The sequence below is a fragment of the Dysidea avara genome, chromosome 5 (genome assembly GCF_963678975.1).
Source record: "Dysidea avara chromosome 5, odDysAvar1.4, whole genome shotgun sequence".
Lineage (NCBI taxonomy): Eukaryota > Metazoa > Porifera > Demospongiae > Dictyoceratida > Dysideidae > Dysidea > Dysidea avara.
The window spans coordinates 17,265,996-17,812,917 of NC_089276.1; the positions used below are offsets into that span (position 1 = coordinate 17,265,996).

Sequence of the window (546,922 nt, forward strand, 5' to 3'; positions counted from 1 at the left end):
CAGAAGGGGCAACTGTTACCCCCTCTAATAGATAATGTATGGGAAAACTGCAAACTTTAAAATGTCATATCTCATGACTTATGTGATATGCTATCCTTGTATAAAGTGGAGACATTACTTTTGACATTCACACTTATGAAATAATGTAAAATTAAGGTTACTAGAGGCAACAGTTTAGAATAGCGTATTATGAAAAGCCCTAGTGTATGTTGAAACTATATGACAAGAAAGTTTGCTCGTGCTATATGAAAGTACTCAGCCGCACGCCTTGTACTTATTTTTCATATAGTACTCGCATGCAGCTATGCTTTAACATAATACATACAATACTAACCTGTTGAGTCAATGATCACTCCAGTAGCAATTTATGGATGACCTAACTTAACCACCACATCATCACGTGATACTGATACTATTGATAAACTGATGTTGAACATCTCAGTTCCTTCAACTAGTTTATCACAAGTTACTGATACATTGACCATTTCTGGATTTTCTCCAGAAGGAAACATGACCATAATTTGAGTGGAGTTAAAGTCAATACCAGATCCTAAACAACAAATTCACCATTAATGCTAAATCGTGTACAGTAAATAGTGAAGCTTAATTATACAGTACTACTGTATAGTAGGGGTCAACCACTATAAATTAACACCCTCAATTAAAGGTTATCACAGATTTTAAACATTGAAAAATGCTTTCACAAAAGAAGAGTCTTAATGTTGTTACAAATATGACCAGATCTGTGAAAACATGACATTATCTCCTTTTTTTTTGAGTTCCTGTTTATTCAATATTTATAATCTACTAATAGCCAAGTGTACCCACTGGCAATTAAAGTTTCAGCTTCATATGCCAATAACTTTGGGAGTTACAGCCCTACAAAATAGCAACAACAGAAAAATAGATTTGTACAGCAAGTATCATACAGTACAATAGTACTGTATATTATGGACATCGAAAGTGTGGGGGCAATCTGTGATCAAGACACACGGTAGTGTGTCGTGCAGCGGTGCGCCACACCCGTGAGTATATTGACAGGAAGAACGAAAACGTCATTTGCACACCTTTGTATCTCAGTGATCACTTATCCGATTGGAACCACATTTACTACACAGTTGCCCGCCAGCCAGGAGAGTCTACATTCCAAATTTGAAGGAAATCGCTCCAGCCATTTCCGAGATACGAGCTGCCAAAGTTTCGTTTTTTTTCTTCGTTTTTTTCTCTTCTTCTTCGTCTTTTCGCACACTTGAAAAAATTGCTATAACAAGCAAACGCGTACTCCGATCGCCATGAAATTTGGCACACCGAATGGGAGTCCAACGGCGCATCCTAGCATCAAATTTGATATAATTCCGATGAATTGTGCAGGAGTTATGACCGATTATTCGCGTAAAACAAGAGCGATTTGTTGTCACGCTTACAGGGTAAACCGCTTCATGGAATGAGTTGAAAATTGCTATGTAGATGGAGTAACCATCGTAGGAGTGCCTTTTGGTGGTTTGAAAGGAATCGAGATAAAAACCATGGAGATATGACACAAAATCCAACCTGTGTCACAATTACGCGATCGATTTTTATTAATAAAAAAAGTATTAGTTTTCACGCCTACTAGGCAAACCGCTTAGAGCAATGAGCTGAAAATCGGTGTATAGCTGGAATAATCTTCATAGAAAGTCCTTGCAGTAGTACAGAAGAATCGGATTACAAACCACTGAGTTATGATTCTAAAGCCAACTCCGTGTAGCAAATGCAAGATCTAGATACTCTAATAGAACAGTCACCCTAACAGAGCATTAGGCTAATTTATTTACTCCATTATAGAATTTTATTACATCACAAGTTATTCTGTAGGGAGTTCAGCTGCAAACAGTTAATCTTATAGACAGTTCAGCAAGAAGCAAGTCACCATGTGGAGAGTTAAGCAAATATATCACTATAGAGATTCAGAACATTACAAGTCACACTGAAGAAAGTTCAGCTATAAACAAGTCATGCACCCTGTAGAGAATTCAGCTACAATTAAGTCACTCTCTAGAGAATTTAGCTACACAGAATTCAGCTACACACAAGTCACCGTGGAGAGAGTTCAACTACAAACAAATTACCCTTTAGAGAGATCAGCTACAAACAAAACACTTTGCAGAGTGTTCAGCTACAACAAATCAACCTTTAGAGCGATCAGCAATGAACAAATCAACACAATTCTACCTGTAGAGAGATAAGCTAGAAACAAATCACCCTGTAGAGAGTTCAGCTACAAAAAATCACCCTGTAGAGACATCAGCTAGAAACTAGACACAATGTAAGGAGTTCAGCTACAAGCAATCACCCTGTAGAGAGTTCAGCTAAAACAAATCAACCTGCAGAGAGATCAGCTACAAACAAATCACCTTATAGACAGTTCAGCTACAAACAAATTACCCTGTAGAGAGATCGGCTACAAACAAATCAACCTGCATAGAGATCAGCTACACACAAATCAACTTGTAGAGAGATCAGCTATAAACAAATCACCCTGTAGAGAGATCAGCTAGAAACTACACACAATGTAAGGAGTTCAGCTACAAATAAATCACCCTGTAGAGAGTTCGGCTACAAATAAATCAACCTGCAGAGAGATCAGCTACAAACAAATCACCTTATAGACAGTTCAGCTACAAACAAATTACCTTGTAGAGAGATCGGCTACAAACAAATCAACCTGCATAGAGATCAGCTACACACAAATCAACTTGTAGAGAGATCAGCTATAAACAAATCACCCTGTAGAGAGATCAGCTAGAAACTACACACAATGTAAGGAGTTCAGCTACAAATAAATCACCCTGTAGAGAGTTCGGCTACAAATAAATCAACCTGCAGAGAGATCAGCTACAAACAAATCACCTTATAGACAGTTCAGCTACAAACAAATTACCTTGTAGAGAGATCGGCTACAAACAAATCAACCTGCATAGAGATCAGCTACACACAAATCAACTTGTAGAGAGATCAGCTATAAACAAATCACCCTGTAGAGAGATCAGCTAGAAACTACACACAATGTAAGGAGTTCAGCTACAAATAAATCACCCTGTAGAGAGTTCGGCTACAAATAAATCAACCTGCAGAGAGATCAGCTACAAACAAATCACCTTATAGACAGTTCAGCTACAAACAAATTACCTTGTAGAGAGATCGGCTACAAACAAATCAACCTGCAGAGAGATCAGCTACACACAATTCAACTTGTAGAGAGATCAGCTACAAACAAATAACCCTGTAGAGAGATCAGCTACAAACTAGACACAATGTAAGGAGTTCAGCTACAAGCAAATAACTCTGTAAAGAGTTCAGCTACAAACAAACCAACCTGTAGAGCGATCAGCTAGAAACAAATCACCCTGAAGAGAGGTCAGCTACAAAAAATCACCCTGTAGAGATATCAGCTAGAAACAAATCACCCTGAAGAGAGGTCAGTTACAAAAAATCACCTTGTAGAGAGATCAACTACAAACAAAACACTTTGCAGAGAGTTCAGCTACAAACAAATCAACCTGTAGAGAGATCATCTAGAAACAAATCAACCTGCAGAGAGATCAGCTACAAACAAATCAGCTTGTAGAGAGATCAGTTACACACAAATCAACCTGTAGAGAGATAAGCTAGAAATAAATCACCCTGTAGAGAGTTCAGCTACAAGCAAAACACCCTGTAGAGAGTTCAGCAACAAAGAAACCACCATGTAGAGAGTTCAGCTAAAACAAATCAATCTGCAGAGAGATCAGCTACAAACAAATCACCTTATAGATAGTTCAGCTACAAACAAATTACCTTGTAGAGAGATCGGCTACAAACAAATCACCCTGCAGAGAGATCAGCTACACACAAATCAACTTGTATAGAGATCAGCTACAAACAAATCACCTTGCAGAGAGATCAGCTACAAACTAGACACAATGTAAGGAGTTCAGCTACAAGCAAATTACCCTGTAGATAGTTCATCCATAAACAAATCAACTTGTAGAGCAATCAGCTAGAAACAAATCACCCTGAAGAGAGGTCAGCTACACAAAATCACCCTGTAGAGAGATCAGCTAGAAACAAATCACCCTGAAGAGAGGTCAGCTACAAACAAAACACTTTGCAGAGAGTTCAACTACAAACAAATCAACTTTTAGAGCGATCAGCAACAAACAAATCAACTTGTAGAGAGATCAACTAGAAACAAATCAACCTGCAGCGAGATCAGCTACAAACAAATCAGCTTGTAGAGAGATCAGTCACACACAAATCAACATGTAGAGAGATAAGCTAGAAATAAATCACCCTGTAGAGAGTTCAGCTACAAGCAAAACACCCTGTAGAGAGTTCAGCAACAAAGAAACCACCATGTAGAGAGTTCAGCTGCAAACAAATCACCTTATAGAGAGTTCAGCTACAAACAAATTACCCTGTAGAGAGATCGGCTACAAACAAATCAACCTGTAGAGAGATCAGCTAGAAACTAAACACAATGTAAGGAGTTCAGCTACAAGTAAATCACCCTGTAGAGAGTTCAGCTAAAACAAATCAACCTGCAGAGAGATCAGCTACAAACAAATCACCTTATAGACAGTTCAGCTACAAACAAATTACCTTGTAGAGAGATCGGCTACAAATTAATCAACCTGCAGAGAGATCAGCTACACTCAAATAAACTTGTAGAGAGATCAGCTACAAACAAATCACCATGTAGAGAGATCAGTTAGAAACTAGACACAATGTAAGAAGTTCAGCTACAAGCAAATCACCCTTTAGTGAGTTCAGCTACAAACAAATCAACCTGCAGTGAGATCACCTACAAAAAAGCACCTTGTACAGAGTTCAGCTACAAACAAATTACCCTGTAGATAGATCGGCTACAAACAAATCAACCTGTAGAAAGATCAGCTACACACAAATCAACTTGTAGAGAGATCAGCTACAAACAAATCACCCTGTAGAGAGATCAGCTAGAAACTAGACACAATGTAAGGAGTTCAGCTACAAGTAAATCACCCTGTAGAGAGCTAAAACAAATCAACCTGCAGAGAGATCAGCTACAAATAAATCACCTTATAGACAGTTCAGCTACAAAAAAAATTACCTTGTAGAGAGATCAGCTACAAATTAACCAACCTGCAGAGAGATCAGCTACAAACTTGTAGAGAGATCAGCTACAACAAATCACCCTGTAGAGAGATCAGCTAGAAACTAGACACAATGCAAGGAGTTCAGTTACAAGCAAATCACCCTTTAGTAAGTTCAACTACAAACAAATCAACCTGCAGTGAGATCACCCACAAAATGCACTTGTACAGAGTTCAGTTACAAACAAATTACCTTGTAGAGAGATCAGGTAGAAGAATTCACCTCGTAGAGAGTTCAGCAACAAAGAAAACACCATGTAGAGAGTTCAGCTGCAAACAAATCACCCAGTAGAAAGATCAGCTAGAAGAAGTTACCTTGTAGAGAGTTCAGTTACAAAGAAACCATCATATAGAGAGTTCAGCTACAAAGAAATTACCCCGTAGAGAGTTCAGTTAGAAGAAGTCACCTTGTAAAGAGTTCAGCTACAAAGAAACCATCATGTACAGAGTTCAGCTACAAAGAAACCACCATGTAGAGTGCTTAGCTGCAAAAATTCACCTGTAGAGAGTTCAGCTAGAAACAAATCACCCTGTAGAGAGATCAGCTAGAAGAGGTCAGTTCAGCTACAAAGAAACCACCACATAAAGAGTTCAGCTACAAATAAATCCCCCTGTAGAGGGATCAGCTAGAAGACGTCACCTTGTAGAGAGTTCAACTACAAAGAAACCATCATGCAGAGAGTTCAGTTACAAACAAGTCACCCTGTAGAGAGATCAGCTAGAAGAAGTTACCTTGTAGATAGTTCAGCTACAAACAATTCACCCTGTAGAAAGATCAGCTAGAAGAAGTCACCTTGTAGAGTGTTCAGTTACAAAGAAACCATCATGTAGAGAGTTCAGCTGCAAACAAGTCACTCTGTAGAGAGTTCAGCCTCAAATAAACCACCTTGTAGAGAATTCAACTACAACAAATCACCCTGTAGAGAAGAAGTTACCTTGTAGAGAGTTCAGCTACAAAGAAACCATCATGTAGGGAGTTCAGCTACAAAGAAACCACCATGTAGAGAGGTTAGCTGCAAACAATTCACCTGTAGAGAGTTCAACTAGAAACAAATCACCCCGTAGAGAGATCAGCTGGACGAAGCCACCTTGTAGAGAATTCAGCTACAAAGAAACCATCATGTAGAGAGTTCAGCTGCAAACAAATCACCCTGTAGAGAGTTCAGCTACAAAAAATCACCCTGTAGAGAGTTCAGCTAGACGAAGTCACCTTATAGAGAGTTCAGCTACAAAGAAACCACTATGTAGAGAGTTTAGCAACAAACAAATCACCTGTAGAGAGTTCAGCTAGAAACAAATCACCTGTAGAGAGACCAGCTAGAAGAGGTCACCTTGTAGAGAGTTCAGCTACAAAGAAACCATCCTGTATATAGTTCAGCTACATTTCAAGTCACCCAGTAGAGAGATCAGCTGCAAAAAAATATCCTGTGGGGAATAATGGGCATGTAATAAATATGTATATAATTTGTATAATTACTAATAAAATCAAAAATTATTGAAGTATTAAAATTCTTTTTTAAGTTCTTTTCTTCTTCCTTTGGTAAAGAAAAAAACACATGGGTTAAAAAAGCCCCAAAGCCATAGGCCGGCTTTGCAGTATACAAATACAAAAAGAAGTGATATCTAATCAAAAACAGCCAAGCTGTAAAAAAAGGTGCGGTCCCCAAAAAGGCCATGGCGAAAAAAGATGCGAAATCCAAGGTGGCGGCCAAGAAATGGCTGTGATGGTAGGTTAATGGTTACATTTTAATAACGACAATTCAGGTGAATTTTGTGCCGCTTGGTCTTGGCACCAAATTCACCTGAATTTTTGTTATTAAAATTTAACCATTAACCTACCATCACAGCCATTTCTTGGCCACCACCTTGGATTTCACATCTTTTTTCACCATGGCCTTTTTTGGGGCCGCACCTTTTTTTACAGCTTGGTTGTTTTTGATTAGATATAATATAACCCAAAAACCTGCCACAATTTTTCCTAACAACGACATAACAGTATTGGTTGGGTAAAACCAAGCCTAAAAGTGTCTTCAGATCGACCCAAAACATTTGTATCAAGTTGCTACAGAATTTTTAAAAAAATTATTCAACAGAATTTTCTACTGCCTGCCTGCCTGACGCCTTCAGTCAAGCGTAGCGGGAAAGTGGCTACAGCTACAGCCCTAATTTTTTTGCAGAAATGTTTCTAGTTCACTTAAGAAAAAACCTTTGGTATATTGATAAGCATACAATGCTTGCACTTTTGTCTTAGCTTTTATCCTTGTTTATCATGGCCATCAGTCAAGGTTCTACCGCTGAGTGTTAATAGATTACAGTACGGCTTCCATACCAGTGTATGTTGCATCAAACTATTCGAATACACGTGGTCGCTGGTTGCACCAAAAACACACGCGTACGTGACTCACTGTTGATATTGATCAGAGAGAGCAATTTAACAGAGCAGGGATTCCATCTGATGAAGCAAGAATTTTGGGATGCCTTGCATCTTAGATACGGCTGGAAGCTCCTGAACATACCCAGTCACTGTGTTTGTGGGGTCCCATTTTCTGCGGATCATGCTATGATTTGCAGACATGGAAGCCTCACATTTGTTCGCCACAATGCTTTGCGAAACATCACTGCAGAGTGGCTTTCCAAGACATGTCATGATGTGGCCCTTGAGCCACCTTTACAGCCACTTACTGGGGAGATCATTGCACCTAAGACTGCCAACCGTCAGGATGAGGCTAGGGCAGACATACATGCTAAGGGATTCTGGGGGCAGCGGCAAAGTGCCTTTTTTGACGTAAGGGTGTTTCATCCTAATGCACCGAGCTACTGCAACACCAGTGTCCCCTCTTTGTATCGACGTCACGAGGCACAGAAGAAACGTGAGTATGGTGACCGTGTCAGAGAGGTTGAGCAGGTCTCCTTCACTCCCCTTGTGTTTGCAACCAATGGAGGTATGGGAAGGGAGGCAATAGTTTTCTACCGTCGTTTGGCTGACCATCTATCTCGCCGCGGCTCTACTAGTTACAGTCAGACTCTGGCTTTTATCCGATGCACATTGTCTTTTTCTCTACTTCGGTCAGCTACAATGTGCATACGTGGAAAGTAGGTCCATCTCGCATCGCTCCTCTGATGCCTCTCCTGAGATGGACCGCATTGATGAGCACAGGGACTTTTAAACTTTTAGTAATCTGGTTCTTTTTATTCAGTTGTCCAGCACGTGCTTTCTTTGTGCTGGGGGTGGTAGGCAAGGGCAGTCCATCCAGCCCGGGGAAAAAAATAAAAAAAATAAAAAATCAGAGAGAGCAACTCAAGGCGAACCATATAGTAATGTGTAAGTCAATAAATATAGTTTATTTAGTAACAATGTTAAACTGAGTCGGGTCATCCAGGTCCTGCTTTACAGATTATTCGGGTCTGACCCCACGTGCTAAATTAAATGTGGACATGTTACTACACGTCATAGCGTAGCTCTGCTTCTTTTGTGAGCCACGCCCACTTACGTAAATTACAGTCAGTAGAAATATGGTAGCCACGTTCATTCATCAGTGTTTAGGTATGCACGAATCCACGCCCACTTACGTAAATTACTGTCTGTAGACATATGGTAGCCACACCCATTCATCAGTCCATAGGTATGCACGAATCTACGTCCATTATTGTCTGCAGGCTTATGTAGAGCCATGCCCACTGATCAATTGTTATTGTATGAGTCATAATCTAGTATAACAGTGCTGTGAGTAAGGCCCCTATTTGGTGATTATTAGTTTCTCATCCACCGCCCGCATCTTTCTTAAGCTACCGCATGGTAAGCCATTATTTACTCTGCGCATGCTCAGAACACGTGATACCAAACTGTTATAATTTTTGTTGATGAACGCTACAATGCGCTATATATCACCAGGAGAACTGTTGTTTTCCTTAGCAAATTGCTGCAGTGCCAGTTGCAATCGTGCTCTATCTTTAGGCCTATCCATGTCCTCACAGGAGTTTGTATGTTCTCTTCGATACTGGCTTGGTGTCCCTCTCTTTTCTGCCACTTCTCCAGTTCGCTGCCCATGTGGTAGTGTTGTTGATCAATTTGGTGATCATCTGCTTGGCTGTGGACATGGACCCATGCGTATACGTAGGCACGATGCTTTATGTGATGTGATATATCATGCTTTACTTCAGGACAACACTGGTTGCCGTAAAGAGCAACGGTGTGCTGGTTCCCGATTGGATCGCCCGGGTGATGTTTTTCACCCTGACTTTGTGCATGGGAAGCCTGCGTACTTCGATGTTACTGTACGTTGTCCATTACAAGAATCTCTGTTGGGTCGGTCTGCAGTTTCAGCAGGTGTGGCTGCTGCTAAGCGAGAAGAATATAAGGATGCTCACCATGATGAGCTTGTACAGGCTGCTGGAGGTGTTTTTGTCCCCCTGGTGGTTGAGTCCTTGGGTTTGTGGTCTGCTGCTAGTCGTCCTGTCTTGCAGGATATTGCTTTGAGGACAACCACCAGAAGTGGCATTTCTCGTGGCCTAGCATACCGCCATCTGCTAGAGCAACTCTCTGTTTGTCTGTGGCGCCACAATTCCCGGACATTTTTACATCTATTTAGCCTGTTGCCTGGCAGTCCTTTGTGGGAGTTGAACTCTGTTTCATGCTCCCACCCCCTGCAGTTTGGCCAGTAGACTGCAGGGCTTTCTTGTTAAGGCCCCTGTCCGGGGGTTTTGCTGTGTGTATGCTGGCGGTCCATGCGGTGTTTTTGTAGGCCTGTGTAGGCTCTGTAGGTTTAGCTGTTTTTTCTTTTTTCTGCTTTTTGTCATTTATAAATTAAATTAGGTTTAACTTCTAGCTAGAGATCGGGGAGGATGGGAGTGCCATTCGGGCCGGAATAAAATTTAAAAAAAAAATAAATAAATAAATTTTAAAAAATTTAAAAAAAATTAAACTTCATCAAAGCAGGCTTTCAGTTGACTGTCGAAAAACAGTTGGCGATCACGAAAAGTAGAATCAGCTGGTGAAGGAAATGTTTGTAGTAAGAAAAAAAAGACAATTTGGACAAGGTCTGTACATCAGTGTGTTAATGTTCTATACCATATGCGTATTTTGTACCATACGCGTATGGTACATACCATATGCGTATACGCGTACGGTACAACCATACGCGTATGGTACGGAAAATCGTACCATCTGAGTATAGCTAACCTGGTATGCGTATAATATCAAGCAGAAGGTTTTTGCACTGCCGTACCTATTGACTACGCCTGATGGCACTCTGCTTTCATTTCTGTTCGGGGAAGAGGGAGGGGGGAGGAGCTAGTCTTTCTGTTCAGTGAAGATCGAGATACTTTAATAGAGCAATCATATATTTTATTATTACTATATAATTGCAAGACCTCGCACAGCGAGTATAAATGCAATATACAAATCAGATATATAGCTACAGCTAACTAATTACAATTTTACAGTTCATTTATAAGGTTGGTGATAGATGAAGCTTCAAAAGTCTCTGGTTGCAAGTTGTTCCATATAGCAGTGGAAGGAAAAAAGCTGAATTTATATGTGTCAATTCTAGTGAATGGCAGGGTAAGTTGATCTGATTATAGCTATTCTATTCTCTAGAGCTAAGATCAATTTAGCTTTACTGCGATTAAGATATAATTTACTTTACTGCATGATGCAAACCTATTTAAAATAAAGCATTCCTTAAAATAAAAGAATAATATGATATCTCGCATGACTATATATAAGTGATGAAACTGACATCTTGATTTAGGACAATATATGATAAAAACAATCATGAATTCATCACACTGTTGGCAGATCCAGTCTTGAATTGTGTTAAGTCCTGCTGATCTGGTAGGATCTGATGAAATTCTACATTGTCAAAACTAATAAAGGTCAATCATCTGGGTTGGAAGCTTTACGAAAAACATGATAACACCTAGCTGCATACAGTATAAGTCTGAAAAGTATAAATCAAAGGAAGGGGATTAAATATAATATGTCTTGATTTATACGTAGTCATTGGTGTATATCTAGCTATAACAATGTATCTCGTTGTCTGTTTAACATTTCATTTCATCAAAGCATCTGACAGTTCCACAAAATACGTGCAATAGAGCCATCACCCATATAATTATGATGGTTTATGTATAAGCACCTGTGGATTATTTTCTTGAGGTCTTCTGACTTTTGTACATATTGATTTATTGCCTCGTCCCGCTGTCTACTGCCTTATTTGTCATGGATTTCCATCTTGCATTTTTATAATAAATGACTTCATTTATCCACAGTGTAATTGATTTGAAAGTACACAAGCTGGTATACTGTATACGTTCTTTAGAATAGTTGAGTTAAAATGACCAGATTTGTGAAAAGGTACTTTTCCACACATTTTACATACCAGCAAACAAAATGGTGTAACACTTGATTCCTTACACTGATAAACTTGCTCTTAGTATCAAAATGCAGATAGATACTAGTAGCTACTGTACACTCATGGATAATTGCATGCAGGCAATTATAAGGTATATGTTCTAAAACTTACGAAACCCCAAATTTCAAAATATGCATGGGTCAAATTTTGTCTGTGAAAAAGGTACCTTTTTGCAAATCCGGTCACAAATTATCTAGTTGTTGCATAGCAACTGCACACACTGACAACGTATGGTAAATTTAAATTTTTGTTTTAATTTTTGATTTGTTAGTACACTAGCTTCCACTTAAAAATGGATATTTATGCCTGGTGGCACTAAAGGTGTGTCACAGTTGAGCAGACAATTTTAATCAGATGAGCTCGAGAAGTACAATGTATAATGATTGCTCAAACAGAGGAAGACCTGGAGAATGCTGATACAATAACATTGAGGGAGGTAGCAAAGAGATATAACTGTAGAGAAAGTAATGTTTTTAGTTTGCAAATCTGCATGGCTGTAGCTTATAGCAATATTAGACATGCTATACTATAAGACTGATGTGCATAGTAATTAATTGTGCAATAAATTTTTTTAAACTGTAGTTCTGTTCGCTGAATCTTTGCTATTGAATGAGGCATGTGCATTGCCTGCTGAGATGAAGTAGGAAAACATAACATGGCAGAGATTTTATGGTGAGTTTATGAGTTCTAATGTATAGTTCAGTAATGAATGTATATTAAGTAGCATTGTTTTATTATTGTTAAGTGCGTTGTATAGCTACTCGCTACTTACTGTCATGCTTGTGGATGGGAAGACAATGTGTTTAGCTACTCTTATCTGAATGTATACTCTTTAAAGTTAACAACATCCACATTAATTTGTGCTGTAGGTCCAGTGTGATGAATATACTATTTACAGTATGTATAAACAAGAAAAGTAAGTAAACAAGAAATTGGATCCTCAAAAGAAGAAGAGTGTACATATAGTATATAAAAATGCAAATACAGTGAGGAGCCATGTTGCACAACTGATGACACTTACGAAGTTCATTTTTCCAGTTATTAGCTTTGCACAAGCAGTATAATTCAGTTAGAACTTACTAGCTACCTACCATGCATGTTGTAATTGCTCTCCTTGCTTATTTACCCAATTCTGTTGTAAATTGTCAGTTATCCACACTTATAATTGAGTATATTATATAAGACCATCTGCATGCTTCTGATAGCTAATGTATAAAGTAGTATACATGCACAGTACCATTTATGTAAAGTTCTGCAGACAGAGTGAGATCATGTACATAAGATTTAGGTACATTAGTATAGGACTATAGTGGGTATTGCATGGGCATGGCTATTTAAGCTAGGATAAAATGCATGTGTGTGCTGATGAATAAATTTATAGTTACAGCTCAGTAGTAAGCAGATTATTGTGTTGTGTTCTAAGTTTGCTCAGCTAGAAATACTTGTAAAGACAGCCCATTGTAGCTAGGTGATGGCAAGGCTAGAAGATACTGAGAAAAGGCATAATACGCATATGGTACGTACCATACGCGTATGTCTATACCGTACGCGTATGGTACGGAAAATCGTACCGTACGCGTTACCATACGCGTATATACGCGTACGGTACAAAATACGCATATGGTATAGAACATTAATATTATAAAATAATGGTATAATGGTAATACCCTCCCGCCCGCATCATAATAATTAGAAAGGCTGGATGAGAAACTAATAATCACCGAATAGTGGCCTAACTCAGCAGATATTTAGTGGTCATACGCTTGCAAACAAACTTCACAAACAAGTATAAGAAAAAACTTGGAGTTTTAACTTAGATTAGGGACAGTGTATAATGCTGCAATATAAAGTACTGAAACAAGCTGGATCAGAGTAGTGCATAATCTCCAAATACTGTAAAACAATAAGAAGTGACTAGAATATCACTACTGTGCTAAACTCAATGCACAGTAGGGATATTCACTTCTTATTGTTTTACAGTATTTGGACATTACGTACTACTCAGATCCAGCTTGTTTCAGTACTTTTTATTGCAGCTTTATACACTGTACCTAATTTAAAACTCCAAGTTTTTTCTTATACTTGTAGGGAAAATAAATTACAGGCGCTTACGAAAACGGTTGTAACTTACCAATGGATTGAGGTATGGAGCTAACGTTTTCATCATTATGTTTGCCATGAGCAGGGGAATCAATTACTGGGTAAGTTTTCCTTTACTCACCCTTCTTCACTGCATATAAAGGTGAAATTTGTGAAGAAAAATTGATCGCATACAATCGCTTTGACATGACGTAAACAAGCATAGGGTCCGCAATCCGAAAAATCAACTTTCACAAATCAACCCCCCTACCATTGTGGGATGTTCATTGTAGTATCCCATTGCTAGATCCACCATGAAACCGGAGGCACGATTGTTGTCTTCACAGATATATCGATTTTAGTATTTCGTGAGATACAAAAATTATTATTTTTAATTTCGTGCTCTACACAAAGAACAGGATAGAACTTGCTGCTTAGCTAGGTATTATCTAGAGTTAATGTAGTTAAAAAGTACGCACAGTAATAAGCAAATGATTCACTGGGTTACCGGCACAGGGTTGCTTTCTCTTAAAAGCAGAAAACAAAACACGAATTTTCAAATTCAAACTGCCCTACCAGCCAAGATAAGAAAAGCCAACTCTTCCTCATAGTGATGTGATAAGGTTGGATGCATAGTCTGTCTATGCTGTTAGTCTGGAAAGGATCTGAGACTTCTCACCATCTGGGTGAAGAACGTCAAAATTTTCGTGCGTCATTTCAAGGGATTCTCTCAATGGTACCAAAGTGCTTTCCAGTACTTCTGATGCCACACTGGTCACTTAATTTTGTTCAGAATGATGATAAAAGATGGTTCAAAACTTTTGGTAGTAGTAGTAGTTGGTATTTCTATGATTTCATATGATGTGGTATACCAGCAGCTGGTGGGGACTATTCTACGGAACGGAACGGAACGGAATGATGGACTAAACTACGGAACGGAACGCTTTCTCAAATTGAAGCTTGCAACTTACCATTACTGAAACTGCCCTTACGAGTTATCAGTGGCACCTCCAGTGGGTGATTAAACATAAGATAAAAAGAATTAAAGGATCGATTGTGGGTTCTTGTTGGTTGTCATTAGTAACGAAGTATTAATTGTGGGATGAGCTGTATCAGTGATGTTCATCCTTGGTTCATCTACGGATATACCAAGAAGGGCACTTTATGTCAGCTGGTTTGCTCATTTTGGCTTTAGAAAACAGTCTGGGCCAGCTTTTCAAGTCATATGTCAGTGTACAAATAAAGCAAGCAGGAAGACACCGGTAACAGGAAAGAGCCAGCTGAATTAAAACTTGAAGAATTTTGTGCAGTGTGAGAGGAGCAAATATTTTGGCAAAGGGGCTATATTCTGCAAACATCATTGAATTGTATGCATGGAGTTATTAACAGCCGGTGCAGTGGACTAATGCTGTATTCAATAGTGAACTGATTTTTTTCTGTTGCACAAATTCAAGGATGTGTCTGACTGCTAACCTTGAATCAAGCCAAATGCCAAAACTCCAAGATCAACCAAATCTCAATTATAAGCCTAGCTATGCATGTGAAACCATGCCCATAGCCACCAGGCAAATGTGATTTGGACCAAGATGTGTGTGTAATTTCAATGTATCTAGTCAGACCGGAAATGGAACACTCACATTAATTACATACCACCTAAGAATCCTAGGATTTCTTAAGTGTAACATTTCACATGCTTCACTTCAAACAAAACAGGTTAAATTTGTTCATCTATTTTCAAGGGATTCCCAGTCCAGCTGCATGGTCCATGAAATTACAGTGGGATCTTACAGTGTGGGCTGCTCTGTGTTAGATCTACTCTAGAGTTGAAATTTCAAGGTAGACTGCCAATGTACCGACACTGTTGTAGTATATTTAAGTGGAGGACAAATGAATACAGTAATGCTAGATTATTTAAGTATACAAATTTTTCATAATGAAATTGATATCCCATTTTGATTTGTACCTCCACTTTGCAACATATTCAAGAACAAGAAGTTACCACCCTTATAATCTCCAACCGCTGTCATTAAATAACCAAGATCTCACCAGTCCTTGTTTTTTCCATCTACAATTTTGCTTTGGAACAATAAATTTAAAGGCTCTAATTCATATTTAGTATTTAAATCTGTAATTCACCTTGCGGTTTTACTAATTTTATTCTTCATTTCCTTTGAAGTTGTACAGTATAGGTAAACAAAGATAAATTTTCTCTCCCATCTTATTCTAGGACTGAGAAAAATTTAATTATTTGTTTACAGGCTCAAAATTGAGAAAATATAAAGCAAGTGAATTAATATTATACAGTCAGTTTGCTTTTGGATATTTAATGTCTCCAACTGTAACAAAAATTCAATGAATCCATGCATGCATCTCATCGCTGGTTGTCTGAACATTCTGCAAGTGATACCTCACTCAATCAACCATATATTCTGTTTATTAGACTGAATAAAGTCATGATCACCTAGACTTTTCCTGTCACCAGTAACTTTCTACTTAATTTCTCTGTGGATATTATGCTCTGAAACTGAAGAAATTGAGTGGTCTTCTAAACTATTTATCTTGTCAAGATCACCAGAAGCAACTGACATCCAATCAGCTACTGTATTGTAGTAACAAAACTTGCCTTGGTCATGCAATAAATGAATTGAAGAGACCTGCTTGATATATCAGGTAGTAGAACAATGCACTGCATGAAACAGCTATTAATATTTTATTATTATCCTATTCCATTTCCTGGAAGTTCCACTGATGAATGCAACTTCAGCAATGATAGCGGCTAGACAATGTTTATTATTAGTAACTGTAACATACACAATGTAGCATACATACTTTAACTTATTGATTGTAACGTGTTCTGTGATTTACATCCTAGGCAAACCAGCTGTGCTGCCTGCCTAGTAATTAATAATAATAATAATAAAAAAAAAAAAAAAAACAAGCTGTAAGTTTTGATTCAGAAAGCATTCCATTCTGTAAAATAGACCCCATCCTGGATTCAACTCACTACTCAGGCTAAGATAACTGACATTATGTAGTCCACTATTCTGTTAATGAATCATTGATGTTCACACAATATAGCCTCCTTGAGGTATCTGAATGTTTGCTTTTCACACACTGCACAAATTCCTTTAGATTCTGTTTAGCCTGACAGAGTTGATTCAGCTTGTCACCATACTTGTTTCCTTTGTAGTGTAGCTACATACTATGCCTATTAGAAAAGCTGAGCCCCAGATTGTACATTCTAAAGTCAAAGTAAGCAAAAACAACTCCATATTAGCAAAAAAAGTCATGCATTAAGTTCCCTACTTGATACATCCGAAGATAAACAGCAAGAACCCACAATCGATCCTTAAGTTCGTTTTATCTTTCTTGGGGTACGTTTGTTTACCAGCTGGAAGTGCCACCGATAACTTGTACAGCAATGGTAAGCTGCAAGCTTCAATTTGAGAAAGCATTCCATTCCGTTCCGTTCCGTTCCGTTCCGTTCCGTAGAATAGACCCCACCCACCAGGAGCTCCATCCAGCTCGAATCAAAAATGAAAGATTTTGTGCATTTTCCGGTTTGTTTTGGGATGTTTTGAAGCATAATGGTGATGTAGGGTGATCTAGTGAAGATTCAAAGCTGCTGTGGAGCGTGAGAGGTGAAGTCAAATTTGGACGATTTTGCTGCCTCCCTTGATGCATAGCTTAGAGCGAGGAGTGGAAGCTGTGGATGAAACAATGATTGACAACCGCTCATATCAAAACATATGTATGGGATTTGTCAAATCAAGCATTTTCAGGTGGTCAACATTAAAAGTTTTCAAACACTGGGTTAAAACCTTTAAAATTTAAGAATTATACATTAAATAAATCTAATATCTGTTTAATATCCTTTTTGAAACCTCAACTTGGTAAAACAGGCTGATCATAAAATCTCATCATTCCTTGTCATTTGTTGTCCAATACAAAATACATGTATTTTACACTACACGCAAAAACATTAATTTACAACCTTTAACTCACACAATTTCTACAGCACACCATACAATAAAAGAAAGCCCTTGAATTTCTCTATCCAATTCCGACCGTACAAATGGGAAAATGTCGCCATAGCGACAGTTATTTACTGCTGATGATGACATAATACGCGCTCCATACATTAACCTATTGGAAAATTTAATTATCCCGCCAGGAAAATCCCAATTTACAAGTTGTTATCCTCAACCAAATTCGCTAAATTTGGTATCATTCTACGCAGCGAAGGATGCTTAATAAGACTCCGACCGTACAAATTGTTAAACAGGTTAGTTTATAGAAATATGTTTAAAAACACGTGTTTTTACGGCATTCTGAACACGTAAATTTCGCGGTACAAGGCTCCTTTCTAGCTTCCCCTTCGTTACTACACAAAGAATTTATACATGAATCGAATCGCCTTTCATCAAGGAATCTGATAAACCAAACTTCGTGTCTGTCAACCAAAGTACGCGGAAGTTATGGCGCCTTGTTTAGAGGACGGTGTTATTTTATATCAAACGGGCGTAACCCATTCGGAAATCCGGAATATCTTACACAAGTTTTGATATGTATTGCCAAACGTTCAGGGACATCTTTTGCCATAGTTTTAGTCTATAATTGATGATTGTTGTGGCTGCAGAAGCGCTGGAAATGGCTAGAAAGCGCGACACAATTCTTTGATGTTGCAGAAAATTTTGACGCTCGTCACCCAGATGGTGAGAAGTCTCAGATCTTTTCCAAACTAACAGCATAGACAGACTATGCACCCAACCGTATCGAAACACTATGAGGAATAGTTGGCTTCTCTTGCCCTGGGTGGTAGGGCAGTTTGAATTCGAAACTTTGTATTTCTTTGGCTGTTTTTTCAAAGAAAGCAACCCTGTGCCGGCACCCAGCAAATCATTTACTTATTTCTGTGCGTGCTTTTCAACTACAACAACTCTGGATACAATTTGGCTAAGTAGCAAGTTTCATCCGGTCCTTTGTGTGGAGCACGAAATTTTAAAAATAAATCTTGCATCTTGTGAGATACTGAAAATGATATTTCTGTGAAGACAACAATCGTGCCTCCGGTTTCATGGTGGATCAAGCAATGGGATACTACAATGAACATCCCACAATGGTAGGGGGATTGATTTGTAGAAGTTGATTTTTCGGATTGCGGACCCTAACAAGCACTAATAACTTACATATCATTGGGTCTACTGCAACGAAACAAAGATTTTCCAACTCCTCTTGAGCAGGCGAATAAGATGATAGGGTAAACCACCAATGTCCAACCACCATCGGTTCGGACGTGATTTTTCTTTAAACCTGCATAAACTCTTGCATGCAAAATTTCAGACCTGCAGCTTTCTTCGTCTGGCTGCAGGAGCTGCAAAATGACCTGTCCAAATGTTCTCAATTCTCGGACAAAAATATCTATTATCGGTCGAGTGGCACTGCTCTTAATGCTTGAAGCTGATCACGTCTTTCTGTGCTTGATATGAAAGAGTAACTCTTATACTCTGTCACGGAAAAATCGGTCCGGGTAAAATTGGTCCGGCCGGACCAGTTTTGGAAGCTATAAGTGGTCAGGCCGGACCAAATTTAGTCTACCAAAATTGGTCCGGCTGGACCGATTTTGGTATCCAAAATTAGTCCGGCCTGACCAATTCTGGTCCGGCCACGGGCTTGCTCAGTATATATAGGTGAGACTATACGCGCAATCGCGGACCGGCTTACATCATAGACCTGGCCGCTTAGTGCGCGTGCCAGAGACGGCGGAGAAGGATAACTTGCAATGGTGTAGCTACCATGTAGGCAGGTGAGGCAAGTGCCTCACCAAAATTTTGGTAGTTGCATGACTGAGAAACAGCTCATTGAACACTTATATTAGCAATTAAATAATAGTATTGAAGCATTAGCATTTAACTTGTGATTTATAATTCAACTTACCTCCTGTATGATTAGTAAGAGTCTATTCTAAAAGGGCTTCTGAGGATTAGAACAGAAATGGTCAAGTTAGATTGAGATCGACATACTCTAATAGAGCAGTCACCCTAATAAAGCAGTCACCCTTATAGAGTAGTTATACCCTATTAGAGCAGTCCCCCTAATAGTCATCCTATCCAGGGCGGTCGACGGGGGGGTGGGGAGGGGGGAACTGGGGCAAAATGCCCTGGGTCCCAGGCTCCAGGGGACCCCACTGTTCTACCATAGAAAGATCGAAATACTCTAATAGAACAGTCAGGCAAATTTTCAGTTGTAGTATAATTACTCTAGCAAGCTGTTAAAATTGTCTCAGATTCAATTTCAGAGATGTATTTTTCAAAAAAATTCTCAGTAGGGAATAGAGTAACCACCAGTCCAATAAAATTATCAACAAAATGCTACTGAAAAATGCTACTGAAAACACTCTCAAATTCAATTTCAGAGGGTCTAATTTTCAAAACTCTCCTGTGGGAGCATGCCCCCAGACCCCTCTACATTAAAATTGGTATACTTCGCATGCAAAGCACACTAAGGTGTAATTACTGGTATAATAGGGCCCCATATTCTTTTTTTTGGCCCTGGCCTCTTGAATTCTTTCAGCAGCCCTGATCCTATCACAACAGTTGTAGCTTTGCTACACTGCTGAAATCACCCTCCATGTAGTCTAACTTCAGATGACCTAACTTATGTCCACAGATCAGAGCCCCCTAGCTATTCTATAATAATATACATGTTAAAGTGTGTGGAGTGTACTCTAGTGCATGCATCATTTTAAGGCTACCATAAAGCAATGCCAAGTCTGCCTCAAATTTCTGGCTATGCCCTTTACTTGATGATGTTAATGTTTCAGATCACATGATTATTAAGCTTCAGATCCATGATCATTAAGCTGTTTATGGAGCCTGCTAGCTAGCTACATATTCAGCCATGGATTATAGTTACATCGCACACTAGTTTTTCACTCACCATTGTAGCTATATAGCTATGCATACCAATTTTTAAAGTTGTGCCACATGCATAGCTATGTTGCTATTGTTTAGATGTTTTACTATTACAAACTATATAGTTCTGTATGCATGTTCTTGCATAATTGTGACTTGAGCTATCACTTCAGCGGTGTTTTTTGGGGGAGGGGTGCATGCATGCATGGATTACTTTTATACCATCAATAGCATGTGTAAAATCAATGAACAGTTTGACTGTGATAAAGTTTTAAGATCATATGCAGCAGACAATAATAATAGTACAGCTGTAACCCTCAGGTACACAAAACAAACCACGTCTTACACATCTATAAAATGACTAGTTTTATTTATGCTAGAGAAGCATTCTAAGCAATGGAATGCTTTGCTCTTAATATCATCTAGTTTAACACCAGCACACTTTGTGTGGCTCCAGGATTTGCATTTATCACATTTTACCTGTGGTGGATAGCTATATATAACATAGAGTGTGCATGGCCAAAGAACTCACTCACCCAATCATTATAATCTGGATGGCTTACACTGGTATCACCTGCTCCACACATCATACATCTTTCACGCATATCTGCTACAGAATGGAATTATAGTATACAAACTATATAGATGCATGTAGTTGTATTTACTTGAATATGACAGCAAAGTGATTCCAATATTCTCACGGGCTTTGTCAACATTTAAACATCTTAAGGTTACGGGATACTGTAAACCCCACATGTACACTATTGATCATTTTTCATGATTAGGGGTTTGATTTTTCTTAATGCATTGTTATCAAATATTTATGCATTCTTAACTTCTCATAAATCGACATGGAATTCAAATGTTGTTATGGAAACATGAGTTGTCCCCATGCCAAACAGTGAAAACTGTGAACCAAAAATCAGACCAATGAAGAACCATGAGAACTTACTAACAATTCTAAGGTTTGAAGAACATCACTTGTGAGGGACTGACAAGAGGATTTGTGAATAATGTGTATAGTTGCTGAAATATGACTACAATATGGCCTAAAGCAAGACACTGTGGTCACAAAATTAATTTTTAAATTGATATCACAAGCACTAGAAACATTATTTCTAACAAATGGCTCCATCAGGACCTAGACAAGAAGCCAGACTAGTAGTCTGTTTATACAAAATGTTAACAACTAGTTTGACAGTCCTGATTTTTGGTTCAGGAAAATATCGCCATTAGTCAGCAAAACTACGCATGCGCTTACAGGTGCGCCAGTTGCTAAGTGTGTTGTATCTATGTTATCTTGTACTGTTACGTGTGTTTTCTTGTACCTTGTAACTGTCCAGTCAGCACACTATTATTCTCCCAACAATTTAAGCCTGTTACCAGCTGATACAAAACACAACAACACCAAGCCCGCCTTAATTACGTAATAAAATTTTTTGTTTGACAGTCGCTCACTATCCCGTAACCTTAACTGCGTTTTATTGATTTTCCCTGAATTTAGCTGTTCAGCCATCTAAACATGTACAGTACAAGGCGGAAATGACACTAGCTTTAATGTATACCTTTAAGCAGTAAACTCCGCAGCTACAACCATCATATTGAACACGTTTTTCCAATCTAAATTTCTCTATGTTGATCTTATCTGTCCCCAAGAAGTTGTTTCTTGTCTTGAAATATTTCCTATGTATAGTATAAAAAACTGTCGTTCATTATAATGGAAAACTAACTTCAATGCACCAAAAGTCCCACGAGCAGAATGGCTTGATCTAGATGGGTTCAGATGGTAAAAGATTTTTGCTTCCAGATCTATTGCCTACATGATTTATGACAAATGCACATATGTATATAGCTGCATGCACTACAAATTATGAACTTACAACGAATATCCAATGATTGGTGCCTTGGTTGTAGGTTGTACAAACCTGCAAGCATCTTCTTTGTAGTTAATACCTCCTACATGTGACATAATGTATATAGTTGTAGTGGACTTTTGTATGAGTTACAATATACCTTTGACAATAAATGTGAAGAAATGTTGACAGCAGCACGGTTAATTATAGCTGTCAATGAAAATGTTCCAATGATATAACAATTCCCGTGTATGTTTACTATCAGTCGAAGGTATCCATTGACAATCTTTTAGTTGGACATGTCAAATAATCAACATGACTCTATATTATACCTAACCTCATCATTGATATAAGTTCTAGGCTTCAATGTATGGAAACTTCCATGGTGTATGGTAAAACTACCAATTCTTGCCTTCACTACATGACATGACTGCCCTTTTAAAATGCTTTCCAATTGTTTCTGTTATTAAAGCAAGCACATACAACAATATGCAATATATACAAGAGCATTATAATAAACTTGTATGCATATACATAAGCTAGAAACTACGTATTAGACATGAAATTTAATGTTAAAGTATACATAACTTTTTAGTTGTTGTTGGAAATGTAACACCAATAGATACCTTAGAACTAGTTGAGATAGCTGTAGTGGTAGACTTGTCTGGGACTGCTGTAGTTGTAGGCATAGCTGTAGAGGTAGAGTTCACTGGGATGGTCGTAGTTTTAGCTATACTGGTGGTAGAATTTACTGGGATGGTAGTAGTGGTAGAATTGATCAGGATACCAGTAGTGACATGGCCATAAGCATCACACTGTAATTTTTATGGTTACAATAGCAATAATGTGAATGATCATAATTATGAATACCTTTGATTTCTCTTGCACATCCATTTCAACATTATCTGTCTAAATAACGAAAATAAAATTGGTTGAGTGAAGTTGAATTCTAGAGCATGTATACTGTGTGCATATTAGCTACTATACATAAAGTTGGCAATGGTTATGAAGGGGTAGACTGGCTTGTATAACAATTACGCATACCTTGAGAAGTTTACGTTTTCTCTTCCTAGGATTTTGTTGCCTTGCCACATTGTCATCATCTGAAAATTGAAGTTTTCTTTTACATTTACTGATGCCTGTTGGTAAATCCAATATTAATGCAACATGTTCCTTTCCTAGGTAAGGTGATACTTAATGCATGCATCATAATACCACACATTTACCTTGCGATGCTTCACAGCTAACACTTTTGTCGAAAGCAGGAATTTTGGATATGGGCTTACTACATGATGTACAAACAATGGGGGTATAAACATATTCTCAATATTCCATTATCTCAGCATACATACATACATATGCCAGTTCAATCACAAAAGTATTCAGACAAGATGAATTGAAGCTTACACTTGAAGAATATTAAAATTTACAGGAACTTTTCAGGAGCTGTTCAGGAAAGTCTATATAGGAAATTCTGCGCTGTACTGAAACTTTCTTGTTCAGGAAATTTTAAAATTCTTTGAGTGTTATATTCACAAAATTATACAGAACTTCAGTCAAGTACTCTAATCATATTATACTAAAAAGTACAGCTGGCATCAAAATAGAGCAGTTATAATTAGTTGTACATGCTCCAATATTTAAGGGCTGAATAATTGAAGTCCTACTATGTATACCCCCAGATTAAGTTATCACTACATAATTATATATATGCACACTGCAAAATCGTGTACCTTTAGAACACACCGCTGGAAATTGTACAATAGGTGATAGGAGCTTTCTATCTTTAAAGAACACTGGGAGAAATCCACCTGGTTTAATAGGTGAGCTAGCATCTGCTGGTTCATTGTAATTTCTGCCCACTTCATACAAAGAGTGATCCAGTGAGAGCCCATGTTGGTCAATAAATCCAATATTTCCTTGAGATATAGTATTGTGAATGATAGAATACGAGCCATCATGATTTCCTCGAGCTCCTTGCATTAAACTTCTAGAGCAGATAGAATTGTCCTTTCTCCCCACTTCATAGAAAGAGCGATCTAGGGAGAGGCTGTGTTGGTCAATAAATCCAATATTTCCTTGAGATATAGTATTGTGAATGATAGAATACGAGCCATCATGGTTTCCTCGAGCTCCTTGCACTGACTTTCCAGAGCAGACAGAATTACTGTTTACAGATTGATTGTCAGATTGAGATTGGTTACTGTCACGATTCTTTAAAGAGCTGTCACTGTCTTGTTCGGAATCCGGTCCCTATATACATACATGCACATTAAACAAAAAGTATGCACAACCCTATATTATAGCAACTTACATAATGTATAGGAGATAAGTACTGCTTAAGGTGGGCACCGTTTATCCTAGTGATCTCATATGAACTATCTGCTGCCTTCAAAGAGTACAGTCCTCGACCCAAGCATTTGGTAATGGTGTAGGGACCTCTCCACTTGTAATCTAACTTTCCTCCCTTCCTTTTCTTTCGATTAAAATCTTTTACCAACATGTTAGCTCCAACTGAGTAACAACCTATGCAAACAAGTGAAGCAAAATGGATCATCTAGAATGCAACAATTGTAGCCCACCTGGTTTAAAATGTCTTTTATCATATTGCAATTTCTGCTTCAGCTGTGCTTTTGCTATGTTATCCTTAGCTGCTTCAAGCACCATTTCATGCACTTCTCTTGCTTCATCGAAAGGGTAATCTCCAGCTTTATTGTAGTCATCTAAAAGTACTTCTGTATCCTTCTTTTCTACATCAATATCAATTGGAAGCAACGGCTTCCTTCCAAACATCAACTCGAATGGTGTATAATTAGTTGAGTCATGCCGTGCAGTATTGTATGCGAAAACGCATGTGTCAAGGTACGCTTCCCAGGAATTTTTTTTTCCTCTACTAACTTTACAAGCATGCTTTGCAGAGTTTGATTAAATCTTTCATCCAGACCATTTGCCTATTATTATATAGACAAATAAACATAGCTAACTACATGAATGGAGTTACCTGTGGATGATAAGCTGTCGTTAAAAGGTGTTTAATGTTCAACTTCCTCATCAGATCAGAATTTAATTTGTTATTAAATTCTGACCCTAGATCACTTGTTACAAGCTTGGGAATACCCATTCTCATACATGTATAAAACCAGACAAAATAATACATGCAAACTGTACATAAAACAAATACATATTGAGCATATTACCTATTATATTGCACGTATGTATACCTTAAACAAGCAGCTGCAAACTTCAACAGCACTTTTATTAGGTGTTGCAAATGCTTCAACCCACTTTGTACAATAGTCACTGGTAGTCAAGATATATCTATTTCCTATAAAATAATGTGCCATGTAACTACACAGCTATTATAAATAAGCAGCCGGCTGTACCTGCAGGGGATTTATAAGCAATAGGTCCTATAAAGTCAATTCCTATATGGTGCCATGGTGACTTCACTGGTACTGGATACATCTTTGGAGATACAATATCTAGCTTCCTGTTCATTCTTTGGCAAACATCACATCGTTTCACCTATAATAATACAAGTTTGACTGGCTTTGTAAGATACTGAAGACTGATTCCATGATTTCTAGATATACAAGTTCAAGATATAGCTAGCTATCTGCATACATATACACTGCATGTAGTCCACTATACATACACTTTTACTGTATCATGTGCATAATAGAGATTGCCTATATATGTTTAAAATCCTGATAGAATACACAGCTTAACAGCTACAACCTTATAATAATCAACCATAATGCAACCACTAAAGAAGCTTTATAAGTAAATTTGGAATGAGTTGTTGTATATTATCATCATTAAGCACATCATATGGCACAAATGCTATGTGTGAGATATTTCAAGTAGGTACTATAGGCTTTGAATGGATAATTATAGTTATTGTGAAGCGGTTTAACATGCTAATTTGTTAGACTCTTGTTTCAGCAATCAAAATATTGTACCCTATAGTATTAGAAGTAGCTAAATGGGTACTCACCACCTCTTCTATATCCTTTGTCATGCCATACCACGTGAACCTTTCTGTTACCCTTGACATAGTTTTCTTATAGCCCAAATGGCCAGATGTAACATCACTGTGACAAGCTTTGATGATTCTTTGCTGCTCTTCTGTATTTCTAATGTACCTCACTTGAACATCACTCTATATAGTATACATAAACATGTGAAAAAATAGTATAGCTGTTTCATTAATAAATTCACTGTATAGCTATATACTGCACATGCATGCACAATAGCTATTATGATCTATAATATCTCGCTACACTGTGAGCTAACTGTTTAATTACAGGAGCGGATCCAGAAGGGGGGCTATGGGGGCTGAAGCCCTCCTTCACTTTTAAATTGTACTTGATCAGGACCACAATGAATTTTTTTGTCTTAGCATAATAGTGTCACTAATAATAAAAATACACCTTAGAACTATCTTTCCAAGGCATTATCATCGGATTTGTGTTAAATATTATGCAACAAGGGCCTGAATCAGCCATTGGCAGTGCACAAGATTGAGATACTCTAATAGAGCAGTCACATAACTACTCTAATAGAACATGCATTCAGCAGAAACATAAAAGTTGGTTCTGTTATGGAATTTATTCAAATCTATAAGATGTACCTACACATAATGAAGTGCATTGGTCTATTTCAAAAGCCTTCAATAACTAGTATAGTATAATTGCCGTATAAATAGAAATATACCTTAAGTGGACACATGTACCACAGAAAATGCTCTCAGATTCTATCTCAAATCTCAAAATTTTCCAGTAGGGCTGGGCATGCTACAAGACCTTTCTGATAGTCTGTGCTATAGCTAATGATTATAAAATCTTTTAAATTACAAATACCTATAATCGGCTATAATAATACAACCCCTACCTTTGAAGTACCAGACAAGTCTATTTCAGTTCTACAAAGCTATAGGGCAGATAAAGGGAAAAAATATTGCCCTGCATATATAGGATGGAAGATTTATGCACCCTCTTACATTGTCTAAAATTTATGATATATAAGTAAGCATTATATGCTGAAATCAGTGTTACCAAATTGCAGTGTTTTGGCATGTATTTTTCAAAATTTTCCTGTGGGAGGCATGCCTCCAGATGATGCACCCTCTTACAATATCCAAATTTTAACAAAAGGTATAGGATATAATGATATAATTAAAAGGACACTGAAATAGTTACAAACATGCATGCAGAAAGGATTTTATGCAATGTTACCAAATTGCAGTATTATGGCATCTATTTTTCAAATTTTCCTGGGGGGGGGGGGGGGGGGCATGTCCCCAGCTCCAGCATGCGAGTGTCATCAGACAAATACTTCAAGTTAGCTCCCCTCCTTTATAAATCCTATAGGTCCGCCTCTGAATTAACTAACCGTTCCTTTCCTTTTCTTATTTAAGTACATCTCTCCATCAATGATAGTAAACTTTGAGGCTTTCTTCCTGATGATTCTTTTACAGTTCTCAGAAGTTCCGTCCGCATAACATTTCTCTGTGACGTAGAGGTAAACTTTATCCAAGAGCTCTTCTTCGCCAGTATCCGCCATTATGTCATCACCTTAGAGCCAGCTCGCGAGATAGAATATTAGCTACACAGTAAAAATAAACTAGTGAACGTCACTACTAAATGTAGTGAACGTCACTACTAATGTCTGCCACAATGCTCACTATTTTTGTGTAGTGACGTTCACTACTAATTTTGTAGTGAATGTCACTACATTGACAACCAAGTAGTGACGTTCACTGCAAAAAGTAGTGACGTTCACTACAAAAAGTAGTGAACGTCACTACTAAAAGTAGTGAGTATTGTGGCAGAGCAATTCACTACTAAATTTTTACAGTGTAGCTATATAGAGTCCGCTCTCTTCGCTGAGTATACGTTGCAGCTAAAAGGAAATGCCGGCCACTTCGCTAGAATTTCGCTGAACACGTGTGCACATACTGCACCATAGTGCACTTTTTTTATCTCGAGAAATAGCTAACTATCATTCCTCAAAAGGCATCAAAGTGAGCATCAAAGCAAGCATCAAAGCTATGGACATCGAGTCAAGTGTGTGCCGACTGTTATAGCTACATTTGGCCAGCGAATTTGCATTTAACCCAGCCCGGACCAGTTTTGGTCAGGGCGGACCAATTTTGGATGCCAAAACTGGTCCGGACGGACCAAATTACGTCAACCAAAATTGGTCCGGCCGGACCGATTTTTTCCCCGGACCGATTTTGGCGTTACAACTCTCCAAATATATGCAGATATTTGGCTTACTCCTTATTGACTGTGAATTACAAAGTTCCAAAGTCACCTCTGTTGTACAATCTTAAATTCTGCCACATGTGAAACTTGTGCAAATCAAATAGTCACCTATATCGAATCCAAAGCTATTTTTTATGAACATTGAGAGCATCAGTTACCCTTCAATAGTAAATAGATACATGCACCTTAATTTTTGCCCAAATATATAGGCTTCTCTGACAATAGCAGCCTAGCTACTGCACCCAGCATACATACACACAATTCAAATCCATTTAAATGGGGTTTTGACTATCCCCTGTCTTAAAAATGTCAAAAGTTTCTCTGCAAAATGTCCAGGACATTAGCCAGATCGAAATACTCTAATAGGGCAGTCAATTACCCTAATATAATGGTCAGCCAATGTATTATCACATGTAATCAGTATTTAAGCATTGTGATCAACTAAATTCACATATTACCAGTCTTATTGAAGTGAATATACCTGAGAATGGCCCTTAGATTTCTAACTGTTCCAATTGTATAATACGTGACTGTTCTATTAGAGTGTTTCGATCTGGCTAATGTCCTGGACATTTTGGAGAGAAACTTTAGATATTTTTAAGATAGGGGATAGTCAAAACCCCATTTAAGTGGATTTGAATTGTGTGTATGTGTGCTGGGTGCAGTAGCTAGGCTGCTATTGTCAGAGAATCCTAAATGCAATGTAGCTATTTGGGTAAAAATCAAGGTTCGGTAATCGTGCATGTACAGTATATATTTACTATTGAAGGGTAACCGATGCTCTCAGTGTTCATAAAAAATAGCTTTGGATTCGATATAGGTGACTATTTGATTTGCACGAGCTTCACATGCAACCGAATTTAAGATTGCACGACAGAGGTGACTTTGGAACTTTGTAATTCACAGCCAATAAGGAGTAAGCCAAATATCTGCATAAATTTGGAAAGTATAAGAGTTGCTCTTTCATATCAAGCACAAAAAGACTTGATCGGCTTCAAGCATTACAAGCAGTGCCACTTGACCGATAATACATATTTTTGTCTGAGAATTGAGAACATTCGGACAGGTCACTTTTGGAGCTCCTGCAGCCAGACGAAGAAAGCTGCAGGTCTGAAATTTTGCATACAAGAGTTTATGGCCTAGACCTCTCCAAAAGCATAGCAAGAGCAAAAGTTTTCTTTGCAGGTTTAAAGAAAAATTGCGTCTGAACCGATGGTGGTCAAACATTGGTGGCTTACTCTATCCAGGTTTTTATTGTTAGTCCCTTCCTTCACTAAGTAAGAGGGGTTAAAAAATTTACAGAATTTTTTCAATAATAAGCAAGTATTTCACCCAATGTATTCAATGCTTTATACTGTTAATTTAGGCTTGTGCGATTATGTCCCTTTATACAGATCCGGTCACAAATAGGAATATACTCACAAAAGCACCAATATTATGTATTTTACAACATGATTTTTGCTGTTCTACCTGCCTGCTGACTTGCCTCACCACAGTCAAAGAGCTAGTAACTAAATCATGCATTGTATACCCTTAACAATCCAAGTTGGGAATATGTCGTTTGGGGTTCTAACAAATGTCCATTCTTTGCGGTTTTCCTTATCTCTTATTTACAATTCTTTTCATCACCACCTCTTCTTCATGTGAGGAACCATACTGAGGCATGAACTCTTACTTTCCTTGTAGATGCATAATACAGACAGTACAAAGAATTATTTGACTATATTTTCATTAAAGGTAGTGGTAGCTGAACATATTCTATATCACTACAAAAGTTTAACATTGTTATCGTGTCCCTAAACAACTTTTCAACTTTACCTGAGACCAGGCTACTATGAACAACTAGATTGAATACCCTATTAAAGCAGCCACCCTAATACAGCAGTCATGGAAGTGATCAAGGTAAAAGTTAAATACTTTTGTGTGCTTTGAGACTGACAATGCTTTAGCTTGACTAGAGAACTTTCTCAGTGGATTAAATGGTAAAGTTGTATTGAACAACACTCATTAAGGATTGAATACTTTGTTACAATACTTCAACGATATTCCTAACTGATACTGATTGGCTAAATCAAGTTACACGGTACATAACCTACAAGGATAATGCTTTTAAGCTGAACAACAGATAAATTAATACTTCCAAGCTGGGAACATACAACAAGTTAAAACTGTTGCTAAAAGACTAATGAGAGTTTGATGGTGAAGTTCATGCAATACAATAAGCAACAAATAAGAAACACAACATTCAGTAAACTTAGCACTCTATTAATGCTTTTAATGGATTTAATAATTTAACGGGAGACTAGAAAAACTGTTTTTCAGTAGTGTCCTACAAATAGCATATTAAGAAACATACAAAGCTATTACATAACGCACTAAGTACCTGTTGCTGATCTTGGTGAAAACTCTGATACTGCTACTTCAATCTCAATCAAGATATTTTTTATTTCATAATATGATAAAGCAATCTTAGTTGTAACAAAATGAGATGCTTCTAAGTTAGTAAAGTTGTTACTAGTAAAATTAACCAACAGACCTGTGGCAATAACAAAATTGACTAAAATAATGTTCTAAGTTAACCAATATTGTGACCTGTTGTATCAATAATTTGGCCAATAGCTGTGGTAATGTGTCCTGGTTCAACATCACTTGGAGATGAAGGAATAATAGTAAAGTTTAGGTCAAATGTTTCTAATCCTTCTCCAATGTTGTCTTTGATTACTGGTACATCAATTCTAGTACTAGTAGTTTCAGCAATGAAGGTGGCAGTGATAGGAGAAGAAGTGTAGTCCACTCCATTACCTGATCAGACAACACTAACTAACTAGTCAGTATAGGACACACATCTCTTACCCTCAGCAGATAATGGTGACTGGTCAGATGGTATCACATTTACACTTATGTCACTAACAGATGTTCCTCCTTTCAGCAATAACATTACAGGAATCAAACCAAAAGAGTCATCAGTTGGTTCAGAGCCATTGAAATTTTGTTGAGCAAACTCAATTGTTAATTCTACAAAATTAGAAACATCACACATATAGTTTGCTACCTGTTACTTACTTTCATTATCTATAATTGTTAAAAGAAATGTAGCATTGGAGACTGTGAGAGTAAAACTTTCATCACCCTCCAATATACTATAGTCATTTATTGGAATATCAAATGGAACACTGATCTGTCCAGCAGTGAACGTGACAGTATATGGTCCAGAATCATAATCAACACCTCCTCCTGTAATATTATTACTACTATTAACATTTTGTGATGATGTTACTCCACTTACTAGTGGAAGTATTTGGAGGGTAGGGAGTATCAGTAATTTGTACAGTAATATTAGTTGATGATGGTTTACTGAGAACTAGTACAGGTTGTGCTGGTCCATCACCTTCATCAACACTGTATGTTGACCGACTGAAGCTCAAATTGATAACTACAAAATTATAAGTGCAGAACAGTTCCATGTATTTGGTAGACAGCAAAATGTGTGGAAAATGTCAAGTCATTGATATATGCATAGCATAATTTATAGATTGGTGTTTATTTAAGTGGTGTGGTCTGGATGTGATTAATTGAGAACAACAACTAATTTAATCCTGATTTGTACACTTTGTTCAATATAACCTTCAACACAGACAACCAATTATGCTATAGTTAGGGACCCGCCGATTATGCTCATTATTTTACCTATTATGCTATGCTGCACTGCTCAAAATTTTGCCTATTATGCTTAAATTAATGCTCAATATTTACCTATTATGCTCAAATTATGCTCAATATTTATATCTCAGTTCCCATGTTTTTCTAGTACTTTATGGGAAACAGTAAGTTGCTGAAGCACAGCTCTAAATCCTTGCTTGTCAAATTGCATGTCACAGAGGAGATCAATATACTCTAATAGAACAGTCAGTTGTCTGATTATTCTCTGACTGTTCTATTAGAGTATATCGATCTTTTTCTGTGATATGTATTTTGATAAGCAAGAATTTATGGTAGTGCACAAGTGTTGTGCCTATTATGCTAGCATTATGCTCAATGCTTTCAGGCACCTATTATGCTCATTATTATGCCAGCATAATCGGCGGGTCCCTAGCTATAGTCATATCTGCAAGTGGAAAATAAAAAAATTTCTATTATTAAATTAATATAAACGTGAACTAGGAATCCAAGCAATAAAAGTAGCGATGAATGATGGTATTACAGCATAGCTCTGTGAGAAAATTCCTACAATGGCATGTTGTAACAATGATTTTGTTCAATACCAAACAAAGTAAGGATTTTCCCATCAAGCTATGCTTTTTTCACTACTTTTTATCACTTGAATCCCTATTTCATTTAAAAATTAAATTACTAGTTTATTTGATTTGTTGTTATAGCATACAGCTATACACATGTGACTGTTCTATTAGGGTGTCTGATGCATTAGAATGTATCGAGACAGCCTTTCACCTACCCAAGGGGCATGTCATTATTCCATTATGTACATTGTGCTAGCATTATAAATACAGCTTGACTATTAGTAAGAGGTATAGTCATTATGATCGTGTAAATAGATTGATAAGGTGAATGGTCCCACATTCAATTGTTATTAATCTGCTAATGGGGGTAGTCTCGATCCAATTGTGCAGTTACAGGTATCTACACAGTTACAGGTATCTACTGTGCATGAGCACTGTAAATAAGTTTGTGACACCTAATATGCTGCTCAAGGAAAGTAATGATATGGAATATTAATGCCTTGATATAATTTCCATGTATGAAGAAGACGATGACTAGCCTGATTGAAGATAAAAAGAAAGGCATAGCACAGAGGGCATACACTCGTTGGAACCCCAAAAGGCACATTCTACTGGTGAGTTTGTTATTGTGGTGCAAAATGATGGCCATGTGCTGCTTTGTTTGGCCTCCAGCCTTGTGACTGTGGGCAAACAGGCAGGCAGGGCGGGCAGGCAGGCACGGCAGGCAGGCAGGCAGGCACGGCAGGCAGGCAGGCAGGCAGGCAGGCACGGCAGGCACGGCAGGCAGGCAGGCACGGCAGGGCAGGCAGGCAGGGCAGGCAGGGCAGGCAGGCAGGGCAGGTAGGGCTGGCTGGGCTGAGCTGGCTGGCTGGCAGGCAGGAGGATGTGTCTAGGATTACTTTTAAAGGCAGGAATTTTGGAAGCTTGTGGGGTTACCTCTACTTACTTATCAATTCCATGTATTTCATAATTTTATTATTTTGTAATTTATTAATCACCACCTTCCATTGTGAAGGTAGCGTAACTCAAACGAACCACAAACACTCAAAACTACTTAATTGATTATTGTTTATCAATGGTGTTTCTTTAGGAAAATTCTCTTGACAAAAAGCCTTGCTTTTGTTCTTCATTTTCTTGTCACACACCTCCTTCAACTTGTAAGGGAAATGCAATTTCTGGTAGCCTACAAGGCTGGCACTGTTGTTGTTTGGTCACTACAACTACTGGGAAGGCTGGTCACACCATATTCAGAAACCAGGTTCACCCATACTTTGAACAGACATGAAGTATATGCCTCAGAGTAAACTTTCCCTGCCTATACATAAGTGTAATAAAACACTCACACTAGCTGCTTTTAGCATAAACCTTCTTTGCTGCAAGTGCAGATTTGGTCAGATGAAATACCGTACACATACACACCCATTTTTGGAATCAGAAACCATGTGTATGACCAGATGTAGCCCAGGCAAGTTTCCAATCAGGTTTCATTACGAATGTAGCCCGGGAAGCTCTTTTGATATGAAGTGTCAAAGTGGTAATTACATTTATCTCTTATTCTATTTCAAAGCTAACACTACTATGTCCATTCAGCATACTTCTAACACAATGTAGTGTTTGTCCAATGCAGTGTTTATGGCTATATTTATACAGAGAATAATGGGTCCACTATGTGAATTTGAATTTTATGTTAGCTCCTTCTTTGAACATAAACTACATAGTATCAAATTCAAATATTATAATTACTAATGATCTAGTTCAATGGCTAGGCACAGTACTACCTTTTGTACCAACAGAGCAGTACTTGTTTGCTCCATAGATTGTTAACACAGCAATTAATTCTAAATAAAAAAGTACCTTCATCATCCAGTATAGTCACTGTAGTAACATTTGGAACACCACGATAAACATTATTGGGCAGTGAGGAAGAGGTAACAGCAAGGTTAAATGTTTCTCAGCTTTCCACTATATCATCATCAATTATTGGAACATCAAATGAAACACTGGTTGTGCCAGCAATAAACGTGACATTGTATGGTCCAGAATCATAATCATCACCTCCTGTAATATTCTCACTGTTAACATGTTGTCAAAGTTGATGTTGGTCTACTTACCAGTTGCTGTAATGTCATTACTTCTAACTTGTACAGTAATATCAGTTGATGATGGGTTCCTGAGAACTAGCGCAAGTTGTACTGAACCATTTTTCTCAACAATGGAATATGTTGATCATTGAAAGCTTACATTGATAGCTACAGTGTAAAATCACAAAGTAATAGAGGCTGTTGAAATGGGGGAGCCATGGCTTCCCAATTTTCATTGACCGATGCTTGTCAAAAGATCGAGGTACTCTAAAGGGGCAATCTACCACTATAATAGAGCAGTCACATTACTGTCTTAAAAACTACAAGTAGTTACTTGATTGATCCATATCAACATAGTAAAAGTTGTCTAAAATGCTATCTCAGAACTTCTAAAATCTAAAAAAAAAAACAAGTTGATGTTGTGCTACTTCTAAAAATCAGGCGCCATGCAGCTAGCTAACTCATCTGGAATTAACCAACTATCTGTATTACTATTTTATTATTCTAACCAATATAGGTTTTGGTTGTGCAATAACTCATAATTAATTTATTGTAATTGTCAAATTTGGCAATTCATGAAATTTTCATAATTCTTTAATTAAGTTGCTAAGGACTGCTAAGGAAGTGCTTGTTAAACAAAGCGCTTTTAACAGCATTTTATGCACAGAAGTATTTTCTAATCTGTTTTATAGTTTGACTATCGTGTGTATTCCACAAATTCTCTCAACAAAGCCTCAAAACTGCTCTTCATTTTTGTTCGCATATATAGGGATATTCCCCCTATCTAACTTGAAGGTATAGGCTATTCCTGGTAGTCTACAAGGCTTGCAGAGTTGTTTTTCAGTTGTCAAACACCTGTAAACCCTGAAAAGAAGGTAATTCACAAAGTTTAAAATGAGTCGCCACCAGTATCTGTAATTCTGACCACCAAAAAAACCGCCTCAGAGCAAAGTTTACCTGTGTGAAAGTTTAATACAGACTTCGTTTTGCTTTTACTTCTTACGTAAAAGCTGTTTTACCAATTTTAAGGACTTTGCTCGTGTGAGTGTGTACGGACAAACATGGGTAGATAGGTAGATACACACACACACACACACACACACACAGACACAGACACAGACACACACAGACACACAGACACACACAGACACAGACACACTTTTATGAAAAAAATTTCAGTAAACCAGGTGCATGCCCACAGCCAGCCTTCGGCTGACTGTGGGGCTGACTGTGGGCACATTCCTGGTTTAAAAATCATATTAGTCAATAGTCACCCAGGCCAGTATAACAATCAAACTCAACCATGAAACCTTCATGGACAAAGTGACTCTGCACTCTTTGACCACCCATAAGTAAAAAAAAAAATTAAAAAATTTGTATACTGTAGCAGCTGAAGAGGTGATAAAAATTTACAAAGCTGGAAAAAGATGCTGTAATGTATTACTAAATTCCTATGGTAAAAAATCAAATAACATACAGTGCAGAAAAATTTACAGTGTGTTCCTATCACAAAGCCAACTTAGTACCTGGCCCATTATCAAAAGTATCAGCTGTTAAAAAACTGGATCCATTAGTTTACAATGGCAACAATTATTATACTCAGTTATATGAGCCTATTCATATATGCACAAGTACACAAAAACAATTTGGAATTATCAACTATAGTAGGGTTGACCATAGCACGTTGATAAAAACCACCATGTAGAGAGTTCGGCTGCAAACAAATCACCCTGTAAAAAATTCAGCTACAAACTAATCACCCTGTAGAAAGATCAGCTGGAAGAAGTCACCTTGTAGAGAGTTGAGCTACAAAGAAACCATTCTGTAAAGAGCTCAGCTGCAAAAAATCACCTATACAGAATTCAGCTACAAACATATCACCCTGTAGAGAGATCAGCTAGAAGAAATTACCTTGTAGATAGTTCAGCTACAAACAATTCACCCTGTACAGAGCTCAGTTAGAAGAAGTTTCCTTGTAGAGAGTTCAGCTACAAGCAAATCACTCTGTAGAAAGATCAGCTAGAAGAAGTCACCTTGTAGAGAGTTCAGCTACAAAGAAACCACCATGTAGAGAGTTCAGCTGCAAACAAATCACCTTGTAGAAAATTCAGCCACAAAAAAATTGCCCTGTAGAAAGATCAGTTAGAAGAAGTTACTTTGTAGAGAGTTCAGCTACAAAGAAACCATTATGTAAAGAGCTCAGCTGCAAACAAATCACCTGTACAGAATTCAGCTACAAACACATCACCCTGTAGAGAGATCAGCTAGAAGAAGTTCATTCAGCTACAAACAATTCACCCTGTAGAGAGAGCAGTTAGAAGTCACCTTGTAGAGTGTTCAGTTACAAAGAAACCACCATGGAGAGTTCTGTAATAAATATATGTATTATATTATAATTTGTACATTTACTGATAAAATCAGAAATATTTAAAGTATTTAAAATCTGCTTCATCTTTTCTTCTTCCTGAGGTAAAGAAAAAAACATAGGTTAAATATGGCCAGCTTTGGGGTATACAAATACAAAAAGAAGTGAAATCTAAACCAAAACAGCCAAACTGTAGAAAAAGAGTGTGGCCCTCAAAAAGGCTATGGTGAAAAAAGATGTGAAATCCAAAGTGGCGGCCAAGAAATGGCTGTGATGGTAGGTTAATGGTAAAAATTGTAATAACGACAATTCAGGTGAATTTGTGCCAAGACCAAGCGGCACCAAATTCATCTGAATTGTCGTTATTAAAATTTTTACCATTAACCTACCATCACAGCCATTTCTTGGCTGCCACCTTGGATTTCACATCTTTTTTCACCATAGCCTTTTTGAGGGCCGCACTTTTTTACAGCTTGGCTGTTTTGGATTAGATACGTAGTATATACTGTACCTGCAACCCTTGGGTCAAAAAATCCCTTGCAGCCATGGCAAAATTATTACATACACATAATAATTTAATCGCATGTTTCATAAATTTTATCTGCTAGTGGAAGAGATAACACTGGATCTGGGATTTCACAACAGGGTACTAAAAGAGATAGTTGCAGACCTCCAGCACTTGTACTGTAAAGCCTTAATAAAAATTAATAGTGCTGAAGGTCTGTGGGATTCCTAGTCCTACACTAGTTTAAAGTTGTTACAGAAGAAAGTATGTTTGAAAAAAGGTGGAGAAAGGAGAAAAAATCCATGACTGGACCTAGGCAGCTTTTATACACTGAAGCAGTATAATGTGCATATATTTTTTTCTGTAGAAAGTATATGCATTTTATCCAATGCATTTCAATGCTTTCTTTTTATAGCTATTAAAGCAAAATATGCCAAAATGATAGATTTGTCCTTGGGCAATCACAAAACCTTTTGTCTAAAGAATATCTTTCCAAGCATGCCAATACTAGGGGATCTTGGGGCATGTTCCCACAGGAAATTTGAATGCTTTGAAATTGAAAGTATTTCAGTGGTAAATGTGTGCTTGAATAGGATACTCCTGTAATTTAATGGCAATGTTCTGAAAGGCTCATGCATTTGATTTATATTCTGTTATTGGAGACAGATTGAATAAATTGCATACAATAATAGTAGCAGAACCAACTTATATATTTTTGCTGTTTGTTCTATTAGAGCAGTTAGTGACTGCTCTATTAGAGTACTTTGATCTAATACACTTCCAATACTGATTCATGTATATAGTATTCCATTTTTGCATAATCTTTAGCACAAATCATACTAAGCCAAAGCAAAATAAATTGGCTACGACTTATTAATTGTACAGTATTATCAAGTCTACCAGTTGGGCACTGGAGATTTTGTACAAGAGGGAGAGCCTAGCCTGTATGAGGCATACCAGTAAAAATTGTTGAGTTTAGTATCCTATATATAGTGAAGCAGGACAAGTCACAAATGCTGAAATAAAAGCCAATCCCAGCGTGACTTCAATTTGCAGGCCACCCGGATACTCACCAAGCGCCACACTCAGTGCTCAAACCAGAGAGGCCACCAAAGTAGCTAGGGAATTGTTAAACAATTGTTATCAAGGTACAATACAGTGTAGTTACTGTACATTGGCAGAAAAAAGTGAAGATGCACTGCCCCAGCCCTCCACTCTTCAAAAAGTAATGGGAAGGGGGGCAGTTGCCTCCTATTTCTTTGCCCCTGAAGCCTGCAACAAATGGCTACAATGATAATAATGTCATATATAGTTTTAGTAAATGATATGCCTTTGCATGGTCGTTAATAAAATAAAAGCTACATGATACATGTGTAAATTCTAAGGGATCTAGGGGTAGATTGTAACCATTAAGCTTTCATGACATCTCAAAGCTCTGATCACCTAAAGTACATGTAATCAGATGATTAGTAAGCCTACTGTGAATGTAATATGAAAATAATGAAATGTAATGTGAATAAAATAGTGTTTTTGGATTTCATTATTATAGTATAAGTGCATAGACGGTTTTTGCACACTAGTAATAACAGTTTATCCCTTCATATGATCAAATTATTGAAACTGCTTTAAAGAATTTCCCAAAAATTTCATCTGCTATGCTCTTCAGTATTCCCATCAGTATTTACATATATAATTATGTATTTTCAGTGAATTAAGTTCCATAATTCACCTATCAATATGCCATGCATTTTGTTGTGGTGTAGCAATTTAACCTAATATATTATGCATGCTAGTATATTTGACGCAGGTCTATTCAGAAGTTTGTAGAACCTTTTAACAGTAGATCTAGAACTAAAACTCCTTAATTACAGATAGATATAAGCTGGAAATTTCATCAAGATATATAGAAACTAAATGAAATGGACAATACCCTGGAAATACAGCTGGATATTCTATTCCTTCTAATTGTAAACATGATAGTTGTGATGTATTTATGTAGATACGATGTTGTTGGTTCAAATTAACATTACACTTTTTCTCTACCTTCCTGTGCCTTTTTATTTGTGACCAGATTTTACAAAACCAATCCGAATTGTACAGCAAACTATCATCACTAGTGGTTAGTGGTCTGAGTGGTGCAGTAAGTTTGAATGGTGATTACTGGCCTTGGTAACCTGGCTTGACAAGAATCAGTAGTGCATTGGTGGAACATGTCCTGTGTTGATTCTGCTGCGTATCAACTACTATTGTCCATTATGGCCCTTAAAGTCTTGTCTGGACTTCAATCGTAGTCTTATTGCCTACACTCCTACCCCTTTTGAGCACTTGTACAACTAAATCTCTTGTCCAACTAATCAGATTTTCTATCATAGTTTGCAGAAAACTGTACAAGCAGTTACACATGCTGGGAATGCTCTGAAAGATAATAAATTGATTCATATGAATACTGATATACAAATTAAGCATGTACGCAACCTACTTGCATCACATTTAAGATAGTGGTCAATTTGGTAGCATAAATCACAAAAATTCTGTTGTTAAATAAGAGCTTGAACAAGTAATTACTGCTAATGAGTATTGCTTTAGACACTATAATTTGTCAGCCAACACAATTAACTATCAAATAATTTAAAAGTAATGAAGGCTATAGAGCTGGACTTATGGTATTAGCTTATATGTGACTGAATTTGACAAAACAAGGCTTCGACGCACAAAGCTTTGTTAGGAGATATGGCGATTTTAAAGAATCATTGTGTAATAACTTCCCAGTGCCTACAGCTGTGCAAACAAACTTTGCACCAATTGTTCATCTGTTCACTAGCTATCACTGAGTGAGTGTATACATTTCTGATACCCAAAATTTGCCCTGTTTTGAGCAGCTTTTTTCGAGCGGGTAATAATATCACAGGTGGTAGTAATAGGGTGGTAGTAATAGGGTGGTAGTAATAGGGTGGTAGTAATAGGGTGGGAGTGGACGGTGGTCTTAATATACGGGTATAAAATGAAGTAAGAAGACGATTGGAATTCAGAGGCCAAGTTTGGGCTCTCCATGGCCCTCCATGCCCCTCAAATTACTCCAAATTGACTGAGAACACTATTGGCGACCTCTCTGTGAAGTCCCAGCTCACTACACACCATTATCACAAAGCCATGGCCATTTAATGGTGCCAATCTCACAGTCGTGGCTTTGACAGGGTCGGAAGAAAGCTGCTACAGAAACCAGACTTGTCAGTGCTGAAGGAAGTACAGTGTGAAATATGATAGTGTATTAGACCAGCAATCCATTTCTGGTAAAATCGTAAGTTTGATTTTGTGTGTGTGGAAGCCTTGTTATGTGAAATCCGGTCACATATTTATTATAAAGTGTAGCTACTGTATGTATGTACATACTTTACTAAGCATCCTTCCTACTGTACTACTTGAAAAAATTGTACATTGCTTATGATTTTTAGGCAGAAATTTTATCACATATTATTACACAAGCAAAGCAACTGGTGCTAGTGTGTACTCATTTTAGTCTATACATGTACATGAAATTTATTGCTCAATAATTACAATATTCCACCAGGAACCTGAAAGAAGGTTACTTGTGTCGCAAGAAGATTGTGTAGCAGGAAGTCAGAAACTTAATGCCAAAACTTTTTTCAATGCAGCAAGTGACTTGATTTACAGAAAAAATATTATGAGCCTGTAAATAACCATACTGTAGCATCCAGTGCTTATAAGTGCCGTAAGGCATCTTCAGTACTTTTAAGCTCCTGGTAGCATGTAGCTGTAGAATCTCTGATCTATGTTCAAATACATAATGGAATACTTGACAAACTTTTGACAAAAAATCTAATCTATTTGAAAACTAATGTAAAGTGCATATATCCAAACAATCTAAAATATGCAGTGCATTAATCAATGTCATAAACCTAGCCTATACTAGACACTCAGAAAGCTAAAAAGTTCTAACTATATAACTAGCAACTACAATTGTCTTATTTTGCGCAGTTTACAAATGTTGTGAGCCAAACTAACACACTTTCACACACTTTGGTGGAGGCAGGTTCCATTGACCATCTGTACATATTAAAATACGTGACCCTTTAATATCATAACAAGTATCACAGTAAAACACAGCATTTTTTCTCTCATTAAAAAAGAATAGTGATCCATTTTCTGGAGGTGCTATGGATGGACATGGTGGAGGTGGTGCTAAATATTAAAAATAATGAACACAAAACTGAGAATAGTGCTAATAAACAAATGTTTCTTACATTGGACAATGACAGTTATATTAGCTTTAACTGTGCGGATCTCACCACCAGCCTTGTTTCTTGAGACACAAGTGTACACTGTAGTGTGTGGAGAAACGGTTGGGACATAATATATTTTATCAGATAGATCACCAATAGGACTGGAACCCTTGTACCACTGCACTGTAGGAATGGGTAATCCTTTAGCGCTGCATAACAACAGTAAAAAACCCCCAACATCAGTTATATAAGGTGGTGGCGGATCAATGGAAATAATCGGTGCATCTAATAAGAAACAAAACAATCAACAGTTACACTATATGATCAACATTGAGCTCACATTCAATAGTTAGGTTAGTCTTAGCCTCAGTGTAGCAATCATTATCATTGAAGGCATGACATGTGTATTCTCCACTATCAGTGTGGTTAACTCTATCGAACAATAACACTGATAGTACCTGACCAGTAACAGGATCAGTTGTGTTGTAAACTATAATACGCATGTTATCTGCTTGAAGTTTTACACCTTCAGAATTGTACCAATCTATACTCAATGGATTGATGGCATCAACATCATTGGTTGCATTACATATCAAATTAACTTTATTGCCTTCAAATGTAATTGTATTATTGATGATGAAGTTGATGACTGGTGGACCTATAATTATAATATTAGAGAAGCAATAGTTTTTACTTAGAAAAGGCAACAACAACTTACCATATACAGTGAATGCTGCACTATTGGAGACTACTCTACCATCATGATTTTGAGCAATACAACGATAGTCACCTTCATCTTCTTCTGTAATCCCACTAACTATCAGTGTAGGTGAAGTGATATTCACAGCTCTGTGGGAAGGTGTTCTCCAGCTATTACTAGATGACTGGTACTTCTCCCATTTATACTGAATATGGCCAATACCAGTGGCAAAACATTTCAACTCACATGATTTGCTGTTTATTTTGCATATATTAAATAATGGCTGCTCGATTATAACTGGAAGAGCTAAAAACAAGATAAACTGTGATTATCATATTTATGATCTTCTGAGACATACTAAGACAGCATCTACATCTGTACAGTGTACATAATTATAATAATCATATTTCTTTATTTATCTCTAATCAACTAGGCACCGGCCTATTATGCCCAAAATTTTACCTATTACGCTTTTGAGCATTGCTCAAAAATTAAGCCTATTATGCTCAAAATTATGCTTTCATAATCAAGATTATGCTTTAGAACTGACTGCTTTATTAGAGTATATCAGCCTTTCCTGACTGCTCTATTAGAGTAAGTGACTGCTCTATTAGAGTATCTCGATCTTATTTCTGCAAAGTGTGATTAACCAACAAAGAAACGGTTTAATAAGTTATATTACGTGTTTTTAAATATCAAATGCACTAATAATACTATTGGCAGTGAATATTTGCTTTCTTTCAGGTGCGCGTATTGCACATTTAATTAATTTTTCAAACATCGTCCCTACTATGCTGGCATTATGCTTCATGCTTTTGGTCACCTATTATGCTTTAAATTATGCCGGCATAATCGGCCGGTGCCTATAATCAACTAACAAAAAAAAAATTTGAATTGCTTGTGTAAATGCATACACCAGCACATTTTCAACTTCCTCTACATAATTATGTGACCTGCTACATAAGCACTTAATTATGTGAATTACACAAATTTACCTACTTTGGTATAGCAGACATGGCCAAAACACACTCTGTGTGTAGTATTTCTACCGAGAACACAGTTGCAACAGTATAACTATGAATGACTACATTATTAGACTCTCATAAGTTGTGAACTCATTGATGTTTTATGCAATCGTGTTATACTTTAGAAGTGGTAAAGGTAAGAACACATACTGTACATCCTAGGAAATAATTATGTGACCAGATTAGCAAAAAGGTGCCTTTGTTCACACACGCAAATTTTTGAACTTTGAAGCTTCATAACTATTATTGCATATAATTGCCTGAAATATTCCATGAGTACAGTTAAAGTAGCTGGATGTAGTATGAAACTAAGAGGAAGTTAATTAGTATAAGAAGTCAAGTGTTACAATATCAAGACACAAGGTAGTGTGTCGTGCGGCCCAAGTAGCCGGCGCGCCACACCGTGAGTATATTTACAGGAAGAAAGTAAACGCGATTTTCACACCCTTGTAGCTCCGTGATTCCTTATCCTATTAAAACCAAAGTTGCTACAGAAATGTCGGCGAGGTAGGGGAGTCCACATACCAAATTTGAAGAAAATCGCTCCAGCCATTTCCGAGATACGAGCGGCCAAAGTTTGGGTTTTTTTTCTTCGTTTTTTTCTTCTTCTAGTTCTACTTCTTCTTCTTTTCGCACACTTTGCAAAATCCGCAATAAAACACGAATGCGTACTTGGATCGGGCTGAAATTTGGCACACTTAAAGGGCTCATTAAGGCGAATCTCAGTACCAAGTTTGGTAGGAATCCGATGAACATTCACCGAGTTATGACCGATTATCTGCGTAAAATAAAGTCGAAGGTCTGTCACGCCCACAGGGTAAACCGCTTGAAGGTATGAGCTGAAAATTGCTATGTAGATGGAGTAACTATCGTAGGAGTGCCTTTTTGTGGTTTGAAAGGAATCCAGTTAAAGGCCATCGAGATATGACACAAAACCCAACCTATGTCACAATTACGCGATCGACTTTTATGAATAAAAAAACTATTAGTTTTCACGCCTACCAGCCAAACCGCTTAGAACAGTGAGCTGAAAATCGGTGTGTAGCTGGAATAATTATCATAGAAAGTCCTTGCAGTAGTACAGAAGAATCGGATTACAAACCACTGAGTTATGATTCCAAAGCCAACTACGTGTAGCATATGCGAGATCGAGATACTCTAATAGAACAGTCACCCTAATAAAGCATTCAGCTACGTTTATAACTTACTCCATTATAGAATTTCTTTGGCATTGCAAGTTATTCTGTAGGGAGTTCAGCTACAAACAGTTAATCTTATAGACAATTCAGCTACAAGCAAGTCATCCTGTAGAGAGTTTAGCTACAAATATGTTGCTGTAGAGATTCAGAACATTATAAGTCACACTGAAGAGAATTGAACTATAAACAAGTCACCTTGTAGAGAGTTCAGCTACAACAAGTCACTCTGTAGAGAATTCAGCTACAAACAAGTCACTGCGTAAAGGGTTCAGCTACAAAAAAAGCTACCTAGTAGAGAGTTCATCTAGATCAGCTACAAACAAGTTACTTTATGCAATGTTCAGCTACAAGTAAGTCACTCTGTAGAGAGTTCAGCTACAAACAAGTCATTCTGTAGTACAAACAAGTCACCGTGGAGAGAGAGTTCAGCAACCAATCAAAAAACCACCATGTAAAAGAGTTCAGCTATACAAACAAGATATAACTCTATAGAGAGATCAGGTAGAAACTTAACAGATCACACTGTAGAGAGTTCAGCTAGAAACAAGTCATCCAGACTGAGTAGAGAGATCAACTAGAAAACATCACCTTGTAGAGAGTTCAAATCACCCTACAGATAGTTCAGCTACAAACAAATGACCCTATAGAGAGATCAGCTAGAAGAAGTCACCTTGTAAAGAGTTTAGCTACAAAGAAACTACCATGTAGAGAATTCAGCTATGAACAGATCATCCTGTCGAGAGTTCAGCTAGAAACAAGTCATCCTGTAGAGAGATCAGCTAGAAGAAGTTACCTTGTAAAGAGTTCAGCTACAAAGAAACAACCATGTAGAAAGTTAAACTGCAAACAAATCAAACTGTACAGAGTTCAGCTATAAATAAATCACCCTGTAGAGAGATCAGCTAGAAACAAGTCACCCTGTAGAGAAATCAACTAGAAGAAGTTACCTTGTAGAGAGTTCAGCTGCAAACAAACCATCATGTAGAGACTTCAGCTGTAAACAAATCACCCTGTAGAGAGTTCAGCTACGAAAGGATCACCCTGTAGAGAGTTCGGCTAGAAACAAGTCATCCTGTAGAGAGATCAGCTAGAAGAAGCTACCTTGTAGAGAGTTCAGCTACAAAGAAACCACCATGTAGAGAGTTCAGCTGCAAACAAATCGAATTGTAGAGAGTTTAGCTACCAACAAATCACCATGTAGAGAGTTCAGCTAGAAACAAGTTATCCTGTAAAGAGATAAGCTAGAAGAGGTTACCTTGTAGAGTGTTCAGTTATGAACAAACCATCATGTAGAAAGTTCAGCTGCAAACAAATCACCCTGCAGAGAGTTCAGCTACGAGAAGATCACCCTATAGAGAGTTCAGCTAGAAGAAGTCACCTTGTAGAGAATTCAGCTGCAAAGAAACCACCATGTAGATAGTTCAGCTGTAAACAAATCATCCTGTAGAGAGTTCAGCTACGAACAGATCACCCGGTAGAGTTCAGCTAGAAACAAGTCACCCTGCAGAGAGATCAGCTAGAAACAAGTCATCCTGTAGAGAGACCAGCTAGAACAAGTCACTTTGTATGTAGAAAGTTCAGCTACAAAAAAAATCACCCTGTAGAGAGGTCAGCTACAAACAAATCTCCCTGTATAGAGATCAGCTAGAAGAAGTTACCTTGTAGAGAGTTCAGCTACAAAGAAACCATCATGTAGAGAGTTCAGCTGCAAACAAATCACCTGTAGAGAGTTCAGCTACAAACAAATCACCCTCTAGAAAGATCAGCTAAAAGAAGTCACCCTGTAGAGAGTTCAGTTACAAAGAAACCACCATGTAGAGAGTTCAGCTACAAACTAGTGACCTTGTAGAGACATCAGTTACCTTGTAGAGAGTTCAGCTACAAAGAAACCATCATGTAGAGAGTTCAGCTGCAAACAAATCACCTGTAGAGAGTTCAGCTACAAACAAATCTCCCTGTAGAAAGGTCAGCTAGAAGAAGTCACCTTGTAGAGAGTTCAGCTACAAAGAACCATCATGTAGAGAGTTCAGCTGCAAACAAATCACCTGTATAGAGTTCAGCTACAAACAAATCTCCCTGTAGAGAGATCAGCTAGAAGAAGTTACCTTGTGGAGAGTTCAGCTACAAAGAAACCATCACGTAGAGAGTTAAGGTGCAAACAAATCACCTGTAGAGAGTTCAGCTACAAACAAATCTTCCTGTAGAAAGGTCAGCTAGAAGAAGTCACCTTGTAGAGAGTTCAGCTACAAAGAACCATCATGTAGAGAGTTCAGCTGCAAACAAATCACCTGTATAGAGTTCATCTACAAACAAATCTCCCTGTAGAGAGATCAGCTAGAAGAAGTTACCTTGTGGAGAGTTCAGCTACAAAGAAACCATCATGTAGAGAGTTAAGGTGCAAACAAATCACCTGTAGAGAGTTCAGCTACAAACAAATCTCCCTGTAGAAAGGTCAGCTAGAAGAAGTCATCTTGTAGAGAGTTCAGCTACAAAGAACCATCATGTAGAGAGTTCAGCTGCAAACAAATCACCTGTATAGAGTTCAGCTACAAACAAATCTCCCCGTAGAGAGATCAGCTAGAAGAAGTTTCCTTGTAGAGAGTTCAGCTACAAACAAATCACCCTGTAGAAAGATCAGCTAGAAGAAGTTACCTTGTGGAGAGTTCAGCTACAAAGAAACCATCATGTAGAGAGTTCAGCTGCAAACAAATCAACTGTAGAGAGTTCAGCTACAAACAAATCTCTCTGTAGAGAGATCAGCCAGAAGAAGTTACCTTGTAGAGAGTTCAGCTACAAAGAAACCATCATGTAAAGAGTTCAGCTACAAACAAATCTCCCTGTAGAGAGATCAGCTAGAAGAAATTACCTTGTAGAGAGTTCAGTTACAAAGAAACCACCATGTAGAGAGTTCAGCTGCAAAGAAATCACCCTGTAGAAAATTCCGCCACAAACAAATTGCCCTGTAGAAAGATCAGTTAGAAGAAGTTACCTTGTAGAGAGTTCAGCTACAAAGAAACCATTCTGTAAAGAGCTCAGCTGCAATCAAATCACCTGCACAGAATTCAGCTACAAACAAACCACCCTGTAGAGAGATCAGCTAGAAGAAGTTACTTGTATATTGTTCAGCTACAAACAATTCACCCTATAGAGAGAGCAGCAAGAAGAAGTCACTTTGTAGAGTGTTCAGTTACAAAGAAACCACCATGGAGAGTTCTGTAATAAATATATGTATTATATATATAATTTGTACATTTACCGATAAAATCAGAAATATTTAAAGTACATCTGCTTCATCTTTTCTTCTTCCTGTGGAAAAGAAAAAACGACAGGTTAAAAAAGTCCCAAAGCCGGCCTATGGCCGGATAGGCCGGCTTTGGGGTATACAAATACAAAAAGAAGTGAAATCTAATCCAAAACAGCCAGCTGTAAAAAAGTGTGCGGCCCTCAAAAAGGCTATGGTGAAAAAAGATGTGAAATCCAAGGTGGCGGCCAAGAAATGGCTGTGATGGTAGGTTAATGGTAAAAATTGTAATAAATTGCAATTTAGATGAATTTTTTGCCAAGACCAAGCGGCACAAAAATTCACCTGAATTGTTGTTATTAAAATTTTTACCATTAACCTACCATCACAGCCATTTCTTGGCCGCCACCTTGGATTTCACATCTTTATTCACCATAGCCTTTTTGAGGGCCGCACACTTTTTTTACAGCTGGCTGTTTTGGATTAGATTTTGTTTGCTGGTATGTAAAATGGAAAAGGTACCCTTTGCAAATTCAGTCGCATATCTATTCAACCATCCCCTATATGACATCCCGTATTATTTACATGTATTGTATGTATAGGTCAAGATAAACATTGCAGTAGTGTGTTAGATTATAAGAAAACCATTGCATCCATGATAAACGTAGCTATCTGGTTTGTAAGGCCATTGGAAGCCCCACCCACTTTTAAATATACCACCAAAACCATGACTTTTTGAGTAAGTATTATGAGCCCTGTCTTATTACGTACTGGTACTGTATATGAATTCAAATTGTTGTATAGTTTGTAATTACCTACATAGACAATGCGGTTAATACATGGACTCTGTAGCTAGGTACACACTTGGCTATTATGTTATCTTCAGGTTTCAAAGTTTGTGTTCAAACACAATATTATGTATTCAAGCTCATCCTCGTACATAGCAGACTTGCACATTGACAAAAAAATGTTTTTCATAAAGAGACCTGCATATCTCACCAATCAAGGCCACTCTAGAACAACAGAGAGAGTCAGGGAGGCCATGTATGTGGGTGGCCACTGTAAGCAGTTCCTGAACCACCAATAGGGGCTGGATATGGACAAAAGCTGACCTGTATGAACCATAGTCTGCACATTTACTGGTCATCCTGCCATATAACAGGATGACAAACCTCTGAATAATGAGTGTAACATGTTCCAGTGGTTCACTTGATGTATGATGCAATATTAACAGTGCAGTTGTGAGCTCTGGCAGTGCATTTTCAGGTATTCCATGCTTTTTTCCAACAAAGCTGGAAACATCACAGCCTGAATTTTAATATGTATAGCTGGGCAATGGATGATGTTACAGTGTTTGTGTCTTCACATTAGTCTTTAAGATTGGGCCTTCAATTATCATGTATACTAAGGCTAGCAAAGGCCCTAGTCAGGATTCATAGCAGGACCCTTTTCTGTTTGGTGTACAGTGTATGTTTCTGAAACACATTTTGCATGGGAAGCATGCAAAAGCTAGTGAGTGTGGGGACATGTTCTGTAGCAAAAGTTTTACATTTGACTGGTTAAATACTTTAATATGGTGATATTTCAGCAATTTTTGTTTAATTAAATAGTGTTAAGAATAACTGACTATTAAATCTAAATATTTGATTGTTCTATTATAGTACTTCGTGTAATGTACTAGTAAATTTTAACAGAGGGCAGTTTGTCCGAGGTCACTAAATCCCCTCTAAATATTGGCCTGTATAGCAGTAAGGGTTAAGAAGATAAACCCCTGAAAAAAGTTTACCTTTCTCAAGCATTTGACCAGTTTTGTACAATCTTTAAGTGCTCTTTCAAGGTTAATGGTATTATTGTCACTATCCAACTCAGGCTTTGGCATCAGCCTTCACCAGTGCTGATATTTTCCTAAGATATCTCTCCTTTCTTCTGAGCTCTTACATCAATAAACAGATCTGAAGACACTATACAGGTAGCTACTGTGGCAGTGAATTACATTATAAAGGTCCAAAATATTAATAATTTTTACTTACTGTTTCCTTTCATACAATATTATGTTCGCTAGATATATTTGTTTTGCATCAAATGTAGCTAGTTACCAGCCAAAACAATGACCATGCACATGTATCAAAAATTTATCATAACTGGCAGTGTGCGAAATAGCATCCAGACACCAGATAATTTCTGATCAATTACACCAGGTGTCAGGCCATAATTGAATTTGTCCAGAAATAATGTCCTTTCAAAGTTTATAGTGTTAGTATTAGGCTAGGAGGGAGGCCAGACATGATTGTATTGAAATGTAACTAAATTATTTCTTTTGGTTTGTTGTGACCACAAAGGCATGCCAAAGTTACTCTGAGGTTAACAGTGTACTATGTTGTGCCGGCCTACTTGTATCAGTCACCTGCACTGCAGTGGTAAAATGTATTTATAACCTAATTGCCAGTAGTACTTTTACTTGTGGTATTCATGATCACCTGTACAACCAGTACATAGAATGAATGAGGCATCAGTACATCTATTCATATTAGGGATAGAGCCACTATAAAATTATATTCTAAGCCATGACAGCAAAAGCATGCAAAGTTTGACCATAATATTATTCCAAGGCAAGTATAGAAGGCATTGACTGAAGTCCTTATGACTCCTTTCCTACAAATACCCATTTGACTCTATAGAAGCCCTTCCAGTGGCTACCCTTAAATACCTTTAAGATGCTGTACTATCAGTATCAGTGAGTGTTTGATAAGTAATCAGTTCTACAGTACATTGGTGGCCCCAATGTTTGAAACAAACATCTAAGTGGTAGAAACACAGGAAAAGAGAAACCATAAAAGTTAAAATGTCAGGTCAAATTGATTGATGTCCACTCAAGTTTCACAATATCCTGACAGTTTGACAGGACACGTCTGAAAAGTTATGTTGCACACTAAACTGGCCATATATTTTGGAAAGTTAAATTGTTTTGGGAGTTACATGCAGTTGATTGTCAGAAATAATCTGTTTCCCCTTCTGTAAGCCTTAGTAAGCATGATACTTGAAGGTCCCAATCTTAAACACCCATGTTAAGACACAAACCCTGAAGCATTATCCATTGCCTGGCTGTTCAAATTCAGATTGTGGCACTGATTCCGGATTTTTTGGGTATGGTCAGTACGGAATACCTGAAATGCAATGCCAGAGCTCACAACTACTATTGTATCATACACCAAATGATCCAATGGAACATGGTACACACATTCTTCAGAGGTTTTTCATCCTGCTGTATGACAGGACTAGCAAATGCAGAGACATGGACAAAGCCTGCATTATGACGAAAAATTTTCACAAAGGGAGCTGCAGATCTCACCAACCAAGGCTGCTTTAGAACAACAGAGAGAACTACTTATCAGGGAGGCCATGTATGGGGGGGTCACTGTCAGAGGGACTTTTGTATGGCAGTGAAACAGGTGTGGTATTAGACTATTAATATGTAAACTACAGAATCTATAGTAATTGTAAACTGTAGATTTCATGTATGAAACAAGGTTCATCATATTGTTGTATTGCTTTTTCATTGTTTTAGTGGTTAGTGATATATCTAAAAATGAGTGAGGCTTCCAATGGTCTTATTAACCAGATAACTATGTTTATCACTACATGTATAGCTATACATATACATGCAATGGTTTTCTTATAGTCTAATGCATTACTGCGAAGTTTACCTTGACCATATGTACAGATACTTCTACATAATACAGGATGTTATATAGGAGATAGCAATTATAGTTGAATAGACATTCCCTAGTATGTAAAGTATGTTTTCCTACCCTTAAATGAATTCAAGTACAGTATATGAGAGCACCTATACATGATTGCATAAAACATCAAATGAGTTCACAACTGATGAGAGTCTAATAATGTAGTTGTTCATACTAAGTTATACTAGAAAAAATGTTCTCGGTAGAAATGCTACACGCAGGGTACATTCTGGCCATATTACTATACCAAAATAGGTAAATTAGTGTAATTCTATATCACATGTTAGAGAATTCATGTTCAGTTTGTCACTTTCTTTGTTTATTGTGCAGTTAAACATTAGTATTTTGTTAGTGTGGTTGAGTGGGCGGAACCTATCAAAGGAGGCATGGTCTGCATAGGCCCAATATCCAGATTTATTTGTGAGGTGATCCTCTACCTCTGTGCCAAATTTGGTGCTTTCATCACTAAAACGCACAATTTTATAGCTAATTCACTTCACTAAAATGCATAATTGTGTTGGGTTTTCACAAATCTGGTCACATATTTTGATAGTGATTTTTGCAAGTGTGGCAACTTTATAATTGATAATTAATTAACTTTGAGGGTACATATATAGGGAAAGCATAATGCAAATACTGGTGGTGTAGAACATTTTCACCATAATACTGGAGCTACATATGTATGCTTGAATAACACGGTACACCAGCTTTCTTGACTACATAACCCATGACCGCTAAATTGATTTGTCAGCTCAGTACAAAATTAGAATAAATTTAGTTATTAAATAATACAAGCTACAAATTGATATGTCTGAGCATACTATAATAGAAATAAGGCCAGGCAAAGTAGATTCATCGTTTCTTGTCAACCATTGTCTTAATTTGATGTTGATGAGTGGTCCTTATTTATTATTCACTCTTGAAGACAATACTCTAAATCAAAATAATAGCACTTACTATGAACAAGAAGTGATCAATTACAGCATTACTGAGTTTTTAAAGTAGTATGGGTGGAACAGTTGAAAAGAAACAAGGAATAAAGTTTGACCACAAGGCCAAATAAATATAAATACAGGAATTTTTCATGAGATAAATTCAGAATGAGATGTCAAAACAGTTGCTGACTCCTTATAGTTGTCAAATGTATCATAGAGGAAAGTGACCACAATATACCTGCACCAGAGGCTCACTTGAGATCAGCAGTGAGATCAAAATGTTTTTAATTGAGCAAGTGCACCATCACCACCCCCTCTCTCTCTCAAAAAAAAAGATAATAGATCGAGATACTCTAATAGAGTAGTCAGTGAAATATTCTAATAGAGCAGTCACCTCCATGCAACATTAATTTTTTTTGATTACTGTTATATTAAGTACAGATGCTGAATATGAAAACTTGTAAATGCAGCACCATCCTGTTTATCCTAGGATTATGTTTGCAAATGAAATACACATTGTCCTTTGTATGCTATTCTGTAGGTGTATAACTGAACTATCATGACTGTCACTGATCCCTATTCAACTCTTGATTACTGCATTCATAAAACTTCAAAAACACAATATATTCTACTACCCCTTCCCTTGCGATAACCCTTGGATCCATCCCTGAACAGTAAAACAACTGTCATGTACAACATTTTAATAGAATAGTCACACGTGCATAAATTATAAATGATCTTGTATATACACTTACATTTAACAGTCAAGATGGTTTTATCTTCAGTATAGCAATCATTATCATTGAAGGCATGACATGTGTATTCTCCACCATCAGTGTGGTTAACTGGATCAAACAATAACACAGACTGTACCTGACCAGTAACTGGATCAGTTGTACTAAGTGCTAGAATGTGTTCATCATTTGACTCAACTTTTTCTCCTTCAGAATTATACCAGGCAATGGTTAGAGGATTAACAGCATCTTCATCATTAGTAGCATTACACATCAAAGTTGTTTTGTTCCCTTCAAATACAACTGAATCATCAGTAATGTGTACAATAGTTGGTGGGCCTGTACAGACATGTACACAAAAAATAATGAATTTTCAACTAGAGTAGGGACCATAGCACATCAATAAAGAGCACTGAAACAAGCTGGAGTAGTCTATGATATTAAATCACAGTAAAGTGTTATATCCCTACTGTGCATTTCCATTATGGTATCTTGAGCACAGTAGGGATACACCACTTCTTATTGTTTTACTGTGATTTAATATCGTGCACTGCTCCAGCTTGTTTCAGTACTTTTATGGATGTGCTATGGTCCCTACTCTAATTGAAATTCCGAATTTTGTGTACTTGGTTGTTAACTTTTTGTAAAATAGAATTATTATGACTGGTTGACCCACGCATACTGTATCAAAAGAAAGACATGGCGCTGCACCAGCAATCAATTATTGTCTGAAAAGTGAAGCATCCATTATGCTTCGTTGTCAGATATGTTCAACCTGTTTCACTTTATTATGAATCAAGAACTGTTTGAAAAGCACCTCTGCAATCAAAGTAGCCACAATCAAAAATACGGAGTATTTCTGTTATGTAGGAAAGCCATCACATGCTACCACCGAATCGATACTTTTTGCTGTCAGCAAAGATGAATGGGACACAAGAAGGACACTGGTAATTCCATAAAGAATGCATTGTATGCACTGCGGTATGCAAAAAGGCACTATCGAGTTACGCTTGTATGAAGGCATCAGTCAGTTATCAGTAGAAAATTCTGTAAAATAATTTTTTTTAAAATTCCGTAATTATGTAACTTTTGCAAGTGTTTCAGGTTGATCTGAAGACTTCTTTGGGTTTAGTTTTACCTAACCAATACTGCTTCATTGTCGTCACAGAAAAGTGAGGCTGGTTGCTGGGTGATGTTTTTCATGGGCCACTCCCACACCTTTATGGTCCCTACAATAGTACTGTATGACATACTTACAATTGAGAAAACACTTTTGGAAATTACTGAATGCTAACCATAAATGAAACACTAACTTTACTTTAAGTCATTACAGGGTATAGATTCAGTACCTTATAGTTCTGTATAATAATTTTTAATTTTGATATTTCAAGAGATGTAGTGTCAGAAGCCAATACACCTAGCAACCACATTTATCACATTGAGCAATATAAAAGTTTCACCTTGACCAAACAATAAAATTGCAATTAAAACTCTGGCACATGCAGTACTGGTATTATTACCATTAACCTTTCTTGTATACATATAACAATTAAATCCAATTACAATTCTACTATATTGCATAGCATGTTTGCATTCACTTAATTTGTTGTTATCTCTTGGTACAACTACCCAAACCTTAAGGAGTGCTTTGAAGAGAACTGAAAACTGTTATCAAAACAGTGCTTTGATACAGGTGAAAACAAGTGAGTTATGAGGCTTTAATACATTTAGGATCAGGTACACAAGCATTTAATTTTCACAACAAAAAACATGCTTTTTACAGTAAGCCAATGTTAACACTGATCAAAATGCATGGCCAAAGCACCACAAGAAAGCAGCACATGAAAATAATAATGCAGAACCAGATCAATAGTCAAGGGGAATTTTGTATGAAAGCTAACTGTTAAAATTGAAAACTGGCCTTGACCACAGTTGCAGATCATAGTAAAGTGCCTAGAGTGACATCTAACCTTGTGACAGCATGAACAAGTTGAATTTTTACTGCATGGGCGAGTTAGGCTATGAGTCACAATTGGGTAGCTACTTGGTATGTCAAAACTTCAAGAACAGTTAGTTGGGTATGGCTAACTCCTTTACAAATGTCTTTCCATTCTTCGTCCTCAAGAAAATCCTTCTTTACGTACGTCAGTGCAGACAGACCAGGCTAGTTCAGTGTCTGAGATTATGCATCCGTCTTTTAAAACAACGAGAGTGAACAAATGTTCATAACTTCAATATGACTGTATTTGGTGGAGCCCAGGTGAATGTAAACTGACTATAGCTTGAGTTGATTACTGTTGTAACTCTGTAAAAAATGGCTAATGTGTATTACTCTCTGCATTTAAACATTTGTAATACTGTACCTACATGTATAATCTGTATTCTAATCCATGTCAATGCCATAGAGCTGTAAAATAAAGGTGTAACTTACAAGGATTAAAAATGCCGCAAAATCAATGGTTGCAGTGTAGTTAAGAAACACGGTAACTCCAATGATTAACTTTTAATTCATTTGTTGTGTGTTTTTTTAATTCTGTGAATGCTATCCCACTAGGGACCTGTGAGAAGGCTTAAAGCCTGTCGGAATACAGGGAATACTAAAACATGAAGAATGTGGGGAAAATACCCGACCTTGATTCTAGCAACATGCATGCAGTATAGGGATTAATCATACATAATGAGTCATATGGTAGTATACTGTAGAGTAACATACGAAGTGATCAAGTGTCAACCAGCACTTATAACATTTACTGCATGTGTTTTAAAAGTCAACCACTTCATAACAGAAAAAAATTTGACAGTTTAGCATGGCAGTGATGGAACATGATGTTGAAATTAACATTACAGTAGGCGGAAAACCTGGCCTGTAATGCTTTGCACTACTAGGCAAAGTCCACGTTTCATTATACCTCTGAAGCAAGATTAGTCACACTGGTAATCCATCCAAGTATTGTGCAATCGTTTTACACTACCCCACATATTGCTTTATATCTCCTACATGAATTAAGCAATAATGATGAGATTTTCAGGACTAGTTCTCCACCGTTCAGTGACCAATTGAGAACATTTTGTGTGATCATAGAATGATTCACTTAGGATTGTGATAGATTTAAATGTAAAAAATATTATCAATAATTTTTACCCAACGTATGGTAGATTTATTGGCAATTTTTGGTGTTTCGTTGGATAGCCACAGTATTCAACAACAAGCAGACAAAATTGAAGCAGAGAAGGATATTCTATAATGATTTTATGACCAGAATAAGATTATTCATTGGTGCATGAAAAAGGAATATTAATGGATTTATTTATTGTCATCTTGTTTAAACAAGATCCTTACTGTGTATAGAAATATCTATTTCTAGCTTTTGCTAAGAAGTTACTGAACTGATAAAAGTGGATGGTTTAGACAAAATACTTTATATCCAGCTAAAAAAATTCAATTAGATGCAAAAATGAATGGGAAAATAGCTAGATGCCAAAAGACTAAGGGGTAATCTACAAAACTGTGCTACTGTGTGTTGCTGCATAGACCATCGATAATTCATTGTGCAATAAGGGCAGTATGAACATGTTGTCTTCTTTGGCCACTAGGAACAAGATAATGTTATGTAGCTATAAGATTGACAGGCTGAAGTAGGAATTCGATTTTTCCTTACATTTGTAATGATATGCATCATCATTAACATTGACCAGAATTAACATCATAACATCAAGGGTACATCAAGACACACGGTAGTGTGTCGTGCGGCCCAAGAAGCCGGCGCGTAACACCCGTGAGTATATTGACAGGAAGAAAGAAAACGTAATTTTCGCACCGCCGTAGCTCTGTGCTTCCTGGATGAAACAAGACGATTTTTGCTGTGGACATGCCCTCCAACTGCAGCACTCCACTTTCCGAATTTGAGTGAAATCGCTTCGCGCGTTCCCGAGATATGCGACTTCAAAATTGGCTCAGTTTCTTCGTTTTTTTTCCTTCTTATTTTTCTTTTTCTTGTCGCACACTTACAAAAACTGCTATAAAATGCGAACGCCACATCCGATTGCCTTGAAATTTGGCACACTGAAGGGGGATATAAAGGCGCATCTCGGTACCAACTTTGGCTGGAATACGATAAACAGGCAAAGAGTTATGAGCGATTATTCACGAAAAATAACAACAATATGTTGTCACGCCTACTATTATTATTATTATTGTTAATTAGCAAAGCCCACAGGGGGCAACACGCTAATGAGCATTACAAGCACACATTATATTATATTACTTACAGTGTTCTTAAATGTTTCAAGATCTATTTTGTCGATGTTAGGAATTTGAAGGGAGTTCCATTGTTGAATAATTGTTCGAGGGAGGAAGGAGTATTTGTACACATCAACTCTTGTTTGCAATTGAGTTAGCTTGAGAGGATGTTGAGCACGGGTGGAGGACACTGGAGTTGGTGACGGTAAGCAATGATCAGGTATTGCTAGTAAGTTCCTGACAATCTTGAATAGGAAGGTGAGTCTAGCAATTGTTCTTCTGTTTTGAAGTGTAGGCCATTCAAGACTGGTTGACATGTCTGTGATGCTATCATGGTTTTGGTTAGATCTGTGCCAGGGTTTGTTCAAAACGAAACGAGCAGCGCGGTGTTGAATCATTTCTAGTTTACTAATACTAGTGTGATGATAGGGGTCCCAGATGGTTGAGCAGTATTCTAATGATGCTTACAGGGTAAACCGCGTATGGGAAGAAGCTGAAAATCGGTGGGTGAACAGGTTAACTATTGAACCTCAAACCTTTTGTGGTTTGAAATAAATCGAGCTAAAAAACAGGAAGATACAACGAAAAAACCAACAGTGTGTAACAATTATGCAATCGAGATTAGCTAATAAAAAACGACTGCTTGCCACGCCTACCAGATAAACCGCTTGGGGTAATACTTTGAAAATCGTCGTACAGATGGAGTAATCATCTTAGAAAGGCTCATCAATGGTGTAGAAGAATCAGACTTAAAGCCACGGAGTTATAACACGAAATCCAACTTGGTGCAGCAAGTGCGAGATCGAGATACTCTAATAGAGCAGTCACCCTGAAGAGAATTCAACTGTACACAGGGGCGGATCTAGGATTTATAAAAGGGGGGGGGGGCTAACTCAAGGTACTAATCTCTTGGGTAGAGGTGTGCGAAGTACACTTCCCAGCATGCAAAGCATGCTGGAACTAGGGGGTCTGGGGGCATGCTCCCCCAGAAAATTTTTGAAAAATAGATACTAAAATACTGCAATTTGGACACATTTCCACATAAAATTCATAATATTTTCTGCCTGTAGATATTTTATATACTGCCTTTAGATTATAGGTATGGCTCTCTAAAGCATTTTGCTAATGGAAAAGTTTGGGTAGGTACAGACAGCCAAGTACATGATGCACCCCTCTCACAATTGCACAACACTGAATAGGTGCATGTTAGAATAATAATGTTGAAAGTGGAAAATTTTGAAATTTGAACAATACAAGATTGAATCTGAGAGCATTTTCAATGGAAATTGTGTACCTGAATTAAGTATTGTCATACATATTAACTACACAAGTAGATGAATGAAGCCCTTTAAACAGACCAATGCACTTCATTGTATGTATAGGTGTAGGCAGATTTGGCATAACAGAACCAACTACATGTTTCCAGTGAATGTTCTATTAGAGTAGTTAGCTGACTGCTATATTAGAGTATCTCGATCTTGTACACCTCCAATGCTGATCCGGGTCCTTGTTGCATAAACTTTAGCATAAATCCACTGATAATACCTTGGAAAGATGTTTATAAGGTGGTTTTATGAGTATTTGTAATATTAGTGATCATATAATTATGCCAAGACAAAATTTCATTATAATACTCAGTATATTGATCAAGTAAAGCCTAAATATGAAGGGGGGGCTTCAGCCCCCAAAGCTCCCCCCCTGGATCTGCCCCTGGTACATAAACGTTTATTGTGAACAATTGGACTGTTAATGTGGTAACGTGTTGATATTTAAAACAAACTTATTGATCAAACAAAAGTGGGGACTTATTGATATTACCCATGATATTCATGTATGTAACACTTTCACACCTCAGATCAAAGGAGCCACCCGGGCTACATTTCGTTTGTAGCCCAGCTAGCCGGGCTATATACGAAATGTAAACAAGCTAGAATCAATCCAGAGAACTGCTGCTAGATTTTGCTTTAATGACTTTTCAAGATATTCAAGTGTTACTAACATGTTGTCTTCTCTTAATCTACCATTGTTACAGGCAAGAAGAACCCAAGCTAAATTAAGTACTTTTTACAAAATAATTAACGGATATTTGATTGTGCCTACAAATGATCTTACCCCTAAGGCCAATGAAACTTGATTACCAGTTTCTCGCTCAGATTTTTGAAAATTTGATGCGGGCGGGCGGTTATTATTCATTATTCATTATTTTCCAAAAGGCACAACACACATCCCAAACATGAAGATTTCTGCCAAAAAAAAGTGAGTCTACCTTTATTACTCCTGCATTAAATAGCTAAAATACATTACTAATCCATATAACAAGTGATTTTTCCATTAGAGTATAGCTCATTGCTCCATTAGAGTAAAAGTGACTGCTCTATTAGAGTATTTCAATCTGAAATACCAATAATGAAATTCCATGCGGATGTATCAAAAGCATGCGGGCGATGACGCGAAACTGCTAATCAAATTTCATTGGCCTAAACTTTCAAGTTTAAGGAGTGGCTACTATCACCAACCAATGACTCTAATTGATGCATACAAATTTTCCTTTTTCCCATCAACCATCAAATTATGGAACCAACTCCCTGCTGATGTAATTAATTCCTCTACCCCTAATGAGTTTTGTAATAACTTAAGTAACTTTTATGATCACACCTGTGCGTTATAATCTTTTGATTGCTGTACAGTAATAAATATAATATAATATAATAATGTAGATCGGGCTACAACCTGGCAGTGATTACATAGACGTTGATGCTGAAATCGATTGTGGGGATCGATTAATACTCGCATGATTAGAATGCACGACTTGGGTTTCGCTATGAAAAGCAATCAAACGGAAAGCGTTTTGTAATCCTCGCCATCCTACAAGTTGAAAAACGTTGGGCTAAGGTGAAAACTAGTGCTATAGCTTATTCATTCGATCGTTTCCGCACGTTTTTGAATACGGACACGCCCCCATCACGAAGCGACCACTCTGCACTGAGTAACCACTCTACCAGCAAGCTTACCTGTCTAGGCCTTTAGTGAACTGCGTAGTTTTCCCATAAACGAGTCAATAGCACTGATTAAAACATTAAACTCGCATAACTTGGAGTGTGGTGCACAAGTGATCTCAAGCCATCTCTACACTGCCAAAAAGCTGCAGTCAAGGCTACACAGGTTCTTGGGCTTATTAGGCGATCTTTTAGAATTGACTCTACTGATATGTTTATATTTCTGTATAAGATGTATGTTCGACCGCATTTGGAATATTGTGTGCAATCTTGGAGTCCGTACTTGGCCAGAGACATCGACACCCTTGAAAAGGTTCAGAGACGTGCAACTAAACACCTTCGCGGATTAGCCCACTTGATGTATGAAAGCCGTCTTGAAATTCTGGATCTCTATTCGCTGTATTGCAGACGTCAAAGGGGTGATATGATTGAAACATATAAGATACTTAAACGACATTATGACTTGGACCCATCTACATTTTTTACTTTAAATACTGCTACCACCAGGGGCCATTCTCTTAAGCTTTTTAAAGAAAGATCAAGATTACTTGTTAGGCAGAACTTTTTTACAAATAGAATAGTCAATCTATGGAACTCCTTACCTGACTTTATCATTTCAGCACCAACAGTTGCAACCTTCAAGCTGCGCTTGGATAATTTTTGGAAGCAATCTAGATATGGGCACCTTCAAAGGCCTGCGGCCTAGCCTGGCAAGTTAGCTTGCCTTGGCATCTACAAGCCCATTAAATAATAAAAAATAAAATAACGGAAATTCTTTGTGATATCTCTAGGATATGTCCGTTTATTATAACCGAACCTAACCAGAACGTACTAGGTGCTGATCCATAATCGAAAATTTTAGGTGTGCATATATAATACATCCAGTGGTTGCATTCGTATTGACTTGGGTGGTTGATCGCCCTGCATGGGCTATCAGCTTAGCAAGTGTTACATAATTATTAGCTGTAACACGAGCATTCGGGCTTTGCCTGATATGTATGCCCTCATGGCCATGTTACAACTATTACTTGTATTACATATAGTGTTCAACGGTTAGTCTATGGATGGTGTACACATGTTTGGTACTTGGTAATTTATGATATTTGGAAAACTATTAAGAAGGTAAGAAAAATTGGATAGCTCAAACTTATTGCCTCATAAATCATGGTGAATATCATAGGTTCACATGTAGGGGTGGATCCAGGGTTTGGAAAGGGGGGTGCACCAGAGTTAGTCAGGTGGCTTAGTGGAATTATTGTTACAGGGTGGATAAAAGCACCAATTTTTTTGTACAGCTAGTTTATGAAGTACTTATTAACATTAGCCTAGGAGCCCACTGCAATTCTTTTGTTTACTCCGAGAATAACAAGATGGCCGCCATTATTAGCCAGAAAAACGTTTTTTTCACTGTTGGAGTTTGAAAAAAACAAATATACTAAATTATTGACATTAGAATACTATAATAGATGTAACAATAGGTTACTAAGATACATACATAACTGTCACAATGGTACAAAATAACAAAAATAAATGTTAGCATGTAGTTTGTTCATTTTCGCTTCTGTGTTTGTTGCATTTACAATTACAAAGTGGTGAGCAGACTAGATTAGCTTTTGCACATTTGCATGCTGTGCATTCTCCTTTGCAAAAACATTTAATGAGCTCACTGCATGCTTTAGATACCTCTGGAATAGTAAGCCAAACTGGCACCCAAGACTGTGACAGCAGATCCTTTGACCACCCAAAATCTTCTGGAGATGGAGTCATCTGCTACACTTGAGTGCTGGTAGTCCATATTCCAGCTTGGTAAACTGCTCGTTTAACATGTTGATGAAGTGCATCTTGCGTTGGTGGTATCATGTCCATTTTTCTGTTCTTATGACAAAATAGTTCTTCTCTTGCGTCATTAACAGACATTAGGTGGCAGGTTTTACTATATAGAACAACTATTAGCCTCTCAATTCTCTGGAAATGCTCTGAGTCAGAATCTAAATGCTCAAACGGGTGGGTAGCCAGAAACTCAAATCTCTCAGTGACTTCTTCATATGCCTGCCAAGCTTGCCATGCTGATTTCTTGCCTTTGCCTCTGAATACAGATGTAGTGTCGCAGCCAGTTATAGCATGAAATATTGGTAGTGCTCGTGCTCTTTCCTCACCAAGGTAAGTACAGATGGCATTAATACTATATAATCTGAAATTCTTGCCTGCACCAAAGGTAACCCAGATATCAGCAAGAGGATTAGTTGCTGCCAGTTTGAAGAATACACCAGCAAGAATGACAATAACATCAGTGTCCACGGTACGTACTGCAATTGTCTTATGTCCCTGCTCCAATGCATGTGATATGTGCACAACAACTCTGGTGTCTGCTTCCTCATGGTTGCAGTCTGGCATCACAGAGTTGGTTTGGCCCACAGATACTACAGATTCATCAGATGTCACATACACAACCTTGTTGGGTGGAAAAGTGGACTTAGCAACTTTAGATGTGAGGAAGGAGAACAGTTCCTTTTTGTTCCTTGGGTCACGTAGGAAATCTGCCCAATTGCCAGGTAGTTTAGTTTGACCAGATACCTTTCTTCGAACACCCTTGCCTCTCTTTTCCCTTGTAGACTCCTTTAAACTGCTTGGAAGGTATGTGTCCCACACAAGGTCTATTCTCATGGAATTTTGTAACTGTTTAGTCAAGTAAGGGATAAAAACCTGATCTGCATACTCTTCAAAGTTACACACTAAATTGATGGGAAGAAAGTGCACAATAACTGCACCATCTAGCACTGTGCATTCATATGTTTGAGGGGGATCAGATAGCCCTGACTGTCCAATGCAATTCAGCAAATCTGACTTAGAGTTTGATAAATGCAGTTTTCCCAAATCTTAGAGAGCAGGGGGAAAGGACTGAATCTCGTGGGCAAAGAACTCCTTTAAGTCTCCATCACGGCTTTGCATGGAGATGTACAACTGGCCAAACAGTGCTACATTATTCTGAAGCATTTTAAACTTCTTTCCATGCTTAGAAATAGCTTTTGGCAGAGGTCTTTTGAAAAGTGCAAATGAGTTTTTCTTGATTGGCTGATGTATAGACACAGAGCGACCTTCAATAACTTTTTTTACAAAGTCATGATGCTGTGTGGTACCAGTATCTTCTAAGGCATGTAGGGCAGCTGTGACTGAATCATCTACACAGTTACGGTTATCAAGTGTTACTTGCTCTGGAAAATCATCTAGGAAAGGATTTCCCATTTTGATGAATGTATTAAAGAGGCTATTAACCTGCTTTTGAAAGGTTTTCTGAGCTGAGAGACCCTGCTCATGGTTTTGGAAATTCCTTGAGTGTTCTGGGTCAGCACCATACATGTACTGTTCTTCAAATTGTTTCTGCAACCTTGCCAACTCTGGTCCTGACAACATCCATCGTCTAAATGCAGCAGCATTTCCTGTGAATCCAATACAACCGCCAGAGCCTTTTATGTAGGCATTTTCTTGCTCATGTGCTTGGTCAACTGGAATTGCTGAAAATCTGTTGTTGGTCTTTGATAGAACCCAATGGCACTGCTTTTCAAACTCATCTTTGATAGGACTTGGAAAACACTTCATGTCTCTAATGTGGACAGGCAACCATCTTGCATAATTTACATGATCCAGTGCAGAGAAAAGAGGTGTCAGGTTCTCCAAGACTTCCACATACAAAGCAAAGTTCTTCTCTCTATGAGCCCGGACAAAGATCAAAATAAGAGTTTCATACCTCAAGATAAAGTCCCAGTACATAAACGTAGGACTTCTCTTCTGCATGTCATCTTTCCAAGCTGCTTCAGATTGATTGCTTCCTGATTGCAAAAAGGCCAACTTTTGAAGTTTCCGGAGGATTAAGAGAGTTACTTGGTGGGCATGCCTGGTCCGCGCAAGATGAGAAACCTTCAAAAAGGAGTCAGTTGTACCAGATGAAGCAACCTCTGATTCAGTTAATGCTGAAGTCCAGCCAGAACCTTCCAAGACATCTCCCAGTGTACTCCAGAGGGCCATCTCTATGTGCAAGCCACCAAGCATAACAACATGCATTGACTCACCATGAGTATCTGGCTACTTCCATTGTACAAGCTTTGCCAGGGCAAATAGTGGCTGATCAAAGGTAGTGACTGGAATTTGTCCAGGGTTTAGGTACTCAATTACCTTTCTTTGTACATTCATGCCATGCTTTACCATTGCAGGGGTAGCAGCCTTTTCATAGAAAAGTGGCAGTAGCATACACACAGCTGGAGGATCTTCTATGGGAGGTTGCTGTGAAGCATGATATGCAGCCCACACCAAACAATCTTCACTGGTAAGTTCTTCCTTCTCAACAAGGGTCAGTGCATTCTCACTCCAGCATTTCTCCATGGATTGTGCCTCACACAGGTAGGTTTGAAGTGGTTCTGTATTACTGTTCAGATGCATTGGTACATCAATAGCACTTGCCGTCAGAGCTACAGCTGGGACCATGGCATAATTATCAGGTAGGAAGTGCTGCTTGGGTCCAGAAGGTGGTATTGTTACAGGAGGTCTGCTTTCACCAGGGTTCGCCTTAGTTGGAAATTGGAAAAGAGTGATTCCAGCCATTGACAGCAGTGGTTGAGCTAGGGTTGTGGTCTATATTATCCTGTGCACAAACAGTAAATAAACCTTTCCGAAGACCAGTAGGAGCTACAACACCATCTTTTTCAAATTGTTCACAGACAGAGGTGGCAATCCATTCTTCAAGTTCCATAACTCTGTCATATGAAATGCTGATTCCCATCTGATATAATTGATCAATAAGTTTCTTACTTCTGGTCATTTGATGAATATTCAAGCCAATATATACTGGGATAGGTGGCTCTCGCTGCAGAGTATGCCTTGTTTTCACATCATTTATAGAGGGTGATTTCCTTTTTACATTGTACAGTAGAACTTGGGCAGCAGTAAGACAAGCTTGTGTTTCATGTCTGTCCTGATCTTTCAAGTTGGCACCATTTAATATTAGTGAAACAAGTGATTTAAGGTTGGAGGGCAAAGAATCTTCTTGACAATTAGGCAGAAATGCACCAGTGAAGCTAACACAATGGTGGTTAAAAATGTCATTCCGGACTATCACTGCTGCTTTAGCAAGTATCGCAGCATCTTCTGAGAAGTCTCGTTTCTTAAGGGCTTCCTTTAACATATTTTTCATCCCTTCCTTGAAAACAATAATGGTGTTTTTGCCATCATGCTGCTCTTGTGCTTCTGGAAATTGCTGCAACAAAGTATCTTTCAGTCTGGTTTTGTTGACCAGTTTGTTAATACCTAGATCTTCAAGACGATTCACATAGAGGAAGTGTATTTCAGAAAGCTTGAATATGAGAGTTCCAGAATCTACAGCTTTTTCAATGTAGTTCGTTAGTTCTACAAATGTTCTTGACTCATTCAATTTTTCATCTATGTTTTGATGTTGCTGGCTTAACTTTCTGGTATGGCTTCTGAAACAATTTCTTAAATTAACCAAGCATTTCAAGTGATACTTAGTTTCTTTTGCAATTAGGTCTCCTCCATCAATTCGAGAAAGAAGGATAGTATCCTGTAGCTCAGTAATCATGGTTCGTATATTTGTGTCTGCATCAAATGATAGAACCTGATGAAGATCGTCTTCCTCATTTCCTTTCTGACAAAACAAGCAAACATTCATATCAATTGCCTGTCTTTTATTAGTTCTTCTTTCATACTCATGGTCATCCATGCAAGATTTTCTTTTCATTGCCTTTTAAAGCTTAGAATTGTTGTACTTCAAATGGCAACTTTTATGCGAAGATGCACTGTGTGATAAAAAAATTAGCAGAACTTTCATTTTCAAAATAGATATTCGTTGGAAGTGCGCCAATGGCCTGAAACTGCTCTACATTAATCAGAAAGGATCTGTAGGCTTCTGATTTATCTTCACTTGTTCCTGGATCCTGCAATGGGCATTTCAAAGGCTCAACATTTTCCTGTTGGCAAATAATACACTTTTTCCAATCTAGCTCCATATTGTTTGGAAATATTGTCATCTACCAAGCAATGCATACTGTACTTATTCTAATAAAAGTAAGACATTAGGAACTCACCAGAAGAATATTTGACACAACAGATTATAAAGAAATCTGACACTCTTTAAACAATTACAACTCCCCAAAAGACATGGCTCAATTTTCCTTTTAATAACACTTTGGGAAAGCAATACAGAGATTAACACCACCTTTTAATTGTTTTTCTATTTTAATAAACATCATGTTTTGTTGTCTGAAGCCATTCAAAACATATGTTCTGGAGAAGAAACATGTTTTTACTCTTGTATATTTAATTTACAGCTGATGGAATACATATCATACAATAGTAGTATAAATTGCTAATTTATAAAAATTCAAATAGGAAAATCAGGTGAATATTAATGATTTGGTGAGGGCTCCTAGGCTAAAACCCATTAGTATGGTTTACAGAAGCTCTAAAAAAATTTGGTGCTTTTATCCGCTCTGTAACAATAATGCATTTTAGTGCTGCTAAGCCACTTGACTAAGTAGTAAGTACAGTATATGGAGCAGGGGGTTTGGGAGGCTGTGCCTCCCCCCCCCCCCCCCCCCCCCCCAGAAGAAGCTATACCTATTTATACATTTCAGACTGAAAATTTTGATGTAGAGTGGTTTATGCACAAAATATCTAAATCATACTGCTTTCTAAGTGGACTACATTGAATAAGACTTGTTTTTAAGTGATAGCTCATGAATACAATGTTAAAGAATGGCATACACAAGACTATGTGTATTTTATTTAAGGAATTTAACAGGCTAAGTGTCCCCATGCTATTATAATGCTGCAGATGTTAGTTTTCATATTCGGCAACTATACAGAATTCTTAACAGTATTATGTGTGATGACTGTTCTATTAGAGTATTTGACTGACTGCTCTATTAGAGTATCTCGATCTTGTATAAGTTTTTATTCCTTTTTTTCCCTTGGGGGGTGTGGGGTGAACGTTCCCCTTTTGCCCCCCATTGGATCCGCCACTGATATACTGTAACAACGCTACAGAAATCTTACTCACCATACACAGTAATATTAACATTATCAGATACTACACTACCATCATCATTGGTAACAATACAACGATAAGTGCCTTCATCTTCTTCTGTGATTACACTAAATATCAGTTTAGATGATGTGACACTCACAACTCTACTAGAAGGTCTTATCCAACTGTTACTGAATGATTGGTGCTTTTCCCATAGATAAGAAATGGGACCCATTCCTGTAGCAACAACCTCAAATACCATTAAATTTCTGTCATTGTTCTTAAATACATCAGATTGTGGTTGTACAGTGATGCTTGGAGTGGCTGCAATGCACACATATAAACTATTAGATACAACAGCATTATAACTTACTGTCTACTTCTAGCTTAGCACATTCTGTGGTTTTTCCACACTCATTAGATGCTACACAACAATACAGACCTTCATCTGCTGTCTGAATCTTAGACATTCTAAACTGATACATGGTAGTGGTACAACTAGTATCCATAGGGAATACTATGCCATCTTGAAATGATACTGATGTATTTAATGGCAGAGTGTTGTTATTTTTAGTCCACTTGTACTCTAATCCACCAAAACTCCAAGCTAAACAAGAAAATGTCACCATGTTTCCAGGTCGCACTATAACAGGTTGTGGTGGTTGGATTATTTCTGGACAAGGAACTAAATCACATAAAGTAACATCAGTGACCATGATAATAGTTTACAACTATACCTGTTACATCACAGTATGCAAATGTGGAATTCACTTTCCCCACATCATTTTCTATAACGCAGTAGTAGTTACCCTTGTAATAACCAATACTTTTATCAATTGTTAGGATACTAGTAACTTCATTCTTTGATATTTTAGTGATATTTACTGTGGCAGTTACTGGTAATTTAGACATCAATTTCTTCCATGTAATTGTAACTTTCCCATAGCTCCTTCCAGTACATTGAAATGTAGCAGTATCATATACATGTACTGTAGTAGGTTTTGGTTGGGTTATCATCACTGTTAGTGAAACTGTATAAAGAGAAAGTAAAATGTGCACATGTGACCAACTTGTTGTTTTGAGTGTTTTACAGTGCATATAATTATTAAAGTACACACCTTTAATAGTTACTGGTTGATATTCAGAAGCTATTTTTCCAGTAGAATTACTCACTACACATCGATACTCTCCAGAATCTTCTGGTTTCAAGTTAATAATAGTGAGTGTTGATGAGTGTACACCTTGTGCTCTAGAAGGAAGGTTTTCATTTCTTTTCTCCCACACATAGTTGAGGTCTTGCTGATCTGGTATACACCTCATTGACATGGTAAAGTTGTTTACTGTAAGACTGATCATTTGACTGGGTAATACTTGTGCCATTGGTTTGGCTGGAGTGCCTAGAAAACAACAGAAGTAAAAAGCTTATTCATCTTTTGTACCATTCTGTACCTCCAAGCTTTGTTACAATGCATAAGTGTTGAGTGCACACAATAAATATGATACAAATTTGGAGGGAGAAAAATTTGGCAAACCGACTTCAATTTGTGAAACTTTCTTGTCTAATATTTTACTAAAGGGAGAATGCAGTATGACACAAGAATTCACCAAAATATTATCTGCCAAATTCTATCTAGTGTCAAACAAAATTTTCTCCCACCAAAATGTTGTATTGTATGGTATTGTACAATTGGATACAATGTGAAGTGTACAAAACGTTTGTATTTTGAGTTTCTGAACATGCTACCCTCAAATCAAATTGAGATTTTGTGCAGCACATTAAAGAACAGGTAAAGACTGTATAATCACATAATACTGAAATAGTAAGTTAGTAACCATTCATGTTGATATAACACAACTAAACACTCTCTAAAATCATTAAACATTTCCATATGTGCAATGCAAATGATGCATACTACATATTACCAAACGTACATGATGGTACAATGGTTAAGAAATTACATGTGCTAGTAGTAATGATGTATATTTGGGGTATGCATGAAATTAAGCACACAATAAATGGTTAACTAAGTAATCTGAATATATATGCAGTACATACTTGCATAAGAAAGTTTTGCCACACTTGACCAAGCTCCCAAGCTGTTAGCCCTCACCACACAATAATAACTACCAACATCATCATTAGTCACATTGGGAATAACAAGAGTACTAGTAGTGACTTCTGGTAAGTACACTTCACTGGTCCTAGACTTGTCAGGTAGTAAACCAGGTGTTCTGTACCAAGTGATGTTCGGGTAACCATATCCACTGGCAGAACATGTGAACACACCGCTGAATGGAGCAGCAGCACTCATATCAGTAGGATGAGCAGTAATTAGAAGAGAAACAACTACAATAGTAAGTATAATTAGTCTGATCTCAAACAAATACATGTATTAAGTAAAAAGGATAATATGCATACTAATATTAGGATTTTGTGCATCATACAGTATGATAGTACTGTATAGTAGGGACCACAAAGGTGTCTATGTGGCCAATGAAAAACTTCACCCAAAAACTAGCCTCACTTTTTCCAGACGACGATGAAACAGTATTGGTTAGGTAAAAAACAAGCCTTCAGATAAACCCGAAATTCTTTCAACAAGTTGCTATGAAAATTATTAAATATAATTTTCTAGTGACTGGCTGACTGACTGAGTAACTGACTGACTGACTGACTGATGCCTTCAGACAAGCATAACTTGATAACAGCTAAGGTTACAGGCTTGAATTTTTCACTGTTCGACATCACTTCAGCCTGAGAGGTGCTTTTTGGCATACCGCAGTATGTACAATACATTTTTCATGACTTACCAGTGTCCTTCTTTGTGTTCAACACTACCACCTAACAACACAGGGGTGTAGCTATCCTTCAGGGTTTCCCAGGCACTAGGTATAGCAGTCCCCATGCAAGCTACTTATTAAAAATGCGAGCCTATCCCTGTGGACTCTTTATTACACATTTGCTTTTGAAAAATTGTTTAAAAGTGTGTACGTGTACCTAGCTTACTACCACACTGCTGTTTATGCAGCTAAGTTAGTAATATTACTGCATGAATATTATAGAAGCAACTGACTTAATGTCTGATAGGTGCTCCAGCCCAGCGGCGGAGGAAGTAGTTGATATGAGGGGGGGCTGGGCTGACCCAGACTTATTTCTATAGTTTGGTAAGGTGAGACCAAAAAAAAAAAAAAAAAGGTCACAACCAACTGACAAGAGCTTTCCACCTCACCAGCTACCATTTCTAGCTGATAAACTACATAAAAATCCTTTCATAGCTCGCTACACACTGACTACTTTATTAGAGTGACTGCTCTATTAGAGTATCTCGATCTTTATCACGGTTTTCAGCCCCACTCCAAGAAAGATAATTTCGGTGTGATATCATTCTGAGGGGGGTCCCCCTCAGCAGACCGAGGGGGGGCTTTAACCCCCTAGCCCCCCCCTCCTTCCCTTTCCGCCGCCTATGCTCCAGCCCCAGTAACGACTTCTTTTTCACTTTTCCGTATTTGTATACAGCTTTTCTTTAGGCGTACTTCATATATCCAAGTACTTTATATATCCAACACTAATATTTTAGTCGAGATTTTAGTCTTGCTTCTGGAATCCTTGATGATGACATGACTGCATTGCAGTAGCTCTTCCCACCATGACCTGGAAGACAACGGTAGCCATGACTGTTGTCAGTTTATCATCCGTCTACCATTACATCCAGTACTGTTTCAACTAAGAAAGTTCATCAAAATTGTGTGTGCTTAATCTGCAACCACTCAGATTTCAAAATGTGATCACATGATGCTATGCATTATATAGAACTTTACTTAATTGATGAAGGGATCTTCAGAATAGGTGATCTCTTTTGATAGCAGCTGCTCAAAGTGTCACAGATGTGCAAAAAAGAGCAAGTATGTATTGTTCATTTCAGTAGATCCGTGCCAGGGTGGGTGCCGCAGTTTATTATGCTTGCAGCCTGGGCATCGGCAGTGATTACCCAGGCCTGTTCCCGGGTAGGCCTGGGTGTAGCTACACCCCTGTAACAACATCAAGTCATACCAGTAACTGCCAGTTTTGCTAATAACCCTCTCACTGCCACATGGCAGTTTGATATATAAACGTCAATGGCATCACATTCTAAGTGCTCTGTAACTTCAGTTGAACTCCTGCACATATCCAGTAGCAGCCATGCCCTTAAGTGAAGGGGAACAGGGATAACCGGTCTCTCATGCACTATTGCACAGTTAGCATATCAAAAAGGCTAATGGAAATTGTAACATTTGGAAAGTTTTACAAAGCACTAAATTTTAACCTTAATTCTTATGATATATGTATTAAATAAAACAGCCTAAATACTACTTCATGTCCTTTTTATAGCTTTAGCTTGGTCTCAGTGATCAGTTTAAAATTTTTTGAACTGCCATTGTTTCTTGCCTAATAGAAAATACATGTATTTGCACTATATACAAATAAGGCAAAAGTGCTCTCATTAGAATCCATAATTTGTCTGACAAACCGTACATAAAAACAAGGCCCATGAATTTCTCTATACAATGGCATTTGAATTTCTGTTGCAACACTTTCATAGTGGCAGTTGTTAACAGTTGACTCCACCACAATGTATGCTCCATACAATTTTCTATAGGAGAAATTCGTTACCTCAGTACGCAAACCTCTAAAGTGCAGTGGGTTGCCGTTACTCAAATTCGCTAAACTTTGTTTCATTTGATGAGTTGAATCATACAGATTAAGAATCCACCCAAATGAATGGTTTAATACATCACAAAACATATAAAAAACAAGGATTTTTCACAGTACCTTGATGCATAAATTCTCCGTACAAGGCTCTCTCCTCTCTTGCCCATTGGTTGCTATACAAAATCTTGCACATCACTTGATATGCAATTTATCAATGATTCTGATAAATGCAACCACATCTCCGTAAACTGGAGTATGCGGAAGTTATGATGCGCTGTTTGAAAAACGGTGTTATTTTCTGTAATTTTACTTCGTAAAAATTAAATGTAAGGTAGGTGGGGGTAACTTCATGAATACTTTGCTTTCGTTTATAACTTTCGATCTACTGAATCGATTTTAACCAAAGTTTGTTATGTTTAGCACGTACATATGTACTCTCAGCATACCAACTTACAAGAGATTTGAGCTTATTGCTGAAGAGATATAGCACTAAACATCTGGTGGTGTAAAAAAAACTCGTTTGGGGTAACTTCGTGAATTTACGTATTCTCGTGTTTCTTCCTATAGAGTCCACGATTGTTGTTAGAAAGAAGTTGCACCTGTCAATGTGAACTGCCTTTTAAGTGTAACCTTATTAATTAAAGAGGTGCCTTTTCAAAAGTCCAAAATGCATAACTTTTGTATAAACACAACTGCAGGGCTCTTGGCCATGCATTGTTGTAGACTATGAACTAAATATAGTTCATTTTGTGTATGTATGTTATTATTATGCAATTACAATTTTAGAATTATGCTGCAAATAATTTTTTACCTCGGCTCGTCCACCAAGGGCCCTGCACTTGGGAAGATGTTGTGGTTTATGTTTCACCAGCTCTGGCCACCTCCGCAAGAATCTTTCCCACCAATTCCGGCCTGGTATGGAGTTTGCAAAAGGATTCAGTCTCTTGATGTTATTCAAGTAGTCTTGAACTATGATACCAACTGTATCTACATTCAGAGGAAACCCAAACTGTTGTAAGACCTGGCAGCTACGATAAATTTCCCTCTCTTCATCCATGGTCATAACAGTTGGGGGGCCACCATAGCGCTTCTTACTTTTATCCTTTAGTTGAATTTCCATAGTCATCGACGACATTTTTGGGACCCTTGGTGCTAGGTGTACAGTTCCAGAAATTTCAGACAGCCAAGATAATGAAGGTGGATTCACAAATCTCTTGTTCCAATTACACTCTGTCTACTGCACCATGCTGTTTGCTTTCATCATTCATTTGCTTCTTTGTTCTTCTCAAAGGATAATTAGTAGTTGTGGTGCTTATTAGACCTTATGCATTATTGGGGTGTGCAAAAATTATTTTCCATATACGCTTAGGATCTATCCGCAATACCAATTATTAGAAAGTGGCGACGGAGTAGCACGGGTGTTTCAGCTGTCTCACGTTCTTGACAAATTAGGTGAGAAAGTGACTTACTAACAAGACAGGAGGTCTGTACAACGTTTATTTATTATACAGTACTGGGTATGTTATTGCGTTCAGTTGGGAGTGTATTTTTTAGCCATGAGGCTGTACCTGAAAGCTCAACTTAGCGGTGGCCTTATTATACTACTGAACAAACTTGAAACACTATCCCATTTTTAATTTATTTATCCTTAAAGACTTGAGTGCTCTGGTACTGGCTGATAATCAATGATGGTACAAAGTAAGTTAAGTAACTTGCCCAAAACCACCATTTGCGATGTGCTATAGGATTATTACTGTACATAACTGTTTCACAGAACTCCTACCTTATTACTGAGTTGCTTTCTCATCTTAGTTAGTAAGAAATGTGAAATAGTTGAAACACCCATGCCACTTCATCACCATTTCATAGTTTTAGCATTAATTTTAATATTTCGGATAGATCCTGAGCGTATATGGAAAACTAATTTTCGCACACCACAACGCATAAGGTCTATGGTTACAGAACACACCACTATCCAAACACATGATTGTACATGTGCGTAAAAAGAGGGTGAATGGGTGTAGTAGCCAAGTTGTCTCTAGCATTTATTAATGCTGGGTAGTCGGTATATAGTCTTACCAGTTTAGTTTTTGTGAGGTAGCTAGCAAATAATGCCTTTGAGGGGCAGATCCACCTCTGGATCCAGACTTCTAAAAATGAAGGTTTCACTCTTAATGCTGGATTCTTCAGCAATGTTTTACTGTTTAATCATCAACATTTAGCACATTAGAAATTCAGCTGAAGTTTTTAACAGTTGCTGTAATAGCTATAAAAGACAAAATGATAATTATTTTAGAGGCACTTATTGTGCAGGAAGGTAATAAATAGCTGCTTCAAGTGATATTTATACCATGGGCAATTCTAAGGAATGGGGGGCATGGCCCCCTGCTGAAAATTAACATTTTAAAAATCTTGGGGAACAGTTGCAGTACAGATTAGCATCATTATTTTTAGCATTTTCATGTTTTTAGCATAAATTGTTAACCACATTTAGGCAAAACGATCCAAATCGCACATTAGAAGTTTCGAGTTAAACGGTTTTAAAGAATTCAAGCCAGCATAACTCTCCAAGGATAGCAAGCATACATATGAAATTTACACTAAAGATGCATCAATCTGTTACCTTTCAGACCACTTCCAGTACTTGTAGCTGCTCGTAGAGTTTCCCGATAGAAAATCTGAGCAGTTGGATGAGCGATGTAGTATCGCAAGTGCTCACAAAGGGATGGAGGGTGGGGGTTGTGGGGTGGGAAAGGGTTAGACCTCAAAATAGAGGCAGACCATGATTGGAGTCAAGAGATGAGATTTCAGGGCTGTGCTCGCTCCTTAGTGGCTGATATGTAGCAAAATCCACAGAAAAATGTCTGGCCAACATTATCAAGCTATCCACCAGTAAACCACTGATTCTTGCCAAGCCAGGTCCTGCACAAGGCCTAAAACCACCATTCGGGCTCTACACACCACTCAGAAAAGACGTTTGTTGAAACAAGCCTCGAGTAGTTTGAGTGGTACTGAGTGTCAAAACTACTAGTACGATAGTGTAGCTATCCACTGGTGGTTTTAGTTTGATTTTGCCTGATGTGTGATTTGGATCGGCTTTGTAAAATATGCTCACAATTTTAGGCTGTTATGAAGCCATCAAAGTGCAAAAATCCTGTAGCTTCTGGGGGTTGCACCACCCCAGACCCTTCAAAATTCTACTTTATAATATACAGCCATACATGCTGTTCCCTACTTGGCCCTCTGTAGGTCAGGTCTAGAATGCACCACTGATTTATACTATGTGGAAAACAAAAAGTATAATATAGCTAGCTACCTGTAGCTACACATAAAAGTAAACAAACTAGCTTTTAAAAACTTTAAAAAGTGAAAGGAAGTAGGGACTGATGTACTAATTATAAAATGCTACAAAAAGTAAGGAAACAAGCTCAAAAATGATACAGCTGAAATAGGAAATGATCCATGCAATAAAAACTAAGGAAACTGACCACTTGCTAAAATGAGACACACTTTAATGCCTACTTTTGGCTAGCATCTTGAAATGAGACCATCAAATTAGCCAAAGTAGGGATTAAAGTGTGTCTCATTTTAGCAAGTAGTCATCTAATCTTGTTCCCTTACTTTTTATTGCATGGATTGTTTCTCATTTCAGTTGTATCATTTTTTAGCTTGATTCCTTACTTTTTGTAGCACGTATAATTATTATATCAATACCTACTTCCTTTTATATTTAAAATTTTTTAAATAGCTAGTATAGGTTGGAGTGGTGCATTGCTACTTTTTATGCATTGAAACAGTGACCTCATGTCTGTATGCACATGCGCACTTGCTCAAATGCTGGAAAACCGGACTTAGTAACCATCGCTTCAACTGTAAATAGGTTAGCGATGTTTATTGCATTATTATAACAGTCCTAGGCTGTAAATCTTACAACTGGAATCACCAGAGTATTGGCAGTAGTTGATCTAGGATTTTAAAAGGGGGTTTCTGAAAGTTGATATAACTGAAAAATAAAGCATCTGAGGGCATTTCTCCAGAAAATTTTGAGATTCTAGAAGCTTTGAGATTAAATTTTAGGCTACTTTTAGTTAACACAAATACAATAAATCCAATACTTTAAACAGTAAATACTATAGCTAACTATGGGCATTGTGATTTAGGTGTAGCTATGATTGCTCTATTAGAATAGTTATGTGACTGCTCTATTAGAGTATCTTGATAATTTTGGGGGATAAAAACAAACTGTCGCTGAGGGTTTGATAGCTATAAATGGTGTTAATTAAGTGCATTTGCATGTATGTTACTGAAATAAAGTGATATATAGTTGTTTGCTATGACAAATTGTCAATACAAACAATCATGAAGCTAGTTATAGACTGCCACTGAACTAAACTTTAATGGGGGTTTCTGTTGTAACCACATAAACCCATCTAGATCCACCACTGATTGGTGTTTATATTAGTCACTTCACTAAGAAATAATCCAATTGTCCATTTATAACAGACATTATAACCAGTATCAAAACATGTGAATGTGGTAATTTGCTTTGTGATTATGGTAGTACTGGACACTTTACTGTATATCACTAAAATAATTGTAAGGCACAACGTTTCCTTACCTCTTACACTAATTGCAGCGTAGTTAGAGTAATTTGTTCCATAATTATTAGTAGCCACACATCGGTAGTTACCAGCATCTTCTGGTTGTAGGTTAATGATAGTGAGAGTATTAGTGTTCACTCCAATGGCACCAGATGGAATACTACCACTCTGTCTTTCCCAATTATATGATGTTGCTCCATCTGCCTCACACGTTAGTGACAAGTTGTGGTTGTTAGTGGACAACCTGATTACATGACTTGATGGATGAGTAGTAATAATTGGTATGTAGCAAGCATGCCCTTAAAAACAAATATTTAAACAGTTCTACTATGGCACAAAAACGAGAATGCAAACAAACCTTTTAATACTCCAGGATGACCATAACTCTGTTTTAAAACAAACCCATACACTATTGTTGTCATCAGAGCTGATGTATTAGTATGGATGATTTCAACCACATCCTCTGATATAGTCACTATTGTAGCATACGCTTCAATGACATTGTTAACTTTAATTGGTATCCATTCCTGTGTGTCTAGTGACTTGTTTACTCCTCCTGATATCAAGTAGATCATGTTAGGTTGATAATACTGTTCCACCACTATGATGTTAACAAAGTGTTTGTAATTTGAGTCATCTGAATTATGAATTGTAGAGAAAATAAACTTATTTAAGTAGTGAATGGTAGCAGGTACAAGTGTCATCATCGGATCACCCTTGCTATCCTCTTGTCGTCCATGGCTAAACTGAAAAACTAATACTTCTTTGTTTGACTGAATTGCACAATACTCTTGAGACTTCAATAAAATGTTAACAAATTCCCCTTCATTGATAGTATAAGATCTCCTTGAATCATCACTACAGAAAATATCAGCAATAGTGGAGTTATATGCTGCCAGTACTTTCATAGTATATGACCTTCTGGTGGCTAATGGTGCAGTATAATATACTCTACCCCATAATGTGGTAGGTGGTACTTGCTCTATTAGGTAATCACAATGTGCAACATTCCATGGTACATTGCCACATTCATGACCACTAAACACAGATACTGGTTTGTTAGTAACAATTTTGGTTCCAGTCAAGTCCTCCAATGATCTAACATACACTGTTTGTAACCTGTTTATCACAAATGAATATTGTCTACCACTAGTGAGAATAGTATCAGTATCATCAACTTTAATGGTGACTGGTTGTGGGACTGTCAACTTCATCATTGTGTTGTTCTCTGTACCAACTATCAGTATTGAACTATAGTAATGGATATTATGTACTGTAGTCCTAGGTGCTGACATGCCATAATACACATATTCTTTAATACATAAATGTGAAATGGATAAAGCAAAATAGGTGTCACTACTAGCTTTTTCCACATTTTGACCAATCACTGCCACTCTATCACTACTGGTCTTAAGGTAAATCCCCTTATCCTGATCATCATGTGATAACACTACTACACTACCAGGAAGATCCACAATGTCCTCATTGTTAGCAGTGACAGTTCCATTGTAATAATATCGTATTCCTGGAATCTCAATGGAATAGGACACTGGTTGTGATTCAGTGGTCATTATTATAATGGATGGGTTTCCAGTACCACCAACATTTTTATAAAAACTCAAATAAAACTCTTCCCCTGCATAAAATACATATATAAGCACACAATTTATATTGAGAGGAGTTATGTGTGTTGTGCAGTAATAATAGCCAGATATGCATGTAGCTAGGACTCTGCTGCAAACTTTTAGATACTTTTACATTGTACCATAGTTTTTGAAATTACACCGGTGGAAAATTAAGAAAATTTCTAAGGGGTTTCAGGTATAAAACAGGGGTATACTTCTAGGATTTGCAGTTCCAGCATGCAAAGCATGCTCTAACTAAGAGGTTTCCCCCACAAGAAATTTTGAAAATTCACCCTTCTGAGATTGAACAATTTTGATTGAATAGACATTCTGAATCACTGTGATGGTAGCTATAATCATTATAGTTATACCATCGGCATGAGTGCTTTGCCTGATATATGCACATAATCATGAGGGCCACAGGGCCGAGTGCGAGTGTGTATATATCAGGCAAAGTACAAGTGCCAGTGGTATAACTAATATGTGACCGGGTTTATGAAAAGGGGTCTTCCACACACATTCAATTTATCAACTTTGATGACTCATAACTTCTGATTGGAAAAGGCTATTGAACTGAAATTTAGTCACAAGTGAGCATCAACATAGCGTAGTGGATGGAAACAGTTTCAGGTTAATGTGTTTCTTGAATACTGAGTTACGGACTTCTGAGTTCATAGAATTGAATGTGTGTGGAAGACCCCTTTTTGCAAATCCGGTCACATATGTTCCACGTGGGTTAATCACCTACACGTTTGGGAAACTGCTGGCATGCTTTACGAGTGTATTTATATTGTAATATGTAAATTTTGATAGTGGGCACTGGAAATAACATAAGAATAATGACAAGGCATTGCTGTGCTAAGAGTTCAAATGTACGCGTAACAACATGACCTTATGAAAAGTTCAATTGTGGGTTTTTACAGTAAGCAAGGAGACACAAGACATCGAAATGCCACTTTATAGTGATGGTTTAACATTGTTATACTGACAGGTATTCACTATAATTATGAGTAATGTTATGGTCATGAATAAAATTACAGTCACGTATGAGTATGACTCCACCATCAATGGCTCAATTTATTTAGCACAAAATATGTAACATTGAGACACAGGACATCAAAATGCGACTTGGTAATGATCGTTTAACACTGTTATAAGTGCTTCCAGGTAATAATCATGAAAAAAGTATATCCATGAAGTTGTATCCTGGGAAAATGGTTGCACTTCTAAAAGAGCAAGCCACCTTTATCAAAGCAAGCATGGCCTTGATGTGGATGAGGTAGTGGTACCGCCCTCTATTTTATACAAGCTCAGACCAAAATTGATTGTGGGAATAAATCAATGCTCACGTGATGATTACCTCAAATTGAAGTGCTGTCACAAGAAGCACTCAAATAAAGGCATTTTAGTATCCTTGCCATTCTACAAGTTGGGAAATAGAGGTGTACCGATAATCGGATCGGTTAAAATATTGGCCACCGATATGGTAATTTTTACCAGTATTGGTATCGGTACAGAACAGCAGGAGGACCTACAGTATATCACTACCGATATTTATACAGCAGCAATAGTTTGTACATAAATGGATTATGCATTGGTTTTCTACATTATCCGTGCGGCTCTTTAGTGCCAGTGGCTTATTGTTCACTCTGCAACAAACACTATGCTATGAGAAGCCAATAAATACATGTGATTGTGGTGTTTGTTGCTGGAAAGCTTATTAAAGTCTTTACAAATGAAGCAGTTATAGAGTAACTTTGAAAAGAAGAATCACAGGATAACCAAGGAAATTTGCTGTACCAGCTTTCTCACAAGCCATCACAATGCGGAGTAATGCAGAAATATTCATTTACGGCTTCATTGGAGTATGCATAAAAATGTTTATGGGTGCTTAATTGTCTGATATTTTACAATAGAAACCTGACTTGTATACCACCACAGGAAGAGTATAGCAATGAATACATGCACATGTCATTGTAGAGTAGGTAAATGTACACTTTTATTTGCTTAAAACTATAATGCAAATAGCAGATCAACTATCAGCTTCTTTTGGTGGCATCAATACCTGGTATCGGTACATGCCAAAAAAAACCATATCTGATTCAGTACAACTCTATTGGGAAATGTTACTTAAAGGTGAGAACTGGTATTACAGTGCATTCACAAGTGTTTCGGCACATTTTTGAATGTGGACACACTCACATCAGGGGTGTAGCCAGGATTTTTTGAAGGGGGGTTCCAGCACCAGCATTGAGTTACTAGAAGCAGGGGTGTGGGGGCGCAGCCCCCAGCCGCTGAGAGACTTTTAAATAATAGTTAGACGTCAAGAACCAGGGTTCTACGGGATTTAGAAAACTCGAAGGCCCTGGGCTGTAGCGCCTGAGCGCAGCGAGGGCGCTACTAAGGGCCTGAGGGTTTTCTAAATCCCGTAGAACCCAGTGGTTCTTGACGTCTAACTTATTTAGACTACAACTCGTTATTGTACCTTGAGTTGACAGCTGCTTGTAAATAGGAAATGTATGGCTAATTACTAGAAACAAGCCCTCTACACCTCCCGACATGGCGGGACCTCAGCGTGGCTGTTGCTACCCGTTTAAACGCCCATGCGTTGCCAATGTTACAGGCGCGTGCTATGTATCGAAGTACTGGACTCAGCGAGTGGACTACAACTCATTGTTGCTGTTGTTGTGCCTCGACAGCTGCTTGTAAGCAAGTAATGTAGTGTTGATTACTACAAACAAGCCCATTACACCTCCCTCTAATTCAGTACGGCTGTTACTAGCCATTTAAATGCCCATGCGTTGCCAATGTTACAGGCGCGTAATTATCGTGTTTCGTATCGCCTCAGAGCGTGGTCTCTATTGGACATGACCGTGGCTCTACGAGATTTAGAGACCACGTTTTCAGCCAATCAAATTTCAGTATCAAACTTGTTGTAGTCTAATATTTTAATAAATCAAAACTCAGCAAATTGCTATATTTTATGCAAAAAGTACATTAATTATGATGCATTAAGTGCCCCTGGGATGAAGGTAGTACTAGATAAAGTCACCTATAGTGGAAACAGACAGCATAACATATAGAGACACATATAGTAATCTGTAAGTGATGGTTATATCTCACTGTGGTATAGAAGCCATGAATCCACTGATACAAATGACAATCAAAACAATATAACAGCTATACAAATATGCATAGCATGAATTCATTTTGCATAACACAAGTGATAAATTACTGGAGCTCTGTATCTTTAAACACTGCACACCAAAGCTATAGCAGTATAAGGTCATGCTAAGTTTTGCATTTAATGTTGGAATGTCTGAATATTATGGACATGGGTATTTACATGCATGTTCTATTAGAGTATACCTGACTGCTCTATTAGAGTATATCGATCTTTTTAACAAGTTTTGAAGAGGGCTCATGTTACCTCTGTAAATCCTTCCCTGAGAGATGAATGTAAGTTTTATCAATTGTTGTGCTGTGCCATTACACTATATTGCTGACTCATTTTGTCCTGCCACACTAAATGGTGTGTTAGGATCCTGCTTGCAGAAGTCTAAATTTTACAGGGGGGGTTCCTGAACCCCCCGGAACCCCCCCTCCCTACGCCCCTGCACATTATGGATGAAACAAGTTAACTACTCTATAACAAAGCTTACCGCTTTGGGTCTTTTATTATACATCGTGAATAGTGTTTAAACAACGCAAAAGCATTAAAACACTTGTAAGTTTCCCAAAATTTTCCCTACTCGACTTTCTATGATATACATAGGACTCATCCATTTATTATAACAATTGTAGTAGCTACACCATTAATTGCTGCCTAGCCATAATCGAATCTATCAGGTATGCATATAAAATGAATCCAGTGGTTACATTCATATTGGCATCAAGGCTATCAGCCTAAAATGGAAGTGTTTAATATTAGCTGTAACATGGGCACTCGTGATTTTCCTATATGTACAGGCATCGAAACAGTAAAATCTGATGTTCAGACATATGACTGGACAGACCTATAAGTGATCAGCACTTTATAATATTGTCCAGATACATTTTTTACTGCATAATAGTGCATTATTGTGTGTGGCTTATTTATATGCAGTACATTGCAAATTTGATTACACTGCATTACTGTAAAATATTTTCTATTTAGGTATGTACTGTATGATGACAATAATCCACTGACCAAAGACTGCTACAACTCAATTAGTAGTGAAATCAATTAATATTGACCATAATATTCTGTAAAAGTTTGTTGTTTCACGACATACTACATGTATGCAAGAAGGATTCATAAACGTACAGATAAATGTGACTGGGCCTGCGAACATAGGGCATGTGGGCACATGATTTTTGCCTACTTTTTCAAACGTTCATCACTCATAACTTTTTGTACCATTATGTTATGGTAATGCAATTTTGAGCATCTAGTAAGAATTTAATTGGCTCTATGATGCAAGTAACAAAATACAAATATTTTGTTCCAGCGCTGAGATATGACCTGTAGAGTGACGCAGTGTGGTTTGTGCCCACATGCCCTGTTATCGCAGGCCCGGTCACAAATACTTAATACACTTGTTACTACTATGTGTTGCAACTGTTGTTATGCATCTATATCGTCAGTCACAGTGGTATCCCAGCCATCTAAGTTCAGAATCTCGTCATCTTCATCACTCTCCATCTATGCATTCCAATCATCCAAAGCCAATACTTTAGTGCTCAAGTACTCCTCATCATCATTGTAAGTTGATCAGTACTGTTGACCCGTTTGACCCACTGACCTGAATAGTAATCTGGATGGGACCCGGATCTGACCCTGTTTAATTAAAACAGAGGCACGCCCCAAGAGCTAGATTAAAAGTCCACAAGTTCCACTATTCAGCCCTACATTTTTTAACACTATAAAAAAATTGTCTGCAAGAAGTGAGTTACTACGTATTATCAAGTGGGTGTGGCTCCACGTACATAATTATTATCAAGTGGGGGTGGCTTCATGTAAGTTTAAATGTAGCTACAGAATTTCCAGAAGTTAGTTACCTACATGCATGTATGCCCACAGAGCACAGCTGGTACAATTCTGACAAGTGGGCGTGGCTCTACATACCCCATACAGACAGTAAAGTATATTCAATGGAAATATTCCAAAAATTTGGGTTTCACTCTTAATGCTCGATTCTTCAGCGATGTTTTACTGTTTAATCATCAACATTTAGCACATTAGAAATTCAGCTGAAGTTTTTAACAGTTGCTGTAATAGCTATAAAAGACAAAATGATAATTATTTTAGAGGCACTTATTGTGCAGGAAGGTAATAAATAGCTGCTTCAAGTGCTATTTATACCATGGGCAATTCTAAGGAATGGGGGGCATGGCCCCCCTGCTGAAAATTAACATTTTAAAAATCTTGGGGAAATGTTGCAGTACAGATTAGCATCGTTATTTTTAGCATTTTCATGTTTTTAGCATAAATTGTGACCACATTTTGGTAAAACGATCCAAATCGCACATTAGAAGTTTCAAGTTAAACGGTTTTAAAGAATTCAAGCCAGCATAACTCTCCAAGGATAGCAAGCATACATATGAAATTTACACTAAAGATGCATCAATCTGTTACCTTTCAGACCACTTCCAGTACTTGTAGCTGCTCGTAGAGTTTCCCGATAGAAAATCTGAGCAGTTGGATGAGCGATGTAGTATCACGAGTGCTCACAAAGGGATGGAGGGTGGGGGTTGTGGGGTGGGCAAGGGTTAGACCTCAAAATGGAGGCAGACCATGATTGGAGTCCAGAGACGAGATTTCAGGGCTGTGCTGGCTCCTTAGTGGCTGATATGTAGCAAAATCCACAGAAAAACGTCTGGCCAACATTATCAAGCTATCCACCAGTAAACCACTGATTCTTGCCAAGCCAGGTCCTGCACAAGGCCTAAAACCACCATTCGGGCTCTACACACCACTCAGAAAAGACGTTTGTTGAAACAAGCTTCGAGTAGTTTGAGTGGTACTGAGTGTCAAAACTACTAGTACGATAGTGTAGCTATCCACTGGTGGTTATAGTTTGATTTTGTCTGATGTGCGATTTGGATCGGTTTTGTAAAATATGGTCACAATTTTAGGCTGTTGTGAAGCCATCAAAGTGCAAAAATCCTGTAGCTTTTGGGGGTTGCACCCCCCCAGACCCCCCACCCCCCAAAATTCTACTTTATAATATACAGCCATACATGCTGTTCCCTACTTGGCCCCCTGTAGGTCAGGTCTAGAATGCACCATTGATTTATACTATGTGGAAAACAAAAAGTATAATATAGCTAGCTACATGTAGCTACACATAAAAGTAAACAAACTAGCTTTTAAAAAACTTTAAAAAGTGAAAGGAAGTAGGGATTGATGTACTAATTATAAAATGCTACAAAAAGTAAGGAAACAAGCTCAAAAATGATACAGCTGAACTAGGAAATGATCCATGCAATAAAAACTAAGGAAACTGACCACTTGCTAAAATGAGACACACTTTAATGCCTACTTTTGGCTAGCATCTTGAAATGAGACCATCAAATTAGCCAAAGTAGGGATTAAAGTGTGTCTCATTTTAGCAAGTAGTCATCTAATCTTGTTCCCTTACTTTTTATTGCATGGATTGTTTCTCATTTCAGTTGTATCATTTTTTAGCTTGATTCCTTACTTTTTGTAGCATGTATAATTATTATATCAATACCTACTTCCTTTTATATTTAAAAATTTTTAAATAGCTAGTATAGGTTGGAGTGGTGCATTGCTACTTTTTATGCATTGAAACAGTGACCTCATGTCTGTATGCACATGCGCACTTGCTCAAATGCTGGAAAACCAGACTTAGTAACCATCGCTTCAACTGTAAACAGGTTGGCGATGTTTATTGTATTATTATAACAGTCCTAGCCTGTAAATCTTACAACTGGAATCACCAGAGTATTGGCATTAGATGATCTAGGATTTTAAAAGGGGGTTTCTGAAAGTTGATATAACTGAAAAATAAAGCATCTGAGGGCATTTCTCCAGAAAATTTTGAGGTTCTAGAAGCTTTGAGATTAAATTTTAGGCTACTTTTAGTTAACACAATTACAATAAATCCAATACTTTAAACAGTAAATACTATAGCTAACTATGAGCATTGTGATTTAGATGTAGCTATGATTGCTCTATTAGATTAGTTATGTGACTGCTCTATTAGAGTATCTTGATAATTTTGGGGGATGAAAAACAAATTGTTGCTGAGGGTTTAATAGCTATAAATGGTGTTAATTAAGTGCATTTGTATGTATGTTACTGAAATAAAGTGATATATAGTTGTTTGCTATGACAAATTGTCAATACAAACAATCATGAAGCTAGTTATAGACTGCCACTGAACTAAACTTAAATGGGGGTTTCTGTTGTAACCACATAAACCCATCTAGATCCACCACTGATTGGTGTTTATACTAGTCACTTCACTAGGAAATAATCCAATTGTCCACTTATAACAGACATTATAACCAGTATCAAAACATGTGAATGTGGTAATTTGCTTTGTGATTATGGTAGTACTGGACACTTTACTGTATATCACTAAAATAATTGTAAGGCACAAAGTTTCCTTACCTCTTACACTAAATGCAGCGTAATTAGAGTAATTTGTTCCACAATCATTAGTGGCCACACATCGGTAGTTACCAGCATCTTCTGGTTGTAGGTTAATGATAGTGAGAGTATTAGTGTTCACTCCAATGGCACCAGATGGAATACTACCACTCTGTCTTTCCCAATTATATGATGTTGCTCCATCTGCCTCACAAGTTAGTGACAGGTTGTGCTTGTTAGCTGATAACCTGATTACATGACTTGATGGATGAGTAGTAATAGTGGGAAAGGTGCAACTACAACCTTAATGAATATGTGGTATAATTATTATGGCTATTGCAAAACTAACCTGCTTGGTAAGCTAGTCCTCCAGGATTACCATACCCTTCACTCTTAGTAAACCCATACACTATTGTTGTCATCAGAGCTGATGTATTAGTATGAACGATTTCAACCACACCCTCTGATATAGACACTTTTGTAGCATATGCTTCAATGACATTGTTAACTTTAATCGGTACCCATTCCTGTGTGTCTAGTAACTTTTTCACTCCTCCTGATATCAAGTGGATCATGTCAGGTTGATAATACTGTGCCAGTACTATAATGTTAACATAGTGTCTGTAACTTGATGACTTATGGTTACGTAAGGTAGTGAAGATGACATTATTAGTGTAATGATTTGTGGCTGGAATAACTGTCATCATTGGATCACCAGTACCACCATCAGACTGGTCGAGAGCAAACTGTGCAACAAATGTTTTTTTATTTGATTGAATTACACAATATTCTTGAAGTGATAATGACCTATTAACAAACTCCCCTTCATTGATAGCATAAGATCTCCTTGAATTATTACAGTAAATATCAACATTAGTGGAGTCATATGCTGCCAGTACTTTAATAGTATATGACCTTCTGGTGGCTAATGGTACAGTATAATATACTCTACCCCATAATGTGGTGGGTGGAACTTGTTCTATGTGATGTTCAAAGTCAACACCCATTTGATGACCACTAAACACAGACACTGGCTTGTTAGTAACAATTTTAGTACCAGTCAAGTCCTCCAATGATCTAACATACACTGTTTGTAACCTGTTGATCACAAATGAATATTGTCTATCACTAATGAGATTAGTATAAGTATCATCAACTTTAATGGTGACTGGTTGTGTGACTGTCAACTTCATCATTGTGTTGTTCTCTGTACCAACTATTAGTACTGAACTGTAATAGCGGTTTTCATATCCCATAGCTACAGTCATCCCATAATACATATACTCAGGAGCACACAGTATTGCATTAAACAGAGCAAGAAAGGTATCAACACTGGTAGATGTAGATACCACACTTTGACCAATTACAGTCACTCGCTCACTACTGGCTTTAAGGTAAATTCCTTTATTCTGATCATTATGTGATAACACTTCTACACTACTAGGAAGATTCACAATGTCCTCATTGCTAGCAGTGATAGTTCCACTGTGATAATATCCTATTCCTGGAATCTCAATGGAATAGGACACTGGTTGTGATTCAGTGGTCATTATTATAATGGATGGCCTGCCACCATTAAAGTTCTTGAAAAAACCCAAATAATAGTTGCTTCCTACATACAAAATGCAACATAACTACATGTAGTATTTATCTGTACAGTATATATGACCATCCCCAAAAACACCTTCGCTGTAAAAAAAGGCGCGTCCAAGAAACTACAAGTATCTGTAATCCATGCAGTGTAATTAACAGCTCAGTTGTAGGGAAGGACTTCATGAAAGTAAAAATAACTGGTAATTTAAAGAGCTGATATCTGGAGCGGCCAAGAATCAATCTTAATCCAACTACTTATACTACAATTTTTTAATCCATGCAAGAACATCTTACATTGGCTGTAAAAAAAGTCCACCCATGAAAGTAACTGGCAATTGAAATAGCTGATATCTGAAGAGGCCAAGAATGAATGCTGATATACAACTAATTGGAATTAACAAAAAGTTTAACATTGAACCTTTATCTTTCAGCTGTGTTCTACATTCACTCTTGCTGCATCATAAACTGATTTCTTTTAAGTCTAATTGGCTGGTAATTTGGCCGCCTTTTTTAATATTCAGTGTATAGAGCAAAAAAGGGCGGCCAAATTACCAGCCAATTAGACTTAAAAGAAATCAATTTATGATGCAGCAAGAGTGAATGTAGAACACAGTTGAAAGATAAAGGTTCAATGTTAAACTTTTTGTTAATTCCAATTGGTTGTATATCAGCATTCACTCTTGGCCTCTTCAGATATCAGCTATTTCAATCGCCAGTTACTTTCATGGGTGGACTTTTTTTTACAGCCAATGCAAGGTGTTCTTGCTTGGATTAAAAATTTGTAGTATAAGTAGTTGGATTAAGATTGATTCTTGGCCTCTCCAGATATCAGCTCTTTAAGTTACCAGTTATTTTTACTTTCATGAAGTCTTTCCCTACAACTGAGCTGTTAATTACATTGCATGGATTACAGATACTTGTAGTTTCTTGGACGCGCCTTTTTGTACAGCGAAGGTGTTTTTGGGGGTGGATATCACTCATTTTGTTATAGTGATAGTCTCACTGGGGGAACAACAAAATTGTTTAAATGGTAACATTAAGATGACTGATATTTGGAAATTGGCAATAATATTATTATGTTGGAGAGTCAAACATGTGCACCTGTCACCTTGTTTGACAAAGGCATGCACATTACAGACTGTTCACACTGCATGTAAATTTGGAAGTATGAATTTACAGTGTAGAATAGACAGACTGTTTTATAGATCTATGTTTACTATGGCATTAATTTACTATTTACAATATCTCATATCTGTGGTAAATGCTTTAGATTATGCTCATAATTAGCAAGTGCCTAATTATAAATCACAATTACTACACAACTGGCTATTGACTGTTCTATTAGAGTATATTTATCTTTTTTTATAATATTATTTAAAAAATATATCAGTGGTAAATACTTCGGGTATCTTATGCCTAAACTTAAACGTTAACTGGGTGCCTAATAAATTACTACACAGCTATAACTATGTATAATTTTGACTGAATTCATAATACAGACAATTTATTGCACAAGCACTGATGGATGGTAATACGATGCAATATTTACCAGCAGCTATAGCGATCTTACTTAGTTCACTGCAGCTATATACACGTAAGTCTCAGATTACATTTCAAGTGTTTGTGTGTGTTGTGGAACTGTAGGGAAACACTATGCATTTCCTCATCTCAATAACTGCATCATCACCATATTTAGATCAACTATTATAACTGGATTGACAAGGTATACAGATTTTCTAGTCAAATAGAATCAATAAAGAGGGATCAGTAAAGAGGATGAAGGGAAACCAACAAGATATCAGATAATTGAACAATAATTATAGGAGGAACAGTCAAAATATACTTAAATAAAATATCCTAATTAATATTCAAAACTCTGCTGATACAATAACCATGAACTCTGCTCTGGAAATTATCTTATAATTGTGTTGAACATTATATAATTTGATTCTTAGTGTGGAGCTAGAACCTTACATTTTCCAGGCCTTATAGTGCATGGAATAGTAATTTATACCGGCAGATGAAAGAATACTATGTATACACAACCGAAATTCTAAATACATAATAGTCATTATTATCAAGAGTCCATGCAAGTATATAACAAGAGTTCATTTTAATATGGGACACTAACCATCTTTTGGACAATGTATATATAGGGTATCAGAGCTGGTACAGTAGATACAACCAGTGCATTGAGATCCGAGCCTTTTTGACTGGAATTAAACAAACTTTCAAACTTGATGAAGCGAATTTGGCCACTGAAGGACTAAAAGTTTAAGTACTATACTTAGCTAAAATTTTCTGAGAGAGTATATATATGCCCCAGAGAGGCCCAGACTATATAGACCAGTTGACTTAGCCCTAGCTACCACTTTCACCTTACTCTGGTGTCCCTGACGTATCAGCAACATAATAGAGTAGCTATAGATTAAGCCAGTTAATGCCATAGGCATAGCGGCCGGCATGCATTTGCCCTATCATCACGTGTTCTATGCGATCATGTGACCATCATCATCACACAAAAAAATTAGCAGCACAAAAACAATCCTATAGCTAGGCTATAGTACACACATACCGCATTGCTGAGCCATGACTAAGGACAAGTACCACACAAGACTGGCAATTATCATGTGATCTATTTAGGGGAAGTCCCTTGGAGTGTATAGTTATAAAAACCGAAATCGAAACGAAACGAAATCAGCCTACAGTCTAGTGGAGGACAATCACTATATTATACACAGTTACACTATAATATATGCAGTTCTGACTCCTGAATGGCCTATAACTTGTCGTAATTCATCCCAGCACGTTTCTTTTCAATTTTTGAACACTATCTTGCCTGCCTTCCAGGGCCCCCGCCTCCCACCCTTCTGAAGCTCGCCTGATACAGACAACCTCGGTTTAAAAACTATCTAAAATGGCAGGAAACTTAGCTGTTGACTACTTCTTCAGTGGATGATCAGGAAGGTAAGAAATGGTTGTGAAACGTGTGAAAATTTGGTATGGGTAGTTACCACTATTGGCCAGCTACAACACACTGAATATTTAAAACCGGCATTTCTCAATACTTTTAAATAGGCGATAAGACCGGTTTTCCCAGAGACAGTCACAAATAAAGTAGCGCTATTAGTTTGGTGATGATGTAAGCGGATCTGGTTGAATGAATGTTGTGACGTAAACAGCGCACTTATGTAACACATAAAACGTCATCTAACAAACATTCCAGAGCTCAAACTTTTTGTACGGAGATTCACCAGACCCTCTTTTTAGGGTCGGGCGCCATGAGACTAGATAGGAGCAGGCGTTTAATATCTCTAATCGATAAGCGCCATGCAGAGAAACCTTCCACCTGGAGTCTTGCTTGATGCATAAACAGGTAGACTAAGTGCGTGTATATATTATAGTGTAACTGTGCATAATATAGTGATTGTCCTCCACTAGACTGCAGGCTGATTTCGTTTCGTTTTGTTTCCCGTTTCGGTTCCAGTTTTTATAACTATCCCCTTGGAATGTCCCTGTAACACCCAAGCAGACACACGTGATATGTGGTTTCTAAACTAATGTTGTTTAAAATGGCAGTCCAAGAAGGAGCATGAGAGAGAAGTAACGAGGCTGAGTAATCTACATTAAGTCTTATTGTAACTGGATTTCATTTCATGGTGAGGTGTACTTTAATGCAGAGGCTGTACACCATTGCTGAAGTATGAAAGAATAAGAGTCTGGAGTGGAGGTTAACGAAACTGATTAGATCGAAGATTAGATAAACATCGAGACACACTGATTAACCGAATTTATGCTATTTTAGAGACCCACCAGGCGAAAACTAGTAGCTCCACTAACTCGTATTATCTCATGGCGAGATTGTTGACAAGATGTATGGATCAATTGCCAAAAAACCGTGGTTATCTTATCATTTGCCACTTACTTCATCATCGAAAGTCTTGGAACTTTGGCTGCAGGTGAAAGTTAGTAAGCAAATCTGTGTCAGATATTGATGTCTGTATGAAAAAGTATACCTATTCACATGTTCTGGTCTAAATTACTGAATTATGTGCAGTGAAACATATGAAGAAGTTTGCTACATGGCACAGACATTATTTTGCTTAGTCACGGAACACTGTAATTTTCACAAACTAAGCTGCGGAACTAATTCATAGTGCTTTTGTTTCATTGTAACACTAATGTAGTGAAGGTTAATAATGACTATCAAGACATCGAGATAGATCAGAGCGTTCCTTTCCAAATATCCAGCATTCATTTCCCCATAGAAAAAGTAAGTGATTTTCAACCTTAAAATGATGAGCTTAGATTTCCTTCTACTATAGCTCATCTTAATCGCTATTCACTGCTATTTCCAAATCTGGTTCGGAATCTGAAGTATCTATCATGTGTCGTGAGTTATTACACCTTTCATTGCATGACCCCAAAACACTCAATATAAAATGTATGGGGAAATTTGTTACACCTGGTCAGTTTAGGCCAGTTTGACAAGCCAAAATTTCAGTGAATTGGACTTCTTTTGGCATCATTGTACTCGCAGAGAGTTGCTCTACACTTAGCAAATTCGGAAAGTTTCTAAACAGACTCAAGGTAGGCGGTACACGATAATTATTATTTAAGTTTTAATGATTTTTCAATTGAAATGTGTTATTGGACATACTGTTCCAGCTGGCATTTTTGCTATCAACAAAGTATAGCAAATGTCCGCAAACTTCGTGATATGCCTGTCTATTCAGGTCTCTTTGTAACAATGTCAACTAAATGAATAAAATCCCCAAATGTTTATTTTGTGTAAAATGTGACAAATTTTAGTGTATTGCATTTAATGCTCACCTATCTGTTTTTACAGGCAATCTAGTCAATAGTGAGATTCACCCACTAACAGTGGATGTGGTTGTGATACTTAACTCTGGACCAGGTAGGACCCTTATTAGTATTGTGAATTTCATATCAGTTTACATACAGAGCCCGAGGAATTATATTGGATGTTCTTTTTGTAGTGCTCAATATTGTGACGTCAAAAGGTGTCATGAATTTCTACATAATTGTATTATCTTACATGATGGTAACAAACTAATACCCAGGTCAATTTACGTGTTATGTGTATAGTATTAATGTTTTCCTAGAACCCAGATTTTTTGGTGTATTGTACGTATTAATGACACTGTCGGTTTTGCAGGCCATCTGGTCATAGTAGTTCATGTACTAGCAGTTGGATGTAGTCATGGTAAGTCACATTTGACCAGGAAAAAATTCTTGCTTGTTGTTTTATAGGACTGGTCTCTTGTGTTGTCAGATTACCAAGCAAGTTGTGGTGACCACAAATCCAGCCCTAATGATAATTGGCCAGTTGTCTGATTAGCAGCTTTGACTTAAGGTATATGTACACGAGCTCACAGCAATTGCTTTATAAGTTGTACTTTTATGCACTAGTGTAACTTAATGTTACTTAAGATCAGGTATTCAGGATTGCAATTGTACCAAATCCCACTTTTAAGCTAAGTGAATACCTGATAATATTGTTTAAATGGGTTGAACAATATTATCAGGTATTCACTTAGCTTAAAAGTGGGATTTGGTGCAATTGCAATCCTGAATTTCCTGTTGTATAGCTACAAAATATATTTACCATGTTGTACATTCTGTTTGGTGGCCACTTGTTGTTTGACAGGTCTCCTCGTGTTCATGTTTACATACTTAGGCACCAAAACACATTAATTTATGTTACCTCTGGTACACCAGATTCACTTATAGCCTTGAATATAATTTTTTTAAATGTTTAATTCAGTGCCTGCTTGTTCTTTTACAGGGCTCACTTAATCTTGTGTCATCATGCAGACATCCAAGAAATAATTAAACTGATGTTTATTAAATTTTTGTTATGTGTTGTAATAGCATTGTTATATGTTTACTCTACCACAAGAAATTTTCATGAATTTTGCAGCCATCTTATACACAATTAGAATTGCCTCATTTGTTTTGTTTGTAGCTAGCTGTCACGGCAGTTCACACTTCCACAAAGCACCATCAGTTTAAGGTGGAGCTTGGTTGTGGCTTTCATTATATATGTAATGTAGGGAAACAAAGTTTGTATGGAATGTGGTTCATGGTTTGTGACTGTGTACATGAGTTTTGGTCACTCCACACAACTTGCAAATTATTTAAATATTTCTTGTATCATAAGTGGTGCATGGCACTAAATGGAGTATTGACTAACAATTTATACACCTTCCCTAGTGTCTGTACGTTGTTCACACTTTCACACCTTGTCTATAAGACCTCTGCTGATTATAAACGCTCGCATGGGTGTGGAACTAAATGGATTCTGCTTAAAATGCCTTTCCTAAGGAACTTACGGATCTGCACGCTTTCACAACTTGTTTGTCAGACATTAGGGCTTGTGTCCACATTGTGTCTTTAAAAGTTATTGTAGGGATTAGAAATTTGAATAGAGAAAATACGCGTAGGGCCAACCAGAATTAGATAATGCCAGGCCTAGATGGCTGGTACAAAAATGAGTAAGATGACAGGTATAACGTGACGGTACGTGTAACACAAAGTGGAGAAATAAAGTGAATTATGTCTAAATACGGCTATATTTTTTATTTTAGCAAAGTCGCAAGAAAACGACGACGAATAAAGATTTTTTTTATTACGCAATGCAATACAAACCCATTGAGAGATGTTGCATAATCCAGGGCTAATATTGTGAAACCGACCCTACACGTAAATAATTCACAGTAGTGGCCGCGTCTTTTAATTGGGCGTGCGCTTCGTAGTTTCTTGGCCGCGCGCCTCACTACCGTGAGCCTTGATAACATACTTATAGTATTACCCATTAGCTGCTGCCACATTAAACTCACATATAGCTGATCATTGACTACTACAAAAATTGCAATAACCCTTTCATTCAATATTTCATCTATATAATACACTGGTTACAATGGATAACCAATTGGTCAACTATAACAGGTTACATAATAGTAGATAATTACTTCATAATTATGGTGTTTGAAGCTTACAATAAAAAATTATAATTTATTTGCCCAATAATCAAATTTAGCTACGTATATACTGTAAATGAAGGTTAATATAATTAACCAGAGTTAATGGAGGAAGGTCATGGATAATATATGGTGTGCTTATATTAGAGTATTCAGCACATCTGCTCGACAATCTTACCTTCTCACCAACAAGCGTGTGTTCAGTTGTAGAGCTCCTAGAATCCTGGTACTGCATTTGTTTTCACCATGACAGAGGAAGGAAACATCAAGGTCGGCTTCACTCCGGCTCAACAGGAATGGATCCGGCATCTTGTCGAGAGCTAATGGGATACAAATGCTCAGGATATGTCGCATCAGCTGAACCTCCTCTATAACTACCATATCCTCGCCGCCTCAAACCTCAATAGCTGGTAACCTGGGTAAGTCCCTGTTTGCGTGTTGACATATGAATTCCTTCCGGTGGCTTGCCGCAAATACCCAGCGTTATGTTTTTTACATGTGGTCAGGTGCCTGGTGTCTATGTGATAAATGTGGTATCAGTTAAGGGTGGCTTTCTGGTAAATGACAGATGTTAACATCATACATAACCTGAAGTGTGGATAACATGTGTTTGTAGTAACTATTATTATACACAGGGATGTTCATTACCACTCTGGCAGGCTTGTTGTTTGTTTCACCTACAGGCTTAATGAACCTTTGCAATTTTCTTAAAATTACTGAGTATCAATATTCACACGCCATTAAATGTTCTGTATGTCGGCACTGGTCGATTATGCTGGCATAATTTAAAGTATAATAGGTGACCAAAAGCATCAAGCATAATGCCAGCTAATAGGGGCAATATTTGAAAATATCATTAAAATTTACAATACGTGCGCCTGAAAGAAAGCAAATATTTATTCACTGCCAATAGTATTATTAGTGAATTTCATGTTTAAAAACACGTAATATAACTTATTAAACCGTTTCTTTGCTGGGTATTCACAATTTGCAGAAATAAGACCGAAATACTCTAATAGAACAGTCACTTACTCTAATACAGCAGTCACAAAAGGTTGATATACTCTAATAAAACAGTCAGTTCTAGAGCATAATCTTGATTTTGAAAGCATAATTTTGAGTATAATAGGCTTAATTTTTGAGCAATGCTCAAAAGCATAATAGGTAAAATTTTGTGCATAATAGGCCAGATCCTATCTGTATGTTTCTCCTCAAATGCATCCCTGAATGTCATACTTGTTCTTGCATATCCTGTAGACTGGGGAGTTTACCATCTGTTGACACAGACAATACCTACTTTTCACATGACGACACCATTGACAACTTACCTCAGTGTGTCAGACAGTCACCCCAGGAGTTCATTATCAGTGATCCTACCTACAGGCTCTTCCCATGAATCTCAATACCCACAAGACATCCCACCACAGAAATTTTTGAACCTTGAATACATGGAAATTGCAGAGCTAGTACTGGGAGCTGGATGAATCTGAGTCACATTGCTATGGAAACCAGCCCAGCAAATTATCAAGGAGAGGTCTTATTACAGATATATTGGTTTGGATAGATGGTTATTCTTCACTGGTATCAGTACTCTGCTCCGTGTACCCACACAAGTTCCACCATTTCATGGCATATCAATGTATCATTATTGCGCCCACCATAGATTTGTGGGTGACAGCTGGGTGATTTATATGCCAGTTATCATCGTTCAGCTGCTTACAGGAAGTCTTGGATTGGGGCATTAAAGATCAGGATCTTTACAGTGAAACCTTTACAGGATGGGCTAAAGCTATTGCCTGTTGCAGCTGCTGTTTAAGTGAACTACACAGGACTGCTGAATGCCCACATGCTCCACAGATTCCCGTAGACGTTCCTTTCTTCCAGTCATGCTGTACAGAATTATTCATCTGAATCTGGAAATAAATTTTGCTTTCTTTTCAATCATCGGGAAGGAGATAATTGCACCTTTGTTCCCTGCAAATATGGTTATTTCTACAGGGAATGCAAGAGCAAGCACCCAGTTTCTAGATGCCCAAGAACTAAAAGACTTCACCCATTGAATAACAGGACAGACCAACACCATCAAAGGCCAAGGAGGAAGTACTATTGACCTATCTTGTTACTGGACATGTTATCAGACTGTAGAACTGTTACCTAATTGTTCTTTGTAATAACACTTATTTTGCTCAATGATGAATCGGTACATGGTCAATAACGTGTCTGTGTGAGCATTTTAGGGAATTTTAAGATAGCTAATACTCGAGTACCAATTAATGCTAGGCAGCATTGGGACAGTTACGTTTTACAAGTAACTAGTTACATATTACTTGCAGCAGAACTATTTCATTACAGTTACATATTACCCAAAAAATAAAGAAACTACAATATTATTACATAATATTATATTACTTTGTGTCCACAGCCTTAAGCTGTCAAATGTGAAACTACCACCCTATCACGTGATATGATTGCATTGTTGGGCAATGTGCAAATCTTGGCTATAAGTAAGAAGCTGGTGAATAAGCTTCATTCAGTAGGCTTCATTACTTCATTGTGGCTAGGCATTACTCAGTGGATTACTGAAGAGATTAGTAACTTTGTTACTTGTTGTAATAATATTATTACATAATATTAGACTCGTTATTAATAGTAACTGTATTACTTAGATTACGCTTTACATTTGTAAGTAAAGTAACTTGTGTTATATTACCTGTTTTTATAGCGTATTTTGTTATATTACTTAGTTACCACAGAAGTAATAATTATTATGTAACACGTTACATAAGTAATGTGTTACCCCCAACACTGATACTAGGTTAGTATTAGTAAACCTATGTATCATTATTATTATTATTTTTTTTTTTGGCAAGGAGGCTAAAGTAGCCTCTACACCAAATCATGATAGAAAAACATTAGTTCAATGCATATCCAGCTTTGACTTGAAGTCGTTCGATGAGCATGCCTCAATAATATGCTGTGGTAAACTGTTCCAAGAATTCACTACACGATGGGAAAAAAAGTTACTTCGTAGCAAACGAGAAGAATGGTACTTGTAAATTTTTAAATGATGTCCTCTGGTAATTCCTGGTGCATGACTGTGTGAAAAATCATGTACATTGATATCCACTAAATTATTAAATATCTGATATAGAAGTATCATGTCACCATAATTAAGTGAAAGCAACCTTAATTCTGTGAGTCTTGTGCCATAGTCACTATCATGCAAATTGTTTATCAATTTTGTTGCTCTTCACTGAATTGTTTCAACTTTCTTTTGGTCTAATAGGTAGTGGGGTCCCCATATTACATTACCATACTCTAGTATAGGACATACCATAGATCTGTAAAGACAAACCAACATGTCAGAGTCTAAATAAGAAAAACTTCTTTTGATCAACCCAAGTATGTGATTTGCTTTGTTGGCTACAAGTGAAGTGTGCTCATGAAACTTAAGATCTTGATCAACCCGAGGTCCCTGACAGATTGTGCTGGTTGGATGGCAGTGCCGCAAAGGAAATAGGTGTAGTTTTCTTTAGTGCCAAGATGTAAGATATTACACTTGCTAACATTGAATTTTAGTTTCCACTTAATTGCATTCAGAGAGGCAATTCAAATCTGATTGGAGCTGATATAATCTTCGTGTGACTTAATGCATCTAAAGATCTTGATGTCATCAGCAAACAGAAGAATTGGACCATTAACAATATCAGGTATGTCATTCACATATATGTTGAAAAGTAAGGGCCCCAAAACAGACCCTTGGGGCACATTGCTAAGTACATCAGCCCAGGTGGAACAGTGACCATTTAAGACAACTCTCTGTTTCCTTCCAGTAAGAAAACCTTCAATCCAATAGAGTAACTTTCCCTGAATACCATATCCATACAATTTGCTCAGCAAGTACTTGTGTGGAACTGAATCGAAAGCTTTTGGAAATCCAAGTATGTAACATCCACAGGGAATTTTTCATTCAAACATTGTATCCAATAATTCATTGCACATAGTAGTTGGCTGGTGCAAAACCTTCTGGCAGTAAAACCATGTGATTTGGTGAAAATAAGTTGTTATTACTCATATAAGCAGAAATTTAGTAAATGATGTTCACCCTAAAGATATACTTGTGGACATTTAATCCCTAATTCATTAGTGGGTATACAGGGGCGGATCTAGGATTTCAGAAAGGGGGTGCTAACATAATGGTTGGTTGGCTAAGAGAAGTAACAACTGGTTAATACAACTAGCTATAGTGTGTGAAGCACACTCAGCATGCAGAGCATGCTCTATCTAAAGGGTCTGGGGGCATGCCCCCACAGAAAAAATTTGCAAATTTAGCCTATTCAGTATTAAAATTTGGCTGTACTTTTGACTGAATTTTGTTTAAGTGATTCACAATGCTTTTACAAAAAACAATGCTTGTAAAGCATTGTGAGTCGCCTAAGTATAATAATGATAAAATGCCACTATTATTCCAGAACAGTTGTAATACTAGCTGTCATGTAAGGGAACAGCCAGTAACTAAAAATATCAAGACACACGATAGTGTGTCGTGCGGCCCAAGAAGCCGGCGCGCCACACCGTGAGTATATTAACAGGAAGAAAGAAAACGCAATTTTCACACCTATGTAGCTCTGTGATCCCTTATCCGATTGGAACCAAATTTGCTGGAGACGTGCCGCCCAGCTAGGGTAGTCTACATACCAAATTTGAAGAAAATCGCTCCAGCCATTTCCGAGATACGAGCGAACAAAATTTCGTTTTAATTTCTTCGTTTTTTTCTTCTTCTTCTTCTTCTTCTTCTTCTTCTTCATCTTCTTCATTTCGCACACTTCGCAAAATTCGCCATAAAACACGAATGCGTGCTCGGATTTGGCTGAAATTTGGCACACTTAAAGGGCTCATTAAGGCGGATCTCCGTACCAACTTTGGTAGGAATCCGATGAACAGTCACGGAGTTATGACCGATTATTTGCGTAAAATAAGGTCGAAGGTCTGTCACGCCTACAGGGTAAACGCCTTGGAGGAATCAGTTGAAAATTGATATGTAGATGGAGCAACCATCGTAGGAGTGCCTTTTTGTGGTTTGAAAGGAATCGGGATAAAGACCATGGAGATATGACACGAAACCCAACCTGTGTCAAAATTACGCGATCGATTTTTATGAATAAAAAAACTATTAGTTTTCGTATCTACCAGGCAAACCGCTTAGAGCAACGAGCTGAAAATCAGTATGTAGCTGGAATAATCATCATAGAAGGTCCTTGCAGTAGTACAGAAGAATCGGATTACAAATCACTGAGTTATGATTCGAAAGGCAACTAGGTGCAGCAAATGCGAGATCGAGATACTCTAATAGAACAGTCACCCTAATAAAGCATTCAGCTGCATTTATAATTTACTCAGTTATATTACATTGTAAGTTATTCTGTGGGGAATTCAGCTACAAACAAGTCACCCTGTAGTCAGATCAGCTAGAAGAAGGTACCTAATAGAGAGTTCAGCTACAAATAAACCATCATGTAGAGAGTTCAGCTCAAATAAATCACCCTGTAGAGAATTCAGCTACAAACAAATTGCCCTGTAGAGAGATCAGCTAGAAGAAGTTACCTTGTAGAGAGTTCAGTTACAAAGAAACAATCATGCAAAGAGTTTAGCTACAAACAAATCACCCAGTAAAAAGTTCCGCTATGAACAGATCACACTGTAGAGAGTTCAGTTAGAAACAAGTCATCCTGTAGAGAGATCAGCTAGAAGAAGTTACCTTGTAGAGAGTTCAGCTACAAACAAATCACCCTGTAGAGAGTTCAGCTACAAACAAGTCACCCTGTAGAGAGATCAGCTAGAAGAAGTTACCTTGTAGAGAGTTCAGCTACAAACAAATTACCCTGTAGAAAGTTCAGTTACAAACAAGTCACCCTGTAGAGAGATCAGCTAGAAACAAGTCATCCTGTAGAGAGTTCAGCTAGAAGAAGTTACGTTGTACAGAGTTCAGCTACAAAGAAACTACCATGTAGAGAGTTCAGCTGCAAATAAATCGCCCTGTAGAGAGTTCAGCTACAAACAAATCACCCTGTAGAAAGATCCGCTAGAAGAAGTTACCTTGTAGAGACTTCAGCTACAAACAAATCACCCTGTAGAAAGGTCAGCTAGAAGAAGTTACCTTGTAGAGAGTTCAGCTACAAACAAATCACCCTGTAGAGAGTTCAGCTAGAAACAAGTCACCCTGTAGAGAGATCAGCTAGAAACAAGCCACCCGTAGAGAGTTCAGCTAGAAGAAGTTGCATTGTAGAGAGTTCAGCTACAAAGAAGCTACCTTGTAGAGAGTTCAGCTGCAAACAAATCGCCCTGTAGAGAATTCAGCTACAAACAAATCACCCTGTAGAAAGGTCAGCTAGAAGAAGTTACCTTGTAGAGAGTTCAGCTACAAACAAATCACCCTGTAGAGAGTTCAGCTTCAAACAAGTCACCATGTAGAGAGTTCAGCTAGAAGAAGTTACATTGTAGAGAGTTCAGCTACAAAGAAGCTACCTTGTAGAGAGTTCAGCTGCAAATAAATCGCCCTGTAGAGAGTTCAGCTACAAACAAATCACCCTGTAGAAAGATCCGCTAGAAGAAGTTACCTTGTAGAGAGTTCAGCTACAAACAAATCACCCTGTAGAGAGTTCAGCTTCAAACAAGTCACCATGTAGAGAGTTCAGCTAGAAGAAGTTACATTGTAGAGAGTTCAGCTACAAAGAAGCTACCTTGTAGAGAGTTCAGCTGCAAATAAATCGCCCTGTAGAGAGTTCAGCTACAGACAAATCACCCTGTAGAAAGATCCGCTAGAAGAAGTTACATTGTAGAGAGTTCAGCTACAAACAAATCACCCTGTAGAGAGTTCAGCTTCAAACAAGTCACCATGTAGAGAGTTCAGCTAGAAGAAGTTACATTGTAGAGAGTTCAGCTACAAAGAAGCTACCTTGTAGAGAGTTCAGCTGCAAATAAATCGCCCTGTAGAGAGTTCAGCTACAAACAAATCACCCTGTAGAAAGATCCGCTAGAAGAAGTTACCTTGTAGAGAGTTCAGCTACAAACAAATCACCCTGTAGAAAGGTCAGCTAGAAGAAGTTACCTTGTAGTGAGTTCAGCTACAAACAAATCACCCTGTAGAGAGTTCAGCTAGAAACAAGTCACCCTGTAGAGAGATCAGCTAGAAACAAGCCACCCATAGAGAGTTCAGCTAGAAGAAGTTACCTTGTAGAGAGTTCAGCTACAAACAAGTCACCATGTAGAGAGTTCAGCTAGAAGAAGTTACCTTGTAGAGAGTTCAGCTACAAACAAATCACCCTGTAGAGAGTTCAGCTACAAACAAGTCACCCTGCAGAGAGATCAGCTAGAAACAAGTCATCCTGTAGAGAGTTCAGCTAGAAGAAGTTACCTTGTAGAGAGTTCAGCTACAAACAAATCACCCTGTAGACAGTTCAGCTACAAACAAGTCACCCTGTAGAGAGATCAGCTAGAAACAAGTCATCCTGTAGAGAGTTCAGCTAGAAGAAGTTACATTGTAGAGAGTTCAGCTACAAAGAAACTACCATGTAGAGAATTCAGCTACAGAAGAAGTTACCTTGTAGAGGGTTCAGCTACAAACAAATCACCTTGTAGAGAGTTCAGATAGAAACAAGTCACCCTGTAGAGAGTTCAGCTAGAAACAAGCCACCCGTAGAGAGTTCAGCTAGAAGAAGTTACATTGTAGAGAGTTCAGCTACAAAGAAGCTACCTTGTAGAGAGTTCAGCTGCAAACAAATCGCCCTGTAGAGAATTCAGCTACAAACAAATCACCCTGTAGAAAGATCAGCTAGAAGAAGTTACCTTGTAGAGAGTTCAGCTACAAACAAATCACCCTGTAGAGAGTTCAGCTTCAAACAAGTCACCATGTAGAGAGTTCAGCTAGAAGAAGTTACATTGTAGAGAGTTCAGCTACAAAGAAACTACCATGTAAAGAGTTCAGCTGCAAACAAATCGCCCTGTAGAGAATTCAGCTACAAACAAATCACCCTGTAAAAAGATCAGCTAGAAGAAGTTACCTTGTAGAGAGTTCAGCTACAAACAAATCACCTTGCAGAGAGTTCAGCTAGAAACAAGTCACCCTGTAGAGAGATCAACTAGAAACAAGCCACCCGTAGATAGTTCAGCTAGAATAAGTTACACTGTAGAGAGTTCAGCTACAAAGAAACTACCATGTAGAGAGTTCAGCTGCAAACAAATTGCCCTGTAGAGAATTCAGCTACAAACAAATCACCCTGTAAAAAGATCAGCTAGAAGAAGTTACCTTGTAGAGAGTTCAGCTTCAAACAAATCACCTTGTAGAGAGTTCAGCTAGAAACAAGTCACCCTGTAGAGAGATCAACTAGAAACAAGCCACCCGTAGATAGTTCAGCTAGAATAAGTTACACTGTAGAGAGTTCGGCTACAAAGAAACTACCATGTAGAGAGTTCAGCTGCAAACAAATTGCCCTGTAGAGAATTCAGCTACAAACAAATCACCCTGTAGAAAGATCAGCTAGAAGAAGTTACCTTGTAGAGAGTTCAGCTACAAACAAATCACCCTGTAGAGAGTTCAGCTAGAAACAAGTCACCCTGTAGAGAGATCAGCTAGAAACAAGCCACCCATAGAGAGTTCAGCTAGAAGAAGTTACATTGTAGAGAGTTCAGCTACAAACAAGTCACCATGTAGAGAGTTCAGCTAGAAGAAGTTACCTTGTAGAGAGTTCAGCTACAAACAAATCACCCTGTAGAGAGTTCAGCTACAAACAAGTCACCCTGCAGAGAGATCAGCTAGAAACAAGTCATCCTGTAGAGAGTTCAGCTAGAAGAAGTTACCTTGTAGAGAGTTCAGCTACAAACAAATCACCCTGTAGACAGTTCAGCTACAAACAAGTCACCCTGTAGAGAGATCAGCTAGAAACAAGTCATCCTGTAGAGAGTTCAGCTAGAAGAAGTTACATTGTAGAGAGTTCAGCTACAAAGAAACTACCATGTAGAGAATTCAGCTACAGAAGAAGTTACCTTGTAGAGGGTTCAGCTACAAACAAATCACCTTGTAGAGAGTTCAGATAGAAACAAGTCACCCTGTAGAGAGTTCAGCTAGAAACAAGCCACCCGTAGAGAGTTCAGCTAGAAGAAGTTACATTGTAGAGAGTTCAGCTACAAAGAAGCTACCTTGTAGAGAATTCAGCTACAAACAAATCACCCTGTAAAAAGATCAGCTAGAAGAAGTTACCTTGTAGAGAGTTCAGCTACAAACAAATCACCTTGTAGAGAGTTCAGCTAGAAACAAGTCACCCTGTAGAGAGATCAACTAGAAACAAGCCACCCGTAGATAGTTCAGCTAGAATAAGTTACACTGTAGAGAGTTCGGCTACAAAGAAACTACCATGTAGAGAGTTCAGCTGCAAACAAATTGCCCTGTAGAGAATTCAGCTACAAACAAATCACCCTGTAGAAAGATCAGCTAGAAGAAGTTACCTTGTAGAGAGTTCAGCTACAAACAAATCACCCTGTAGAGAGTTCAGCTACAAACAAGTCACCCTGTAGAGAGATCAGCTAGAAACAAGTCATCCTTTAGAGAGTTCAGCTAGAAGAAGTTACATTGTAGAGAGTTCAGCTACAAAGAAACTACCATGTAGAGAGTTTAGCTGCAAACAAATCGTCCTGTAGAGAATTCAGCTACAAACAAATCACCCTGTAGAAAGATTAGCTAGAAGAAGTTACCTTGTAGAGAGTTCAGCTACAAACAAATCACCTTGTAGAGAGTTCAGCTACAAACAAGTCACCCTGTAGAGAGATTAGCTAGAAACAAGCCACCCGTAGAGAGTTTAGCTAGAAGAAGTTACATTGTAGAGAGTTCAGCAGTTTAGCTGCAAACAAATCACCCTGTAGAGAATTCAGCTACAAACAAATCACCCTGTAGAAAGATCAGCCAGAAGAAGTTACCTTGTAGAGAGTTCAGCTACAAACAAGTCACCCTGTAGAGAGATCAGCTAGAAACAAGCCACCCGTAGAGAGTTTAGCTAGAAGAAGTTACATTGTAGAGAGTTCAGCAGTTTAGCTGCAAACAAATCGCCCTGTAGAGAATTCAGCTACAAACAAATCACCCTGTAGAAAGATCAGCTAGAAGAAGTTACCTTGTAGAGAGTTCAGCTACAAACAAATCACCCTGTAGAGAGTTCAGCTACAAACAAGTTATCTGGTAGAGGGATCAGCTAGAAGGATCACCTTGCAGAGAGTTCAGCTACAAACAAGTTATCTGGTAGAGGGATCAGCTAGAAGGATCACCTTGCAGAGAGGTCAGCTACAAAGAAATCACCCTGCTTCATCTTTTCTTCTTCCTGTAGTAAAGAAAAAAATGACAGGTTAAAAAGCCCTAAAGCCGGCCATAGGTCGGCTTTGGGGTATACAAATGCAAAAAGAAGTGAAATCTAATCCAAAACAGCCAAGCTGTAAAAAAAGAGTGCGGCCCTGAGAAAGGCTATGGTGAAAAAAGATGTGAAATCCAAGGTGGCGGCCAAGAAATGGCTGTGATGGTAGGTTAATGGTAAAAATTTTAATAACAGCAATTCAGTGAATTTGGTGCCGCTTGGTCTTGGCACAAAATTCACTTGAATTGTCGTTATTAAAATTTTTACCATTAACCTACCATCACAGCCATTTCTTGGCCGCCACCTTGGATTTCACATCTTTTTTCACCATAGCCTTTCTCAGGGCCGCACTCTTTTTTTACAGCTTGGCTGTTTTGGATTAGATATTCTTTACATAAAGAACAGGAAGGAGAAGGATGGAGCTATACATGATCATTACTTGCCATTAATTTTGCATTTGAAATACTTTAACTTAGCGGTACATTGAATTAATTTTAGTAATTAAGCTAGAGTTTGGTTCTTTGTTAATTGATTACATCAATTCACAAATTAATAAATTTATATGGTAAATTCATCAAAATACAAGATTGCTAAATTTAGTGTATTGCTTGGCTTAAGGTATAGCTAGTGTGCTTTACAGTCCCATGGCTCAAACTATAACGCCCAAACAGTAACAATGAAGAGAGGGCTTGAGAGGGCAAGTATACGCTCACCATGCTGTGTGTAGAGTACGCATACGTAGAATTTTCCAGCTTGGGGTGATGCTTCCTCTGGAAATTTTTGGAATATAGCTATTGCAAGATTGAATCTGGAAGCTATTTTTTAACCAAACACTCTGTTGTACTGGAACTAAGATTGTGGGGGTACAAGATGGATAGATGAGTTCAGTTGCAAGCAATTATAGAAAAACAGAACTACACCTTTAAATGCTATTGGATTATAAGGCAATACATAATAGTGGATTGTCAAAGACATACAGAGTATTGGATCTTAAGGTCACTGTAGAGATTTAAAATGCGCACAAAAAACAACTTCAAATTTGTAGTATATATAGCCACAGACTGATTTCAATCTGACTTTTTCAACTAGCTATATGGCTCCATCATATCTGCAGTGCAGTAGCAGTGTCAGCAGTAATAACAAATATACAGTAGCACTCTTAATGTATTATGCATCATCACTCTTAATCCGTTAAGGACTGCTGCTGTAATATTATGTCCAAATAATCTTACGTGAAATAGGCTTGAGCCAATTATGCTTTGAAAATAGCCTATTGTGCTTTTGAGCAGTACTCAAAAATCCAACCCATCATCCTCAAAATTATGCTCTTAAAATCAAGATTATGCTCTAGAGTTAGCTGTTTTATTAGAGCATATCAAAATTTCTTGACTGCTGTATTACAGTGAGTGACTGCTCTATTAGAGTTTCTCGATCTTGTTTCCATGAAGTGTGAATAATCAGCCAAGAAATAATAAAAGTATTAACATTATACATTTTCTTTATATGAAATGCAGTATTAAGATGTACTGTGTTCATATTTTTGGTGTACACATTGTGCATTTTAATTCATTTATTTTAATAATCATCCTATTATGCTGGCTTAATGCTTTTGCTAGCCTATTATACTCAAAATTATGCCGGCATAATTGGTACAAGCCTAACGTGAAAGCCCAGTGCCGTAATATTACGTCCAAGTTTATAGGATGTAAACAAAAAGTTGTAACTCAACAGTAATTAAAGCTATAAGCTTAAAATAAAAGCCATTATATTTACCATTAATATGTGATTCTTTTGATATACAAGACCAATATATTACGTGGAACTACGCTAGAAAGAACTAGCCTCCTAGTTATAAGTATATCATATTTACACAATGGTTAGGCTTGCGCCTATTATGTCAGCATAATCTTGAGAATAATAGGTCACCAATTTCATGAGAATAATTTCGAATAATAGGATGGTTACAGGCATAAATTTAGAATAATCGGACGACCGTGGGAATAATCATTGGAATTAGGGTGTGTGTCTCTTCTTGATTACCTAGAAGAAAGAGTTAAGCTACTACAAATGATATAAAGCTGATAGGAGTGCTGGCTGAAAGGACCTGAAAAGCCTCTAAAAGATAGATATACTCTAATAGAACGCTCAAATACTCTAATAGAGTAGTCAGATCGTTTCATGTTAATAATCTGCAGCCAGCATCGGGGATTTAACTGCATGATTATCTGCAATTCTGAAACTTGTACATCTTATATCGATTTAAGTCTGAGCATTATTATCTACTTAACTTAGTAGCTATACAGTAGTTACAGCATATTATTATAATACACTAATAATTAAATACACTTGAATTATTACTGTAAGTCTGCTGTAACTATTATGGATAGAAAAATGATGTGTAAGATGGAATGCTTCATATATGGCTATTAATAATTTGTACAAAACTACTTATAGCAGCATCTTGAAAACTAAGCGACTAGCCACATATATATCCTGAATGAGAATAATTATGGAATAATAGGCTGGATACAAGAATAGCAAAATGAATAATAGGAAATTTTTTTGGGAAATTCTGGAAAGAATAGTAGGTAAAATTTTGAGCATAATAGGCTCAGGCCTAACAACGGTAAAACTAATCTTGTACAAATCCGTCCCTTGTTGCTTGTTTTGAACTGAAATAAATTCATGGTACTCTTCATTTAGAGATACATCTAATGATATACAAGATCACATAATGTCATTCTTTAAAAGGAGTAAATCGATGGCTTATAACAGATCACATTGCGAAGAAGACAGATCGTCACCGATGTTAACAAATTGCTTTGTTGGTTAAAAGTTTTACACACCGATATTTCTACTTATTATTGATAGGCGAATATGTACTACAGTTTGTATAAGCCTTCACAACTTCCTGGAGTTTTGATGATGCTACAAACTTGCTAAGTAATAGAGTGCACAAATTTCATAAAACTCACAGGTTTTCAGGGTAGGCACTGTGTAAATTACTGTGGTCCTTAATGTATTATGCAGAGTTATTCACAGGCCATTTACTGATGTGTGTGTGGTCGTATGGTTGGCTGCCAAGGGTATTAGTAAACTGGATAGTGTACATGGTGGTTGCTGCACTTCAGTCATTTGTGGGCTGCTGCACAGGCATAGTATTTGCGGCTGTAGCAACTGCTTGTCACATTGTAGTAGTTGCTGCACCTCAGTTGCTTTCAAAAACACAGCATGCTCATAGGATGCTGCATACCAGTAATTGGGGCTATGTGTACTCGGTTCTGCCTGTGGTTGACTGCAGGCTTACCATACACCCACAGTTTACTGCAGCGTAAATTGGTGTAGTTGTTTGCGGGTTTGTGGTGTACGTATCTCTAGTTGCCTCTCCTAAACATCACTGATTTGGCCATTTATGATAGTTTTGCTCATGAAGTTTATGCTGTGTTCCAGTTGTGCAGCATGCGTAATTATGCACATAGGTTGCTGCTTGCCTGTGACTACCTCTTGGATCCACTTCAAATTCTTCACTGATATCTGCATGGATAATAAATTTTGCTATGTTTGCAAACTTGGTGCTCGTCTTGCATTTCAGGATGTATTAGTTCTGCACTTATACTTGTGCACTAGCTTTAGAATACCTGTGTATTGGTAGCTACTGCTTTCTGCATGGTTGCTGTGTGCCTGGCATACTGGGTGTGCTACATACGTATTAAGGCATGATAAGTGTTGCTTGCATCCTCCTTTGCATGTTTGTTGGTGATTGCATGTGTACTGGTATTTGGCTACACTAATAAGCTTTGCACATGTGTTACAGATGTGATGCATCTGTCTTCATGCATATGGGTTGTTCTTTGCCTTATTGACTGTGCTTCGGTGCATGTTAGTTGCAGCATGTGGGGCATCCTGGGATCTGTGGCTGTCTTTTCAGGCTTGCTGCATATGTGTCTCCAGGTTCTGGTTGAGATTACTGTCTTTGTTGTTACTTGTAATGCATCCTTATTTTCACAGGGTTATTTGCTACTGTGTCCCTGTGTGCATTTGTGTTGTTGGTAGTTAAGTGGCTGTGGCCCAGTACCTAATTATTGTGGGCTTACTGCATGGCCACTCATATTGGCTCCGGTTGAAGGTTCATTTGGGCTTTTTCCAGTGTCTGCATGAGTAGAGATTTTTGCTGTAATTACAGTCTGAATAGTACATTAGCTGCTGCATGTAGGTAGGCGATGCCTACATGCAGCTGTCTCCACGCTGTGGTCAGGCACGTTTGCACACTCCTTAATGCCTATGCCTATTTCAGCATGTGAAGTGGCATCTCACTATATTGAACACATGTTCTGTATTCCAGATGCAAAATTTGTAGCACATGTACTACCATGAAGGTTTACTTAGTTGCATGCTCAATTATGCTTGTATGGCTATTTACATGTTCGCTACCTGCTACTATAACTCCACCCCATGAACTTTTAGTGTATTGCATGCATGCATGCATTTGAATGTGTCATTTGTGGCTCATGTGCATCGGTGTTATGTATATTTATCCTGATATTGCAGGTGTTAAATCTATTAGTATAGTCAGTAGATCATCAAAACTATTTATTCTGATGGAGTAATGCAAGCTCAGGAAACTGGGGAAATTTGGAGGAATTTGGGCAACTTAGATGCTATATGTGCGCTTGTAAAGCTTCATCAAATTATACAAAAATTAACTTGTTTGACATTGCAGCTTTTAATGGCTATACGTGTCGTGTTTGGTTTGCTATTGATCAAGTGCTGCGGTTTGATGTGACTTAGCAGTTTGCTATCATCTGTTGTTTTGGAAGACTATACATACTAAGCTGTAAATGTAATGTTTACCAACCCTCTTTGTGGAAGAGACTATCACCAATCCTATAACTCCATTATTCATCCAAACTCGTTATCTTTATCCTATATGATATATCTATAATGTGTAACCTCTGTCATGTATCTAATATCATTGTGTCATTGTTACTTGATTAATTGTTGTGTATTGTTACGTACATTTACTGGCTTTAATTAAAAATTAATGTTATGTGCTTAGCTTTAGGGCAAAGTAGGCAATAGAGCTAGGTGCAGTGGAAGGGTGGTGTGTATAGCTAGGGAAATATACTAGTGCGTATGTATATACAGAATGGAGTCCTGAATGGGTGGCGGCATCGCCATTGCCCCCCTGAAGTGTGCCATGGCACCCAGTATCCAAGCAATGATGTAACTGTCTTGGTAGTTTGCTACTATATCGGAAATTAGCTTCTCAGTTTTGCATGAACCAGTGTCTTAAGATTTAAAAATTCATAGCAACTTTAAAGTGCTTGCACTTTTAGACTTGGTCATACACAACCAATTCTGCCAAGGTGCCATGAAGGTATTATGAGGCTGGTTTCTGGTCAATATTTTTTCGTGGGAAGGTACAAATACTATACCATGTATGACAATTAGATATCAAGACACACGATAGTGTGTCATGCGGCCCAAGAAGCCGGCGCGCCACACCGTGGGTATCAAGACAAACGGTAGTGTGTCGTGCGGCCCAAGAAGCCGGCGCGCCACACCGTGAGTATATTGACAGGAAGAACGAAAACGTCATTTTCACACCTTTGTATCTCGGTGATCACTTATCTGATTGGAACCAAATTTGCTACACAGTTGCCCGCCAGCCAAGGGAGTCTACATTCCAAATTAGAAGGAAATCGCTCCAGCCATTTCCGAGATACGAGCTGCCAAAGTTTCGTTTTTTTCTTCGTTTTTTTTTTTTTCTTCTTCTTCTTCGTCTTTTCGCACACTTGCAAAAAATGCTATAACAGGTAAACGCGTACTCCGATCGCCTTGCAATTTGGCACACAGAAAGGGAGTCCAAAGGCGAATCCTAGCATCAAATTTGGTACAAATCCGATGAATGGTTCAGGAGTTATGACCGATTATTCGCGTAAAACAAGATCGATTTGTTGTCACGCCTACAGAGTAAACCGCTTCATGGAATGAGTTGAAAATTGCTATGTAGATGGAGTAACCATCGTAGGAGTGTCTTTTGGTGGTTTGAAAGGAATCGAGATAAAGACCACGGAGATATGACACAAAACCCAACCTGTGTCACAATTACGCGATCGATTTTTATGAATAAAAAAGTATTAGTTTTCACGCCTACTAGGCAAACCGCTTAGAGCAATGAGCTGAAAATCGGTGTATAGCTGGAATAATCTTCATAGAAAGTCCTTGCAGTAGTACAGAAGAATCGGATTACAAACCACTGAGTTATGATTCGAAAGCCAACTCCGTGTAGCAAATGCGAGATCGAGATACTCTAATAGAACAGTCACCCTAATAGAGCATTCGGCTAATTTATTTACTCCATTATAGAATTTTATTACATCACAAGTTATTCTGTAGGGAGTTCAGCTGCAAACAGTTAATCTTATAGACAGTTCAGCAAGAAGACAGTCACCATGTGGAGAGTTAAGCAAATACACCACTATAGAGATTCAGAACATTACAAGTCACACTGTAGAAAGTTCAGCTATAAACAAGTCATGCACTGTGTAGAGAATTCAGCTACAATTAAGTCACTCTCTAGAGAATTCAGTTACACAGAATTCAGCTACACACAAGTCACTGTGGAGAGAGTTCAGCTACAAACAAATTACCCTTTAGAGTGATCAGCTACAAACAAAACAATTTGCAGGGTGTTCAACTGCAACAAATCAATTACCTTTAGAGCGATCAGCAATGAACAAATCAACACAAATCTACCTGTAGAGAGATCAGCTAGAAACAAATCACCCTGAAGAGAGTTCAGCTACAAAAAATCACCCTGTAGAGACATCAGCTAGAAACTAGACACAATGTAAGGAGTTCAGCTACAAGCAATCACCCTGTAGAGAGTTCATCTACAAACAAATCAACCTGTAGAGCAATCAGCTAGAAACAAATCGCCCTGAAGAGAGGTCAGCTACAAAAAATCACCCTGTAGAGAGATCAGCTAGAAACAAATCACCCTGAAGAGAGGTCAGCTACAAAAAAATCACCCTGTAGAGAGATCAGCTACAAACAAATTGCCCTGTAGAGAGATCGGCTACAAACAAATCAACCTGCAGAGAGATCAGCTACACACAAATCAACTTGTAGAGAGTTCAGCTACAAACAAATTACCCTGTAGAGAGATCGGCTACAAACAAATCAGCCTGTAGAGAGTTCAGCTAAAACAAATCAACCTGCAGAGAGATCAACTACAAACAAATCACCTTATAGAGAGTTCAGCTACAAACAAATTACCCTATAGAGAGATCGGCTACAAACAAATCAACCTGCAGAGAGATCAGCTACACACAAATCAACTTGTAGAGAGATCAGTTACAAACAAATCACCCTGTAGAGAGATCAGCTAGAAACTACACACAATGTAAGGAGTTCAGCTACACATAAATCACCTTATAGAGAGTTCAGCTACAAACAAATCACTCTGTAGAGAGATCAGCTAAAAACTGGACACAATGTAAGGAGTTCAGCTACAAGCAAATCACCCTTTAGTGAGTTCAGCTACAAACAAATCAACCTGCAGCGAGATCAGCTACAAATAAATCACTTTATAGACAGTTCAGCTACAAACAAATTACCTTGTAGAGAGATCGGCTGCAAATTAATCAACCTGCAGAGAGATCAGCTACACACAAATCAACTTGTAGAGAGATCAGCTACAAACAAATCACCCTGTAGAGAGATCAGCTAGAAACTAGATACAATGCAAGGAGTTCAGCTACAAGCAAAATCACCCTTTAGTGAGTTCAGCTACAAACAAATCAACCTGCAGTGAGATCACCCACAAAAACGCACTTGTACAGAGTTCAGTTACAAACAAATCACCCTGTAGAGAGATCAGGTAGAAGAATTCACCTTGTAGAGAGTTCATTTACAAAGAAACCATCATATAGAGAGTTCAGCTACAAAGAAATTACCCCGTAGAGAGTTCAGCTAGAAGAAGTCACCTTGTAAAGAGTTTAGCTACAAAGAAACCATCATGTACAGAGTTCAGCTACAAAGAAACCACCTGTACACAATTCAACTACAAAAAAATCACCCTGTATAGAGATCAGCTAGAAGAAGTTACCTTGTAGATAGTTCAGCTACAACAATTCACCCTGTAGAAAGATTAGCTAGAAGAAGTCACCTTGTAGAGTGTTCAGTTACAAAGAAACCATCATGTAGAGAGTTCAGCTGCAAACAAATCACTCTGTAGAGAGTTCAGCTACAAAGAAACCGCCATGTAGAGAGTTCAGCCTCATACCAACCACCTTGTAGAGAATTCAACTACAACAAATCACCCTGTAGAGAAGAAGTTACCTTGTAGAGAGTTCAGCTACAAAGAAACCACCATGTAGAGAGTTTAGCTGCAAACAATTCACCTGTAGAGAGTTCAGCTAGAAACAAATCACCCCGTAGAGAGATCAACTGGACGAAGTCACCTTGTAGAGAGTTCAGCTACAAAGAAACCATCATGTAGAGAGTTCAGCTGCAAACAAATCACCCTGCAGAGAGTTCAGCTACAAAAAATCACCCTGTAGAGAGTTCAGCTAGACGAAGTCACCTTATAGAGAGTTCAGCTACAAAGAAACCATCATGTAGAGAGTTCGGCTATAAAGACACCACCATGTAGAGAGTTTAGCTGCAAACAAATCACTTGTTACAGAGAGTTCAGCTACAAAGAAACCATCCTGTATATAGTTAAGCTACATTTCAAGTCACCCAGTAGAGAGATCAGCTGCAAAAAAATCCTGTGGGGAATAATGAGCATGTAATAAATATATGTATATAATTTGTATAATTACTAATAAAATCAAAAATAATTGAAGTACTAAAATTCTTCTTTAAGTTCTTTTCTTCTTCCTGTGGTAAAGAAAAAAACACATGGGTTAAAAAAGCCCCAAAGCCAGCCATAGGCCGACTTTGCAGTATACAAATACAAAAAGAAGTGATATCTAATCAAAAACAGCCAAGCTGTAAAAAAAGGTGCGGCCCCCATAAAGGCCATGATGAAAAAAGATGTGAAATCCAAGGTGGCGGCCAAGAAATGGCTGTGATGGTAGGTTAATGGTTACATTTTAATAACGGCAATTCAGGTGAATTTTGTGCCGCTTGGTCTTGGCACCAAATTCACCTGAATTGTTGTTATTAAAATGTAAACATTAACCTACCATCACAGCCATTTCTTGGCCGCCACCTTGGATTTCACATCTTTTTTCACCATGGCCTTTATGGGGGCCGCACCTTTTTTTACAGCTTGGTTGTTTTTGATTAGATATCAACAGGAAGAAAGAAAACGTCATTTTCACACTTTTGTATCTTGGTGATCCCTGATCCGATTGAAACCAAATTTACTACAGAGTTTCCCGCTAGCTAGGGGAGTCTACATTCCAAATTGGAAGGAAATCGCTCCAGCCATTTCCGAGATACGAGCTTCCAAAGTTTTGATTTTTCTTCGTCTTTTTGCACACTTGTAAAAATTGTTATAAAACGCAAAATTGCTAATAAAACGCCTTGAAATTTGGCACACAACAAGGAAGTCCAAAGACGAATCCTAGTATCAAATATGGTGCAACTCCGATGAATGGTTCAGGATTTATGACCGATTATTCGCGTTAAACAAGATTGATTTGTTGTCACGTCTACAGGGTAAACCGCTTCATGGAATGAATTGAAAATTGCTATGTAGATGGAGTAACCATCGTAGGAGTGCCTTTTAGTGGGTTGAAAGGAATCCAGATAATGACCATGGAGATATGACACAAAATCCAACCTGTGTTACAATTACGTGATCGAATGTTTATGAATAAAAAGTATTAGTTTTTACACCTACTACACAAACCACTCAGAGCAATGAGCTGAAAATCGGTGTATAGCTGGAATACTCTTCATAGAAAGTCCTTGCAGTAGTACAGAAGAATCAGATTACAAACCACTGAGTTATGATTCGAAATCCAACTCCGTGTAACAAATGCGAGATCAAGATACTCTAATAGAACAGTCACCCTAATAGATCATTCAGCTAATTTATTTACTCCATTATAGAATTCTATTACATTGCAAGTTATTCTGTAGGGAGTTCAGCTGCAAACAGTTAATCTTGTAGACAGTTCAGCAAGAAGCAAGTCACCCTATAGAGAGTTCAGCTACAAATATATCGCTGTAGTGATTCACAAGAATCAGAACATTACAAGTCACACTGAAGAGAGTTCAGCTATAAACAAGTCATGCACCCTGTAGAGAGTTCGGCTACACTCTCTAGAGAATTCAGCTACAAACAAATCACTGTGGAGAGAGTTCAGCTACAAAGAAACTACCCTGTAGAGAGTTCACCTGTACAAACAAGTTACCCTATAGAGATCAGCTGCAAACAAGTAACCCTGTAGAGATTTCAGCTACAGACAAGTCACTTTATAGTTTATACAATGTTCAGCTACAAGTAAGTCACTCTGTAGAAAATTTTGCTACAAACAAGTCACCCTGTAAAAGAGTTCAGCTATACAAACAAGTTGCTCTGTAGAGAGATCAGCTGGAAACAAGAGATAGTTCAGTTAGAAGTAACCACCCTGTAGAGATCTCAGCTGCAAAGAAACCCTGTAGAGCGATCAACTACAAACAAATCACCCTGCAGAACATTCACTTATAACAAATCACCCTGTTGAAAGTTCAGGTACAAACAAATCACTCTATATAGAGTTCAGCTACAAAAAATATCGCTCTGTAGAGAGTTCAACTACAAAGAAACCATCCTGTAGAGAGTTCAACTACAAACAAGTTACCCTATGGTGAGATCAGTTTGAAACAAGAGATTTGATCAGCTACAAACAAATCATGCTGTAGAGAGTTCAGCTATACAAGATCAGCTAGAAGAAGTCACCGTCTAGAGAGATCAGCTAGAAGCAAGTCACCTTGTAGAGAGTTCAGCTACAAAGAAACCATCCTGTAGAGAGTTCAGCTACAAACAAATCCCCTGCATAGAGTTCAGCTGCAAATAAATTACCCTGTAGAGAGTTCAGCTACAAACAAATCACCCTGTAGAGAGATCAGCTAGAGGAAGTCATCTCGTAGAGAGATCAGCTAGAAACAAGTCACCTTGTAGAGAGTTCAGTGACAAAGAAACCATCCTGTAGAGAGATCAGCTAGAAACAAATCACCCTGTAGAGAGATCAGCTAGAAACAAGTCACCTTGTAGAGAGTTCAGTGATAAAGAAACCATCCTGTAGAGAGATCAGCTAGAAACAAATCTCCCTGTACAGAGTTCAGCTACAAACAAATCACCCTGTAGAGAGATCAGCTACAAACAAATCACCTAGTGAGTTCAGCTACAAATAAATTACCCTGTAGAGAGATCAGCTACAAACACCTTGTACAGACTTCAGCTACAAACAAATCAACCAGTAGAGATTTCAGTTACAAACAAATCACCCACTGTAGAGAGATCAGCTACAACCAAATCACTCTGTAGAGAGATCAGCAACAAACAAATCACTGTGTAGAGAGTTCAGCTACAAAAAATCACCCTGTGGAGAGATCAGCTAGAAACACATCACCCTGTAGAGAGTTCAGCTACAAACAAATCACCTTGCAGAGATTTACGCTAAAAAAATTACCATGCAGAGAAATCAGCTACAAACAAATCACTTTGTAGAGAGTTCACTTACAAACAAATTTACTCATAGAGATATCAGTTAAAAATAAATCACCCCTTGTAGAGAGATCAGATCACCCTGTAGAGAGTTCAGCTACAAACAAATCATCCTGTAGAAAGTTCAGGTATAATAAATCACCCTGTAGATAGTTTTGATACAAACAAATCACCCTGTAGAGACTTCAGCAAGATAAAAGTCACTCTGCAGAGAGATCAGGTCACCCTATAGTCAAGAGGTCAGCTAGAAGAAGTCACCTTGTAGAGAGTTCAGCAACAAAGAACCCACTCTGTAGAGAGTTCAGCTAGAAACAAGTTACCCTATAGAGAGATCACCTAGAAACAAGTCCTCCTGTAGAGAATTCAGCTACAAACAAATCACCCTGTAGATATTTCAGCTACAAACAGATCATCCTGTAGATAGTTCAGCTTTAGATACAAGTCACCCTGTAGTAGGAAAAGTCACCTTGTAGAAAGATCAGCTAGAAACAAGTCACCTTGTAGAGACCAGCTACAAAGAAACCATCCTGTAGAGAGTTCAGCTACGAACAAATCACCCTGTAGAGAGTTCAGCTATACAAGTCACCCTGTAGAGAGATCAGCTAGAAGAAGTCACCGTCTAGAGAGATCAGCTAAAAGCAAGTCACTTTGTAGAGAGTTCAGCTACTGTACAAAGAAACCATCCTGTAGAGACTTCAACTACAAACAAATCACCCTGCATAGAATTCAGCTGCAAATAGCTACAAACAAATCACCCTGTAGAGTGTTCAGCTAGATAAAAGTCGCCCTACAGAGAGATCAGGTCACCCTATAGAGAGATCAGCTAGAAGAAGTCAGAGTTCAGCTACAAAGAATCCACTCTGTAGAGAGTTCAGCTAGAAACAAGTTACCTTATAGAGAGATCAGCTAGAAACAAGTCACCTTGTAGAGAGTTCAGTGACAAAGAAACCATCCTCTAGATAGTTTAGCTACAAACAATCACCCTGCACAGAGTTCAACTGCAAATAAATCACCCTGTAGAGAGTTCAGCTACAAACAAATCAACCTGTAGAGTATTCAGTTAGATAAAAGTCACCCTACAGAGAGATCAGGTCACCCTATAGAGAGATCAGCTAGAAGAAGTCACCTTGTAGAGAGTTCAGCTATATACAAAGAACCCACTCTGTAGAGCGTTCAGCTAGAAACAAGTTACCCTATAGAGAGGTCAGCTAGAAACAAATCACCCTGTAGAGAGTTCAGCTGCAAACAAATCACCCTGTAGAGAGTTCAGCTACAAACAAAGCAACCTGTAGAGAGTTCAGCTACATTTCATGATAAGTCCCTTAGTAGAGAGATCAGCTGTGAACAACTTGTCAAGTTATCCAATAGGGAATATTAGACATGTAATAAATATATGTATATAATTTGTATAATTACTGATAAAACCAAAAACAGTTGAAGTATTAAAAATCCAATGGCAGATACAGGATGGGACATTTGGCACCTCCCCTCACCTTGTGGTGGAGCCAGCCACACTTCTGATTAAAATAGCTAGCTACTAAACTTTATGTCAGTCCAAGATCAGTTAAAACTCATGAAAATATGTACATTTTAATAGCATTTATTACAAATCCACTTGAAACCAAAGCAAACCAAAGCCAGAATAGCTCTGAAATTGTCACCCAGCACCTTCATGCATACTAAGCACCACTAAAAATAATGATCGTGTTGCTGTTGTTTAAGACATTCAGAGCCTTTAAACAGCTTTTAAGACTTCACAACCACCTGAAAAGATCAAAATGGCAAAATCAGCAGTAAGACACTACTAAGAGGTAATTCTTTGCTGCTTCAAAAATGCAGCAACTAACAAGAGAATCTGGCTCTCCCCAACCATCTACAACTGAGCCTGTTTGTGCCCCTCCCCTTGCCAACTCCTGGATCCGCCCCTGAAATCTGCTTTGTCTTTTTATTCTTCCTGTGGTATAGAAAAAGGATAGGTTAAAGCAGAAAAATGACTTCTTTTTGTATTTGTATACCCCAAAGCTGGCCTATGGCTGGCTTTGGGGTATACATATACAAAAAGAAGTGATATCTAATCAAAAACAGCCAAGCTGTAAAAAAAAGTGTGACCCCTAAAAAGGCCATGGTGAAAAAGGATGTGAAATCCAAGGTGGTGGCCAAGAAATGGCTGTGATGGTAGGTTAATGTTAAAAATTTTAATAACGACAATTCAGGTGAATTTGGTGCCAAAACACAAATTCACATGAATTGTCGCACCTTTTTTACAACTTGGCTGTTTTTGATTAGATATAAATATATGCTAACATTGGTACCTATCCAACTTGCAGGATTATCTCCATATTAATGATCTTAAACCAAAGGGAACCAAGTACTAAATATCAACACCATTAATTATTTTGTGTAATATGGCATGCATGGTGATGTTATTTTCAAAGAACATGAGGCTGTCCTATGCCATCCTGCAAGCATTCTAAAATGATGCAAGAATGCAGGTAACTTTACTACAGCAGAGTTGCATGTGACTATGATGACAATTGTAGTATCGTGCATATAAACACATAGATGCAAACTTTGCATATATATATTTCACAATTTCTGTAGTGTTTGGATTGATTGCAGAAATGCTTCTTGTTCTGTTCTGTGTTTGTAACACTATACAATGAGTGGGAAAATGAACCACAATCCTTTCCAATCATTGATAGTTGGGGCATGCGTACAGTCACTCAATTAATTTTTATAATGTGTCTGGCCAGTGCCATTCTTTCCTTTGATGCGGTATGCATTGGTTCACCAGTTGTAATAAATCTATATTACAAAAAAGTAAACAAACAAGTGTAAGGAAAATTAGAAATGTTAAAATAAAAAGCAATAAAACAAGTGAGGTCATTTACACTTGCAGCTATACTAGTGGACATTTAATACTTACTTCAGTATATAACTGAAGTAGGAATTAAATGCGCACTAGTACAGTTTATACAGTACAGTTTACTAGTACACTAGTACAGTTTGCCTACAGTGTACTAGTACTAGTACTAGTAGTGTACTAGTACATTAGAATAGTTGGGTTTTTTTTGAACTAGTACACTGACTTGTTTCATTTCGATGATCCCAATTCAAATGTGAAAATTCTACACATATTGCAATGGGTACAATACATACGTATTCTAAAATCCATAAAATTAAGAACCTTCAGTGAAGACACATACTAACAACAAAGTTTGGATATCATCTTATCCACCTATTCACCACTCAAATCTAACTTCACACACATGTAATGTAACAACACATAGTAGCAAACATGACACATGTGCGCTTTTAAAATCCATGCGTGTGAGTAAAAATACATGCAGCTGCTAGGCTGCAACCCATGTGTACACGTCTGTGTGTGTGTGTAAGATAGCAACCCGCATGTAGCTACATGCACGTAGGCTGGCACAGCAGTGATGGATTGTCCAATGACCAATTTATAAGTGTGGTTAGTTAAACCATTTCTTACATTAGGCCAAGCAAAGTTAATTGTAAGTTTCTGGTCAGATCAATTCCCCAAAATTGACCAGGTGACCAGGCTTCTTTTTTTTGCAACTTTATACTATATTTGACATAGCAGTACATAGAATTATAGAGAAAACAAAGTTAATGTATAAAGCCTTATAAGAAAGAAAAGCGTGCTTACAAGACAAAAAAAACTTAAACAGCTATAAACAACATAAATTATTGTATGGTGATGGTGTAATTCATTCAGCAAAAAATGACCAGGAAGGGAACCCGAAACATATAATTAACTTTTCATGGCCTTAGCTATGCATGTTTTTATACTGTAGGGTAATCTACTGGTACAATCATCTCACTGGAGCTGTGGAAGTAATAATCCGGATTTTGCAAAATACAATCATCTCTGGACTTTAACTGTAGCTACAATTATATCATTTCACACTAGAACATGTTGCACTCAAGTGCTATGCAATCTTCATCATTGCTAAAAGTATTGTCAGCAAGTGGTCAGCATGGTTGTCACGTAATATGCTAATTTTAATTACTCTAACATTTTTACAAACACTGCTGTACATAGACTCTATTCAGTTTGCACTTGGATATCCTAATACTGGTATATACTCCTTAAGGTGAGTTGGCAGTCATCACAGGAACTGAGAAACTCTGAGGTGTCCTCATTTTCAAGTGTCCTGATTAACAGGTTCCACTGTACAGCTGTAACACTGAAAAGCGGTTCCATTAATCCTCGTAACTTAGCCTCAGCAATCTGAACACTTAGTAATGGTCCCAAAGTATGTTTTAGCATGTGAAAATAAGAACACCTTAATAATCAGGACACTTTGGTTGGTCACGAGGTGTCCTTAACAGACAGGTTTCACTGTATTCTGTATTGTAATGGCTGTACATGTGCCACAGCATATGTGAATTACTATATGAGCAACGGCTGTTACCTGTGGTACAACAATATCCATGCTAGCATTTATGTGTAATTTAACAATACAGCTACAAGCTACTTATGAGCCATGGCTTGTGTTCTCCTGCTACATGTGTACTATACCTACTGTAAGTTGCTCAGAGTCATGTTTGTAAAGTAAACTATACAGACTGCACACATCATGTGTGTGGTGGTGCTGCCATGTGGCAGTGTTGCCTTCACGTGTACAGTCGTGTGTACACAAAACCAAACTGCATGTATGAGTTGTGTTCACGCGTGTGGAGGCACACGCAACACATGCACACTGTGAAGTTAGATTTGAGTGGTACTGTAGTTTAACTATCATTGTTTTATGGTAGTACACTAAAGGAAACATTGAAGTGTTTGTTTACATTATGTCGGGAAGACTGATCTTTCTTCACTGGTTCAACTTTATTTGTGGCAAAGACAGGGGATACAGAGAAACATTTATTAAGCAATGGATTCGTATGTTTATTGTAAATACAATGGTACAAGTTTCAACTTTGTATGTCACTGCAGTTGCAATTAGGTTTATTGATGTGCCTGTAATTTATATCTAATCCAAAACAGCCAAGCTGTAAAAAAAGGTGCGGCCCCCAAAAAAGCTTTGGTGGAAAAGATGTGAAATCAAAGGTGGTAGCCAAGAAATGACTGTGATGGTAGGTTAATGGTAAAAATTTTAATAACGACAATTCAGGTGAATTTGTGCCAAGACCAAGCGGCACCAAGTTCACCTGAATTGTCGTTATTAAAATTTTTACCATTAACCTACAATCACAGCCATTTCTTGGCTGCCACCTTGGATTTCACATCTTTTTTTACCATAGCTTTTTTGGGGGCTGCACTCTTTTTTTACAGCTTGGCTATTTTGGATTAGATATCACTTATTTTTGTATTTGTACACATAGGCTGGCTTTGGGGCTCTTTTAACCTATCTTTTTTATTTACCACAGAAAGAAGAAAAAGATTTAATCATAATCATAACCAACAATTAAAGCAGATTTTTAATACTTTAACTCATTTTGATTTTATCAGTAATATTATACAAATTACATATATTTATTACATGCAAATTATTTCCTACAAATTTCTCTGCTGGGTGACTTGAAATGTAGCTGAACTCTCTACAGGGTGGTTTCTTTGTAGCTGAACTCTCTACAAGGTAATTTCTTCTAGCTGATCTCTCTACACGGTAACTTGTTTTTAGCTGATCTCTCTATGGGTGAATTGTTTCTAGCTGAATTCTCTGGGATGATCTGTTCGTAGTTGTACTCTCTACAGGGTGATTTGTTTGTAGCTGAAATCTCTACAGGTTTGCAGCTCAACTCTCTACAGGGTGATTTCTTTGTAGCTAAACTCTCTAAAGGTAACTTCTTCTAGCTGATGTCTCTACAGGGTGACTTGTTTCTAGCTGAACTATCTGCAGGGTGACATGTTTGTAGCTGAACTCTCTACAAAGTGATCCTTCTAGCTGATCTCTCTACAGGATGACTTGTTCTAACTGAACTCTCTGCAGGGTGATATGTGTAGCTGAACTCTCTACAGGGTGATTTATTTGCAGCTGAACTCTCTACATGGTGATTTCTTTGTACGTGAACTCTCTACAAGGTGACTTCTTCTAGCTTATCTCTCTACAGGGTGATGTATTTGTAGCTGAACTATCTACAGGATGGTTTGTTTGTAGCTGAACTCTCTACAAGGTGATCCTTCTAGCTGATCTTCCTACAGGATGACTTATTTCTTGCTGAACTCTCTACAGGGTGATCTGTTCATAGCTGAACTCTCTACAGGGTGATATGTTTGCAGCTGAACTCTCTACATGATAGTTTCTTTGTATCAGAACTCTCTACAAGGTGACTTCTTCTAGCTGATCTGATCTCTCTAAAGGGTGATATTTGTCTGTAGCTGAACTCTCTACAGGATGACATTTTCTAGCTGAACTCTCTTCAGGGTGATCTGTTTGTAGCTGAACTCTCTGCAGCATGATATGTTTGCAGCTGAACTCTCTACATGGTAGTTTCTTTGTAGCTGAACTCTCTACAAGGTGACTTCTTTTAGCTGATCACTCTTACTCTACAGGGTGATTAGTTTGTAACTGAACTGTCTACAGGGTGATCTGTTCGTAGCTGAACTCTCTACAGGGTGATTTGTTTGCAGCTGAACTCTCTACATGACGGTTTCTTTGTAGCTGAACTCTCCACAAGGTAATTTCTTCTAGCTGATCTCTCTACAGCAGGGGCGGATCCAGGAGCTGGCAAGGGGAGGGGCACATACAGGCTAAGTTGTAGGTGAATGGAGAGAGCCAGATTCTGTAGTTCAGTGCTGCATTTTTGAAGCAGCAAATAATCACCTCTTAGTAGTGTCTCACTGTTGATTTGTCATTTTAGCCTTTTCAGATGGTTGTAAAGTCTTTATAGCTGTTTAAAAGATTCAGAATGTCTTAAACAACAGCAAAATGATAATTATTTTTAGAGGAATTTAGTACGCACGAATGTGCTGGGTGCCAATTTCACAGCTAGTTTGACTTTGGTTTGCTTTGGTTTCAGGTGAATTTGTAATAATTGCTAGTAAAATGTGCATATTTTCGTGAGTGTTTTATAAACTGACCTTGGTCTAACTTAAAGTTTAGTAGCTAGCTATTTTAATCTCCTCCACAAGGTGAGGGGGGGAATTTGCCCCAAATACCCCATCCTGGATCTGCCATTGTACAGGGTGACTTGTTTCTAGCTGATCTCTCTACAGGGTGATTTGTTTGTAGCTGAACTCTCCACAGGGTGATTTGCCTGCAGTTGAACTCTCTTCGTGGTGATTTCTTTGTAGTTAAACTCTCTACTAGGTGACTTCTTCTAGCTGATTTCTCTACAGGGTGGTTTGTTTGTAGCTGAACTCCTCACAGGGTGATCTGTTCATAGCTGAACTCTCTACAGGGTGATTTTTTGCAGCTGAACTCTCTACATGTTGGTTTCTTTGTAGCTGAACTCTCTACAAGGTGACTTCTTCTAGCTGATCTCTCTACAGGGTGACTTGTTTCTACGTAGGTGAACTCTCTACAGGGTGACTTACCTGTAGCTGAATTGTCTATCAGATTAACTGTTTGTAGCTGAATTCTCTACAGGTTTATTTGTTTCAGCTGCTCTCTCTACATGATGGTTTTTTTTGTAGCTGACCTCTCTACAAGGTGACTTCTTCTAGTTGATTTCTCTACAGGGTGACTTGTTTGTAGCTGAACTCTCTCTACACGATGGTTTCTTTATAGCTGAACTCTCTACAAGGTGACTTCTTCTAGCTGATCTCTCTACAGAGTGAGTTGTTAGTAGCTGAACTCTCTACATGGTTTCTTTGTAACTGAACTCTCTACAAGGTGACTTCTTCTAGCTGATCTCTCTACAGGGTGATTTTTTTTTTGTAGCTGAACTCTCTACAAGGTGACTTCTTCTAGCTAATCTCTCTACAGGGTGATTTGTTTGTAGCTGAACTATCTGCAGGGTGATTTGTTTGTACCTGAACTCTCTACAAGGTACTGATCTCTCTGCTGGATGGCTTGTTTCTAGCTGATCTCTCTACAAGGTGACTTGTTTCTAGCCAAACTCTCTATAGTGTGATCTGTTAAGTTTGTAGCTGGGCTCTCTCTTGTTTCTAGCTGACCTCTCTATAGAGATAATTTTAACTTTTATTTGTATAGTTGAACTCTTTACAGGGTGGTTTATTGATTGGATGCTGAACTCTCTACATAGTGACTTGTTTATGCTACAGAGTGACTTGTTTGTAGCTGAACTCTCTACAGAGTGACTTACTTGTAGCTGAACATTGTATAAAGTAACTGGTTTGTAGCTGATATCTATAGAGTAGCTAACTTATATAGATGAGCTCTCTACTGGGTAGTTCTTTGTAGCTGAACTCTCTACACGGTGACTTGTTTGTAGCTGAATTCTCTACAGAGTGATTTGTTGTAGCTGAACTCTCTATACGTGTTTATAGCTGAATTCTCTACATGTGTTTATAGCTGAACTCTCTTCAGTGTGACTTGTAATATTCTGAATCTCTACAGCGATATATTTGTAGCTGTACTCTCTGCAGGGTGACTTGCTTTTAGCTGAATTGTCAATAAGATTAAATGGTTGTAGCTGAACTCCCTACAGAATAACTTGCAATGTAATAGAATTCTATAATGGAGTACGTTATAAACGTAGCTGAATGCTCTATTTGGGTAACTGTTGTATTAGAGTATCTCGATCTTGCATTTGCTACACATAGTTGGCTTTCGAATCATAAATCAGTGGTTTGTAATCCAATTCTTCTGTACTACTGCAAGGACTTTCTATGATGATTATTCCTGCTACACACCAATTTTCAGCTCATTGCTCTAAGTAGTTTGCCTGGTAGACATGAAAACTAATAGTTTTTTTATTCATAAAAGTTGATTGCGTAATTCTGACACAGGTAGGGTTTTGTGTCATATTTCGATGGCCTTTATTTCAGTTCCTTTCAAACCACATAAAGGCACTCCTACGTTAGCTACTCCATCTACATAGCAATTTTTAGCTCATTCCTTCAAGAGGTTTACCTTGACAGACCTTTGACCTTATTTTACGCGCCTAATCAGTCATAACTCCGTGAATGTTCATCGGATTCCTACCAAACTTGGTACTAAGATCTGCTGTAATGAGCTCTTTAAGTGTGTCAATTTCAGCCCGATTGGAGCACGCATTCGTGTTTTATGGTGGATTTTGCACAGTGTGCAAAAAGAGGAAGTAGAAGACAAACATAAGAAAAAAAAAACGAAACTTTGGACGTTTCTATCTCAGAAATATCTTGGGCGATTTTCTTCAAATTTGGTATGTAGACTTCTCTACCTGGCCGGCACTTCTGTAGCAAATTTGGTTCCAATCGTATAAAGGATCACAGAGTTACATAGGTGTGAAAATCGTGTTTTCTTTTCTTCCTGTTAATATGCTCACAGTGTGGTGCACCAGCTTTTTGGGCTGCATGATACAATACCGTGTGTCTTGAGTTCCTAAGAGTTACTGTACAAAATGATCATTCTGTTGTCACTAGTTTGTAGTACTGTAACTCTAAAAGTTCTCAGCATATCAAGCAAAAGAACATTCAAGATTTTAAAATAAAGAATTTAAAAATGTATAATCATGTCAGGGTTATTTCAGATCAGGTCACATATACCACAGTTTACCATTATAATTATTATTTCAGTTAAACCACAGCAAAGTGGTACTTTGATCTTCACCACAGGTATGAATATGGTACACACACACACACGCACACACACACACACACACACACACACACACACACACACACACACACACACACACACACACAAACACACACACACACATACACAAACACACAAACACACACAACACACATACACACACACATACCAGACCAAAGTGTAAGACTAATATTAGCACCAAACATTGAGTCATTTCTAACTCCACAATAGTAGGTTCCATGATATGAATCATTGAATATAGGAATAATCAAAGTTGTATTTATGACATAGGGTAAATCTTCTGTCTCTGTATAATTAAAAGGAACTTCTTTCTCATCTGGAGAATACCATCTGATTTGTTGATAGTCAATATTAAAACATTTACAATTAATCATCACATTTGATGTGCCATTGTTTATTCCACCATCAGTAGAAAGAAAGGAAGGGTTCAGTGGAATAATAATGCAGTTTGGAGTTGTGGCATCCTCCCCTGTGTACAAATCAAAATACAAACAAGTAACAAATTTAACTGAACAGATATGTAGCTACCATACCAAGGACAGAAGTTTATATTTTGTTCATTTTATAATATACTTTTCTTCTACAATTGACTAAGTCTCTGTAATTGTTTGATTGTAACATAAGATTGTAGATAACCTTACCCTTCTCCATCTTCAAATTAAACAAGTGCTTCATACAAGATCAAGTTACCATGGACCACGGTAGTGGTTCATAATAGAGATCACCTATGTTTTTTTGTCAAAATCTTAATAGAACACACACCGAAACACCACCTTAGAAAGCTCCCCCAACCACAAAAGAAGCCTTATAAGTTATTTAGATGAAGTATAGGTCTACTGGATAATATGAAGTCAAAAGGAACCGATAAAAGTATTCTTTTGAATACCGTATTTGCTTGACTAAATGCCGCGGTATTTATCAAGACACACGGTAGTGTGTCGTGCGGCCCAAGAAGCCGGCGCGCCACACCGTGAGTATATTGACAGGAAGAACGAAAACGTCATTTTCACACCTTTGTATCTCGGTGATCACTTATCTGATTGGAACCAAATTTGCTACACAGTTGCCCGCCAGCCAAGGGAGTCTACATTCCAAATTTGAAGGAAATCGCTCCAGCCATTTCCGAGATACGAGCTGCCAAAGTTTCGTTTTTTTTTCTTCGTTTTTTTTTTCTTCTTCTTCGTCTTTTCGCACACTTGCAAAAATTGCTGTAACTCGCAAACGCGTACTCCGATCGCCTTGAAATTTGGCACACAGAAAGGGAGTCCAAAGGCGAATTCTAGCATCAACTTTAGTACAAATCCGATGAATGGTTCAGGAGTTATGACCGATTATTCGCGTAAAACAAGATCGATTTGTTGTCACGCCTACAGGGTAAACCGCTTCATGGAATGAGTTGAAAATTGCTATGTAGATGGAGTAACCATCGTAGGAGTGCCTTTTGGTGGTTTGAAAGGAATCGAGATAAAGACCATGGAGATATGACACAAAACCCAACCTGTGTCACAATTACGCGATCGATTTTTTATAAATATAAAAGTATTAGTTTTCACGCCTACTAGGCAAACCGCTTAGAGCAATGAGCTGAAAATCGGTGTATAGCTGGAATAATCTTCATTGAAAGTCCTTGCAGTAGTACAGAAGAATCGGATTACAAACCACTGAGTTATGATTCGAAAGCCAACTCCGTGTAGCAAATGCGAGATCGAGATACTCTAATAGAACAGTCACCCTAATAGAGCATTCGGCTAATTTATTTATTCCATTATAGAATTTTATTACATCACAAGTTATTCTGTAGGGAGTTCAGCTGCAAACAGTTAATCTTATAGACAGTTCAGCAAGAAGACAGTCACCATGTGGAGAGTTAAGCAAATATATCACTATAGAGATTCAGAACATTACAAGTCACACTGTAGAAAGTTCAGCTATAAACAAGTCATGCACTGTGTAGAGAATTCAGCTACAATTAAGTCACTCTCTAGAGAATTCAGTTACACATAATTCAGCTACACACAAGTCACTGTGGAGAGAGTACAGCTACAAACAAATTACCCTTTAGAGTGATCAGCTACAAACAAAAAACACTTTGCAGGGTGTTCAGCTGCAACAAATCAACCTTTAGAGCGATCAGCAATGAACAAATCAACACAAATCTACCTGTAGAGAGATAAGCTAGAAACAAATCACCCTGTAGAGAGTTCAGCTACAAAAAATCACCCTGTAGAGACATCAGCTAGAAACTAGACACAATGTAAGGAGTTCAGCTACAAGCAATCACCCTGTAGAGAGTTCAGCTAAAACAAATCAACCTGCAGAGAGATCAGCTACAGACAAATCACCTTATAGAGAGTTTAGCTACAAACAGATTACATGTAGAGAGATCGGCTACAAACAAATCAACATGCAGAGAGATCAGCTACACACAAATCAACTTGTAGAGAGATCAGCTAAAACAAATCAACCTGCAGAGAGATCAGCTACAAACAAATCACCTTATAGATAGTTCAGCTACAAACAAATTACCTTGTAGAGAGATCGGCTGCAAACAAATCAACCTGCAGAGTGATCAGCTACACACAATTCAACTTGTAGAGAGATCAGCTACAAACAAATCACCCTGTACAGAGATCAGCTAGAAACTACACACAATTTAAGGAGTTCAGCTACAAGCAAATCACCCTGTAGAGAGTTCAGCTACAAACAAACCAACCTGTAGAGCGATCAGCTAGAAACAAATTACCCTGAAGAGAGGTCAGCTACAAAAAATCACCCTGTAGAGATATCAGCTAGAAACAAATCACCCTGAAGAGAGGTCAGCTACAAAAAATCACCTTGTAGAGAAATCAACTACAAACAAAACACTTTGCAGAGAGTTCAGCTACAAACAAATCAACCTTTAGAGCGATCAGCAACAAACAAATCAACCTGTAGAGAGATAAGCTAGAAACAAATCACTCTGTAGAGAGTTCAGCTAAAACAAATCCATCTGCAGAGAGATCAGCTATGTACAAATCACCCTGTAGAGAGATCAGCTAGAAACTACACACAATTTAAGGAGTTCAGCTACAAGCAAATCACCCTGTAGAGAGATCAGCTAGAAACTACACACAATTTAAGGAGTTCAGCTACAAGCAAATCACCCTGTAGAGAGTTCAGCTACAAACAAACAAACCTGTAGAGCGATCAGCTAGAAACAAATTACCCTGAAGAGAGGTCAGCTACAAAAAATCACCCTGCAGAGATATCAGCTAGAAACAAATCACCCTGAAGAGAGGTCAGCTACAAAAAATCACCTTGTAGAGAAATCAACTACAAACAAAACACTTTGCAGAGAGTTCAGCTACAAACTAGACACAAAGTATGGAGTTCAGCTACAAGCAAATTACCCTGCAGAGATTTCATCTACAAACAAATCAACCTGTAGAGCAATCAGCTAGAAACAAATCACCCTGAAGAGAGGTCAGCTACAAAAAATTACCCTGTAGAGAGATCAGCTAGAAACAAATCACCCTGAAGAGAGGTCAGCTACAAAAAAATCACCCTGTAGAGAGATCGGCTACAAACAAATCAACCTGCAGAGAGATCAGCTACACACAAATCAACTTGTAGAGAGTTCAGCTACAAACAAATTACCCTGTAGAGTGATCGGCTACAAACAAATCAGCCTGTAGAGAGTTCAGCTAAAACAAATCAACCTGCAGAGAGATCAACTACAAACAAATCACCTTATAGAGAGTTCAGCTACAAACAAATTACCCTATAGAGAGATCGGCTACAAACAAATCAACCTGCAGAGAGATCAGCTACACACAAATCAACTTGTAGAGAGATCAGCTACAAACAAATCACCCTGTAGAGGGATCAGCTAGAAACTACACACAATGTAAGGAGTTCAGCTACAAATAAATCACCCTGTAGAGAGTTCAGCTAAAACAAATCAACCTGCAGAGAGATCAGCTACAAACAAATCACCTTTTAGACAGTTCAGCTACAAACAAATTACCTTGTAGAGAGATTGGCTACAAACAAATCAACCTGCAGAGAGATCAGCTACACACTTGTAGAGAGATCAGCTACAAACAAATCACCCTGTAGAGAGATCAGCTAGAAACTAGACACAATGTAAGGAGTTCAGCTACAAGCAAATCACCCTGTAGAGAGTTCAGCTACAAACAAACCAACCTGTAGAGCGATCAGCTAGAAACAAATCACCCTGAAGAGAGGTCAGCTACAAACAATCACCTTGTAGAGAGATCAACTACAAACAAATCAACCTTTAGAGCGATCAGAAACAAACAAATCAACCTGTAGAGAGATCATCTAGAAACAAATCAACCTGCAGAGTTATCAGCTACAAACAAATCAGCTTGTAGAGAGATCAGTTACACACAAATCAACCTGTACAGAGATAAGCTAAAAACAAATCAGAGTTCAGCTAAAACAAATCAATCTGCAGAGAGATTAGCTACATACAAATCATCTTATAGATAGTTCAGCTACAAACAAATTACCTTGTAGAGAGATCGGCTACAAACAAATCACCCTGCAGAGAGATCAGCTACACACAAATCAACTTGTATAGAGATCAGCTACAAACAAATCACCCTGTAGAGAGATCAGCTAGAAACTACACACAATGTAAGGAGTTCAGCTACAAACAAATCACCCTGTAGAGAGATCAGCTACAAACTAGACACAAAGTAAGGAGTTCAGCTACAAGCAAGTTACCCTGTAGAGAGTTCATCTACAAGCAAATCAACCTACAGAGCAATCAGCTAGAAACAAATCACCCTGAAGAGAGGTCAGCTACAAAAAATCACCCTGTAGAGAGATCAGCTAGAAACAAATCACACTGAAGAGAGGTCAGCTACAAAAAAATCACTCTGTAGAGAGATCAGCTAGAAACAAATCACCCTGAAGAGAGGTCAGCTACAAACAAAACACTTTGCAGAGAATTCAACTACAAACAAATCAGCTTGTAGAGAGATCAGTTACACACAAATCAACCTGTCGAGAGATAAGCTAGAAACAAATCACCCTGTAGAGAGTTCAGCTACAAGCAAAACACCCTGTAGAGAGTTCAGCAACAAAGAAACCACCATGTAGAGAGTTCAATTGCAAACAAATCACCTTATAGAGAGTTCAGCTACAAACAAAATCACCCTGTAGAGAGATCAGCTAGAAACTAGACACAATGTAAGGAGTTCAGCTACAAGCAAAACACCCTTTAGTGAGTTCAGCTACAAACAAATCAACCTGCAGTGAGATCACCTACAAAAAGCACCTTGTACAGAGTTCAGCTACAAACAAATTACCCTGTAGAGAGATCGGCTACAAACAAATCAACCTGTAGAAAGATCAGCTACACACAAATCAACTTGTAGAGAGATCAGCTACAAACAAATCACCCTGTAGAGAGATCAGCTAGAAACTAGACACAATGTAAGGAGTTCAGCTACAAGTAAATCACCCTGTAGAGAGTTCAGCTAAAACAAATCAACCTGCAGAGAGATCAGCTACAAATAAATCACTTTATAGATAGTTCAGCTACAAACAAATTACCTTGTAGAGAGATCGGCTGCAAATTAATCAACCTGCAAAGAGATCAGCTACACACAAATCAACTTGTAGAGAGATCAGCTACAAACAAATCACCCTGTAGAGAGATCAGCTAGAAATTAGATACAATGCAAGGAGTTCAGCTACAAGCAAAATCACCCTTTAGTGAGTTCAGCTACAAACAAATCAACCTGCAGTGAGATCACCCACAAAAACGCACTTGTACAGAGTTCAGTTACAAACAAATTACCCTGTAGAGAGATCAGGTAGAAGAATTCACCTTGTAGAGAGTTCAGCAACTAGGGACCCGCCGATTATGCTCATAATTTTACCTATTATGCTATGCTGCACTGCTCAAAAATTTACCTATTATGCTTAAATTTATGCTCAATACTTACCCATTATGCTCAAATTATGCCCAATTATTTATGCCTCAGTTCTCATGCTCTGCTAATAATTTCCAATCTATGGATAAATAATAAGTGGCTGAAGCACAAACTTACTTGTCAAAATGCATATCACAGAAAAGATAGATATACTCTAATAGAACAGTCAGCTATGTGATTGTTCTATTAGAGTTACTGACTGTTCTATTAGTGTATATCGATCTTTCTGTGATAGCTATTTTGATAAGCAAGAATTCATACTATTACACAAATATTCTACCTATTATGCTAGCATTATGCTCAATGCTTTCAGACACATATTATGCTCATAATTATGCCAGCATAATTGACGGGTCCCTATCAGCAACAAAGAAACCACCATGTAGAGAGTTCAGCTGCAAACAAATCACCCAGTAGAAAGATCAGCTAGAAGAAGTTACCTTGTAGAGAGATTAGTTACAAAGAAACCATCATATAGAGAGTTCAGCTACAAAAAAATTACCCCGTAGAGAGTTCAGCTAGAAGAAGTCGCCTTGTAAAGAGTTCAGCTACAAAGAAACCATCATGTACAGAGTTCAGCTACAAAGAAACCACCTGTACACAATTCAACTACAAACAAATCACCCTGTATAGAGATCAGCTAGAAGAAGTTACCTTGTAGATAGTTCAGCTACAACAATTCACCCTGTAGAGAGAGCATCTAGAAGAAGTCACCTTGTAGAGTGTTCAGTTACAAAGAAATTATCATGTAGAGAGTTCAGCTGCAAACAAATCACTCTGTAGAGAATTCAGCTACAATGAAACCGCCATGTAGAGAGTTCAGCCTCATACAAACCACCTTGTAGAGAATTCAACTACAACAAATCACCCTGTAGAGAAGAAGTTACCTTGTAGAGAGTTCAGCTACAAAGAAACCATCATGTAGGAAGTTCAGCTACAAAGAAACCACCATGTAGAGAGTTTAGCTGCAAACAAATCACCTGTAGAGAGTTCAGCTAGAAACAAATCACCCTGTAGAGAGATCAGCTGGACAAAGTCACCTTGTAGAGAGTTCAGCTACAAAGAAACCATCATGTAGACAGTTCAGCTGCAAACAAATCACCCTGCAGAGAGTTCAGCTACAAAAAAATCACCCTGTAGAGAGTTCAGCTAGACGAAGTCACCTTATAGAGAGTTCAGCTACAAAGAAACCATCATGTACAGAGTTCGGCTACAAAGACACCACCATGTAGAGAGTTTAGCTGCAAACAAATCACCTGTAGAGAGTTCAGCTAGAAACAAAATACCCTGTAGAGAGACCAGCTAGAAGAGGTTACCTTGTAGAGAGTTCAGCTACAAAGAAACCATCCTGTATATAGTTCAGCTACATTTCAAGTCACCCAGTAGAGAGATCAGCTACAAAAAAAATATCCTGTGGGGAATAATGGGCATGTAATAAATATATGTATATAATTTGTATAATTACTAATAAAATCAAAAATAATTGAAGTACAAAATTCTTCTTTAAGTTCTTTTCTTCTTCCTGTAGTAACGAAAAAAACACATGGGTTAAAAAGCCCCAAAGCCAGCCATAGGCCGGCTTTGCAGTATACAAATACAAAAAGAAGTGATATCTAATCAAAAACAGCCAAGCTGTAAAAAAAGGTGCGGCCCCCAAAAGGCCATGGTGAAAAAAGATGTGAAATCCAAGGTGGCGGCCAAGAAATGGCTGTGATGGTAGGTTAATGGTTACATTTTAATAACAACAATTCAGGTGAATTTGGTGCCAAGACCAAGCGGCACAAAATTCACCTGAATTGTCGTTATTAAAATGTAACCATTAACCTACCATCACAGCCATTTCTTGGCCGCCACCTTGGATTTCACATCTTTTTTCACCATAGCCTTTTTGGGGGCCGCACCTTTTTTTACAGCTTGGCTGTTTTTGATTAGATTATCTTAGTTCCAACAATCAATGACGTGACTATTCAAACTTGACCACCACTCGATACATGTGAACAATGGTTCAGTCATTATTTTCACAATTGATTGTGGGACCACTCAAGTGTGGCAACTATTAAAGGTGCGGCATTTAATCAAGCAAATATGGTAACTGTAATATGCCATTTTGTTCATTATTTTCGTAATGCCCTAACAGAATGCACATTTTTCGAGCACTTCTACCACATATGGGATGTTCTAGAACAATCTAGATTTTCCATTGGTAGATCTATTAAAGTATGTATCATGTATACATTTAAACTTGAATATTCATTATAAGGAAACTAAGGGAGCTGAACAGCTGACAATATCAGTTCATTGGATGAGGGTTTAAGAGTCAGGTATGAAGGTCACTGGTTAGAGTTTTGTACACTTTTAAAAATGTTTTTCTTTCACTCATTGGTGACTGTTCTATTACAGTACTTTGACCACAGCAATTTTACATAATGCTGATTTTCTATTTGTAACTCTGTAGCTCTCACTGCAATTTCTTTTAAATCACAAAAGGTTTGAAGTATGTATGGTGGTTAACTTATACACACAGCAATTTTCAAGCTATTCCCTGAAGGTGTAAAAAAATATTAATGTTTAATTATAATTAATTAAACGAAAAAATTTCCATAACTCCATGAATATTTAGCAAATTCAGACCTCACTTTTGGTGTGTCAATCCACTTCAATGGGTCCTTATGTATGCCAAATTTCACAGCAATAGAGTTGTGCATTTGTGTTTTAGCTATACTGATTTTTGTAAGGTACGTGAAAAAAAGAAAATACTGCTGCTATTGTTCTGGCAGTCATGTCAAACAACAAAAAGGTACTGAAACAAACAAAAAAGAAACTGCATAAGTCTCTCAAATTGAACCCAAGACTCTATGGTGTAAGTTCAGAATGGTAACCACTATGCTTTGCCACTGCCAGCTGTCCACATAGTTTCTATCTTATAAATATGAGGCAAGAAGTAAGCTACATAGTAGAAGCTATAGAACCTACAGGGTAAAGAAGAAACTAACTTAACAATTGTGAGGTTCGTCTGTTAAGCACAATATTATATCTCTCACTGTTTGCATGAAGGGAAGTTTCAGGAGGCAAGCTAGGGTTGGCGAACTCCAAACCATATAGCTTTCCTCAAACTCACTCTGAAACTTTCCTTCATACAACTATAGTTGGTATGCGTACGGTATACAACTATGGTCGGTACGCGTTCTGATTTATGAAGCTAGCAAATCATTGCTAAGTAACATAATAGTAAGACACCAATCAGTACTAAAAAGTATAGCTACAAAAATCCTTCAGTACTTACAAAACCACAAGCCTCAAGCCTTACTTTTAAAACAGGAATCTAATATCAAGACACATGGTAGTGTGTCGTGCAGCCCAAGAAGCTGGCACGTAACACCCGTGAGTATATTGACAGGAAGAAAGAAAATGCAATTTTCGAACCTCCGTAGCTCTGTGCTTCCTTGATGAAACAAGACGATTTTTGCTGTGTACATACCCTCCAATTGCAGCACTCCACATTCCAAATTTGAGCGAAATCGCGCCACGCGTTCCTGAGATATGCAACTTCAATAATTGGCTCAGTTTCTTCGGGTTTTTGTTCTTCTTATTTTCTTTTTCTTGTCGCACACTTACAAAAACTGCTATAAAACTCGAACGCCACATCCGATTGCCTTGAAATTTGGCACACAGAAGGGGGATATAAAGGCCAGTGTTGGGCAAGTTACTTGTAAAAGTAACTAGTTACATATTACATATTACTTGCAACTGAACTATTTAGTTACAGTTACATATTACTCATAAAATAAAGTAACTGTAATAATATTACATATTATATTACGTTGTATCCACAGCCTTAAGCTGTCACATTTGAAACTACCACTTTATCACGTGACATGATTGCGTTGTTGGGCAATGTGCAAATCTTGGTTATAAGTAAGAAGCTGGTGAATAAGCTTCATTAAGTAGGCTTCGTTACTTCGTTGTGGCTAGGCATTACTCAGAGGATAACTAACGAGATTAGTAACTTCGTTACTTGTAGCAATAACATTACGTAATATTAGACTCGTTACAGTAACTATATTACTTAGGTAACGCGTTACATATGTAAGTAAAGTAGCTTGAGTTATATTACCTGTTTTTATAGTGTATTTCGTTATTTATGATTATGATTACTGAAAACACAGTTACAAACTGATATGTTCAGGTAAGGAAAAAACATTACAAATCACATAGATAAGAGTTAGTTATAATTTATCTAAAAATACTTGTAGAGATTGGGATTTTATTGTGTCAGTTGGTAAATTGTTCCAATCGCGGATAGATTTGGGGTAATAGCTGAATTTATAATGATCTGTTCTAGCAAACGGAATCTCAAAATGGAAGGGGTGGTGGTGGCGGGTGGGATATGTGGTGTTAGTGAAATAATTTGGGACTGTTAAGACTGATGAGGAGTAAACAATGTTGTAGAATACTTTTAATCTAGTCACATATCGTCGTGTTGAAGTGATGGCCATTGTAGATCTGCTAACATAGATGTAACACTACTGTTATATCGGTAGTCTGACTTGACCCAACGAGCAGCACGTCGTTGTACCATTTCTATACTTTGTATCTCCTTCTGCAAGTAGGGGTCCCATACTGCCGATTCATACTCCAACAGTGGTCTCACTATACTGGTGTAGGCTAAACATTTAGTTTCTGCAGAACATCTATAAAGGTTACGTTTAACAAAGTTTAGCATCCTTGTTGCTTTAGAGATAACTTGATTGATATGAGGTGTAAATGACATTTTTGAGTCTAAGAGAATTCCTAAATAAGGGTGTTGGGTAACTCGCTGCAAAAAGTAATTTCTGATAGTATAGTTGAAAGTAGAGGAGGATGTTAGTCTACTACAGGTAAGTACCACACACTTGGAAGTGTTTAATTCCATTAACCAAGTTTCAGTCCACTTTAATATAATGTTGAGGTCATGTTGTAATAATAATTGATCTTGCTGACTATTGATAGTTCGATATAATATGCAATCATCTGCAAAAAGTTATATTACTTAGTTACCACAAAAGTAATAATAATACGTAACGCGTTACTTATGTAACGCGTTACTCCCAACACTGATAAAGGCACATCTCGGTACCAACTTTGGCTGGAATACGATAAACAGGCAAAGAGTTATGAGCAATTATTCACGAAAAATAACACCAATATGTTGTCACGCCTACAGGGTAAACTGCGTATGGGAAGAAGCTGAAAATCGGTGGGTGAATAGGTGAACTATTGAACCTCAAACCTTTTGTAGTTTGATAGAAATCGAGGTAAAAAACAGGAAGATACAACGAAAAAACCAACAGTGTGTAACAATTATGCAATCGAGATTAGCTAATAAAAAAAAAAGACTGCTTGCCACGCCTACCAGATAAACCGCTTGGGGTAAAGCTTTGAAAATCGTTGTACAGATGGAGTAATCATCTTAGAAAGGCTCATCAATGGTGTAGAAGAATCAGACTTAAAGCCACGGAGTTATACATTATTTAACGCGCGCCATGATTGGAGCTTCACTATTCTCTTGTTGATTTACCCTTTCCGCTTCATTCTCTATTACCGTTTTTGTGATACCCGTGGAAAGTATCACTCCAGGCAAGTGACAACTCAAGTGTTAGCTACAGCAGTGTCTGTGTTTCTACACTTTCGCAGCGGTCTGGTGTGCACTACAAAGAATAATGCCTAAAACTAGGCGCAAGAAGAAGCAGCCTAACCCCTATGACGCCAGTGAAGCCTCTGTCAAGCAGCTAACTGTTACAAGGGCAGACGATGATGCGGAGGATAATTGTACTTGCTCACAATGCAGTAAGTCTGTTGAACAATTGTTGGAATGTGAGTGTTGTGAGCAGTGGTATTGCTGTGCATGCCAAAACGTTTGCTGTTTTACATGAATTTAAATCACTGCACTGGTTTTGTGCAAAATGTGAGCCCACAATTTTGCGGCGTCCTAAGGATGCCACATTCCCGCAAGTGAACCCACAAGGCCAACAATGTGAGATAGAGTCCGGTCTGAAAGCCTTGGAGTCTCAATTAACCAGTTTGACAAACAGTTTAAGTAAGATAACGAAATCCTGTAGTGTTGTTGACTCTCCACAGGCCATCAATGTTACTAGTAATGTCAGGGCAGTTCCAGATGTGTTGGCTCTCAGGGCAGTTGACGAATACAGGCAACACGAGCAACGCAAGCTTATTCTCATCTTTCATAAAGTCCCAGAATCCACTCACTCTGAAGCGTCCACAAGAAGAGAAGATGATCTCAAATTTATCTACACTCTCGCCAAAGAATTAGGAATTGAGCACCTGGAAGTAGTCAATGCCATCCATCTGGGTCGTCCAGTCGAGTCAAGATCACGCCTACTTAAGGTAGAGGTGTGCAACTCTCAGGTTAAGAGACAACTACTTTCTAAAGCCAAAAACCTTCGCCAATGCAAAAGTGATCAACTACGTACGGTTTTCATCACCCCTGATCTTTCTCCTCAAGAAAGACAACAACAGAAGAATATAAGAGCTGAACTACATATTCGCAGAGATGCTGGTGAGCGGAACATAGTGATACGTAAAGGTCAAATAGTATCAGTCCGAGCTCAAGATATAGATACTACTCACTCATCTCTTGGCACTTCTTCTGTTGCTAGCTCAGCTGCTTCTGTGTCAAATGACCAGTCTGGGTAGCACCCTCAGAGGTGCTACTCCCTTGTTGCCTGTAAATCAAATTAGCAAGCATTTGAAATTAACTGCTTGTTTGTGGAACTCACATAGTATTGTTAACAAACTGAGAAATTTTCAACCTTTTATATATACGCAAGACTTTAGTCTTATTGTAATATCTGAAACTTGGCTTCATGATTACATTTACAACAAAGAGATTCTCTCCACTGGCTATACCATATACAGGAAAGACCGTTGTTCCAAAGGTGGGGGTGTCATGCTAGCAGTGAAATCTACCTTTAAAACCACTGAACTTGCTTCTCCAGACAATCTAGAAATAGTAACAATTTCAGTTCACTCCCATCATAACTTAATTATCTGTGCTGTCTATTTGCCACCCAATTATAAAACTGATCATGTTCAAGACCTTTACTCCTATATCACAACACTAAGTTGCTCAGGAGATGTCATTTTACTTGGTGATTTTAATGCTTCAGATATAGACTGGCAAACTTTTGCCTCTACTGCTGACAGTTCTGACCGCCTCTGTGATCTTATAATTGATCACAACTTGTTCCAGCATGTTACTGTGCCCACACATATTCATGGAAATATTTTGGATTTAGTAATCACCAGTGATACTGACTTGATCAATGACTTAGTCGTTCATCCTCTCACTGATTTTCCACTACAATCTGACCATTTTATAATAACATTTTCTATTTGTGCTTCTGTTCACCATCATAACTCTAGAAATGGAAAGCAACTTACATACAACTTGAATAAAACAGACTGGTTGGGCCTAAATCAATTTATTGCATTCAATAATGCTGATGCAATTTTCTATTCTGATAACATTGAGATTACTTGGGCAAGGTTGAAGGACCTATTACATGAATCTATGGACAAGTACATCCCAAAGAAACAACAACATCCGCCCAATAGGCCCCAGTGGTTTACTTCGGAAATACAACACTGTCTGAACAAATTACACACAATACGTAAAAAGGTTAAACGTAACCCAACAGAACACAATAAATCTACTCTGAAATCAGCTGAGGAAAACCTACAACAGCTCATAACATCTTCAAGGCAAGCCTATGAATCCTCTCTAGTGGAACAATATTCCTCATCAAACTCCAACAGAATTTATAAAGTTATCTCAAGCCTTAAAAACAATCGGTCTATTCCAGCAGCCATGTCGCTTGACTCTGATTCTTGTGATGATGATCTTGGTATAGCCAATGGTTTTAATAAATACTTCCACTCAGTTTTTACCAAAAGTTTTATGGACCAACCACAGACTGCAGACAACCCTTCTGACATACCTGCTATGTCCTCAATTGATATCCAACCTGAGGAAGTTTTTGAATGTCTGTCTTCCTTGGATGCTAGTAAAGCAGCTGGGATTGATGCCATGAGCCCTGAGGTACTGAAACAGTGTGCTGATCCAATTACTCCTATTGTCCATCATTTAATTAACTTGTCCATCACTTCATGCTCTCTTCCTAGTGAGTGGCAGACTCATCTTATAGTTCCCATACACAAGTCAGGTCCGAAGACAGACATCAAAAATTATCGTCCAATTTCACTGCTTTGTATTCTTTCAAAAATTTGGAAAGATTAGTGTACAACAAGATAGTTGACAAAGTAATCAAGATTGTTTCACCATTACAATTTGGTTTTGTTAGAGGCAGGTCATCATTACAACAACTACTCCTCTTTATCAACTCTGTAATTGAAGCCCATGAATTATCCACTCCCATTGATGTAATATATCTTGATATAAGAAAAGTATTCGACTCTGTTCCCCACAATGACTTATTGACCAGGTTACGGTCCCTGGGAATTCGTGGTGACCTGTGGAATTGGTTTCAGGCTTATCTTCTCAACAGACAGCAACGAGTACGTATTAACAATTCTATTTCAGAGGTGCTACTTGTGTTATCAGGAGTACCACAAGGCAGCATCCTTGGTCCTCTTTTGTTCATTCTTTACATAAATGATTTTCCTTCGCTATTAAAAGAATTACTGCCCTTTTTATTTGCTGACGACACCAAGTGTATACATACAGCTAAGACTGTTGAAGACTTCAACATTATACAAGAGGACCTTAACATAGCCAGCAACTGGTCCGTGTTGCATAATTTATCATTTAATTGCTCCAAATGTGCTGTTTTACACTTTTGGTGCAACAATAATAGTACAGCTCAGTACTTCCTCAACAATAACAATATTGAATCGACAGAACTGATTAAAGACCTTGGGATCATGATATCTACTGACCTCTCCTGGTCTTCTCATTGTAATATGGTTGTGTCCAGAGCCTACAAACAGCTAGGCTTAATCCGTCGTAGTTTTACAACCAACTGTTAGGCTTGAGCCTATTATGCTCAAAATTTTACCTATTATTCTTTCCAGAATTTCCCAAAAAATTTCCCTATTATTCTTTTTGTTATTCTTGTATCCAGCCTATTATTCCATAATTATTCTCATTCAGTATATACTTGTGGCTAGTCACTTAGTTTTCAAGATGCTGCTATAAGTAGTTTTGTCCGAATTATTAATAGCCATATATGAAACATTCCACCTTAAACATCATTTTTCTATACATAAAAGTTACAGCAGACTTAGAATAGCTATCTACAGTAATAATTCAAGTGTATTTAATTATTAGTGTATTATAATAATATGCTGTAACTACTTTATAGCTACTAAGTTAGGTAGATAATAATGCTCAAAGACTTGAAGAAGATACACTGGTATAAGATGTACAAGTTTCAGAATTGCAGATAATCATGCAGTTAAATCCCTGATGCTGGCTGCAGATTATTAACATAAAACGACCTGACTGCTCTATTAGAGAATTTGAGCATTCTATTAGAGTATATCGATCTTTAGAGGCTTTCCAGCTCCTTTCAACCAACACTCCTGTCAGCCTTTTATCATTTGTAGTAGCTTAACTCTTTCTTCTAGGTAATAAAGAAGAGACACGCCCCCTAATTCCACCAATTATTCCCGTGGTCGTCCGATTATTCTAAAATTATGCCTGTAACCATCCTATTATTCCGGAATTATTCTCACGAAATTGGTGACCTATTATTCTCAAGATTATGCCGGCATAATAGGCGCAGGCCTACCAACTGTACCTTGACAAAGAAACAATTATACATCTCCTTGGTGCGTTTTCAACTTATGTACTGCTCCCAAATCTGGCGACCCAATCTTGTTCAAGATATCAAGCTTTTGGAAAGGGTTCAGCGGAGAGCCACAAAGTACATTCTTATTGATTATACTTCATCCTATAAAACTAGACTATTAAAGTTGTCGATGCTTCCCCTCATGTTTACTTACGAACTAAATGACTTGTTATTTTTATTAAATCCATCAAGAACCCATCTTTACACTTTGACATCTCCAAGTGGGTCCATTTTAACAGCAACAGTTCTACAAGATCATCAACCCATTCCAAGCTAGTTCATAATTATACGAAATATAGCACCTCCCGCCATTTTTATTTTAACCATTTACCACGTTTATGGAATGTACTGCCACCTTTAAATCTAGATCTATCTATAGCAACACTAAAGAGACAGTTAAACAACATCTTCTGGGCCATGTTCACTTCAAACTTTGATGACAATAATTACTGTACTTATCATGTTGTATGTCCTTGTCATAGGTGTAGTTCCACCCCAATTACCCTTTTGTTAATTAATTAGTTTACTTGTAATTTTTAGTTGCTCCCTTGTAATCTTAACTTATAATTGGGTGCTGATAGCTCTTATCAGCACACCAGCTGCTGTATTTTATAGTCTAGTTTAGTTTTATACCAACCCCCCAGTTTGTATCCATGTCTTTCAGCAGCAAAATCACAATAATAATCACAATAATAATAATAATAACACGAAATCCAACTTGGTGCAGCAAGTGCGAGATCGAGATACTCTAATAGAGCAGTCATCCTAATAGAGCAGTCACCCTGAAGAAAATTCAAGAGATCAGCTAGAAACAAGAAACTGGAATAGAGATCAGCTACACACAAGTCACCCTGTAGAGAGATAAGCTAGAAGAAGTTACCTTGTAGGGAGTTCATGCAACTATGGAAAGAGATAGTTCAGCTAGAAGAAATCACCTTGTAGAGTTCAGCTACAAATAAACCACCATGTAGAGAGTTCAGCTACAAACAAATCGCCCTGTGGAGAGATCAATAGAAGAAGTTACCTTGCAGAAAGTTCAGCTACAAAGAAACCATCATGTAGAGAGTTCAGCTACAAACAAATCTCCCTGTAGAGAGATCAGCTAGAAGAAGTTACCTTGTAGAGAGTTCGGTTACAAAGAAACCACCATGTAGTGAGCTCAGCTACAAACTAGTGACCTTGTAGAGACATCAGCTAGAAGAAGTTACCTTGTAGAGAGTTCAGCTACAAAGAAACCATTCTTTAAAGAGTTCACATACAACCAAGTACATACACCAATGTGACAACTCCCTGTTAAGTGCATACACCAATGCAACAATCCCCTGGTGAGGTTATGCACACGACTAGGTGGTGCATGAAAGCACAACTGAAATTATGATCCAAAATCTACTTAATATGTCACAATAGTGATAGATACAACACAATAGTGGCATCGTAATTAAAGGCCACCAGTAGCTAAGTGCCGGTACATCATTGGTGTGGCAGTGGCACAGTGATGTGTACACAGTATAACAAAACATACAGGAGAGAACTATACATTATTGCAGTATTGTATGCAGTAATACATCAGTGGCAACATTACTGAAGATGAAAATTATTTAGCTATGCAGCCAATATACAGCACAGTATCAACCTCAACTAGGGGTCACCAGTAGCTGAATATGGTTCATCAGTAGCTGAAAATGGTTCATCAGTGGTGTGGCAATGGCACAGTGATGGATACGCACTATATGCATACACAACTTGCAGGACATACACAATACTGTAGTAGTTAAGAGTATGCAAGCCAGGTGAACCAAGAGAGCCAAGCCAGCCAGAGTCTAGTAAGCCAGGTAAAGGCAAAATATACAAGAAAACATTAAAATACATATGTACCACACTCTTTACAATACAAAACAATACAAACAGGCATACCGTTCCTTGTCTTGTGCAGCTGGCATGGCGAAATCTGCCTTAATTACCTGCTTAATCTTCTTTATGTGAATGGATCCACTAGCAGCTGGTATGGCAACTTGAGGCTACTGTGCCAGCTGGCAACACTTTCAAAACAAATTATCAGTAGTTCTTCGTCTAGACCACTGCACCTGGTCAATTAATTAGCATCATGTGCTAGAGTTTTGATTGGCGTTAAATAGAATCATCATACGTTTCTATCACCTCCATGAGAACACCCACCCATTATACGATTGTCTCTTCATTCAACATGGATTCTATTCCTGGTGAGTGCAAAGCCTTAGGCCTTGTAGTTTTCTCAAACATTATTTAGTTATTTTATTTATTTATTTCATTATTTATGATGTAATCTTGACCGCATTTCTTATTACTCTTAGTACCTGATTGTGTAATTATTATTATCAATTGCCAAACAGGAAGGCATACACAATAGGCATACACAATAGGCAAAACCTTTACAAGGTGTCAGCCTACTAGGAGAAACATACAGTTTCTACAGAACAAAGACAAATAATACAGAACAAATTGCAAAACAACAAAAAAACATGATAGCTACACAACAAATCACAAAACACAACAAAAAAACATGATACACATATCAATTTACACATAAGTAATTATACAGTTGATGTCGGAAAGACTTTTGTAACATGTGATTTTAACTGCTGTCAGTTGTTCATACTCAAAATCGCATCTTTCACACATGGCTAGTGGTAAAATCCTTATGCATTCAGGGGCGGATCCAGGAGCTGGCAAGGGGAGGGGCACAGACAGGCTAAGTTGTAAATGGTTGGGGAGAGCCAGATTCTCTATTTCAGTGCTGCATTTTTGAAGCAGCAAATAATCACCTCTTAGTAGATAGTGTCTCAATGTTGATTTTTGCCATTTTGGCCTTTTCAGATGCTTGTGAAGTCTTAAGAGCTGTTTAAAAGGGCCTAAATGTCTTTAAAACAGCAACATGATAATTATTTTAAGAGGTGCTTAGTACACATGAAGGTGCTGTGTGACAATTCCACAGCTAGTTTGACCTTTGGCTTCAGGTGAATTTGTAATAAATGCTAGTAAAATGTACATATTTTCATGACTTTCTTGGTCTGACAAAGTTTAGTAGCTATTTTAATCAGAAGTATGGTTGGCTCCTCATCAAGGTGAGGGGGAAGGCATTTGTCCCAAATGCCCCATCCTGGATCTGCAATTGGTATTGAACAAGGATTTTACCACATAGCTACACTTTTTATCACTTAGATCTTTTGAATTAATAAGTTAGTAGATCACTCTGTATGAATTTCTAACCTTGAAAATTCTGAATACTGAATCCTCCAGAGTGACCATAAGCTTCTCTGTATCCAAATCCATACACTACAGCTGACATCAATGCATTGGCTGTTGTGTGTATAATTGTTACTGGACCATTTGATACAGATAGTTGTGTATAATATGCCTCAGTGACCTGGTTGAATGTTATTGTGTTCCAAGATTGTGACTGTAATGACCTCTTCACTCCTCCTCTTATCCAATACATCATACTAGGCTGATAATACTCCTTCAATACTATAATGTTGATATAGTCACTGTAACCTGATGATATTGTGGATAGGTTGATTTCATTACTGTAATGATCTGTAGCTGGCACAAGCATCATCATTGGATCACCAGTTCTACCATCATAACCATAACCAGGACTATACTGAGCTACTAAGATTTCTTTGTTAGAGTGGATTGCACAATAGTATTGATGAGTTACTGTAAAACTATTCCCTGCATTAATATTATAGGAATTCCTCACATTGTTACAGTCCATAAAGACTTCAGTTGAGTTATATGCTGCTAACACTCTGATGATGTAAACACTTCTACCTTGCAGTGGTGCAATGTAATATGTTTTACCCCAGTATGTGGTAGGTGGAATCTGTTCTATTAAGTGATCACAATAGCTAGAACTCAATGATAGTACATATCCACACTCATGACCACTAAACACAGACACTGGCTTGTCTGTCATAATTCTGGTCCCAGTCAAGTCACTTGATGATCCAATATACACTGTTTGTAACCTGTTGACTATGAAGGAGTATTGACTACCACTGGTCAGGGAACTAACAGTATCATTAATCTTGACATTAACAGATTGTGTTACTGTTAAATTCATCATTGTGTTGTTCTCTGTACCAACAATCAGTACTACATTATCATAATATGATACACCAGAGGATACTGAAATTCCATAATAAATGTAATGAGTGCAACAAACTTTTATTGTGGGTAAAGCAAGGAATGTATCACTACTGTAGGATACATCATTTTGACCAATCACAACTACATTAGTACTGTTGGTCTTAAGGTAAATCCCCTTATTTTGATCATTGTATGAACCAGTTATGAGACTTGAAGAAAGACTTACAATTGTTGACCCTGTACCTGCAATAGTTCCAGTGTTATAATATCCTACTCTAGGAGCTTCAATGGCATATGACAATTCTGGTGCTCCGATATTAGTTAAATAGAGAGATATTGAACCACCATTGTTATTCTGAAAAAATCCTATGTAGTAATTATTGCCTGTAAGAAATTAATACAAAACATACAAAGCAGCAATATTAGAAAGTGTCATAAGTTGTAGTTGTAACACACCCATGAGGTTTGTATCTGATTTGTAAACATGGCCACATGTTCTAACTGATTTGTGGTATCTGGCATGCACAGATCAAAGGCGCTCATTTGCAACACAAAAGGAACAATAAGGTAAAGCTAATATTGGCTACCGCTGAGCTCGGTATACAAGAAACGATTTACTCACTAATTACTGCCTTGATGGTTAGTTGATTCATTGTTAGCTAGTAAATTCATTGATAGTGTGTTTCCCATGTGTGAGCACTTCCCATGTGTGAGCGTGAAGTGTGGGGAAAATAGAATTCGAGGAAAACGGAAACAGGATGGGAATGGAAAGCAGAAACGGGAACTACCTACAGAAAATGCCTGATAAAGGTCACCATGTAATATATACAGGTTGTATAGGCTGGATTTTACAGCACAATCTTTCTTTGCAGCATTGTTTGTATCCTTCTGCTAAAATGATCAAAACACTCTAATAGAGCAGTCACCTGCATTAAGATACTCTAATAGAGCAGTTAAGAATGTTTTAACAGCTATCCCACCAGGGACATGCAATGATGACCTGTGAATTGATGGGCTATAGCTGTCATAAATTAAGTATATAGACTAGCTAAGTCATCAATATTGAAAGTTAGCTACTCCTTTGAAACCATAAACATTTACAAATATTCAACTATTATATTTATAAAACATTCTAGTTAACTGATATGCCTAAATACAGGCTTTGAAAACTACACTTATACCACTTCCAGATAAGAAATCATATGATGGGAATATGCATGCAGCACTGGTGTGCTTGTCAAGTTGACAAGAGAGAAGTCGTCATGACTGGTCGACTGGTCATATTGTCCTTAGTCTAGCTCTCCACATTGGAGCCATGCACCCACAAATACTGCAGCTACCATCACAGCAAAACTCATGTATGGATACTAAATAATACTGACTGATACTAACTCCATATTTTATTCAGTATTGCTCCGTCTTGGGACCATCTTGGGACCATTATTCAAATTCTGTCAAAACCTGCACACTAATAGTCTACTACTATGTATAGCAATATAGTTTTGCCTCTGGCTAAGTTTTACTTGAAAAAAATTGTTCCAAGGCAGAGTGATACTGAGTAAAATTCAATAAAGACAGAGTTAGTATCAGTCAGTATTTTTTAGTATCCATACATGAGTTTTACTGTGCATGTAGCTACATACCCTTTTTATTCCTGAGGTTGCAGGTACAACTTCCCGCATCTAAATGCAGGCACTGTCAGTTCATTAGAATCCTTTGTAATTCTATTCATGTTATAATGGTTAAATGTTATGCATGGCTTCAAGGGAGTAGTTAACTTTTAATGTTGATAACTTATATAGTATCTATGACAACTTTAGTCCATCAATTGCCAGGCTTTAATTTAATGCAGGTCCCTAGCTGCACAGTGGAATAGTTAGTGAAACATTCTTGACTGCTCTTACAGAGTATTTTACTGCAGGTGAATGCTCTATTAGAGGGTTTCGATCGTTTTAGCAAAAGGATCCAAGCAATGCTGCAAAGAAACATTGTGCTGTAAAATATAATGTATAATATCCAACATGTATAATGCATGACGACCTTTATCATATTTTTTTTCCGTGGGTCGTTCCCATTACTGCTTTCCATTCCCATCCCATTCCCATTTTCCTCAAATTATACTTAGCCCAAAGTGTGTATTGATGCCAATCACTCCAGCCATTGTATTGCTTCATGTCATTTAGACGGGTGTAGCTGAAGTGTCTGATATTCACTGTTCAGTGGTGCAGCGCTATGTTAGATTAATTTATTGGCGAATGAGCAAGTGATATGCAGATAGCTACGGACTCAGCCCAATGGTTGTACTGCTTCACATTCATTCAGATGAGTGTAGTGTTGTGTGTTGATTTGTTCCAGAGCAATCCATCTCCTTGATGGATGTATTAGCTAAATTCATTGCTTTTTATTGTGCCTTCCTGTGTTGGTCTAGTGTTTTGTTTTGTTTGATGTCTTTGAACTAATTAGTGGCCAGACTGTGTGGCCAAAAGGAGGTACTTAGCCATGTTACAATTATTTGTAATCTGGTTTATAACTGATTTATAACACTGGCAGCAGCCTTTGATCTGCACACACACCATACCACAAACTATATTAATACAGTATATTAGCAATAAATTAAGCTGGTATCTAATTTGTAATTACAACACCCTAGGGCAGTGTGTTTACAAAATCAGAATACAAACCGAATGTAAATAATTATTGTATTGTGATAATGGGTATGCATGGATCAAAGACTCCCATTTGGAACATGAAAGAAGCTACCATGCAAAAACATATTTGCTGTAAAAAAGGGTGCATTCAAGAAACCACAATTAACTGTAATAACTGCAACTACTGTAATAGATCTGATACCTGGTGCATCCAAGAAAGAATCTAAGTATAATTAACAAAGATTGTTAAGAGTGGTAAATTTTGGATGGACTGGTGCTCTGCATTCAGTCTTGCTACGTACTTTAATAACTTCAACTCTACTTGACAAGTCAATTGGCTACCTTTTAAATCATAGTATAGTAGGGACCAAAAAGGTGTAGGCATGGCCCATGAAAAAGATCACCTAAAAACAAGCTTCACTTTTCCCTGATGACAATGAAGCAGTATTGGTTAGGTAAAACTAAACAAAAACAAGCCTTCTGATTGACCTGAAATGATTTCAACAAGTTACTATGAAATTATTATTTTTAAATTTACTAAAAGGAATTGTCTAGTAACTGACTGACTGACTGACTGACTGACTGACTGACTGACTGACTGACTGACTGACTGACTGACTGACTGACTGACTGACTGATGGCTTTAGACAGACAAGTGTACCCGATAACGGCTAAGGCTACAGGCTTGGTTTTTTCACTGTTTGACATCACTTCAGTTGGACACATGCCTTTTAGCATACCACAGTATGTACAATGCATTCTTCATCGAAATACCAGGGTCCTCCTTTGTGCCTTATTCATCTTAGCTGACAGTGGAAGGTATTGATTTGGCAGTGGCACATGATGGCTTCCCTGTGTAATGGAAATCTTCGGTAATTTTCATAGTGGCTACTTTGATTGCAGAGGTGCTTTTAGAACAGTTCTAGATTCGTAATGCTGACAACAAAGCGTAATAGATACTTCACCTTTCAAACAATAATTGATAGCTGGGGCACGCTATTTGACCAACCAAGTGAGCATCCAGTCCTTGGATCATAGTTACTTGATAGTCAGCATAGTCAGCATAATCAGCTACAGAACTTGAATTTAATGATGCATTCCAAGCAATAACCTGGCAGTGGAACACTATATTCATACAGGGAATGCTAATCCCATATATCGACCTCCTTATTGTGTACCTCATGCTTATCATAATGCAGTGAAATCTGAGCTAGACCAAATGCTGGAGAGTGCAATACTAGAACTAGAGGTGGGCGATAGCAAAATTTTCACAAGACGATTGATAGTAATGAACATATTATGATAACAATATGTATCATGATAGTATCTAAATGACAGATCAGTAGTTAGCTGCTTGTACAATTAAGAATTTTGTGAACAAACATGCTAATTTATACATTTTTTACACCTATACATTGCTCCTATCTTGTGCAAAGGCAAGAATATGGTTCATGAATAGAACTACTTAGTAGTCATTAGAAGTGTTACATCCATCACGATAGTGTAGAGGCTAATTATCACAATACGATTTGAAAGTTAATATCATGATACTCGATATTTTTTTACTATTGCCCAGCTTTAAATAGAACAGTGTGGACTAACAACATTTAAACAGTGTGTCCAGAGTTGATACTTACCCTATGCCTTGCATTGGTGACTTGCTGGATCGTTTGGGGAAGACAAAGTAACAATGGACCTGATGTAAGGTTATTGGCAAGTCCTAGTGGCTGAGAAAGATCATGACAAGACAGCTTTCAACTCACCATTTAATTTTTTTCAATTCAAAGTAATGCCATTTGGCCTCCAGGAAGCCCCAGCAATCTTTCAAAGGATGATTGACTGTTTACTACATGGAATTCACTCATTTTGGCAGCTTAATTATTTAGTGCTATTCAGTGAAACATGGGAAGAGCATCTTAAACATCTATGCTCTATTTTGTCACATTTGAGAGAGTCAGGTTTGACAGCCAAGCCAAGCAAGTGTCAGTATGCTATGCAGCATTGTGTGTACCTTGGCCATGTTGTAGAAGGTGGGATTGTAAAACCAGAAGGAGACAAATTGAAAGCAGTAAAACAGTTACCAGTGCCCTTGAGCAAGACACAAGTGAGAGCCTTTCTTGGAATTACTTGATACTACTATAAATTTCTGCCAAATTATGTTTCTGTGGCAACCCTATTGACTGACTTGACAAAAAAGAGTGCACCGAATAGAGTAGTCCAGACTAAACAGTGTCAGCAAAAATGGCAGAAACTGAAAGATTTAATAGTTTCAGCCCCTGTTTTGAAGAGCCCAAATTTTTCCCAGCCATTTATCTTTCAGGCAGGTGCTTCAGATAGAGGAGTGGAAGCAGTACTAAGTCAAAAGGATCACTTGGGAGAAGAACACCCTATTACTTACCATATGTAGAAAGAAGCTATTACCTAGAGAGGTGCATTATTCCACTGTTGAGAAGAAATGTTTAGCAACCAGATTTGCCACAGACTTTCTCGAGAGTGTACTTTTTATCGTCAATTCATTATGGGTCATTCCATGTCAGATCACCTAGGAATTGTAGGGTCACCTCTCAGATTTTGACAAACCTTGGTGTGTTTGTAGTACCTGTGGTGCTCATTACCCATATCAACTTTTAGCTTCATACAACACAGTTTCTAGATTTATTACCACAAATATTTTGAATATTTCATGAAAAAATGTTCCGTCTTGTGTTACAAAATCAACTGTAGCTTGCTACTGTGTTAATATTGTAAACTAAAAATTTCAGCAATTAAACACTGTTAATTGATCTTTCAAGTAATCCATAAACTATGGGATATCAGTTTTAATTAAGGTTCAACAAGGCTCCATTAAAACTTTAAATCTAAATATTTCAAAAAGTGCTGCTTTACATTCTTTAAATTTTTTAGTAAATAATAATTGGGTTATGGTCTATTGTTGGTAAAATTTTTGTGGTGGGGCTACAATGGGTTCAAGAGATATCATGAACCACGATAGTGGGTTCATAATAGGGATTGCCCATGTTTTTTGCAAAAATTCTAATAGAACGCACACCTAAAAACCACCTTGAAAAGCATTCTTAAACTCAAAACAACGCTCTGGTGGTTCTTTACAATGAGTATAGGTCCACTAGTAAGTATCAAGTGAAAAGGAAACAGTATGTGTATTTCAGACAAAACTGAAATATGCCCGTTTGTTCATATTATTAAGATGAATAAAAAATTGGAAAATTTAAAATAGGAATAGGGATCGCTGAAAAAAGCCACAAAACAAGAAGGGATCGCTGGGGTGGTAATGTAAACCACAAATCCCTATTTTGACTCTGTCATCATAAATCTTTATTTACGTGCTCTGTCATTTTGAGGTGAGTCAAAATAGGGATTTGTGGTTTGCATTACCACCCCAGCGATCCCTATTCCTATTTTAAAATTTCCAATTTTTTATTCATCTAGTTTGTGTACATTTTATTAATTCAGTGATGAATTATGAAGAAGACTGTTGTGAATTGTGTAATTTTGCATTCTGCATAGTAACACTGTCAACATTTCAGTATGCACATGAAACTGATCAAATTGCAATGTGCATACAGACTGAGAGTCTCCCAATATGAGCTACAATATAATGTACATTACTGGTGCCTTTAATAGCTGTCAAATTCAGTGCAAGGATTGTTGTTATACACTTGACTGCATTATACATCAGGGTGAAGTCCCTTCAGACTGGAAGAGGGCATGTGTAACACCAGTATACAAGAAAGGCCCACGTACTAATCCATCGAACTATGGACCTATATCACACTGGTATTTGCTGCAAGTTGTTGGAACATATCATCTCCTCAGCAATATCTTCTCACTCTATTGACTACAATATCATGTGTACATATTAACATGGATTTCTTTGATTAATAATGAAAACTGTGGTGAATACTGTAATTTTGCAATCTGCATAGTAATGCTGTCAATGTTTCAGTACAAACATGAAACTGATCAAATTGCAATGTGCATACTAGTGTTGTTCCAGTTCTCAGTACTGGAACTAAAATAATTCCAGTTTCTGCCCTTTTTATTCCAGTTCCAGTTCTAGAGAACTGGAACTGGAACAATAATTTTGCTTTTCTTAAGACTGGAACTGGAACTAGAACTATAATTTTACTTTCTTCAAGACTGGAACTATAACTAGAACTATAAAGAAATTTTATCAAGTATTGGAACTAATACTGGAAACTGGAATTGGTCATAACCATACAGCTTTTGCCAATGAGATTTTATGTTCTTATAAGACCAGAATTTATCTGCAGACAAAAGCACTTAATGTAGTATATAACTTCATAAAAGATGTATGTATTACAACCATGTATACATCAATATGCTAAAAACTGCTTGAAACAACTGATTAGCTATAATATTAGAACAGAATGCAAAATGCTGGCTCAGTCACATGTTATGTCTGGTTCAGTGTTTGATAATTACATGTAGCTACAAGTCTTTCAGTACCACCCTATAGAGTGCTAGGGTTATAGTTGTTAGTGTAATAATGCTGATAACTACTATACAGTATTGGCTACATACTAAACAGTATTAGCTACATATATGAAACAAGTAAACCTGTAGCATATTAGCTTATATAACTTAATAGTGAGTCTCCATATTTCATTATGGGCTTTTGGTAATACTTAAGTTAAAATAAGTGTTGTTCTAGAATATCAAGTAAATGTCATGGCTCCTGAACTGGAACTAGAACTGTAATTCTAAAAATTATGGTTCCAGAACTGGAACTAGAACCGTAATTCTAAAGATTATGGTTCCAGAACTGGCACTAGAACTGTAATTCTAAAGGTTATGGTTCCAGACCTAGAACTGTAATTTTAAAGATTATGGTTCCAAAACTGGAACTAGAACTGTAATAACTAGCTGATACTGGAACAACACTAGTGCATACAGACTGAGAGTCTCCCAATATGAGCTACAATTTACATTACTGGTGCCTTTAATTGCTGTCAAATTCAGTGCAAGGATTGTTGTTATACACTTGACTGCATTATTAGAGTATTTACATGACTGCTCTATTAGAGTATTTAATCTGGATAACCCGCCCACAAACAATAATCACTGTAGGGAAGCAAGGCGGAGTGTTTTCACGTTACTCAGTAGATGGGAGACGGAGGAGCCGACAGACTACACAACACGTGTGACAATCTTAATTCTCACGTGACCCAAGTGCCCCAAACCCACAATACAACATAATACAACTACAAGAACGAAAATACGCCTAAACCTATTACAATAAAAGAACTAGCTAACATAAGAGTTCAGTCTGTGAGTTAATTATCGGCATCCTCCGGGGCCACGGATAGTAGATCTGTCCATCCCTTGATACGGTTACGAGCCCTAATAGCAGCATTCCTTGTAAAACGATTACCAACAGTATTGCTAGTGGTAACAGATCCATCTAGGGCATTATTAGAGGGTTGAGCATTGGCCTCACTTCCAGTAGTGGCATTTGCCTGACTCATAGCATTCACTTCAAGTGGAAACAGTTTCGCCACTGGCCTGTTGGTTCTTCCTGTAGTTGTTCTGATTTTGGCAGCTCTTATACCTCCATCAAGTCCCTCAATTAATTCTTCTATTACAGCTAGTTGCCAACGGGATCTTGGTACGTCATCATGCACGAGCACAATATCGCCAACCTTGATTGTTAGTTTGCAGGGATCTGTACCTCTGTGAGTGTCTCTGAGTGAGGTTAGGTACTCTCTCTTCCACCGTTGTTGGAAATGTTGTAGGATCTGCACTTGTCTCTTGGCTTTCTCCTGGAGTATAGAACTTGTCAAGAAGGTAGGATCATTGATTTCACCATCTTCAACAATTGCATGCGGTAGTGACACAATACGTCGCCCGTACAATAAATGAGATGGTGTAAGGGGGTCAGGGTCATTGACATCTGCAGACAAGTAAGTTAAAGGGCGGTCATTTAAGACTGCTTCAATTTCAACAGCTAATGTCTGAAGAGCTTCAAATGAAATGAACGACCTTCCAAGCACCTTCTTCATTACATTCTTAGTCATACCGATGAGGCGCTCCCGGAAGCCACCGTACCAAGGGGCTCTTTTCGGTATAAACTTCCACTGTACTCCACTGACACTCAGAGATTCCTCTAGCTGGTTTGAGGTAAAGAGCTGTTCCAGTTCCTTGGCAGCAGACACGTACGTTGATGCATTGTCTGATAGTAAGAGTTGTGGCAATGACTTCCGTGCTACAAATCTACGGAAGGCTTGTAGGAATGTGTCCACACTGAGGTCTTTTACTACCTCCAGATGAACTGCTCTAGACAACCCACATGTAAACAAACATATGTAGGCTTTAATCTCGGTACCATGTTCTCTTACATAGAGGGCACCAGTGAAATCCACTCCAGTTACTTCGAATGGTTTTCCATCTTTGGTTCTAGCATGAGGAAGTGGTGGTGATTCAGGGATGGGATAGGGCTTGCCAATGGTCTTGCGACATGGTACACACTTGTGTAATAATCCTCTGACTAGTTGTCGGGCTGAGGGGATCCAGTATCGCTGTCTCAAGGCGGTTACTGTACTGTTAACACCTGCATGCAACTGCTGAATATGAACAGAGAATACTATCAACTTGGTCAAGTGGTGCTTCCTGGGTAACAGGAAGGGGAATTTTGTGTCTTCCTCTACTGGAGCATTGTGGATCCTTCCTCCGCAGCGTATGTAGCCTAAAGTGTCCAAAAATAAACGCAATTGTCTTACAAGAGGTAATCGTTTCTTCTTAGTTTGAGATTGAAGACTGTGTATTTCCTTAGAAAATGATGTTTGTTGACAACTGTGAATCCACAAGGAAAGGGATCTGTTGATCTCATTTGTAGATAATGGTCCTGTCTTTCTGGAAGTGCCTTGTTTGGTGTTGTGTATAAAACGAAGTACATAGCCTGATACACGTAGAAGTCGGTGTAGTGTGCTGTAGTTCGATATCTGAATGATATTGTGAATGCCTTGTGTCGCCATGGTGAGTGGGTTATCTTCAAAGGGATCTTCTACAGTACCTTCTTCCACTTGTAAATGTAGTATCTCACTGTGGTTCCATACAGGTTGTTGCGTCTTATTGGTAAGCCACTGTGGACCATGTTGCCATAACTGTGACGAGGCAAGTTGGCCGGTTGTTAGGCCTCTGGTCAATAGATCTGCTGGATTGTGATCAGTGGGGCAGTAACACCAAGGTATGTCAGGAAATGTGTCATTAAGCTCTTGCACTCTATTGGATATGAACTGCTTGAGGCGTTTTGAGCTGTGCAACCAATGAAGGACAATCTGACTGTCGCTCCACAGTGTAACTGAGGTAGTCTGTAGTGATGTGTACTGAAGAGTTGAAACAATGAAATGAGCAAGTGGAGAGGCAATGACAGCACCCATGAGTTCTAGTCTGGGGAGTGTGTGACCCTTGAGTGGCACGACACGCGATCTTGCAAGAACAAAGCTGGTTTTATTTCCAGTTCTAAGGAAGGCTACGGCTCCGTATGCTTTCATGCTAGCATCAGAAAATACGTGTAGCTCTGCTGGTTCATTACTAGTCTGGATGAAATAGCACCTTTGGACAGTCAAGTTGGAGGTTTCTTGTAGATCTGTAGCTATCTGAATCCAGGTCTTCTGATGGTTCTGGTGTATAGGTTCATCCCAGTCCACACCAGATTGCCACAGTTCTTGTATGAGGATTCTAGCTCGAATGGTAATTGGTGATAAGTACCCGAGTGGATCGTAGATCTTTGATGCCATTTGTAAGACAATTCTCTTGGTTACTGAGTGCTCTTCTGTTGAAATTAAGAACTGTTTTGGTGGAAAGGTAATAGTGTCAGTAGGTGTGGACCAAAGTAAACCCAGTAGGCTCACAGCTGGATCCTTGTCAGCCGTGCCTTCTGATTGAGCCAAAGACTGTAGTTGATGACTGTTGGATGCCCAAGAACGTAGATTGAACTTTGCTTGGTTCATTATTGCTCTGGCTTCCTTGTAGTAATGAATAACTTGTTCTTCAGTATCACACCCTGAGATGATGTTATCCACGTAAAGGTTTCTCTTCATATCATGTGCTATTGGTGTATTAAAGGTGTTGAGATGACATTGCAATGTAGCATTTAGCATGAAAGGTGAGCTGGTGGAGCCAAACAAGACAGTTTTGAATCGATAAGTTACAAGCTTACTGTCTGGATCGGATGGTATAGATAGCCACAAAAAACGTGTACAGTCTCGGTCCCCCTCATCAAGTCGAACATGTAAGAAGGCTTTTTCTAGGTCAGTAGAGATTGCAAATCTGTATCAGCGAAAGCGCAGGAGAATGCCACATAAGTCAGCTAGAAAGGAAGGCCCCGTCATCAGACAATCGTTCAAACTGGGATGCGTTGGTTGGCGACAGCTACAGTTGTAGACAATCCTAACTGGTGTTGTTGACGAAGCCTTCTTTACCGGGTGGTGTGGTATATAGTGCACATTGTTTGTGGCTGCAGTGTCTGGTTCTGCTACTCGCTCAATGAAGCCTTTCTGTTCTTGGTCTGAGATGATCTTTCCGTAATGGTGTAACAGTTCTGGGTTCTGACCAAGTCTATGCGCTAATGAACGTGTGATGCTCTTACAAATCATGTAATTAGTTGGAAGGGGTGGGTGCTCTTGTTTCCATGGAAACTTAACACAGTAGGCACCATCACTTTCACGTCTAATGCAAGATTGTTGATATTGATTGAGAAATTCTGTGTCTGCTCCTTGCTGCTGAGTAGCATCAGTTGACTCAATACTCCAAATTTCTGAGCATGTGCTGCCTTCTACTGGTTGTAATCCAACATGGAATACGTTAGTCTGAACATGTGAGGCAATGGACATTGTGAGTGGTCCAGATAGGAGATAGCCGAGTTTGGATTGCATTGCCGTAGGTCCATCACCACGGACTATGTGATCACCTACAAACTGCCAATAATAGTCAGCCCCAATTAACAGCGTGATGTCAAAGGTATTGTTCCTTGTAACTGGGTTAGCCAATCTGAGCCCTTGTAAGTGTTTCATGTGCATCAGGTGGTGGTGGTAGGTATTGTGTAAGGGAGCTGCAATTACTGGCACCACCAACACTGACATAGGTACCTGTTCATTGGTCAGTGTTATAACATTGATTGTCGCGATGCCCAGTTGCGAAGTGGAGGATAGCTCAGCTCCAAAGGCCGATATATTGACATGTTCAGTGTCATGAGGTGAGATTTTTAGAGCTTTCGCTAACTTCTTAGTCATAAATGATCGTTGAGCCCCTTCATCAAAGAGGATATTGGCTTCAGCATGTATTCCACCAACATTAACTTGGGCGACTGCTGTTTTTAACAAACAAAGGGAAGTAGTGGTTGGCATGGCTACTGATTTAGGTGGAACAATAGCTGCAGTGACTGTTGTTGGATTTGTTACCGTTGATTCTGGGGTATCAATAATTGTATTCTGGGTTGTGACAGTCTGAGCTGTAACTGGTGGTATAGGGGCTGTCTCAGGTTGTTTAGTACCGAATTCAGCTCCGCAGAGGCTGGTGTGATGCTTCTGACGGCAAGCCTTACAACGCAATTTGGAGGGGCATTGTGATACCCTATGGTGGCCCAAACAATTAAAACAATGTTTCCCCTTCTTCACCATATCTAGTTGCTTCTGTGGATCCTTTACAGTCTCACAACGTGCAGAAAAGTGAGGCCCCTTACAAAACACACATGTACTTTTATTCATACCCTGAGCTTGGGGTGATAAGTTACGTCCACCAGCACCAGTGTGTAAGGTAGTAGTCATGGATGGTTGAGATCCAAACCCCTTTGGAGATGACCAAGTACATTCCAACACCGATATCTCTTTGAGGATAGCTTCCTTGACCTCTGACAATGTCCACTCCTTGTTGCCATGCTCACGAGCGAGATTTCTACGTATATCAATGGGTAGCTTTCCAAGCATGACAGGGACAAGCATTGTGCTGAATGTATCCTCACTCTTTCCTAGTGCTGCCAATCCTCTTATGTGAGATTCGATGGTATCATAATACAACTGCAGACTTGACAGGGTGTTAGTAGGGGTGCTGATCTCCCATCGGGCTTGTAAGTGTGCCTCTATGATCTTGTGTGACTGACCATACCTAGTGGTTAACAGTTCAATTGCATGGTCGTAGTTGTCCTCTGTTAATGGCAGGCCAGCAATGGCTCTGGCTGCATCCCCTTGCAGTTGAGCTCTTAGGTAATTAAATTTCTGTACCTTGCTAAGGGTAGGGCAGTTGTGTACAGCTGAGTCAAATGAATCACGGAATGGCTGCCACTTTAGGGGGTCTCCTGAAAAAACTGGTAACGTCAGTTTTGGAAGCCGACTTACAGGCTCTCTTGCTGCAGGTGTCACTGGTGAGAGTGTGGGAACAAATGCTGGAGCTGTAGCACTAAGGGAGTGGGATGCCTCTATAGTTGTATGCCTCGGTTCTATACGACATTTGATCACAGTTACATATTCATGGATAGTGTCTTGGATTTCTTCAGCTTCTAAAATTTCTGCTTCTAGATCAGCTGGTGATTGTATTGCTTCCAGCACTTGTGCATTGAGCTGCTTTAAAACACCACTCTTTTGTGTTAACTGTTCCATTATGCTGGTCAACTTGGCAACTTGAGAGTCTGCTAGATCACCTTCTGTCACTAAAATTTCCTCGGCTTTCTTAATAGTTCGTGTCACATGGGAGCGGTACGCAGCACGTGAGCCCTTCACACGTTGAATCTCTTCCATCTCCCGTCACAGTTGTCTCGAACTTCTACGATAAAATACGCAAACAAGTGTTTACTGGGGTGAAACGCTTGTCTTCTTGGGTACCGTTAAAGGGGGGGTTGCCATGGTACCACGACGTTTTCACAACGGGTTAAGAATTTTGGGTCGCTTCACAAGCGAATCCTGGTCACAGCACCATGTAGGGAAGCAAGGCAGAGCGTTTTCACGTTACTTGGTAGATGGGAGACGGAGGAGCCGACAGACTACACAACACGTGTAACAATCTTAATTCTCACGTGACCCAAGTTCCCCAAACCCACAATACAACATAATACAACTACAAGAACGAAAATACGCCTAAACCTATTACAATCAAAGAACTAGCTAACATAAGAGTTCAGTCTGTGAGTTAATTATCGACAATCACGGAGCGAAAAAACCACCTTGCAACAAAGTAATCAGCCCAGATTAAGCTTCCTGGCCTATACTGAGTTTAATAAAAACAGATTCTATTAGCCACAAGTAGCACACACCAAAAAACTTAACTCTGAGCGCGATCTTGCTTGGCTTTCGCGAACGTAATGGAGTTTTGGCAAGAAGAAACAACCCGGTTTGGGCTGTTTCCATCCAAAAACAAAATCAAAAATAGGTCATGGACACGCACAATGATCCATTCAGCAAGCCTTGCTACTTTTTATCCCAGGATTCTCCTTGTAAACTTCGCTATGCCTGTGAAAGAATCAAGACACACGGTAGTGTGTCGTGCGGCCCAAGAAGCCGACACGCAACACCTGTGAGTATATTGACAGGAAGGAAGAAAGCACAATTTTCACACCTCCGTAGCTCTGTGCTGCCTTGACAAAACAGGACAATTTTTGCTGTGTACACTCCCTCCAACTTCAGTACTCCACATTCCAAATTTGAGCGAAATCACTTCACGCGTTCCCAAGATATGCGACTTCAAAAATTGGCTTAGTTTCTTCGTTTTTTTTTTTCTTCTTATTTTTCTTCCTCTTGTTGCACACTTACAAAAACTGCTATAAAACGCGAACGCCATATTCGATTGCCTTGAAATTTGGCACAAAGAAGGGGGCTATAAAGGCCAGTGTTGGGCAAGTTACTTTGTAAAAGTAACTAGTTACATATTACATATTACTTGCAACTGAACTATTTAGTTACAGTTACATATTACCCATAAAATAAAGTAACTGTAATAATATTACATATTATATTACTCTGTGTCCACAGCCTTAAGCTGTCACGTGTGAAACTACCACTTTATCACGTGACATGATTGCGTTGTTGGACAATGTGCAAATCTTGGTTATAAGTAAGAAGCTGGTGAATAAGCTTCATTCATTAGGCTTCGTTACTTCATTGTGGCTAAGCGTTACTCAGAGGATAACTAACGAGATTAGTAACTTCGTTACTTGTAGTAATAATAGTACGTAATATTAGACTCGTTACAGTAACTATATTACTTAGGTAACGCGTTACATTCGTAAGAAAGTAACTTGAGTTATATTACCCGTTTTTATAGTGTATTTCGTTATATTACTTAGATACCACAAAAATTAATATTATTACGTAACGCGTTACTTATGTAACGCGTTACTCCCAACACTGATAAAGGCGCATCTCGGTACCAACGTTGGCTGGAATACGATAAACAGGCAAATAGTTATGAGCGATTATTCACGAAAAATAACACCAATATGTTGTCACGCCTACAGGGTAAACCGCGTATGGGAAGAAGCTGAAAATCGGTGGGTGAATAGGTTAACTATTGAATCTCAAACCTTTTGTGGTTTGAAAGCAATCGAGCTAAAAACCAGGAAGATACAATGAAAAAACCAACATTGTGTAACAATTACGCAATTGAGATTAGCTAATAAAAAAACGAGTGCTTGCCACGCCTACCAGATAAACCACTTGGGGTAATGCTTTGAAAATCGGTGTACAGATGGAGTAATCATCTTAGAAAGGCTCATCAATGGTGTAGAAGAATCAGACTTAAAGCCACGGAGTTATTACACGAAATTCAACTTGGTGCAGCAAGTGCAAGATCGATATACTCTAATAGAGCAGTCATCCTAATAGAGCAGTCACCCTGAAGAGAATTCAAGAGATCAGCTAGTAACAAGTAACCTGTATAGAGATCAGCTACAAACAAGTCACCCTGTAGAGAGATCAGCTACAAACAATTCACCCTGTAGAGAGATCAGCTAGAAGAAGTTACCTTGTAGGGAGTTCAGCTACAAAGAAACCATCATGTAGGTACAAACAAATCGCCCTATAGAGAGATCAATAGAAGAAGTTACCTTGCAGAGAGTTCAGCTACAAAGAAACCATCATGTAGAGAGTTCAGCTGCAAACAAATCACCTGTAGAGAGTTCAGCTACAAACAAATCTCTCTGTAGGAAATTCATCCACAAATAAATTGCCCTGTAGAAAGGTCAGTTAGAAGAAGTTACCTTGTAGAGAGTTCAGCTACAAAGAAACCACCATGTAGAGAGTTCAGCTGCAAAGAAATCACCCTGTAGGAAATTCATCCACAAACAAATTGCCCTGTAGAAAGGTCAGTTAGAAGAAGTTACCCTGTAGAGAGTTCAGCTACAAAGAAACCATCATGTAGAGAGTTCAGCTACAAACAAATCTCCCTGTGGAGAGATCAGCTAGAAGAAGTTTCCTTGTAGAGAGTCCAGCTACAAAGAAACAACCATGAAGAGAGTTCAGCTAGAAGAAGTTTCCTTGTAGAGAGTTCAGCTTCAAACAAATCACCCTGTAGAGAGATCAGCTAGAAGATAGTCACCTTGTAGAGAGTTCAGTTACAAAGAAACCACCATGTAGAGAGCTCAGCTACAAACTAGTGACCTTGTAGAGACATCAGCTAGAAGAAGTTACCTTGTACAGAGTTCAGCTACAAATTAACCATTCTGTAAAGAGCTCAGCTGCAAACAAATCACCTGTGCAGAATTCAGCTACAAACAAATCACCCTGTAGAAAGATCAGCTAGAAGAAGTTATCTTGTAGAGAGTTTAGTTACAAAGAAACCACCATGTTGAAAATTCAGCTACAAACTAGTGACCCTGTAAAGACATCAGCTAGAAGAAGTTACCTTGTAGAGACTTCAGCTACAAAGAAACCATTCTGTAAAGAGCTCAGCTGCAAACAAATCACGTATACAGAATTCAGCTACAAACAAATCACCCTGTAGAGAGATCAGCTAGAAGAAGTTATCTTGTAGATAGTTCAACTAAAAACAAATCACTCTGTAGAGAGATCAGCTAGAATAAGTTACCTTGTAGAGAGTTCAGCTACAAAGAAACCATCATTTAGAGAGTTCAGCTTCAAACAAATCACCTGTAGAGAGTTAAGCTACAAACAAATCTCCCTGTAGAGAGATCAGCTAGCAGAAGTCACTTTGTAGAAAGTTCAGTTACAAAGAAACCACCATTTAGAGAGTTCAGCTACAAACTAATGACCTTGTAGAGACATCAGCTAGAAAAGTTACCTTGTAGAGAGTTCAGCTACAAAGAAACCATTCTGTAAAGAGCTCAGCTGCAAACAAATCACATGTACAGAATTCAGCTACAAACTAATCACCCTGTAGAGAGATCAGCTAGAAGAAGTTACCTTGTAGATCGTTCAGCTACAAACAATTCACCCTGTAGAGAGAGCATCTAGAAGAAGTCACCTTGTAGAGTGTTCAGTTACAAAGAAACTACCATGGAGATTTCTGTAATCGATATAATTATGTATTATATATATATAATTTGTACATTTACTGATAAAATATTTAAAGTACATCTACTTCATCTTTTCTTCTTTCTGTGGTAAAGAGAAAAAGATAGGTTAAAAAAGTCCCGAAGCCAGCCTATGGCCGGCTTTGTGGTATACAAAAACAAAAAGAAATGAAATCTAATCCAAAACAGCCAAGCTGTAAAAAAAGTGTGCGGCCCTCAAAAAGGCTATGGTGAAAAAAGATGTGAAATCCAAGGTGGCGGCCAAGAAATGGCTGTGATGGTAGGTTAATGGTAAAAATTTTAATAATGACAATTCAGGTGAATTTTGTGCCAAGACCAAGCGGCACAAAAATTCACCTGAATTGTCGTTATTAAAATTTTTACCATTAACCTACCATCACAGCCATTTCTGAACTCTCTACAGGGTGATCTGCTTGTATGTAGATGAACTCTTTACAGGGTTCTCTCTACAGGGTGACTTGACTCTAGCTGAACTCTCTGCAGGGTTATCTGTTTGTAGTTGAATTCTCTACAGGGTGATTTGTTTGCAGCTGATGAACTCTCTTCAAGGTAACTTCTTGTAGCTGATATGTCTACAGGGTGACTTGTTTCTGGCTGGTCTCTCTACAGGGCGATTTGTTTGTAGCTGAATTCTCTACAAGGTGATGCGTTTGCAGCTGAACTCTCTACATGGTGGTTGCTTTGTAGCTGAACTCTCTAAAAAGTGACTTCTTCTAGCTGAACTCTCTACAGGGTGATCTTTTCATAGCTGAACTCTCTACAGGATGATTTGTTTGCAGCTGAACTCTCTACATGATGATTTCTTTGTAGCTGAACTCTCTACAGGGTGATTTGTTTGTAGCTGAAATCCCTACAAGGTAACTTCTTCTAGCTGATCTTTCTACAGGGCGATTTGTTTGTAGCTGAGTTCTCTACAGGGTGTTTGTTTGCAGCTGAATTCTCTACATGGTGGTTTCTTTATAGCTGAACTCTCTACAAGGTGACTTCTTCTAGCTGATCTCTCTACAGGGTGATTTGTTTGTAGTTGAACTCTCTACAGGTGATTTGTTTGTAGCTGAACTCTCTACAAGGTGATACTTCTAGGTGATCTCTCTACAGGATGACTTGTTTCTAACTGAACTCTCAACAGGGTGATCTGTTCATAGCTGAACTTTCTACTGGGTGATTTGTTTGCAGCTGAACTCTCTACATGGTGGTTTCTTTGTAGCTGAACTCTCTAAAAGGTAATTTCTTCTAGCTGAACTCTCTACAGGGTGACTTGTTTCTAGCTGATCTCTCTGCAGGGTGATCTGTTCATAGCTGAACTTTCTACAGGGTGATTTGTTTGCAGCTGAACTCTCTACATGGTAGTTTCTTTGTAGCTGAATTCTCTATAATGTGACTTCTTCTAGCTGAACTCTCTACAAGGTGACTTGTTTTCTAGCTGTTCTCTCTACAATGTGACTTGTTTCTAGCTGAACTCTCTACTGGTGATTTGTTTGTAGCTGAACTCTTTACATGATGGTTTTGTTGTAGCTAAACTCTCTACAAGGTAACTTCTTCTAGCTGATCTTTTTACAGGGCATATTTGTTTGTAGCTGAGTTCTCTACAGGGTGATTTGTTTGCAGCTGAACTCTCTACATGGGAGTTTCATTGTAACTGAACTCTCTACAATGTGACTTCTTCTAGCTGAACTCTCTACAGGGTGACTTGTAAATAGCTGATCTCTCTACAGGGTGACTTGTTTCTAGCTGAACTCTCTACATGGTGGTTTCTTTGTAGCTGAACTCTCTACAAGGTAACTTCTTCTAGCGGATCTTTTTACAGGGAATATTTGTTTGTAGCTGAGTTCTCTACAGGGTGATTTGTTTGCAGCTGAACTCTCTACATGGGAGTTTCATTGTAACTGAACTCTCTACAATGTGACTTCTTCTAGCTGAACTCTCTACAGGGTGACTTGTAAATAGCTGATCTCTCTACAGGGTGACTTGTTTCTAGCTGAACTCTCTACATGGTGGTTTCTTTGTAGCTGAACTCTCTACAAGGTAACTTCTTCTAGCTGATCTTTTTACAGGGCATATTTGTTTGTAGCTTACTTCTCTACAGGGTGATTTGTTTGCAGCTGAACTCTCTACATGGGAGTTTCATTGTAACTGAACTCTCTACAATGTGACTTCTTCTAGCTGAACTCTCTACAGGGTGACTTGTTTCTAGCTGAACTCTCTACAGGTGATTTGTTTGCAGCTGAACTCTCTACATGGTGGTTTCTTTGTAGCTGAACTCTCTACAAGGTAACTTCTTCTAGCTGATCTTTCTACAGGGTGATTTGTTTGTAGCTGAATTCTCTACAGGGTGATTTATTTGCAGCTGAACTCTCTACAAGGTGACTTTTTCTAGCTGAACTCTCTACAGAGTGATTGATTTTTTTGCAGCTGAACTCTGTACATTGTGGTTTCTTTGTAACTGAACTCTCTACAGTGTGATTTGTTTGTAGCTGAACTCTCTACAGGGTGATCTGTTTGTAGCTGAACTCCCTACAAGGTAACTTCTTCTAGCTGATCTTTCTACAGGGCGATTTGTTTGTAGCTGAGTTCTCTACAGGGTGATTTGTTTGCAGCTGAACTCTCTCTTTTTGAGGGCCGCACACTTTTTTTACAGCTTGGCTGTTTTGGATTAGATATTAATATTATGAATAATTATACAACCAAGTAAAAAAAAAAAAAAAAAAAAAAAGTACTTCCGGACAGCCGCTAATTCCGGAAACTTAGATCGTTCTCAACAATGGTAGAATCCCTGGGCCTATAATTTGGTATGCCAATGCACTGTCCTATGGCCTATCTACAAACCAAAATTGAAGCGAATGCGTTATTCGAACTTGAAGTTTGACACGTATTTGTAGCACAATCACGGGTAGGTTTGTTCAAAAACTTTGAAAATGTTTATCTAACCAGACAGCCCAGGCTCATATTTTCGATTTTCAAAGATTTATATCAAGATCATACCCTCGGCTAATTGCATACTAAAAAATTGTACTGCAGATGCATCATGAGATAGGCTTTATAATGATTCCTAGAGTTTGTCTTAATTCATTGTGAGTGCAGTGTTAGAGCGATTTTACTAAAGAGTGTCCAGAATTACCCTCATTTACCTTACTAAGAATAATACAAAATGCGGTTAAAATTACGTCATTAATAACGAATGAATAAATACATAAATAAATAAATAATGTTTGAGAAAACTACGAGGCCTAGAGACATGAACTAAGTGGGGATAGATTTGCCTGTGAATGAAGGCACAACCTTATAATAAGTACGCCTGTTCGTGCTGATGACTTTACCGTACGTGTAATTCTATATAACGCCTGGCACCACACCCTTGTTTAATTACAGATTGCTCGAAGGAGAAGATTAGTAAACGTCCGCGGAAAGGCCAAACGCCACTTTACTGGTAAACAACAACATTACAGGTATGTTTAAATGTTTGTAGCTAACTGTACATGTGTATTTTGTGTGCAGGATATGCGCTCCAAGCGTCATGCAGTGAACCACTAGCTGATGACCAGTTGGGATACCAGCTGATGTGCTCATAAACAACCAGCTGGAACAACAAGGTAATGAGTAATGTGATACTTGTACCGGTGGTAGTTGTATTATACATCTTCATCCTTCATCTGGCTTGCTAGCGGCTGGAATTATTTTCCACTGGACTTATCTACTACTCTACTGTGAGTCTGTATAATAGCTAAACAAGAAGCCGATGTAGTGCTACATATACAACAATGTGTAACTATCTCCTGTATGTTATGCATAGCTGTATGTATAATATTATAGACTGTGATCACTGTGCCAATGCCACACCGCTGATATACTAGCACATCACCTGTGGCCTCTAGTTACAACAGAGTCTGTTGTATATTGGCTTGATTGAGATCAATTGTTAATTGTGCCTTCACCATGTCCCTTGTTTTGCATGCATAGCCTCACTTCACTGCTGCGTCATCTTGAGAGACACGTCACACCTACAATATATAGCTACTTTCAATATAGCTTGGTTTTTGTGTAGGTTGTGTTTTAGTATTGTGGTTTTCTGATGCCAGTTAAACTCCCTTGCCTGTGTACGTATGCCACATGTATCATTTCCACCAGTACACGTACACTGCTCTGAGTGCTGCCTATGGCACTGTTTATACTTGCCCAATGGGTAGGTTGCAATGGTGGTGTATGTACTTGGTTGTATGTGACGCGGTCCTAGTAAGAATAAGAATAAGAATAATAATAATAATATGAGCAAACTGGTAAATTTCAGTGTTGTCTGAAATACACATACTGTTTCCTTTTCACTTGATACTTACTAGTGGACCTATACTCATTGCAAAGAACCACCAGAGGGTTGTTTTGAGTTGAAGTGTGCTTTTCAAGGTGGTTTTTAGGTGTGCGTTCTATTAGAATTTTGCAAAAAACATGGGCGATCCCTATTATGAACCCACTATCGTGGTTCATGACTATTATTCATAATATTATTATTATTATTATTCTTTCACAGGCATAGCGAAGTTAACAAGGAGAATCCTGGGATAAAAAGTAGCAAGGCTTGCTGAATGGATCATTGCGTGTGTCCATGATCTATTTTTGATTTTGTTTTCAGATTGAAACAGCCTAAACCGGGCCATTTCTTCTTGCCAAAATGCCATCACGCTCGAGAAGCCATACAAGACACACTTAAAGTTTGGTTTTATGGTGTGCGCTGCTTGTGGCCAAGAGAATCTGTTTTTATTAAAAACTCAGTATAGGCCAGGAAGCTTAATCTGGGCTGATGACTTTGTTACAAGGTGGTTTTTTCACTCCGTGATTATTGTACGTGGGCGGGTTATCCAGATTAAATACTCTAATAGAGCAGTCACGTAAATACTCTAATAATGCAGTCAAGTGTGTAACACAATCCTTGCACTGAATTTGACAGCTATTAAATGCACCAGTAATGTAAATTGTAGCTCATATTGGTCAGTCTGTATGCACATTGCGATTTGATCAGTTTCAAGTTTGTACTGAAACGTTGATGGCATTACTATCTAATCCAAAACAGCCAAGCTGTAAAAAAAGAGTGCGGCCCTGAGAAAGGCTATGGTGAAAAAAGATGTGAAATCCAAGGTGGCGGCCAAGAAATGGCTGTGATGGTAGGTTAATGGTAAAAATTTTAACAACGACAATTCAAGTGAATTTTGTGCCAAGACCAAGCGGCACCAAATTCACTGAATTGTTGTTATTAAAATTTTTACCATTAACCTACCATCACAGCCATTTCTTGGCCGCCACCTTGGATTTCACATCTTTTTTCACCATAGCCTTTCTCAGGGCCGCACTCTTTTTTTACAGCTTGGCTGTTTTGGATTAGATTTCACTTCTTTTTGTATTTGTATACCCCAAAGCCGGCCTATGGCCGGCTTTAGGGCTTTTTAACCTGTCATTTTTTTCTTTACTACAGGAAGAAGAAAAGATGAAGCAGGGTGATTTCTTTGTAGCTGACCTCTCTGCAAGGTGATCCTTCTAGCTGATCCCTCTACTGGATGACTTGTTTGTAGCTGAACTCTCTCCAGGGTGATTTGTTTGTAGCTGAACTCTCTACAAGGTAACTTCTTCTAGCTGATCTTTCTACAGGGTGATTTGTTTGTAGCTGAATTCTCTACAGGGCGATTTGTTTGCAGCTAAACTGCTGAACTCTCTACAATGTAACTTCTTCTAGCTAAACTCTCTACGGGTGGCTTGTTTCTAGCTGATCTCTCTACAGGGTGACTTGTTTGTAGCTTAACTCTCTACAAGGTGATTTATTTGTAGCTGAACTCTCTACAAGGTAACTTCTTCTAGCTGATCTTTCTACAGGATGACTTGTTTCTAGCTGATCTCTCTACAAAGTGACTTGTTTGTAGCTGAACTCTCTATATGGTAGTTTCTTTGTAGCTGAACTCTCTACAATGTAACTTCTTCTAGCTGAACTCTCTACAGGATGACTTGTTTCTAGCTGATCTCTCTACAAAGTGACTTGTTTGTAGCTGAACTCTCTCCAGGGTGATTTGTTTGTAACTGAACTCTCTACAAGGTAACTTCTTCTAGCTGATCTTTCTACAGGGTGATTTGTTTGTAGCTGAACTCTCTCCAGGGTGATTTGTTTGTAGCTGAACTCTCTACAAGGTAACTTCTTCTAGCTGATCTTTCTACAGGGTGATTTGTTTGTAGCTGAATTCTCTACAGGGCAATTTGTTTGCAGCTGAACTCTCTACATGGTAGTTTCTTTGTAGCCGAACTCTCTACAGTGTAACTTATTCTAGCTGAACTCTCTACGGGTGGCTGGTTTCTAGTTGATCTCTCTACAGGGTGACTTGTTTCTAGCTGAACTCTCTACAGGGTGATTTGTTTGTAGCTGAACTCTCTACAAGGTAACTTCTTCTAGCTGATCTTTTTACAGGGTAATTTGTTTGTAGCTGAATTCTCTACAAGGCGATTTGTTTGCAGCTGAACTCTCTACATGGTAGTTTCTTTGTAGCTGAACTCTCTACAATGTAACTTCTTCTAGCTGAACTCTCTACATGGTGACTTGTTTGTAGCTGAACTCTCTACAGGGTGATTTGTTTGTAGCTGAACTCTCTACAAGGTAACTTCTTCTAGCTGACCTTTCTACAGGGTGATTTGTTTGTAGCTGAATTCTCTATAGGGCGATTTGTTTGCAGCTGAACTCTCTACGTGGTAGCTTCTTTGTAGCTGAACTCTCTACAATGTAACTTCTTCTAGCTGAACTCTCTACGGGTGGCTTGTTTCTAGCTGATCTCTCTACAGGGTGACTTGTTTCTAGCTGAACTCTCTGCAGGGTGATTTGTTTGTAGCTGAACTCTCTACAAGGTAACTTCTTCTAGCTGATCTTTTTACAGGGTAATTTGTTTGTAGCTGAATTCTCTACAAGGCGATTTGTTTGCAGCTGAACTCTCTACATGGTAGTTTCTTTGTAGCTGAACTCTCTACAATGTAACTTCTTCTAGCTGAACTCTCTACATGGTGACTTGTTTGTAGCTGAACTCTCTACAGGGTGATTTGTTTGTAGCTGAACTCTCTACAAGGTAACTTCTTCTAGCTGACCTTTCTACAGGGTGATTTGTTTGTAGCTGAATTCTCTATAGGGCGATTTGTTTGCAGCTGAACTCTCTACGTGGTAGCTTCTTTGTAGCTGAACTCTCTACAATGTAACTTCTTCTAGCTGAACTCTCTACGGGTGGCTTGTTTCTAGCTGATCTCTCTACAGGGTGACTTGTTTCTAGCTGAACTCTCTACAGGGTGATTTGTTTGTAGCTGAACTCTCTACAAGGTAACTTCTTCTAGCTGACCTTTCTACAGGGTGATTTGTTTGTAGCTGAATTCTCTACATGGTAGTTTCTTTGTAGCTGAACTCTCTACAATGTAACTTCTTCTAGCTGAACTCTCTACATGGTGATTTGTTTGTAGCTGAATTCTCTACATGGTAGTTTCTTTGTAGCTGAACTCTCTACAATGTAACTTCTTCTAGCTGAACTCTCTACAGGATGACTTGTTTCTAGCTGATCTCTCTACAGGGTGACTTGTTTGTAGCTGAACTCTCTACAGGGTGATTTTTTTGTAGCTGAACTCTCTACAAGGTAACTTCTTCTAGCTGACCTTTCTACAGGGTAATTTGTTTGTAGCTGAATTCTCTACAGGGTGATGTGTTTACAGCTGAACTCTCTATATGGTAGTTTCTTTGTAGCTGAACTCTCTACAGGGTGATTTGTTTGTAGCTGAACTCTCTACAAGGTAACTTCTTCTAGCTGATCTTTTTACAGGGTAATTTATTTGTAGCTGAATTCTCTACAGGGCGATTTGTTTGCAGCTGAACTCTCTACATGGTAGTTTCTTTGTAGCTGAACTCTCTACAATGTAACTTCTTCTAGCTGAACTCTCTACATGGTGATTTGTTTGTAGCTGAACTCTCTACAAGGTAATATCTTCTAGCTGATCTACTTTTCTACAGGGTGATTTGTTTGTAGCTGAATTCTCTACAGGGCGATTTGTTTGCAGCTGAACTCTCTATATGGTAGTTTCTTTGTAGCTGAACTCTCTACAGGGTGATTTGTTTGTAGCTGAACTCTCTACAAGGTAACTTCTTCTAGCTGATCTTTCTACAGGGTGATTTGTTTGTAGCTGAATTCTCTACAGGGCGATTTATTTTCAGCTGAACTCTCTACATGGTAGTTTCTTTGTAGCTGAACTCTGTGCAACGTAACTTCTTCTAGCTGAACTCTCTACAGGATGACTTGTTTCTAGCTGATCTCTCTACAGGGTGACTTGTTTGTAGCTGAATTCTCTACAGGGCGATTTGTTTGCAGCTGAACTCTCTACATGGTAGTTTCTTTGTAGCTGAATTCTCTACAATGTAACTTCTTCTAGCTGAACTCTCTACAGGATGACTTGTTTCTAGCTTATCTCTCTACAGGGTGACTTGTTTGTAGCTGAACTCTCTACAGGGTGATTTGTTTGTAGCTGAACTCTCTACAAGGTAACTTCTTCTAGCTGATCTTTCTACAGGGTGATTTGTTTGTAGCTGAATTCTTTACAGGGCGATTTGCTTGCAGCTGAACTCTCTACAAGGTAGTTTCTTTGTAGCTGAACTCTCTATAATGTAACTTCTTCTAGCTGAACTCTCTACAGGATGACTTGTTTCTAGCTGATCTCTCTACAGGGTGATTTGTTTGTAGCTGAACTCTCTACAAGGTAACTTCTTCTAGCTGATCTTTCTACAGGGTGATTTGTTTGTAGCTGAATTCTCTACAGGCGATTTGTTTGCAGCTGAACTCTCTACATGGTAGTTTCTTTGTAGCCGAACTCTCTACAGTGTAACTTATTCTAGCTGAACTCTCTACGGGTGGCTTGTTTCTAGCTGAACTCTCTACAGGGTGATTTGTTTGTAGCTGAACTCTCTACAAGGTAACTTCTTCTAGCTGATCTTTTTACAGGGTAATTTGTTTGTAGCTGAATTCTCTACAGGGCGATTTGTTTGCAGCTGAACTCTCTACATGGTAGTTTCTTTGTAGCTGAACTCTCTACAATGTAACTTCTTCTAGCTGAACTCTCTACATGGTGATTTGTTTGTAGCTGAACTCTCTACAAGGTAACTTCTTCTAGCTGATCTACTTTTCTACAGGGTGATTTGTTTGTAGCTGAATTCTCTACAGGGCGATTTGTTTGCAGCTGAACTCTCTATATGGTAGTTTCTTTGTAGCTGAACTCTCTACAGGGTGATTTGTTTGTAGCTGAACTCTCTACAAGGTAACTTCTTCTAGCTGATCTTTCTACAGGGTGATTTGTTTGTAGCTGAATTCTCTACAGGGCGATTTATTTGCAGCTGAACTCTCTACATGGTAGTTTCTTTGTAGCTGAACTCTGTACAACGTAACTTCTTCTAGCTGAACTCTCTACAGGATGACTTGTTTGTAGCTGAACTTTCTACAGGGTGATTTGTTTGTAGCTGAACTCTCTACAAGGTAACTTCTTCTAGCTGATCTTTCTACAGGGTGATTTGTTTGTAGTTGAATTCTCTACAGGTGATTTGTTTGCAGCTGAACTCTTTTACATGGTGGTTTCTTTGTAGCTGAACTCTCTACAAAGTGACTTCTTCTAGCTGATCTATCTACAGGATGACTTGTTTCTAACTGAACTCTCTACAGTGTGATCTGTTAATAGCGGAACTTTCTACTGGGTGATTTGTTTGCAGCTAAACTCTTTGCATGATTGTTTCTTTGTAACTGAACTCTCTACAAGGTGATTTCTTCTAGCTGATCTCTCTACAGGATGACTTGTTTCTAACTGAACTCTCTACAGTGTGATCTGTTCATAGCGGAACTTTTTACTGGGTGATTTGTTTGTAGCTAAACTCTTTGCATGATTGTTTCTTTGTAACTGAACTCTCTACAAGGTGATTTCTTCTACTGATCTCTCTACAGGATGACTTGTTTCTAACTGAACTCTCTACAGTGTGATCTGTTCATAGCGGAACTTTTTACTGGGTGATTTGTTTGTAGCTAAACTCTTTGCATGATTGTTTCTTTGTAACTGAACTCTCTACAAGGTAACTTCTTCTAGCTGATCTCTCTACAGGGCAATTTGTTTGTAGCTGAATTCTCTACAGGGTGATTTATTTGAGCTGAACTCTCTACATTATGGCTTATTTGTAGCTGAACTCTCTATTAGGTACCTTCTTCTAGCTGATCTGACTACAGGGTGACTTGTTTGTAGCTGAATTCCCTACAGAATAATTTACAATGTAATATAACTGAGTAAATTATAAATGCAGCTGAATGCTTTATTAGGGTGACTGTTCTATTAGAGTATCTCGATCTCGCATTTGCTGCACCTAGTTGACTTTCGAATCATAACTCAGTGATTTGTAATCTGATTCTTCTGTACTACTGCAAGGACTTTCTATGATGATTATTCCAGCTACATACTGATTTTCAGCTCGTTGCTCTAAGCGGTTTGCCTGGTAGACACGAAAACTAATAGTTTTCTTATTCATAAAAATCGACCGCGTAATTTTGACACAGGTTGGGTTTCGTGTCATATCTCCGTGGTCTTTATCCCGATTCGTTTCAAACCACAAAAAGGCACTCCTACGATGGTTGCTCCATCTACATATCGATTTTCAACTGATTCCTTCAAGGCGTTTACCCTGTAGGCGTGACAGACCTTCGACCTTGTTTTACGCAAATAATCGGTCATAACTCCGTGAATGTTCATCGGATTCCTACCAAAGTTAGTACGGAGATCCGCCTTAATGAGCCCTTTAAGTGTGCCAAATTTCAGCCAAATCCGAGCACGCATTCGTGTTTTATGGCGAATTTTGCGAAGTGTGCGAAATGAAGAAGATGAAGAAGAAGAAGAAGAAGAAGAAGAAGAAGAAAAAAACGAAGAAATTAAAACGAAATTTTGTTCGCTCGTATCTCGGAAATGGCTGGAGCGATTTTCTTCAAATTTGGTATGTAGTCTACCCTAACTGGGCGGCACGTCTCCAGCAAATTTGGTTCCAATCGGATAAGGGATCACAGAGCTACATAGGTGTGAAAATTGCGTTTTCTTTCTTCCTGTTAATATACTCACGGTGTGGCGCGCCGGCTTCTTGGGCCGCACGACACACTATCGTGTGTCTTGATACACATAGGGGTGAAAGGATCTATGCTATACGGAATGCAAAATTACACTATTCACCACAGTTTTCATTATCAATCAAAGAAATCCTAGTTAATTTGTGCACATGATATTGTAGTCATTAGAGTGAGAAGATATTGCTGAGGAGATGATGTGTTCCAACAGCTTGCAGCAAATACTAGTCAATGATATAGGTCTATAGTTTGATGGATTAGTACACGGGCCTTTCTTGTATACTGGTGTTCCATATGCCCTCTTTCAGTCTGAAAGGAGTTCACCCTGATGTATATTGCAGTCAAGTGTATAACAACAATCCTTGCACTGAATTTGACAGCTATTAAAGGCACCAGTAATGTAGATTGTAGCTCATATTAGGAGACTCTCAGTCTATATGCATATTGCAATTTGATCAGTTTCATGTGTGTACTGAAATGTTGACGGCGTTACTATGCAGAATGCAAAATTACACTGCTAACAACAGTCTTCTTCATAATCCATTACTGAATTAATAAAAAGTATACAAACTAGATGTTTAAAAATTTGTAAATTTTAAAATAGGAATAGGGATCGCTGAAAAAAGCCACAAAAAAAGAAGGGATCGCTGGAGTGGTAATGTAAACCACAAATCCCTATTTTGACTCTCTGTCGGTGGTAATGTAAACCACAAATCACTATTTTGACTCGTTTCAAAATGACAGAGCATGTAAGCAAAGGTTTATGACAGAGTCAAAATAGGGATTTGTGGTTTACATTACCACCCCAGCGATCCCTTCTTGTTTTGTGGCTTTTTTTAGCAATTCCCATTTCTATTTTAAAATTTCCAAATTTTATATAATTAAATATGTTGTGGTGTGTAGTGGAATTTTGTAGTCTATTATTGCTATATGAGAGTATACACCTCTAATAACCACTCTTGATAAGGCTATGCCAACTTTGTCTTACACAACGAAGGTGTCCAAGTACAGTGCAACCTGTATCAGTGACCACCTGTATTGAAAGACCACCTTTGTTCCGCAATCTATTTAGTTGTATAGTTTTCAAATACAGCCAGCTTATATAGCTTGCAAAGGCAGTACAATGACCAGCTAATGACACCACGTCAGTTGCTCGATTGAGCATGTAGCAACATACCTGCTGCTTACTTTGGGTATTGTAACAACGAAGATTATTTAAGAAGGGAACAGGATGTTGCTTTCAGCTCTCATGTACAATCCCTGGTACGAGAAAACTGCACTCTTTTGTGCCAAGAAAACCTCAACCTTATCACTATCACAGATGCAGACCAATCAATCTCCAAGATCAAACATCGTGTGGTTACCAACATAGTGGAATGGCTCCAGTGCTGCAGTACGTACGTAGCAATAGTGTCTTACAAGCAGCCAGACGGAGTTTTTCTGATCTCTTGGGCTACCAAAACCTTATCATACAGGCTTCTCAAGACTATGAGGGTGACTTCTGGCTGGCTATGATCGCTGCTTAGGCAACAAGTAGCAGCATTCCCTTCTACAAATTGGGCCAGGACAGCTTCTTCCTTGTGGAACCAATTTTTCTCCGGCCGAGCTCATACCATCTGCCGCAGTCATTGCTTTAGTCATGGTCATCCATCTTCAGCCTGCTCACTGTTGCATAATACGAATCAACACTCTAACCAAGGACAATTTTCATCTCGTCAATCAGCTTTCCCTTCTAGACAATCGGCTTTTCAGCAAAGGTCATCATCTGGTCAACTGTACAATCATCCTGTATGTTTTAGCTATAACCAGTCTCCAGATCCAGGCTGTCAGTTCCCTAACTGCCATTATGGCTATATTTGCTACTGGTGTCGTTTCAATCCTTCAATTACCATTAAATGCCACAAGGCTTTCTATTGCCCTAACCAGTCTCAACAAGGGATAAGGCCTCTGTTTCCTAGCTCTAATCAACACACTTACTCTAGCCAGTATGGTTCTCACTGTTGATCCTTGTGGTTACACTTGCTGTCTTTATTGACCTCTGACTATTGTTACATGCATATATAAAATTATTATAGTGAGTACTTGAGTTGTCATTGTTTGTTTATCAGTTGCATTTGTACACATGTACATGTGCCACTGGTTTAGGGGTAGCTGTGTATTTCCCGTAGTGATTACTTGTTATTGTTTGTCGATTGCATTTATACAATTTATATGTATCAATGGTTTGTGGGTAGCTGTGCACACCACCCCCCACCCAGTTCTATATACGTAGATTCCTATAATTGTTATTGCATAGTGGTGTACCTTCCTTATAGTTCATTATCTAGCTGCATGAACTACCTACGTAATGATTCGCCTCCTATTGTTTGTTTAGTTGTGGATCATCTACTACCGATGCAGGAGAAAAGGCCTATTGCCATCCACTCAGTTCCTTCCTACCTTGACTGGCTCCAGAATTGGAACAAACACATGGAAGAAGCAACTACCACAGTCCTAGTCCCTCTCTAAGCCTGTCAGATTCATACACCTCTTGTTGTCTGCAACTGGTCTAGAGCTTTACAGTCCTACCCATTACAACCGCTATCAGAGTTTTTCCTCTCTGGTATCTCGTATGGCTTTCGTATTGGCTTCAATAAGCCTCCTTCTTCTCTGAAAAGTGCTCGTAAGAAACTTAAAGGGGCTCTTCTTCACCTATCAGTGGTAGATGAATATCTCCAGGGAGAGGTTGACACTAACAGAGTCGCAGGTCCCTTTACTACAAGTTACAAACAGCTGAGAGGTATACTTTAATTGTGGTACATGACAGGCCTAAAGTTGCTAAGTGAGTTACAAACAATAGGAGGGTAGATTCAGTCATGGGGAGGGGGTGTTAATGAATGCCGCTACAGAATGTCAGGTAACATTGTTGGCCACAGGAGTAGGTAGCATGGGTGGCTGGGGAAATACCATGGTGATAGTATCTGTGAACCATCTTCTGAAGGAGTGGAAGGTCCATTCTGGCTTCCGTGGAGACACGATGTACTGGAGTGGAGACACGATGTACTGGAGTGGAGGTGGTAATGGGGTCGGAAGGCTATTTGCCTGTGGTTGAGAAAATAAAAACTGTGTTAAATTATTCCTGGATAACATGTCTGCTGGAATATTAACTACACCAGGAATATGTTGTGACACAATACTGATGTCAAAAGTGGCTGCAAAAAGCCATAAAGACCTAAGGAGATGCATAACTGTTTTGTCCCTAGAGTACCCCTTTGCAACAACAATAACCACACTGATATTATCACAGAGAAATAGAACTGTTTTATGAGCAAAGCATGGGCCCCACACTGCACAACTAATAACAATTGGTACTAGTTCTTTAGCCATGATTCTGATGGGATGCCATTCTAATGGCCATTACCATTGAAACCAGCATCTTTCCCACTGGGCACCACAACCCCAGGAACCAGATGCATCGGTGAAAACATGAAAGTTAACATGATTAGTATGATCAGGTTTGCGCAAGATGCACAGCCCATTCCAATTAACAATAAATGTATGCCACTAATAAAGATCTGAGCGAAAATACTGTGTTAGCCTTGTAAAATATTTCAGTTTCTTTAGTTTAGCAGCTGACTGGTACATCCATGCTACAAATGTTCTACCACTCCTCACAACTTTGGTGGCATGTTGCAATAGACCTACCAGAGATAAGATTTCTTGTTTGGTAGCTGATTCTTTCTGTAACCAGGATGCCAACTCTGTACGAATACATTGGAGTTTGTCATTAGGAAGGCGGATCTCCATGCGATTGGTATCTAGGAGAATGCCTAGAAAGGTCAGCTGTGTGGAGGGGCCCTTGGCTTTCTCTACTGCTAGTGGCACACCAAGGTCTGCACATGCTTGTGTAAAGATGTGCAAGTTACGTTGACAGGTGGGTGAACTGGTAGGACCAATTAAGAGGAAGTCATCTGAATAATGCATTACAAACGTTACCCCACGCTGTTGTGAGATCTACAAAGCAGGTCGGCTAAGATGTTGAAAAGTTTGGAGCAGATCTAAGTCCAAAGGGGAGACAAGTGTCAACATAAATAGACTGCTTCCATTTCATTGCAAGGAGATGGCAATCAGCAGGGTGGATAGGGAGTAGACGAAAGGCATGCTTGATATCTACTTTGGCAAGAAGAGTGTTTGGGCCAGTGTCAATGATTTGATTAATAGTGTCATTAATTGTGACATACTTCAAGCTGCATAAGGAAAGAGAGATGCCATCATTGACACTGTGTGAAGCAGGGTAGGACAGATCAAAAATCAATTGCCATTTGTCTGGTTGGTTGTGCTTGGGGGATAACTCCAAAGCGGCTGATCTGGAGGCTATGAGTATAGATTGCATACTGCAGCGAGACATCATTCGTTTTATTATCAACAATTTACACCATGTCTCCAGCAGGTTCTTAAAGGGATTCAAAAGACACAGGCTACTTTTAAGTCACCACGCATCAGGTTGCCAATAACATTGAACATCTTGTCCGACATGCTCACTGTCTTGCAACGTCAGCCTACATCTCATAATAACCTCATAATCTGGGCAGCATCCTGCTTAGCTTTCTTTGGGTTTTTGCACAGTAGTGAGCTAACTGTCCCATCTCAGGATACTTATGATCCTTCCATCCACCTTTCAGTGAATGATGTTGCGGTAGATAGCAGGTCATCACCAACCATGATCCAAGTAACTATTAAGCAGAGTAAGACTGATCCTTTCTGTCAGGGAGTTAAGAAAGACTGATGCTTCCGTTTGTCCAGTTACCACTCTTCTGCCTTACATGTCATTGCGAGGCAACACTCCTGGACCTTTGTTTATTCTTAAAGATGGACAATATTTAACCCGATCACTTTTTGGAAATTTCCTGGACAATTTATTACATGTGCTTCACCTGAAAAAGGAACACTTTAACATTCATAGTTTTCAAATTGGTGCAGCATCCTCCGCAAGAGCCGCTAATATCCCTGATCACCAGATTCAAATGCTTGGCAGGTGGAGGAGTGATGCTTACAAATTATACATTAGGATCCCTCCAACAGATCTTGCTCATTTGTCAAAAGTGTTAGCAGCTGGCTCTCAGTGACATTTATTTGCCAAATTAAATTTTATAATTTGTATAATGATTTATTAGGCATGTGTGTTTCAATACTATATGCTATATACTTTGGGATCTGCTTGTACATTGTATACTCTCATAACTATTACTTGTCAATCAACAATTAGCTAATAAGTACTCACCCGATAAGTTAATCCTATAGGAGAATTTTGTTGTATTTTGAGAATTTTGAGATATTATTTCTCTTCATTCCTTGGGTGGAAAGATTCTACAAACCTTCCTTTGGCCTCTTTATCACCCAAGTCAAGAATAGAACTTGTAGAGAGGTTCTTGTGTGCATATACCAGTGGACTAAAAGATTTGTAGGGTAATCTATGGTGGCAGGACTCCATGCACCTACCAAACTCCACTACAATCAGTGGATTGAGTGGCCACAGCCTTGTCTGAATTGGAAGTTTGAGTGGCCAAGCATCAGCGTTGAAGTATGATAGGAGTTTGTCAACAAGAAGGTGAGCTAATAACATTAAACAGAGTTTAAAGAATTTAAACAAGATTAATGTTATAGCAATACGTCACGTACTGCACATTACAATGCCCTGGTGATCACACTCACATTTCAGTTTAGGGGAAGGTAGTAGTTGTTTTCTGCTGTTCTCTCCCCACCCAGCCCTCTGTCCCTGATGATTAAGGGCTTATTCTCACTGTTAGCTGTATCAATGATTATATAATACTACAGTGAACTAACTGTATTATATGTGTTCAGCACTATGCATACAAGCTACCCCATTATACATGCATGTGTTGACTTTTTCCTTTCAGTAGGTTCATATTTCTCCTGGTGCATCTGTTGACCTCTACTCTGATGATCACCCAATGTATTGGATGGCTAGTTCCTTGTGTATTATTGCTTTATCTGCTTCACATATATGTGACTGGATTTGCGAAAAGGGGTCTTCCACACATACAATTCTCTGAACTTGGGTGACTATAACTTAGTGTTTAGTTAACATATAAACCTGAAATTTTCTTCATCCATTACACTATGTCCGTGCTCACTTCCGATCAAATTTCAAGTCAATATCTTTTTCGAATCTTAAGTTATTAATAGTCAAAGTTGATAAATTGGATGTGTGTGGAAGACCCCTTTTCGCAAATCCGGTCACATATACTGTTGATTCCCAATAGGTTATACACTGGCAAATTGTACAAGAAATTGTTGATGTCATCATCAGGATAGATAGTTGCCATAAGCAACAGTGTGTATATGTACCAGCAATGGTTATAATACCTGCAAGTGTTATTGTGTACCAGCAGGTGTTATTGGGTTAGCAAAACCTGCTCTGCCAGTTGGAGGTATTATCATGCCTGCAAGTACTATGGGTGTAAGAGTCACCTGTATCAGCAAGAGTTTTTTTTGCCAATTGTTGTTCCAGCAAGAGTTGGTGAAGAGTCTTGTGTGCCAGCAAGAGTTTTTGTGCCAATTTTTGTTCCAGCAAGAGTTGGTGAAGAGTCCTGTGTGCCAGCAAGAGTTGTTGTGCCAGTTTTTGTTCTTTCAGCAAGAGTTGGTGTGTCAAAATGAATTCTCCATTCCTATAGCATGGAATGTGATAGCATAGAGTCCTACTTAGGTGTCCACCATTCCTAGTAAAACTTCTATTTTTTGGCCTCTTTATCACCCAAGTCAAGAATAGATGTAGAGAGGTTCTTGTGTGCATGTACCAGTGGACTAAAAGATTTGTAGGGTAATCTATGGTGGCGGGACTCCATGCGTTTGCTTTATAGCAGAGTGAGTTACTGTATACACTGTAGTTTACTACATTCACGGTGAAAATTTCAAGCTCATTGTGATTGGCCTTCACAAGCTAAACTAGATTAAAATGTTTAAAATTGAATATCTCACAATCTATTCATGTTTGTAATTGATGGTTTCCCAAATTAGGTCACATTTAATTATAAAGATTCAAAAGAGCAAAATTATGTTGCAAATCAGGTCACATATAGCAGACTGTTTGCCATGATATAATAATTTATCAGTTGTATACCACAGCAAAGTGGCACTATGATTGTTGCATAGAGAGTGAGTGTGGTACACACACGTACACACACACACACACACACACACACACACACACACACACACACACACACACACACACACACACAAACACACACACATACCAGTCCAGAGTGTAAGAGTAACATTAGTAGCAAACTTTGAGTCATTTCCAACTCCACAATAGTATGTTCCTTGATATGAGTCATTGAATGTGGGAATAATCAAAGTTCCATTTATGACATAGGGTAAATCTTCTGTCTCTGTATAATTAAAAGGAACTTCTTCCTCATCTGGAGAATACCACCTGATCTGTTGATAGTCAATATTAAAACATTTGCAGTTGATCATCACATTTAATGTGCCATTGTTTATGCCACCATCAGCAGTAAGAAAGGAAGGGTTCAGTGGAACAATAATACACTTTGCAGCTGTGACATGTACAAAACAAAAGGTAAAAAAGTAAAAAAAATAATTCATCTTTATAACACATAGGGGTGTATTATAATAACTGCATACATGGCTACTATACTAAGCTGGGTAGGATAGAAGCATGTATTTATGTATTTCAATATTTCATAATATACTCTTCTGCTACAATTACATAGCAACGTCTCTGCACTTATTTGATTGCAACAGAAGATTTCAGATTATCCATCTTCAAACAAGTGTTTCGCACAAATCAAAATACTCTAATATGTGATAATGCAATAGTGGCATGATTCATTGACCCCAATCATGAGACTTATGTGTGAAATAATAAACAATTAGCAACTTAGGTCAGGTCATAATTAGACTATAAAAACAACAGGAATTGTATTATATCGTGAGTCTCTGAAGTTCAGTCATTGAAAGTTAGTCAATGAAAGTTGTTGTCACTATAATTATGTTTCCTGCCAAGAGGGTTATGTTTGCTGAGTAGAATTGCTATGTGGGTTGATTGGAGTGGTACAGAGGAGGTCCAACCGAGATAGAGTAGCAGCCAACTGCAAGAATATCAGACTGTACGTACCTTTAGTTTGTAGAGACTAAACAGCAAGCTAGAAGCAATTGTGAAGTTTAACAGAAGTATAGTTGATATGCACATGTGTTGCTGAACCACAGTTGAGCTTGGAGGTCAAAGCTACTTAAAGGGGAGGAGTGATGTAATGAAGTGGTGGACTGGATAGTGTGTATATGTACACATGTATGTAGTTTGAGGAAAGACGTGCTAATAAGAATCCGAGAAGAACCTCACGGATCAGTCCTTGTCTCATAATGGGGACACTCCAGCCCTTTACAAATAGAACAGTACTTACATTCAACACAGAATCTTCCAAATGTATCCTAACTAACTACAAAAGTTCCTAGGGAGCTAAGTGTACCCATGGCATGGTGCTGCAAATGTAAGTTTTTATACAGAGCAAAGGTTGTTTATTCACATATACAGTACAGCTCACAGGTAACGTCGCAAGTATACACACGTGAGTAATGTTCGTGTCTTCTCAGGGATCATTTTTTTTGCAATGTACTGTACAAGACCAGTGGAACATTGCTTGGATATGCACTAGCCATGCAAGAAATTTGCCACACATGAGAACACTTGCCACTAAGTTTAGTAGCTTCATACAACACTTAAAACACATAAACATTTGTGACCGGTCCCATATGTTCATGCAAGCCTAGCTAGCTAATATTACAGTAGAATGCAATAAACGCATACTGGGCCCGCAGAATGCAATAGGTGGAATATTTACGAAATTGAAAAAAATTTCGCTAATTCTAAAGCACTTGTTTCACAATGAAGGAAAGTGATAACACCAAAATCCTTGGTAGCATTGTGATATGTCATGCTGCAGGTGGTCCGCTGCTGCAAGTGGTCTGGCCGGACTAATTACCGTATCTCAAGTAGTCCAGCCAGACCATGTAAAGTTGCTGCAGATGGTCCGCCCTGCTGCAACTGGTCCCCCAATGAAATCAACGTCTTGATCAAAATGCTCAGCCCTCCACAAAGTCTAAGCGAAACTGATGACACTGTGACTTGTTGAATACAGTAGAATGACTGCATACAAAGAACCACGTGCGTTTCTTTTACAAAGAAAATTCTGGGGGTATGACACTTCTGCAAATTACATACCCCCTTCAGCTACCAAATCACAAATCAACAAATCTTGAGAGCGATTTTGCCCATGTAAATAATTAATACTGCTTGAAAACTAGTCTCGAAAGCAGATTTCTAAACAATACAAGCTCACAGTGATACAGTACTATTTCTTAATCTTGAACCAGTGTCCTTCATAACCCAGTAATAACCTCACAAATTATATTACTGCAATCACATGTGACGTTTCAAATCAAGTTTCAAATCACAAATCCAATTTCAAATCACAAATAAGGTTTCACAAAATGATTTCAAATCACGTACAGATTGCGAAGGTGTCACACCCCTCAGAAAATCCTAGCCTGCAAAATGTGCTTGAGCTTGTTGTCATGGAATGCATGCATACAAGTTCTCATACTCATCAACTAGGGCTGGTCCGGCATTGGTTGGACCACTTTTCAGCTAATTGAATTTGTAAAAAGATTGAGATACTCAAATAGAGCAGTCATCATAATATACTCTAATACAACGGTCATTGCAGTACTCTAATAGAGCATTCGGTATTGAATATTGCCATTGCTGTATTTAGTCTAAGCCATTACATCTATGTCAATTGTTTCAAATCACTCAAAGTTCCAGTAAGTCATTTGCATGGCACTGCATCAGTGGCAGATCTAGAAGAAATTTTCAGAGGGGGTTTCAAGTTCAGAAAGTTTTCAATAACTGTAATCCCAGCTGGGGTGAATATTAACTTGATAGCTCAGTGGCCTATAGCTATATACAGATCTATGGCTAGCAGAATCAGTAAAATTATTCCCAACATTGTTTCACAGTTGAATCTTACCAATCCAGGCCTTCGCAGAAAGTTTTGAAGTAAAACAGCACTTGTACTCATTAAAAAAATTATTATTTTGAGGCGCTTAACACGCTTAGATGCCATTTTCAGTGATTTTAAAGGCAAAAGTATGAAGTTTGGCCAGTAGAAAATATCCTAATTTAGACTCTATTTAGGCTGTTTTGGGTGGGTAATAAATCCTACCTTGTTTTCTAATATACTCCACACCTTCAGGCACAATATAATATATGCTCAAAATCTAGGTTTATCCAATCTCTATGCATTGTTCACATGTAGTGATTCAATGAGCACTATTATTTTGTTATGTGAGGACACATAGTTGCCATGGCGCTAGAATTATCGCAACAAAACCAACCGCTTTTACCGAGCCTACAGCAGAAACAGCCGTGGGTGAGGTATGTAATCTGAATGTAATGTGAAATAGAGTCTAAAGCAGTTACACGGGCACAATGTGAGTCTATGAAATTTATAAACCCTCAGGCCCTTAGTAGCGCCCTCGCTTCACTCGTGTGCTACATACAGCCTGGGCCTTCAGGTTTATAAATTTCATAGACTCCACATTGTGCCCGTATAACTATTATAACACACTAAGTATAACTCTTGGTGATTTTATCACCCACACAAATCGTAAATAAATTTGGGGCGCATGCACTATTTTCAGATGGGTTTCAGCTGAAACCATTGCAACCCCCTGTATCCACCACTGTGCATTGGGATAATTGATCATGCATATCATGCATGCATTAGAAATTACAATCCCAATGGCTTCTGTATCTCAAAGAACTATGCTTTCAGAAAGTAAGATTAGATATGAAATTGAATTACTTGGTACTGCAGTACAAAATTACCAGGATATATCCTTGATGCTAACAAAAGGAGAAAGAGATTTGCAAGTAAAATAGCTTCCAGGTTCCATTTCAGAGCATCTATTTTCAAAAATTCAAGACCCCCCATAGCTTGGCATGGCAATGTGTGTGCTTAGCACATGCAGTTGAGTATCACATGAAAGCAGATAATCTAAAAATCACATCAGATCAATAAAAAGCAGTGTGCATGACTATCACATCCATTGCAGTCCATAGATGGCCAGACCACTCAAAATCTCTGGGCTCCAGCCCTGTCATCAACTGTATGTGGAGGATTCTTAATAGCATTAGACTACATGTCACTGAGACATCTCACAGTAGATTTACTACCCAGGCATATAATGCTCTGAATGGTAGCCGTATCAGTATACTGCCTAGCAGTGACACTTTGTATATCTCATACTATATCATGGTATTTATGTTACAATGCATCTAATCAAGTCACCTTGTCATTCGTCTAAATACAATCCCTGAAAGTGTCATTTTGTGTACAGAGCAATCTGCAACCAGCTCAATAAGGTTGGCCGTAAAGTGACCAGAGTAATGTTTCTTATATATTGTTACCATTAATATTGTTCACCATTGTTAACTGTATTTATGCACCTTTACTTCTTTGTGACTTTTTCTCTTCATATTTGCTGATGGGCACTGTGCAGTTTTGTTGACTGGTCTATGCATAATGTAGTACATAGTGTTTCTTGTATGCACATGTTGTAATGTGTCCTAGACATATTGTCCCCTATAAACACTCAGTGCCACTGGGTTGTAAGTGGGAGATTTGGGTCCTGGCCAAGTGGATCTCATCCACTCACAGAATGTACAGGATCAGATCAAGTGTAAAAATAAATTATAGTCAATATAGTGGAACCTGTCTGTTGCCACCTTTGCTCAATAAGTAGGTAGGTGGCAGTGTATAAATTCTCAATAAAAGAATTTGGATTGGCCTTTCTAGAGAGGTTGTCTTTCTATACTGGTGGCCATTAAGACAGGTTTCACTGCAACAAGGTTGGTTGTACTGATGGAGCATATATATTAGAGATGCAACAATATGCTGCTCTTTGTGTTGTTTGATATATTGCTGTATCATGATGCAATGGAGATTATGTATCGATGTAATTAAATACTATACTCCTAGTACATACTTTTGTGAACCACACGCAGTTATCAAGAATGTGCATTAACTGTCTAGACATACTGGAGCCACACCCACTCATCTGGATTCTGCAAATGGAGCCACACCAACTCATTGTCAGTATAGACTTACTCCCAGTTACTTATCTGTGTTTGGAGAAGTACCATGAATATACCATCATAGGAGACCTGCTACCATGGTAGAATCTGCTGGGCCAAACTGGAGAAGCAGAGACATTGTTTACATGTAATAGTTGTAACATGGGCATGAGGGCTTTGCCTGATATGTATGCCCGACTGCCTGAGGGCTGCAGGCCCGAGGGCAGAGGTTAACAAAACGCTTTCTGTCTTTCTAGGTTAACAAAACGCTTTCTGTTTGCATGGTTTTCGTGGCCAAATCCAACTTCTGCATAATAATCACGTGACTATTAATCCATTCCCACAATCGATTTCGGCATCTACGTCTATATAATCACGGCCCAGTTGTAGCCCGGCTACATTTCGTATGTAACCCTGCTAGCTGGGCTACATACGAAATGTAGCCCGGGTGGTTCCTTTGATCTGAGGTGTGAAAGTGTTACATAGCACAGTTGTACAATTCTTACACTATTATTGTGTATCTTAAAACTGTTGGGTATTCATGTGTCCTACTTATGTATGTTGTAACTGCACGTGCATACGTACATGCTTGTACCGATATCATTTGTATGTGGATGCCTTTACAGACTATAAAATGATCATCATTGTGACAATTCTAAATAGTTGGTGTACAATGGCATAGATTTTGCACACGTCGTTTATGGCTACATACACTGACTACTACATATTCACAGCCCACTTCAGTAATCAGTGACCGCAGTTGTAATCTGTGTCATTCTTTAAATTCTTTAAGCCATGCCCTTAGAGACCAAATGGATTAAGTGGAAGCAACTAAATTAAAATTGTTAAAAGATATATTGTCCTACATGCCAAGCGAATATTACAGAAAACAACAATAAGGCTTTTGTATTTGGTTTCTGGGTCGACTGAAACTTCATTAAGACTATAGGGTAATGATGTATAGCTGATGTGAATCTTGAGGTGATTGAGAGAACATTGAAGCAATGGCAGGGAAATCAATGTTTGGAATGTAAAAAGGAACCACAAGGCATGCACCTAGTTGCATCTAACCACGTGCGATTAAATAAAAAGTGAAACCTCCTCTTTGATGTCGGCAGAAACAGCCGACATTGATTTGCTTCAGTGTTTGTGTGGTAGTTACTAGTGACACGATGAGTTTAAGTCTAAAGTTTCAGAGGGATAGTATTAATGACCAGTGAGTTCAGACAGGCCAAATTTGTACAACATTTGTTCCTGTAAAATCCTCACGTGTAGTGATTGCATCATTGATTGTCTGCGGCGCACATGTCTGCTTTACTGGCCGCACGATTCACTACTGTGATTCTTGAAGATTATAGATAGCAATTTATAGCGAAACAGTATCTGTTAGAGATTGAAATCAGTAGAAATCATCAGACATTTTAGTGTCTTTAGTGGTGCTACGCCCATCTTCTCGTGATTACTGAATTATCCAGGAAGGAGACAAAACTTCATCGAAATTTTTTTTAGCAACTCTGATGAATAATTGAATTAGCTGCTTGTTATTAGAGACTTGTTCACCATTTAGGCTAGAATTTTGTGGCATGTTTTACACCATATACGGTAAGCATAACCACATAAGTGTGGTAGATCACTTGTAATAGTTGTATCATGGGCTAGCTTGGGTGTACATTTCAGGCAAATCATGAGGGTGTGCGATACAACTGATAAGTTGCAGGCTAAGAGCCTGCGGGAAATTAATCACCTAAACCAATACAAGACCGAGCACTGATTTTATTCTATTGATCAACTTATGAAATTTGAGTATGGCACAGCAGCAACTAACATTGTGACTTCGTTTGTTAAAATGAACAGGCAAGTCTTAAGGGTATCACGGAAAAAGTTCAATGAAGTGACTTTTAAAGTATTTTAAAGCTGTTGCATTGTTTTACAGAATGTTTACAACATTTACTAAACATCTATAGGGGTAAGCTTCACTGTAGAGGGTTTATCTCATGTTACTCGAAAAGTGGGTATGGTCAATATTCAAAAATGTGGTGAACCGCTTGTGAATGTGTTATAGTACTAGTTTGCACCTTGAACCAACATTTTTCAACTCATAGTATGGCAAGGGTTACAAATCACTTTTGTCTGAGTGCTGTAGGATGCAAAATTGGACACATGATTTTCATCACATGACCAATAATAAATTCCCACAATCAACTTCGGTTTGAGTTTTATTAAAGAAATTAGTGGTACTGCTCCCACATCAAGGCCATGGTACATTAGCCAGCCATGGTTTAACTTAAATGTACCATGGCCAGCCAGGGTTTATAAGATAGTACTTTGGAATTTGCCTTTGAAGTTAAGTGGCTTCATGGTACATGTAATAGTTGTAACATGGGCATGAGGTGCGCCTGAGGGCAGAGGGCATACATATCAGGCAAAGTCCGAATGCCCCGTGTTGCAGCTAATATGTAACACTTATCAGGCTGATAACTTGTGCAGTGTAATCAATCACTCAAGCCAATACAAGTGTAGCCACTGGACATTTCATATATGCACTAGTAGACAAAAAATTTGAATTTAAAAAAGGGAAGTAGGGATCTACGCCTCAAAAAGCACTGAAACAAGGGTAGTCTAGCTAAAATAGTGTAGCTAAAATGATAACATCAATCCATGATCAACTAATAAGACAGATGATCCCTACTGTGGTGAAGGCGCATATCATGTTGAAACTTTGCTAGGTATTTATACATTCACCACAGTAGGGATCATCTGTCTTATTAGTTGATCATGGATTGATGTTATCATTTTAGCTACACTATTTTAGCTAGACTACCCTTGTTTCAGTGCTTTTTGAGGCGTAGATCCCTACTTCCCTTTTTCTAAATTCAAATTTTTTGTCTACTAGTGTGTTAACTTTTTTAGCTCAGCTATTATAGGTGACTAGCTATGCCTACCTATAAGTGTATGTGTATCCCTGCATCTCTCAAATTAACTTGATGATTCATATTGTTATAATTTTTCTGTTTAGAGTAAGATGATATTAGCTGTGCTACTGGATAAGCCTTGATGGATCAGAAGACTGACGAGTCGCAATTAGTTAACTGAACACTTTAGTGTTGCATTATGCATTGAACTTGTGTACCATTAAATATATACCGACTACCATGAATGCATGGCAGAAATTTATACTCAATCCCCATCTATGCCTAACCTGGGGTAGGTGGGGTGTGACTTTGACAGGTGCATAATCATCAAGTGGCAACTTGACAGATAATTATACTTAAAAAAACACACTTATGTAGTTGCAGTGATGCTTAATCGAGCAACCGCATGGAATGAGCACCAACTATTCAATCCAGGGTATGGGTATTGTAACTATTTAATGCTTAGTTCTGGTGTTAAACTCAAAAAGAAAGTTCATTCAGCTTAGGAGTGGCAACTGCAACTTCAAATGCTGGTAATTCACTGAACACTCAAACAAATATTGCCAATCAGTATTGAATATTTGGACGAACAAAATGATTCCTTAGGGTCGAGTATGAGCTCTCAGTACAGTAGTCCACGTAGTATAAGAGATAACCCTGCTTCGCGGACGCTGTTTCACTGTCAACTTGCAAATATACTTGAAAGCTCGATGAACAAAGAAACTCCTTCACTGAACATTCAAACAAATATTGCCAATCAGTATTGAATATTTGGACGAACAAAATGATTCCTTAGGGTCGAGTACAAGCTCTCAGTACAGTAGTCCACGTAGAGTATAAGAGATATCCCTGCTTCGCGGACGCTGTTTCAATGTCAACTTCCAAATATACTTGAAAGCTCGATGAACAAAGAAACTCCTTCACTGAACACTCAAACAAATATTGCCAATCAGTATTGAATATTTGGACAAACAAAATGATTCCTTAGGGTCAAGTACAAGCTCTCAGTACAGTAGTCCACGTAGAGTATAAGAGATATCCCTGCTTCGCGGACGCTGTTTCACTGTCAACTTCCAAATATACTTGAAAGCTCGATGAACAAAGAAACTCCTTCACTGAACACTCAAACAAATATTGCCAATCAGTATTGAATATTTGGACAAACAAAATGATTCCTTAGGGTCGAGTACAAGCTCTCAGTACAGTAGTCCACGTAGAGTATAAGAGATATCCCTGCTTCGCGGACGCTGTTTCACTGTCAACTTCCAAATATACTTGAACGTTCGATGAACAAAGAAACTCCTTTTCCCGGAGTACTACCAGTCTGTATAAAGACTCAAATTATTCGCTGTTTCAGCAGCTTTCAAATATATTACGTTCACGTGAGAAAACATTTGGTTTCAGTACTTCCCGTTTTTTCTTGTAAAATTATTTCTGGTTACGTCAATTATCACCAATTACACAAGAAGACGGAAAGGCCAGTACTTGATGAAAGATAAAGGGAAAGAGCATAGCGCAGTCGCTGTATACCAACCAAATGGCCAAAACGCACATGCCACCAGTGAGTTTATTGTTGTGACGTAAAATGAAACTGGCAGAACACTTCGTTTGGCCTGTAGCCTTGCGAATGTGATCAGGCAGGCAGGCAGGCTGGCAGGCAGACGAAAATTTATGTTTTAGCAATTTTTTAGAAATAGATTTTCAGCACTTTTCTGGTCATTTTCTGATATATAACGCTAGAAATAAAGTTAGAAACGTGAAGACTCTTTAGTTAAAAGTTTATTTGCTGCGTGAGATGTTTCTAGGATGATTTTTGAGCGATAGAAATTTGAGGCGCGCGCCAAATCCACCCCGATCCCTACTTAAACAGTACTATCGTACTGTTTGATACTTAAAATTTTCGATTGTGGGTAAGCAAATAGTACACTTTGGTTACGTTTTGCTATGATGAATGGACATATCCTAGAGATACCATGGAGAATTTCAGTTACACGAGTTTAATGTTTAAATCAGTGCTATTGAATGGTTTAAGGACAAAGTATGGAGTTCACAAAAGAACTAGATAGGTAAGCTTGCTTGTAGATAGGGTCCGCAAACTGAAAAATCAACTATTACAAATCGATCCCCCTACCATTGTGAGATGTTCATTGTAGTATACCATTGCTAGATCCACCATGAAACCGGAAGCAAGATTACTGTCTTCACAGAAATACTGAATCTTATATTTCATGAGATGTAAAATTTATTATTAAAATTTTGTACTCTGCACAACTGACCAGATGAAACTTGCTACTTAGCCAGATCTTATCTAGGGTTGTTGTAGTTAAAAACTACACACAGCAATAAGCAAATAATTTGTTTGATTCCCAGCACAGGGCTGCTTTCTTTCAAAAATCACAAAACAAAGCACAGATTCAAGCTGCCCTACCAGCCAAGACAAGTAAAGCCAACTATTCTTCACAGTATTCTGATAAGGCTGGGTGCATAGCCTATCTATGTTGTTAGTCTGGAAAGGATCTGAGACTTCTCCCCATCTGGCTGACGAGCATCAAAATTTTCATGCTTCATTTCACAGGATTCTCTCAATGCCCTTCCAGTACTTCTTATGCTGCACTAATCACCTAATTTTGTTTAGAATGATGATAAAAGATGAAGCAAAATGTTTGGCAGTAGTAGCAGTTATTGTTTCTGTGATTTCAAATGATGCAGTATTCCAACAGCTTGCTAGGAGCCCCACCTAGCTCAATTCGAAAATGAAAGATTTTGTGATTTCTTCAGTATATTTTGCAACATGATAGTGCTGTAAGGTGATCTAGTAAAGATTTGAAACCACTGTGGAGTATGAGAGGTGAAGTCAGTTTTGGACAATTTAGCTGCCTCCAGTGGTCCTCCGAACAATATGTGGAGGGAATTGATGAAATAATAATTGACAACTATTGGGTATTTTTTGGGGGATAAAACTACATAACTTCCTACTTATGTCTTTCTTCGCATCCATGACCTATTTCATTGATAACATCCATTCTCAAGTAAATTTGCTTCTTGTAGGTTTACTTTGCCATTGATCTTCTGATTTAGTTTGTGTAACGGTAATTAATGTGTTAATATAAGTGACTGGGCCTGCAAAAACAGGGCATGTGGGCACATGATTTTTGCCTACCTTTTCAAACTTCCTTTACTCATAACATTTAATACCGATATTCTATGGCATTGAACTTTTTAGTCCGTAGTAAGCATTTAATTGCCTTTATGATGCAAATTACAGAATGCAAATATTCTGTTGCAATACTGAGATATGACCTGTAGTGTGATGGGGTGTAGTTTGTGCCAACGTGCCCTATTTTTGCAGGCCATATATTAATAAAGTATCCAATCTATTCATGTTAACACATTCATTTGGAAACTCTATATCATTACCTATATTTAACCACAGTATATTAAGTTCATACCAGCACAACAATGTTGTTGTGTACCATGACTTACTGTGATCACATAGCTGCAAAAGTGTGAATACATATCAAGACACACAGTAGTGTGTCGTGAAGCCCAAGAAGCCGGCGCCACACTGAGAGCTTATTAACAGGAAGAAAGAAAACACACTTTTCACACCTTTGTAGTTCCGTAATTCCTTATCCGATTGAAACCAAATTTGCTACAGACTTTCCGGCTAGGTAGAGGAGTCTACATTCCAAATTTTAAGAAAATCGCTACAGCCATTTCCAAGATACGAGTGGCCAAAGTTTGGGGGTTTTTCTTCATTTTTTTTTCTTCTACTTCTTTTCGCACACTTTGCAAAATTTTCCATAAAACATGAATGCATACTCCAATCGGGCTGAAATTTGGCACACTTCAAGGGCTCATTATCGCGGATCTCAGTAACAGGTTGAGTAAGAATCCAATGCACATTCACGGAGTTATGACCGATTATTTGTGTAAAATAAGGTCGAAGGTCTGTCATGCCCACAGGGTAAACCCTTTGAAGGAATGAACTGAAAATTGCTATTTAGATGGAGTAATTATCGTAGGAGTGCCTTTTAGTGGTTTGAAAAGAATCCAGATAAAGGCCATCGAGATATGACACAAAACCCCACCTGTGTCACAATTACGTGATCGATTTTTATGAGTAAAAACTATTTGGAGCAATGAGCTGAAAATCGGTGTGTAGCTGGAATACTTATCATAGATAGGGTTTCCAATGTAAAAATTCGACTTCTTCAAAATAATTTGCTAACTGCTGCTACATGTTGGACTAACTCTCACTTGAAGACAGCTGTAGTGGCAATAAAGTCCATGGGGGTAGAAATCGATCAAAATATCTGCAAAATCTGACATTACTAGCTGTAACTCTCAGAAGCCTTGATCCTTTATTGCAACTTAACCATACTTCGTATGTGACTTCTTTGTCAATGGATGATTACTACTGTGGCATGAGGAAGTTTTGGCTATCAATCATTTGGTGTCTGTAGACAAAGCCCCATTTTTGGTGCCCAAAATCGTGCTCAAATGATGCAGTGACAGGAAACCTACTTCACCAATCAAACTACCAATGCCTTTAGGTGAAGGTTTACTCGCATAGGAAGGTTGAGCTCCAGTATTGTGATAAAGGATCAAGGCTTCTGAGAGTTACAGCTCATAATGGCATATTTTTCCGATATTTCGATTGATTTCTATCCCAAGAAGGTAATGGAATTTATTGCCACTGCAGCTGAATTCAAGTGAGAGTTAGTCCAACATGTAACACCAGTTAGCAAACTATTTTGAAGAAGGCGAATTTTTACATTGGAAACCCTATCATAGAAAGTCCTTGCAGTAGTACAGAAGAATCAGATTACAAACCACCGAGTTATGATTCGAAAGCCAACTACATGTAGCAAATGCGAGATCGAGATACTCTAATGGAACAGTCACCCTAATAGAGCATTCAGTTATGTTTTTAACTTACACCATTTTAGAATTATATACACTGCAAATTACTCTGTAGGGAGTTCAGCTATAAACAGTTAATCTTGTAGACAATTCAGCTACAAGCAAGTCACCCTGTAGAGAGTTCAGCTACAAATATATCACTGTAGAGATTCGGAACATTACAAGTCACACTGAAGAGAGTTCAGCTATAAACAAGTCACTCTGTAGAGAATTCAGCTACAACAAGTCACTCTGAAGAGATTTCAGCTATAAACAAGTCACACTGTAGAGGGTTCAGCTACAAGTAAGTCATTCTGTAGAGAGTTCAGCTACAAACAAGTCACTCTGTAGTACAAACAAGTCACCATGAAGAGAGTTCAGCAACCAATCAAAAAACCACCCTTTAAAGGGCTCAGCTATACAAACAAGTTATAACTCCATATAGAGAGATGCAGCTAAAAACAAGAGAGAGATCAGCTACAAACTTAACAGATCACACTATAGAGAGATCAGCTAGAAACAAATCATCTTGTAGATAGTTCAGCTGCAAACATATCACCCTGTAGAGAGTTCAATTACAAACAGATAACCATATATAGACAGTTCAGCTAGAAACAAGTCAGCCTGTAGAGAGATCAGCAAGAAACAAGTCATCCAGAGATCAGCTAGAAACAAGTCACACTGTAGAGAGATCAGCTAGAAGAACTTACCTTTTAGAGACTTCAGCTACAAAGAAACCATCATGTAGAGAGTTCAGTTGCAAACAAATCACCCTGTAGAAAGTTCAGCTACAGACAGATTACCCTGTAGAGAGTTCAGCTAGAAACAAGTCATCCTGTAGAGAGATCAAGTAGAAGGATCAGGTAGAAGGATCACCTTGTAGAGAGTTCAGCTACAAACAAATCACCCTGCAGAGAGTTTAGCCACAAACAAGTCACCCTGTAGAGAGACCAGCTAGTAGAAGTTACCTTGTAGAGAGTTCAGTTAAAAACAAATCATCCTGTAGAGAGATCAGCTAGAAACAAGTCAACCTGTAGAGAGATCAACTAGAAGAAGTAACCTTGTAGAGAGTTCAGCTACAAAGAAACCACCATGTAGAGAGTTCAGCTGCAAACAAATCACCCTGTAGATAGTTCGGCCAGAGTTCAGCTATAAGTCACCTAGTAGAGAGTTCGGCTACAAGGAAACCACCATGTAGAGAGTTCAGCTGCAAACAAATTACCCTGAAAAGAGTTCAGCTACAAACAATGAGAGTTTCAGCTACAGTTCAGTTATGTAAGAATTCACCTTATTAACTACAGTATGTGATAATCATTTAGTGTTAAATATACAAACATTTAATCTGACAAAAGCTATACACAGTTAATTCCTTTGTTCCATAATTCTTGCAATAAAGAAAAAAAAGTTAAAAGGAAGCACCAAAGCCAGTTTATGGCTGGCTTTGTGGTTTGCAAATCAAAAAGAAGTGATATCTAATCCAAAACAGCCAAGCTGTAAAAAAACAGTGCGGTCCCCAAAAAGGCCAGGGTGAAAAAAGATGTGAAATCCAAGGTGGCGGCCAAGAAATGGCTGTGATGGTAGGTTAATGGCAAAAGGTTTAATTACGACAATTCAGGTGAATTTGGTGCCAAATCCTAGTGGAGGAGGCAACGCCAATTCACCTGAATTGCCGTAATTAAAAACTTTTGCCATTAACCTACCATCACAGCCATTTCTTGGACGCCACCTTGTATTTCACATCTTTTTTCACCCTAGCCTTTTTTGGGGGCTGCACTCTTTTTTTTACAGCTTGGCTGTTTTGGTTTAGATATAATAAATCAGAAGCAATACTATTGTTGACCACAGCATGCTATACATTGCCTATAGTTGCATGTTTTAAAGCTGTATAGTACAAACTACATCAACAGTAAGGAAACAATACACTGATGTTTGCTAACTCTGATAATGTTAGCTGACTACTTAACAGCTACCGTATATGATGACTAACATCATCAACACCTCTTATTATTGTATGTTAGCTATCTATAAATGTATTTATAAAAAGTAACCAAACTAAGGTAAAAATAATTTTAAAAATTAAAACATGGGAATAGAGATCGCTGAAAAAAGTATAGAAACAAGAATCAAACAAGCCAGCACATTAAACACACAGAAATCTCTATTTGGACTCAAATAAAACAGAAGCATTCTCAGTACTTATCTGCCCCTAATTTATGGAGAAATTATTGTTTTTTCATTAGTTTCTACCATATCCATTGAGTCCAAATATATATCTCTGTATGCTTAACATGTTGGCTTGTTTGCCTCTTGTTTCTTTACTTTTTTCAGTGATCTCTATTCCCACATTTCAATTTTAAAAGATTGCTCTGCATGAATTTCTAACCTTGAAAATTCTGAATACTGAATCCTCCAGGGTGACCATAAGCTTCTCTGGATGCAAATCCATACACTACAGCTGACATCAATGCATTGGTTGTTGTGTGTATAATTGTTACTGGACCATTTGATACAGATAGTTGTGTATAATATGCCTCAGTGACCTGGTTGAATGTCATTGTGCTCCAAGACTGTGACTGTAATGACCTCTTCACTCCTCCTGTTATCCAATACATCACACCAGGCTGATAATACTCCTTCAATACTATAATGTTGATATAGTCATTGTAACCTGATGATATTGTGGATAGGTTGATTTCATTACTGTAATGATCTGTAGCTGGCACAAGCATCATCATTGGATCACCAGTTCTGTAATCATAACGATAACCAGGACTGTACTGAGCTACTAAGATTTCCTTGTTAGAGTGGATTACACAATAGTATCGATTAGTTACTGTAAAACTATTCCCTGCATTAATAGTATAGGAATTGTTTACATCGTTACAGTCCATAAATACTTCAGTTGAGTTATATGCTGCTAACACTCTGATGGTGTAAGCACTTCTACCTTGCAGTGGTGCAATGTAATATGTTTTACCCCAGTATGTGGTAGGTGGAATCTGTTCTATTAGGTGATCACAATAGCTAGAACTCAATGATAGTACATATCCACACTCATGACCACTAAACACGGACACTGGCTTGTCTGTGATAATTCTGGTCCCAGTCAAGTCACTTGATGATCCAATATACACTGTTTGTAACCTGTTGACTATGAAGGAGTATTGACTACCACTGGTCAGGGAGCTAACAGTATCATTAATCTTGACATTAACAGATTGTGTTACTGTTAAATTCATCATTGTGCTGTTCTCTGTACCAACAATCAGTACTACATTATCATAATATGATACACCAGAGGATACTGAAATTCCATAATAAATGTAATGAGTGCAACAAACTTTTATTGTGGGTAAAGCAAGGAATGTATCACTACTCCGATATACATCATTTTGACCAATCACAACTACATTAGTACTGTTGGTCTTAAGGTAAATCCCCTTATTTTGATCATTGTATGAACCAGTTATGAGACTTGAAAAAAGACTTACAATTGTTGACCCTGTACCTGAAATAGTTCCAGTGTTATAATATCCTAATCCAGGAGCTTCAATGGCATATGACAAATCTAATGATCCAGTATTGGTTAAATAGAGAGATATTGAACCACCATTGGCATTCTGAAAAAATCCAATATAGTAATTGTTGCCTGTAAGAAATTAATATAAAGCATACAATATGTCATAAACAATAATACCACTTGTATCTAATTTGTAAATACAACTCCTGAGGGCAGTATGTTTACAAATCAGAATGCATACTAAATGAAAATATTAATGAGCATGCATTGGTCAAAGACTCCCATTTGGAACATGAAAGAAGCTACTGTGCAAAAACATCTTTGCTGAAAAAAGGGTGCATCAAGAAATTACAATTAACTGTAATAACTGCAACTTCCTTAAAAGATCTGTGGCCAAGAAAGAATGTAAATACTATTAAATATAATGAACAAAGATTGAGAAAAGTGGAGAATTTTTCATCGACTGGTGTTCTGAATTCAGTCTTGCTGCGTTCTTGATAACTTTAACTATATTTGACACCTCAATCGGCTACCTTTTTAAATCATAAAGGTGTAGAGAAAAAAGGTGGCCAAATGACTTGTCAATTAAGCAAGGCTGAATGCAAACATCAGTCAGTGCAACATTCTCCACTCTTCACAATCTATGTTACATAATTATGCTTAGTAGCATATACTTCTTGGCTACACTAAATATCAGATCTTTAAAGTTGCAGGCTTTTTTACAACAAAGGTGTTTTTGCACAGATTTGTCTAATGGTAAGGGACACAACAAAATAAAGTAATAATGTTGTGCACAGTTTTAGTGTGCCTGCGCCATTATAGTTAATATAGGACTAGGAAAACCAAGCAATAAATCCATATATATGCATAGGTGTAGTAATAGGCTACTCTCTCTACTTTTATGTTAGAGTTTGCTTAGCCCCTCCACTTAATACTCCAATAGAGCAGTCACAAATGCCACCATGTACTCAAATATATGCTTAGGTGCATTTTTAAATATTCAGTCAAAATTGCCTTGTATCCCTAAAATATTGTTGCTATGCCCTTGCATACATGCCTGATGAAGTATAACTGTTATTCAAATACAGCAATTATCATCATGATGTTCTCTTCTAGGGTATCACTGGATATTGAGTGACAATATTCATTGATAGTAAGAATAAAATTGGACTATCAGGAACACTTCTTCTGGTTTTGAAATGGCTCAATAGATACTAGCAAAATTTGTTAGTTAGGGTCCGCAATGAAAAAATCGATAATCACGAAATTATTCCCCTACTATTTTAATCTGTAGGGAATATCAAAGTATTTTTCTACGTACCAATAAAACTTATTTATCTTTCTCCATACGACGGGAATCTCAATTGTTTTGTGCTGGAAATCATGAAAAATTGCGTGCTCTCCGGATGAAGAATGGGTTCTTTCCCATACTTGGCATATATAGTCCAGGTCTATACCTGATTCTAACCCACAGCAAAAATAAATCAGTTTGCTACTGTGGATTTCGTACGGAGCTACTCTTTGCCGAAAATCGGGCGAAAATCACATATTTTTGAATTCAGAGCAACCCAGCAATCAACAAAAGGAAAGCCCACAAACCTTCACTATACAGCAATATAGCTTGGTCATCACTTCATGCACAGTGCAAGTTTCATATGGATCTGAACTTTCCTTCCATCAAACTAAGCGGCATGAAATGTCTTCCTAGTGCATCTGACATTAAAATGGGAGGTATGGCTGCAATAACTCCAAGTTTTAGTTTCTCCAGCAAGTTATTTAAGCTTCAATATTATGTTGTGACCACCTAATGGTATTAGTTTCCAACCAGAAATGGATCACGTGATTATGGATTGATTTTTCATTTGCATTATAGCTATACATGGTTAGCTATGTAGTGGTATAATCCAGGTAAATTTCACTAGTATTTTTATCAACATTTGACTGAGACACCACTGGTGAAGCATAGAGTTAGGAATAGTAAAACTCGGGTCCTACCAACAATGGCAGGGTTCTTTGTATGTAAGATCAAGATACTCTAATAGAGCAGTCATGTAAACAGTCTCCAGTCTCTCTACTATATTCTGTTCTCTTTAGTAAGGGAACCCATAAACAGGAAGAATTAGATATCAGGGTAAAGTGTAATTGAAAAGAAACCTCAGCAGTATCAGATTACTGGTTGGTGGCACACCATAAATGAATCTACATCATGAGTGCATGGGTATACACAGAGGCAATACTTATAAACAACATTAGGTAATAAGAATAATTATGCTGCTAGAGTTTCAATTCACTACAATAATGATTCTATATAGCTGCAGGGGCATTTCAAAACGAAATATTAGTATGAATTGGCCACCTTGCACTACTAAATGGCACAACACACACTTTTGATCAATTATAGTTATACCTTCATACTAAACTGTAACGGTAAGTTTTGTACATGTAATGATTTGTATAGGTCCTTGTGGTATGCTGCTAAGCAAAAATTCATCACACAAACGGGCTGTCAAATTTTAATGGTAGAAATATCTGCAAAATTGTAATTTTCCTGTTCCTTAATTGTACTACCTGCATGGTGGAGGCTCTGCACAGTAATAAATACAATGCAATACAATATATAATTATAATTTTAATGGTACAAATGCATAACTATATAATTATATTTTAATTAATTTTGCAAGCTTTTAAATTTCTGTTTTGCTTGTAGGGTGCATGTGCATGCAATTTTATGTTGAACTATATATATATATATATATGTATTTGGTAATATATTGCATGTGTGAGATGTAGACATTTACTATAGATATCCTTTTTATTATGAGTATTATGAGTCATGAGTTTAAGGACTTGTGATACTCGGTATAACATGCAGTTTCAATGGCCTATGTCTTCCCACTATTACCTTAAATGTGAATTAAAATTTGATTTCTAAAGTACATGTAAATGACTTATAACCTCACATAAATTCAAGAATGGCTATACACATGCATAGACAGCTCTACAAAGTTCATGTTATACATATATTATAGAGCACTCAGTACATTGTGGCTGTTGGTATAACAGTTATCCAACAGGACTTTGGTGCAGTTTCTCACGATAAAGCCAGAGAGCACAGAGTAACTACCTGCAACCTGCTGTAAAAAATAAGATTGAGGACATACCTCCCTGTACTTTTAAGAAGAAATTAAGTACAAACTAGCTAAACTTACATACCACTGATATAAATAATTTTTGTTGGATCTAAAAATATATAGTATGAAATACTCCGGCTTTGTCAGCTGTCTGCTTCAAATCCGTTAAATACCACGACTGTTTATAAGACTGTTCTATTAGAGTATCTCGATCTTACATGCAAACAACCCTGCCATTTTGGTAGGACCCAAGTTTTACTGTGCCTAACTCTAGAAGCTTCGTCAGTGGTGTCCCAGTCAAATGTTGATAAAAAAATACTAGTGAAATTTGCCTGGATTATACCACTACATAACTAACTATGTATAGCTATAATGCACTCGAAAATCAATCCATAATCACGTGATCAATTTCTGTTTGGAAACTAATACCATTAGGTGGTCACAACATAATATTGAAGCCTAAATAACTTGCTGGGAAAACTAAAACTTGGAGTTATTGCAGCGACGCCTCCCATTTTAGTGTCAGACGCGCTAGGAAGAAATTTCATGCCGCTTAGATTGATGGAAGGAAAGCTCAGATCTATATGAAACTTGCACTGTGCACGAAGTGATAACCAAACTATATTGCTGTATAGTGAAGGTTTGTGGGCATTCCTTTTGTTGATTGCTGGGTTGCACCGAATCCAAATATACGTGATTTTCAGCAGATTTTTGGCAAAGAGTAGCTCTGTACCAAATCCACAGTGGCAAATCGATATATTTCTGCTGTGGGTTATAATCAGGTATAGATCTGGACTATATATGCCAAGTATGGGAAAGAACCCATGCTTCATCCGGAGAGCACGCAATTTTTCATGATTTCCAGTGCAAAACAATCACGATTCCTGTTGTATGGAGAAAGATAAATAAGGTTTATTGGTACGTAGAAAAATACTTTGATATTCCCTACAGGTTAAAATAGTAGGGGAGTAATTTTGTGATTATCGATTTTTTTTCATTGCGGACCCTATGTTAGTTACAACCGTTGTAACAAATTTAGTGTCATTCCCATTATTTCTCATAAGCAGGATATCCCATAGAGGGTTCTTTCAGAGAAAAGTGGACTTTTCTGTCTATAGTGTGGCATAGGTGTCCAAAATAAACTTTTGAAATGTAGCACTGTAGTGGCTAAACTATCATACTTGCACTGTGGCAGTATAATCCAATATGCAATTTTACACATTGTGGCAATGCCACACGTTTTGCTAAGCACGTCTAATGTTATTTGTGCAACCACTCTATTGTGCCCTAATAAATTGTGGACCATTTCAATAGACAGTGGTTCATCTGAATCTCTGGATATGAGACTGCTGGAATAATGGAGAGTTCATTACAGGGAAGGTTGTGAATTCATTAATGCATTCCACATAATGTACTAAAATGTTATGATGTAGCGTAATTGACCAATTACTGAACATTGAAATCAACATGATGAATTCGGAAACTTACAATTATTCCACATATTATTCATAAGGTGTTTATTTGGAAAACTCTGATGATGGCGTAGCTTATTCTAAATGAACTTTTCATCCTTTAGAGTTCATGTGTGGACATTAAAGCAGTGTTGACACTTATGACCAAAAAGAGAAACATTATTGGAATATCTGTCACAGAGCTACGTACTTTGTCTGACAAATTGGCCAGTTGTTCATCATTTTCCCAAGTGAAAGTGTCTCTATGATACTGTACAGAAGGATGTGTTTTGAACAAGGATGATACGACAGTGTCATTGCTAGTAATGTGCTGATTTTTTTACTGCATGTGTGTGAGACTAAATTACGCTTACTTTTCATGTTATGAACATTATCTGCATACCACAATTTACCAATTATCAAACATGGTACCTATTGTCGAATGCCCATTAATTGTTGTCGATCAATAATATTGCCTGCTCTGAATGGTAATATTACTACTGTGGTATTCTCAGTACAATCTGTGTTTTTATTATTTTATCAATGTATTAACAGGAAAAAACAAAACACTCTTTTCACACATACATACGGTATGCATAAAAAAAATACTATAGCATAACATAGTTGTAAACTTAGTTGTAGTTCAACCGTAGTAGCAGTAAAATGTACCCATCCAAAACAGCTTATAGCTGTAAAAGTGTGCGTCCAAGTAAAGCAGAGTTAACTGCGACAAAAAGTAATGATATCACAATGCAGCCATGTGCGAGGTGTGCAAGTTGCAAAATTAATATGTGACCGGATCTTGGAAAACCTACCTTTTGGGCACAAGCTAACTTTTTGGGAAAACTCAAATGAAAATTTCAACAATAATTTTTAAATTAATTTTTTTGCACATTTGGATAAAGCAACTATTAAACCTTCTTGCTGTGAAGTTTCACACCCATAGCTTCTTTTTCCTAGGAGATATGGATGATTATATCAGACCATGTAGTAATTTCACATGCGTGGGACAACAAGTAACTTACAAATTGGGTGATTTGTTCAGGTGCTGGAATGGCTAAAACTTAGTCTTAGACAATAATACAAGGCATTTAATTGCAGATAAGTACCAAGAATACTTCATTAAACTATCAGAAATGTCTTTTAAAGTATTTTAGATGGTAAAAATGGAATTATAAGTAAACAAAGTGATTTGTCACCATTTGTCACCCTTAATCACCCACAGAACTCAATACATTACCATAAAAGTTAGTTTGTAATGTACAGGACAGAAAATCAGCCATATCTCAGAAATGCTTAAAGATATTACGCTGAAATTTTAACACAAGATAGATGTGTACCCAGTATCTCATTTAAGCTATAAAACAGAAAATTGACCAATGTGCCAAAAAGGTAGGTTTTCCAAGATCAGGTCACATATTAGCTAATCAGATAATACAATATTATTGTTAAGGTGTTAATGAGAATTATGTGATGCTGCTAGTTTTTAAGTGTATAAGCATCTTCTTAAATGCCACACAAATTTGATTCTCAATAAAGCAATGCATATACAGTACAGCTCACAGGTAACGTCGAGAGTATACACATGCGAGTAATGCTCGTTTCTTCTCGCAGAATCATTCTTTTGCAATGTACTGTACGATACCTGTGGAACATCGCCTGAATATGCACTATCCGTGCGAGAAACTCGCCACACATGAGAACACTCACCACTGAGTTTAGCAACTTCATACAGCACTTAAATCACGTGAACATTTGTGACCGGTCCCATATGTGTGTGCAAGCCTAGCTAGCTAATTTTACAGTAGAATGCAATGAACGTACGCTGGGCCCGCAGAATGCAATGGGTGGAATATCAAATTAAAAAATTCCATAAATTCTAAAGTGTTTGTTTCTCAATGAAGGAAAGTGATAACACCAAAAACTTTGGCAGCATCGTGATCCCAAAAGCAAGAGGAATTCCAAAATCTTTGTTTCGTGTCAGTACTCCCAAGGAGACGGAAGATATCAGCATTATTCTACCTTGCATTGGACGAGTGGTTCACTATCGCTTTTTCTTATGCTCGTTCGCCTTCGCCGGTACCCCTGGTCATAGGAAAGGCCTGGAAGACAAAACTTACCCGGCAATGGATTTGCTTGTTCATGGAGAATTTGATGGTGCAAGTTGCATCTTGGTAGAGGACTGCATCCGTATGTTATGATCATTTTATTAAGCGCTTGTAGTTTATTGTCACAGTACAAATCGATTTTTTGCTGTTGCCACTTTGTAGCGCTGTAACTTAGAAATTTCTTGGCTTCTAGAGTTGAAACTTCGGTTGACCATTCCTTTGGCTATCTAGATAAAGAATATATGAATTTGAAAAATGCACTTACTGGGGTTTTGTGGCATTACTTGGCGACCAATCCATCTAGGTCTACGGTAGCTACTGCTAGCTACAGTACTGACTGCACGTAGTCCGTGACAGTTCAAGTCAGTAGCTAAGTGACCACGTATTTGGTAGCTACAACACAGGAATTACAATAGGAGACCTCACAGCTGGCGGAACTGAGCCAGGGCCGCCTCCCAACACCATAAGCGAGACCTGTAGTATCTCGTCTTGCGTGACGCTCTCGAATAAAGTTTGCTATCATGAAGCATTACTGTAGCCTTGCTACATCCACGCGGGTCACTCGAGTGCACCTCACACGTGTCGTGCGTGTACATGCGACGTTACCCGTGAGCTGTACTGTAGATTGTCTGATAGCAATGAATAGTTTGAGTTTGGCCACCTTTCCTTTGTTCATAACACTGCCTTATACAGGAAAAGCGGCCAAACTCAAACTATTTATTGCTATCAGTGAATCTACATACATTGCTTTATTAAGCATCAAATTTGTGTGGCATTTATGAAGATGCTTATACACTTAATAACTAGCAGCATCACATAGTTCTCATTAACACTGTAACAATAATATTGCATTATCTGATTAGCTAATATTAATTTTACAACTTGCATTACTTTTTGTCGCAGTTAACTCTGCTTTACTTGGACGCGCACTTTTTTTAGAGCTATAAGCTGTTTTGGATGGGATTTCAATACCTTTTGTCAGAACAACGAAGTACATATTGAATGACTATACCAGCAACTATAAATCTCGATTACTTGAGCTCAAAATATTACCTTTATTGTATGTTTTGGACATATGTGACATAATGTTTTCATCAAAAGCCTTAAAGCCCTACAAATGCATTTAATATCACTTAAATTCACTTCACAATTAGCTTCTAGCTATATATAAATTACAACATGTAAGAAATACCTGTTTCCAGCAGCAACGTCTATTTCAGCAGACTCCCTCATGTATGGAATGTTTTACCAATAATAAATTAAGATCTTAGCCTACCTACTATCAAGTACAAACTTACAAACTTTCTATGGAATCATTTTGAACAGAATTTTGATCCTGACAATGCATGCACTTTTTCTTTTGCCTCTCCCTGTTGTAAATGTAGTAAGTCCCCCAAACCTCCCAACTTTGATCACCTGCAACCCTTGCTATAAATGAGTTTATATAATATAAGTAACTATAACTAATCTTAATAACTACTTACTCCTGGCCACTGGCACTGGATTCCAGTGGACCTTCAACATACTAGATTTTAAGGACTACTAATGTTTATACTGAACATATCTTCTTGTACGTATGCTGTAAAGCAAATAATGCATAAATAAATAAGCATACACTGTTGAATACAGTAGGTGGGTTCAGTGGTGTAGCTACCATTGAGGCAACCGAGGAAGCTACCTCGGTAAAAATGTTCAACAACAGGCTGAGCAGGCCTGAGTTTTGGCACTTCGGATTTTCTACTCAGACGTTACTAGACAGCAGTACTGTACCCCAGTAGTTGAAAAGTGGTCCAGCACCATGAAAGGCATCATGTCACCGTAGGCTCCAGCCCTGCTTAGTACTACAGCCATAGATTCTATTTTGTGTGGCTTGAATTTGTAAAAGATCGAGATACTCTAATAGAGCAGTCATCATATTATAGCAGTCATCATAATATACTCTAATAGAGCATTCAATACAGATTATAGCCACTGTTCTCATTACACTGCTTGATCATTTCTATTTATGTAAATTGTCTTTATATTACTTTTCAAAAGTTCCAATGAGTTAACTGCATGGCATTACATTGAGCTAATTGATCGTGCATATCATGAATTAGCAGTTACGATCAAAAAGAATAGCCTGCTCCACATGCCTTTTCCAAAATTTTCCTTGAGGGAGCATTCTCCCAGACTTCCTAGCTTGACATGCTTAGCACATGCAGTTGAGCACCACATGAAAGAGATGATTATCTCAGACTTACACATCACATCAGATCAATAAAAAGTAGTGTGCATGAATATAACAGTTCATGGATGCAGTTCATGGATGGCCTGACCGCTCAAAATATCTCCAGAGTAAGTTGTGTTGCATGCAATTAAACTATATAGTCTAATAATTGAAGCATGGTATACTGTAGCATTAACTATGCTGGAGCATTACTTATGACATGTAGAAAAATGCCCAGAGTTTTCTGAAACGATTCAGTTCCTTCATCCAACTTGCAAATGCTGTACCACCCATGCTTAAAAGTATTTGTGAATCAGATGAGTCAGAAATAGACCCTCTCAATTTGGTCAATGTATAAACTTTGCCTCAGTAAAAATTTTTTCCTGGCTACGCCACTGGGTGGGTTTCCATGATTTTGAAAGAAACCCCAGATTACAGTGACAGAATATTAAACTGTAATTTTAGTGGCATACAACTGCAGTCAACTAACACCCATTTTAACTAGTAAACCTTTAGTAACACTTTAACTTTCATCTTGTACTGCATTAAAACGATAAGATACTCTAATAGAGCAGTCACAAAACAGCTCTAGCACAGCAATCACAAAACAGCTTTAACATAGCAATCAAAGTTACTGCATAGTTACAACTTCTACCTAGCATTGCATTGTGTAGTTTAAATTGCTAGCTATTTACAGACTTTACCATATAAAAATACAGCACTTGTAGAAACGTAACTATTCTATCCTGTGCCCAAAACAGCCCAGCTGTAAAAAAAAAGGCGAGGCCAAGAATGCACAGGTACATGTTCATGGAGTAACCAAAAGACATGATATCAAAATCTGGCCAAGAAAGCATTTACAGTATAGGCACTTTTGTGCATTCATTTTCTATATGCTTCACATTATCACATCCAGCTAGCTGTGCATGTGTACTTGCAATATAAACAATACTACTGAGATGATAAAAGATATTACACTGCATTGTTACCAAAATTATTTTAACTAAAAATTTACAATTGGTTTCTACTTGGCCATCTTTTTGCACTGTATATTAAAATAAAAAGATGGCCAAGTAGAAACCAATTGTAAATTTTTAGGTAAACTAATTTTGGTAACAATGCAGTGTAATATCTTTTATCATCTCAGTAGTATTGTTTATATTGCAAGTACACATGCACAGCTAGCTGGATGTGATAATGTGAAGCATATAGAAAATGAGTACACAAAAGTGCCTATACTGTAAATGCTTTCTTGGCCAGATTTTGATATCATGTCTTTTGGTTACTCCATGAACATGTACCTGTGCATTTTTGGCCTCGCCTTTTTTTTACAGCTGGGCTGTTTTTGGCACAGGATATCACTACTTTTTGTTGCCTAGAGAACATACAGCTAGGTATTATACAGTGGAACCTGTCTATAATGGTCACCTTGGGACCAGATGTATCTGGCCTTTATATACAGGTGGCTGTTATAGAGAAAACCTGCATAAGGTGGTTTGCAGCATTTTAGTGGCTATGACCATTATAAATGAGTAATTATTATTAAGAGGCTCGCGCCAACCACAATAGAGTATAATTTTATACAAAAAAGGGCAAGGTGAGCTTGTTATGAATGTTGGTTATAGCTATTGAATATGCCTAAGTAATGAAGCCTGATAGTTTGTATAGCATTCATTGAAAGGCAGGAAGTGTGATAATTGCGCATTAATTGAAACGGTGCCGTGATGTCAGACTATTAGCTTAACAAGCCACGATAAAAGGAAACGACCGCTATACGAAGGATGAAGTTATGTATAGAGTGATTCATAGGCGAATTCTTGGTTGGCCGTTATACGCGTTAGACAGGTGACCGCTTAACGCAGACCACAATAGCTACATACATTTGTATGGGAAAATATTTGGGACCTCGTGACCATGGCCGTTATGCAGAGGTGACCGCTTAATCCAGGTGACTGCAACACAGGTTCCACTGTATTACAAATCCAGAAGTGTGAAGGTCACACTGTTGGTATGACTCCTGCTGTCGCTTAGTACTATAGGAGACACTGCATGCATGCATGCATAATAACAGCTTCAGCAACAGATTAGCTAGCTAATTTAGTAGCAAAAGCTTCCAAGTTCAGTGTTTAGAAGCACTACTAAAAGTGACTTGCTCAGAGAAAATTCATTCAAACTGAAAATAATGTTCAAATTCCCACAAGGACTCACGTGATATCTCGCGTGATGTTTCACGTAAAATAAGAACTAGCAAAGTCGAGGCTACAGTCTTAACTGTTCTTGCTGAAGCATTGGGGTTGGTGATATAACTAGTGTAGCCGAAATCTGTGCGTGACAAGTGGAGCCGAATCAGCTGTGAATTGTTACTGAATGTATGCCTCGGAATGGACATGAAACCTGACGGCACTGAATGCATCACACTATTCTCCCAGCAAATTTCCGGGTAAGTTTATGTATAGTTAAGTCATTGTAAACGGCTATATAACTACCGTCGTATTTTTAGACAGGAATCTCCCATGCCATAGTAGCTTCCTGGGATTATATACTATGCTTATGCATTTAGGCCAGAGCAAGCGGGTGTCACTCAGGCTCTTGCTGTAGGTCGATCTGCGACCGCGGTCAAACTCTAAGTCAACGGTCTAGGCCACAAAATAGCTCTTACAGTGGGTCAAGGGTCAAGACGATACGGAAGATTTGAAACCCACAATTGAAAACTATACGTAGCTACTATCAAATTTACGGAATTATACATAACTCACAAGAAGTAAGGATCTCCAAGAAGATGTTTTAAAGCTCCAACAGGCATTTCGCCATTATTATAATGATTTTTCTCTCCCAGCTGCTGGTAGCACACACTAAGAAAGTATCATACTAGGTTACAAGCGCAGGTGCGTATAGGAAAATAGAGAAATAAGTGGAGGTCAAAAGTTTAACAAGAAACGCTCAAGTCACGATGATAAATGCTGCAAGTCAAAGGTCAAGGTGAAAATTGGTCAAGACTTTGACCGCGGTCGCAGATCTACCTACAGTGTGAGCCGATGTGACACCCCCTTGCCAGACTCTCGTAGCTGGCTTGTTCTAGCTGCATGGGTCAGACCGCGAACAAGTTGAGCTGAACCCTGAGAAAACAGCTAAAAATGAAAGAGGATATTTTCTCAACATTTCAACCAACCAAGATAGTTGGTGATGACAACAAAGATGTCAAGAGCAAACAAGCGCTTCCACCAACAGTTCAGGAAAGGTTAATAGGCTATATGCTTTTATGGCTTCCTATAATGTATGGTGAAAAATTTGGCTATAAATAATGTGTCAGGCATTTGAATGATTAGCGGGTAAGTCAATACTACAAATGAGTTAATATTTTTGAGGACTCAGCTCAATGCATACATACAGTAGGCCGTAATTACTATGCATCGATTGATTAATGTGATAATAATATAAGCAGATCTGAGACAACCATGGACCCTACTATATAGTAACTGGGCAGATATATAGAGTTATGTATACTCTGATGTAATTGTTTAGTGTTGTAGTTTGCCAATGGTCAAAGCTAAATTAACCATTTTAGACAGCTTTTTGTGATGTTGAAGGTGTCAGGCAAACTCCAGTTAGGGGCAGGCAATAAAAGATTATTTTTTAAAGCAGGAGAGGAATATGGTTAGGCCCTCAAGGTACAGGCTTAATCTACTTACCCCAGTAGATGCACCATATTATATATAATGCACATATCAATGTATTGCCCTACTAACCCCCCCCCCTCCCCCTTGGGCATATATAGGGCTATAGTGGGCACAACCGAATGTTAAATGCCCCATGGTAGGACAAACAAATCCCCACCATTGGCTCCAGTTGCAATGTGGGGGATTTGACATAGCGTAGAAAAAATACTTGGGTGTTTAATGAATGATTGTCAAATGCCCCATAGTGAAGCAGCAGTTTCATGTCAATTTGCCTTGTAAAGCCCCACTTACAGGCATTACATCTAAGGGGGGAACACATTGGTAGGCGCATAATGAGTTTACATGTTAAAATTTAGTCTGTCTTGCTTTTTTCATGCTTATAGCAGCTAATGTGCTTATTCTCAAACAATCAGGACTGGAAATACTACAAGTTGTTTTCTACTTTTATCTATCAACTATCCAATCATTGCTAGTTTAATTAAAATTTCCTTTGCTGTTGTGTAACTTATGCTATAGCCATTAGTCCCTCCTAGTTTATATGTCTCCTAGCAACAAAAATTGTTATGTCAACAATGTAGGTGAGAACCACAAAACAAGTCAAGTAATATATTCCAAAATTGGTCATCAACTGCTGCAGTATGCTGAATACATTTTGGGAATGGCTATGTGGGATGCTCACTTTCACAATAATCATAATAGTGGAATTAAGTGTTTGTTGACATGTTAGTCTGACTATATGATTACATGGTTTTAGTTGCTGTGCCTTACCACACTGTATCCCTTTCTGTATATGTAGGGTGGATACTGATGTTGTGACTGTTGGCGGGTGAGTTTATGGTCAATGGACAAATCACAAAAATGGTGAAGAAAAATTAATATGTGGTAGCTACCAAGACCCCACTACTACATTATGAACTCTTGGTGGTACTTCATAGCCAAACGCTAGTATATCTGGCTTCTTGTGCTATTGTAGTCATTTTTTTAATTTTATGGGATCATCATAATGTAAATGTTTACTATTACAGTATATTTATGCCATCATTAAAGAGTTTCGGTCTATAATTGTGGGTTACTGAAAGGTGATGAGCTGATGCTGGCTTTTTAAGTGAACACTGAAGTTTCACAGGCACTGAAGGGCTGTGGCGGGATTAAAGACATGCACGGGTAATGTAGCAGTAAGTTACTTCAGTTATATCACTACAGCGAGTATGAAACAGCTGGCATAGCTATGTACGACCCTGCATGGGCCGGAGTCACGCTATAACGAGTCAGTGGAGGCCGGCATACTGTGGCGAGTTTAAAACAAATCAGTGACTGGACTCACAATTAAACCAAGAGTTGACAGCACAATGAAATCAGCCAGCTCGCTATGGCTAACCACTTTCACACTGTTTGGGTCTGGGAATTGAGGCGGGCGCCTCACATCTCGACTTCATGGCGGCAAGTTTGAATCTTCAAAGAGCACAAAAGCGATCTCATAAACCAACGAACAACTCTTAGCGAAATTAAACGTACAGATACATTGTGTAAAAAGCCCCTGGTAGCCGCAGCCTTTTTATAATACGACTTCATGGTTGAAAGAAAATCGCTCCAATGGGATGCGATGACGAAGAAAATAAAAAAAAGAACGATGCACATTTGAATAAATAATTTAATTAATGCATTGTAAATGGGTGGGCGATGAAACAAACTACTCCAACAATTCGTCTGACTTTTCGTGTAGTAGTTACTCATTATACAAAGGTTACATGCCCTTGGTTTCGAGGCGGAATCTTTTGAGTAAGGCTGAGATTTCGCCATGCAGATTTTAAAGGTTGCATAATCGATCCCTCATGTAAATGACTCACAGTAGTGGTCGCGTGTTTATTATTTTGTGGGCGCGCACTTTGTGCTTCTTTGCCTCGCGACTCACTACCGTGAGTCTTGATTAGAGTGATTGACTGCTTTATTAGAATATCTCGATCTACTTCAAGCATTGACTAATTCAAGCGAAGAAGCCATGCCCCTGCCCATATCAGTACAAATGAAATGAGAATAGTAGAGAAATTGCGAGTATGTCCAGAAACACTTGAGGGGCGTATTGTAAATAAACGCCTTTAAAATTTATATTACTAATAAATAAGTGCACCAGAATAGATTGTGATGAGGGCTGTGATCTTTGCAAGACTCTTAAAGTTGTTGTCTCATTGCCCGAAGGTTGTCTTTTTGTGTTGAAGAGATTTAGTGCCACTGAGACACAATTGGTGAGTTAATTTAACTATACATGTATTTGTGTTGTAAAACTTAATAATTGTAAAAGGCGTTTAGCACATACCATGATAACATGTATTTGTACAGTAGAGTCTCTATCACGATTATTAGACATTGGACCAGGGTGTAAAGTTTACTGCTCTATTTGGAGGTTGTAAGTTTGTAGCGTATGTACGTATATCTCAGTATCTTAATAAATAATCCTTCATGATCACTAATAGAATAGTGAAAACTGGTCATTATTGTAGGGACAAAATTTACTGACCTAGCTTATTAAGGAGGTGGCTACATTTTGCAGCCTTGAGCAATTGGTAAGAAGAGGATTTAGTGTGTGACAGCATGTGAGACAGTGAGTGCTGGCAGCAAGGGGGCAGCCAATCTGTTAGAGCGCCAAAGGCACTGCTCCAGATGTAGGCTATAGGATCACAGCCCAAAGTATAAAAATGTTCACCTTTGGTCTTATGAAGTGATGAAGTCATTATCCATAGCATATATTTTTCAGAATATCTGTTTCAGTTCTACTATATAGTAACCAAGCATAAGACAATCATAACACAGCATTCCAGTGGTTTAGTGGTGACCTCAACACTGCCTGAGTAAACTGTGGTGAGATTTCAGACTACCAGAAGCCCTGGAATGCCTTCAACACATGAAATACCAAATATCTAAGGCCTGGCTTTAATCCACAGTGGACCTGCCTTGGTGGCCACTTGTACAGAAGGCTGCCTCTCTAAGAAGGCCAACTTATAAATTCTCCTGTGAGACATTTATATGGTTACATCAGTGCCTTGCTAAAGCTTATTATAAGCCAAGAAAATTTGGTCCAAAAGTAACCATCTTACTGCACCTACTTATCTGATTTACTCCGGTACGTTACTGCTCAAGCGCAATGTCACACTTGCTTGCACATGGATTTTTTTGCTTGAGATTTTAAAAATCACTAATTAAGGGGCATGACAACTGTTTTGTTTGCAATTCTCGTGAGGGAATCAGCTGCCACACAGTCTTGCAAGCAAAACAGTTGCCACGCATCAATTTTTAAAATCTTAAGCAAAATTGTGCATGCGAGTGAGTGCGACATTGCGCTTCGGCAGTGCCGTATATATGGTAGCCATATCAGATACTGCCTAGCAGTGATGCATCATGAATATTTAAGTCACAGTGCATTACTTTATCATTCATATAAATACAATCCATGAATGTCTCATTTTGTGTACAGAGCAATCTGCCACAAGGTTGGCCGTAAAGTGACCTGAGTAAGGTTTCAGTGTATATTGTTAACCATTAGTTCACCATTGTTAACTGTACGTACTTATATATGCATTCTTACCTTTCATAACTTTTCTTCTTCAGGTTTACTGATGGGCACTATGAAGTATTGTTGACTGGTCAGTGCATAATGTGGTGATTTGAAATGCTAAAATGGTACATAGCTTTTCTTGTATGCACATGTTGTAATGTGTCCACATGTCATAAAGATAAATATAATTGTATTCTCTATAAATACTCAGTTCCATTGTGCCACTGGGTCGTAAGTGGGTTGAGTATGGATCATCCAGGACATTTGGGTCACATTATGTTCTGGCAAAGTGGACCTCATCCATTGACAGAATATACAGGATTAGATCATGTGAATAAATTACAGTGGAACTTGTTAATTGCCACCTTCGCTCAATAAGCAGGTATAAATTCTCAATTTGGAATTGGCTTTTTGAGAGAGGTTGTCTTTCTATACTGGTGGCCATGAAGACAGGTGGTACTGACGGAGTGTACATACTAGAGATGCAACAATATCCTCCACTTAGTGTCGTTTGATAGTGATGCAATGGAGACTATGTATTGTTACATTTAAGTACTATACTATTATACTGCAACTCTAGTACATATTTAAAACAGGAATGTTTGTTAACTGTTTAGACATACTGGAGCCACACCCACTCATCTAGATTTTACAAATGGAGTCATACCAAGTTGTTGTCATTGCACTTACTCCCATTGTGTTTGGATAAATATGCATACCATCATGTGAGACTTGCTACAATGGCGGGCCACTGGAGAAGAGTTTCATTACAGTTATATCACAGTCATTATTGTACAATTCTTACATTACTATTGTGAAAACTGTTTTGGTATTCATGTGTCCACTATATGTTTTGTAATTACATGTGTACCTATATAATTTTGTGTGGGGGTGCTATTAAAATGCATGGTGACAATTCTAAATTATTGGTGGTTTTGCACAATTCCTTTTAGGCTAGCTACATATGCTAATTACTCACAGCTTGTGTCAACAACTGGCAACCACAGTTGTGCTCTGTGTCATTCTTTAAGCCGCACCCTTAGAGAGCAAATTACATGGGGGCGACTAATTTCAAATCAAATGATGGCATGCAGCACACTTCTTTATGGCTACATGCACTGATTAATTACACACACCCCAGTTCATCAATAACTAGTGATCGCAGTTGTGCTCTGCGTCATTCTTTAATTTCTGAGTTAAATTCTTACAGAGAGCAAATTATGTGGGGGTGACTAAATACTATCCATTCTCGAAAACATATATGTTTCAATCTCAATGAAACTTTTAGAAAAGTTTAAAGACACATTGCCCTACATGCCAAGCGAGTATTGCAGAAAACAACAATATGGATTTTGTATTTGGCCTCTAGGTCGACTGAGGACGACTGATACTTTGTTTGGTGCTGAAATTAAGACTGTAGGGTAATGATGTATGGTGAAATCGATGATGTGAATCTTGAGGCGACTGAGAGAGTACTGAAGCGATAGCAGGGTAATCAATGTTCGGAATGCACAAAGGAATGCAAGGCATACACCTGCGGTTGTGTCTAACCACATGCAAATAAAAATAAAATAAAACAAAGGAAATTTCCCCTTTGATGTCGGCAATCTCAATCTTGAAACAGTCGACATGGATTTTCTCCACTGCTTGTGTGGTAGTTACTAGTGACACAATGAGTTCAACTCTAGAGTTTCAGAGGGATAGTGTAAGTGATGGGTGAGCTACAGGAAGGCCGAATTTGACGTTCGTTCCTGTAAAATCCTCATGTGTAGTGATCGTGTCATTTATTGTCTGCAGCGCACATTTCTGCTTTACTGGCCGCACAACTCACTACAGTGAATCTTGATCATAGTACAACATTGTACTGTAATAATTAGTACAAGTAGTACAACTGAAACTATGATCGCGCTACGCCAGTTTTGATGGGTAGTAAGCAACTAGCTGATTGTTAATGTTCATTGTATGTTGCTAGCTAGCTATGTAGTTATTCTATTTTTGCTACACATTCAAGGTGTCCCTACACAGGTGTTTGGCGATCTTCACATGGATCAGAAACTATCAGATGCTCTTGTAAGAGCTACTAGCCACACTTTTAGAGTATGTATAAACCAATGTGTGTGTGTTATGTGTTTGTTCAAATAGCTACACAGGTGTTTTCGAGCTGAAATCCCCTTGGAAATCCCTGATGTGCACCTCGTCCTTGAGTAACCACTATTTTTGTTGACAACATACGTTTTATACACTTTTGTTAGTGTCTACCTATCTTTATAACTGAATAATTTGTTTTAGTTAGCTAGCTGCATATGTACATAAGTAGTATAATTATACACACTTACTTGGTGAGGCTCAGCACCAAGCTCAGCACACATGCAGTTTGTTGTAAAATACACAAAGGCCTAATCAGTATTGGGCCATATAAACACTACCATTAATTCTAGGACACTGAAGCAGTTTTCTACTCAGTTTACAGCCAAATAAGTTATTGCTGTTTTTGCAATATAGAGGGTATACACTTATTTTTTAAATGGGTACTCGGAAAAATTAGGTTTAAGACATGCACGGTGCTGACAAGGCAGGGCACATAGTGAGGTCCAATCACTGAAGTTTACTGGATCACAGTGGAGTGTGGAGCCTCGTGATCGAGGTAAACCACTAGAAGGCCTTGCCATTATATACATCATCGTACAGTCCACAGTTCAGTCCGACTGAGACTTCATCATCATACAGTATATAGTCCACACTGAATGCATGGCTAAACTGTAGCTACATATTTCGTATGAGCATAAATTGCTATAAATTGCAGTACGTGCAATTATTGCACTATACATGCAATTAGCTGACAAGTATGCAACCAGTCATGGGGAATTCTCAGGGTAGGTCCCAGTATTGGTACAAGCAAAGTAAACAGTAATGGGGACAGCTTGTACCCAACACAACACAGTGATGTCGCCAGGAAACTATCATATGGGTATGCTATGGCTGTTGTATAAATTGAGTCAAACGCTTTTGTAATAACAATTTCATGATCCTGGTTTACAGTGCAAGATTGTGAAAAAATAGACATTTATAGTTAATGTCCCCAGTGCTGCAATTCACTTTCAACACACTTTTGTAGAGGATAGTTAATGCCCCCAATGCCTTCACTGACCAATCTGAAACACATAAGGTAGCAATACTGTATTAATTAACCCTTTATTACCGAATGGCTAATATATTGCCAAAAATGTGTGTTACAAGTGCCCTTTATAAATGTACCCATAACTCCTTTGTCCTAGGGGTTATAAAGCTGAAACTACCACCAAATTGTTGAGTAGGCCTGGGTGTTTCTAATAAAGTTTAACGTGAAGCGATAAGAACAAGTATGGAGAACTATCAGCACTTATAAACACACAAAAACGTATTAAAAACAATTGTACCTGTAAAATTCAATAACTTTTGCCCTGAGCATCATGGTGTGTTCTACTAAGAATTAAACTGTTCCTCACGTGATAAGGATTCTAAAAATATACAGTATGATGTAACCGGGGGTTATAACAAGATGGCGGCACCCATCTTTCGCTGCTATGGTGAAAACATAACAACACTCCTTTCTTCACTTCAAAGCGTGTGAGTTACATGTTTTCTTGTAAGGTTTTTAGATGTTTGGGTAGAATAGATAGAGGGTTTTCATATCATGAACCACGATAGTGGTTCATAATAGGGATCGGGGCAAACATTTTCAAAACTCTCTAATAGAACGCATGCCAAAAGCAGCCTTCTGGGCTTTGGATGTGTTTCAAAAACCTTCTAAACCTTCCTCTGGTGTTGTAAAGGCTGATCTGGAAGTATAAAACACAAGGGAAGTGGTTTTTGGTGTTTTTAAAATTTTTCAAAATCGTCCCAAACCTCCACCTTCTTCTTATTTCGTGCATCTACAGCCCACAGGAAGTAGATATGAGCACTAAAAATGTATGGCATATTTTAAAATGATTCTTACCCAGGTCTGTGCGGTATTAAAATCTTTGCTTTCAAAAGCGATTGCGAGATATAGAGCTAGAGTCATGGCTGAGATGCCATTCACTCGCGAAGCCATCAAAGCAAAAGTACAGCAGTTAAAAATGGCATTTGAAGCAACACACGGGACTAAAACTCATCAAGATGTATTAAACTAAACACTAAACATAATTGCTACTCACTGAAATTTGTTTCTGAACATTTTAGAGTTCTTCAACTCACGTCAGTGAAGGAGGTGTGGCCCATAGCCCATCACTGAAACTGCATTCCGGGAACTTTTCTAAGGGCTGCTACAGCCATTTATCAGTCAAGAATCGATGTAATAAGCCTCATAAGCTATCAGAAATAGCATAACCCTTCGAATCAAAAAGGGTGTGTGTCCCCTTTGTACATGATCAAAAATTAAGGCCAGCTCCGAAGCTTTGGGGGAAAGAATTTTCAAAAGAAAACAGTATCGCCTTCCAGTATATGTATCAGGCCTTATAAGTTATCGGAAATTTAATTCAGAAGGTTGCTATTGATGTTCATTGTGGCAATGCTGCTTCTGTAAGGCAACAATTCCATCATCACAGGATTGGGCAAGAGTTTTCCTCTCTACCTACTGTTTGAGCATGAAGACCTTTTCTTTTATTATATTCATCTTTCATATTAAACAAAAAAAATTTCCATCATAGAAAAAAACAGAATTAAAAGAGGGCGTGTCTCCTTCGTATATGATCGAAAGATTGAGAGCAGTTGCCTTAAGGATCTGCACGAGAGAAGACTAAATATAATAGCTACAGATAGCTACTTTTTACAGATTGGTAGGGTTTTCCAGTTATATAATTTTAATGCCTTTATTGCTGTGGATCAAAACATTTAACATGTTGGGTGAATACAGCCTGTGCATGCATGATCATGCCTTTTCAGAGTCTATAGCTATTCCATAAGACTCAGATCATGAGTACACACTCTACCTGTAGCTAGTAGACAGATGCTTGAGCATCATGAAGCGAGTCTTCATATACAATATTACTGCAGTACTATATATTACTTCAGTACTATATTACTACATGCAGTGCACACCAGCCATAAAATTGTGTTGTCCATGTGCATGGACATGAAAAAATTTCAGAAACTGGGGGCAAAAAATTGTAAATTTAAACAAGTAGAATAGGGATCGAAGTTGTGATTCTGAAAAAACCGCATAAACAAGAAGTAATAGGGATGGTGATTCACAATACTGCTTAATACATCAATACAAGCCAAGCAGCTTGATTTGTGTACATTGAATTTAAGATTCTTATTTTGGCTTTTTATTTGAACAGTCGAAATAGGAATCTTAAATTCAATGTACACAAATCAAGCTGCTTGGCTTGTATTGATGTATTAAGCAGAATTGTGAATCACCATCCCTATTACTTCTTGTTCATGCAGTTTTTTTCAGAATCACAACTTCGATCCCTATTCTACTTGTTTAAATTTACAATTTTTTGCCCCCCTAGTGGTATATAGCTTTCCTTGTTAATTTATGGGTGGGATCCTCACGTATTGTGCAAAGATCACACAAGCCATAAAATTTCATTTTCTGAGGTTTTTCTGCGGTTTTATGAAATAACTCAGGTAACAAAGGGTTAAAACACCGAACACTAACTGTCAACACAGCAGAGCTAGGTGTCCTGAACTAAATCTGTTTGGAGTTGCCTCAACTGATATACAGTCCTAACGCCGTGACGCTTGTCTATACTGCCACCAGCTAAACATGTATAGTTGCCTGCAGACAGTTAACTTCTCAGTCTTTCTACAGAATGGAGAAGGACATAAAATGTTATAATTATACTACACTATAAATTAGAATAGCTATAGAGACAGAGTATACACATCATAATACTTTCGTAGTTAGGTGTAGAACTAAGATGTAGTACGAAGTGTGTTATTGCGCAGTATGGCTACTCCCATACTGTGTAGTAATATTGTAAAAATTTCGTACTATGACTGTAGTACAGCTATGACTACATTAACTTTATTTTGACACGTACCATAGCTCCAGGCTTCCATCTTGAATTAGAATGATTTGTGTACTGCAAGCGCTCTTCACCTTCAGCACCCAAGAATGCCTAATGCAATCGTGAAACATGAACCCTCAAAATTCCATCATTTTTTCTTTGTTTAGGGTACTCGGGGGGGCTTTGATTATTCTTTTCACACACTTTACAAAAACCATTATAAAATGCAAATACATAGCTTGATTTTCTTGAGCATTGGTGAACTTAAAGAATGTATTGCGGCAAAATCACACCATATACCCGGAAATTTTTGCGGTATGTATATTTCATGGCTAAGTACCTTCTGTGGATTTTTGCATATTTAATTTCATAGATGCCAATGATTTTTGCATTTTTAATTTCATGTAATAAATCATCGATCACCCAAGGTTTTTGTGTGTTTTGTGTGCAACTCAAGGTGCGACCATATTGGTATGAAGGATATCAGTTTCTACTTCAAGCGTAATGCTGACAGCTAAAATGCATCATTACCAAGCAGTATATCGCTGGCGACAATCGACGCTGTGAACCGAGAAATGGCGGCGATTCCTGCGGGGAAGGATGAAGGCAGCAAACCACGAGGTGAATATATCATAGTTTCTGACAAGGAGAGAGCTATTATTGGGGAACATGCTGCTAAACATGGAATTGCAGCAGCTATTTGCTTTTTCAAGAATGACAAACACTTTTTAACGTTGAAGGAGCCTACTGTGTGTGGACGGAAGAATTTGCATCTTCAAGAACTTTACATCCAGAGTCAAGACAGAAAACATGGTGCACCAGTTCAAATTGAAGAGCTGCCATTGAAGCATCAAAGAAGGCCTCTTCTCCTAGGAGACAAATGGGAAGATGAGTTTAAATCATTTGTGAAAGTTCAACGTGACAAAGGCACTGTAGTCAATACAGAGACTGTAATGGCTACAGCCAGGGGTGTTGTTGTTAGTCATGATGCCAATCTTCTTGCTGAAAATAGTGGCCACATAGATATTTCTAAAAGTTTGGCAACATGCTTTTTGGAAAGGTTGAACATGGTTAAGAGAAAGGGAACAACAGCAGTCAAAATACTTCCAACAAATTTTGAGGTCAAAAAACATTTTTTTCAGATATTTGTTCCATGTTTGTTATGGAGGACATTCCAGAAGACCTCGTCATTAATTGGGACCAGACTGGCCTAAAGTATGTGCTGAAATTGCTGGTCTGGATGACAAGCGCGCCAAATCACCATGTTGCTGACATGTACATTGAGTGGTAAAGTAATTACTTCTTACTCAGGTCATCTATGCTGGTAAAACTCCAGTTTACCTTAACAAAGTTTATTATCCTAAAGATTGGTATTTGACCTACACTGAAAACCATTGGTCTAATGAACAGACTATGATGGGGTATTTACACAACATTTTGATACCATACGTGAATGCAAAATGGGTAGAATTGAAGCTTAGTCAGACACATTCATGTCTTGTATTGTTTGATGCATTCAAAGGCCAGACTACACCAAGCTTTTTGAAAGTTTTGGAGGAAAAAAACATTCTTGTTGTGGAAATTCCTCCCAATTGTACAGATCGACTGCAGCCGCTTGACCTAGCTGTCAATAAGCCACTAAAAGATCAGATGAAAAGGCATTTTCATCTGTGGTATTCACAGGAAGTGGAGAAGAGGGTTAAAAATGCTAAAACAAATGATGACAAGGTGATCGATTTGAGACTCAGCCAAATGAAACCTCTTGGATTTAAATGGCTGAAGGAGGCTTGTGCTTATGTGGAATAGAACAATTTCATAAAGAATGGCTTTCTTGAAGCTGGAATTACTGAAGCTTTGTCTTTGTGCATACCTCCAGAATAAACATTACAGTGGACTCTTGTAATTATTGTATTTGATTGACAGTGTAAATGATTAATCATTGTGAATATTGACTATTAAAATGATGTGAGACATTAATTGTAATTATGCATAATGTACACAATTCATAAATTTACAGGGCAGTTGGGAATAATTCAAGTTTCATTTCAGATAAACAGTGGAGGAGATGTTACGCATTGCTGATTCTATGTAGGTCATATTTACTGGGTCTTTACCATAAGCCAAAGTATTGGCATTGGCAATTGCAAATGATCCACATTCTCTTCCTCCCCGCTGTTTGTGAACATTCTTTTGAATAGTGATATTGCTGGCCAAGCATCGAAATTGCTTTCTAACAAAATAAACAGCTTTATCATTCCATCTAGTATAGATACATGAGCACTTTCTTTCCTGAAGCTCCTATGGTTGTAGCACAAACCCAGTGGTCTCCTTCAATATGAAAAACCTGTAAAGCATTTTCAGTCAATTCTTTGTGTGGTTTGTCTTGCAATAAGGTTAGTCATAGTCCATTAATTTTAGGAAACATCACTTTCAGTATTCTCTGGGCTGCATTTAATATGCTTATCAGTGAGCTTTTTACCATGGGCCAGTAATTGTTTATCAATAGTAGTCAAGGTAATATCTTTAATCTTAACCCATGTGACATTGCTCTCCGGTGTTTCTGAAGGAAATTCATGGTTTACTGGCTCAGTTTTCACCACTGTAAGTACACTAGGATGTAGAAGTAGTATCAGTAATTGTAGTCTGGGTTGATGAAGTATGTTTGTCTAACCGTGAAAACCGTGAAAATTATGTACCGCGAAATTTTCTGGATATACGGTACCAAGTTTAGTACAAATCTGCTCAACAGTCATAGAGTTATGGACAATTCTTTGCATTAAAAGGGCCGACCGGTTGTCATGCCTACAGGGTAAACTGTTTATGGGAATAACTTAAAGATTGGTATTCGTATAGGTTAACCATCATACCTTTTGTGGGTTATAAAAGAAATTACATTGACAGCTACAGAGTTACAAGGCAAAAACCAAACAGCTGTATATCGTAGGGTTGAAATACTCTAATATAACAGTCACTGCAGGTAAAAAGGTGCATGAAACATGTAAAAAAACACTTTCCAGCATTCAAATCAGGGACTCCATACTGAACACCCAAATCCTATCTACTGAGCTGCTACTATCATGGCTGTTTACCCACTTAATTTCTCCTTCATACATTAAAATTCTAGCTAGATCTAGCTACTCAACAAATTTACCATATGTGCATTCTATTGGACTTCCTCAAAAAAAATGTGTACTCTATCAAGACACACAGTAGTGTATCAAGCAGCCCAAGAAGCCACATCATGAGTATATTGACAGGGTGAAAGAAAACTCAATATTTATGCATTCACAGTTCCATGCTGCCTTTATAAAACAACATGTTTTCTGCTGTGGAAACGCCCTCCACCATCAGTAGTCCACATACCAAATTTCAGCATAATTGCTTCAAGTATTCCCGAGGTATGAAACATCAAAAGTTGGCTAAGTTTCTTCATTTTTTCTTCTTAACGTTATTTTCCTTCTACTTTTAGCACACTCATAAAATGTAAATGCAACTAGTATATTAAAAGTTACAAATTTAAAAATGAAGTAGGAATCCAAGCGATAAAAAGTTGTGAAACAAGAGATGAACAGTGGTAGCTATTACAGTATAGCTCAGTGGGAAATCCCTACTTTAGCATGGTATGACAATTATTTTGTGTTCAGTGTCAGAGTAGGGATTTCCCACTGAGCTATACTGTAATAGCTACCAATGTTCATCTCTTGTTTCACTACTTTTTATTACTTGGATTCTTACTTCATTTTTAAATTTGTAATTTTTAACATACTAGTTTTTTTAAGTTTTTTTGATAAAGCGTACAGCTAGCTATAAACATGTGACTGTTTTATTAGGGTGACTGCTGTATTAGAATATCTCGAGTCAGCCTGCGAAGCTGTGTGCTTGCCCCAAAAGGGGTGTGGTTATTGTGGTTTCAAACGCTTCACAGTATTAGACTAGAGTATCTTGAATCAGCCTACCAACATGAAGGTGTGTGGTCACAAATACAGCTAGCGTAAAAGAGGTGTGGTCATCGTGGTCTCGATCGATAGATTGATAATACGTAGAATAAAGAATGGGCATGATGTTGTGACCTATCCTCCACGATACCTCCATACAGTAGCGTAGTCTAAGCACCTTAAATAATTTTGTGGCGTCTTTTATGCCTGATTATATATGCTGCTTAAAGAAAGTGTTGATATGGAAAATTAATGCCTTGATATGGTTTCGTTAAATGAAGAAGACAAGTAGCCTGATTGAAGATAAAAGAAAAGACAAGGCGCACAGGGCGTACACTTGTCAGAACCCCAAAAGGCACATCCCACCTGTGAGTTTGTTGTTGTGGTGTAAAATGGTGACTGTGCGCTGCTTCGTTTGGGCTCTAGGCTTGCGACTGTGGTCAGGAAGTTTGCAACTGTGGTCAGGAAGTTTGCAACTGTGGTCAGGTAGTGAGTGAAGCAATGAGACTAAAATTGGAGTTTTGGATGATTTTTTTTAAAATTTATATCCGGCCACCTGTAAGCGTTTTGTTGTTTTTAGCATTACATTTGATGCTAAATGGATTAATATTATTCCGTAAAGGTGATTTTCGTTGCATAAGAAGTTTCTAAGCTGGTTTTTAAAAGGTGATATTTTTGGTGGCGCATGTCATTTCGGGGGGATTCCTACTTAAACAGTACTACTGTACTGTTTGATATCCGATTGCCTTGAAATTTGGAACACATATAAAGGAGTATCTTGGTACCAAATTCGGCTGGAATATGATTTGCAATCAAGGAGTTATTAGTGATTATTTACAAAAATTAACACCAATTGATATGTTGTCAAGCCTACAGTGTAAACTGTTTATGGAGAAGCTGAAATTTGGTATGTTGATAGGTTATCTACTGAATCTCAAACCTTTTGTGGTTTGAAAGAAATTGAGATAAAAACTATGAAGATACAGCAAAAAAAACCAACACCGTGTAACATTTACACAATCAAGATTTGAAAAAATGATTACTTGCCACACCTATCAGATAAATCGCTATGGAAATGATTTGTAAATCAGAGTATAGTAATCATCTTAGAAAGCCATAGAAGAAGCAGATTTTATAGCCACAGAGTTATAACATGAAATCCAATTACATGCAGAAAGTGCAATGTTTATTTACTCTAATAGAGCAGTCACTCTAATAGGGCAGTCAGCTAAGAAGTAAATTACTCTATTAAAGCATTCAACTATGTCTTGTAGACAATTAAACACTGTTATAAGCCACCCCGTAGGAGTTCAGCTACAATCCAGCCACAATGTAGAGAGTTTGGTTACATTAGAAGCATAAAGCTCAGCCACAACAAATCATCCGGTAGAGAGTTCAGTTACATTAGAAGTCTACCTGTAGAGAGCTCAGCTACAACAATTTATCCTCAGCTAGAAACAAGTCACCCTGTGGAGAGATCTGCTAGAAACAAATCACAGTTAACACTTGCTTCAGAACATGATAAAACTTTTCTTCTGCATAGCTATACAAAGCTACGTGACAAAGATAACCCTAAGAATATCAGAAACGTTTATGTGACACCTGACCCAACTCCTGGAGAACAGCAAAAGAGTAAAGCCCTGAGAGTCCAATTGGCTGAAATGAATAATGATGAAAAGAATTACTGGATAAAAAATGACAAGATTTGTGCAGAGAGTGAACTAAATGTCACTCTCTGTACACACATGTTAGGTAACAGTTGTCAGGACTCTGATATAAAGTGTATGTTAACTAGCACAAGAAGTAGTATAAACAAGTTTGTGGAACTACCCTGTAGAGAGATCAGCTAAAAACACGTCACCCTGTAGAGAGTTCAACTACATTTTAAGTTATAATGCAGAAAGTTCAGCTAGAAACAAATGCTACAGGGTGACTTGTTTCTAGCTGAACTTTCTACAGGGTGACTTAAAACGTAGTTGAACTCTCTACAGGGTGACTTGTTTCTTGTTGATCTCTCTACAGGGTGACTTGTTTATAGCTGATCTCTCTACAGGGTGACTTGTTTCCAGCTGAACTCTCTACAGGGTGACTTGTTTATAGCTGATCTCTCTACAGAGTAATTTTGTCTGTAGCTGAACTTTCCACAGAGTGACTTATTTCTAGCTGAACTCTCTACAAAATGTAGTTTATAGGGTGACTTGCTTCTAACTGATCCCTCTACATGGTAATTTGTCTGTAGCTGAACTTTCTACAGGATGACTTATTTCTAGCTGAACTCTCTATAAAATATAGTTGAACTCTTTATAAGGCGACTTACTTCTAGCTGATCTCTCTACAGGGAAAGAAACAAGTCACCCTATAACAAAGTACACTATGTAGAGAGTTCAGCTAGAAATAAGTCTCCCTGTGGAGAGTTCAGCTACCGACAAATCACTCTGTAGAGAAATCAGCTAGAAACAAGTCACCCTGTAGAGAGATCAGCTAGAAAAAAGATTCCCTGTAGAGAACAAGTCACCCTGTAGAAAGATCAGCTAGAAACAATCCAGGCTATAGCGAGTTCAACCACATTTAGTAGAGAGTTCAGCTTACCCTGTGGAGAGTTCAGCTTACCCTGTGGAGAGTTCAGCTACAGACAGATCACACTGTAGAAAGTGCAGCTAGAAAGTTCAGCAAGAAACAAGTCACCCTGTTGGGAGATCAGCTAGAAACAAGCTAGGCTATAGCGAGTTCAACTACACTTTGTAGACTTCAGCTAGACATAAGTCACCCTGTGGAGAGTTCAACTACAGACAAATCACCCTGTAGAGAGATCAGCTGGAAATAAGTCACCCTGTAGAGAGATCAGCTAGAAACAAGTCACCCTGTAGACAGTTCAACTACATTTCAAGTCACCCTGTAGAATGTTCAGCTAGAAACAAGTCACCCTGTAGAGAGATAAACTAGAAACAAGTTGGGCTATAGAGAGTTCAACTACATTTTGTAGAGAGTTCAGCTAGAAATAAGTCACCATGCAGAGAGTTCAGCTACAGACTGTAGAGAGATCAGCTAGAAACAAGTCACCCTGTAGAGAGATCAGTTAGAAACAAGTCACCCTATAGAGAAATCAGCTAATAACAAATCACCGTGTAGAGAGATCAACTGTATTTCAAGTCATCCTGTAGAGAGATCAACTGCATTTCAAGTCACCCTGCAGAGAGTTCAGTTAGAAAAAATTCACCCTGTAGAGATTTCAGCTAGAAAAAAATCACCTGTGGAGAGATCAGTTAGAAACAAGCCACCCTGTAGAGAGATCAGCTAGAAGAGATCAAGTCACCTGTAGAGAATTCAACTATATTTCAAATCACCCTTTGTAGAGCTATAAACAAGTCACTTTGTAGAGAGTTGGTGGTGCTGCCAGGTGCTGCCTTCACATGTGTAGTTGTGCGTATAGATATGTGCTGCCGGTTGCTGCCTTCATGTGTGTGGTGGTGCTGCCTTTATGTATAATACAGTTGTATGTTACAGAGACCAAACCACATGTATATGTTTAGTTCATGCGTTGGTAGTAAACACAACATGCATGTACTGTAAAGTTATATTTGAGTGGTATTGTAGTTGCACTCATGTTCAAGTTTATACATTTAGGCAGTTTCCCCCATCAGATATTTCAGTTACATCAGGTACATAAGATTCACCTAGCCTAGGATATGCGTATGTGACCGGATCTGTGAAAACCTGACATAATGGTGCAAGCCTAAATTTTCAGTATAAGCCATTGATTGCAATGGGTAAAATATTTGCATAATTTAAAAAATCGTAAAATTTTTAAATGCTTTGTTCTTTGTAAAGAATAGGTCCAATGATAAAAACCTGGATATCTATTTGCCTACTCAAGAGAAATTCGAAATCTTAGTTTTGTTGCAGTAGACTAAAGGATACGTCTGTAATGGGTGCTTGTTTACATCATGTCCAAGCGATCAATCTTTCTTCACTGATGTCATCTCTGTATGTAGTGAAGAAAGGTGACAGAAGGAAATTTTTATCCGGTAATGGACTCCCCTATTCCAATGGTGTAAGTTGCAACTCTGTACTGCAATGTGTTTGTAAGTTACAGCCGTTTTTGTAAGTGCATGTAATTTATTTTCCCAATACTTACTGTGCAAATCGATCTTTCTGTTATTGCTACTTTGTAGGACTGTAACTCCAAACGTTGCTGGCACACAAGGCTAAAACTTGGCTAGAGCATACACTTGGCTAAGTAGATTATAAATATTCAATTTGAAAGATTCACCATTATTTTGGGTTTTTGCAGATCCCGTTACATATTTGTGTACATTCTCTTTAGTTTCTTATCTTGTATACAAACAACTTTCTGTGAAGTTGGATCAACAAGAATTACCGGGTGTTCTCATGTATTGTCAGAAGTTATTGTTGTGTTGTTATTGGGGTCTAACAACTTAACTTTGGACCAGCATAGTTGATGTAAAACCACTCATAAAGGCGGTTTCAGAAATTTTGATGAGAAATTTCAAAGTTTTTGTTGTATGCACATGGGGTATGTTTCCCCAAGAAAGTTTTGAAAATTATGGATTCTGAGATTGAATCTAGTAACAATTTTCACCACTTTCACCTATTTCAGTCTGTTACACAGCATTACAAATGAAGAACAGTACGTACAAGAAGTGGCTCTGCAATCAATCCATTTGCTACGGAAAATACAGGCAAGATACCAACACAGTTACAGGGAAGCCGCATCACACTATTGCGAATTGACAACCTTACATTGTCAGTGAAAAGAACTGGAACACAAAGGAGGACAAAGGCTACTGCAGTTGGCAAAAAGGAACATCTTGGGATGAAGCGATGTCAAATAGCGAAGGAATCAAGACCATAGCTACATCCATTGTTGAGTTATGCTTGGCTGAAAGAATAAGTTAGTTAGTCAGAATAAAATTCTGAAAATTTTTAAAATTCCATAAAAACTTTTTAGAAGGGTTTGGGGTTGATCTGAAGACACCTTTTGGGCTTGGCTGTACCTAACCAATACTGCCAAATTGTCATGAAAGGAAATCGAGGCTGGTTTTAGGGCGATGCTTTTGGCTGGAAAAGCCCAGTTTTGCACGATCCCTAATATACAGTACTACTGTACTACATGATGTCAGGAATAATTATATCAACAGATATAGGCTGTTTGTATTTGTCTAAACAGGCCAAAGTGTAAGGAATGGAGCAATGTGGCCATTCTGGGGGTCTGGGGGCATGCCCCTATGAGGTGTAAATAGTCTGAGATATGATTTTAGACTATTTTTACTGTGTTGGTACATAATGTAAATAACTACTTTCAGTTTTAAGAAATACAAAATGTGAGAGTGGTTGATTGCTCTATTAGACTATTTCAATCTGAACCTTTGCAAATCAATGCAAAATATATCATAATACTGCATAGCAGGGACCACAAAGGGGTAGGCATGGTCCATGAAAAATATCACCCAAAAACCAGTCTCACTTTTCCCTAACAACGATGAAGCAGTATTGGTTAGATAAAACCAAGCCCAAATAAGCCTTCAGATTGAGAGTCTCAAGATGTTAGTGTGGTCTCATATATTCCGGATATCCAAGGCAAGCTACTGTAACAGCAGATGTCAAAACTAGTGGAACAGAACCTGACAAAGGCTCAGACAGACCAGAAAAACTGGTGTGACAAACATGCTAGACAGAGAGAATTTAAACAGGGAGATCAAGCACTAGTGCCACTCCCAACATCCACTCTAGCAAGTTAATTACTGGTACAATGGCAAGGTACTTATGAAGTGATGAAGCATGTTGGAGAAGTAGATTATTTGATCAATATGTACAACAGAAGGAGAAAGAGGCGAGTTTTTCATGTGAACATGCTTAAACTATTTCACTGTTCTACAGAGACCATTGAAATTGGTTTGTGGACCGAGGACCAACCAGGGGAATCAGACAGTGACATGCTGAAGAGGCTGTGCCAGCACTAATCAACCAACCAAGTGGGCAGCCAGTCCTTGGACCACAGTTACTTGACAGTCAGTGTAATCAGCTACAGAACTTGACTTTAATGATGTGCTTTAAGCAAAACCTGGCAGAACAACCCTAGTGGAACACTACATTCATACAGGTAATGCTAATCCCATATTGTGTACCTAGTTTGTGGTAGATCAATGTAAGGGACACATAATCGTAATGCTGATGTTCTATCAATAGTAGCAGCAAACTAGCTGGAGAAGGAGGGAGGAGTGTGAGAGATTGAACTGTTCAATTTTTATTGTAATTTTTGTATTGGTAACTTTTGCAATTGCGTAATTGTAGAGTAAACAGATTTTGAATGCGTTGTTTATTGTGTACATGTATTGCTAATGTTTTGGCTTTTGTGTACTGCTAGTTTAGGAATTATTGTTTACAATTTTGCATGCAAGCCTTGTAATATAAGATAGGATTTTATGCATAGTTTTGTACAGTGCTCCCTTGATTATCTGACTCCCTTGATTATCTGACTCCCTTGGAACCAAGACATGTTCAGATAATCAAGAAGTTCGAATAATTAAAGCCCATCCATTTATATACAGAGCCCTGTTCAAATACTCTAAGACAACATCTTAGACAAAATACTCTAATAGAGTAGTTATCTCTACTGTTCGGACAACCAAGTGTTCGGATAATCAATGTTCGGTAATACAAAGAAGCACAGTATCTAACAATGCTTTACAATCATTGAATCATTTAGTCTTGTTAGTCATAGCTCCATGAAGTTGTTGGAAACTTTGTAGTCCAGTGTGGCAAAGCTAGTTACTTTGACACATGCAGTCAACTTGTTACCAAGATTTCTGCTTTTCAAATTGACCATACAATTAAAAGCGTTATTTTCTTGCAGTATAAGTCCAGTACAATTCAGATATGGGCTAGCTATTGGGGGAGGTATCTTTCGTAGAGATGTTTTGGAACAAAAACATTTTTACTGACTTACTGCACAGGTTGTATGCAAAGGGACCACACTTTTTGTAAAGGAGATCACTAATCACAAAGCTGGTACACATGCACGCATGTACTATTTTGCATGTTCACACACATACATTGTACACGGGCACGAAACACACACAATATACAGTACAGTCCATTTATAACTTCACATGCGTGACATTTTTGTGTGGCACCATGCATTGTTCTACGTGTGTAAAGCAAATTCCACATATGGCTGAAGCTGAACATACGCATGGTACAAAAAAACTATGCATGGGTGTACAAAAAGCCACACTTCAGAGAATGCTAAGGCCACATGTGGACTATTACTCTACACACGTGTCTGTGAGTAATTGTTAAACATCTATGCTAGCTACTTACAGTATACACGTATAGTTAAGACATGCATAAGTAGACCTATGACTTAAGATTGTCCTCTTTTGTGTCCCATTTCTTTCTTCATTATACCATATAAGTGTTGATTAATAGCCCACAAAAATTGTCAATAATTTCCATAGTCAGTGGATTAAATGCAGAGACACTTTTCATACTGGACCTTAACTGTAACACTGTGTAATGGGTGGAACATATCCAGAGCAGATTATAACGGATGGCCATCGGACATTTACCAACCATTTTACTCAAGGGCCACTTGTTTATCAGCAAGGCTGGTCAAGAATGGCAAACCATTTTTGTTATTATTACAAACACATGTTAATTTGTGACAGCGATATTCAGATGAAGGACAAGGTTAAAAAAGGGGGAAAAGAGCTGTACAATGAGTTATTTCGTTGCACACTCGTGACTCTTTTGGGGTCAGTTTGCATGTGATTCAATGACATTAAGGTGGAATACATTACATGCAAGCGACCACATATAATGGAAGATAGATGGAAGCCAATGGAAAGGGAGTATCGTGTTTCAGTGCTAAGAAGGCAAAATGACAGGTGTTCATTACTACATTAAAAAAATGGCAAGTAGAATTCAGCCCCAAGTTTCATATTTCAGATGTTTTTTGAAGATAGATGAAGTAAGGATAGGATGAAGAAAAAGTTTGATATAAGTTACAAGATAACTAAGGAGAACATTGCATTCTGCAAGTACCCAGCAAATTTTGAATCAGAACAACACCACTTGGAAAACTAAAGATTCAGCACACATATATTGCTGAAACGTAGGCACTTGCTTGAGACCTGCCAATGCTGAACTTCCATATTTTCCTTATGGATTGATCAACTGATGAAGGAAGCATTGAGAATGAAATTGTGGTGCTTATGTACTGGAAGAAAGATGACACAAATCAATTAGTAGGGTAAAAAAATGCCAATTCCATGATCACTCTCTCTGGCTAACATGTTTTGATGGTGGAATTGAGTTCTAGAGACCTTTTCTAAAATATTTAGCCCCCAGGTCCCACCTAAAAATGCTGGAATTTTTGCCAGGGGTTAGAATTTAAAATGGCCACCAACAAAACAACCTTTGACTTATGATAGCTTAAACTCTTAAACTTTTCTAAGCAAGTCAACATTTTGGTGTTATGATGTCATTAAAACTCTGAAATTAGAGGCCATCCAACAGTATTATTAATTAGACACAGCAATTATTACAACATCTCATTTATTTAGAATCAGAACACTCTGTTTCACAAAAGCCTAAGTCAGACGAATTTTTCACTTCTCACATCACTCTCTTCATTCTCTTCATAGATGTGCCTTTTCGCCAACATCATTCTCACTTCTCACATCATTCCATCATTCTCTTCACATTTGTCTTCCTCATCTCTTCCTTGTGCCCCAAGGGCTGGTGTTGGTAAATGTGTTGAAAGAGCGGGAAGAGTATGTTGAAGAGTATGTTGAACAGGATAGCAGTGACCATTCACCAGCTTCCAATTGGTGAAGGGTGATGCTTCAATGATGGGTGGAGCACTAGGCATGCTAAGTAGTTTGTGCAAAGTAAGTACTGGCACAAACAATCTGCACTTGAAGGAAGACAAATGAATGACTTTTTCGTTGCCTTCCACTTATCAGCTTATAGAGGTACTTTTGTTATCCCCATAAATCACATTTCGTGTTAACTTGAAGAGCTTATCTATGATACCCTCCTCAAAGTCAAGACTGTCTCCATACTTTGAAAGTAGCTTTTGTGCAACAACAATCTTTGCTACTTTGTCATAGCAAGAGTTCATAATTTGTATGGGGGTATCAGAAATACTGTGCCGTATTATGAACTCTTGATTTGGAGATTGTTCGTTACCGTTCTGAACCACCAGCTGAATTGGATTTTAAAAATGCAAGCACCTTACTAAATTGGTGGAAGCAAAATTGCTTCAGATCAAGACACACGGTAGTGTGTCGTGCGGCGAAGAAGCCAGCACTGACAGGCGCAGTTTTAGGGGGGTTTCTGGGGTTTCCGGAAACCATTCAGAATTTTTATGATTATTGTAATTAAAGCACACCACGCGAGATTTGATTTTACTCCATGTGCCACGTGGCAGAACTGATGGAAGAAGATGAGAAGCAGTTTGGCGAATACAGAAGCTCAAAAAGCCTGACTGAGGATAGGTAAGTGATCTGTGTATATTACTTGTCTAGGAGAGCTAGACAGTAGCTCATAGGCGGCGGAAAGGGGGGAGGGGCTAGGGGGCTGAACACCCCCTCGGTCTGTTGAGGGGGTCACGCCGAAATTATCCTTCTTGGAGTGGGGCTGAAAACCTTTGTAAAGATCGAGATACTCTAATAGAGCAGTCACTCTATAAAGTAGTCACAGTATTAGAGCAGTGTTTAGTGAGCCATGTAAGGATTTTTATATAATTTATCAGCTATAAATGTGTAGCTGGTGAGGTGGGCAGCTATTGTCAGCTGGCTGTGACCTTTTTTTTTTCATTTATCTGCTCCCGGTCAGCCCCCCCTCATATCAACTACTTCCTCTGCCACTGCAGTAGCTATCCTTTGCATGGATATCCATGCGTGAGTCCCTATGCCTAGTGAAATAGCAATTACAATTATACAATGTGGCTTTGTGAAAGAATGTTTTTTTAATAGCAAGGCTAGTCCTAGTGACTTCATTAAATATAGCTAGATGCTCATTATAAAGAATTGTGAGTTATCAAATGCTTGTAGCTAATTGGAGTAGTGTGTTCAAATGCTCAACCTCAGCGTTAGCAAGTACCAACTACATAGTCGTGCTTAGTATTGCAAACAACCAAGAATGAGGTGTTTACATTATTACGCTATAGGATATAGTGCTAGCAGTTAATCTTGTGCATGTCTGTAGGTTCTGATGTTTGTGAGGGCAGTCAGGAGAATATGAAAAAGAGATTGTTTGTGTGATCATAGACTCAGATGACAGTTCTGATGAAGACATAATTGAAGTATCTAATGAAGCGACAATTGAAGACATGGGTGCAAACAAGGACTGCATTAATTCTTAAGATTGTTCAAGTACTATTCTACTGCACCACCTTATAAACCCTACTAGACCAAATGATTTTAGTTCATATGTTGGTAAAAGGTTAAGTGGTCACAAGCGGCTGAATGCAATTACCAATCATTTTAAGCCAACTAAAGGTACTTGCTTTCCATCACACACAAATATGGGAAAAAGCAATCCTTTGTTTATGCTTGGCTTCATTGGCTTAGCACTGATGAACATCCATCGCCAAAATAGACATTGACATTGACAAAGTGATAACTATCTTTGCTACAAAACATTCCGGGTGCATGAAAATGGAGAAGATTAATAATTTTTACTTTTATATTGTTGTGTAGCTACGGTACTTTACTACCTCTGTTGTACATGTATCTCTTATAAGAAAATAAGTTATTTTATTCAGATTGAATAGAATTTTTTACACTTTGTGAGCATAGTGAGATGCCTGAAAATGCATTCAGATTCAATCTCAACTATCATAATTTTTAAAAATTTCCTGGGGGGCATGCCCCCAGACCCCCCTAGAGGGCTCATGCTTCGCATTTCGCTGAGTGCACTTTGCGGTGACTCCAGTGTGCCACCCTTAAATCACCTGATTTTCAGTGTGCAAATCATACACTATGGTCCATAATTTTTTTTGGAAACCACTCAGCAAAATCTCTAGAATCGCCCCTGCCAGCACACAACACCCATGAGTATATTGACAGGAAGAAAATGCAATTTTCGCACCTCCGTAGCTCTGTGCTGCCTTTACAAAACAAGACAATTTTTGCTGTGGACACGCCTGCCAACTTCAGTACTCCACATTCCAAATTTGAACGAGATCGCTTCAAACATTTCCGAGATATTCGATTTCAAACATTGGCTTAGTTTCTACATTTTTTTTCCTCTTTTTGCATACTTACAAAAACTGCCATAAAATGCAAACGCCATATCTGGTTGCCTTGAGATTTGGCATACAGAAGGGGAGTATAAATGCACATCTTGGTACCAACGTTGGTTGAAATACAACAATCAGGGAAGGAGTAATTATCGACTATTCACGAAAAATAACACCAATATGTTGTCACGCCTACAGGGTAAACCGCTTGTGGGAAGTAGCTAAAAATCGGTGGGTTAATAGGTTAACTATTGAACCTCAAACCTCTTGTGGTTTGAAAGAAATCGAGCTAAAAATCACGAAGATACAATTAAAAAACCAACAGTGTGTTACAATTATGCAATCGAGATTAGCTAATAAGAAAACGACCACTTGCCACGCCTACCAGATAAACAGCTTGGAATAATGCTTTGAAAATCGCTGTACAGATGGAGTAAGCATCTTAGAAAGGCTCTTCAATGGTGTAGAAGAATCATACTTAAAGTAGGCATTCCAGTATCCGAGATTTTTTTATAAAAAAATTCTCCGTATATTCCCCAATAGAACCCTGGCACAAAATAACAACTCGTATTTAACTTGGGATTGCTCCGTCGTCCAAGCTCCAATGAGGATGAAAATCACTGTGGGGTTTGTCCACACGTTGATCAACATGAAAATCTTAGTTTTATCGTGCGCGTTACATATAAGTAAGTTTTGTGTTGTTTTGCAATCTTTTCAAGCCTTATAATGTATGTAGAATACTTTAAAACTTAAAAAAACGTACTGTCGGGTGGAAGGTAGTAACTGGTGCTTACTTTAAAGTGCGTAGTTACTTCGCTCGGGTTAGCGATTTTCAGCTCCAGAGCAATCTTTTGATGGCTGTGTCATCAGCTCAAAAGTATAAACCACTTCAAAGTCGGCATAACAATACCATAATTGAAACCACAACTATTGTTGCATCATTGCGGCACCTCCACTTTAGTTGTTTACCTTTATAAATTGTTAACTTGATGTTTCAGTTTACTTACTTGACATAGCCTCTTGCCTATAGGCATGCATACACCATTGTATTGAGAAGTGTGCAATAGGTGAAACATATTTGCTCACCACAAAGTATACAAAGATAGCTGAGATCTGATAAGTTCTGAAGTTACTCTCATTACATGTACAAACTTGCAGATAGAAGCAGTTGCAGTTTCAAGATAGTCCAGATTGCTAGATGGCTTCCTGATTCAATTGTGCCATTTTCCCCTTTAAAATGTATGGGGAGCCCCGGAGAAAAAAATGTACCTTTTTTCAGTTTTTAAGCACTGTGCATGCCAAAGTAGCTAATTCCAACCCAACAAACTATATATTTCTGAGATCGGCAATCAATACTCTATCTATTGAGCATATAAAAAGCCCATTTTTCCAAAATTTAAAAATCGGGCTGGAATGCCTACTTAAAGCCACAGAGTTATAACACGATTGGTGTAGCAAGTGCGAGATCGAGATACTCTAATAGAGCAGTCATCCTAATAAAGCAGTCACCCTGAAGAGAGATCAGCTAGAAACAAGTAACCCGTGTAGAAATCAGTTACAAACAAATCACCCTGTAGACAGATCAGCTAGAAACAAGTCACCCTGTAGAGACATCAGCTAAATACAATTTACCTTACAGAGATCAGCTTCACCCAGTATATGTGCTGGAAACAAATCACCGTGTAGAGAGATCAGTTAGGAACAAGTCATCCAGTAGAGTGTTCAGCTAGAAACAAGTTACCCTGTAGAGAGATCAGCTACAAACAAATCACCCTGTAGAAAGATCAGCTGGAAACAAGTCACCCTGTAGAGATATCAGCTAGAAACAAGTTACCCTATAGAGAATCAGCTACAAACAAATCACCCAGTAGAAATATGTGCTGGAAACAAATGAGAGATCAGTTAGGAACAAGTCATCCAGTAGATAGTTCAGCTAGAAACAAGTTACGCTGTAGAGAGATCAGCTACAAACAAATCACCCTGTAGAAAGATCAGCTGGAAACAAGTCACCCTGTAGAGATATCAGCTAGAAACAAGTTACCCTATAGAGAATCAGCTGCAAACAAATCACGCTGTAGAAATATGTGCTAAAAACATATCACCATGTAGAGAGATCAGTTAGGAACAAGTCATCCAGTAGATAGTTCAGCTAGAAACAAGTTACCCTGTAGAGAGATCAGCTATAAACAAATCACCCTGTAGAAAGATCAGCTGGAAACAAGTTACCCTATAGAGAATCAGATACAAACAAATCACCTTGTAGAAATATGTGCTGGAAACAAATCACCATGTAGAGAGTGCAGCTAGAAACAAGTCACCCTGAAAAGAGTTCAGCTACAAACAACGAGAGTTTCAGCTACAGTTCAGTTATGTAAGAAGTCACCTTATTAACTACAGTATGTAATAACCACTCAGTGTTAAATATACAAATATTTAATCAGACAAAAAGCTATACACACAATTACTTCTTTGTTCCACAATTCCTGCAGTAAAGAAAAAAAATAAGTTAAAAGGAAGCACCAAAGCCAGTTTATGGCCAGCTCTGTGGCTTGTAAATACAAAAAAGAAGTGATATCTAAACCAAAACAGCCAAGCTATAAAAAAAGAGTGCAGCCCCCAAAAAGGCCAGGGTAAAAAAAGATGTGAAATCCAAGGTGGCGGTCAAGATAGGCCTGAGCCTATTATGCTTTAGAAATTGCCTATTATGCTTTTGAACATTGCTCCAAAATCCTATTATGCTCCAATTTTGCCCAGTTGTGTCCCATTATGCTCCAATTATGCTCATATAAAATTGCATCTTGACTGCTCTATTAGAGTATCTAATGCATCTGTGAGGGTTCTATTAGGGTATTTCAACATGCGGTGACTGTTCTATTAGAGTATATCAATTTTAAACTAATCTTCTCTTCACAATGTAGCTGTAAATGTGATTTTTATCCTGTTTGCACACTGTCCCATTCTGCATCATGCAAAGTAAGCAGAGTTTCAGCTTCTATGATAACTAATACACAAAAGTTCTGCCTATTATGCTGGCATTATGCTCAATGCTTTTAGCTACCTATTATGCCCCAAATTATGCTGGCTGTTTTGGTTTACATACTCCTATTTGGCACAACTGGTATGCAAGTATTTGTTGGTGCCAGCGACATCTGTGCCATCAGAAAGGGAATTCAGCCGTGCTGGTCATATTGTAAATGAACAACGAGCTTGTCTTCTTCCTCAAAATGTTAACATGTTGGTGTTCTTGGTAGAAAACCTGTAATTCAACAAGTATGTTAATGTAATATTTTTTGTAGGGATGTTATATTATCACTGTAAACCATTTGCTTACTAACTGTACACTTTTAAAATGATATTAGCACTGTAACTGGACTTTATAGCATGTGTCACTGGTGAAAATTGTCTTTGGTAAAATCGTGACACTACAGTAATTATGATATAAAAGTTACTATTCTATCATGATAATGATAGTTGTACTATCGCTCAGCTCTACTCTTGCTCATCATCTTTGGTTGAGATTTCCGTATAGGGGTCATTCACACAGATAATACAATGGGCATTATTATGGTGAGCAAAAATGATAAATGTCACCTTGTGGACATAGTAAGGAATGCCATCTTGCATTTGCAGATCTTCAGGTGATGGAGTGGGCATTCTCCAGATCATGGCCATGTCTATGAGAGTGGTATATGGTTCTTGTAGAGTTATTGGCTGAAGGGAGAGTTTTTGAATGAGTTTGCTCTTCTAAAAGTGCCATTAGACTTAAATAAGGCTAGACACTCGTCAATAACATAGGAACTCTCTGGAGATTCACAAGTTGACTGACCTCCACCAAATCAATGACTGTCCTAAGAGCATTCTGTTCCATCTCAGAAGTTCTCACTTTGAGATCCTCTCTAGGTTTCTCATTGCATGGCTCAATGGCAAATATCAAGCATTTGCTCAAAGGGACAAGTTCATGTTTCTACTGAAAACTTGATTTTGTAAAAAAAATTGTTAACTTCAGCATAAGCTGAGTTGAAATCAGCAATGAGTTTATCAGAGGCAGGTATGGCAGACTGTGAGGTGCAAAGGGCAGATAAGAATAGATTAAAAGGAAAAGAGTCAAACTCAGACTAGCAAGTAATGAGATCTTGGACACACTGTTCATCTTCTTGCATCCATCTTGAACTACATTCTGCATGCTTCAACTTGAATTCCTTCAATTTGCCAAGGCATTGTGAGCAGCTCTAATCCAGGCTACTTGTTTCACATTTCTGTAGTGTACCAAGAGCTACTTTTCATTTCTGAGTATAGAGAGCCAGCAAGACTTTATTTTGCTGCCCTAGTTCATTGTGCACTAAATCCACATGTCCCAACCATGTGCCTTTCCAGATGCATCATATGGTTGGAAGAGTTGCATTGTGGGTTTGCAGTTGGACACATGTTTCTAATTGGACAACACACAACTGTTTAGCAGTATATTTACATTTACCAAGATGATGAAATTTAATGATGTAATTCAAGGCAAAAGATTTATGGTGATGTCTAATTACGTAGAACCTTACTTTACTTTTGCACTATTAGATGGTACCCATTTTGAATTTTAAGGTAGTAATGACATCATAGCACCAAAATGATACAGAATCAGAAACCTGATGGTTGACTTGCTCATGTCCTTGTTTAACATTTCAGCTGTCATAAGTTATTTTGCTAGTGGCATTTTAAATCTAATCCAAAACAGCCAAGCTGTAAAAAAAGGAGTGCGGCCTTCAAAAAGGCTATGGTGAAAAAAGATGTGAAATCCAAGGTAGTGGCCAAGAAATGGCTGTAATGGTAGGTTAATGGTAAAACTTTTAATAACGACAATTCAGGTGAATTTGGTGCCGCTTGGTCTTGGCACAAAATTTACCTGAATTGTCGTTATTAAAATTTTTACCATTAACCTACCATCACAGCCATTTCTTGGCCACCACCTTGGATTTCACATCTTTTTTCACCATAGCCTTTTTGAGGGCTGTACTCCTTTTTTACAGTTTGGCTGTTTTGGATTAGATTTCATTCTTTTTTGTTTGTATTTACATACCCCAAAGCCAGCCTGTGGCCGGCTTTGGGGATTTTTAACATATCTTTTTTCTTTACCACAGGAAGAAGAAAAAGATGAAGCAGATTTTATAAATATTTCAATTCTGATTTTATCAGTAAATGTACAAATTATATATATCATACAGTACGGTAGTACTGCATATTAGGGATCATGGAGATTTGGGTTTTCCTAGCCAAAAAAAAACACCCAAAAACCTGCTTCACAACTCCATCCTGGCACCTTGGCAGTATTGGTTAGGTAAAACCAAGCCCAAAAGTGCCTTCAGCACGATCCTAAAGGCGTCCAATAAATTGTTTAAAAAAATATTTAATGGAATTTTCTACTGCCTGCTTGCCTGCCTGCCTGCCTGCCTGCCTGCCTGCCTGATGCCTCCAGGCAAGCGTAACCCGATAACGGCTAAAACTATGGGCTTGATTTTTTCACTGTTCGATGTTGCTTCGTCCCGAGATGTGCCTTTTGGCATACCGCAGTACGTACAATGCACGCATCATGGACTATCTTTATCCTTCTTTGTGTCCCATTTCTTTTTGCTGACAGCCCAAGGTGCCGATTCGCAGTAGCGCGATGTGTGGCTTCCCTAGTACATTTGTAAACGGGAATCGTTCGTAGTTTCCATGGTGGCTGGACTGATTGCATAGACGATTTTAACACTGTTCTTCGCTTGTAACGCTGTGTAACGGGCTGAACATAGCTGAAAGCAAAGCGTAATGGCCACTGCACCTTCGAGGCAGTAATTGGGAGTTGAGGGAACACAAATCGTCGTATTTTCGTGGTGATTGGAATTGTTGCAGAGGCACTTCTTCTACTGTTTTTCGTCTGTAGCGCTGTGTAACAGGCTGAACATAGCTGACAGTGAAGCGTAATGGCCACTGCACTTTCAAAGAGTATTTGATAGCTGGGGCGTGCGTTCAGATGAAAACATTTATTCTGACACCATAGTTTCTTTTGATGTGGTATGCGTGGGTTCACCAGTCATAATAATGTTACAAAAAAAGTAAACAAACACGTTTAAGGAAAAATTAAAAATTTTAAGTTCGATTAGGGACCACAGAAAAAAAAGTAGGGAAACAAGAGAGGTCGCCTACACCCACAGATATACTAGTGAACATTTAATCCCTAATTCAGTCTTGGTCTTGGGGTATAGAATGAATTAGGGATTGAATGTTTGCTAGTATATCTGCAGGTGCAGGCAACCTCCCTTGTTTCCCTACTTTTTTATTCTATGATAGGGTCCGCAACGCGAAAAATCGATATCCTCCAATCAACTACCTAACTATTGTCATCTGTTAGGCTAAGTGTAACTTGAATAACACCAGCGTGGCAGCCAGTTTGTCACTTTCGTCTGGTAGAAAACGATCTAAATGTCTTAAAATCACGTGGTTTTTCATTGCAGCAGTTCGTAGGGTTCTTCGTATGCCACGATATTCACTCTCAACATTGTTCAAGTAGTCTATCATCAACTCAAAGTATTGGTGGTTTGATTTTATTGGTCAGTTTCTGGTGGCAGCACGATCTGTGCAGCTTTTTGGCGACAGACAAAATGTTTCTTGCTCTGGAGCACAGGACAAGCAGAGCAGCAACTGCGCCGTGGGTCAGCAATGACCAGTACTAGGTAAAGTACCTGCATGCGGAGTATGGTTATAATTGAAGTTTGTTAGCCATCTGGCTGAGCCATCTATATGCTGAAATTCGGCCAAAATGACGCGATTTTTGCAAACAAATACCAGAATGGTTGATGCATCAGTGAGACAGTCTCCAACAGCAAGGATACGAAGCTTATAAACACCTAACAATACAGCTATCTCGCCCAGTAAACGCATAGAGCAATCCAATGCATGAAATAGGCACTCAGGTGATCGATATTCAAATCTCGGAAAATACAGCCATAATCTATTCCAATTACATTAAAATCACTTGGAATCAAGTGACAATCAGTTTGTGTGTATTAGGTTCAACATCTCGATTAGCCCAGTAGTCTGAGACTCTCCTCATGATGCCATCAGAGCATAAAACACACCTGCACTGGCCCAGACCACGCCTGAGTGAACAATTAACGCAAATATTTACAAAAGGAGCACACTGCATGGTTCCTATTCAGAAATGAAAGCGATTTCATGGGTATTTCCACGATTTGAATTTCGATCACGTGAGTGCCTATTTCATGCATTGGATTGCTCTATGCGTTTATTGGGCGAGATAGCCGTATTGTTAGGTGTTTTTAAGCTTCGTATCCTTGCTGTTGGAGACTGTCTCACTGATGTATCAACCATTCTGGTGTTTGTTTGCAAAAATCGCGTCATTTTGGCCGAATTTCAGCATATAGATGGCTCAGCCAGATGGCTAACAAGCTTCAATTATAACCATACTCAGCATGCAGGTACTTTACCTAGTACTGGTCATTGCTGACCCACGGCGCAGTTGCTGCTCTGCTTGTCCTGTGCTCCAGAGCAAAAAACATTTTGTCTGTCGCCAAAAAGCTGTACAGATCGTGCTGCCACCAGAAACTGACCAATAAAATCAAACCACCAATACTTTGAGTTGATGGTAGACTACTTGAACAATGTTGAGAGTGAATATCGTGGCATACGAAGAACCCTACGAACTGCTGCAACGAAAAATCACGTGATTTTAAGACATTTGTATCGTTTTCTACCAGAAGAAAGTGACAAACGTGGCTGCCACGCTGGTGTTATTCAAGTTACACTTAGCCTAACAGATGACAATAGTTAGGTAGTTGATTGAAGGATATCGATTTTTCGCGTTGCGGACCCTATCTATGATCTCTAATCAAACTTAAAATTATAAATTTTCCTTAAACTTGTAATACATATATTTGTTACATGTCAATTAATCCCTACAGGATAACTTTTTGTGCAGCTGATCTCTCTACTGGGTGACTTGAAATGTAGCTGAACTCTCTACAGGGTGATTTGCTTGTACATAGATGACTCTAACTGAACTCTCTGCAGGGTTATCTGTTTGTAGTTAAACTCTCTACAGGGTGATTTGTTTGCAGCTGAACTCTCTACAAGGTAACTTCTTCTAGCTGATCTGTCTACAGTGTGACTTGTTTCTAGCTGATCTCACTACAGGGCGATTTGTTTGTAGCTGAATTCTCTACAGGGTGATTTGTTTGCAGCTGAACTCTCTACATGGTGGTTTCTTTGTAGCTGAACTCTCTACAAGGTGACTTCTTCTAGCTGAACTCTCTACAGGGTGATCTTTTCATAGCTGAACTCTCTACAGGGTGATTTGTTTGCAGCTGAACTCTCTAAAGGATGGTTTCTTTGTAGCTGAACTCTCTACAAGGCAAATTCTTTTTTCTAGCTGATCTCTTTACAGGGTAATTGTTTGTAGCTGAACTCTCTACAGGGTGATTTGTTTGCAGCTGGATTCTCCACAAGGTGGTTCTTTGTAGCTGAACCCTCTACAAGGTGACTTCTTCTAGCTGATCTCTCTAAAAGGTGACTTGTTTCTAGCTGAATTGCCTATAAGATTAACTGTTTGTAACTGAACTCCCTACAGAATAACTTGCAATGCAATATAATTCTATAATAGAATAAGTTATAAGCATAGCCGGATTCGCTATTAGGGTGACTGTTCTATTAGAGTATCTCGATCTCGTATTTGCTACATGTAGTTGGCTTTCGAATCATAACTCAATGGTTTGTAATCTGATTCTTCTGTACTACTGCAAGGACTTTCTATGATGATTATTCCAGCTACACACTGATTTTCAACTCATTGCCAGGTTTTCTGTCATATCTCCATGGTCTTTATCTCGATTCTTATAAAACCACAAAAAGGCACTCCTACGATGGCTACTCCATCTACATAGCAATTGTCAGCTCATTCCTTCAAGTGGTTTACCCTGTGGGCATGACAGACCTTCGATCTTATTTTATGCAATTAATCGATCATAAGTCCATGAATGTACATTGATTCCTACCAAAGTTGGTACTGAGATCTGCCTTAATGAGACCTTAAAGTGTGCCAAATTTGAGTCTGATTCGAGCACGCATTCGTGTTTTATGGTGGATTTTGCGAAGTGTGCGAAATGAAGATGAAGAATAAAACGAAGAAATTAAAATGAACTTTTGTTCACTCGTATCTCAGAAATGGCTGGAGCGATTTTCTTCAAATTTGGTATGTAGACTCCCCTAAATGGCTGGCACTTCTCTAGCAAATTTGGTTCCAATCGGATTAGGGATCGCTGAGCTACATAGGTGTGAAAATTGTGTTTTCTTTCTTCCTGTTAATATACTCACAGTGTGGCGCACCAGCTTCTTGGGCCGCACAACACACTACCACGTGTCTTGATTCTACACTCTGGTAAAAATGCCGGTATTTTTTGAGGGACCTGGCAGCTAAATTTTTTACAAAGGTCTCTAGATTTCAATTCCACCATCAAAACACGTTAGCCGCTGGATGGTCACAAAATTGGATTTTTGACCCTACTAAATTAATGAGGTCAGAAGTTCAATACCTTTCACTACAACAACCTGTAAAAACTGATGCAGACAGTATGATCAGCTGTCTTAATGATACTCTTAGGGTGTTAGGTATTGAGAAGGTTGATAGTGGCCTTGGTGTGGTTAACAGCAACAAGCCAATCATTGTAGGAGGAGGAACTGATGGTGTGTCAGCAAATATTGGTGAACACAATGGAATGAAAACCAAACTACAGCAACAGCTTCTTCAGTTAAAATTGACCCAGTATTTTTCCCATCAGCTGGGGTTGGCCTGTAAGAATGGTATGTCTAGTCAGATTTTTGAAGAGGTTGTAGAAATGGTACAGAAATAATATAGCATGTATTCTAGGTCACCCAATATCAGAAATTGTTGGAGACCTCAAGCAAGTTTTAAAGGGAGGTGACTTGCCAGTTCAATGTCAAAAAACCAGATGGATTAATCATAAGTGGAAAGCTTTCCATGACTAGTAGATAGATATGGGAGTTACCTTAGCCTCTTGTCCACAATGGTTGATGATGAAAGCTATACTGCCAGTGAAAGAGCTCAACTTAGTGGATATTGACAAAATGAAAGGAAGCTAGAATGTCTATTGGTGCAGCAAATGCAGTGTTTATTCTAGAGCTGTTAGGGAAAACTCCCCCCCCCCCCCCCCAAAAAAAAAAAAAAATCCCAGACTCACCCCCTAATATTGTGAGTGACTACTACACTATACCTAGGTTAAGCTTGTTTATAAAATGGCACACAGAACTTATCAAAAATGCTCATCTCAGACTGTTTAATAAGTAAAAATTTCCTAAGTTAAAAATTGCAAACACAATCTTAAAATGCTCTCATAAGGCCACATAAACTTAATTATTAGTTTTTCATCCCGCTCATATTGCCATTTTTCTTACAATTTTTTGCACCACTGGTGGCTGAGTGCAGCCACCCAGCACCTTTAAAGTTGGTACCTTGCTAGAGCAGTCTAAGAAAACTGCATTCTGAGCCATTTTAGCTAGCTAATTCAACTATCTAGTTAGTAAAAATAAAATAAAAATCTGCCCTCCTGCACTGACATTTTGAATACAGGAGGATGAGAACTAATAATTAAGTTTATGTGGCCTAATCAGATTCAGTATCAAATCATTAATTTTAAAAATCTCCTAGGGTACAATTAACAAAAATTCCTACATAAAGTGATGGCTATTTAATATCTGAGAGTCCAAGTTCACCTTGCTTCTTAGCTGTTTTCTAAGTAGTATAATTAACTTGTCCCTAAATGAATTCAGTCTCAGAGAGTGTAATTTTGTAAAAAATTCTAGCCAGTTTTCAAAAATGTTATGCACAGCCACCACAAATACTCCCAGATTTAATCTCAGAGTGCCAGCTACATACATTGATAGAGATTTACATGATCAAATTGTTCATCTATGCAGTTCACTTTGCACCATGAATGAGCTAGATTGCTTTAGAACAAAGTGAGTTAAACACTATGGTTGACTACATTTATGGTGAAAATTTCAAACTCATAGTGTTTGGCCTTCACAAGCTATACCTAAAATAGATTAAAATGTTTAAAATTGCTTATCTCACAATCTATTCATGTGTGTGATCAATGTTTCCCAAATTAGGTCACATTTAATTATAAAGAAATCAAAAGAACGAATTTATGTCACAAATCAGGTCACATATACCAGTTTGCCATGATCATCAGTTGTATACCACAGCAAAGTGGCACTGTGATCTTCACATAGAGTGTGGGTGTGACACATACATGCACACACACACACATGCACACACACACACATGCGCGCACACACGCATGCACACACACACACACGCACAAACACACACACATACCAGTCCAGAGTGTAAGACTAACATTAGCAGCAAACATTGAGTCATTTCCAACCCCACAATAGTAGGTTCCTTGATATGAGTCAGTGAATATGGGAATAATCAAAGTTCCATTTATGACATAGGGTAAATCTTCTGTCTCTGTATAATTAAAAGGAACTTCTTCCTCATCTGGAGAATACCACCTGATTTGTTGATAGTCAATATTAAAACAATTACAATTGATCATCACATTTGATGTGCCATTGTTTACTCCACCATCAGCAGGAAGAAAGGAAGGGTTCAATGGAACAATAATACACTTTGCAGCTGTGACATGTACAAAACAAAAGGTAAAAAGGTAAAAACTTAAATTCATCTTTATAACACATAGGGGTGTATTATAATAACCGCATACGTGGCTACTATACTATAAGCAGGGTAGGATGGAAGTATGTATTTCAATTCTTTTTAAAATATACTTTTCTGCTACAAATACATAGCTAAGTCTCTGCACTTATTTAACAAGATTTAGATTGTCCATCTTCAAACCAAACAAGCGTTTCACACAAATCAAAATACTCTAATATGTGATAATATGATAGTGGCATGATTCATTGACCCCAATCATGAGACTTAGGTGTGACATAATTAACAATTTAGGTCAGATTGTAATTAGACTAAAAAAGACATGAAGTCTCTCAATGAAAGTTGTTGTCACTATGTTTCCTGCCAAAAAGGTTCCATCTGCTGAGTAGAATTGCTATGTGGATTGACTGGAGTAGTACAGTGGAGGTCCAACCAAGATAGAGCAGCAGCCAACTGCAAGGAGGCACTAAAAGGTATTTTAGCTTTTAGAGACTAAAGCAAGCTAGAGAGAAATGTGAAGCTTAACAGAAGTGTAGTTGATACACACATGTGTTGCTGAACCACAGTTGAGCTTGGAGGTCCAAGCTACTTAAAGGGGAGGAGTACTGTAATAGAGTTGTGGACTGGATAATGTGTATGCACTGTTAAAAATAACACCCCTAATCTTTATTTATCTGTGGAGGGTGTTGTGGCAACAGCCTGCATTACCTGAGGGTGTTACTACACACCCTGTAAATATCTTGGAGTGTAACCAATTACCAGCTGTCAGAATGATGGTCCTGGAAACCCACATTGCAAGAGAGTTTCCATATTTTCAGCAGAGAAAAGCCAATGACAACTACTGTGTTCTTCATCAAGAGTAACAATGCCACCTTAGTATATATAGTTTGTCAAGAAACCCCATGTAATGTGTATTGTATGTTCACAGAAATAGATTGTATAAACACTTACTGATTGTCTGATCACGAAGCTAAACACGACTCCACTAAGACAACACTATTAATCTTGTGAGTGACATTGTAAATGTTAAAACTAGCCTAATCAATCCTATTAGTTCATTCTACAACTAGAAATAGATCAAGACACACGGTAGTGTGTCATGCGGCCCAAGAAGCCGGTGCGCAACACCAGTGAGTATATTGACAGGAAGAACGAAAACGCAATTTTCGGACCTCCGTAACTCTGTGTTGCCGTAATGAAACAAGACGATGTTTACTGTGGACACGCTTTCCAACTTCAGCACTCCACATTCCAAATTTGAGCGCAATCGCTTCAAGCGTTCCCGAGATATGCGACTTCAAAAATTGGCTTAGGTTCTTCGGGTTTTTTCTTCTTATTTTTCTTCATCTTTTCGCACACTTACAAAAACTGCTATAAAACGCAAACGCCATATCCAATTGCCTTGAAATTAGGCACACAGAAGGGGGATATAAAGGCGCATCTCGGTATCAACTTTGGCTGGAATACGATAAACAGGCAAAGAGTTATGATCAATTATTCACAAACAATAACACCAATATGTTGTCATGCCTACAGGGTAAACCGCGTATGGGAAGAAGCTGAAAATCGGTGGGTGAATAGGTTAACTATTGAACCTCAAACTTGTTGTGGTTTGAAAGAAATCGACCTAAAAACCAGGAAGATACAACGAAAAAACCAACAGTGTGTAACAATTATGCAATCGAGATTAGCTAATAAAAAACGACTGCTTGCCACGTCTACCAGATAAACCGCTTGGGTTAATGCTTTGAAAATCGCTGTATACATGGAGTAATCATCTTAGAAAGGCTCTACAATGGTGTAGAAGAATCAGACATAAAGCCATGGAGTTATATCACGAAATCCAACTTGGTGTAGCAAGTGCGAGATCGAGATACTCTAATAGAGCAGTCATCCTAATAGAGCAGTCACCCTGAAGAGAATTCAAGAGATCAGCTAGAAACAAGTAACCTGTATAGAGATCAGCTACAAACAAGTCACCCTGTAGAGAGATCAGCTACAAACAATTCACCCTGTAGAGAGACCAGATAGAAGAAGTTACCTTGTAGGGAGTTCATGCAACTATGGAAAGAGATAGTTCAGCTAGAAGAAATCACCTTGTAGAGTTCAGCTACAAAGAAACCAACATGTAGAGAGTTCAGCTACAAACAAATCGCCCTGTAGAGAGATCAGCTAGAGGAAGTTACCATACAGAGAGTTCAGCTACAAAGAAACCATCATGTAGAGAGTTCAGCTACAAACAAATTGCCCTGTAGAGAGATCAGCTAGAAGAAGTTACCTTGTAGAGAGTTCAGCTACAAAGAAACCATCATGTAGAGAGTTCAGCTGCAAACATACCACCTGTAGAGAGTTAAGCTACAAACAAATCTCCCTGTAGAGAGATCAGCTAGAAGAAGTTTCCTTCTAGACAGTTCAAATCACCCTGTAGAAAGATCAGTTAGAAGAAGTCACCTTGTAGAGAATTCAGTTACAAAGAAACCACCATGTATAGAGTTCAGCTACAAACTAGTGACCTTGTAGAGACATCAGCTAGAAGAAGTTACCTTGTAGAGAGTTCATTTACAAAGAAACCACCTGTAGAGAATTCAGCTACAAACAAATCTCCCTGTAGAGAGATCAGCTAGAAGAAGTTTCCTTCTAGACAGTTCAAATCACCCTGTAGAAAGATCAGTTAGAAGAAGTCACCTTGTAGAGAATTCAGTTACAAAGAAACCACCATGTATAGAGTTCAGCTACAAACTAGTGACCTTGTAGAGACATCAGCTAGAAGAAGTTACCTTGTAGAGAGTTCATTTACAAAGAAACCACCTGTAGAGAATTCAGCTACAAACAAATCACCCTGTAGAGAGATCAGCTAGAAGAAGTTTCCTTTTAGACAGTTCAAATCACCCTGTAGAAAGATCAGTTAGAAGAAGTCACCTTGTAGAGAATTCAGTTACAAAGAAACCACCATGTATAGAGTTCAGCTACAAACTAATGACCTTGTAGAGACATCAGCTAGAAGAAGTTACATTGTAGAGAGTTCAGCTACAAAGAAACCATTCTGTAAAGAGTTCAGCTGCAAACAAATCATCTGTACAGAATTCAGCTACAAACAAGTCACCCTGTAGAGAGATCAGCTACAAACAATTCACCCTGTAGAGAGACCAGATAGAAGAAGTTACCTTGTAGGGAGTTCATACAACTATGGAAAGAGATAGTTCAGCTAGAAGAAATCACCTTGTAGAGTTCAGCTACAAAGAAACCAACATGTAGAGAGTTCAGCTACAAACAAATCGCCCTGTAGAGAGATCAGCTAGAAGAAGTTACCATACAGAGAGTTCAGCTACAAAGAAACCATCATGTAGAGAGTTCAGCTACAAACAAATTGCCCTGTATAGAGATCAGCTAGAAGAAGTTACCTTGTAGAGGGTTCAGCTACAAAGAAACCATCATGTAGAGAGTTCAGCTGCAAACAAACCACCTGTAGAGAGTTAAGCTACAAACAAATCTCCCTGTAGAGAGATCAGCTAGAAGAAGTTTCCTTTTAGACAGTTCAAATCACCCTGTAGAAAGATCAGTTAGAAGAAGTCACCTTGTAGAGAATTCAGTTACAAAGAAACCACCATGTATAGAGTTCAGCTACAAACTAGTGACCTTGTAGAGACATCAGCTAGAAGAAGTTACCTTGTAGAGAGTTGAGCTACAAAGAAACCATTCTGTAAAGAGTTCAGCTGCAAACAATCATCTGTACAGAATTCAGCTACAAACAAATCACCCTGTAGAAAGATCAGCTAGAAGAAGTTACCTTGTAGAGAGTTCATTTACAAAGAAACCACCATGTAGAGAATTCAGCTACAAACAAATCACCCTGTAGAGAGATCAGCTAGAAGAAATTACCTTGTAGAGAGTTCAGCTGCAAAGAAACCATTCTGTAAAGAGCTCAGCTGCAAACAAATCACCTGTACAGAATTCAGCTACAAACAAATCACCCTGTAGAGAGATCAGCTAGAAGAAGTTACCTTGAAGATAGTTCAGCTACAAACAAATCACCCTGTAGAGAGATCAGCTAGAAGAAATTACCTTGTAGATCGTTCAGCTACACACAATTCACCCTGTAGAGAGAGCAGCTAGAAGAAGTCACCTTGTAGAGTGTTCAGTTACAAAGAAACCACCATGGAGAGTTCTGTAATAATTATATGTATTATATATATAATTTGTACATTTACTGTTAAAATAAATATTTAAAGTACATCTGCTTTATCTTTTCTTCTTCCTGTGGTAAAGAAAAAAGATAGGTTAAAAAAGTCCCAAAGCCGGCCATAGGCCGGCTTTTGGGTATACAAATACAAAAAGAAGTGAAATCTAATCGAAAACAGCCAAGCTGTAAAAAAATAGTGTGGCCCTCAAAAGGCTATGATGAAAAAAGATGTGAAATCCAAGGTGGCAGCCAAGAAATGGCTATGATGGTAAGTTAATGGTAAAAATTTTAATAACGACAATTCAGATGAATTTGGTGCCGTTTGGTCTTGGCACAAAATTCACCTGAATTGTCGTTATTAAAATTTTTACCATTAACTTACCATCACAGCCATTTCTTGGCTGCCACCTTGGATTTCACATCTTTTTTCACCATAGCCTTTTTGAGGGCCGCACTCTTTTTTTTACAGCTTGGCTGTTTTGGATTAGATTATATAAACACTTACTGATATCCTGATCACCGAAAATCGTAACGGTTTGAGTACTAGAGAAAATCACTCCAACCAGACAACCAGGAAGTATAATATAACACTAGAACACCGCCTATGCTTGTGTGCATGAAAAATACAGTAGGCCTATGGCAACAGTTCTTGCAATGGGCAACACTTCAGTTCATACAGCTGAGATTCATGGCAGAACTTAGTCAGGCTGTAAGGAAATTGTCACCAGTACATAACTATCACATCGTGGGAAAAGCAATCAGCAACTATAAATGCTCTTGGAAAATAAATTTGTGATGACTAATTCGTGACAACTGCTAACTATGTATATAGCTAGTGCTCAGTTCCCAGATACCTCAACTCTCATGTACTATGCGTGACGCATGCTTTGGATTGTTGTCTCACACATGGTTTTCCATCTCGCGCATTGTGATTCCTGTAAAATTAAGCTCTCACTTAATTTAATTTCACTTCAGGCCTCTCAGATAAGCGCTAAACAGTCCTCTAATGGCTAAATGTGGAGAGGTATAACTGAAAACAGCCAAAGCAAGTAGAAAATTTTGCAATTTTTACAGGAATTTTCTATTAAGAGGAGACCTCACTCATACCTCACTCATAAGTAAACAAATCTCACTCATAAGTAAACAAATCTCACTCACTTTAACCTCAGGTCTCACTCCAGGAGCACTTTACAGGCTGAGGTCTCTGAGTGCCGTTTGTGTACCATATAGTACAATATTTTGACGGGAGAAATTTGACAGATGCAAGGCTTTGAAATATTTGACGGGGAAGATATTGACGGATTGACCAAAATCACACGCCCACGCACCATGTCTGAACATGAAACTTCAGCATTTGAAAATGGCGTCGTGCTTTAGTGTTGCCACAGTCACTAGAGGGTACCATGTGTACAATGAAATTTGGAATGCTAAACTTGACGAAGAATTGACATGCAAGAGAGAGGTGGGAAATTGGAATGATACATTTGCTGTGGCAATGAGAATGGACTCTGTAACAGTGGATCATGCATGTGCTATGGGTAATTTTGCCTATTTGTACAATATTTCTATGGTGAAGCAGAAATATCAAGTGCACAGTCACTGGAAACAAACAATATTTTCTGACTTAGCACAAGGAGGACTCTGGAATTACCTTACAATTAGCATAAGAGATCAAAGAGAGAGCAGCAAAACAGAAATGTTAATCAACAATTCACTTCGATTGATGAAAGAGAAATTAGTAATAGAGTTACAAAGTCCAGAGAAAGATAACAACGGTACCAGCAATGCTACCAAGTGCATCACCAGCACAAGCAAAGATGGCAGTGGAGGTAGCTGTAATACTTTAACAAGCCACGGTGCCAGCAGTAGTAGCACCAACAATACTGGCAGTAGTAACACCAACAATACAGGCAGTAGTTACGCCAACCTCAGCACCAGCGATAGTGGTAGTAGCACCACAAGCAGTGACACAAATGAAGCTATCATCAAAGTTATTGATTTGGAAACTGCAGACGTTGAATCTCCAAAAAAGAAGAAACCACTGTGTATTGATACCCATCTCATCATCATGGGTGAAAAGCTTACAGATATAGAGATCAGTCACTGTCAAAAAATGTTAAAGTTTCCTAAATTAAATGGATTAAGGTCAACCCTGCAACAAGATAAGCCATCCAATGAGCCCACAACTAATTGGGTTCACATTGTTCATTGTCCATCACGTGATCATTGGATTACAGCAACAACCATTAGCTGTAACAACGGAATGGTGTAGATATATGACTATGTTTTCTGAAACATTGATGAACCTACAAAACAGATTTTATACAAATCTTTTCCCAGTAACACTTGTACTCAAATCAAAGTTGTAGGAAGAACACAATAACACAAAAGCAAGTAGGAGAGAAAGTCTGTGGACTTTCCACCAGGACTGGATGAGGCTTCATCTTGCCAGGTGTTTTCTTCAGAACAAAATGATTTTATTTCCAATGACTGAATGTTTAGTGTATAACAACATGACTCTTATTTGTACGTATTGTTTACTATATAATTTTTACTTGTATACATATACAGTATGTAATTTTCAGTTGCTTGATATCTTATAATTACAAAATTTAATAGAAACACTCTTACCTTACCTGGAAAGCCCCATTTGACACATGGTTTGTAGTCTATTGACAATAAACAAAGTTTGGCTAAATAGTACAAGAAGATGCCCTACCCCATAAATTAATGTGCTAATATCAACTGCATAAGGGTAAACCAGACCCCAGGTAATGTAAGAGGAGTTATATTGTACCAGTGCAGGAGATTCATTGGTACTTTACTTATAATTCATGGTACACACCACATTAGTATTCTACATTCAGCTACACTAAATCCACTACCTTACATAATAATAATTATTGAACATGATAATTGTATCATTAAGTATGATAGTACTTAATAAGCAGGGATTGGTAAGAAATTATATAGCTTCGTAATTTTTTTGCACTTTAAAAAATAGCCTTGCAATAAGTTTTATCCAAAAAAACCACCTGGAATACATTATTACTGCTGTAATGATGCTGTACCTTGGTTAAACAGCGAAAAGTCAAATGTTTTGATGTACAGTGAGTTTTTAAAATTTTGAAATTCACCTGGATTTCATCTGCCTGCCTGCCTGCTGTAAGACCCAGTTGTGCTAGGTGTACGGCTCCAGAAATTTCACACAGCCAAGGTAATGACAGTGGATTCATGAATCTGTTGTTCCGATTACGTTCTGTCCACTACACCATGCTGTTTGCTTTCATCATTCATTTACTTCTAGAAGGATAATTAATAGTTGCGGCACACACCACAACCCAAACACGTACGTGATTTTAACGAAGTGTAAGTACATGTGCGCGTAAGATGAGGGTGAACGGGTGTAGTACCCAAGGAGTTGTCTCTAACATTTATTAATGCTGGGACCAGTGTAGAGAGGTAGCTAGCTAATAATTCCTTTGAGGGGCGGATCCTAGTCTCGCATGGCCATATCACTTTTTCTCAGCACGGCACTTATCAATTGTATTATAAGCGCCTGTTCAAAAAATGGTCTGGGAACAACTGAACTGACAACTCCTTCTGGCCTAATTTGTCAGTGCCACCTGGATTTACGTAAATCAGCATCAACAGCACCTGTCAGCCACATAGCAGTGGCGGATTTAGAAATTTCAGAGGGAGCTTCAGGCTGAGGAAGTTTCCCGGGAAGTTTTCAATAACTGTGATCCCAGACTGAGAAGTGTATAATATAGTCCAGCTGGGATGAATGTTAGCTACTAAGTTAGCTCATGCAGTTTTTGATAGCTCAGTGGCCATGGTCTATAGCACAGATAGTATAGGGGCATGAAGGGCCTAGCAATGAATCGGTAAAAGTCACCCCACAACATTGTTTCATTTGCAGGAAGTTTCAAGCAAAACAGTACTTGTACTCATTATAACGATAATTATTTTTAGAGAAGCTTAATGCACTTGAATGCCGTAATGGCATTTTCAGTGATTTGCTGAGTGATTTCAAAGGCAAAAGTATGTAGTTTAGTCAGTAGAAAAGTCCCAATATGCATAGCTCCTCATGGTTTTATCGCCTACACAAATTGTAAACAAATTTGTGGCGTAAGCTATTTTCAGAGGGGGTTTCAGCTGAAACCATTGCAATCCCCTGTATCTGCCACTGCACAGGAGTTACAACTTTGGGAGCAGGTGCACTAATTTTGGTACTGGGATGGAATATGCATGGGACCAGAGCACTCTTAAGATGTAAAGGTGTAGGGTAAACACCCCTATGAAACACCCATATGAAACACCCATACACCCTACAAGCTATAACGCCCTTACACCCTGCAGGGGTGCAAATGGGGGTGTCATTTTGGAATTTTTGAGGTGACATCCCTAAAGGTGTACTGGGAACACCCTTTTTTAGCAGTGTGTGTATCCATGCGTGTAGTTAGAGGAAAGACATGCTAATAAGAATCCGAGATGAGCCTCATGGACCAGTCTTTGTCCCATAACGGGGGCACCCTCCCATAACAGGGTCACACCAGCCCCTTACAAATAGAACAGTACTTACATTCAACACAAAATATTCCACATGTATCCAGATTAGCAACAAATATACCTAGGAGGCTAAGTGTGCCCATGGCATGGTGCTGCAAATGCAAGTTTTTATACAGAGCAAAGGCTGTTTGTTCACATACACCAACTACCTTGCAATAGAGTTCAGCTATAAACAAGTCACTCTGAAGAGAATTCAGTTACCTTATGTATAAGTCACCTTGTAGAGAGTTCAAGTTGCTCTGTAGTTCAGCTACAGTTCAGCTACAAACAAGTCACCCAGTAGAGAGTTCAGCTATATTACAATTCACCCTATCGAGAGTTCAGCTTTAGTACAGGAGAGAGTTCAGCTAATTCATCCTGTAGAGAGTTTGGCTACATAGGTAACAAATTACCCTGTTGAGAGTTCATTTATGATACAAGTCTCTTGTAGAGAGTTTAACTACAAACTAGTCATCCTGTAGAGTTCAGCTACACAGCTACGCATCCAGTAGAGAGTTAGACTAAATCTTCCTCAGCTACAAACAAGTCACCCTGTCGTGATTTCAGCAACCAGTAGAAAATTCAGCTACAAATAGAAACACCCTGTAGAGAGGTTACCAGTCATGCTGCTGAGAGTGTAGTTAGTCACAAGTCTCCCTGCATAGAGTTTAGTGATGCACATAACAATTCACATTGTACTGAGTTCTGATACATTATAGTCTCTAATAGCAAGGATACAATGCTTATAAACACCTAACAATACACTATCTCACCTAGTAAATGCATAGAACAATTTAATACATGAAAGAGGCATCCACGAAATACAGCAAATACATTCCAATGACTTAACAGTCATTTGAAATCAAATGACAGTAAGTTTGCATGCATTAGATCCACATCTCGATTAACCCAGCAGCCTATGACTCAGTCTATGGTGCCATCACAGTATAGGACTCACCTGCATTGGCCCAAGCAATATCTGAGTTAACAGTTAATATCAATGTTTGCAAAAGGTAGTGTGCTGCAAGAATCTTTTTCAAAGAGGTTTCATGGGTATTTGTTTCGATTTGAATTTCAATCATGTGAGTGCCTATTTCATTCATTGAATTGCTGTATGCATGTAATGGGCAAGATAGGCATATTGCTAAGTGTTGTATCCTTGCTAATAGAGACTGTTTTATTGATAAACCATGTATATGTTAAAGCATTACTACGAGTGTTATATGAAAAATAAAGTACAAGGCGTGCAACTGAATTGCTAATAAAATACAAGGCAAAGCCTGTAGGAATGTGATAACCAATTAAATCACACACACACACGTGATCCTACTTACAACCATTGCTAAGAATACACTATGATTATAATTAGCCTATAATACAATACTAAGATTATCCTACATCTCCCCCCCAACAAGTGTTTGTGGGAGGGTACAGTCACAAACGCTATAAGAAGTTAGTTCCAATCAGGGTCTTCAATAAGTCTTTTGGTAGGATTTTTAGTGCGGGAGGATCTGCGCAGAGGTGGCTGTGATGGCTCAGGTTCTCCTTGCATTGTAAGTAGTGTTTTGTCTGGGATTGACAGTGGAACACGGCGACGAAGAAAGAGGTGATTGCGAACTAACACTCTGCCCCCTTTAGTCTTAATGTAGTAGCGACGTCATGGGTTGATCTCAGTGACGATACCATAGATGTCCCAAGCTTTACTTTGGGGATTTTGGACAGCAACATGTGATCCAACGATGATGTCAGGCAGTGTGTGGGCATGTTGATTGTAGAATTTAGCAGATGATGCCAGATTATCTTGATGCTGTTGTTCTGACATTGCAAGAGGACGTTACCACTCTGGTGAAAATGCACGATGGTGAGCTGGTAGAATGTCTTGCACTGGATGCCCAAATAGTTTTTGTGCAGGAGATAGCCCATCTTTTCTGCTGGGAGTGTTTCTGTACTGCAACAGAGCTCTGCAGAATTTTTCATAATCCAGTGATCTCCCTGTCCAGCAAGTGCGTAGTAGCTTCTTCATAGATTTGACTGTAGCTTCAACTTTCCCATTGCTCTGGGGGTAGCGGGGTGAAGAGACAACGTGACGAAAGCCCCATCGACTAGCAAAGTCATTGAATTGTTTTGAGGTAAACTGGGGACCACCATCTGACCATACAACATCTGGGATGGCTGTGCGGCAGAAGGATTGACGGATAGTTATGATTATACTTGTTGAGATGTAGTACCATGGTCTAGAGATATCACAGCTGGCCAGTCTGTGAGACAGTCCACAATAACTAAGTATGTGCGCCCTGCATGTGAGCAGAGGTCTACAGCAATTTCTTGGAATGGTCTTGCTGGTTGTGGCTTTTGGATAATAGGCTCTTTAGGGTTGCTTGGAAGATGGTCTTGACATAGTTTACAGGAGAGGATTACATTGTCAATATCATTGTCTATTCCAGGCCAGTAAACTGAGAGGCGTGCTCTCTGCTTGGTTCTAATTGATCCTTGATGGGACTCATGAAGCTGAGTGAGAATTTCTGAGTGCAATTTAGTGGGTATGAGTAAGCGACACCCATATACTATTAAGTTATCACCAATGGTAAGGTGATCCCGGACTGACCAGTACCTCTTACATGAGTCAGGCAATTGTGAATGGTGTGAGGGGAATCCCTCAAGGATAAACTGTCGTAGTTGTTGATATTCAGGGTCTTCCTTGGCAGCCTTAAGCAATGTCTCAAGGTGAGGATTGGTTTGAGTAGAGGTGGTGAAGGCCCTAATCTCTGAGATTGACGGTTCTGGTTGATTGAAAGTGTCCACTTCAGCCAACATGTCACAGGGTGGTGGTTCTGACACTGGGTATCTGGACAATGCATCAGGTGCATTGTTGTTGCTGCCTTTGAGCCATATAGCAGTGAAGTTGTAACCCATTACTCGAGTGCATAGGCGTTGTAAACGGGGATTTTCGATTTCATCCAGCCTGTGGTTGTTCAAGATAAGAATCAGTGGGTTGTGGTCTGTAACAACTTGGAAGTGCTGCAGTCCAGCTAAGAATAGGTGACATCTCTGAATAGCCCAGCAGACTGCCAGCATTTCTAATTCTATGATGGCGTATCGAGACTCGGTGTCAGAGAGGAAGCGTGAACCGGCTTGAATGAGATTCCATTTACCATCAGGATTTTGCTGCTGTAATATAAATCCTAAACCATGGCGGCTGGCGTCTGTGCACAGCTTAGTGGGCTTGTGCAAGTCAAAGAAAGATAGAATTGGTGCAACTGTTAGGTGTATTTTTGCTGCTTGAAATGCTTGGTCATGAGTGGATGACCAAAGGAAGTCATTTTGTGCTCAGGAGGGGTCGGAGTGGAGTAAGCAATGGAGAGATAGTGTTAGTGGAAGCAGACAATTGGTTAGCTAGTCCGAAGAAGGATCGGAGATCAGTGCGATTGTTTGGTGTGGGAAAACTGGATATAGCTTCAGTGATGGCCTTGTCAATCTGGTAGCCATCACTGGAGATGCGAAAGCCCGCAAAGGTAACAGTGCTCTGGGAGAAGTGGCACTTGTCTGAGTTGAGAGCAATCTGTTTGTCGACACATCTTTGAAGAAATGCTCTGAAATGGGCAGCATGTTGTGTGGCATCGCTGTCATATATATATATCAATATCATCAACAATTCTTCAAAATCAACTAAGTCCTATGAATGCTTCTGCCATGCGTTGATCATAATGTTCAGAGATGGATGATATACCATAAGGGGCCCGAAGGTATTTGAACCTACCAAACGGAGTTATGAAGGTTGTCAAAAGTTGGCTTTGTGCATCTAATGGACACTGATGATATCCCTTTCTAGCATCTAAGACTGTAAAGAATTTCGCATTGCTTGCAGCCATGTCTGCTACAGCCTCTGCTGGGGAGCATGACTGGTATCTTTCTCATCTTACAAAGCGGTTCAAATGGGACAAGTCCACACACATACAGATAGAGTCACTGTTTTTTGGGGGGGTAACTACAATGGGGGCACACCAATCTGTCGGTTCAGTAACAGGGGCAATGATGTGCTGTTCCTGTAACAATTCTAGTTCTGCAGCTAACTTATCGCAATATGCGAAGGGTATAGATCAGGGAGATGTCACACAAAATGGTTTGGCATCACTTGTCAAGTGGATGTGGAATTGCTCACCATCCATAGCTCTAATAATGCCATCGAATACTCTGGGGAATTCGTTAATTATGGAGTCTTTGGTGAGCATGGAAGTGCCTGCATTTTTGATGTTGATAGGTGATTCATCAAGGGTTGTGGTACAGATAGCTTTAGTGGAAGCCGGTGGGTGTGGATAACAGTCTGGTAGTATGCCGAGGTTCTTGCAGGCTTTCCATGATATAAGGATTCCGCAAACATCTGGATAAATGTGTAGGTCATCGGATAATTCTGTGTTGCCGAGTTTAAGGCAGATGGGCAGTTTTCCCACAGGGTGCATTTCCGTACCATTAGCAGCTTTGGGGACTGTGGTGGATGGCAGGAGGTTATCAATGTGTTCATTCAGATGAGCTAGTATTTCTTCACCAGCTGCAGAGATGTCTGCCCCTGAGTCTGGCAAAACGATAGCGGCTGTAGCTCCGTTAAGCGAAGAGATATTGAGAGTACTCTTGGGGGCGGGATCAGTGGAAGTCACGTGACGGATGGTGGAAAGGAGTGACAGGGCATTGGCACCAGCTGGTGTTAGTGTGGTATCTGGCTGTGGCAGTTTGCTATGGCATACCTTAGCAAAATGACCCAATTTGCCGCAAATGTTACAAGACAGGCCAAAAGCAGGGCACCGTGAACGACCTCCAAAGTGAGGCTTGTTACCACATCCTGAACAGGTTGGTGGGTGACTGGAGGTTGCCTGGCTGAGTGGGTTTCTGCGGGATGGCGGTGGGTTTTTTAACTCTGCAACTGAGTCATGGTATCCGCTAGACATGCTTGCCCGCTGTCTCTTAGCTGCTTCTTGGGCTTGTAATACCTGCATAGCCCTGTCAAGGGTCAGGTCTTTCTCCTGCAAGAGATCTTCAACTGTGTCCCCGTCGAGGATACCTTCAATGATTTGATTGCGTATGTTCTTGCGTGTACAATCGTTCGAACAAAAGTTACATGTCTTGACCAGTTCGCAAAGCGCTAATACGAAGTCATCGAAGGTCTCTCCAGGCTGTTGATTACGTCTACAAAAGTTTCTACGCTCCACTGACTCATTAATGTGGCCATCTATATAATTTTGATGGCGCTTATGATTGCTGCAATGTCTGCTTTCTCAGTATCAGAAAGGCCGAGATTTTGAACAATGGAGAGAGTTTCTCTGGAAAAACACAGGTTTAGTGCTTGGACTTTCTTATCTGCACTTTCTTCTGACAGTCCCGAAAGACTCATGTACGATTCCCACTGAGCTTGCCATGCAGCAATGTCTGAACCGCAGTCTATTTGTATGTCTAACTTAGGTAAATCACCTTGTCTGAACACTTAGGGCATTCTTGGTGGTTGGGTGAACTTGGCAGATCGGTGCTAAGTGGAGAGAGAAGAATGGTAGAAGGAACAGTCACAATGTACGACAAAGTATCACCTTCTGTGGTGCCTCTAACCGGCACCAGGGAACCAGTTGAGTGGTTACAATAACCCAGTAGTGAGTTTGAAGGGTGATGACGACGGTTGCGTTGATGGCTACACGGGTCTGAAAACTGCTCGCAGCGCCATGTAGGAACGTGATAACCAATTAAATCACACACACACACGTGATCCTACTTACAACCATTGCTATGAATACTCTATGATTATAATTAGCCTATAATACAATAATAAGATTATCCTACAAAGCCAAGTGCTTTTTTAGCATCGAGGCCAAGTGCCGAGTGCCTTATTTTTCATATAGCACAAGCAAGGTAATGCTTCAAATGATTTATGGAACTTTCTAGTCGTGTAGCTTCACCATACACTAGGACTCGCAATTAACATGTGTTGCACGAATTATTAGCAGCCTGAATGCACACAAACTAGTTTAACAAAGTAATTCACACGTAGTTCACCATAGTTTGGCATGGTAGACATTCATCACATATTTTGGCAGATTTTACTCACATCCCACAATCGATTCTATTGTGGCACATGGTGAAGTATTTCCATGATATCTCCTGGACTTGTCCGTTTACATTAACAAACATAACAGCAATGTTACCTTCTCCCACCCATCATCGAAGCATTTAGGTATGTCTATAAAAGCAATCCAGTGGTAGAACTCGTATTGGCAGGGGTGATTGACCACTCAGCACGGCAAGGCTATCAGCCTTTACCATTCAGTGCGGCAAGGCTATCAGTTACTCAGTCAGTCATTAGAAAATTTGTTTGTATAAAATTTTTGAAAAATTCTGTAGCAACTTGTTGAAAGCGTTTCGGGTCAATCTGAAAGCTTGTTTGGGTTTAGTTTTACCTAACTAATATATACTGCTTCATCGTTGTCTGGGAAAATTGAGGCTGTTTTTAGGTGATATTATTTCGTGGGCCACTCCTACTCCTTTGTAGTCCCTACTATACAATACAATATATGATTAGATGGGTTGGTGAATACTTTTGAATAGCAAACAGGGATTTTTCAGACTTTTGACATAACTTGGGTGTATCAGACATTACTTAGTATACAGGGAGGCAGACCCTATTAGAGTCCTCGTACTATCACATCCCGACAAGTAAGGATGGAGATGCTGAATCATGGGCAGGCGCACACCTGCCACCTTGTATTCAGCCGTGCCTATACTCACACTTAACTCTGACACAGGATACTGTTCAGGCATATAGGGAAGTATTAGCACTGAAAGGCTCCTGCCAGACTGCATTAAGACTGGTAAATTTTGTTTTTTGGTAGGGTATACTCTGACAGTGGATACTTTTGCTGGCACACAGAGGGTAGCATTAACACTGACAGGCTCCTGCCAGACTGAACATAACACTGGTAGCACTGCTTCTGTGATTTTGGGTACCATTAGCACTAACAAGCTATTGCCAAAATTCACATCGCGTTGTTAGTACCCACTTATGTGAATATTTCTGACTCACATGACACCTACAGTGAATAGAAACTACACATGATGATAGAGTTAAAGTTCACATTCCTATGTAACCTACAGTGAATCAAAATAATGGATACACAAATTCTTATGGAGTTAATTAGCTAAAGGTATTAAATAGCGTTGTTTTATTTTCAAATTTTTTATGTGACCCCATTGCTGCTACAGCTGCATGCACATGTCTAGAGTTACTCATGCATGAGCTGTGGTTATTGCTTGCTGAACACACTAGGTAATGCCAACCAATCCTCCGCTCTTCTTACTATACATGTTGGGTTGCTCAAAGCCTTGACTGGGTGTCGATTCCTCAGGCAATGTAATTAACTTGCTTGTTTCCTACAATAACAAACTATACATATAAATACACAACCACATGTATTTAAAAAAAACATCAGATATAAGGTATGCTAGTATGCAATTGTGATTTCGTAAACTGGAGGCACGTTTGGTGACAGATAGAGCAACCCTTGTACAAACCAATGGGATGGGAGGAAGGGATTCTTCCTTTTGTCCTCTTTGTCTGTGGCATGATGGCTCACCTTAACAACTAATGAGCCATGCTGTTCACACTAGGAGGCATGTGTTGAACACTGCGCATGAGCAAATTCCACCCATTGCTCACTAACATTTCTAATTATACCTGCACAATTAATAGCTCCTACATTAACTTGGTTTAAATGTGCATGTAAACCTCATTTGTAACTAAGTTATGTAGTAGATTACAGTAATTATATAATATAACTAGTTACAGAACAAGGATTAATTAACTGTCCAAAATTTTAACAAGTTGAATAGTTATATACCTGTCAAGAAAAGCTCATTTATATAAAATTATAAAAAAATTTAATCCTTTGCATCTTGTTTCTCTTTCCTGTAGTAAAGAAAATCTAATCCAGAACAGTCAAACTGTAAAAAAAGTGTGTGGCCCTCAAAAAAGGCTATGGTGAAAAAAGATGTGAAATCCAAGGTGGCGGCCAAGAAATGGCTGTGATGGTAGGTTAATGGTAAAAATTTTAATAACGACAATTCAGATGAATTTGGTGCCGCTTGGTCTTGGTACAAAATTCACCTGAATTGTCATTATTAACATTTTTACCATTAACCTACCATCACAGCCATTTCTTGGCCGCCACCTATGATTTCAGATCTTTTTTCACCATAGCCTTTTTTGAGGGCCGCACACTTTTACAGCTTGGCTGTTTTGGATTTGATTTCACTTCTTTTTGTATTTGTATACCCCAAAGTCAGCCTATGGCCGGCTTTGGGGCTTTTTTAACCTATCGTTTTTTCTTTACCACAGGAAGAAGAAAAGATGAAGCAGATGTTAAATACTTTCTGAATTTATCAGTAAATGTACAAGTTATATATATCTAATCCAAAACAGCCAAGCTGTAAAAAGAGTGCGGCCCTGAGAAAGGCTATGGTGAAAAAAGATGTGAAATCCAAGGTGGCGGCCAAGAAATGGCTGTGATGGTAGGTTAATGGTAAAAATTTTAATAACAACAATTCAGGTGAATTTGGTGCTGCTTGGTCTTGGCACAAATTCACCTGAATTGTCATTATTAAAATTTTTACCATTAACCTACCATCACAGCCATTTCTTGGCCGCCACCTTGGATTTCACATCTTTTTTCACCACAGCCTTTTTTGAGGGCTGCACACTTTTTTTACAGCTTGGCTGTTTTGGATTAGATTTCACTTCTTTTTGTAATTGTATACCCCAAAGCCGGCCTAGGGCTTTTTAACCTATCATTTTTTTCTTTACTACAGGAAGAAGAAAAGATGAAGCATGGTGATTTCATTGTAGCTGACCTCTCTGCAAGGTGATCCTTCTAGCTGATCTCTCTACCGGATGACTTGTTTGTAGCTGAACTCTCTACAGGGTGATTTGTTTGTAGCTGAACTCTCTACAAGGTAACTTCTTCTAGCTGATCTTTCTACAGGGTGATTTTGTTTGTAGCTGAATTCTCTACAGGGCGATTTATTTGCAGCTGAACTCTCTACACGGTAGTTTCTTTGTAGCTGAACTCTCTACAGGGTGACTTGTTTGTAGCTGAACTCTCTACAGGGTGATTTGTTTGTAGCTGAACTCTCTACAAGGTAACTTCTTCTAGCTGATCTTTCTACAGGGTGGTTTGTTTGTAGCTGAATTCTCTACAGGGCGATTTGTTTGCAGCTGAACTCTCTACATGGTAGTTTCTTTATAGCTGAACTATCTACAATGTAACTTTTTCTAGCTGAACTCTCTACGGTGGCTTGTTTCTAGCTGATCTCTCCACAGGGTGACTTGTTTCTAGCTGAACTCTCTACAGGGTGATTTGTTTCTAGCTGAACTCTCTACAAGGTAACTTCTTCTAGCTGATCTTTTTACAGGGTAATTTGTTTGTAGCTGAATTCTCCACAGGGCGATTTGTTTGCAGCTGAACTCTCTACATGGTAGTTTCTTTGTAGCTGAACTCTCTACAATGTAACTTCATCTAGCTGAACTCTCTACAGGATGACTTGTTTCTAGCTGATCACTGTACAGGATGACTTGTTCCTAGCTGAACTCTCTACAGGTGATTTGTTTGCAGCTGAACTCTCTTACATGGTGGTTTCTTTGTAGCTGAATTCTCTACAAAGTGACTTCTTCTAGCTGATCTCTCTACAGGATGACTTGTTTCTAACTGAACTCTCTACAGTGTGATCTGTTCATAGCGGAACTTTCTACTGGATGATTTATTTGCAGCTAAACTCTTTGCATGATTGTTTCTTTGTAACTGAACTCTCTACAAGGTGACTTCTTCTAGCTGATCTCTCTACAGGATGACTTGTTTCTAATTGAACTCTCTACAGTGTGATCTGTTCATAGCGGAACTTTCTACTGGGTGATTTGTTTGCAGCTAAACGCTTTGCATGATTGTTTCTTTGTAACTGAACTCTCTACAAGGTAACTTCTTCTAGCTGATCTCTCTACAGGGCAATTTGTTTGTAGCTGAATTCTCTACAGGGTGATTTATTTGAGCTGAACTCTCTACATGATGGCTTCTTTGTAGCTGAACTCTCTATTAGGTACCTTCTTCTAGCTGATCTGACTACAGGGTGACTTGTTTGTAGCTGAATTCCCTACAGAATAACTTGCAATGTAATATACACTGAGTAAATTATAAATGCAGCTGAATGCTTTATTAGGGTGACTGTTCTATTAGAGTATCTCGATCTCGCATTTGCTGCACGTAGTTGCCTTTCGAATCATAACTCAGTGATCTGTAATCCGATTCTTCTGTACTACAGCAAGGACTTTCTATGATGATTATTCCAGCTACATACTGATTTTCAGTTCGTTGCTCTAAGCGGTTTGTCTGGTAGACACGAAAACTAATAGTTTTTTTATTCATAAAAATCGATCGCGTAATTTTGACACATGTTGGGTTTTGTGTCATATCTCCATGGTCTTTATCCCGATTCCTTTCAAACCACAAAAAAACACTCCTACGATGGTTGATCCATCTACATATCAATTTTCAACTGATTCCTCCAAGGGATTTATCCTGTAGGCGTGACAGACCTTCGACCTAATTTTACGCACATAATTGGTCATAGCTCCATGAATGTGCATTGGAATCCTACCAAAGTTGGTACGGAGATCCGCCTTAATCGGCCCGTTAAGTATGCCAAATTTCAGCCCAATCCGAGCACACATTCGTGTTTTATGGCGAATTTTGCGAAGTATGCGAAATGAAGAAGATGAAGAAGAAATAAACCAAAAAATTAAAACAAAATTTTGTTTGCTCGTATCTCGGAAATGGCTGGAGCGATTTTCTTTAAATTTGGTATGTAGACTCCCCTAACTGGGCGGCACGTCTCTAGCAAATTTGGTTCCAATCGGATAAGGGATCACATAGGTGTGAAAATTGCGTTTTCTTTCTTCATGTTAATGTTCTATACCATATGCGTATTTTGTACCATACGCGTATGGTACATACCATATGCGTATACGCGTACGGTACAACCATACGCGTATGGTACGGAAAATCGTACCATCTGAGTATAGCTAACCTGCATGGTATGCGTATAATATCAAGCAGAAGGTTTTTGCACTTCCGTACCTATTTACTACGCCTGATGGCACTCTGTTTTCATTTCTGTTCGGGGAGGGGGGAGGGGGGAGGGGCTAGTCTTTCTGTTCATTTCATTTCATTAAAGTATCTGACATTTCATCAAAGTATCTGACAGTTCCACAAAATACATGCAATAGAGCCATCACCCATATAATTATGATGGTTTATGTAAGCACCTGTGGATTATTTTCTTGATGTCTTCTGACTTTTGTACATATTGATTTATTGCCTCGTCCTGCTGTCTACTGCCTTATTTGTCATGGATTTCCATCTTGCATTTTTATAATAAATGACTTCATTTATCCACAGTGTAATTGATTTGAAAGTACACAAGCTGGTATACTGTATGCGTTCTTTAGAATATAGTTGAGTTAAAATGACCAGATTTGTGAAAAGGTACCTTTTCCACACATTTTACATACCAGCAAACAAAATGATGTAACAATTGACTCCTTACACTGATAAACTTGCTCTTAGTATCAAAATGCAGATAGATACTAGTAGCTACTGTACACCCATGGATAATTGCATGCAGGCATGCGCAATTATAAGGTATATATGTTCAAAAACTTATGAAACCCCAAATTTCAAATATGCATGCATGGGTCAAATTTTGTCTGTGAAAAAGGTACCTTTTTGCAAATCCAGTCACAAATTATCTAGCTGTTGCATAGCAACTGCACACACTGACAACGTGTGGTAAATGGTAAATTTTAATTTTTGTTTCTTCTTCCACACAGTACATTGTGGCTGCAATTGCTACACATATATTGCTTCTTATTGGATTCATGATCCATTGTTGATACAATGAAAATTCAAAAACTATAGGCCATTATTACAAATGCTACTCCTCCTTCATATCTATAATACAGTTAATGATGTAATGTAATGATGTGACATGATGTAATATAATGTAATTTATGCATACCTGTAACATTAATATTGTGTACTGTAGTTGTAACAGTTAGTTGTTATTGTGTTCTTTTAGTTATTGATTAATAATATTATATACAGTAGTCTGTTTTGCCTATAAATGGTCTGCCTACACTTCCCTACAATTAGAACAATACCCACACATAATATTTATGTGTTTATACTCCTGAAGATAGTCAAAGATTAGTACAATAATTAAAAGCTATATAGAGTGATATTACCCAAAACTCTACTATAGGGGTTTCTCTATACTTGTATATATGAACTTTGTAAAAATGTGTTTGGGTTTAAAGGCGCCCAATTATCCCTTCAACATAAAACAAGAGCAGTATGCTCCTTGTCTTACTCAGAAACTGAAATTTGAAGTTTGATCTTCTAAAGCATTACTTAGGACAAAAGACATTCATTTCTTTTAGGCCGTAGATTTGTGCCAGCATATTGATATTCACGATTTTTCAATGAATATAACTGGAATGCATAGTGATATAAACGCTAAGCCAGTAGAGGTAGCATTGTAGCTATAAATATAAACATAAGATTTTGATATAATTATCCATATATTGCATTCTGATTGGTTACAACATAGCAACCATATTAAATAATTTTCATCCATTGGAAAATGGAGCCAATTTTTTCAGGCATATATATATATTATTTCATTAAATATTTTATTCTATTGTTGCTACACATAATCTATTGTTTACCTTTAATTTTTTAGTACACTAGCTTATAATTCCACTTAAAAATGGATATTTATATGCCTGGTGGCACTAAAGGTGTGTTGAACAGACAATTTTAATCAGATGAACTCGAGAAGTACAAGGTATAATGATTGCTCAAACAGAGGAAGACCTGGAGAATGCTGATACAATAACATTGAGGGAGGACTGGTAGCAAAGAGATATAACTGTAGAGAAAGTAATGTTTTTAGTTTGCAAAGTAATGTAAATCTGCATGGCTGTATAGCTTAATATAGCAATATTAGACATGCTATACTCTAACACTGATGTGCATAGTAATTAATTGTGCAATAAATTTTTTAAACTGTAGTTCGCTGAATCTTTGCTATTGAATGAGGCATGTACATTGCCTGCTGAGATGAAGTAGGAAAACATAACATGGCAGAGATTTTATGGTGAGTTTATGAGTTCTAATGTATAGTTCAGTAATGAATGTATATTAAGTAGCATTGTTTTATTATTGTTAAGTGCATTGTATAGCTACTCGCTACTTACTGTCATGCTTGTGGATGGGAAGACAGTGTGTTTAGCTACTCTTATCTGAATGTACTCTTTAAAGTTAACAACATCCACATTAATTTGTGCTTGTAGGTCCAGTGTGATGAATATACTATTTACAGTATGTATAAACAAGAAAAGTACGTAAACAAGACATTGGATCTTCAAAAGAAGAAGAGTGTACATATATAAAAATGCAAATACAGTGAGGAGCCATGCTGCACAACTGATGACACTTACGAAGTTCATTTTTCCAGTTATTAGCTTTGCACAAGCAGTATATGCATATATGTATAATTCAGTTAGAACTTACTAGCTACCATGCATGCTGTAATTGCTCTCCTTGCTTATTTACCCAATTCTGTTGTAAATTGTCAGTTATCCACATTTATAATTGAGTATACATATAAGACCATCTGCATGCTTCTGATAGCTACTGTATAAAGTAGCATACATGCACAGTACCATTTATGTAAAGTTCTGCAGACAAAGTGAGATCATGTACATAGATTTAGGTACATTAGTATAGGACTATAGTGGGAAATGCATGGGCATGCATGGCAAGGATAAAATGCATGCAGTGTGCTGATGAATAATATAGTTACAGCTCAGTAGTAAGCAGATTATTGTGTTGTGTTCTAAGCTTGCTCAGCTAGAAATGCTTGTAAAGACAGCCCATTGTAGCTAGGTGATGGCAAGGCTAGAAGATACTGAGTAAAGGCATAATACGCTGCTATACGCATATGGTACGTACCATACGCGTATGTCTATACCATACGCGTATGGTACGGAAAATCGTACCGTACGCGTATGGTATGTACCATACGCGTATGGTACATACCATACGCGTACGGTACAAAATACGCATATGGTATAGAACATTAATATACTCACGGTGTGGCGCGCCGACTTCTTGGGCGCACGACACACTACCGTATAGCGGAAAATATTGGCGGGAGAAATTTTTGGCGAATTGATCATTGGCAGAAATTGGCGAATGTATGACATTACTTTGCCTACGCAATTTTAATCTGACTGCGTAGGCGACGAAGCTTACTACAGTTCAATGCCTCTCATTCGAATCGACGCGCTCTTATGCAAATAGCTAGCTCGAGAGCTAGCTGTAATTAAAACAGCATGCACTAGCTCGCTAAGTCACTGGGACGCACGTGGCAAGTGAGGCGAGGGCACTGAGCTGAATTGCTTGAGCTGAATTGCCCATTTGCCTGAGCTATTAGTAGTCTAAAATCATACTGTATTCAATGGGATAGGAAGACTAACCACTCACCGCACTGTAACAATATTCACCCACTAATGAACAGCGTCTACTACACTTTCAGTGTTTAGAAAAATGGCGAGTAAAATTTTGGCGAATCAATGCACGCTCGCCAAATTCGCCAAAATTTTCCGCTATACGGTATTTATTACAGAACTCTCTGCATGGTGGTTTCTTTGTAACTTAACACTTTACAAGGTGACTTCTTCTAGCTTATCTCTCTACATGGTGAGTTGTTTGCAGCTGAACTATAACTCTTCTTCCAGCTGATCTCTCTACAGGGTGATTTGTTTGTAGCTGAACTATCTACAGGGTGACTTCTTCTAGCTGATCTCTCTACATGGTGAATTGTTTGCAGCTGAACTATCTACAAGGTAACTCTTCTTCTAGCTGATCTCTCTACAGGGTTAGCTGAAATATCTACAAGGTAACTTCTCCTAGCTGATCTCTCTACAGGGTGATTTGTTTGTAGCTGAATTCTGTACAGGTGATTTGTTTGCAGCTGAGTTCTTTACAGAGTGGTTTCTGTGTAGCTGAACTCTCTACTAGGTAACTTCTTCTAGTTGATCTTTCTACAGGGTGATTTGTTTGTAGCTGAATTTTCTACAGGGTGACTTGTTTGCAGCTGAACTCTCTACATGGTGGTTTCTTTGTAGCTGAAATCTCTACAAGGTGAATTCTTATAGCTGATCTTTCTACAGGGTGATTTGTTTGTAGCTGAACTTTCTGATCTCTCTGCAGAGTGAATTGTTTGTAGCTGAAATCTCTACAAGGTGAATTCTTCTAGCTGATCTCTCTACAGGGTGATTTGTTTGTAGCTGATATCTCTACAAGTTGATTTGTGTGTAGCTGATCTCTCTGCAGGTTGATTTGTTTGTAGCCGATCTCTTTACAAGGTAATTTGTTTGTAGCTGAACTGTCTATAAGGTGATTTGTTTGTAACTGACCTCTCTGCAGGTTGATTAGTTTTAGCTGAACTCTCTACAGGGTGATTTGTTTGTAGCTGATCTCTCTGCAGGTTGATTTGTTTGTAGCCGATCTCTTTACAAGGTAATTTGTTTGTAGCTGAACTGTCTATAAGGTGATTTGTTTGTAACTGATCTCTCTGCACGTTGATTAGTTTTAGCTGAACTCTCTACAGGGTGATTTACTTGTAGCTGAACTCCTTACATTGTGTCTAGTTTCTAGCTGATTTCTCTACAGGGTGATTTGTTTGTAGCTGATCTCTATACAAGTTGATTTGTGTGTAGCTGATCTCTCTGCAGGTTGATTTATTTGTAGCCGATCTCTCTACAGGGTAATTTGTTTGTAGCTGAACTGCCTATGAAGTGATTTGTTTGTAGCTGATCTATCTGCGGGTTGATTTGTTTTAGCTGAACTCTCTATTTATTTATTTATTTATTTATTTATTTATTTGTAATGCACAAGACTCAGAATTGAGTATATGGTACATGTAAACATGCAAGTGATTAGTTAAATAAGTAATTTTCTAAAAGTGCTTTGCTCTACAGGGTGATTGCTTGTAGCTGAACTCCTTACATTGTGTCTAGTTTCTAGCTGATGTCTCTACAGGGTGATTTTTTGTAGCTGAACTCTCTACAGGGTGATCTGTTTCTAGCTTATCTCTCTACACGTTGATTTGTGTGTAACTGATCTCTCTACAGGTTGATTTGTTTGTAGTTGATCTCTCTGCAGGTTGGTCTGATCTCTCTACAAGTTGACTTGTTTGTTGCTGATCGCTCTAAAGGTTCATTTGCTTGTAGCTGAACTCTCTGCAAAGTGTTTTGTTTGTAGCTGATCTCTCTACAGGGTAATTTGTTTGCAGCTGAACTCCCTACAGAATAATTTGTAATGTAATAGAATTATATAATGGAATAAATAAATTAGCCGAATGCTCTATTAGGGTGACTGTTCTATTAGAGTATCTCGATCTCGCACTTGTTACACGGAGTTGGCTTTCGAATCATAACTCAGTGATTTGTAATCCGATTCTTCTGTACCACTGCAAGTACTTTCTATGAAAATTATTCCAGCTATACACCGATTTACAGCTCATTGCTCTAAGCGGTTTGCCTAGTAGACCTGAAAACTAATACTTTTTTTTATTCATAAAAATTGATCGTGTAATTGTGACACAGGTTGGGTTTTGTGTCATATCTCCATGGTCTTTATCTTGATTCCTTTCAAACCACCAAAAGGCACTCCTACGATGGTTACTCCATTTACTTAGCAATTTTCAACTCATTCCATGAAGCGGTTTACCCTGTAGGCGTGACAACAAATCGATCTTGTTTTACGCGAATAATTGGTCATAACTTCTGAACCATTCATCGGATTTGCACCAGATTTGATGCTAGGATTCGCCTTTGGACTCCCTTTCTGTGTGCCAAATGTCAAGGCGATTGGAGTACGCATTTGCGTTTTATAGCAATTTTTGCAAGTGTGCGAAAACATGAAGAAAGAAAAAAAACAAAGAAAAAAATCGAAACTTTGGCAGCTCGTATCTCGGAAATGGCTGGTGCGATTTCCTTCCACTTTGGAATGTAGACTCCCCTGGCTGGTGGGCAACTCTGTAGCAAATTTGGTTTCAATCGGATAAGGGATCACCGAGATACAAAGGTGTGAAATTGACGTTTTCTTTCTTCCTGTAAATATACTCAAGGTGTGGCGCGCCGGCTTCTTGATAGACGGGTAAAAAGAGGCCCCAAAACTGGCCTATGGCCTGCTTTGGAGAATACAAATACAAAAATAAGTGATATCTAATCAAAAGTAGCAAAGCTGTAAAAAAAGGGTGATGAAAAAAGGTGTAAAATCCAAGGTGGCAGCCAAAAATGGCTGTGATGATAGGTAAATGGCAAAAATTTTAATAATGACAATTCAGGTGAAGGAAGCAGTACAAATTCACCTGAATTGTCGACATCACAGCCATTACTTGGTCGTCAACTTGGATTTCACATCTTTTTTTGCCATGGCCTTTTGGGGGACGGACCCTTTTTTTACAGCTTGGCTGTTTTTGATTAGATAATATTAGCTGACTACTTATTAACAGCTACTGCACATGATGACTAACACTACCAGCACCTCTTATTATCATGTTAGCTGTCCATAAATGGATTTATAAAAAGTAAACAAAAAAAACTAGTGTAAAAATAAATTTAAAAATTAAAATGTGGGAATAGAGATCACTGAAAAAGTAAAGAAACAAGAATCAAACAAGCCAGCAAGTTAAACACACACAGATCTCTCAAATAAACATTTGTGACCCAGTCTGGAAAAACCAGGCTTATCGCCTATTTAAAAGTATTGAGAAATGCCGGTTTTAAGTATTTAGTGTGTTGTAGCTCGCCAGTGGTTGAAGCTATGTGTACCAAATTTTCACACGTTTTACACCAATTCCTTACCTTTCACAGCATCCACTGTGCAAGTAGCCAACAACTAAGTTTCCCGCCATTTTTAAACCGAGGTTGATCATATCTAACGAGCTGCAAAATGGGTGGGAGGCAGGGGGGCCTGGTAGGCGGGCAGGATGGCATTCAAAAATTGAAAAGAAAGGTGTAGGGATGAATTAGGCCAAGTTTTGGGCCATTGAGGTCTCAAAATTGGATAAAATGACAGGAAATTCACAGCAAAGGTACTTATTCAACACCACAGAGCTGTACAGCCACATACAGTTATCCCCAGGCTGACTAGAGCTCCATTAAGGCCCTACACCGCACGTACGGATCGCCACTGGGCTTGGGAAAAGCAGCCAGCAAAACCAGACCACTCAAGTCTAGCTGATTTTGATTGTGGAATTAGATAGTTTATTCATGTAGCTTTTTGTCCTGGGTGAAAAATCGAATCTGCTGACATGGGCGATAAGATCGGTTTCTCAGACTGGGTCACATTTATACAGAAGTATTCTCAGTACTTAACTGCCCCTGATTTATGTAGAAACTACTGTTTTTCATTAGTTTCTACCTTACCTGTTGAGTCCAAATAGAGATCTCTGTGCGCTTAACATGTTGACTTGCTAGATTCTTGTTTTTTTTTACTGTATTCAGCAATTCCCATGTTTTAATTTTTTTTTTTAAATTCTAACCTCGAAAATTCTGAATACTGAATCCTCCAGGGTGACCATAAGCTTCTCTGTATACAAATCCATACACTACAGCTGACATCAATGCATTGGCTGTTGTGTGTTTAATTGTTACTGGACCATTTGATACAGATAGTTGAGTATAATATGCCTCAGTGACCTGGTTGAATGTTATTGTGTTCCAAGATTGTGACTGTAATGACCTCTTCACTCCTCCTTTTATCCAAAAAATCACACCAGGCTGATAATACTCCTTCAATACTATAATGTTGATATAGTCATTGTAACCTGATGATATTGTGGATAGGTTGATTTCATTACTGTAATGATCTGTAGCTGGCACAAGCATCATCATTGGATCACCAGTTCTCCTATCATAACCATAACCAGGACTGTACTGAGCTACTAAGATTTCCTTGTTAGAGTGGATTACACAATAGTATCGATGAGTTACTGTAAAACTATTCCCTGCATTAATATTATAGGAATTCCTCACATTGTTACAGTCCATAATGACTTCAGTTGAGTTATATGCTGCCAACACTCTGATGGTGTAAGCACTTCTACCTTGCAGTGGTGCAATGTAATATGTTTTACCCCAGTATGTGGTAGGTGGAATCTGTTCTATTAAGTGATCACAATAGCTAGAACTAAATGATAGTACATATCCACACTCATGACCACTAAACACAGACACTGGCTCGTCTGTCATAATTCTGGTCCCAGTCAAGTCACTTGATGATCCAATATACACTGTTTGTAACCTATTCACTATGAAGGAGTATTGCCTGCCACTTGTTAGGGAGTTAACAGTATCATTAATCTTGACATTAACAGATTGTGTTACTGTTAAATTCATCATTGTGTTGTCCTCTGTACCAACTATCAGTACTACATTATCATATCTACCAGAAGACACTGAAATTCCATAATAAGTGTATTGAGTGCAGCACACTTTTATTGTGGGTAAAGCAAGGAATGTATCACTACTCGGATATACATCATTTTGACCAATCACAACTACATTAGTACTGTTGGTCTTAAGGTAAATCCCCTTATTTTGATCATTATATGAACCAGTGATGAGACTTGAAGAAAGACTTACAATTGTTGACCGTGTACCTGAAATATTTCCACTAGTGTAATATCCTACTCCAGGAGATTCTATGGTATAAGACAAATCTAGTGATCCAGTATTTGTTAAATAGAGAGATATTGAACCACCATTGTTATTCTGAAAAAATCCAATGTAGTAATTGTTGCCTGTAAGAAAAATATAAACATATGAAACTGCTATTAGAATATACCACACCCATTTAGTTTGGATCTAATTTGTAAACACACACCTGGTGGCAGAGGGTTTACAAATCAGACTACAAACAACAGTAAATGGATGCGTTATTACTGTTTTGTGGTACATGGCATGCGTGGATCAAAGGCTCACATTTGCAACATGAAAGGAGAATGAGTACTATTAAGTATTTGCTATTGCAGAAAACTGTAATTTATTGCATTACAATAAATTGAAGTTATCATGCTGCATATAGTTATAACCTAAGCGCAGTGACGTTAAATCGGTTATCAAGATACACAGCTCATAAATTAGTTTAATAAGTTTTGGGTCATGTGAGGTGCCATGCTGTCAAAGATTTGCTAGTATTGCTACTGCCTAAAGGTTATTATGGCTACAGTAATGTAATTACAGCTATATGATTTTTATTGCTACTGCATGAATCTTATTGCTGCCACATGAGTGATATGGCCATTGCATGATCATTGCTGCTACTGCTATTGCACTGAGAATACTGCTGCATGATACATTGATGTTGCATAATTTGATAAAGATTCCTGCTGCACGATGCACTGCTGCTGCAGGCCTGAGAGTTCTGCTGTTGCATGATTTACTAAAGAGTGCTGCTGCATGATGCGCTGCTGCTGCTGTTGCATGTTTGCTGAGAGTGCTGCTACAGGCCTGAGGGTGCTGCTGTTGCATGAAGCATTATGGCTGCTGCATGAATTTATTGCCACTTCATGAAATGTTATGGATGCTGTATAAATGTTATTATTGTCATATCCGCATGTAGGTTATGGCTCTTGCATAAATTTTATTTTCGCTGCATGAAACATTATTGCTGCTGCATGATACACAACTGCATGATATACAAGAGAGCTGCCGTATGAATATTATGGCTGCTGCATGTCTGTTATTACTGCTGCTACTGCTATTGATTGAACTGCATCTTTGATGCACGAATTTTGCTCCTGCTGTTTCATTGCAAATGTTTGTCTTTGCTGCCATTGCATGCAAGCTCCTCACTCTAGGCTTGTTAGTTATCACTGCTTCTGCAGACAGGCATGTTCTAACTGTTGCTTGCATCTAATATAGTGCTGTGCACCGGTTTGCAAATAACCGGTTATTAACCGGTGTTGTATAGGTCAGCCAATAACCGGTTAAGAAGCCTTTAAACCGTATTTTCTTCCCCACTTGGTAAACCATAAATTATCCCTGCTGACAAGTGTTAACATCATAACATAACCTCAAAGCATGTGTAAATATGTGATTGTAATAACAGTTATTGCAAGACAGGATGTTGATGGTCACTTTGGTACCACCCCTAAACCTTCCAGCAGGCTTGTTGCGGGGTAGTGGTAAAACCAGGAATGGAGAAATAGGAAATGGGAAACGAGAAATGAGTGGAAATGGAATTCCTTCACTGCAGAACACTCTTCATTTTTGTAATTGATGGGGTAGCAGAACACAGATTTTCACGACTTTGGTGGCTGAAGTAGTAGTGACTGCTGTATTAGAGTGTTTTGCAACTCAATTCATAAGCATATAACTATACTAAAAGAATGGCAATTATATAATGGGTCAAATTTCTGATGGTGGATAATGCAGATCATGGTGGTATCAGTGGCTTAAGCTAAAGTGACTGCTCTATACCACTATATGACATTAAGCCTTAAATCCAGGCTGAAATGTATACCACTGTATTAAAATTCTCAGAAGCTCATAATGACGTAAACTTGTAATAATACTCTGATCATACAGTGATAGAGCAGTCATTTCAACTTGAGCCACTTCAACTTGAGTCACTGATATTGCCAAGGATACTGCCAGGGTGATATGCACCATCAGAAATTTATAATTACTGTGTAAAGCCTCTAAAACAGTTTACAAACACAGATAATAGTACAGGGGTGTGAGGAATATAAGTAGAGTTCAAGTTCTTGTATAAAATCATCAACATCATTAGTGATTGAGGTAGGTCATTCCATAATTTACTGCTAAAGGTAAGAAAGAATGTAATATGTTTCAGTTCTAATTGGTGGACTTATAGCATAACGACGAGAGTGACCACAAGTACATGAGGTTATGGGAGTTAGAGTAATTGATAAAACTTCAACAAGACTATGAATCAATTTAAAGAGCATAAGTAGCTAAGACATTTTCTTCTTTTGTTCTAAAGTTCCAGGTTAGGCGGTCCAGCATGCTGGTTACACTACTGAATTGAGAAAAGTCAATCATAATGAAATAGGCTGCACTCCTCTGGACTTTATCTAATTGATAGATTTGACATTATACCAAGACATTATACAACTGCCAATCTGTTAGTACAGTTGTATACTTATCTTATGATTTTTTTTCAATTGAGTTACAAAACACTCTAATACAGTAGTCACTGCTACCTCAGCCACCGAAGTCATGAGAAAATCTGTACTCTCAGGTGACTCTGCTACCCCTTCAATTACAAATGAAGAGTGTTCTGCAGTGAAGGAATTCCATTTCCACCCATTTCTCCATTTCTCGTTTCCCGTTTCTTATTTCTCCATTCCTGGTTTTACCATTACCCCTTGTTCAGTACATATTATGTCTGCCAATATCACTTAATGTCACTTAATGTTGGTAGTAGGACTAATGTTCCTTGGATACAACACCCATCCTAGGATGGTGGTTGGGTTTGGTAAATGTACAGGTTCCCAGAATCCCACTGCAGCGCTTCCAGTATTCGCAAAGTCCTTTCTCCCTTTCTACTGGTATAATACTACAAACGTAAGTACCACACTGGTCTCATTTACCAACCAACCTAATGGCTTGGAAATGACCTGTCCATATTTACTAGTACAAATAAACAAATAGATTGTAGGAGGATTGCTGCAGTAAGACTCTATTAGGTTCCCGTACTGTCACATTCCACAAGAGAATGGACGAGTTTGCAGCTATGTTGCCATGCAGCTGCGGACCAACTACAGCCTCATGGGTGACCATATGACTGTATTCTTGTTTTACTTTACCGGCCACGCCTTGTGCAGCTATGTTGCCATGTAGCTGCAGTCCTATGTATTACAGCTACACAGTTTTATTTATTTATTGCATTTTTATTTTTTGTGTAGCTGGTAGCTAGTTTGTACATTATTCTATGGGCCAAACAAGTGCACAGCCATTTGCAGCTATGTTGCCATGCAGCTGCGGATCTACGTACTATATACAATTTGTTTTGTAAAGTTTGTTCAATTCACAATTCTATGGGCCAAGTTAGCACACAATTATGCAAGCCATTTACAGCTGGATTGCCATGCAGCTGTGGACCTATCTACTATATACAATCTAATCAAAAACAGCCAAGCTGTAAAAAAAGGTGAGGCCCCCAAAAAGGCCATGGTGAAAAAAGATGTGAAATCCAAGGTGGCGGCCAAGAAATGGCTGTGATGGTAGGTTAATGGTTACATTTTAATAACAACAATTCAGGTGAATTTGGTGCCAAGATCAAGCGGCACAAAATTCACCTGAATTGTCGTTATTAAAATGTAACCATTAACCTACCATCACAGCCATTTCTTGGCCGCCACCTTGGATTTCACATCTTTTTCCACCATGGCCTTTTTGGGGGGCGCACCTTTTTTACAGCTTGGCTGTTTTTGATTAAATATCCACAAATTGCTAATTTAAATTATCAATTTGTGGATTCAGAATACAAAATTACATTCAAGATATCACTTCTTTTTGTATTTGTATACTGCAAAGCCGGCCTATGGCTGGCTTTGGGGCTTCTTTAACCCATGTGTTTTTTTCTTTACTACAGGAAGAAGAAAAGAACTTAAAGAAGAATTTTAGTACTTCAATTATTTTTGATTTTATTAGTAATTATACAAATTATATACATATATTTATTACATGCCCATTATGCCCCACAGGATATTTTTTTGCAGCTGATCTCTCTACTGGGTGACTTGAAATGTAGCTGAACTATATACAGGATGGTTTCTTTGTAGCTGAACTCTCTACAAGGTAACCTCTTCTAGCTGGTCTCTCTACAGGGTATTTTGTTTCTAGCTGAACTCTCTACAGGTGATTTGTTTGCAGCTAAACTCTCTACATGGTGGTGTCTTTGTAGCCGAACTCTCTACATGATGGTTTCTTTGTAGCTGAACTCTCTATAAGGTGACTTCGTCTAGCTGAACTCTCTACAGGGTGATTTTTTTGTAGCTGAACTCTCTGCAGGGTGATTGGTTTGCAGCTGAACTGTCTACATGATGGTTTCTTTGTAGCTGAACTCTCTACAAGGTGACTTCGTCCAGCTGATCTCTCTACGGGGTGATTTGTTTCTAGCTGAACTCTCTACAGGTGATTTGTTTGCAGCTAAACTCTCTACATGGTGGTTTCTTTGTAGCTGAACTCCCTACATGATGGTTTCTTTGTAGCTGAACTCTCTACAAGGTAACTTCTTCTCTACAGGATGATTTGTTGTAGTTGAATTCTCTACAAGGTGGTTTGTATGAGGCTGAACTCTCTACATGGTGGTTTCTTTGTAGCTGAACTCTCTACAGAGTGATTTGTTTGCAGCTGAACTCTCTACATGATGGTTTCTTTGTAACTGAACACTCTACAAGGTGACTTCTTCTAGCTGATCTTTCTACAGGGTGAATTGTTGTAGCTGAACTATCTACAAGGTAACTTCTTCTAGCTGATCTCTATACAGGGTGATTTGTTTGTAGTTGAATTCTGTACAGGTAGTTTCTTTGTAGCTGAACTCTGTACATGATGGTTTCTTTGTAGCTGAACTCTTTACAAGGTAACTTCTTATAGCTGAACTCTCTACGGGGTAATTTCTTTGTAGCTGAACTCTCTATATGATGGTTTCTTTGTAACTGAACTCTCTACAAGGTAACTTCTTCTAGCTGATCTTTTTACTGGGTGATTTGTTTGCAGCTGAACTCTCTACATGGTGGTTTCTTTGTTGCTGAACTCTCTACAAGGTGAATTCTTCTACCTGATCTCTCTACAGGGTAATTTGTTTGTAACTGAACTCTGTACAAGTGCGTTATTTTGGGTGATCTCACTGCAGGTTGATTTGTTTGCAGCTGAACTCCTTACATTGTGTCTAGTTTCTAGCTGATCTCTCTACAGGGTGATTTGTTTCTAGCTGATCTCTCTACAGGGTGATTTTTTGTAGCTGACCTCTCTTCAGGGTGATTTGTTTCTAGCTGATTGCTCTGCAGGTTGATTTGCCTGTAGATGAACTCTCTACAGGGTAACTTGCTTGTAGCTGAACTCCTTACTTTGTGTCTAGTTTGTAGCTGATCTCTCTACAGAGTGATTTGTTTGTAGCTGAACTCCTTACATTGTGTGTAGTTTCTAGCTGATCTTTCTACAGGGTGATTTGTTTGTAGCTGATCTCTATACAAGTTGATTTGTGTGTAGCTGATCTCTCTGCAGGGTGATTTGTTTGTAGCCGATCTCTCTACAAGGTAATTTGATTGTAGCTGAACTATCTATAAGGTGATTTGTATGTAGCTAATCTCTCTGCAGATTGATTTGTTTTAGCTGAACTCTGATTTGTTTTTAGCTTATCTCTGTACAGGTTGATTTGTGTGAAACTGATCTCTCTACAAGCTGATTTGTTTGTAGCTGATCACTCTGCAGGTTGATTTGTTTCTAGATGATCTCTCTACAGGTTGATTTGTTTGTTGCTGATCGCTCTAAAGGTTGATTTGTTTGTAGCTGAACTCTCTGCAAAATGTTTTGTTTGTAGTTGATCTCTCTACAAGATGATTTTTTGTAGCTGACCTCTCTTCAGGGTGATTTGTTTCTAGCTATATCTCTACAGGGTGATTTTTTGTAGCTGACCTCTCTTCAGGGTGATTTGTTTCTAGCTGATCGCTCTACAGGTTGGTTTGTTTGTAGCTGAACTCTCTACACGGTGATTTGCTTGTAGCTGAACTCCTTACATTGTGTCTAGTTTCTAGCTGATCTCTCTACAGGGTGATTTGTTTGTAGCTGATCTCTCTACAAGTTGAATTGTGTGTAGCTGATCTCTCTGCAGGTTGATTTGTTTGTAGCCGATCTCTCTACAAGGTAATTTGTTTGTAGCTGAACTGTCTAAAAGGTGATTTGTTTGTAGCTGATCTCTCTGCAGGTTGATTTGTTTTAGCTGAACTCTCTACAGGATGATTTATTTGTAGCTGAACTCCTTACATTGTGTGTAGTTTCTAGCTGATCTCTCTACAGGGTGATTTGTTTGTAGCTGATCTCTCTACAAGTTGATTTGTGTGTAGCTGATCTCTCTGCAGGTTGATTTGTTTGTAGCCGATCTCTCTATAGGGTAATTTGTTTGTAGCTGAACTCTCTATAAGGTGATTTGTTTGTAGTTGATCTCTCTGCAGGTTGATTTGTTTTAGCTGAACTCTCTACAGGCTGATTTGTTTGTAGCCGATCTCTCTACAGGGTAATTTGTTTGTAGCTGAACTCTCTACAAGTTGATTTGTGTGTAGCTGATCTCTCTGCAGGTTGATTTGTTTGTAGCCGATCTCTCTACAGGGCAATTTGTTTGTAGCTGATCTCTCTACAGGGTGATTTTTTTGTAGCTGACCTCTCTTCAGGGTGATTTGTTTCTAGCTGATCTCTCTACAGGGTGATTTTTTGTAGCTGACCTCTCTGCAGGGTGATTTGTTTCTAGCTGATTGCTCTACAGGTTGATTTGTTTGTAGATGAACTCTCTACAGGGTAATTTGCTTGTAGCTGAACTCCTTACTTTGTGTCTAGTTTGTAGCTGATCTCTCTACAGGTTGATTTGTTTGTAGCTGATCTCTATACAAGTTGATATGTGTGTAGCTGTTCTCTCTGCAGGGTGATTTATTTGTAGCCGATCTCTCTACAAGGTAATTTGTTTGTAGCTGAACTATCTATAAGGTGATTTGTACGTAGCTAATCTCTCTGAAGATTGATTTGTTTTAGCTGAACTCTCTACAGGGTGATTTGTTTCTAGCTTATATCTCTACAGGTTGATTTGTTTGTTGCTGATCGCTCTAAAGGTTGATTTGTTTGTAGCTGAACTCTCTGCAAAGTGTTTTGTTTGTAGATGATTTCTCTACAAGGTGATTTTTTGTAGCTGACCTCTCTTCAGGGTGATTTGTTTCTAGCTGATCGCTCTACAGGTTGGTTTGTTTGTAGCTGAACTCTCTACACGGTGATTTACTTGTAGCTGAACTCCTTACATTGTGTCTAGTTTCTAGCTGATCTCTCTACAGGGTGATTTGTTTGTAGCTGATCTCTCTACAAGTTGAATTGTGTGTAGCTGATCTCTCTGCAGGTTGATTTGTTTGTAGCCGACCTCTCTACAAGGTAATTTGTTTGTAGCTGAACTGTCTAAAAGGTGATTTGTTTGTAGCTGATCTCTCTGCAGGTTGATTTGTTTTAGCTGAACTCTCTACAGGGTGATTTATTTGTAGCTGAACTCCTTACATTGTGTGTAGTTTCTAGCTGATCTCTCTACAGGGTGATTTGTTTGTAGCTGATCTCTCTACAAGTTGAATTGTGTGTAACTGATCTCTCTGCAGGTTGATTTGTTTGTAGCCGATCTCTCTACAAGGTAATTTGTGTTTAGCTGAACTGTCTATAAGGTGATTTGTTTGTAGCTGATCTCTTTGCAGGTTGATTTGTTTTAGCTGATCTCTCTACAGGATGATTTGTTTGTAGCTGTACTCCTTAAATTGTGCCTAGTTTCTAGCTGATTTCTCTACAGGGTGATTTGTTTGTAGCTGATCTCTCTACAAGTTGAATTGTGTGTAACTGATCTCTCTGCAGGTTGATTTGTTTGTAGCCGATCTCTCTACAAGGTAATTTGTGTTTAGCTGAACTGTCTATAAGGTGATTTGTTTCTAGCTGATCTCTCTACAGGTTGATTTGTTTTAGCTGAACTCTCTACAGGGTGATTTGCTTGTAGCTGAACTCCTTACATTGTGTGTAGTTTCTAGCTGATCTCCCTACAGGGTGATTTGTTTGTAGCTGATCTCCCTACAAGTTGATTTGTGTGTAGCTGATCTCTCTGCAGGTTGATTTGTTTGCAGCCGATCTCTCTACAGGTAATCTGTTTGTAGCTGAACTCTCTATAAGGTGATTTGTTTGTAGCTGATCTCTCTGCAGGTTGATTTGTTTTAGCTGAACTCTCTACAGGTTGATTGCTTGTAGCTGAACTCCTTACATTGTGTCTAGTTTCTAGCTGATGTCTCTACAGGGTGATTTTTTGTAGCTGAACTCTCTACAGGGTGATTTGTTTCTAGCTTATCTCTCTACAGGTAGATTTGTGTTGATATGTTCATTGCTGATCGCTCTAAAGGTTGATTTGTTGCAGCTGAACACCCTGCAAAGTGTTTTGTTTGTAGCTGATCACTCTAAAGGGTAATTTGTTTGTAGCTGAACTCTCTCCACAGTGACTTGTGTGTAGCTGAATTTTGTGTAACTGAATTCTCTAGAGAGTGACTTAATTGTAGCTGAATTCTCTACACAGTGCATGACTTGTTTATAGCTGAACTTTCTTCAGTGTGACTTGTAATGTTCTGAATCTCTATAGTGATATATTTTCTTAACTCTCCACATGGTGACTGTCTTCTTGCTGAACTGTCTATAAGATTAACTGTTTGCAGCTGAACTCCCTACAGAATAACTTGTGATGTAATAAAATTCTATAATGGAATAAATATATTAGCCGAATGCTCTATTAGGGTGACTGTTCTATTAGAGTATCTCGATCTCGCATTTGTTACACGGAGTTGGCTTTCGAATCATAACTCAGTGGTTTGTAATCCGATTCTTCTGTACTACTGCAAGGACTTTCTATGAAGATTATTCCAGCTATACTCCGATTTTCAGCTCATTGCTCTAAGCGGTTTGCCTAGTAGGCGAGAAAACTACTACTTTTTCATTCATAAAAATCGATCGCGTAATTGTGACACAGGTTGGGTTTTGTGTCATATCTCCGTGGTCTTTATCTCGGTCCCTTTCAAACCACCAAAAGGCACTCCTACGATGGTTACTCCATCTACATAGCAATTTTTAACTCATTCCATGAAGCGGTTTACCCTGTAGGCGTGACAACAAATCGATCTTGTTTTACGCGAATAATCGGTCATAACTCCTGAACCATTCATCGGATTTGTACCACCAAATTTGATGCTAGGATTCGCCGTTGGACTCCCTTTCTGTGTGCCAAATTTCAAGGCGATCGGAGTACGCGTTTGCTTGTTATAGCAATTTTTGCAAGTGTGCGAAAAGACGAAGAAGAAAAAAAAAAACGAAGAAAAAAAAACGAAACTTTGGCAGCTCGTATCTCGGAAATGGCTCGATGCGATTTCCTGCAAATTTGGAATGTAGACTCCCTTGGCTGGCGGGCAACTGTGTAGCAAATTTGGTTCCAATCAGATAAGTGATCACCGAGATACAAATGTGTGAAAATGACGTTTTCGTTCTTCCTGTCAATATACTCACGGGTGTGGCGCGCCGGCTTCTTGGGCCGCACGACACACTACCGTGTGTCTTGATTGGTTCAATTCACAATTCTATGGCCCAAGTTAGCATACAATTATGACTGTAATTTGCAGGTAGGTTGCCATGCAGCTGCGGACTCACTTATACAATTTGTTTTGTAAAGTTTGCTCAATCCTTAACTTTTATTTTTTTATTTGTTTATTTGTTATTTTTTGTTGTTTTTTTTAAAATTTTATTTTATAATTTTTTTTATTTTTATTTATTTTTTTAATGGGCCAGGTTAGCAAACAATTATAAACACCATTTGCAGCTAGGTTGCCATGCAGCTGCATAGGTATAGAAGTTCTTTCATTCCCTCAATATAGATCCTGCAATAGCAGCAAACAACACACATGATAATTGCAGCTAGGTTGCCATGCAGTTACATACGTATAGAAGTTCTTTCATTCTCTCATTGATAACCCTGCAATAGCAGCAAATAACACACACGCATAACTGCAGCTAGGTTGCCCTGCAGCTGCACAGGTATAGAAGTTTTTTCATTCTCTCATCGATAATCCTGCAATAGTAGTATGCCCTGCTCACAATTTTTTACCCACGTATTATGCTTTTGAGCAATGCTCAAAACCCAAGCCCACCATGCTCAAAATTATGCATTCAAAATCAAGATCATGCACAAGTACTGACTGTTTTATTAGAGTAAATCATTAGTGTTTCCAGACTGCTGTATTAGAGTAAGTGATTGCTGTTTAGAGTATGTTGATCTTATTTCACACCACCAAGCGATGTTAATTAAGTTATAATATGTGGGTTTTTTATTTTATTTTTTTAAATATGAAATACACCAATAATATGTACCAGCTGTGATGATTGGCTTTCTTTTAAGCGTGTGCATTGCACTTTATAATCAAATTTTAAAATATCGTTGGTATTATACTAGCATTATGCTAGATGCTTTTAGCAGCAAATGACATCCACGCATTACTGCAGCTAGGTTGCCATGCAGCTGCGTAGGTATAAAAGGTCTTTCATTCTCTCATTGTAAATCCTGCAATAGCAGCAAATAACACACACACACACACACACACACACACACACACACACACACACACACACACACACACACACACACACACACATATCTGGGTAACATTGCAGCAAACAATGAACAGCACCAAGCAGCTTCATGCAGCAATAGTATCGACATTAATAAATATTGCACTTGTATACATACAGGTGTGGTGTCATGCACATTGCAGCTGAATAGGGTTTGTTTTTTTGTTGAAAAACTGACAGTGGTGGTGCACGCAGAAGTCGGAAGCAGCAAACAATAAACAGTGAAAGTAATATACACAGCAATTCAATAACCCTGCATATATCATTCGCAGATGCATATAGGTATACAAGATCTGTGTTACTATGTTGTCATGCAGCTGCAGACCTACCATTGATAAGAAATATACACATATGCATAAAACACACACACACCCATAGTGGCAAGCAATGAACAGTAACATCACAAAACATCAATACATAATAGTCCAATTGTTCACACATGTTATCTACCCATTATGATCAAAGCATGTCATTCATACCTGCTTACGGGCATCGTATATATATATATATGTATATAAAATTATAACTGTAACTATGTACAGCTATGTTGTCATACATAATTGCACATCTACTATTGATAAGGAACATGTGATCGACTTTAAAGGTCTGACCAAGGAAAGCGTGCTGTTTGTCTGTTGGCATGAGGCTATTGGATTTTCTTTATCATAAGGTGGATGCCATGATGACAGCAGATGACACACCACACGTATCATTGTAGTAACAGCAAACAATAGACAGACAGCTACAGTAAAAAATCACTGTGAAAGGTACTTTTATTATATGGAGAATATACATTTTATCACTGTGATTAATGCTTGTATGCTGATCATATCTGTACACAAGTGTACTCAAATTGAATCTATGTGTACCCACCTTTGAGTAGCACCCATATATACATACACCTCTTTATGTACACCTATTACACAATGTAATTCAATACATTTCATACAACATACAATATTCATAGAAGTTCCATAACATCAACTTTCCCATACAGCTAAAGTCCATTCATCCACATACCAGACTACTCTAAAGAACACACACTACACCTGATGCAAAATTACTCTAATAGAACAATCACTTATATTGTTAGGATAATCAGGGGTTCAAATAACATTCGAATGATCAAAGTCCCACTGTATCTATATATATACCCTGTGTATTTGGCATAATTCATAAGTAATGCTGTTAAATACTATTTGATAGCATTTCGGAGTACAGGCTGTAACGCTGGTGAAACAAGAGGTGGGTGGGAAGATTACAAGCTGTCTTCACTCCACGCCACTGCTATGACACATGGTGCTACTTATCACACGTATAATTCCAATAAGCGCACACACGTGTGCACGTGATGTAATTGCAATTAGTGACACTGACTCACTCAACTGATGGATTACTGTTTAACTGCAGCCCTACCCACATTAACTTAGTTTAAGGTCTTAAACTTCATTTTAGTACACACAACCAATTAACCAGTTATTGCCAATTATTGGTAGGCAATTAACCGGTGACAAAAATTTTGTAGGTGTACAGCACTAATCTAATACCATGCCTATGTGGATGCTATACAATTCAATGACCACCTCAGTTGTCTAACTCCCATACACCTCTCTCTTTTCAGAGTGTCTGATTTTAACCTTGCATGTGATATTACCCAATTATTTATTGCATGTCTCATTAAGAGTGCTGCTGCATGATTGTATTGACAGTGATGCTGCATGATGTAGTGAGTGTACTGGCAAATCAATGCAATGCAATCGCAGCCCATCAGTGCACAGAGTCTGCAAACAGTTATAGAACCACTTCATTCACAACCTGTGCAGCAACTAACAATGAGTCAGTCAGTGTTGGCAATATCTGCCAATGTCAAAAAAGAGAGAGACATGTATGGTTGCAGCTAGAGCACAGAACCATATAAAGGCACTCACAAATACCTTGCACACATGTGTCAACAGGTCATGCATCCATTGCAGGTCTCACCTATGCAAGAATTGCATGGTAAATATCACATGCAAGAGTAAATATCACATGCAAGGTTAAGAGCAGACACCCTTACAGATGTGGTGTTCCATTTATTTTGCTTCAATAGTCAAGAGCATAATTAATGGTGGAGGGACTGTGCAGCAGCAGAGTCCAACGACAAGCTCAGAACATGCAACAGCAAAACAATATTCATGCAGCAGTACCCACATGTGGCAGCCGTATCTGCAGTGCAGTAGCAGTGTCAGCAGTAATAACAAATATACAGTAGCACTCTTAATGTATTATGCATCATCACTCTTAATCCGTTAAGGACTGCTGCTGTAATATTATGTCCAAATAATCTTACGTGAAATAGGCTTGAGCCAATTATGCTTTGAAAATAGCCTATTATGCTTTTGAGCAGTACTCAAAAATCCAACCCATCATCCTCAAAATTATGCTCTTAAAATCAAGATTATGCTCTAGAGTTAGCTGTTTTATTAGAGCATATCAACATTTCTTGACTGCTGTATTACAGTGAGTGACTGCTCTATTAGAGTCTCTCGATCTTGTTTCCATGAAGTGTGAATAATCAGACAAGAAATAATAAAAGTATTAACATTATACATTTTCTTTATATGAAATGCAGTATTAAGATGTACTGTGTTCATATTTTTGGTGTACACATTGTGCATTTTAATTCATTTTTTTTTGATAATCATCCTATTATGCTGGCTTAATGCTTTTGCTAGCCTATTATACTCAAAATTATGCCGGCATAATTGGTGCAAGCCTAACGTGAAAGCCCAGTGCCGTAATATTACGTCCAAGTTTATAGGATGTAAACAAAAAGTTGTAACTCAACAGTAATTAAAGCTATAAGCTTAAAATAAAAGCCATCAAGACACACGGTAGTGTGTCGTGCGGCCCAAGTAGCCGGCGCGCCACACCGTGAGTATATTTACAGGAAGAAAGTAAACGCGATTTTCACACCTTTGTAGCTCCGTGATTCCTTATCCTATTAAAACCAAAGTTGCTACAGAAATGCCGGCGAGGTAGGGGAGTCCACATACCAAATTTGAAGAAAATCGCTCAAGCCATTTCCGAGATACGAGCGGCCAAAGTTTGGGTTTTTTTTCTTCTTCTTCTACTTCTTCTTCTTCTTTTCGCACACTTTGCAAAATCCGCAATAAAACACGAATGCGTACTTGGATCGGGCTGAAATTTGGCACACTTAAAGGGCTCATTAAGGCGAATCTCAGTACCTCGTGTGGTAGGAATCCGATGAACATTCACGGAGTTATGATCGATTATCTGCGTAAAATAAGGTCGAAGGTCTGTCACGCCCACAGGGTAAACCGCTTGAAGGAATGAGCTGAAAATTGCTATGTAGATGGAGTAACTATCGTAGGAGTGCCTTTTTGTGGTTTGAAAGGAATCCAGTTAAAGGCCATCGAGATATGACACAAAACCCAACCTATGTCACAATTACGCGATCGACTTTTATGAATAAAAAAACTATTAGTTTTCACGCCTACCAGCCAAACCGCTTAGAACAGTGAGCTGAAAATCGGTGTGTAGCTGGAATAAGTATCATAGAAAGTCCTTGCAGTAGTACAGAAGAATCGGATTACAAACCACTGAGTTATGATTCCAAAGCCAACTACGTGTAGGATATGCGAGATCGAGATACTCTAATAGAACAGTCACCCTAATAAAGCATTCAGCTACGTTTATAACTTACTCCATTATAGAATTTCTTTGGCATTGAAAGTTATTCTGCAGGGAGTTCAGCTACAAACAGTTAATCTTATAGACAATTCAGCTACAAGCAAGTCATCCTGTAGAGAGTTCAGCTACAAATATGTTGCTGTAGAGATTCAGAACATTATAAGTCACACTGAAGAAAATTCAACTATAAACAAGTCACCTTGTAGAGAGTTCAGCTACAACAAGTCACTCTGTAGAGAATTCAGCTACAAACAAGTCACTGCGTAAAGGGTTCAGCTACAAAAAAAGCTACCTAGTAGAGAGTTCATCTAGATCAGCTACAAACAAGTTACTTTATGCAATGTTCAGCTACAAGTAAGTCACTCTGTAGAGAGTTCAGCTACAAACAAGTCACTCTGTAGTAAAAACAAGTCACCATGGAGAGAGAGTTCAGCAACCAATCAAAAAACCACCATGTAAAAGAGTTCAGCTATACAAACAAGATATAACTCTATAGAGAGATCAGGTAGAAACTTAACAGATCACACTGTAGAGAGTTCAGCTAGAAACAAGTCATCCAGACTGAGTAGAGAGATCAACTAGAAAACATCACCTTGTAGAGAGTTCAAATCAGCCTGCAGATAGTTCAGCTACAAACAAATCACCCTATAGAGAGATCAGCTAGAAGAAGTCACCTTGTAAAGAGTTTAGCTACAAAGAAACTACCATGTAGAGAATTCAGCTATGAACAGATCATCCTGTTGAGAGTTCAGCTAGAAACAAGTCATCCTGTAGAGAGATCAACTAGAAGAAGTTACCTTGTAGAGAGTTCAGCTACAAAGAAACAACCATGTAGAAAGTTCAACTGCAAACAAATCAAACTGTACAGAGTTCAGCTACAAACAAATCACCCTGTAGAGAGATCAGCTAGAAACAAGTCACCCTGTAGAGAAATCAACTAGAAGAAGTTACCTTGTAGAGAGTTCAGCTGCAAACAAACCATCATGTAGAGACTTCAGCTGCAAACAAATCACCCTGTAGATAGTTCAGCTACGAAAGGATCACCCTGTAGAGAGTTCAGCTAGAAACAAGTCATCCTGTAGAGAGATCAGCTAGAAGAAGTTACCTTGTAGAGAGTTCAGCTGCAAACAAACCATCATGTAGAGACTTCAGCTGCAAACAAATCGAATTGTAGAGAGTTAAGCTACCAACAAATCACCATGTACAGAGTTCAGCTAGAAACAAGTTATCCTGTAAAGAGATAAGCTAGAAGAGGTTACCTTGTAGAGTGTTCAGTTATGAACAAACCATCATGTAGAAAGTTCAGCCGCAAACGAATCACCCTGCAGAGAGTTCAGCTACGAGAAGATCACCCTATAGAGAGTTCAGCTAGAAGAAGTCACCTTGTAGAGAATTCAGCTGCAAAGAAACCACCATGTAGATAGTTCAGCTGCAAACAAATCATCCTGTAGAGAGTTCAGCTACGAACAGATCACCCGGTAGAGTTCAGCTAGAAACAAGTCACCCTACAGAGAGATCAGCTAGAAACAGGTCATCCTGTAGAGAGACCAGCTAGAACAAGTCACTTTGTATGTAGAAAGTTCAGCCACAAAAAAAATCACTCTGTAGAGAGGTCAGCTACAAACAAATCTCCCTGTATAGGACTTTGTATGTAGAAAGTTCAGCTACAAAAAAAATCACCCTGTAGAGAGGTCAGCTACAAACAAATCTCCCTGTATAGAGATCAGCTAGAAGAAGTTACCTTGTAGAGAGTTCAGCTACAAAGAAACCATCATGTAGAGAGTTCAGCTGCAAACAAATCACCTGTAGAGAGTACAGCTACAAACAAATCACCCTCTAGAAAGATCAGCTAAAAGAAGTCACCCTGTAGAGAGTTCAGTTACAAATAAACCACCATGTAGAGAGTTCAGCTACAAACTAGTGACCTTGTAGAGACATCAGTTACCTTGTAGAGAGTTCAGCTACAAAGAAACCATCATGTAGAGAGTTCAGCTGCAAACAAATCACCTGTAGAGAGTTCAGCTACAAACAAATTTCCCTGTAGAAAGGTCAGCTAGAAGAAGTCACATTGTAGAGAGTTCAGCTACAAAGAAACCATCATGTAGAGAGTTCAGCTGCAAACAAATCACCTGTAGAGAGTACAGCTACAAACAAATCACCCTCTAGAAAGATCAGCTAAAAGAAGTCACCCTGTAGAGAGTTCAGTTACAAATAAACCACCATGTAGAGAGTTCAGCTACAAACTAGTGACCTTTTAGAGACATCAGTTACCTTGTAGAGAGTTCAGCTACAAAGAAACCATCATGTAGAGAGTTCAGCTGCAAACAAATCACCTGTAGAGAGTTCAGCTACAAACAAATTTCCCTGTAGAAAGGTCAGCTAGAAGAAGTCACATTGTAGAGAGTTCAGCTACAAAGAAACCATCATGTAGAGAGTTCAGCTGCAAACAAATCACCTGTAGAGAGTTCAGCTACAAACAAATTTCCCTGTAGAAAGGTCAGCTAGAAGAAGTCACATTGTAGAGAGTTCAGCTACAAAGAAACCATCATGTAGAGAGTTCAGCTGCAAACAAATCACCTGTAGAGAGTTCAGCTACAAACAAATCTCTCTGTAGAGAGATCAGCTAGATGAAGTTTCGTTCAGCTACAAAAAAATCACCCTGTAGAAAGATTAGCTAGAAGATGTTACCTTGTGGAGAGTTCAGCTACAAAGAAACCATCTTGTAGAGAGTTCAGCTTCAAACAAATCACCTGTAGAGAGTTCAACTACAAACAAATCTCTCTGTAGAGAGATCAGATCAGCTAGAAGAAATTACCTTGTAGAGAGTTCAGCTACAAAGAAACCATCATGTAAAGAGTTCAGCTGCAAACAAATCACCTGTAGAGAGTTCAGCTACAAACAAATTTCCCTGTAGAAAGGTCAGCTAGAAGAAGTCACATTGTAGAGAGTTCAGCTACAAAGAAACCATCATGTAGAGAGTTCAGCTGCAAACAAATCACCTGTAGAGAGTTCAGCTACAAACAAATCTCTCTGTAGAGAGATCAGCTAGATGAAGTTTCGTTCAGCTACAAAAAAATCACCCTGTAGAAAGATTAGCTAGAAGATGTTACCTTGTGGAGAGTTCAGCTACAAAGAAACCATCTTGTAGAGAGTTCAGCTTCAAACAAATCACCTGTAGAGAGTTCAGCTACAAACAAATCTCTCTGTAGAGAGATCAGATCAGCTAGAAGAAATTACCTTGTAGAGAGTTCAGCTACAAAGAAACCATCATGTAAAGAGTTCAGCTGCAAACAAATCACCTGTAGAGAGTTCAGCTACAAACAAATCTCCCTGTAGAAAGGTCAGCTAGAAGAAGTCACCTTCTAGAGAGTTCAGCTACAAACAACCATCATGTAGAGAGTTCAGCTGCAAACAAATCACCTGTATAGAGTTCAGCTACAAACAAATCTCCCTGTAGAGAGATCAGCTAGAAGAAGTTACCTTGTAGAGAGTTTAGCTATAAAGAAACCATCATGTAAAGAGTTCAGCTGCAAACAAATCACCTGTAGAGAGTTCAGCTACAAACAAATCTCTCTGTAGAGAGATCAGCTAGAAGAAGTTACCTTGTAGAGAGTTCAACTACAAAGAAACCATCATGTAAAGAGTTCAGCTGCAAACAAATCACCTGTAGAGACAAACAAATCTCCCTGTAGAAAGGTCAGCTAGAAGAAGTCACCTTGTAGAGAGTTCAGCTACAAAGAACCATCATGTAGAGAGTTCAGCTGCAAACAAATCACCTGTATAGAGTTCAGCTACAAACAAATCTCCCTGTAGAGAGATCAGCTAGAAGAAGTTTCCTTGTAGAGAGTTCAGCTACAAACAAATCACCCTGTAGAAAGATCAGCTAGAAGAAGTTACCTTGTGGAGAGTTCAGCTACAAAGAAACCATCATGTAGAGAGTTCAGCTACAAACAAATCACCTGTATAGAGTTCAGCTACAAACAAATCTCCCTGTAGAGAGATCAGCTAGAAGAAGTTTCCTTGTAGAGAGTTCAGCTACAAACAAATCAATCACCCTGTAGAAAGATCAGCTAGAAGAAGTTACCTTGTGGAGAGTTCAGCTACAAAGAAACCATCATGCAGAGAGTTCAGCTACAAACAAATCACCTGTAGAGAGTTCAGTTACAAACAAATTTCCCTGTAGAGAGATCAGCTAGAAGAAGTTACCTTGTAGAGAGTTCAGCTACAAAGAAACCATCATGTAAAGAGTTCAGCTGCAAACAAATCACCTGTAGAGAGTTCAGCTACAAACAAATCTCTCTGTAGAGAGATCAGCTAGAAGAAGTTACCTTGTAGAGAGTTCAGCTACAAAGAAACCATCATGTAAAGAGTTCAGCTGCAAACAAATCACCTGTAGAGAGTTCAGCTGCAAACATATCTCCCTGTAGAAAGATCAGCTAGAAGAAGTTACCTTGTGGAGAGTTCAGCTACAAAGAAACCATCATGTAGAGAGTTCAGCTGCAAACAAATCACCTGTAGAGAGTTCAGCTACAAACAACCATCATGTAGAGAGTTCAGCTGCAAACAAATCACCTGTATAGAGTTCAGCTACAAACAAATCTCCCTGTAGAGAGATCAGCTAGAAGAAGTTACCTTGTAGAGAGTTTAGCTATAAAGAAACCATCATGTAAAGAGTTCAGCTGCAAACAAATCACCTGTAGAGAGTTCAGCTACAAACAAATCTCTCTGTAGAGAGATCAGCTAGAAGAAGTTACCTTGTAGAGAGTTCAACTACAAAGAAACCATCATGTAAAGAGTTCAGCTGCAAACAAATCACCTGTAGAGACAAACAAATCTCCCTGTAGAAAGGTCAGCTAGAAGAAGTCACCTTGTAGAGAGTTCAGCTACAAAGAACCATCATGTAGAGAGTTCAGCTGCAAACAAATCACCTGTATAGAGTTCAGCTACAAACAAATCTCCCTGTAGAGAGATCAGCTAGAAGAAGTTTCCTTGTAGAGAGTTCAGCTACAAACAAATCACCCTGTAGAAAGATCAGCTAGAAGAAGTTACCTTGTGGAGAGTTCAGCTACAAAGAAACCATCATGTAGAGAGTTCAGCTACAAACAAATCACCTGTATAGAGTTCAGCTACAAACAAATCTCCCTGTAGAGAGATCAGCTAGAAGAAGTTTCCTTGTAGAGAGTTCAGCTACAAACAAATCAATCACCCTGTAGAAAGATCTGCTAGAAGAAGTTACCTTGTGGAGAGTTCAGCTACAAAGAAACCATCATGCAGAGAGTTCAGCTACAAACAAATCACCTGTAGAGAGTTCAGTTACAAACAAATCACCTGTAGAGAGTTCAGTTACAAAGAAACCACCATGTAGAGAGTTCAGCTGCAAAGAAATCACCCTGTAGAAAATTCAGCCACAAACAAATTGCCCTGTAGAAAGATCAGTTAGAAGAAGTTACCTTGTAGAGAGTTCAGCTACAAAGAAACCATTCTGTAAAGAGCTCAGCTGCAAACAAATCACCTGTACAGAATTCAGCTACAAACAAACCACCCTGTAGAGAGATCAGCTAGAAGAAGTTACTTGTATATTGGTAAGCTACAAACAATTCACCCTGTAGAGAGAGCAGCAAGAAGAAGTCACTTTGTAGAGTGTTCAGTTACAAAGAAACCACCATGGAGAGTTCTGTAATAAATATATGTATTAGCACTAGTAATAGCATGGGTAGCAGTGAAATTTGGGATAAATATCACGAGTGTTGTATTGGAAATGGGGATAAATTTCACGAGGCGAAGCTGAGTGAAATTTACCATTTCAAATACAACAAGAGTGGTATTTATCCCAAATTTCACTGCTACCCATGCTATTCCCAGTTAATACCATACTTGCTGCATATACGCATGCTGTGCATTAGCCTTGCCATGTACGCAATTTGTCACTATGTACTAAACACGCGTCGACACTAATTGGCACTACATTGTTAACATAAATTCTAGCCAATGAAATTGCAATTATAACTTTTTCACTGCTGTCAGTGAAATACGGGATAAATTTCACTGCTACTATTGAGACTTTTGTATGGGCAGTGAAGCAGGTATGGTATTATATATATAATTTGTACATTTACTGATAAAATCAGAAATATTTAAAGTACATCTGCTTCATCTTTTCTTCTTCCTGTGGAAAAAAAAAAGACAGGTTAAAAAAGTCCCAAAGCCGGTCTATGGCCGGATAGGCCGGCTTTGGGGTATACAAATACCAAAAGAAGGGAAATCTAATCCAAAACAGCCAGCTGTAAAAAAAGTGTGCGGCCCTCAAAAAGGCTATATTGAAAAAAGATGTGAAATCCAGGGTGGCGGCCAAGAAATGTCTGTGATGGTAGGTTAATGGTAAAAATTTTAATAACGGCAATTTAGATGAATTTTTTGCCAAGATCAAGCGGTACAAAATTCACCTGAATTGTTGTTATTAAAATTTTTACCATTAACCTACCATCACAGCCATTTCTTGGCCGCCACCTTGGATTTCACATCTTTTTTCAATATAGCCTTTTTGAGGGCCGCACACTTTTTTTACAGCTGGCTGTTTTGGATTAGATTATATTTACCATTAATATGTGATTCTTTTGATATACAAGACCAATATATTACGTGGAACTACGCTAGAAAGAACTAGCCTCCTAGTTATAAGTATATCATATTTACACAACGGTTAGGCCTGCGCCTATTATGCCAGCATAATCTTGAGAATAATAGGTCACCAATTTCATGAGAATAATTTCGGATAATAGGATGGTTACAGGCATAAATTTAGAATAATTGGACGACCTCGGGAATAATCGTTGGAATTAGGGTGTGTGTCTCTTCTTGATTACCTAGAAGAAAGAGTTAAGCTACTACAAATGATATAAAGCTGATAGGAGTGCTGGCTGAAAGGACCTGAAAAGCCTCTAAAAGATAGATACACTCTAATAGAACGCTCAAATACTCTAATAGAGTAGTCAGATCATTTCATGTTAATAATCCGCAGCCAGCATCGGGGATTTAACTGCATGATTATCTGCAATTCTGAAACTTGTACATCTTATATCAATTTAAGTCTGAGCATTATTATCTACCTAACTTAGTAGCTATACAGTAGTTACAGCATATCAAGACACACGATAGTGTATCGTGCGGCCCAAGAAGCCGGCGCGCCACACCGTGAGTATATTGACAGGAAGAACGAAAACGTCATTTTCACACCTTTGTATCTAAGTCATCACTTATCTGATTGGAACCAAATTTGCTACACAGTTGTCCGCCAGCCAAGGGAGTCTACATTCCAAATTTGAAGGAAATCGCTCGAGCCATTTCCGAGATACGAGCTGCCAAAGTTTCGTTTTTTTTTCTTCGTATTTTTTTTTTCTTCTTCGTCTTTTCGCACACTTGCAAAAATTGCTATAACAAGCAAACGCGTACTCCGATCGCCTTGAAATTTGGCACACAGAAAGGCAGTCCAAAGGCGAATCCTAGCATCAAATTTGGTACAAATCCGATGAATGGTTCAGGAGTTATGACCGATTATTCGCGTAAAACAAGATCTATTTGTTGTCACGCCTACAGGGTAAACCGCTTCATGGAATGAGTTGAAAATTGCTATGTAGATGGAGTAACCATCGTAGGAGTGCCTTTTGGTGGTTTGAAAGGAATCGAGATAAAGACCACGGAGATATGACACAAAACCCAACCTGTGTCACAATTACGCGATCGATTTTTATGAATAAAAAAGTATTAGTTTTCACGCCTACTAGGCAAACCGCTTAGAGCAATGAGCTGAAAATCGGTGTATATCTGGAATAATCTTCATAGAAAGTTCTTGCAGTAGTACAGAAGAATCGGATTACAAACCACTGAGTTATGATTCGAAAGCCAACTCCGTGTAGCAAATGTGAGATCGAGATACTCTAATAGAACAGTCACCCTAATAGAGCATTCGGCTAATTTATTTACTCCATTATAGAATTTTATTACATCACAAGTTATTCTGTAGGGAGTTCAGCTGCAAACAGTTAATCTTATAGACAGTTCAGCAAGAAGACAGTCATCATGTAGAGAGTTAAGCAAATATATCACTATAGAGATTCAGAACATTACAAGTCACACTGAAGAAAGTTCAGCTATAAACAAGTCATGCACTGTGTAGAGAATTCAGCTACAATTAAGTCACTCTCTAGAGAATTCAGTTACACAGAATTCAGCTACACACAAGTCACTGTGGAGAGAGTTCAGCTACAAACAAATTACCCTTTAGAGTGATCAGCTACAAACAAAACACTTTGCAGGGTGTTCAGCTGCAACAAATCAACCTTTAGAGCGATCAGCAATGAACAAATCAACACAAATCTACCTGTAGAGAGATCAGCTAGAAACAAATCACCCTGAAGAGAGTTCAGCTACAAAAAAATCACCCTGTAGAGACATCAGCTAGAAACTAGACACAATGTAAGGAGTTCAGCTACAAGCAATCAACCTGTAGAGAGTTCAGCTAAAACAAATCAACCTGCAGAGAGATTAGCTACAAACAAATCACCATATAGAGAGTTCAGCTAAAAACAGATTACCTGTAGATAGATCGGCTACAAACAAATCAACCTGCAGAGAGATCAGCTACACACAAATCACCCTGTAGAGAGATCAGCTACACACAAATCACCCTGTAGAGAGATCAGCTAGAAACTACACACAATGTAAGGAGTTCAGCTAAAAACAAATCACTCTGTAGAGAGATCAGCTACAAACTAGACACAAAGTAAGGAGTTCAGCTACAGGTAAATTACCCTGTAGAGAGTTCATCTACAAACAAATCAACCTGTAGAGCAATCAGCTAGAAACAAATCACCCTGAAGAGAGGTCAGCTACAAAAAATCACCCTGTAGAGAGATCAGCTAGAAACAAATCACCCTGAAGAGAGGTCAGCTACAAAAAAATCACCCTGTAGAGAGATCAGCTACAAACAAATTGCCCTGTAGAGAGATCAGCTACAAGCAAAACACCCTGTAGAGAGTTCAGCAACAAAGAAACCACCATGTAGAGAGTTCAGCTACCAACAAATTACCCTGTAGAGAGATCGGCTACAAACAAATCAGCCTGTAGAGAGATCAGCTAGAAACAAATTACCCTATAGAGAGATCGGCTACAAACAAATCAACCTGCAGAGAGATCAGCTACACACAAATCAACTTATAGAGAGATCAACTACAAACAAATCACCCTGTAGAGAGATCAGCTAGAAACTACACACAATGTAAGGAGTTCAGCTACAAATAAATCACCCTGTAGAGAGCTCAGCTAAAACAAATCAACCTGCAGAGAGATCAGCTACAAACAAATCACCTTTTAGACAGTTCAGCTACAAATAAATTACCTTGTGGAGAGATCGGCTACAAACAAATCAACCTCCAGAGAGATTAGCTACACACAATTCAACTTGTAGAGAGATCAGCTACAAACAAATCACCCTGTAGAGAGATCAGCTAGAAACTAGACACAATGTAAGGAGTTCAGCTACATGCAAATCACCGTGTAGAGAGTTCAGCTACAAACAAACCAACCTGTAGAGCGATCGGCTAGAAACAAATCACCCTGAAGAGAGGTCAGCTACAAAAAATCACCCTGTAGAGATATCAGCTAGAAACAAATCACCCTGAAGAGAGGTCAGCTACAAAAAAATCACCCTGTAGAGAGATCAGCTAGAAACAAATCACCCTGAAGAGAGGTCAGCTACAAACAAAACACTTTGCAGAGAATTCAGCTACAAACAAATCAGCTTGTAGAGAGATCAGTTACACACAAATCAACCTGTAGAGAGATAAGCTAGAAACAAATCACCCTGTAGAGAGTAGCTACAAGCAAAACACCCTGTAGAGAGTTCAGCAACAAAGAAACCACCATGTAGAGAGTTCAGCTGCAAACAAATCACCTTATAGAGAGTTCAGCTACAAACAAATCACCCTAGAAACTAGATACAATGTAAGGAGTTCAGCTACAAGCAAATCACCCTTTAGTGAGTTCAGCTACAAACAAATCAACCTGCAGTGAAATCACCTACAAAAATGCACCTTGTACAGAGTTCAGCTACAAACAAATTACCCTGTAGAGAGATCGGCTACAAACAAATCAACCAGTAGAAAGATCAGCTACACACAAATCAACTTGTAGAGAGATCAGCTACAAACAAATCACCCTGTAGAAAGATCAGCTAGAAACCAGACACAATGTAAGGAGTTCAGCTACAAGTAAATCACCCTGTAGAGAGTTCAGCTAAAACAAATCAACATGCAGAGAGATCAGCTACAAATAAATCACTTTACAGACAGTTCAGCTACAAACAAATTACCTTGTAGAGAGATCGGCTGCAAATTAATCAACCTGCAGAGAGATCAGCTACACACAAATCAACTTGTAGAGAGATCAGCTACAAACAAATCACCCTGTAGAGAGATCAGCTACAAACTAGATACAATGCAAGGAGTTCAGCTATATACAAGCAAAATCACCCTTTAGTGAGTTCAGCTACAAACAAATCAACCTGCAGTGAGATCACCCACAAAAACGCACTTGTACAGAGTTCAGTTACAAACAAATCACCCTGTAGAGAGATCAGCAACAAAGAAACCACCATGTAGAGAGTTCAGCTGCAAACAAATCACCCAGTAGAAAGATCAGCTAGAAGAAGTTACCTTGTAGAGAGTTCAGTTACAAAGAAACCATCATATAGAGAGTTCAGTTACAAAGAAACCATCATATAGAGAGTTCAGCTACAAAGAAATTACCCCGTAGAGAGTTCAGCTAGAAGAAGTCACCTTGTAAAGAGTTCAGCTACAAAGAAACCATCATGTACAGAGTTCAGCTACAAAGAAACTACCTGTACAGAATTCAACTACAAACAAATTACCCTGTACAGAGATCAGCTAGAAGAAGTTACCTTGTAGATAGTTCAGCTACAACAATTCACCCTGTAGAGAGATCAGCTAGAAGAAGTCACCTTGTAGAGTGTTCAGTTACAAAGAAACCATCATGTAGAGAGTTCAGCTGCAAACAAATCACTCTGTAGAGAGTTCAGCTACAAAGAAACCGCCATGTAGAGAGTTCAGCCTCATACAAACTACCTTGTAGAGAATTCAACTACAACAAATCACCCTGTAGAGAAGAAGTTACCTTGTAGAGAGTTCAGCTACAAAGAAACCATCATGTAGAGAGTTCAGCTACAAAGAAACCACCTAGTAGAGAGTTTAGCTGCAAACAGATCACCTGTAGAGAGTTCAGCTAGAAACAAATCACCCCGTAGAGAGATCAGCTGGACGAAGTCACCTTGTAGAGAGTTCAGCTACAAAGAAACCATCATGTAGAGAGTTCAGCTGCAAACAAATCACCCTACAGAGAGTTCAGCTACAAAAAATCACCCTGTAGAGAGTTCAGCTAGACGAAGTCACCTTATAGAGAGTTCAGCTACAAAGAAACCATCATGTAGAGAGTTCGGCTACAAAGACACCACCATGTAGAGAGTTTAGCTGCAAACAAATCACCTGTAGAGAGTTCAGCTAGAAACAAAATACCCTGTAGAGAGACCAGCTAGAAGAGGTTACCTTGTAGAGAGTGCAGCTACAAAGAAACCATCCTGTATATAGTTCAGCTATATTTCAAGTCACCCAGTAGAGAGATCAGCTGCAAAAAAATATCCTGTGGGGAATAATGGGCATTTAATAAGTATATGTATATAATTTGTATAATTACTAATGAAATCAAAAATAATTGAAGTACTAAAAGTCTTCTTTAAGTTCTTTTCTTCTTCCTGTAGTAAAGAAAAAAACACATGGGTTAAAAAAGCCCCAAAGCCAGCCATAGGCCGGCTTTGCAGTATACAAATACAAAAAGAAGTGATATCTAATCAAAAAACAGCCAAGCTGTAAAAAAAGGTGCGGCCCCCAAAAAGGCCATGGTGAAAAAAGATGTGAAATCCAAGGTGGCGGCCAAGAAATGGCTGTGATGGTAGGTTAATGGTTACATTTTAATAACGACAATTCAGGTGAATTTTGTGCCGCTTGGTCTTGGCACCAAATTCACCTGAATTGTTGTTATTAAAATGTAACCATTAACCTACCATCACAGCCATTTCTTGGCCGCCACCTTGGATTTCACATCTTTTTTCACCATGGCCTTTTTGGGGGCCGCACCTTTTTTTACAGCTTGGCTGTTTTTGATTAGATTATTATAACACACTAATAATTAAATACACTTGAATTATTACTGTAAGTCTGCTGTAACTATTATGGATAGAAAAATGATGTGTAAGATGGAATGCTTCATATATGGCTATTAATAATTTGTACAAAACTACTTATAGCAGCACCTTGAAAACTAAGCGACTAGCCACATATATAATCCTGAATGAGAATAATTATGAAATAATAGGCTGGATACAAGAATAGCAAAATGAATAATAGGAAATTTTTTTGGGAAATTCTGGAAAGAATAGTAGGTAAAATTTTGAGCAAAATAGGCTCAGGCCTAACAACGGTAAAACTAACCTTGTACAAATCCGTCCCTTGTTGCTTGTTTTGAACTGAAATAAATTCATGGCACTCTTCATTTAGAGATACATCTAATGATATACAAGATCATATAATGGCATTCTTTAAAAGGAGTAAATCGATGGCTTATAACAGATCACATCACGAAGAAGACAGATCATCACCGATGTTAACAAATCGCTTTGTTGGTTAAAAGTTTTACACACTGATATTTCTACTTATTATTGATAGGTGAATCTGTACTACAGTTTGTATAAGCCCTCACTACTTCCTGGAGTTTTGGTGATGCTACAAACTTGCTAAGTAATAGAGTGCGCAAATTTCATAAAACTCGCAGGTTTTCAGGGTAGGCACTGTGTAAATTACTGTGGTCCTTAATGTATTATGCAGAGTTATTCACAGGCCATTTACTGATGTGTGTGTGGTCGTATGGTTGGCTGCCAAGGGTATTAGTGAACTGGATAGTGTACATGGTGGTTGCTGCACTTCAGTCATTTGTGGGCTGCTGCACAGGCATAGTATTTGTGGCTGTTGCAACTGCTTGTCACACTGTAGTAGTTACTGCACCTCAGTTGCTTTCAAAAACACAGCATGCTCATAGGATGCTGCATACCAGTAACTGGGGCTATGTGTACTCGGTTCTGCCTGTGGTTGACTGCAGGCTTACCATACACCCACAGTTTACTGCAGCGTAAATTGGTGTAGTTGTTTGCGGGTTTGTGGTGTACGTATCTCTAGTTGCCTCTCCTAAACATCACTGATTTGGCCATTTATGATAGTTTTGCTCATGAAGTTTATGCTGTATTCCAGTTGTGCAGCATGCGTAATTATGCACATAGGTTGCTGCTTGCCTGTGACTACCTCTTGGATCCACTTTAAATTCTTCACTGATATCTGCATGGATAATAAATTTTGCTATGTTTGCAAACTTGGTGCTCGTCTTGCATTTCAGGATGTATTAGTTCTGCACTTATACTTGTGTACTAGCTTTAGAATACCTGTGTATTGGTAGCTGCTGCTTTCTGCGTGGTTGCTGTGTGCCTGGCATACTGGGTGTGCTACATACGTATTAAGGCATGATAAGTGTTGCTTGCATCCTCCTTTGCATGTTTGTTGGTGATTGCATGTGTACTGGTATTTGGCTACACTAATAAGCTTTGCACATGTGTTACAGATGTGATGCATCTGTCTTCATGCATATGGGTTGTTCTTTGCCTTATTGACTGTGCTTCGGTGCATGTTAGTTGCAGCATGTGGGGAATCCTGGGATCTGTGGCTGTCTTTTCAGGCTTGCTGCATATGTGTCTCCAGGTTCTGGTTGAGATTACTGTATTTGTTGTTACTTGTAATGCATCCTTATTCTCACAGGGTTATTTGCTACTGTGTCCCTGTGTGCATTTGTGTTGTTGGTAGTTAAGTGGCTGTGGCCCAGTGCCTAATTATTGTGGGCTTACTGCATGGCCACTCATATTGGCTCCGGTTGAAGGTTCATTTGGGCTTTTTCCAGTGTCTGCATGAGTAGAGATTTTTGCTGTAATTACAGTCTGAATAGTACATTAGCTGCTGCATGTAGGTAGGCGATGTCTACATGCAGCTGTCTCCACGCTGTGGTCAGGCGCGTTTGCACACTCCTTAATGCCTATGCCTATTTCAGCATGTGAAGTGGCATCTCACTATATTGAACACATGTTCTGTATTCCAGATGCAAAATTTGCAGCACATGTACTACCATGAAGGTTTACTTAGTTGCATGCTCAATTATGCTTGTATGGCTATTTACATGTTCGCTACCTGCTACTATAACTCCACCCCATGAACTTTTAGTGTATTGCATGCATGCATGCATTTGAATGTGTCATTTGTGGCTCATGTGTATCGGTGTTATATATATTTATCCTGATATTGCAGGTGTTAAATCTATTAGTATAGTCAGTAGATCATCAAAACTATTTATTCTGATGGAGTAATGCAAGCTCAGGAAACTGGGGAAATTTGGAGGAATTTGGGTGACTTAGATGCTATATGTGCGCTTGTAAAGCTTCATCAAATTATACAAAAATTAACTTGTTTGACATTGCAGCTTTTAATGGCTATACGTGTCGTGTTTGGTTTGCTATTGATCAAGTGCTGCGGTTTGATGTGACTTAGCAGTTTGCTATCATCTGTTGTTTTGGAAGACTATACATACTAAGCTGTAAATGTAATGTTTACCAACCCTCTTTGTGGAGGAGACTATCACCAATCCTATAACTCCATTATTCATCCAAACTCGTTATCTTTATCCTATATGATATATCTATAATGTGTAACCTCTGTCATGTATCTAATATCATTGTGTCATTGTTACTTGATTAATTGTTGTGTATTGTTACGTACATTTACTGGCTTTAATTAAAAATTAATGTTATGTGCTTAGCTTTAGGGCAAAGTAGGCAATAGAGCTAGGTGCAGTGGAAGGGTGGTGTGTATAGCTAGGGAAATGTACTAGTGCGTATGTATATACAGAATGGAGTCCTGAATGGGTGGCGGCATTGCCATTGCCCCCCTAAAGTGTGCCATGGCACCCAGTATCCAAGCAATGATGTAACTGTCTTGGTAGTTTGCTACTATATCGGAAACCAGCTTCTCAGTTTTGCATGAACCAGTGTCTTAAGATTTAAAAATTCATAGCAACTTTAAAGTGCTTGCACTTTTATACTTGGTCATACACAACCAATACTGCTAAGGTGCCATGAAGGTATTATGAGGCTGGTTTCTGGTCAATATTTTTTCGTGGGAAGGTATAAATCCTATACCATGTATGACAATTAGATATCAAGACACACGATAGTGTGTCGTGCGGCCCAAGAAGCCGGCGCGCCACACCGTGGGTATATCAACAGGAAGAACGAAAACGTCATTTTCACACTTTGTATCTAGGTGATCCCTTATCCGATTGAAACCAAATTTGCTACAGTGTTTCCCGCTAGCTAGGGGAGTCTACATTCCAAATTGGAAGGAAATCGCTCCAGCCATTTCCGAGATACGAGCTTCCAAATTTTTGATTTTTCTTCGTCTTTTCGCACACTTGTAAAAATTGCTATAAAACGCAAACGCGTACTCCGATCGCCTTGAAATTTGGCACACAACAAGGAAGTCCAAAGACGAATCCTAGTATCAATATGGTGCAACTCCGATGAATGGTTCAGGATTTATGACCGATTATTCGCGTTAAACAAGATTGATTTGTTGTCACACCTACAGGGTAAACCGCTTCATGGAATGAATTGAAAATTGCTATGTAGATGGAGTAACCATCGTAGGAGTGCCTTTTAGTGGGTTGAAAGGAATCCAGATAATGACCATGGAGATATGACACAAAATCCAACCTGTGTTACAATTACGTGATCGAATGTTTATGAATGAAAAGTATTAGTTTTTACGCCTACTACACAAACCACTTAGAGCAATGAGCTGAAAATCGGTGTATAGCTGGAATACTCTTCATAGAAAGTCCTTGCAGTAGTACAGAAGAATCGGATTACAAACCACTGAGTTATGATTGAAATCCAACTCCGTGTAACAAATGCGAGATCAAGATACTCTAATAGAACAGTCACCCTAATAGATCATTCAGCTAATTTATTTACTCCATTATAGAATTCTATTACATTGCAAGTTATTCTGTCGGGAGTTCAGCTGCAAACAGTTAATCTTGTAGACAGTTCAGCAAGAAGCAAGTCACCCAATAGAGAGTTCAGCTACAAATATATCGCTGTAGTGATTCACAAGAATCAGAACATTACAAGTCACACTGAAGAGAGTTCAGCTATAAACAAGTCATGCACCCTGTAGAGAGTTCGGCTACACTCTCTAGAGAATTCAGCTACAAACAAATCACTGTGGAGAGAGTTCAGCTACAAAGAAACTACCCTGTAGAGAGTTCACCTGTACAAACAAGTTACCCTATAGAGATCAGCTGCAAACAAGTAACCCTGTAGAGATTTCAGCTACAGACAAGTCACTTTATAGTTTATACAATGTTCAGCTACAAGTAAGTCACTCTGTAGAGAATTTTGCTACAAACAAGTCACCCTGTAAAAGAGTTCAGCTATACAAACAAGTTGCTCTGTAGAGAGATCAGCTGAAAACAAGAGATAGTTCAGTTAGAAGTAACCACCCTATAGAGATCTCAGCTGCAAAGAAACCCTGTAGAGAGATCAACTACAAACCAATCACCCTGCAGAGCATTCAGCTATAACAAATCACCCTGTAGAAAGTTTAGGTACAAACAAATCACTCTATATAGAGTTCAGCTACAAAAAATATCGCTCTGTAGAGAGTTCAACTACAAAGAAACCATCCTGTAGAGAGTTCAACTACAAACAAGTTACCCTATGGTGAGATCAGTTTGAAACAAGAGATTTGATCAGCTACAAACAAATTATGTTGTAGAGAGTTCAGCTATACAAGATCAGCTAGAAGAAGTCACCGTCTAGAGAGATCAGCTAGAAGCAAGTCACCTTGTAGAGAGTTCAGCTACAAAGAAACCATCCTGTAGAGAGTTCAGCTACAAACAAATCCCCTTCATAGAATTCAGCTGCAAATAAATTACCCTGTAGAGAGATCAGCTAGAAACAAATCACCCTGTAGAGAGATCAGCTAGAAACAAGTCACCTTGTAGAGAGTTCAGTGATAAAGAAACCATCCTGTAGAGAGATCAGCTAGAAACAAATCTCCCTGTAGAGAGTTCAGCTACAAACAAATCACCCTGTAGAGAGATCAGCTAGAAACTAGACACATAATAGGGAATTCGGTTACAAGCAAATTACCCTGTACAGAGTTCAGCTACAAACAAATCACCTAGTGAGTTCAGCTACAAATAAATTACCCTGTAGAGAGATCAGCTACAAACAAACACCTTGTACAGACTTCAGCTACAAACAAATCAACCTCTAGAGATTTCAGTTACAAACAAATCACCCAGTGTAGAGAGATCAGCTACAACCAAATCACTCTGTAGAGAGATCAGCAACAAACAAATCACTGTGTAGAGAGTTCAGCTACAAAAAATCACCCTGTGGAGAGATCAGCTAGAAACACATCACCCTGTAGAGAGTTCAGCTACAAACAAATCACCTTGCAGAGATTTACGCTAAAAAAATTACCATGCAGAGAAATCAGCTACAAACAAATCACCTTGTAGAGAGTTCACTTACAAACAAATTTACTCATAGAGATATCAGTTAAAAACAAATCACCCCTTGTAGAGAGATCAGATCACCCTGTAAAGAGTTCAGCTACAAACAAATCACCCTGTAGAAAGTTCAGGTATAAAAAATCACCCTGTAGATAGTTTTGATACAAACAAATCACCCTGTAGAGAGTTCAGCAAGATAAAAGTCACTCTGCAGAGAGATCAGGTCACCCTATAGTCAAGAGGTCAGCTAGAAGAAGTCACCTTGTAGAGAGTTCAGCAACAAAGAACCCACTCTGTAGAGAGTTCAGCTAGAAACAAGTTACCCTATAGAGAGATCACCTAGAAACAAGTCCTCCTGTAGAGAATTCAGCTACAAACAAATCACCCTGTAGATATTTCAGCTACAAACAGATCATCCTGTAGATAGTTCAGCTTTAGATACAAGTCACCCTGTAGTAGGAAAAGTCACCTTGTAGAAAGATCAGCTAGAAACAAGTCACCTTGTAGAGACCAGCTACAAAGAAACCATCCTGTAGAGAGTTCAGCTATGAACAAATCACCCAGTAGATAGTTCAGCTACAAAGAAACCATCCTGTAGAGAGTTCAGCTACGAACAAATCACCAAGTAGAGAGTTCAGCTATGAACAGATCACCCTGTAGAGAGTTCAGCTATACAAGTCACCCTGTAGAGAGATCAGCTAGAAGAAGTCACCGTCTAGAGAGATCAGCTAAAAGCAAGTCACCTTGTAGAGAGTTCAGCTACTGTACAAAGAAACCATCCTGTAGAGACTTCAACTACAAACAAATCACCCTGCATAGAATTCAGCTGCAAATAGCTACAAACAAATCACCCTGTAGAGTGTTCAGCTAGATAAAAGTCGCCCTACAGAGAGATCAGGTCACCCTATAGAGAGATCAGCTAGAAGAAGTCAGAGTTCAGCTACAAAGAATCCACTCTGTAGAGAGTTCAGCTAGAAACAAGTTACCTTATAGAGAGATCAGCTAGAAATAAGAGATTTAAGTTACAAACAGATCATCCTGTAGATAGTTCAGCTAGATACAAGTCACCCTATAGAGAGATCAGCTAGAAACAAGTCACCTTGTAGAGAGTTCAGTGACAAAGAAACCATCCTGTAGATAGTTTAGGTACAAACAATCACCCTGCACAGAGTTCAACTGCAAATAAATCACCCTGTAGAGAGTTCAGCTACAAACAAATCAACCTGTAGAGTATTCAGCTAGATAAAAGTCACCCTACAGAGAGATCAGGTCACCCTATAGAGAGATCAGCTAGAAGAAGTCACCTTGTAGAAAGTTCAGCTATATACAAAGAACCCACTCTGTAGAGAGTTCAACTAGAAACAAGTTACCCTATAGAGAGGTCAGCTAGAAACAAATCACCCTGTAGAGAGATCAGCTGCAAACAAATCACCCTGTAGAGAGTTCAGCTACAAACAAAGCAACCTGTAGAGAGTTCAGCTACATTTCATAATAAGTCCCTTAGTAGAGAGATCAGCTGTGAACAACTTGTCAAGTTATCCAATAGGGAATAGTAGACATGTAATAAATATATGTATATAATTTGTATAATCACTGATAAAACCAAAAACAGTTGAAGTATTAAAAATCCAATGGCGGATCCAGGATGGGACATTTGGCACCTCCCCTCACCTTGTGGTGGAGCCAGCCATACTTCTGATTAAAATAGCTAGCTACTAAACTTTATGTCAGTCCAAGATCAGTTAAAACTCATGAAAATATGTACATTTTAATAGCATTTATTACAAATCCACTTGAAACCAAAGCAAACCAAAGCCAAAATAGCTCTGAAATTGTCACCCAGCACCTTCATGCATACTAAGCACCACTAAAAATAATTATCGTGTTGCTGTTGTTTAAGACATTCAGAGCCTTTAAACAGCTTTTAAGACTTCACAACCACCTGAAAAGATCAAAATGGCAAAATCAGCAGTAAGACACTACTAAGAGGTAATTATTTGCTGCTTCAAAAATACAGCAACTAACAAGAGAATCTGGCTCTCCCCAACCATCTACAACTGGGCCTGTTTGTGCCCCTCCCCTTGCCAACTCCTGGATCCGCCCCTGAAATCTGCTTTGTCTTTTTATTCTTCCTGTGGTATAGAAAAAGGATAGGTTAAAGCAGAAAAATGACTTCTTTTTGTATTTGTATACCCCAAAGCCAGCCTAAGCTGGCCTATGGCTGGCTTTGGGGTATACATATACAAAAAGAAGTGATATCTAATCAAAAACAGCCAAGCTGTAAAAAAAAGTGCAACCCCTAAAAAGGCCATGGTGAAAAAGGATGTGAAATGCAAGGTGGTGGCCAAGAAATGGCTGTGATGGTAGGTTAATGTTAAAAATTTTAATAACGACAATTCAGGTGAATTTGGTGCCAAAACACAAATTCACATGAATTGTCGCACCTTTTTTACAACTTGGCTGTTTTTGATTAGATATAAATATATGCTAACATTGGTACCTACCCAACTTGCAGGATTATCTCCATATTAATGATCTTAAACCAAAGGGAACCAAGCACTAAATATCAACACCATTTGTGTAATATGGCATGCATGGTGATGTTATTTTCAAAGAACATGAGGCTGTCCTATGCCATCCTGCAAGCATTCTAAAATGATGCAAGAATGCAGGTAACTTTACTACAGCAGAGCTGCATGTGACTATGATGACAATAGTAGTATCGTGCATATAAACACATAGATGCAAACTTTGCATATGTATGTTTCACAATTTCTGTAGTGTTTGGATTGATTGCAGAAATGCTTCTTGTTCTGTTCTGTGTTTGTAACACTATATAATGAGTGGGAAAATGAACCACAATCCTTTCCAGTCATTGATAGTCGGGGCGTGCGTACAGTCACTCAATTAATTTTTATAATGTGTCTGGCCAGTGCCATTCTTTCCTTTGATGTGGTATGCATTGGTTCACCAGTTGTAATAAATCTATATTACAAAAAAGTAAACAAACAAGTGTAAGGAAAATTAGAAATGTTAAAATAAAAAGCAATAAAACAAGTGAGGTCATCTACACTTGCAGCTATACTAGTGGACATTTAATACTTACTTCAGTATATAACTGAAGTAGGAATTAAATGCGCACTAGTACAGTTTATACAGTACAGTTTACTAGTACACTAGTACAGTTTGCCTACAGTGTACTAGTACTAGTACTAGTAGTGTACTAGTACATTAGAATAGTTTTTTTTTTTTTTGAACTAGTACACTGACTTGTTTCATTTCGATGATCCCAATTCAAATGTGAAAATTCTACACATATTGCAATGGGTACAATACATACGTATTCTAAAATCCATAAAATTAAGAACCTACAGTGAAGACACATACTAACAACAAAGTTTGGATATCATCTTATCCACCTATTCACCACTCAAATCTAACTTCACACACATGTAATGTAACAACACATAGTAGCAAACATGGCACATGTGCACTTTTAAAATCCATGCGTGTGAGTAAAAATACATGCAGCTGCTAGGCTGCAACCCATGTGTACACGTCTGTGTGTGTGTGTAAGATAGCAACCCGCATGTAGCTACATGCACGTAGGCTGGCACAGCAGTGATGGATTGTCCAATGACCAATTTATAAGTGTGGTTAGTTAAACCATTTCTTACATTAGGCCAAGCAAAGTTAATTGTAAGTTTCTGGTCAGATCAATTCCCCAAAATTGACCAGGTGACCAGGCTTCTTTTTTTTGCAACTTTATACTACATTTGACATAGCAGTACATAGAATTATAGAGACAAACAAAGTTAATGTATAAAGCCTTATAAGAAAGAAAAGCGTGCTTACAAGACAAAAAAACTTAAACAGCTATAAACAACATAAATTATTGTATGGTGATGGTGTAATTCATTCAGCAAAAAATGACCAGGAAGGGAACCCGAAACATATAATTAACTTTTCATGGCCTTAGCTATGCATGTTTTTATACTGTAGGGTAATCCACTGGTACAATCATCTCACTGGAGCTGTGGAAGTAATAATCCGGATTTTGCAAAATACAATCATCTCTGGACTTTAACTGTACCTACAATTATATCATTTCACACTAGAACACGTTGCACTCAAGTGTTATGCAATCTTCATCATTGCTAAAAGTGTTGTCAGCAAGTGGTCAGCATGGTTATCACGTAATATGCTAATTTTAATTACTCTAAAATTTTTACAAACACTGCTGTACATAGACTCTATTCAGTTTGCACTTGGATATCCTAATACTGGTATATACTCCATAAGGTGAGTTGGCAGTCATCACAGGAACTGAGAAACTCTGAGGTGTCCTCATTTTCAAGTGTCCTGATTAACAGGCTCCACTGTACAGCTGTAACACTGAAAAGCGGTTCCATTAACCCTCGTAACTTAGCCTCAGCAATCTGAACACTTAGTAATGGTCCCAAAGTATGTTTTAGCATGTGAAAATAACGACACCTTAATAATCAGGACACTTTGATTGGTCACGAGGTGTCCTTAACACACAGGTTTCACTGTATTCTGTATTGTAATGGCTGTACACGTGCCACAGCATATGTGACCGGATTTGCGAAAAGGTACCTTTTCCACACATTTGACATACCGGCAAACAAAATGATGTAACACTTGACTCGTTATACTGATTAACTTGCTCTTAGTATCACAATGTAGCCAGATACTGTAGCTACATTCCGTGAAACTTTCAAGCAAATATTTGCTATGATTAAAAAGTTGTGAAGCTTTAAAGTTCAAAAAATGGGTCAAATTTTGTGTGTGGAAAAGGTACCTTTTTGTAATGGCTGTACATGTGCCACAGCATATGTGAATTACTATATGAGCAACGGCTGTTACCTGTGGTACAACAATATCCATGCTAGCATTTATGTGTAATTTAACAATACAGCTACAAGCTACTTATGAGCCATGGCTTGTGTTCTCTTGCTACATGTGTACTATACCTACTGTAAGTTGCTCAGAGTCATGTTTGTAAAGTAAACTATACAGACTGCACACATCATGTGTGTGGTGGTGCTGCCATGTGGCAGTGTTGCCTTCACATGTACAGTCGTGTGTACACAAAACCAAACTGCATGTATGAGTTGTGTTCACGCGTGTGGAGGCACATGTAACACATGCACACTGTGAAGTTAGATTTGAGTGGTACTGTAGTTTAACTATCATTGTTTTATGGTAGTACACTAAAGGAAACATTGAAGTGTTTGTTTACATTATGTCGGGAAGACTGATCTTTCTTCACTGGTTTCAACTTTATTTGTGGCAAAGACAGGGGATACAGAGAAACATTTATTAAGCAATGGATTCGTATGTTTATTGTAAATACAATGGTACAAGTTTCAACTTTGTATGTCACTGCAGTTGCAATTAGGTTTATTGATGTGCCTGTAATTTATATCTAATCCAAAACAGCCAAGCTGTAAAAAAAGAGTGCGGCCCCCAAAAAAGCTTTGGTGGAAAAGATGTGAAATCAAAGGTGGCAGCCAAGAAATGACTGTGATGGTAGGTTAATGGTAAAAATTTTAATAACGACAATTCAGGTGAATTTGTGCCAAGACCAAGCGGCACCAAGTTCACCTGAATTGTCGTTATTAAAATTTTTACCATTAACCTGCAATCACAGCCATTTCTTGGCCGCCACCTTGGATTTCACATCTTTTTTTACCATAGCTTTTTTGGGGGCTGCACTCTTTTTTTACAGCTTAGCTATTTTGGATTAGATATCACTTATTTTTGTATTTGTACACATAGGCTGGCTTTGGGGCTCTTTTAACCTATCTTTTTTATTTACCACAGAAAGAAGAAAAAGATTTAATCATAATCATAACCAAAAATTAAAGCAGATTTTTAATACTTTAACTCTTTTTGATTTTATCAGTAATATTATACAAATTACATATATTTATTACATGCAAATTATTTCCTACAAATTTCTCTGCTGGGTGACTTGAAATGTAGCTGAACTCTCTACAGGGTGGTTTCTTTGTAGCTGAACCCTCTACAAGGTAATTTCTTCTAGCTGATCTCTCTACAGGGTAACTTGTTTTTAGCTGATCTCTCTATGGGTGAATTGTTTCTAGCTGAATTCTCTCGGATGATCTGTTCGTAGTTGTACTCTCTACAGGGTGATTTGTTTGTAGCTGAAATCTCTACAGGTTTGCAGCTCAACCCTCTACAGGGTGATTTCTTTGTAGCTAAACTCTCTAAAGGTAACTTCTTCTAGCTGATGTCTCTACAGGGTGACTTGTTTCTAGCTGAACTATCTGCAGGGTGACATGTTTGTAGCTGAACTCTCTACAAAGTGATCCTTCTAGCTGATCTCTCTACAGGATGACTTGTTCTAACTGAACTCTCTGCAGGGTGATATGTGTAGCTGAACTCTCTACAGGGTGATTTATTTGCAGCTGAACTCTCTACATGGTGATTTCTTTGTACCTGAACTCTCTACAACGTGGCTTCTTCTAGCTTATCTCTCTACAGGGTGATGTATTTGTAGCTGAACTATCTACAGGATGACTTGTTTGTAGCTGAACTCTCTACAAGGTGATCCTTCTAGCTGATCTTCCTACAGGATGACTTATTTCTTGCTGAACTCTCTACAGGGTGATCTGTTCATAGCTGAACTCTCTACAGGGTGATATGTTTGCAGCTGAACTCTCTACATGATAGTTTCTTTGTAGCGGAACTCTCTATAAGGTGACTTCTTCTAGCTGATCTGATCTCTCTAAAGGGTGATATTTGTCTGTAGCTGAACTCTCTACAGGATGACATTTTCTAGCTGAACTCTCTACAGGGTGATCTGTTTGTAGCTGAACTCTCTGCAGCATGATATGTTTGCAGCTGAACTCTCTACATGGTAGTTTCTTTTGTAGCTGAACTCTCTACAAGGTGACTTCTTTTAGCTGATCGCTCTTACTCTACAGGGTGATTTGTTTGTAACTGAACTGTCTACAGGGTGATCTGTTGGTAGCTGAACTCTCTACAAGGTGATTTGTTTGCAGCTGAACTCTCTACATGACGGTTTCTTTGTAGCTGAACTCTCCACAAGGTAATTTCTTCTAGCTGATCTCTCTACAGCAGGGGCGGACCCAGGAGCTGGCAAGGGGAGGGGCACAAACAGGCTAAGTTGTAGGTGAATGGAGAGAGCCAGATTCTGTAGTTCAGTGCTGCATTTTTGAAGCAGCAAATAATCACCTCTTAGTAGTGTCTCACTGTTGATTTGTCATTTTAGCCTTTTCAGATGGTTGTGAAGTCTTTATAGCTGTTTAAAAGGTTCTGAATGTCTTAAACAACAGCAAAATGATAATTATTTTTAGAGGCACTTAGTACGCACGAATGTGCTGGGTGCCAATTTCACAGCTAGTTTGACTTTGGTTTGCTTTGGTTTCAGGTGAATTTGTAATAATTGCTAGTAAAATGTGCATATTTTCACGAGTGTTTTATAAACTGACCTTGGTCTAACTTAAAGTTTAGTAGCTAGCTATTTTAATCTCCTCCACAAGGTGAGGGGGGGCATTTGCCCCAAATGCCCCATCCTGGATCTGCCATTGTACAGGGTGACTTATTTCTAGCTGATCTCTCTACAGGGTGATTTGTTTGTAGCTGAACTCTCCACAGGGTGATTTGCCTGCAGTTGAACTCTCTTCATGGTGATTTCTTTGTAGTTAAACTCTCTACTAGGTGACTTCTTCTAGCTGATTTCTCTACAGGGTGATTTGATTGTAGCTGAACTCCTCACAGAGTGATCTGTTCATAGCTGAACTCTCTACAGGGTGATTTTGTTGCAGCTGAACTCTCTACATGATGGTTTCTTTGTAGCTGAACTCTCTACAAGGTGACTTCTTCTAGCTGATTTCTCTACAGGGTGACTTGTTTCTACGTAGGTGAACTCTCTACAGGGTGACTTACCTGTAGCTGAATTGTCTATCAGATTAACTGTTTGTAGCTGAATTCTCTACAGGTTTATTTGTTTCAGCTGCTCTCTCTACATGACGGTTTTTTTTGTAGCTGACCTCTCTACAAGGTGACTTCTTCTAGCTGATTTCTCTACAGGGTGACTTGTTTGTAGCTGAACTCTCTCTACACGATGGTTTCTTTATAGCTGAACTCTCTACAAGGTGACTTCTTCTAGCTGATCTCTCTACAGAGTGAGTTGTTAGTAGCTGAACTCTCTACATGGTTTCTTTGTAACTGAACTCTCTACAAGGTGACTTCTTCTAGCTAATCTCTCTACAGGGTGATTTGTTTGTAGCTGAACTATCTGCAGGGTGATTTGTTTGTACCTGAACTCTCTACAAGGTACTGATCTCACTGCTGGATGGCTTGTTTCTAGCTGATCTCTCTACAAGGTGACTTGTTTCTAGCCGAACTCTCTATAGTGTGATCTGTTAAGTTTGTAGCTGGGCTCTCTCTTGTTTCTAGCTGACCTCTCTATAGAGATAATTTTAACTTTTAATTGTATAGTTGAACTCTTTATAGGGTGGTTTATTGATTGGATGCTGAACTCTCTACATGGTGACTTGTTTATGCTACAGAGTGACTTGTTTGTAGCTGAACTCTCTACAGAGTGACTTACTTGTAGCTGAACATTGTATAAAGTAACTGGTTTGTAGCTGATATCTATAGGGTAGCTAACTTATATAGATGAGCTCTCTACTGGGTAGTTCTTTGTAGCTGAACTCTCTACACGGTGACTTGTTTGTAGCTGAATTCTCTACAGAGCGACTTGTTGTAGCTGAACTCTCTATACGTGTTTATAGCTGAATTCTCTACATGTGTTTATAGCTGAATTCTCTTCAGTGTGACTTGTAATATTCTGAATCTCTACAGCAATATATTTGTAGCTGTACTCTCTACAGGGTGACCTGCTTTTAGCTGAATTGTCAATAAGATTAAATGGTTGTAGCTGAACTCCCTACAGAATAACTTGCAATGTAATAGAATTCTATAATGGAGTAAGTTATAAACATAGCTGAATGCTCTATTTGGCTAACTGTTGTATTAGAGTATCTCGATCTTGCATTTGCTACACGTAGTTGGCTTTTGAATCACAATTCATTGGTTTGTAATCCGATTCTTCTGTACTACTGCAAGGACTTTCTATGATGATTATTCCAGCTACACACCAATTTTCAGCTCATTGCTCTAAGTGGTTTGCATGGTAAGCATGAAAACTAATAGTTTTTTTATTCATAAAAGTTGATCGCGTAATTCAGACACAGGTAGGGTTTTGTGTCATATCTCGATGGCCTTTATCTCAGTTCCTTTCAAACCACATTAAGGCACTCCTACGTTAGCTACTCCATCTACATAGCAATTTTTATCTCATTCCTTCAAGAGGTTTACCCTGTGGGCTTGACAGACCTTCGACCTTATTTTACGCGAATAATCAGTCATAACTCTATCGGATTCCTACCAAACTTGGTACTGAGATCTGCTGTAATGAGCTCTTTAAGTGTGTCAAATTTCAGCCTGATTGGAGCACGCATTCGTGTTTTATGGCGGATTTTGCGAAGTGTGCAAAAAGAAGTAGAAGAAAAGCATAAGAAAAAAAACTAAACTATGGACGCTTGTATCTCGGAAATGTCAAGGGTGATTTTCTTCAAATCTGGTATGTAGACTTCTCTACCTGGCCGGCACCTCTGTAGCAAATTTGGTTCAAATCGTATAAAGGATCACAGAGCTACATAGGTGTGAAAATCGTGTTTTCTTTCTTCCTGTTAATATACTCACGGTGTGGCATGCCAGCTTCTTGGGCTGCACGACACAGTAACGTATGTCTTGAGTTCCTAAGAGTTACTGTACGAAATGATCATTCTGTTGTCACTAATTTGTAGTACTGTAACTCTAAAAGTTCTCAGCATATCAAGCAAAAAAAACAATCAAGATTTTAAAATAAAGAATTTAAAAATGTATAATCATGTCAGGTTTTTTCAGATCAGGTCACATATATCACAGTTTACCATATGTATCAGTTGTATGCCACAGCAAATGGTACTTTGATCTTCACCACAAGGTATGAGTATGGTACACACACACACACACACTCACACACACACACACACACACACACACACACACACACACACACACACACACACACACACACACAAACACACACACACACACATACACACACACATACCAGACCAAAGTGTAAGACTAATATTAGCACCAAACATTGAGTCATTTCTAACTCCACAATAGTAGGTTCCTTGATATGAGTCATTGAATATGGGAATAATCAAAGTTGCATTTATGACATAGGGTAAATCTTCTGTCTCTGTATAATTAAAAGGAACTTCTTTCTTATCTGGAGAATACCATCTGATTTTTTGATAGTTAATATTAAAACATTTACAATTGATCATCACATTTGATGTGCCATTGTTTATTCCACCATCAGCAGGAAGAATGGAAGGGCTCAGTGGAATAATAATGCAGTTTGGAGTTGTGGCATCCTCCCCTGTGTACAAATCAAAATACAAACAAGTAACAAATTTAACTGCACAGGTATGTAGCTACCATACCAAGGATAGAAGTTTATATTTTGTTCATTTGATAATATACTTTTCTTCTACAATTGACTACGTCTCTGCAATTGTTTGACTGCAACATAAGATTGTAGATAACCTCACCCTTCTCCATTTTCAAATTAAACAAGTGCTTCATACAAGATCAAGTTATCATGGACCACGGTAGTGGTTCATAATAGAGATCGCCTATGTTTCTTTTGTCAAAATCCTAATAGAACACACACCTAAAAATCACCTTAGAAAGCTCCCCCAACCACAAAAGAATCCTTAGAAGTTATTTAGATGAAGTATAGGTCTACTGGATAATATGAAGTCAAAAGGAACCAATAAAAGTATTCTTTTGAATACCGTATTTGCTTGATTAAATGCCGCGGCATTTATTATCTTAGTTCCAACAATCAATGACGCGACTATTCAAACTCAACCACCACTCGATACCCGTGAACAATGTTTAAGTCATTATTTTCACAATTGATTGTGGGACCACTCAAGTGTGGCGACTATTAAAGGAGCGGCATTTAATCAAGTAAATATGGTAACTGTAATATGCCATTTTGTTCATTATTTTCATAATACCCTAATAGAATGCACATTTTTCGAGCACTTCTACCCTAGAATATTCATTGTAAGGAAACTAAGGGAGCTGAACAGCTGACAATATCGGTTCAGTGGATGAGGGTTAAAGAGTCAGGTATGAAGGTCTGTGGTTAGAGTTTTATACACTTTAATGTTTTTGTGCACTTTCGCTTATTGGTGACTGTTCTATTACAGTACTTTGACCACAGCAATTTTACATAATGCTGATTTTCTATTTGTAACTCTGTAGCTCTCACTGCAATTTCCTTTAAATCACAAAAGGTTTGAAGTATGTATGGTGGTTAACCTATACACACAGCAATTTTCAAGCTATTCCCTGAAGGTGTAAAAAATATTAATGTTTAATTATAATTAATTAAACGAAAAAAATTTCCATAACTCCATGAATATTTAGCAAATTCAGACCTCACTTTTGGTGTGTCAATCCACTTCAATGGGTCCTTATGTATGCCAAATTTCACAGCAATAGAGTTGTGCATTTGTGTTTTAGCTATACTGATTTTTGTAAGGTAAGTGAAAAAAAGAAAATACTGCTGCTATTGTTCTGGCAGTCATGTCAAACAACAAAAAGGTACTGAAACAAACAAAAAAGAAACTGCATAAGTCTCGCAAATTGAACCCAAGACTCTATGGTGTAAGTTCAGAATGGTAACCACTATGCTTTGCCACTGCCAGCTGTCCACATAGTTTCTATCTTATAAATATGAGGCAAGAAGTAAGCTACATAGTAGAAGCTATAGAACCTACAGGGTAAAGAAGAAACTAATTTAACTCTAACACTAATTGTGAGGTTCGTCTGTTAAGCACAATATTATATCTCTCACTGTTTACATGAAGGGAAGTTTCAGGAGGCAAGCTAGGGTTGGCGAACTCCAAACCATATAGCTTTCCTCAAACTCACTCTGAAACTTTCCTTCATACAACTATAGTCGGTATGCATATGGTATACAACTATAGTCGGTACGCGTTCTGATTTATGAAGCTAGCAAATCATTGCTAACTAACATAATAGTAAGACACCAGTCAGTACTAAAAAGTATAGCTACAAAAATCCTTCAGTACTTACAAAACCACAAGCCTCAAGCTTTACTTTTAAAACAGGAATCTAATATCAAGACACATGGTAGTGTGTCGTGCGGCCCAAGAAGCTGGCGCGTAACACCCGTGAGTATATTGACAGGAAGAAAGAAAACGCAATTTTCGCACCTCCGTAGCTCTGTGCTGCCTTGATGAAACAAGACGATTTTTGCTGTGAACATGCCCTCCAACTGCAGCACTCCACATTCCAAATTTGAGCGAAATCGCTTCATGCGTTTCCGAGATATGCGACTTCAAAATTGGCTCAGTTTCTTCGGGGTTTTTTTCTTCTTATTTTCTTTTTCTTGTCGCACACTTACAAAAACTGCTATAAAACGCGAACGCCACATCTGATTGCTTTGAAATTTGGCACACAGAAGGGGGATATAAAGGCCAGTGTTGGGCAAGTTACTTTGTAAAAGTAACTAGTTACATATTACATATTACTTGCAACTGAACTATTTAGTTACAGTTACATATTACCAAGAGTCCATAATAAAGAAGAGAGTGTCTAACTTCAATATGACCTATCAAAAATGACCCCGTTTAGTAGCTCCGTATGTTATAGTTTATTCACGCATATCGCAGACGCGTTAAATAAGCATTATCGACACCTCACCTTCTAGCTCTTCAATACAGCCGCTTGAAGCCGCATTGAATCACGTGCGCTTTGCTGAATAGCATGGTTTTGATTGTGGGTTTCTCAAGTTGAAAGCGTGGCGTATGGAACATGGGGACACTCCTACTCGCTTGCAGTCTCGAAAGCGAATTTGTCGCCCGTCAAGGGAAGAGTCACTCCCAAAACAAACTTGCCACTCTTCGACTGAATCATCAACTGGTTGGTTATTTGACGAATGTGACCTGGCTTCAGACGATAGTTACTATGAAGAATGGGACACAGGTGAAACAGCATTGATGGAAGGAAATCACAGTGAGCCGTTGGTGATGCCAATTGAGCCAGAGGCAATGTCATCATCAAGTTTTGTTGCTGCTTATAATGATCAGCTTCTGTTATCTAGAGCACTTGATGAATCATCTGTACCTAGGTCAGCATCCCTACCTCCAGTGATTCCACCTGTAACTACTACGTGCATAGAGCAAAAAGAGTTTTTGCAAAGTATCATTGACAGCATAGCTGGTAAATTCCCAGAACTAGTGTTTACATTAAGATACAATGGCCTGGACAGCACCAACCCCGTGTTAGAAATATCACAGAGGGCGGTGTTTAATCACCCCCCACTTGGATTGACCCCTCGAGTGTGTGTTACCATTCAGAATAAGCACTACAAAGTTCATGTTATGATGAGACCATGGAGTGAAGGAGAGATAAAATCAATTAATGACGTAGAAGAGCTTTGTGATTTATTTTGCAGGAGATCTCTGTACAAATTCTGTCCTGGAATTGATCCTGTGCATTATGATAATCAGTACCACAAAACAATTCGATTTCATATCAAAAGTGTTCGGCAGTCAGAATTTCCATTTTCACGAGTAGATTCTGTGAATTGCAAACTCTGGTTTTTACCTGCATCAAACTGTAAGGTAGCAAAGAAAGATGCTAGTGAAATGAAATGTCCTCCTTGCAAATGTTTGGTCCATGACCTAAACCTCCAAAGAAAACGTACCCTGGAAGAAAGCCCAAGCAGAAGGATAAAAAGGCAATGTCCCTCTTCAAGAGCACGCCTGCAGTATATGTCACCTGCCAGCCAGCAAACACGTAAACGGTATGCTCAATATCAACGATCCAGTAACATTCGGAACTTACGAAGGCTAGAGGATAGTGAGGTTGTGCTCAGTGATGAACAGAATGTGGAGATGTGTGCAGTAATGGAAGCAACACAAGCTGAAGATTTGGATAAGCTGTACCAGGAAGGAGACCAGCATGGAGTAGGAAGTCTAATGAAGACATTGTGGTTGACAGATAAAGATCGCCAGCAAAAGCAGTTTTTCTCAGATCAGGAAAAGAATAGTAAGTGATATTTTTTTGTTTTGCATTACTTTTGTCTACTCTTTTCTTTCAGCTAACGGAGGCCGTGGGAACAGGTGGAACATGATTACTATCCGTATGGGTAAGTGAATTATTATACCGTATTATTGCTTTCACACTGTTTGTTCCTGTAGCCCTAGCTATTTATACTCGTAGCCCTGCAGCCTACAAAGCTCTGCAAAGTTTTGATATTTTAAAATTACCATCAAAATCCACCATGCAAGCATTCACTGGAGCTTTCATGCATGCTCCAGGAGCAAGTAACGTTTGCATCATTAAGCAAGTGGCCCAGTATGTTTTATTTAAAGAAGACTGTCGAAAGAATGGACGACAAGAGCCACAATCAGATGGAGCCTTGATATTTGATGAGGTCAAGGTGGCCTGTCAGTTAATGTGGAACTCCCGGAACCACCAACTAATGGGGTTGGCAATGACATCGAAGGACATGGCATCTTTGAACGATGTTTACCGCATTCTAAAAGATCCTGAAGCCAGCCAAACATCTTATATTCTACAATTTATTTGGAGAGACCTTACCAGCAGCTATGACATAGTGGGTCCTTACTATACATCTGCTGCCTCAGTGGAAGCCACTTTTGTAGTGGCTTGTTTGTTTGAAACCATCAAGCTTTTTCAACATCATGGTCTGAAGACAAGTTTGTTGGTCTGTGATGGAGGATCTGCAAATATTGCTACAATTAAAGCAAGTCATTACTGCCATGGGGCGTATTCGATCAAAGAGGATGGGAATGACAGATATGAGGTAGAGCCATGGATGATTAACCCTTTTAATCCTCCAAACAAGATTTTCTGGTTGATTTGTCCATCACACCAGGTAACTGTAATATGATGGTTGTGTTAAGTAATTGTTCTATTTCATAGTTGAAGAATATGGTCAATGCACTGTTTTCATCCAAGGAAGGAGGGACGAAACAGTTTAGATGGGGAGACTCTACAGAGTTTGGATGGAAAGTAGTCACAGACTTGTATGAGAGAGAGCTGCTACGGGTACACAATGGTCAGGCAAGAATGGTACCAAGATTGAGGGAGGCTCATTGTTTACGTGACTCATGGACAAAACTGAATGTATTGCCAGCTAAAATTATGCAGGTAAATTTGAGGTTGTATTTAAAAATAGAAATGTTATGTGACTTGTACAACCTTGTATTGTGTTTATGTACCACTTGTTTATACAGCAGGAGCAAGTCCTTGGTGAACTATTTTGGTACGTGAATCAGAATCCTCCACCAAACAATGCAGCAAAAGCGCAGGAGACTTTTGCCTACCTAGAAGCTTGCAGTTTCATTTTTGAACAGGGATTATTGTCCCACAATCAGATCAAAAGCTTAGATAGCAAGGTCCTTCAGAACATTACAAAGGGGTATGATTATTTTTCTGGATGGTTAACCTCTATCCTAAAGAAAGGTACTGCCATACTATGGTATTATATAGGTACTGAACCACATTGTACTTGTTATTAGATCCTCAATATCCTCATACATCATCTACCAAGCGGTCATTCCTCTCTTGGCAAAGTAAGTTTGTTTACCATAAACAATAACTGTACAAGTGTCAAGCTGTTTAGATTTAGCCGTATAATTATTTATATGACTGACAATCATTTGTACAATCTTGTTTAACAGCATGGGACCTACTACGAATCGATGTATATGGATTTCAAGCATTCTCCAAGTGGTTTCTATCAACGTATCCTACATACTTTATCTCTCCAATTCGCCTGTCAGGATCAGCTGTGGAAAGCTTGTTTAGCCAATACAAGTTTACTGCTGGTGGAAAATTGGACTCGGTGAATTATACTACTGCTCGAGCTGCTCACCTAATCAAGCAATGTGCTGCTACACATCACAGCGGTGTCAACTACAGGGATGAACAGCTAAGTCTAGTACAAATTCCTCTGGAGAAGAAGTCGTACAATAAAAAACCAGTGTAATTTTTTAATCACATTGTTTGTATAATAATGAATGAAAATTACTTCTTACAACAAAAAAATCATTGTAATTTTAAATCACATTGTTTGTTAAAAATCACTTCTTACTTCCTAGCTTAGTTTCTAATTTGGCATGATGAGCTAAAAGCGTAGGTCTTAAATTTATGTCAACTGTTGATGCCAAGCCTTTCTTTGTTGCCAGCTGTTGCTTTGTTGCTGACAAGAATTCTTGAATTCTTGTATTACAGATTTTCCTTGTAAATGTTTCAAATACATTCCTAATGGCATCTTCTGAATAGATCGTTATGTTTGGTGACTTTGAAGCCAGTATCTCTTTGAATGTATCGAAGAATTTTGTCTCTTCCTGAATTCTTTCATGTGTTATCTAGAAGGAAAACAGTTATTTAAATTGATCACAACAAAGAGTAAGCTAACCTTAATTAAATTGTCCCCTTCTTGGTGTAGCCAATCAAGATTCACAGTTTCTTTGACTGCAGTATCCACTTGTCTCAAAAATGATATAAATGTAGGATCAGGGGAGTACATGTATCCTTGGTCACGGTAGTTGAGGTAACTTGGCATACTGACTTTATCCTTGGAATTCATACAGTGCAAAATCGATATCTCCTGGGATAAGATATTCCTTTGATCATCTTTGCAATGCTTCATTTCTTTGTAATGAAGATGGAGCAAGTCTGATATAGCTGCACCACCAAAACGAAAATACACATCATCTCCATCAGCTACCTGTGTTGTACTTGTATTACTGGAACTTGTGGTACTGGAATTATTACTCTGAAAATGGTTAACATGACCCAGTAAGCAGTGGTACAATGCTGATGATATGGTCATCATCACGGGATTACTCACTGGGACAGGCACATCATTTTCTTCACAGAATCTTAGCCACATTGTTCGAGATTCGTCAATCTGATAACCAACTGGATCAAGTATATAGTCCAATTTCTAACATGGTGTGCTGGCTGGCTAATAAGAAGGCACTGCAGTACTTCTGCCACTGAAACTGGAAACGCAAAAAGGATTCAGGCCCCTTTTTACACTCTTTATACAGACCAACAAAACACAGTCGATGGCTCACGATTCTATCCTTAAGGGGCTGCTCTGTATCATGGAGCTTGACAGTGATTTTCTTCAACTTTTCAGAAAATAGCTGTTCATCAAATTTGACAAAACCTCACTTAGAAGTACAGAAAGATCAACTGACTCTAAAGATGCCAGCATCTCATTTCTCTCTCTCTGGTTCATTACTTTCGACTTTTTTTTCTTTGGTGGTGGTAAGCAGCTTTCTGGTGTCTGTGACGGCTCTTTATTGGCTGGAACTGCTCGTTTTCCTCGGCCCTTTCCTTTCTTCTCTGCAGTTGGTTTGGAGCCATCTCGCGTTCTAGAAAAGCTATAGTATAATTACGCGTCAATGTTCAGACTTTAGTTACTACCTGTTCTCCTTAGTCATCCCTCGTTTCTGCCTTACAGTAGCTGCTTCTAGCTCAAGTTCCAGCGGACATTCACTCTCGGAATTTCGGCTTACCACGCTACAAGAACGGGGCTTACGTTGAGAATTAAGCCTTATAACGCTTTAAAAACTTACCCCTTGTGAATCTTATCTTTACCTGCTGCTTTACTCCTGGTAGTTCTTTTCACACTGTCAGCAGTCGCCATGCCGCCTTGCTAGCTGTTAAAAGTATCGCACGTGACGGCGCAGATCGTTCAATTCATTAGGGCTCGCGCGTGGCAAATTAACGCTAATCAACAATTCTTTAAGGGAAGCCAATTCACCTTACTTTACTTAACGGGGTCATTTTTGATGGGTTATATTGAAGTTAGACACTCTCTTCTTTATTATTGATATTACTCATAAAATAAAGTAACTGTAATAATATTACATATTATATTACGTTGTATCCACAGCCTTATGCTGTCACGTGTGAAACTACCACTTTATCACGTGACATGATTGCGTTATTGGGCAATGTGCAAATCTTGGTTATAAGTAAGAAGCCGGTGAATAAGCTTCATTAAGTAGGCTTCGTTACTTCGTTGTGGCTAGGCGTTACTCAGAGGATAACTAACGAGATTAGTAACTTCGTTACTTGTAGCAATAACATTACGTAATATTAGACTCGTTACAGTAACTATATTACTTAGGTAACGCGTTACATATGTAAGTAAAGTAGCTTGAGTTATATTACCTGTTTTTATAGCGTATTTCGTTATATTACTTAGTTACCACAAAAGTAATAATATTACGTAACGTGTTACTTATGTAACGCGTTACTCCCAACACTGATAAAGGCGCATCTCGGTACTGGAATACGATAAACAAGCAAAGAGTTATGAGCAATTATTCACGAAAAATAACACCAATATGTTGTCACGCCTACAGGGTAAACCGCGTATGGGAAGAAGCTGAAAATCGGTGGGTGAATAGGTGAACTATTGAACCTCAAACCTTTTGTGGTTTGAAAGAAATCGAGCTAAAAAACAGGAAGATACAACGAAAAAACCAACAGTGTGTAACAATTACGCAATCGAGATTAGCTAATAAATAAAAAACGACTGCTTGCCACGCCTACCAGATAAACCGCTTGGGGTAAAGCTTTGAAAATCGTTGTACAGATGGAGCAATCATCTTAGAAAGGCTCATCAATGGTGTAGAAGAATCAGACTTAAAGCCACGGAGTTATAACACGAAATCCAACTTGGTGCAGCAAGTGCGAGATCGAGATACTCTAATAGAGCAGTCATCCTAATAGAGCAGTCATCCTAATAGAACAGTCACCCTGAAGAGAATTCAAGAGATCAGCTAGAAACAAGAAACTGGAATAGAGATCAGCTACACACGAGTCACCCTGTAGAGAGATCAGCTAGAAGAAGTTACCTTGTAGGGAGTTCATGCAACTATGGAAAGAGATAGTTCAGCTAGAAGAAATCACCTTGTAGAGTTCAGCTACAAAGAAACCACCATGTAGAGAGTTCAACTACAAACAAATCGCCCTGTGGAGAGATCAATAGAAGAAGTTACCTTGCAGAGAGTTCAGCTACAAAGAAACCATCATGTAGAGAGTTCAGCTACAAACAAATCTCCCTGTAGAGAGATCAGCTAGAAGAAGTTACCTTGTAGAGAGTTTGGTTACAAAGAAACCACCATGTAGTGAGCTCAGCTACAAACTAGTGCCTTTGTAGAGACATCAGCTAGAAGAAGTTACCTTGTAGAGAGTTCAGCTACAAAGAAACTATTCTTTAAAGAGCTCAGCTGCAAACAAATCACCTGTACAGAATTCAGCTACAAACAAATCACCCTGTAGAAAGATCAGCTAGAAAAAGTTACCTTGTAGAGAGTTCAGTTACAAAGAAACCACCATGTAGAGAATTCAACTACAAACTAGTGACCATGTAAAGACATCAGCTAGAAGAAGTTACCTTGTAGAGAGTTCAGCTACAAAGAAACCATTATTTAAAGAGCTCAGCTGCAAACAAATCACCTATACAGAATTCAGCTTCAAACAAATCACCCTGTAGAGAGATCAGCTAGAAGAAGTTATCTTGTAGATAGTTTAGCTACAAACAAATCACCCTGTAGAGAGATCAGCTAGAAGAAGTTAACTTGTAGAGAGTTCAGCTACAAAGAAACCATTATTTAGAGAGTTCAGCTTCAAACAAATCACCTGTAGAGAGTTCAGCTACAAACAAATCTCCCTGTAGAGAGATCAGCTAGAAGAAGTTACCTTGTAGAGAGTTCAGCTACAAACAAATCACCCTGTAGAAAGATCAGCTAGAAGAAGTCACCTTGTAGAAAGTTCAGTTACAAAGAAATCACCATGTAGAGAGTTCAGCTACAAATTAGTGACCTTGTAGAGACATCAGCTAGAAAAGTTACCTTGTAGTTCAGCTACAAAGAAACCATTCTTTAAAGAGCTCAGCTGCAAACAAATCATCTGTACAGAATTCAGCTACAAACAAATCACCCTGTAGAGAGGTCAGCTAGAAGAAATTACCTTGTAGATAGCTCAGCTACAAAGAAAATAGCTCAGCTACAAAGAAACTACCATGTAGAGAGTTCAGCTGCAAAGAAATCACCCTGTAGAAATTAAGCCACAAACAAATTTCCCTGTAGAAAGATCAGTTAGAAGAAGTTACCTTTTAGAGAGTTCAGCTACAAAGAAACCATTCTGTAAAGAGCTCAGCTGCAAACAAATCACCTGTACAGAATTCAGCTACAAACAAACCACCCTGTAGAGAGATCAGCTAGAAGAAGTTACCTTGTAGATCGTTCAGCTACAAACAAATCACCCTGTAGAGAGATCAGCTAGAAGAAGTTACCTTGTAGAGAGTTCAGCTGCAAAGAAACCACCATGTAGAGAGTTCAGCTGCAAAGAAATCACCCTGTATAAAATTCTGCCACAAATAAATTGCCCTGTAGAAAGATCAGTTAGAAGAAGTTACCTTGTAGAGAGTTTAGCTACAAAGAAACCATTCTGTAAAGAGCTCAGCTGCAAACAAATAGCCTATACAGAATTCAGCTACAAACAAATCACCCTGTAGAGAGATCAGCTAGAAGAAGTTACCTTGTAGATCGTTCAGCTACAAACAATTCACCCTGTAGAGAGAGCATCTAGAAGAAGTCACCTTGTAGAGTGTTCAGTTACAAAGAAACCACCATGGAGATTTCTGTAATCAACATATGTATTATATATATAATTTGTACATTTACTGATAAAATATTTAAAGTACATCTACTTCATCTTTTCTTCTTCCTGTGGTAAAAAAAAAAAAAAGATAGGTTAAAAAAGTCCCAAAGCCGGCTATAGGCCGGCTTTAGGGTATACAAATACAAAAAGAAATGAAATCTAATCCAAAACAGCCAAGCTGTAAAAAAAGTGTGCGGCCCTCAAACGTTATGGTGAAAAAAGATGTGAAATCCAAGGTGGCGGCAAGAAATGGCTGTGATGGTAGGTTAATGATAAAAATTTTAATAATGACAATTCAGGTGAATTTTGTGCCAAGACCAAGCAGCACAAAAATTCACTTGAATTGTCATTATTAAAATTTTTACCATTAACCTACCATCACAGCCATTTCTTGGCCGCCACCTTGGATTTCACATCTTTTTTCACCATAGCGTTTTTGAAGGCCGCACACTTTTTTTATAGCTTGGCTGTTTTGGATTAGATTATTTTTACTGCTGTACTAATAACATCACTAGAAATGTTCATAAGACGTGTATGTGTATATAGTACAATGACATGCATAAGCAAAAATATTATGCACTGTACCTGCTGCTATAGATAATACTCCAATTAATGTTCTCTAAACAAATGATGTTATTCATTGGATACTACTTTGTTAGCAACTGTCCTTGGCGACTGTGAAAGGTGTTAATATGGAGAACTGCTCTGAAACGTTGTTACTTGAATGAAATGGGATGTTTTTATAACATTGCATTGCAACGTGGCATAAAGAGTGCTGTCAACCATTCTTTCTGAAGTCAGTTTCACTAGGCTGCCCACCAGTGCCGAACCTGTCCAATTTCTTTGCTGGCTTGAGTCAGAGGTATGCTTATCACCACAATTCAGTAGTTTACACATATTTCAATCATGAAAGGTTGTTGTAATGAAGCAAATTTGCCTTGTGACACTGCCATTTTTTTGTGAGCTAGTCTCTAACTGCATGGATAGTGAGCAGAAATAGTAGAACAGTGCTGCTAACTGACCGTACCTCTCTGATAAGCTCGTGTGAATCTTTTCCTGCCAGTGCAGGTGTTCAACTCTTTACACTACGTGGCAAGCTACATGGTATACCACCTGTCAATCTGTTATTGAAATTTCAGTTTATTTAAGATACTTTGAATCCAGAACATCAATGAATGTTTAGTACATACATCATCTTTGAAGGTATGCATTCTTAGATGTACATCATTAAATTTATCTTACCTTTTATAAGTTCAGCCACATGGGCCTCTGTTATGACAAATGATTTATGAGCCAGTCTGCTCAGTGATGGCACCACGGTATGCTATTTTCATTAATGATTTTGCTGGGCCAACTCAATCATGGCATCCTCTTATAGTGCATGCTGGCCAGGTGTAGAAGTTCTTTTCTGTGGCTAGCTATATCTAAATGGTATGCACATATCTATACCAATGTATTTGATCAAATCTTCCCTATAACTTATTGTAATCTACCACCCTATGTGACAGTCAGTTGATTGGTGCTGGTGTGCTACAAGGTATGATCTGAGTTGGTCATGCATTGTTGTTCAGCGTGGTCTTTTTCATCAAAGGTTTTCTATGTGAACTATACTAAAACAAAAACAGCCTTGGGGCTGTAAAAAAATGGTGCTGCCAAGCAAAGTAGGATCAATCAAACAAGCTTATTCAACACAACTGGTAAGAACAAGGACTGATATCAAGTTGCGGCCAAGTAGATTGGAATACTACCATGATCAATCTGTAAAACAACTGGTAAGAACACAAGGACTGATATCAAGTTGCGGCCAAGTGAATGCAGTATTACCCATTCTCTTTGTATCTAGCTATAGCTATATAATAAAACTAGAGCAAATACACATGCAATTGTTATTAAATTATCATTTGGCCGCTTTATAAAATCACACACTACAACAAAAATAAAGGCCAAATGACAATTTAATAACAGTTGCATGTGTATTTACTCTAATTTTATTATATAGCTATAGCTAGATACAAAGAGAATGGATAATACTGCATTCGCTTGGCCAAAACTTGATATCAGTCCTTTTTCTTACCAGTCATGTTGAATAAGTTTGTTTGATTGATCCTACTTTGCTTGGCAGCACCCATTTTTTACAACCCCAAGGCTGTTTTTGTTTTAGGATATCACACATTTTTGTCACTGAGTAATATCAATCAAGACAAAAAAATAATGCAGAAAGCTAATAGTTTCATACAAGCCACCTTTGGTTATCACAACAGCTTCAACAGTTATAGTGTGTATTGCATCATTGCTTGGGACATGAAGTAGCAAAATCAAAGAATGTAGTTTGGTACAAGTAGGCAGGTACTGGTCGGTGTTGCAATCTCAATAGGGTATGGCTTCTGGGCACCATTAAAACCATCAGTGAACAGATTGAGTAAAGGCCATTTCCCGGCAGGTGAAAATGTGCTCCACACTTATTATTTGTAACATACTGGACTATCCACAAACAAAGCTGTATTGTGGGTTGCGTTAGCTCCTTCAGACCCATTACTAAATAACAACTGAATAACAAACACTTACGAGAATATAGCAAGTTCACCGAGTTCACCACACTGATATACCTAGTGTTGACTGCAAATAAACGACTGAATTCACTGAGTTCATTGATTGTAAATAAACATTACTGTAGTTAGATGTGTCTTAAATTTAAGATAGGGTTCTAAAATATCTCAAAATAAATCAGCAACTAGCATAGGTGACATTATTTTCTTATGAGTGTACTCATGGAAATTAACTCACCACTTCCCAGAAAAATGGCAGGTCAAAATCGAGTGAAACTACTCCATATGCATGGGTATGCCCACAGTGGTGGTGGTGGTCGGTTCTGACCACCACTCAAATAAAATAGCCACCACCACCAATCAACAACCACTACACATTCACCTCTGACATACACAAGTTAAGGCCGTGTGCAACATCTCTGGACTCATCGCTGTCTCTTGTAGCCACCACTATTCTAAACTTGAACACATCCTTTGCATATGTTTAATTACATATCAAAGATTGTCCCACAAAGCGTAAGAGTGAATGAATCAAACTTTGGGAAAATTACTTATGCAAGAGAGGTGGAGTTCCAAGATTTGTACTGAAGAAACTTAACTCCAAAGAACTTGTGCAAATCCAAGGCTGTGGAACTAACACAGTCTAAGATATAAGTGTCAAAAAATGGGCAAATTGTGCTAACGAGTATGCGAAGTAGAAGGAGAAGAATATGACATTTTCAGCAAAATTTTGTGCGACATTATTAAAATATAACAGGGATTACTTACTTAGTAATATGCTTACATAACAATCTACCAAAGCTTTTGTTGTATTGCAAGGTTTCTTTTTACAAAAGAATAATTTTATATGTAGGTTTTAGGTGTGCATTCTATTAGAGTTAGTTGTTCGTGTAAATAATTCACAGTAGTTGCACACCCTACTTTCCTTTGCCGCATGACTCACTACTGTGAGTCTTGATTGATTGAAAATGCCTCTTTTCATATGATGTAAATTGTATAAGGGCATGCATGCTCTTCACATATGTTTTATGTTTGATGCACACTGCATGCAGCATATTTTTCTTACAGACTGGCTGAGTACAACAGTCATCTTCCAGTGATCACATGTAAGTCTTGTCATAATTTTCTTACAGATTGGCTGAGTACAACAGTTATGTTCCAGTGATCATAGCAAGTCTTGTAATGCCTGCTATACATGCTTATCACCTTACTATATTGTAGTGATATGCTGTAAATGCCAACATTTACTTCAGAAACAGTAACTCATAACACTGCATTTTCATGTGTTTGTAATATTTAAAAGGATTCTAATCATGGTAATTTTGGTACCGAGATGGAATATGCATGGGACCAAAAAGCTGCACAGATCATGCTGCCACCGGAAACTTACCAATAAAATCAAACCACCGATACTTTGAGTTGATGATAGATAACTTGAATAATGTTGAGAGCGAATATCGTGGCATACAAAGAACCCTATGAACTGCTGCAACGAAAAATCACGTGATTTTAAGACATTTGTATCGTTTTCTACCAGAAGAAAGTGACAAACTTGGCTGCCACGCTCGTGTTATTTAAGTTACACTTGGCCTAACACATGACAATAGTTAGGTAGTTGATTGGAGGATATTGATTTTTTGCATTGCGGACCCTACCTATGGCCTGCTATGGAGAATACAAACACAAAAAAGTGATATCTAATCAAAGCAGCAAAGCTGTAAAAAAGGGTTGTGAAAAAGATGTGAAATCCAAGGTGGCGGACAAGAAATGGCTGTGATGGTAGGTAAATGGCAAAAAATTTAATAATGACAATTCAAGTGAATTTGTTGCCGAGTCCTAGTGAAACTTGGAGGAGGCAGTACAAATTCACCTGAATTGTCAATATTAAAATATTTGCCATTTACCTACCACCAACTTGGATTTCACATCTTTTTCACCATGGCCTTTTGGGGGCCAGACCCCTTTTTTTACAGCTTGGCTGTTTTTGATTAGATAATATTAGCTGACTGCTTAACAGCTACTGTACATGATGACTAACACCACCAGCACCTCTTATTATCATGTTAGCTATCCATAAATGGATTTATAAAAAGTAAACAAACTAGTGTAAAAACAATTGTAAAAATTAAAATATGTGAATAGCAGTGTTAGGAGTAACGCGCTACATAAGTAACGCGTTACGTAATATTATAACTTTTGTGGTAACTAAGTAATATAACGAAATACGCTATAAAAATGGGTAATATAACTCAAGCTACTTTACTTACAAATGTAACTCGTTACCTAAGTAATATAGTTACTGTAACGAGTTTAATATTACGTAATGTTATTGCTACAAGTAACGAAGTTACTAGTCTCGTTAGTTATCCTCTGAGTAACGCCTAGCCACAACGAAGTAACGAAGCCTACTGAATGAAGCTTATTCACCAGCTTCTTACTTATAACCAAGATTTGCACATTGTCCAACAATGTAATCATGTCACGTGATAAAGTGGTAGTTTCACACGTGACAGCTTAAGGCTGTGGACACAAAGTAATGTAATATGTAATATTATTATAATTACTTTATTTTATGGGTAATATGTAACTGTAACTAAATAGTTCAGTTGCAAGTAATATGTAATATGTAACTAGTTACTTTTACAAAGTAACTTGCCCAACACTGGTGAATAGAGATCACTGGAAAAAGTAAAGAAACAAGAGTCAAACAAGCCAGCATGTTAAACACACAGAGATCTCTATTTGGATTCAAATAAACATTTATACAGAAACATTCTCAGTACTTATCTGCCCCTGATTTATGTAGAAATTACTGTTTTTTCATTAGTTTCTACCATATCCATTGAGTCCAAATAGAGATCTCTGTGTGCTTCACATGCTGGCTTGTTGACTCTTGTTTCTTTACTGTTTTCAGCAATTCCCACGTTTTAACTTTTAAAATTCTAACCTCGAAAATTCTGAATACTGAATCCTCCAGGATGACCATAAGCTTCTCTGTATGCAAATCCATACACTACAGCTGACATCAATGCATTGGCTGTTGTGTGTATAATTGTTACTGGACCATTTGATACAGATAGTTGTGTATAATATGCCTCAGTGACCTGGTTGAATGTTATCGTGTTCCAAGATTGTGACTGTAATGACCTCTTCACTCCTCCTCTTATCCAATACATCATACTAGGCTGATAATACTCCTTCAATACTATAATGTTGATATAGTCACTGTAACCTGATGATATTGTGGATAGGTTGATTTCATTACTGTAATGATCTGTAGCTGGCACAAGCATCATCATTGGATCACCAGTTCTACCATCATAACCATAACCAGGACTGTACTGAGCTACTAAGATTTCTTTGTTAGAGTGGATTGCACAATAGTATTGATGAGTTACTGTAAAACTATTCCCTGCATCAATAGTATAGGAATTCCCTGCATTGTTACAGTCCATAAAGACTTCAGTTGAGTTATATACTGCTAACACTCTGATGGTATAAGCACTTCTACCTTGCAGTGGTGCAATGTAATATGTTTTACCCCAGTATGTGGTAGGTGGAATCTGTTCTATTAAGTGATCACAATAGCTAGAACTAAATGATAGTACATATCCACACTCATGACCACTAAATATAGACACTGGCTTGTCTGTCATAATTCTGGTCCCAGTCAAGTCACTTGATGATCCAATATACACTGTTTGTAACCTGTTCACTATGAAGGAGTATTGACTACCACTGGTCAGGGAACTAACAGTATCATTAATCTTGACATTAACAGATTGTGTTACTGTTAAATTCATCATTGTGTTGTCCTCTGTACCAACTATCAGTACTACATTATCATATCTACCAGAAGACACTGAAATTCCATAATAAGTGTATTGAGTGCAGCACACTTTTATTGTGGGTAAAGCAAGGAATGTATCACCACTACTAGATACATCATTTTGACCAATCACAACTACATTAGTACTGTTGGTCTTAAGGTAAATCCCCTTATCTTGATCATTGTATGAACCAGTGATGAGACTTGAAGAAAGACTTACAATTGTTGACCGTGTACCTGAAATATTTCCACTAGTGTAATATCCTACTCCAGGAGATTCTATGGTATAAGACAAATCTAGTGATCCAGTATTTGTTAAATAGAGAGATATTGAACCACCATTGTTATTCTGAAAAAATCCAATGTAGTAATTGTTGCCTGTAAGAAAAATATAAAACATATGAAACTGCTATTAGAATATACCACACCCATTTAGTTTGGATCTAATTTGTAAACACACACCTGGTGGCAGAGGGTTTACAAATCAGACTACAAACAACAGTAAATGGATGCGTTATTACTGTTTTGTGGTACATGGCATGCGTGGATCAAAGGCTCACATTTGCAACATGAAAGGAGAATGAGTACTATTAAGTATTTGCTATTGCAGAAAACTGTAATTTATTGCATTACAATAAATTGAAGTTATCATGCTGCATATAGCTATAACCTAAGTGCAGTGACGTTAAATCGGTTATCAAGATACACAGCTCATAAATTAGTTTAATAAGTTTTGGGTCATGTGAGGTGCCATGCTGTCAAAGATTTGCTAGTATTGCTACTGCCTAAAGGTTATTATGGCTGCAGTAATGTAATTACAGCTATATGATTTTTATTGCTACTGCATGAATCTTATTGCTGCCACATGAGTGATATGGCCATTGCATGATCATTGCTGCTACTGCTATTGCACTGAGAATACTGCTGCTTGATACATTGATGTTGCATAATTTGATAAAGATTCCTGCTGCATGATGCACTGCTGCTGCAGGCCTGAGAGTTCTGCTGTTGCATGATTTACTAAAGAGTGCTGCTGCATGATGCGCTGCTGCTGCTGTTGCATGTTTGCTGAGAGTGCTGCTGCAGGCCTGAGGGTGCTGCTGTTGCATGAAGCATTATGGCTGCTGCAAGAATTTATTGCCACTTCATGAAATGTTATGGATGCTGTATGAATGTTATTATTGTCGTATCCGCATGTAGGTTATGGCTCTTGCATAAATTTTATTTTCGCTGCATGAAACATTATTGCTGCTGCATGATACGCAACTGCATGATATACAAGAGAGCTGCCGTATGAATATTATGGCTGCTGCATGTCTGTTATTACTGCTGCTACTGCTATTGATTGAACTGCATCTTTGATGCATGAATTTTGCTCCTGCTGTTTCATTGCAAATGCTTGTCATTGCTGCCATTGCATGCATGCTCCTCACTCTAGGCTTGTTAGTTATCACTGCTTCTGCAGACAGGCATGTTCTAACTGTTGCTTGCATCTAATATAGTGCTGTGCACCGGTTTGCAAATAGCCGGTTATTAACCGGTGTTGTATAGGTCAGCCAATAACCGGTTAAGAAGCCTTTAAACCGTATATTCTTCCCCACTTGGTAAACCATAAATTATCCCTGCTGACAAGCGTTAACATCATAACATAACCTCAAAGCATGTGTAAATATGTGATTGTAATAACAGTTATTGCAAGACAGGATGTTGATGGTCACTTTGGTACCACCCCTAAACCTTCCAGCAGGCTTGTTGCGGGGTAGTGGTAAAACCAGGAATGGAGAAATAGGAAATGGGAAACGAGAAATGAGTGGAAATGGAATTCCTTCACTGCAGAACACTCTTCATTTTTGTAATTGATGGGGTAGCAGAACACAGATTTCCACGACTTTGGTGGCTGAAGTAGTAGTGACTGCTGTATTAGAGTGTTTTGCAACTCAATTGCTAAAAAATCATAAGCATATAACTATACTAAAAGAATGGCAATTATATAATGGGTCAAATTTCTGATGGTGGATAATGCAGATCATGGTGGTATCAGTGGCTTAAGCTAAAGTGACTGCTCTATACCACTATATGACATTAAGCCTTAAATCCAGGCTGAAATGTATACCACTGTATTAAAATTCTCAGAAGCTCATAATGACGTAAACTTGTAATAATACTCTGATCATACAGTGATAGAGCAGTCACTTCAACTTGAGCCACTTCAACTTGAGTCACTGATATTGCCAAGGATACTGCCAGGGTGATATGCACCATCAGAAATTTATAATTACTGTGTAAAGCCTCTAAAACAGTTTACAAACACAGATAATAGTACAGGGGTGTGAGGAATATAAGTAGAGTTCAAGTTCTTGTATAAAATCATCAACATCATTAGTGATTGAGGTAGGTCATTCCATAATTTACTGCTAAAGGTAAGAAAGAATGTAATATGTTTCAGTTCTAATTGGTGGACTTATAGCATAACGACGAGAGTGACCACAAGTACATGAGGTTATGGGAGTTAGAGTAATTGATAAAACTTCAACAAGACTATGAATCAATTTAAAGAGCATAAGTAGCTAAGACATTTTCTTCTTTTGTTCTAAAGTTCCAGGTTAGGCGGTCCAGCATGCTGGTTACACTACTGAATTGAGAAAAGTCAATCATAATGAAATAGGCTGCACTCCTCTGGACTTTATCTAATTGATAGATTTGACATTATACCAAGACATTATACAACTGCCAATCTGTTAGTACAGTTGTATACTTATCTTATGATTTTTTTTTCAATTGAGTTACAAAACACTCTAATACAGTAGTCACTGCTACCTCAGCCACCAAAGTCATGAGAAAATCTGTACTCTCAGGTGACTCTGCTACCCCTTCAATTACAAATGAAGAGTGTTCTGCAGTGAAGGAATTCCATTTCCACCCATTTCTCCATTTCTCGTTTCCCGTTTCTTATTTCTCCATTCCTGGTTTTACCATTACCCCTTGTTCAGTACATATTATGTCTGCCAATATCACTTAATGTCACTTAATGTTGGTAGTAGGACTAATGTTCCTTGGATACAACACCCATCCTAGGATTGTGGTTGGGTTTGGTAAATGTACAGGTTCCCAGAATCCCACTGCAGCGCTTCCAGTATTCGCAAAGTCCTTTCTCCCTTTCTACTGGTATAATACTACAAACGTAAGTACCACACTGGTCTCATTTACCAACCAACCTAATGGCTTGGAAATGACCTGTCCATATTTACTAGTACAAATAAACAAATAGATTGTAGGAGGATTGCTGCAGTAAGACTCTATTAGGTTCCCGTACTGTCACATTCCACAAGAGAATGGACGAGTTTGCAGCTATGTTGCCATGCAGCTGCGGACCAACTACAGCCTCATGGGTGACCATATGACTGTATTCTTGTTTTACTTTACCGGCCACGCCTTGTGCAGCTATGTTGCCATGTAGCTGCAGTCCTATGTATTACAGCTACACAGTTTTATTTATTTATTGCATTTTTATTTTTTGTGTAGCTGGTAGCTAGTTTGTACATTATTCTATGGGCCAAACAAGTGCACAGCCATTTGCAGCTATGTTGCCATGCAGCTGCGGATCTACGTACTATATACAATTTGTTTTGTAAAGTTTGTTCAATTCACAATTCTATGGGCCAAGTTAGCACACAATTATGCAAGCCATTTACAGCTGGATTGCCATGCAGCTGTGGACCTATCTACTATATACAATCTAATCAAAAACAGCCAAGCTGTAAAAAAAGGTGAGGCCCCCAAAAAGGCCATGGTGAAAAAAGATGTGAAATCCAAGGTGGCGGCCAAGAAATGGCTGTGATGGTAGGTTAATGGTTACATTTTAATAACAACAATTCAGGTGAATTTGGTGCCAAGATCAAGCGGCACAAAATTCACCTGAATTGTCGTTATTAAAATGTAACCATTAACCTACCATCACAGCCATTTCTTGGCCGCCACCTTGGATTTCACATCTTTTTCCACCATGGCCTTTTTGGGGGGCGCACCTTTTTTACAGCTTGGCTGTTTTTGATTAAATATCCACAAATTGCTAATTTAAATTATCAATTTGTGGATTCAGAATACAAAATTACATTCAAGATATCACTTCTTTTTGTATTTGTATACTGCAAAGCCGGCCTATGGCTGGCTTTGGGGCTTCTTTAACCCATGTGTTTTTTTCTTTACTACAGGAAGAAGAAAAGAACTTAAAGAAGAATTTTAGTACTTCAATTATTTTTGATTTTATTAGTAATTATACAAATTATATACATATATTTATTACATGCCCATTATGCCCCACAGGATATTTTTTTGCAGCTGATCTCTCTACTGGGTGACTTGAAATGTAGCTGAACTATATACAGGATGGTTTCTTTGTAGCTGAACTCTCTACAAGGTAACCTCTTCTAGCTGGTCTCTCTACAGGGTATTTTGTTTCTAGCTGAACTCTCTACAGGTGATTTGTTTGCAGCTAAACTCTCTACATGGTGGTGTCTTTGTAGCCGAACTCTCTACATGATGGTTTCTTTGTAGCTGAACTCTCTATAAGGTGACTTCGTCTAGCTGAACTCTCTACAGGGTGATTTTTTTGTAGCTGAACTCTCTGCAGGGTGATTGGTTTGCAGCTGAACTGTCTACATGATGGTTTCTTTGTAGCTGAACTCTCTACAAGGTGACTTCGTCCAGCTGATCTCTCTACGGGGTGATTTGTTTCTAGCTGAACTCTCTACAGGTGATTTGTTTGCAGCTAAACTCTCTACATGGTGGTTTCTTTGTAGCTGAACTCCCTACATGATGGTTTCTTTGTAGCTGAACTCTCTACAAGGTAACTTCTTCTCTACAGGATGATTTGTTGTAGTTGAATTCTCTACAAGGTGGTTTGTATGAGGCTGAACTCTCTACATGGTGGTTTCTTTGTAGCTGAACTCTCTACAGAGTGATTTGTTTGCAGCTGAACTCTCTACATGATGGTTTCTTTGTAACTGAACACTCTACAAGGTGACTTCTTCTAGCTGATCTTTCTACAGGGTGAATTGTTGTAGCTGAACTATCTACAAGGTAACTTCTTCTAGCTGATCTCTATACAGGGTGATTTGTTTGTAGTTGAATTCTGTACAGGTAGTTTCTTTGTAGCTGAACTCTGTACATGATGGTTTCTTTGTAGCTGAACTCTTTACAAGGTAACTTCTTATAGCTGAACTCTCTACGGGGTAATTTCTTTGTAGCTGAACTCTCTATATGATGGTTTCTTTGTAACTGAACTCTCTACAAGGTAACTTCTTCTAGCTGATCTTTTTACTGGGTGATTTGTTTGCAGCTGAACTCTCTACATGGTGGTTTCTTTGTTGCTGAACTCTCTACAAGGTGAATTCTTCTACCTGATCTCTCTACAGGGTAATTTGTTTGTAACTGAACTCTGTACAAGTGCGTTATTTTGGGTGATCTCACTGCAGGTTGATTTGTTTGCAGCTGAACTCCTTACATTGTGTCTAGTTTCTAGCTGATCTCTCTACAGGGTGATTTGTTTCTAGCTGATCTCTCTACAGGGTGATTTTTTGTAGCTGACCTCTCTTCAGGGTGATTTGTTTCTAGCTGATTGCTCTGCAGGTTGATTTGCCTGTAGATGAACTCTCTACAGGGTAACTTGCTTGTAGCTGAACTCCTTACTTTGTGTCTAGTTTGTAGCTGATCTCTCTACAGAGTGATTTGTTTGTAGCTGAACTCCTTACATTGTGTGTAGTTTCTAGCTGATCTTTCTACAGGGTGATTTGTTTGTAGCTGATCTCTATACAAGTTGATTTGTGTGTAGCTGATCTCTCTGCAGGGTGATTTGTTTGTAGCCGATCTCTCTACAAGGTAATTTGATTGTAGCTGAACTATCTATAAGGTGATTTGTATGTAGCTAATCTCTCTGCAGATTGATTTGTTTTAGCTGAACTCTGATTTGTTTTTAGCTTATCTCTGTACAGGTTGATTTGTGTGAAACTGATCTCTCTACAAGCTGATTTGTTTGTAGCTGATCACTCTGCAGGTTGATTTGTTTCTAGATGATCTCTCTACAGGTTGATTTGTTTGTTGCTGATCGCTCTAAAGGTTGATTTGTTTGTAGCTGAACTCTCTGCAAAATGTTTTGTTTGTAGTTGATCTCTCTACAAGATGATTTTTTGTAGCTGACCTCTCTTCAGGGTGATTTGTTTCTAGCTATATCTCTACAGGGTGATTTTTTGTAGCTGACCTCTCTTCAGGGTGATTTGTTTCTAGCTGATCGCTCTACAGGTTGGTTTGTTTGTAGCTGAACTCTCTACACGGTGATTTGCTTGTAGCTGAACTCCTTACATTGTGTCTAGTTTCTAGCTGATCTCTCTACAGGGTGATTTGTTTGTAGCTGATCTCTCTACAAGTTGAATTGTGTGTAGCTGATCTCTCTGCAGGTTGATTTGTTTGTAGCCGATCTCTCTACAAGGTAATTTGTTTGTAGCTGAACTGTCTAAAAGGTGATTTGTTTGTAGCTGATCTCTCTGCAGGTTGATTTGTTTTAGCTGAACTCTCTACAGGATGATTTATTTGTAGCTGAACTCCTTACATTGTGTGTAGTTTCTAGCTGATCTCTCTACAGGGTGATTTGTTTGTAGCTGATCTCTCTACAAGTTGATTTGTGTGTAGCTGATCTCTCTGCAGGTTGATTTGTTTGTAGCCGATCTCTCTATAGGGTAATTTGTTTGTAGCTGAACTCTCTATAAGGTGATTTGTTTGTAGTTGATCTCTCTGCAGGTTGATTTGTTTTAGCTGAACTCTCTACAGGCTGATTTGTTTGTAGCCGATCTCTCTACAGGGTAATTTGTTTGTAGCTGAACTCTCTACAAGTTGATTTGTGTGTAGCTGATCTCTCTGCAGGTTGATTTGTTTGTAGCCGATCTCTCTACAGGGCAATTTGTTTGTAGCTGATCTCTCTACAGGGTGATTTTTTTGTAGCTGACCTCTCTTCAGGGTGATTTGTTTCTAGCTGATCTCTCTACAGGGTGATTTTTTGTAGCTGACCTCTCTGCAGGGTGATTTGTTTCTAGCTGATTGCTCTACAGGTTGATTTGTTTGTAGATGAACTCTCTACAGGGTAATTTGCTTGTAGCTGAACTCCTTACTTTGTGTCTAGTTTGTAGCTGATCTCTCTACAGGTTGATTTGTTTGTAGCTGATCTCTATACAAGTTGATATGTGTGTAGCTGTTCTCTCTGCAGGGTGATTTATTTGTAGCCGATCTCTCTACAAGGTAATTTGTTTGTAGCTGAACTATCTATAAGGTGATTTGTACGTAGCTAATCTCTCTGAAGATTGATTTGTTTTAGCTGAACTCTCTACAGGGTGATTTGTTTCTAGCTTATATCTCTACAGGTTGATTTGTTTGTTGCTGATCGCTCTAAAGGTTGATTTGTTTGTAGCTGAACTCTCTGCAAAGTGTTTTGTTTGTAGATGATTTCTCTACAAGGTGATTTTTTGTAGCTGACCTCTCTTCAGGGTGATTTGTTTCTAGCTGATCGCTCTACAGGTTGGTTTGTTTGTAGCTGAACTCTCTACACGGTGATTTACTTGTAGCTGAACTCCTTACATTGTGTCTAGTTTCTAGCTGATCTCTCTACAGGGTGATTTGTTTGTAGCTGATCTCTCTACAAGTTGAATTGTGTGTAGCTGATCTCTCTGCAGGTTGATTTGTTTGTAGCCGACCTCTCTACAAGGTAATTTGTTTGTAGCTGAACTGTCTAAAAGGTGATTTGTTTGTAGCTGATCTCTCTGCAGGTTGATTTGTTTTAGCTGAACTCTCTACAGGGTGATTTATTTGTAGCTGAACTCCTTACATTGTGTGTAGTTTCTAGCTGATCTCTCTACAGGGTGATTTGTTTGTAGCTGATCTCTCTACAAGTTGAATTGTGTGTAACTGATCTCTCTGCAGGTTGATTTGTTTGTAGCCGATCTCTCTACAAGGTAATTTGTGTTTAGCTGAACTGTCTATAAGGTGATTTGTTTGTAGCTGATCTCTTTGCAGGTTGATTTGTTTTAGCTGATCTCTCTACAGGATGATTTGTTTGTAGCTGTACTCCTTAAATTGTGCCTAGTTTCTAGCTGATTTCTCTACAGGGTGATTTGTTTGTAGCTGATCTCTCTACAAGTTGAATTGTGTGTAACTGATCTCTCTGCAGGTTGATTTGTTTGTAGCCGATCTCTCTACAAGGTAATTTGTGTTTAGCTGAACTGTCTATAAGGTGATTTGTTTCTAGCTGATCTCTCTACAGGTTGATTTGTTTTAGCTGAACTCTCTACAGGGTGATTTGCTTGTAGCTGAACTCCTTACATTGTGTGTAGTTTCTAGCTGATCTCCCTACAGGGTGATTTGTTTGTAGCTGATCTCCCTACAAGTTGATTTGTGTGTAGCTGATCTCTCTGCAGGTTGATTTGTTTGCAGCCGATCTCTCTACAGGTAATCTGTTTGTAGCTGAACTCTCTATAAGGTGATTTGTTTGTAGCTGATCTCTCTGCAGGTTGATTTGTTTTAGCTGAACTCTCTACAGGTTGATTGCTTGTAGCTGAACTCCTTACATTGTGTCTAGTTTCTAGCTGATGTCTCTACAGGGTGATTTTTTGTAGCTGAACTCTCTACAGGGTGATTTGTTTCTAGCTTATCTCTCTACAGGTAGATTTGTGTTGATATGTTCATTGCTGATCGCTCTAAAGGTTGATTTGTTGCAGCTGAACACCCTGCAAAGTGTTTTGTTTGTAGCTGATCACTCTAAAGGGTAATTTGTTTGTAGCTGAACTCTCTCCACAGTGACTTGTGTGTAGCTGAATTTTGTGTAACTGAATTCTCTAGAGAGTGACTTAATTGTAGCTGAATTCTCTACACAGTGCATGACTTGTTTATAGCTGAACTTTCTTCAGTGTGACTTGTAATGTTCTGAATCTCTATAGTGATATATTTTCTTAACTCTCCACATGGTGACTGTCTTCTTGCTGAACTGTCTATAAGATTAACTGTTTGCAGCTGAACTCCCTACAGAATAACTTGTGATGTAATAAAATTCTATAATGGAATAAATATATTAGCCGAATGCTCTATTAGGGTGACTGTTCTATTAGAGTATCTCGATCTCGCATTTGTTACACGGAGTTGGCTTTCGAATCATAACTCAGTGGTTTGTAATCCGATTCTTCTGTACTACTGCAAGGACTTTCTATGAAGATTATTCCAGCTATACTCCGATTTTCAGCTCATTGCTCTAAGCGGTTTGCCTAGTAGGCGAGAAAACTACTACTTTTTCATTCATAAAAATCGATCGCGTAATTGTGACACAGGTTGGGTTTTGTGTCATATCTCCGTGGTCTTTATCTCGGTCCCTTTCAAACCACCAAAAGGCACTCCTACGATGGTTACTCCATCTACATAGCAATTTTTAACTCATTCCATGAAGCGGTTTACCCTGTAGGCGTGACAACAAATCGATCTTGTTTTACGCGAATAATCGGTCATAACTCCTGAACCATTCATCGGATTTGTACCACCAAATTTGATGCTAGGATTCGCCGTTGGACTCCCTTTCTGTGTGCCAAATTTCAAGGCGATCGGAGTACGCGTTTGCTTGTTATAGCAATTTTTGCAAGTGTGCGAAAAGACGAAGAAGAAAAAAAAAAACGAAGAAAAAAAAACGAAACTTTGGCAGCTCGTATCTCGGAAATGGCTCGATGCGATTTCCTGCAAATTTGGAATGTAGACTCCCTTGGCTGGCGGGCAACTGTGTAGCAAATTTGGTTCCAATCAGATAAGTGATCACCGAGATACAAATGTGTGAAAATGACGTTTTCGTTCTTCCTGTCAATATACTCACGGGTGTGGCGCGCCGGCTTCTTGGGCCGCACGACACACTACCGTGTGTCTTGATTGGTTCAATTCACAATTCTATGGCCCAAGTTAGCATACAATTATGACTGTAATTTGCAGGTAGGTTGCCATGCAGCTGCGGACTCACTTATACAATTTGTTTTGTAAAGTTTGCTCAATCCTTAACTTTTATTTTTTTATTTGTTTATTTGTTATTTTTTGTTGTTTTTTTTAAAATTTTATTTTATAATTTTTTTTATTTTTATTTATTTTTTTAATGGGCCAGGTTAGCAAACAATTATAAACACCATTTGCAGCTAGGTTGCCATGCAGCTGCATAGGTATAGAAGTTCTTTCATTCCCTCAATATAGATCCTGCAATAGCAGCAAACAACACACATGATAATTGCAGCTAGGTTGCCATGCAGTTACATACGTATAGAAGTTCTTTCATTCTCTCATTGATAACCCTGCAATAGCAGCAAATAACACACACGCATAACTGCAGCTAGGTTGCCCTGCAGCTGCACAGGTATAGAAGTTTTTTCATTCTCTCATCGATAATCCTGCAATAGTAGTATGCCCTGCTCACAATTTTTTACCCACGTATTATGCTTTTGAGCAATGCTCAAAACCCAAGCCCACCATGCTCAAAATTATGCATTCAAAATCAAGATCATGCACAAGTACTGACTGTTTTATTAGAGTAAATTATTAGTGTTTCCAGACTGCTGTATTAGAGTAAGTGATTGCTGTTTAGAGTATGTTGATCTTATTTCACACCACCAAGCGATGTTAATTAAGTTATAATATGTGGGTTTTTTATTTTATTTTTTTAAATATGAAATACACCAATAATATGTACCAGCTGTGATGATTGGCTTTCTTTTAAGCGTGTGCATTGCACTTTATAATCAAATTTTAAAATATCGTTGGTATTATACTAGCATTATGCTAGATGCTTTTAGCAGCAAATGACATCCACGCATTACTGCAGCTAGGTTGCCATGCAGCTGCGTAGGTATAAAAGGTCTTTCATTCTCTCATTGTAAATCCTGCAATAGCAGCAAATAACACACACACACACACACACACACACACACACACACACACACACACACACACACACACACACACACACACACACACATATCTGGGTAACATTGCAGCAAACAATGAACAGCACCAAGCAGCTTCATGCAGCAATAGTATCGACATTAATAAATATTGCACTTGTATACATACAGGTGTGGTGTCATGCACATTGCAGCTGAATAGGGTTTGTTTTTTTGTTGAAAAACTGACAGTGGTGGTGCACGCAGAAGTCGGAAGCAGCAAACAATAAACAGTGAAAGTAATATACACAGCAATTCAATAACCCTGCATATATCATTCGCAGATGCATATAGGTATACAAGATCTGTGTTACTATGTTGTCATGCAGCTGCAGACCTACCATTGATAAGAAATATACACATATGCATAAAACACACACACACCCATAGTGGCAAGCAATGAACAGTAACATCACAAAACATCAATACATAATAGTCCAATTGTTCACACATGTTATCTACCCATTATGATCAAAGCATGTCATTCATACCTGCTTACGGGCATCGTATATATATATATATGTATATAAAATTATAACTGTAACTATGTACAGCTATGTTGTCATACATAATTGCACATCTACTATTGATAAGGAACATGTGATCGACTTTAAAGGTCTGACCAAGGAAAGCGTGCTGTTTGTCTGTTGGCATGAGGCTATTGGATTTTCTTTATCATAAGGTGGATGCCATGATGACAGCAGATGACACACCACACGTATCATTGTAGTAACAGCAAACAATAGACAGACAGCTACAGTAAAAAATCACTGTGAAAGGTACTTTTATTATATGGAGAATATACATTTTATCACTGTGATTAATGCTTGTATGCTGATCATATCTGTACACAAGTGTACTCAAATTGAATCTATGTGTACCCACCTTTGAGTAGCACCCATATATACATACACCTCTTTATGTACACCTATTACACAATGTAATTCAATACATTTCATACAACATACAATATTCATAGAAGTTCCATAACATCAACTTTCCCATACAGCTAAAGTCCATTCATCCACATACCAGACTACTCTAAAGAACACACACTACACCTGATGCAAAATTACTCTAATAGAACAATCACTTATATTGTTAGGATAATCAGGGGTTCAAATAACATTCGAATGATCAAAGTCCCACTGTATCTATATATATACCCTGTGTATTTGGCATAATTCATAAGTAATGCTGTTAAATACTATTTGATAACATTTCGGAGTACAGGCTGTAACGCTGGTGAAACAAGAGGTGGGTGGGAAGATTACAAGCTGTCTTCACTCCACGCCACTGCTATGACACATGGTGCTACTTATCACACGTATAATTCCAATAAGCGCACACACGTGTGCACGTGATGTAATTGCAATTAGTGACACTGACTCACTCAACTGATGGATTACTGTTTAACTGCAGCCCTACCCACATTAACTTAGTTTAAGGTCTTAAACTTCATTTTAGTACACACAACCAATTAACCAGTTATTGCCAATTATTGGTAGGCAATTAACCGGTGACAAAAATTTTGTAGGTGTACAGCACTAATCTAATACCATGCCTATGTGGATGCTATACAATTCAATGACCACCTCAGTTGTCTAACTCCCATACACCTCTCTCTTTTCAGAGTGTCTGATTTTAACCTTGCATGTGATATTACCCAATTATTTATTGCATGTCTCATTAAGAGTGCTGCTGCATGATTGTATTGACAGTGATGCTGCATGATGTAGTGAGTGTACTGGCAAATCAATGCAATGCAATCGCAGCCCATCAGTGCACAGAGTCTGCAAACAGTTATAGAACCACTTCATTCACAACCTGTGCAGCAACTAACAATGAGTCAGTCAGTGTTGGCAATATCTGCCAATGTCAAAAAAGAGAGAGACATGTATGGTTGCAGCTAGAGCACAGAACCATATAAAGGCACTCACAAATACCTTGCACACATGTGTCAACAGGTCATGCATCCATTGCAGGTCTCACCTATGCAAGAATTGCATGGTAAATATCACATGCAAGAGTAAATATCACATGCAAGGTTAAGAGCAGACACCCTTACAGATGTGGTGTTCCATTTATTTTGCTTCAATAGTCAAGAGCATAATTAATGGTGGAGGGACTGTGCAGCAGCAGAGTCCAACGACAAGCTCAGAACATGCAACAGCAAAACAATATTCATGCAGCAGTACCCACATGTGGCAGCCGTATCTGCAGTGCAGTAGCAGTGTCAGCAGTAATAACAAATATACAGTAGCACTCTTAATGTATTATGCATCATCACTCTTAATCCGTTAAGGACTGCTGCTGTAATATTATGTCCAAATAATCTTACGTGAAATAGGCTTGAGCCAATTATGCTTTGAAAATAGCCTATTATGCTTTTGAGCAGTACTCAAAAATCCAACCCATCATCCTCAAAATTATGCTCTTAAAATCAAGATTATGCTCTAGAGTTAGCTGTTTTATTAGAGCATATCAACATTTCTTGACTGCTGTATTACAGTGAGTGACTGCTCTATTAGAGTCTCTCGATCTTGTTTCCATGAAGTGTGAATAATCAGACAAGAAATAATAAAAGTATTAACATTATACATTTTCTTTATATGAAATGCAGTATTAAGATGTACTGTGTTCATATTTTTGGTGTACACATTGTGCATTTTAATTCATTTTTTTTTGATAATCATCCTATTATGCTGGCTTAATGCTTTTGCTAGCCTATTATACTCAAAATTATGCCGGCATAATTGGTGCAAGCCTAACGTGAAAGCCCAGTGCCGTAATATTACGTCCAAGTTTATAGGATGTAAACAAAAAGTTGTAACTCAACAGTAATTAAAGCTATAAGCTTAAAATAAAAGCCATCAAGACACACGGTAGTGTGTCGTGCGGCCCAAGTAGCCGGCGCGCCACACCGTGAGTATATTTACAGGAAGAAAGTAAACGCGATTTTCACACCTTTGTAGCTCCGTGATTACTTATCCTATTAAAACCAAAGTTGCTACAGAAATGCCGGCGAGGTAGGGGAGTCCACATACCAAATTTGAAGAAAATCGCTCAAGCCATTTCCGAGATACGAGCGGCCAAAGTTTGGGTTTTTTTTCTTCTTCTTCTACTTCTTCTTCTTCTTTTCGCACACTTTGCAAAATCCGCAATAAAACACGAATGCGTACTTGGATCGGGCTGAAATTTGGCACACTTAAAGGGCTCATTAAGGCGAATCTCAGTACCTCGTGTGGTAGGAATCCGATGAACATTCACGGAGTTATGATCGATTATCTGCGTAAAATAAGGTCGAAGGTCTGTCACGCCCACAGGGTAAACCGCTTGAAGGAATGAGCTGAAAATTGCTATGTAGATGGAGTAACTATCGTAGGAGTGCCTTTTTGTGGTTTGAAAGGAATCCAGTTAAAGGCCATCGAGATATGACACAAAACCCAACCTATGTCACAATTACGCGATCGACTTTTATGAATAAAAAAACTATTAGTTTTCACGCCTACCAGCCAAACCGCTTAGAACAGTGAGCTGAAAATCGGTGTGTAGCTGGAATAAGTATCATAGAAAGTCCTTGCAGTAGTACAGAAGAATCGGATTACAAACCACTGAGTTATGATTCCAAAGCCAACTACGTGTAGGATATGCGAGATCGAGATACTCTAATAGAACAGTCACCCTAATAAAGCATTCAGCTACGTTTATAACTTACTCCATTATAGAATTTCTTTGGCATTGAAAGTTATTCTGCAGGGAGTTCAGCTACAAACAGTTAATCTTATAGACAATTCAGCTACAAGCAAGTCATCCTGTAGAGAGTTCAGCTACAAATATGTTGCTGTAGAGATTCAGAACATTATAAGTCACACTGAAGAAAATTCAACTATAAACAAGTCACCTTGTAGAGAGTTCAGCTACAACAAGTCACTCTGTAGAGAATTCAGCTACAAACAAGTCACTGCGTAAAGGGTTCAGCTACAAAAAAAGCTACCTAGTAGAGAGTTCATCTAGATCAGCTACAAACAAGTTACTTTATGCAATGTTCAGCTACAAGTAAGTCACTCTGTAGAGAGTTCAGCTACAAACAAGTCACTCTGTAGTAAAAACAAGTCACCATGGAGAGAGAGTTCAGCAACCAATCAAAAAACCACCATGTAAAAGAGTTCAGCTATACAAACAAGATATAACTCTATAGAGAGATCAGGTAGAAACTTAACAGATCACACTGTAGAGAGTTCAGCTAGAAACAAGTCATCCAGACTGAGTAGAGAGATCAACTAGAAAACATCACCTTGTAGAGAGTTCAAATCAGCCTGCAGATAGTTCAGCTACAAACAAATCACCCTATAGAGAGATCAGCTAGAAGAAGTCACCTTGTAAAGAGTTTAGCTACAAAGAAACTACCATGTAGAGAATTCAGCTATGAACAGATCATCCTGTTGAGAGTTCAGCTAGAAACAAGTCATCCTGTAGAGAGATCAACTAGAAGAAGTTACCTTGTAGAGAGTTCAGCTACAAAGAAACAACCATGTAGAAAGTTCAACTGCAAACAAATCAAACTGTACAGAGTTCAGCTACAAACAAATCACCCTGTAGAGAGATCAGCTAGAAACAAGTCACCCTGTAGAGAAATCAACTAGAAGAAGTTACCTTGTAGAGAGTTCAGCTGCAAACAAACCATCATGTAGAGACTTCAGCTGCAAACAAATCACCCTGTAGATAGTTCAGCTACGAAAGGATCACCCTGTAGAGAGTTCAGCTAGAAACAAGTCATCCTGTAGAGAGATCAGCTAGAAGAAGTTACCTTGTAGAGAGTTCAGCTGCAAACAAACCATCATGTAGAGACTTCAGCTGCAAACAAATCGAATTGTAGAGAGTTAAGCTACCAACAAATCACCATGTACAGAGTTCAGCTAGAAACAAGTTATCCTGTAAAGAGATAAGCTAGAAGAGGTTACCTTGTAGAGTGTTCAGTTATGAACAAACCATCATGTAGAAAGTTCAGCCGCAAACGAATCACCCTGCAGAGAGTTCAGCTACGAGAAGATCACCCTATAGAGAGTTCAGCTAGAAGAAGTCACCTTGTAGAGAATTCAGCTGCAAAGAAACCACCATGTAGATAGTTCAGCTGCAAACAAATCATCCTGTAGAGAGTTCAGCTACGAACAGATCACCCGGTAGAGTTCAGCTAGAAACAAGTCACCCTACAGAGAGATCAGCTAGAAACAGGTCATCCTGTAGAGAGACCAGCTAGAACAAGTCACTTTGTATGTAGAAAGTTCAGCCACAAAAAAAATCACTCTGTAGAGAGGTCAGCTACAAACAAATCTCCCTGTATAGGACTTTGTATGTAGAAAGTTCAGCTACAAAAAAAATCACCCTGTAGAGAGGTCAGCTACAAACAAATCTCCCTGTATAGAGATCAGCTAGAAGAAGTTACCTTGTAGAGAGTTCAGCTACAAAGAAACCATCATGTAGAGAGTTCAGCTGCAAACAAATCACCTGTAGAGAGTACAGCTACAAACAAATCACCCTCTAGAAAGATCAGCTAAAAGAAGTCACCCTGTAGAGAGTTCAGTTACAAATAAACCACCATGTAGAGAGTTCAGCTACAAACTAGTGACCTTGTAGAGACATCAGTTACCTTGTAGAGAGTTCAGCTACAAAGAAACCATCATGTAGAGAGTTCAGCTGCAAACAAATCACCTGTAGAGAGTTCAGCTACAAACAAATTTCCCTGTAGAAAGGTCAGCTAGAAGAAGTCACATTGTAGAGAGTTCAGCTACAAAGAAACCATCATGTAGAGAGTTCAGCTGCAAACAAATCACCTGTAGAGAGTACAGCTACAAACAAATCACCCTCTAGAAAGATCAGCTAAAAGAAGTCACCCTGTAGAGAGTTCAGTTACAAATAAACCACCATGTAGAGAGTTCAGCTACAAACTAGTGACCTTTTAGAGACATCAGTTACCTTGTAGAGAGTTCAGCTACAAAGAAACCATCATGTAGAGAGTTCAGCTGCAAACAAATCACCTGTAGAGAGTTCAGCTACAAACAAATTTCCCTGTAGAAAGGTCAGCTAGAAGAAGTCACATTGTAGAGAGTTCAGCTACAAAGAAACCATCATGTAGAGAGTTCAGCTGCAAACAAATCACCTGTAGAGAGTTCAGCTACAAACAAATTTCCCTGTAGAAAGGTCAGCTAGAAGAAGTCACATTGTAGAGAGTTCAGCTACAAAGAAACCATCATGTAGAGAGTTCAGCTGCAAACAAATCACCTGTAGAGAGTTCAGCTACAAACAAATCTCTCTGTAGAGAGATCAGCTAGATGAAGTTTCGTTCAGCTACAAAAAAATCACCCTGTAGAAAGATTAGCTAGAAGATGTTACCTTGTGGAGAGTTCAGCTACAAAGAAACCATCTTGTAGAGAGTTCAGCTTCAAACAAATCACCTGTAGAGAGTTCAACTACAAACAAATCTCTCTGTAGAGAGATCAGATCAGCTAGAAGAAATTACCTTGTAGAGAGTTCAGCTACAAAGAAACCATCATGTAAAGAGTTCAGCTGCAAACAAATCACCTGTAGAGAGTTCAGCTACAAACAAATTTCCCTGTAGAAAGGTCAGCTAGAAGAAGTCACATTGTAGAGAGTTCAGCTACAAAGAAACCATCATGTAGAGAGTTCAGCTGCAAACAAATCACCTGTAGAGAGTTCAGCTACAAACAAATCTCTCTGTAGAGAGATCAGCTAGATGAAGTTTCGTTCAGCTACAAAAAAATCACCCTGTAGAAAGATTAGCTAGAAGATGTTACCTTGTGGAGAGTTCAGCTACAAAGAAACCATCTTGTAGAGAGTTCAGCTTCAAACAAATCACCTGTAGAGAGTTCAACTACAAACAAATCTCTCTGTAGAGAGATCAGATCAGCTAGAAGAAATTACCTTGTAGAGAGTTCAGCTACAAAGAAACCATCATGTAAAGAGTTCAGCTGCAAACAAATCACCTGTAGAGAGTTCAGCTACAAACAAATCTCCCTGTAGAAAGGTCAGCTAGAAGAAGTCACCTTCTAGAGAGTTCAGCTACAAACAACCATCATGTAGAGAGTTCAGCTGCAAACAAATCACCTGTATAGAGTTCAGCTACAAACAAATCTCCCTGTAGAGAGATCAGCTAGAAGAAGTTACCTTGTAGAGAGTTTAGCTATAAAGAAACCATCATGTAAAGAGTTCAGCTGCAAACAAATCACCTGTAGAGAGTTCAGCTACAAACAAATCTCTCTGTAGAGAGATCAGCTAGAAGAAGTTACCTTGTAGAGAGTTCAACTACAAAGAAACCATCATGTAAAGAGTTCAGCTGCAAACAAATCACCTGTAGAGACAAACAAATCTCCCTGTAGAAAGGTCAGCTAGAAGAAGTCACCTTGTAGAGAGTTCAGCTACAAAGAACCATCATGTAGAGAGTTCAGCTGCAAACAAATCACCTGTATAGAGTTCAGCTACAAACAAATCTCCCTGTAGAGAGATCAGCTAGAAGAAGTTTCCTTGTAGAGAGTTCAGCTACAAACAAATCACCCTGTAGAAAGATCAGCTAGAAGAAGTTACCTTGTGGAGAGTTCAGCTACAAAGAAACCATCATGTAGAGAGTTCAGCTACAAACAAATCACCTGTATAGAGTTCAGCTACAAACAAATCTCCCTGTAGAGAGATCAGCTAGAAGAAGTTTCCTTGTAGAGAGTTCAGCTACAAACAAATCAATCACCCTGTAGAAAGATCAGCTAGAAGAAGTTACCTTGTGGAGAGTTCAGCTACAAAGAAACCATCATGCAGAGAGTTCAGCTACAAACAAATCACCTGTAGAGAGTTCAGTTACAAACAAATTTCCCTGTAGAGAGATCAGCTAGAAGAAGTTACCTTGTAGAGAGTTCAGCTACAAAGAAACCATCATGTAAAGAGTTCAGCTGCAAACAAATCACCTGTAGAGAGTTCAGCTACAAACAAATCTCTCTGTAGAGAGATCAGCTAGAAGAAGTTACCTTGTAGAGAGTTCAGCTACAAAGAAACCATCATGTAAAGAGTTCAGCTGCAAACAAATCACCTGTAGAGAGTTCAGCTGCAAACATATCTCCCTGTAGAAAGATCAGCTAGAAGAAGTTACCTTGTGGAGAGTTCAGCTACAAAGAAACCATCATGTAGAGAGTTCAGCTGCAAACAAATCACCTGTAGAGAGTTCAGCTACAAACAACCATCATGTAGAGAGTTCAGCTGCAAACAAATCACCTGTATAGAGTTCAGCTACAAACAAATCTCCCTGTAGAGAGATCAGCTAGAAGAAGTTACCTTGTAGAGAGTTTAGCTATAAAGAAACCATCATGTAAAGAGTTCAGCTGCAAACAAATCACCTGTAGAGAGTTCAGCTACAAACAAATCTCTCTGTAGAGAGATCAGCTAGAAGAAGTTACCTTGTAGAGAGTTCAACTACAAAGAAACCATCATGTAAAGAGTTCAGCTGCAAACAAATCACCTGTAGAGACAAACAAATCTCCCTGTAGAAAGGTCAGCTAGAAGAAGTCACCTTGTAGAGAGTTCAGCTACAAAGAACCATCATGTAGAGAGTTCAGCTGCAAACAAATCACCTGTATAGAGTTCAGCTACAAACAAATCTCCCTGTAGAGAGATCAGCTAGAAGAAGTTTCCTTGTAGAGAGTTCAGCTACAAACAAATCACCCTGTAGAAAGATCAGCTAGAAGAAGTTACCTTGTGGAGAGTTCAGCTACAAAGAAACCATCATGTAGAGAGTTCAGCTACAAACAAATCACCTGTATAGAGTTCAGCTACAAACAAATCTCCCTGTAGAGAGATCAGCTAGAAGAAGTTTCCTTGTAGAGAGTTCAGCTACAAACAAATCAATCACCCTGTAGAAAGATCTGCTAGAAGAAGTTACCTTGTGGAGAGTTCAGCTACAAAGAAACCATCATGCAGAGAGTTCAGCTACAAACAAATCACCTGTAGAGAGTTCAGTTACAAACAAATCACCTGTAGAGAGTTCAGTTACAAAGAAACCACCATGTAGAGAGTTCAGCTGCAAAGAAATCACCCTGTAGAAAATTCAGCCACAAACAAATTGCCCTGTAGAAAGATCAGTTAGAAGAAGTTACCTTGTAGAGAGTTCAGCTACAAAGAAACCATTCTGTAAAGAGCTCAGCTGCAAACAAATCACCTGTACAGAATTCAGCTACAAACAAACCACCCTGTAGAGAGATCAGCTAGAAGAAGTTACTTGTATATTGGTAAGCTACAAACAATTCACCCTGTAGAGAGAGCAGCAAGAAGAAGTCACTTTGTAGAGTGTTCAGTTACAAAGAAACCACCATGGAGAGTTCTGTAATAAATATATGTATTAGCACTAGTAATAGCATGGGTAGCAGTGAAATTTGGGATAAATATCACGAGTGTTGTATTGGAAATGGGGATAAATTTCACGAGGCGAAGCTGAGTGAAATTTACCATTTCAAATACAACAAGAGTGGTATTTATCCCAAATTTCACTGCTACCCATGCTATTCCCAGTTAATACCATACTTGCTGCATATACGCATGCTGTGCATTAGCCTTGCCATGTACGCAATTTGTCACTATGTACTAAACACGCGTCGACACTAATTGGCACTACATTGTTAACATAAATTCTAGCCAATGAAATTGCAATTATAACTTTTTCACTGCTGTCAGTGAAATACGGGATAAATTTCACTGCTACTATTGAGACTTTTGTATGGGCAGTGAAGCAGGTATGGTATTATATATATAATTTGTACATTTACTGATAAAATCAGAAATATTTAAAGTACATCTGCTTCATCTTTTCTTCTTCCTGTGGAAAAAAAAAAGACAGGTTAAAAAAGTCCCAAAGCCGGTCTATGGCCGGATAGGCCGGCTTTGGGGTATACAAATACCAAAAGAAGGGAAATCTAATCCAAAACAGCCAGCTGTAAAAAAAGTGTGCGGCCCTCAAAAAGGCTATATTGAAAAAAGATGTGAAATCCAGGGTGGCGGCCAAGAAATGTCTGTGATGGTAGGTTAATGGTAAAAATTTTAATAACGGCAATTTAGATGAATTTTTTGCCAAGATCAAGCGGTACAAAATTCACCTGAATTGTTGTTATTAAAATTTTTACCATTAACCTACCATCACAGCCATTTCTTGGCCGCCACCTTGGATTTCACATCTTTTTTCAATATAGCCTTTTTGAGGGCCGCACACTTTTTTTACAGCTGGCTGTTTTGGATTAGATTATATTTACCATTAATATGTGATTCTTTTGATATACAAGACCAATATATTACGTGGAACTACGCTAGAAAGAACTAGCCTCCTAGTTATAAGTATATCATATTTACACAACGGTAAGGCCTGCGCCTATTATGCCAGCATAATCTTGAGAATAATAGGTGACCAATTTCATGAGAATAATTTCGGATAATAGGATGGTTACAGGCATAAATTTAGAATAATTGGACGACCTCGGGAATAATCGTTGGAATTAGGGTGTGTGTCTCTTCTTGATTACCTAGAAGAAAGAGTTAAGCTACTACAAATGATATAAAGCTGATAGGAGTGCTGGCTGAAAGGACCTGAAAAGCCTCTAAAAGATAGATACACTCTAATAGAACGCTCAAATACTCTAATAGAGTAGTCAGATCATTTCATGTTAATAATCCGCAGCCAGCATCGGGGATTTAACTGCATGATTATCTGCAATTCTGAAACTTGTACATCTTATATCAATTTAAGTCTGAGCATTATTATCTACCTAACTTAGTAGCTATACAGTAGTTACAGCATATCAAGACACACGATAGTGTATCGTGCGGCCCAAGAAGCCGGCGCGCCACACCGTGAGTATATTGACAGGAAGAACGAAAACGTCATTTTCACACCTTTGTATCTAAGTCATCACTTATCTGATTGGAACCAAATTTGCTACACAGTTGTCCGCCAGCCAAGGGAGTCTACATTCCAAATTTGAAGGAAATCGCTCGAGCCATTTCCGAGATACGAGCTGCCAAAGTTTGGTTTTTTTTTCTTCGTATTTTTTTTTTCTTCTTCGTCTTTTCGCACACTTGCAAAAATTGCTATAACAAGCAAACGCGTACTCCGATCGCCTTGAAATTTGGCACACAGAAAGGCAGTCCAAAGGCGAATCCTAGCATCAAATTTGGTACAAATCCGATGAATGGTTCAGGAGTTATGACCGATTATTCGCGTAAAACAAGATCTATTTGTTGTCACGCCTACAGGGTAAACCGCTTCATGGAATGAGTTGAAAATTGCTATGTAGATGGAGTAACCATCGTAGGAGTGCCTTTTGGTGGTTTGAAAGGAATCGAGATAAAGACCACGGAGATATGACACAAAACCCAACCTGTGTCACAATTACGCGATCGATTTTTATGAATAAAAAAGTATTAGTTTTCACGCCTACTAGGCAAACCGCTTAGAGCAATGAGCTGAAAATCGGTGTATATCTGGAATAATCTTCATAGAAAGTTCTTGCAGTAGTACAGAAGAATCGGATTACAAACCACTGAGTTATGATTCGAAAGCCAACTCCGTGTAGCAAATGTGAGATCGAGATACTCTAATAGAACAGTCACCCTAATAGAGCATTCGGCTAATTTATTTACTCCATTATAGAATTTTATTACATCACAAGTTATTCTGTAGGGAGTTCAGCTGCAAACAGTTAATCTTATAGACAGTTCAGCAAGAAGACAGTCATCATGTAGAGAGTTAAGCAAATATATCACTATAGAGATTCAGAACATTACAAGTCACACTGAAGAAAGTTCAGCTATAAACAAGTCATGCACTGTGTAGAGAATTCAGCTACAATTAAGTCACTCTCTAGAGAATTCAGTTACACAGAATTCAGCTACACACAAGTCACTGTGGAGAGAGTTCAGCTACAAACAAATTACCCTTTAGAGTGATCAGCTACAAACAAAACACTTTGCAGGGTGTTCAGCTGCAACAAATCAACCTTTAGAGCGATCAGCAATGAACAAATCAACACAAATCTACCTGTAGAGAGATCAGCTAGAAACAAATCACCCTGAAGAGAGTTCAGCTACAAAAAAATCACCCTGTAGAGACATCAGCTAGAAACTAGACACAATGTAAGGAGTTCAGCTACAAGTAATCAACCTGTAGAGAGTTCAGCTAAAACAAATCAACCTGCAGAGAGATTAGCTACAAACAAATCACCATATAGAGAGTTCAGCTAAAAACAGATTACCTGTAGATAGATCGGCTACAAACAAATCAACCTGCAGAGAGATCAGCTACACACAAATCACCCTGTAGAGAGATCAGCTACACACAAATCACCCTGTAGAGAGATCAGCTAGAAACTACACACAATGTAAGGAGTTCAGCTAAAAACAAATCACTCTGTAGAGAGATCAGCTACAAACTAGACACAAAGTAAGGAGTTCAGCTACAGGTAAATTACCCTGTAGAGAGTTCATCTACAAACAAATCAACCTGTAGAGCAATCAGCTAGAAACAAATCACCCTGAAGAGAGGTCAGCTACAAAAAATCACCCTGTAGAGAGATCAGCTAGAAACAAATCACCCTGAAGAGAGGTCAGCTACAAAAAAATCACCCTGTAGAGAGATCAGCTACAAACAAATTGCCCTGTAGAGAGATCAGCTACAAGCAAAACACCCTGTAGAGAGTTCAGCAACAAAGAAACCACCATGTAGAGAGTTCAGCTACCAACAAATTACCCTGTAGAGAGATCGGCTACAAACAAATCAGCCTGTAGAGAGATCAGCTAGAAACAAATTACCCTATAGAGAGATCGGCTACAAACAAATCAACCTGCAGAGAGATCAGCTACACACAAATCAACTTATAGAGAGATCAACTACAAACAAATCACCCTGTAGAGAGATCAGCTAGAAACTACACACAATGTAAGGAGTTCAGCTACAAATAAATCACCCTGTAGAGAGCTCAGCTAAAACAAATCAACCTGCAGAGAGATCAGCTACAAACAAATCACCTTTTAGACAGTTCAGCTACAAATAAATTACCTTGTGGAGAGATCGGCTACAAACAAATCAACCTCCAGAGAGATTAGCTACACACAATTCAACTTGTAGAGAGATCAGCTACAAACAAATCACCCTGTAGAGAGATCAGCTAGAAACTAGACACAATGTAAGGAGTTCAGCTACATGCAAATCACCGTGTAGAGAGTTCAGCTACAAACAAACCAACCTGTAGAGCGATCGGCTAGAAACAAATCACCCTGAAGAGAGGTCAGCTACAAAAAATCACCCTGTAGAGATATCAGCTAGAAACAAATCACCCTGAAGAGAGGTCAGCTACAAAAAAATCACCCTGTAGAGAGATCAGCTAGAAACAAATCACCCTGAAGAGAGGTCAGCTACAAACAAAACACTTTGCAGAGAATTCAGCTACAAACAAATCAGCTTGTAGAGAGATCAGTTACACACAAATCAACCTGTAGAGAGATAAGCTAGAAACAAATCACCCTGTAGAGAGTAGCTACAAGCAAAACACCCTGTAGAGAGTTCAGCAACAAAGAAACCACCATGTAGAGAGTTCAGCTGCAAACAAATCACCTTATAGAGAGTTCAGCTACAAACAAATCACCCTAGAAACTAGATACAATGTAAGGAGTTCAGCTACAAGCAAATCACCCTTTAGTGAGTTCAGCTACAAACAAATCAACCTGCAGTGAAATCACCTACAAAAATGCACCTTGTACAGAGTTCAGCTACAAACAAATTACCCTGTAGAGAGATCGGCTACAAACAAATCAACCAGTAGAAAGATCAGCTACACACAAATCAACTTGTAGAGAGATCAGCTACAAACAAATCACCCTGTAGAAAGATCAGCTAGAAACCAGACACAATGTAAGGAGTTCAGCTACAAGTAAATCACCCTGTAGAGAGTTCAGCTAAAACAAATCAACATGCAGAGAGATCAGCTACAAATAAATCACTTTACAGACAGTTCAGCTACAAACAAATTACCTTGTAGAGAGATCGGCTGCAAATTAATCAACCTGCAGAGAGATCAGCTACACACAAATCAACTTGTAGAGAGATCAGCTACAAACAAATCACCCTGTAGAGAGATCAGCTACAAACTAGATACAATGCAAGGAGTTCAGCTATATACAAGCAAAATCACCCTTTAGTGAGTTCAGCTACAAACAAATCAACCTGCAGTGAGATCACCCACAAAAACGCACTTGTACAGAGTTCAGTTACAAACAAATCACCCTGTAGAGAGATCAGCAACAAAGAAACCACCATGTAGAGAGTTCAGCTGCAAACAAATCACCCAGTAGAAAGATCAGCTAGAAGAAGTTACCTTGTAGAGAGTTCAGTTACAAAGAAACCATCATATAGAGAGTTCAGTTACAAAGAAACCATCATATAGAGAGTTCAGCTACAAAGAAATTACCCCGTAGAGAGTTCAGCTAGAAGAAGTCACCTTGTAAAGAGTTCAGCTACAAAGAAACCATCATGTACAGAGTTCAGCTACAAAGAAACTACCTGTACAGAATTCAACTACAAACAAATTACCCTGTACAGAGATCAGCTAGAAGAAGTTACCTTGTAGATAGTTCAGCTACAACAATTCACCCTGTAGAGAGATCAGCTAGAAGAAGTCACCTTGTAGAGTGTTCAGTTACAAAGAAACCATCATGTAGAGAGTTCAGCTGCAAACAAATCACTCTGTAGAGAGTTCAGCTACAAAGAAACCGCCATGTAGAGAGTTCAGCCTCATACAAACTACCTTGTAGAGAATTCAACTACAACAAATCACCCTGTAGAGAAGAAGTTACCTTGTAGAGAGTTCAGCTACAAAGAAACCATCATGTAGAGAGTTCAGCTACAAAGAAACCACCTAGTAGAGAGTTTAGCTGCAAACAGATCACCTGTAGAGAGTTCAGCTAGAAACAAATCACCCCGTAGAGAGATCAGCTGGACGAAGTCACCTTGTAGAGAGTTCAGCTACAAAGAAACCATCATGTAGAGAGTTCAGCTGCAAACAAATCACCCTACAGAGAGTTCAGCTACAAAAAATCACCCTGTAGAGAGTTCAGCTAGACGAAGTCACCTTATAGAGAGTTCAGCTACAAAGAAACCATCATGTAGAGAGTTCGGCTACAAAGACACCACCATGTAGAGAGTTTAGCTGCAAACAAATCACCTGTAGAGAGTTCAGCTAGAAACAAAATACCCTGTAGAGAGACCAGCTAGAAGAGGTTACCTTGTAGAGAGTGCAGCTACAAAGAAACCATCCTGTATATAGTTCAGCTATATTTCAAGTCACCCAGTAGAGAGATCAGCTGCAAAAAAATATCCTGTGGGGAATAATGGGCATTTAATAAGTATATGTATATAATTTGTATAATTACTAATGAAATCAAAAATAATTGAAGTACTAAAAGTCTTCTTTAAGTTCTTTTCTTCTTCCTGTAGTAAAGAAAAAAACACATGGGTTAAAAAAGCCCCAAAGCCAGCCATAGGCCGGCTTTGCAGTATACAAATACAAAAAGAAGTGATATCTAATCAAAAAACAGCCAAGCTGTAAAAAAAGGTGCGGCCCCCAAAAAGGCCATGGTGAAAAAAGATGTGAAATCCAAGGTGGCGGCCAAGAAATGGCTGTGATGGTAGGTTAATGGTTACATTTTAATAACGACAATTCAGGTGAATTTTGTGCCGCTTGGTCTTGGCACCAAATTCACCTGAATTGTTGTTATTAAAATGTAACCATTAACCTACCATCACAGCCATTTCTTGGCCGCCACCTTGGATTTCACATCTTTTTTCACCATGGCCTTTTTGGGGGCCGCACCTTTTTTTACAGCTTGGCTGTTTTTGATTAGATTATTATAACACACTAATAATTAAATACACTTGAATTATTACTGTAAGTCTGCTGTAACTATTATGGATAGAAAAATGATGTGTAAGATGGAATGCTTCATATATGGCTATTAATAATTTGTACAAAACTACTTATAGCAGCACCTTGAAAACTAAGCGACTAGCCACATATATAATCCTGAATGAGAATAATTATGAAATAATAGGCTGGATACAAGAATAGCAAAATGAATAATAGGAAATTTTTTTGGGAAATTCTGGAAAGAATAGTAGGTAAAATTTTGAGCAAAATAGGCTCAGGCCTAACAACGGTAAAACTAACCTTGTACAAATCCGTCCCTTGTTGCTTGTTTTGAACTGAAATAAATTCATGGCACTCTTCATTTAGAGATACATCTAATGATATACAAGATCATATAATGGCATTCTTTAAAAGGAGTAAATCGATGGCTTATAACAGATCACATCGCGAAGAAGACAGATCATCACCGATGTTAACAAATCGCTTTGTTGGTTAAAAGTTTTACACACTGATATTTCTACTTATTATTGATAGGTGAATCTGTACTACAGTTTGTATAAGCCCTCACTACTTCCTGGAGTTTTGGTGATGCTACAAACTTGCTAAGTAATAGAGTGCGCAAATTTCATAAAACTCGCAGGTTTTCAGGGTAGGCACTGTGTAAATTACTGTGGTCCTTAATGTATTATGCAGAGTTATTCACAGGCCATTTACTGATGTGTGTGTGGTCGTATGGTTGGCTGCCAAGGGTATTAGTGAACTGGATAGTGTACATGGTGGTTGCTGCACTTCAGTCATTTGTGGGCTGCTGCACAGGCATAGTATTTGTGGCTGTTGCAACTGCTTGTCACACTGTAGTAGTTACTGCACCTCAGTTGCTTTCAAAAACACAGCATGCTCATAGGATGCTGCATACCAGTAACTGGGGCTATGTGTACTCGGTTCTGCCTGTGGTTGACTGCAGGCTTACCATACACCCACAGTTTACTGCAGCGTAAATTGGTGTAGTTGTTTGCGGGTTTGTGGTGTACGTATCTCTAGTTGCCTCTCCTAAACATCACTGATTTGGCCATTTATGATAGTTTTGCTCATGAAGTTTATGCTGTATTCCAGTTGTGCAGCATGCGTAATTATGCACATAGGTTGCTGCTTGCCTGTGACTACCTCTTGGATCCACTTTAAATTCTTCACTGATATCTGCATGGATAATAAATTTTGCTATGTTTGCAAACTTGGTGCTCGTCTTGCATTTCAGGATGTATTAGTTCTGCACTTATACTTGTGTACTAGCTTTAGAATACCTGTGTATTGGTAGCTGCTGCTTTCTGCGTGGTTGCTGTGTGCCTGGCATACTGGGTGTGCTACATACGTATTAAGGCATGATAAGTGTTGCTTGCATCCTCCTTTGCATGTTTGTTGGTGATTGCATGTGTACTGGTATTTGGCTACACTAATAAGCTTTGCACATGTGTTACAGATGTGATGCATCTGTCTTCATGCATATGGGTTGTTCTTTGCCTTATTGACTGTGCTTCGGTGCATGTTAGTTGCAGCATGTGGGGAATCCTGGGATCTGTGGCTGTCTTTTCAGGCTTGCTGCATATGTGTCTCCAGGTTCTGGTTGAGATTACTGTATTTGTTGTTACTTGTAATGCATCCTTATTCTCACAGGGTTATTTGCTACTGTGTCCCTGTGTGCATTTGTGTTGTTGGTAGTTAAGTGGCTGTGGCCCAGTGCCTAATTATTGTGGGCTTACTGCATGGCCACTCATATTGGCTCCGGTTGAAGGTTCATTTGGGCTTTTTCCAGTGTCTGCATGAGTAGAGATTTTTGCTGTAATTACAGTCTGAATAGTACATTAGCTGCTGCATGTAGGTAGGCGATGTCTACATGCAGCTGTCTCCACGCTGTGGTCAGGCGCGTTTGCACACTCCTTAATGCCTATGCCTATTTCAGCATGTGAAGTGGCATCTCACTATATTGAACACATGTTCTGTATTCCAGATGCAAAATTTGCAGCACATGTACTACCATGAAGGTTTACTTAGTTGCATGCTCAATTATGCTTGTATGGCTATTTACATGTTCGCTACCTGCTACTATAACTCCACCCCATGAACTTTTAGTGTATTGCATGCATGCATGCATTTGAATGTGTCATTTGTGGCTCATGTGTATCGGTGTTATATATATTTATCCTGATATTGCAGGTGTTAAATCTATTAGTATAGTCAGTAGATCATCAAAACTATTTATTCTGATGGAGTAATGCAAGCTCAGGAAACTGGGGAAATTTGGAGGAATTTGGGTGACTTAGATGCTATATGTGCGCTTGTAAAGCTTCATCAAATTATACAAAAATTAACTTGTTTGACATTGCAGCTTTTAATGGCTATACGTGTCGTGTTTGGTTTGCTATTGATCAAGTGCTGCGGTTTGATGTGACTTAGCAGTTTGCTATCATCTGTTGTTTTGGAAGACTATACATACTAAGCTGTAAATGTAATGTTTACCAACCCTCTTTGTGGAGGAGACTATCACCAATCCTATAACTCCATTATTCATCCAAACTCGTTATCTTTATCCTATATGATATATCTATAATGTGTAACCTCTGTCATGTATCTAATATCATTGTGTCATTGTTACTTGATTAATTGTTGTGTATTGTTACGTACATTTACTGGCTTTAATTAAAAATTAATGTTATGTGCTTAGCTTTAGGGCAAAGTAGGCAATAGAGCTAGGTGCAGTGGAAGGGTGGTGTGTATAGCTAGGGAAATGTACTAGTGCGTATGTATATACAGAATGGAGTCCTGAATGGGTGGCGGCATTGCCATTGCCCCCCTAAAGTGTGCCATGGCACCCAGTATCCAAGCAATGATGTAACTGTCTTGGTAGTTTGCTACTATATCGGAAACCAGCTTCTCAGTTTTGCATGAACCAGTGTCTTAAGATTTAAAAATTCATAGCAACTTTAAAGTGCTTGCACTTTTATACTTGGTCATACACAACCAATACTGCTAAGGTGCCATGAAGGTATTATGAGGCTGGTTTCTGGTCAATATTTTTTCGTGGGAAGGTATAAATCCTATACCATGTATGACAATTAGATATCAAGACACAACGATAGTGTGTCGTGCGGCCCAAGAAGCCGGCGCGCCACACCGTGGGTATATCAACAGGAAGAACGAAAACGTCATTTTCACACTTTGTATCTAGGTGATCCCTTATCCGATTGAAACCAAATTTGCTACAGTGTTTCCCGCTAGCTAGGGGAGTCTACATTCCAAATTGGAAGGAAATCGCTCCAGCCATTTCCGAGATACGAGCTTCCAAATTTTTGATTTTTCTTCGTCTTTTCGCACACTTGTAAAAATTGCTATAAAACGCAAACGCGTACTCCGATCGCCTTGAAATTTGGCACACAACAAGGAAGTCCAAAGACGAATCCTAGTATCAATATGGTGCAACTCCGATGAATGGTTCAGGATTTATGACCGATTATTCGCGTTAAACAAGATTGATTTGTTGTCACACCTACAGGGTAAACCGCTTCATGGAATGAATTGAAAATTGCTATGTAGATGGAGTAACCATCGTAGGAGTGCCTTTTAGTGGGTTGAAAGGAATCCAGATAATGACCATGGAGATATGACACAAAATCCAACCTGTGTTACAATTACGTGATCGAATGTTTATGAATGAAAAGTATTAGTTTTTACGCCTACTACACAAACCACTTAGAGCAATGAGCTGAAAATCGGTGTATAGCTGGAATACTCTTCATAGAAAGTCCTTGCAGTAGTACAGAAGAATCGGATTACAAACCACTGAGTTATGATTGAAATCCAACTCCGTGTAACAAATGCGAGATCAAGATACTCTAATAGAACAGTCACCCTAATAGATCATTCAGCTAATTTATTTACTCCATTATAGAATTCTATTACATTGCAAGTTATTCTGTCGGGAGTTCAGCTGCAAACAGTTAATCTTGTAGACAGTTCAGCAAGAAGCAAGTCACCCAATAGAGAGTTCAGCTACAAATATATCGCTGTAGTGATTCACAAGAATCAGAACATTACAAGTCACACTGAAGAGAGTTCAGCTATAAACAAGTCATGCACCCTGTAGAGAGTTCGGCTACACTCTCTAGAGAATTCAGCTACAAACAAATCACTGTGGAGAGAGTTCAGCTACAAAGAAACTACCCTGTAGAGAGTTCACCTGTACAAACAAGTTACCCTATAGAGATCAGCTGCAAACAAGTAACCCTGTAGAGATTTCAGCTACAGACAAGTCACTTTATAGTTTATACAATGTTCAGCTACAAGTAAGTCACTCTGTAGAGAATTTTGCTACAAACAAGTCACCCTGTAAAAGAGTTCAGCTATACAAACAAGTTGCTCTGTAGAGAGATCAGCTGAAAACAAGAGATAGTTCAGTTAGAAGTAACCACCCTATAGAGATCTCAGCTGCAAAGAAACCCTGTAGAGAGATCAACTACAAACCAATCACCCTGCAGAGCATTCAGCTATAACAAATCACCCTGTAGAAAGTTTAGGTACAAACAAATCACTCTATATAGAGTTCAGCTACAAAAAATATCGCTCTGTAGAGAGTTCAACTACAAAGAAACCATCCTGTAGAGAGTTCAACTACAAACAAGTTACCCTATGGTGAGATCAGTTTGAAACAAGAGATTTGATCAGCTACAAACAAATTATGTTGTAGAGAGTTCAGCTATACAAGATCAGCTAGAAGAAGTCACCGTCTAGAGAGATCAGCTAGAAGCAAGTCACCTTGTAGAGAGTTCAGCTACAAAGAAACCATCCTGTAGAGAGTTCAGCTACAAACAAATCCCCTTCATAGAATTCAGCTGCAAATAAATTACCCTGTAGAGAGATCAGCTAGAAACAAATCACCCTGTAGAGAGATCAGCTAGAAACAAGTCACCTTGTAGAGAGTTCAGTGATAAAGAAACCATCCTGTAGAGAGATCAGCTAGAAACAAATCTCCCTGTAGAGAGTTCAGCTACAAACAAATCACCCTGTAGAGAGATCAGCTAGAAACTAGACACATAATAGGGAATTCGGTTACAAGCAAATTACCCTGTACAGAGTTCAGCTACAAACAAATCACCTAGTGAGTTCAGCTACAAATAAATTACCCTGTAGAGAGATCAGCTACAAACAAACACCTTGTACAGACTTCAGCTACAAACAAATCAACCTCTAGAGATTTCAGTTACAAACAAATCACCCAGTGTAGAGAGATCAGCTACAACCAAATCACTCTGTAGAGAGATCAGCAACAAACAAATCACTGTGTAGAGAGTTCAGCTACAAAAAATCACCCTGTGGAGAGATCAGCTAGAAACACATCACCCTGTAGAGAGTTCAGCTACAAACAAATCACCTTGCAGAGATTTACGCTAAAAAAATTACCATGCAGAGAAATCAGCTACAAACAAATCACCTTGTAGAGAGTTCACTTACAAACAAATTTACTCATAGAGATATCAGTTAAAAACAAATCACCCCTTGTAGAGAGATCAGATCACCCTGTAAAGAGTTCAGCTACAAACAAATCACCCTGTAGAAAGTTCAGGTATAAAAAATCACCCTGTAGATAGTTTTGATACAAACAAATCACCCTGTAGAGAGTTCAGCAAGATAAAAGTCACTCTGCAGAGAGATCAGGTCACCCTATAGTCAAGAGGTCAGCTAGAAGAAGTCACCTTGTAGAGAGTTCAGCAACAAAGAACCCACTCTGTAGAGAGTTCAGCTAGAAACAAGTTACCCTATAGAGAGATCACCTAGAAACAAGTCCTCCTGTAGAGAATTCAGCTACAAACAAATCACCCTGTAAATATTTCAGCTACAAACAGATCATCCTGTAGATAGTTCAGCTTTAGATACAAGTCACCCTGTAGTAGGAAAAGTCACCTTGTAGAAAGATCAGCTAGAAACAAGTCACCTTGTAGAGACCAGCTACAAAGAAACCATCCTGTAGAGAGTTCAGCTATGAACAAATCACCCAGTAGATAGTTCAGCTACAAAGAAACCATCCTGTAGAGAGTTCAGCTACGAACAAATCACCAAGTAGAGAGTTCAGCTATGAACAGATCACCCTGTAGAGAGTTCAGCTATACAAGTCACCCTGTAGAGAGATCAGCTAGAAGAAGTCACCGTCTAGAGAGATCAGCTAAAAGCAAGTCACCTTGTAGAGAGTTCAGCTACTGTACAAAGAAACCATCCTGTAGAGACTTCAACTACAAACAAATCACCCTGCATAGAATTCAGCTGCAAATAGCTACAAACAAATCACCCTGTAGAGTGTTCAGCTAGATAAAAGTCGCCCTACAGAGAGATCAGGTCACCCTATAGAGAGATCAGCTAGAAGAAGTCAGAGTTCAGCTACAAAGAATCCACTCTGTAGAGAGTTCAGCTAGAAACAAGTTACCTTATAGAGAGATCAGCTAGAAATAAGAGATTTAAGTTACAAACAGATCATCCTGTAGATAGTTCAGCTAGATACAAGTCACCCTATAGAGAGATCAGCTAGAAACAAGTCACCTTGTAGAGAGTTCAGTGACAAAGAAACCATCCTGTAGATAGTTTAGGTACAAACAATCACCCTGCACAGAGTTCAACTGCAAATAAATCACCCTGTAGAGAGTTCAGCTACAAACAAATCAACCTGTAGAGTATTCAGCTAGATAAAAGTCACCCTACAGAGAGATCAGGTCACCCTATAGAGAGATCAGCTAGAAGAAGTCACCTTGTAGAAAGTTCAGCTATATACAAAGAACCCACTCTGTAGAGAGTTCAACTAGAAACAAGTTACCCTATAGAGAGGTCAGCTAGAAACAAATCACCCTGTAGAGAGATCAGCTGCAAACAAATCACCCTGTAGAGAGTTCAGCTACAAACAAAGCAACCTGTAGAGAGTTCAGCTACATTTCATAATAAGTCCCTTAGTAGAGAGATCAGCTGTGAACAACTTGTCAAGTTATCCAATAGGGAATAGTAGACATGTAATAAATATATGTATATAATTTGTATAATCACTGATAAAACCAAAAACAGTTGAAGTATTAAAAATCCAATGGCGGATCCAGGATGGGACATTTGGCACCTCCCCTCACCTTGTGGTGGAGCCAGCCATACTTCTGATTAAAATAGCTAGCTACTAAACTTTATGTCAGTCCAAGATCAGTTAAAACTCATGAAAATATGTACATTTTAATAGCATTTATTACAAATCCACTTGAAACCAAAGCAAACCAAAGCCAAAATAGCTCTGAAATTGTCACCCAGCACCTTCATGCATACTAAGCACCACTAAAAATAATTATCGTGTTGCTGTTGTTTAAGACATTCAGAGCCTTTAAACAGCTTTTAAGACTTCACAACCACCTGAAAAGATCAAAATGGCAAAATCAGCAGTAAGACACTACTAAGAGGTAATTATTTGCTGCTTCAAAAATACAGCAACTAACAAGAGAATCTGGCTCTCCCCAACCATCTACAACTGGGCCTGTTTGTGCCCCTCCCCTTGCCAACTCCTGGATCCGCCCCTGAAATCTGCTTTGTCTTTTTATTCTTCCTGTGGTATAGAAAAAGGATAGGTTAAAGCAGAAAAATGACTTCTTTTTGTATTTGTATACCCCAAAGCCAGCCTAAGCTGGCCTATGGCTGGCTTTGGGGTATACATATACAAAAAGAAGTGATATCTAATCAAAAACAGCCAAGCTGTAAAAAAAAGTGCAACCCCTAAAAAGGCCATGGTGAAAAAGGATGTGAAATGCAAGGTGGTGGCCAAGAAATGGCTGTGATGGTAGGTTAATGTTAAAAATTTTAATAACGACAATTCAGGTGAATTTGGTGCCAAAACACAAATTCACATGAATTGTCGCACCTTTTTTACAACTTGGCTGTTTTTGATTAGATATAAATATATGCTAACATTGGTACCTACCCAACTTGCAGGATTATCTCCATATTAATGATCTTAAACCAAAGGGAACCAAGCACTAAATATCAACACCATTTGTGTAATATGGCATGCATGGTGATGTTATTTTCAAAGAACATGAGGCTGTCCTATGCCATCCTGCAAGCATTCTAAAATGATGCAAGAATGCAGGTAACTTTACTACAGCAGAGCTGCATGTGACTATGATGACAATAGTAGTATCGTGCATATAAACACATAGATGCAAACTTTGCATATGTATGTTTCACAATTTCTGTAGTGTTTGGATTGATTGCAGAAATGCTTCTTGTTCTGTTCTGTGTTTGTAACACTATATAATGAGTGGGAAAATGAACCACAATCCTTTCCAGTCATTGATAGTCGGGGCGTGCGTACAGTCACTCAATTAATTTTTATAATGTGTCTGGCCAGTGCCATTCTTTCCTTTGATGTGGTATGCATTGGTTCACCAGTTGTAATAAATCTATATTACAAAAAAGTAAACAAACAAGTGTAAGGAAAATTAGAAATGTTAAAATAAAAAGCAATAAAACAAGTGAGGTCATCTACACTTGCAGCTATACTAGTGGACATTTAATACTTACTTCAGTATATAACTGAAGTAGGAATTAAATGCGCACTAGTACAGTTTATACAGTACAGTTTACTAGTACACTAGTACAGTTTGCCTACAGTGTACTAGTACTAGTACTAGTAGTGTACTAGTACATTAGAATAGTTTGTTTTTTTTTTGAACTAGTACACTGACTTGTTTCATTTCGATGATCCCAATTCAAATGTGAAAATTCTACACATATTGCAATGGGTACAATACATACGTATTCTAAAATCCATAAAATTAAGAACCTACAGTGAAGACACATACTAACAACAAAGTTTGGATATCATCTTATCCACCTATTCACCACTCAAATCTAACTTCACACACATGTAATGTAACAACACATAGTAGCAAACATGGCACATGTGCACTTTTAAAATCCATGCGTGTGAGTAAAAATACATGCAGCTGCTAGGCTGCAACCCATGTGTACACGTCTGTGTGTGTGTGTAAGATAGCAACCCGCATGTAGCTACATGCACGTAGGCTGGCACAGCAGTGATGGATTGTCCAATGACCAATTTATAAGTGTGGTTAGTTAAACCATTTCTTACATTAGGCCAAGCAAAGTTAATTGTAAGTTTCTGGTCAGATCAATTCCCCAAAATTGACCAGGTGACCAGGCTTCTTTTTTTTGCAACTTTATACTACATTTGACATAGCAGTACATAGAATTATAGAGACAAACAAAGTTAATGTATAAAGCCTTATAAGAAAGAAAAGCGTGCTTACAAGACAAAAAAACTTAAACAGCTATAAACAACATAAATTATTGTATGGTGATGGTGTAATTCATTCAGCAAAAAATGACCAGGAAGGGAACCCGAAACATATAATTAACTTTTCATGGCCTTAGCTATGCATGTTTTTATACTGTAGGGTAATCCACTGGTACAATCATCTCACTGGAGCTGTGGAAGTAATAATCCGGATTTTGCAAAATACAATCATCTCTGGACTTTAACTGTACCTACAATTATATCATTTCACACTAGAACACGTTGCACTCAAGTGTTATGCAATCTTCATCATTGCTAAAAGTGTTGTCAGCAAGTGGTCAGCATGGTTATCACGTAATATGCTAATTTTAATTACTCTAAAATTTTTACAAACACTGCTGTACATAGACTCTATTCAGTTTGCACTTGGATATCCTAATACTGGTATATACTCCATAAGGTGAGTTGGCAGTCATCACAGGAACTGAGAAACTCTGAGGTGTCCTCATTTTCAAGTGTCCTGATTAACAGGCTCCACTGTACAGCTGTAACACTGAAAAGCGGTTCCATTAACCCTCGTAACTTAGCCTCAGCAATCTGAACACTTAGTAATGGTCCCAAAGTATGTTTTAGCATGTGAAAATAACGACACCTTAATAATCAGGACACTTTGATTGGTCACGAGGTGTCCTTAACACACAGGTTTCACTGTATTCTGTATTGTAATGGCTGTACACGTGCCACAGCATATGTGACCGGATTTGCGAAAAGGTACCTTTTCCACACATTTGACATACCAGCAAACAAAATGATGTAACACTTGACTCGTTATACTGATTAACTTGCTCTTAGTATCACAATGTAGCCAGATACTGTAGCTACATTCCGTGAAACTTTCAAGCAAATATTTGCTATGATTAAAAAGTTGTGAAGCTTTAAAGTTCAAAAAATGGGTCAAATTTTGTGTGTGGAAAAGGTACCTTTTTGTAATGGCTGTACATGTGCCACAGCATATGTGAATTACTATATGAGCAACGGCTGTTACCTGTGGTACAACAATATCCATGCTAGCATTTATGTGTAATTTAACAATACAGCTACAAGCTACTTATGAGCCATGGCTTGTGTTCTCTTGCTACATGTGTACTATACCTACTGTAAGTTGCTCAGAGTCATGTTTGTAAAGTAAACTATACAGACTGCACACATCATGTGTGTGGTGGTGCTGCCATGTGGCAGTGTTGCCTTCACATGTACAGTCGTGTGTACACAAAACCAAACTGCATGTATGAGTTGTGTTCACGCGTGTGGAGGCACATGTAACACATGCACACTGTGAAGTTAGATTTGAGTGGTACTGTAGTTTAACTATCATTGTTTTATGGTAGTACACTAAAGGAAACATTGAAGTGTTTGTTTACATTATGTCGGGAAGACTGATCTTTCTTCACTGGTTTCAACTTTATTTGTGGCAAAGACAGGGGATACAGAGAAACATTTATTAAGCAATGGATTCGTATGTTTATTGTAAATACAATGGTACAAGTTTCAACTTTGTATGTCACTGCAGTTGCAATTAGGTTTATTGATGTGCCTGTAATTTATATCTAATCCAAAACAGCCAAGCTGTAAAAAAAGAGTGCGGCCCCCAAAAAAGCTTTGGTGGAAAAGATGTGAAATCAAAGGTGGCAGCCAAGAAATGACTGTGATGGTAGGTTAATGGTAAAAATTTTAATAACGACAATTCAGGTGAATTTGTGCCAAGACCAAGCGGCACCAAGTTCACCTGAATTGTCGTTATTAAAATTTTTACCATTAACCTGCAATCACAGCCATTTCTTGGCCGCCACCTTGGATTTCACATCTTTTTTTACCATAGCTTTTTTGGGGGCTGCACTCTTTTTTTACAGCTTAGCTATTTTGGATTAGATATCACTTATTTTTGTATTTGTACACATAGGCTGGCTTTGGGGCTCTTTTAACCTATCTTTTTTATTTACCACAGAAAGAAGAAAAAGATTTAATCATAATCATAACCAAAAATTAAAGCAGATTTTTAATACTTTAACTCTTTTTGATTTTATCAGTAATATTATACAAATTACATATATTTATTACATGCAAATTATTTCCTACAAATTTCTCTGCTGGGTGACTTGAAATGTAGCTGAACTCTCTACAGGGTGGTTTCTTTGTAGCTGAACCCTCTACAAGGTAATTTCTTCTAGCTGATCTCTCTACAGGGTAACTTGTTTTTAGCTGATCTCTCTATGGGTGAATTGTTTCTAGCTGAATTCTCTCGGATGATCTGTTCGTAGTTGTACTCTCTACAGGGTGATTTGTTTGTAGCTGAAATCTCTACAGGTTTGCAGCTCAACCCTCTACAGGGTGATTTCTTTGTAGCTAAACTCTCTAAAGGTAACTTCTTCTAGCTGATGTCTCTACAGGGTGACTTGTTTCTAGCTGAACTATCTGCAGGGTGACATGTTTGTAGCTGAACTCTCTACAAAGTGATCCTTCTAGCTGATCTCTCTACAGGATGACTTGTTCTAACTGAACTCTCTGCAGGGTGATATGTGTAGCTGAACTCTCTACAGGGTGATTTATTTGCAGCTGAACTCTCTACATGGTGATTTCTTTGTACCTGAACTCTCTACAACGTGGCTTCTTCTAGCTTATCTCTCTACAGGGTGATGTATTTGTAGCTGAACTATCTACAGGATGACTTGTTTGTAGCTGAACTCTCTACAAGGTGATCCTTCTAGCTGATCTTCCTACAGGATGACTTATTTCTTGCTGAACTCTCTACAGGGTGATCTGTTCATAGCTGAACTCTCTACAGGGTGATATGTTTGCAGCTGAACTCTCTACATGATAGTTTCTTTGTAGCGGAACTCTCTATAAGGTGACTTCTTCTAGCTGATCTGATCTCTCTAAAGGGTGATATTTGTCTGTAGCTGAACTCTCTACAGGATGACATTTTCTAGCTGAACTCTCTACAGGGTGATCTGTTTGTAGCTGAACTCTCTGCAGCATGATATGTTTGCAGCTGAACTCTCTACATGGTAGTTTCTTTTGTAGCTGAACTCTCTACAAGGTGACTTCTTTTAGCTGATCGCTCTTACTCTACAGGGTGATTTGTTTGTAACTGAACTGTCTACAGGGTGATCTGTTGGTAGCTGAACTCTCTACAAGGTGATTTGTTTGCAGCTGAACTCTCTACATGACGGTTTCTTTGTAGCTGAACTCTCCACAAGGTAATTTCTTCTAGCTGATCTCTCTACAGCAGGGGCGGACCCAGGAGCTGGCAAGGGGAGGGGCACAAACAGGCTAAGTTGTAGGTGAATGGAGAGAGCCAGATTCTGTAGTTCAGTGCTGCATTTTTGAAGCAGCAAATAATCACCTCTTAGTAGTGTCTCACTGTTGATTTGTCATTTTAGCCTTTTCAGATGGTTGTGAAGTCTTTATAGCTGTTTAAAAGGTTCTGAATGTCTTAAACAACAGCAAAATGATAATTATTTTTAGAGGCACTTAGTACGCACGAATGTGCTGGGTGCCAATTTCACAGCTAGTTTGACTTTGGTTTGCTTTGGTTTCAGGTGAATTTGTAATAATTGCTAGTAAAATGTGCATATTTTCACGAGTGTTTTATAAACTGACCTTGGTCTAACTTAAAGTTTAGTAGCTAGCTATTTTAATCTCCTCCACAAGGTGAGGGGGGGCATTTGCCCCAAATGCCCCATCCTGGATCTGCCATTGTACAGGGTGACTTATTTCTAGCTGATCTCTCTACAGGGTGATTTGTTTGTAGCTGAACTCTCCACAGGGTGATTTGCCTGCAGTTGAACTCTCTTCATGGTGATTTCTTTGTAGTTAAACTCTCTACTAGGTGACTTCTTCTAGCTGATTTCTCTACAGGGTGATTTGATTGTAGCTGAACTCCTCACAGAGTGATCTGTTCATAGCTGAACTCTCTACAGGGTGATTTTGTTGCAGCTGAACTCTCTACATGATGGTTTCTTTGTAGCTGAACTCTCTACAAGGTGACTTCTTCTAGCTGATTTCTCTACAGGGTGACTTGTTTCTACGTAGGTGAACTCTCTACAGGGTGACTTACCTGTAGCTGAATTGTCTATCAGATTAACTGTTTGTAGCTGAATTCTCTACAGGTTTATTTGTTTCAGCTGCTCTCTCTACATGACGGTTTTTTTTGTAGCTGACCTCTCTACAAGGTGACTTCTTCTAGCTGATTTCTCTACAGGGTGACTTGTTTGTAGCTGAACTCTCTCTACACGATGGTTTCTTTATAGCTGAACTCTCTACAAGGTGACTTCTTCTAGCTGATCTCTCTACAGAGTGAGTTGTTAGTAGCTGAACTCTCTACATGGTTTCTTTGTAACTGAACTCTCTACAAGGTGACTTCTTCTAGCTAATCTCTCTACAGGGTGATTTGTTTGTAGCTGAACTATCTGCAGGGTGATTTGTTTGTACCTGAACTCTCTACAAGGTACTGATCTCACTGCTGGATGGCTTGTTTCTAGCTGATCTCTCTACAAGGTGACTTGTTTCTAGCCGAACTCTCTATAGTGTGATCTGTTAAGTTTGTAGCTGGGCTCTCTCTTGTTTCTAGCTGACCTCTCTATAGAGATAATTTTAACTTTTAATTGTATAGTTGAACTCTTTATAGGGTGGTTTATTGATTGGATGCTGAACTCTCTACATGGTGACTTGTTTATGCTACAGAGTGACTTGTTTGTAGCTGAACTCTCTACAGAGTGACTTACTTGTAGCTGAACATTGTATAAAGTAACTGGTTTGTAGCTGATATCTATAGGGTAGCTAACTTATATAGATGAGCTCTCTACTGGGTAGTTCTTTGTAGCTGAACTCTCTACACGGTGACTTGTTTGTAGCTGAATTCTCTACAGAGCGACTTGTTGTAGCTGAACTCTCTATACGTGTTTATAGCTGAATTCTCTACATGTGTTTATAGCTGAATTCTCTTCAGTGTGACTTGTAATATTCTGAATCTCTACAGCAATATATTTGTAGCTGTACTCTCTACAGGGTGACCTGCTTTTAGCTGAATTGTCAATAAGATTAAATGGTTGTAGCTGAACTCCCTACAGAATAACTTGCAATGTAATAGAATTCTATAATGGAGTAAGTTATAAACATAGCTGAATGCTCTATTTGGCTAACTGTTGTATTAGAGTATCTCGATCTTGCATTTGCTACACGTAGTTGGCTTTTGAATCACAATTCATTGGTTTGTAATCCGATTCTTCTGTACTACTGCAAGGACTTTCTATGATGATTATTCCAGCTACACACCAATTTTCAGCTCATTGCTCTAAGTGGTTTGCATGGTAAGCATGAAAACTAATAGTTTTTTTATTCATAAAAGTTGATCGCGTAATTCAGACACAGGTAGGGTTTTGTGTCATATCTCGATGGCCTTTATCTCAGTTCCTTTCAAACCACATAAAGGCACTCCTACGTTAGCTACTCCATCTACATAGCAATTTTTATCTCATTCCTTCAAGAGGTTTACCCTGTGGGCTTGACAGACCTTCGACCTTATTTTACGCGAATAATCAGTCATAACTCTATCGGATTCCTACCAAACTTGGTACTGAGATCTGCTGTAATGAGCTCTTTAAGTGTGTCAAATTTCAGCCTGATTGGAGCACGCATTCGTGTTTTATGGCGGATTTTGCGAAGTGTGCAAAAAGAAGTAGAAGAAAAGCATAAGAAAAAAAACTAAACTATGGACGCTTGTATCTCGGAAATGTCAAGGGTGATTTTCTTCAAATCTGGTATGTAGACTTCTCTACCTGGCCGGCACCTCTGTAGCAAATTTGGTTCAAATCGTATAAAGGATCACAGAGCTACATAGGTGTGAAAATCGTGTTTTCTTTCTTCCTGTTAATATACTCACGGTGTGGCATGCCAGCTTCTTGGGCTGCACGACACAGTAACGTATGTCTTGAGTTCCTAAGAGTTACTGTACGAAATGATCATTCTGTTGTCACTAATTTGTAGTACTGTAACTCTAAAAGTTCTCAGCATATCAAGCAAAAAAAACAATCAAGATTTTAAAATAAAGAATTTAAAAATGTATAATCATGTCAGGTTTTTTCAGATCAGGTCACATATATCACAGTTTACCATATGTATCAGTTGTATGCCACAGCAAATGGTACTTTGATCTTCACCACAAGGTATGAGTATGGTACACACACACACACACACTCACACACACACACACACACACACACACACACACACACACACACACACACACACACACAAACACACACACACACACATACACACACACATACCAGACCAAAGTGTAAGACTAATATTAGCACCAAACATTGAGTCATTTCTAACTCCACAATAGTAGGTTCCTTGATATGAGTCATTGAATATGGGAATAATCAAAGTTGCATTTATGACATAGGGTAAATCTTCTGTCTCTGTATAATTAAAAGGAACTTCTTTCTTATCTGGAGAATACCATCTGATTTTTTGATAGTTAATATTAAAACATTTACAATTGATCATCACATTTGATGTGCCATTGTTTATTCCACCATCAGCAGGAAGAATGGAAGGGCTCAGTGGAATAATAATGCAGTTTGGAGTTGTGGCATCCTCCCCTGTGTACAAATCAAAATACAAACAAGTAACAAATTTAACTGCACAGGTATGTAGCTACCATACCAAGGATAGAAGTTTATATTTTGTTCATTTGATAATATACTTTTCTTCTACAATTGACTACGTCTCTGCAATTGTTTGACTGCAACATAAGATTGTAGATAACCTCACCCTTCTCCATTTTCAAATTAAACAAGTGCTTCATACAAGATCAAGTTATCATGGACCACGGTAGTGGTTCATAATAGAGATCGCCTATGTTTCTTTTGTCAAAATCCTAATAGAACACACACCTAAAAATCACCTTAGAAAGCTCCCCCAACCACAAAAGAATCCTTAGAAGTTATTTAGATGAAGTATAGGTCTACTGGATAATATGAAGTCAAAAGGAACCAATAAAAGTATTCTTTTGAATACCGTATTTGCTTGATTAAATGCCGCGGCATTTATTATCTTAGTTCCAACAATCAATGACGCGACTATTCAAACTCAACCACCACTCGATACCCGTGAACAATGCTTAAGTCATTATTTTCACAATTGATTGTGGGACCACTCAAGTGTGGCGACTATTAAAGGAGCGGCATTTAATCAAGTAAATATGGTAACTGTAATATGCCATTTTGTTCATTATTTTCATAATACCCTAATAGAATGCACATTTTTCGAGCACTTCTACCCTAGAATATTCATTGTAAGGAAACTAAGGGAGCTGAACAGCTGACAATATCGGTTCAGTGGATGAGGGTTAAAGAGTCAGGTATGAAGGTCTGTGGTTAGAGTTTTATACACTTTAATGTTTTTGTGCACTTTCGCTTATTGGTGACTGTTCTATTACAGTACTTTGACCACAGCAATTTTACATAATGCTGATTTTCTATTTGTAACTCTGTAGCTCTCACTGCAATTTCCTTTAAATCACAAAAGGTTTGAAGTATGTATGGTGGTTAACCTATACACACAGCAATTTTCAAGCTATTCCCTGAAGGTGTAAAAAATATTAATGTTTAATTATAATTAATTAAACGAAAAAAATTTCCATAACTCCATGAATATTTAGCAAATTCAGACCTCACTTTTGGTGTGTCAATCCACTTCAATGGGTCCTTATGTATGCCAAATTTCACAGCAATAGAGTTGTGCATTTGTGTTTTAGCTATACTGATTTTTGTAAGGTAAGTGAAAAAAAGAAAATACTGCTGCTATTGTTCTGGCAGTCATGTCAAACAACAAAAAGGTACTGAAACAAACAAAAAAGAAACTGCATAAGTCTCGCAAATTGAACCCAAGACTCTATGGTGTAAGTTCAGAATGGTAACCACTATGCTTTGCCACTGCCAGCTGTCCACATAGTTTCTATCTTATAAATATGAGGCAAGAAGTAAGCTACATAGTAGAAGCTATAGAACCTACAGGGTAAAGAAGAAACTAATTTAACTCTAACACTAATTGTGAGGTTCGTCTGTTAAGCACAATATTATATCTCTCACTGTTTACATGAAGGGAAGTTTCAGGAGGCAAGCTAGGGTTGGTGAACTCCAAACCATATAGCTTTCCTCAAACTCACTCTGAAACTTTCCTTCATACAACTATAGTCGGTATGCATATGGTATACAACTATAGTCGGTACGCGTTCTGATTTATGAAGCTAGCAAATCATTGCTAACTAACATAATAGTAAGACACCAGTCAGTACTAAAAAGTATAGCTACAAAAATCCTTCAGTACTTACAAAACCACAAGCCTCAAGCTTTACTTTTAAAACAGGAATCTAATATCAAGACACATGGTAGTGTGTCGTGCGGCCCAAGAAGCTGGCGCGTAACACCCGTGAGTATATTGACAGGAAGAAAGAAAACGCAATTTTCGCACCTCCGTAGCTCTGTGCTGCCTTGATGAAACAAGACGATTTTTGCTGTGAACATGCCCTCCAACTGCAGCACTCCACATTCCAAATTTGAGCGAAATCGCTTCATGCGTTTCCGAGATATGCGACTTCAAAATTGGCTCAGTTTCTTCGGGGTTTTTTTCTTCTTATTTTCTTTTTCTTGTCGCACACTTACAAAAACTGCTATAAAACGCGAACGCCACATCTGATTGCTTTGAAATTTGGCACACAGAAGGGGGATATAAAGGCCAGTGTTGGGCAAGTTACTTTGTAAAAGTAACTAGTTACATATTACATATTACTTGCAACTGAACTATTTAGTTACAGTTACATATTACCAAGAGTCCATAATAAAGAAGAGAGTGTCTAACTTCAATATGACCTATCAAAAATGACCCCGTTTAGTAGCTCCGTATGTTATAGTTTATTCACGCATATCGCAGACGCGTTAAATAAGCATTATCGACACCTCACCTTCTAGCTCTTCAATACAGCCGCTTGAAGCCGCATTGAATCACGTGCGCTTTGCTGAATAGCATGGTTTTGATTGTGGGTTTCTCAAGTTGAAAGCGTGGCGTATGGAACATGGGGACACTCCTACTCGCTTGCAGTCTCGAAAGCGAATTTGTCGCCCGTCAAGGGAAGAGTCACTCCCAAAACAAACTTGCCACTCTTCGACTGAATCATCAACTGGTTGGTTATTTGACGAATGTGACCTGGCTTCAGACGATAGTTACTATGAAGAATGGGACACAGGTGAAACAGCATTGATGGAAGGAAATCACAGTGAGCCGTTGGTGATGCCAATTGAGCCAGAGGCAATGTCATCATCAAGTTTTGTTGCTGCTTATAATGATCAGCTTCTGTTATCTAGAGCACTTGATGAATCATCTGTACCTAGGTCAGCATCCCTACCTCCAGTGATTCCACCTGTAACTACTACGTGCATAGAGCAAAAAGAGTTTTTGCAAAGTATCATTGACAGCATAGCTGGTAAATTCCCAGAACTAGTGTTTACATTAAGATACAATGGCCTGGACAGCACCAACCCCGTGTTAGAAATATCACAGAGGGCGGTGTTTAATCACCCCCCACTTGGATTGACCCCTCGAGTGTGTGTTACCATTCAGAATAAGCACTACAAAGTTCATGTTATGATGAGACCATGGAGTGAAGGAGAGATAAAATCAATTAATGACGTAGAAGAGCTTTGTGATTTATTTTGCAGGAGATCTCTGTACAAATTCTGTCCTGGAATTGATCCTGTGCATTATGATAATCAGTACCACAAAACAATTCGATTTCATATCAAAAGTGTTCGGCAGTCAGAATTTCCATTTTCACGAGTAGATTCTGTGAATTGCAAACTCTGGTTTTTACCTGCATCAAACTGTAAGGTAGCAAAGAAAGATGCTAGTGAAATGAAATGTCCTCCTTGCAAATGTTTGGTCCATGACCTAAACCTCCAAAGAAAACGTACCCTGGAAGAAAGCCCAAGCAGAAGGATAAAAAGGCAATGTCCCTCTTCAAGAGCACGCCTGCAGTATATGTCACCTGCCAGCCAGCAAACACGTAAACGGTATGCTCAATATCAACGATCCAGTAACATTCGGAACTTACGAAGGCTAGAGGATAGTGAGGTTGTGCTCAGTGATGAACAGAATGTGGAGATGTGTGCAGTAATGGAAGCAACACAAGCTGAAGATTTGGATAAGCTGTACCAGGAAGGAGACCAGCATGGAGTAGGAAGTCTAATGAAGACATTGTGGTTGACAGATAAAGATCGCCAGCAAAAGCAGTTTTTCTCAGATCAGGAAAAGAATAGTAAGTGATATTTTTTTGTTTTGCATTACTTTTGTCTACTCTTTTCTTTCAGCTAACGGAGGCCGTGGGAACAGGTGGAACATGATTACTATCCGTATGGGTAAGTGAATTATTATACCGTATTATTGCTTTCACACTGTTTGTTCCTGTAGCCCTAGCTATTTATACTCGTAGCCCTGCAGCCTACAAAGCTCTGCAAAGTTTTGATATTTTAAAATTACCATCAAAATCCACCATGCAAGCATTCACTGGAGCTTTCATGCATGCTCCAGGAGCAAGTAACGTTTGCATCATTAAGCAAGTGGCCCAGTATGTTTTATTTAAAGAAGACTGTCGAAAGAATGGACGACAAGAGCCACAATCAGATGGAGCCTTGATATTTGATGAGGTCAAGGTGGCCTGTCAGTTAATGTGGAACTCCCGGAACCACCAACTAATGGGGTTGGCAATGACATCGAAGGACATGGCATCTTTGAACGATGTTTACCGCATTCTAAAAGATCCTGAAGCCAGCCAAACATCTTATATTCTACAATTTATTTGGAGAGACCTTACCAGCAGCTATGACATAGTGGGTCCTTACTATACATCTGCTGCCTCAGTGGAAGCCACTTTTGTAGTGGCTTGTTTGTTTGAAACCATCAAGCTTTTTCAACATCATGGTCTGAAGACAAGTTTGTTGGTCTGTGATGGAGGATCTGCAAATATTGCTACAATTAAAGCAAGTCATTACTGCCATGGGGCGTATTCGATCAAAGAGGATGGGAATGACAGATATGAGGTAGAGCCATGGATGATTAACCCTTTTAATCCTCCAAACAAGATTTTCTGGTTGATTTGTCCATCACACCAGGTAACTGTAATATGATGGTTGTGTTAAGTAATTGTTCTATTTCATAGTTGAAGAATATGGTCAATGCACTGTTTTCATCCAAGGAAGGAGGGACGAAACAGTTTAGATGGGGAGACTCTACAGAGTTTGGATGGAAAGTAGTCACAGACTTGTATGAGAGAGAGCTGCTACGGGTACACAATGGTCAGGCAAGAATGGTACCAAGATTGAGGGAGGCTCATTGTTTACGTGACTCATGGACAAAACTGAATGTATTGCCAGCTAAAATTATGCAGGTAAATTTGAGGTTGTATTTAAAAATAGAAATGTTATGTGACTTGTACAACCTTGTATTGTGTTTATGTACCACTTGTTTATACAGCAGGAGCAAGTCCTTGGTGAACTATTTTGGTACGTGAATCAGAATCCTCCACCAAACAATGCAGCAAAAGCGCAGGAGACTTTTGCCTACCTAGAAGCTTGCAGTTTCATTTTTGAACAGGGATTATTGTCCCACAATCAGATCAAAAGCTTAGATAGCAAGGTCCTTCAGAACATTACAAAGGGGTATGATTATTTTTCTGGATGGTTAACCTCTATCCTAAAGAAAGGTACTGCCATACTATGGTATTATATAGGTACTGAACCACATTGTACTTGTTATTAGATCCTCAATATCCTCATACATCATCTACCAAGCGGTCATTCCTCTCTTGGCAAAGTAAGTTTGTTTACCATAAACAATAACTGTACAAGTGTCAAGCTGTTTAGATTTAGCCGTATAATTATTTATATGACTGACAATCATTTGTACAATCTTGTTTAACAGCATGGGACCTACTACGAATCGATGTATATGGATTTCAAGCATTCTCCAAGTGGTTTCTATCAACGTATCCTACATACTTTATCTCTCCAATTCGCCTGTCAGGATCAGCTGTGGAAAGCTTGTTTAGCCAATACAAGTTTACTGCTGGTGGAAAATTGGACTCGGTGAATTATACTACTGCTCGAGCTGCTCACCTAATCAAGCAATGTGCTGCTACACATCACAGCGGTGTCAACTACAGGGATGAACAGCTAAGTCTAGTACAAATTCCTCTGGAGAAGAAGTCGTACAATAAAAAACCAGTGTAATTTTTTAATCACATTGTTTGTATAATAATGAATGAAAATTACTTCTTACAACAAAAAAATCATTGTAATTTTAAATCACATTGTTTGTTAAAAATCACTTCTTACTTCCTAGCTTAGTTTCTAATTTGGCATGATGAGCTAAAAGCGTAGGTCTTAAATTTATGTCAACTGTTGATGCCAAGCCTTTCTTTGTTGCCAGCTGTTGCTTTGTTGCTGACAAGAATTCTTGAATTCTTGTATTACAGATTTTCCTTGTAAATGTTTCAAATACATTCCTAATGGCATCTTCTGAATAGATCGTTATGTTTGGTGACTTTGAAGCCAGTATCTCTTTGAATGTATCGAAGAATTTTGTCTCTTCCTGAATTCTTTCATGTGTTATCTAGAAGGAAAACAGTTATTTAAATTGATCACAACAAAGAGTAAGCTAACCTTAATTAAATTGTCCCCTTCTTGGTGTAGCCAATCAAGATTCACAGTTTCTTTGACTGCAGTATCCACTTGTCTCAAAAATGATATAAATGTAGGATCAGGGGAGTACATGTATCCTTGGTCACGGTAGTTGAGGTAACTTGGCATACTGACTTTATCCTTGGAATTCATACAGTGCAAAATCGATATCTCCTGGGATAAGATATTCCTTTGATCATCTTTGCAATGCTTCATTTCTTTGTAATGAAGATGGAGCAAGTCTGATATAGCTGCACCACCAAAACGAAAATACACATCATCTCCATCAGCTACCTGTGTTGTACTTGTATTACTGGAACTTGTGGTACTGGAATTATTACTCTGAAAATGGTTAACATGACCCAGTAAGCAGTGGTACAATGCTGATGATATGGTCATCATCACGGGATTACTCACTGGGACAGGCACATCATTTTCTTCACAGAATCTTAGCCACATTGTTCGAGATTCGTCAATCTGATAACCAACTGGATCAAGTATATAGTCCAATTTCTAACATGGTGTGCTGGCTGGCTAATAAGAAGGCACTGCAGTACTTCTGCCACTGAAACTGGAAACGCAAAAAGGATTCAGGCCCCTTTTTACACTCTTTATACAGACCAACAAAACACAGTCGATGGCTCACGATTCTATCCTTAAGGGGCTGCTCTGTATCATGGAGCTTGACAGTGATTTTCTTCAACTTTTCAGAAAATAGCTGTTCATCAAATTTGACAAAACCTCACTTAGAAGTACAGAAAGATCAACTGACTCTAAAGATGCCAGCATCTCATTTCTCTCTCTCTGGTTCATTACTTTCGACTTTTTTTTCTTTGGTGGTGGTAAGCAGCTTTCTGGTGTCTGTGACGGCTCTTTATTGGCTGGAACTGCTCGTTTTCCTCGGCCCTTTCCTTTCTTCTCTGCAGTTGGTTTGGAGCCATCTCGCGTTCTAGAAAAGCTATAGTATAATTACGCGTCAATGTTCAGACTTTAGTTACTACCTGTTCTCCTTAGTCATCCCTCGTTTCTGCCTTACAGTAGCTGCTTCTAGCTCAAGTTCCAGCGGACATTCACTCTCGGAATTTCGGCTTACCACGCTACAAGAACGGGGCTTACGTTGAGAATTAAGCCTTATAACGCTTTAAAAACTTACCCCTTGTGAATCTTATCTTTACCTGCTGCTTTACTCCTGGTAGTTCTTTTCACACTGTCAGCAGTCGCCATGCCGCCTTGCTAGCTGTTAAAAGTATCGCACGTGACGGCGCAGATCGTTCAATTCATTAGGGCTCGCGCGTGGCAAATTAACGCTAATCAACAATTCTTTAAGGGAAGCCAATTCACCTTACTTTACTTAACGGGGTCATTTTTGATGGGTTATATTGAAGTTAGACACTCTCTTCTTTATTATTGATATTACTCATAAAATAAAGTAACTGTAATAATATTACATATTATATTACGTTGTATCCACAGCCTTATGCTGTCACGTGTGAAACTACCACTTTATCACGTGACATGATTGCGTTATTGGGCAATGTGCAAATCTTGGTTATAAGTAAGAAGCCGGTGAATAAGCTTCATTAAGTAGGCTTCGTTACTTCGTTGTGGCTAGGCGTTACTCAGAGGATAACTAACGAGATTAGTAACTTCGTTACTTGTAGCAATAACATTACGTAATATTAGACTCGTTACAGTAACTATATTACTTAGGTAACGCGTTACATATGTAAGTAAAGTAGCTTGAGTTATATTACCTGTTTTTATAGCGTATTTCGTTATATTACTTAGTTACCACAAAAGTAATAATATTACGTAACGTGTTACTTATGTAACGCGTTACTCCCAACACTGATAAAGGCGCATCTCGGTACTGGAATACGATAAACAAGCAAAGAGTTATGAGCAATTATTCACGAAAAATAACACCAATATGTTGTCACGCCTACAGGGTAAACCGCGTATGGGAAGAAGCTGAAAATCGGTGGGTGAATAGGTGAACTATTGAACCTCAAACCTTTTGTGGTTTGAAAGAAATCGAGCTAAAAAACAGGAAGATACAACGAAAAAACCAACAGTGTGTAACAATTACGCAATCGAGATTAGCTAATAAATAAAAAACGACTGCTTGCCACGCCTACCAGATAAACCGCTTGGGGTAAAGCTTTGAAAATCGTTGTACAGATGGAGCAATCATCTTAGAAAGGCTCATCAATGGTGTAGAAGAATCAGACTTAAAGCCACGGAGTTATAACACGAAATCCAACTTGGTGCAGCAAGTGCGAGATCGAGATACTCTAATAGAGCAGTCATCCTAATAGAGCAGTCATCCTAATAGAACAGTCACCCTGAAGAGAATTCAAGAGATCAGCTAGAAACAAGAAACTGGAATAGAGATCAGCTACACACGAGTCACCCTGTAGAGAGATCAGCTAGAAGAAGTTACCTTGTAGGGAGTTCATGCAACTATGGAAAGAGATAGTTCAGCTAGAAGAAATCACCTTGTAGAGTTCAGCTACAAAGAAACCACCATGTAGAGAGTTCAACTACAAACAAATCGCCCTGTGGAGAGATCAATAGAAGAAGTTACCTTGCAGAGAGTTCAGCTACAAAGAAACCATCATGTAGAGAGTTCAGCTACAAACAAATCTCCCTGTAGAGAGATCAGCTAGAAGAAGTTACCTTGTAGAGAGTTTGGTTACAAAGAAACCACCATGTAGTGAGCTCAGCTACAAACTAGTGCCTTTGTAGAGACATCAGCTAGAAGAAGTTACCTTGTAGAGAGTTCAGCTACAAAGAAACTATTCTTTAAAGAGCTCAGCTGCAAACAAATCACCTGTACAGAATTCAGCTACAAACAAATCACCCTGTAGAAAGATCAGCTAGAAAAAGTTACCTTGTAGAGAGTTCAGTTACAAAGAAACCACCATGTAGAGAATTCAACTACAAACTAGTGACCATGTAAAGACATCAGCTAGAAGAAGTTACCTTGTAGAGAGTTCAGCTACAAAGAAACCATTATTTAAAGAGCTCAGCTGCAAACAAATCACCTATACAGAATTCAGCTTCAAACAAATCACCCTGTAGAGAGATCAGCTAGAAGAAGTTATCTTGTAGATAGTTTAGCTACAAACAAATCACCCTGTAGAGAGATCAGCTAGAAGAAGTTAACTTGTAGAGAGTTCAGCTACAAAGAAACCATTATTTAGAGAGTTCAGCTTCAAACAAATCACCTGTAGAGAGTTCAGCTACAAACAAATCTCCCTGTAGAGAGATCAGCTAGAAGAAGTTACCTTGTAGAGAGTTCAGCTACAAACAAATCACCCTGTAGAAAGATCAGCTAGAAGAAGTCACCTTGTAGAAAGTTCAGTTACAAAGAAATCACCATGTAGAGAGTTCAGCTACAAATTAGTGACCTTGTAGAGACATCAGCTAGAAAAGTTACCTTGTAGTTCAGCTACAAAGAAACCATTCTTTAAAGAGCTCAGCTGCAAACAAATCATCTGTACAGAATTCAGCTACAAACAAATCACCCTGTAGAGAGGTCAGCTAGAAGAAATTACCTTGTAGATAGCTCAGCTACAAAGAAAATAGCTCAGCTACAAAGAAACTACCATGTAGAGAGTTCAGCTGCAAAGAAATCACCCTGTAGAAATTAAGCCACAAACAAATTTCCCTGTAGAAAGATCAGTTAGAAGAAGTTACCTTTTAGAGAGTTCAGCTACAAAGAAACCATTCTGTAAAGAGCTCAGCTGCAAACAAATCACCTGTACAGAATTCAGCTACAAACAAACCACCCTGTAGAGAGATCAGCTAGAAGAAGTTACCTTGTAGATCGTTCAGCTACAAACAAATCACCCTGTAGAGAGATCAGCTAGAAGAAGTTACCTTGTAGAGAGTTCAGCTGCAAAGAAACCACCATGTAGAGAGTTCAGCTGCAAAGAAATCACCCTGTATAAAATTCTGCCACAAATAAATTGCCCTGTAGAAAGATCAGTTAGAAGAAGTTACCTTGTAGAGAGTTTAGCTACAAAGAAACCATTCTGTAAAGAGCTCAGCTGCAAACAAATAGCCTATACAGAATTCAGCTACAAACAAATCACCCTGTAGAGAGATCAGCTAGAAGAAGTTACCTTGTAGATCGTTCAGCTACAAACAATTCACCCTGTAGAGAGAGCATCTAGAAGAAGTCACCTTGTAGAGTGTTCAGTTACAAAGAAACCACCATGGAGATTTCTGTAATCAACATATGTATTATATATATAATTTGTACATTTACTGATAAAATATTTAAAGTACATCTACTTCATCTTTTCTTCTTCCTGTGGTAAAAAAAAAAAAAAGATAGGTTAAAAAAGTCCCAAAGCCGGCTATAGGCCGGCTTTAGGGTATACAAATACAAAAAGAAATGAAATCTAATCCAAAACAGCCAAGCTGTAAAAAAAGTGTGCGGCCCTCAAACGTTATGGTGAAAAAAGATGTGAAATCCAAGGTGGCGGCAAGAAATGGCTGTGATGGTAGGTTAATGATAAAAATTTTAATAATGACAATTCAGGTGAATTTTGTGCCAAGACCAAGCAGCACAAAAATTCACTTGAATTGTCATTATTAAAATTTTTACCATTAACCTACCATCACAGCCATTTCTTGGCCGCCACCTTGGATTTCACATCTTTTTTCACCATAGCGTTTTTGAAGGCCGCACACTTTTTTTATAGCTTGGCTGTTTTGGATTAGATTATTTTTACTGCTGTACTAATAACATCACTAGAAATGTTCATAAGACGTGTATGTGTATATAGTACAATGACATGCATAAGCAAAAATATTATGCACTGTACCTGCTGCTATAGATAATACTCCAATTAATGTTCTCTAAACAAATGATGTTATTCATTGGATACTACTTTGTTAGCAACTGTCCTTGGCGACTGTGAAAGGTGTTAATATGGAGAACTGCTCTGAAACGTTGTTACTTGAATGAAATGGGATGTTTTTATAACATTGCATTGCAACGTGGCATAAAGAGTGCTGTCAACCATTCTTTCTGAAGTCAGTTTCACTAGGCTGCCCACCAGTGCCGAACCTGTCCAATTTCTTTGCTGGCTTGAGTCAGAGGTATGCTTATCACCACAATTCAGTAGTTTACACATATTTCAATCATGAAAGGTTGTTGTAATGAAGCAAATTTGCCTTGTGACACTGCCATTTTTTTGTGAGCTAGTCTCTAACTGCATGGATAGTGAGCAGAAATAGTAGAACAGTGCTGCTAACTGACCGTACCTCTCTGATAAGCTCGTGTGAATCTTTTCCTGCCAGTGCAGGTGTTCAACTCTTTACACTACGTGGCAAGCTACATGGTATACCACCTGTCAATCTGTTATTGAAATTTCAGTTTATTTAAGATACTTTGAATCCAGAACATCAATGAATGTTTAGTACATACATCATCTTTGAAGGTATGCATTCTTAGATGTACATCATTAAATTTATCTTACCTTTTATAAGTTCAGCCACATGGGCCTCTGTTATGACAAATGATTTATGAGCCAGTCTGCTCAGTGATGGCACCACGGTATGCTATTTTCATTAATGATTTTGCTGGGCCAACTCAATCATGGCATCCTCTTATAGTGCATGCTGGCCAGGTGTAGAAGTTCTTTTCTGTGGCTAGCTATATCTAAATGGTATGCACATATCTATACCAATGTATTTGATCAAATCTTCCCTATAACTTATTGTAATCTACCACCCTATGTGACAGTCAGTTGATTGGTGCTGGTGTGCTACAAGGTATGATCTGAGTTGGTCATGCATTGTTGTTCAGCGTGGTCTTTTTCATCAAAGGTTTTCTATGTGAACTATACTAAAACAAAAACAGCCTTGGGGCTGTAAAAAAATGGTGCTGCCAAGCAAAGTAGGATCAATCAAACAAGCTTATTCAACACAACTGGTAAGAACAAGGACTGATATCAAGTTGCGGCCAAGTAGATTGGAATACTACCATGATCAATCTGTAAAACAACTGGTAAGAACACAAGGACTGATATCAAGTTGCGGCCAAGTGAATGCAGTATTACCCATTCTCTTTGTATCTAGCTATAGCTATATAATAAAACTAGAGCAAATACACATGCAATTGTTATTAAATTATCATTTGGCCGCTTTATAAAATCACACACTACAACAAAAATAAAGGCCAAATGACAATTTAATAACAGTTGCATGTGTATTTACTCTAATTTTATTATATAGCTATAGCTAGATACAAAGAGAATGGATAATACTGCATTCGCTTGGCCAAAACTTGATATCAGTCCTTTTTCTTACCAGTCATGTTGAATAAGTTTGTTTGATTGATCCTACTTTGCTTGGCAGCACCCATTTTTTACAACCCCAAGGCTGTTTTTGTTTTAGGATATCACACATTTTTGTCACTGAGTAATATCAATCAAGACAAAAAAATAATGCAGAAAGCTAATAGTTTCATACAAGCCACCTTTGGTTATCACAACAGCTTCAACAGTTATAGTGTGTATTGCATCATTGCTTGGGACATGAAGTAGCAAAATCAAAGAATGTAGTTTGGTACAAGTAGGCAGGTACTGGTCGGTGTTGCAATCTCAATAGGGTATGGCTTCTGGGCACCATTAAAACCATCAGTGAACAGATTGAGTAAAGGCCATTTCCCGGCAGGTGAAAATGTGCTCCACACTTATTATTTGTAACATACTGGACTATCCACAAACAAAGCTGTATTGTGGGTTGCGTTAGCTCCTTCAGACCCATTACTAAATAACAACTGAATAACAAACACTTACGAGAATATAGCAAGTTCACCGAGTTCACCACACTGATATACCTAGTGTTGACTGCAAATAAACGACTGAATTCACTGAGTTCATTGATTGTAAATAAACATTACTGTAGTTAGATGTGTCTTAAATTTAAGATAGGGTTCTAAAATATCTCAAAATAAATCAGCAACTAGCATAGGTGACATTATTTTCTTATGAGTGTACTCATGGAAATTAACTCACCACTTCCCAGAAAAATGGCAGGTCAAAATCGAGTGAAACTACTCCATATGCATGGGTATGCCCACAGTGGTGGTGGTGGTCGGTTCTGACCACCACTCAAATAAAATAGCCACCACCACCAATCAACAACCACTACACATTCACCTCTGACATACACAAGTTAAGGCCGTGTGCAACATCTCTGGACTCATCGCTGTCTCTTGTAGCCACCACTATTCTAAACTTGAACACATCCTTTGCATATGTTTAATTACATATCAAAGATTGTCCCACAAAGCGTAAGAGTGAATGAATCAAACTTTGGGAAAATTACTTATGCAAGAGAGGTGGAGTTCCAAGATTTGTACTGAAGAAACTTAACTCCAAAGAACTTGTGCAAATCCAAGGCTGTGGAACTAACACAGTCTAAGATATAAGTGTCAAAAAATGGGCAAATTGTGCTAACGAGTATGCGAAGTAGAAGGAGAAGAATATGACATTTTCAGCAAAATTTTGTGCGACATTATTAAAATATAACAGGGATTACTTACTTAGTAATATGCTTACATAACAATCTACCAAAGCTTTTGTTGTATTGCAAGGTTTCTTTTTACAAAAGAATAATTTTATATGTAGGTTTTAGGTGTGCATTCTATTAGAGTTAGTTGTTCGTGTAAATAATTCACAGTAGTTGCACACCCTACTTTCCTTTGCCGCATGACTCACTACTGTGAGTCTTGATTGATTGAAAATGCCTCTTTTCATATGATGTAAATTGTATAAGGGCATGCATGCTCTTCACATATGTTTTATGTTTGATGCACACTGCATGCAGCATATTTTTCTTACAGACTGGCTGAGTACAACAGTCATCTTCCAGTGATCACATGTAAGTCTTGTCATAATTTTCTTACAGATTGGCTGAGTACAACAGTTATGTTCCAGTGATCATAGCAAGTCTTGTAATGCCTGCTATACATGCTTATCACCTTACTATATTGTAGTGATATGCTGTAAATGCCAACATTTACTTCAGAAACAGTAACTCATAACACTGCATTTTCATGTGTTTGTAATATTTAAAAGGATTCTAATCATGGTAATTTTGGTACCGAGATGGAATATGCATGGGACCAAAAAGCTGCACAGATCATGCTGCCACCGGAAACTTACCAATAAAATCAAACCACCGATACTTTGAGTTGATGATAGATAACTTGAATAATGTTGAGAGCGAATATCGTGGCATACAAAGAACCCTATGAACTGCTGCAACGAAAAATCACGTGATTTTAAGACATTTGTATCGTTTTCTACCAGAAGAAAGTGACAAACTTGGCTGCCACGCTCGTGTTATTTAAGTTACACTTGGCCTAACACATGACAATAGTTAGGTAGTTGATTGGAGGATATTGATTTTTTGCATTGCGGACCCTACCTATGGCCTGCTATGGAGAATACAAACACAAAAAAGTGATATCTAATCAAAGCAGCAAAGCTGTAAAAAAGGGTTGTGAAAAAGATGTGAAATCCAAGGTGGCGGACAAGAAATGGCTGTGATGGTAGGTAAATGGCAAAAAATTTAATAATGACAATTCAAGTGAATTTGTTGCCGAGTCCTAGTGAAACTTGGAGGAGGCAGTACAAATTCACCTGAATTGTCAATATTAAAATATTTGCCATTTACCTACCACCAACTTGGATTTCACATCTTTTTCACCATGGCCTTTTGGGGGCCAGACCCCTTTTTTTACAGCTTGGCTGTTTTTGATTAGATAATATTAGCTGACTGCTTAACAGCTACTGTACATGATGACTAACACCACCAGCACCTCTTATTATCATGTTAGCTATCCATAAATGGATTTATAAAAAGTAAACAAACTAGTGTAAAAACAATTGTAAAAATTAAAATATGTGAATAGCAGTGTTAGGAGTAACGCGCTACATAAGTAACGCGTTACGTAATATTATAACTTTTGTGGTAACTAAGTAATATAACGAAATACGCTATAAAAATGGGTAATATAACTCAAGCTACTTTACTTACAAATGTAACTCGTTACCTAAGTAATATAGTTACTGTAACGAGTTTAATATTACGTAATGTTATTGCTACAAGTAACGAAGTTACTAGTCTCGTTAGTTATCCTCTGAGTAACGCCTAGCCACAACGAAGTAACGAAGCCTACTGAATGAAGCTTATTCACCAGCTTCTTACTTATAACCAAGATTTGCACATTGTCCAACAATGTAATCATGTCACGTGATAAAGTGGTAGTTTCACACGTGACAGCTTAAGGCTGTGGACACAAAGTAATGTAATATGTAATATTATTATAATTACTTTATTTTATGGGTAATATGTAACTGTAACTAAATAGTTCAGTTGCAAGTAATATGTAATATGTAACTAGTTACTTTTACAAAGTAACTTGCCCAACACTGGTGAATAGAGATCACTGGAAAAAGTAAAGAAACAAGAGTCAAACAAGCCAGCATGTTAAACACACAGAGATCTCTATTTGGATTCAAATAAACATTTATACAGAAACATTCTCAGTACTTATCTGCCCCTGATTTATGTAGAAATTACTGTTTTTTCATTAGTTTCTACCATATCCATTGAGTCCAAATAGAGATCTCTGTGTGCTTCACATGCTGGCTTGTTGACTCTTGTTTCTTTACTGTTTTCAGCAATTCCCACGTTTTAACTTTTAAAATTCTAACCTCGAAAATTCTGAATACTGAATCCTCCAGGATGACCATAAGCTTCTCTGTATGCAAATCCATACACTACAGCTGACATCAATGCATTGGCTGTTGTGTGTATAATTGTTACTGGACCATTTGATACAGATAGTTGTGTATAATATGCCTCAGTGACCTGGTTGAATGTTATCGTGTTCCAAGATTGTGACTGTAATGACCTCTTCACTCCTCCTCTTATCCAATACATCATACTAGGCTGATAATACTCCTTCAATACTATAATGTTGATATAGTCACTGTAACCTGATGATATTGTGGATAGGTTGATTTCATTACTGTAATGATCTGTAGCTGGCACAAGCATCATCATTGGATCACCAGTTCTACCATCATAACCATAACCAGGACTGTACTGAGCTACTAAGATTTCTTTGTTAGAGTGGATTGCACAATAGTATTGATGAGTTACTGTAAAACTATTCCCTGCATCAATAGTATAGGAATTCCCTGCATTGTTACAGTCCATAAAGACTTCAGTTGAGTTATATACTGCTAACACTCTGATGGTATAAGCACTTCTACCTTGCAGTGGTGCAATGTAATATGTTTTACCCCAGTATGTGGTAGGTGGAATCTGTTCTATTAAGTGATCACAATAGCTAGAACTAAATGATAGTACATATCCACACTCATGACCACTAAATATAGACACTGGCTTGTCTGTCATAATTCTGGTCCCAGTCAAGTCACTTGATGATCCAATATACACTGTTTGTAACCTGTTCACTATGAAGGAGTATTGACTACCACTGGTCAGGGAACTAACAGTATCATTAATCTTGACATTAACAGATTGTGTTACTGTTAAATTCATCATTGTGTTGTCCTCTGTACCAACTATCAGTACTACATTATCATATCTACCAGAAGACACTGAAATTCCATAATAAGTGTATTGAGTGCAGCACACTTTTATTGTGGGTAAAGCAAGGAATGTATCACCACTACTAGATACATCATTTTGACCAATCACAACTACATTAGTACTGTTGGTCTTAAGGTAAATCCCCTTATCTTGATCATTGTATGAACCAGTGATGAGACTTGAAGAAAGACTTACAATTGTTGACCGTGTACCTGAAATATTTCCACTAGTGTAATATCCTACTCCAGGAGATTCTATGGTATAAGACAAATCTAGTGATCCAGTATTTGTTAAATAGAGAGATATTGAACCACCATTGTTATTCTGAAAAAATCCAATGTAGTAATTGTTGCCTGTAAGAAAAATATAAAACATATGAAACTGCTATTAGAATATACCACACCCATTTAGTTTGGATCTAATTTGTAAACACACACCTGGTGGCAGAGGGTTTACAAATCAGACTACAAACAACAGTAAATGGATGCGTTATTACTGTTTTGTGGTACATGGCATGCGTGGATCAAAGGCTCACATTTGCAACATGAAAGGAGAATGAGTACTATTAAGTATTTGCTATTGCAGAAAACTGTAATTTATTGCATTACAATAAATTGAAGTTATCATGCTGCATATAGCTATAACCTAAGTGCAGTGACGTTAAATCGGTTATCAAGATACACAGCTCATAAATTAGTTTAATAAGTTTTGGGTCATGTGAGGTGCCATGCTGTCAAAGATTTGCTAGTATTGCTACTGCCTAAAGGTTATTATGGCTGCAGTAATGTAATTACAGCTATATGATTTTTATTGCTACTGCATGAATCTTATTGCTGCCACATGAGTGATATGGCCATTGCATGATCATTGCTGCTACTGCTATTGCACTGAGAATACTGCTGCTTGATACATTGATGTTGCATAATTTGATAAAGATTCCTGCTGCATGATGCACTGCTGCTGCAGGCCTGAGAGTTCTGCTGTTGCATGATTTACTAAAGAGTGCTGCTGCATGATGCGCTGCTGCTGCTGTTGCATGTTTGCTGAGAGTGCTGCTGCAGGCCTGAGGGTGCTGCTGTTGCATGAAGCATTATGGCTGCTGCAAGAATTTATTGCCACTTCATGAAATGTTATGGATGCTGTATGAATGTTATTATTGTCGTATCCGCATGTAGGTTATGGCTCTTGCATAAATTTTATTTTCGCTGCATGAAACATTATTGCTGCTGCATGATACGCAACTGCATGATATACAAGAGAGCTGCCGTATGAATATTATGGCTGCTGCATGTCTGTTATTACTGCTGCTACTGCTATTGATTGAACTGCATCTTTGATGCATGAATTTTGCTCCTGCTGTTTCATTGCAAATGCTTGTCATTGCTGCCATTGCATGCATGCTCCTCACTCTAGGCTTGTTAGTTATCACTGCTTCTGCAGACAGGCATGTTCTAACTGTTGCTTGCATCTAATATAGTGCTGTGCACCAGTTTGCAAATAGCCGGTTATTAACCGGTGTTGTATAGGTCAGCCAATAACCGGTTAAGAAGCCTTTAAACCGTATATTCTTCCCCACTTGGTAAACCATAAATTATCCCTGCTGACAAGCGTTAACATCATAACATAACCTCAAAGCATGTGTAAATATGTGATTGTAATAACAGTTATTGCAAGACAGGATGTTGATGGTCACTTTGGTACCACCCCTAAACCTTCCAGCAGGCTTGTTGCGGGGTAGTGGTAAAACCAGGAATGGAGAAATAGGAAATGGGAAACGAGAAATGAGTGGAAATGGAATTCCTTCACTGCAGAACACTCTTCATTTTTGTAATTGATGGGGTAGCAGAACACAGATTTCCACGACTTTGGTGGCTGAAGTAGTAGTGACTGCTGTATTAGAGTGTTTTGCAACTCAATTGCTAAAAAATCATAAGCATATAACTATACTAAAAGAATGGCAATTATATAATGGGTCAAATTTCTGATGGTGGATAATGCAGATCATGGTGGTATCAGTGGCTTAAGCTAAAGTGACTGCTCTATACCACTATATGACATTAAGCCTTAAATCCAGGCTGAAATGTATACCACTGTATTAAAATTCTCAGAAGCTCGTAATGACGTAAACTTGTAATAATACTCTGATCATACAGTGATAGAGCAGTCACTTCAACTTGAGCCACTTCAACTTGAGTCACTGATATTGCCAAGGATACTGCCAGGGTGATATGCACCATCAGAAATTTATAATTACTGTGTAAAGCCTCTAAAACAGTTTACAAACACAGATAATAATACAGGGGTGTGAGGAATATAAGTAGAGTTCAAGTTCTTGTATAAAATCATCAACATCATTAGTGATTGAGGTAGGTCATTCCATAATTTACTGCTAAAGGTAAGAAAGAATGTAATATGTTTCAGTTCTAATTGGTGGACTTATAGCATAACGACGAGAGTGACCACAAGTACATGAGGTTATGGGAGTTAGAGTAATTGATAAAACTTCAACAAGACTATGAATCAATTTAAAGAGCATAAGTAGCTAAGACATTTTCTTCTTTTGTTCTAAAGTTCCAGGTTAGGCGGTCCAGCATGCTGGTTACACTACTAAATTGAGAAAAGTCAATCATAATGAAATAGGCTGCACTCCTCTGGACTTTATCTAATTGATAGATTTGACATTGTACCAAGACATTATACAACTGCCAATCTGTTAGTACAGTTGTATACTTATCTTATGATTTTTTTGCAATTGAGTTACAAAACACTCTAATACAGTAGTCACTGCTACCTCAGCCACCAAAGTCATGAGAAAATCTGTACTCTCAGGTGACTCTGCTACCCCTTCAATTACAAATGAAGAGTGTTCTGCAGTGAAGGAATTCCATTTCCACCCATTTCTCCATTTCTCGTTTCCCGTTTCTTATTTCTCCATTCCTGGTTTTACCATTACCCCTTGTTCAGTACATATTATGTCTGCCAATATCACTTAATGTCACTTAATGTTGGTAGTAGGACTAATGTTCCTTGGATACAACACCCATCCTAGGATGGTGGTTGGGTTTGGTAAATGTACAGGTTCCCAGAATCCCACTGCAGCGCTTCCAGTATTCGCAAAGTCCTTTCTCCCTTTCTACTGGTATAATACTACAAACGTAAGTACCACACTGGTCTCATTTACCAACCAACCTAATGGCTTGGAAATGACCTGTCCATATTTACTAGTACAAATAAACAAATAGATTGTAGGAGGATTGCTGCAGTAAGACTCTATTAGGTTCCCGTACTGTCACATTCCACAAGAGAATGGACGAGTTTGCAGCTATGTTGCCATGCAGCTGCGGACCAACTACAGCCTCATGGGTGACCATATGACTGTATTCTTGTTTTACTTTACCGGCCACGCCTTGTGCAGCTATGTTGCCATGTAGCTGCAGTCCTATGTATTACAGCTACACAGTTTTATTTATTTATTGCATTTTTATTTTTTGTGTAGCTGGTAGCTAGTTTGTACATTATTCTATGGGCCAAACAAGTGCACAGCCATTTGCAGCTATGTTGCCATGCAGCTGCGGATCTACGTACTATATACAATTTGTTTTGTAAAGTTTGTTCAATTCACAATTCTATGGGCCAAGTTAGCACACAATTATGCAAGCCATTTACAGCTGGATTGCCATGCAGCTGTAGACCTATCTACTATATACAATCTAATCAAAAACAGCCAAGCTGTAAAAAAAGGTGCGGCCCCCAAAAAGGCCATGGTAAAAAAAGATGTGAAATCCAAGGTGGCGGCCAAGAAATGGCTGTGATGATAGGTTAATGGTTACATTTTAATAACAACAATTCAGGTGAATTTGGTGCCAAGATCAAGCGGCACAAAATTCACCTGAATTGTCGTTATTAAAAATTTTACCATTAACCTACCATCACAGCCATTTCTTGGCCGCCACCTTGGATTTCACATCTTTTTCCACCATGGCCTTTTTGGGGGCCGCACCTTTTTTTACAGCTTGGCTGTTTTTGATTAGATATCATTTCTTTTTGTATTTGCATACTGCAAAGCCGGCCTATGGCTGGCTTTGGGGCTTCTTTAACCCATGTGTTTTTTTCTTTACTACAGGAAGAAGAAAAGAACTTAAAGAAGAATTTTAGTACTTCAATTATTTTAGATTTTATTAGTAATTATACAAATTATATACATATATTTATTACATGCCCATTATGCCCCACAGGATATTTTTTTGCAGCTGATCTCTCTACTGGGTGACTTGAAATGTAGCTGAACTATATACAGGATGGTTTCTTTGTAGCTGAACTCTCTACAAGGTAACCTCTTCTAGCTGGTCTCTCTACAGGGTATTTTGTTTCTAGCTGAACTCTCTACAGGTGATTTGTTTGCAGCTAAACTCTCTACATGGTGGTGTCTTTGTAGCCGAACTCTCTACATGATGGTTTCTTTGTAGCTGAACTCTCTATAAGGTGACTTCGTCTAGCTGAACTCTCTACAGGGTGATTTTTTTGTAGCTGAACTCTCTGCAGGGTGATTGGTTTGCAGCTGAACTGTCTACATGATGGTTTCTTTGTAGCTGAACTCTCTACAAGGTGACTTCGTCCAGCTGATCTCTCTATGGGGTGATTTGTTTCTAGCTGAACTCTCTACAGGTGATTTGTTTGCAGCTAAACTCTCTACACGGTGGTTTCTTTGTAGCTGAACTCCCTACATGATGGTTTCTTTGTAGCTGAACTCTCTACAAGGTAACTTCTTCTCTACAGGATGATTTGTTGTAGTTGAATTCTCTACAAGGTGGTTTGTATGAGGCTGGACTCTCTACATGGCGGTTTCTTTGTAGCTGAACTCTCTACAGAGTGATTTGTTTGCAGCTGAACTCTCTACATGTTGGTTTCTTTGTAACTGAACACTCTACAAGGTGACTTCTTCTAGCTGATCTTTCTACAGGGTGAATTGTTGTAGCTGAACTATCTACAAGGTAACTTCTTCTAGCTGATCTCTATACAGGGTGATTTGTTTGTAGTTGAATTCTGTACAGGTGGTTTCTTTGTAGCTGAACTCTGTACATGATGGTTTCTTTGTAGCTGAACTCTTTACAAGGTAACTTCTTATAGCTGAACTCTCTACGGGGTAATTTCTTTGTAGCTGAACTCTCTATATGATGGTTTCTTTGTAACTGAACTCTCTACAAGGTAACTTCTTCTAGCTGATCTTTCTACTGGGTGATTTGTTTGCAGCTGAACTCTCTACATGGTGGTTTCTTTGTTGCTGAACTCTCTACAAGGTGAATTCTTCTACCTGATCTCTCTACAGGGTAATTTGTTTGTAACTGAACTCTGTACAAGTGCATTTTTTTGGGTGATCTCACTGCAGGTTGATTTGTTTGCAGCTGAACTCACTAAAGGGTGATTTGCTTGTAGCTGAACTCCTTACATTGTGTCTAGTTTATAGCTGATCTCTCTACAGGGTGATTTGTTTCTAGCTGATCTCTCTACAGGGTGATTTTTTGTAGCTGACCTCTCTTCAGGGTGATTTGTTTCTAGCTGATTGCTCTGCAGGTTGATTTGCTTGTAGATGAACTCTCTACAGGGCAACTTGCTTGTAGCTGAACTCCTTACTTTGTGTCTAGTTTGTAGCTGATCTCTCTACAGAGTGATTTGTTTGTAGCTGAACTCCTTACATTGTGTGTAGTTTCTAGCTGATCTCTCTACAGGGTGATTTGTTTGTAGCTGATCTCTATACAAGTTGATTTGTGTGTAGCTGATCTCTCTGCAGGGTGATTTGTTTGTAGCCAATCTCTCTACAAGGTAATTTGATTGTAACTGAACTATCTATAAGGTGATTTGTATGTAGCTAATCTCTCTGCAGATTGATTTGTTTTAGCTGAACTCTGATTTGTTTTTAGCTTATCTCTGTACAGGTTGATTTGTGTGTAACTGATCTCTCTACAAGCTGATTTGTTTGTAGCTGATCACTCTGCAGGTTGATTTGTTTCTAGATGATCTCTCTACAGGTTGATTTGTTTGTTGCTGATCGCTCTAAAGGTTGGTTTGTTTGTAGCTGAACTCTCTGCAAAATGTTTTGTTTGTAGTTGATCTCTCTACAAGGTGATTTTTTGTAGCTGACCTCTCTTCAGGGTGATTTGTTTCTAGCTGATATCTCTACAGGGTGATTTTTTGTAGCTGACCTCTCTTCAGGGTGATTTGTTTCTAGCTGATCGCTCTACAGGTTGGTTTGTTTGTAGCTGAACTCTCTACCGGCTGATTTGTTTGTAGCTGAACTCCTTACATTGTGTCTAGTTTCTAGCTGATCTCTCTACAGGGTGATTTGTTTGTAGCTGATCTCTCTACAAGTTGAATTGTGTGTAGCTGATCTCTCTGCAGGTTGATTTGTTTGTAGCCGATCTCTCTACAAGGTAATTTGTTTGTAGCTGAACTGTCTAAAAGGTGATTTGTTTGTAGCTGATCTCTCTGCAGGTTGATTTGTTTTAGCTGAACTCTCTACAGGGTGATTTATTTGTAGCTGAACTCCTTACATTGTGTGTAGTTTCTAGCTGATCTCTCTACAGGGTGATTTGTTTGTAGCTGATCTCTCTGCAGGTTGATTTGTTTGTAGCCGATCTCTCTATAGGGTAATTTGTTTGTAGCTGAACTCTCTATAAGGTGATTTGTTTGTAGTTGATCTCTCTGCAGGTTGATTTGTTTTAGCTGAACTCTCTACAGGCTGATTTGTTTGTAGCCGGTCTCTCTACAGGGTAATTTGTTTGTAGCTGAACTCTCTACAAGTTGATTTGTGTGTAGCTGATCTCTCTGCAGGTTGATTTGTTTGTAGCCGATCTCTCTACAGGGCAATTTGTTTGTAGCTGATCTCTCTAAAGGGTGATTTTTTTGTAGCTGACCTCTCTTCAGGGTGATTTGTTTCTAGCTGATTGCTCTACAGGTTGATTTGTTTGTAGATGAACTCTCTACAGGGTAATTTGCTTGTAGCTGAACTCCTTACTTTGTGTCTAGTTTGTAGCTGATCTCTCTACAGGTTGATTTGTTTGTAGCTGATCTCTATACAAGTTGATATGTGTGTAGCTGTTCTCTCTGCAGGATGATTTGTTTGTAGCCGATCTCTCTACAAGGTAATTTGTTTGTAGCTGAACTATCTATAAGGTGATTTGTACGTAGCTAATCTCTCTGCAGATTGATTTGTTTTAGCTGAACTCTCTACAGGGTGATTTGTTTCTAGCTTATATCTCTACAGGTTGATTTGTTTGTTGCTGAACGCTCTAAAGGTTGATTTGTTTGTAGCTGAACTCTCTGCAAAGTGTTTTGTTTGTAGTTGATTTCTCTACAAGGTGATTTTTTGTAGCTGACCTCTCTTCAGGGTGATTTGTTTCTAGCTGATCGCTCTACAGGTTGGTTTGTTTGTAGCTGAACTCTCTACACGGTGATTTGCTTGTAGCTGAACTCCTTACATTGTGTCTAGTTTCTAGCTGATCTCTCTACAGGGTGATTTGTTTGTAGCTGATCTCTCTACAAGTTGAATTGTGTGTAACTGATCTCTCTGCAGGTTGATTTGTTTGTAGCCGATCTCTCTACAAGGTAATTTGTGTTTAGCTGAACTGTCTATAAGGTGATTTGTTTCTAGCTGATCTCTCTGCAGGTTGATTTGTTTTAGCTGAACTCTCTACAGGGTGATTTGTTTGTAGCTGAACTCCTTACATTGTGTGTAGCTGATCTCCCTACAGGGTGATTTGTTTGTAGCTGATCTCTCTACAAGTTGATTTGTGTGTAGCTGATCTCTCTGCAGGTTGATTTGTTTGTAGCCGATCTCTCTACAGGTAATCTGTTTGTAGCTGAACTCTCTATAAGGTGATTTGTTTGTAGCTGATCTCTCTGCAGGTTCATTTGTTTTAGCTGAACTCTCTACAGGGTGATTGCTTGTAGCTGAACTCCTTACATTGTGTCTAGTTTCTAGCTGATGTCTCTACAGGGTGATTTTTTGTAGCTGAACTCTCTACAGGGTGATTTGTTTCTAGCTTATCTCTCTACAGGTAGATTTGTGTTGATATGTTCATTGCTGATCGCTCTAAAGGTTGATTTGTTACAGCTGAACACCCTGCAAAGTGTTTTGTTTGTAGCTGATCACTCTAAAGGGTAATTTGTTTGTAGCTGAACTCTCTCCACAGTGACTTGTGTGTAGCTGAATTCTGTGTAACTGAATTCTCTAGAGAGTGACTTAATTGTAGCTGAATTTTCTACACAGTGCATGACTTGTTTATAGCTGAACTTTCTTCAGTGTGACTTGTAATGTTCTGAATCTCTATAGTGATATATTTGCTTAACTCTCCACATGGTGACTGTCTTCTTGCTGAACTGTCTATACAATTAACTGTTTGCAGCTGAACTCCCTACAGAATAACTTGTGATGTAATAAAATTCTATAATGGAATAAATAAACTAGCCGAATGCTCTATTAGGGTGACTGTTCTATTAGAGTATCTCGATCTCGCATTTGCTACACGGAGTTGGCTTTCGAATCATAACTCAGTGGTTTGTAATCCGATTCTTCTGTACTACTGCAAGGTCTTTCTATGAAGATTATTCCAGCTATACTCCGATTTTCAGCTCATTGCTCTAAGCGGTTTGCCTAGTAGGCGAGAAAACTAATACTTTTTCATTCATAAAAATCGATCGCGTAATTGTGACACAGGTTGGGTTTTGTGTCATATCTCCGTGGTCTTTATCTCGATTCCTTTCAAACCACCAAAAGGCACTCCTACGATGGTTACTCCATCTACATAGCAATTTTCAACTGATTCCATGAAGCGGTTTACCCTGTAGGTGTGACAACAAATCGATCTTGTTTTACGCGAATAATCGGTCATAACTCCTGAACCATTCATCGGATTTGTACCAAATTTGATGCTAGGATTCGCCGTTGAACTCCCTTTCTGTGTGCCAAATTTCAAGGCGATCGGAGTACGCGTTTGCTTGTTATAGCAATTTTTGCAAGTGTGCGAAAAGACGAAGAAGAAGAAAAAAAAAACGAAGAAAAAAAACGAAACTTTGGCAGCTCGTATCTCGGAAATGGCTGGAGCGATTTCCTTCATATTTGGAATGTAGTCTCCCTTGGCTGGCGGGCAACTGTGTAGCAAATTTGGTTCCAATCAGATAAGTGATCACCGAGATACAAATGTGTGAAAATGACGTTTTCGTTCTTCCTGTCAATATACTCACGGGTGTGGCGCGCCGGCTTCTTGGGCCGCACGACACACTACCGTTTGTCTTGATTGGTTCAATTCACAATTTTATGGCCCAAGTTAGCATACAATTATGACTGTAATTTGCAGGTAGGTTGCCATGCAGCTGCGGACTCACTTATACAATTTGTTTTGTAAAGTTTGCTCAATCCTTAACTTTTATTTTTTTATTTGTTTATTTGTTATTTTTTGTTTTTTTTTAAATTTTATTTTATAATTTTTTTAATTTTTATTTATTTTTTTAATGGGCCATGTTAGCAAACAATTATAAACACCATTTGCAGCTAGGTTGCCATGCAGCTGCATAGGTATAGAAGTTCTTTCATTCTCTCATTATGAATCCTGCAATGGCAGTAAATAACACACACGCATAACTGCAGCTAGGTTGCCATGCAGCTGCATAGGTATAGAAGTTCTTTCATTCCCTCAATATAGATCCTGCAATAGCAGCAAACAACACACATGATAATTGCAGCTAGGTTGCCATGCAGTTACATACGTATAGAAGTTCTTTCATTCTCTCATTGATAACCCTGCAATAGCAGCAAATAACACACACGCATAACTGCAGCTAGGTTGCCCTGCAGCTGCACAGGTATAGAAGTTTTTTCATTCTCTCATCGATAATCCTGCAATAGTAGTATGCCCTGCTCACAATTTTTTACCCACGTATTATGCTTTTGAGCAATGCTCAAAACCCAAGCCCACCATGCTCAAAATTATGCATTCAAAATCAAGATCATGCACGAGTACTGACTGTTTTATTAGAGTAAATTATTAGTGTTTCCAGACTGCTGTATTAGAGTAAGTGATTGCTGTTTAGAGTATGTTGATCTTATTTCACACCACCAAGCGATGTTAATTAAGTTATAATATATGGGTTTTTTATTTTATTTTTTTAAATATGAAATACACCAATAATATGTACCAGCTGTGATGATTGGCTTTCTTTTAAGCGTGTGCATTGCACTTTATAATCAAATTTTAAAATATCGTTGGTATTATACTAGCATTATGCTTGATGCTTTTAGCAGCAAATGACATCCACGCATTACTGCAGCTAGGTTGCCATGCAGCTGCGTAGGTATAAAAGGTCTTTCATTCTCTCATTGTAAATCCTGCAATAGCAGCAAATAACACACACACACACATATCTGGGTAACATTGCAGCAAACAATGAACAGCACCAAGCAGCTTCATGCAGCAATAGTATCGACATTAATAAATATTGCACTTGTATACATACAGGTGTGGTGTCATGCACATTGCAGCTGAATAGGGTTTGTTTTTTTGTTGAAAAACTGACAGTGGTGGTGCACACAGAAGTCGGAAGCAGCAAACAATAAACAGTGAAAGTAATATACACAGCAATTCAATAACCCTGCATATATCATTCGCAGATGCATATAGGTATACAAGATCTGTGTTACTATGTTGTCATGCAGCTGCAGACCTACCATTGATAAGAAATATACACATATGCATAAAACACACACACACCCATAGTGGCAAGCAATGAACAGTAACATCACAAAACATCAATACATAATAGTCCAATTGTTCACACATGTTATCTACCCATTATGATCAAAGCATGTCATTCATACCTGCTTACGGGCATCGTATATATATATGTATATAAAATTATAACTGTAACTATGTACAGCTATGTTGTCATACATAATTGTACATCTACTATTGATAAGGAACATGTGATCGACTTTAAAGGTCTGACCAAGGAAAGCGTGCTGTTTGTCTGTTGGCATGAGGCTATTGGATTTTCTTTATCATAAGGTGGATGCCATGATGACAGCAGATGACACACCACACGTATCATTGTAGTAACAGCAAACAATAGACAGACAGCTACAGTAAAAAATCACTGTGAAAGGTACTTTTATTATATGGAGAATATACATTTTATCACTGTGATTAATGCTTGTATGCTGATCATATCTGTACACAAGTGTACTCAAATTGAATCTATGTGTACCCACCTTTGAGTAGCACCCATATATACATACACCTCTTTATGTACACCTATTACACAATGTAATTCAATACATTTCATACAACATACAATATTCATAGAAGTTCCATAACATCAACTTGCCCATACAGCTAAAGTCCATTCATCCACATACCAGACTACTCTAAAGAACACACACTACACCTGATGCCAAATTACTCTAATAGAACAATCACTTATATTGTTAGGATAATCAGGGGTTCAAATAACATTCGAATGATCAAAGTCCCACTGTATCTATATATATACCCTGTGTATTTGGCATAATTCATAAGTAATGCTGTTAAATACTATTTGATAGCATTTCGGAGTACAGGCTGTAACGCTGGTGAAACAAGAGGTGGGTGGGAAGATTACAAGCTGTCTTCACTCCACGCCACTGCTATGACACATGGTGCTACTTATCACACGTATAATTCCAATAAGCGCACACACGTGTGCACGTGATGTAATTGCAATTAGTGACACTGACTCACTCAACTGATGGATTACTGTTTAACTGCAGCCCTACCCACATTAACTTAGTTTAAGGTCTTAAACTTCATTTTAGTACACACAACCAATTAACCAGTTATTGCCAATTATTGGTAGGCAATTAACCGGTGACAAAAATTTTGTAGGTGTACAGCACTAATCTAATACCATGCCTATGTGGATGCTATACAATTCAATGACCACCTCAGTTGTCTAACTCCCATACACCTCTCTCTTTTCAGAGTGTCTGATTTTAACCTTGCATGTGATATTACCCAATTATTTATTGCATGTCTCATTAAGAGTGCTGCTGCATGATTGTATTGACAGTGATGCTGCATGATGTAGTGAGTGTACTGGCAAATCAATGCAATGCAATCGCAGCCCATCAGTGCACAGAGTCTGCAAACAGTTATAGAACCACTTCATTCACAACCTGTGCAGCAACTAACAATGAGTCAGTCAGTGTTGGCAATATCTGCCAATGTCAAAAAAGAGAGAGACATGTATGGTTGCAGCTAGAGCACAGAACCATATAAAGGCACTCACAAATACCTTGCACACATGTGTCAACAGGTCATGCATCCATTGCAGGTCTCACCTATGCAAGAATTGCATGGTAAATATCACATGCAAGAGTAAATATCACATGCAAGGTTAAGAGCAGACACCCTTACAGATGTGGTGTTCCATTTATTTTGCTTCAATAGTCAAGAGCATAATTAATGGTGGAGGGACTGTGCAGCAGCAGAGTCCAACGACAAGCTCAGAACATGCAACAGCAAAACAATATTCATGCAGCAGTACCCACATGTGGCAGCCGTATCTGCAGTGCAGTAGCAGTGTCAGCAGTAATAACAAATATACAGTAGCACTCTTAATGTATTATGCATCATCACTCTTAATCCGTTAAGGACTGCTGCTGTAATATTATGTCCAAATAATCTTACGTGAAATAGGCTTGAGCCAATTATGCTTTGAAAATAGCCTATTATGCTTTTGAGCAGTACTCAAAAATCCAACCCATCATCCTCAAAATTATGCTCTTAAAATCAAGATTATGCTCTAGAGTTAGCTGTTTTATTAGAGCATATCAACATTTCTTGACTGATGTATTACAGTGAGTGACTGCTCTATTAGAGTCTCTCGATCTTGTTTCCATGAAGTGTGAATAATCAGACAAGAAATAATAAAAGTATTAACATTATACATTTTCTTTATATGAAATGCAGTATTAAGATGTACTGTGTTCATATTTTTGGTGTACACATTGTGCATTTTAATTCTTTTTTTTTTTGATAATCATCCTATTATGCTGGCTTAATGCTTTTGCTAGCCTATTATACTCAAAATTATGCCGGCATAATTTTTGCAAGCCTAACGTGAAAGCCCAGTGCCGTAATATTACGTCCAAGTTTATAGGATGTAAACAAAAAGTTGTAACTCAACAGTAATTAAAGCTATAAGCTTAAAATAAAAGCCATTATATTTACCATTAATATGTGATTCTTTTGATATACAAGACCAATATATTACGTGGAACTACGCTAGAAAGAACTAGCCTCCTAGTTATAAGTATATCATATTTACACAACGGTTAGGCCTGCGCCTATTATGCCAGCATAATCTTGAGAATAATAGGTCACCAATTTCATGAGAATAATTTCGGATAATAGGATGGTTACAGGCATAAATTTAGAATAATCGGACGACCGCGGGAATAATCGTTGGAATTAGGGTGTGTGTGTCTCTTCTTGATTACCTAGAAGAAAGAGTTAAGCCACTACAAATGATATAAAGCTGATAGGAGTGCTGGCTGAAAGGACCTGAAAAGCCTCTAAAAGATAGATACACTCTAATAGAACGCTCAAATACTCTAATAGAGTAGTCAGATCATTTCATGTTAATAATCCGCAGCCAGCATCGGGGATTTAACTGCATGATTATCTGCAATTCTGAAACTTGTACATCTTATATCAATTTAAGTCTGAGCATTATTATCTACCTAACTTAGTAGCTATACAGTAATTACAGCATATTATTATAATACACTAATAATTAAATACACTTGAATTATTACTGTAAGTCTGCTGTAACTATTATGGATAGAAAAATGATGTGTAAGATGGAATGCTTCATATATGGCTATTAATAATTTGTACAAAACTACTTATAGCAGCACCTTGAAAACTAAGCGACTAGCCACATATATATCCTGAATGAGAATAATTATGGAATAATAGGCTGGATACAAGAATAGCAAAATGAATAATAGGAAATTTTTTTGGGAAATTCTGGAAAAAATAGTAGGTAAAATTTTGAGCATAATAGGCTCAGGCCTAACAACGGTAAAACTAACCTTGTACAAATCCATCCCTTGTTGCTTGTTTTGAACTGAAATAAATTCATGGCACTCTTCATTTAGAGATACATCTAATGATATACAAGATCATATAATGGCATTCTTTAAAAGGAGTAAATCGATGGCTTATAACAGATCACATCGCGAAGAAGACAGATCATCACCGATGTTAACAAATCGCTTTGTTGGTTAAAAGTTTTACACACTGATATTTCTACTTATTATTGATAGGCGAATCTGTACTACAGTTTGTATAAGCCCTCACTACTTCCTGGAGTTTTGGTGATGCTACAAACTTGCTAAGTAATAGAGTGCACAAATTTCATAAAACTCGCAGGTTTTCAGGGTAGGCACTGTGTAAATTACTGTGGTCCTTAATGTATTATGCAGAGTTATTCACAAGCCATTTACTGATGTGTGTGTGGTCGTATGGTTGGCTGCCAAGGGTATTAGTGAACTGGATAGTGTACATGGTGGTTGCTGCACTTCAGTCATTTGTGGGCTGCTGCACAGGCATAGTATTTGTGGCTGTTGCAACTGCTTGTCACATTGTAGTAGTTACTGCACCTCAGTTGCTTTCAAAAACACAGCATGCTCATAGGATGCTGCATACCAGTAACTGGGGCTATGTGTACTCGGTTCTGCCTGTGGTTGACTGCAGGCTTACCATACACCCACAGTTTACTGCAGCGTAAATTGGTGTAGTTGTTTGCGGGTTTGTGGTGTACGTATCTCTAGTTGCCTCTCCTAAACATCACTGATTTGGCCATTTATGATAGTTTTGCTCATGAAGTTTATGCTGTATTCCAGTTGTGCAGCATGCGTAATTATGCACATAGGTTGCTGCTTGCCTGTGACTACCTCTTGGATCCACTTTAAATTCTTCACTGATATCTGCATGGATAATAAATTTTGCTATGTTTGCAAACTTGGTGCTCGTCTTGCATTTCAGGATGTATTAGTTCTGCACTTATACTTGTGCACTAGCTTTAGAATACCTGTGTATTGGTAGCTGCTGCTTTCTGCGTGGTTGCTGTGTGCCTGGCATACTGGGTGTGCTACATACGCATTAAGGCATGATAAGTGTTGCTTGCATCCTCCTTTGCATGTTTGTTGGTGATTGCATGTGTACTGGTATTTGGCTACACTAATAAGCTTTGCACATGTGTTACAGATGTGATGCATCTGTCTTCATGCATATGGGTTGTTCTTTGCCTTATTGACTGTGCTTCAGTGCATGTTAGTTGCAGCATGTGGGGCATCCTGGGATCTGTGGCTGTCTTTTCAGGCTTGCTGCATATGTGTCTCCAGGTTCTGGTTGAGATTACTGTATTTGTTGTTACTTGTAATGCATCCTTATTCTCACAGGGTTATTTGCTACTGTGTCCCTGTGTGCATTTGTGTTGTTGGTAGTTAAGTGGCTGTGGCCCAGTGCCTAATTATTGTGGGCTTACTGCATGGCCACTCATATTGGCTCCGGTTGAAGGTTCATTTGGGCTTTTTCCAGTGTCTGCATGAGTAGAGATTTTTGCTGTAATTACAGTCTGAATAGTACATTAGCTGCTGCATGTAGGTAGGCGATGCCTACATGCAGCTGTCTCCACGCTGTGGTCAGGCACGTTTGCACACTCCTTAATGCCTATGCCTATTTCAGCATGTGAAGTGGCATCTCACTATATTGAACACATGTTCTGTATTCCAGATGCAAAATTTGTAGCACATGTACTACCATGAAGGTTTACTTAGTTGCATGCTCAATTATGCTTGTATGGCTATACATGTTCGCTACCTGCTACTATAACTCCACCCCATGAACTTTTAGTGTATTGCATGCATGCATGCATTTGAATGTGTCATTTGTGGCTCATGTGTATCGGTGTTATGTATATTTATCCTGATATTGCAGGTGTTAAATCTATTAGTATAGTCAGTAGATCATCAAAACTATTTATTCTGATGGAGTAATGCAAGCTCAGGAAACTGGGGAAATTTGGAGGAATTTGGGTGACTTAGATGCTATATGTGTGCTTGTAAAGCTTCATCAAATTATACAAAAATTAACTTGTTTGACATTGCAGCTTTTAATGGCTATACGTGTCGTGTTTGGTTTGCTATTGATCAAGTGCTGCGGTTTGATGTGACTTAGCAGTTTGCTATCATCTGTTGTTTTGGAAGACTATACATACTAAGCTGTAAATGTAATGTTTACCAACCCTCTTTGTGGAGGAGACTATCACCAATCCTATAACTCCATTATTCATCCAAACTCGTTATCTTTATCCTATATGATATATCTATAATGTGTAACCTCTGTCATGTATCTAATATCATTGTGTCATTGTTACTTGATTAATTGTTGTGTATTGTTACGTACATTTACTAGCTTTAATTAAAAATTAATGTTATGTGCTTAGCTTTAGGGCAAAGTAGGCAATAGAGCTAGGTGCAGTGGAAGGGTGGTGTGTATAGCTAGGGAAATATACTAGTGCGTATGTATATACAGAATGGAGTCCTGAATGGGTGGCGGCATTGCCATTGCCCCCCTAAAGTGTGCCATGGCACCCAGTATCCAAGCAATGATGTAACTGTCTTGGTAGTTTGCTACTATATCGGAAATCAGCTTCTCAGTTTTGCATGAGCCAGTGTCTTAAGATTTAAAAATTCATAGCAACTTTAAAGTGCTTGCACTTTTAGACTTGGTCATACACAACCAATACTGCCAAGGTGCCATGAAGGTATTATGAGGCTGGTTTCTGGTCAATATTTTTTCGTGGGAAGGTACAAATCCTATACCATGTATGACAATTAGATATCAAGACACACGTTAGTGTGTCGTGCGGCCCAAGAAGCCGGCGCGCCACACCGTGGGTATATCAACAGGAAGAAAGAAAACGTCATTTTCACACTTTGTATCTTGGTGATCCCATATCGGATTGAAACCAAATTTGCTACAGTGTTTCCCGCTAGCTAGGGGAGTCTACATTCCAAATTGGAAGGAAATCGCTCCAGCCATTTCCGAGATACGAGCTTCCAAAATTTTGATTTTTCTTCGTCTTTTCGCACACTTGTAAAAATTGCTATAAAACGCAAACGCGTACTCCGATCGCCTTGAAATTTGGCACACAACAAGGAAGTCCAAAGACGAATCCTAGTATCAAATTTGGTGCAACTCCGATGAATGGTTCAGGATTTATGACCGATTATTCGCGTTAAACAAGATTGATTTGTTGTCACACCTACAGGGTAAACCGCTTCATGGAATGAATTGAAAATTGCTATGTAGATGGAGTAACCATCGTAGGAGTGCCTTTTAGTGGGTTGAAAGGAATCCAGATAATGACCATGGAGATATGACACAAAATCCAACCTGTGTTACAATTACGTGATCGAATGTTTATGAATGAAAAGTATTAGTTTTTACGCCTACTACACAAACCACTTAGAGCATTGAGCTGAAAATCGGTGTATAGCTGGAATACTCTTCATAGAAAGTCCTTGCAGTAGTACAGAAGAATCGGATTACAAACCACTGAGTTATGATTCGAAATCCAACTCCGTGTAACAAATGCGAGATCAAGATACTCTAATAGAACAGTCACCCTAATAGATCATTCAGCTAATTTATTTACTCCATTATAGAATTCTATTACATTGCAAGTTATTCTGTAGGGAGTTCAGCTGCAAACAGTTAATCTTGTAGACAGTTCAGCAAGAAGCAAGTCACCCTATAGAGAGTTCAGCTACAAATACATCGCTGTAGTGATTCACAAGAATCAGAACATTACAAGTCACACTGAAGAGAGTTCAGCTATAAACAAGTCATGCACCCTGTAGAGAGTTCGGCTACATTCTCTAGAGAATTCAGCTACAAACAAATCACTGTGGAGAGAGTTCAGCTACAAAGAAACTACCCTGTAGAGAGTTTACCTGTACAAACAAGTTACCCTATAGAGATCAGCTGCAAACAAGTAACCCTGTAGAGATTTCAGCTACAGGCAAGTCACTTTATAGTTTATACAATGTTCAGCTACAAGTAAGTCACTCTGTAGAGAATTTTGCTACAAACAAGTCACCCTGTAAAAGAGTTCAGCTATACAAACAAGTTGCTCTGTAGAGAGATCAGCTGAAAACAAGAGATAGTTCAGTTAGAAGTAACCACCCTATAGAGATCTCAGCTGCAAAGAAACCCTGTAGAGAGATCAACTACAAACAAATCATCCTGCAGAACATTCAGCTATAACAAATCACCCTGTAGAAAGTTCAGGTACAAACAAATCACTCTATATAGAGTTCAGCTACAAAAAATATCGCTCTGTAGAGAGTTCAACTACAAAGAAACCATCCTGTAGAGAGTTCAACTACAAACAAGTTACCCTATGGTGAGATCAGTTTGAAACAAGAGATTTGATCAGCTACAAACAAATCATGCTGTAGAGAGTTCAGCTATACAAGATCAGCTAGAAGAAGTCACCGTCTAGAGAGATCAGCTAGAAGCAAGTCACCTTGTAGAGAGTTCAGTTACAAAGAAACCATCCTGTAGAGAGTTCAGCTACAAACAAATCCCCTGCATAGAGTTCAGCTGCAAATAAATTACCCTGTAGAGAGTTCAGCTACAAACAAATCACCCTGTAGAGAGATCAGCTAGAGGAAGTCATCTCGTAGAGAGATCAGCTAGGAACAAGTCACCTTGTAGAGAGTTCAGTGACAAAGAAACCATCCCTTAGAGAGATCAGCTAGAAACAAATCACCCTGTAGAGAGATCAGCTAGAAACAAGTTACCTTGTAGAGAGTTCAGTGATAAAGAAACCATCCTGTAGAGAGATCAGCTAGAAACAAATCTCCCTGTACAGAGTTCAGCTACAAACTAATCACCCTGTAGAGAGATCAGCTACAAACAAATCACCTAGTGAGTTCAGCTACAAATAAATTACCCTGTAGAGAGATCAGCTACAAACAAACACCTTGTACAGACTTCAGCTACAAACAAATCAACCTGTAGAGATTTCAGTTACAAACAAATCACCCAGTGTAGAGAGATCAGCTACAACCAAATCACTCTGTAGAGAGATCAGCAACAAACAAATCACTGTGTAGAGAGTTCAGCTACAAAAAATCACCCTGTGGAGAGATCAGCTAGAAACACATCACCCTGTAGAGAGTTCAGCTACAAACAAATCACCTTGCAGAGATTTACGCTAAAAAAATTACCATGCAGAGAAATCAGCTACAAACAAATCACCTTGTAGAGAGTTCACTTACAAACAAATTTACTCATAGAGATATCAGTTAAAAACAAATCACCCCTTGTAGAGAGATCAGATCACCCTGTAAAGAGTTCAGCCACAAACAAATCACCCTGTAGAAAGTTCAGGTATAAAAAATCACCCTGTAGATAGTTTTGATACAAACAAATCACCCTGTAGAGAGTTCAGCAAGATAAAAGTCACTCTGCAGAGAGATCAGGTCACCCTATAGTCAAGAGGTCAGCTAGAAGAAGTCACCTTGTAGAGAGTTCAGCAACAAAGAACCCACTCTGTAGAGAGTTCAGCTAGAAACAAGTTACCCTATAGAGAGATCACCTAGAAACAAGTCCTCCTGTAGAGAATTCAGCTACAAACAAATCACCCTGTAGATATTTCAGCTACAAACAGATCATCCTGTAGATAGTTCAGCTTTAGATACAAGTCACCCTGTAGTAGGAAAAGTCACCTTGTAGAAAGATCAGCTAGAAACAAGTCACCTTGTAGAGACCAGCTACAAAGAAACCATCCTGTAGAGAGTTCAGCTATGAACAAATCACCCAGTAGATAGTTCAGCTACAAAGAAACCATCCTGTAGAGAGTTCAGCTACGAACAAATCACCAAGTAGAGAGTTCAGCTATGAACAGATCACCCTGTAGAGAGTTCAGCTATACAAGTCACCCTGTAGAGAGATCAGCTAGAAGAAGTCACCGTCTAGAGAGATCAGCTAAAAGCAAGTCACCTTGTAGAGAGTTCAGCTACTGTACAAAGAAACCATCCTGTAGAGACTTCAACTACAAACAAATCACCCTGCATAGAATTCAGCTGCAAATAGCTACAAACAAATCACCCTGTAGAGTGTTCAGCTAGATAAAAGTCGCCCTACAGAGAGATCAGGTCACCCTATAGAGAGATCAGCTAGAAGAAGTCAGAGTTCAGCTACAAAGAATCCACTCTGTAGAGAGTTCAGCTAGAAACAAGTTACCTTATAGAGAGATGAGCTAGAAATAAGAGATTTCAGTTACAAACAGATCATCCTGTAGATAGTTCAGCTAGATACAAGTCACCCTATAGAGAGATCAGCTAGAAACAAGTCACCTTGTAGAGAGTTCAGTGACAAAGAAACCATCCTGTAGATAGTTTAGCTACAAACAATCACCCTGCACAGAGTTCAACTGCAAATAAATCACCCTGTAGAGAGTTCAGCTACAAACAAATCAACCTGTAGAGTATTCAGCTAGATAAAAGTCACCCTACAGAGAGATCAGGTCACCCTATAGAGAGATCAGCTAGAAGAAGTCACCTTGTAGAGAGTTCAGCTATATACAAAGAACCCACTCTGTAGAGAGTTCAGCTAGAAACAAGTTACCCTATAGAGAGGTCAGCTAGAAACAAATCACCCTGTAGAGAGATCAACTGCAAACAAATCACCCTGTAGAGAGTTCAGCTACAAACAAAGCAACCTGTAGAGAGTTCAGCTACATTTCATAATAAGTCCCTTAGTAGAGAGATCAGCTGTGAACAACTTGTCAAGTTATCCAATAGGGAATAGTAGACATGTAATAAATATATGTATATAATTTGTATAATCACTGATAAAACCAAAAACAGTTGAAGTATTAAAAATCCAATGGCGGATCCAGGATGGGACATTTGGCACCTCCCCTCACCTTGTGGTGGAGCCAGCCATACTTCTGATTAAAATAGCTAGCTACTAAACTTTATGTCAGTCCAAGATCAGTTAAAACTCATGAAAATATGTACATTTTAATAGCATTTATTACAAATCCACTTGAAACCAAAGCAAACCAAAGCCAAAATAGCTCTGAAATTGTCACCCAGCACCTTCATGCATACTAAGCACCACTAAAAATAATTATCGTGTTGCTGTTGTTTAAGACATTCAGAGCCTTTAAACAGCTTTTAAGACTTCACAACCACCTGAAAAGATCAAAATGGCAAAATCAGCAGTAAGACACTACTAAGAGGTAATTATTTGCTGCTTCAAAAATACAGCAACTAACAAGAGAATCTGGCTCTCCCCAACCATCTACAACTGGGCCTGTTTGTGCCCCTCCCCTTGCCAACTCCTGGATCCGCCCCTGAAATCTGCTTTGTCTTTTTATTCTTCCTGTGGTATAGAAAAAGGATAGGTTAAAGCAGAAAAATGACTTCTTTTTGTATTTGTATACCCCAAAGCCAGCCTAAGCTGGCCTATGGCTGGCTTTGGGGTATACATATACAAAAAGAAGTGATATCTAATCAAAAACAGCCAAGCTGTAAAAAAAAGTGCGACCCCTAAAAAGGCCATGGTGAAAAAGGATGTGAAATGCAAGGTGGTGGCCAAGAAATGGCTGTGATGGTAGGTTAATGTTAAAAATTTTAATAACGACAATTCAGGTAAATTTGGTGCCAAAACACAAATTCACATGAATTGTCGCACCTTTTTTACAACTTGGCTGTTTTTGATTAGATATAAATATATGCTAACATTGGTACCTACCCAACTTGCAGGATTATCTCCATATTAATGATCTTAAACCAAAGGGAACCAAGCACTAAATATCAACACCATTTGTGTAATATGGCATGCATGGTGATGTTATTTTCAAAGAACATGAGGCTGTCCTATGCCATCCTGCAAGCATTCTAAAATGATGCAAGAATGCTGGTAACTTTACTACAGCAGAGCTGCATGTGACTATGATGACAATAGTAGTATCATGCATATAAACACATAGATGCAAACTTTGCATATGTATGTTTCACAATTTCTGTAGTGTTTGGATTGATTGCAGAAATGCTTCTTGTTCTGTTCTGTGTTTGTAACACTATATAATGAGTGGGAAAATGAACCACAATCCTTTCCAGTCATTGATAGTCGGGGCGTGCGTACAGTCACTCAATTAATTTTTATAATGTGTCTGGTCAGTGCCATTCTTTCCTTTGATGCGGTATGCATTGGTTCACCAGTTGTAATAAATCTATGTTACAAAAAAGTAAACAAACAAGTGTAAGGAAAATTAGAAATGTTAAAATAAAAAGCAATAAAACAAGTGAGGTCATCTACACTTGCAGCTATACTAGTGGACATTTAATACTTACTTCAGTATATAACTGAAGTAGGAATTAAATGCGCACTAGTACAGTTTATACAGTACAGTTTACTAGTACACTAGTACAGTTTGCCTACAGTGTACTAGTACTAGTACTAGTAGTGTACTAGTACATTAGAATAGTTGTTGTTTTTTTGAACTAGTACACTGACTTGTTTCATTTCGATGATCCCAATTCAAATGTGAAAATTCTACACATATTGCAATGGGTACAATACATACATATTCTAAAATCCATAAAATTAAGAACCTACAGTGAAGACACATACTAACAACAAAGTTTGGATATCATCTTATCCACCTATTCACCACTCAAATCTAACTTCACACACACGTAATGTAACAACACATAGTAGCAAACATGACACATGTGCACTTTTAAAATCCATGCGTGTGAGTAAAAATACATGCAGCTGCTAGGCTGCAACCCATGTGTACACGTCTGTGTGTGTGTGTAAGATAGCAACCCGCATGTAGCTACATGCACGTAGGCTGGCACAGCAGTGATGGATTGTCCAATGACCAATTTATAAGTGTGGTTAGTTAAACCATTTCTTACATTAGGCCAAGCAAAGTTAATTGTAAGTTTCTGGTCAGATCAATTCCCCAAAATTGACCAGGTGACCAGGCTTCTTTTTTTTGCAACTTTATACTACATTTGACATAGCAGTACATAGAATTATAGAGAAAAACAAAGTTAATGTATAAAGCCTTATAAGAAAGAAAAGCGTGCTTACAAGACAAAAAAACTTAAACAGCTATAAACAACATAAATTATTGTATGGTGATGGTGTAATTCATCCAGCAAAAAATGACCAGGAAGGGAACCCGAAACATATAATTAACCTTTCATGGCCTTAGCTATGCATGTTTTTATACTGTAGGGTAATCCACTGGTACAATCATCTCACTGGAGCTGTGGAAGTAATAATTCGGATTTTGCAAAATACAATCATCTCTGGACTTTAACTGTACCTACAATTATATCATTTCACACTAGAACACGTTGCACTCAAGTGCTATGCAATCTTCATCATTGCTAAAAGTGTTGTCAGCAAGTGGTCAGCATGGTTGTCACGTAATATGCTAATTTTAATTACTCTAACATTTTTACAAACACTGCTGTACATAGACTCTATTCAGTTTGCACTTGGATATCCTAATACTGGTATATACTCCTTAAGGTGAGTTGGCAGTCATCACAGAACTGAGAAACTCTGAGGTGTCCTCATTTTCAAGTGTCCTGATTAACAGTCTCCACTGTACAGCTTTGGTGGAAAAGATGTGAAATCAAAGGTGGCAGCCAAGAAATGACTGTGATGGTAGGTTAATGGTAAAAATTTTAATAACGACAATTCAGGTGAATTTGTGCCAAGACCAAGCAGCACCAAGTTCACCTGAATTGTCGTTATTAAAATTTTTACCATTAACCTGTAATCACAGCCATTTCTTGGCCGCCACCTTGGATTTCACATCTTTTTTACCATAGCTTTTTTGGGGGCTGCACTCTTTTTTTACAGCTTGGCTATTTTGGATTAAATATCACTTATTTTTGTATTTGTACACATAGGCTGGCTTTGGGGCTCTTTTAACCTATCTTTTTTATTTACCACAGAGATTTAATCATAATCATAACCAAAAATTAAAGCAGATTTTTAATACTTTAACTCTCTTTTTGATTTTATCAGTAATATTATACAAATTACATATATTTATTACATGCAAATTATTTCCTACAAATTTCTCTGCTGGGTGACTTGAAATGTAGCTGAACTCTCTACAGGGTGGTTTCTTTGTAGCTGAACTCTCTACAAGGTAATTTCTTCTAGCTGATCTCTCTACAGGGTAACTTGTTTTTAGCTGATCTCTCTATGGGTGAATTGTTTCTAGCTGAATTCTCTCGGATGATCTGTTCGTAGTTGTACTCTCTACTTGTTTGTAGCTGAAATCTCTACAGGTTTGCAGCTCAACTCTCTACAGGGTGATTTCTTTGTAGCTAAACTCTCTAAAGGTAACTTCTTCTAGCTGATGTCTCTACAGGGTGACTTGTTTCTAGCTGAACTATCTGCAGGGTGACATGTTTGTAGCTGAACTCTCTACAAAGTGATCCTTCTAGCTGATCTCTCTACAGGATGACTTGTTCTAACTGAACTCTCTGCAGGGTGATATGTGTAGCTGAACTCTCTACAGGGTGATTTATCTGCAGCTGAACTCTCTACATGGTGATTTCTTTGTACCTGAACTCTCTACAAGGTGGCTTCTTCTAGCTTATCTCTCTACAGGGTGATGTATTTGTAGCTGAACTATCTACAGGATGACTTGTTTGTAGCTGAACTCTCTACAAGGTGATCCTTCTAGCTGATCTTCCTACAGGATGACTTATTTCTTGCTGAACTCTCTACAGGGTGATCTGTTCATAGCTGAACTCTCTACAGGGTGATATGTTTGCAGCTGAACTCTCTACATGATAGTTTCTTTGTAGCGGAACTCTCTACAAGGTGACTTCTTCTAGCTGATCTGATCTCTCTAAAGGGTGATATTTGTCTGTAGCTGAACTCTCTACAGGATGACATTTTCTAGCTGAACTCTCTACAGGGTGATCTGTTTGTAGCTGAACTCTCTGCAGCATGATATGTTTGCAGCTGAACTCTCTACATGGTAGTTTCTTTTGTAGCTGAACTCTCTACAAGGTGACTTCTTTTAGCTGATCGCTCTTACTCTACAGGGTGATTTGTTTGTAACTGAACTGTCTACAGGGTGATCTGTTCGTAGCTGAACTCTCTACAGGGTGATTTGTTTGCAGCTGAACTCTCTACATGACGGTTTCTTTGTAGCTGAACTCTCCACAAGGTAATTTCTTCTAGCTGATCTCTCTACAGCAGGGGCGGACCCAGGAGCTGGCAAGGGGAGGGGCACAAACAGGCTAAGTTGTAGGTGAATGGAGAGAGCCAGATTCTGTAGTTCAGTGCTGCATTTTTGAAGCAGCAAATAATCACCTCTTAGTAGTGTCTCACTGTTGATTTGTCATTTTAGCCTTTTCAGATGGTTGTGAAGTCTTTATAGCTGTTTAAAAGGTTCTGAATGTCTTAAACAACAGCAAAATGATAATTATTTTTAGAGGCACTTAGTACGCACGAATGTGCTGGGTGCCAATTTCATAGCTAGTTTGACTTTGGTTTGCTTTGGTTTCAGGTGAATTTGTAATAATTGCTAGTAAAATGTGCACATTTTCATGAGTGTTTTATTAACTGACCTTGGTCTAACTTAAAGTTTAGTAGCTAGCTATTTTAATCTCCTCCACAAGGTGAGGGGGGGCATTTGCCCCAAATGCCCCATCCTGGATCTGCCATTGTACAGGGTGACTTATTTCTAGCTGATCTCTCTACAGGGTGATTTGTTTGTAGCTGAACTCTCCACAGGGTGATTTGCCTGCAGTTGAACTCTCTTCATGGTGATTTCTTTGTAGTTAAACTCTCTACTAGGTGACTTCTTCTAGCTGATTTCTCTACAGGGTGATTTGATTGTAGCTGAACTCCTCACAGGGTGATCTGTTCATAGCTGAACTCTCTACAGGGTGATTTTGTTGCAGCTGAACTCTCTACATGATGGTTTCTTTGTAGCTGAACTCTCTACAAGGTGACTTCTTCTAGCTGATCTCTCTACAGGGTGACTTGTTTCTACGTAGGTGAACTCTCTACAGGGTGACTTACCTGTAGCTGAATTGTCTATCAGATTAACTGTTTGTAGCTGAATTCTCTACAGGTTTATTTGTTTTAGCTGCTCTCTCTACATGATGGTTTTTTTTGTAGCTGACCTCTCTACAAGGTGACTTCTTCTAGCTGATTTCTCTACAGGGTGACTTGTTTGTAGCTGAACTCTCTCTACACGATGGTTTCTTTATAGCTGAACTCTCTACAAGGTGACTTCTTCTAGCTGATCTCTCTACAGAGTGAGTTGTTAGTAGCTGAACTCTCTACATGGTTTCTTTGTAACTGAACTCTCTACAAGGTGACTTCTTCTAGCTAATCTCTCTACAGGGTGATTTGTTTGTAGCTGAACTATCTGCAGGGTGATTTGTTTGTACCTGAACTCTCTACAAGGTACTGATCTCACTGCTGGATGGCTTGTTTCTAGCTGATCTCTCTACAAGGTGACTTGTTTCTAGCCGAACTCTCTATAGTGTGATCTGTTAAGTTTGTAGCTGGGCTCTCTCTTGTTTCTAGCTGACCTCTCTATAGAGATAATTTTAACTTTTAATTGTATAGTTGAACTCTTTACAGGGTAGTTTATTGATTGGATGCTGAACTCTCTACATGGTGACTTGTTTATGCTACAGAGTGACTTGTTTGTAGCTGAACTCTCTACAGAGTGACTTACTTGTAGCTGAACATTGTATAAAGTAACTGGTTTGTAGCTGATATCTATAGGGTAGCTAACTTATATAGATGAGCTCTCTACTGGGTAGTTCTTTGTAGCTGAACTCTCTACACGGTGACTTGTTTGTAGCTGAATTCTCTACAGAGCGACTTGTTGTAGCTGAACTCTCTATACGTGTTTATAGCTGAATTCTCTACATGTGTTTATAGCTGAATTCTCTTCAGTGTGTCTTGTAATATTCTGAATCTCTACAGCAATATATTTGTAGCTGTACTCTCTACAGGGTGACTTGCTTTTAGCTGAATTGTCAATAAGATTAAATGGTTGTAGCTGAACTCCCTACAGAATAACTTGCAATGTAATAGAATTCTATAATGGAGTAAGTTATAAACGTAGCTGAATGCTCTATTTGGGTAACTGTTGTATTAGAGTATCTCGATCTTGCATTTGCTACACGTAGTTGGCTTTTGAATCACAATTCAGTGGTTTGTAATCCGATTCTTCTGTACTACTGCAAGGGCTTTCTATGATGATTATTCCAGCTACACACCAATTTTCAGCTCATTGCTCTAAGTGGTTTGCATGGTAAGCATGAAAACTAATAGTTTTTTTATTCATAAAAGTTGATCGCGTAATTCAGACACAGGTAGGGTTATGTGTCATATCTCGATGGCCTTTATCTCAGTTCCTTTCAAACCACATAAAGGCACTCCTACGTTAGCTACTCCATCTACATAGCAATTTTCATCTCATTCCTTCAAGAGGTTTACCCTGTGGGCTTGACAGACCTTCGACCTTATTTTACGCGAATAATCAGTCATAACTCTATCGGATTCCTACCAAACTTGGTACTGAGATCTGCTGTAATGAGCTCTTTAAGTGTGTCAAATTTCAGCCTGATTGGAGCACGCATTCGTGTTTTATGGCGGATTTTGCGAAGTGTGCAAAAAGAAGTAGAAGAAAAACATAAGAAAAAAAACTAAACTATGGACGCTTGTATCTCGGAAATGTCAAGGGTGATTTTCTTCAAATCTGGTATGTAGACTTCTCTACCTGGCCGGCACCTCTGCAGCAAATTTGGTTCCAATCGTATAAAGGATCACAGAGCTACATAGGTGTGAAAATTATGTTTTCTTTCTTCCTGTTAATATACTCACGGTGTGGCATGCCAGCTTCTTGGGCTGCACGACACAGTAACGTATGTCTTGAGTTCCTAAGAGTTACTGTACGAAATGATCATTCTGTTGTCACTAATTTGTAGTACTGTAACTCTAAAAGTTCTCAGCATATCAAGCAAAAAAAACAATCAAGATTTTAAAATAAAGAATTTAAAAATGTATAATCATGTCAGGTTTTTTCAGATCAGGTCACATATATCACAGTTTACCATATGTATCAGTTGTATGCCACAGCAAATGATACTTTGATCTTCACCACAAGGTATGAGTATGGTACACACACACACACACACACACACACACACACACACACACACACACACACACACACACACACACACACACACACACACACACACACTCACACTCACACTCACACACACACACACACACACACACACACACACACACACACACACACACACACACACACACACACACACACACACATACCAGACCAAAGTGTAAGACTAATATTAGCACCAAACATTGAGTCATTTCTAACTCCACAATAGTAGGTTCCTTGATATGAGTCATTGAATATGGGAATAATCAAAGTTGCATTTATGACATAGGGTAAATCTTCTGTCTCTGTATAATTAAAAGGAACTTCTTTCTTATCTGGAGAATACCATCTGATTTTTTGATAGTTAATATTAAAACATTTACAATTGATCATCACATTTGATGTGCCATTGTTTATTCCACCATCAGCAGGAAGAATGGAAGGGCTCAGTGGAATAATAATGCAGTTTGGAGTTGTGGCATCCTCCCCTGTGTACAAATCAAAATACAAACAAGTAACAAATTTAACTGCACAGATATGTAGCTACCATACCAAGGATAGAAGTTTATATTTTGTTCATTTGATAATATACTTTTCTTCTACAATTGACTAAGTCTCTGCAATTGTTTGACTGCAACATAAGATTATAGATAACCTCACCCTTCTCCATTTTCAAATTAAACAAGTGCTTCATACAAGATCAAGTTATCATGGACCACGGTAGTGGTTCATAATAGAGATCGCCTATGTTTTTTTTGTCAAAATCCTAATAGAACACACACCTAAACATCACCTTAGAAAGCTCCCCAACCACAAAAGAAGCCTTAGAAGTTATTTAGATGAAGTATAGGTCTACTGGATAATATGAAGTCAAAAGGAACCAATAAAAGTATTCTTTTGAATACCGTATTTGCTTGATTAAATGCCGCGGCGTTTATTATCTTAGTTCCAACAATCAATGACGCGACTATTCAAACTCAACCACCACTCGATACCCGTGAACAATGTTTAAGTCATTATTTTCACAATTGATTGTGGGACCACTCAAGTGTGGCGACTATTAAAGGTGCGGCATTTAATCAAGTAAATATGGTAACTGTAATATGCCATTTTGTTCATTATTTTCATAATACCCTAATAGAATGCACATTTTTCGAGCACTTCTACCACATATGGGATGTTCTAAAACAATCTAGATTTTCCATTGGTAGATCTATTAAATTATGTATCATGTATACATTTAAACTAGAATATTCATTGTAAGGAAACTAAGGGAGCTGAACAGCTGACAATATCGGTTCAGTGGATGAGGGTTAAAGAGTCAGGTATGAAGGTCTCTGGTTAGAGTTTTGTACACTTTAATGTTTTTGTGCACTTTCACTTATTGGTGACTGTTCTATTACAGTACTTTGACCACAGCAATTTTACATAATGCTGATTTTCTATTTGTAACTCTGTAGCTCTCACTGCAATTTCCTTTAAATCACAAAAGGTTTGAAGTATGTATGGTGGTTAACCTATACACACAGCAATTTTCAAGCTATTCCCTGAAGGTGTAAAAGATATTAATGTTTAATTATAATTAATTAAACGAAACAAAATTTCCATAACTCCATGAATATTTAGTAAATTCAGACCTCACTTTTGGTGTGTCAATCCACTTCAATGGGTCCTTATGTATGCCAAATTTCACAGCAATAGAGTTGTGCATTTGTGTTTTAGCTATACTGATTTTTGTAAGGTAAGTGAAAAAAAGAAAATACTGCTGCTATTGTTCTGGCAGTCATGTCAAACAACAAAAAGGTACTGAAACAAACAAAAAAGAAACTGCATAAGTCTCGCAAATTGAACCCAAGACTCTATGGTGTAAGTTCAGAATGGTAACCACTATGCTTTGCCACTGCCAGCTGTCCACATAGTTTCTATCTTATAAATATGAGGCAAGAAGTAAGCTACATAGTAGAAGCTATAGAACCTACAGGGTAAAGAAGAAACTAACTTAACTCTAACACTAATTGTGAGGTTCGTCTGTTAAGCACAATATTATATCTCTCACTGTTTGCATGAAGGGAAGTTTTAGGAGGCAAGCTAGGGTTGGCGAACTCCAAACCATATAGCTTTCCTCAAACTCACTCTGAAACTTTCCTTCATACAACTATAGTCGGTATGCATACGGTATACAACTATAGTCGGTACGCGTTCTGATTTATGAAGCTAGCAAATCATTGCTAACTAACATAATAGTAAGACACCAATCAGTACTAAAAAGTATAGCTACAAAAATCCTTCAGTACTTACAAAACCACAAGCCTCAAGCCTTACTTTTAAAACAGGAATCTAATATCAAGACACATGGTAGTGTGTCGTGCGGCCCAAGAAGCTGGCGCGTAACACCTGTGAGTATATTGACAGGAAGAAAGAAAACGCAATTTTCGCACCTCCGTAGCTCTGTGCTTCCTTGATGAAACAAGACGATTTTTGCTGTGAACATGCCCTCCAACTGCAGCACTCCACATTCCAAATTTGAGCGAAATCGCTTCATGCGTTCCCGAGATATGCGACTTCAAAAATTGGCTCAGTTTCTTCCTTTGTTTTTCTTCTTATTTTCTTTTTCTTGTCGCACACTTACAAAAACTGCTATAAAACGCGAACGCCACATCCGATTGCCTTGAAATTTGGCACACAGAAGGGGGATATAAAGGCCAGTGTTGGGCAAGTTACTTTGTAAAAGTAACTAGTTACATATTACATATTACTTGCAACTGAACTATTTAGTTACAGTTACATATTACTCATAAAATAAAGTAACTGTAATAATATTACATATTATATTACGTTGTATCCACAGCCTTATACTGTCACGTGTGAAAGTACCACTTTATCACGTGACATGATTGCGTTGTTGGGCAATGTGCAAATCTTGGTTATAAGTAAGAAGCTGGTGAATAAGCTTCATTAAGTAGGCTTCGTTACTTCGTTGTAGCTAGGCGTTACTCAGAGGATAACTAACGAGATTAGTAACTTCGTTACTTGTAGCAATAACATTACGTAATATTAGACTCGTTACAGTAACTATATTACTTAGGTAACGCGTTACATATGTAAGTAAAGTAGCTTGAGTTATATTACCTGTTTTTATAGCGTATTTCGTTATATTACTTAGTTACCACAAAAGTAATAATATTACGTATCGTGTTACTTATGTAACGCGTTACTCCCAACACTGATAAAGGCGCATCTCGGTACTGGAATACGATAAACAGGCAAAGAGTTATGAGCAATTATTCACGAAAAATAACACCAATATGTTGTCACGCCTACAGGGTAAACCGCGTATGGGAAGAAGCTGAAAATCGGTGGGTGAATAGGTGAACTATTGAACCTCAAACCTGTTGTGGTTTGAAAGAAATCAAGCTAAAAAAAACAGGAAGATACAACGAAAAAACCAACAGTGTGTAACAATTACGCAATCGAGATTAGCTAATAAATAAAAAACGACTGCTTGCCACGCCTACCAGATAAACCGCTTGGGGTAAAGCTTTGAAAATCGTTGTACAGATGGAGTAATCATCTTAGAAAGGCTCATCAATGGTGTAGAAGAATCAGACTTAAAGCCACGGAGTTATAACACGAAATCCAACTTGGTGCAGCAAGTGCGAGATCGAGATACTCTAATAGAGCAGTCATCCTAATAGAGCAGTCATCCTAATAGAGCAGTCACCCTGAAGAGAATTCAAGAGATCAGCTAGAAACAAGAAACTAGAATAGAGATCAGCTACACACGAGTCACCCTGTAGAGAGATCAGCTAGAAGAAGTTACCTTGTAGGGAGTTCATGCAACTATGGAAAGAGATAGTTCAGCTAGAAGAAATCACCTTGTAGAGTTCAGCTACAAAGAAACCACCATGTAGAGAGTTCAGCTACAAACAAATCGCCCTGTGGAGAGATCAATAGAAGAAGTTACCTTGCAGAGAGTTCAGCTACAAAGAAACCATCATGTAGAGAGTTCAGCTACAAACAAATCTCCCTGTAGAGAGATCAGCTAGAAGAAGTTACCTTGTAGAGAGTTTGGTTACAAAGAAACCACCATGTAGTGAGCTCAGCTACAAACTAGTGCCCTTGTAGAGACATCAGCTAGAAGGAGTTACCTTGTAGAGAGTTCAGCTACAAAGAAACCATTCTTTAAAGAGCTCAGCTGCAAACAAATCACCTGTACAGAATTCAGCTACAAACAAATCACCCTGTAGAAAGATCAGCTAGAAAAAGTTACCTTGTAGAGAGTTCAGTTACAAAGAAACCACCATGTAGAGAATTCAGCTACAAACTAGTGACCCTGTAAAGACATCAGCTAGAAGAAGTTACCTTGTAGAGAGTTCAGCTACAAAGAAACCATTATTTAAAGAGCTCAGCTGCAAACAAATCACTTATACAGAATTCAGCTACAAACAAATCACCCTGTAGAGAGATCAGCTAGAAGAAGTTATCTTGTAGATAGTTTAGCTACAAACAAATCACCCTGTCAGCTAGAAGAAGTTAACTTGTAGAGAGTTCAGCTACAAAGAAACCATCATTTAGAGAGTTCAGCTTCAAACAAATCACCTGTAGAGAGTTCAGCTACAAACAAATCTCCCTGTAGAGAGATCAGCTAGAAGAAGTTACCTTGTAGAGAGTTCAGCTACAAACAAATCACCCTGTAGAAAGATCAGCTAGAAGAAGTCACCTTGTAGAAAGTTCAGCTACAAATTAGTGACCTTGTAGAGACATCAGCTAGAAAAGTTACCTTGTAGTTCAGCTACAAAGAAACCATTCTTTAAAGAGCTCAGCTGCAAACAAATCGCCTGTACAGAATTCAGCTACAAACAAATCACCCTGTAGAGAGGTCAGCTAGAAGAAATTACCTTGTAGATAGCTCAGCTACAAAGAAACCACCATGTAGAGAGTTCAGCTGCAAAGAAATCACCCTGTAGAAATTAAGCCACAAACAAATTTCCCTGTAGAAAGATCAGTTAGAAGAAGTTACCTTTTAGAGAGTTCAGCTACAAAACCATTCTGTAAAAACTCAGCTGCAAACAAATCACCTGTACAGAATTCAGCTACAAACAAACCACCCTGTAGAGAGATCAGCTAGAAGAAGTTACCTTGTAGATCGTTCAGCTACAAACAAATCACCCTGTAGAGAGATCAGCTAGAAGAAGTTACCTTGTAGAGAGTTCAGCTGCAAAGAAACCACCATGTAGAGAGTTCAGCTGCAAAGAAATCACCCTGTATGAAATTCTGCCACAAACAAATTGCCCTGTAGAAAGATCAGTTAGAAGAAGTTACCTTGTAGAGAGTTTAGCTACAAAGAAACCATTCTGTAAAGAGCTCAGCTGCAAACAAATCGCCTGTACAGAATTCAGCTACAAACAAATAACCCTGTAGAGAGATCAGCTAGAAGAAGTTACCTTGTAGATCGTTCAGCTACAAACAATTCACCCTGTAGAGAGAGCATCTAGAAGAAGTCACCTTGTAGAGTGTTCAGTTACAAAGAAACCACCATGGAGATTTCTGTAATCAACATATGTATTATATATATAATTTGTACATTTACTGATAAAATATTTAAAGTACATCTACATCTTTTCTTCTTCCTGTGGTAAAAAAAAAAGATAGGTTAAAAAAGTCCCAAAGCCGGCTATAGGCCAGCTTTAGGGTATACAAATACAAAAAGAAATGAAATCTAATCCAAAACAGCCAAGCTGTAAAAAAAGTGTGCGGCCCTCAAACGCTATGGTGAAAAAAGATGTGAAATCCAAGGTGGCGGCAAGAAATGGCTGTGATGGTAGGTTAATGATAAAAATTTTAATAATGACAATTCAGGTGAATTTTGTGCCAAGACCAAGCGGCACAAAAATTCACTTGAATTGTCATTATTAAAATTTTTACCATTAACCTACCATCACAGCCATTTCTTGGCCGCCACCTTGGATTTCACATCTTTTTTCACCATAGCGTTTTTGAGGGCCGCACACTTTTTTTACAGCTTGGCTGTTTTGGATTAGATTCTTTTTACTGCTGTACTAATAACATCACTAGAAATGTTCATAAGACATGTATGTGTATATAGTACAATGACATGCATAAGCAAAAATATTATGCACTGTACCTGCTGCTATAGATAATACTCCAATTAACGTTCTCTAAACAAATGATGTTATTCATTGGATACTACTTTGTTAGCAACTGTCCTTGGCGACTGTGAAAGGTGTTAATATGGAGAACTGCTCTGAAACGTTGTTACTTGAATGAAATGGGATGTTTTTATAACATTGCATTGCAACGTGGCATAAAGAGTGCTGTCAACCATTCTTTCTGAAGTCAGTTTCCCTAGGCTGCCCACCAGTGCCGAACCTGTCCAATTTCTTTGCTGGCTTAAGTCAGAGGTATGCTTATCACCACAATTCAGTAGTTTACACGTATTTCAATCATGAAAGGTTGTTGTAATGAAGCAAATTTGCCTTGTGACACTGCCATTTTTTTGTGAGCTAGTCTCTAACTGCATGGATAGTGAGCAGAAATAGTAGAACAGTGCTGTTAACTGACCGTACCTCTCTGATAAGCTCGTGTGAATCTTTTCCTGCCAGTGCAGGTGTTCAACTCTTTACACTACATGGCAAGCTACATGGTATACCACCTGTCAATCTGTTATTGAAATTTCAGTTTATTTAAGATGCTTTGAATCCAGAACATCAATGAATGTTTAGTACATACATCATCTTTGAAGGTATGCATTCTTAGATGTACATCATTAAATTTATCTTACCTTTTATAAGTTCAGCCACATGGGCCTCTGTTATGACAAATGATTTATGAGCCAGTCTGCTCAGTGATGGCACCACGGTATGCTATTTTCATTAATGATTTTGCTGGGCCAACTCAATCATGGCATCCTCTTATAGTGCATGCTGGCCAGGTGTAGAAGTTCTTTTCTGTGGCTAGCTATATCTAAATGGTATGCACATATCTATACCAATGCATTTGATCAAATCTTCCCTATAACTTATTGTAATCTACCACCCTATGTGACAGTCAGTTGATTGGTGCTGGTGTGCTACAAGGTATGATCTGAGTTGGTCATGCATTGTTGTTCAGCGTGGTCTTTTTCATCAAAGGTTTTCTATGTGAACTATACTAAAACAAATACAGCCTTGGGGCTGTAAAAAAATGGTGCTGCCAAGCAAAGTAGGATCAATCAAACAAGCTTATTCAACACAACTGGTAAGAACAAGGACTGATATCAAGTTGCGGCCAAGTAGATTGGAATACTACCATGATCAATCTGTAAAACAACTGGTAAGAACACAAGGACTGATATCAAGTTGCGGCCAAGTGAATGCAGCATTACTCATTCTCTTTGTATCTAGCTATAGCTATATAATAAAACTAGAGCAAATACACATGCAACTGTTATTAAATTATCATTTGGCCGCTTTATAAAATCACACACTACAACAAAAAAAAGGCCAAATGACAATTTAATAACAGTTGCATGTGTATTTGCTCTAATTTTATTATATAGCTATAGCTAGATACAAAGAGAATGGATAATACTGCATTCGCTTAGCCAAAACTTGATATCAGTCCTTTTTCTTACCAGTCATGTTGAATAAGTTTGTTTGATTGATCCTACTTTGCTTGGCAGCACCCATTTTTTACAACCCCAAGGCTGTTTTTGTTTTAGGATATCACACATTTTTGTCACTGAGTAATATCAATCAAGACAAAAAAAAATAATACAGAAAGCTAATAGTTTCATACAAGCCACCTTTGGTTATCACAACAGCTTCAACAGTTATAGTGTGTATTGCATCATTGCTTGGGACATGAAGTGGCAAAATCAAAGAATGTAGTTTGGTACAAGTAGGCAGGTACTGGTCGGTGTTGCAATCTCAATAGGGTATGGCTTCTGGGCACCATTAAAACCATCAGTGAACAGATTGAGTAAAGGCCATTTCCCGGCAGGTGAAAATGTGCTCCACACTTATTATTTGTAACATACTGGACTATCCACAAACAAAGCTGTATTGTGGGTTGCGTTAGCTCCTTCAGACCCATTACTAAATAACAACTGAATAACAAACACTTACAAGAATATAGAAAGTTCACCGAGTTCACCACACTGATATACCTAGTGTTGACTGCAAATAAACGACTGAATTCACTGAGTTCATTGATTGTAAATAAACATTACTGTAGTTAGATGTGTCTTAAATTTAAGATAGGGTTCTAAAAGATTTCAAAATAAATCAGCAACTAGCATAGGTGACATTATTTTCTTATGAGTGTACTCATGGAAATTAACTCACCACTTCCCAGAAAAATGGCAGGTCAAAATCGAGTGAAACTACTCCATATGCATGGATATGCCCACAGTGGTGGTGGTGGTCGGTTCTGACCACCACTCAAATAAAATAGCCACCACCACCAATCAACAACCACTACACATTCACCTCTGACATACACAAGTTAAGGCCGTGTGCAACATCTCTGGACTCATCGCTGTCTCTTGTAGCCACCACTATTCTAAACTTGAACACATCCTTTGCATATGTTTAATTACATATCAAAGATTGTCCCACAAAGCGTAAGAGTGAATGAATCAAACTTTGGGAAAATTACTTATGCAAGAGAGGTGGAGTTCCAAGATTTGTACTGAAGAAACTTAACTCCAAAGAACTTGTGCAAATCCAAGGCTGTGGAACTAACACAGTCTAAGATATAAGTGTCAAAAAATGGGCAAATTGTGCTAACGAGTATGCAAAGTAGAAGGAGAAGAATACGACATTTTCAGCAAAATTTTGTGCGACATTATTAAAATATAACAGGGATTACTTACTTAGTAATATGCTTACATAACAATCTACCAAAGCTTTTGTTGTATTGCAAGGTTTTTTTTACAAAAGAATAGTTTTATAGGTAGGTTTTAGGTGTGCATTCTATTAGAGTTAGTTGTTCGTGTAAATAATTCACAGTAGTTGCACACCCTACTTTCCTTTGCAGCACGACTCACTACTGTGAGTCTTGATTGATCGAAAATGCCTCTTTTCATATGATGTAAATTGTATAAGGGCATGCATGCTCTTCACATATGTTTTATGTTTGATGCACACTGCATGCAGCATATTTTTCTTACAGACTGGCTGAGTACAACAGTCATCTTCCAGTGATCACATGTAAGTCTTGTCATAATTTTCTTACAGATTGGCTGAGTACAACAGTTATGTTCCAGTGATCATAGCAAGTCTTGTAATGCCTGCTATACATGCTTATCACCTTACTATATTGTAGTGATATGCTGTAAATGCCAACATTTACTTCAGAAACAGTAACTCATAACATTGCATTTTCGTGTGTTTGTAATATTTAAAAGGATTCTAATCATGGTAATTTTGGTACCGAGATGGAATATGCATGGGACCAAAAAGCTGCACAGATCATGCTGCCACCGGAAACTTACCAATAAAATCAAACCACCGTTACTTTGAGTTGATGATAGATAACTTGAATAATGTTGAGAGCGAATATCGTGGCATACGAAGAACCCTATGAACTGCTGCAACAAAAAATCAAGTGATTTTAAGACATTTGTATCGTTTTCTACCAGAAGAAAGTGACAAACTTGGCTGCCACGCTCGTGTTATTTAAGTTACACTTGGCCTAACACATGACAATAGCTAGGTAGTTGATTGGAGGATATTGATTTTTTGCATTGCGGACCCTACCTATGGCCTGCTATGGAGAATACAAACACAAAAAAGTGATATCTAATCAAAGCAGCAAAGCTGTAAAAAAGGGTTGTGAAAAAAGATGTGAAATCCAAGGTGGCGGACAAGAAATGGCTGTGATGGTAGGTAAATGGCAAAAAATTTAATAATGACAATTCAAGTGAATTTTTTGCCGAGTCCTAGTGAAACTTGGAGGAGGCAGTACAAATTCACATGAATTGTCAATATTAAAATATTTGCCATTTACCTACCACCAACTTGGATTTCACATCTTTTTCACCATGGCCTTTTGGGGGCCAGACCCCTTTTTTTACAGCTTGGCTGTTTTTGATTAGATAATATTAGCTGACTGCTTAACAGCTACTGTACATGATGACTAACACCACCAGCACCTCTTATTATCATGTTAGCTATCCATAAATGGATTTATAAAAAGTAAACAAACTAGTGTAAAAACAATTGTAAAAATTAAAACATGTGAATAGCAGTGTTAGGAGTAACGCGCTACATAAGTAACGCGTTACGTAATATTATAACTTTTGTGGTAACTAAGTAATATAACGAAATACGCTATAAAAATGGGTAATATAACTCAAGCTACTTTACTTACAAATGTAACTCGTTACCTAAGTAATATAGTTACTGTAACGAGTCTAATATTACGTAATGTTATTGCTACAAGTAACGAAGTTACTAATCTCGTTAGTTATCCTCTGAGTAACGCCTAGCCACAACAAAGTAACGAAGCCTACTGAATGAAGCTTATTCACCAGCTTCTTACTTATAACCAAGATTTGCACATTGTCCAACAATGTAATCATGTCACGTGATAAAGTGGTAGTTTCACACGTGACAGCTTAAGGCTGTGGGCACAAAGTAATATAATATGTAATATTATTATGGTTACTTTATTTTATGGGTAATATGTAACTGTAACTAAATAGTTCAGTTGCAAGTAATATGTAATATGTAACTAGTTACTTTCACAAAGTAACTTGCCCAACACTGGTGAATAGAGATCACTGGAAAAAGTAAAGAAACAAGAGTCAAACAAGCCAGCATGTTAAACACACAGAAATCTCTATTTGGACTCAAATAAACATTTATACAGAAGCATTCTCAGTACTTATCTGCCCCTGATTTATGTAGAAATTACTGTTTTTCCATTAGTTTCTACCATATCCATTGAGTCCAAATAGAGATCTCTGTGTGCTTCACATGCTGGCTTGTTGACTCTTGTTTCTTTACTGTTTTCAGCAATTCCCACGTTTTAACTTTTAAAATTCTAACCTCGAAAATTCTGAATACTGAATCCTCCAGGATGACCATAAGCTTGTCTGTATACAAATCCATACACTACAGCTGACATCAATGCATTGGCTGTTGTGTGTATAATTGTTACTGGACCATTTGATACAGATAGTTGTGTATAATATGCCTCAGTGACCTGGTTGAATGTTATCGTGTTCCAAGATTGTGACAGTAATGACCTCTTCACTCCTCCTCTTATCCAATACATCATACTAGGCTGATAATACTCCTTCAATACTATAATGTTGATATAGTCACTGTAACCTGATGATATTGTGGATAGGTTGATTTCATTACTGTAATGATCTGTAGCTGGCACAAGCATCATCATTGGATCACCAGTTCTACCATCATAACCATAACCAGGACTGTACTGAGCTACTAAGATTTCTTTGTTAGAGTGGATTGCACAATAGTATTGATGAGTTACTGTAAAACTATTCCCTGCATCAATAGTATAGAAATTCTTTTCAATTTTACAGTCCATTAAGACTTCAGTTGAGTTATATGCTGCTAACACTCTGATGGTGTAAGCACTTCTAGCTTGTAATGGTGCAATGTAATATGTTTTACCCCAGTATGTGGTAGGTGGAATCTGTTCTATTAAGTGATCACAATAGCTAGAACTAAATGATAGTACATATCCACACTCATGACCACTAAACACAGACACTGGCTTGTCTGTCATAATTCTGGTCCCAGTCAAGTCACTTGATGATCCAATATACACTGTTTGTAACCTGTTCACTATGAAGGAGTATGGACTACCACTGGTCAGGGAACTAACAGTATCATTAATCTTGACATTAACAGATTGTGTTACTATTAAATTCATCATTGTGTTGTCCTCTGTACCAACTATCAGTACTACATTATCATATCTACCAGAAGACACTGAAATTCCATAATAAGTGTATTGAGTGCAGCACACTTTTATTGTGGGTAAAGCAAGGAATGTATCACTACTCAGATATACATCATTTTGACCAATCACAACTACATTAGTACTGTTGGTCTTAAAGTAAATCCCCTTATTTTGATCATTGTATGAACCAGTGATGAGACTTGAAGAAAGACTTACAATTGTTGACCCTGTACCTGAAATAGTTCCACCAGTGTAATACCCTACTCCAGGAGCTTCTATGTTATAAGACAAATCTAGTGATCCAGTATTGGTTAAATAGAGAGATATTGAACCACCATTGTTATTCTGAAAAAATCCAATGTAGTAATTGTTGCCTATAAGACATAATTATTTAAACATACAAACTTCAATTAGAACATATCAGAAATCATAATCATTTGCAGCATGTTAGTAATAATCATAACTCTACTAATATTTTTAAAATTGTTGATTTAAAAATGAAGTAGGGATCTATGCAATAAAAAGTAGTGAAACAAGAGATGAACAATAGTGTTACAGCATAGCTCGGTAGGAAGTCCCTACTTTGGCAACAAACTAAATACTAACAGCTAATGTGCCAAAGTAGGGACTTTCCTACTGAGCTATGCTGTAACACCATCATTCATCTCTTGTTTCACTACTTTTCATTGCATAGATCCCTATTTTAAATTAACAATTTTTAAAATACTAGTTTGTTTAGTTTTTTTGTTTTTTTTTGCTGTGGCACAGTTAGCTACAATGTAACTTGTATTAGTCCACTTGCATTTTCCACATCTGTATGTATGGGAAAGGCAGATACCATCACTTATAAACATTTTGTCCATTTGCTCAGTGAGAAGTGGAATTCCCCACCCCATATTCTGTGGTTATGGGCAGGCTTCGCCATAGGCGGGTCTAAAGGGGGGCTAAGGTCAGTAGCCTTCAAGCATTTTATGATACATGTACTGTGGAAGGCCACATCAGAAGCCTAACTTCACTTGGGAAAATGGTAGAAACATATGGTGACCTGTTAGTAACCATAATCAGGAGCAAGCTTCCATCCAAGATGTGGAAGAATATTGCACAACTACATGGAAGTGGTGAGTGGAATTTGGAAGCATTACAACAAGCTATTAAACAGGAGATCCATATACTTGAATTAGATATACAAACAAACCAAGCCCACTCACACCCTACAGCTTTATTCCACACAGGTGCCTCAAAGATTTCCTACAAATCATGATAGCCAGAATCAGTGAAGAAACACTCATGTGTATTTTGCAAAGGTGCGCACATTCCAATTGAGTGCACAGTAGTCACAAACCGTGAACAATGGCGAGATGCAATTAGAGACCAGAAACTTTGCTTTAACTGTCTGGGCCAACACAAAGTGTCCCAATGTACGTTAAGGAACCATTGTTGTAAATGCCAAAGAATACATCACACTAGCATCTGTTCCACCCCAGAGAACAATGACCTACCCAGAAGTTCACAAGGAACACATAACATTTCTATGGAGCCCAACACTACTACAACTTTTAATGTTCCAGCACAGACAGCTCCACCTCCTCAACAACAGACTACAGGGTTGACACAAGCAGGAATGCACTAGTCACTGTGCCACCAAGCACATCAACACTACAGCTAACTGGGAGTAACACATGCCTTCTCAAGACAGCCATTGGCAGCATCTCAGCCAATGGTCATTGTGTGGAAGCAAATATCCTCTTTGACGAAGGCTCCCAATGGTCACTCCTTGCAAAGAGCCTAGCTAACAGCTTGAACCTTCATCACACACAACTGAGACTATCACCCTATCTACATTTGGAAACCAAGGTGCCCGTACCATGAAGGTTGATATCACTACCATTCAGCTCATTACACCATCTGGGCAGAAGGTCCCACTTTCTGTGTCCATTGTCCCACTATTGCTGCACCCATACACAGCGTATAACTCCCAACTTGAAGGAGTTGCCACACCTAGATGTGCTACGTTTAGTACTCCCAGTAACTACAGGAGACTGTTTTGATATAACACTACTCATAGGAGCAAACAGGAACGTATAATCAGGGGAAATGGACCAACAGCAATGTAGTCATTCTTAATCAGGACCAATAACCACAACCCCAGACATTGCCACCAGTGTACTCCATGTTGCTACTCAACACATGACAGAGAATAATCTTGAGAAATTCTGATGTTGAAACCTTGGGGTTCACTTAGCAAGATGACAATCCTAACAAGGCTTTCATGGAACACTACATCAAGACATACATACTGCATCAGCCGAATGGGTCATACACTGCTCGCCTTCCATGGAAGGAGGATCATCCACCTCTTCCAACCAATTACTTTACATGTACTCGCAGACTGCGAACATTACCACACAAGCTGAAAGCAACCCCAACCCTGTTTGCTACCTATAGCGAAATTCTGGCTGACCAGGAACGGCGTGGATTTATCAAGAAGGTTCAACAACTCACCAAGACAGACAATTGCCACTACATTCCCTATCATGCCATTTGGAAAGACTCATCCACATCCCCACTATGGATTGTATATATAATTATGATTGTAGCTGTCATCAATCTAAGAGCCTACCTAGTCTTAATTACTGCCTCCTATCTGGAGATCCACAATTGAATGACCTCTGCAGTATCATATTGCAATTTCGTATACACAAATATGGGATAAACATAAATTTTGAGAAGGCTTTCCTGCATGTACACCTGAACCAAGAAAACCGTGACTACACCAGATTCCTGTGGCCAGCCAAGCCAACCCAAATGATCCCAACTGTGAGTACTAACATACCATTTTAAGGTAGTGCCATTTGTGGCAATCTGTTCCCTATTTATGTTGAATACCACATTGTTGTTTCATTTGTCCCAGTATGCTGCAGAGGATATACAGAAGAATTTGTATGTAGACAATATTGTGACTGGATGTAACTCAGAGGAAGCAGCTACACCTTACTACTTTATGGTCAGAGCAATTATGAGGGATGCCAATTTTATTCTCAGAAGCTGGACATCAAATAGCTACAACTTAATGGAACAGGCAAGGAAGGATGAGACATCTGCAGAACCTGGTCCTATAATGTTCTGGGATTACAGTGGGACACTGCCGATGACACAATATCCCTCACCCTGAAGAGCCCCATTCCGACTCATCACATGCTAATGACAAAGTGAAAAGCGTTACATGAGGCATTAAGTGTTTGATTCCATGTTTTATCACCAGTGATAGTAAAAGCCAAGGTATTTCTGCAGAAATTGTAGCAACAAGACATCAATTGAGATAAGCCACTGACCACCGCAGCAGAAGAAGAATGGCTATTAATTGCCTTTGACATTCATGATGCCAAGTCCATGTCCTTCACACGACAGTATCTACCTATGCGATTTGTATGGTTTTTAGTTTTTTCATATCTAGGTTTACGTATAATAGCTAGTTTTGAGTTTGGTAACAATTTTGTGGTAGATGAAAACTCTCATTAAGCCCAACAGGTCATAGTCAGCAGCCCATTAAAAAAAAATGTTTTAAAAGTAAGCTATGGCCATTTTTGTGATTTGCATAAGGCTTCAAAAATATTTTGCATGTATATGTTTCTAGAAAAATAATAGACATTGCTAAAAGATTTTTGTAAATTTCCCTTTAGTATTTTGTTTGTACTAGTAATAGCATGGGTAGCAGTGAAATTTTGGGATAAATACCATGAGTGTTGCATTCATAGGCGGATCTGAGGGAGGGCCAAGGGGTGCTGTGCCCCCCCCTAGCCCTTCTCTTGACCTACAGTACTATATTGATACCAGAAACAGGAATCATGCATTCACACTGTATTCAGAAGTATAGAAAGCCAATGGGCAAATAGAAGACAACAGTTATATTAATGTACTTTACAGTTGTAGCTAAACTGTACACTGTAAAGAAAGTAAGGCAAACAAATTTGAATTTTTGTGCAAACATCGAGATACTCTAATAGAGCAGTCACAATTCTAATGTCAATTTACAATTTTTACAAATCATAACAAAACTAGCTACTCCTTATTTTGATTTAGTATACACTACCATCAAACAGATTTGTCTCAGATAGGCTAGCCAATCTCTGTATGCATTGCAAGGCATACACTTTGTAGCTAAGTGCTATCACAAATGCTCTCAAATTCAAGCCTAGGAGGTCTAATTTTTAAATTTTTTCTCCAATCACAGTCTTACAAACTGTATGTCCATCATTCATCCAACTATATGCTGAATAAAATTATGTAAATGAGTATAACTTGTACTAGATTCCTCTTAGTGGAATAAACACTGTTGTGCAGTAAAACGTCTTGCCTGGCCCCCCTGACAGTGTCTCCTAGATCCGTCTATGGTTGCATTGAAATTTCCATTTTCAATGCAACAAGAGTGATATTTATCCCAAATTTCACTGCTACCCATGCTATTCCCAGTTAATACCAAACTTGCTGCATATATGCATTCTGTGCATTAGCATTGCTATGTACGCAATTTGTCACTATGTACTAAACATGTGTCAACACTAATTGGCACTACATTGTTAACATATATTCTAGCCAATGAAATTGCAATTACAACTTTTCACTGCTACCAATGAAATATGGGATAAATTTCACTGCTACTATTGAGACTTTTGTATGGGCAGTGAAACAGGTATGGTATTAAATGACATTGTGAACTCTTGTTACAATTTTTCAGTTGAAACCACAATTTATGTATAAAAGTGTGCTCTAACACTGCAAATATATATCTACATGTAAAGCTGTAAATTATGCTATACTAATGGGCAGTGCACCACATTAGAGCATAATGAACAAAGTAGTGCATGTAAATGTGTGGGCACAGAGGCAAATGTTTTGCCATTAGAGTACATATAATGGACAAGGAATGATTTACTCTTAGATATAATGATCAAAACTATACAATAACAATGTCTAATGTGAATAAAGAGCAGTACTTATAAATCCACTTAACCCTTAAACGCACATAAGCCTGTATATAGGCAGATTACGCATGCCCCTGGAAAATGCATAAGCCTATATATATAAGCTTTTACGCATGGCTGTAAACAAAGTGCTGTAACTTTGGAAGTGTTCATCATATGGCTTTGTAATTTGTGTCATTCTACTCATGATGTAATAAGTATTAAAATGTTACCTAGGGGTTTACCCTACAACCAAAGTATAGGAAGTAAAACTCGCCGTGAAAATAATTCTCAATAAAGAACTACAAAATGTGTTACATACCTTTAGAAAATGATCCATAACTCCTTGCCAGTTGGTCCAAATCACTGACAAGTATTAGTCGAATCACCATTCAATGGCGAATCAGACCATATACAGCTCACATAATTAAACCCACAATCAATATGACAGGCAAGACAAAGAATGTGCAGTTGCGATAAAGTGAGACATTATTCTCCGCTTTATAACAAGTAAGCCTTTGTTGTTGCAGTGGTTATTTAGCCTTCCCCAAGTAGGTCAAGCTTTCTATTGCTATCTCGTTTTAGGCTAATGGAGTTAGGAAAGGCTATCTTGCCTCACCATATAAGTTTGCTTTGTAAAAGTTACGTGCGCATTTACGGCTTAATTCCTAAAAGTTCTAAAGGGTTAAAGGTCCAGTCTAGGAAACTAAATATCTGTTATTTCCACATCCTTTACCCCCAGAACTGTGCTCTAGTTTACTGTGGCATTTTTGGTGGATATTTTGCATTCAAATAGTCAAACTATTCTGTAAGGCCTTAGTGATTTTCCATATCTCATGAATGTATTTCATAGGCTTTCCACATATTTTTCATTGGTGTGATTTCACAGGTTTTTCATGGGTTGTGTATACATACAAATCCATGAAAACTCACTCGTTCATGGGTTGTTCATCAGTACATTATTCTGCTCCATGCATCTCATGGGTATTTCATTACCCATGAAAAATACCAAGTGCAACTTTCATGGGTATTTCATGAGGATCATAGGAATTCCATGGTAATAGCATGGATATATTGTCCAGTGGTGTTTATTAAAATCAACAACAATAATTGAAAATTTCACCTTGTGTATGTTAACTTGTGATCAGCCTCACGAGAAGCATGCAAGCAAACTGTATAAGCCCTATAAAGGTAGCTATACGTAGGCTGGCTGCTGGGGTCTCACTAAATAGTGTCATGGTGGAAAGCATGACAGTATTGATGTTGAGGTATTTAAATTACAGGTTCACTTGCAGGTTACCCACCGGAATGAGCTCATAAATGCTTACTAAGCTGTGCCATGATTTAAGGCATTTGTAATAATAGACATGAGCACAGTTCAATCTAAATGCCAACTATCATAATTATGGTGTACATGTGGCAGTTTCAAAAAGTTAAATTATGTCATAACAGTGGTCAGTCAATCGTGTACTTGCAGCTTGAGGGGAGAACATTGTAAAGATTATTGCTAAAGAAATTGTTACTAGAAAGCATGGCTCTACTGATACGTAGCTATTTACATTGAAAACAATAATTATATATGTGTACAAACTGTAACAAAACAAGCATGCAGCTGTACAGCTCTGAACTACCTAAAAGTAACGACTGTTTAAATCTTATGTACATAATAAGGTTAAGGTTAGAGTGTTTAAACAGCTACTTTTTGTAAACTCAATACCTGATTCATGCTCCTATAAATTATAGTAATTTTTAAATTAAAATCAAACAACTGTAGAAAAAATTCTCAAATAGGATTTCAAGGATTTTGGGTATGTGATTTTCTACAGCTAATGACACCAAATTTATCGTGATATCATTATGCTGGGCATCACCCTTCAACAGCCAGACCAATACATGTTTATCTTCTTCCAGAAGCATATCCAAAAAATTTTTGAAGTGCGTGAAACTAGAAATATTTTTATGAAACCTTATGCAAATCACAAAACTGGCCATAACTTACTTTTAAAATATATATATTTTTAATGGGCGATACTGACTGAATTGTTGAGAGTTTTCATCTACACAAAATTGTTACCAAACTCAAAACTAGCTATTAAACATAAAACTAGATATGAAAAAAACTAAAACCATAAATTAATATACAAATCACATGATAATTGTGGTTGTTGTCATGGTAACTGTATACAAATAAGTACATATACTGGAGCATAACCATGTACAAAAAACAGAATTAAGATATGTGGTGTACATCTCGAGTCATAATCAGAAACATGAAATTAAAATTTTTGGATGCTAATGCCTTGTTGCATTATATTAGCATAAAACTTCAAACACCCATAACTTTTTTTGCCCAAAGAGGATTTTAGAGGACTTTGGATATGTTGTTCTCCAGAAAATTCTGCATCTAATGATACCAAATTATCTTTATACCATTTTTTTCCAGGTATGGTCATTTTTTAACCTTCAACAACTGTACTATAATGATTGGATTGCACAAGGTTATGAATGTCACAGATCACAGTACTCTACATAAACTAACAGCTGCTACCACTTAAATTTTGAGATTTGTGCAGCACTTGAAAGGACACCACCAAACTGGACCACTAATGGCAGCAGAGTTGTAACAAGTCAAACAAATGTGGATCAAAGATTACCAGCATCAAGTCTTCTCTAAGGAGGTAACCAATCTGTAATGTAACTCATGTGCATCCAAACTATTGTTGGTATGACAACTCCACCTCTTTTTAGACAAGAACAACTGCATACAATGTAGTGGAAGAATACATAATGCCCTACTAAGCCAGCTCTCTAAGTTCCCCTTCCTGCTACCAACGAAACACTCGCTGACACATCTTATTATTCACAGTACTCACTTATGATTACTACAAAGCAGTACAAACTGCACATTAACAGCACTGAAACAAGAACTCTGGATACCCACTACCAGACAAACAGTGAAGTCCGTTATCAGCAAGTGTACCACATGTAAAAAATACAGTTGCAAATTCTATCCAAGTCCAGACCCAGCTCCCCTACCTGAGATCATGGTATGAGATACTCCGCCATTCACAATCACATGTGTAGATTTCACCGGGGATTGCATGCACAAGAGAACAGTCAAGAACTGAAAATCTATATCTGCCTGCAGTGGCACTTCTAATACTATTCTTCATTTATAGTGCTGTAACAGACTGAACATAGCTGAAAGCAAAGCGTAATTCTCACTTCACTTTTGAGTCACTAATTGATAGCTGGAGTACACTTTCAGACAAAATATTAACTCTGGTATCATCCTTTTTTAATGCGGTATGCACAGGTTCACCAGTTGCAACAGTGTTACAAAAAAGTAAATTGGACATTTAATCCCTACTTCAGTCTATGCCCATGACTGAATTAGGGATTAAATTTCCACTAGTACGTACGTATATCTGCAGGTATAAGGAACCTCTCTTATTTCCCTAAAATTTCTGTACTTGTTTGTTTACTTTATTGATGACAGGTGAACCCAGGCATACCACATCAAAAGAAAGGATGGCACTAGCCAGAGTTAATGTTTCATCTGAATGCATGCCCCCACTATTAATTACTGACCTGAAAGTGAAGCAGCCATTATACTTTAATTTCAGCTTTGTGCAGCCTATTTTACAGTTCCACAAATGAAGAACAGTAGGAGAAGTGCCTCCAGTCACCACAAAATATATGGATGATTTACAAGCGCAGTGGCCATTGTGCTTCGCTTTCACCTGGGTGTAGTACATACACATGTACACACACGCACGTCACACACACATACACACAAAAGCAAAGCCTTCAGTTGCCACCTTTCGGTCACGCTGCCCAGTGGCTAGCACTGGGGCACAGCATAGGCATGCCCTCCTGGGACAGGACTAGTAACCTGCCAGAGGCTGTGCCATGTCTTACAAGTAAAGGCGTGGGTACCCACCCAAAGTCCCAATTGCACATTCAATTGCTATATGAGGGGTAGATAAAACAGTGGAACCAGGGACCAAGGGTCCGAGACCAGAGACTCTGGGACTTGGAATTTTATACTCTTCAAAACATCCTATACTTGTACTAGGTACATTTACAAGTTGTCTTACATGACCTATCCACTTTTTCCCCATCACGGTGTCTCACACGATGTTTAAACCTATTACAAATTATAAGCACCTGTGAAAAAAGTGTCTGAAGCTGTAGGCCACTCGCCTGCAGCCATAGATAGTCACACCTCTACTATCAATGCTGCTGCATAATGAGCATGCTAATCTATTATTTTGACTCATTAGAAACATTGTGCAAACAAATACATAGGGGAAACAGCGATTACTAGTTAAACAATTTTCAGTCCACTGGGTCAGTTCGATCAACCATTCTTCATAGCTACATCATGGTGCTTTTGCACAATGTTTCTAACTTTTAGTAGCGAGTCAACATAATAGACTAGTATGCTCATTGACCAGGATGCTCATTGTGCAGCAGACGAGTGGACTATAAATGCAGTCAGCTTCAGGAAGCCACAGACACTTTTTCAGAGGCGCTTTTAGTGATTTCTATATTGGTTTAAACATTGTGTGAGACACTGTAACAGAGAAAAATGGATCACCCTTGCAAAACTACTTGCAGAGATACCTAGTACAAGTATAGAATATTGTGAAGTGTATAAATTTCAAGAAGGGTTGGATATCCGCGGGTCCCAGGTCCCCTGGTCCTCAGTCTCTGGGTCTACTGTTCTTACCTACCTCTATATGAGACATGTACAGTTGAACATTTGCTTCCCCAGGTACCCATTAATGTTACATCTATGTGGGCTGCTTCACACACACACACACACACACGCACGCACGCGCGCACACACACACACACACGCACACACACAACACAAACACACATACATACCAGTCCAGAGTGTAAGACTAATATTAGCACCAAATACTGAGTCATTTCCAACTCCACAATAGTAGGTTCCTTGATATGAGTCACTGAATATGGGAATAATCAAAGTTCCATTTATGACATAGGGTAAATCTTCTGTCTCTGTATAATTAAAAGGAACTTCTTCCTCATTTGGAGAATACCACCTGATCTGTTGATAGTCAATATTAAAACATTTACAATTGATCATCACATTTGATGTGCCATTGTTTATCCCACTATCAGCAGGAAGAAAGGAAGGATTTAACGGAATAATAATACAAATTGGAGTAGTGATATTCTTCCCTGTGTGTGAAACAAAGGCAAACAAGTAACAGATTTGTTGATTTATTTGTATAAATAGAGGCGAATTTTAATAACTGCATACGTAATTACTAAGCTGAGTAGTATAGAAGCATGTATGTTTTTTTTATAATATACTTTTCTGATAAAATTAACTTAGTCTCTGATTGCAAAACAAGATTTCAGATTACCTCAGCCATCCTCATCTTCAACAAGAGAAGTGTTTCATACAAGTCATCACATTCAACACAGAATCTTCCAAATGTATCCAATTTAGCTACCTAAGAGGCAAGGTTTTCCCTTGGCATGGTATTGCAAATGCAAGTTTTATACAGAGCAGTGGCTGTTATAGCTGTGTACCACAAAAATTAATACTTCACTACTCATGGAATCACTACACAAAAAGTACCATAAACCAAAATTCCAGTATTAAACATCTATAGTATCTGGGGGACACAACAGCAACAGCACTCCAGATCCTTTGTTCACATACACCCACTACCTCAGTGGATTGCCAAACCCTGGATCCCCCCTCTCTGTGTGTGTGCATGTGTGTGCGCGTGCGTGCGTGCGTGTGTGTGTGTGTGTGCATGTGAAGAAGCACAGCCAAGTGGCTAGAGTATCAGCTTGATAATTGAAAGGTTTCAGGTTTGATACCAGTTATGCCAAGTTGATGTTATTTCCTTGAACAAGAAATTTTACTTACATTGATTCAGTCTAGGACCAAGCCTATTATGCTTATCATGCTTACTCTAATCGAGCACACATTTATTGAGGAATTCTAATAGAACACACATAGATTGTTTATTAACTTTTACAATTGAGTAGATTTTAGGTTGAATTTATATTTATAATGTAGAAATTAAGTGAGGTGAACAGCCATGATAGCAGGCTCAGTGGTTAAAACTTTGGATGTTCAGTATGGTCGGTATGTTCAGTATGAAGTTTTTAGACATTTCATGCATCCTGCAGTGACCGTTCTATTAGAGTATTTTGAACCTGCGATTGACAGTTCCTTGGATTTTACATTTTAACACTATAGCTGTTATCCTCCAATCAACTACGAACTGCTGCAACGAAAAATCACATGATTTTAAGACATTTGTATTGTTTTCTACCAGAAGAAAGTGACAAACTTGGCTGCCACGCTGGTGTTATTCAAGTTACACTTAGCCTAACACATGACAATAGTTAGGTAGTTGATTGGAGGATACTGATTTTTTGCATTGCGGACCCTACCTATGGCCTGCTATGGAGAATACAAACACAAAAAAGTGATATCTAATCAAAGCAGCAAAGCTGTAAAAAAGGGTTGTTAAAAAAGATGTAAAATCCAAGGTGGCGGACAAGAAATGGCTGTGATGGTAGGTAAATGGCAAAAAATTTAATAATGACAATTCAGGTGAATTTGTTGTCGAGTCCTAGTGAAACTTGGAGGAGGCAGTAAAAATTCACCTGAATTGTCAATATTAAAATATTTTCCATTTACCTACCATCAACTTGGATTTCACACCTTTTTTGCCGTGGCCTTTTGGGGGCCAGACCCCTTTTTTTACAGCTTGGCTGTTTTTGATTAGATAATATTAGCTGACTGCTTAACAGCTACTGTACATGATGACTAACACCACCAGCACCTCTTATTATCACATTGGCTATCCATAAATGGATTTATAAAAAGTAAACAAACTAGTGTAAAAATAATTTAAAAAATTAATACATGGGAATAGAGATCGCTGAAAGAAGTATAGAAACAAGAGTCAAACAAGCCAGCATGTTAAACACACAGAGATCTCTATTTGGACTCAAACAAACATTTATACAGAAGCATTCTCAGTACTTATCTGCCCCTGATTTATGTAGAAATTACTGTTTTTTCATTAGTTTCTACCATATCCATTGAGTCCAAATAGAGATCTCTGTGTGCTTCACATGCTGGCTTGTTTGATTCTTGTTTCTTTACTGTTTTCAGCAATTCCCATGTTTTGACTTTTAAAATTCTAACCTCGAAAATTCTGAATACTGAATCCTCCAGAGTGACCATAAGCTTCTCTGTATGCAAATCCATACACTACAGCTGACATCAATGCATTGGCTGTTGTGTGTATAATTGTTACTGGACCATTTGATACAGATAGTTGTGTATAATATGCCTCAGTGACCTGGTTGAATGTTATCGTGTTCCAAGATTGTGACAGTAATGACCTCTTCACTCCTCCTCTTATCCAATACATCATACTAGGCTGATAATACTCCTTCAATACTATAATGTTGATATAGTCACTGTAACCTGATGATATTGTGGATAGGTTGATTTCATTACTGTAATGATCTGTAGCTGGTACAAGCATCATCATTGGATCACCAGTTTTCCCATCATAACTAGATCCAGGACTGTACTGAGCTACTAAGATTTCCTTGTTAGAGTGGATTGCACAATAGATTTGATAAGTTACTGTAAAACTATTCCCTGCATTGATAGTATAGGAATTCCCTGCACCGTTACAGTCCATAAAGACTTCAGTTGAGTTATGTGCTGCTAACACTCTGATGGTGTAAGCACTTCTACCTTGCAGTGGTGCAATGTAATATGTTTTACCCCAGTATGTGGTAGGTGGAACCTGTTCTATTAAGTGATCACAATAGTAATAACTAGATGATGGTACAACTCCACACTCATGACCACTAAACACAGACACTGGCTTGTCTGTCATAATTCTGGTCCCAGTCAAGTCACTTGATGATCCAATATACACTGTTTGTAACCTGTTCACTATGAAGGAGTATTGACTACCACTGGTCAGGGAACTAACAGTATCATTAATCTTGACATTAACAGATCGTGTTACTGTTAAATTCATCATTGTGTTGTTCTCTGTACCAACAATCAGTACTACATTATCATAATAAGATACACCAGAGGATACTGAAATTCCATAATAAACATATTGAGTGCAACACACTTTTATTGTGGGCAAGGCAAGGAATGTATCACTACTCCGGGATACATCATTTTGACCAATCACAACTACATTAGTACTGTTGGTCTTAAGGTAAATCCCCTTATTCTGATCATTGTATGAACCAGTGATGAGACTTGAAGAAAGACTTACAATTGTTGACCCTGTACCTGAAATAGTTCCACTAGTGTAATACCCTACTCCAGGAGCTTCTATGTTATAAGACAACTCTAGTGATCCAGTATTGGTTAAATAGAGAGATATTGAACCACCATTGTTATTCTGAAAAAATCCAATGTAGTAATTGTTGCCTATAAGACATAATTATTCAAACATACAAACCTCAATTATAACATATCATAAATCATAATTATTTGCAGCATGATAGTAATAACTCTAAAGTTTGTACCTACTTTATAAGCACGACACCTGAAGGCAGAGTGTTTACAAGTTATAGTTGTGAGATTTGTAATCTGTAAACAAGACACCCAAGGGCTGCATGCCCGGGTGGAGTGCTTACAAATCAGATACAAACCTCATCGGTGTGTTAAACTGATTTGTGGTATGGGACATTTTGCAGATCAAAGGTATCCATTTGGAACACAGAAGAAGCAAGAAAGCCAGAGTGCTGTACCCAAGGAACAATTTTACTTACTAAGTACGGTAATTTTTAGTTAATTCATTAGTAGCTAGTTTATTTATTAGTAGCAAGTTTCCAAAGAACAAGCGCATGGCCAATTAGTCCAGCCATTGCACTGCGTCACCTTTACATGTGTAGCTGATGTGACATTTATTGCTGCATGGTTTAGTGATATACTTTGTCAGCTTAATTTATTAGCGAACAAGCACATAGTATATGGATACCAATTTTCCCAGTGGTTGTATCACTTCCCATTCATTCAAACAAGTAAAAGCTGTGAATAGTGATATTCAATTCATTAGCTTGATGTGGTGATGCCATACACAGTTTCTTTTGATGCCTTTGAACTTATTAGGGCCAGACTGTGTGGCCAAAAGGAGGTACATACTTAGCCATGTTACAACCATTTGGGAGTCCAGAAAAGACAGAATACGGAATAACCTAAAATTTTATTCAATACAGAATAATGGAATAAGCTAAATTTTTATTCTAAAAGTTCATCTAAATATTTTAACCTTTATAGTTAGGTTTATGCACTACTCACTTTATTATTATTTACCATTACTGTGAACCTTCGCTCAGCGAAGGTTATACACAGATGTACAATACAACAAGATCAAACAATTATTGTGCTATCAAAGTAGTTATACTTAAAATTATCTAATGAGTTACAGTCAATCGCGGAGCTGGGTAATTTGTTCAACGTGGGGATTGTGTTTGGGATAAAGGGATATTTGAAAGGGTTTTTTCAACAGCACAGCTGAATCAGTTTGTAACGGTGATGGTATCTTGTTGATGTTATTGTTGATGGTAAAGTATATCTAATCAAAAACAGCCAAGCTGTAAAAAAAGGTGCGGCCTCCAAAAAAGCCAGGGTGAAAAAAGATGTGAAATCAAAGGTGGCAGCCAAGAAATGGCTGTGATGGTAGGTTAATGGCAAACTTTTTAATAACGACAATTCAAGTAAATTTGTGTTGCTTCTTCCAAGTTTCACTAGGATTAGGCACCAAATTCGCCAAATTCATTATCATGATTTAGAGATAGGTCATGAAATAGAGAAATAAGTTGTGTTTCACATGAGTGATTGCCTCTAAATCCACGCTGTTGTTCATTATGTTGTTGTTTTCTAGGTGTTTTGTGATACGAGAAGACAATATATGTTCAAATATTTTAGATACAATGCTAGTTATAGAGATGGGCCGATAGTTACTAGGTTGGGTGCAATCACCTTTCTTATATATAGGAGTTACATTTGCATTTTTCCAGTCACCTGGAACAGTACCAGTATCCATTGAGTAAGTAAAGATAGTTTTTAGGATAGGAGTGGTAGACTCAGCAGTTACCTTTAAAACTCTTGAGCTTATTTGGTCAGGAGCACTGGCCTTGTGGATGTCAAGATTTTGCAACAACTTTAGAATTCCTGCAGTAGTAATGTCGATATCTGGAATTGTGGGGTGTGGAGATGGGCCTTTATCTGGCACGGGTCCATTGTGTTCCTTAGTAAAGACTGATTGGAATTGTGCATTTAAGGCCTCAGCTATTTGATGATTATCAGTTATTAACTGTGTTTCTGAAGCTAGTAATGGAATATCCTTTCTGAATGAGCTAATATAAGACCAAAACTTTTTCTGTTTGCAATGTCTATCATGATCAGGAGGTGCAATAATAATGTTATTTATGTATTGTTGATGGGAAGGTTTTAAGGCTCTTTGAATAGAATGCTTGAGATCAAGGAACTTGTTGAACAGTTCTGGGAATTCTATCTCTTAGCTTGTCTGTACAATTTGTTTCTCCTTTTGATTTGCCTTCTAAGGTGTGCTGATATCCATGGGAGACTGCAGTATTTTCTTGTGGTTTTGTGTGGGATGTATCTGAAAATAGAGCTTTGTATAGAATTGCAAAAACTTTCCCAAATTCTAATGTTAGGTATTTGCATTAAATTAGAGATATGGTGCTCAAGGTGTTGTATATCTTCTTTGACTGCCTGCCAGTTAGCTCTGTTGTACATGGGTACTTTCCTACTTGCTTGTTTGTAAACAGGTGGCTTGGTTTTAGACCTAATCATAACAACATCATGATCACTAAGACCTGGAATTATTGTGACATCCTGTATTTGTGTTGGAAAGTTAGTTACGAATAGATCTAGTACATTTTCCAAACATGTAGGTTCGTTAACTACTTGTGTAAGACCATGGTCTTGTGTTATGTCTACCAGTAACTGCTGTGTACTAGAATTGGGAGACACTGGTGTTACTAGGGGGATTGACCAATCTACATGAGGTGTATTGAAGTCACCAGATAACCATATTTAGGGATTTTGAGTGAAGTTTCGAAGTTTTTCCAAAGAGACACTGAACTCTTCAATAGAAGATAAATCTGATACATCTGGTCTGTAAAAAGCTGCTGCATATATGTCTTTGCTAGTGTTAATAAAAGGTTTGACCCATAATATTTCACATGAAGCATCGAGATTTGGTAAGTGCATTGATGGAATTGACTTGGACACAGTAATCATGACTTCTCCGTGCCCATCCTCTCTATCCTTCATGATAAATAGTATAATTTGTATTATCAGGGATTATTTCATTATTGGTAATAGACCGGGATAATCATGTTCAGTACCAAAGATAATGTGGGGCTTCTTAGAATCAATGAGTTCTAGGAACTCATCTCATTTATTCATGGCAGATCGGAAATTAATATTAATTTTATAGCAACTCCATCAAGTACACAATCACAATGGTTGAATCCTAGGTGGCGAGCTTTTATTAGAATGAGCAAAAAACTATCTACTCAAGAACAATCTAACAAAGCTAAACTACTGTCTAATACAGTTTACTACACAATCGCTACAGAACTACCAGTTCTTTCTGCTTTACTTGCATATACCAATGGTCACCTGCGAGTAAGTGCCCAGATTTATTATTAGAGTCTTGTTGTACCGTATGGAAAAAATTTCGTGGGATACAATTTTCATGGATTTCGTAGGTGTGTTACGTATCCATGAAAATTAAATATTTTGCAGTCTATGTACAAGCTGCATGGAGATCAACATCTAAACCACAATTGTTCCACAAAAGTTACAAATTTTGACACTTTCTAGCAATCCACGTAAATTTTTTGCCTTACGGAGGCGGATGATTAAGTGATGATGTAGTGAGTTAAGGCAGATTAGAAAAAGTATAGATACTGTAGGGTAGACTTTTAGCACTTTTTTAAAGCCCACCCAACTGTAAGCATGTACAGCATAGTAGAAAGGACTTGTAGTTTTGTAACAATTACACAGGGGGTGTATGTAGCAAAGTGTATTAGAAAGTACAGTACAGTAGTTTAGCTTAGTTCAAGTGCTCTAGAGTGAACAGTTTAATTCACGATCTATGTAAAGCTCACCGCCTTAGCGTTTAATCTTGTTATTATCAATCTACACCAAAACAGCCAAGCTGTAAAAAAGAGTGTGGCCCCCAAAAAGGCCAAAGTGAAAAAAGATGTGAAATCCAAGGTGGCAGCCAAGAAATGGCTGTGATGGTAGGTTAATGGCAAAATTTGTTATTATGACAATTCAGGTGAATTTGCGTTGCCTCCTCCACTATGATTTGGCACCAAATTCACCTGAATTGTCATAATTAAAATTTTGCTATTAACCTACCATCACAGCCATTTCTTGGCCGCCACCTTGGATTTCACATCTTTTTCACCTTGGTCTTCTTGGGGGCCGCACTCTTTTTTTACAGCTTGGCTGTTTTGGTTTAGATATCACTTCTTTTTGTATTGCAGGCCACAAAGCCAGCCATAAACTGGCTTTGGTGCTTCCTTTTAACTTAATATTTTTTTCTTTACTGCAGGAATTGTGAACAAAGGAAGTAATTGTGTGTATAGCTTTTGTCTGATTAAGCATTTGTATATTTAATCTAAATGATTATCACATACTGTAGTTAATAAGGTGACTTCTTACATAACTGAACTGTAGCTGAAACTCATTGTTTGTAGCTGAAACTCATTGTTTGTAGCTGAAACTCTGTAGCTGAAACTCTCATTGTTGGTAGCTGAACTCTTTTCAGGGTGATTTGTTTCTAGCTGAACTCTCTACAGGATGATTTGTTTCTAGCTGAACTCTCTACAGGGTGGCTGAACTCTCTACAGGATGATTTGTTTACAGCTGAATTCTCTACATGGTGGTTTCTTTGTAGCTGAACTCTCTACAAGGTTACTTCTTTTAGCTGATCTCTCTACAGGGTGACTTGTTTCTAGTTAATCTCTCTACAGGATGATTTGTTTCTAGCTGAACTCTCTACAGGGTGATTTGGTTGCAGCTGAACTCTCTACATGATGGTTTCCTTGTAGCGGAACTCTCTACAAGGTGACTTCTTCTAGCTGAGCTCTCTACAGGGTGATTTGTTGCAGCTGAACTCTGTACAAGGTGATCCTTTTCAGGGGCGGATCCATGCAGACTTTTAAAAAGGGGTTCCACTTTGGAACTGCAACTTCAGCCTAGCTGTAAGTTGAAGACCAGCAATAACAAAAAAAAAATGTCATCACCTGCTGACAATAGCTTCCCCTCACCATAGATGCCCTCACCAACTATATTTCCTGATTTATAACTATAGATACATAGCTTGCTACACTGCTCCTCTAAAGACTACTGTGACTGCTCTATTAGAGTATCTCGATTTGACTGCTCTATTAGAGCATCTTGAGTAAGAGAGGCTCTTTCAAAAGGGGGGTTCCATGGAACCGTTTTAACCCCCTGGATCCGCCCCTGCTTCTAGCTGATCTCTCTACAGGGTGATTTGTTTGTAGCTGAACTATCTACATGGTGGTTTCTTTGTAGCTGAACTCTCTACAAGGTAACTTCCTCTAGCTAATCTCTATACAGGGTGACTTGTTTGTAGCTGAACTATCTGCAGTGTTGGGCAAGTTACTTTGTAAAAGTAACTAGTTACATATTACATATTACTTGCAACTGAACTATTTAGTTACAGTTACATATTACCCATAAAATAAAGTAACTATAATAATATTACATATTATATTACTTTGTATCCACAGCCTTAAGGTGTCACGTGTGAAACTACCACTTTATCACGTGACATGATTACATTGTTGGACAATGTGCAAATCTTGGTTATAAGTAAGAAGCTGGTGAATAAGCTTCATTCAGTAGGCTTCGTTACTTCGTTGTGGCTAGGCGTTACTCAGAGGATAACTAACGAGATTAGTAACTTCGTTACTTGTAGCAATAACATTACGTAATATTAGACTCGTTACAGTAACTATATTACTTAGGTAACGCGTTACATTTGTAAGTAAAGTAGCTTGAGTTATGTTACCCGTTTTTATAGCGTATTTCGTTATATTACTTAGTTACCACAAAAGTAATAATATTACGTAACGCGTTACTTATGTAGCGCGTTACTCCTAACACTGACTATCTGCAGGGTGATTTGTTTGCAGCTGAGCTCTCTACAAGGTGATCCTTCTACCTGATTTCTCTACAGGATGATCTGTTCGTAGCTGAACTTTCTACAGGGTGATTTGTTTGCAGCTGAACTCTCTACTACATGATGGTTTCTTTGTAGCTGAACTCTCTACAAGGTAACTTCTTCTAGCTGATCTCTCTACAGAGTGATTTTTTTTTGTAGCTAAACTCTCCACATACAAAGCAACTTCTTCTAGCTGGTCTCTCTACAGGATGACTTGTTTCTAGCTGATCTCTCTGCAGGGTGACTTCTTTCTATCTGAACTCTGCAGGGTGATCTGTTCATAGCTGAACTCTCTATAGGATGATTTATTTGCAGCTGAACTATCGTGGTTTCTTTTTAGCTGAATTCTCTACAAGGTGACTTCCTCTAGCTGAACTCTCTACAGAGTGAAGCGTTTGTAGCTGAGCTCTCTACAGGGTGATTTGTTTGCAGCTGAACATTCTACATGATGGTTTGTTTGTAGCTGAACTCTCTACAAGGTAACTTCTTCTAGCTGATTTCTCTACAGTGTGACTCGTTTCTAGCTGATCTCTCTACAGGGTGATTTGTTTGTAGCTGAACTATCTGCAGGGTTATTTGTTTGTACCTGAACTCTCTACAAGGCGATGTTTTCTAGCTGATCTTTCTACTGGATGACTTGTTTCTAGCTGATCTCTCTACAGGGTGACAGTGACTTGTTTCAAGCTGAACGCTCTACAGTGTAATCTGTTAAGTTTGTAGCTGAGCTCTCTATTGTTTCTAGCTGATCTCTCTATAGAGTTATAACTTGTTTGAACTCTTTACAGGGTGGTATTTTGATTGGTTGCTGAACTCTCTACGCAGTGACTTGTTTGTACTACAGAGTGACTTATTTGTAGCTGAATTCTCTACAGAGTGACTTACTTGTAGCTGAACATTGTATAAAGTAACTTGTTTGTAGCTGATCTCTATAGGGTAGCTAATTTGTTTGAATTTTCTATTGGGTAGTTGTATTTATAGCTGAACTCTCTACACAGTGACTTGTATGTAGCTGAATTCTCTACAGAGTGACTTGTTGTAGCTGAACTCTCTACAGGGTGACTTGTTTATAGCTGAATTCTCTTCATTGTGACTTTAAAATGTTCTGAATCTCTACAGTGACATATTTGTAGCTGAACTCTCTACAGGGTGACTTGCTTGTAGCTGAATTGTCTATAAGATTAACTGTTTGTAGCTGAACTCCCTACAGAATAACTTGCAATGCAATAATTCTATAATGGAGTAAGTTATAAATGTAGCCAAGAGTAAACTCTTCCCATTATTTACTCTTGACGTAGCTAAATGCTTTATTAGGGTGACTGTTCTATTAGAGTATCTCGATCTCGCATTTGCTACACGTAGTTGGATTTTGAATCATAACTCACTGGTTTCTAATCCGATTCTTTTGTACTACTGCAAGGACTTTCTATGATAATTATTCCAGCTACATACCAATTTTCAGCTCATTGCTCTAAGTGGTTTTCCTGGTAGGCGTGAAAACTAATAGTTTTGTTATTAATAAACATCGATCGCGTAATTGTGACACAGGTTGGGTTTTGTGTCGTATCTCGATTCTTTTCAAATCACAAAAAGGCACTCCTATGATAGGCACTCCTATGATAGGCACTCCTATGATAGTTACTCCATCTACATAGCAATTTTCAGCTGATTCCTTCAAGAGGTTTATCCTGTGGGCGTGACAGACCTTCGACCTTATTTTATGCAAATAATCGGTCATAACTCCGTGAATGTTCATCGGATTCATACCACACTTGGTACTGAGATTCGCCCTTTAAGTATACCAAATTTCAGCCTGATTGGAGTATGTATTTGTGTTTTATAGCAGATTTTGCAGAGTTTATGAAAAGAAGAAACAGAAGTAGAAGAAAAAACGAAGAAAAAAATCCAAACTTTGGCCGCTCGTATTTTGGAAATGGCTGGAGCAATTCTCTTCAAATTTGGAATGTGGACTCCCCTACCTAGCCAGAACTTCTGTAACACATTTAGTTTCAATCGGATAAGGGATCACGGAGCTACAAAGGTGTGAAAATCACATTTTCTTCCTGTTAATATACTCACAGTGTGGCGCGCCAGCTTCTTGGGCCACATGACACACTACCGTGTGCCTTGATTTGACACAATGGAAGGCACACACAAAAGGCAAAGCCTGTACAAGGTGTCAGCCATGAAAGAACACTACAAAAATTTAATAAAACACACACAACATTACAACTGAAACGACACCTTTCGCTGTCAGCCAAGATGAATGGGACACAAAGGAGGACACTGGTAAGTCCATGAAGAATGCATTGTACGTACTGCGGTATACCAAAACGCATCTCTCAGGCCAAAGCAATGTCGAACAGTGAAAAAATCAAGCCTGTATCCTTAGCCGTTATCGAGTTATTCTTGTCTGAAGGCATCAGTCAGTCAGTCAAGCAGTCAATAGAAAATTACGTTTATTATATTTATATATATTTTTTTAAATTCCATAGCAACTTGTTGAAAGCATTTCGTGTTGATCTGAAAGTTTGTTTGTGCTTAGTTTTACTTAACCAATACTGCCTCATCATCGTCTGGGAAAAACAAGATTGGCTTTTGGGTGATGTTTTTTCATGGGCCATGCCTACTCCTTTGTGGTCCCTACCATACAGTACTATCGCACTGTCTAGTTATATTAAAATTCATTTCTTGGCTGCACCCTACATCAGTTACCAGTTAATTTTACTTTCATAGACATGTTCTTTTTTGTACAGTCAAGCTGATTTTTGCATGGGGGTTCTTGGTAAATCAGATGCATACGTATCACATTTGACTTATCAATGTACAAGTAGATTAATAAGACCATCTTATGGAGATATACTCCAAACAAGATAGCAGACATTAAAAAATAATGCTCTTTATAAACATAGTCTTTGCTGGTAGGTGGTCTTACAAAGAAGGTGTGTCCATTCACTGGACTGGACTACTGGGCTCAAGTTTGCTGTTGTTGCTGTTCTTTTACAGCCAAATGTAACCACAGAAGTATTTTAGAAATCAACAACATTTACCACAAGACATAGAACTTGCACAGATGACATAAAATTCATGAAAAAAAACTGCATTAAAACCTCAGTGTAGTTCTTACCTACTGCTACCAATGATGCAAGCACTGTGCACTATTAACACTACTAATGCTTCTGTCCGTCTTCTCTAGCCTTGCACACGATGACATAAATTCAGTCAGCTTTACACCTGCATTGTCTAGCCTTTCAGCAGTCTGTGTATTCACTATAGCTCCTCAATACTTGTAAATAGCAACAAGTGCGCAGTGTTTAGTTAGCCAGAGAAATGCTATCCAATAAACACACTACCTAACAGGCAGATAATGTAAGGCTCCATCATTGTAACTTAAAAATTACATGTAGCATACACAAGCAGAAAATGTTTAAACTACTGTACAATATCCCATCAAATAGATTGGTACAACTAGACTATGCCTGTATAGTTGTATATACCTCTAAAATTCAAGACAAGACACTAAGAACCCTGGTATTCATCATGTTTAGTGGTTGGAAATGTGTTTGAGTAAACTTCATGAGAGTCCAGTAATCCAGTCCAGTGAATGGATACACCCCTTACAAAGAGGTGATCACCAGGCATAACCTATTATTTACCATTCCATTCCACTGAATCTAGACACCCTACCACAGTTTCATGGTGCCATAATACAAGTACGTATCTTCCTTTGCAAACATCGAAAACTTTGCTGATCCTTGGTCACAATCCAATGGGTCTAATGCCAAAAGGACAAAGTCCTGGATGTTTGTCTAAGAAAATTAATTGACAAACTACTGCGGGCATCAGTACTCTGTTGAGATGACAACTTGAGGAGAAAGAACACAATCCACAGTTGCTAGTGCATCACATATGCATACATATGGGATCATCTTTGAATGATGTACATGTGCTGTAGCATCCGCTCTGAATGGCATGAATATGAAGGGCAACCTGTTTAATCACATCACCTGTTAAGCCCATTATGTTTAAAATAGTCAGCTAGAATTATTATATTTTGCAGGATGAAAAGTAAGATATGTTAGTACCATGCACAGTGGAACCTCTCTTATCTGGACCTATTAATTGGGCACCACCTTTGTTGTCCAGACAATTGTAGTCCATTGACCATAATGAAGTTTGGTCTAGATGAAAGCACAAGGAGAGAGCCTAAAGGTTGCTGTTTACCTGTCCCTTTGGTGGGAGGTTAACTAAAAACTACCACTTGGTTGATAGGTGATAACTCATTTCTACAGCCTAGGAAAGAAACCATGAATGCTCTGTAGTGACTTCCTCCTCTGCCCACTAAGTGTATGTTAGATACCCACTGGAGGTTTTTTAGTAGGGTTGACAACCTGAGGGCGCAGTTTGGTCACCGAGGTGTGGCACTAATTAATGCCCGCCGAGGTGCCAAACCAAGCATGAGGGTTTCAACCTACTAAAAAATGACAGTGGGTATCTAACCTATTTAGAAAGCAACTATTACCAGCACTGATAAAAGAAGCACAGAGTCACGCTAGGTAAGGTCCTTTACAGCATGTTTGCATGTACCGCCAGCTTAGTGGCCAGGTTAGTGTTGTTTTAGCAGCTGTTATTAGTTCCAAGGCTTGTTTACTAGCTAATACAAGCTGGCCACGAAGCGACAAGCTTTATTACAACTGGCCATGAAGTGACAAGCTAAATTACAACTGGCCACGAAGCGACAAGCTTTATTACAACTGGCCACAAAGTGACAAGCTTAATTATTGGCCATGAAGTGACAAGTTTTATTACAACTGGCCACACAACAACAAGCTGTATTGCAACTGGCCACAAAGTGACAAAAGTTACAAACAGGTGCAATAGCACAGCTGTGTTGATGGTCTAATGGCAACAGTGCTGACAAGCAGATGACCGCAAACTGATTGCTAGCTAGTTGTGAATATGGAACATTGTTGGGGTAACTGTAATATGCATCGAGCAGCTGGCTTGTGTGGCTTGATGGCTAACTAAGGCCACTCCAAATAGATTCTCTGTTTCCCGTCCACCGCCCGCATCTGGTTACTGCCAGCTCTAAATATTCCATTATTCCGTATTCTTCCATTATTTTCCGGTTATTCTTGCATACTGATAGGCTCAGTAAAAACAGTGTCAGCTCACGTGTCAGCAGTGCTATCAAGTCAGCACAAATTTCACGTTTGAGTTATTTTTGCAACTTACAAAGGAAGGAACAAGCTTAAGCATGTTTTTATGCAGCCTTTTTGGCTGTGCTAGGCAAATAATGGGTTGAATAGCTAGCCAATCTTATAATGAAATAATGGAAATGGACCGCCCGCCCGCATGCAAATATGCCTGAGTCCAGGACGGGAAACAGAGAATTTATTTGGAGTGGCCTAACCTTAGTCAAGTGCTGGTATGGCTGATGAAAGTAAAAACCCAAATCTCACTGACCATGCAACCACTAATTACATCAGTGACATAGAAAACTCTTTGAAGTGTTGTTGAATTTACCATAACAGTTTCACGTGACTAGGTCTCTAAATAAAACTTAGAACCCTAACCTCAGGTCAATATTGCCAATATTGGCAAGTTATCGGATTACCAAAATTAGCAACTTTAGGAATTTCCAAAAAGCGATTTTGCCAAAATTAGTATAATCTTTGCTTGCCAAAAATTGAAGAACTGTGCTACCAATACTATTTTTACCAAATTTGGATACTAAAACCCACAATCAATTCTTTATATCAGGAATCAGTAGGGACCACAAAGGAGTAGGCGTGGCCCACGAATGAATATCACCCAAAAAACAGTCTCAATTTCCCCTGACAACAATGAGGCAGTATTGGTTAGGTAAAATTCACCTGAATTGCGTTATTAAAATTTTACCATTAACCTACCATCACAGCCATTTCTTGGCCACCACCTTGGATTTCATATCTTTTTTCACCATAGCCTTTTTGAGGGCCGCACTCTTTTTTTACAGCTTGGCTGTTTTGGATTAGATTTCACTTCTCTTTGTATTTGCATACCCCAAAGCTGGCCTATGGCCGGCTTTGGGACTTTTTAACCTATCCTTTTTTCTTTACCACAGGAAGAAGAGATGAAGCAGATTTTAAATACTTTAAATATTTCTGATTTTATCAGTAAATGTAAAAATTATAATATAATACATATATTTAGTACAGAACTCTCCATGGTGATTTCTTTGTAACTGAACATTCTACAAGGTGACTTCTTCTGCTGCTCTCTCTACAGGGTGAATTATTTGTAGCTGATAGATCTACAAGATAACTTCTTCTAGCTGATCTCTCTACACGGTGATTTGTTTGTAGCTGAACTGTCTACAAGGTAACTTCTTCTAGCTGATCTCTCTACAAGGTGATTAGTTTGTAGCTGAATTCTGTACAGGTGATTTGTTTGCAGCTGTACTCTTTACAGAATGGTTTCTTTGTAGCTGAACTCTCTACAAGGTAACTTCTTCTAACTGATCTTTCTACAGGGCAATTTGTTTGTGGCTGAATTTTCTACAGGGTGATTTCTTTGCAGCTGAACTCTCTACATGGTGGTTTCTTTATAGATGAACTCTCTACAAGGTAATTTCTTCTAGCTGATCTCTCTACAGGGTGATTTGTTTATAGCTAAATTCTGTACAGGTGATTTGTTTGCAGGTGAGCTCTTTACAGAATGGTTTCTTTGTAGCTGAACTCTCTACAAGGTAACTTCTTCTAACTGATTTTTCTACAGGGCGATTTGTTTGTAGCTGAACTCTCTACATGGTGGTTTCTTTGTAGCTGACCACTCTACAAGATGACTTCTTCTAGCTGATCTTTCTACAGAGTGATTTATTTGTAGCTGATTTTTCTACAGGGTGGTTTGTTTGTAGCTGATCTATCTACAAGGTAACTTCTGCTAGCTGATCTCTCTACAGGGTGATTTGTTTGTAGCTGAATTATCAACAAGATAACTTCTTCTAGCTGATCTCTCTACAGGGTGATTTGTTTGTAGCTGAATTCTGTATAGGTGATTTGTTTGCAGCTGAGCTCTTTACAGAATGGTTTCTTTGTAGCTGAACTCTCTACAAGGTAATTTCTTCTACCTGATGTCTCTACAGGGTCACTAGTTTGTAGCTGAATTCTCTACATGGTGGTTTCTTTGTAACTGAACTCTCTACAAGGTGACTTCTTCTAGCTGATCTTTCTACGGGGTGATTTGTTTGTAGCTGAACTCTCTATAAAGAAACTTCTTCTAGCTGATCTCTCTACAGAGAGATTTGTTTGTAGCTGAGCTCTCTACAGGTGATTTGTTTGCAGATGAACTCTCTACATGATGGTTTCTTTGTAGCTGAACTATCTACAAGGTAACTTCTTCTAGCTGATCTCTCTACAGGGTGATTTGTTTGTAGCTGAACTATCTACAAGATAACTTCTTCTAGCTGATCTCTCTATGGAGTGACTTGTTTGTAGCTGAATTCTGTATAGATGATTTGTTTGCACCTGAACTCTTTACAGAATAGTTTCTTTGTAGCTGAACTCTCTACAAGGTAACTTCTTCTAGCTGATATCTCTACAGGGTCACTAGTTTGTAGCTGAATTCTCTATATGGTGGTTTCTTTGTAACTGAACTCTCTACAAGCTAACTTCTTCTAGCTGATCTTTCTACAGGGTGATTTGTTTTGTAGCTGAAATCTGTACAGGTAATTTGTTTGCAGCTGAGCTCTTTACAGAATGGTTTCTTTGTAGCTGAACTCTCTACAAGGCAACTTCTTCTAGGTGATGCCTCTACAAGGTCACTAGTTTGTAGCTGAACTCTCTACATGGTGACTTCTTCTAGCTGATCTTTCTACAGGGTGATTTGTTTGTGGCTGAACTCTCTACAAGGTAACTTCTTCTAGCTGATCTCTCTACAGGGAGATTTGTTTGTAGCTGAGCTCTCTACATGGTGGTTTCTTTGTAGCTGAACTCTACAAGGTGATTTCTTCTAGCTGAACTATCTCTTTCCATAGTTGCATGAACTCCCTACAAGGTAAATTCTTCTAGCTGATCTCTCTACAGGGTGAATTGTTTGTAGCTGATCTCTCTACAGGTGACTTGTTTGTAGCTGATCTCTATACAGGTTACTTGTTTCTAGCTGATCTCTTGAATTCTCTTCAGGGTGACTGCTCTATTAAGATGACTGCTCTATTAGAGTATCTCGATCTCGCACTTGCTACACCAAGTAGGGTTTCGTGTTATAACTCCGTGGCTTTAAGTCTGATTCTTCTACACCATTGAAGAGCCTTTCTAAGATGATAACTCCATCTATACAGCGATTTTCAAAGCATTACCCCAAGCGGTTTATCTGGTAGGCGTGGCAAGCAGTCGTTTTTTATTAGCTAATCTCGATTGCTTAATTGTTACATACTGTTGGTTTTTTTCGTTGTATCTTCCTGATTTTTAGCTCGATTTCTTTTATACCACAAAAGGTTTGAGGTTCAATAGTTAACCTATTCACCCACCCATTTTCAGTTTCTTCCCATAGAGTAGCTCACCTAATATCGGACGGGCTCCAATATCGGACGCCATTTCTCCTAAACTACAATGAACATTCAAACATTCTGCACATCTCCAAGTAGGCCAATGCTTCATCAACTTGTGTACCAAGTTTCAGATCTCTCGGGTTCTTGGTCTCGGTACAGCAGTCTTTTGAAGACAAGTCCGAATTATACGGAAAATCGGAAAAAACGCTCAATTCAAGGACAGCCATTGTTTGCAGATCACACTTGCATTAAATCAAAAATTGCATACCTTCAGATTGTAGGGCTACTCATTTGCTTTCTAAATATGTATGGTTTATTTCATTTAAAGTATTGTACTGTTGAGTTATAGACCAAAGAAAAGAGGCTGTCACTGGAGCAATAATCGCCCTAACTCAAAATTGTAATCAATGCTTTGAAAATATTTTAAAGTGGATAATTGCATACAATTATTCATTTACAAGTTGTCAAACAACTTTTCTAATAAATTCACTGTCCCCCAGACTTAAAGTATAACAGGAATACCAAAACCCTCTAATAGAGCAGTCAAATACCCTAATATAACAGTCACCAATCTTTTGCAAACAGGTGGTGTAAATCAATTCTACATAATGCTGATATACTTAAAATGTGGTTCTATCTATATTTTGTTTTAGAATTTTAGGATTACAGCTGAAATGATTGACTTTTTATGTTAGAGTGTTTGACAGCTATATTACATATTTTGCTATTTCTGCAGTCAAGTCTGCAATATTTTATGTCTTTATAGTGTTGGATTTGCAGGAACTAGTGTTTAACAACTTTCAGTACATAATCGAAAACAATCATCCACCTTGTATGCATTTTCAAACTATTTTTTTCTGATTTTGAGCAAAAATAGCTATGGCGATTATTGCTCTAGTAACAGCCTCTTTTCTTTGGTCTATAACTCATCAGTACAATACTTTAAATGAAATAAGCCATACATATTTAGAAAGTACATGAGTAGCCCTACAATCTGAATGTATGCGACTTTTGATTTAATGCAAGTATGATCTGCAAACAATGGCTGTCCTTGAATTGAGCGTTTTTTCCGATTTTACGTATTATTCGGACTGGTCTTCAAAAGGTTGCTGTACCGCGACCAACAAACCGAGAGATCTGAAACTTGGTACACAAGTTTATGAAGCATTGGCCTACCTGGAGATGTGCAGAATGTTTGAATATTTACTGTAGTTTAGGAGAAATAGCGTCCGATATTGGAGCCCGTCCGATATCAGGTGAGTTCCTCTATGTGGTTTACCCTGTAGGCGTGACAACATATTGGTGTTATTTTTCGTGAATAATCACTCATAACTCTTTGCCCGTTTATCGTATTTCAGCCAAAGTTGGTACAAAGATGCGCCGGCTTTATACCCCCTTCTGTGTGCCAAATTTCAAGGCAATCAGATATAGCGTTCGCATTTTATAGCAGTTTTTGTAAGTGTGCGAAAAGAGGGTGGAGTCTATTTTACGGAACGGAATCATGGACTAAACTACGGAACGGAACGCTTTCTCAAAATGAAGCCTGCAGCTTACCATTGCTGAAACTTCCCTTACAAATTATCGATGGACCTCCAGCCGGTGATTAAACAAAGCCCCAAGAAAGATAGAAACAATTAAAGGACTGATTGTGGGTTTTAGTCGGTTGTCATTAGTAACGAAGTACTTATTGTGAGATTAGCTGTCTCAGTGATGTCATAGATAATAGAGTAATAGGGATAGGAAACGCAATAATGTGACGTCACAAAACACGTACATTTCATTGGGCGAACGTAGGTTACGTCACGAACATCTTCGTTACGGGTGAAAAGGGGCGTTGCTAACCGTTTATCGAAAGCTCAGTTAATAATTACAAGTTTCGTCGGAGGAGACAGGTGCTTAATGGATAGCTGGTTAGTTGCACTGTTAGTAATAAGTTTGCTTGGCGTGCGCAGAAACAAGTATAGCTACCAAAAATCCAAAAAAATAAAATAAAAATAAAAATCGCGAAAATTACGAAGCTCATTTTCGCCGGTCGTCAAACATCCCCTCTACCAAACCTCAAGGCAAACCTAAACGACGTGGTACCGTGTCAACTTTAACGGTACCCTAAAAGGCCAGCAGTATTTATCTCTTTCTGTTGCTTTGTGTGTTGTTTTTCAGCTCTACCCTGGGCGTCAATTGGAGGATTCATGTTTGCGAACAGATTCAAGCGACCTAGAACTGAATCACCATCGAAGAATAACCCCGAGAACTGTATTGTATGCTCAGAAAAGGCTACTGACGATGTGTTTGAATGCTGCTGGTGTGAGAGTCGTCAGCACAGTGCTTGTGCCAAGATAAGTTCTGATCTTAGTAGTATGTTGAATAATATTGTGGGTAACATTGTGTTCTTTTGTTCAACCTGCCTTGAGAAGGTGCCTATGGCCCTTCAATTTTATGAAGAACAGATATGTGTTGATTCAAGGCTAGAGTCTGTTGAAACCAAGCTCTCAGAGGTCCAATCCACTGAGAAGAAACTTTCTGAGGCAATTAAAATTATTGAATCACAGCTTGGTGGATACCATAAAGAAATCACAACTGCAATAGCAGGCAACTCCTCACCTGCCAACAACCCAGTTTCCCCAACACCTCTACAAGTCTCTGAGGATTCTGTTGCTCAGATTGCAGCCTCCCTAGTTGCAGAACAAAAAGAAAAGGAGAAGCGTCAGACATACATCATCATACATAACCTTGAAGAGTCTAATGCCACAGATGGTACTGCTAGAAAACAGGATGACATTAAAAAGTGTTTGTCAGCACTTCAAACCTATCTGTATCAATCACCAATGCTTTCCGACTAGGGAAAAGATCTGATAAGCCAAGACTTTTGAAAGTGTCTCTCAGTTCCACTCAAGAAAGAGCTTCTGTCTTAAAGAACAAAACCAAACTCAGATCTACCACAAATCCACCGAATATTCGTTCCTTGTTTATAACACCAGATCTCACCCCACTTGAACAAAAGAAACACAAAGCACTGAGGCAACAACTGGCTGACATGAATAAGTCAGAAAATGTTTATATGATAAAAAATGGGAAAGTAGTGCGGAGGAACACTTAAACCCCCTCCGCACTGATAATCCCATACCCCCTTCCCCAATTGATTTTACTTCTACTGATTGTGATGTATCCCACCCTTTGACTGCTCTGGTACTAAATTGTCAATCTTTGGTTTCCAAGAAAGAATCCTTTCAGAATATAATTAATACTCACTCTCCTGATGTCATTTTCGGTACAGAATCATGGCTCAAATCTAGTATAAAGAACATTGAAGTCTTTCCAAGTGGTTATGTTGTTTATCGTCAAGACCGAGCCGATGGCTACGGTGGTGTTTTTGTTGCCTGTCGTGATACCCTTGCTACTCATGATATTCATCTCACTGCCTTGTCTTGTGAGTTAGTGGCTTGTCATATTCAACTAGCAGACCAATCATCACTTATTGCTTGCTCAGTTTACAGACCACCTTCTAGTGACGAATCTTACCTAGCAGAACTCTGTCGACAACTTAGAGCTATTCATATGAAATTCCCCAATTCTGCATTATGGATTGCAGGAGACAATAAACTGGGTAAATAATTGCACCACCGGTTACTCTTATCCTGTCACTCTAAACAACTCCTTCCTTGATTTCCTTAATGACAATGCACTTAGTCAAATAGTCAACACACCCACTAGAGGTCCAAACATATTAGACATTTTCATAACCAACAGACCTTCTTTAGTTGAGACATGTGACACTGTAGATGGTATCAGTGATCATGAAGCAGTTCTTGTTGTCTCATCCGTTGTGGCAAACCTCTCCTCTCCATCTAAAAGAATGATCTACCTGTGGGCCCAAGCTGACTTTAACATTATCCGAAGCAACATTCAAACACTTTGTGAGGACTTTCTCAATAACTATTCAACTTCGACTCCTGTTGATGTTTTATGGAATGAATTTCTGTCCATTTGTAATACCTGTATGGATTCAGTCCCAACCAAACTAATTTCTTCCAAATGTAAGCACCCTTGGATCAATAACTATATTTAGAACATGGCATGCATAGTATGCTTTGATCTTTGATATTTAATGAGGTTTCTAATATCACTAAGAAACCCGGTAGGAGGTTTCTAACTAACTTTATTAGAAACCTGCAGACAATTGATAAAGCTCACTATGCAAGGGTATTCAATTTGTATTTAAAACCTAGGTCATGTTGTGTTAGATGTGATTGTGGGTTCTAATGAAAATGTTAAAAAATGCTAAAAAAGGTACAAGAATCACTGTAGACAAACATGCCCATTCATACATGACACATCAGTGATGATAGTTAATGTTAATGGTACAATTAGTTGCACCAACAAGGTTAATCCCTGGAGCCATGTTCTCTTGATTTTCAGTCTTGTCTAGCTTGTCATGCTGCTTAACCTTCTCATCTGGTGATACTTTCAAATCTTGATCCTTAGTGGTAGTCACAGTACCATTTAGCACATCTGATGTTACAGTCCGCAATTTCTCACCAACCCGCTTATAAGCCCTCACAGCATTAGATGAGTGCCCCATCCTTTGCATAATAAGTTGTTCATCTACTTTGGCTTCAAACAATCTGGTTGCATTTGTGGCGCGAAGTGAGTGGTTGGTAAACTTTCCCTCAATTCCTGCTGCTACACACAATCTGCGAACAGTCTGCTGTAATGAATTATGCAGCCCAATAGGTATTTTGTGATACCAACATTGTTCATTTGGTTTAGCAAGTGGCTTTAGATAAAGTGCTCCATCTGGACAATCTTCTGGACACTTTGACATGTATAACTTGTAGAGCCTGACTAAACAACGTTCTGGATTATCATCATTAGCATACTGAACCACTTGCTTTTGCTCCCGCCTGCGGTGTACAAGACCTCCTTGATTTGCTTTAGACACGTCTTCTGTGTACATTACATAAGCCCGTCCATTAGTAGGTTCAAACAGCTGGATCTGTGAGGGATAATACCTCAATCTTCTATACTCCACACCACTTCGTAATGCAAAGTAAAAACCTATATAATATATCAATGTGTTTAGTAGCTGTTGTGGATGTTTATCTCCAAGTAACCCCTGTTTCCACAAAGTATCTTCATGCTCCTCAGTAAGTATTTCAGCTTTTTTCACTTGATAATTGCCAGTAGATTTCAGTTCTTTCATGCGTGCATCTAAAGTAGCACGAAACTGACAAAACATAGGATCGGCTAGTATATTTACATCGGCTCTATCTACTTCTCTTAACAAACGTAATAGTGCACAGCATATCTGATAAAGAGTATCAGGTGAGTATGGCCTACCATCTTTTCGCCTCACTTCAAGTACGAACTTCCCTAACCAAAAATTCATAGCTTGTTTCGACATTTTACAGAAATCCTCAAGTAGCTTGTGCTCCTTTTCCTCAGGCTCAACACGTGAACACTGCCAACGATATTGAACCCACTCACGCCATATATTCCCCACCCATTTGTTATGGTCTTGTGTTTTGACTGGTATTCCACGTTTCCTTGCTTCCTCAACTTCCTTGGATGTTTTTGGTGACCCATATCGTACACTACCTCTATTAACCACTCCACTAGTCTCGCTAACAGTTTCATTTTTATTACCTTCCTCAAACAATGTTGGTTGAGGTCCACCATCAGTCAGGTGACGCAGCGGAGATTGTTTACCTTCGAACTGCTGTGATGCAAGAAGAAGAATGTCATCAGTAACTTGGTCGGGAAATTCTTCCTTAGTAAATTCTACAGACGAACAGTTGTTCAACTCTCGCTCAAACTGCTGTGATGCAAGCAGAAGGAGGTCGTCGGCTACGTGGTCAGGAAACAGTTCCTTAGCCACTTGTGAGTGAATTATCGACGTCTTCTTGACTTCAACACCTGTGCAGTTAAACTTTTCACAGTTAATAACCATGCAACAGAATGCTTACTTGTATTCTGCTGGCTCACAAAAGTTCGCACCTCAACATCAGTTTCACCATCGCTGCTAGATTCAGATTCACTTTCCCAAGGTTCTCCCAACCCAAGTTTAAATCGTTTAGGGCATTTCCAACCTGGAGGAGGCTTCATAGGTTGAAACGGCTTGAACTTCAACTGTCCCGCCATTTTGAAAATAACTACGATTTCAAAACGTTTATCACACCCACAATCGTAAGCAGATCACCGTCACAAGGTTTTAAATACATTTTGCAATGTTAATAAACCAAGCCATGTTCTAAGTCGGTTAGGAACCACGCCCTCGGCTTTTCGTGTTTTAGAAACCTCGTTTCGCTCGGTTTCTAAAGCCACGAAGAGCCTCAGTCTAGGTTCCTAACCTATACTAAGAGGCTGACCCGCAGAAAGCAGCATGCATACAATCACGCTAGACATTCTAACTTACCAACAGACTGGTCTAAGTATTACGATCTCAAAAGACAATCCCAGCGCGAATGTTGTACAGCTTTTAACAGATCTGTATCCAATCTTGTAGATCCTAACAAGAACACAATTACTAAACGTTTGTGGTCTTTCATTAAGAATAAAAGGCAAGATTCTGTTGGAGTGGGCACCCTCAAACATCAGGGTGAAACATTTGTGGATGCTACAGGCAAAGCAAACCTCTTAGCAGATTATTTCTCATCTGTTTTCACCAATGAAGATGTCACTCACCTTCCTACACTAAGTACTGATCCAACACCTAGTATACCACCAATTCAGATACATGTGGATGGCATATACCAACTACTATCAAACATCCAACAACATAAGGCACCCGGGCCTGACAACCTTCTAGCTCATTTTCTTAAAGAAGTGGCATATGAAATCTCCCCAGCCTTATCATTGATCTTCCAGGGTTCTTTAGATCAAGGTACACTACCAAGTATCTGGAAAACTGTGAAGGTAGTTCCTTTTTATAAGAAAGGTAATAAATCAGACCCATGCAACTATAGACCTGTGTCCCTTACATGTATCTGCTGCAAAATATTAGAGCATATAGTATATTCAAGTGTATCTAATCATTTAACATCCTTTAACATTCTACGCGATGAACAACACGGTTTCCGTCACAAAAGGAGTTGTGAAACACAATTAATTTCCACAGTAAATGACTTTGCCAAGTGTTTGAATCAAAAAGGCCAATGTGATGTACTTCTACTTGACTTTAGTAAGGCCTTTGATAAGTTTCCAGATTCCCGACTCTACCTCAAGCTCCAACATTATGGGATTGATAGATCTATCCTATTGTGGATTAAGTCCTTTTTAACTTGCAGATCCCAGTATGTAGTGCTAGAAGGGAAAAACAGCTACTCTAAACAAGTTCTCTCTGGTGTACCCCAAGGTACTGTACTTGCACCACTTCTGTTTTTTATTGTATATAAATGATCTCCCTGCTTGTGTCAATAATAAAGTTAAATTGTATGCAGATGATGTCCTACTGTACTCCTACATACATTCCAAATCCGATTGTATAGCCCTACAACAGGACCTTGACAAACTTACTGAATGGGCTCATACTTGGCTGATGGAATTTAACATTAAGAAATGTGAACACTTGAGAATTACCAATAAAAGAAATCCCATCATTTATAGCTATCATCTGGAGAAATCTATTATCTCTGAGGTTCCTCACACAAAATATCTTGGGGTCACCATTGACCAGAAACTATCATGGAATGAACACATTCAAAGAGTCACTAGCAAAGCAAACCAGGTTAATGGATTTTTGCATCGTAATCTTCACCAATGCCCTGTTTCTGTTACACTGTTAAAAATAGGGTGTAATCCAATCACTTTTGGGGAGTTCTAACTGCTGTGTAAATTAAACTCCTTTGAAGGGAGTTGTAGTACTCCCCAGGGGTGCTCTAGGAGCAACTAAAAGGTGTTACAAGGGCATTGCAACACTTCCTAAGGGTGTTCTAGGAATAGCTATAAAGGTGTCACGGTACACTTTAAAGATGTTCTAGTGCTCTCCATGGTGGCATTTTGTTGAAAAGAAATGTAGGCTTGCTATAGCATTCCAGTAACCTTCATGTTGATTTCAATTTATACTCAATGACTACCAACAACAAAGCACATTAGCAGTACACAATAATATATTTGCAACACCTTATACTTACCACATAGTTGTTTCCAAGTCACTCTTATAGAAGTTAGCAAACTGTACTTATAACCTAATTTTCAATAGAAGCATCCAATTGTGGGTTTCAATATACCTAGGTGTAGGCAAACACCCTTACAGTGGCTTAGCTATTATTGGGGAGTAAAATGACATTTGTGGTGTTCAACAACACCCCAAGTGCTACAATACTCCCCTAGGGTGTTGTAAATACCATGGGTGTACATGAACACCTTTACGATGGGTGTACCTGTAACACCTCGTTTTAACAGTGTAAGAACAATTGTTACAAGATGATGGTCCGCCCCATTGTTGAATATGCATCCTCTGTCTGGGCCCCCCACACTCACACCAATATAAACCAACTTGAATCCATCCAAAGGAGAGCAGCCAGATTTTGCTACAATAATTTTTCTAGATTTAGTAGTGTAACAAGAATGATGTCATCATTAAATTTACCTACCCTCGAAGAAAGAAGAAACAAGTCTAAGATAACTACAATGTATAAGATAATTAATGGCAATCTAAGTATACCTACAAATGATCTAATACCTAATCATCGTCCATCAAGGGAAGGATATTATAAACAGCTTGTCACTATGATTGACTCCTATAAATTTTCCTTTTTCCCTTCTACAATCAGACTCTGGAACACACTCCCCCCTTTTGTAATTCACTCCCCTACCTTAGATGAGTTTTGTACCAACCTGAACATGCATTATGATCACACCTGTGCACAACAATCTTTTTGATTTCTGCACAGTAACAAATATAATAATAATAATAATCCATCGAAAGGTGAAAATTGTGAAAAACTGACAGTATAAACCAGTTTATTTTTACTCTAAAGTGCCTAACCATTGTGCCAAATAGGAAATGTACTGTTAACCTGAGGGAACCATAACTTTAGTTTTTTTTTTCAAATATTGAGTAGCTTGCCTTAAACTAGTTAATTGTTAATGAAAGTTTAAACCAATTAGCGTCTGCTTAGGTACAGTTCAAGCTAATCTGTCTGTTTCCTTTATTAGAAAACCACCCACAAAGTGGAACCGAACATAGGAGAACTTTACTAAAAGAGTGAGTCGTCTAAATTCACCCGATATTGGTGAGACTCTAAATGACATCATTTCAATGTGGCAATATATATTATACGGTGTTGCATAAGCAGGGACATAGCCAGAATCCGGATCCTCTGAGCCTATATAGGCCTTTGCATCAATCAGTGGCGTAGCCAGGCCTCCATGGATGGGTGGGCACACTCGCCCACACATTTCACCCCATGCAACTAACTAGCACAAAATGCGAGTCCATCCTTAGTGGACTCTACATACATTTGGTTTAAAAACTGTTTCAAAAGTGCATAAATGTAACTAGCTAGCTAATAATACGCTATGCTGCTGTTCCTGCAGCTTATTTCACTAGTCTAATGCTACTGCATGAATGATTTAGAAGCTAGAAATTGAAACTAACTTATTACACTTCCTTGTCTTTGTCTCCTTTCACTCATCTATACTTGTACACAACTCTTTGTACTCAGGCCTGACTTCAGATAATCGTATGGCTTAATTCAGCCACCAATTACAATTTATCACCTCCAACCCCAACACCTAAAGAATATCTGTGCTGTTGCTCACAATTCAATGTTCCAGATGTGAAAAATAGACTGGATTCCTCCTTCCTCTATTCCCAGCCTAAAATTTGGATCACGTGATGCTGTGCGTTAAATAGAAATTATTTGGATTACGCTATGTAATCATTGAACTTATACCAATATCCACAGCTGATTTACAATGATAATATCGCGCTACCAAGGTATGCACTACTTTTCTCTTGTTCGTAATAACAAAATCGGGTGGGCGCCGCTCTCTTATGGAAATTTGGGTGGGCGCGTGCCCACCCAGGCCCACCCTTGGCTATGCCACTGGCATCAATAGACTAATGCTGCATTGGGAAGCGCTGTAAGTGGTACACAGAAATACCCTAATAAAACAGACACTTCTCTCACAGCTATATATGGCTAAACTGCTGACACTATAACTCACTCTCTGATAGCTCAAATAGAATTAATTCATGGAAGAGACCTGTCATTAAAGTCATGTCATGTATATATTGTACATGCATTGGTAACAGTCTGGCTATGGCCCTATGTATCAAATGAGTTGTGATGAATGCATACATATAATTATGCAGGAATGCATTCCACTTGCTAGTTGTTATAGCTGCAGTGGTGGCCAGTGTATGCTAGCCAGTGTTCATGCTGATGCTGCTGTCAGTAATATAATGTAATGGGAAGAAGACAACTAAAACTATGTAGTAAAAAACTTCGGCAACAAATAGCGTACAAGAGACAAGCTAAGGTGAGTTAATGCATGTGTATAATGCATGGAAACAATCACTATGTAGTTACAGATAAGCCATGATAGCAGCCAACCAGAGCAGATTCCACAACCTTGTCTAAACACCATTAATAGTGACCTTAGCAGAATAACTCTACCAGGTGGTTGGATACAGATCAGAGACACACCTAACATTGTGCTATGCCATACCATCTATAACTCTAACAGCAATGTAGCCGTGCAAACTACAATAACAATATTTGATGACTTGACATGGAAATGTCACTATTATGAAAAAGAGGTTAAAAGCTGTAGCATTTTGTCCTCTCTGCCATCTCATATCTGCAATGTTGATGTTGTTTTAAAAGTAATAAAGAAACTATCAGTAGCACATGTATGTATTGGAAACTGTGATGACAATTTTGAGGAAATAGTAGAACATAGAAAAGGAAAATTTTTAAGCTTATCAGGTGAAACAGCTGCAACAATTGATAGCCATGAAATTGCATTCCAAGATAGAACTATCTCTAACACTATTCGTCGTGTAGAATGTGACATATTTGTTGATACAGAAGATGGACAGTGCAAAACATGTAGGAATTATCGCCCAATCTTAAGAGCAATGTACCACCGATATAAGCAGACAGCACTAGCAGATAACGTGAGCAGTAGTCGTACCAACAGCAAGACCTATACTCTTACAAAATTAAAGGAATGTCAAGCTAGACTGCAGGTGGCAGAGGAGCAACTAGCTAAAGCACAGCAGATATCAGATCAATACATTGAAGTTGATGAAGAGGTGCATAATGACCTCACCATCATAAATGAAAATGCTGCAGATATCAACAAAGCTCTGCCAAATAATTCATTCAGTCAACTATTCTGGAAGCAGCAAATAGATGCATTACTTTGCAGTAATTTAAAACAGATGAGATGGCACCCATTGGTAATAAGGTGGTGCCTTTCCATTAAGCTAAGATCATCATCAACATACGAAGCAATGTGTAAGTCTGGGTTGCTAAAGTTGCCATCGCAAAGAACCCTACGAGACTATACTCATGTAATCAAACCTTCATCAGGATTTTCAGATGAAGTAGATGAGATGCTTATGAAAGAGGGTAGAATAAATGAAATTGAAGAATGGCAAAAACATGTAGTATTAATATTTGATGAGATGCATATTAAAGAAGATTTGGTTTTTGATAAAACTACAGGAGAACTGAAAGGATTTATAAGATTAGGAAACATTAATGATCATCTTTTAAACTTGGAGAGTGCCCTCAGCGATGGTTGTGCTAGTCAGATACCACCACTTGCTAACTCAATGTTAACTTTTATGGTTAGAGGGATTTTTATAGACCTACACTTTCCCTATGCTCAATTTCCATCCAAGAATCTCACCGGTGATCTTCTATATCCTCTTGTGTGGGAGGCTGTTCAGCGTCTGGAAAGTTGTGGATTCAAAGTGCTTGCAACCATCTGTGATGGAGCATCTAGCAATCGTCACTTTATCCATATGCATGGCAACTACAAATCTTCACTAGTATATAAGACTGTAAACCCCTAAAGTAATGATACAAATCGTGACCTTTATTTTATGATAGATGTTCCTCATCTTATGAAGACTGCAAGAAACTGCTGGTCTAATCCAAAGAGAAAGTTATGGGTATGCTACTATATATATATATTCCTTAGTTATCCTATGTGTAACCTCATTTATCTGAAATTGGAAATAACTGTTCTATTATAGGGTATTTTGAGTGCAGGAATTATGTTATGGCTCTAGCTATGCATAACTATTCAGGGGTGTACACAGGAATTCTGAAAAGGGGTTTCCACCACAGCTAAGTGACTGTTATATTAGAGTAATTTATAATACCTGACTGCTTTATTAGAGTATCTCGATCTTTTCACCAAAATCATAATTCAGAACAAAGCCATAAGTGTTACTATCATGTGAGAAACTATTACTTAACTGTAAAAATGTGTTCTGTTCCATGACAGATCCCAGATTCTGGAAACCTGAAGTTTCAATTTCTTAATATTTCAAGTACTGTGTAAAATCCAAAGGGGTTTCCTGAAACCCCTGGAAACCCCCCTCCATAGACCCCTATTTCTATTGGTATAGCAAAAGATATTATTGTGTTTTATTTTGTAGAATGAAGGAAAAGATATTAGCTCGGGCCATCTGAAATATATGTACTACAATGACCATAACACAGACAAAAAGTCTATTGGTGTGTGTTTATCGAAACTGAAACGTGAACACCTTGAGCCAACATCATTTTCTAAAATGAGAGTGGACTTAGCTGCACAGGTTGTAGTGATGTTACATGTGACTGAAAGGTGATTTGCCATTTTGTTATAGGTACTGAGTAAATCTGTGTCAGATGCTTTGCTGGAAGTGGGGGGTGAGGAGTTTGAAGGAACTGCAAAATTTTGTGAAATTATGAAAAGGTTTTTTGATGCATTAAATGTTACAATTACACTGAATGTATCACAAACCTGAAGTTCTACAGAAGACCATACAAAAAAATGCCCAAGTTTGAGGATGATAGATTCAAAGTTAGTAAATGGTTGGCAATGACAATGGATTAATTACCTTGAATCTTTTGCAGTGGCTTGAAATGATTTTATTGGGTACTTAAACAAATGGGAGGATAGTGCAAAGTCAAGAACAGGGTTCTCTGAAGGTGAAAAAGTGATGATGACTCTAAGTAGAGAAACATCAGAGGGAATTAGAATAGCAGGTAACTATATAGTACATAATTCATGCCTATTATGCCTTTTCTATTACAATGTTTACAGTGAAGTCATTTTGTGAAATGGCACAGTATCTTTTGCAACTTCCAGGAGTGGATAGCTTGTTGTCCAACAGGTTGTGTTGTCAAGATTTACTTGAACATTTCTTTGGGAAACAGCAACAGCGAGGGGCAACAAATGACAACCCAAACGTCCAACAGTTTGAGTGCTATACGGGTTGCCAGCTCTATAGCTCTGGCTCCAGTTCGTGGCAATTGTAGGGGAACCAACTCAAAGAAGTGACCTGGTGAATTGTATGTTGCAAGTGAATTGGAGCTTCCACTTCCAAAGAGACCACGATACAAGAAAATCAAAAAGTCTACATAGTTGATCTGTTCTGTAATTATACATACAGCAGCAGCTGTATTATGAATTTTATCATGCAGAATGTATACCATAATAATGATAATACACTGTACATTTGTTATATTATAATCTTAAGTGATGCTTTTACGTAGGGACTTAGCTTTAGATGTGTTAAGTGAATACAGTTGTTTATGCAGTTCCATTACTGATTTAGCAAATGAATAGCATCTAATTGTTATCCACAAGTCAACTATCATTTGTAGTAGTTCCAACCTCGAATCCTCTTGAATATCTTCAAGTTCTTCTGAAAGCAGATACCAATAAAAGTATATATCCTCTGATTCTAAGAGTTTCTTAATAGCTTCTTTGCGTAATGGGATGGATTCTGTCTTTAAATTTGCTAGATTGTAAACTTTCTGTGTTTCAATCTCCAGCTGTTTAAAAAGAAGATACGCTCCATTACTGACTGGAAAAAGACCACCTCAATTAACTCTTTCTATCCAGGATTTTGTGTACGTTAAAAAATTGTTTGCGTTGGTCTCATCTTCATCTTCACACATACTCCATAAGCATAAAATAAATTCCTCCTTGTGTGGATGGGATGACCTCTCTAGCTTTTTTCTCAATGATACAGGGATGTAGCCAGCTATGTATCTGATCACCTTCTCCTCATCTTCAGACAAGACAGTACCTATAGCTTTATCCTCACAACTGGCAGACTCCGTGGCTGTGATAGGATATTCATGCCTAATGATCTTCTCAATTAAATTGCTTAAAACCATTTGCTTGAAAATTGGATCCCTTGATATGCTGTAATATAATAGTTGGGGTAGCGTTTTCCACACTGTCTCCAAATCAACAGAACTTCTAACCTCATGGAACTTTCTCCAAACACTCTCCCTCCATCCTGGCTTACCTATTTTAGACTGTTTGGCCGAAAAACAGCGTTTCAGCATATCGACCAGCATATCGACCAGCATCTTCGAAACAAGGCAAGCTTCGTGAGAATGACTTTTAGTCCATGTTAAAAATTCTGTGGAGCATTCATGTACTAACTGCTTCCTCCTAGAAGTCACAGCTATGGCTTTCGATAGCTCGCCCACGCGGCCTAATGGTTGAGGCAGTATTCCATTCACTGATTCAACAAGCATTAAATAAACAATTGTAGGCCGGAAGGAGTTGTCTGAAGCGCCACTCACATAGTTTATTCGTTTCTCGCTCGTTCCTATGCTACTATTCATCATTCTACAACTAGGTAACTATGGACAATTACGCAATGGACCTACGTCACGCGTAACGAAAATAAAACCAGAAATAGCTTGCGTTTCCTATCCCTATTACTAGGCATTCCAGCCCGATTTTTAAATGTTGGAAAAATGGACTTTTTATATGCTCAATAGATAGAGTATTGATTGCCGATCTCAGAAATATATAGTTTGTTGAGTTGGAATTAACTACTTTGGCATGCACAGTGCTTTAAAACTGAAAAAGGTACATTTTTTCTCCGGGGCTCCCCATACATTTTAAAGGGAAAAATGGCACAATTGAATCAGGAAGCCATCTAGCAATCTGGACTGTCTTGAAACTGTAGTTGCTTCTAACTGCAAGTTTGTACATATAATGAGAGTAACTTCAGATGTTATCGGATCTCAGCGATCTTTGTATGCTTTGTAGTGAGCAAATATGTTTCACCTACTGCACACTTCTCAATACAATGGTGCATACCCACAGGCAAGAGGCTATCTCAAGTAAGTAAAAACATCAAGTTAACAACTTATAAAGGTAAACAACTAAAGTGGAGGTGCCACAATGATGCAACAATACCTAAAGGTGGAGTTGTGGTTTCAATTACGGCATTGTTATGCTGACTTTGAAGTGGTTTGTATTTTTGAGCTGATGACACAGCCATCAGAAAATTGCTCTGGAGCTGAAAATCGCTAACCCGAGCAAAGTAACTACACACTTTAAAGTAAGCACCAGTGACTACCTTCCAACCGACACTACGTTTTTTTAAATTTTAAAGTATTCTACAATGCTTAAAAAGATTACAAAACAACACAAAACTTACTTATATGTAACGCGCACGACAAAACTAAGATTTTCATGATGATCAGCGTGTGGAGAAACCCCATAGCGATTTTCATCCTCATTGGAGCTCGGACTACAGAGCAATCCCAAGTTAAACGCAAGTTGTTGTTTTGTGCCAGGGTTCTATTGGGGAATATACGGAGAATTTTTTTATTTAAAAATCTCAGATACTGGAATGCCTACTATTACTCTATTATCTATGGTGATGTTTATCTAAGAATTTACCAAAAAGAGCAGTTAATGGATCAATTATTTTCACTGAAGCTTGCACTTGTTTATGCTTAGTGTGACTATAGACTACAGTCTGCAGTGGCGTAGCTACCATTGAGGCAACCGAGGCAGCTGCCTCGGTAAAAATACTCAACAACAGGCTGAGCAGGCCTGACTTTTGACACCACAGATTTTCTACTCAAACGTTACTAGACAGCATTGATTACTGTACTACACATTATAGAATCTATACTGTAGTACTAAGCAGGGCTGGAGCCCATGGTGACACACTTTCAGTTAGCTACTTGTAAAAAGATCGAGATACTCTAAAAGAGCAGTCATCGTAATATACTCTAATAGAGCATTCAATACAGATTATAGCCACTGTTTTGATTACACTTGTTAATTGTCTTTACATTAGCCACTTTTCAAAAGTTCCAATCAGTCAACAGCATGGCATTGCATTGGACTAATTGATCATGCATTAGCAGTTACAATAAAAAGTATAGCCTCCACATGCCATTTCAAAGCATATATTCTCAAAAGTTTCCTTGAGGGAGCATGCTCCCAGTCTCCCTAGCTTGACATGCTTAGCTACATGCAGTTGAGCATTACATGAAAGCAAGGGTTCATAATATTGTATGGGGCCATACAAATATTATGAACTCTTGATGAAAGAGATAATCTCTGACTTAAATATCACTAAACTATACAGTGTGCATGACCATGATCTCCCCGTTGCAGTCCTTGGGATGGTTTGACCACTAATATCTCCAGAATAAGTCAGTATTTTGTGTTGAGGTTATATACAACTAGACAGATGCTAAAAGCATTGTGGGGCAAGCCTGATCTATAGCTAAAAGACTTGTACAGCTAGCTAAACACATTAGGGATGCAACAATACAGGTAAACACCCTAATTGCGTATTGTCTTTATTGCATTCCACACCATGACTTTCTCGTAAAGTAACACTGAGAAACGAAGAATAATAAAGAAGAAATTACGTAGTCTCGTCCCAAGCCACCCACGCGCTCCTAGCCAATCTATATGAAAAGTATAATCAATTTTTATTATGTGATGAGCTATATCAAGAAACATGTAAGCAAGTAGGGTTTTTGCCTAGTGGGTCACATAAAATCCCATATTCAAAAAAACAGTATAGTCAGCTTATTACTGACTTATGTTGACATGCAACAGTTACTTTCATCTAACCAAGCAGACCTTCAGTGCTGGTTACTGTAACGTGTTAATAACAATAACAAGTATAGAGTCAACCTGTAAATGCTGTACTACCTGTACTTGAAAGTATTCGTGAATCAGTTGAGTCAGAAGCAAACCCTCTCAATCAAGACACACGGTAGTGTGTCGTGCGGCCCAAGAAGCCAGCGCGTAACACCCGTGAGTATATTGACAGGAAGAAAGAAAACGCAATTTTTGCACCTCCGTAGCTCTGTGCTGCCTTGATGAAACAAGACGATTTTTGCTGTGGACACTCCCTCCAACTTCAGCACTCCACATTCCAAATTTGAGCGAAATCGCTTCAAGCGTTCCCGAGATATGCGACTTCAAAAATTGGCTTAGTTTCTTCGTCTTTTTTTTCTTATTTTTCTTTCTCTTGTCGCACACTTACAAAAACTGCTATAAAACGCGAACGCCATATCCGATCGCCTTGAAATTTGGCACACAGAAGGGGGGTATAAAGGCGCATCTCTGTACCAACTTTGGCTGGAATACGATAAACAGGCAAAGAGGTATGAGCTATTATTCACGAAAAATAACACCAATATGTTGTCACGCCTACAGGGTAAACCGCGTATGGGAAGAAGCTGAAAATCGGTGGGTGAATAGGTTAACTATTGAACCTCAAACCTTTTGTGGTTTGAAAGAAATCGAGCTAAAAACCAGGAAGATACAACGAAAAAACCAACAGTGTGCAACAATTACGCAATCGAGATTAGCTAATAAAAAACGACTGCTTGCCACGCCTACCAGATAAACCGCTTAGGGTAATGCTTTGAAAATCGCTGTACAGATGGAGTTATCATCTTAGAAAGGATCTTCAATGGTGTAGAAGAATCAGACTTAAAGCCACGGAGTTATAACACGAAATCCAACTTGGTGTAGCAAGTGCGAGATCGAGATACTCTAATAGAGCAGTCAACCTAATAGAGCAGTCATCCTAATAGAGCAGTCACCCGAAGAGAATTCAAGAGATCACCTAGAAACAAGTAACCTGTATAGAGATCAGCTACAAACAATTCACCCTGTGGAGAGATCAGCCACAAACAATTCACCCTGTAGAGAGATCAGCTAGAAGAAGTTACCTTGTAGGGAATTCATGCAACTATAGAAAGAGACAATTCAACTAGAAGAAATCACCTTGTAGAGTTCAGCTACAAAGAAACCACAATGTAGAGAGTTCAGCTACAAACAAATCGCCCTGTAGAGAGATCAGCTAGAAGAAGTTACCTTGTAGAGAGTTCAGTTACAAAGAAACCACCATGTAGAGAATTCATTTACAAACTAGTGACCCTGTAGAGACATCAGCTAGAAGAAGTTACCTTGTAAAGAGTTCAGCTACATAGAAACCATTCTGTGAAGAGCTCAGCTGCAAACAAATCACCTATACAGAATTCAGCTACAAACAAATCACCCTGTAGAGAGATCAGCTAGAAGAAGTTACCTTGTTGATAGTTCAGCTACAAACAAATCACCCTGTAGAGAGATCAGCTAGAAGAAGTTACCTTGTAGAGAGTTCAGCTACAAAGAAACCATCATGTGGAGAGTTCAGCTGCAAACAAATCACCTGTAGAGAGTTCAGCTACAAACCAATCTCCCTGTAGAGAGATCAGCTAGAAGAAGGTACCTTGTAGAGAGTTCAGCCACAAACAAATCACCCTTTAGAAAGATCAGCTAGAAGAAGTTACCTTGTAGAGAGTTCAGTTACAAAGAAACCACCATGTAGAAAGTTCAGCTACAAACTAGTGACCTTGTGGAGACATCAGCTAGAAGAAGCTACCTTGTAGAGAGTTCAGCTACAAAGAAACCATTCTGTAAAGAGCTCAGCTGCAAACAAATCACCTGTAGAGAGTTCAGCTACAAACAAATCACCCTGTAGAAAGATCAGCTAGAAGAAGTCACCTTGTAGAGAGTTCAGCTACAAAGAAACCACCATGTAGGGAGTTCAGCTAGAAGAAGTTACCTTGTAGAGAGTTCAGCTACAAAGAAACCATCATGAAGAGAGTTCAGCTGCAAACAAATCTCCCTGTAGAGAGTTCAGTTAGAAGAAGTTACCTTGTAGAGAGTTCAGCTACAAAGAAACCATTCTGTAAAGAGCTCAGCTGCAAACAAATCACCTGTACAGAATTCAGCTACAAACAAATCACCCTGTAGAGAGATCAGCTAGAAGAAGTTATCTTGTAGAAAGTTCAGCTACAAACAAATCACCCTGTAGAGAGATCAGCTAGAAGAAGTTACCTTGTAGAGAGTTCAGCTACAAATTTAAAGAAACCATCATGTGGAGAGTTCAGCTGCAAACAAATCACCTGTAGAGAGTTCAGCTACAAAGAAACCACCATGTAGGGAGTTCAGCTAGGAGAAGTTACCTTGTAGAGAGTTCAGCTACAAAGAAACCATCATGAAGAGAGTTCAGCTGCAAACAAATCTCCCTGTAGAGAGTTCAGTTAGAAGAAGTTACCTTGTAGAGTGTTCAGCTACAAAGAAACCATCAAGAAGAGAGTTCAGCTACAAACAAATCACCCTGTAGAGAGATCAGCTAGAAGAAGTCACCTTGTAGAGAGTTCAGCTACAAAGAAACCACCATATAGAGAGTTCAGCTGCAAACAAATCACCCTGTAAAAAAATCAGCCACAAACAAATCACCCTGTAGAAAGATCAGCTAGAAGAAGTCACCTTGTAGAGAGTTCAGCTACAAAGAAACCACCATGTAGGGAGTTCAGCTAGAAGAAGTTACCTTGTAGAGAGTTCAGCTACAAAGAAATCTCCCTGTAGAGAGTTCAGTTAGAAGAAGTTACCTTGTAGAGAGTTCAGTTACAAAGAAACCATTCTGTAAAGAGCTCAGCTGCAAATAAATCACCTGTACAGAATTCAGCTACAAACAAATCACCCTGTAGAGAGATCAGCTAGAAGAAATTACCTTGTAGAGAGTTCAGCTACAGTACAAAGAAACCACCATGTAGAGAGTTCAGCTGCAAAGAAATCACCCTGTAGAAAATTCTGCCACAAACAAATTGCCCTGTAGAAAGATCAGTTAGAAGAAGTTATCTTGTAGAGAGTTCAGCTACAAAGAAACCACCATGTAGAGAGTTCAGCTAGAAGAAATTACCTTGTAGAGAGTTCAGCTACAAAGAAACCATCATCTAGATAGTTCAGCTGCAAACAAATCACCTGTAGAGAGTTCAGCTACAAACAAATCTCCCTGTAGAGAGATCAGTTAGAAGAAGTTACCTTGTAGAGAATTCAGCTACAAAGAAACCATTCTGTAAAGAGCTCAGCAGCAAAAAAATCACCTGTACAGAATTCAGCTACAAATAAATCACCCTGTAGAGAGAACAGCTAGAAGAAGTTACCTTGTTGATAGTTCAGCTACAAACAAATCACCCTGTAGAGAGATCAGCTAGAAGAAGTTACCTTGAAGAGTGTTCAGTTACAAAGAAACCACCATGGACAGTTCTGTAATAAATATATGTATTATATATATAATTTGTACATTTACTGATAAAATCAGAAATATTTAAGGTACATCTGCTTCATCTTTTCTTCTTCCTGTGGTAAAGAAAAAAAAGATAGGTTAAAAAAGTCCCAAAGCAGGCCATAGGCTGGCTTTGGGGTATACAAATACAAAAAGAAGTGAAATCTAATCCAAAACAGCCAAGCTGTAGAAAAAGTGTGCGGCCCTCAAAAAGGCTATGGTGAAAAAAGATGTGAAATCCAAGGTGGCGGCCAAGAAATGGCTGTGATGGTAGGTTAATGGTAAAATTTTAATAACGACAATTCAGGTGAATTTTGTGCCAATTGACCAAGCGGCACCAAAATTCACCTGAATTGTCGTTATTAAAATTTTTACCATTAACCTACCATTACAGCCATTTCTTGGCCGCCACCTTGGATTTCACATCTTTTTTCACCACAGCCTTTTTGAGGGCCGCACACTTTTTTTACAGCTTGGCTGTTTTGGATTAGATTATAATTACTGTAGCTAGGTTAATGCATAAACTTTGCCTCAGTACAAATTTTTTCCTGGCTACGCCACTAGTCTGGGTCCAGTATTTCAATCATAAATCAGTACACTGAATGTTGTATGCTACAAAGGAAACAAGCAGGAAGGCAATGGTGACAAGAAAGAGCCAGCTGAAGGAACTCAGTAAAAATGTAAGGAATTTTGTGCAGTGTGTGAAGCGCAAACATTCTGGCGGACTGAGTGCCACAACAGGGCTATTTTCTGTGAAAATCAATAAAGTTCATGGATTCATTAACACTGCAGTGGACTAAAACCAGTAGTGAGTTGAAAATTTTCTGTTGTATGACAAAGAGTTAGCCAAGTCTTCGACTGTTAGCCTTGAATCAATACTTGAGACCACCGACAAAATCAACCAGATCTCCTAAACCTTTCATGCATCCATGCTCATAGCCACCAGACCTTGATTTGGACCAAGATCCTAGGGATTTCTAGAGTGTAACATTTCACATGCTTCTTTCCATACAATGAAACTAGCATGTACTGTAATTTGCTGCAACAGTGTGGCTTGTGTGGGCTCCCTGGGAGTCTACCTTGAAATATAAACTACAGCAGATCTAGTGCAGAGCGCGCTTCATAGCAAGAACCTGTGATCCCACTGGACCAGCTGCATGGACTAAGAATCCTCACTCGAAAATAGTGGTGAAAAAATGTTAAGATTATTCCAACATGTGAAGTTATTTGATGTGCATACATCCACTTAGCAACATATTCAAGACAAGAAATTACCACCTTTTAATCTCCAACCTTCATCTTCATCCAAGACCCAGCTGATACCAGTCCACCTTTATTCCATCAGTGATTTTGTGAAAGTATATATCTAACCTAGCCAAAGACTTTGCCACTCTAACTCACATCATTTCTTTATAATCACCATATTGTATAATTGCTGCTATGTGTATATCTTCATTTGTAAAGTACAAAATAGCTAGGTATGTAAATTGTAAGGCAGGATTCTATTGACTGAGAAAATTTAAAATTTAGAAGACAATAATTATGACAGTCAATTTACTTTAATTTGGATATTTAATGTCTTGCAACCCAAATCTAGGCTCACTCGTCTTTGACTGCCATCTAAAAGATTACAGATTATAGTAAAGAAGTTTTCAGTCAGTAAGAAACACCAACAAGAGTATCATCCAACTCACATGTACTTGTAAATAGTACATATGTGACTGGATTTTGGAAAAACGATCCAAATCGCACATTGGAAGTTCCGAGATAAACGGTTTTAAAGAATTGAAGCCAGCATAACTCTCCAAGGATAGCAAGCACGCGTATGAAATTTACACAAAAGATGCATCAATCTGTTACCTTTCAAGCCACTTCCAGTACTTGTAGCTGCTTGTACAGTTTCCCGCCAAATAAGATAGAAAATCTGAGCAGTTGGACGAGCGAAGTAGTATCACGAGTGCTCACAAAGGGGTGGAGGCTGGGGGGTGGTGGGGAGGGCAAAAGTTAGACCTCAAAATGGAGGCAGACCACGAGTGGAGTCCAGACACGAGATTACAGGGCTGTGCTGGCTCCTTAGTGGCTGATATGTAGCAAAATCAACAGAGAACACGTCTGGCCAACATTATAAGGCTGTCCACCAGTAAACCACTGACTCTTGCCAAGCCAGGTCCTTCACAAGGCCTGAAACCGCCATTTGAGCACTCCACACCACCCAGAAAAGACGTGTGTAAAAACCAGCCTCGTGTAGTTTGAGTAGTGCTGAGGGTCAGAACTTGTAGTACGATGGTGTAGCTATCCACTGGTGGTGTTAGTTTGATTTTGCCTGATGTGCGATTTGGATCGGTTCTGTAAAATCTGGTCACATATACTTTATTAAGTAGCACACAATAATTATAGACTATTAGAACATTTATGTATATAAGGCAAGAATTTTTACAGTTAAAAACACAGTACGATTTTCTTTTTACTGAGAGAAAAATTCTTATCAATGTCCAAAAATTTGATGAATCCATGCATCTCATCAACCTTCACATTGGTGGTCTAAACTTTCTGAAAGTGATACCACGCACTATGTGTTTAAATAAAATCGAGTTATGATCAACTAGCCTTTTCCTGTCACACCAGTGTCTTTCTGGTTTCTGAAGACAATTTCAGGAAATTCTACTGTGATTATGCTCTGAAACCAATGAGATTGATTAACCTTCTAAATATTGTACTATCTCATCAATATCAGCAGAAACAATTAACTGAATGACATCATCCAATCAGCTATACTGTATATATCCAGTAACAGCCTCACAATCATGTAATAAATGAATTGAAGAGCACTACTAGGGAAACAATCATTGAGAAAGCTAATCTTGGTGCTAATGAAAACTAACAATCAATCCTTTAATATGGAGAATGTTTGATCACAAGCTGCCGCTGGAGGTCTGCTGATAACTTGTAATGAGGATAGTTTCAGCGATGAGTTGCCACAATTTGAGAAAGCACTCCATTCCATAGTTTAGTCCATCATTCCATTCTGTTCTGTACCATAGATCCCACCTGTTTAATTAATGGATCCATGCACTTATAGTGATGTTCACAGAATATAGCCTCCTTGTGGCACACAGCCCAGTCCGCCAGAATGTTTGCGCTTCACACACTGCACAAAATTCCTTACATTTTGACTGAGTTCCTTCAGCTGGCTCTTTCTTGTCACCATTGTCTTCCTGCTTGTTTCCTTTGCAGCATACAACATTCAGTGTACTGATTTATGATTGAAATGCTGGTCCCAGACTGTAGTATACAGTCACACTAAGCGTAAACAAGGTACATACTGTAAGCTTTAGAGAAAATTAGCGATCCATTAACTGCCCTTCTTAGATAAACATCACTGAGACAGCTAATCCCACAATAAGTACTTTGTTACTAATGACAACCGACAATCAGTCCTTTAATTGTTTCTATCTTTCTTGGGGCTTTGTTTAATCACCGGCTATAGGTCCATCAATAACTTGTAAGGGAAGTTTCAGCAATGGTAAGCTGCAGGCTTCATTTTGAGAAAGCGTTCCGTTTCGTAGTTTAGTCCATGATTCCGTTCCGTAGAATAGACCCCACCCGAAAAGAGGACTGAAGAAAAATAAGAAAAAAAAATGAAGAAACTAAGCCAATTTTTGAAGTCACATATCTCGGGAACGCTGGAAGCGATTTCACTCAAATTTGGAAAGTGGAGTGCTGAAGTTGGAGGGCGTGTCCACAGCAAAAATTGTCTTGTTTCATCAAGGCAACACAGAGCTATGGAGGTGTGCAAATTGCATTTTCGTTCTTCCTGTTAATATACTCACGGGTGTTGCGTGCCGGCTTCTTGGGCCGCACGACACACTACCGTGTCTTGATATAATGGAAATGCACAGTAGGGATATAGCACTTTTTATTGTTTTATTGTGATTTAATATCATGCACTACTCCAGCTTGTTTCAGTACTTTTTATCGAGGTGCTATGGTACCTACTCTAGTTGAAAATTCCAATTTTTTTCTGTGTACTTGTTATATAAAGAGAGTACATACAATTCCAAGCTAGGGAACTTTCAGCCACTACTTATAAGTTCCAATGTTGGTAACTTTGTGAAGCTACCGTAATGTGTACAGGAATAGCCAAATTTGGCAATCGTGCACATCCTGGAATGTGCAGTCACATCCTGTTTTCCCATTTTTGGTAATTTGTTTTTGTAGCTTGTGGTTTCTCATCTCTATAAAAAGGGCAAGAATTTGCTGTTTCATGCATTGTACAGACATTACAAATGCTAAGCTAGAGGTTAAAGGTCTCTGGAAGAACAGCTCAAGTAGCCAGTCCTCGCTACTCACCCCCAAAGGGATACCCTTCAAGAAGAGTTAATTCACTTGGGCAAATGCCAGTAGCCCCTTCTCCAGGTTACACCCACCAACCTGCTAGGTTGTCTGGACAGCTGGTGTCCGAGGCAGGATCTTGGTGAGGAAGAACACAGGGAGTCTGTAACTGTATGGTGCTTAAAAGACCTGTGGGGCCTGGACTAATTTGAGATAGTGTGGAGCAACTACAAATGCCTGCTGTTTGTAAACCTAGCTTACTTGGAGAGCTATCATCGCACAAGGGTGTTAGGAGCAAGCTGGCTGATGTCTCTGCCAAGGTTCGCCCTGTTCACGCAAGGGGGACATTAACCTCAGTCACTGTACTATTCCACTTGTCCAAAGGAAGAAGTGTCTGCCGATGGTCTGCTGATGAGGGTGGTCGGCAATTACACCCGAAACAATGCCACCTAGACTACTAATCTAGAAGGGCCATCCAAGATCCAACGGTGATGGATCAAAGCCACTAGCCTATTGACATCATCGTTGGGTATACTTGAATTAAAAGCTGGATGTTTTATTCTGAAGTATATAGACACGTTGGTTGTTACAGAGAGGCAGCGACGCTCCTCAATCTGAGTACTAGAGAATTTAAGCAGACTGACCTGTCCATTCCTGTACACTGTGCTACTCAAAGAATATACTGCCAGGGATGGATTATGGATGTGGTATATGCATAATGTTACCCTGTGCCACACTGCTGATGCATGTTGGAGGCTAGAACTAAGGAGAATGGGGGATGGAGTTAGCGGAGTAGATCCCGGAGACGGCCGCCCATTGATGCAAAGTACTCCTGGTTCCAATCCCCACTGATGGTATACTGAAGGGATTGTTACCTCAAGACATAAACTGTCTTGTAACATCTCAGGAATGTGCAAAAGTCACATCCTGTTTCCCATTTTTGGCAATTTGTTTTTGTAGCTTGTGGTTTCTTGTCTCTAGAATTTGCTGTTCTATGCATTGTACAGACCTAACAAAATTAATGCTAAGCTAGGGGGTTAAGGGTCTCTGGAAGAATGGCCTGAGTAGCCAGTCCTCACTACTCACTGCCAAAGGATACCCTTCAAGAAGAGTTAATTCACATCCTGAAAGTTGCCAAATTTGGCATTTCTGGGAAATAACCAATTTTGGTAATTTCTGGAATTGCTAAAACTGAGAAGTTGCCAAAGTGGTAACTTTCCAGCATGTCCATTATTGCCAAAAACACTTATATTACATACCTCTCCATAATCACCTCCCGCCCGCATCAGTTTTTGCTGCACTAGGTGACAGGAAACAAGCAATACAATATAATAATGATGGCCTTATAATGGAAATGGACAGCCCGCCCTCATGCAAATATGCCTGAGTCCAGAATGGGAAACAGGAAATTTATATGGAATGGCCTAAGCAGAAATTTCACCATTGTTGCCAATTTATACCGAATTTTCACTGAAATATCATAACCCCTGCATTGCACCAACGGTTTGGAGGGAGGCAGTAGTAATCCAGTAGTAAGACGGCATTGGCTGGTGACAACATGGGTTCAGGGTGGGGAATGCTGGCAGTACAGTAGGGTCCCCAATGAAAAAATTGACTTCCACCAAATAATTTCTTTACTATTGCAGGATACTTAGCTTGTTGTACTGATATTTGAACCACTACAAATCAGAAGCCACGAGGCACATCGTATTTCATGATTTGCAGCAAAAACATGGAATTGCAAGTGCAGCTTCTTGCAAAGGACTGAGTTGAACTTTCTTTTTAGTTGTATGTTATCTTAAGTTGTTGTGCTGTGCAAACGTGCATAGTAATGGGTAAACGTCTAGCTGGGTGGCTTTCAATGGCTCGTTTTTGTGTCTGCAAAATCATGAAAAATGTGTTTGAGTTGCTCTGGCTCCTACCACAAGAGAAGCCAGATCTTCCTCACTGCATGGTCATGCAACTGGATGTTCCCTCAGTCTATAATGCAGTTTCAAAAGAATCCTAAACTGTATGCTATCTGGCTGGTGACGACGAAATATTACGGTGATTTTACGAAAAATAATGCAGCCCACTGCTTGTGCAATTGAAACTACTTTACTAATTATGGGTTAATTGCAACACTAACCACTTACAATCAAACCAGATGGCATGAAGCTGCAGCTGCTTTGGTGGCAGAGATCGCTGACATCCCAAATTGGTGATAAAATATTTCAACATCACCAGCCAGATAGCATGCATACATCCTTGGATTCCTTCCATCTTTGCAGTATAGACTAAGTAAGCATCCAACCGTGTCACCACGTGGTGAGGAAGATCTGGCTTCTCTCATTGTAGATGGTAGTGCTTTCAAAACAATTTTTTTACGATGCTACTTTGAAGAAAGCAACCTTGTGCAAGCAATGCAGCCAGTCATTTGCCAATAACTACGTACATTTGCAGAGTATAGCAAGCCTAGATAACACCTAGCAAATAAAAAAGCTCAAACCATTTCTTTGACAGTAGCTAGAAACCGGGGCTAGAAACTGACCAAGCTGAGCCTAGATCAGTTTCTAGCTACTGTCAAAGAAATGGTTTGAGCATTTTTATTTGCTAGGTGTTATCTAGGCTTGCTATGCTCTGCAAACGTACATAGTTATTGACAAATGACTGGCTGTATTGCTTGCACAAGGTTGCTTTCTTCAAAGCAGCATCGTAAAAAAATTGTTTTGAAAGCACTACAATCTACGACAAGAGAAGCCAGATCTTCCTCACCACATAGTGACATGGTTGGATGCTTATCTAGTCTATACCGCAAAGATGGAAGGAATCCAAGGATGTATGCTATCTGGCTGGTGATGTTGAAATATTTTATCGCCAATTTGGGACGTCGGCGATCTCTGCCACCAAAGCAGCTGCAGCTTCGTGCCATCTGGTTTGATATAATTAAAGTGTGAGTGGTTAGTGTTGCAATTAACCCATAATTAGTAAAGTAGTTTCAATTGCACAAGCAGTGGGCTGCATTATTATTCGTAAAATCACTGTAATATTTCATCGTCACCAGCCAGATAGCGTACAGTTTAGGATTCTTTTCAAACTGCATTATAGACTGAGGGAACATCCAGTCGAGGGGTCCGACACTCTTGAAATCTCGTACGCTTCCTCAGAAATCACATTTGAAATCATGAAATCACACACTCAAAAGAAATCAGAAATCACACTTTTGAAAATGAAAATCGTAAAACTCCGTATATTTCCGTAAATTACCGACAAATTGAACGACGCGATATTATTAATTGGAACTTAACAGAAATGATCTAAGGCCAGAATCACTTGATCTGGCAGCGATTTAAGGCTCGAATCACTTGATCTGACACTGGTTCGGCTGCCAATCTCTTGAATTTTACAGCCCAAGCTGAGTCCACTATAATGGTCAATAGCCTCCATTACTGGAGCCACACGAGTGATCTGAGAATCTATTCAGTGTTAACTAGCAATTTAGGCTCTACTTGCAGCAATAACTGACAGTACATGACTGCATGGGTTAACCGTTAATGACGAAACGGGTTAACTATGTAGAAGGTCTGCAAACTATAAGCACACTTTTGCAAAGAAAGTAGTTCCCAGCATTACTACTAGCTTCAGGACAAATATGCAACTTGTCTGAGAAAACATGTATGTCAGTACTGGTTAGTAACTACTAGGTGTTAACTATTCAAAAATTAGCTCACATATTATGATTCTGCTTGTTCAGCTGACCCACTTAACATCTTTGCACAACTCACAAGCAAACATTTCATATAAAACAAAACTCATATACAATGAAGACCATGGATGTAGCCAGATCAGTCAACTCACTCAACTGTGTACTTAAGTGTTTCCTGCTGCTGTGGTTGCTAGTCAAAATGAAATGAGATCAGGTTTGTTACCAGAGAGCCACTTTAGTTTTCAATTCCATTGTGAAAGAAGGGACGTGCACGTTACTGATGTTAGCAGAGATATTGTTCATGTAAACTTTCAGGTGTGATTTAATCTATTGTGTATTATCAAACTGGTAGCTAGTACACACAAGTAACTATTTTTCTGCATAAGTCAGCTTGGCTATTACATGTAGATTAAATACATCACATATTGAGGTATACATTCTTATTTCTTACTAATAACTATTTTGTGAATATACAATCATTGTGCTGTATAAGGTTTATACGTTCTGCTAAATTTTGCAGGTATACTCATTGCTGGCAATGAGTATACCTGCAATACTTATGCAGAAAAATAGAAATTGGTTGTTTAGGCCACTTTTTGCCAGAAACAATTGCTCAAATGGCTACTGCTTGTGAAGTGCCAAAGAAAACCATAAGATCCTTGTTTGAGCAGGCAGCTCGCATTGCTGTGTCCTGTTCTTACAGAATTTTTAATTCTAGAGCCTCCCCGGGCTGGGATCTTTTAGACCACCTTAGGTAAACTTTATATGTAGATATAGTTTTTGTTTTGTTTTGTTTTGTTTTTTTTTTTGTTTTTTTTTTTGTGTATTGTAATTTAATTTACCTTTAGTTAATGTAAGTCTTGCCAGGGCTCCTGTACTGATCCATCAGCACATGGTACCCCTGTGTCTAGGCCCCTGTATGCTTGTAACGTATATTTTGTCTTAATCATTAAGACGTTTATTCTCTCACTGGTTTGCATTGTATTATCTGAAGAACTGATAACACAGGATGCATTGGAGCTAGCAGTGTATAGCGCATAAATTTTGCTGAGAGCACTTACCTAATCATTACCAAGTCTATCTACCTGCCAAAGATACTGTTTTAAAATTCATCATGACTCAGTGATGATTGTAGATAAAGGTGAAACTGAAATCATGTGGACCCATGGATGACACGCAACCATGTAATAGTAACCAATTCCAATATAAGATAACATGTACAACAGTACTGCTTAATTATATCTACCGGTAAAAGGCAATGCTTTTTACTTTACAGCACAAATATGTAGTAGCTATATGCTAGTACTTTCTGACTCAATCACTGAAGTTGGCAAATTATTCCAGTCGATGACAGCTCTTGGAAAGAAGGAATGCCGGTTCATGTAGCTATACGTACCTGGATGAAGTGGTAAGGGTAGTGGTGCCCAGTTGAATATTGTGTGGCTAAGAGTATAATGGTATTGATAGTTGTGGATTGCCAGCTCAATTGCCAGCATACAGGCCAGTGCGGCATTCCTTCATCCACGCCTATTTTTACCCTTGTTAGAATGATTATAACTTATGCACGAAGTTCTGGGACTGCTTCTAGTAAATTAAATCATTTTTAAGACTCTTTTGCACTGTTAGCTTGCCTGTTAATCATCAGCACTACCATACGACCACACTGACTCGGTGAACCACGAACCATCACCGGTCGCTACTGCCTCGCCTACTGGTGCCTGGACCTCAGCCAACCGGCTATGTTCCTAGCATCTTTGTTTCCCAACTAGTGATGATATAACTTTTACCATCCAGGACACTGATGACGAAGCTTCCAGACCTGTTCTAGCTCCATAAGAGTCAACTATGGTGAAATCACGGAAATCACGAAATCAAAATTAAAATCACGAAATCACAATTGAAATCATGAAATCACTAATGAAATCATTGATTTCAAAGAAATCACTGTGATTTCGAAATCTCGTACACCCTTCGAGAAGTGACGAACCCCCCGCATCCAGTTGCATGGCCATGCTGTGAGGAAGATCTGGCTCTCTCGTGGTAGGAGCCAGAGCAACTCAAACACATTTTTCATGATTTTGCAGACACAAAACGAGCCATTGTAAGCCCCCCAGTTAGACGTTTACCCATTATGTTTGCAGAGCACAACAACTTAAGATAACATACAACTAATAAGAAAGTTCGACTCAGTCCTTTGCAAGAAGCTGCACTTACAATTCCATGTTTTTGTTGCAAATCACGAAATACATGAAAATACAATGTGCTAATTTCTCAATCTAAAAGACTCGAGGCTTCTGATTTGTAGTGGTTCCAATATCAGTACAACAAGCTAAGTATCCTGCAGTAGTAAAGAAATTGTTACAGTTTAGTGAATACAATACATAACACAAATTACAAGTAGAATGGTAACTAAATACAAAATTAACTCTACTACTACAATTACAGTACCACTAATACTACTACTACTACTAACTAAGGGTAAAGGGGATTGTCATCATCAGACCCCTGTAGAGCCCAATATCAAAGGATCATCCTTGCATTGTAAGTCCATAAGGCAACAGACAGTTGTAGGAGGAGATTCTTTTGTGCCAACTTGGGAGGAACACCACTACAGGGGTGGTTCGGTCAGCAATGGTGTTTAAGGATCTCAAAGCAAATGGGGTTCAGACTCCAAAAGTTTCCACTACTCAGGGAATAAAATCAGCTCCCACCTTCATTACAGCTGCCAGATGTTTCTCATCCTTGGCCAACTCTCCAGCTGCAGCAGCCACCCCAGCACAGGAAGTAGAAGAGGAAACATAAGCAGGTTGAGTAGTACTGCGTATGGAGACATCAAAATAGGCAGAACGACCATTCTGGAAGTCAGGGTGGCCAGGGCGTAAGCCATCATTATAAGAAGCACACTGCTCTTTGAGAACACCAGGGTGATCTTGTGATAGAGCATTATAAAGGATGTTGACCAGGGCATCATGACGACGGATTCTCATTGGACCATGAGAACAGCCGTAACAAATGATCACCAAAGCAATCTATGGGAGAGAAGCAAATACAAAGTGGAGAATGAGGAAATAAAGCAACTCCTAACCACAGATGTAGGCCCACAACAAATTCAGGTCCAGGGATGACTAATCCAAGACAGGCTCAAGGAATAGCCTTAAACCAACCACTACTGGTACCAGAGGAATGTGCCAGGGCAGTCAAACGAGCCTGATCCCTAATACTGAAAGGCACATACAAATCACCAAACAAACGTTGATCTAAAAATGCTTGCAAATCTTGCTGAGATTATTATTATTATTATTATTATCAAGTCTACCAGTTGGGCACTGGAGGGTTTGCACAGAAGGCAGGGCCTGTACGAGGTGCTTCACCACTAGCCCAGGGAACCTAAGCGAAATACTGATGAGATGGAACAATCACTGGGAAAGTCAGGAAAAAACAGCGGCAGCAGCTACTGCAGCCCCTTCATCAGGAAAACTAAGCTGGTCTGCATCAATAGAAAGAAGGGTTGAAGCTAAATCATTTTTTGGTGAAAGTCGATTTTTTTCATTGGGGACCCTAAGTACAGTTGATTGCAGAATTCTTGAAAACCTGGATCCCTCCTCTCAACGCGCTTTAGATCTAGCCTCAGCCAAAGGGGCCTCCAACTGGCTTACCACCCGGCCCCTACAGGAACATGGCTTTGCACTGCATAAGTCCACGTTTCATGATGCCGTGGCACTACGTTATGGGTGGTCTCCTCAGCGGACTCCTGCTCACTGTGCATGTGGGACTTCCTTTTCAGTGGAGCATGCTTTATCCTGTCCCAAGGGTGGCTTGCCTTCTATCTGACACAATGAGATCAGAGATCGAACTGCTACCCTGTTGACTGAAGTATGCTCTCAGGTAGCTGTTGAACCAGAGCTCCAGCCGGTTTCACAGCAGGACTACCCTGCTTCTGCCAATATCCAAGATGGTGCCCGTCTTGACATCGCCATGAATGGTTTTTGGGGTGGAAGAAGTGAAAGATGTTTTGTGGATGTGCGGGTGTTCAACCCTCTGGCTGCTTCTAATGCGTCCTCTTCACTGGCCTCCTGTTATCGGAGGCACGAGAACATTAAGAAACGCGCGTATGCTCAGAGAATTCGTGAGGAGGAGCATGCCTCTTTTACCCCCTTGGTAATGTCTGCCTCTGGTGGTCTGGCTCATGAGGCTTCTGTTTTTTATCAACGCTTGGCTCGTCAACTTTCAAATAAGTGGGGCGATGATTACTCTGTTGTCATGGGGTGGTTAAGGTGCTGTCTATCTTTCTCTTGCGGTCCTCCATACAATGCATCCGCGGAGCCCGCTCATCCATCGGTCACTATGTTAAGACTCCCCCAATTGTGGAGCTGATTCGGGCAGAGTCTCAGTTTGCCGTGGACTAAGAAAGTCCCGGTTTGTCCAGCACAGGCCATTTATGTGCTGGGGGTGGTAGGCAAGGGCAGTCCATCAAGAAAAAATAATAATAATAATAATAATAATAAAAAATAAATTTAAAAAAAAAGAATTCTTGAAAAAAGTATGCCGTACCGTGAGTGTTTCCGTAAGGCTCCTTGTGAGTAAATTTTATTGTCCTTGCCACGGATTCAACAGCAATTAAATCACACTGATCTTTTTCCTTAATACGGCTGATCCGGCGTCACTACAAATACTTCTCAGCTCACGGAATGTTTACGGCAGGGGAAGAGAAATTTCAACAATTCTCCAATCGACTGTACAGATGAAGTTTTATAGTACTACTGAGCTTTTTTTTTTTTTTTTTTTTTTTTTTTTTTATAGTACTACTGAGCTGATCTGTCACGACATATATGTCGCCACAAAGTCACCGATGATTAATACCTCTATAATCTATGTTAATACTATATAAATACCCACCTGTAGACTCTGAAGGGCTAGCGAAGGTGAAGCATAGCAAACACGAGAACAAACAACAGAGGAGCTGCCACTCGAGCTGTCGTTTGAAAGGTCTCCCAACCGTGCTAGTCAGGAACTTCATCACACAACAGCTTTTAGCAGTATGATGACAACAAGTTCGCTCTTTCAGCTCTTGCTTTTATAATATAATAAAAACCAATCACTCCAGCGGCGCAAAGCTGGCACTCCTCCACATCCATGCACGTGTCTTATGAAACTCCTCGATTCTGATTGGTCAGCCTTTCGCTGCCGGGGTCACACTTCCGGCAGACTTAATATTATTATTTATTATTATTACTAGGACCGCGTCGCATACAACCAAGTACATACACCAACATGACAGCCCCCCTGTTGAGGCTATTAGGTGGTGAAGGCACGATCCCCAAATCAACTCAATATGTCACAGTAGTGACAGATACAACACAATAGTGGTATCTTAACGGTGGGGTCTATTCTACGGAACGGAACGGAACGGAACGGAACGGAATGATGGACTAAACTACGGAACTGAATGCTTTCTCAAATTGAAGCTTGCAGCTTACCATTGCTGTACAAGTTATCGGTGGCACCATAGGCACTTCCAGCAGGTAATCAAACGCACCCCAAGAAAGATAAAACAAATTTAAGGATCGATTGTGGGTTCTTGTTGGTTGCACTGGGCGAAAAGTTCCATGTCCGCTTGTAGGTAATGCGTATAAAATGGCCATGAAATTTGTCATTTCAGCCACATTTCATACTTAAAACATTAGTAGATTTCAGTAAAGTTTCATACAGAGGATAGAGAAAGATTTACTGCATCTAGAATGGTGCTGGAAATGAGGCAGTGAAGAAATGTACATTTTAACACTGTGAAATATGCATGCAGCATGTAAAAAATCCTGTAGATGAAATCAACATTTTCTATATTGTGCATCTGCTTTATACTGCGCTAGTAATATAGCTAGCAATGTCTCCCTCCTGTGTTGTATTTACTACCCACAATACGTATTTCATTAATATGTAAAATAGCACATCATTTGTACAGCAACTATAATTTTCAGTTCACAAATTGAAGTTCTTGACACCTTCAGGATTCTTTTTTTTTGAGGGATGTTACATCACTAAAATTAATGTAGATTTGCTCTTTTACTTCTGTCCGTTGAGTGCAGCTTTCTTCTCTTAATCTGTTTCATCACTAGTTATATATAGTTCTTATAGGTAGCATCTGTAAAAATGTTGTTACAATAAAAATATTGCTATAGCAATTTTTTTCTGTAACAAACCTTGAATTAATGTATACTATTCCTTGTACAGTGTCAATCATAGCTTTCACAAGATCCAGCCATGATCACAGGTTTCTCCACTGCCTAACTTCAATAGACCACAAAATACTCATTTCCAAGAACTATAGCAGAACTTACTATCTGATTTCATCTACATGATACAGTACTACCACAAGACATCATCAGCAGTCCAAGTTTTGAAAGCATCAGTAACTACTTTGTAACTTCCTTTGACAACTTTAAGTAGCTAGGTGATGTTGATGGCAGATCCCACTGCCATGCAGTGATAGATATCAAATTAATAATGAATCATGAATTAGCCACATCTTCTTACCTCACAATTGCTACAAATGCAGCTCTTCCTATATGTCTTTCTGCAAAGTTCCCTATGTCAGGGTAGCTTGCACTTGCAGTCATCTATAAAGTAGACTTAACCAATTCACTGTGAGGTAGTTGTACTAGAGATGATGAGTGCTTGTGGAATGCACCCAGTTGTCTCTCGACCCAGGGGGTGTTATCCTCTACTCCTTTTGCCACAGGGGCGTAGGGAGGGGGGTTCCGGGGGGTTCAGGAACCCCCCTGTAAAATTTAGACTTCTGCAAGCAGGATCCTAACACACCATTTAGTGTGGCAGGACAAAATGAGTGAGCAATATAGTGTAATGGCACAGCACAACAATTGATAAAACTTACATTCATCTCTCAGGGAAGGATTTACAGAGGTAACATGAGCCCTCTTCAAAACTTGTTAAAAAGATCGATATACTCTAATAGAGCAGTCAGGTATATACTCTAATAGAGCAGTCAGGTATACTCTAATAGAACATGCATGTAAATATCCATGTCCATATGAAGTTTTTCAGACATTCCAACATTAAATGCAAAACTTAGCATGACCTTATACTGCTATAGCTTTGGTATGCAGTGTTTAAAGATATAGAGCTCCAGTAATTTATCACTTGTGTTATGCAAAATGAATTCATGCTATGCATATTTGTATAGTTATATTGTTTATCGTCATTTGTATCAGTGGATTCATGGCTCCTATACCACAGTGAGATATAACCATCACTTACAGATTACTAGCTATATGTGTCTCTATGTGTTATGCTGTCTGCTTCCACTAGGTGACTTTATCCAGTACTACAGTACCTTCATCCCAGGGCCACTTAATGCATCATAATTAATGTACTTTTTGCATAAAATATAGCGATTTGCTGAGTTTTGATTTATTAAAATATTGAAAGTCTCTCAGCGGCTGGGGGCTGCGCCCCCAGACCCCTGCTTCTAGTAACTCAATGCTGGTGCTGGAACCCCCCTTCAAAAAATCCTGGCTACGCCCCTGTGCCAGCAAGCAACATGCGATTTTGTAGCCGCCAAATGCGTGTAGCACTGTAGCTAGCTACTGTAGCAAAGGTATACAATTGTGGCGTCGCTAGAAATTGGCGGAAAAGGATGGAAGAGGCGATATCTATGAACGATCATAAATGCTGTGACAGTCTTTATAGCTATACCTGCAGGTAAGTCTGCCATGGAGCACAAGCACTGTAAATAAATAAAAAAAAACAAGCACTGTTCTAGTTCTGGATGACAACAAGCTGCATCATTGCTAGAGCCTCGTTATTAACTGCGACTAGAACAATCGGAAGAAACATGCAGCGAAGGTGATTGTGTGCAATCTGTGCATGCATGCATGCTGTTGGTATATATATACGAGCATGATAGAGCAGTGACCTCATCCATGCGCAGCCATATAGCTAGTGCGGTGGATGCACTGTGGCTAATTAGATTGTCCACACTGATTAGTAAAAATATTCATGTACTTGAATGCATTCCTGTCAACTTCTTAGTCAGCCTTAGCCTACACTAACAGAGCAAAGCCCAACACACAAACACATACAAACACACACACAAAAGACAATACCTTCTCTTCAGCTACCACTTGCCTACCTGACTGTATCTGTGTGCTAGCTACTCATGTAGGCTGGTGCTAAGAGTCATCGTAAGCATAATCCTTCAAGGGCAGGACTAGTATTATACGTAACTCACAGAAAGGTGTACCATACAGTATCTCATGTGAATGTGTGGGTATGGCAGCCCAATTAAGTATCACCTGTACCTTCACCCACTACATATATTATATTAGAGCTATGGATGGTCTGCCTCCCCAGTTGTCATTAGGTTGCCACTTAACACCTGGGTAACTGTACTGGGAATCAAACCTGGCTGAAACCTTTCAATTACCAAACTCAGACCACTTATCTTAACTGCCTCATTTACTCTCTCTCTCTCTCTCTCTCTCTCTCTCTCTCTCTCTCTCTCTCACACACACACACACACACACACACACACACACACACACACACACACACACACACACACACACACACACACACACACACACACACACACACACACACACACACACACACACACACACACACACACAAACACACACACACACACACACACACACTAGCTACTACACAACATTAAATTTTTCCATGTATCAAAGCACTGATTGTGCCTACCAAAGGTAATGGATTTGATAGTGACAGACTGTTAGCAGCTACAGAATTTTTTTGTGATTTATAATGTCCGTGCTTGCATGCATGCATGAGTCAAAAGCAATAGCAAAGTATAAGTCCTTTCAAACTATTGGCACACAGACTAACAGCTGTTCCTTCAAGCCATTAAAATGAATATAACCATTAACACTAATGAAATAATGTGCTGTGGTGGATTCCCAGTATGCAAATTCATAGAATTTTTTGCACTACACATCACTGCCTGCTTCGAAGAGCTTTTGCTCAATATGCTTCACACATCACTGTGGAGATTATTGTGAACACTTGGCACTTTTAAGTTAGTTTTAATATAGAAAAAGCTAGCTACCACCATTAGCAGGACACATGTGCATAGATGGATTGCATTCCATCTTAAGAGCCTCTGTGATTGAAACTTACTTTGCTACATGCTTAATGCATGTTCCTGACATGTAGGTATGTATTATAGTGCACACAATAGTTGCTAACAGGAGACTAGAAATTCATTTACAACAGAACAAAGTAATGTTATAATTTAATATGTATTCAACCAAAAGCATTTAAAAGTAGGGCTACCAAAAAAGTCACCATTTAAAAAAGGTCCCTATTTAACAACTGGGTAAACCGGAGCAATGTGAGTAACCTTTCTTGCTCAAGGAAGCAGCAACAGCAACTAAGCATTAACCCTGGCTGAAACCTTACAATTACCAAACTTTGATTGTGCCTACTAAAATTCATGCATTTGGTAGTGACAGACCGTTAGCAGCTATAGAAGTTTTTTTGTGATTCAAAATGTCTATAGACCATGCTTACATGAATGAATAGCAAAGTATATAAGTCCCTTCCAAGCATTGGCGACACAAACACACTAACAGCTGTTACTTCAAGCCACTAATTGGATATAACCACTAATGAAATAACGCTAACGGCTGTGGTGGATGCCCAGTATGGAAATTCATAGAGTAGATTACTAAGCTACACTTCACTGCCTGCTTTGAAGAGCAATGTGTTTCACATATTGCTGTGAAAAAATTGTGAACACTTGACACTTTAAACACATAAAGCTGCAACTACCACCATGCAGGATCAGGTAACATAGTTAAGCAGGACACATGTACATAGATGGATTGCATTCCATCTTATGAGCCTCTGAGATTAAACTCTTACCTCGCTGACATGATAGAATTTTGTTCACACATTGCTGCTAAGAGGTGACCAGAAACTCATTTACAACAGAACAAAGAAATGGGCAGGTAAAAAGGTCTACCAAAACATTTGAATATAGTTATGTGTAATTCTTCAACTCTATGAATATGACCAATTAGCTGCCACCACCCTTCTCACTCATGCAGTTTCTTAGCAAATAGCTAATTTTAAGAGAACTTTATTCCTCATGCAAGTCCTTGCACATTACTAGCTACTAGTTACATGTGAATGATGATCACATCTAGTTGGTCTCATAATGTTATTAAGGCATACAGGTCTATAGCAAATCTGTGAACTAAAAAAATTTAATGTGATACTAGCTATAGACCACCATATGAGAGTGCTGTAATCCAAACATTTTGTTTTCTTACTACATCATAATTCTTGCATGGCTTCTATTTAACTGTAAACCAACATTGCAATTAATAAACCATCTAAGTGTCATTAGTGTTTTTTTCCTGCAATAAAGTTCTACCAATAACCTCTTGTACCAAGAGTCCATACTATAAGATCTCTTTATTATGAACTATAGATAGTACACATATACAATCAAAAATCAGTAATTTATTGTTATACATTACATACACTTGTCAGAAAGTGCCCAGTGGCAGTGACACAAGGACTAACACCTTTTAGTTTGACAACCATCCACTATAGGATTGCGGGAAAGACTATACCACAGTTGGCTGTGGTGCCTCAACAGTGACTAGGGGAGGTCACAACATTACAGTATACTGTGCTAACGTCATCCATGACTGACCAAAGAGTTGAGATTAGCCATATTGTATATTGTCAATGTAGACTTGCATGCATCATGTATCAGGTAATGTAGACAGCACGATGCAGCTAATGCACACAGAAACTAGCTATATGTAAAATGATGTGATATCATCATAGCTAAGTTGATAGCTTGCTTCAGTTATAAAATTAATGTAAAGCAACATTACAATAATATGTCACCCGAGCGATAACCGGGAATGATAGGATGGCATCAACTTAGTCACTGCACTGTAGCTATGTTACACATAATCACCCACATAACTGTAAAGGCATATATTCCCATTCCTTATATATACACTAGGGGAAATTTTTATGGTGTACATGTATAATATTCATAGCCACTTACATTTCCTTTATTATTATATTCATGAAATGCACTATTTCTTTTTTATCTCCTCACAATCAAGTGCAGGTTATTTTATCGTAGTAATCAGTACCTTTCCACAAATCCAGGTATATCATTGTAGTATACATTAAAGTACATAGCATGAAGATGGTGAACCGCTGAAACAGTAAGTAAAGCCATCGCTAGATATTTACTAAAATAAACACTTTGTCACAACGCCATACTCCCCAGCTGTCTGTCACTATTCATGACAAATTCTAACATCCATATTGTACAAAGACACAAAGTGTAACACACAATTAAGGCCATAATATTTACCTTGGCATACAGTACATAACTATCCAGCTCCGCGTGTTGACTGTTTACATTGTCATGTTGAAAGCCCTAAAGGGTTGAGTATCATCACTGTATGCCATAGCTTGTTTTTTCTGTAGCACGGTAAGTCACTGAGAAATATGATTTAGATACAATTCTGGCATCACGTAAAGTTAATTTTAAAAGTAAAATAGAGCTTCCTTAGTATAACAATTCATATACCACTAAAAAGTTATTGCAGCAGCATAATATGGGTTACAGTGTTACACATTGTTATAGAGACACTCTGTTATATGATGTTGAAAGCCTATGTTGTGTTGAGAACCATGTTTTGGCTCAGTATTACACTGAGCTAAACAAAAGAAACCTGTAGTATCCATTTGATCAGTTTACAGCTGCATTTTCACTAGTCATGAATGTGGTGAAAATCTTAATACTCATTTTATCTACATTTCTTGTAAATGTTAGAACACTTTACTGCAATGTGACACTAACAGGAAATTGTACAGAAAATGTTCAAAAATGTTCAAAAACATTTCCTGCATGATAACTCAAATAGGAAATTCTAAAGGAAATCATTAAAAAAATTTCCTACATGCTGACACAAGCAGGACATCTTATAATTACTTTTCGTGCAGTGTTGTCATCAGTAACGTGGGAATCGCTGACTCAATGTGTTCATCTTCGGATGTATCAAGTAGGGAACTTAATGCATGACTTGTTTTTACTAGTATGTGAGTTGTTTTTGCTTACTTTGACTTTAAAATGTACATGTTTGGGGCCCAGCCTTTCTAATCAGCATAAATCAGTATGTAGCTACACTACAAAGGAAACAAGTATGGTGACAAGCTGAATCAACTCAGTCTAAGCAGAATCTAAAGGAATTTTGTGCAGTGTGTGAGGAGCAAACAATCAGATACCTCGAGGAGGCTACATTGTGTGAACATTAATGATTCATTAACAGAGTAGTGGACTATTGCCAGATATCTCAGCCCGAGTAGTGAGTTGAATCCAGGATGGAGTCTATTTTACAGAATGGAATGCTTTCTGAATCAAAACTTGCAGCTTGGCTAGCCACTGTCATCGCTGAAATTGCATTTTATCAGTGGAGCCTCCAGAAAAATTGAATAGGATAATAATAAAATATTAATAGCTGTCTCATGCAGTGATTGTTCTACTACCTGATATATCAAGCAGGTCTCTTCAATTCATTTATTGCATGACCAAGGCAAGTTTTGTTACTACAATACAGTAGCTGATTGGATGTCAGTTGTTTCTGCTGATCTTTACAAGATAAATAGTTTAGAAGACCATTCAATTTCTTCAGTTTCAGAGCATAATATCCACAGAGAAATTAACTAGAAAGTTACTGGTGACAGGAAAAGGCTAGGTGATCATGACTTTATTCAGTCTACTAAACAGAATATGTGGTTGATTGAGTGAGGTATCACTTTCAAAATGTTCAGACGACCAGCGATGGAGATGCATGGATTCATCGAATTTTTGTTGCGGTTGGAGACACCAAAAGCAAACTGACTATGTTTTATTAATATTCATTCACTTTCTTTATATTTTCTCAATTTTGAGCCGGTATACAAATAATTAAATTTTTCTTAGTCAATAGAAATCCTAGGATGGGAGAGAAAATTTATCTTTGTTTACCTATACTGTACAACTTCAAAGGAAAATGAAGAAAACATAAAGACAAATCAATAAAATTAGTACAACTACAATAAGGTGAATTACAGATTTAAATACTTAGAGCCTTTTAGTTAATTATTGTTCCAAAGCAAAATTGTAGATGGAAAAAAAAGACTGGTGAGATCTTGGTTAATTAACGACAGTGGATGGAGATTAAAAGGGTGGTAACTTCTTGAATATGTTGCAAAGTGGAGGTACAAATCAAAATGGGATATCAATTTCATTATGAAAACTTGGTATACATAAATAATCTAGCATTACTGTATTCATTTGTTCTCCACTTAAATATGCTACTAGTGTCGGTACATTGGCAGTCTACCTTGAAATCTCAACTCTAGAGTAGATCCAACACAGAGCAGCCCGCACTGTAACAAATACATGTGATCCCACTGTAATTTCATGGACCAGCTGGACTGGGAATCGCTTGAAAACAGACGAACAGATTTAACCTGTTTTGTTTGAATTGAAGCATGTGAAATGTTACACTTAAGAAATTCTAGAATTCTTAGGTGGTATGTAATTAATGTGAGTGTTCCATTTCAGGTCTGACTAGATATATTGAAATTACACACACATCTTGGTCCAAATCACGTTTGCCTGGTGGCTATGGGCATGGTTTCACATGTATAGAAGGCTTATAATTAAGATTTGGTTGATCTTGGAGTTTTGGCATTTAGCCTGATTCAAGGCTAGCAGTCAGACACATCCTTGAATTTGTGCAACAGAAAAAATCAGCTCACTATTGAACACAGCATTAGTCCACTGCACTGGCTGTTAATAATTCCATGCATACACTTCAGTGATGTTTGCAGAATATAGCCTCTTTGCGGTCTGCCAAAATATTTGTTCCTCACATACTGCACAGAATTCTTCAAGTTTTAATTCAGCTGGTTCTTTCCTGTTACTAGTGTCTTCCTGCTTGCTTTGTACACTGATTTATGACTTGAAAAGCTGGCCCAGACTGTTTTTTAAAGTCAAAATAAGCAAAACAGCTCATAAAAAGTGCCCTTCTTGATATATCCATAGATGAAGCATGGATGAACATCACTAATACAGCTCATCCCACAATTAATACTTCGTTACTAATGACAACGAACAAGAACCCACAATCGATCCTTTAATTCTTTTTATCTTATGTTTAATCACCCACTGGAGGTGCCACTGATAACTTGTAAGGGCAGTTTCAGCAATGGTAAGTTGCAAGCTTCAATTTGAGAAAGCGTTCCGTTCCGTGGTTTAGTCCATCATTCCTTTCCATTCCGTGGTTTAGTCCATCATTCCTTTCCGTTCCATAGAATAGACCCCACCTATCTTAACTATACACTGTAAAAATTTAGTAGTGAATTGCTCTGCCACAATACTCACTACTTTTAAGTAGTGACGTTCACTATTTTTTGTAGTGAACGTCACTACTATCAATGACTGGAATTCATTACCCCAATCTATTGTTGATTCTCCCTCTGTCAATGATTTTAAAACACTGCTGGACAGACACTACAGTAATTGCTTATTTGATTTTGTATAGTAATTAGAATAGCTAAGTACATAATAATTATTAATTTTGTTTATGGATGTACAGGCATAAGCCTTTATCCTTAAAATACAAATACAAATATATAAATACAAATACTTGGTGGTCAATGTAGTGACGTTCACTACAAAATTAGTAATGAACGTCACTACACAAAAATAGTGAGTATTGTGGTAGACCTTATGCACCTATCAATGTATTGCCCCACTACCCCCCCTCGGGCATATATGGGGCTATAGTGGGGATTTGACACAGCCGAATGTCAAATTCCCCATAGTAGGGCAAACCTATCGTGTCAAATCCCCACCGTTGGCCCCAGTTGCAATGCGGGGTTTACTCGGGATTTGACATCAGCGAAGGAAAAAATATTTGGGTGCTTACTGAACGATCGTCAAATGCCCCATAGTGGGGCAGCAGTTTCGTGTCAATTCCCCCTGTAAAGCCCCACTTACGCCCGAGGGGGGGGGGTGGTGGGGCAATACATTGATAGGTGCATTAGTATAGTGACGTTCACTACATTTAGTAGTGACGTTCACTAGTTTATTTTTACTGTGTAACGGCCACCATAGATAATATATACCTCTGTCCGGAGGTATATATTATCTATGCGGCCACCAGTAGCTGTGCCAGTACATCGTTGGTGTGGTAATGGCACAGTGATGTGTACACAGTATATGTATACAAAACATATATACAGGAGAGAACTATACATTATTGCAGTATTGTATGCAGCAATACATTATAGGCAACATCAACACATAAAAATTATTAACCAATATACAGCACAGTATATCAACATCAACTAGAGCTAAATAAGATTTATTAGTGGTGTAGCAATGCAGGGGCGGATCTAGGGGGTGAGTTTTGGGGGCTGAAACCCCCCCTTCACTTTTAGGCTTTGCTTGTCAATATGCTGAGTATTATAATGAAATTTTGTCTTAGCATAATTATATGATGACTAATAATAGTGAATTTATGCTAAAGGTTATGTAACAAGAACCCGGATCAGCATTGGAGGTGTACAAGACCGAGATACTCTAATAGAGCAGTCACCTAACTACTCTAATAGAACATTCAGTGTAAGCATAAGTTGGTTCTGTTATGGAATTTTCCTGCACCTATACATACAATGAAGTGCATTGGTCTGTTTAAAAGGCTTGTTCATTTACTTGTGTAGTTATTACCGGTACCAATACGCTTAATTCAGGTACACAATTTCCATTGAAAATGCTCTCAGATTCAATCTCAAATTTCAAAATTTTCCAGTTTCAACATTATCTTGCACGCAATTGTGAGAGGGTGCATCATGTACTTGGTTGTCTGAACCTACCCAAACCTTTTCATTAGCAAATGCTGCAGAGAGCCATGCATATCTAAAGGCAGTATATAAAATATCTACAGGCAGAAATATGCATTTTATGTGGAAATGACTCCAAATTGCAGTATTTAGCATCTTTTTTTTTAAATTTCCTGGGGGGGGGCATCCCCCCAGACCCCCTAGTTCCAGCATGCTTCACATGCTGGGAGGTGTGCTTTGCACACCTCCACCCAAGCGATTAGTACCTTGAGTTACCCCCCCCTCTTATAAATCCTAGATCTGCCCCTGCAATGGCACAGTGATGGGTGACACAATGATATGCATACACAACTTGCAGGAGATAGCTACACAATATTGTAGGAGTATGCAAGCCAGAATAACTACTTCAAATCAGCCTTTACCAAAGAAAACCTGACGCATATTCCTCCCATGGTCAACTCTGGAAGTTCATTACCATGTATTCCTAATATGTGACCTGATCTTGGAAAACCTACCTTTTTGGCACATGGGTCAATTTTCTGTTTTATACCTTAAATGAGGTACTAGGTACTCATCTATCTTGTGTTAAAATTTCAGCTTAATATCTTTAAGCATTCCTGAGATATCTGTCCTGTACATTACAAACTAAGTTCTGTGGGTGATTAAGGGTGACAAATGGTGACAAATCACTTTGTTTACTAATAATTCCTTTCTTACCATCTAAAATACTTTAAGACATTTCTGATAGTTTAATGAAGCATTCTTGGTACTTTTCTGCAATTAAATGCCATGTATCATTGTCTAAGACTAAGTTTTAGCCATTCCAGCACCTGAACAAATCACCTAATTTGTAAGTTACTTGTTGTCCCACGCATGTGAAATTACTACATGGTCTGATATAATCATCCATATCGCCTAGGAAAAAGAAGCTATGGGTGTGAAACGTCACAGCAAGAAGGTTTAATAGTTGCTTTATCTAAATGTGCAAAAAATTATTAAAAAATATTGTTGAAATTTTCATTTGAGTTTTCCTAAAAAGTTAGCTTGTGCCCAAAAGGTAGGTTTTCCAAGATCCGGTCACATATTACATTTACAGTTTCTGGTATACAACATCTGCTGTCTACACTTGATACCAACAAAGCCAGTGGCCCGGACCATATATCTCCATATATATATTAAAGCTGCAGAAGAAATATCACCAGTTTCACAAATCCTTTATTCTCAATCTCTTGACTCTGGATTTCTACCAACTGATTGGTTAGCTGCCAATGTATGTCCAATCCACAAAAAAGGAAGTTGCACAGCACCTTCAAATTACTGGCCTATTTCTCTAACCTCTGTCTGTTCTAAAGTAATGGAACACATAATATATCACACCATCATAGAACATCTCAACATCTTAATTATTAATCAACTTGGTTTTAGATCCCAACATTCTTGTGTAACACAGTTAATTGACTTGGTGGAGGACCTGTCCTTTGCTCTGGACCATCAGAGGCAAGTTGATGTTGATGTTATCCTGCTAGACTTTCCAAGGCATTTGACAGTGTCCCTCACCAAAGACTTCTCAAGAAACTTAAACACTATGGAATAAGCAACAACATCTATAATTCATAGAAACATGGCTTACTAGAAGATCTCAATGTGTAGTCCTGAATGGTATTTCCTCACATCCAGTTCCAGTTCAATCTGGTGTACCACAGGGAACTGTAATTGGTACTTTAATGTTTCTTCTGTACATTAATGATATCTCCAAGAATATTCACTCGCAATTACGTCTTTTTGCTGATGACTGTCTTCTCTATAGAGTAATAAATACTGAACAGGATACCCTTCAACTACAACAGGACCTTGATCTATTATCCAATTGGGCAGAAACATGGCAACTGAAATTCAACATAAACAAATGTAACTATAATGCGATTTACTAGGCCTACATCACCACTTACATTTAATTATCAACTCAACAATCAAGTCTTAACCACTGCAGATCAACATATTTATCTTGGTGTACTACTGGACAAGAAATTATCATGGTCACCACATATATCTCACACTGCAAGTAAAGCCACACGAACTCTAAACTTCTAAAACGTAATTAATTTAAGCACCTGCTCTACAGATGTAAAAGCTGCAGCTTACCTTTCAATGGTCCGTCCCTCAATGGAATATACAGCAGCAGTCTGGGATCCCCACCATACTGGAGATATAAACAAACCTTGGAGGAGGAACCACAGAGACAGTATAACCGGCATGCTAATGACGTTGAAATGGCCATCGCTTGAGAATCGTAGAAGACATTCACGTTTAATTCTGCTATTTCAGTTCGTAAACAAGTTGATACATATTCCTACACAGTATTTGCCAGTGCCATCCCCCTTAACAACTACCAGGGCTAACCACGATCAAAAGTTTATGCAACAGTATGCCAGAACGGACCGATATCTTTATTCATTTCTGCCAAGGACAATCCCTGACTGGAATAACTTGAATATTCAGAATTTAAGTAATTGTAATCTAGATTTTTTAAGGATTATTTATCTAGTTAATCACATACATGACCTTTTTTTGTACATTAGCGTTATACCCTTGATGGGTTTTGCTAATCAATAAATAAATAAATAAATCCAACAACGTTGAAACCGGGACACTACTGCTGACCCGGATGACCCACTGACCCGTATTTGACCCGGATGTGACCCGGATTAATAGGCGTGCGATAAGAGCTATGTTTTGGCTAGTCTCGAGCGAACGAGACTACGTTTTGAGCGTTCGATTCGTGTTGAGTAAATATTGCAACTTCAGCCTAGCTGTAGGTTGAAGACCAAAAAAAAAAAAGTCATCACCTACTGACAATAGCTACCCCTCACATAGATACCCTCAGTTTCGTGCTACATACTGCACTTACTAATAAATGGGCGTGCCTGAGCGTATGTTGGTAACGCGATAAATGGGCGTAGCTCACGAAAGAGCTACGCGATAGCGTTTGTAAGTTTCCACGTCGTCAAACGAACAATTTCGTTTCTCACGTGATCCAATCCGGGTGAGACCCGGAGAAAATGTGACCCGGTTGACCCGACCCGGTTTCAACGCTGATATCCAACATTTGGAAAAGGTACAACGCAGAGCTACAAGATGGGCACTCAATGATTATGGACGTTATAATTCAGTTACATCTATGTTGAAATTAGGTTAGGTAATCCTAAGGCTGCAGCACATGTTGCTGCAGACCTTCAGTGCTGGTCACTGTAAAGCATTAATACAATAAATACTTTAGGATTAAGGAAGAAAATCCATCCCTCCTGGAGGAGACTGAGTGTGGCCCCGACTATACATTGGGTGACCTGCAGTTCGATTCCTGGGGTTGGAGGGATTTTTTCCTTACTTTGGCCCCTTTTCTGTTACACCTTTTCAGCTATAAGTCACTAAGTCTAAGTCCTTGAAATTAGGTTAGGTAATCCTAAGGCTGCAGCACATGTTGCTGCAGACCTTCAGTGCTGGTCACTGTAAAGCATTAATACAATACAATAATACAATGTTGGAACATTTAGGATGGGACACTCAAAAGACGCATGATTACAAGACTACAAACACTATTTAAAATATTACACAATGACTATGCACTTGAAATTCCACATCACTATCTCCACCAAACACGAACACCAGACAGTATCACTCCCAACACTTCATTATTCCAAATTCATCTACTGTAACGTATCAACAGAGCTTCTACTCAAAAACAATTAATGAATGGAACAACTTACCCACTGCAATAATTGATTATGATGATTTGAACTTATTTACTAATAACTTACAAACATTACTATAGACTCTTAAATCATTGTAGCTAGCTAAGGCCACTCCAAATAAATTCTCTGTTTCCCGTCCTGGACTCAAGCATATTTGTATGCGGGAGGGCGGTCCATTTCCATTATTTCATTATAAGATTGACAGCTTTTCAAGCCATTAATTGCCTGGCACAACCATAAAAAGCTGCATAAAAGCATACTTAACCTTTTCAAGTTACAAAACTAGTGTAAACGTGAAGTTTGTGCCAACTCGAAGACACTGTTTCAAGATGGCTTTTACTGAGCCTCTCAGTATGCAAGAATAACCGGAAAATAATGGAAGAATACGGAATAATGGAATATTTAGAGCTGACAGTATCTAGGTGCGGGCGGTGGACGGGAAACAGAGAATTTATTTGGAGTGGTCTAATACTAGTAAATTTTTGTAAATTCTTTTTTTCCTGGGAACATCAGCAGAGCTGCCTGCCCAGTAATAGTAAATAAATAAATAAGCCACATGAATCAGATAAAGGAAGACAGCCAAGCCAGCCAGAGCCTAGTAGCTAAGCCAGGTGACAGCAAAAAAGATCAAGCATGTATTGAACTGATTGCCTGACACCAGCACAAAGGAAGTTCGCCATGCCAGCTGCACAAGACAAGATTGTTTACTTGTATTTTATATGTAACTGTATTGTAAAGAGTGTGGCATTTGTTTTAATGCTTTCTTGTGTGCCTAATTCCGGACAGTTCCTAACTCCGGACACTTCCAATGTTTGGCGTCATATCTCCAAAACTATCTACAGCATTTACTTGAACGTTTAGGTGATTAATGCTTCATATACAATGATGCTGTGATCCTAAAATCAGCTTAAACATCGTGCTGATTATTTATTGCCGTGTGTGGCAAAATTATCAAAAATTATTCGATAATCGCTGCTTATCCCCAAACTCAAAGAGCTATCTGGCTGATTTTAATACAGTGCAGAGGGACAACTATAACTTACCGCTGTACCAAGTTTCGTTTGCAAACAATCAGCCAAACACTTGCTATGGACGATTTTGTAAGAGCCAGTCTCATTGAAGCTGCATAAATATTTTCGTAAATACACCTATAAATTTGAAATACCCATAAATCAGCAACGAAAGGTACTATGACTCTTAAAATCGAGTATGAGGTGGGAAATAGATGCAAGTTTAACGTGGTGGTGTTTAAAATTCAAAATCAACTTCGTAAGTGTTGTATCAGGCATGATAAAAAGCATCCGGAGTTAGGAGCATGCGCGAAATTTACACATAGTTGAATGTTGGAGCGCACAGCTCCTCGACGGATGGAGATATTTTGATGAAACTTGCAGGACTGATGCACCATAGGATAGGCTTTATAACCATATTTTAAGGATTAAGTGATTCGCTTGCATGGCGGAGATAGAGCACCCAAAGCAAAAACTGTCCGGAGTTAGGCGCACTTACCTTATTGTTTAATTACATACACTGTATGTGACCAGATTTGCAAAAAAGTACATTTACCAGTGTTTATTCTAGGATTTCTTGTTTGGGGGGAATCAGGAATTTGGGGGGTGACCAGGAGAAAGCCTACATATAGTTGTCCAAGTTTACAATTACGTAAAAAGTTGAAATAGTAAACTGGTTAGTCATTTAAGACTGTACGGGGTGTTGATTTTGATTTTAGTGTGATTGGGTGCAGTCCTACTGTTGGTAGAGCTTGATGCATGAGTGTAGTAGTGATGACATAATGATGTAATATTTTTAGGACAACCATGTACACTTCATGTACGCAATTATTCTATTAGTAGTGCACTACATTTGTTGAATCTGTTGAATAAAAGAATTGTGTGAGATTATCTATTGACCATTATTGTATGATACCACCAAGTTAAAAGATCTGCATGGGTGGATGTCTTCCAAGAAATTTAATTAAGTTATATTTGAAATGAATATTAGGTTATGGAAACTTTTTAAAATCAGATTAAATCAATGGGTATATTTGCTGGCTATGCATGCCAGGGGACACACATTTTGACAGTTAAGCATGCTATTTAGAAAAAAAACCCAAGAAACTTGGGCTCTCAGGTGTTGAATAGCCATCATGTCTGTAGGAACTTTTGTTGGTTACTAGGAGATTTTTTAGAAATTAAATGATCTGATACTAAATCTGAGAGCATTTTAAGGTTGCATTCGCAATTTTTAACCTGGGAAAATTTTACATATTAAAACACTCTGAGATTGAATCTGAGGGGATTTAGATAAATTTTGGGTGTCATTTAAAAAACAAGCTCAACCTTAAGTGTCACTCACAATTTTAGGGGGTGAGTCTGAGATTTTAGGGGGGAAGTTCCCCCCTAACAGACCTGGAATAAACACTGCCTTTTCCACACATTTTACATACCAGCAAATAAAATGATGTAACACTTGCCTCCTTATATACTGATTAACATATCTTAATATCAAACTGTAGCCAGATACTTTAGCTGCATTCATGGAAAATTTGATTGAATTATATCCAATGATAAAGTTACAAAGCTTGAAAGTTTAAAAAATGGGTCAAATTTTGTGTGTGAAAAAGGTACTGTACCTTTTTGCAAATCCGGTCACATATTCAGTTTATGTGAATGAATCCACGGCAGCTGGCATGGAGACTTGAGGCATTACAAACATAAAAACTTACTTGTAATCTTCTTGTTTACATGTAAAATGGCCTCTGGCTCTCCTGCAGTCACTCCACGGACATTCGCTAATCTCCTTCGCACAATCTGTAAATAAGCAAGGGTGTGGTACTGGGCGTTATATAGAATTACACGTATGGTCAAGTCATCAGCACGAACACGCACAACGATTATACGCTTGTGCCTTCATTCATAGGCGAATCTATCCCTGGTTAGTTCATGTCTCTACACCTCGTAGTTTTCGAGAACATAATTTATTTATTTACTTATCTAGGACCGCGTCACATACAACCAAGTACATACACCAACGTGACAGCCCCCTGGTAAGGCTATTAGGTGGTGAAGGCACGATCCCCAAATCAACTCAATATGTCACAGTAGTGACAGATAAAACACAATAGTGACATCGTAACTAAAGGCCACCAGTAGCTAAGTGCCAGTACATCATTGGTGTGGTAATGGCACAGTGATGTGTACACAGTATATGCAATTATGTATACAAAACATACAGGAGAGAACTATACATTATTGCAGTATTGTATGCAGCAATACATTATAGGCAACATCAACAGATAAAAATTATTAGCCAATATACAGTAAAGTATCAACATCAACTAGAGCTAAATATTTATTTATTTATTTATTTGTAATGTACAGGACTCAGAATTGAGTATATGGTACATGTAAACATGCAAGTAATTAGTTAAATAAGTAATTTTCTAAAAGTGTTTTGAATTTGTCCAAGTCTGGTGATGTAACAATATGTTCTGGGAGGGTGTTCCAAAGTCGGATGGTAGAGGGAAAGAAGGAGTGTAGGTACATGTTAGTTCTGGCTGCCAGATGTATGAATCTCACACTGTGACCACGGGTGGTTGTAGATGATTGAATAAGATGGTCATGTGGTACTGATATAAGATTATCGATAATTTTATAAAACATATGTAACTTGGCTTGATTTCTTCTGAGCTCTAAAGTTGGCCAGTTCAGATGGTTTAGCATTAATGTTACACTAGCTGTTCGGTTGAAGTTGTTATGCACAAACCTCGCTGAGCGACGTTGGACCATTTCAATTCTATTTGTATCTCCAACTAGATGTGGAGACCAGACAGTTGAAGCATACTCAAGTGTAGGGAGGATGTAAGTAGTGTAGCTAGCTGACTTGACAGATGGTGGGCACTGATTTAAGTTTCTTTGCAAGAAGGCTCTAGTTGAATTGGCTTTGTTGGTTATCTTGTTAATGTGTTCAGACCATGAGAGATTGTTGGTAATAGTAACACCGAGGTATTTTGCACTGTTGCTTTGTTCAATAACTGAGTCACAGATTGAATATCTTGATGGTAGCGAATGTGTCTTATGGCTGATAGTTAAATGTATACATTTGGAAGGATTAAAACTCATTAGCCATTTCTTTGCCCATTCAGATAAGATGTCCAAGTCTCTTTGTAACATTGCTATGTCTTCAGGTGTGTGAATAATTCTATCTAATCCAAAACAGCCAAGCTGTAAAAAAAGAGTGCGGCCCTGAGAAAGGCTATGGTGAAAAAAGATGTGAAATCCAAGGTGGCGGCCAAGAAATGGCTGTGATGGTAGATTAATGGTAAAAATTTTAATAACGACAATTCAGGTGAATTTTGTGCCAAGACCAAGCGGCACCAAATTCACCTGAATTGTTGTTATTAAAATTTTTACCATTAACCTACCATCACAGCCATTTCTTGGCCGCCACCTTGGATTTCACATCTTTTTTCACCATAGCCTTTCTCAGGGCCGCACTCTTTTTTTACAGCTTGGCTGTTTTGGATTAGATTTCACTTCTTTTTGTATTTGTATACCCCAAAGCCGGCCATAAAGCCGGCCTATGGCTGGCTTTAGGGCTTTTTAACCTGTAATTTTTTCTTTACTACAGGAAGAAGAAAAGATGAAGCAGGGTGATTTCTTTGTAGCTAACCTCTCTGCAAGGTGATCCTTCTGGCTGATCTCTCTACCGGATGACTTGTTTGTAGCTGAACTCTCTACAGGGTGATTTGTTTGTAGCTGAAATCTCTACAATGTAACTTCTTCTAGCTGATCTTTCTACAAGGTGATTTGTTTGTAGCTGAATTCTCTACAGGACAATTTGTTTGCAGCTGAACTCTCTACATGGTAGTTTCTTTGTAGCTGAGCTCTCTACAATGTGACTTCTTCTAGCTGAACTCTCTACAGGGTGACTTGTTTCTAGCTGATCTCTCTACAGGGTGACTTGTTTCTAGCTGAACTCTCTACAGGGTGATTTGTTTGTAGCTGAACTCTCTACAAGGTAACTTCTTCTAGCTGATCTTTCTACAGGGTGATTTGTTTGTCTCTACAGGGCAATTTGTTTGCAGCTGAACTCTGTACATGGTAGTTTCTTTGTAGCTGAACTCTCTACAATGTAACTTCTTCTAGCTGAACTCTCTACGGGTGACTTGTTTCTAGCTGATCTCTCTACAGGGTGACTTGTTTTTAGCTGAACTCTCTACAGGGTGATTTGTTTGTAGCTGAACTCTCTACAAGGTAACTTCTTCTAGCTGATCTTTCTACAGGGTGATTTGTTTGTCTCTACAGGGAAATTTGTTTGCAGCTGAACTCTCTACATGGTAGTTTCTTTGTAGCTGAACTCTCTACAATGTAACTTCTTCTAGCTGAACTCTCTACAGGGTGACTTGTTTGTAGCTGAACCCTCTACAGGGTGATTTGTTTGTAGCTGAACTCTCTACAAGGTAACTTCTTCTAGCTGATCTTTCTACAAGGTGATTTGTCTGTAGCTGAATTCTCTACAGGGCAATTTGTTTGCTGCTGAACTCTATACATGGTAGTTTCTTTGTAGCTGAACTCTCTACAATGTAACTTCTTCTAGCTGAACTCTCTACAGGGTGACTTGTTTCTAGCTGAACTCTCTACAGGGTGATTTGTTTGTAGCTGAACTCTCTACAAGGTAACTTCTTCTGGCTGAACTTTCTACAGGGTGATTTGTTTGTAGCTGAATTGTCTACAGGGCAATTTGTTTGCAGTTGAACTCTGTACATGGTAGTTTCTTTGCAGCTGAACTCTCTATAATGTAACTTCTTCTAGCTGAACTCTCTACAGGATGACTTGTTTCTAGCTGATCTCTCTACAATGTAACTTCTTCTAGCTGAACTCTCTACAGGGTGACTTGTTTCTAGCTGAACTCTCTACAGGGTGATTTGTTTGTAGCTGAACTCTCTGCAAGGTAACTTCTTCTAGCTGATCTTTCTACAAGGTGATTTGTCTGTAGCTGAATTCTCTACAGGGAAATTTGTTTGCTGCTGAACTCTGTACATGGTAGTTTCTTTGTAGCTGAACTTTCTACAATTTAACTTCTTCTAGCTGAACTCTCTACAGGATGACTTGTTTGTAGCTGAACTCTCTACAGGGTGATTTATTTGTAGCTGAACTCTCTACAAGGTAACTTCTTCTAGCTGATCTTTCTACAGGGTGATTTGTTTGTAGCTGAATTCTCTACAGGGCAATTTGTTTGCAGTTGAACTCTGTACATGGTAGTTTCTTTGTAGCTGAACTCTCTACAATGTAACTTCTTCTAGCTGAACTCTCTACAGGGTGACTTGTTTCTAGCTGATCTCTCTACAATGTAACTTCTTCTAGCTGAACTCTCTACAGGGTGACTTGTTTGTAGCTGAACCCTCTACAGGGTGATTTGTTTGCAGCTGAACTCTCTACATGGTAGTTTCTTTGTAACCGAACTCTCTACAATGTAACTTCTTCTAGATGAACTCTCTACAGGATGACTTGTTTCTAGCTGATCTCTGTACAGGGTGACTTGTTCCTGGCTGAACTCTCTACAGGTGATTTGTTTGCAGCTGAACTCTCTTACATGGTGGTTTCTTTGTAGCTGAACTCTCTACAAAGTTACTTCTTCTAGCTGATCTATCTACAGGATGACTTGTTTCTAACTGAACTCTCTACAGTGTGATTTATTTGAGCTGAACTCTCTACATGATGGCTTCTTTGTAGCTGAACTCTCTATTAGGTACCTTCTTCTAGTTGATCTGACTACAGGGTGACTTGTTTGTAGCTAAATTCCCTACAGAATAACTTGCAATGTAATATAACTGAGTAAATTATACATGCAGCTGAATGCTTTATTAGGGTGACTGTTCTATTAGAGTATCTCGATCTCGCATTTGCTGCACGTAGTTACCTTTCGAATCATAACTCAGTGATTTGTAATCCGATTCTTCTGTACTACTGCAAGAACTTTCTATGATGATTATTCCAGCTACATACTGATTTTCAGCTCGTTGCTCTAAGCGGTTTGCCTGGTAGACACGAAAACTAATAGTTTTTTTATTCATAAAAACTGATCGCGTAATTTTGACACAGGTTGGGTTTTGTGTCATATCTCCATGGTATTTATCCCGATTCCTTTCAAACCACAAAAAGGCACTCCTACGATGGTTGCTCCATCTACATATCAATTTTCAACTGATTCTTCCAAGGCGTTTACCCTGTAGGCGTGACAGACCTTCGACCTTATTTTACGCAAATAATCGGTCATAACTCCGTGAATGTTCATCGGATTCCTACCAAAGTTGGTACGGAGATCCGCCTTAATGAGCCCTTTAAGTGTGCCAAATTTTAGCCCAATCCGAGCACGCATTCGTGTTTTATGGCGAATTTTGCGAAGTGTGCGAAATGAAGATGAAGAAGAAAAAAACGAAGAAATTAAAACGAAATTTTGTTCGCTCGTATCTCGGAAATGGCTTGAGCGATTTTCTTCAAATTTGGTATGTAGACTCCCCTAACTGGGTGGCACGTCTCTAGCAAATTTGGTTCCAATCGGATAAGGAATCACAGAGCTACATAGGTGTGAAAATTGCGTTTTCTTTCTTCCTGTTAATATACTCACGGTGTGGCGCGCCGGCTTCTTGGGCCGCACGACACACTATCGTGTGTCTTGATATACTAAAGTGTCATCTGGCATACAGCTTAACATTGGATGAAACAGAGGAAGGGAGATCATTGATATATAGTAAGAACAAGAGAGACCCCAGGACAGAGTCCTGGGGAACACCTGACAGTACATCAACTTAGCTACTAGTAACATTATTCAGTACAACCTTTTGTGTTCTATTTGTGAGAAAGTCTTTGATCCATTCAAGTACCAAGTCTCGAACTCCATAATGTGCAACAGGTGCTGATGTGGTACTTTGTCGAAGGCTTTGGAGAAGTCTAGTAATATGACATCGATTTGTTCTCCGGAGTCAGTATGATGTGAAAAATCTTTAATAGTGGTGAGTAGTTGGCTTTCACATGAGTGGTGTTTTCTAAATCCATGCTGGTAACTAGAGAGTATGTTGTGAGTAGAGAGATGCTTAAATATGTGACTGTAAATGACGTGTTCGAAAATCTTACAAGGGATACATGTTAGTGAGATCGGGCAGTAATTTGATGGATTTGTGCGGTCCCCTTTCTTGAAGACAGGAGCAACCAGTGCCCTTTTCCATTCTGAAGGAACTTTATGCTGTTTCAGAGAAGCTTGGTACAATAGTGTAAGCATGGGAGCAACACTATGAGCGGTTTCTTTTAGCAGTCTGGGATAGATTCCATCTGGGCCACAGGCCTTATGCACATCTAGACCACATAGTAAGGAGGCAATTCCATTTACTGTAACATTGAGAGGATCTATGGAGGGATATGGAGAGCTATCTAAGTTTGGTAAATTGACAACATTTTCCTTAGTAAACACAGTTGAAAAGTAATTATTTAAAATATTTGCCCTAGATTCATATAAAGTATATGTTCCATTGCTGTCCTTCAGAGTTGGTATGCCAAAATTCTCTTGTCTTTTACTTTTAATGTAAGACCATAGTCTCTTGTGATTGGTATCATAGTCAGGGTTGGTGAGTTGCTGGAGATAACAATTGTATGCCTTGCGGCATTCTTTCTGAGATAGTGTTTTATGGGAATGATAGGCTGACCAGTCCGATGCTAGACCAGTGGTATGTGCTTTGTTGTATGCTCGCTTCTTTCGATTAGAAAGGCGTTTAATATAAGCAGTGATCCAGGGGGCTTTAAAGTGGTTCTTGGGGAGTTTGTGCTAGGAATAAGACTGAGACATTCAGAGCATATAGACTTGAAGGTTTCCTATATCACTTCAACTGGAGTGTCTGATGAATAGTTAGACAAAAATTCAGAACAATGTTGCATCATGATGTGATTGACTTGGTAAAAGTCAGCCTTATTCCATAAAAATATATGCCTAGATATTTCAGGAGTTGTCATTACATTAAGTTGGGTTTCAACATGTACAGTTTCATGGTCGCTTATACCAGGGATTACCTTGCATTCTGTGATTAAGGATGGTATATTTGTGGCAAAAATGTCGAGTATATTGTTGTTTCTTGTTGGATGGTCAACAAGTTGACAGAAACCATGAGTAATAAACAAATCTATTATAAGGTTACACAATGCAAGTGGGTAGCTGTTATCTTTAACTGTCCAGCTTTTCCAGCATATATTGGGTAAATTCAGATCACCAGCTATCCATATGTACAGCTGGCTATGCCTTTTGGTGCCACCCTGTCATTTTGACAAATTAGATAAATAATAATAATAATATAACACTATTAGGATGGTCAAGGATTATTCTTTCAATAGTTTCACTAAGAGTTTCAGCATATGAGAGATTATTGGTAGGGGGGCAATATACTGATATAATAATCAAGTTGCCTTCTTCAAGGTCAATCTTACATGATAAAATTTCACAGTCATTGGTTATGTTGATACGTGTGCATGTGTAGGTGTTACGGCAACCAAAGAAAACCCCTCCGTAACCATCAAAACAATCTTTTCTATGAATTGTGTAACCCGAAGGAAATATTTCATTGTTGTTGATGTCATCTGAAAGCCAAGACTCAGTACCAATAAAAAAGTCTGGATTGGTGGTTAATAATAGGTGGGTAATGGAATCTTTTTTGGATTTAATACTTTGGCAATTTGTCACAATCAACTTACATGTACTTGGTGGATAATTTAAGGTGTTAGAATCATGAACATGATCAGGGATGCGGGGGACAACTATTTGTCCCTCCGCACAATCTTCCCGTTTTTTATTTTGTAGTGTTTACCAGATTTATTTAACTCTAGAAGTTGTGACCTTAAAGCCTTATTTTCCTGTTGTTCCTTTGGAGTAAGGTCTGGTGTGATATAAATTCTTTGGATGTCTTCAGGATGGTCTTTGTTATGAAGCTTTGTACAGTTTTTTAATATTGAACCATAAGGTTCATCAGTGGTGTAGCAATGGCACGGTGACGGTTGACACACTATAATTATGCATACACAACTTGCAGGAGATAGTTACACAATACTGTAGGAGTATGCAAGCCAGATGAACCAGATAAAGGAAGACAGCCAAGCCGCAGCCAGCCAGAACCTAGTAGCTAAGCCTGGTGAAGACAAAAAAGATTAAGCATGTATTGAATTGCCTGACACCAACACAAAGGAAATTCACCATGCCAGCTGCACAAGACAAGATTGTTTACTTGTATTTTATAAATAGCGTGGCATGTGTTCTAATGTTTTCTTGTATTGTTAATTAATTACACATTTTATGTAACTGGCAGCTGACATGGAGACTTGAGACGTTACAAACATAAAAACTTCCTTGTAATCTTTTGTTTACCTGTAAAGTGGCCTCTCGCTCTCCTGCAGTCACTTCACGGCAGCGGCGGAGGAAGTAGTTGATATGAGGGGGGGCTGGGCTGACCCAGACTTACTTCTATAGTTTGGTAAGGTGAGACCAAAAAAAAAAAAAAAAAAGGTCACAACCAACTGACAAGAGCTTTTCACCTCACTAGCTACCACTTCTAGCTGATAAACTACATAAAAATCCTTTCATAGCTCGCTACACACTGACTACTTCATTAGAGTGACTGCTCTATTAGAGTATCTCGATCTTTATCACGGTTTTCAGCCCCACTCCAAGAAAGATAATTTCGGTGTGATATCATTCTGAGGGGGGGCTTTAGCCCCCCCCCCCCCTTTCCGCCGCCTATGCTTCACGGACATTCGCTAATCTTCTCCTTCGCGCAATCTGTAATTAAGCAAGGGTGTGGTACTGGGCGTTATATAGAATTACACGTATGGTCAAGTCATCAGCACGAACGGGCGCAACGATTATACGTTTGTGGTATCGTTCACAGGCGAATCGATCCCCGGTTAGTTTATGTCTCTAGGCCTCGTAGTTTTCTCAAACATTAATAATTACATAACCAAGTAATAATAATAATAAGTGACGTCATAAATAATTAAATAATTAATTAATGTACAGCGAAACTACTTAGCACACACACAAATGCTCACCGGGATTGTGTTAGACGGTAGTAAAACAGGAAAAATAAAAAGGGATTTTTTCTTCCGTGCCTTCGTTATTGAATACAGTTTTCCATATAACGCCATCCTTTTTCAGTGCCTGACAACCAGTAACTCGTTAGTTACCACTCGTAAAACCTATTTGCGTGCCCAGAAACTAGTAAGGCCGGTTTGTAGCTCATAGCAACCAATTCAAATGCGCTGCGCCGCCTGCGCGTTAAACCAGGCGCTTGACTCCTTATCTCCTATGAGGGAAAGCACTATTATTGGTGGAAGCAACGATGTTTTCTTACTTGGAAGTTAGTTCTATGTAATGTACTCCAACTATTACTTTACTGCAAGTAGTTTTTAGGGTATTCCATTTGAGTATTAAAATGCGCAAAAGCATTAGAATACACTTACGAGATTTTAGCCAATAGTCAGTAGGGGAAAAGTCTTATTATTGGACCAAATTTACAAGTTTGTACTACTGTCAAATCACTGATACTACGCTGTGTGGTCTGTTATTTAGTGACTAGTCCATAAGTGGTGACTTACTATTTGTAGCTACTGTACAAGCGTTGTTTAGCTATTAAAAAGGTAGCAAAACAAAATTTCTATGATAAAAGACTCTGTTTACTGTGCTCAGGATCGAGTAAGGGGCACCAAGAAATAGTTTTTCATATAGAGCAGTCGTTCTTATAAGACTTGTTTGTGTTTCATGTGTATGCAGCTTCTGTAGACATATCAGTACTGTGCATGTTGTACACTAATGATGCAGACACATGTGTCATAAGATAAATAATATACTTTGAACATTTGCTTTTACCATATGCTTGCAGCACTAGATGTGCGACTGCTGGTCAAGACAAATCTATTGTAGATAACATGGCTTATAGCTACTATAGCATTCAAACCAATATTGTTAACACTGAGTAATAATGACTACAATAGCAGTGCAAATGTAGATGTAATGAGCTATTCAATTTGTGGATGGTAACAGTGTTAGTGGAGTTTGTACTAAGATTCTGTCTTATAGCAGTGCTGCCTGTTCACGTCCCAAAACAAACCCAAAGATTCACTCGCAAACAACTATAAACTTGTTGCTAACTACTCGCATAACAATAGTCTATATATCGCATACATACAGTATGCTATAGGATACTAATATAATTATGTTCTAGTTAAATGTCTGTTGTTACATATAGCTTGTAATGTATGACTGTTAATACCATACCTGTTTCACTGCCCGTACAAAAGTCTCAATAGTAGCAGTGAAATTTATCCCGTATTTCACTGACAGCAGTGAAAAAGTTGTAATTGCAATTTCATTGGCTAGAATTTATGTTAACAATGTAGCGCCAATTAGTGTCGACGCGTGTTTAGTACATAGTGACAAATTGCGTACATAGCAAAGCTAATGCAGCATATGCAGCGAGTATGGTATTAACTAGGAATAGCATGGGTAGCAGTGAAATTTGGGATAAATACCACTCTTGTTGTATTGGAAATGGTAAATTTCACTTGGCTTCGCCTCGTGAAATTTATCCCCATTTCCAATACAACACTCGTGATATTTATCCCAAATTTCACTGCTACCCATGCTATTACTAGTACGTACAGTACGTATGTATGATGACTTACGATATGTGACCGTCTCAGCGAATACCTGTCTAGTTCGCACAAGCATGAGTATTTAGAAAATAGAAATTTTAAAATAATCCGTAAAATTACACATGCTACAAGAAAAAAATATGCAAGTTTTTATCGGGCCAGTACTCAAAGAAGGAAGATTCAAATCAATTAAACTATGCACCATCTTTGTTTTAGAATCTTCCAATGGTTTGTGTGTCACGTGAGTTTGTTTACAGAGCAGTAGACATAAACAAAGTTATTGCTGTTTTTTTTTTAACAAAACTACCTTCATACCCTTATGCACAGGTGAATGCAAGGCAAAAACTATACCTTAGTTGGTCTGCCAATCCATGGTGAACATTGTAAGCCAAATTTCAACTTTGTAGACTAATCCAAATGGAAGTTACAGGGTATGACTGCGAATGCAAGCGCCTGTAGTTTATTTTTAGTTTAGTCACCGTACAAATTGATTTCCTTGTTCTTCCTACTTTCTAGCACTGTAATTCCAAAATTACTCACCACAGAAGGCTGAAACTTTGGTGAACCATTTCTTGGACTATGCAGATAATGCTGAGAAATGAAAATAAATATTTGGAGGTTGTGCGAACTAGACAGGTTTTCACTGAGATGGTCACATATGTGATTATTGTATGTACATTCAGTAAAATTAAGTAGTGGATATCATTCAATCTTTCTTTAATAATGTTACTCTGTGTTGTGTTGGCCGGTCCATCTGTAATGCTATAATTTTTATAGCATACTGTAGTATTGTTACTAGGTTTTACTGAGAATAAAGCAGATGGGGTTGATAATGGTCCTATTCAGTGTCATACTGTACATGGTATTGGGGACGTTAGCTTTATATAAGTTGACCATATAATATTATTAATTGTGTACACCGAGCACAGAGTTGACGCTTGTTTTCTGTGTAATAGTGTTGTGAACCGGTATGGAAAAACTGATTAACTGGTATTGTCTTTTGCCCACTTACTTGGTAGACTTCTGCTGACAAGTGATAATGTCATAGCATAACCTCAAAGCATGTGTAAATGCTGTGTAACAACAAAATAATATTTAGGCAATTTGCAGTTGTCAATTTGGCAAAATACACACTATTTAATTTTTATTAAATTTACTGGTAAATTGGCTCTATACTGTTGCAGATGTTGTAGGCTGACAGAAGGATGAATTTGTATCCTGAATGTTTGTTGTGCTGAAATGTCTGCCTTGTAGATTTAGTGTTCAGTCACAGTGAGCTGTCCACTGATCCCTTTCATAGGGTTAGATCATCCGATGCGCAATCAAATATCTGGATTGGATCATGTGTGCGATGGATCAATTAGTTCACGTTGAAGTGTTTTAACTTAGTCCTGCTATATACAATCTATTTTTTTGTGAGCCACACCCACTTATCGTTATCATGTACAGGGTGTGTATCTCGAAGTAATACAGTAAACCTTTGATTTCTTTAGGATGTCATATCAAGTTACACATACAGTGTTGACAATGTCATCAGTGGACTGCTTATTGCAAACTACAAGGGTTATTGAAACTTAATGCTGAGTAGATACCTGACCAACTAACACATTAAAAGTGACTATAGGTATTGCATCATCGCTTCGAGATATGCATATGCACAGGCTATATACTGAAGTAGGATACTCTCCTCTCTTTATATATTATGAACTCTTGCTAGTGGCCATGGGCTTGGCTCCATGTAAGCTCACAGACAGTATCAAACATAAGATTCATGCAGACTGTAATACTCTAATTGATAAATGAATACAAGCAGCGTCTTATAATTAGAGTGAATTTGTTAGTTTGTGCGTAAAATCACTGATACAAGCAGTTTTTCTTATAAATAATACTTGTTCGTGTTTCATGTATACAGCTTTCCTAGACATATCAGTACTGTCCATTTGGTGCATATAGGCACACACGTCAGAGAATGATAGTATAGCTTTGAGCATCTTATTTAAAGATCACTTTCACCATACCTTGCAGCAGTTTGAATGTGTGACTACTGGTTAAGACCAATCTATTGTAGATACACTTTTCTGTACACTTCGTAGAATGAAATTAATTTGTGTATGAACATGGCTTATAGCTACCATAGCAAATAAACCTATCACTTTACAATTATATTGGAGTACTGATGGCTACAATAGCAGTGCTAATGTAAATGTATTGAGCTAGTCATTTTGGGAGTGGGTAGCCATGTTGGTAGTGTGCATACTAAGATTCTATCATATAAACTATTGGCATATAGCTTATAATGTATGTGGACAGTATAGATCCTCGCTAACCCAAACTCCTGTAATCTAATCCCAACAGTAGAAATGACTGTTCTATTAGGGTATTTTGAGAACAAGTGTTTGTTCTATTACAGTATTTGAATAGGGTTCTGTATATGTGACCGAATTTTACAAAACAAGGCTTCCACACACATCCACGTTTATGACTTTGAAGTACCATAACGTGATGTAGCAGTAAGCCATTAGTCTCAAAGTTTGACCTGGTATTGTACTATGCTATGGAAGGACTATGTGAAAAGTTGAAGCCAATAGCTTGCTGAGTAGTCAAATTACAGCTGGTTAAAGTCAGAAAATTGGATGTGTGTGGAAGCCTTGTTTTGTCAAATTCGGTCACATATAGTTTATAATCTGAACAATTTTACTACTTTTATCAACTTGAGAACAGTGCTGTTCAGATTATTGAGGATCCACTGTTTAATAAATTGCTATAATATCCATTATTAGCTTACAATGTGCGACTGTTGTGTGCTCATATGATAAAATTAAGTGATGGATAACTCCCAATCTTTTTATGATAGTTTTTCTCTGTGTTGGTTGATCCATCTATTTCCCTATAATTTTGATAACATACTTTAACATTGTTACGAAGTTGTACTGAGCTTTCAGTGTCTTTGTATTGGTACTGGTGACATCAACTTTATAATATTACCATGTATTTTGTGTATGTACACTGTGCACATGGCTTTCCCCTTGTTATCTGTACAGTGGTCCTTCTATTATTTAAATTCATTAAATAATGGGAAGTTAAAACCGATTGATTTATACACAGAATTCCATTCAAATACTCTAATAGAACATACAGTGTACACTCTGAAACAAAATACTCTAATAGAACAGTCACTTCTGTTTGAATAACAAAACATTTGGGTATCGATGGCCGAACATTAAAGGGACCACTGCACTGGGGATGTGTAACCTATTAGAGTATTTTCCATTACATGAACATTCTATTAGAGCATGTGTATGTTTTATTAGAGTAGTTGAACATAACTCTATATAAACAAATGGGCTTCATTTATTTGAACAAATTCACTTAACTGGAAGCTTTTAATGTTGAACTGAAACAGATGTTCGGATAATGGAGGTCCTACAATACTTATTATACATCACAGTTAGACAAAGCAAATACAAATTGTTTTATATGTTAACAAATTTACTTGGTTATGTGTGACCCGGTCCTAGTAATAATAATAATAATAATAATAATAATTAACTTTACAGTGTACATATACCTACATACATACAAGTTGCAGATGTTGGTATGATAGAATTGGGACATATGGCAGCACACTGATGGTCCACTGACATCCTGTGTCAGTGGCCGGAAGCTAAATTGTAGCAGTGATTAGCTACAAAGTTTACTTACTAGTCTAAGATTACTTAAGGGGGGGGGGGGATTAACAGTTAAAGGGAGTTGAAGTTAGGTTGGTGAGGGATCTTTGAACACTTTGAGCATGGACATAGAAATGAAAAAGAGCAGGTGTTGTTGGTGGTGAAATTGACAGTGAAATGATTCCACAGATAATCTAAAAGTTTGGCCTTTATCTTGAGTGGGTTGTCCTGGTAGTTGATAACGGGAAGGGCATTCCAGATGCGAGGAAGCCGGTTAAAATAAAAGTTACTAGTGGAATTGTCAGGTGATCTTGTTTGGAGTAGCTTGTTTCCAGAAGCTAGACATGTGTGACCAGTTGCAAATTTAATGAAATTATTGATGTCAAATCCATTGTGGGGGTTGTGGAGATTTTTAAGAAAGAACATCACATCATTTACATCAAGAATGTACATCAGGGGTAGCATATGGAGATTAATAAGACGAGACTTGTAGTCAGTAGAGTAATCATTTAGAATGTATTTGGTTGCACGCCTCTGAACACGTTCGAGTTGCTGAATGTGCTTAATTAGGTGGGGTTTCCAGATGACCGAGCAGTAGAAAAACTGGGATCTAACGAGAGAGGTATATAGTCGAGATTTGGCTTGGACATAATTTTGTAGGGAGAAAGATCTTCTTAGAAGTCCAAGTACCTGATAGGATTTGGAGATAATGTGGTTATAGTGAACATCCCATGACAGGTCGCTTGATAACATAATTCATAGATCTTTGTATGTATCAACACATGAAATCTGGGAGGTGCCGATATTATAAGATGTTGGAGATTTCCTTTTAAAAGATAGCAGAAATATTTTTGATAGACCGAATAGAAGATTCCAGTGGGTACTCCAAAAGTTTAAATTATTTAAGTCTTCTTGAAGTTTAAGTGAATCTAGTGGTGAGGAGATAGTTTTGATGCATTTGGTGTCATCTGCAAATAGAAACAATAGACAAAATTTAATGATGTCCGGAATATCATTAACATATATGAGAAATAGAAGTGGGCCAAGTATACTTCCCTGTGGGATTCCGGATAGAACTGGGAGAAGGTGAGACAAAGAGTTGTTAATCTTCACACACTGATAACGATTAAGTAGGTATGATTCAAACCATGACCAAAGCTTGCCAGAAATTCCAAGTGATCAAAGTTTGAATAACAGTTCCTTGTGGGGGACACTGTCAAAAGCCTTTTTGAAGTCAAGATAGACTACATCAGTTTGGTCATTAGTACTATGTATGGTGTTCAACATGAGAAGCAACTGTTGCACTGTGGATCGATTTTTTAAGAAGCCAAACTGCTGAGGTGAGAGAAAACTTGAAATGTAAGAAATGGTTTTGTTGTAAACTAGTTGTTCTAATACCTTAGATGTTATACAGAGTAGAGAAATTGGACGATAGTTAGTAACTTGAGTCTTGTCACCAGATTTATGTACAGGAACAATCGTGTGTATGCGCCATTCATAAGGTATGGAGCAACTATTTAAACTGATTGTAAACAAATGGTGCAATGGCTTAGCAAGAATGTTAGCATATTGTTTGAGAATCCTTGGGCCAATACCATCACAAGGTTGGCCCAAGGATTCTCAACTAACAATATCTCCCACCCCAGATTGAGAAATTACCGGAAAAGCACAAAAACAAACCAAAATAAAAAATAATAATACTTTTAAGTTGACTTTTGTAGAAAACCAGCTACTTTCAAGTTCGATTGGCCTTTCACCCCTAATTATAGGTCATCCGAGGTTTTTGTCACAACCACCGGTTCATTCCTCCCCTACATGGACACATAGATTCAAATTACCCATAACTAGATCACTTGATATCGGGATTTTTGACTTTAAATCTCACATTCAATCTCATTACAAATCTCTTTTTGCCAAAAACTTCTTGCAAATCCCTAATACTAAAGGTACGATATCACTATCTGCCAAAACAACAAATTTCATAACTTTCCTTCACAGTACTCTTCACTATCGATGACAAAATTAATTTAAAAATTTCATTCTCCATTACTTTCTTTTTTATTTTCCAAAACCCCCTTTATACTAAGATGATTCCTTTTTTTAATATTCTAAAAGACTCCTTCATCCCAAATAACTTCCAACTTTACAATGTCTCGCTTCTATCCAAAATATTAATTGCAAAAACTTATATCGCATATTAAATTTCTATTTAATTTGCACAATTTAATTTTGCTTAATTTTAGATTATTCGTTATCTCTAGTCTCCATCTGTTGTTCTTTATACTAATTCTAAATTAATAAAACCTGAATACAAAATGGATAATCTTTGATTGTCCATTTTGTATTCATTGAATCCACAAATTGATAATTTAAATTATCAATTTGTGGATTCAGAATACAAAAATTGATACAAAGTGTCAATTTTTGTATTCATTGATTTAATAAATGGCTATTTAATACCATGAGTTGAAAAATGTATTTCAATAAATACATTTTTCAAGTCAGTTACCCAAATTTAGTTTAATTATTAAATTAAACTAAATTTGGCTAATTTATTAAATCAGAATACAAAATGGATAATCTTTGATTGTCCATTTTGTATTCATTGAATCATAAATGGCCCACCATTAGTTTTCCATTTATGATTCTGAATAATAATTAATGTAGTTTTCTCAAACATTAATTATTATTTATTTATGACGTTTAGCACAATTTATTGAATCACGTATTGTGGTTGTTGGTGGTATTAAATATCCATCGAATTACATTTGGTAGTGTCGTCTAATTCTACTGACAATTTTAAAATTTTGATTGATAACTTTTATTCTTAATGTAATTGTTTATTGTAATGAGCAGGACTCACAGGCATAATGCCTTTTTCTCTGTATTTATTAATAACAATAGATGTTGGTGGTATCGACATTGTATACTTTTTGGCAGGTGGTCAGGTTGTTTCATCACGTGATCCTCTCTCAGCGTAGGTTGGTGACAGGTGCATAGCTGCTATTGCGTTTTCGAGCCTTTGTTGTAATCTGTATGGCTCGATGTAGGATTTTTGGCCCCTGCAGCTAACTCGAGCCTATTTGGGCGAGAGTTCCATAGCCCCAAAGAAAGCCCATAGTGGGATAGCAGGGGGTTCTATTAAGTAGCTAGTTGGAGAAATTTAAACCTTGACAAAGTGATTATCTTGGTTTTCCTGTCGCCCAGATGAAGTCTTGTCGCCTTTGATAGGCGCTGTTAAGCTTTAGCACGTGTGCCTGCCTGCCTGCCTTTTCATGGCTACCTGGCCACCTCCATGTGAACCATGCCAGCAGCACGATTAGGAGCTGCAAACAGATAACAAGGATGCTAAACTTTGTTAAACGTAACCTTTATAGATGTTCTGCAGAAACTAAATGTTTAGCCTACACCAGTATAGTGAGACCACTGTTGGAGTATGGATCGGCTGTATGGGACCCCTACTTGCAGAAGGAGATACAAAGTATAGAAATGGTACAACGACGTGCTGCTCGTTGGGTCAAGTCAGACTACCGATATAACAGTAGTGTTACATCTATGTTAGCAGATCTACAATGGCCATCACTTCAAAACCGACGATATGTGACTAGATTAAAAGTCTTCTACAACATTGTTTACTCCTCATCAGTCTTAACAGCATAGGCGGATCTGAGGGGGGGCCAAGGGGTGCTGTGCCCCCCCCTGGCCTTTCTCTGGCCCCCCTTGGACCTACAGTACTATATGTATACCAAAATTAGAATCATGCACTCACACTGTATTTAGAAGAAGAGAAAGCCAATAGGCAAATAGAAGACAACACTTATAAATGTAGTTAACATTTATAGTTAAACTGTACACCGTAAAAAAAGTGAGGCAAATAAATTTGAATTTTTGTGCAAAGATCGAGGTACTCTAATAGAGCAGTCACTACTCTAATAGAACAGTCGCAATTCTGATGTCATCAATTTACAAATCGTAGCAATGCTAGCTACTCCTTATTTTGATTTGGTATACACTTTACCATCAAACAGGTTATCTCAGATAGGCTAACCAATCTTTGTATGCATTGTAAAGCATACACTTTTTTAGCTAAATGTTATCAAAAATGCTCTGAAATTCAAACCTGGGAGGTCTGATTTTTAAAAATTTCTCCAACTACAGTTTTACAAACTGTATGTCCATCATTCATCCAGCTATATGCTGAATAAGGTTATGCAAATGAATACAACTTTATTATTATTATTATTGTTAATTAGCCAAGCCCACTAGGGGCAACACGCTAATGAGCATTACAATCACACATTATATTATATTACTTACAGCGTTCTTAAATGTTTCAAGATCTATTGTGTCGATGTTAGGAATTTGAAACTTGTGTTCTAGAATTTCCCCATAGCTCATAGTAGAATAAACACTGTTGTGTACTAAAACTTCTTGCCCCCCCCTTGGCCCCCCCTGACAGTGTCTCCTAGATCCGCCTATGCTTAACAGTCCCAAATTACTTCACTAACACCACATATCCCACCCACCACCACCACCCCTTCCATTTTGAGATTCCGTTTGCTAGAACAGATCATTATAAATTCAGCTATTACCCCAAATCTATCTGCGATTGGACCAACTGACACAATAGAATCCCAATCTCTACAAGTATTTTTAGATAAATTATAACTGACTCTTATCTATGTGATTTGTAATGTTTTTCCTTACCTGAACATATCAGTTTGTAACTGTGTTTTCAGTAATCATAATCACAATCATAATCATAATGGTTGTTGATACTGGCCGGCATAGAAAGGAACATATTTCAAAACGTTAAGTGAGTGATGTTGTATCAGTGCCATGCCCTGATCTGGCAAGCAGTCAACTGTCAGACTACGCCAGTTTCATTGATACTTAGCTGCGTGACACTACAGTATAGCTAGTACCCGGCTTGGCCTTTGTTTGATTGAAGTTTTATGGTCATATATAGTTTTGATTTACGCACATGCTAAGACTGCTATAAGTGTGTCACCAGCTAGTATGTTGCAAAGTTGGCAGTATTGGTAGCGATAGCTGTAACTTGTAAATCTATAATATACATGTGGATGCAAGTGCGTTTTAGTGGCTACACGGCCTGTTGGATTTTAGCATTGCGGTCACGTGCTCACGTGCTGACCTAGCTGATTTGCAGCTGCACTATGTCCTCAGCTCACAGTGCAGTCATAGTGAGTAATATTGGCTCAGCTACTTGTGCACTCTTGACACAACCATAATTGATGTGTTCCCCGTATCCAGAGAGTTGAGGCGCAGCTCAGTCTGACGTGTCTATGTGTCACTAATCTGATACTGTTTAGAGCAATCTCACATCTCTATTCATAGTGTAGGCACCTGTGTTAAACATGCCTGGTGTGATTTCGATAAGCCAGTGTGTGATACAGCTGGCATGTGGTAATGCTCAAATAGCTTAGTACGACTTTGTCTTGTTGCCTGAAGTAGTGCTACCAGATCTATCCTCACTCAATTGTTTTGTTCAGTAGTCACCATAGCTGTTGTAGTGTGCTGCTCATCTGTCACATCCTGAGTCGCTGGATATCGAATATGCCAGTATGTTTTTTTTATTGCTAGCAGTTCTAGTCAAGGTGTTCCCAGCAAGTGAGCTGTAGTAGTAGCTGGTCATCTTGATTATCAGCTATCGATTTAGCTGATATGTGTGTACTGTACATGCATGTGCTACTGAACATCGCTGCCACATCTAGCTGGGGCAAATAATGTAGTCGGGTGCTAATGATCAAGTTGATGTCTGACTCCACTGTGTTGGTCGCTTAGCAGGTGCAGTCATAAGCTCTCAGTGCAGTGCAGCTGAAGTGTGCTTAAACTGTGGCCGCATGCAGCAGCTGCATGTCCTGTCGTTTAGTGGTAGTGATTAGCTGATGTGTAACTGTACAATGCTACAAATGTAGCTGTCCCGTCATTCAGTTAAGTGCAATAACTGATATGCCACTGTATAATCAACTGAGTAGCCGTTATGTCTACTGCCATCGATGCTATCATGTATAGCTGATACGCATCTATAATGTACTGTGCTACCACTGTGTAGCCGTCAAATATACTGCAAATGATGCTGTCAGGTGCTACTGTTATAGCTGCATGATGCAGGCACTATGCCTTTATGATTAGGTAGATGAAGAGGAGTCTTTAGAGTACATGGCTGAGCATGCTAAGTATGCAGAGACCTAAGCCCAACCTCATGCGATTGCTATGGTCCTGTAATGTGCAACTGTACTTCACTACTGACATGGCTGTCTCACCCACTATGACTGATACTGAACAATAGTGATGGAATCAGGTTTAATGCTCATGACTGTCCTGTGCTGTTACTATCTGTAAGATCTGTCAATGGTGCAGGTACTACTAATACAACTGATATGTAGCCACAATCATGAGATGGTCAGGAGTATCAAAATAGTCCTATCCTGGTATGGCTGTTACATCTGCAACTAATTCATCAGGTGTTTTCAGTATGTAACTGTGCTATTGAAATTCCTGACACTTCCGCTCGAGCTTCCGCTGCACCTGATTGCGTCAAGTGTTAGCAATATCTCTGATGTGTGGGTGTAGGATTATGGCATAGCCAGGTGTCACATCTACTACAATTGATGCGGTCAGATGTAACAATATACCTGGTATGTGACTGCACAGTGCTACTGGTGTAGCTGTCCTGTCCACTGTAGCTGATCATGATGCAGTTAGGTAATGATATAGCTGTTGTGTGGCTGCGCTGCTGACACCTCTGCCTCTGACATGTTTCTGTGCTAACAATATAGCTGATGTGTGACTGTGGCTACAGTGCATGGTAATACTGTATAGCAGTACTATGGCTGTGTCATTTTTAAATTCTATTTTTACCACTGATGTAGTCAGAAGCTAGCAATATAATGACTGTACAGTGTTGTTGACGTAGCAATCGCCTCAACTACAGCTGATGCATGCAATGTAGCTGTCGTGTAACTGTGTGATGCAGGGCCGGAGGAGGGAAAATTGAATTGGTCAGGCCATTGACTATAATGTTGAAATTGCTACTATATACATACCAATGAGAGAGGAGCTGTTGCACAGTGTGCGAAGCACAAGCATTCTGGGGGCATGCCTCCACAGGAAATTTTTGAAAATTAGACACTCAGATATGCAATTTTAGTGATATTTCACTGCTAGCTAGCTATATAAATATGCTCAAGCCTATCTTGTTCTTCAGACTTTCTATACTATGTATAAAATTATTGTAGACCTGACATACCCAGGGGACAGAGCATGAAACTTGCTGTATGGTTCATTTAGTTATAGCTAGCAATTAGAAGTTCAAGGGGGGTCTGGGAGTGCAACCCCCAGGAACTGCAGAATTTTTGCAATTTAAAGGCTTGAAAATGCCTTAAAATTTTAAATTGATGCTAAATTTTAAAGTAAAACTAGCTGTAGCAACTTGCAACCAAATTTCACAGGGAACCCATGCAGCATGGCCCCCTTTAGCTAGGATATAATTGCTATACAGTGAATTCACACAGCTACATTAAAAAGCTACACAGCTACAAAAATACAGTATACTACTATACTGGTTTGTATGAAGTGAACGGATCATCACGTATAGTAAATTAAATATACTGGTGGACAGTCACGAGACCAATCAGTATTCGAAAATGGCGTGATGTGGGTGAGACTGAGAGTTTGCTCAGTATCTCGACAGGACGAGTGGGTAGTTGAAGAGGAGTGATTTCTACTCAACATCTCATCCAGATGGCCACCATGTAATGTATGGGTGTACAGCTTCTTGCCACGGAATGAGTCATCTGGTTTGTCACTGCCAGCCCTTCGCTGGTTTGTCACTGCCAGCCTTTCGCCCAGTAAAAGAAGCCAAGAGAGACAAGCCAAGGAAAATGCTAATGATTATTTTATGAAGATTGAATTGTGATATAAGTGTGCTGGTTTAGAATCAAAGAAGGCACCTGCCTTACACGTGATAAATGCCAACTGTCAGCACACGTGATACTGTACGTAGAACCCACAATCATTTCTGTACAAAACGATACGAATGCTATGCTATACTGTAAGGTAATTGGAGGTACTATACGTGTAGTTCTGTGCTTTAGTTAGGCTGAGAAACTAGGCAACTACTCGTGGCATGCTTTTCAATTACATCTGTAAAATGTACGTAGCTGCATGTAGATGTGATCGTCCAAAGATTGCATGAGAGTAATGTAGTTCGAGCTGGTCAGTTAGTTGGTTCAACTCCAGATTATTGGTCCGGCTCAGGCCTGACCAACCGGACCGTCTCCTCCGGCCTTGTCAGATGACAAGAGGTCACATTCACTGTGATTAATAGTCAGGTAGCTGATGTGTGACTGTACTGTGATACCAACATGGCTATAACATTAGGGGGCATCTCCAAACTGATTTTGGTACGCTTATGACGTTAAGGGGGGAGGGGGTTCAGCCCATGACGTTATTAATTTTTATTAAAGCAGTTATAGTGTAAACAGCTATAGAACAGAGTGAGTGACGTGATTAAACAGCTATACTGTTTATAGAATATGTTTTCAGGTAAAGAATATAACGTTTTGTGCTTCTATTACCAATGCATTGTTTTCATAGTGTGACGTTAAGGAGGGGGGGAGGGGTCTGAAGTTAGCGTCATTATGACGTTAAGCGTACCAAAATCAGTTTGGAGATGCCCCCTTAATTTTCAGTGGCGGATCTAGGATTTTAAAAAGGGGGTTTCTGAAAGTTGGTATAGCTGAATAAGGCATCTGATGACATTTCTCCGGAAAATTTTGAGACTTTAGAAGTTCTGAGATCGGATCTTAGGCTATTTTTAATTACTAATTGCAATAAATCCAATGCTTTAAACAAACACTATTGCTAACTATTGGGCGAAGATGGTGACTGCAATCTGTAGCTTTGATTGCTCTATTAGAGTAGTTACATGACTGCTCTATTAGAGTATCTCGATCGTTTTTAATGCAGCGAGAGATGAAAAGTGAAGTGTTGCTGAGGGTTTAATACCTATAAATGGTGTCAGTTATGCATGCATACTACTGAAACACAGTGGTATATAGTTGTTTGCTATGACAAATTGTCAGTGCAACAATGTTTATGTGCCACTGAGCTAAATTTAAAAGGGAGTTTCTGTCGAAACCCCAGAAACCCCTCTAGATCCGCCACTGAAAAATTTTACTGGAATTGATGCACCCAGGTCAACGTTGAAACCGGGTCGGGTCATCCGGGTCACATTTTCTCCTGGTCATCCGGGTCTGACCCTCGGTCTGACCCGGTTTACGGGTCTGACCCAGATTGGACCACGTGAGAAACGAAATTGTTCGTTTGACGACGTGGAAACTTATAAACGCTATCGCGCAGCTCTTTCGTGAGCCACGCCCACTTATTGCATTACAAACATACGCTCAGCCACACCCATTTATTAGTAAGTACAGTATGTAGCACGAAACTGAGGGTATCTATGGTGAGGGGTAGCAATTGTTAGTAGGTGATGACCTTTTTTTTTTTGGTCTTCAACCTACAGCTCAAGCCCGTAGCCAGGGATTTTGAAAGGGGGGTTCTTTTTGACCAAAAGTGGACCTTTAGTAAAGGTCCAAATATTGTGCTGCTATAGTAAAGGTCCAAAAATTTCAGTACTGTATAGCTCGTGTGTGAGTGCTATACTGACGTATGACATCACTCATGCTTGAGTGCTGCCAATTTACCTCATCTGAGTGCTACTGACATTGCTCATGTATGGCTGCTACTAACGTAGCTCATGTCTGGGTGCTACTGATGTAACTCATGTCTGTGTGCTACTGATGTAGCTCATGTTTGAGTGCTACCAACTTACCTCATTTGAGTGCTACAGACATATATAGCTCATGTCTGTGTGCTATTGACTTAGCTCCTGTCTGGGTAAATGTCTGAGTGCTACCAACATAGTAAATGTTTGAGTATTAGTGAAGTAGCTCATGTACTGACGTCAAGCATGTGTGAGTGCTACCAACATGGCTCATGATCATATCTGAATAATGCTACTGGTATAGCTAATGTTTGAGTGCTACTGACATAGCCTGTGTTGAGTACTATCCCGACATATATAGATCATGTTTGAGTGCTACCAACATAGCTCGTGTCTGAGTGCTACTGATGTAGCTCATGTTACCAGCTTACCTCTTTTGAGTGCTACTAACGTAGCTCATATCTGAGTGCTACTGATATAGCTCATGCTTGAGTGCTACAAACATAACTCATGTCTGAAATTGAGTACTACTGATGTTCATAGCTCATGTTTGCGTGCTACTGACGTAGCTCATGTTTGAGTGCTATTGACATAGCTCATGTTTGAGTGCCACCAACATAGCTCATGATCATGTCTGAGCACAGTAGCTCATGTTACCAACTTACCTCTTTTGAGTGCTACCAGCATAGCTCATGTCTGAGTGCTACTGATATAGTTCATGTTTGAGTGCTACCAACATAGCTCATGTCTCAGTGCTACTGACATAACTAATGTTTGAGTGTTACTGACTGCTTGTGTTTGTGTGCTACCAACATAGCTCATGTCTGATATTGAGTGCTACTGATTTTTGTAGCTCATGTTTGAGTGCTACTGACATAGCTCATGTTTGAATGCTACCAACTCACCTCTGTTGAGTGCTACTGATGTAGCTCATGTTTGAGTGTTACCAATATAGTTCACTTTTGAGTGCTTACAATGTAGCTTGTGTTTGAGTGCTACTGATGTAGATCATGTTTGAGTGCTACCAATATATTTATGTTTGAGTTCTACTGTTGTAAATCATGTTTGAATGCTACCGACATAGCTCATGTGTGAAAGCTTTTAACTTACCACATTTATTATGAGTGCTACTGATGTAGCTATCGTAGCTCATATATGGGTGCTACCAATGTAGCTCATGTCTGGGTACTAACAATGTAGCTCATGCCTGATCGTGAGTGCTACCGACGTATAGTAGTTCAGTTTGAGTGCTACTGACATAGCTCATGTTTAAGTGCTACTGACATAGCTCATGTTTAAGTGTTACCGACATAGCTCATATTGTGAGATGTAGCTCATGTGTTTGAGTACCAACTTACCTCATTTGGGTGCTACCAACACAGTTCATTTCTGGGTGCTGTAGTAGCTCGTGTCTGGCTACTAGTGGTGTATATAGTTCATGTCTGAGTGCTACTGACAGCTCATGTCTGGGTGATACTGACATATTGAATGCTACCAATATAACTCAGATTTGGGTACTACCAATGTAGTTCATGTTTGAGTGCTGCTGACGTAGCTCATGTTTGAGTGTTACCAGCTTAACTCATGTTTGAGTGTTGCCGATGTAGCTCATACGTGAGTGCTACCAACGTAGCTCATGTTTGAGTGTTACTGACATAGCTCATGTGTGAGTGCTACTGACATGGCTCACATTGTGAGATGTACCTCATGTTTGAGTACCAACCTACATCATTTGAGTGCTACCAACATCGCTCATGTCTGACTACTACTGTTGTAGCTCATGTCTGAGTGCTACTGACAGCTCATGTCTGGGTGTTACTGACATATTGAGTGCTACCAATGTAACTCAGGTTTGGGTATTTCTGACGTAGCTCATGTTTGAGTGCTATCGATGTGGTTTGTGTCTGAGTGCTACCAATATATTTTTCTACTGTTGTAACTCATGTTTGAGTGCTACCAACATAGCTTGTGTGTGAATGCCTTTAAATTTACCACATTTGAGTGCTACCAACATAGCTCATGTATGGGGGCTACTGACATAGCTCATGTCTGGGTACTATCGATGTAGCTCATGTCTGGGTACTACCAATGTAGCTCATGTCTGAGTGCTAACAACGTATAGTAAATCAGTTTGAGTGCTACTGACATAGCTCATGTTTACATGCTACTGACACAGCTCATACTGTGAGATGTAGCTCATATTTGAGTACCAACTTACCTTATTTGTGTGCTAGCAACATAGCTCATTTCTGGGTACTATAGTAGCTCATCTGGTTACTACTGATGTAGCTCATGTCTGGGTGTTACTGACATATTGAGTACTACCGATTTAACTCAGGTTTGGGTACTACCAACGTATATGTAGCTCATGTTTAAGTGCTACTAACATAGCTCGTGTTTGCGGCATAGCTAGTGTTTGACTGAGTGCTACCAACATAGCTCATGATTGAGTGCTACCGGTGTAGCTCATGTGTGAGTGCTACCAACATGACTCACGTTGTGAGATGTAGCTCATGTTTGAGTACCAACTTACCTCATTTGAGTGCTACGAACTTAGCTCATGCCTGGCTACTACTGATGTAGCTCATGTCTGGGTGCTACTGACAGCTCATGTCTGGGTGTTAATGACATAATTGAGTGCTACCGACTTAACTCAGGTTTGAGTACTACTGACCTAGCTCATGTTTGAGTACTATTGACATGGCTCACGTGTGAGTGCTGCTGATGTAGCTCCTGTGTGAGTGCTATCAACATGGGTCACATTGTGAGATGTAGCTCAAGTTTGAGTACCAACTTACCGCATTTGAATGGTACTAATGTAGTGGCTACTACTGATGTAGCTCATGTCTGGGTGCTACTGACAGCTCATGTCTGGGTGTTAATGACATATTGAGTGCTACTGACAGCTTATGTCTGGGTGTTAATTACATATTGAGTGCTACTGATGTAACTCAGGTTTGAGTACTACTGACATAGCTCGTGTGTGAGTGCTACCGATGTAGCTCATGTGTGAGTGCTACCAACGCGGCTCATGATCACATTGTGAGATGTAGCTCATGCGTGAGTACCAACTTACCTCATTTGAGTGCTACTAACTTAGCTCATGTTTGGCTACAATTGATGTAGCTCATGTCTGAGTGTTACTGACAGCTCATGTGTGGTTGTTAATGACATATTAAGTGCTGCTGACAGCTCACGTCTGGGTGTTGATGACATACTGAGTGCTACCGATGTAACTCAGGTTTGAGTACTACTGACGTAGCTCATGTTTGAGTACTATTGACATAGCTCGTGTTTGAGTACTATTGACATATCTCCTGTGTGAGTGCTACTGACGTAGCGCATGGGTGAGTACTACCAATGTCGCTTATGTTTGAGTGTTACAAATGTAGCTCGTGGGTGAGTGCTACCAAGTTGAACGTAGCTGATGTTTGAGTGCTACCAAGTTGAACGTAGCTGATTTTTGAGTGCTGCTGACGTAGCTGATGTTTGAGTGCTACCAACGTAGCTGATGTTTAAGTGCTACCGATGTAGCTGATGTTTGAGTGCTACTGACATAGCTGATGTTTGAGAGTTACCGATGTAGCTGATGTTTGAGTGCTACCGACGTAGCTGATGTATGAGTGCTACCGACGTAGCTGATGTTTGAGTGCTACCAATGTAGCTCACACTGAGTGCTACTGATGTAGCTACCAATTTACCTGTCCCCCGACTGAACCAGGCCTAGCTATCATCCCCCCTCCTACAGAGGGGCTAGACTTAAAATGTGGAATCCAACCAGTTTAATTTGTAGTCGACTAATCCATAAATTCCTTCTAAAAGAAAATACCAGCAACCTTACCCTAAAAGGCCAGGTACCCTCTACGCTCACTCCAGGATTTACTATATTTCACTCCCTTCTGTGTGAAGGGAGGAGAATGGGTAACCGGCCCCGACTGGTTTGTGGGGACTTCCGGTGGTAGATGATAACTCACCCAGTGAGACGATACTGGAGGATTTAGCTACTGATAGATTCAGTTGTGTTGATCTGTGTGTGCCGCCACGGCTAGAGTGCTATTGTGATCAAACTAGTGTTGGAAACTTGCTTGAAGATCTTCATGGTATTTATTTTTATTTTTGTATAAGTCATTTAATTGATTCAAGAGTTATTTTTGTATAATTACTGCATTGATCGGGTATGCAGGCTGTGCCTTTACCCGTATTTAATCATAATCATAATCTGGCAGTTACCACTGTGGTTCGCTAGTCTGGCGGCGCCCGCCCCTTCGCATGGAGTAAGGACTTACTCCATGCGAAGGGGCGGACGCCGCCAGACTAGTGGTTCGCGGGGGTAACAGTAGAAGATGATACCCTACTAGTCATCAGGATATCGTTCCGTTTGAGGTAGAAATGAAATGTCAATGTTCTCCGTCTCGCACTTTTACGCACGACGAGTTGAAGTTCGATCACACGAGCCAACAAATGGCGCCTTCTACATCACGTGCGTGATTGGCTAGAGGCGTGCATGATTCTTTTGTGCTAACCACGGATAAGCTATTAACCTCCATAATTTTAACCACGTTTCGTATTATTCTTAGTACTTGGTTAGCACATTTGTCGAATCACATTTTGTAGTTGTCGATGTTGGTGGCATCAACATTTATATTTTTGGCAGGTGGTCAGGTTGTTTCATCACGTGATCCGGTGTCACGTGATCCCCTCTCAGCGCAGGTCGGTGACAGGCGCGTAGCTGCTTTTCGAGCCTTTATTGTAATCTGTATGACTCGATGTTGGATTTTTGGCCCCTGCAGCTAACTCGAGCCTATCTGGGCGAGAGTTATTAATTAATTAATTTACTTACTTAATTACTTATACTTAATTAATTTACTTACTTATTTACTTACATTCTAATTTAATTTGTAACTAATCATTGTACTATGCTCATGCATATGAGTCTTACAATTATAAAATATAATATAATAATAATAAAGAGTTCCATAGCCCAAAGAAAGCCCATAATGGGGTATAACTAAATGGCTAGTTGAAGTGTAAAATGATTATGTTGTTTGAGCTTAGTTTTCTTGTTGCCCAGATGAGGTCTTGTCACCTTTGATAGGCGCTGTTAAGTGTTAGCACGTGTGTCTACCTATTCGTGGTTGACCTGGCCACCTCAATGGAAACCATGCGAGCAGCATCGTTAGGAGCTGCAATTAGGTAATGATTGTTGATACTGAACAGCATAGAAAGGCCAGATGTTTCTGCCACCTTTATTGTAATTGATATGGTCTGATGCCACCTCCTCTGTAATTGATATAGTCTGATGCTAACAGTATAAACTGTATGATGTTACTGGTCTAGCTGTCTTGTTCACTGCAGCTGATCATGGTGCAGTCTGGTGATGACATAGCTGAGGTATGGTTGCTGTGCTGATGTTTCTGCCACCTTGTTGTGACCTGGTCCCGTGCTAACGATATAGCTGATATGTGGCTGTAGTTACAGTGCATGGTAATAATGTATAGCTGTCCCAATTTTTTGCCACTGATGTAGACGGACGTTGACTGTATAGTGTTGCTGATGTAGCAGTCACCTCAACCGCAGCTGATTCCTGCAGTATAGCTGCCGTGTAGATGTGTGATGACAGGTCACATTTGTGATTGATAATTGGGTAGCTGATGTGTGACTGTACTGTGATATCCACGTTAATTTTACTGGGATTGATGCACCCAGGTGCTAATGTCGTAGCAACGTGACTGAAGAGCACTACCAGCGGTGTCACATTTATTGCAGTCAGCTGCAGGTGTTACCAGCATTGCTGAAGTGTGAGTGTACCGGCTGAGTTACCCAAGTAGCTGTCATATATTTATTGCAATTGATGCAATCAGACACACGTAGTAGATGTGTGATTGCAATGTAGTTGTCCCATTTAATGCGGCAGGTGCTGCCAATTGACATTGCTGATGTGTGACTATGAACTCCCAACTTGCATGTCTGTGGGTGATGCAGTCAGGTGCTACTCATCTTACAAGTGCTACTGATGTAGCTCATGTTCGCGTGTTACTGACATAACTCATGTTACAAGTACTACCGAGGTAGCTTATGACCATTTTTGTGTGTAGCTCATATTTACATGCTACTGACGTAACTCATGTTACAACTTACAAGTACTACCGAGGTAGCTCATGTGTAGATAGTTCATGTTTGAGTGCTACCAGTGTAGCCCTTGTTTGAGCGCTGACGTAGCTCTCGTTTACCAATGTCACTCATGTTTGAGTGCTACTGAGATAGCTCGTGTGTGAGTGCTATTGACATCACTCATAATTGAGTGCAGCCAACTTCCATCATCTGAGTGCTACCGACATAGCTCATGTATGGGAGCTACCAACGTAGCTCATATCTGTGTAATACCAATGTAGCTCATGTTTGAGTGCAACTGACGTAGCTCGTGTTTGAATGCTACTGATGTAGCCCGTGTTTGAGTGCTACGGACGTAGCTCGTGTTTGAGTACTGCCAACGTAGTTCAAATCTGAGTGTTACTGATGTAGCTCATGTTTGAGTGCTACTGATGTAGCACATGTGAGTGCTACCAACATAGCTCACATTGTGAAATGTAGCTCATGTTTGAGTATCAACTTACAGCTCATGTCTGGCTACTACTGATGTAGCTCATGTCTGAGTGTTACTGACATATTGAGTGCTACCGACATAGCTCGGGTTTGAGTACTACTGGCATAGCTCATGTGAGTGCTACCGACGTAGCTCATGTGTGAGTGCTACCGACATAGCTCATATTTAAATGATGCTGGCGTAGCTGATTTTTTTTTTTTTTTTTTTTTAGTGCTACCGACGTAGCTTATGTTTGAATACTACCGATATAGCTCATGTGAGTGCTACTGACGCTGCTCATGTGTAAATGCTGCCGGTGTAGCTGATGTTTGAGCGCTCCCGACGTAGCTCATGTTTGAGTGCTACTGACATAGCTCATGTGTGAATACTACCAACATAGCTCGCGTTGTGATATGTAGCTCGTGTACGAGTACCAACTTACCTCATTTCAGTACTACCAACATAGCTTATGTTTGAGTGCTACTGACGTAGCTTGTGTTTGAGTGCTACCGGCATAGCTCATTTTGAGTTCTACCGACGTAGCTCCTGTGTGAGTGCTACCAACATAGCTCACATTGTGATGTGTAGTTCATGTTTGAGTCCAAACTTACCTCATTTTAGTACCACCAGCATAGCTCATGTTTGGCTACTACCAATTTATCTCATGTCTGAGTGTTACTGACAGCTTGTATCTGGGTGTTACTGACCTGTTGAGTGCTACTGATGTAGCTCAGGTTTGAGTACTACTGACATAGCTTGTGTGAGTGCTACCGACATACGTAGCCCATGTGTGAGTGTTACCGACGTAGCTTATGTTTGAGTGCTAATGGCGTAGCTGATGTTTGAGTGCTACCAACGTAGCTCATGTTTGGGTGCTACCGACGTAGCTCATGTTTGAGTGCTACCAACGTAGCTCATGTTTGAGTGCTACTAACATAGCTCATGTTTGAGTGCTACTGAGGTAGCTCATGTTTGAGTGCTACCAATGTAGCTCATGTGTGAGTGCTACCAACGTAGCTCACATTGTGATATGTAACTCATGTTCGAGTACCGACTTACCTCATTTCAGTAATACCAACGTAGCTCATGTTTGAGTACTACTGACACAGCTCATGTTTGAGTACTACTGACATAGCTCATGTGAGTGCTACTGACGTAGCTCATGTGTGGGTGCTACTGACGTGGCTCATGTTTGAGTGCCACCGATGTAACTCACATTGTGATGTATAGCTCATGTCTGAGTACCAACTTACCTCGTTTCAGTACTACCAACATAGTTCATGTTAGAGTACTACTGACACATCTCATGTTTGAGTAATACCAACTGAGTGATACCGATGTAGCTCATGTGTGAGTGCTACTGATGTAGCTCATGTTTGAGTGCTACCAACGTAACTCACCTTGTGATATATAACTCATGTTTGAGTACCAACTTACCTCATTTCAGTACTACCACCATAGCTCATGTTACTACTGATGTAGCTCATGACTGAGTGTTACTGACAGCTCATGTCTGGGTGTTACTGGCAGATTGAGTGCTACCGATGTAGCTCAACTACTGACATAGCTCATGTGAATGCTACCGACGTAGCTCATGTGTGTGCTACCGATCGAAGTAGCTCATGTTTGAGTACTACCGATGTAGCTCATGTTTGAGTGCTACCAACGTAGCTCATGTTTGAGTGCTCCAGGCATAGCTCATGTTTGAGTGCTACTGACGTAGCTCGTGTTTGAGTGCTACCGACGTAGCTCATGTTTGAGTGCTACCAACGTAGCTCATGTGAGTGCTACCGACGTAGCTCATGTGTGTGCTACCGATGTAGCTCATGTTTGAGTGCTACCGATGTAGCTCATGTTTGAGTGCTACCGACGTAGCTCGTGTTTGAGTGCTCCAGGCATAGCTCATGTTTGAGTGCTACTGACGTAGCTCGTGTTTGAGTGCTACCGACGTAGCTCATGTTTGAGTGCTACCAACGTAGCTCATGTTTGAGTGCTCCAGGCATAGCTCATGTTTGAGTGCTACCGACGTAGCTCATGTGAGTGCTACCGAAGTAGCTCATGTGTGTGCTACCGATGTAGCTCATGTTTGGGTGCTACCGACATAGCTCATGTTTGAGTGCTCCAGGCATAGCTCATGTTTGAGTGCTACCAACGTAGCTCATGCTTGAGTACTATCAGCGTAACTGATGCATAAGTGCTACCGACGTAGCTCACATTGTGAGATGTAGCCCATGTTTAAGTACCAACTTACCCCATTTGAGTGTTTCCAATGTTGTTCGCATTGTGATATGTATTGATACAGCTTATGCATGAGATGTAGCTCATGTGTGAGTGCTACCAACGTAGCTCATGTCTGTGAATGCTACCACCGACATAGCTCATGTTAGTGAGTACTACCGGCGTAGCTCATGTCTGTAAGTGCCACCAACGTAGCTCATGTTTGAGTGCTACCGATGTAGCTCATGTTTGAGTACTATCGGCGTAATTGATGTGTGAGTGCTACCGACGTAGCTCACATTGTGAGACGTAGCCCATGTTTAAGTACCT

The 546,922-nt window shown here is 38.5% G+C and overlaps 9 protein-coding genes and 3 long non-coding RNA genes across 12 annotated transcripts; 4 read left to right on the plus strand and 8 right to left on the minus strand.

The window, feature by feature from the left end:
* Positions 1 to 23,038: 23,038 nt before the first annotated feature.
* LOC136255567 (uncharacterized) lies at positions 23,039 to 27,971 on the minus strand. The gene is made up of 12 exons (XM_066048360.1): positions 27,807 to 27,971; positions 26,410 to 26,574; positions 25,796 to 25,937; positions 25,414 to 25,737; positions 24,995 to 25,363; positions 24,727 to 24,938; positions 24,146 to 24,665; positions 23,639 to 23,697; positions 23,457 to 23,590; positions 23,283 to 23,321; positions 23,200 to 23,227; positions 23,039 to 23,147 (listed from the first exon to the last, which is right to left on the minus strand). The coding sequence occupies exons 5-9, from the start codon at positions 25,203 to 25,205 to the stop codon at positions 23,570 to 23,572; spliced, it is 1,023 nt and encodes a 340-aa protein (XP_065904432.1). The 5' UTR covers positions 25,206 to 25,363; positions 25,414 to 25,737; positions 25,796 to 25,937; positions 26,410 to 26,574; positions 27,807 to 27,971; the 3' UTR covers positions 23,039 to 23,147; positions 23,200 to 23,227; positions 23,283 to 23,321; positions 23,457 to 23,569.
* Positions 27,972 to 41,634: 13,663 nt separating this feature from the next.
* Positions 41,635 to 424,176, minus strand: LOC136255566 (uncharacterized). The gene is made up of 23 exons (XM_066048359.1): positions 423,871 to 424,176; positions 394,471 to 395,730; positions 378,272 to 378,592; positions 334,756 to 336,015; positions 318,557 to 318,877; positions 275,052 to 276,311; positions 247,280 to 247,585; positions 145,894 to 147,159; positions 126,979 to 127,299; positions 86,820 to 88,082; positions 86,492 to 86,773; positions 77,604 to 78,881; positions 77,263 to 77,544; positions 70,011 to 70,301; positions 69,073 to 69,351; positions 68,692 to 68,985; positions 68,328 to 68,639; positions 67,988 to 68,278; positions 53,707 to 54,024; positions 42,830 to 43,117; positions 42,452 to 42,769; positions 42,133 to 42,396; positions 41,635 to 42,070 (listed from the first exon to the last, which is right to left on the minus strand). Exons 1-23 carry the CDS (start codon positions 424,094 to 424,096, stop codon positions 41,889 to 41,891), a joined length of 12,483 nt encoding a protein of 4,160 aa, XP_065904431.1. The 5' UTR covers positions 424,097 to 424,176; the 3' UTR covers positions 41,635 to 41,888.
* Positions 269,265 to 270,016, plus strand: LOC136255568 (uncharacterized). Its single transcript, XR_010700963.1, has 3 exons — positions 269,265 to 269,374; positions 269,507 to 269,591; positions 269,788 to 270,016. It is a non-coding gene; the product is annotated as an uncharacterized lncRNA (long non-coding RNA).
* On the plus strand, positions 321,345 to 324,614 carry LOC136256430 (uncharacterized). Its single transcript, XM_066049385.1, has 7 exons — positions 321,345 to 322,590; positions 322,643 to 322,690; positions 322,743 to 323,443; positions 323,491 to 323,718; positions 323,805 to 324,033; positions 324,090 to 324,143; positions 324,252 to 324,614. Exons 1-7 carry the CDS (start codon positions 321,345 to 321,347, stop codon positions 324,557 to 324,559), a joined length of 2,814 nt encoding a protein of 937 aa, XP_065905457.1. The 3' UTR covers positions 324,560 to 324,614.
* On the minus strand, positions 325,518 to 326,361 carry LOC136256541 (uncharacterized). Its single transcript, XM_066049521.1, has 3 exons — positions 326,163 to 326,361; positions 326,011 to 326,106; positions 325,518 to 325,958 (listed from the first exon to the last, which is right to left on the minus strand). Exons 1-3 carry the CDS (start codon positions 326,231 to 326,233, stop codon positions 325,709 to 325,711), a joined length of 417 nt encoding a protein of 138 aa, XP_065905593.1. The 5' UTR covers positions 326,234 to 326,361; the 3' UTR covers positions 325,518 to 325,708.
* LOC136256431 (uncharacterized) lies at positions 381,060 to 384,329 on the plus strand. The gene is made up of 7 exons (XM_066049386.1): positions 381,060 to 382,305; positions 382,358 to 382,405; positions 382,458 to 383,158; positions 383,206 to 383,433; positions 383,520 to 383,748; positions 383,805 to 383,858; positions 383,967 to 384,329. Exons 1-7 carry the CDS (start codon positions 381,060 to 381,062, stop codon positions 384,272 to 384,274), a joined length of 2,814 nt encoding a protein of 937 aa, XP_065905458.1. The 3' UTR covers positions 384,275 to 384,329.
* LOC136256610 (uncharacterized) lies at positions 385,253 to 386,062 on the minus strand. The gene is made up of 3 exons (XM_066049592.1): positions 385,878 to 386,062; positions 385,726 to 385,821; positions 385,253 to 385,673 (listed from the first exon to the last, which is right to left on the minus strand). The coding sequence occupies exons 1-3, from the start codon at positions 385,946 to 385,948 to the stop codon at positions 385,424 to 385,426; spliced, it is 417 nt and encodes a 138-aa protein (XP_065905664.1). The 5' UTR covers positions 385,949 to 386,062; the 3' UTR covers positions 385,253 to 385,423.
* Positions 424,177 to 434,752: 10,576 nt separating the features above from the next.
* On the minus strand, positions 434,753 to 448,676 carry LOC136255064 (uncharacterized). Its single transcript, XM_066047784.1, has 3 exons — positions 447,821 to 448,676; positions 445,501 to 445,821; positions 434,753 to 436,017 (listed from the first exon to the last, which is right to left on the minus strand). The coding sequence occupies exons 1-3, from the start codon at positions 448,674 to 448,676 to the stop codon at positions 434,753 to 434,755; spliced, it is 2,442 nt and encodes an 813-aa protein (XP_065903856.1).
* Positions 448,677 to 467,671: 18,995 nt separating this feature from the next.
* LOC136256495 (zinc finger MYM-type protein 2-like) lies at positions 467,672 to 469,684 on the minus strand. Its single transcript, XM_066049470.1, has 2 exons — positions 469,386 to 469,684; positions 467,672 to 469,335 (listed from the first exon to the last, which is right to left on the minus strand). Exons 1-2 carry the CDS (start codon positions 469,558 to 469,560, stop codon positions 467,756 to 467,758), a joined length of 1,755 nt encoding a protein of 584 aa, XP_065905542.1. The 5' UTR covers positions 469,561 to 469,684; the 3' UTR covers positions 467,672 to 467,755.
* A 4,151-nt stretch (positions 469,685 to 473,835) lies between these two features.
* Positions 473,836 to 477,205, plus strand: LOC136256432 (uncharacterized). The gene is made up of 6 exons (XM_066049388.1): positions 473,836 to 473,907; positions 473,954 to 475,552; positions 476,045 to 476,203; positions 476,255 to 476,451; positions 476,505 to 476,636; positions 476,695 to 477,205. The coding sequence occupies exons 1-2, from the start codon at positions 473,836 to 473,838 to the stop codon at positions 475,451 to 475,453; spliced, it is 1,572 nt and encodes a 523-aa protein (XP_065905460.1). The 3' UTR covers positions 475,454 to 475,552; positions 476,045 to 476,203; positions 476,255 to 476,451; positions 476,505 to 476,636; positions 476,695 to 477,205.
* Positions 477,206 to 497,961: 20,756 nt separating this feature from the next.
* On the minus strand, positions 497,962 to 501,254 carry LOC136256620 (uncharacterized). Its single transcript, XR_010701571.1, has 5 exons — positions 499,731 to 501,254; positions 498,552 to 499,687; positions 498,356 to 498,490; positions 498,218 to 498,305; positions 497,962 to 498,159 (listed from the first exon to the last, which is right to left on the minus strand). It is a non-coding gene; the product is annotated as an uncharacterized lncRNA (long non-coding RNA).
* A 7,994-nt stretch (positions 501,255 to 509,248) lies between these two features.
* On the minus strand, positions 509,249 to 509,953 carry LOC136256708 (uncharacterized). Its single transcript, XR_010701613.1, has 3 exons — positions 509,888 to 509,953; positions 509,569 to 509,824; positions 509,249 to 509,521 (listed from the first exon to the last, which is right to left on the minus strand). It is a non-coding gene; the product is annotated as an uncharacterized lncRNA (long non-coding RNA).
* Positions 509,954 to 546,922: the final 36,969 nt, after the last annotated feature.

What these genes read in the sequence shown, in the direction of transcription:
- LOC136255566 (XM_066048359.1), bottom strand. Translation starts at nt 424,096, where the DNA reads ATGATCAATTGTAAATGTTTTAATATTAACTATCAAAAAATCAGATGG. An exon ending in TAGTCTTACACTTTGGTCTG is followed by an intron (nt 395,731 to 423,870) that starts GTATGTGTGTGT and finishes TTTTTCTTACAG; the next exon opens with GCAACAATTACTACATTGGA. An exon ending in TGCAGCATTCACTGTATATG is followed by an intron (nt 42,770 to 42,829) that starts GTAAGTTGTTGT and finishes TTATAATTATAG; the next exon opens with GTCCACCAGTCATCAACTTC.
- LOC136255064 (XM_066047784.1), bottom strand. Translation starts at nt 448,676, where the DNA reads ATGAATTTAACAGTAACACGATCTGTTAATGTCAAGATTAATGATACT. An exon ending in CAGTATTCAGAATTTTCGAG is followed by an intron (nt 445,822 to 447,820) that starts GTTAGAATTTTA and finishes TTTCACACACAG; the next exon opens with GGAAGAATATCACTACTCCA. An exon ending in TAGTCTTACACTCTGGACTG is followed by an intron (nt 436,018 to 445,500) that starts GTATGTATGTGT and finishes TATGTCTTATAG; the next exon opens with GCAACAATTACTACATTGGA.
- LOC136256430 (XM_066049385.1), top strand. Translation starts at nt 321,345, where the DNA reads ATGGAACATGGGGACACTCCTACTCGCTTGCAGTCTCGAAAGCGAATT. An exon ending in CATGATTACTATCCGTATGG is followed by an intron (nt 322,691 to 322,742) that starts GTAAGTGAATTA and finishes TTGTTCCTGTAG; the next exon opens with CCCTAGCTATTTATACTCGT. An exon ending in TGCCAGCTAAAATTATGCAG is followed by an intron (nt 323,719 to 323,804) that starts GTAAATTTGAGG and finishes TTGTTTATACAG; the next exon opens with CAGGAGCAAGTCCTTGGTGA.
- LOC136256610 (XM_066049592.1), bottom strand. Translation starts at nt 385,948, where the DNA reads ATGGCGACTGCTGACAGTGTGAAAAGAACTACCAGGAGTAAAGCAGCA. An exon ending in AAAGATAAGATTCACAAGGG is followed by an intron (nt 385,822 to 385,877) that starts GTAAGTTTTTAA and finishes CCGTTCTTGTAG; the next exon opens with CGTGGTAAGCCGAAATTCCG. An exon ending in GGGATGACTAAGGAGAACAG is followed by an intron (nt 385,674 to 385,725) that starts GTAGTAACTAAA and finishes TAGCTTTTCTAG; the next exon opens with AACGCGAGATGGCTCCAAAC.
- LOC136256541 (XM_066049521.1), bottom strand. Translation starts at nt 326,233, where the DNA reads ATGGCGACTGCTGACAGTGTGAAAAGAACTACCAGGAGTAAAGCAGCA. An exon ending in AAAGATAAGATTCACAAGGG is followed by an intron (nt 326,107 to 326,162) that starts GTAAGTTTTTAA and finishes CCGTTCTTGTAG; the next exon opens with CGTGGTAAGCCGAAATTCCG. An exon ending in GGGATGACTAAGGAGAACAG is followed by an intron (nt 325,959 to 326,010) that starts GTAGTAACTAAA and finishes TAGCTTTTCTAG; the next exon opens with AACGCGAGATGGCTCCAAAC.
- LOC136256431 (XM_066049386.1), top strand. Translation starts at nt 381,060, where the DNA reads ATGGAACATGGGGACACTCCTACTCGCTTGCAGTCTCGAAAGCGAATT. An exon ending in CATGATTACTATCCGTATGG is followed by an intron (nt 382,406 to 382,457) that starts GTAAGTGAATTA and finishes TTGTTCCTGTAG; the next exon opens with CCCTAGCTATTTATACTCGT. An exon ending in GTCATTCCTCTCTTGGCAAA is followed by an intron (nt 383,859 to 383,966) that starts GTAAGTTTGTTT and finishes CTTGTTTAACAG; the next exon opens with CATGGGACCTACTACGAATC.
- LOC136256432 (XM_066049388.1), top strand. Translation starts at nt 473,836, where the DNA reads ATGGGAAGAAGACAACTAAAACTATGTAGTAAAAAACTTCGGCAACAA. An exon ending in CGTACAAGAGACAAGCTAAG is followed by an intron (nt 473,908 to 473,953) that starts GTGAGTTAATGC and finishes ATCACTATGTAG; the next exon opens with TTACAGATAAGCCATGATAG.
- LOC136256495 (XM_066049470.1), bottom strand. Translation starts at nt 469,560, where the DNA reads ATGGCGGGACAGTTGAAGTTCAAGCCGTTTCAACCTATGAAGCCTCCT. An exon ending in TGTGAGCCAGCAGAATACAA is followed by an intron (nt 469,336 to 469,385) that starts GTAAGCATTCTG and finishes TTAACTGCACAG; the next exon opens with GTGTTGAAGTCAAGAAGACG.
- LOC136255567 (XM_066048360.1), bottom strand. Translation starts at nt 25,205, where the DNA reads ATGTTTGGAAGGAAGCCGTTGCTTCCAATTGATATTGATGTAGAAAAG. An exon ending in TCCAGCGGTGTGTTCTAAAG is followed by an intron (nt 23,698 to 24,145) that starts GTACACGATTTT and finishes TACATCATGTAG; the next exon opens with TAAGCCCATATCCAAAATTC. An exon ending in TAGCTGTGAAGCATCGCAAG is followed by an intron (nt 23,591 to 23,638) that starts GTAAATGTGTGG and finishes CACCTTACCTAG; the next exon opens with GAAAGGAACATGTTGCATTA.